The sequence below is a fragment of the Pseudopodoces humilis genome, chromosome 1 (assembly GCF_049639895.1).
Source record: "Pseudopodoces humilis isolate 2021_Gansu_Grassland_sample_001 chromosome 1, ASM4963989v1, whole genome shotgun sequence".
NCBI classification, from domain to species: Eukaryota; Metazoa; Chordata; class Aves; order Passeriformes; family Paridae; genus Pseudopodoces; species Pseudopodoces humilis.
In genome coordinates, this window is record NC_142200.1 from 75,164,212 (window position 1) to 75,740,927 (window position 576,716).

The window sequence follows — 576,716 nt, forward strand, 5'->3', positions numbered from 1 at the left end:
AACCACCCTGTGCAAGCAATGCTCTCCCAGGACTTACATAAAGATATTAATAGCAATTCATCAGGCAGAAGCCTGGTGCTAATCTTGAGTCATGGTAGTGGTGAGGTTTGCAGTCTCACCCTACCTCTGTTCTGCATGAATGCACTCTTACTAGGCTTTATTTTCATAGTAAATACAATTCTGGGAAAAGCTTTCCTACGCCCTCTGCTGGTTCTCCGAGGCAGCCATTTTCACCTGACTATTGCAACTCTTCCTGTAAAATACCAGTAGGCTCCCATACCTCACTTCTATTTTCTTCTGACTAAACTGCAGCAAGATGTATAGGACAGAATCACACGTGCAAATTATACTAATTACTTCCTTCTGCTTCCCTGTGACCTGCAAAATGACTACCAATTTTCATGTTTACTTACCAGCATTTTTTCTGAACTGACTGTTCAGGGAATCCAAGCAATCCCCATCTCTTCATAAACAGCAGGCTTCTTTGAGCTAGTTTGCACAAAGAACAGGAGATGCCTTTGGTTCTATTTCATGTTGAGGAGAGTGGCAAACTCCCCCTACCTTCAGCCTGAACCTTATGACCACAAAGTAATTTGTCAGTGGATCAATTATCTCCTTGTACTTCTGCCTTCACTGCCAAGACTCCTTAAACACTTAACCACTAAGATTTTGTACTAGGTTATTCCCAAGATTCTTCCAAAATAATTCTTTAGTCCTTAATGTAAGTTTTGAATATTCCATGAGTGTTTTCCAAAAGCTCAGGACTGCGTACTGCTCTGATTCTCACTGGTGACTTATTCTGGTATTCAAAGCCAGTTCTGCAGGTTTCAATATTCAGGTTAGCAAGTCTTAACCACTCTATTTCTGTATTTTTGTGGCATTTCATTTTGCCCTATGTGTAAAGACAGTCTAACTTACCCATAAATATAAGATGCTTTGATAGTAATTCTCCAAAGAAAACAACCTGAGCAGCTCCCAGTGGCCAGATGGTGGGATTTGACAAATACAAGCAGGGTATTGTATTTGTCATGTATCCTCAATGCTAGAAATCCATACCATAATCACAGGCTGGGCCAGGTCATGACTGTAATAAGGGATATGGCGTCTGAAGATTCACATAGCTTGAGTCACATAGCTGAGACCAGGTCTCTTACTTCTAATACTGAGAATGAATAACCCACATGAACCTCCTACAGTAAATTCAAATGCGCACCAGATCCAGCTAGGGATATACAATGGCAGTAACTCTACCCTGTCAGGGAGAAGGAGGTACTCATTAATCAATCCAACTTTAGTTTAAGGTTTTGGATGTGAACACAGCCTTTCTTGAAAATTCTCTCTGCTTCACTTTTCACTTCACTCAAATCACCTTTTTAAAATCTATGAGCCTGTTTACTTACTAAATGCTCTGCCAAATCTGTAGCCTCCATTACAGCTCAAACTCTGTTCTCAGAAAATGCAGGAACAGCAAAAAAACTTCCAAGGCAGTAGAACTTCCACTAAAGAAACAAAAAAACCACTAATGAGCAAAACAGCACAAATCCACAAAACAAAACCCCTCACATGGTGTGCACTTCCACTATGAAATGATCACTTTCCTAAGAGTCCCATAAATACACTGCTCTCTCAGAAGCACTGACTCAACAGTAGTGCTGCTTCTTCTGAACTTACCTCTTTGGGAGACTGGAGAACAACTTTAAGTCAAAATACAATGTTAACAGACAAAGTCTCTCACTACTATTCTCAGTGATAAAACCTACACACACCACTCAGAATCCAGAGCAATCCTAAATGCAGAAGTGAAACCCGGCTGTAGCAAGCTGCCTTCCCAATGAACTGACAGGCAAGGAAACAGCCATGTTTATGTGGCACATGCTTGGTATCCAGCACACTACAATTCAGGGTGTCAGGAGCCCATGTCTCTGGAGTTGCCTGCCTCCTTACAGAAGGTCAGAACTGCAAAGTCATGGAAATGTTTGACATCTACACCAGCAGGACCAACACAGCGCTGCTGCCACAGCTCTTTAACATGCAGATTTTCTCTGCACCAGCCTGCAACAGTTCACCTGCTTAAGTGGGAGAGCCTGACTGTTCCAGCCAATACATGTCTTGGGTCATGGCATGATAACAACCAAACACCAGTACTGAGTGGGAACAACAAACACTGTGATCCACAGTATCTTCAGAGTTTTAAGCAGGAAAAGCAAAATTTTGATTGGCATTCATCTAAATGGATAATTTTGAGCAGTTTTCAGGAAGTAAAAATTCATTACATTCAATGTAGAACAACTACACTGCAGATTATTAATCCAGCCCTGAGCTGGAGCATTAGGCAGGTACAGTCGGCTTCTGAGGATAGTATTAATCCTGGAGTTATGTTTTCCATCAGTGCATTTCTTCTAACAATTATTACTTTGCCTTCCATGAAACTTTGCTCTCAAATTTTCACCCCAACAGTGCCAGCTAGAACTCCAAAACACCCAGCTAATATGCCTAGCACTACAACAGAAAACATCTAATACACTCCATCTGAAGCATTTAGATCTAGGATCTCCTCTTGGCTTCAACCAGTTAGCAGAATTGGAAACTTAGGATATTCAGACAAATGACAGTGTCAACTGCCCCCCAGAAATGGGCTGCACAAAGACAGGCAGCAAGACTATACATGTACCATCAGTCATGACTACTTTGCCACATGTTCCACTGAAGATATTTTATTTTTAAATTAGACCCACCATTATTTCAGAAGAGGTAAGTGTAGAAGGGATTACAGGTGACCTCACCCCTGGTAAGTAACAGCTGTGTTAATTACCCAATACAGCCTCACCCCTGATGAGTCACAGCTATATCCAATAAAGCTAAAAGGGGTGGGTTGGCTAGTCAGGGGTGGATGGGAAGATGTAGAGGAAGAGGCACAATTCTGAAGGCACAATCCAGGACAGTGCAGAACAGGAGAATCACTGCTGTGAGGTCAGTCTGGGTCTGCAGTTAGAGCCTGTTGTTGGAACCTGCACTCATAATCTAACTAGGTAAAAGCTTTCATTCAGAGTCTGCAAACAAATACGTGCAGTCACAGCCTAGCAGGAAATAACCAGCAGTCAGTCTGAAAGGGAAAGCTACAGTAGGTGCTTGCTGCAGCCAGAGTCAGTGAATGGCTAGACGCAGAATAACAGAATTGTAAAGTGGAATAAACCAGGACCCTTTTCATACTGTGATAAACGACAAAACTGTGTCTTGGCTCATTTCTACCTTCTAAGGAGAGGGCTGCTGCAACAAGTTCCTTGACCTTCTTTTTACAGAGGAAGTCACACCAGCAAACACATCAGCATTTGATAGGTACCAAGTCCATTTTAATAAGAGAATCCGACACCATTAAATTCCCCTTCCCATAACCAATTGTAGGCAGCTCTCTTTGGAACTCAGAATCTGACTTGCATCCGGAAATGCATCTGCTTTGTAGCATTGTTACTCATTCCTGTCTTGAGCATCCACTTTGACTTCATCCTCTGCAGGTACTGCATGTCACGCTGCTGAGTGGAGATGGCCCCTGCAGGGAGAAAGAAGGAAAAGAGATGGATCAATGTCTGTCACCTTACTCAAAATTTGTATGCCAACCAATTGACCTGACCACGTACTTCAGCAGTTGCCTACAGGTGTTTTCCTTCCCATACTAGCACTCTTCTTTCCACTTTTCTCTGGAGAAAGCCCAGTTCCCTCTACAAATACCCATGACTGTGATTAAGGCTAAAGGTTGTTTTGCATTCCAAGTGTGATTCTTATATTTCAAAAGTGGATACAACACTGTTCTCCAACTGGAAAAGCATTCTGTCAAAGCATGACTTAAATACCAAGAGTATTGGCTTAGACAGGGCAGAAACCAAGCAAGTATCACAAACAATGGAATGAAAAAGCTTGCACAGAAGCTGCACTGGATTTTAGAAACAAATTTCCTGTATCTTAATTCTGTCAGGAATTAAAATGAACTGAGTGGAAGAAACTACTGCATAGACCCCATGATGTGTAAAGCAAAGTTGACCTCTGGAATTGGAGAGTGCAGACATCCCAGAGCCTTCTCCTCTGCAAAGCCCTCCCATTGTCACTCACCTGCCTGCCCTGTCCAGCCCAAGGCTCGGTACTGCTGCAGCACCCGGCCCACAGCTTTCTTGTTCTTCGCAACAGCCACAGCTCTTGTCACACCAAAACGCTGCTTGTAGTACCTCATCAAGGAACGGTGACCCACTCTGGCACCTGTTCATAGGAGGGGACATCTTACTATCCATCATGAAACAGCTTCTGAAATGGAGTACTCAAGCACACTGTGAAAACTATGGAAAATCTCTCTGCTGAGAAATGTTTTTAAAGAGTCCAGAACCTTAAAAATTTTAGGATTTTCAAGAGGGCCTTAGCTCAGATAATAAACAGGCAGTTATCAGAAAAGAAAATTTTCATTAGTGGAATGAAAAGACAGTATGTGGAATGTAGAGAGGCAATGTTGTTTCAAGTAAAAACATTAGTGAAGCCACTTGCTGACATTCAGGAAAATTTGTGTAACTGCAGAGTTAGCAGCACTTTTCAGAATGAAAGCCTAAGGTCCCTTCATACCAAACCACCAAACAAAAAAAAAAAGCAAGTGAGCGTGCCAAATGCTAAACTAAATGCTATTTAATAATTTAATTTACTGAACTAGTTTACTGAATTAGATAAGAGCTGTCTTGCTACAAAAAACCCTAACACTAGATAACCTAAATTATAGCCTCTCCAAGTTACACTCAAACAACTATGAGGACTCTTGTTGGAGTATATGAGAGTGACATGATAATGAAGATGTAAAATGGGAAAAGCAACCCACAGCCCCAGTCCACATATCCATCAATGCTGAAGAAGCTGAACTACTTGGCAGTGAAAATAATGGAAGGTGAAGACATAACCCCAAAGACACTTAAATGCACAAGTATCTTCTCCCTTCCCAGAGGAAAGCACAACAGTGGCCTGTGCTGCAAGTACTGGAGGTAGATATGGGAAGTGCAGAGAAAGTAAGCTGTAACAGAAGCCCTGTGCCCACCTGATGGAAGGATAAGTTCCATGGTGTCATCATCATAATCCAACTCTTTCTCTGCCAGGCGCTTTCCAGGACTCTCCACATCTTTCCCATCCTCATGATCAGGGTAACTGCTCCTGTGGAAGAGCAGCAATACATGCTTTAAACATAGTAAGCAACCACAGACCCACTCTACAAAAGATCCACCATGCACAGCTGCAGCAAAGCACAAACACTGTCATGTTCCACCTGCCTTGGTCTGGGAGTTCCTAACAGCAGAACCCTGCCCTGAACAAAGCCTGGAGGAAAGGAATCTCTTTCCTCCATCCTGTTGTGCAACTCGGCACAGATGTGCTTAATAGTGACTTATGGTGAAAAGCCACTAGGGTGCAGGTCACCAGCTCTGCACAGCTAACTGAATGTGTGCTCCCAGGAGCTCCACCTGTCACCATAGTATGAGGTATTTCTGACCAAAATGAACAGAGTTTAGCATAAATTGCAGGAAGTTCAAAAAGAGGCCTCTACATCACAGCAGTTCTGTTCAGCTACACAGCAAAACTTACATAAGAAACCCACGGTAGGTGTTAAGTCTACAATCTGTTTAAAAGGTAATGGGAAAGACAGTTATGACCTTTTATGGCCTTTGCTGGTACACTGAAATCTCAATTCAGTAACAGCACACATACAAAACAGAATTCAAAATGTAGGACTAGTACTAATGGTTACAGAAGAAGACAACCAATCTTGCTGTTACCATTACCCAAAAAAGTAGGGAACCAGCAATGCAAAATAAATACTAGAACCTGAAACACCACTAAATTTAAAGAATGAATAATAGTTTATAATGTGATATTTAACTGTCCTTTTGTCTGTGTCCCACTCAAAGAAAAATGACCTCACCTAAAATCATAGAAATCTGCAAATTCCAGGGCAGCATCTCCATCTGTGAAGAGTTTGCAGTGGCTTTTATCATTCATATGAGCCTGGACTGCTTCCGTAGAGTAGAAGGATTTCCCCTTTTCATTGCACCAGATGCAGATTTTCCCAACGCCAACTTTTTCTCCTGCAGGAAACATTGGCACTTCTATTAGTCTGAACAAAATCTCCCCAGCCAGTAATTAACATTTCTGTGACACAGCCTTCCCAGCTTGCAGGCAGAGAGACTGAAGAGGAGCCTTGAGCCCTTAATTTCCAGGATAGCCCTGCTAATCCTATGCCATGACCCCATCAGGGACAAGTCTGGCCATTAAAAGACTTCTTGTGACAAGGTATGGGTCATTCAGTAGTCTTAATAACAAATTTCTTCCAATATCTTTTTCTATCCAATACTCCAAAATTATTTTATTCTCATCATAATTTTTAAACTTGAAGGATGATACATTTTTTCCTAGCTTTTAGCTCTCTCACAAGCATTGTAAACCAAAGAGACAAATACTTGTGACTCACAGGCAGGACAACAAAGTTCATATGCATGCTTCAGCAACAGAATGTTTCCCCAAATTTCACATTATCTGAACATCAGAAAACTATGTGAGACCTACAGGGTACATGACCATGTTTGCTCATCCAAATGTTCTCACCTTTTCCCTGGAAAGCCTGTAGTCCTGCTCATGATCAAAATACTGACAGCACTCAGGCAGAGAAAAAGCAACACAAACCAAAACATTTGGTGTCATATCCAAATGAAAATAAGCACTACCAGAATATAATTATCCTGACAAAAAATGAGAGAACATTCAGGCATACCAAGATACTTGATTAGTCCTCTGAGATCCACAAGGTACTCTATGTCTGGAATAAAGAAGCTGTGGATTTTTGTCATATGCGCCACATTTTTTGTGAGAGATCTAGAGTGATGGGGACAGAACAAGCAGTCTGTGACTGGTATGGCCCCAACAGCAGGAATGCTTTCAGCCTCTGCCTGTTGCTCGTCTTCCTCTTCTTCCACACTTTCCATCTCTTCATCGGAGCCAATGTCTTCTTCAGAATCCATATCTTCCCAGTCTTTTAAAGGAAGTTTTAAAAAAAGATATTTATTTTATACTTTTCCCAAGCAAAGTAAGTCCCAAATAAGTTAGAAAAAGCCATCTAGAACATACTGCATTTTTGTTCTTACAGCTAAGTGCCACACAGTCACTTCCAGATGCAAGAATTTACCATTGCCACTGAAAGACATTTATTTTTAAGATGTACAGCAAACCACAAGGTTGCTCATAAAAAAATTGGCAGATTACTTTCCCCCCACCATTTTCTCAACTATTAACACTTTACTGCTGTTTCTAGGCCTTAAATTTAATTCACCACAACACAAGAACACAAGTACGGCTCACTGAAAACAACTCTGGTAACATCAGGAAAATACTCGTTTCCAGCAGTGAGGGAAAACACACTCTTGTTCACACACTTAAAAGAACAATTAACATTCAGAGACCTACTGAGTATTTTCGCAATACAATTTATGACTAACACATTAATACTAGACAGGTGAAAGCTGGCTTCTTCTTTAGGTGTTACAATGTGTGTTCAGAGGTAAATGTTTCTTCTCCTGTAGAACAGATTCACTGAACTGCAAATTAAATTTCAAGAGCACAAAACTGCTGTAACAGATACAGTAATGTGACATGGGTTTTAGAAGCTGGAATGAAGTTCCACCTCATTCACACCCGTCCCCTTGCTACAGCTCAATCACCCCACTCAACTGCTCCAATAGATGTGTTTGGAGCTGCACTGTCAAATACAGCACTGAAAGCATCCAGGTTAAAAATAACCCTTTTCTGGAAATTCTGAAGCTCTGATCTTTTCAGTTGTCTGCTTTCCAGGCTGAACTCCAACACAGCTGTATTCACAGCAACAGGCCACTGGGGTAACAACTCTTTAACACATTTTAACACAGACATCAACATGCCAAGGAGTGATGCCACACAGGTTAAAGAGTAAACTTTCTCCTCTGGTCTTGGTGGGCAGAAGGAAACAAAATCAACCACAGTCCCACCTCCCTTCAACAGAACAGAAAATGAGTTGGGACAATAGCAAATGATCACACCTGAATTTTTGTTCATTTATTTTTCAGAAGCAGTTTTAGGGTAACCTGTTACATTAGCCTTCTTTAAATGAAACTTTCTTTGACTTTTTATGTGGGAAAAGAAGCAGTGCTCATACTAGTGACTATATTCAATCTTTACTACATTACTGTCTGTCTGTTAAGTTGAACAGTTGGCAGTTCAGACACTAACAGAGTCCTTGACTGCAAACAGGGACCAACCTTAACTCCTTTGTTAAACTGAAAATCAACAGCAAGACCTTCTGCGATGGAAAATGCTGCACTGCTACAGAAATAAGAGGAAGCTTTTGCTCAAACCATAGCTTATCCCAGGCTGTTCTCTGTCAGTGTGTTTACTGCCTTACCTTCTTCATTACCCTCTTCTTCCCCTGCTTCTTGCTTGGCCAGCTTCCTTGCTTGCTGTTCAAACCACTGCAGCCGTGGAGGTATTTCTGGTCGTTCTCTGCTGTGGGACAAGCTGGTGCTTTCCCTGGAAACTGGAGAGCCACTCACATTACTAGGAGGTAGAGGTGTCTTCTTAGGAGATGAAGATGGCTGGGCTTTGATGGCTTGCTGAATAGCTGTGTTCATTTCATCTTTATTTACACTCTCTGGGGCTAGTCCCTTTTCCAGATTCTTCTCATTTAATATTTTCACCTTCTTGCTGACAGCTTGGACAGCTTTCTTCTCCAGCTCCAGGTGCTTCTTGGACTTCAGGTGATTCTCATAGGCATTGAAGGTGGAGAACCTCTTGCTGCACACTGTGCAGTAAGTGGCAGTGATTTTGTTCTGCTCCTCTGCTACTGCTCTCTGTGCCAGAACTCGCTCTTGGAAATTCTCAGCAGTGACAGGAGGCATGTCAGCAACTTTACGCTTCAGGTTGTACCTGTGCCAGTCAGTTTTGTAATGGGCTCGCTGAATGTCACCGTCCTTGAAAGCCACACGGCAAGTGATGCAAGTGTAGGTGGCCATTACTAGAAAATGGGAAAAAATAAAATCATGCTAAAAAAATTAAGTTACAGACAAAAAAAAGCCCCAACACAACATCCTGACAACCTTCTTTAAAGATCAGACTCACAGTTCTTGCTCAAAATTGAATTTATTAAACACCAGCATCAGCAATGAGTGCAGTATTCATGGGCAGGAGCAAGAGAGAAAACTTAAAAGACTTTGTGTTTACTTGTACCACAGCAACAGCTGAGCATTCCAGCTCTGGAACCTGCTGTGCCTGTTGGGATTGGGATGCAGGAGAGAGCCCCCAGTTACAGCAACAGTATTTCAAAAGCTCTACATTTTTCACTAAAGGTCATTGACTAAAGGTTCTTAACAAGCTCATGTTCTGCCAACTCTAAGACTTTGATGAGACCAGCGACTCCTCAGACATAAGGGTAAAAAAAGGTCTGCTTACAGGCCTATTTTCTATTTTCCACAGCCTTATTAAATGGTAAAAAAAAAAAAAAAAAAAAAAAAAAAAAAATCACTGCATTTAAAAATAAAGCCTTCTTAGCTACTTTGGAGCAGTGCCTATATATACCAGTTGTGCTGACAACACTTTACCCTGCAGTGCTGTTCATCTGGAGATGCAGTCAGTCATGCCTAGATTTAGCACTTGAAGCCACTGCTAACCCTGATCTCCTTCCACTTTTCCACCATCCAGCTGAGCCATGTTAATGGGAATGGGACAGGACAACTGCAGAGCAGTGATGCTGTCCTTTCCAAACCCATATATTTCCTTCCTTCTCACTGTTTAAGAAAACATAGCTTTTTTTTTTTTTTTTATTAAACAAAGTTGATGGAATTTCTTGAATGCTCCAAAAGCAAAGAGCAAAAAAAAATTGTCATTTGGAGGTCACAGAAAGCACCCTCATATTTTAATTGATTTAGAAAAACTGTGGCTTAATCTGGAGAAAAAAAAAAAATAATACATGAGCAGGAGGGGATCTGAAAGCAGGGAAAGGAAGAGCAGCCCCTCCCCAAAGCTACATTATGAAATGCTCATTTCATTCCCCTGGAACCACTGGGCTCCTTACTTATTATTGCTTGTGCTGTCTGCAGTGCTACAGTGACAGGGGGGATGCACAAAATAAAGGCCATGTTATTTTACTTAAAGTACTATAAGCATCTACTCAGTGTAACATGCATTTTGTGTTTCAGAGAAAAGCGTATTCTCCGCCCACTGAGAGATCTCGAGTATTCCCCAAGGCGTTCCCCTGCCCCTCGCCCCGCCCGAGCACCAACCTTTGCCATGAAGCACTGACGCCAAGCCACGCTGGCTGTCAGCGACAGGCCCTTGCAGACCCCTGGGGCAGAACACCCTGTTCCATGACAGACAGACAGCAGCTACACGCTACATTACCACAGGGGCATTTTAAACCTCCAACCTCCTCCCGCTCCGCCCCACCCAAAAGAAAGCAGCTCAGAAGAAGAGGTTTGTAACTAAAAGAAACCAAAGACATAAACCTCCACCTCTGACTACTAGGCGCAGGTGTGCTTACAACTCAAACTGCATAAAACAGAGAAATCCCGTGTAGTTACACGACACCTTCCCATGACCCACCTGCATTTTCCCCTCCCGTTTCAAGCCACGGGACCGAAGCCCCGAGTCCTACCTTGTGTGGGGCTCAGGAAAACGAAACCCCAGGCACTCACAAACCCGCAGCACAGCCAAGCCCTTCCAGACAAATCGCGATCTCCCCTGAGGCTCTTTATTACGGCCGATTTTTAGCTGTTTCCAGTTGGATTGAAACCGAGTCCGAGTCCCTAATCCTGGTGCAAGGCAGATGTTTAATACACGGACAACAAGAATTCGGGCCAAACCTATAGATAAATAAATACAAATAAAATGAAACAAGAGATACGTCGGGGCGCAGGCGGTAGCCGGGAGCCACCAGGCCAGGCGTGGACCAGGCCGGGCTCACCGAGAGCCTGCAGCCCAAAGGAGCGCAGACGGCCCCCCGCTACCCTCGCCGGGCCGAGCCAGGCCAGGCCGAGTCATGCCTTCCCATCCCGTCCCCTCCCGGCCCTCATGCCGGGGACACGCACCTGCGGCCGGCGGAGCTGGCAGAGCTGGCGGAGCCGGGCAAGGGGCAGGGCGGGGCGCGCGGGCAGGAAGCGGCCACGCGGCTTCCGGCGGGAGCGGCCCGCGCGCGCCCCCTGGCGGCCGGAGGGCGCGGGGCAGGGAGCGGCGGGAGCGCCGCCTCAGGGCTGCTGCGGCCTGTCCTCCGTGGGTTGGGCTTTGTTTGTTGTTTTGTCTTTGCTCTGTTTGTTTGATTTTTCACAGAATCAATTAGGTTGGAAGAGATGTCTTAGATCATCAAGCCCAACCTATGGCCGAACACCACCCTGTCAACTAGACCATGGCACTAAGTGCCACATCCAATCTTACCTGGGACGGTAACTCCACCACCTGTCTGGGCAGCCCAATCCAGTATCCAGCCACCTTTTCCGTGAAGGAACTCTTCCTAATGTCCAACCTAAACCTTTCCTGCTGCAGCTTACGAGTGTCTTCTTGTCCTATCACTGGTTACCTGGGGGAAGAGGCCAAACCCACCCGGCTAGAACCTCCTTTCAGGTAATTAGAGAGTGATAAGGTCACCCTGTTTGTTGTTATAGGGTTTGTTTTTTTTTTCATTTCTGGGAGCAAACACACAATGAGTTGATGAAAGATAAAAACTAACACATATTTATTAAAACAATCAATATAATAGTTCCATGTTTACAAAACAGTGATCAGGCAGGTAAAGTGCTGCAGAATACTTAAATACGGACATTTTGTAATTCTCCAGTTTCTGGTTGCTCGGGTGGAGGTTACTCACAGACTGTGACGCCGCTCATGTGCTGAGAACAAACGTGGAGACTACAGGGATTTGTTCAGAAGGCTGGGACAGTCTGGGAAAAGTGCAGAACGAACACAGAACAAGTAGAACGAGTATCTCTTCAGATCCTGTTACTTTGGGTTACAATTGTTTAACCTCCTCTGCATAGTATTTTTCTCCACTAACAAACAGAAGAATGCTCAGTAGGTGTGTGGTATGTACTCATGGAAACTCCACGTGCTTTTGCATTGGATTTGACACACCCAAGGCCACCAATCAGATGATGATCCTGTCACTCACATGGACTGAAACAAGGGGAAATTTTCCGAGTACAAAAGAGTGACCTGGATCCCTGCCCTGACGTATGTCCTTTTCTTCCATCAGGATGCGTGAAGAAGCCACTGCAAGGCACAGGAGGGTGAGCCCTTTGCTGCCAGGTACGAGCACACACACAACACAAGCAGTACTGATCCCAGGGCAGGATCACACACCGTTACCCACGGCATTGGCTCACACTACACCCTCTACGCTGCCCGTGTGCCTTTTGACTGGAAAATCACACACAAGCAGGCTTTCCATGGAAAAACTGCACGTTTCAAAGCTATGTGCTGCCTTATACCCCCTTGCCTGTCTTCCTGCCCATGCACTGTTTGAAGGATGGGAAGGTGATGACGCTGCTCGGTAGGAAAGACACTGTGGACCATTGTGACGGGAATTTTTAAGGAACTGCTATTTCGTGGCTGTGGCTATAATACAGCAAAATTAAGTTTTCTGAAGGGATTTCCAACTGAGGACAGTGTGGAAGGGATCCACAAAGGACAGAGACATTTTCTTTGTGTTTTGCTGGCGAACTGCTGGCAGTGGAATGTATTGTGTCCAAGCAAAGTGTTTCTTACATGTGGTTGTGTGGAAGGGAAGAGCTAATTTCCTGCAGAAAATTAGACATCTTTCACTACCTAAGGAAGAATATTAAATGTTACAGAATTACATCCTTCCCATTACACAGTATTTAGGGCCTTGAGTATAATTGACCACCATGACAGCAGAAAAAAAATTCTAAAGACACTCAGATAAGCAACTATGTCCCTAACTTTAATGATTTACTTGTTCAAGTTTTGGTTCGTTTTTCCTTCTGAAAAAGAAGTTAAAAAAAAAAGGAAAAAAAAAAAGAGACTTGTACTGGAGAAAAATCAATCTATTTACCCATCTTGAAACCAGAAAATGGGTAATTTACAAAAGCCTGAGAAACTCCTCCAACTGCTTTTCTTTCTGATCTCTTATTCTAGAATAGTGCCCCTGTATTATATACTTTTATAGCCACAAGTATTTTTCATAAAACAACAATAAAGTGCACACTGTTACAATGCCACTATTGACAGCCAGCTAGCTAGTCTGTCCTGCCAATCTGCTCCAGAAAAGCCTGTGAAGGACTGCTCCCTCCCTCCCTCCCTCCTGCCTCTCCCTGTCTCACAGCCTGTTTCCCCTTCTGCCACCAGTAATCCTGGAGAAGGAAGCACACAGTTATTTGGACATCCTACAAAGCTTCATCAGCAACTTGGATTTGTATTCTTTTAACTGTACCGATTGTCCTAAACATGTGGCAAGGAAATGAGGCTTTTAAGTCATCTGAGAACTTTTTAAACTCACTGATTTTCCAACAAAAGCTTTTTTAAATTTTGGTTGGGTATCAGATGTTTTTGTTTATTTGTTTTTTTCCAAATGAGAAGAACAGGCTGGTGAAAGCTAAAGAAGAAACTTAGCAACTAATACTGTGGAAGTGATATGGGCCATGTTTTCTAGTGATTTCCAGAAACTCAGGTGTTGAGATATTGTAATTTTGAAAGCTGCATCTTGTGAGATCTATATCCAGCATCCACTTATGTATTGGATAATGAAGGCACAGGCTTACCCTTTTACTGGTAAAGGATAGCAAACACCGTCAATATGCATTACTGACACAAAAAGCACAAGCAACAATAGAGCTAGTGTCAAAAAATCTCAGCATCCTTCCTTTTGCTGTACTCTTTTTGGCCATCTGCCTGTTTTTCCACCTCAAAAGGAAAAAAAAATACAAAATGAAGTTAACTTCAAACACAGGTTTACCTATACATATATGTTAGTGGAAGATTTTTATAATCTGTTGCTGTACTTTTTGAGGGTCTTAGATGACAGTATTTACCTCTTCAAATGCCAGCAAATGGAAATTTACTTGAGTAGTAGTAGCAGCTGACATGGTCCCTCAACTTTGCTAATGGTTTACATCACATTAAAAAAACTAGCTTTATTTCATTCTATTTCTTGGATTACTATTGCTTGGTATTGCAATGCAGTTCTTTCACAGGTGAACAAAAAAGCCCTAGAAAAATAAGTTATCTGCTTGAGATCCCATGCCACTCACTTAGCATGTGTGGACTTAAACTGGCAAATAATTTAAACAAGTTCTTTTTTTGTTTTAAATTACATGCCAAGAAGAAGATTCTGAGTGTCTTCTCTAGCAACTGACCTCACCCAATGCTTCTAAGTATCTTAAAATAATCAGTTGCAACACAACTTTTGTACCAAGTGGAAGTAGCTATCGTGGGAAAAAAAGCCAAACCAAAACCTACAGAATCTCACATTAAGGAAGTGGCACATAAAAAACCTTTATGCTTTTTTTTAATCTCTAATCTCTACTCCAAACAATAATTACCCTCACCTGCTCCCAAAAGGTTGTTCAGTTTACACAATATTAACTTTAAAACATAAAGATTCACTGGCTGACTTCACATTGGCAATACTGCCACGGACCAGACTCCATCAAGGAACACAGCAGGTGGTCAGTCATATAACATGCCACTTTACAACTCTACAAGCCTATAACAGCAAAAAACTTGGAAATGCATCACCATATCCAAAATAATTCAAAGGTTTTAAGTATGAAATCTAGGGGGTTTTATAGTGTTGCACACATATTTAAACTCGAGTTGTGCCAGTTAATGTGTTTCATATATAGCAGACACACTACACATAATGCTAACTGCAGGGACTCAAACTCTTTGGTAGAATTGAAGAAGATGAGATGCAGTTAATCTCACTGCAGTCCTCTGACAGCTTGCTCTCACAATATGAGTCATTAATTGTATTACATGATTGGAAAACTAGAGTAAATAAACTGCCTATATTGAAAATTTGGCTCAGGACCCCAAAATGCATGGTTGGCAAAAAGATTAAAGAAACTTCTCCCCCAACTGTTTAGAACAACTGACTTCCACCACGCATCTGCAACCAAACAGTGGATAGATAATTCATTTCCATGCTATTACATTGAGGTATTACTACCAGAAACATTAAACTATCAGTATTAGCTGATATTTATCCAGTTAATTCACTCTGCATAAGGGAAATTATTACAACACATCTAAAGGGATAGTTAAAGCTTACAGCTCAGAATTTTCTTCTTTTTTTTTCTTTTTTTCTTTTTTTTTTTTTTTTGCATTTGATGGTATTTTTTTGTGTGTTTTTTGTTGAATTTCTTCTGTGTTACCAGCTGCAAATTCCAAGTTAATGACTTCCAAGCAGATTTGAAAGGAAGCCTGAAGACTTTTTCTTTTCCTGGGATTCTGCTTCTTGACTTTGTGAAAGTCCCAATTCTTTCTCAATCTGCTCTAGCTCAGACTGGTCAAGCAGTTCAAAGTCATCAGCTTCCTCTGTGTCTGTCTCCTCGCTCAAACTGGGCACTGCCTGAGAGGGAACTTGCTGTAGGGACTGCAGCTGGTCTTTGATGGCAGCAGACACTGCAGCTGTGATGACATCGCCAGCAATTCCACTCATTAAATTAAAGGTTTGGTCACTGGTCAAAGGCAAGGACAACCCTGCAGTGGATGGTCTCTCTTTACTCTGTCTGTGATCCGCCTTCACATCAGTTTGCTCTTTCCTTCGTTTTTGCTGGGTGGGCAAACCGATGCTTGAGTCATCGTCATCATTTGTGCCGGCACCATTTTCTAAAGAGGGAAACTCTAAAAGATCTCTAGCGAAAGCTTCTTCATGATCACTAGGTCGGTCAAAATCTATTACAGGGTTAACAGAAGAAAACAGTGTTAGCACTCACAAAAGGTTTCCCAAAAAGGCAGCCATATGCAAAAATGCAAGTAGCAAGTGTTCCTCTGAATACTTTACTATTAATTTACTAATTACTAATTTACTATTACAATTTACTAATCCCTACTATAGTAGTTCTCTACTAGAAGGAGCTTTGTGTGACATCTATAACAAAATGGTTTCGAGGTCATAAATCTAGCACTACAAATCAACTGGTATCACCCTAACTATTTCAAGAAAATAACTTTTTAAAGCTAACTTTTAAAGCTAACTTTTTTAGGTATGTAATGAAACAACCCATGCAAATCTTCAGCACGGCTATTTCTAAATATACCAGCCACATGAAGTCCTAAAATTTATTTTTCTTCACAATATATATAAACTACAAATATGTAAACATGTAAGGATGTGTTACAAACTTTTAACATGTATATGGAATAATAAAAATAATGTTTATCTGTTTAAATAAAGATATAAAACTAATATAAAGACTAATTTCCTTTTCCTTTCTTGGCCAATGCTTGTGTTAAAAAGGAAACAGAAAATGGAAACTCTACAGATGATCAGAATTGTTTTCAAGAGGATAAAAAGCAGGATGTAATCAGACATTAAATTTTAATGGCTGCATTAACGAATGACACAGTATTTGTTATTAGAAATGTGTAAAACGTACCGTGGAGTACATGGCCTGTGGGAGAGGCCTAAATAAGCACAAGCAAGTACTTTCATCAAGTATTTGAATGAGAAAGTAAAAAGTAATCAGTTTGAACTTACTTTCTATGAAAACAAGCAATAGGAGCTTGTTATAGAAACATTCATAAAGGGTAAGGAAATAAATCCTAAAAATGACTCATAGGTAATTTTCTCCATTTTCTTTAGGAAAGACAGGCTGGGAAGATGAGGAGGAAGGGTTGTGCTGCATGCAGAATGGTGACTGAAATGCATAGAGCATTGACAGGAGATGAGGCAGTCCTCGGATGCATCCCATTTGGTCTTGCACTGTTGTCTATGTCCCATTTGCTGAAATGCTCCATGGGGAAGATGAGTGAACGGTGTAATTTTTCACTTAGCAAGGCTTTGAATAGAGTTTCCCACATGATCCTTACAGGCAAGCTGATGAACAAACAGGGTACGGGAACTGTAAGGTGGGTGGAAAAGTGGCCAGACTGCAGGGGTCAAAGGCTTCATCAGCGACACAAGGTGCAGCTGGAGGCTGGTTATTGGTGTCTGTCACAGGGACTGAAACCCGTGACAGACACCAGCATTGTTCAAGGTTTTTATTAATGACTTGGATGACAGGCTGCAGTGCACTCTGCAAGTTCATGGGCAGAAAGGAATTGCTGTGGGGCAGGTGAATTTGATATTCTGGAGGTCATGATGCCTTCAGAGGGACTTCAACAGGCTGGAGAAAGGGACAGGCTGAAAAGGAACATCATGGCATTCAATAAAAGCAAATGTGAAGTCTTGCATCTGGGATGGAATAACCTGTGCAGCAGTACAGGCTGGGGGCAACAAGACAGAAAGCAGCTTTCCAGAAAAAGATCTGTGGGCAGCAAGTCAGTGGTATGCCCTTGCAGCAAGGAAGGCCAACCACACACTGAGCTGTAGTAGCCGAATTGAAGGCAGAAAGTCAATGGAAGGAATTTTCCTCCTCTATTCAGCAATTGAGAGTACACATTGAACTATTTTGCCCAGTTTTGACCTCTCCAGTTCTAGACAGACAATGGTATACAGGACTGAATCCCCTGGAGGGTCAGCATGATTATTTAGGGGGTTAGAGAACAGGATGTATGTAGATTCTGAGAGAATGGGCTTCGTTTGGCCCCAAGAGAAGGTGGCAAAGGGGAAATCAGTTTAACTACTGAATAGGAAGGTAGAGAGAAGATGGGCCTGACTCTTCTAGAAAGTGCACAGTGAAAGGATCAGAGTAAACTGACACAAACTGGAACATGGGAAATTTTGACTCACTATAAGAAAAAAACCTTTTCATCATGAAGTTAAGAAAATACTGAGAAAGGCTTTCCAGGGAAGTTGCTGAATCTCTGCCACTAAAGGTGTTCAGAATTCAAGTGGTCACAGCCCTGAGAAACTTCAGAAAGCGTGAATAAAGAGCTTTGAACTTGCTTTGGACAGGAAGATAGGTGAGATGAATGACAATTGCTTTTTACAACTTACAGTTCTGTGATCATGCAATGCTGTCTATTTACAACTTGAAAAATTAGGAAAATAACGGAAATTATTAATTTGGCCTGTAGTATCATCCTGCTTGTCATTTACAAGGAAGTTTTCCTAGGAGACATGCAAGACGAGCAGAGCAACAGATCCACAGGTGAGATTACACCAAACTACTGTTGTCCTTAATCTTTATTTCAGCAAAGTGTTTACTGATAGCTTGGTCTGTAAAAAGTAAGAACTTGTTTCTGGTCAAGATCAAGTCAAGTGCTTAAGAATATTTTCCTAGTCTAAGTCTTCATAGGCTCATTGCTGGCTGTCTTCATTTCTAGTAGTAAAAGCTAATAACACTGCCTTTAATTGGCTATTTAACAAGTCAGTGTATTTACTGTTTCTTCCTCAGTATTTTGCTTAACTTACCCACAAAAGCACTGGTAGTAATTTTAAAAGGTTTACTTGCCTAAAAGGTTTGGTAGAATAGAGTGCTACATCTAGCACTTGTTGAATGTGCTGGTTATACACAGCACTACTTATTTATTTAGACACTTGCTGATGTACTTTAACATTTTTAAGATGAGGACTGTTCTTACACAAGATGTATCCAAAATTATACGAAACACTGAGATTAACCTTAAATTTGTTTAAGAGAGAAAAGTAAGAACCCCGAAACCTGTCCTCAAACTATCTAATCATTTTGAGGTAACTTGCATGTCTGGAATCCACTGATGATATAGATGAAGCTGCTACTTACCATCAGATGTGTCTGTCTGTGGAGAATACCCCTCAGATAAGTTAAAGGTCCCATTATCGGTCCAGGATACTTCTGAGACATCTGTGTCAGACACTGACAGCTCTTTGGCAACAATTGCAGGACTAACCTACACAGAAAACAGTCCCATACATGGAATTCTTACATTAAAAAAAAATCACACTTCAGAAAGACAGTGCTTAGAGACTGAAAAAAAATCCCTCTTGTATGTCATAGCAACATAAATCACCTCCTATTTAAGCCTTAATTGAAGAAATATGAAAATACTATACAATGCTTAGAAGTGAAGCATCCCTCTTTGTAATAACTAAAGGCTGTATTATACTAAAGAAGCACAGAAAATTCCAGTTATTAATTTTGAAAGAAATCCTACTATAATGAAAGCAAAATGAGCCTGCAAATACAAAATATGCATAATGTAACAAAAGGAGTAAACGTGGACCAGAAAAACCAGCCCAATATCTGTAAGATCATCAAAAATTAGCTGAACAAAAAAATATTATCCTTTACCAATTTACTGAACAATATTTAGTTATGTCAGCTACAAATTTTTATCCCATGGGATATATTTTTTTGGTTTTTTTCCCCCCCAGCATAAAACTACCTCCAAAGCAATCACTGTCAAAGTCAGGCTTTATACACTACTGATCAAATATTGCATAATAATTCCTATTAAGATGATCTTTTAAGTATCAAGTGCTATTCTAACAGAAGAACCTTTGCCATACAATCATTTAGAATACTAGGAGAAAAATGAGAAATTTGAGTGTTCTCATACATATCTAGAAAGATTTTATAGATAATATACCTGTTTGCACCATCATTGAAAATTATTAGACAAGTGATTACAAAAATATCCAACAAATTACATAGGTTTTCTATTAATGTTTCCCTTTTGCATTTTAATTTGATAAAAATCAACTGCAATTTCACTGTTGGAAATAAAAGTAACCACCTTTGTTTTTAAATATTAATGTAATCATTCCACAGCCAACACAAAATAAACACATTCTTAGCTAGTAGGCCAATGAAACCATTACCTTGAAGGCCAGAAGTCACAAATGCAGTAGGTTGATTAGTATAAGGCTAAAGATGGAGACTATGAATCACTTCTATAGCATATTGCTTAGTTCAGGAACACAGCCTCCTGGGGAGGTTTAAGTCTTCCACAGAAGACCAGAGACAGCAGTCTAGATAGCCTCCCATTATCTATATAGATATTTTAAAAGCAAGACAGGGCTGACTGAAAAAAGTCACCTTTGGACACAGAGCTGATATGTCTAATTCACTGTCATCTTCTGTGGGTTTTGTTTTTGCTGTTTCTGAAAGAAAAAAGATATATTTTTTATCCTACTCATGACAACAGATTTCCAGGTTCAGCGTGTGTTCTCTGTCACACAACTTGTGTAGCAGAGTAAACTTCCAGCTGCTGACACAGTGCATCATTTATGTGGTATGCTACCAGGGAAACAGGCCTGACTGAGACTGCCTGCTTATCAAAATGCAGTAACCGAAGTGGGAGCAAGAATGTTATTCTGAATACATTCCAGTAGGTCTATTTACCTGCATTGTAATTCCTTCAGGAGTCTCTGTTGCTCATCTGCCCTGGCAATACATATCTCTCTTTTAGACTAAACTGCTGGTAAAATGCACAGGTGTAATGTGTTAGAACAGGCTGTGTTTCTTGATAATTGCATGCAATCTTCATTCTCAAACCCCTTCTTCTACTAACATACAGCTACCCAGCATTCATAGTCACGTGCAAATATGCATACAAAGCATCCTCTGAAGTCTGGTAGAATGTTGCTTTTTACAGATAAGCAGAGATACAAATTTTGCCTTCTCTGTCTGAGAATCTTTTAAACCAATATAAAATGAAAAGCACAGTCATAGTGTTCTTGGTTGCTTCTTCCTGCAACTTTCTCTTTCCTCTCTTGTGCCAACACAAGGTTTACGAGCCCATGTGGGGAACCCAAGAGGCAAAGCGAGGTAGGGAACTTGTCTGGGTTAAATTAAATTGGAGGATGAGATGCAGGAAAGAACGCATCTAACCTCAACCTTTTTCCCGGGGCTGGCTTATGAAGTTTATTAAATTACAGTCTGATCTTTTTCTCTGCCAGTTTCATTTAAAACTGAACGAGCAGAATAATGCATGGAAGAAAATTTCCAATGCTTTATTCCTTATTTCCAATTACTATCACATTATATGTAAGAGAAGGGGGAAAGACACATGGTGGTTCTCCTTGGGTCTAGGAACAGCACATTGTATAATGAATTGTATACAGGTTACAAGAAATGCATGTTTTAAAGCAGATATTAAGTCTACTGATGTAGCACTAATTAAAAAGGGTAGGCTACCTGCAAGAAGTGTGACTACACTGCAAAGATTTAATTACCAAAACTGGAAGAAGCACAAAGAATAAACACTGTTCATATACAGATTTTCCTTGAAATAGCTTTATTGCTTAAAATCTAAAAGTTTCCATTATTAGAAAGATTTTAGGTGAGATAGGTGAGATTTTGTTTTAAATTGATTTCTCCCCTTTCCACGCTGCAACTTGGATTAATTTGCAGCTGCTATCCTGTGGCAATTCTTATATGCTTTTGGAGTATTTGGAGAAGAAAAGAAATTCTTTTTGCTGGAGGAAGTGAAACCAAGGCACATTTAGATATAGGAACAGAGTTTGGTCTCTTACTGAAAATTCTTTTACGTACTTATTTTGAGACTTTTGAGCAGGTCTTTCTGCTGGGCAAGTTTGCCTTATCTAAAGAGAGATAAGCATTGCAAGCTTACATCAGGTAGTTTTTTTCTGAAAACTTATAAGCAGTACATCTAATCACATACAAAGAGTTTGCCTTGTTTCTTTCCATGAAGTAATAATTTCTTTATTATCATACCCAGACATTTGACATACACTGTCACTTCTTATAAAGCTAATAACAGTAGCCAGGTTCAAAGCAAAAAATGCAAAGAAAGCTCCTACAGCTTCTCAGGACAAACCAAACTTTCTGCAAGGTGAAAAAAATGCTCTGCATACAGAAATAAAATAATATATGGGACTGTAATTAACTACTCACCAGATCTCTCTTTTTTCTTCTGGTTGATATATTCCACTATTCCAAAATCTAGTTTCATCAGAACTGCCTTTATTTTGCTGCACAGTTTTTGTCCAAACTCATTGCACTTAAGGAAAGGACATAAAAAGGCACACAATACTGTGATAAAAAATGAAGACAGAGAAAAAATTGTATTGAAATACTGTTGTACAAGAAGTTACTCAATAAAGCTTAAACAATGCCTTTGCATAAGATAACTACTAATTTTATATAATATAGTTAGTTTTACATAAAAATGCGTTGTGAAATGCCCATGTCAGACACTTTTAAGGTAAAATTCAGTTTTCAGGAGCCATTCCTACTCATCACAGAAAATACCATTATATTCATATCGATTGACATATTTTTTACTATCAGTAAGACATGATTTATGGTCATTATAACATTTATCATTACCTTGACTCAGCCTGATTTTGATATCTCAACTTGACAAACATGACTATGCAACATTGTGGCAGAATCAACACACTGAAAAAGCTTGCAAGCTGACTTTCATATGACAAAAAATTGTAAAAAATTTTTTCTTTATATCTAACCTAAATTGACCCTCCTTCAGTTTAAAACCATTACCTCTTGTGATATTTCAACAGGCACTGCTCAAATGTTTGCTCCCAGCTTTCTTATAAGCCCTCTTTAGGAAAGACCTCTCCCCAGTGTTCTCTTCTCCAGGCCGAACATCTCCAACTTATTCAGCCTGTCTTCATAGGAGAGGTTCTAGGGCCCTCTGAAAATCTACATGTCCCTCCTTTGGACTCAACAGGACCATGTCATTCCTGTGCTGGGGACCACCTGGCACTCCAGGTGGGGTCTCACCAGAGCAGAGCAGAGCAGAGCAGAGCAGAGCTGAGCAGAGCAGAGGGGCAGAATCCCCTCCCTCACCGTGCTGCCCACCCTGCTTTGGATGCAGCCCAGAACATGTTTGGTTTCTGGGCTGTGAGTGCACATGGCTGGGTCATGTCCAGCCTCTCATTCCCCAGCACCCCAAGTCCTTCTGGGCAGGGCTGCCCTCTACCTGTTCATCCCCCAGCCTGGGTTGATACCAGGAGCAGCACCTTGCACTTGGTCTAGTTAAACCTCATGAGGTTCTCATGGGCCCACTTCTTGAGCATGTTAAAGTCCTTGTGGATGGCATCCACAACTGCACCACAGAGATTGGCATCTTCTGCAAACTTCCAGGAGTGTATAAATGGGTAAATAAATAAAAACATAAATAGTCCCTACAGAGAGACCAAATAATGAACAGTACACACATACACAAATCATGACTGGGAAAGAGACCATACTTACACAAGACATAGGAGAGGACAACTCCAGGAATGTAACTTCCCAAGACAGTGAAAAATGTACATATGCTGCAGACTAGAAGGCAAAACTGACAAAAACATTAAAATTCACCATTAACACTTTCACTTAAATGATTAGATCATTTTGCAAAAGAAAGATGTTGCATGCTAATGAAATCCAGAATGCAGTGCAAAATTGAAGTTTGTTTTTTAAAACTGGGAAATACTTTTAACACTTTTGGTGTAAATAAGCATCAAACAGTCCATTTTGGATAATTAGGATGCACCCCCTCTTCTACCATACAAACATGCTATTTTTCATTCACTTACTGTAAAGCTTTAATGAGCTCATGTCTATTGCTAAAATTATTAGAAATTATTCCCTCATTGCGTGCAAAAAGACTGGACAGTTTATACGCAGGAAAAAACCCAACTCTCTAATTGCAATATTACAATGCACGCTTGCTGCATGCTTACAAAAGCAAAACATCCTTCCTCCAGCTACAGCTCTCTCCCCTGTTGTGCTACTTTGTGGAACTGTTTTCTCTGATACGCTAGTAAGCAATCTCTTCATGTTTGTTGGCTGCTCTAGCATCCCTGTTAATGACAAGACTGAGCCGAATTTTCAATATAAAATTTGAGATTTCACCTTTGTGGTGACTGAAATATAGCAGTGCACCTTTCACAACTGCACAGTGCTCAACTGATCTGTTGAAAATTTGCAGAAAGGATCTATCTGCTTTTGGACTGAATTGCAATAAAATGGTTAATTCAAAGAAATTCTGCACACAGCATTACTGCCTAATGTGCTTCTAATTATAGCAGTAAAATAATGAAATGGCTTAGAGAATGAGGTCAGGGAAAAGAAGGGAAAACATGCTATCAAAATTTTCTTTTCTAAACTAGTATTAGATATCTCTTAACAAACAGCTACTGTCATGTTACCGCATTACTGATACCACATTTGCTTACTTCACTATAAACTTACTTATTTTATTATAACTTTATTGTCCAAACAGACAACTGTTCTTTATATAATTTATTAATTTTTTCTACATAATTTTAATTCTTCTATAATTTTCATTTTTTCATCCAGTTGCTCACCTGTGTGTTCAGTCTAAACTGATAATATTTGAGTGTGGTACTACATACTTTCTATTTGCTAATTCTGAATGGCCTGTTTTCAGGGAAGACTTTCTGGCAAAATTAAGGGAGATTAAAAGAGGAGAAAAAGCCTTATAGTCTTCTTTTAACTTGCTTTTGGCAATACAAATATAAAAATGTAATATATTATTATCATAATATATGTTTACATTATTTATATTTCTCTTTGGAAAAAAAAAACCTGCTTCACTTTTGACTAGAACTAAATAATTATATTCTTTGAACTCGGAGGAAAAAATGCCTTACTCTTGCTTGCCTCTTCATGAACTGGGTTCTCTAGCTCAGTCTTTCCAGTAGAAAAAGGGAAAATCACCAACTATTAGCATATAGAAGAAAAATTGCTGCAGTAAACTAAGAGGAGTTCTCTTCATGCAGCTATTCCTGAAAACTACAGTTATTTGAGAAAAAACACCACATTTTTGTGTTTAGGAACATGCCCATTTACTTCTTTGCTTTTTCAAGTTTTTATTAAATTGTGGTGTTTTAAATTTCCTTTAAAAAGTCCATGGAATAACTGGTGAAGTTCCAACAGCTGTATGGGGAAGGACTGTATTGCTATAAAAGCTCACTGTGAATAGCACACTGACTACCTACCCATACTCTACAGCAAAAAAAAAAGTTATCAGAAACTCATGACTGAATGTGTCAGAATGTACATTTTCTTTTTCTTTTTTTTTCCACTTGTTCACTTGGTTTTTTTCTAAATCTATCTCACCTTTTTATTAAATCATATAGAATTGATAATCTTACTGGGGAGTGCTTACCTTGCCAGGGTTTTGTTCCTTAAAGTGGGACATTTCTTGAAGAAATACAAATAAATTCATCAGTGTTTCTGAAATGCACTGATTTATTCTGAGTCTGTAGTCTTGACTGGAATCGGTGACTTTCCAGCTGAGTAAAACAAACAAAAATATCTGACTTTGTATACAGCTCATATGGAAGTTGAAACTGGTTGAAAACATCTCGTAAAGTCTTAACCTCTGGCAATCCAATGGCTGCTGCTATGTTAGAGACACCTGTGCTTCTTTCTTCGTATTTTATATTGAGCTAATTTGATTGTTTTAACTAAAAAATAATCTTTTCAGTAGTAGCAGCTTTCAGTACATACAAAAATGACTGCTTATTCGTTCTGGTCATATGAAGACATTGAGTTTAAGGCACAGTTGTCATCTAAATCAAGCAACTGCCCCCAAACTTGTTTATTAATATTATTTTTTTTTAAAAAAAAATACCACAGTACTTTTCACTGCCACAAGATGGCCACACATATTAATGCATTTCATTTTATGCATATAATTCTTGTGCTTTTTTTTTTCTTTTTTATCTTGTTCTGCAAGCTATGATGATGAAATTGCTAGTCAACCTAGAAAAAAAGAAATTGCTCTTGAAGTCTTGCTGTTTACATTAATTTTCCTACTGAATTTTGGTTTTTCTATTATATTGAAAGGACTGTTTCTAAAGCTTATCCTATGACTGTTCAGTACTTTTCATAAACTAACAATCCCCCTAAAAAAACCTGTACCAAAGAATTTTCAAAAAACCATGGGATAGCATATGTGTCTATCACATTTGGGGCTGATAACTTTATCCAATATTGAGCTTAAATGGTCACATTATATACCTTTGTGGAGTAAACAAAGCATCTACAACAAAGCTGTTTTATGAAACAACAAATAATAATAAAGACATAAACAGGCCAGTCAACGTCAAGTCAAACTGGTACAAAGAATGGACGAACCACCATGCAAACACTGAGAATCTGAAGTAAATTCTACACCAGCTTTATTGAGTTATTTTTCGCATAGTGCATTGCTGAGTATGCACAGCTTTGATCAGAGTGAATGCAAGCCAGCCATGAGCAACTCTGAGATACATAACCCATTACATGTGTAATCCATCTCTGCATTAATAGTAAACATTTGGTCACAGGTAGATTGAATTACAAGATAAATAAAAATCTACATTATGAAAAAAATACTGTACATGCATCGGAGCATGTACATGCATAAGGGGACACACAGATGGTCAGATCAAACTCCTAACTCCTATCAGCCACACACGGTCTCTGCAGCCTCGTTTTTGTAAAAAGGCACAATTTCGGTCAAAAATGCTCTGCAGAGACCCTTCCTTGCCTCCCAGCTGTCCTTGTTTGCCACAAGGTGGTGGGGACCAGCCAGGGACGGGAGGGACGCAGGGACACAGCCAGGACACAGCCACACTGCCTGGAGCACTGCGACCTGCATGGAACGGCGGTTCCAGCCACAGGGTAAGGCACATTAAAGCCCAAACCCCAAAACTGGTGCCCTACTCCTGACTGTATTATAGTATATATGGTGTTATTGTATACATGGTGTTGCAGTGGTGTGATTTCCTCCTACGTTAATAAACGTTAATAGTCAGGGTGAGGGTTTTTTCCTCCCCTTTGAGGAAAAAAACCAATGAACTATTTAAAGCAGCGCACCTGAAATGCACAGGATAAGAACCCTGTGTCTTGGACGAGGTGACTTTTGCCAATTCCCAGCTATGCGAGACACTGAATGCAGATATTTGCCCGTGACAGAGGATGCAAATAAAACCGTAACTCATAGAGATCACTGCAGGAACCCAGCTGGAGGGATGAGCAATGTTACACAGAGCCTTCTGTTTGCCTCCCACGCACAGTAGAGATTTCAATTTCCATTATCTCTGATAATACTTTCAGAAAAGTATTGTACAAGGGCTTTGGCCTCCGGGAACTGCAATTTTTATTGATAGGCTACTCCCCCTACAGAGACACTGCTTCCAGCTCCTGTAAACCATTCTTCAGCATTAATAATAAGTCTTTTAAGAGCTGCCCATTTATTCCAGTACTGAAAACTACTATTATGACAGTGCTCTGAATAAAAAAATCCTTTTACAGACTTTTACTCCTACTCTTTATTTAAAATTGTTGACAATCAAAGTAGAACTTTGTGGAAGCACAAAGCAAAAATGAACAGGCCTGATGCCTGCTATCAAAGTAGAGCTTTGAAGTACCTAGGAGAACTGTAGATACTCACTTCAACAATTTTAAGCTAATAGCAAAAACAGAGGGGGGAAAGATGAAAGCATAAAGTACAATATAAATGCAAACTATTTTCAGCTATGTTAACAACTAATATAAAGACAATATAGATTAAAGACAAGAAGCTATAACAAAAGCACAATTTTAACTAGTAAAAATTTTAAAAAATTGCAAATTATGAAGAAAAAGTGCACATTTACACAGAAAATTCCCTGCAGTTGCCTTGCTTGGTCAAAGTGATGCTTTCTTTAGCCAAGTTGTTGAAAGCATGAGCTGCAGTGCAGATAAAATGCATTGCTATATGCTTTGGCCTTGTGGTCTACATGTGGTGCATGGACAAGAAGACAAGCAAAAGGAGTGGATGGTACAGGTGAAATCTGCTTCAAAACTTTGGAAACCCCCTACTGAGCTCCACAAAGGAGTACTTGGCGGTTGCTTCTAGGCCACAAGAAATGGTAAGACACCTTTGACAGTTCTACAGCAGCTACAATTTTCTATTTTACAAGGAACACCAGTCACTATTTTGAAACCTTATTCTGATCCTAGGCAATTAGAGGTGTAAGAAAGTCAGCTTGCTGATCTTCAGTGTGACACCCAGATGCACATGCTGCCTCTTCTTGTTCACACCTCCCAACAACTACCAGCCTTGGTGATGTCTATGTTTTCTGTCTTTTTACCCTGAGCTGACTTAAATCGCAGTGTTACCCACAGTCCAGAGGGTTAGAACAAAGGGGAAGCAACAGATCCCGGTGAAGAGGGAGTGAGAAAGAAAGGAGGTACATCATATGTACCTTTTGTGTATGTACCATATGTACATTTTATGTACAACATAAAATGTAGGTACACAGAGAGGTTATCCTATGGCCCTGTAAAAACAGAAGTAACTATTAAGCCTGCATTAGATCAAAAGGAAACAGGCACACAATGATGCATACTCCAGAGAAATTAGTTTTGCAGTGGCCACATTTAAAGATAAAAAGGGAAAAAGAAGTCACATGAAGTGATGTAGATGATGAATGTGGAGTGCCTGACTATGACATAAGTCAACCAAGAATATAAATCTATTTCAGCATAATATTAGTGAAGTTAATTAAGGTACTCACAGTACCTTAATACGTTACTTAAATGTGAACCCTATCCTTCCTGCCAAAAGAGCTTTGGGGACTGCTCTCTGGGTGCTCCTTTGGGGATAAGCAGCCAACTGAATATTTTTAAAGGCTTTTGTGGATCATTTAGAAAGTATAACATTTTATGCTCCCATCACTTATCCTTAGTTTGATACACAATGGTACACTTCCATTCTAAAACTACCGTAAATAAGGTTAAGATTGTTCAGAAAAAATAAATTACTCACATCCTTCTGCCTGCCTATTGCATCATTTCTGTAACTGAGCAAATATATAAACTGTTGCCTAGTACATGTAAAAAAAACCTACCCAAAACATTCTACCACCCAGACGCTTCCACTGATCACAGTCACAAACCCTAGCCAGAAGAGTCAGTGGCATTACATTTGCTAAAAATGACTGATGGTGTCATGCTCCCATTTCGTAGCTAGACATCTGTTCAAGCAAAGCCCCATCACATTTCTCTCAGAAAGGTCAGCAGATCTCATGTTACTGGTTTAAAGATCTCTTCGTGATGTGCTGGATTTTTTTTAATTATACGTACACAGTTTCCCATGTATCTTCATGCAGATACGGTACTCAGAACTGCAGCAGCGACAAGAGAACATCATGATGTGGTGGATCGGAAGGACTGCACCCACATAAACCTAGAGTTAGTAATTATAGAGCTTCTAAACCCTCTTGATTTCCCAACTGTAACCACACACATTTGAAGCCTGTGCACTATGTAATTTTCAGGGTAACTTAGAACGTAGTAGTTCAAGGTGGAAGAACTGAAAGTTACATTCCCAAAGATATGTAAATCAAAATACAGGTAATATGGCTACTTGGTAGTTTTTAAAAAGGTAATATATAGAACTTACAGAATGGTGCAACTGTAAGGGATCTGGATATCAAAGGACAAACCAGGCAACCAGAAGTTCATCATGAAACTTAATCAAATTAAATCCAGCATGTAAACTATTAGCAAATCCCAATCAAGCAAGTCTACCTTTTCAGAGCTTTCACAGGTTTCTGCTGTAAGAAAGAAGTCATCACAGTGCAGAAGGGATACAGTTTAATATATAATATAATGTATATAACGATACAGTTTTTCTCTGAAGCAAACATTTTATACCTGAAGACCTATACAAAAAAAGTAGGTTTTGAAATTTTTCTTCTAAATTATTAAGGTACAGAGATAAGGGATTTAAAATAGTATTTAGACTAAAAAGGTTTGTGTAATTTATTTTTTTTTTAACATAGAAATTTCAGGAGGACATAGACTGAAAATGAAAATAAACACCCCTTTCTCTTTCCAAAATACAAAATAGTGTTAAAAGGAAATTTTACAGTTAAGTATATTAAAGTACCAGTGGCAAAACCTCTAAAAGCTACTATTGAACTGTGGTGGAACACAATGTGATATTGATTAGCCTTACAGACACACAATGTAACACATTTGTGAATGTTATGTGCACTATGTGGAAAGACAGAATGACCAGCACCACTAAGCTAACAGCACAGCATCCTAATGACCCATGTGGCTAATTTTAAAGGTGACTATGTAGAACTGGGCTCTATCCTGTGCCACTTTTGGATCCTATGCAATTGTTAAGTATACTAAAATAATTGTATTTGTGTCATGTGGCCATGACCAAGTCAACAAGACCTACCATTTAAATGAATCACTGGGATACCATGTGAAATTGTCCTTGCATCAAAGACTTCCACAAAAGAAAAAGCAAAACCAGGAAGCATCTACAAATACACTCCATTCGTAAGACTTCAGGGAGAATTTTCATCTACAACCTTTTTGCTCCAAATTGTACAAAGTTTTTCTAACAGAAATCTCTTCAGCTTGTAGATATCCATATGCACCCTATTTCGCATTGCTAATCCACAGGTGCTGCACAGATTTAGGCTCATTAACATGTGGTATTGTGGCTAACATCCTTTAACTGATCACATTTGACTATCCCTTCAATGTTGAGACTTTGGCACCCTTGGAATCTCTAAGGTACAGAGACAGATCTTGTTTTTAAATTGAAGCTGGAGAATGTAGTTATCAGCCTTAAAGAGTAGCTAACATTTCCCAACCCAAAAATCTCTTTTAATTATCATACATCCAGTAGTTCAAATACACTGTTTATAAGAACTAAATTAATTGTGTTAATACTGTGTAACATTGTTTCTCAAACTCTTACAGTGTTTTCTTCCCAGCCTCTTCTATCTCTGAGATTTCAATTTTGTACTTTTTTTTTATTAACAGTGGATCAGTCCAATTTGCTGTTCCTGTTTTGGATTTTTTTCAAGGGAAGGTGTGGAATAAAAACCTGAAAAATATCTTATTTCACAGCTTTTCCCCTTTTATTTCCTGACCAAGATGATTTTTTAGTAATATTACTGTACAAGAAATATGTTTAAACCATCAACATTTGATGAGGCTGGATGTGCCTTTCTCAATAGACTGCAGACTGGTGGGGCCATGTGAGAAGATAAGCAACCTTTCATCCCTGACTCTATATACTCCTTACACAGAGTGTTAAACTAAAGCCATAATTATATTTTCTTCTCTGCAACTGACATGGGAACATTTTACCACTGGTGTCCTGCTAAACAATATCAATCCAATAAATTAAGGTAGTTGTTTTGCTTATATTACTAGTTGAGAACAAAATTTTCTGAAAATGAAAGCAAGCTTATTCTTATAAAAATACACTGAAGCATTCCACAAAGAGATAGGTGAATTCATCTTGCCCAACAGACTGTTTAAATGAAAAAAAAGACCCTTTACTAACAGGATTTTATTTTGGAGGGTAGGTTTCATCTCTTCTATTCAGGTATAATACATCAGTCATCTTATGAAGCCTGAATAAGGAACTCCATTTTATTTTTTCAGCTGACCAAACATGAACTGGTTAATTCCAGCTTTTTTTGAAGGTGATTCCAGCATACAAGTTCCTCAATACAGCAGACAGTATTAAATGCTGTCACTTTTTGCTGAATGTCCTGCTAAGACAAACAAAATATACTCCAGCTAAATTGGGGCATTTCATTGTTGAGCTCCTCTCGGCAGACTCTAGTGAGCAGATCGGTAGGCCAGCTCTCACAGGAAACCCTTCCTCTGACCTGTCCCACTCCCACTCAGCTCTCCTGAGAAGAACACCAGCTACTAATGCACTTTGAGGTCAAAGCGTGATCTGACAGTCAAGTGCCATTAGTCCAAATTCATGACCTAGTCATTAAGATGTTTTTAAACGTGTCTTTGCATGAAAACGGAGTGTTTCAGTGCCATGTACATACTTTAACTGATTTGCCTTCTGTTTAGCAAAGACTATAATGCTATTTACTGTGTGCTGCTGTCATTTTACCAAGATGATCGAAGGGCTGGCATCTTTCAGATCAGGTTCCCATTTATAACTGTTACAAACACAAAAGAGATATTTTTGTTCAGAAAAGTAAGCAACAAGACCATAAAGTTCCATTTGCAGAACTTTAAACAGATCTGCCCAGCTGTTAGAAGCAATTATTTTGAATTATTTTTCTCTTGCAAAGACAACTCTTTTAGCGATTTTTAACAAAATCAATTTATTTTCTTCCTTCACAGACTCCACATTCTTCAGCTGAGATATCCCTAGCTTAAGGCCTTTCAAAGCCAAACTGCTAGGAAAGATGAGCTCAGTATTCCCTGAAGTGCAGAACAGCTGCACAGAAAAAAACAAAAAAAGAAGGAAAACTGTATTTTCAAGTGCCAAAGATTATTTCTTTTTAAATTACTTTCTGTGTTACCTAACAAGATGACTGTAACTTTTTCTGTGCACAACTTAATTTTGACTCTTTTTCATTGGTTTTAATGTATTTTGTACATGTATGTTATAACTTACTACTCTGATGCATTACTGGAGAGTTCCTTAAGCCATGTGTTTCCACCACTTCAGAGCCGATATTCACAGTGTGTGAGTTCAGTGTCTTTTATACATTTTTGACTATCATTAGATTCCTCACAAATAGTCAGTTTTCAAAAAAAAAAAAAAAATAAAATTATACTGTCTTTCACCAAAACTGTAGTGGACCTGATGATAAAGAACTACTGAGGGAAAATATCTCCTTATGCTAAATTGTTTCCAATTCTCTACCTGTGGCCATGCATTTCCTCATTGTTCTTTGTCTATTACTACCCATGATCATGTGCCAAAACAGAAGATATGAGTGGGTTCCTGCTCTTCACAAGTCTTTGCTTTTTGGCTAGCCTTACTAAGAAGTATTTTTGTATCTGTTCCTTTGCTTATTTTTCATTTTCATTCTCAGTATGACTAATAGAGTATTGACCAATGCCACATATTTAACTATGATGTAACAATGTTCATGAAACACACTTGTGACACAATATTACATATTTTCTGAAGTAGGACATGAACTTGAGAGGAGAGAGGATGTAAAAAGTATTTGTATCCGAGAAGGGCCTACAAGGAGAGCAGTGCACTGAAACCAGTCAGGGATCAAAGCTCATTCTGCACCTTCCAAAAAAATACTACTGCTCTCCTTTTTTTGAATGCATACAAGCTGAAGTTTTGATTCAGTGTGCTCTAAAAATTACACCCTTATCTGTTCATTTACATTACAATTTCTTCCATTGCAATTCTAAGATTAATTGCTCCTGTGCAGGTCCCATAACTCCTCCTATTTCTTCTTGTTTAACTTGGACCAAAATATTCTGACCTCCACCAAACCTCATTAGCACTTCTTTAGCAATGTTCTCCAGTTATAGCCTATTTGTTATGAACAAGACAAAACCGCAAACTAATTTCAGAAAAAAAAAATTGGAACCTTTTGATTAAACTACTTTCTCAAACCTTTTTGCTCAATAGCAAAGACACAAAAGGATGAGGGATGAGCATCAGGGTCAGTTAATTTAATGGTAGCGTCAAAAATGAGAAATGGGCACAGCAGGCTCTGTTATGTTTTTCCAGGTTACTGCTTTAGAAAAGCTCATCTTTTTTCTTCCAAAACTAAAACTCCCAACTTCAACAGAAAAAGAGGTCTTAGAGTCTTAGGCCTTCTGTTCAGTTGTCAAAGCTTGCTGCAAGCCTTTATAGAGAAAGAATTGTGAACAAAATAAATTAGGTACTATTACAAAGCTGAAAACTTTTTTTAAGGGGTCACATATTTCCATTTTTCTTTATTGAAAAATAAACAATTGAACAAAGAGGAGACCTCAGCAAACACTTTTTAAAGAATAGCAATTAACGCTTTGGTGGTTATCAGTAATGAGTCAACATTTCCTTAAGAAAAAATGCTACCTGCAACTACAATTAATTGTAATCTATGTCATATATATATAGGGCACAACCCAGATATCCCTGCAAACGGAAATGTGTAGGTGACCCCACCCCTGCAGAGACCCAATTGCTCCTGGGGATCCATTCACCCACACTCATCCAGTTAGGGGGCTGTGCTTGAATGTGCTGCTCTATAACAGACAACCAGAACTATCTCCTGTATTTCATCTCACAACATGCTGACAAACATCCACATAAATGTTCAGATTTAAATTTAACTAGAATAAATCAAACCCAAAGCCATAATGAAATGCCCAGTTATGATCCCTGTAGTTGCTTAATTTTTTAGACTTGCCTCTGTATTTTGGCATTGTGTTCACTAACTTCTAAAAAAAGCACCTATTTCTATATACATGACAAATACTCTTTTTACAACATCAAATATTTCATTTACACCGTTTTAGAGCCAACATTTTGATTAGCATCAAGACTATGGAAAAACCATGTGGACTTTAAGAAATCTAGATTATAAACTCTGTCATAGCCAAACATCAATAACATCTACTTTTCAAATACCTATTTTAAAAACTATTTGGCTAAATTTAATTAAGGCATTTATTTCAGAGGAATGTGCTGGATCGTATTTGAGAAAACAGTATTTTTAAAATTGTTACCAAGTTTTGTATCCAATTCCTTTTTTTTGTCCTGACTGTTGGTTTTATCAGCTAATTCAAATAAAAGCCAAACTACAGAAAGACAGGTACACCTCAAAGGGACACAGTGCCCATGTCTCAAAGAAATGAGTTAGTGTTCTGTCAGTAGCATGGCTCCAACTAAACTATTTCCATGTATGACATATTGAGGCTTTGAAAGAAAAAGTGACCAGGTAGAAACCACACAGTATTTTCTTTCCTTCAGCTTCAGTTTAAGAAGTACCTCAGAGCCGTTTCATTTACCCTCTATCAGACATTAAGACTCACACTTCCCTCCTGAGAAGGTTAGCATTAGAGGCAGAACCCTCAAGAAGCAGAAGATTGGTTACAATGCAGAGAAAACTGATCTCAGGCTGAGCACTCAGGAGCACACACAGATTAATTCCATGAAGCCTCAGCCATTGCTGCACTGCACGGGAGGGCCAGCACAAGCAAGGTACAGTACCTGTCATCTTGTCCCAGATCCTCACTGTCTGGCATTTCAGATGTAAAAGAGAATTCTCTGTCTCTCTCTACCAATCTAGATAATCCAGGCAATGATCTTCTAGTCTGTTTTATGTTTTAGGAGCCACCAGCCAGGCACCTGTGCTGCTCACTGCCAGGAAGAATGCTCCTTGCTCAGAGAGCAGATGTTTACAAGACATCCTAAGTGCTGCTGGTCTTGAATGAAGTTCAGAGCGGTGGGCTTTGATTGGCCGTGGCTATAAATAAACAAGTCGTGACTCACCTCACACACTATGACAGGGTGTTTAGTAGCAAGCAGAGTCAACAGCCAAAGTTTGTTTTCCTTCTGGTCATGTGAGGCAGAATCACCACCCACTTACTACTTTTATTTTTCTGTTTCTACTGAAAATCTTCTTCAATATCTCCCATTTTTCTCAGGTGTAAGCAGCAACCAAAATGATGTGAAGCTAAATCATTCTAATAAAAGTTAAAGACTTAAAAATATGATAGCAAAGAGATTACTGTTAAAAGTATAAACTATTAACTAGAAAAAAAAATATAAACTACAAACTATTAAAATATCCTTTTTTCCTCCCTGCGAAGCATCAGTCAAAAGCTGACAGAAGAAGCCAAATTATTCTCCAATGTCTAAATTCACAGATTAAAAAAATCAAAAAGAACTTAGTAATTCTTTTAAATAAGAAACAGGAAGACAAGTTTTCCATAATGATTAATTGCATTGCTTTTAAATTCTGATTCCAAGCTCATCTGCCACAACTAATCTTAGATAGGAACACCAGAACACTGTGCTGAAAGAATCCTCAAAAACTAAAGTATGATGGCAGGAGGAGGCTATCTGCCAAAATACTTTGATTGCTTCCATGAAGGCGAATTGAATATGGATTTCCTCTTATGGCTTTTCCTCCTATTGCTGCATGCATGACAAGGATTCTGCCACATCAGCTACACCAGCTATGTGTCTATTAATTTTCAACACCCCCGCAACCTTATCTGTGGAGCTCTGTCACACAGTCCAAGACTCCAAGGATTCCATATGTCTGTCATTCAGCACGTGGCTCAGCACTGCTCCTTCACGCAGCTTCCTTCCTTCATTGAACAGGTTGACCTGTTGTTCTTAATATATTTTCAAATATATATTTTCAAATCCATATTACATTCAGAGATCCTCACATAAGAAATCTCTTTTTCTAGGAAGGAACCCAGCAAGATTTACACCTGCCTGTCCTTCATGAGACGGTAAGAATTGTCCTGCGGCTGTCACATGTTAAAAATAAATGAAAAAAAATATAAGCAAAGCTGGAAAAAAGGTATGCCCTATATCTTTGATTTGCTAAGCTATATATGGTGCATTGTGAGTAATACATAATTTCTGGAAAACTGCTTAACTTTTAGAATTATGAAGAATTCTACCCTTTCTTCTTTTTTCATATAAATTTCTTCAAAAGGACTAGTAAGATCTAAAAAAACAGGAGTAAAGTCCTCTGACAAAACCATGCAATTCAATATATAAATAAGCATTAATAAATATCCTGCTTACAACTGAGACTTTCCATGGCCACTGATATCTGTATATTCCAATGTAATCTTTCCTTTCCTTTCCTTTCCTCTTTTTCTTCTGATAGTAATAGATGAAATAATTATGAGTTGAATTTCTTCAAGCTTACCCTGAAACAACAGAGCTGCTAAATTCAAAAATCTTAACTAATGAAAATGATTCTGTGTAACAGTTTCACCTTCAGATCAAAGTTGTGATGTCTTCTAATTAGGAAATGAAGCAAAAGAAATAACTGAAATCTGCCAACACATAGGAGCATCATTCAGAATTTAAGTGCAGCATCAAAAATGAAACTGAAAAACTGAAACTGAAACAAACAAAACTGAACTCATTATGCAAATTGGGCTGCTTTAGTTTCCATGCACTGCAATATACTCTTACACAACCACATTTCCTATGTCAAATGCTTTTTTACAAAATATTCCATTTTAATGCATTTGATGGTCACACTCAGAAGCTGAAAAGCTTTCAGTATCATGTATATCCCTGTATTTCAGCCTTGGAACTTGATGTACTCCAAACTCTTCAAGTGCAGCTTTGGACTGTTCATTTCTTGGTCACACTCTGTACAGAGCTTATTGCTACAGCAGAAAAACTGTTTACTTTTACAATTCCTTACAACTCTTCCCAGCCCTCACTGAGGCAAGGAGTATAATATCACCTTATTTACTTATTCATAAGGAAGACCTGAAAAGATTAGGTTCAAAACTGTCTGCTAAATGAGTACCTATCTAAAATGTCAAGGACCTGTTAGCTTGGAATTAGAACATTTATAAAACACTTCAATACTCAAAGACTAGTTTTTACTGGTATCACTGCTCATCACTTTTGAAAATCATACTTGAAAACAGCATGAGTGCATAATTAGTGGAACTGCAATCACACTGAAGTATTTTGCTTGGTATCACAAAGAAGACTATCTAGAAAAATCATCTCATTTTTTTAATCTAAATTCTTCTGTACTCAAAGGAATTATAATTTGCATTGGCCCATCTGGAGGTTTCCTGCAGATCACATTCCAGATTACTTCACATGAGATGGAATGACCTCTCCAAGAACACTTTGGTGGAACAGCAGCAGGTAAACAGAAATACTGTACTGAATCAAGCCCAAGGGCTTTGGCATCTTCTGCAGTATCCAAAAAGGAACAGCCAAGGAAAAAAAAACCATTGCTGCCTTCTATAGATAGTCTTCCAGACTCCACCTTGTGGAGATTTAGCCAGTAGCGATGTCTATTTTTTAGCTCTGAGTGGATTTCCATCCTATGATAACATCTATAACATCCTGTGGCAAGGGCATCTGTAGCTTAACTGCATACTGTTTGGGAACAAAAAAACAGCCAAACCCCACCCAATATTCTTTGCTGTAGCCACTTCAAGTGGTTTCCAAGAAGTCTTATACTGGAACAGTCAGATGACAGTTAATTCTCTTTAGCTTTTCACAGTGACTTATTGTTTTTGCAGACCATTATAATTTGGGGTTTTTTTGATAGGACTGCAAAATTGAAAGATGAAGCTGTTTAGAACCATTTCTTATCATTGCTAAAAATCAGTTTAAAACTTTTCCAATATGGAAAACTCAAAGCGACTAAAAATGACAGAATGAAGAAGGAAAGTCTTTTCCTACCCATGTTATTTTTCAAGGAGATTCTTATTGCCTTGCTTAGTTGCAGATAAGCATTGCACTGGACTTGAGTCACTCTTCTCTGTCCTTCTAAGTTCCTTCTTGCCACTTTTGAGGCCTCAACTCACATGAATAATCCGTGCTTCTCCGAGCAACTTCTTTGTCTGAGCTGCTACGTTCCAGTTTCACCATGTCTCTCTCACTTCTTGCAGAATTTTCTGAAATTTTCCCTCCCCTTGACTCTGTCGGTTCTTCAACAGAAAGAACCCCTTCTACCTTAGCGTGAATTCGTCTCCTTGTGCTATTACTTCTAAAAGGAAAATGGAAGCTCTTGGTTCTGTAATCAAGAGGAAGAAGATTCTATCTACAATGTCATCCTCTTGGTCAGCTCATTCAGCTTTAAAAGCCCTATTTTGCTCACCTATTTCATACATGTAAGCTCTTGCATGCCTTCAAACATCCTCACTATTCTTTTGCAAATTCTTCCTGTGTTTACCATAACCAATTTAAGTCAGGAGAGACCAGAAATAAAATTATTTCCAGTGAGAGCATGCAATGATTTATACATTTTGACCTCTTTTCTAAGTTGTTCGTCATGCTGTCATTACCACATTTTTACACAGAGCTTTCCAGAGTACCTGATCTTCTTTATGTTATTTGGATAACTTCAAGAATAAATTATTCTTACTTCTGCTTCTCTCCACTATCCTGTTTTCAACTAAGCTGACCTCTCCCAGACCTTTCTGAAAACCTCCTTGAGAGCTGTTGAGTAACAGCTCTTTACTATCAGGTATGAAGATACCCCAAAAGATGTGCTGGTCTGCACATATTTCAGCAATTTGAAGGCCATGACAAATTTTCCCGTATTTTCAACCAATATTTGCTAAAGGTTCCTGTACCAATTCTTTCTATGTACAGCTGACTTCAAACTGCAAATACTTATTACATCTACTTAACTTCAAGGTCTCTCCATACACTGTTAGACATACAGAGGAGGCTGATTTTAAAAGAGAGCAAACCTTTCATACAAGTGTAAATGAAAAATCCTCAAAGTGGACCTGCTGAACACGCTCAGTTCTTTGCTGGGGTATTATACTAGGCATAACCACAAGCAGTAAGCAGTGTGCTAAAAAAGATGAAGACACTTATTACACACAAAACATAGTCTGGTATTTAGTTGTATGAAGGTTTAGGATTGCAAAAAAAATAAAAATAAAAAAAAAAGTCTTTCAACAGTTGAAGACTAATAAAAGCAAAGGAAAAAAGTGCTCAAGAAAATTTTTCTTTCTTCATAGAATTCTGCATGTTATGCAGGAGTCTTATTTGTACCTGGATGAAATAATTAATTGTTAAACATTTTTAAGATGACAAGCTGCATTTTCAGGAAAAAACACCCCAAACAAACAGCATTCCGTTTTGACAAAAAAAAAAAAAGAGTAGTGCAACATCCAAAAAGCTACACAAGATACCACATGCAAGAAATATTCACTGGGCAGAACAAAGCATATGAATATGTATTTTTAGAGAGTCATAAAAAATTGAGTATGAAAGCAGACTGACTATCAACAGATACCAAAACCTGATTTGTATCAGCAACAATGAATTGTCATTATGAGGTTTTAGTGTTTCTCACAAAGCCCGCATAATAATGTTCCCTGGCGCATGACAGTATTTCCAAGTTTCAAACACAAGCAGAAAGAGGAGTTAAAGGAAATAAGAGACACTTCAACTGCACTTTTAAAAGCCGATTATTACATTTTAGTCGCATGAAGATAGCAAATCTTGTTCTTCACAAATATGACAGATCATGCTGGATTTGTGTGACAAACAGAGAGGAGCTGGAGACAGGAAGGTAGATCTTACCACTAAGGGTGAAAAATCTCAACTGCTCTGTGACTTTCTGGCCATGGAATCTTGTTAAACAGCTATAAAAGAAACAAACCTTTGGAGGCAAAAAAAAAAAAAAAAGACTAAACAAAAAACACAAACCCTCTTAGGAATTATCTCAACCATTTCTAAAGATAACTGAATACATTTTTCAAAATTTTCAAGTAACCTTTTACATATTGTTTCATTAAATGATTTGATTTATTATACCACATTTCTACAAAGATACTAGTTCATCTCATGATCTGTAATTCAGTGAAATCACATGAAAATCATTAAAATGCATTTTTTTTCCTAGGCATACATGCTACTCAAGATTCTGAAACCTGCTCATCTTCCTGTCTCTTGGTTTGTAGCACTCTGAATCTGTTTCTTCTCAGCAGTTGTTTTCCTACTGACAAAAAGATTAACTATGTGAAAAGCAGACCATACAGCAAGATACTCAGCCCACATATTGAGAGCACCTATGTCTAAAAGATGTTGCTGGCCTGCTCACAGTTTGCTTAGATTACTTCACCATTACTTCAGTCCTGCAATCATCCTATGAACATGAGGATAGGAGCCAGTTCATATAAAATGAACTATCTAATCATATCATTTCTTCTGAGGTGCAGCATAAGAAAATCTATCCAGAGAAGGATTACTACAATTGCAATCCAAATTAGATCCAAGTCCAGGTCACTAGTTCTGAATTAAACCTTAGAAGCTTAAGGATGAATAACTGCAGGACTTCAAGTACATTATAATGTAAGCACAGCACACAGTTATATATCATTCATAATTTTCACTGACAACAACCCAATCTTCCAACCCAGCACAAAGAGCTGAAGTTTTGATTAATACTCAGAATTGTTAGACAAATGTTTTCATAGTAAGTATGATTAATTTTGATTCCTTAAGCTCCACAGCCCTTTTCAATGCCTGTATAATGGAAGTGAGACAGATGACTAAATGACTGCAAATTTATCAACTGACTAACATCAACTTATCTATTTCTTTGCTTATTTTGTGACAACAGATGAACTTTCCACTGTTTATGTGTCCAATGGTAAAATTACAAACATATTCTCTCCCTTTAAAAAGAGCTTTTTTTCATTAGAATTGTCTTTCTTCGGTCTTGGTGAGGAAGTTTATAAAACTGTGAAGCTGCAGCAAAACAAAATATTAAATTGTCACTAACATGACTCAATTTCAAGGCCTTATTTTCATATGATGGAGAAACTGGTAATCTGTGCTATATCTGTGTGCTACTTTCCAACTCTAACACTTGTAACAGCAAGTTAGCAATTCTGATATACTGTAAGAAAAACAGTAACATGTACATTTATATAAGCAAAGCTTAAAATATTTAAAAACTAAAGTCAGGGAGAAAATGTCTGAATGCATGCCACTTTAGAAGGCACTTATTTGTGTACACTGATCAATTGTCTGGTTTAAAAAAAATACAGGAACCTGTCACCACAGTTCATATTACGTTTTGACCTCACATGCTAGCCCTACCAGCTCGAGAGAAAGCAGATATAAACTTCTTAAATTCTAACACCAAAACTTAAAGAAAATAGTTCTATATAGTATCACTTGTGACAACATAGAAGGGTAAGATAGATAATAATGAGAAGCAGCAGCTGTAAGAAATGCATTATACAAAGCAACAGTATATTTCACACAATGGCAATTCATACACATACACAATTAGAAGCTGGGTAAAATGGTTAATTCTGAGGGCACTGATTAAAACAGCTAACTTTATCCTGAAGTGACTGGGTAAACCAATTTCTTCAGAGTTCTCTAAAGTGAATACTTCTCAAACCCAACCATTCTGCTCTTCTAATATCCAGCCCTCTGTGAAACATCTGCAAATTTAAAGCAATGGGAGGCCAATGTAACACCACACAGCTCCACGGAAAAGGCAAAGGGACAGCCAAAACTGCAAGAGAGAACTCAGCGCTCTCCTGCAACCACACCTACCCCCAAAAACTACAGTCAAATGGCGCCTGGGCTAGTAGAAGTCAAGAAGGTTCAGACAAGGGATGATGATCAATGAGGACCTGCAGCTTAACCCGTTTGTCAGCAAGGGCACCTGCTGAGTTGTGACTGAGTTGTGAGGAATCCCCCGAGCTGGCCAGGCGAGCGCTGCCAGAGCACTCGGCCAGAAGGGCAGAGCACTCGATAACCTTCACCCTGCCTGGAGAGGATGACAGGATGCATGACAATTCGCTGAGGGGCTGAGGAACTGCTGGGAAGACAAAACTAACTTCACTTAGTTAGGCTTTTGTCCCAAAGACAAAATTGCCATTCCCTACTCCTTTACTATTAATTTTTGTTTAAATTCAGTGCATTTCATAAGATCGTTTAGAACACAGGTATGGACCACTTGTATCGTACAGCATGACAGCCGCTCCTGTCATCACTACAACTTCCTTTTCCCTCATTTTTAAATGGACATCAAAAAATGTATAAAGAATCCTTTTTATTAAGCTGTATGAAATACATTTTTAAAGCACAATTTGCTGCTAGGAGACTGAAAAATTAAGCTTTCAATTTAGAAGTTACTTATACATAAATTCTTATATATTTATATAAATCTGTAAAACACACAATATTTTATTACAGTTTTTTCTGTTTCCTTTAGAATCTTGAATAAAGATCATTGAACCCATATCCCTGGATGTTCCTATAAATGTTCCTATAAAGAAGGGAAGTAGGAGGGTGGGAAAAAATCCTCTCTACTCAGACTTTTACTTTAATTCAGTGAGGTGTTTTCTTCATATTAAAAAAAAAAAACCAACAAACAACAACAACCACCCTCCTAAATCCAAAATAAAATAAACCCACAATAAGAAAAAAAACCCTAACCCCCCAAATAATTTATTTGGGAAACATTCAGAGCATTTTAAATACATAATTTTTCAACTGCTTTTAAAGTAACCTGCAGTGCTTTTCACCTCCTTTCAGTGACTAATAAAGCCCCAAAATACTAATTTCTATCTGCTAAAATTATTCATTACCAAAAAAAAAAAACCTCTTCAGTATGATTGAAGAAATAAGTATTTTCCAAGGTACATCTGCAAGAATTTTGAGCAAAGTATTTGAAACAAAAAAATTCTACCTATGTGTTGTTTTCAGAAACTTCTATTTCTGTGTATCATATTGAGTTTCTAGCTGAATTCCCACACTTTGAGACTTCAATTATAACAAAAAATATCTGATTCAGCTAACCAGTTAGGAAATAAGTTGTCAAAGGTACGCATTCTAAGAAAGTGGTCTGCTCATGGCAAACACAATGGAGACAGCTTGTTCTTGCACAGCTCTGATATGAGAACTTCATATAGTAATTTTTCAGACACATCTCAGTTTGTGTTCCTACGGCAAGCTTCATCTGTTTAAAACAGTATGTTTTTAGAGATCAGACGTGCAAACCTCAGATATTGTTGCTCTGATTAATTATATTACTCTGATCTCATGCCTAAATGCATAAAAGCGTGATGTTAAGGTACACACTGACCTTACAACTCCCTTGGAATGTGGTGGTAGCAACAGACACTCCATCTAAAATTGAGCAACAGTTATCTCACGTGCCCTTCTCAGATTTCTGAGAGTTTAACATTTATATACAATTTACATAAAAATGCAGATATAAATAGCTATATTTATTTCAGTTTCACTTAACTGAATAAAATATCAATGCTTTTATTACCGGGACCAGCTAGATTGAGTCTGCTGAAGGCCCATCTAGCCCTGTGCCCTGTCTTTAACGCTTGCCAAAACCAAATACCTGGGAATACCTTAGCAACAGAATAAAAATATGGCAAAATACATAATGATAGCTCCATAAACTACAACAGAGCTTTCAACAATTGGGGATTTTCAAAGTCAGAGATGGTGATTTTTTGTTTAAAAGCCTCCAATTAAGTTTCTTTAAAAAAACTGTCCTGAAATTTAAAGTCCATCTATACTTCTAATATTCAAAACATTCATGTGTCAAGGATTTCTGATACTTATTACATATTTTTATTTTTTCTCAGCTCTCTGCCTGCTATTTTGATGCCTCCTCATTCCAAAAGTGTGAGAGAGAAGGTATGTCCTGTGTGGTATTTTGAGAGATCTCTACTGTATTTCTCTTTAATTATCCATTTTCTGTTTTCAAAAATCCTACCTCATTTACTTGTTCTTTATAAGGAAATAGTTCTGTGTATTTGGTTTTCCTTGTTGCTGTGCTCTGGATCATTTTTTTTCTCCTCTACCGTTTTCTGGAAGATAGTAGATCAGTCCCACACAGAATATTCAGGATTTGGACATACAATAGATTTACGAGAGTGGCATGTGACTGTAATCACTTTTTCCCTGCATGTCTTTTTTACTGATACCGAACAGTAGATTTAATCTGTTGTTCCATGCTGGTTTTGTGAGACCATATTCATTCTTAGTCATGAGTGGTTACAGTCATCTTCAGACACTATTATTTTATATGTGAATTTAGTACTGGTATTTCTGCATAACTTCACAGTTACCTACACTGAATTTCAGATGCTATTTTACTGAGAAAGAATCCTGTAAGGATTTTCTGAAATTCTTCATAGGTGGTCCTTGTCTGTATTTTCTTGAATAATTTGGTACCTGGCCATCCCACTACTCACTGCCTTTTCAAATCTCTTATGAGTACATTTGCCAGAATTGTTTCAGCACAAATAGCAGATATTTTTTTATTCACTGTGAAATTCTCTTAACCATTACCTCTCACTATGAACTGACCTACAGTAACCTCAATGGCCACAACTACATCAGTGATCTATTAATCATACTACTAATCCAAGCACTTGTTAAAAAAAGGCTGAACTTCTGGAAGAGGAGCTAGGGAAAATCTAAGCTAGGGAAAGGAAATGTGTGTCATACGGTACAGTGGCCATAAAATACAGATTGACTTGGGAGAACATGGTTTTGCACTACAGCAGATATTTATCTCTGAAATTTTTAATTAAACCCGTCACCTTAATATGTCAGATCATCTGTATTCACTGAGTGTGGAAACTTGCAGAACATGCAGAATATGAGCATATGTTACTTTCTGCTTCCCGTAGTGTAAAAATAAAATACTTATAGCTGTCTAGAATTTATCTTCCATGTTATTTAGACTTTAAAACATTTGGAATATTAATTTTAAAAATATTTAAATTATTAAATATATTTTACTAAGTAAACATGCAACATCTCTTCTGTCAATAAGAAATAAGAGAAGAAAAGGAGACTTGGAAGGCATACCATGAAGTTTGTTTCAAAACAGCTGAGCTGTTTTACTCAACTGTGTGCTGAAACACCTAAAAGAATATAATATGTTGTTCTGCTGATAGGCTCACATGCTTCAACAGAACTGTGCCAGGACATTCCTTACTAAATTAGTGACTAATCAGATGCTGGGCTGGGAAGCACACCCTCACATGTTACAACCACCCAGCCGTCTGCAGCATAAAAAAAAAAAATAAAAAAAACCCGACTACAACTATATGTTCTTGTGTCCCCTATAAATAATTTCCATCATGCGTTTTGTAATCTAATGCTTGCATTTGGCAAACCAGATGCAATTAAAGGTCAAAATATGACTACTATAGAAAGAACCTGACCACTCTACTTCTTCTGATCTTTTGACTATCACCTTTCTAAATATTCTAAGCAAGGATGTCCTCTTCCCTCCATGTCAATAACTAGTATATATTTCTAAATAGCTTGTTTCACTGATCACAAATGTTTCTTGCCTCTTTTTTCAAGTTCTCAAATTAATCAAAATTGATTGCTTCTTTTTCTTACTTATTACCCTCATATTTCCATTATCCTTTAAAAATTGTTTAGAATTTGAAAACTTGACAGAAATTAACTCAATAGGCTGTTGGGAGACAGCCAATATATTGAGCCTATTCTTTTGTTGTTTGTGCAAAACAAACCCTACTCTTCCCAAAAAAATAAATAGCAAAAGCAGCATTTCTGCCTACAGGAAACAGTTAATACAGGCCAGTATTAAAAGAGGATAAAAGCTACTTGTATTTGCAGGAGAAAAACATCTTCTTCACATGTTTAGCATAAGCCATTCCATTTGCTTTTCATGCAGTCTTTAGTGATAATATAAAAATACAGAATATGGTTAAGCTTGCTACCCATTTTTATGGAGTTTTTAATCAATCATCATTAAACTTACATTTAAGAAAAGCCATTCCAAAATGAAACAGTCCAATTTTCTTCTTAATCCTAAAAGGAGTATCTCTCTTTAAGGTAACACTGGGGGCTCCCTGAATGCTATAGTTTATAAATACCCTTTAAGATGACAAGTCAAATGACCTCAGGATTGCCAGTTATCTCTCACAGTTGTTCAACTGTTAAAATGGAAAGTGGTAAGAATAGAATAAAAACACAGATGGCAAAAAATATTACATGTGCAATGGAACAAACATGGCACACAGGACACGACCATTATAACATTACCCTTTTTGCTTAAATTTACTGTACCCTTTGAAAAGGTCAGCTTTGTGAACTTCTCTCCTGATGAGCAATTTGAGGTCTGTCATTCCATTCACACTCTTACACTCACCAAAAATGCAGTCATTCTTTACTTATGATGTGTCTGGTACTTGCTGGAACAATATTCTGCTAATTTAGGCACTAATTTGATGTAACCCATCTAATTCTGTAATATGTACATATTAGAATACATAAAAAATGTGGAAAATAGCAATGTTACATTTTCAAGCAAAACAAATCTCTGAGGCAGGCAAACATATCCAGCAGCTCTGTGGCAATTAGACAGGCTGCTTCCACAAGACTAGGCAATAATTACATTTATTTTATGGTGTAAACTACAAATGGTTAGAAAAAGGATTTCAGGTGTATGTCAGACTTCTGGCCTTTTTAGCAAGGCTTGGTACCTTGGTACTCTAAGAAAAGTCCTATTGCCTGTTAACCAATTCAAACTTACAACAATGTGCAGCTAAGGTCTGACTGTCTAGACATCTTACTACATCTGCCTAAGCTCTTTGAAGTGTCTGAACTAGAAGAGATAGCCTTGCTAACTTGGGGAATTGCCCTAGAAAACAGATATCCTTTACAAAGAATTGACTTTTCCCAGTTTATTCTGTCTACAAAGCCTTGGAATACAGTATCTCCACTTGAAAATAAGGAATTCAAGATTGCAGTCCAGTCAGTAGTGCCAGCTCTGCTGTATTGATATGAAGCTACTTCTTGCATAGTCACAACTACAAATTGCAAGACACATGGATTCGAACCAAAAATAAGAAAATCACAGAATACAGAGTACTTGTTAAAAATCTTTTTGGATTAGGGATAAATATTCAGGGTGAGACCTGACAGAAGCAGTGACCAGCTGTTCTGTTCAAAATGATGTGACTGAATCCAAGTCATGTCCTTTCCCTGTTTGAGCCGGCTGGGAAGGCTGTTGCCACCCTTCAAGAGACAGTTCTTGTAACTTGAACCTAGTAAGTTCAACATATGAGTTTTTGGCTGACATTTTGTAAGACTATGTCCAAGCCTCTTGGATCCTTCAAATGGAAGAATCTTTATTTAAGACATGAGGGGTCTTTGTCACTTTCTACCACATACACTCGATTCCAAGTTTCACTTTCTTATTGACAAAGTACTGTCAATCACATCCCTGGACAGGTTTTCCTGTAATGCTGTTTAGGCTGGCAGCCAAATTAAGAGTGTATCCTTCTACACCCTGCTGCTGAAGCATTCTATTTGTAATAACAATTTGTAAATAGAAACAAGTAAAAAAACCCAAACCAAACAAAAACAAAACCCAAAGCAAAGTATTTATAGTGAAAGTGCAGTAATATTCAGAATTGACAACAATATGTAAGTGTGCCTGCCAGTACTGACAATTTCCAAGCAGCTTTGAAAGGAAAATAGCGAAAGAATAACAGATGCTATGGTTAGCATGAAAAAGCTGACCTGCTCAAGAACAGCCAGAAAACAGTTTCATTAGATTCATGTGGTAACCATATATTGCTCCATTAATTAATTTGATACTCTCTGTGGGGATGTTGCACTCCACAACAAGATTAATTGCTTGCTTCACAAGGGGTCTCTGAAAACAGAAAAAGTAATTGGAGATGGATGGTACCAGCACAATTTCTCTGCAGTTTTTCAGATAGATTTTCTCTACAAAGATGTTCACAGGCTTAAGTCAACCCATGAAGACGGGACAGGCAAGTATTTTAAGAGAAGCTGGTAGTTTTCATTGTATGAACAGTGTGGCTCACATCTCAGAAGAGAGTATGGTTTGTTTTCCCTGTAATTAAGATTTTTAAAGCTTTATCTCAGTTGGTAAAAAATACTGGTGTCAATATTGCTGTATAAGTAAGAAATATGGAAGTATTAAAAAGTGAAGGGCACCTCCAAACTCCCTTGCTGAAAGCTGGGAAAACTCGGCAAACAGCAGGGAGCCACACTGTACAAGTCTGCAAATTCAAATGCAGCACCTGCCATCCTGCCATACTTGCTCTTGTCTAAGATGGAAGAGTAGACCTGAGCACTCCTTACTGAGAAAGTGCAAAGTTGAAAAAGGGACAGGTGCCATGGGAGAGGTTCAGAGCAACACTAACTGTTTTACCAATTTTCTCCTTGTGAATCCCTGGTTCATTTCTCCACTCACCTCCCTCTGTACAATTTTCTGTATTTGCTTTATAACTTTCCTTTCAACTCCATCAGCTTTAAGAAGTTAAAGTGCTAGAAAAAAGCTGAACTAAAACAAAAACCCAAATACCTTCAATTCTAAGTATCTTCTACCTAATGTTTGGTTAGTGCTGTGATCAAAATAAACATTCTACCATTACAATAAACACAGTGACAAAAAAAAAAAAGACATGAGAAAGCTGAGATGATGGCAGGCAGCAGTGGAGAGGTTGCAATTTTTCCTCAGTGATGACAATACGGGTGGCACATGACATGCCAGTGAGCATGTCAGAACTGGGTCAGCTCAGAATTAGCAGCTCTTAGGTTGTTCACAATGGGCAAATCCACCTTCCAGTGCTCACAGGCTCACAGACACTTCTAACAGAACTGCATTTCAGACAAAGTAGACCAGAAGCAAAACTCTCACAAATAACTAAACAGTGACTGCAGCTCCATACTTCAAAATATCAAACATGGAATGGAGCTGGCTTTACTAAATTGCTGAAGAAAAAATGCACTATCTTTAAACAAAAAATGACAAAGGCTGTATATCCATCCTCCCATCACCACAGACTATGATTGTATTTTCCAACTCAGTACAGCATTTAATTTTTTACCAATGTGTAACAAAGGAAATTAATTACTGAGCCACTTTGGCACAGGATGCAGCACACCCTGTAGTTTGCACAGACTGCACTTAGGTCATGTATTTATTTCACGTATTTAATCATGGATGCACTGACTTAACTTGAATAAAGTATTAAAAAATTTAAAAAATAAGTATTTCAAACTTAGTTTATTTAAGTATAGTAATTATACACATCTCACAGTGCCCAGATGAACTTTTTTTTCCAGCATGGAGGCAAACTAGTAAAATCACAGAATCATTCAGGTTGGAAAAGGCTTTCAGGATCATCCAGTCCAACCACAATGCTAAGTATAAGGATCTTTTGAAGCGTCCACATGAAATTGGCTTGCACTCTTTCTTGAAATTAATCCTTCTGGCTTAATAAATGAATAATATTGGTTTATCCCTGAGAAGACAAAAAACAGAACACCCCTCCCCAAAAAAGCTTTCAAGCAATATGCTTAGAAATTATAACTGAAATCACTTTTTTGTGAGATTATCAAGACCAAAAAACAACTGTCAAATTAGACTATGTGAGGTGTTCTTTTTAATCTTAAAATGGTAATTAAATATTTGTATAAGAACACTGTTGTTACCAGAACAGAAGAAGAAAATTTCTCAGAAGTACAAACAGCCATCTTCCAAATGATTCCTTAGTATCTCAGTACTGCAAACCCAAAATAAACAATGTGGAATGCTTTCAGAGCTCTCTAAATAGAACTAAAAGTTTAAAATAATTCTGAATACTTTTGATTACAGCTAGCAAGTGGAGTAGAGGAACAGACAGGATTGTGGGACAAATAAGTAGAGGAGTATATTTCTCTAGGAATTACAGTTTATGAAGTAAAGCTAGGAAAAAAAAGGCTATCCAAGCAATTTTAGATCAGCTGCTCTCACTTGGATATTATAAAGATACTGAGCAAGTTAGTAACAAAGCTAAGAAGCTGTTAAAGCAGTTGAGGATTATTTGGTATCCAAAAAAAGTTAAAGTAAGGCACATTTCTTTTTAAAAAGTACACAGCTTGTCGCGAAGAAAAGTTGAAAGCACACATCTCAACTGCTACAATGTTTTTAAAATTCTGCTATATGACACTTAAAAGCAAACTGCAAAAATACAGCATATATACAATCCCCATAACTTCACATTTAATTGAAAAGCTATACGAAAGGCCAAGGGCAGGGTATTAGAAGTGCCTTGTTATAGGAGACTGGTATGTCCTTAACATTTTCATTCAGTATTTGCCTTAATCCATCAGAAGAATGAGTTGCAATACCCCAGGAGGAGTGGCAGACTGCAAAGGCCAGAATCAGGATTCAAAATATATAGGAGCTCAGACTGGGAAATGGCACAAAATCAGCTACCTTAACTCATCAGGAACATGCTATATTTGACAAGCCAAGTGCATAAATGCAAACTAAAAAACAACTTGTTAAACAAGCAGTGCAGTGGAAAAGGAGAATATTTCTACTTGAGTTATTAACAAGTCTTAGGAAAAAAAAATAAATCTATGCCTGAGACGCATTTACAAGACATTTACCATATATAGCACAAAGCATGTCTTTTACATTATACTGCTAAGTGTTTACTGATATTGCTCAGTTTGAGCATCATGCTCAGAGCAATACAGATACTCACACACGAATAATGACAGTTTCTACAAACATAACTGGGTTAGAATATATCCTTGAAAAAACAGTTAAAGCAGCCCCAGTTACATGATACAATACTGCTGGTCTTTTGTTTTCTGCCCTTCTTCAGAAGGTGCTCTTGTAGCCAAGATAATGTTTAACCTTTAATTAATACAGACAGAAGACAAGTAGGGCTTACAGAAAGAGGAATGCAATATTTATTTGGTAATTGTAAAGAAATGGGACGATTCCAACAGTTCCTCCTTATCTCTTCTGTGCACCCTCCATAATGAAAGGTGAGTTGAGCTTCTGGGGACAAGGAAGAGAGGAAAATGCCCTGTGATGGCTAAGACAGAATTGAGCTATAGCCAAATTACTCAAGAACCACAGAGAATAAACTTCAAAAGTTTGCAAACCACTCTATGTGAGAAGAAATTGGTTATATGCACTACATATTATTTCCAGCAAATATAAGAAAAAATAACAAGCCAAACAAGCCAACTGTTTCTACCAGTGAGATACATGACACCTACAAATGCTGTGCAACATACCTCATTTCACCTCCTCTTAAACAAAAAAAAAGAACCAATCAACCAGCAACCTTTTCCTGTAATTGTATAGAAAAAGGTATTAAACAGTTTTCAGACTAAATGTGACACTTTTGACAAAGTTACAGCATTTCTACTGAAGTATTGGGTTTTGCTCCTGTAGTAAAAACTTTACTAGTATGTTGATTTTATCATGTATCAATATAAAACAAACAAATCCAGCAGAATACATTACTTGGAAAGATAGTTAACAATTTGGAAATAGCTAGCCAGAAAGCAGGAATAAGGTCATACAATATTAAAAAAAAATAAAATTGAAGCATCAAGAGGTTTTTGCAATGTAGGCAATTCTTTCCGCAATCTGCAGAAAGTTTGATCATTTATGTGTAAAGTGCCTTTAGAAAAAACCCACCACACATATTGCTGCCTTAGTTGTGGCAACACATTATATAAAACAAAAGACAATTGCAATCTGGTATTTGAATAATACAGTGGCTACTGAAAAAGTACGGGTTTAGGCTGCAAATAAAACTCAATATCCATTTAATTTCCACAAGTATGCATCCACTTCCTGAAGGACTGCAATAGCTTTTATATATTAAGAAACATTTGAGGGAACCATATTTGAAGCAGAATTGTTTGAGGTATGTTATTCAGCCATATACATCTTCCAACACAAACTCATATGAATATATGAGGCAAAATGAACAGAACAGCAACCACTATGAAATACCAAGGATGGAAGTCTGAGCGCTCAAGATGCCTTCAGATGACACTGAAATAACTGAAGAAGCAAATATTTGCTCTCTGGAACCCATTTGTATTTATTTATCTGTTAGACTATATTCTGCCCTCTGCCTTGCTGTGGGTCCACAGGAAGTATTTTCTTCAGTCTGCTACCATATTTCATGCAGTTGTGTTGGGCTGTATGAGGAATGGATATTATCTGGATGACCAAAACAAGACAAAGAGATTGTGCAACAGAAACTGCAACTGATGGTGCTGTGTGTTGGTACTGACTGGCCCACATGACTGCCCTTGGCTTACATTTATTTTGTTCCTATCTATAACATCAAGGAAATGGATTAACAAGTGTAAAACAGAAACACTTCTGCTACAGCCTTGATCTTGTTTGAGTTCCTAATGGAAAAAGACCTCTTATTTCCTAATCCACTCATCTGCAAATAAATCTCTTTGCAATACCCTGAAGGACAGGACTTTTATTTTGAGATACAGTGAAGCAGCATATCCTTGGTGTCTCAAGAGTGATCTGAATACACAATCATATTGTGCCTGAGACTCATTTCAGAGAAACTTTACATACACAAAGTGGTAAATAAATCAAGTCCCTGTGCCCTGCAGTTGTTACTGCTGTGGATTGGTATTCCTGTGTGCTGTGGCAAGAGTCAGCTTCTTATTGTAGCCAGCAGCAGTCAGTGGCATCTCCAAAACAGACAGGCCTTCAGAGCAACAGGGAACAATGACACCAGGGTTGTAAATGCCCTCACTTGGCTCACCACCCTAGGCTTCCTGCACATATTCAAGGGAAACAGGCACCACTAAGACACAATATACCTGAGCAGACTACAGACATTTGTTTGAGAAGAGATAGATCAGGATCTCATGAAGATTTCAAATCTTTTTCCATTGATCATGAAATTAGACTAAGCAGACTACATCAGAAATATTTAGGCACATGACTTGCAGATGGTCTTAAGCAAACCCAGAAGGCAAAACATATGCAAATCAGAGGTATGTAAAGCCCCTGACATAATAAACAAAGCATGGTAATTAGATGAAAGGGGCAACTGTCTCATTTATATTTAGGGACAACATGAAGACTTTTTTTTTATTGCTCTTGGTCACATATTAGGAATAATTTTGCACAAGTGCATTATGGAGCTATGATTAGATTCAAAAGTTTATTTTTTCTTCTTCTTAGAAAAAAGCCCAATAGTCACACATTACGTGAAGTCTGTCAAGCTCTGAATGGTGCTAGCACAGAATATTGTTCTTCTGAACACACTGACCATTGTAATGCATACAAATGTCTATGAGCTGGGCTGATGCAAGTGTGAAATCAGTGTAGCTCAAAAGAGCTTTCTGAAAAGAATTCAGGTCTGGAAAAGCTACGACCTGAATTTGAAGCTGATCTGTCACATCAGTTGCCCCAGTAATGAAGGTTGTTACTTACCAAACAGTAACACTTGCCTAGAAGTGGGCAGCAACTTTGATAGCTCTTGGAGTCCACAAGTATCACTACAGCCAACTCTCATAAAAGGAATCCACAAAGAAGGGACTGGAGGAAACAGGTGGTGAGGAACAGGAACGTCCTGGGCTTAGAAAATAACCAGTGTGTGTCTGTTTGTAACCTTCAATCAGTGAAGGCTATTATTTCAGAAATATCCCAGCTAGCTAACTACCGAGCTTCAAGGGTGCTTAATATTAAGCCATGGTTTTCAACATCAAGTCCTGAAGTGCTTCAGTGAAGACAGCTGCCAGTTAAAAGCTTGGACCAAGAAGTGTCCTTTTTCTATTGTAAATGTTACTGTTTCTTCTTACGGAATTCCAAATCTTCATTGACCTGATCATATAAGCAGCAGAGGACAACACATGCTGTTCATGGGGCTGCACTTGCCTATTTTTCCCTCCTCTTGGGAGCAGAGGATAACAGGTGCTTTGGGAATAAAAAAAACTTTCTTTCAACCTACAAGGCCAGGAGAACTCTTTTAGGATTTATTTTCATAGCCCAAAGAATTACACCCAAAACATTCAATGTATAATAATAGAGTAAGCACTGCACACCTATTGCAGTCTGTGTGGCTGAAGCAGCCATTGGTGCAGTAGGGACCTTAACACCATGACTGGTCAGGCCAGGCTCTTCCCAGAAGTCAGTAGCTTTGATTTGAGAAAATGATAAAACATAAGAGAGGACTGAAAACAAGATATGCAGGCAGAGCTGCTGGTCTTCAGAGCACTAACTCTTTTCTTTCTGGATTATTCTGTCCAGTCACTCTCTGATGGCCATTTAAAAGGACTGTTGTTTAGTCCGTTCTCAGGCTGAAACTAGGGGTTTTTTTAGGCTTGCTATAAAAGAATAATTTTGCGTTAATATTAATTTGACCTTTTTAAGTTTGATCACTCAAGAAATGAAGGTGTGCTACAATTCCTGTGGATATTCTAATACATCTACTGACTAGAGAAGCACCAGATTTCAAAGAAATCTCACTAGGATAGGAAGAAATAAAACAGCTTTATAATGAGGAAGAGTAATTTAACAAGTGACCTTTTCCAGTGCTCCTTTAACAGCTGTCACCCATTTTTAAAAATGGCAAGATACCAGTAGAGCAGTTCCTCAGAAACAGAACCAGATTTAGGGAAAAAAAAGGGGCTACAGTGCTACCTTCCCTAAGGAAGGTTCAGCTTATCTTTAGTTTGAAATTTTAAACTTAAAATAGTACCAAATGACTCCATTAGAAATACAATCATAGGTCTTCTTACATGGACACATTTTACAGGTGAAACAACAAGCATTCTGCATTTAATGAAATGGGAAATGATGCAATGAAAAAAGTATGCTTGCTTTGACTAATCAGCAGTGCTCAACAAAGATGAAGGAAGACCAAAAGTAAGTGCCACAAATTAACAGCATTTTCACTAAAGTACTTCAGTCTTTGATACTTGGAATGTACATGCAGCAGACAAAATACACAACGCACATGAACGATGAAAAAATGCAAGTTTCAGAACAGTCCCAGTCAGTAATTCACCCTCCAACTAGCAAAAGTTTACCATTTCACTACAAAACTCATCAGAAATTGGTACCACCATTTATGAAACATTCTACTGTGACAGTGACTGACTGATACTAATTTTCAAAACCAGAATCACATAACAAAAATGTAGGGCAGGAAATGAGTCTGTTCAGAAAATTCTACATCTGTTTTGATAAAACAAACTGTGACAATTCTGTCAGGCACTAGAATTGGTCAGTTCTGCAGTTAAACCATTAAAATAGCTCCTGGCACATTTTTGGCAGATGCCAACTAGCACTTGCCAAAACAATCCAAAGCAGTTTCCAAGTTGGCATAGACCAGAAATCCTTTCCTGCCTGCACACAGCCATTCTGCATGGACCTTAAGGCAGTTACAAACTATGGCTGCAGGGTTGTAGGGCATGGTGCCAAAGAAAAATCATGCACACATTTAATTTATTAGAATAGACATTTATTAGAATAGGTGTTGTCTCTCACTGAAAGTATCACAGACCTACCACATTTTTTCTCTGTAAGTTACTTAAGAGCAGGTGATTCTCTGCTGGATAGGGGGATACACTTGGCAAGTCTTGCTTATATATGATAACATGAAAACAGTTTTTCATACCCAATTTTGAGTAAAATGAAAAGGAACCATGCACCCAGCCTCAACATCTTACAGCAGTTCTTTCAATTTCAACACAGTCAAAATTTATAGTAGCATTCAGAAAAACTCACCCACTGTGCAAACAAATGCAGTCTTTATGTGAACTTATAAAAGCTACAGGCTGGTGTGTAAAGGCTACAGCCTTTAGAAAGGCTGGGTGCAACAGCTGAAATTTCATTTGTGTTAAACAGTGTCTCTTAAAGCTGCCTTAAGGCAGAGGACTGTGAAGTGTCTAAGGCAATATCTATTTTTAGGGAAGGTACACAAGAGCCAGAGAACTGCAAACTACTAAACACTCATCTCTGCTCTGTGCAAACTGTCAGGAAAACTAAGAAAGGACATGCATGCCTGTCCTAATGTAAGCTGTAAAGGACATCATATCACAAACCTTCAGTTCTTTCAAAAAGTGAACCTGCTTCTAGATGAGCACTGATGTCTATAAAAATTCACCTGGATTTCTGAGGAGGCTTTCAACAAGGTCTCTCACCAAATGCTTTTATGGAGCCTGAGAAGCCATGAGAAATTAGAGGAATTATTCTGGTAAAGACAGAGACCAGTCTCAAGCAACAGCAGAATTTAATTAAGTATCACATGATTTCTTGAAAAAAGGCAGATGAAATGTGAAGAAATTCAAAGAGAAAAAAAAACAAAACAAAAACTCTTAAAGTCAGATAGGCTTTTAGCTGATCTTTACTGCTCAGGACATTAACTTGAAGAGATTATATATCCATGAAAATATCATCTCTGAGCTCAGTAGAGGTTAAAAAAAAATAAATCAGTGTTGGGATTTATTATTAAAAGAAGAGTGGGACAATGTATAGTCCAAGGATCTCTCTGAATGCTATTTGTAATTTTGTTCCTTCAACAAAAAGGAGCACAGAAATGGAAGCAAAATGCAGAAAAGCACAATAAAGACATCAAAATTCAGAGAACCTCTATTTTAGGAACAATTAAGCAGTCATGAACTGAAGAGAACAGGACAGGACAGAAGCTTATAAAATCACAGCTTGCAGGAAACACTAATAGGGAGTAATTCTCAGTATTTCTTCCAACAAGAAAAAAGTAAAGGAAGAGCTTACAAACTATTATAGAGTAGTAAACAAGCAGAAGACTGTTTGCAAAAGCACATGGTTCAGCTGTAGATCTCTGTGCTACAGGATGTTGCCAACAGCCGAAGTTTGTAAGGTCAAAAGCAATGAGACAAATTGATGGAAGGTACACCTAGAACAGCTTGGGATGGGGGTGGGGGTAAGGAAGCTGTAGGGAAAGTACACCAGGAGAACCCTGCAAGCTTGTCCTGCTTTAATACAGGACATTACCCAAGGTCATGCTTCTCCTGGCTGGACCCCTTCAGAGAGCAGATGCTGGGCTAGATGGACACATACAATGCTTGTATTATATTACTTAAGGGCACGAGTTATGGTGAGCTCATCAAATTCTCTTTTTCACTCTCTGCATTGTCTCCCCACAGAACAGCAAATCAAGTCCAGGATTCTGAACAACTGAAAATGTGAATCCAAGATATTTAAAGTACTATTTATATTATTTTCATTAAAATAAACTATGCTCGTTTGGGGACCGGACGAACTGGGGAATAAGAAAAAAAAATGTATCAGACTGCAGAATTCTTTTCCATGGAAACAAAAGGCAGTCAAAAATCTATGTTTCCTTTCACTTCACAAAAAATTTTACTTTCTTCGCTTTCCTCTTCTCAAATGTAAACAGACAGGTAAGTCAGATTCAAAACCCCAAAAGACATTTTACTAATTTTATGTAAATTTCTCTCACAAAGAACAGGTGGAAGAAATGAAACATAAATCACACTAATCTACTGTGCCACAGCAATAGCTTCTCAATTAAAATTTTTGAAGCACTGCCATGCTACACAGATACATGAAGTAGCACCAGCCATGGTAAAAGAAGCATTTTACTCTGCTCAGTTCATGATCTAAGCTGTCATCAATTTCATATTGCTCCATTTCATGCTTATAGGAAAGTCTGAAGAGATTTCATACTTGTGGAAGTTTAGAGGTATGAAACTGAACAGGAGATGCACATCTGAACTGCTTCCTGTAATTGCTATGATACTGGTATCTGTCTCTAGAAAGAGAACAAAACCTGGCATCTTCCCTTTTTCAACTCTGCATTGCTGTTTGTTCAGTGTCAGGCTATAAGACAATAGTGTACCAGCAGATATGCTTTCAAATTATGTCAGATATATAATAAATTCTGGTGGTCTGTTTAGAAGAATAATGCCGTAAATATGCAATCTTTTGTTCTGAAAATGGATTGTCTGCAAATCATTCAGATACTGATTATACTGCTGCTGTGGATGAGGAATGATGTTCCCCAGTTCAGTGTTCCCACTGAAACACTCCAAACCATACCCTGCTCGCTCACTGTCCCATCACCCCTTCCCCTGTGGAGGGCTGGACAGGAGAAATGGAGACATAAAAGGTAAAGATCACAGATTGAAATAAGAACAATTTATAGGAAACAGCAATGAAAAAGAATAACAAACAGCAACAGCAACAATATCAGAGTGTACATGGCAGGTGAATGATTCACATGCCATGTGTAAACCCCAACCAAACCTGACCCTGCTGCTATACTACTCGACCTAGGAGGGACTCCTTACCACATCCCTGGAAAATGAAGAGAAGTGGTAGGGAACAACCTCTGGGTCTTGGCCACACCCCTTCTGGCTACTGCAAAAATTAACATTGTCCTGGCTGGAACCAACACAACTGCCAACAAATTAAATAAATTATATACTTTACACTAATATGACATAAACATTTGCCTAAGACAGGTCAATGACATGTCAATAGGCTTCAGAATTATAAATTTCTATTCATAGGGTTATCAACTAATATTTATTGGCAATTATAGTGATCAATTACATGTGTTGATTTAAAGAGAAACCCCAGCAAGCTTACCTACTTCCTGTCATTAGCACTGGTATAATGAAGTTCTAAAAGTTACCTCCTTGACCAACACAGTATTATTCTGCGTTTCAAAGAAAGCACTAATTCCCAGAAAACACAAATCATGATAATCCTAGTGTAAGAAAAAGCATTTATAGAAATATTCTGTTACTCTATAGTTTAATATAACTTAAATCAGAGGAAGCTATTTATTAAAAATTATGAACAAGCAGTAATAAACTTAGAAAATATTTTAAGATCAAAATAATTCAGCAATTTATTACAGGAAAACAGACTTTAAAAAAAAATCCAGGCCAGCTATAAAAAATAAAGTAATAAATAACCATGCATTAAAAATAAAATACCTACTTGCCAGTGATGGTCCTCCAAAGCTGTGCACCTGCAATTGTAGGAATGTAAGATGAAACACAATGCACTAAATCAGAATTTTTATTTTTTTATGCATAGAACATGCTCAGAATTGGGACAAAATGACCAAGGAATTATCTGTATTGGTCAAACAGGAAACCTATATTATCTTACAGCAACTGTTCTTGAATTGCTTTCTGTAAAGTTAACATACAGTTAAAATCATAAACAGAAAAAGTCAGGATCTTCTATGGCTACATTTCCACATGGAAGGATGTCATGAAGATGACAATGAACATAACTTTTACATCAACATACCCTTTATACACTGACAACCACCCTACATTCCTCATTAATCTGTAGGAGTCTTGCCATCTAGTGGCTGGCTGGAAACATGAAGCAGCTACACAGATGTGTTATACTGGGAAGAACTTTTTCTGCTCTTTGGAGTGAGTGGCACTTCATTGATTTCTATTCATTACTACAAGACTCCTACACTATTACTTTGAGAGCCTGATTTTTCTTCAACTCTGTCTACAATGGCATCAAAGGCAATAGTAAAATAAATGAGTTTACTACTGTAAATAATTATTCTATAAGCTAGGGAACAGAGATCTTCCTATCCTCATCTCTAAAATGAATGGTTAAATAATCACACAAACATGAGAATGGTACATCCTGGATTTGGTCACTACAAAAATATTATTTACAGGTACAAGTGAATTTACCTAAATCATTGTCTTCCAGCCAGCAAGGTGTTCAATGCTTGTGGTGATTTATACAGCACAGAGCTTAAAAAATCAAATTCTGTTTAGATTTGTAAGTTGGCCTCTGGGCTTTTAATACTCAAGCAGGAAACAGAATAGTATCCAAGACTCCCAGAAAAGGGAATGACAGTAAATCATACTTCAGAAAAGGTAGCAAATACCTGCTGTAACATAGCAGGGAACAACGGGCTTTGGCAGTCAGAAATGATGTGTTAGTACATCACAGAGGAATACCATGCTTCTCTGACACCTATTTCCTACTTTTGAACTATGTTCAGATGGTTTTTCAAACACTTTGCATGGGATTTAACAACAAATAAAAGGCAAAATAAGAATCTTGAAAAAATAAAACAACTTCAAGGCAATGAAAATTAAAACTTAGGCTCAACATTTTGTCAAAGAATTTTCAAGATGCTAATGAAGTACAGGACAGAATTAAAAAAAAAACCAAGCCAACCCAAAACACCAGACCAGCCAACAAACCCAAAATCCCTTTCAAAATTGGTTGTATTCACATAAGACTTTATACACACTGGATGCTACACACAGTAAAAAGAAAATACTGCTTGCTTCTTATTTCAACTGTGCTAAGATAGGTAATTTCTCTATCTATTTACAGATTTCACTTTTTTACATTTAATGTCCCAAAATTTCCAATAATTACATGATTAATGTTAGAAGAAGTATTAATGTTTAGGAAAACCTTGTATTTAGCAAAGAATGCATTTTCAGACCTAGCAGTTAAGAAACAAGAATGACTGTCCACTCATAACAATTACACTCATCTAAATGCTAAAATAAATCTCCTAACTCCCTTCCTATAAAATACAGAACTTCATTGGAAATGGCAATAGACCATCACAGATCTACTATCACTCTCTAAAATTAGCTGATACTTTTACAATAATAATAATATTGACATGGCTTTATGAATGAACTAGCATGCTCCAAATTGCAGGTTTTTAAGCATGGAACTCTATCAGTACACTTACCCTTTATCTTTGAGAATACCAAATCCTTCATTATCTGAAGAATTAACACTCCAAGTATTATGAGAGAAGTCAGATGATACACTCTCCAAGGGGTCAATGCAACAAACCTAGAATGTCAAGAAGAAATAAATGTTGAATACTTTAAAACTCTTTAGAAGCATACAAAAACTTATAGGCGCTACTAAATACTGAAAAGAAATAGGAAGAAATAGACTCAGATTGTAATAACTGAATTCAGTTTCTCCCCACAACCTTTCCATGAGAAGCAAATATTGAGAGCTCCTAGCATGGTATTTAAAGATAGAAAGATTAAACACTGAGTTTGTAGTAGATTTTTGTCCATTCTTTTATTTATGCACAGAGAAAATAAAGAAAACAAAATATTTTAATTATTGCATGGAAACATACTACTTTTAAATTAACTGAGCTTTCATTAAAATTAATTGAATTGGCACAATACACAAGAAAAAAAAAGGTTAAAATTTTAGTTTCCCACAGAACCCATGTGGGATTTTTAGCAAGACTTAGCAAGATTTTATATAAATCATTCTTTCAGACTCAAAGATGAGGTAAATCTATATCATAGCATAACAGTAACTTGTCTTCATAACCGAAATTTTTTTTTAATTACATAATTTTTTAGAACATGTCTAGTCAAGTCAAACAGACCCTAGACTCAGAAAGTATGAATTATAATCTCATGTTCTACTGACTTTGCTATCCAGGTGTGTCTGGAGATTAGCTCTTCTATCTGTTTAACTGGCAAATATCCCAATTCACAAAAAAAAGGGTGTGAAGTAAAAAGAATTAAAATTCAACTAACTAACTAAAAAATGCTAAAGTATTTTCATAGCTGTTTTTGAGCACTATAAATCAGAGATCTGAACAGAAATAGTGGACAAGTTAATTTTTCAAAGTAAAAGCAATTAACTTAAAAAAGTTAAGGTCAGCCAAAACCAGTAAAAAGCCACTGTCCAAGGGACTGGTTCCAATGAGAATACCAACTGAAAAAAAATCATACAATGCTGGGATGTTTTCAAGATACCTCTCAGATTTGAAAACAGGGCAGCTGGCTACCCTGTTTCTGCTGCAGAGCTTTTCTGCAAGAAAGAGGGGGAAGGGCAGTGAAAATAGTAGCAAACATGGCCACTGCGGGAAGCATAGAGGCACCCTTTGAGCACATTTGGATTTTTTTGAAAGAAAATTGACTTCACAATATTTCTAACAAGCTCAGGACACACTGCTGTAGTAGCAAACTGCTCCAGTATTCCTTGAAAACCTCAAAAAGACTGCATTAAAGAAAATACCCACGCCACTAATTTTCACATTTAGCACAATCTCAGCATACCAATCATCCTGAGCAGACCAGTATATGAATTCCAATACAAACATATAAGCTAATTCTGAAGGTTTTATCCAAATATAAAGGGTTTTTATATCTGTAGAGAATTTGAGTTATAAGACTATTCTATAAAATAAATGTTTAAAATCAGCACCTTTGTGTAATTCAGCCAGCTCAAGAAAAACAAGTGTAGAGAAAAATGATTACAAGGCAACCTCTATCAGAACTGCCCAATCATAGCTCAATAAATCAAAACTCGCAACAGCTTTGCATCATGTTGTCATACTATTTTTCTTGTCAGCATTAGAAAACTTTGATTGTGTTTAAGTTCTACTGCATGGAAGACTTCGTTTAGCCTACTTAATTTATTGACAATGGGCTGGGGAGAGAGATGTGATGCTGTATAGAAAAATCAAGTGAAGAATTTTTCATCCAACTTCTAGGCAGAGAAGTTTATAACAAATGCAGACCTTCAATTTGTTTGGGCTTAATACCATGTCTGTTCTATAGGGTCTTCATGGTGCTTGTGCATGAATGTTTATACAGTCACACAGAATGCCCTGACTTAGCAATTACCATTGGTAATTGTTTTGATGGCCTCAAACACATACATCAATACCAAAATTTATCACAAGTGTCTGCATGTGTGTATGTACACACACATCTTACTAGCTTTTCAAGGTAAGATCAGATGCTTACTAAGAAGGCTTAGTGTATCTTTCAAAAAATGCACAGAACATGTTTGACCTACTTTATGCTCCCAGCTAAAGCATACTGTTAGTTTCATTGCAATCACAGCTGTCACCTGCTGTTAAAAACAATTGCACTAATGCGGACTAGGATTAGCAAACAAGGATTAACAAGGTAGCATCCTCTCTGAAAGATGCTTCCAAGTCATGTCATTCCACCTTCTCAGTACTGCAGTCTCTCTGCTCCAATGTTCGAAGAAAAAGCTGTAATCTAGTTGAAGTAATGTAGTTACCAAACAAGGACTTTTCACTTATTTGGAGAGCTTTGAATTGTTCTGATTGAATTTCCCATGCCTTAACACTATTACCTCTTTATCTAGATTGTGATGCTTGCATGAAAGACAATTCCTTGTAAATTTACTCAACAGCCAGCTTGTGTCAGCCCTCAGGTGCCAGAGCAACCAAATTAGAAAACTGTGATCCATATGCCAGAGATTGGTGTCCTTGAAGCCCTTCCTGGTGAAAAGCTGGTAAGGTCCCCTCATACTTTTTTGGCATGTATCTATCATAAGCTTATCAAAATGTTAGTTCAACACGCTGAGATCTGAAAACCACTTATTTTGCTACCAGTGTCAGGATTCAAAATTCTTCTAGGAATTATCAATATGATACATTGCGGTCAGACTAACAGTTGATGTGGTTAGGGCATTTTTCCCTCTCCTTGTTTTGAAGAACCATAACAGACTTTACTCTTAAGCATTTCTAACACACATATCTGACAAGAATTAAAAGCTCCAGAATGACATCTTCATATACTACACACCTGTTTTGTAGAAGAATACTACGTAAGAGAAGCTTACTGAACATGCTCTCTTTTTTAAGCAATAAACTAAACAGACTGAAGTTCAAATTGTTTTATTTCTTCTACAAGTGGTATGGAAGTAAAAACCATTACTAGAGACATAACCAAGGCTTGCTCCCCCCGGAATTCTGCCATATTCTTATTCTGTGAATGGTTGAGTTTTTTTGGGGTTTTTTGTTTTGTTGTTTTTTTGGTTTTTGTTGTTGTTTTGGTTTTGTTTTGGGGTTTTTTTGAAAGGGGGGGGTGGTGCTGGGAGGGTGTGAAGAAAGCAAAGGTTAAAACAATGTATAGAATTATGCACTCCAGATAACTACTTCAGTTAACAGGACAGCTTGCGCAAGAAGGGGACAAGAAATTCTGCTGTAGGCAGTGCAGGACTGTAAAAAGCCCAGTCATGAGGTGCCCAGGACTCAGTCCCTGTCACTGTCTGAAACAGGACTCCCTGAATAGGAAAGGCCCTCAGACACAGCCCCAAGGGGTGGGAGGATACAGCCACCTGGCTTTGGAGCTGCACAAGATGCCTGCCCCCTGTACTGATGGCAACAGTGGCCTCACTGTGAAGGATGTCTTCTGGCCCAGAGCATTCAAGTGCAAGAGCTACTGGAGGTGCTAAGCAGGTGGCAGTCCACTATGAAGCAGGACTTCCAAAAGCTTAATTGTGTAAGAACCTGAGCAACGTGTTCCAACTGGAGCACATTTGAGCCAGACTAGCTGACCTCCGGCTGCCTTTCCAACCTACATTCTTCTTCGTAGGAAGAACGTAAGTGTGATGGAACCAAGCCTGCCACTCAACTCCACTGTGGAAGACTGAGAAACCATTTTTGTGAAATGAAATAGGAGTGGTATTGATGGATAATTAAGCACTGGTTGTCCACAATGGTTGTGGAATTTCCAGCCTTGATGGCTGTGAAGACAAAACCCTGAGCAATCTGATCTGAATTAAGTACTGACCTTATTTTGAGCTGCAAGTCATACTAGAGACCTCAGGAAGTCCCTACCAACCTGAATGGTATTTTCATTCTGTGACTATTTTAGCCTATAAGAAGTGGTTGGCAAATATTTTTTCGGAAAGATGCTGACCATAGAACTTAAAGGCACAACAGTTTCTGTTTCTGGGCCTGGCTATACTGCCATGGTGTACTGAAATGATTCTAAACTGCACAAGTAAGAATCAAAACTTGACAACTTCCCCAATTAAAAGTAGAAATTCTTCAACTTCATGATGGTGAACCTAAAGATAGAAAAGTAGCCTGAAGTACCTTCTCCTTTACGTCTTTTCTCCAGTTCCTTATGGTATGGGTCATATGTCAATACTGTCAATTTGTTTAATCAAAAGGCAGCTATCTCAGTGCAGAGAACCTGGGACAATTAACTGCACAAATCAGATTGTACAAAACTATTCAAGTGGCATGATCCAGCTAAGAAATTTCGAAGGTTAACAATATCATAGAATACTGCAGTCAGTAAACATAATGAAAAACTTATAGGGCATGACAAAAATTGTTTTTACTTGTATCATGAGATACAGGGAAGGCACAGACCTACCAAATTGTTTTAAATGTTAAGTAAATCAATTTGATTACTTAATTTAAGCTGTTAAGGTTTTAAGTTTTTTACAACATATTCTAGAACTATGAATGAGTTGCACTTCATAAACACAAAACATAAGAAAACATTTAATCAAAAATTAAAGTATTTAGACTATCAGCAGCCAGTGCTAGTTATTTCTAGAAAGCCTTAGCAGGTACATTTATAACAACCATCTATCTTTAGATGAATTCCAGAGATAATCACATAAATAAATGAGAGCTGTCAATAAAACAGATGTGAGCATGGAGCTTTGCTTCACCATCAGCTTTAATGGCACATTTATTAGCTGCATGAGTGATTTTTGTACTTCAGTTCTGTGTTCCACAAACTCATATTTGCATCTTAAAACCAGAAGCCAAACTCTTCAGAGTAATTCTGTGGAGCTCTAAAGAGTGCAGAATGGTATAAAACTGTTTCCTCATAAAATGTTTAGGTGAAAATCTACTGACACCTTTCAGCCTGAGTTTTCCATAGAACCAGTCTTCTTCCAATCAGACACTGGTAAGCAAGCACAGCCTATGACACAAACCACACAGAGAATGGCCGTCACCTGTGGAGAGGAGATATTTCTAGTGCATTTTGAGAATACTGAATTGCTAATTTCAAAGCTATGTGTACTTTGCTCTTACAGGGAGCCCCCTAACACTGTTTCAGACAAACATCTACAGTGAAGGCATCTGGGTGAGGAAAAGATGTGGCAATGACTGTTTCCTGGTGGTAACTGTCTTCTGTTGGAACTGAATGTAGACCATTCTTCCACGCTTACTGCTGGAGCGAGCTACACCTGTCTGGTTGCAATAAATTCTGATGACTGTTTCAAGCAAGAGTTCTGGGGAAGGGGAAGAGGGCTTGTTTTCTTCTAATTACAGCATGAAGCACATTGTCTGAACAACATTTCGAAATACATGGTAAAGGTAGTATCAGAAAGCTCATGCCCTTACTGATCACAATCATTTTGTTTGCCCTGCTTTGAATCAATAAGGAAAAATATATTTTCAGCTCTATTTTATTTACAGGTAATTTAATGCTTAAATTCTCTTAATTAAAAAAACATCCCAAAGCAAGTTTGGGAATCCTGCTTTTTATGTCTATTAAATTTAAAACTTTTATGTGAATTGCTCTTCTATATAAATGATTCTATATTAAGCCTCTGTAAATATCGAAATGCTATATCTACAAATATTGAAATCCAAGCCTCAAGTATTCAAAACATTTGAAGTCAGAACTCAATAATCCAGTATTTTTCCTGTTTTTATTTTAGTACATCTTGGTGTTGTGGTATAACACTGTTTAAGGCAATTAAGGTTGCTTACTTTTCTCCTACCCTGGTGAGATGGGAAGAAGAATGGAAAGTAGTAAAAGCCAGGCCTTAAGAACACTTTAATTATTAAAATAAAGTTAAAAGGAGTAACAATAATAATAAATGAAATGTGATACAACAAAAAGAGAGAGGAATAAAATTCAAGAAAGACCAGTGAGGCACATTACCACCTGCTGACCAGTGCTCAGCCCAACCTGATCAGCGATGGGCAGCTCCTGGCCAGCTCCTCCCAGGTTCTGTACTGGGCATGACACACTGTGGTTTGGAAAATCCCTTTGGCCAGTTCAGGTCAGCTGTCCTGGCTGTGCTCCTTCCTGGCTTCTTGTGCACCTGCTAGCTGGCAGAGCATGGAAAACTGATGAGTCCTTGAATTAGGGTGAGCTCAGCAAACACCGATGCATGTTATCAACTTTGTTCTCATGCTGAATCCAAAATACAGCACCTGCAACACTGTACCAGGAAGAAAAATAATTCCATCCCATATGAAACCAAGACACCTGGTCTGAGCCAAAGTATTTAGATAACTGTTCAAGAATTAAAGTGCAAAAAGCCTTTCCCAATTCCTACACAAAAAGTGTACATCTTCACTTAAGGCAGAGTAAGTTATGGACATATTTTTTGGTAGAATCTCTTTATAGAAGATAATTTGATACAATATTATTGCATGATATTTAGCTGTTGACCTGCATGTCTGAAAAATACACAAAAATTGGTACAGCAGATTCTGTGTTGAAGAGAGGGAATTACATGTAAAAAACCACATCTGTATATGTGCTGTCAAAAATTTTAAAGGGAACAAAGACCTAAATTCAGTCTAAAAAACCTCCCCACCCTTCTAAAAAGCATAATTTGTTGAATAAAATAATCTCAAAAGCATTTGCTCCACATCTTATTTTAATTAAAATTTAAAGTATGCACATCAGCACTCTGGGTGCCTAGCATCTTAGAAAGCTGTATATTTGTTTAGCTGAAAACCTGTGGAATGTAATAGAAAGCTTCTTAGAAACATGTACAATAAAAATCTTTTAGATCAGGTCTAATTTAGTGGAGAAAAACCTTCCACAAAAAAATAAATTAGAAAGCTTCCATAAAGATATAAATTAGAAAGAAACACAATTTTTTCACTTCACTTTTTTTTCTAAATCAGAGTTCCACCCAAAAACTTAGGTATCTGAAATATTTCAAACAGAGTAAAATGAAGTACTGAAAAGCAATAGATTTAAAACCACGACAGTAACCTATGTTCCAGCTAGCAAAGAGTGCTCCATTGGATAGCACCCAGAAATCTGAAAATTCTATCACTAGGTACATAAACAAATAATTGAAAAAAAAAAAACAAAAAAAACCAAACAAAAAAACCTCAAGCAGAAAAGGCATGCTTATTATTCTAAAACTTGCTTTTTTTTTTTTTTTAAAATTCTTTCTTTGTTAAGACAAAGAAAACTCAGCCATCAACCTTTTATTCAAAGAGCTTATTTGTCAGGTTTCATTGAAAAGATTAGGATCTTATTTATTCAGCCAGAAAGCACAGACCAAATCAGTTTTTCTTTAGAAAACCTTCTAGAACATATTAGGGGAAAAAAAAAATTGAGTAATAAATAAACCTGTTGTCCTAAGAAACAGACTCACAGAAATTTAAATTACTGTTACTTTGACAGCCATCTGGAGAAGGGACAGTTCTCCAGAAGGTCTGTGCACAAGTTTCAGGGAGAAAGCAAAGACGGCTGGACAATGCTAACTTGAGTTAACACATAGGATAGAAATTCAAATTGTGTATTTTCTCTCCCCAACTCAAGAAACCAGCTCTTAAAAATAAGTCTAAATAAAACCAAAAATACTATAAGTCTCTAAGAAAAAACACTAGACCAATGCTTTGCATTTAATCACCAAAGACAAATGGGCTTATAAACTGGTATATTTGGAAGTATATTGGTGGTCTGTGAAATAGGATTAAGTTAATAATTTCACATTGCAAAATTATCTCACACTGTTTGCAAGGAAACTTTTTGAGGAATGCAGCTGTTAGAATCATGTTTCAATATTTGTGCTTTTGGATTACTGCACAGGATTTTTTGATTTACTGCAACCTGTTGCATTCAGACGGGCACATAAAAAATAATTGAGAAGGATAAATTTTAAATGACCTAAACTACATACCTTCTGAGTCTACCATGACATCGAATTCTACTGTTACATTAGTGAAAACAGGGTATGATATTTCCATGGAAGTAAAAATTATTTTCATTTAAACAAATAACATCAAATAACCTAGCTTCCTTTGTTTTTGCAGACAAATGCCCAATGACCTTAATTAACCTGTGCTCTGGCAAAGTACAGAAGAAATCTTAATCCCATTTTCTCATACTGTAGCAGCAGTTTGAGCAGTAGCACCTCTACCGTGCTGCCCTAAATCTCCTTTTCTGTAATGCTCTCATTAGTCCTGTAACATCTACCATGGAGCATAGCATATCCCCCTAAAACGTCCATTGTTCTCAAAATTCTACTTACTATTTGAAAGGTCTCATTATTCTGAAGCAATACACAAAGAAATTATAATTTTTCTCTTGAAACAACTGCTTTAGTCACAGCATATGTACGGTTCAGCAAGACAGAATAAATGCAAGCCATGCTGCAATGCATTTTTATTCTCCTTTATTCTGAATTTCCATCTACCATAAAGTTCTCATCCTAGATTTGATCCTAAATTGTTCAGTAATGCCTGCTTTTCCTCAATTACCCCACTTGATTTCTTTTCTGACTGATCCTGAGTTCATTTTATTGGTTGAAAAATGCTGTCAACTGTCCAGGTTTTTATGTAACACCTGGCTCTTAAACAATGTCAATTTTCATTCCTAAATGAAAATCTCTAAAACTAATCTCTCAGCCAAAAGTATGCAAACTGTCACTAAAAAGATGTTAATGGCTTTTAATTATTTTTGCTAACTAAATCAAATGAATTTAACTTTCTGCTCCACTTTTCTTCCTCCAAGCCTTCAAAAGTTTTGACTATTTGTATCGGAAAATTGGGGGAAAAAAAAGCAAAAAAGAAAAAAAAGAAAAAAAAAAGGGAAGCCTAAAACTGCCTGGGTAAAAACAAGTAGATCCTAAAATTACATCACAACTTGTGCTGAGGTTGGAATTTTAGCTCTACTTGAGGAACAGTATTTTGGAATACCACCTTCTAGGAAGCAAAAAATAACAAACTAAAAATATTTTTTTTAAGCTTGAAGAAACATCAGGAATTTGCTGTACTAGGGGTAATAAAATAAATCTCAATACCAATATGTTACAAAGACTTAGCAAAAGGCAGCAAATTAAATAAGTCAGGACTATTAGACTAGAAGAAACAAACTAGAAACCATATGAGAAATCCATTCACGTGAATGCACAGTGAATTTCAAAACTGTCTATACCAGAATTTTTTTTTCTTCTGATAATGAATGTAGTATCATTACAAAAGAATAATGTCAATATTTACCCTACTCTACTATTCATACTTGGGTGATCAGAGACATAAACTCTTATTAGAATTTAAGGCAGGAGTATTCACTTGTGTACTATCCTGTTACTTTGGATTTCAGGAAAGTAATCCCAAAACAACTATGAATGTAGCTTTAAGATTTCCTGTAACAAAGACAGCCGAAGACCAAAATTTCCCACATTCAAGACGGTATTTAGCATCTGGGTGCTAAAATTCTGTGTGTTCTTGGATGATATTACAAATTTAATTAAGTGACCTGAAGACCAGCATACTACAAACTGGCCTCAGAATACCAATACCCTGCCTTACTCCAACTCATTTAATTTTCATGTATTTTTCTTTATGTTTTGACTTCAAAGATTTCTTTTATTCCAATTCTCACTTCATCTGACATTTTGCCACCAAGAATGTCCTGAGTAGTTTTCCTAGACTACATTTCCAGTAGACTACATAGCTACAATCAGAAATGACAGTGAACAAAAATGTTCACAAATATAGAAAACAGGGCTGCTGCATGACTTGAAGGTCAGTTTCCTTCTTGTAACAAAGAATAAAAATGCAAGCATACATTGTGCATGGACATGGCTCTCTAAATGGGTAGAAATCTTGCTTTACAGGCAAGCTGCCCATCGAGGTATAGTAGTGGTTGCATTTACATGTGTGCAAATACATGAAAGAAATACTTAGCTTGGTACTGCTTTCTTACATTGGAAGAATAAATTAATGAATTAAAAGTACTTTGAGATCCCTTCATGGTATACTTTATCATTGCCAAGCAGAGATTTCAAGAAACATTTTAAAAACAAATCTTAACGTAAACTGGATACTTTAAAACAAAACAAACACTTCAATAACAACTCCTAAAACAAACTGGATACTTAAAAACAAAACACACCAAACCTCTAAACTTTGAATGTGTGTTTTGTTACTAGTATTTAAAGAGCAGTTAGATTTTCTGTCTGGAAAATACACAATCTTTACCTGATGCAATGCACACAGACAATTCAGATATAAGCAATATTGCTTTCTCTCTTGATTGTTTCTCTCAGACAATGGAAATATTCACTAGGTCTGAGACCAAACAAACAAACAAAAAATGTGAGTATGGATGGTGACAAAGGACTATTTTTAATGTCAAATTAGGCCTGCACATCTGTCTAAATCAAGGATTGATACTTGCATTTTACACAGTTGGTCTGTTACTTTGTTGAACCAGTATCATAACATCATGTAACATTGTTAAAAACAGACCTGCAGTAAGGTGCAAATATACCTTCTCAGGTCAGAAGTTAAATTTGAATCTTTAAAGAAAAATTTGGATTTGGGCAGGTGAAGAGAACAGAAAATGGGCAATGCAATAAAATTGTTCCACAAGGAGACGGGAAAAGAGGAAAGATCTATTACATCTTTGTCCTTCTGCAGTCTCCCTTCACAAAATATCCTAGGGAAATGAGGAAATTGGGCAATTGGTGAACAGATGCAACTGGTGTATATAGGGATGACCTTGCAGACATGAATGTACCTAGGTTTGAAACATTTATCTCCTGAAAGAAAACACGTATTTGAAATAGATATCTACAAACTACCAAAACACATGGAACAGTACAGAATTACTAAAAATAAACTTGTCCCTCTGACCTTGAGGAAATTTAAAATTACAGATTGGGAGAACAAAAAGCTGCCATTATCCCCTCTATTCCATACACACAGAGAATAATCATTAGGACAGAATGCTAGCTTAAAAATCTAGGACTGAATGTTAATATTTAGCTAAGATTAAACCCAAGACTGAAATGTATCAGTAAACAGCCTAACACTTAGAACACCTGGAGTGAACTTCTGGTACCAGCACAGAGTTTCTCTGTTCTTGGGCCAAACACTTTTTCAGTACAATGGGTGTAAAACGTAAAAATGTAAAAAAATGTAAAAGTGTAGAAACAAAACCGACCTTGTTTTCCTGTGTTATTTTGACTTCAGTCTGCAAACTATATATAGCACAAAAATCTAAATCATATTTCAGATGGTTAGGTGCAAAATAATACATATATTTAACCCTTGTTAATTTTAAAGATTTTCAGTCATGTTCATTGGGGCAAGAGGCTTAAAGCTGTTCATGGTGAAAAAATAATGGAGGTGGCGACTGAAAAATGTTTTTTCAGTGGCCAGATTTGTGTCTACTTTTGTTACTCTGTCATTAAAGAGTCTACAACAATTTCTCAGGAATATTTAAAAATCAAGTAAATCAGAATGAAATTAAGTTAGTAAATTTCTTGTACTAACAAGAACAATATTTTAGTAGTAACCACCAAAAATGCATTTATATACAGTATATTGGCTAAGATATTTTTAACACAAAAGAGGCAACAATGGAATATATTAAAAAAATAAATCCTGTGACATCAGAGAAACAGTTCAATCTCAGTAGCTCCTATCACAACAGTTTACACACAAAGTATTTTGATGGGTGTACATACAAGAGCTAAACTAACTATGAGGAAAACAGTCCCATCAAAATTACATGGATGGGAGAAAGGACCTGGTGTTGCTTTTCCAAAATTTAGAAAACTGTAAAATTAAACCTCATCTCCCCTTTCTCCCTCTTCCACCACGGCTGTTGCTGCTATAATGGAAGAAGTCTCCCACCCAGCAATACAGAGTTCTCAACTCCGAGATGTCCTGATTAGAGGCCACATGCACTGGGGGTCCCCCTATGGGGCAGGAATATTTGCAGGCACACGACAAAGAAAGAAGAGGTACATGAAACAGCAACTAGGAAACGTTCTACCTATAGGCTCCAGCCAGCACAAAGCCCTGTCAGAAGAGACTTCACAGGCAGAAGGGGTGGACACTTGTTCCCAGTCCTGAAGCAGTAGTGACTGTCTGAGTCATTGCAAACCAGGCTGACCAACTGGATCTCAAACAAGAAAAGGAGAAGCAGCAAACACGCTGTGCTGCAAACACTCTCCCAACACCAAAGCAGGGAAATGTGACCTTAGATTTAAATTACTGTTTAATTTTCAAAGTGTCAGATTTCATGGGTTTGCTAACTAGATCTTTCCTGATGTTCTCAAACCACAGAAGTTTAGTGGCCATCATTCCTGCTTCAACACATTTCTTAGTTTGTTCACACCTCTCAAAACTCCCTGACATTAGGATAGTGAGCTTCCTTCTGAGGTACCATACCCCCAAATCAAAATGAGCAATCTGTGCACTGACTTTTGCATTTCCAACTCATCTTGAAACTCACAAAGTAGAGTGAGCTATGAATTTTGAGAAAATAACTTCAAATACTGGTCACATAACAAGTTACCAGTAAGACTACCAAAGGAGATTTCTTATAGGCATTGAATAATGAAAGCATTTTATACCTTGCTTTTGATCAAATATGGCAAAATAAAAGCCAATGGGTTGCCTAGCAGCTCCTATTCCTTGAGACATGGAAATGTACTTGGCTAGATGTTGTCCCTGAAAATTTTATCAGAGCCACCTTGAAAAGAAACATAAAGCATTATGACTCCTCCAAATGGCTGAAGGAACAGGTGACCTCTGAAGTATGCAGAAAATGAGAGCAAAACCCTGTAACTTTCTCAATGAAAGGATTTACCATGGATACCTAAGACCAAGGTAGATAATAAAAGTCAACCTAAATTAGATGTCATACACATTCTGCTCCTGGGATCAAAGAGGATAAAATTATTTTGAAAATTTTTGCAGAGATTTTCTTGTGCAGCAGAAGGATCCAGAAGGTTTTCTTTCTATGACTTGGATCTCATGTTTAAACATCACACTGTTAGGGTTATAGAGAACCCTATCTGCTATTAATCCACTGCACTGCTTGTTTACCTCTAATTCACTTTAGAGAAAAGGAGGTAGTTTCCACTATTCAGGTCCTAAGAGCCTCTGCAGTATTATTAGACAGTATATATAATTTATAAATCGCTCTACTTTATTAAGAAGGCATACGACCACATTTTATATCAGAAAACAAAAATCATAGGCATTGGCAAAACCTAAGATCATGGGAAAACCCTGAAGAAGTTTCACATAGGAAGACAAGTTTTTTTCCTACTGAAATGAACAGAAGAGACATGACAAACAAAATGAACACATCCCTATGTTAATCTCCGGGGTTTACTCAACTAAACTGTCTCCAACTACAAAAAGCTTAGTCCAAAAAGAGAACTGGTGCACTGCAGTAACATTCCGGCTGTGCCCACTTCACTAAGACTCCACTAAGTAGGCCACCAATTTGGAAAAGCACAAATACCCAAAGTGAACTCTAAAGTACTGGACCAGGGCACCAGCACAGCACTAGCGATGGGCCCGGGACCTGATTTCAGCAGGTTTCAAAACTCTGCACAGAAATGCGGGCCCGCGGCTCATCTCCCCTGTGACAAATGCGAGTTCTCGGCCGGGTGTCCTGCAGCCGCCCTGCTCAGCTTCCATCTGAGACTCCTCCTCCTCCTCCTCATCATCATCACGCATCATGCTGTGGGATATGGGGGCAGAACGTGCGTGTGTGCGAGGCTGGGGCAGAAACCTACGCTGAAAGAACCCGTCCAAGCAGATGCACTCAGTGCGAGGCCATGGCCAGACCCGGAGCGGCGCCTGAGGGCAGGGGACGCCGCGGCGCAGGTGAAGCGAAAACCAGCATCTTCCTTCGCTGTGGGGGCGCGGGCCAGCTTCCCGCGAAGATCGCTCGGGAGAGGAGGGCAGGGGGGCAAACGCTCCTCCCGGGCCCGAGGGAACCGCGGGGCGGGGGTAGGAGACGCCCGCTTCGGGAGGGGCGGCACGGGCCGGGCGGGGGCTTTCCCATCCCGGGGGGCGGCCCCGGCCCCGGTGCCCACCCCGGCCCGGCTGGCTCACCAGAAGAGCAGGTTGGCGCAGCCGAAGCCGCCCAGGCTGCGGAGGGGCCGCTCCCAGCTCAGCGCCGCCGCGATGCAGCAGCCCACGGCCAGCCCCGTCTCTCCCAGCACCGCCGCCGCCCCGGCCCTGCCCGACACCTCCGTCGGCTCCGTCTCCCCGGGCGCGGCCCCGCTTCGCTCCTGCGCGGCCTCCGGCTCCTGGGGCTGCGCGGGCACCGCCGCGCTCGCCATGGCTCGGTGCGGCCGGAGGGCTGCGGCTCGGCCGGGCGGAGCTGGGGCTGGGGCTGGGGCTGGGGCCGGGCCGGGCCGGGCCGGGGCGGGGGGGGCGGGCCGGGGGCGGAGCCGGCGCTGCCCCCGCGTTACCCCGCACCCGCCTCCGCGCAGGTGCCGCCGGGGCGGGGAGCGGGCGGGGGGAGGCGCCGGGAGCGGGCCCGAGGCTGCTGCCCCTGGCGGGAGTGTGCCCCGGCTGCAGGAGAGACCGGCCTGAGCATTCCGGTTCCTTGCTGCGGGAAAGCTGGGCAACACAGCTTTTTTCTAGATTTGGGAAGGTGAAGCCCACCGGGAGGTGTTACCAGTGAGACTTGTCCGTCGTCTCCTCCTCCTGTATATGTGCCACAGCCAGGCACAGCTGGAGCACCTCCAGAGGAGAGCACCAAGTCCATAAGAGCACTGGAACACCCTCTCTACGAAGTCAGGCTGAGGAAGTCGGGGCTGTTCAGCTTGGATAAGAGGAGACTGTGTGCAGACCTCATAGCAACCTTCCAGTATGTGAAGGGAGCTTACAGGGAAGCTGGAAAGGGACTCTTTGTCAGGAACTACAGTGATAGGCCAAGGGGTAGTGGGTTCAAATTGAAAGAAGGGAAATTTAGGTTAGACATTAAGAAAAAATTCTTTACTGTGAGAGTGGTTGGACACTGGAAGAGGTTTCCCAGGGACATTGTGGATGTCCCATCATTGGCAGCATTCAAAGCCAGGCTGGATAATGCCTTGAGCAGCTTGGTCTAGTGGGAGGTATCCCTGCCCAAGTCAGAGAAGGTGAGACTAGATAATCTTTAAGGTCTGTTCCAACTATTTGACACTCTATGATTCAATGATCCTATGATAACAGTCCCCAAAACCCTAAAAAATTGAAGTTGCTATTGTCATAATGCTGGGAGCTTGTAAGACCACAGAGAACCCTATGGGGGTTTGACGGCTTACTTCAAGAAACATCCTTAAAATCTATACTGTGCTGTCCACTCATCTGCACTACTACCTGTCTGGCCAGCCCCAGGCTCCAGATGGAAGCATGGCACTATGTTCAAGCTGGTAATGTACATAATAGCTGATGTGACTGGTGGGAATTTGAATTCTGGGGAGTATGCCTGGTAAGAATTGTCACTTAAGCATCTGTTGCTGAATAATCTGTATTTCACAGGATAAAGTGTGTAAAATAAAATAATTTTTACTGCAAGAGCAAGAATAATAATTTTGGACTGTGAATTGACATCTGCTTCAAGCTTGAGTTACCCCATTAGAATGTTTCTTTTAATGGGAAAAGGAGTCACACTTACTTGAAGGTCAATGTGTCTTTTTTTTTCTCTGAGGTAAAAGACAAAATTACGGCATTGAGTTTTAACACTGTGGATTGCAAGTCTACTGTGTGTTTGCACCAAATAGCCTTGGAAAGGAGTTATTCTATTTTTCTTACTCTTCGTGCTCTCTCTAGCACCTGAGAGGAAACATACAGAATGTTATTCTACATAGGCAATTAACATTTTGCTTAAGGACATAATAGTTTAATGCTAATTAGTTATACTTCTATGCTCTTTTGTCTAAGAGGCCAGGCAGACCTGAATAATAAGCCCAGCTAAAATGTGATTAAGTGTTGTCTCTGAAAGTGTGAGAGCAAAAGGTAAGAGACAGGCTCCACTAGTAACCTGAAACACACATGGAAAAGAAAGGGAAGTAGCTGCAGCAAGGCTGGAGAAATACTTTGTTCTTTTGCTTCAGTTTTGTGCTGATGAATAAAAATTTGTCCTAAAAAAGCTTGGTCAAAACAGAGTGTTCTCTGTGTGCTGGAAAGCAGGCAGCTGTCTCCTATGTTTGCAAGCAGCTGCTCATAGTTACTGAGCACTCCTCCTGCTCTCACTTGGGCATCTCATGCTTTCCTAGGCTGAGTAGTAGTTATTTGCTTCCTTGGTTTTGAGAGAGGGAACAGAGGGAATCTTAACAGCCCACAGGAGTAAAACCTGTAAAACTTTTTGCAAGGAAAAGGAGGTAGAGAGATAGGCACAGATGAGAGATTTTCTCCTATACTCACCCTTTTTGCAGGATGCCAAGCTGCTGCTCTAGTGAACACTGCCCATAACTTGCAAAAACCATCCCCAGCTTAGCCAGTGGCACTTTGCTTTCCCTTGCTAGCATTCAGTTATTTCAGTAATGTGGGCGGTCCTATCCAGCATCCAAATCTAGCTAACTCCAAACAGTTAATAGGTAAGCCTGGGAAGGAGTCAGATGTTCCTCATGCATTTTTAAAGTGACCATGAGATAATTAGACTCCGGAAGTACACTGGGGTAAAAATGTTAAAATTTGGGTTTAACCAACTGTAGGATAATAGCAATATAATCCTACTGCCCTAAGGATTATAAGCATGGCAGGTTTGAAGCAATCCTCCCTTACCAATATTCCACTTCTTTTTTAAACATTTGACCCAAAATTTAACTCTCTGTGACACTCCCTTCAGTCACTGGTGTTCAAAAATTCCCCTCTCTCCTCAGAAAAGGGGGGGATGGAATCTGGTGGGGAAGGATGAGGTGAGGTTTCAGTGGAAACGGTAGACTACAAATAAGGGAACTCTTTTGGATTTTGATTAAACTTGCATCCATTCTAGATTACTGGTCTCTGCTTTCCTGACATATACCATGAAGGATATGAACAGAAATTAGTGAAAAGCTCTTCCAGAATAGGTTTTGTAATTTAGCTAATAGAAAAAAAGAATGCTTGTTGGATGCCAGTTCTTCTGTTACTGTTGATTTTTCTTGGGCTTGGTTTATATGAATGATTTTACTGAAAGCACTCTGGTTTAAACATTAGTGTGAGAGAAGAAATGGATGCTTCATTCCCAGCCACTGAAAGTTTAGATGTCTTTTTCAGAAAAAAAAGTAATAAATAGGTTGTCTAGTTTTGATCTTCCTGTACTTTGATGTTTTGCCTGCCAAGGTTTAAAAGGTTTGTGTGCAGTTTCAGTTTGGGATGGGAAAAACTAGGAGTAGCAACCAGTGCGCAGTTGCATGTATGAGCTGTAATGCACAGAATTAGGTTAGGGACTGTGAGTCTGGTGCTAGGGACTACAGTGTAAATGATGGATGAAAACCAAGGAGAAAGCTTTTTAAGTGGTTGTTTCAAAGGAGTTTGCAAATATAAAAGCATTCTAATGCTTCAGAAATATGTTTGAAAATGCTGATGTCATCATAGAGTAAGCATTGAGTTCAGTTGAGGATTCTAACTCTAAATGTAATGAATTTCCTTCTTTTTTGTTTAAGCTTGTTTTCTATTCATTTCAGCACAGGATCACAGACTAGGTTAGTTTGGATGGAATGCCTGTAAGACATTTGGTCTGACCTTTCACCCCACATACACACTCAGCACCCCCGTTACTTGGCTGTGAGATGTTGCTCTGTGTCATGCCCAGATTAGCTCTGATCATCTCTGAAGGCTAGAGATTCTGCAGTGCACTCTGGGAAACCTGTTTGAACATTTGGCCACATTCATTGTGAAGAATATTTTCTTATCATCTATTCAAAATTTCTTATTTCACCCATTTCCTCTAATTCTGCACCTCATAGGGAAGGGATCTGTCCCCATCCATTCTATAATCACACACAGGTATTCTGTAAGTAGATCCCTGTTAACCTCCGTCCTCCAGAGTGAGTGAACCTGATTCTCCCAGCCTTTCCTTCTATGCCATCAGCTGTGTACTGCTGACCTTCCAGTGGCCCTCTGGACTCCTTCCAGTATGTCAGAGTTTGCCTTACCCTGGGTTTTCCCAAACTGGACAAAATATTCCATATGTGGTCTCACAAATGAAAGAAGCAGGGGAAGAATTGCTTCCCTTGTCCTACAAGTCCTATAATTACTGCAGTATTATTGACTCTTTGCCCAGTCATACCCATAGCACTTTCTTACTTGTCTCTGCTTTGAGGCTGAGGAATTGTGTCTTAGTCACTCTTAATAATGTATGACTTTGAACATTCATCTTCCCTTTTCCTGAATTTTTTTCAGTTCTATAACTGAAATAAGATTTCTCAACAGGAAATAACTTTCTCATGTGGTTCTAGTCACATCATCTCTGCATTTTTGTTTGAAGTGGGAACAGATCTTAGATTTGAATTGTTTCAAAACACTGCATTGTGGTTTACTTTTGTAATAATTTCTAAGGACTACTTTCCTTTTTTTTTCTGTAACTCATGAAACATCTCCATTTTGTCCCTAAGTGACAATGTTCACTTCAGAGCCTGCCATACAGCTCATTCTGATATTTGGCTTCCCTCCTCACCTCACCTGCCTCACTTTATCTACTTGGAATTTATTTACCATTTTATTGGACAACTACGCTGTTTTGTAAAGTCATGCAGGTTTTTTAGTCTGCCCTTATCCCGACTTTCCTGAATAACTTCATGTCATCACTGACCTCTAAGCTTGTTCTTCATGATTTTCCAGTTTATTGTTCAATAGGTTGAAGATCTTAGAGCCTCTTCTGAACCTCAGGAATGATCTCCTTCCTTTGTTTGCTCTTCCTGTCTGTTCCCTATCTTCTAACCAATTATTTATCCAGATCAGGACTTCTTATGTGGATACATAGCTTCCTTTAAGTCTTAGACGATGAATTCTGCCAAAACCCTTTTTGAAATCCAGGTAAACCAGACTGCCTTCATTCTGAGATTTGTCAGAGAACTTCAGCAAACTTCTGGGGTAGAGCTTTATTAATCAGAAACTATGCTGTCTCTTCTCAGTAGATCATATTTCTTCAGGTGTCCACTCGTTATATGTTTAATTATAATATTGAGTAGTTAACATTAAAAGTTTAGAATTTCTCCTGCATCTTTTCACTAAACTCTGGTATCTTTCCTAGTTACCATTGAATTGTAAAATAACTTTCCAATTAATAATTGGCTAACAGTTTTCTCTTTTGATGCACACCCTCTTAGCCTTTGCAGCGTCCCTAATGTCTCTCTTGAGGAATATGTTTGAAACTACATTCCAAGCTCTTAGTTCTTTTATTTAACTGTAGTATAATATTTAACTATGGAACAGGAGTGCATTAAGTGTTGTCCCGTGATATGCAAAATACAGTTAGGACTGTGACATGTCTTTAAAATATTTTGGGTACAAGTTTCAAAATGCATTTCAAAATAGTCTTGTGTTCCACTGAAATATTTGTCTGTTGGGCAGATAAATATTTGGACCTGACTGACCTTGTAAACTAAAACTGTGTGGTAGCTTGACTGTGGCTTTCTGCCAGATGCCCACACAGCCACCCCATAATTCCCCTCCTCAACTGGGCAGGGAGAGAAAGTAAAATGAAAGGCTCAGCAGTCAAGACAAGGATAGGGAGAGATCACTCACCAGTTACTGTCATAGGCAAAACAGACTCAGCACTGGGAAATTAGTTTAGTTACCAATCAAATAATGAGAAATAAAAACAGATCTTAAAACCACCTTCCAAACACCTTCCCCCTCCATGCCTCTCTTCTTCCCAGGCTTAACTTTACTGCTGATTTCTCATCCTTCTCCTCAACACAGTGGTGCAGGGGAACAGGGAATGGGAGGCTGCAGTGCATTCATCACACGTTGTCTCTGCTTCTCCTTCCTCCTCACATTCTTTCCCTGCTCCAGCACAGGGTCCAGCCTGTGGTGCAGCTCTTCAGGAACAGGCTGCCCCAGTGAGGGTCCCCTGTGGGGTCACAAGTCCTGCCACTAAAGTTAGTCCAGTGTGGGTTTCCCACAAGGCCACAGCCTCATTTGGGCATCCACCTGCTCCAGTGTGGGGTCCTCAATTGGCTGCAGGTGGATCTCTGCTCCTCCATGGACCTTCATGGTCTGCAGAGGGACAGCTACCCCACCACAGACTGCACCACAGGCTGCAGGGGAATCTCTGCTGCAGTGACTGGAGCATCTCCTCCCTTCCTTCTTCAGTGACCTTGGTGTCAGCAGTGTTGTCCCTCCCACACGTTCTCATTCCCGTCTCCCACTGGATGTTGCACAGCAGTTTTTTCCCCTTCTTACATATATTATCCCTGAGGTGCTATCACCATCATTGATGTACTCGGCCCTGACCAACAGCAGGTCTGTGTTGGAGCTGGCAGGAATTGTCTCTGCAGACAAAGGGAAAGCTTCTGGCTGGTTTTCATAGATGTAACCCCTGTAGCTCCTCTCCTTCTTCCCCATGCTGCTACCAGAACCTTGCCATGCCAGGTGCATCATACTAAGTGGCATAAGATGAAAAATTTAACATAAGTGACAAAAATATATGAGTGTTGATGCTGCTTCTCATTAAAAAATGCTAGTGTTTGGAATTTTTTTCCCTCACTGCTAGAGGTTATGCTCCTTAATGCCTGTAAACTCTAAGAGCAGAACTCAACAATGAATTAATGTATGGAAGAATAATGCTTCAGTTTTATATTTTCTGTAATCGAAATCATGATCAGGAAGCACTAATATCTCCCACATCAGATATTCCTTTTTGTTTGGTAAAAGTGTGTGAGGACAGTAGTAAATATTCCATGCTCAAATGCAGTGTTTTTCTTTTCTGAATCCAGGTTTTATAGAATCGAGTTAATGTAGCAATTACATACACTTATTTTAGTATAAAACATTATTATAAACATTTATATGTCTTGAATTGTTAGAAAGAATAGTATTTCTGATGTAACTGCTTAGGACTTGGGACAAGGGAATTTACAGAAGAGAATGTATGGCTCAACACCTATGGTCAAAGCCAGTTAAGCGACTTAAAACAAATGTTTTTAGCCCAGAAATAGTACTGTACAGCAATCTCATAAAATGTTTGTGCAACAATTCAGAGATGTTTAATACCAAACTGCTGATCTTCTTGTCTGTGTAATCATGCCATGTAGAAGATCAGTAAGAATAATTGATTTTCATGGATCTAATTTTGGAGCTAATTACTGTAATCTCTTAGATGGCATTACCTGTTTGATTATATGTGGTGGAGAATCGATAATGACTTTATAGGTTTAGCTCCACTCTTCGATCAGCTTTGTGTGAGAGCAGGCCAAGCAGGCTGTCAACCTTTTTTTGAGTCTAGGATTTGTTTAGAGTTTATGAAACAGGCAAGCTCATACGGGAGTTGTCATTGTCTAAAAAGTATCAAAAATTCTGTGAATCAGCAAGTTTGAACATTTTGACTGTATTTGTAAAAAGAGTGATGATCTAAGTAAAAACATTAGGTAGGTGCAATGTTAGGTTTAGTAAATTGAGAAGTTCCAAGTGAGAGAAATTCCTAGGTAGAGAAAAATGGATTCTGGCACTTACCTGGATGCCTGAATGGGGTAAGCATGGATGGGGAAATACTCTCTCAGAAGGCAGGGTGTAAGATAAAAGGGAAATATCTTTCAGAGTGCAGAATAGAGAGTCTCCTTTATATGGAATTGTGCAGAGTGCATCCAAGAGCCTTCCTTATGATTGATAAAACAGGACTAGAAGATGGAATTTCATCGGAACCTACTGTTTTTTAATTCTAATGTGTTCAAATGAGAGCATGTTTCACAGAGTCACAGAATGGGTCAGGTTGGAAGGGACCACAGTGGGTCATCTGGTCCAACCTCCCTGCTCAGGCAGGGTCATCCCTGTTCCCTAGAGCACATGGCACAGGATTGTGTCCAGAGAATTCTTGAATACCTGCAGTAAGAGAGACTCCACAACCTCTCTGGGAAGTCTGCCCCAGTTCTCAGGCACCTGCACAGTAGAGAAGTCCTACCTTATGTTCAGGTGGAACTCTCTGTGCATCAGTTTCTGCCTCTTGTCCTACTCCTTGGCACTTACGAGAGCCTGACTCCATCCTCTTGACACTCTCCCTTCAGATGCTTATCAACTTTGATAAGACTCCACCTCAGTTCTCTTCTCAGGGCTCAACAGACCCAGTAGCCTCAGCCTTTCCTCATAATGGAGATGCTCCGGTCCTGTAATCATCTTTTTCACCCTCTGCTGGACCTGCTCCAGGAACTCCATGTCTCATGCTGGGGAGCCCAGAACAGGGCACAGCACTCCAGATGAGGCCTCACCAGGGCTGAGCAGAGGGGCAGGATCACCTCCCTCAACCTGCTGGCAAAGCTATTCCTTATGCACCCCAGGATCCCATTGGCCTTCCTGGCCATAAAGACACACTGCTGGCTCATGGACAGTTTCTTGTCCATCAGGACTCTCAGGTCCTTTTCCACAGAGCTGCTTTCCAGAAATGTCACAATGCATAAGGTAATTCTTTTCCAGGGACAGGACCCTGCATTTGGCCTTGTTAAATTTCAGACAGTTCTTTGTCAATCTCTGCAGCCTGTCAAGGTCCTTCTGAAGGGCTGCACAGTTCTGGGGTGTTGGCTTCTCCCAGTTTTGTTTTGTTTTGTCACTTCAGAACTAGGCACATCATCCCCTTTCTATGGATTGAAGTGAGGCTGACTGGCTGGTAATTCCCTGAGTTCTTCTTCTTTCCCTTTTTAAGACTGGGGTGACATTTGCTTTCTTTCAGCCCTCATACACCTCTCCTGATCTCCATGACTTTTCAAAAGTGATCGTTAACAACCTTGATGACGTCCACCTGCTCTCTCAGGATTCATGGATGTATCTCATCAGGGCCTATGGACTTAGGAATGTCAAGTTCGCCTAGGTGTTCTCTGACCAAATCCTCCTGGACTAAGGAGAGGTCTTCCTCCTGATGTTCATTTGCCCTTGTCTCCAGGGTCAGAGATCCCTGAAGGCTGGTCTTGTCAGTGAAGACCAATGCAAAGAAGGCAAGAGACCCCCTCACCCCTGCTCCATTTAGTAACACTCCCACATTATCCTTTGGTTTCCTTTTGTTATTGATGTATTTGAAAAAGCCCTTCTTTTCCTTGACACCCTTGGCCAGATTTCATTCCAGATGGGCCTTGACTTTACTTGCCTCATTTCTGCTTACTCTGACAACCTCTCTATATTCAGCGTTGTCTGGCCCTACTTCTATCTCATGTATATTTCCCATGTATTCATAAGTAATGACAGCAGTCCTTTTTTCATCCAACAGGTGTGTTGTTCCCTTTGCCTGATTACTTGCTTATCAGGATGCATTGTTCTTGAGCTGGAGGAAGTGATCCTTGAATATTGACCAGCTCTCTTGAACCCCCTCTTCCCTGCAAAGCCTGTTTCTATGGGATTTTTCCAAGAAGATCCCTGAAGAGGCTAAAGTTAGCTCTTCTGAAGCCCATGGTTGTATTCTTACTTGCTGCCTCACTTCCTCCTCACCTGTTACTGAACCCCACAATCTCATGGCCAGTACAGCCAAGGCTGCACCCAACCTTCACATTGCCAGCAAGGCTTTCCCTGTTTGCTTATGAATCGAGTAGCACACCATTCCTTGTCGGATCCTCCACTATCTGTGGCAGGAAGTTGTCATCAGTGCTTTCCAGGACCCCCCTGGCTTGTTCATGCCTTGCTGTGTAGCTTTCCAGCAGGTGTCAGGGTGGTTGAAGTCCCCCACATGAACATGCCTGTGACTTTGAGACTGCTCTAATTGCCTGTGGAAGACCTAACCCACTACATCCTCCTGGTCAGGCACCTTGGAGCAAACACCCACACAGCCTTACTTGTCTGCCCTTTTATCCTGACCCACAGGCTGCTGACTTGCTCATAATCCACCCCGAGACAGAGCTCCAAGCGTTGCCTCACAGAGAGAGCAACTCCACCACCATGCCTTCCTGGTCTGTCTCTCCTAAACAGTTGTATAGCCCTTCATGGCAACATTCTGCTGTGGGAACTCTCCCACCACATCTCTGTAATTGCAGTGAGGTTGGTTGTGGAGTGCTTGTGGTTTTGTCAGTTTATGCTTAATTCAGGTGTCCCCTCTTAAGCCTCCTTTTGCTACTAGATTGGTTACTATAGTTCTCATCTTTCCTAAACCTCTGGCAAGTCTTGGTCTGTCCCTGTTCTTGTCACATTTATTGTTGGTCAGCTGGTAATTATCAGGAGTGTGATTCCTGTCTGCCCAGGGAGATATGTGTGGGTGTTAGGGAGCAAAGGAAAAATGAATTTTTATGCAAGAAAAAGGAAATAACACCTGGGCTAATCTCTTCTTGAACTCATCAGAAACACTGTTCCCATGAACTTGGGCTGTCTGATGGGCTCTTGCTTTTTAACAAACACCCTTAGAAAATTTTTTTTCTTGCCTGAATAACAACCCAAGTGGAACAATGTTTTTGTTAAGAAACCTTCAAAGAAATTACTGACCTGAATTGCTGCCAGGATGGAAAATTACTATGACTTGAGCCAGCTCTCTTGCAACCCTATAAACATCAGTCCTAAGTGAGACCCTGTGAACTCTCCAGGACCAGAGTGGGCTACAATCATCAGCCTCCTTCTGAGGAGGAGGAGTAGGGAGGAGGAGACCCCTTCTGAGTGAGGCCTCTCAGGGCCAGTGGACTCTCAGATTTGCAATACTTGGAGCCACTGACAGACCTTGGGTGATACCCCCACTGGTTGAGGTTCAACCCTTCTCCCCTTGAAAAGATACAAAAGCATCCAACGTGAGCTGAACTCAAGGGGAATTTTTCACAGGTACATACTCCTTTAGGTCTGTGTGGGTGCAAGTGTGAACATACCATAGAAAATTTACTATGAATATTGGTCCCTTAGATTCTTAAATATGTTAGATTAATAAGTTAATTAATAAGGCCTATGAGTTACTGTCATGCTTGTAGTAAATTCTGTAGACTCTTTTGTTAAAGAACTAGGCTATCAATTAAGTGCTATTAAGTTTAAGTGTGGTTTAAACCTTTAGGCTAAACCATTGGTCATTTCTGGGACTAAGTTTGGCAAAAGGGTCCACTCTGAACCTTGTGACTCAATAGGTGGGTCTCCCTCATTCCTTTTTATTCTTACCCTTTCCCATTCTTCCCCTTTTTCTATCCCCAGCCTCCATGTAAGTTACTTTTGGTAGATTTTAGATTTAGATTGATTGATTTCATATTTTAGTCCAATTTTTCTGTGTGCTTTAACCCGCTAGTAAACAGTAGGGCAAACCTTTGAACAAATTTTGTCACGCTTTCACTTTAGTATCAAACCTGCTTTTGCTGGTTTTTAGCTGGTGATTCTTTGAGCGACCTGAGACAGTTGTTTGTGACAGGTGGAGAACAAAATAATGAGAAGATTCCCTCCCTGTTCCCTCTCCTACCCCAACTTCTTGATAGAGACCAGGTAAATTCATACTACAGGTGGAACCACTCGGTATATAGTTCACTTCCTTGGATCGCTGCTGCCCTCTTCTGCTGTCTTCCCATGGCTGTCGTGGCATGAGCAGTTTTTGTATTGCACCAAAGGCCTTGTGTCTGTTGTGATGTAGTGAGAGGCTGTGGAGTGAAATGCAGTGACTTTCTAGGGCTGAGCTGCACAAAGAATAAGTTTTATTCAGGACAGTGCTGTCATATGTGGTTGGTACGCTTTTGTACTAACTTCACACAGTCGTAAATGATGTCGAGCGCATGTGTTGTGAGAAAGCATCTGTCAGCATTGAAAAAGCAGACACTGTTCTGGCCATGTTTCTGTAAAATGGTCTTGGGCCAACATGACTGGCAGCACTGTAGTGTGCCTGTGTTGGGCATTTGAGCTGGTACAGACCTGTGAGTACATGTTATGCCTCAGAAATGTGGGGCTTGAAACCTCGCTTTCTGATGCAACACTTCTGGGGTGAAGCAATTTCCTCTGCATAGCTTCTGTAATTAAGTTTATTAAGAATTCTGGCACCCTGACAAATGGTCGTATTGTATTTTGAGGCACAGGGCAAGCGCTAGACAGAAGCCTGAAGATGTAGGAGGAATTGAGGCATGGCCAGCTAAGCCCAGGGGAGAGGCACAAAGATGATTAAAGGGATGGAGCACCTCTTTTATGAAGACAGGCTGTGAGATTTGGGGTTGTTCTACCTGGTAAAGGTCCCAGGGAGGCTTTAGAGCAGCCTTCCAGTACCTAAAGGGGACTACAAGAGAGCTGGAGCAGGAGTTTTTATAAAGGCATGTAGAGCAATGGGGAATTTCTTCAAACTGAGAGAGGGTAGGTTTACATTAGATATTAGAAATTCTGGTGTGGGTGGTAAGGCTCTGGCACAGGCTGCCCAGAGAACTGGTGCATGCCCCATATCTGGAAGTGGCCAAGGCCAGACTGGATGGAGTCCTGAGCAACCTGGGCTAGTGGAAGGTGTCCCTGTCCACAGCAAAGGAATTGGAATTAAATGATCTTAAGGTCCCTCCCAACACAAACCATTCTGCAATTTTGTGATTTAAGGGCATACTAAGGTGAAGCTATACAATTTTATTTCCATTGCAGCTGACACTATTCCCAGGCCTGACTGCATGGTTTCTGCCCAGCCTTGTGCTCTTGCAGGGTGCCTGGCTGGTAGGTTCCTGGGCTCTCCTCCATGTGGCTGTATTCCACCAGGTGCAGTCCAAGGCTGTGGGAACCCAATGTGTGCTCCCAGAGGGTTTGTGACAGTGTTGGTGTAACCACCTGGGGTAACGACCATCTTACAGAGGGGAGTAAGTGGCAGTTCCACAACTGGGGTCAATTCCAAGTGCATGGACCGTCATTCCACTTCCAGACTCAGGTGTGTCTATTATACTGTATTTATTTTGAAAATATGTGCATTTGTTGAGTATTGACAATTATGAATCTTTTCTCTTTGCCTCAGTAACAGTTATTGGACTAAGATTTGCATGGCAGGTTGATCAACTTAGCATGAATGACGAGAAACTCTTAATTACAGTGATGTAGTGACAGAACTTCTGTGTACTGACTAAGAGCAAACATCCCACCCAATGGCTGAGAGCATCCAGAAGTCAGTCAGGAGGCAAATGAATCAGGTAGTGGTGTCTGCTTCTCAAGACTGTGATGCTGTACAAGAGTGTCATCTTGTGTATTCCTGGGTTGTTAACCAATTACTGGTTATGATGATGTACAGGGACTTCTCTGAGCATGTTTACACACAGGCAAAATTGAACTTTTTTTGCTGTGCTGGCTGAAATGTATAAATGATGCCATTCCAAGGATGCCTTTCTAGGAGCAGGTAAATTCTTTCTAAATAACTTGCATATGGGAAAAATTAAAAAAAAATAAAAAAATAAAGTCAGTCTCAGATACTCTGTGTGTGTATACTGAAGTTATAGTTACTTTCATTCTTCTTGTCTTCCTTAAATTAAGTTCACCTTTTCTGGGAGGGTGAGGATATGAAATTAGTAGTGTGATTTAGCAAACGTTTAGGGACTGAGGGGTGGTGTCACAGATGGAGTGACTAGAAGTATCTGGCAGTGGGAGAAGGGTGGAGGATTTCTCAGATCAAGCCTTGTAGTCTACAAAGGCTGTGTACAGTTTGAGGGCAGTGCATGCTGCACTGCCATGATGTGGCTGGCTAATAAAAACAAGCCATCTTTCATCAGGGCTACATAAACAGCAAAAGCTCCACTTGCACGTTCCCTGTGGCATGGAATTGCTCAGCAGTCCTTCCCTCTATGTTGTGTAAAGACACTTGGTGTGGGCAAGGGTACCTGTCCAGGAACAACACACAGCACAGGCACCTTTCCAAGCAAAAGCACACACAGACATATATGTAGCTTGTGCTGTAGGCTTGTCTCCTGAGAAGACAGGAAATTAGGGTTTTGTTGCAAGTCTGACTCACTAGGAAATAGAAACAGAGCACATTAGACATATTTTCTTTATTGCTGGACTTTTTTTTCCCAGTAAGTAGGCATGATTCCTTAAAGGCTGAGGTTTTTAAAAACAGTAAGGTTTTTCAGGTTTTTTTCTTTTTTCTTTTTTTTTTTTTTTTTTTGCTGCAGACAAAAAGATACCTTTGAACAAAGTTTTGCCTTATATTACAGTATTTCTGTACAAAAATAAAAGCCAAAATCAAATTATTATTAGCTGATATTCCCCAATTTATTTACAGGGTACTGTCAAGAACCTTCATCAGGCAACGAGGTAAAATAAAGGACTCTGTATTAAAGCAGTTGCATTGTATAACGTTGCCTTCTCTAGTCAACCCTGAAGGGCTCTGGCCTTTGGCAGTTGGTCTGGGTTGAAGAGTCCAGCCAGAAGTATAAAACAGTGATATCTTTCAAAGAAAAAATTAATATTAAAAACTTCAGCTGACATTATGGAGAATTGAACTGATAACTGTATTTCCATATTAAGGTAATCTATAAATATTCTCAACTACATCTCTCTTTATCATACAGCAGATACAGAATTCAGACTTCTGCTACTTATATGGTAATACATATTTGCAAAAGTAAAATCAATGTATGAAAATTTTGGAATTTACTTGTTAATAAAACTGCTTATAAAGTAACCATACAATTGTAGCAACTATAACTCTGAACTATTAAAATGTACAGAAAGACTGTTTACACCATTGCACATACTTATTCCCTTTGCTTCAAAAGACTTGTGAAATACAGAATAAAATTTGTCAAATTTTACTGACAGCTCAAATATGCATGCACAATGTGCACATCCACGGAAGCAAGAGGAAACAAAGTGTTGGCATCCATCCAGGAAAGCTGCCAGCAGCGCTCCAAAAAAATATACCTTGCTCTTCTTCCCTCCCCCTTCCCACCTGTCTACAGGCCAGTAGATTAGTGCAGAATGGATGAATATAACTTTGTTTTCAGTGTTCTGAAAGGACAAAGGAAATCTTCTTGACTTTTATCAGCAATTTTAGGTCAATACAAGTTAGGCTTAATATTGTAAGGCACTTATTACTGCTTGTATTGCAGTGGATCGAGTCTTAAGGCATTTGTTACATCAACTGAAGGTAATAATGCTTTCAAAAGTTTTGAATGAGCCAGCAGTTCTAGTATGTGACTATTTCTGCTGATCTTCCCCTGCCTCCCTGCGGTCTTTCTAAAACATTGTTTGAAGATATTTTCCGTTGAAACTCTGGTTCTTGGTTAGCTTGTCAACAAAGGTGATCAATGTCCCCAGGTTGTTCTGAGGCCAAGGAGTGATATATTCTATTTAGGGCACAGTAGAAGTGGTTTTGTTTTCACCTGGAGCTGCCCTGACTTCCATGACTACTCACGGATCGAGAGGTGCTGTAGCGTTTTTTCACGATCATGCTGATGTACGCTTTCATCAGCTTTGCAATGTCGACCACCTGGCAAGAGTATGAACAGCACAGTTCTTAGTAAGGTAACAGTATTGAATGAATTTCTTTGGACACAAAAAATAGAAAACTGTCAAGCTTTCAACAAAACCCTTTTGCAGCTAAACAAATAAAATTACTCAGCACTCCTATCCATGTCATTCTGTCTTTCCTTTAGCTTTACAGGGATCTTGAACAAATCTCTAACATTTGCAGCCATTACTTGAATTGCTACGTGGCCTGGCTATCAGAACAGGAAGACCACAATAACAAAATTACCTTGCACTTACCTCGCTAGTTTCAAAAAGCAGTTCTCTTTCATCCACCACGATCTTGTAGGTGTTGGCAAGCGGAGCACCAAATGACAAGATATGTTCATACTGGAACACCTCCAGAGGCCTGCCTTCCCCACGCTTGTAGACAGAAACTGCGTCAGCACTGACTCCGAGCCACAACTCCTGTGGGAATCCCCCTTCTTTACACTAGAGAAAAAAATGTAAATTAACAGCAAGGGGAACAGTGGGAGCCACACAACTTACTGTTGATGTTTTTGTCTGTAACCATTTGTTAAAAAGTGCATATTGCTTGTCCCTCTTTAAATGTAGTTTTTTATACTTCTTATACTTGTTTGTAACCTGTCAGAATAGCATTCTGTCCCTCTACAGTTAACTGGTGGATTTAAATAGCCACAGTGCTTGCCAGTGGGAGCAGGCTTTTAATAGCTCAAAGTTTATTACATCAGCTTTCTGAGCACTGTGATACTGTATTTATGGTTTCACTGCTCTGGAAGGAAATCATCACCTATACAGTGTAAGCTGTAGTTTGAATGTTCATATGGTCTTACCTCAACATCAAAGAGTGTTGAACCATAGCCAGGCCATTCCTTAATCAAAGCCATGTACTTTGCCATGGCCTGCTCCTGATTCATCCTCTGAAGTTTTTTCCATTTGTCAATAATACTAGTCCTGGAAGCTGAGATTTCCTCTTTGACCCACATGTCTAACATCTGATCCTCCTCAACCTTCTGTTTGCTGACAGAGCCACTGCGGAAACTCCTCCGCAGTGTTCCTTCAAGAAAGCTGGCTCGTTTCTTCTCAGCCTTCTCTGATGCAGTAAATGTTTTGGTCGACTGTGTAATCCTAGACTTCAGCTTTTGCAAAGGATAGACTTCCTCCAGTTCTGGTATGGTAGTGTGCACAGTGTAATCTCCCTGAAGGTACTGAAGACGCAAAGCTGCAAGGACCTGGAGGGTTTCCTCAGGAGCAGGATAATGTCCTTTAATCACTGCTTCATGAGCCTATCAAGGGGAAAAAAGGTACTATTTATAAAGCAGCATTTGAAAGAAGTATGAGAAACAAGGGGAGTAGATTTACTCCCAGGCAAACTTAAGTGGGATAAGACTCAGTTTACCAGAAGAACGGCAAGGCAATGGAGGAACCTGCTAAATGGGAATTACTTTTACTAGGACAGCTTTTAGTGAACTCCCATATCTAAGAGTAACTGAACTATGAAAAAAGAAAATAAGATTTAAAGGGAAAAAAAAACAGGATTTGAACATCTGATTGAGGAGAAGCCATCTATGTTCAAGGGCATTAGGAAGAAACAGGTCTCCAGTTTTGTTTACTGCTATCAATAATCTGGCTGTGAAAACTGATGTTTCCAGCTAAGCAAGCCAAGCTCTACAACAGCTTTGTAATTTTGCTAAGGGGAAACAGTACATCCTCACTGGGTCCCAAATCAAGTTAGTACATCTACATATTACAGTGCTCTGTAGCATCAGCTGATTCTGAACCAGCATTCTGACCCAAGAAGACTCTTCAAAATACCAGCTCTACACACTCATTCAAACCTGTGGAAATGTGCAGCAGCTAGGTTTTTTCATATGACACTAGTAGAGGAAACAAACATGCACTGAGTCTGGAGATCCAGGAATTGCAAGTTTAGTAAACACACAGAGATAATTCACAGCTCAGCAACAACTAGTTAGTTTAAGTGTACAAAATGTGCCTTTAAACATGGAAATGTTTTACCTGAGATTGTACACATGCAGAAGAAAGAGCTGTCTTTTAGAAATGGAAGGACAGTATTTTAATGAGGAAGAACTTAAATATTTTCTTCAGCACCTTATGATTATAAAAGGATTCAGACTTTAAAATAATGGAGACTGCAAAGTTAAAACTGATGACAGAAGGGAATTTTCATAATTGTCTGAAAAAAGTTGATGACTGACATCAAAAGCTGATAGTTAGAGAAAAGAACAGAACTGATGTTACATTACATTAGAATGTCATGTTACCTCTCAAGCTACTGCTGTAATATTGCTGGTAGGGATTGAATGTCATCCTTCATAACAAATAGTAATGGTTTTGGAAAGACAAAGTATTTGGCTAAACACTAGTCAGCACAGAATGCTACACAAAAAAAAAATCTCCCTCAGCAAATGCGCTTGTTTTAGCTGTTCATACAGAAAACCGCCTGAATCTGCCTCTTAAACCAATAATGTAATGTAGCAGATTGGATGCAGAGTTCTCATAGATTTTCTTCTTGATGTCTGAACTTCATCCCAAACAGAAGCACTGGGTGACTCTTCTAGAAGTAACAACAGACAGACAGAATGGCCGAGTTTCTAAGCCCAACCAAGGCAACCTATTGCCCAGAGCCTTCAGCCAACAATACACAGTTCTGGACTGAACTACAGTAGTAGACTCTTGAAGGAGACTTCTGGTAGACTTGTGATGTAATATGGTCCCTTAAAACATAAACTGAACAAGGAAGAAATATTCTGTTACAGGGAAGATGTAGATGGGGAAAACCCTTTATATGTATGAAAATTGCGGTACATCAGTTCTTGATCACATCATCGTGCTCACCAACAGAATGTCAGTGTCTTGGTGTTGCAAAGAGAAATCTTAACCCTACACAGAGATCTTTATCTGTGTCTAGTGCTCACTGAAAGAAGCTGACTACTGGAAGAATTTTTAATCATTTGCAATATAGTAGAAGTATAATCAACAGTAATAAATGCCATCTGTGAGTTTCTGAGTAACTACAGGGACTGATATAACAGAAATCCAGCTGCTGATGCATTTAATTTTCATTAGAAATCAATTTAACTTATTTTATGTTTTGCAGTGTAGCCTCATTCTGAGGTCAGCAAGTTCACTAAGTTCATCATAGCTGTCTTACTGTTACTGCTGAGACTGGACTATTAGACTACGGTACCTATGAAACAATCAGTTTTTTAAAAGATAAAAGGCTATTGCTCAATTATTTCTGTACAGCTGCCAGCAGGAGTCTCTTATTAATTAATTTGTTGCCAGTTACACTTTTTTTCACTTTATTTCTTATAATTTCTTCAGAAAATGATTTAAAAAGAGGAAAATTAAAAGCAAGTATTACTCTTCTTATGCAGATTAGATCCAGTTATCCATTTTTCTACCATTATACAGAAAGCAACTGACAAGTAATGCAGAAGAAACATAACACTAGAGAAATCATATGTGCTTCACTTATGTCAGGTTAGGCCTATTTTGACCAACGAAACACTTCCTTTGCTTTTGATGTTTGAGTAGTAGTGCATTTAGTTGAACAGAAGCAAAATCAAAACTCTCTCTGTGCTGCCTAGATCTCTTGCTTTTTTTTCCTCCTCTTAAAAGTGCCTCAAAACAGAAACTTTGTTCTTTACCTGCTCAAACATAAAGGCAAATTCCACGCTGTCTTTTGGGACGTTTTCGGTGTCCAGGAAGCAGTAGAGCTTGAAGTAGAACTTCCAGTGCATCTCCCCAGCTTCAGCAGTGGCAGCAAGCCTGCATCATTGTGTTAAGAGGGAGAGATATCAGATCTGTGAAATGAAACTCTTTTCTAAATTGCCACCTGTGGAATCTAAGCAAGGCATCAGCTGAACTTTGCTTTATGTGTGTCCGTTGTTAGAGCCTGCAACAAAATCAAGGAGAAATGTTGACTCTGTTCTCAAGTCAACAGTTTCTCACCCATATTCTCTTAATAAATGTTGATTTTTAGGTAAGTCTAAAGGTGTTAATAAAAGCAACATTATTAAGTCCTGTTATAGAACTGCACAACACTTAAAACATTAATTTTTTCTCTGTTTTTATGTGAATAAAGGGGGCTGATTGCTATGCATTAAAAGTAAGGATGACAAATTTATTTAGGCTTGTATTATGTTTTCTTACTACAGTGCTATGGGTGGTTTCAATTTAATGCTAATAGAAATGTTGTGAGCTATACTGTGGTGACTTCCATGTGAAGTTAGATAACAGTCAGAATGGCAGTGACTGCCTTGAGGTCAGTTGTCACAGCCACATTGACAGTAATGGTGGAAAAAATTGTAGTAGTGGAAAAGAAAATGTGGAAATAGTGATGAGAAATATTACTTAACTGGTGTCAGGACAAAGGAAAACCAACACAAGTGGATAGGTGGTTGTTAAGTCTTTTAAGAAAACTAGAAAAGAAATCCTTTTGTTCTAGAAATGGCCCATGTGTAATTCAGCTGCATCATTACAAACAAGCAAGTCAAAGAGAAAATTCAGCATTACTGACATTGGAAATTTATTTAATTGCTATTTATTATAGTGAAGAGAGAAGGAGAGGTACACTCACTTTTCAAACTTTGCCAAGACATCAGCTACAATGGTTCTGCTTTCAATTGCTTTATCAGTAATTCCGTTGTACTCAAACAAAGCAAACATATTTCTGCTATCCTCCATGGCCAAGCCACGAATTAACTTTTCAACCACCTAATGAAAAACATCACATGAAAAAAACACAGCATGGAAAAACAGTACCACAGAGTAAGACACTTAGAAAAAAAAATAGAGCTAGGTTTTACATTAGGCTAAAAATGTTATTAACTTATCCTCCTCAGCATTATTAATTATCAGCATTATTAATTTTTACTCTTTCAGAATAGATACGTGCTATCTCTTGGCCAGATATAGCCCCCTGTATTTCACCAACTCAGCAAGAGTCTTCCAGTTTTGTGAAGAAGCTTGGTTTTCATACACACCAATGTCTACTAAAGTTTCTCCAGTAATACTCTCTGCCTAATTGCTTAGTCTTCCTGTAAGAAGGAACTACAGTTGGGTAATCCTCTGCAGCACGAAGTCAGTTTTTATGGCAGGGATTTCTCCAGAACATACTGTGGGGACGGACAGCACTGTAAGCCTTTCCTTCCTGGAGAGACTGGCAGAGACCCCAGTGCTTCCAAAGTGTAACACTGCCTGGGACTGGCATGTAAAGGGACACACTGATTTTGTTCCAAAGACATTCTGTCACCACTTCTCACCTCTCCAGCTGTAGTGTGTGAGTTGATTGTAATCTTACAGGAGCCCCCACCATGGCAATAAACTGTGGATGTCATCTCCTGCCTGCCAATCAATGCTTCGATTTCATCTCGTGATGGCACAAACTCTCTGCATTTGGTTTTCCTCAGAGATTCGTAAGTAAAAAGTGCGTATTTCTCCATTTCAGTTCCTGGAAACTGGTCACGAACCCTGTGAGACAAAGCTTATTACTTTAAGCTGCCAGGCTGTGAAGTTTGCTTATTTGAGAATTTTTTCCCACTGAGAGTATTTCTGTATCCAGAAATCCACTATTTAATTCACATGCTCCAAGTACAGACAAAGCTTTTAAATGACTGAGTTTGTTAGTGGACTAACTTTCCTAATAACACACTCTGCATTCCTTCATTGCATCACAACAAAAGGAACTCCACATTCTGGTTAATGTGGAACTGTCAACAACGATTTATTATTATTTAATGTTCACTAATACTTTAAAATCAGATTTGCAATCATAGGTTTGTACCACAAATACATCTTTAATTATGACACTGTTCTTTTACGTGCATGATGCATATCTCATGAAATAAGGTAAACAGATGAAGAATTTTTAACAGGTTGGTTTGGACAGTTGAGAATGGCACATGGGGATATGGGCTGAAAGTCATTTAAGTTTATACAGTTACCAGAAGTGCCCCTTTTGCCAACATTACCAAACTGTGGATTCAACTCTGTGGCATTTTGCTTGATTCTTCAAGAGTGTGTAATTCCATCCAGACCAACTCACACACACTTTTCCTACAACATTTTCTTTTTAGATTCACTGTTTGGCATGTCGCATTGGCTAAGTGAATACATCTTTAAGTCTCACTTCTAGATATCTAAACACTATTACAAGTTGTGGTGCTTTAGTAGATCAAAGGTTCTCACCTTTTGAGATGAAACTTGAGATATTTGAGGATGCTGCGACTGGGCAGAAATGTGCAACTCATGCAGGTAAGTATTTGCCAACTATAGAGGTTCCCCACGCTCCCAGGGTTAGGCACTTTATTGGTTTGCTTGATGAGCTGACAGTAGAGCTCATCTCGGAGAGGTCGTAAATCATGTCCTGTTTGGAGGATACCTTGGATTATAGGGATGGGATCAGACATAGACTCCAGCTGCTGTAAAGAATTAAATATCTTGATGGCTTCATCCTGAAGAGTTGTGTAGCCTTTGTCTTTCAGCACTATGAAAGAAATATTAGGAGAAACGCGCATAGACTGAGATATGAAAGAAACAGCATTTAATGTGGAAATTGCTCAATGCTACTCTGTGACCCTTGTTATGCAGGATACTAGAATCTATATTTTCCATTTCAAATGTATGATTCAAACTCATTTTATGAGCTAATTTTCTATTGAGATTTGTTCCAAATTTAATAACTGAAAAGGTGTATTTTGACTGATTGTTTTTTGTGATGGAGAGTTTTTCTCTCAGAGCAAGTCACACTGCTGAAGTGCCATATCACACTCTACAGTAACCTCCTACCCTCCTCCAAAGGATGAACCTTGTGTAATATCTTGTTTAATATGCAGTTTAATATGCAGTTGCAAACTAAGATAACCAAATCCTTTTTAAGGACACCAAGTTCACAATCATCAATAGCTCTGAACCATTCATTCAAAAGAGACTTCTAAATTAGTGTTTGAATCAAGAAGATTAAAAGAGATGATTACACTAATTTCAGGACTAAACAAAGCATTACTTTTTAAAACCATGTACAATCATAAATGTTATTTCCCATAAATAAGGCTTCCTATCCCATCTGATAAAACATACACCTGTCAATTGGAAGCTGTGGCTGTTGCACCTTCCCACATGGGGTAGGAAGCAACAATAATATGAGGAGGAGAATATGATTCAAGGAGACTGAGTGAATCAGGTTAAGTTGCTTACTTCAGTGCAAGACTTTCCAAACTCAGTCTTCTTAGCTGTATTGCTGACAGCAATAGCAACCTTCCCTTCTGTAACACTCTTATAGGAACACCGCAAGCACATGGCTCTATGCAAGGCAAACTGCTATTCTCAAAACAGAACAGAGAAACTTGTCTATTTGTACTAACAACATGTATTTTGCCACCATTACTTCATTTTAGACTTAAAAATTCTATCCTCTGGTTTAGTCTTTCATAGGGAAAAGTGGCTCTATTATTGGAAAACTTACAGTTTAGATTGATGTCCCCATATGGCAGTGGTAGTAAAGGTGAGTGCAATGGATGATGAGTGTAACGGAGAATAGGATTCCTCTTATAAATCTGTTCAACGACATCAGCGTTTAGGCAGTTTTCCTATTGGGATAAGAAAAAAACAGGATTTGGGGTCCAGCTTTAAGAATAATGCAAGGCTTTGTGCCCTTAAGTTGGTTATAAAAACTGAGCAATCAGTGTTACCAACAGTATTTGGTGTGAAATCCAGTTGTGAATGCTGTGGCTGCCATGGCATGCTGTGGGCTATGAATGCTCAGTACCTGCTAACCTCAGGCCTTGGATAGGCTCACTTTATCTGTGCAGTAAGAAAACCAAACTACAGCAGAGCTGCAGGACACCAAAATGAAGTACCATAACAATTTTTGAAGTGTGTTTTCGTTTTATATTAATTTTACTCCAATAATTCATAATGGGAAATATGACATCTGTATTCAAGTTTAATTTAAAAGTATTTCTCCAGCATAACTAATTGGCCTTTCAGTTAAAAACTGCACCAGCTACCAAACAAAATAGTCCAAAGTGCTGCTGTAAACCTGGTGCACCCACTCTGACATCCAAATACTGCTCTTACTGTTCTTCTTAGGCCAAGATTGACAGATACACGTCTGACTACTGTCTTCTATCAGTCCTGAATTCCATATATTTCTCCTGCTCTGAAGAATAGCATTCATAATCTTGGAACCGAGAACGTAATACCTCTTTTCCATGAGGGAAGAGGTGTTTTCTCTAAGGGAAAATATCAGCAGCAGTTCTCCCCTCTTGCCTATTTCTTTGGTCTCTTGTGAGAATCATACTCCTCTCTCATAAATGCACATCAGCAAAAATCAGAAGGACATTCTCTGGCTGTGCATGCACTGTCTCCAATGAGATCATAAAACAGTAAGCAAAAATTGAACGTTCTTCTCATCACACAGAGATATGAGATGCTTAGCCCATGCTACCATAAAAAAAGAAAAGGACCATAATGACAAAAAAAAAAGAGTCAGAAGAACTGTTTAGTCCAAATCCTGGTGTGTTGCTCACTGTGGGCTGACCCAAACATGTCAGGTAACTCATAAACCTGCACAATGTGCTCTATTGCCAGGTGTAGCCACGTCTGTCAAGTAACACAAACCAGTAAAACTTGTTACTGTTTTAATGGAAAAAAGTTATCCCTCTTGCCCTCCAAGCTGCACTTCAAAGTTTGCTCTTCTGCTGTTTAGACAGAAATTCCTTTATCAGGTCAGAGAATACATTCAGGTTTCAGAATTTTAGTCCATGTCACTGTATAATTAAAACATAATTTTCTGCTTTATTACCCAATATAGCAAAGCCAAAATAAAGATTTAAGGAACCATTCTTACTCATCCCATGCCATCCTACTTGTGCCTACCTTAATATCCTGAATAAGCTGCTGAGTTGGAGTATCAATGGGTGCCTTTGTGTCAATCACATTCTGGATGGCACTTGACCAGCGGGTTGCCTCATTAAGCAATTTCGTATAGAGACGGTAACAATGCTTGCGTCCATACACGGTCACATTCCAGTAACCTGGCACAAGAGCAAAACTGGTCATCAGATAAGCAGACACCCACTGCTGCGTCCCAGACCATGCTGGCAGTCTTTCAGGAGCTAAAGTTGTGCAAGTTACTAAATATCATAATAAAGATACTGTGGTATTAAAGGGGATTTTCTCCTGTAAAGAAACCTAGGAGTACCCTCAGACTACAACTATGCATCATACAGCCCCCTGCTTTACCCAGTAATCTTAGTAAAAATCACTGTAAGACAACACTGTTAAATACTGTGGAATACTCTTAGGTCCTTGTAGCTTGTGGGCCCTACTTCTCCAGTCCTGTCTGTAACAGGAAAATCTGAGACAGATTTGCTTTCTACACAAGAGCCTTTCATAGTCCGTGGTACATGCACAAACAGACATAAAGCACAAACTACCTCCTCTGTCTTTAATTTTCCACCAGTGAAGCGGAAACTATGAAAGGAAGAGCATTTCAGTTCAAATTCTCTCTCTGCATCATTGTATAGGCTTTTTCTGAAACACATTCAGTAAAAGGAAATGTGTTTCATCTTTCTCTAGTGAAAGCCTCTTTGAAGTGTCAGTGACCCTAATGAGATGACAGGACTGTCAACAGTTGCTTCTCATTTGCAAACAGACGCTTCTGAGTTGAAAACCAGTTCTGAAAGTGCACAGTGGAGCTGACTCGGGTGTAGTATTTGTAGTTTACCACAAACTGGACTCCTGCTCTGCATCTCCCTATACCTGCTCCAATACTGGCCCTCATAGCTCCTCAGCACATAAAATAATGTATGAGGAGAGTGCTACCCATGTCTTTCCCCAGGTCTTTGACGTGTAAGCACAAGCGTTCACGCTAACTTGGCAGCAGTGTCAGTCTGTGAAAATTTGAATGCTGGTGAGAACAAATTTTACTCCTCTATATATTACCTTTGTTTTTCATCCAGTAATTCCCTGTAGAACACTTCAGTGACATGGGAACTGATTTGTTCATGGAACTGCACCCATAATAATCCATTTAAAATATTCTTATGCATTGTTTTAAGTATAATAGTATGTCATTACTAGCTAGAAAGACAGAAGGCATACTTGAACAAGAGCAAACAATTACCTGTCTCTTTGAAGATTTTTTCATCAGGTGGGACCACTGAGCAGAGGCTGTTCAGGACCAGTGTACCCAATTTCAAAGCATTTTTCTCTGAACTCTTGTAGTAGTCCAAAGAATTGTGCGTCAAAACAAACCAACGCTTCTTTAGTTTTAATGAGGACATCTTTGGGTTGTTCTTTACTTCCTTGTGTAGCCACCCTGTTAAGGACACAATTTGAATCACACTTCTTTTTCTTGAGCACAGTTAGACAAAAGTAGGTTGCTAAAAGTTAGTTGTATATTTTCAACAACAATAAAAACATTGTGTGAATTGATAAGTTCACGTATGAAACAACATCGAGTAAAATTCTCAAACAATGAAATTATAAAGATAATATGAATACCTTTCAATTTTGATGTTTCACTAGAAGAATTAACTCGTCAACTTACGAAAACACTTTTGTCATCATTACAATGTTTTCTTACATAGCACAGCAAGAATATAATTTCAGAATATAATTAATTTTAATGTATTAATTTGTGAGTAAAGTCCACCACACAAAGATGAGGCTGCAACACTAATCATGTTGGCATATTATCCACATTGTACTGTGGGAACAATCTCTTCAAAGCATAACAGATGTTATTTACTTTTTACTGCCCCACTCAGTTCTTACCCCTCACAATGAATTCTTGTCCCTCCACTCTAGTGTCCCCCTTTGACCTCTGGAGCAGGGTTATCCAGTGATGCATCTCTTCAGGAGTGTCAGCATTACAGTGAAGAACACGATTAGCAGTGATGATCACAAATGAATTTGGTCTATGAAAATAAACAACAATTGAAACAGCCTTTATAACCAGCATACATACTGTTTACCTCACCCCTCCCATAACCATAAAAATTGTTGATTGTTTACATTTTCTATCCAGACAAATACCGTCCACCTTTAATGCATTATTAGTTATCACCTAAAGAAAAACATACTAAGCATTTGAAAAGGCTCAGTTATGTGACATTCACACCAAAATGCAAGGGGGATGGTGTGGAAGTTTACATTAAAGTGCCATATAAATCTGTGGTGAGAAAAACTTCCAAACTTTAATCAGCTTTGCATGTGAATCAGAACTGTTTCAGAGTCAGATCTATTTAGAGTGTCTGCTTCAGTTGGTAGCTACATTAGCTAAAACAAGAAACAGTATACAAAGGTCTATAGCAGAGCAGCGTGTGAACACGGATTCTTTTATTTTTAATGCAGTGCAACCCAATTCACAGAGAATACAATCTATTCTTAATGAGAGCCTGGCTTTTACCCAATCCTACACCAGGATTCACTGAAGCATGAAGAACAAGCCAAGAGAAGTGTGCTGATGCTCTCTGGATCAGACAGGCAGGTTCCTCAGCCTACAACACTTGCTTTAACCCTTTACCTTTCCTTTTTTCATCTGGAGAAAACTCCCAAAACATAACATAAATTTCCCCAAAAAGGCAAAAAAATCTATGTGAAAAATGGTTACAAGAAAAATGCTTAAATTATTGCATTAATTTAATGCAGGAGAAACAATAATTTAAAACTGTGAAACCTCTGGACATTTGTGTTGTATTGTTTAGGAAGCCTGGGCTTGTAAACTCACTGTTACTTCTGGTATCAGTGTTTTGGCAGGCCAAGGACAAAGCACTAATTTAGCACCAGTTGTTTTACACATGTACACAAAGAGGAGAAACTGGAGTGAGCCCCTACAGTTCAAATAACACCTCACATCCAGTAACTTTATAAACCAGTCATAGTCTGAATCCAGATTACTTTTTATTTCCCTAAACACCATTAGTTCTTCAAGAACTAAGAATAACCTATCATTTTTGTTGTTTTTATGCTGTGCTGTATTCTTTGTTAGAAGACATTTTTATTCTGGGGAAATAATTTTCATTCCTGAAGAATACAGCATTCATGAAGGAGAATCTGAACAGAAAAACAAATTAAATTTTCTGCCTAATACATTACTAAGGAGCTGAAAAATAAGCTGTTTGTTGTTTTTTTTTTTTTTTTTTCAGGAGCATTAGTTGTATAAATGAAAGAAAAGTCTAATCTTCCAGTTTTGGATCACTTTAGGAGCTGAAGAGTTCAGGCATGAAGCAGTGTCATGAAAATTATTGAAGCCCCCTCAAAATACACCATCATTCCTATTCCATGTTTTAACATGTGGTGTTTAGTGCTATGAAAAGAGAGGCAATAATGAAATCATTTTAATACATGGTTGGCCAGTAGAATATAGAGACTAAAGCATAAAGTGTCTGATTTTGGCTAGAGATGGGAGAAAAAGAAAGTCACCAGGCATGGTTCTGACTTACCTGTCTGGATTGTCAGCAGCACAGACAGAATCAATTAGTCCTACATCGAGTGTTCCCTATAAACAAATAGCCAACCAGAAAATGAGGAAGACATTCACTATTACATTACTCACAGTACTCTTCTGAGCAGCAGGAGAAAGAAGCAGCAGCTTTGATCAAACGAAATGAACTGCAGGTTTGGGCATCAGTTTTTCTTAACCATTAAAACTGCTCAGGGGAAAACCAAGAGACTTGGATGAATAGATCCAGTAAAAAATTATTTGTAGTTTAAGGATGGAGGGAGCTCAAAAACTACTCTTTTCTATGCTTCCAAACATGCTTGAGTTTTTCACTGAAAACTTGACATCCCAATACAAAGGCATCCTCTCAAAACAAACTTCTAAAGCCATTAAGCAGAAGTTTTTGTTTTCCTTTGCTTGATACTAGGTTCCAAATGTATTCTACTAATTACCAGTGGATGTTGTACAGAATGGTAAATGCAGGATCAGAGAAATCACAAATTTTTAAATTTTGGGTTTTTAATTTACTCATTAACAGTATCTTTGCAAAATTTCAAAATCAAGCATACACTGTGATGTGACAGGGAAGTGGATCAGAAAAAAACACCCCCAAAACCAACAGTCATTTTTCATCAAGGTGAATGATGGGAGAGGAATCACAAGTTACACTCCTTGTACAGCTACAGGACCAAGGACATGGAAGCTCTAGCCAGTGTCACAGCTACCACCAGAGTAGGTTGTGACTCTCAGAAGTTGTGGCCACCACAATGCCCCTGTTTCTAAAAAAATTTGGTTTGAAAAGTTCTTGAGATTTACTTACCACAGCATTCTGTGGATTTGCCTGCTCGTCATGCATCTCCCGGATCTCCTGCTCTGTGGATGCATGGACTTGACTCAGTACACTGAACCACTGGCTGGGGAGAGAAAGGCAGCAGTGTAAGTAAAATTTTGGTTCTGCACAAGCCTTTTGTCACCTTTGTTCTGCAGAGATCTAGCAGGTTCTGCAGGTTTCTGAAGTTGCTTAAGATTCCCTTTGTCAACAGGCATAAAAGCAGCAAGGCTTTATGTCAGTTCAAGTAACACGGGGTGCAAGCAAGCCCCTCCAGATCTCCCATCCAACCTTGTGTCATACCCTTCCTCATGAAAAAAAGTACCTTGTACACTAAGTGGCATCTCTGCCTTAAGCCCACTGAGACATCTGAGTGCTTGGAGAGTCTTTGTAACAGATTCCACATGCTTCATCTGGAATAAAATACATTGCCAGCTACACACAAAGCCTTTAATGGGAACCCCAAACTTCAGATTATAAATTGTGCTGCGCTGATAGCGTGACTGGTAGTAATTTCTTACAGTGATACTTCTGCAGAGACCACCCAAGTCCATTGAGTCCTCTGTAGAAGCACAACTGTGTAGAAGCACAAAAACCCCCAAGAAAATACCTCTACAATTTTTGTTCCCTATGGAGCACTGAAAAATCCAGCTGCTGGAAGTATGAGCAAATTTGTGCCACTCCACTGGCACTGTATAGATCCACAACAGGAAAAGTGGCAGGGAGGTTTCCAGTGGTTCAGCCCCTAGTTCTGAGCAGCAATTGCAGATGGATTTTATTCCAACCACACCTTCTGCTTCTGGGAAACCTCTATCCTTCTGGCACTTGTATATGATAAAGCTCAACTGCTCTAAGGAATCCCACTGAAATCTAAGGGCAGAGCTTGGCCTGTTCAACAGGTTCCTGAATGCCATTCTTTGAGATATGAATTTGCCATTCTAATGAAAACCACCTGGGGCCAAGTTTTCAAAGGGCTAAAAAGTCCAGCCTTTAAAACAGACTCCTCACTTTCCTGCAGAGACTCCCCTGCCACCATGGGGTTGAGGAAACACTCAACCTACTGCAAAACTATTGGACTTAAATATGAAGTTATCTTTTCTGTAATCACTTTTAATCACAGAATTTTTGCCCAGGACACTGAAGAGCTGCCTCCTTAACTCCAGCATTCAGAAGCCAACTGTTCCCTCAAAATGTATAATTCTGGAAACTGAACTGCTAAAATAGCTTGAGAAAAGCTGTGTAGGCTGTCAAACAGTACCATCACTGCCATATCCTAAAGTCTTTTTATTGGCTCATGCTTTTATTAGAAACAGTGCAAGCAATGAAGAAAAACAAAGATTGAGAGTGCCAGACCATAAAGCAGATGAGAACATATTTAGTTCTGATTTGTTTTTTAAGACTCAGAGACACCCACAGAGAAGTTCTATTTAACACTTTGCTGGATGTAAGGCAATGCCACAAAAAACAGCAGAGAAGCTGTCATCTAGAGAGGAGGAACCACCAGCAGAAGAAAAGCTGAAACTGAAGTAAAGAAACTGAAGAAAACTAAGCCTCACCTACCAAAATATTCCTACAAATTAAATTCAGCTTCCCTTTCTGGGCTCAGGAATTGCAAATGTATTTAAAGTGAAACTTCTATTTCAATACAAAAGACTTCATAGCACTGTATACACATCTAGTGATAATTTATGGGTGGATTTTAAAGAACAATTCAGAGTTTTCCTGATTTCATTTAATCTTTGTGTAAACACTGAAAATGAAATGAATCATGGCACTTTGCAAAAGACAAAGGCAGACTTTATTTTTGCTTTCTTCCCTCTCAGGACCTCCTTTGTTTTTCAGCTAAGTCCCAGAGCACAGAAATGGGGAAAAAGGTTAGGGATTTGAAAGGAACAAGCCCTCAGCAGTGGCTGCCCATTGAAGCATTACTTCTTCAATAATAGTAACTCCTCTTCTGGAGACTTGTGACATGTTTTTCTTAGTTTTGTACTTAATTTGAACAAAGAGCAACCTCAGATCCTGATCTAGTCCAGGTACAAAATATTTTTTCAATAGCAGATGTGGACCAAACACAGCCCAATATTCACTTTTCACAGTGTTTCGTTAACAAAGCTTTGACTTTTGCCCATCTGCAAATCCTTACACATCTTCCTCATTTAGTCTTCTGGGATGAGTGAGAAAAAAGAACCAGGAAATACACTGATAAAAGGTAATTCAATCTGGATGGTTGTTGTTCCTATTGTACACAGCAAGAGTGTATAGTGTCTCCTCCATCTTTAAGAACAAAATTAAGGAGATGCATGGCAACAGACAAGTCTGTGTGCTGGTAATTGCTTATTGGTCCCTAGGGCACACACACAAGTCAGGTAGAAGAGACTTTAGCTAAGCCTTCATTTTAAAATATGCTTACATCCCAAAATAATCTTAACAGTAACTGCTAGAAAGCTCCTAAATTATTTCAAGAATAATTTCAAGGATACCTAAAAAAATGAGGATGGATTTTGCATTGGTACATCTACATCTGTACTCAGGGTCCTGTGATATAGGAAGGCATTCTACCTTTGCAAAGAACAGAATATGGAAGAACTTTTGAGGCTTCTGCACAAAGTAGCTCAAGTGATGTTGACAAAGGCACGCTGTATTCTGGCCTTGGGGCAGCAAGGCAATGGGTAATAAGCTCTGATTACTAAGTTAACTTTATTTAAATGCTTGATTTTTATAGGCAAGCATATTATTATCTTGCATGAACTGTAGCATGTTGGTTTTTTTTAAAAAAAAAAAAGCTCTACAACTGATCTGACAAGTCAGACTTGCTTCTCACCCACCTGCCTCCCCCATGGTTAGATATGGATCCTTTAGCAACAAAAGACCCTTTTTAAATATGCAGAAAGGGAAGCACTCTCTTACACACTCCTCTTACATGAATACAGTTTTGCTCTAAAATACAATGCACTGTAACTTCTATCTGAAAAAAATTTAGGTTCTGCTTAAACAAACAGATCCCACCCCTAAGAACAAAGTGCTTCATTTCAGGCAGACAGACTACAGGGTCTCAAATAGTGATTTGATCAATGCATCTAAACACAGCAGGCTAATTCACAAGCCAGCATCAGTGGCTAATGACTGCTTGTCTACAGACAAATTGTATTTCGGAAAGTTCCTAGTAACACAAGGGTAGCAGCCAAATTCCAGGCAAATTTTTATTTGCTATCTGACTCTTCCCAGTAATTGTCTGCCACAAAGTTTTCTCCTTAGCAAGCCCTTCAAAAAGTGTGTTAAATGCAACGTGTTTAACAGAGCCTGATTACTTCGTGACACTGGTCAAACAAATTAGTGACAAGCCAAAGTCAGAATGGCATAGAAGTTAAAAAGGAAATGAAAAAGGAAAGAAGATAGGCCTGATGATTTTCATACCTTGCATCCTCAGGAGATTCAGCAATTAAGTGGTAGGTTCTATCACTCATTATTAGATCAATACCATTTTCTTTGCCTGTATTATCAACAATCTCTCTGAAAAAAAGGGAAACACCAAGATTGAGCATTACAGATTAACACCATTTTGAAAATTCTGTTCTGCTGAGAAGCTCACAAACTACTGATACTTAAAACAAGAGCAGTCAGTCTTCATTAGGTTAATTTGTAAAACTCACAACATGATTTATCAGATCCAGTATTTGTTTGCCAAACGACAGCTGTGTTTTCTGCCTATATAGTACAAATATTCAAACTACTATGAATGTCACTATACCAAAGTGACCATTCTGTTGCCATTTTATCAAGAACTAAAGAAAAAGCAAAGCATTATCAAACTCCAAGAGAGGCAAAGATAACTGAATTAAGAAATGGATGTATTTCTGAACTAACTGCATAACCAAGTGATGTTTGGAATCCTAAAAAGAAAGCTGTTGAAGATTGAAAACTGAAAACAAACAAAACCTGGATTAGTGATTCTGTGTGGTTGTGAGTCAGCATAAAGACAATTCCAAACATGACTTCTGGAAAAAGCTGAGCACTCATCTGCTGAAAAATTACATATTTTTAATTTTTAGTTTGGACATCTAAGTACTGATAAAAAAACAACTGTGAAGATTTTAGCAATAATTAAAGTATGACATTAGATTTCACTGTAGCTTAAGAAATGAACTTATTTTCCTTTTTGCTGTTTTGCTGTACTTGTCTGAAGCTTACTATTTCCTTAAGTGGCTATATTTCCTTATCAGCTATACTATTCTTATAAATCTCAGTCCTATAAATAATATATACAAGCTCTGCATATCTGACTCATGAGGATGATCTATCTTCCATCAATACAAAAAGCTGTAATTTTGTACTGTTTGATTCCTTCGCTCTCTGTAACAGTGTCCAATAGAATACCTCCCTGTTCTGTATTTTAAGTGAATCAACCTGAGATTTTTTCTATTGAACAGGTTCCCTAACAGAGAGTGGTGAAATATGTGACTTGCACTATAGATTAGGAATGCACTTGGTAAATATTAACATTATCTAGAAAAGCTATTGTTTATTTCTTATGAAACACAGGTCTTTAAATGCATGTACCCTTTCTTTTAGCTAATTTATACACAAAGTCATTGATTGAACCCACAGTGCAATCTAGGTTCAGTAACCTTTGACAATTTTAATGGTACGTGCTGCAAAGAACGTCTATAGGGCACAAACAATGAAACACTGAGGTAACAACAACAAAAAAGAATGATTGATGGAATATATTAGAAAATTATGCTAAATAAATGCTCTGGTACATGAGACAGAGTCAAATTTAGTTTTAACAAAAAAATATGGTAGGTTCTTCAGCTTCTATTCAGAGATTTACTTGACTGCCAACAGCCCATTTGTTTTTTAGGAGCAAGTCAGGATTCTCACTGAAACTCTTTTCTGTCCTACTTGAAATCAGGCTTAAGCCAGGACTGCCAAAGAAAAGATTAATCATAGATTTCAATTTAGTTTAAGGTCTCTGTTAAAGTAACAAACAAATTGGATAGCTGCAGATTACAAGACACAGAGTGGAACTGAGTGTTGCTAACCATTTCTGGTTCTCTCTACTTTGGATGAAAGCTTAGGTATACTTTATAGAGAAAAGAGACAACTAATGTTAGCACACTAATTTTTAAATTAGGTAGATAATCCTAAGTTGTTTAGAAGGAAAAATACCATCCAGTAGAAAATTTCTTTTCTGCATGCTTTAGGAAGTGTAAAATTCTTAGGCTTAAGGAACTTCAGTTAACAAGGCATAAATTATTAGGTTTAGTAATCTTGGGGTTTTTTTAAATGAATATATGCATTTTAAAGACTTTTCTACACTACCCCAATTATTTAAAGCATGAAAAAGAAAATCTAAATACATACAGAAGATTTAACTTTGACCCATGCGAACTTCAATATACTCGGGGACTATTAATTCCACCCTCTTCATTCTGGGTTTGCCTGCAGCTACAGACTTGGCAACACGCCCCAAATTGCCTTGGAAATCATTACAGACAAAGTAGGGGCTCTAGTCTGGGAGAAAGCATAGATGGGTTCATTACAGCAGCATTTTTCTGAAGTATTTGGCACTGGCTTAGCTCTGGAGCACTCTCTAGACTTAAGAGAGAGCCAACTAAGGACAACACTTGCTTTCACTAACTTCACCACACACACCCTCCTGCTTGCATTCACACAGTTTGTAGGCAGGGCACTCTGTTTTCCCAGACTGAGCTCCAAATACTACTTAGAAGGAACCATGGCTAACATAAAACCATGTAAACCTACTTGGCAGTTCGGACATCCATGGCACCCTTCAGCTTTTCTTCACTGTCATTTTCAAAGTACATCAACCTGGACTGTCTGAGAACAAACCATCTTTTCTTCCAGTTCCTTCTGGAAAGTGTAGATGATCCACCCCCCTTTTTGTGAAGCCAACCCTGCTTAAGTGCTTCCTGTTTAGAACGAAACCACAGGAAGGTCTCATCTTTCAGGACACACCAGCGTCGCTTCCACGTGTTGATTAAGCCACCTGGCAAGAGAGACAAATGTGGGTTTATATGCAGTTAAAACAAACAACTATATCATAAAAGAGATGCTGTGAACAGTACCAAAATTGGAAGGTGCTGACGAACAACAATGCAGTTAAACTGAGTCTCTGCTGTAAGCTGCAAAGGCCACCAATATTATTGTCAATCTAAATTATAAATTATCAATTATAAATTGTAGTAAGTCTCTGTATTACAAAAATATAAGTAATGTACATATAATTTCATGTACATATACACAACATACCTATAATTATAAATTACTGAAAAGTCTTGCTGCACATGAGAATCTGATCTTTAAGACAGCTTTCAATGTATTTCAATGATAATCTAAAAAAAATAGTGTTAAGCTCTTTCCTCTCTCCAGGTTATTAGGTAACATTGTTTAATACAAAACCACAAAACCCGACTGTGTTTAGAGTAGGAAATAAACCGGTGTGAGCTCAGTCACACCAAAGTGTGGCCACAGAGCAGGCAATGCACCCTGCACTGGTTACATCACAGTCATAAAAACCTTAACCAAACCAACATGCTCTTGTCATCCCACAAAAACTGACTGCTAGCTCTGTCAAAAAGTAAAAGCCATGCTACTGTCAACTGCATTATTTTCCACACAAACATTGTGGTGTGTACACTCATCACTGCTCCTATACCTAAATAAGGTATACTACAGTCATGAAATCATACAAGGATTCAGCTAGATTACAATTTGCTAAGAAGATAAACCCAAGAATTTTAAGCAGAGAACTCCTGTGTATATTCTTTCAGAGTCCCTCACATCCCTTTGCTACATGTAACCTTCTTCATGTCTTCCAGATCCAAGGTGAAATTTGACTAAGGTCAGTAATATTGGTCTGCAGTGTAGAATGTTGTCTATGTTACAAGGTTTTGAGAGCAGGAATCAGCTTTACTCAAAATTTGGTATAATTTACTTGGTGAGTTATTTTATTGTACACTGAATATTTCATTGTTTGCGAGCCAACAAAAATGTAAGATGAAACAGAGGCAACCCAAAATATTGATCTTTTTCTGCAGAGGGAAACACGTTGCTAGATGTAAGCCACTGCACGTAACTTAACTTGAGAACAGCTCAAATTAAATAAAATCACCCTTTGTAAAGTAAGAAAATAGCTTAACTCTACAGGAATTGGAGTGTAATAAACAATAAATATTTCTGGTTATTTTATGTGTTTAGAAAATTGATTCATCCAGTACCTTTCATGTACAGAAAACTGTGAAAGTAGGGCAGGCTGACACAGCTATAGACTGAATCCCTCCGGTAGGAAAGTTCATCATCTGTATCAAACCTGGAATCAAAATCTTCTTCACTGTCTTCAAACTACACAAGAAAGGAAAGAAAGGTCATAATATCTCAGGAAAGAGTTTAGATCAAGTCATTTTAGAAGACTCTAGCTAAAGCATTTTGTCATGTATTGGAAGGACATGATTCCTCATTGGTTTTCATCCAGCTAACAAAGGAAGGAGTACATCTTAGTAAGTTGCAGCTTAAACTGTTTGATTACACAACAAATCTGTGTAGAAGCTTTGTAGATGCTCAGGAAGAGCAAGCTCTCTTTGCAAGAGTATGGTCAGGGTAATTACCTTGTTCTACTTGCCCCTGTCACTGAAGTGCTGTGGGGAAGAGTTTAAAAAAGTATTGAGAAAGAAACATTGCACAAGGTGTTGCACTAGCTGTCCCTCACCCTAGAAAGTCAGAATTTCTGTTCTGTGTCTGACACACATCCAGAGTCATGCACCAGGAAGGCATCCTCAACAGAGGCACTGAAAGTGTTTTTTTCTCAGGCAAGAACTGTCAACTTATTCCAACAACCACAACAGCTCTTGGACTGCTTATCACTGCCTCAAATGTAGATATTATATCATTAAAGTTTTCATTCTAAACAAGTGAGTGTTCCTGAAATACCTTTTGACTTTCCCAATGAGACAGTCTCACAGAAACACTGGGTGCTAGAAGAAATTATGTTCTTTCAAAAGTATTTGTAGAAGGATATCCCACAGTATACTCAGTAAACAGCACTGAAAATTTTCTCTGCAGAATGTGTGTCTGCCTCAATAATTTAAACATTTTCCATTGCGTGAACTTTACTCTTCAAATAACCTCAGATTATACCTGGCATGTCAGGGACTTCTGCAAGCATTTATTCTTCAATACTCTTGCAACTCTTGCACACATAACTAAATTTGGCTTTCCTGAAATCAATTCCCCAACATGCTACCTGGTACCCCAATTCCAAACACATGCACAGAGAACTTCACTGTGCACTGAGCTCCTCACCGAGTAACACACAGTGCTGCATTAAAGCACTTAAAACCATATCTGTGCAGATAGCAAACAGCATCTGAGCTGCCTCTGACTCTAATGCACTCAACTCAGTGACATCTAGATGGCAACAGACCACTATTTCCATAGGTGCCCTGAGCAAATCAAGCTACACAATGTTTTCTAAAAACAGCTACAGTGAGTCTACAGCTGCACAGCAGGGAAAAAAAAACAATCAGAAAGCATCTATCACTTATTAGATAATAAAAACATTTCTACTTACAGAAGACTGAGCTCCCTCAGAGCTGAACCGGTATGCTCCAGAGCTATTGTATGTCCCCACTGAACATCGGTAGTCTGGCGACCACTGGCTACTGTGTGAGTTAGAGAAGGTCACACTGCTGCCAGAAGTGATAGCACCATCTTCATAATCATCCTGGTCGTAATCATAGTCTCCGTCGGGAGAAATGACTTCCCCAGATTCTGGGGGTCTGCAGGATACATTTTCTGGCATGCAGTACGTGGATTCGCCGCTTGAAGAGTTGTGGAGACTCACTGTGTCATGGCCAGGAGGTAAGACCATGGTGTCGCTGGTAGCAGGAATTGTTGGCACCACGGTATCATTCATATAAGGATCTTCTTCTGAGGAATCATCGCTTGTTCTGATGCCACTGGTCCTTTGATCAGAATGGCCATGCTCACTTGGGTTGGGTGAATCTTTAAATGCATCATCATCGGCTTCAAAGCCCTCATCTACCTCCTCCTCAGGATATGGCTGGCTGAAGTTAAAATTGGGCTTTTCACTGCAGGCATTTCCAGTCTGTTCAGCCAGCTCAGCAGGATACCCACTGCCCACAGAGAGAGATCTCTCAATGTTTCGGACACATTCGTCAATCTCATCGAAGTTCAGAGATTCCAGGAACTCCTGAGCTGCTCGACAGGCTTCATCCTCAAGCCGCCGGAGCTCCTCATCTCGACGCTGCTGCAGCCTCTGTAATGAAGCCTCTGTCAAGGACAGCTCCTGCTGCTTCTTCACGCGCTGCAGGTCTTCGATTTCTTTTTCCAGACGCAGGATTTCTTCCACCTGCCTGCTTTCTTTCTGCTTCTCCACCTCCTGCTTCAGCTCTGCCTCCTTCTGAGCTTTCTGAATGGCAGCCAGTTCCTGCTTCTTTCTCTCTTCTTCAGCCTGTATAAAAGTAAAATGAAACAAAATAAAATCAAGTTAGGCCCCTAAATGCAAACTTCTTTTTTAAAATTTATTTCTAAAGCTCTATACTCCACCATGCTTATTCATTTAAAAAGAGCCCTATCTTCATATCAGCAAGAAATGAAAAGGAAAGAAAAAAAAAAAAATTAAAGCATTATTACATTTGCTCAGTGATAGCTGAGCAGAAAGTCCAAGTGTGTGCAGAAAATTCAGTCTCTGCCGGAAATTAAATGAAGCATCAGGTGAAAGAAATTTCCATGCAAACTATATTGAGTTTCCTTTGGCTTTATCTGCCAGCTCCTGTAATTAGTTTAGTTTTAATGCTACAGGTACCTTTTATTTTTTTAATTGCTGGGTTGAGATACTCAAATAAACAAGTGTCTGAAAGCGTTAAGAATATAATTTACCTGCTGGGCAAGACGCTCTGCTTCTTGCCTTTGTCTTTCCCTAAAAGTGAGTGAAGAAAAAAAGTCAGTCAATCAAGCTCCACATAAGCTCATCGCATTCCTTTGCTATGGCAAATAGCTCAGCTTACAGAGATCATCTGCCACCTGGAAAAGACAGCCAAAAATAAGATCACAACGAATATGTTTGTGAATATGAAACTACCATGATAGCTGTACGAGTCTTTTAGCAAAAGCAGCAAAGGTTTCCAAAGTCAATTGCTCAAGAATAGCCTGAAATAAAGGTTTTCAGACCAACACCTAATATGGCACAGGCAGGAGAGTGATGTAAGCCAAAGACTGCACCTTTCTTCCTCCTCTTTTCTTCTTTCCTCCTCTTGTCTTCGCTTCTCCTCCAGTCGTTCCCTGTAAAGACGCCGAGCAAGCTGGCCTCGCCGCTGCTTCTGAAGGACTGTGGCTGCTTTCTTCAGGCACAGGAACTTCTTCCTACCGCTGAACGCTCTGTAGTTCTTCTGTATCACAACCACATAGTAGAGAACCTTCCTATACCGCTTTCTGGGGAGAGAAAAAAAAGAAGCAAATTTGTAATGAAACAGTTGTGAGGGATCTTGCCATGGTGACCTGCAATAGTGAGCTCATGATAGTTCTAGCTCTGTGATAGCTCCCCCACTGTTTGCATTCTTCTCCCTTTGAGAAGCAAGATTCTCTCATTTCTTGACAGCACTGCGTGTGTCTTCATTAAGGAAATGCACATGTTCTTACATGTTCTTATGTCCCTGCCAAGGAGATGCTTAAAAAGACAGTTCTGTGTGTGTGCTCACATGAAGAGAAAGAATATATACAGTCATCCCACAGCTCTGAAAAGAAAGACCATGCATAGCAGGATAGCTGGCATTAAAAAGGGGATATTGTTTTTAAGTAACACACTGGTCAGAATATAAGAACAGGACTAATAAGCACATGAAAAGAAATTGCCTCATTATGCAAACAAGCTTCCTTAAACTGTCCTCAACTGACTTGTAGAAAAAGCAGAGAAATAAATAGATGGCATGAACAACTCCACCTAACACATAATGCATGAAGCCAGGTAAACAAGTCAAACATTAATCAGTAACATAATGTCTTGGTTCTCCAAGAACCAAGTGGATTAGTTTTACTTTCCTTCTGTTTTCTTACCATGAAGAAGCAAAGATAAAACAGGATCTCAGCTGGGAGATTGGGGCAGCCCCACTAGTTGCTACTAGTTGCCACTCAACTAGAGTTCCTACCATGGCTCCAATGCCATGATACAATCAGATGGATACTGGCTGACCTTCGAATTTCTGTATTGTCCTATTCATTATATTAAAACAATTCAAACTTGGGTATTTTCAGCTGCTATTTTCAAAAGCCACTTACAGGATTTGAATGCCTGGCCCCTAGGGAAAGTTGAGAATTGTGCCAGAAGGATTTAACTTGAAAACTCATCCATTTATTTCAAATCCTTACTGCTAATGTTCTCATGTAGTCACTTACCGGGCTGCATAACCTAAGATGTGCGCTCGGATGATCATTGCTGCCTTGGTGACTTCCACTTCTCGCTGTTTCTCCAACTTGTGCTCTAAGGACTCCCGGAGAAACACCTACATAAGAAAACTTCTGGCTTAAGAAATTTTGGTGAACATATTTAAGGGAGAGCCAGACCAGCCCAAGCAGCAAGCCTCAGCTTTGAATTCAGAGAAGAGTACTATTTCTTCAGCAGAAAAGAGAAAAACAAAATGTAGCCCCCTTAAAAGAAAACACCTGCAGAACATCCTCTAACTTTGGATTTCAGTGGGAAGGGTCAGATTACTCTATTGTATCTTTTAATTAGGAGCAGGTTTTTTTTCCAAATGTAATGTAATTACTGGATTCATCCTACAGGCCAAAGAAGCTGCAGGACTTCGCATGAACTTTCTAATCAGAGGGGCAGAAATACCACCCCCATAATTTACTTTTTTCACAGGCACATCAGGCTCCACAACCCCTTACAAGGCTTGCTGCTTCCAAAGACATTGCTGCAGGACAGCAGAAGTAGGCACAAAATGAGAGGGCCTTCATGTTCACATCGACTCAACTGTTTTCCTGCTATTACATGGAGAGAGTCACCGGGGCCAGACAGCCCACCACAGCCAGCCACCCTCCCACACACAGAATGCTTCCCAGGCTCTCTTCCAAGCACTAACCTGGATCATTCACCTGCATGCCTAGTGTCTCAGAGGCAGCTGACACATGGCTTTGACATAAACTGAGCTAACAGACTATTTTGCCTTAAATAAATAAAACTGCTTCTCCAGTCAAGCAGGGGCATGGGGGAGGCAGCTTCCCTCTTCCACCTGCCTTGACATCTGCTCTTTACCACACACTCACATAGTGGTGAGCTATCCGCTGTCAGCGCTTTTTCCAGCTCTTCTCAACTTTTCTTTTTTAAAGGCCAAGTATCCTGGTGTCAGCTATAGGTGACAACAGCCTGGCATGCTGCTGCCTAACACATGGGCAGCTGGAAATAGCAAGTTCAGTGACACTTTGATTATGTGGGATGAGAGCCAGGATGCACACCGCAACGTGGGGATGAGGAAAGCTCCTGGACAGGGTGGGCTCTTCTAAAGGAGGATGGCTGCAAAAACATCTAAAAGCAGGAATGCATTTTTGAAGTGCTGGGTGTTTTCTCTTGATGTGAAAAAAAAAACAAAAACCCAACCCAAAAATCCCTCACTCCCTCCCCCCAGAAAATCAAAACCCAAAACCCAATGGACTTTTGGGGGTGTTCACATGCAAAAGAAGCTGTTTTTATCTCTGCAGTTTTGTGAAAAAAGTCATCATCAAAGCCAAAGCAGGACTCTTAAGGAGAGGCACAGTTCTGAGTTTTGAACAAAGCTATAAAGGGACTTTCTAGCACAAATTACCCAAGAAACAGGAATGCAAAGTCCCACAGAAAGTCTCAAAGTCCCAGCGTCAGAGCTGCACTGGACAGCTCTTTCTATATGAAGTTTTCCCTCACAGAAAAAGCCTTTTCTTTCACTCAGTGGGCAATCTTTCTTTGCTCTACACACAGCCTTTCAAAAACGCAACAAAATTCTTCAGAAAAGCATTCAGCTACTTCTGGAATAAAAATGGATGATAAGCAGATGTTAAGCTCAGGCTAATGCCTTTTCCTGACCAGGTGCATTGCAGCTTGAGATGTAAATGACAAGGAAAAAAAAAATCACACTGAAGCCAAATCATCACAATGTCATTATTATCCCTTTAAATTAATATAGGGGCAGGATAGTGCCTCATGCCACGTTCAGTCTGAAAGCAGTGTCCTCTTGTGCTCTGCTCCTGTTTATGCAGTCTCACAAATGCACAGGCAGCTCCTGGGGGAGGATGAGCCCTGGCCACAGAAAGGGAACCTACAACAGAGCTCTGGCTCCTGCCGAGGTCCTGATGAGCAGCTGATGAAAACAATTTCTGATAAACATGTGTCCCTAAGATGCCAAAGCACTCTCCAGGGTCCATGCATAAATACTGTTAATGTCTGAAATAGGATGGGATGCACAGCCCAGGTCTGCAGCCGAATGCTACCACTGTGCTATTTGTAAGCCATTGGCTACAAAAATAGGATGGAAGATGACATCAAGGGCCACCAGAGTATTTCAGATCATTTCTTCTTTCTTACAGTAACTGTAAGATGATTAAAACAACTCTCAGAATGCAAATCTAGGAGTCCTTAAGCATACAGAGGAAGAGAAGAAACCCTTCCAAACCATTCTAAACCAGTTGTGGGGAGAAGAGGGGGAAGGAAAGAGAATTTCCTACAGAGATCAATCAGATTTTACAAAATATATTTGCTACATTATGGCACTAAAAAGGATTTTTAAAAAGTTTTTAATATTTAGGAGATCTCAAATCCTGAAATGGGGAATCTTCTCTTGAGTCTGCAATGCTTTCACATCATGTGCTGAAATCCAAGAGCACAAATCACAAGCTGTTGTCTACAATCAAATTTGCAAAATGAGCACATACAAACACCTGGATTGTTACATTTCTCAAATTAAAATTGATTCATTAATTTATTCTAAAATAATTTGACATTTTTTCTTTAAAGAAACAGAATGTGGGCAAAGTTCAGGTTGTCTGGTAGAACACATATCAAAGGTCTAATGTACTGCTAGAAAAGACGCAGACTAGGATGGCAAACACACTTGGAGCTCAATTCTGCCACGTGAACACTGGCTAAAATTCTTCTCCCGATTTCTGCCACTGAAGAGGTATTGGTTAGGTTGGTTTACTAGTATTAGTGGGGCTCCCTGCAGAACAAAAGTGTTACCACACATGTTCCATACTTCTAAAAATTAAAAAATCTCAATTTTAAGTTCTGACTCTCACCAGTGCTACCACTTGTGAGAAGTGACAGAGAATTCAGGTGAACTCTTTCTCTGTGACTGAAATCACAGAGTTAAAAACACAGTTCCTAAGTGTCTTAGCAAATTCCTCAGCACAACCATTAATTGTTGGTTTAAGAGTTCCAAGAGCACCAACGGGCATGTGCAGCTTCTTTAAAGGCCAGAAGTAATTACCATTAGAACTACACCTCTGCAACTGTGCAGTCTAAATCCTGTCCCCTCAGTTTTGTACATGGACCAGCACCACAATATGCACAGTCAGCTTATTTTACCTTATTTTTTCCAAGCTGCCATTCAGTACTTGTGTTGTCATACAGACGAAGTAAGACGGCACATTTCTCATTTAAATCTTCAGGGAGAGTTAAGTTTCTCATGAGGACTTTATACCTGGCAACCAAAAAGTATTTATTGCTTCATTTAAGAGATAAAGTTCTATTTTGGCCACATGATTATTTTTACTTTTGTTCCTCAACATGGTACCCGTGACTTACACTTGAAGGGCACCAGTCAGTGTGTTTACCTTTTATAAAAGTCTTGAAAGGGCCTCCGGACGGGGAAACCAGCCCTCCGAATCCTGACCGTCTCCAACATCCCAGAATAGCGCAGCTGGTTAAGCACCACTGTCTGATCAAACTGGTCTGGCATCTGAAATGAGCAGGTTCAAAACAAAAATTTTAATAGCAATGGTTAGAGATGTGGGGGAAATAAAGAAGGGCAAATTGTATGAATCTGAAATGCACAAAGCCTAATAACTGGCTATACAATGTCTTAAAGGATATTAGCAGTCCTGAGCATATAAAAATATCTACAGAATGGAAATCACAGGGTAATTACAGAATATCATTTCCATAGACAGAGCATTTACAGCCATTTGATCTAATCAACTGTTCTTTCCATTTCATGTGTATTTGTAGGCTACTGCTGCGTAGGCAGAAACAAAAGAAAGAAGCACAGGCAGGTAATAGGTTAACAGCTATAAGCTTGACTATTTTGCTTCTTCAGCAATTGAATTTAAAGTCCCTGTAGAGGATCCCAAATGTTGAAGACATACAAATACAAGCCATATGGATTTAATAAAAAACAAAACCAGAAGGATGGAGAATATTCAATTTTTAGTGTATTGACAATTATCTGCTATGGACAGGAAGAAAAGTTTCCCAGTGGTCCCTCATGTCTTAAATAAGATGTATGTGAAAGAGTTTCTATTTATTGCTATTCTGAACAGTAGAAATGTTCTCTTATGTAAACAGACTACCCCCCACCCCTGCTTATCTGAAGTAAGCTTCCCTTGGTTTGCCTGCAGTTCTTTCAGAATTGTTTTCCTGTCAGAAAACAGATAACCCCACAGCCACTCAGTTATGAAAACCTGTGAATACTAATCAGTATGGTTCTGCCACTGGGAGCCTCAGGAATGTTCTCATCCCATCTGAGAACCCCCCAAGTCACCTGTGTTTTCACCATGGTTTGAGGTAACCCAGACAGAGCCATGCAAAGCTGCTCAAGACAGCACTAATTGCTGCCTTGCAAAACACGGCCAACCCCCATAAGGAAATGCCACCACATGTAAACACATCATTTAATTCATCAGCATGAATTATCACCATCCACTTTAATCTATCAGCTGACCCTCCTCCACAGCCACTTGCAGAGCTGGAGCACTGTGTTCAGTATTTTGCAAGTTCAGGAGGTGGGATCTCACAGATAGTCAATGGTTCACATAAAGATCTGAAGTTCTTCAGCTGACAGAAATGATAGCAAGATCAAGCCCTGGGAAACAGTCAATCAGAGAACTGTCTTGTTACTTATTAACTGGCTTTAATCATGTCTTTTGTTCAACCCAACAAACAAATCACTCCCACAGATTTTAACTTGACAAATAAATTAAAATTAACAAATAAATTACACCCCCAAACTTTAGCTTTTTATAAAAAGTACCTTCAGGAAAGCACAGGCTCAAAAGTTCATTTTAACTATCTAGTACAACCTTTTCCATCAGTGCCTTTATTCATGAACAAAATTCTGTGTGCTAGTGGGAGCACCAGAGGGAGAAAACTTCTCTGTGAAAGATGAGAACAAACTCATCTTCCTCAACAGTATATTTCATTTGGATTTTGCCACCGCGAGTAAAATCTCTGTATTTCAGTGAACACGCAGCATGAATGCTTTCAGTGAGGGTATTGATACTGTTGTGGCTGGTATTGCCAGCAGGGCTTCCTGTATGTGCCCACTGTATGGCATCCAAGTGTCAGGGAACCAGCCTGGCAAAGCTGCCCTCTGCATGTCCACGGCTGCCTCTTTCTGTGCAGGTGGCTGATGATGCCCGATGGGAAAGGCAGGGAATGGACACAGATGTACACACAGAAATCGTAAGGAAAACCTTTCACTTTTCACCCTGTGTAACTCAAGGCTGATGCTTGACACAAACAGACACAGCTTTCTTTTTTTCTTTAATGCTAGAACCACTTTTAGTCCTTTTACACTACCCAAACTTGGTGGCTCAAAAGGTGACATTTTTCTCAAGACTTGCAAACACAACAGTATTTTCTGTGTGCTGAAGTGGGCAGGAAGATGCATGGATGGCAGTAGGGATACACCACAGCAAGGCAAAACGCTGATGACATGACAGATGTCTCTATCCCCGGGCAGCCTCTTCCTCTGCAAGGGAGCAGCTCCTGCTTTGAGAGACAGATGGCTGCTGTACAACCTAACCCTTTTGTTGCCAGCTCCAGGCACTTAGCAAGCCAAAAGTCAGCACCACACCTGGCTTGAAAGCTCATGTTACTGTTTAAAAAAAACAACTTGTGTCACAAAGGAAGAAGAAACATTTTGGCAACATTTTCCCTACAACTGCAGAAGTTTGAAACAGCTCTGCTCTGTCACCAGAAGGTGGAAATGTCACATAGATACCTAACTTCAAAGGCCTGCATTCCTTAAAAAAAGCATTAAACATTGCAAGAGATGTTAGCATGCTATCAACACAGGACAACATGGAGACCATTGCAACTTTCATCAACCACTTTAAACGCCTACTCCGTCACTTTACATTACTCGCTATTTTTAATTACTCACAGACACATGAGACATTAAATTTAAGGGTCAAATTCTCCTGGCATATCATTGGAATTGCATCTGCAGCAAGCTGCTTTGAGTAAACTGAGGGTTGGTGATAAGAGATACGTGTGACTTATCTCTCATGCTTTTCAATATGAAATACTAAAAGATTACCACTGTGCCCCCTCCCTCCCCCCCTCCCACTGCAGGGATAACCCTAAGCATAACTTCCAGCAGGACTCCTCACAATTAGAGAAATAAATTGTGTGTGCCTTTATTGAACCAGAGTGCAAGGACTGCACATATCCCACTACTGAACTGCAGACACTTCCCAGACAGAGTGACAGCCATCTCCACTTGAACACGGCTTGGTGCACCAATGAGTTAAACTTGCAATATCAAATCTCCATGCAAAGGGTTACCTGTGCAGCTGATGATCAGCTTTCCCTCTTTACTGCTGCTCCTTCAGACTTCCTGTTGTAGGTAAGCAAGCTAACTTTCCAATTGATACCAAAGTAATACAGGACAGGACTCAGCTCTGGGGTCTGCTGAATTATTGCTGTTAAAAGCTTGACTCACAAATGAAAACTTTGAAAGCAATTGTATTCTCTAGGAAAACTTCATAGAGACAACAGAGCCATGACTGACTTTAAAATAGTACATCTTCCACAGTAAAAATTTGAGGTCTTTCCTAAAACTCAGACTCCAGCAAAGTAAGATAAAATTTACAAAAAAAAAGGCAACAGAAAAGGAAGTCAACAGATAGATTCCAAAATTGTCTCTGAGATGCAATCAACCAAATTTTCAATAGATATTTCACTTTTATCATGGAATGGCAGTGCTGAACCACTCCAGCACACAAAATCATCGGACAATAGCTAGAATCACATCAGTCAAGTCATGTTAAGGCACTGAGCAATATCAATGTGAAATTAATAACTACAAGCCAAGTCTGTTCCACATGATTAGGGTGCTTTTATTTTGTGGGGCAGACACAACTTGTAATTCACGATTTCTTGGATCCAAAAGTCTCCACTAAATTTGCACCAGACAGCACCAAAGCCAAGACTTGAATATGACCTGGAGTCTCAACTGGCGAGACTTTGGTTCCTTAAGCTGCTAAATGCTTGCTCTGATCTGTAGTGAGTCTCCCAAAGGGCAAAGCTTCTGCCTGAAATCACAATTAGAAGCAGCCATTAGGACAGACATCTAACACCTCCGCAGAATTTTAATTATAATTTTTTTCAGATTACAGCCTGACTGAGCTTTAAGAAAAAACACCAACCCCTTCCTTTGGACAGTACTCTTAGTGAAGACCCCAAGGTCTGAATAACAGAGAGAACACAACACTTTTGTTCTTTCTATGCATCATTTGCACACAAATCAATCATCTGCTGAAACACAGAGCATACCTGACTTCACCCTGTGGAAATCCTTCTTCCTCCCTGAACTCCTGGCTGCCTCACCAGAGCACAGACACAATAATGGCAAACGACAGCAGCATCATGGACTTTAGGTAGGCAGGAGGGAGTTCATGGAGAGACTGGCAAGAGGGATAGGGGTGAGAGGAGAGAGGGAAAAGATCCCACTCCCTTGGTTCTAGATTTCTCTGTAAGAACTCGAGCAGAATTATGTCAGCTTTGCCACTGTGTCTTAAAATTGTTGATTTTCCTGGTTTAAGGAAGTCTTTTGTGGAAGATACAGGCAGAGAAAGAAAAGATAAAACAGATAAGATGTAAAAAAGTAATTTTAAAAATTTAAACACCAGTAACTTTTTTCAATATCTTAGTTTCTTTAAATCTGCTCTTTTACTCCTAAAATGAAATCCTGACAGTTTTACTCTAGAGAAAACCATCAGAAATTTAAAAGAGGTCACTCTTTCTCTGCTTTATAGGGGTTTTGGAACTAGTTTTCACATACAAATGTGTATATTTTGTCAGAACTAGCAAGACTTACTGAGGTAGATGTTTCTGAAATGGTCCCCATCATCTTCTGATTTCATTTAACAGCTCCATGAGTCAAAACAAACACCAGGCTTTCCTCACAAACAAGTTTGAAAAATATGACTGACTTAATTTCTAATATTTATAATCTAGCTGAACTGATATGAAGAATCCTGCATGTCCATTGCTTGCCTTTTTTAAACCAAATGATGCTCAGTGATTCTCATCCAAATGTACTGCTTGGCAGCCTTTATTGGTGTCAAGGATTAAAGCAAATAACCTGAAAGAAGTAAAATGGAAATGCCTTCCCCTGCAATAGGAAAATGCTCTGTGATGCCTGGACAGGCAGGGATAAAGCCTGTCAAACCTGGAGATTGCAGCTGCACTGCTGTGTGTGTCATCCTCCAACAAATCATTTCACCCCCTGCTCTTCTAGCCATCATTTCTTCAGTCATTTGCACCACTAGCTTTGTTGACAACAGTTTATTCAACAGATTTTCAACCTCAGAATTTATGTGTTTCCAGCACAAGGAGCAGTAAAACCTGTGCATGTCCTGCCCAAGGACCTGGAGTATCAGGCCCCCTCACCTAAAAGCCTATTCCAAAGGAAGAAACCCTCCACGTTTTTGTCTAGCATGCTATCAGCTCTAGCTGGAACAGATTTGGGTTGAAACACAGAACAGTCTGATGTCTGCTTTGTTTTGGAAGGCATTATCTTACTGTCCCAGAGTACTTGTGTCCAGAAAAACACAATAAAAATATAGGACAATAGAAACAAAGAACATGCCACAGCTATTATTTATTTAGGATTTCTACTGTACGGCACTGGCAAGTCAAGGAATATTTGAATAAACCTGACATAACAGTAAGTGTTTTACATGTCCAAAGTTGTTCTGATCTTTTTCCACTCACCCACTCCAAAAATCCATAAAAAGCCTTTTAAAATTACTAACACTGGTTAGTGTTAGTGCTCGTGGTAACTTGCTAGAAAAAGAACATGAGTATATTGCAACAATCCCTGTGCCTCATAAAAGTTCCGCTGCGAACTCCATGCCAGATTTCACTGTAAGCTCAGTAATGACATGCTGGCTCTTTTTACATTCTCTACAGGTCTGAACGTGAAAGCACTGCATTTACCAGCAGCAATCATTTACACCATTAGCTGATCACTTCAACTTCTACTACTGCATCTGACCTGCATCACTCATCTTCCAGCCCTAAGTATTTCAGATAAGAGACAGACTGCAAAATTAGCCACTCTCATGCCACAGGTTAGAGTTTCCTGTGCTAAAAATAGTACTGCATAGAAGGAACACTGTAATTCTAGAGGTCTTCTACTCTACCAAAACAGTCAAAGCAGGAGACTCAATAAATGAATGTGAAAATGCCTTTGTATTTATATTCAGCCTGTCACCCAGCTTACTTTACAAGCAAGGGCATCCCAAGGACATTTTTAAGACTGCAGCCCATTTAAGAGCTATGAGGCTCTTAAATGCTACATTTGCTACATTGCTACACTGACTATTTGCACTGGTGTTTAAAGATTTAAGCTAGGTCAAGACACTATTGAATTAGATCCATCCACAAAGATGCTGTGGTCATTTTTCAGGTCCTTCCTGACTATATTCAGCAAAGAGAAGAGCTGGAAGTAGCTGCTTTGTTGGGGAAAAGATGCTTAAGTGATTCTGACTGGCTTGCTGAGATTTCAATGCTTTCATCAACAACAATAAAATCATAATTGCAGGGCTATTTAATATACTTTTTATTAGTAATTGTCCCTGTACTCTTGCATTTCAATCTTTCTGTTTGGTTTGTATGGACTAAAAGCTACCCTTCAGTACAACAGCCTCTTTGTGAACCTTCCTTTTTAAAGGTATCCATAATTTCTTGAAAGGAAGCCAGGATTTTCTACCTTTCTCATATAGGCCCAGAGGAATGCTAGCTGCTCAGAATGACTTATTTCTTACACACCAGTTACAATTTCATGGAATAGTAATGGATTGTTAAAGGCACAGGCTTAAACAATAGAGATACCAAGGTTTTCTAAAGGCATATTTAGAGCTCTGTAAGTGATTGCCTAAACTTTCAGCTGAAGGGAGCCCTTGTTGTTTGAATACATTATTCAGGGCCTCCATTGAAATGCACGGCATGTCCCATGCGCTGTTTGTCCCAGAACTGCAGGACCATCCATGTGAGACAGGCAATTAAAAGCATTTGGGAAACAGGGATTTAAGGTTTGAAGACTTGCTGGCAGGGTCTCAGCACACTGACAGAAGGTGTGACTCGAAGCACAGACCCCAGCTGGAACTTTTCATGGACCCTCCTTTCCACCTGTGTGCAATCCATTGCCATTTCATCTGAGGTCATCCTTGCTAAAGCCTCCAAGTCCCTACAGACTAAACACCAATCTGGCCTCATTCTCCCCACATTGTGAGTAGTCAGCAGGCTGCCTTAGCCACAGACCAACCATGGGGAAACATGCTGTGAGGTACTAATTGCAGGGACAGCTATCCTTCCTTACCAACCCCATGTCAAGACAACCAGCACCAACATCTCCACTGTTCATTACAGGTTAAGAACTCTTGCACACATCCACATCTGCTGAGGCTGCATACAGACCAGCTGCAGGGAGAAACCTCGACCTTCCATATCATCAAATAACTTCTACAGACTGAGACCTCACCCTTTTTCTTCTGGGTGGATTTGTTTTGGGTTTTGTTTATTTGTGTTTATTTGTTTTTGTTTTAATTTTTTTCCACTGTACTGTCACTCCTCCATGACAGACTTTTTATCAATACAAGGTTTTTTTTGTTATTTGACAATTTACTGGCATGTTGGGATCTAAATACATTACTAAATGCTTAAAAGCAGTAAAACACGTTTTACCATGGTCCCTTTAACATTATTTCTTCAGATAATGGTACTTGGTATCAAGCTTTTATTCCCAAAAGATACAAAGTTTCATAGCGGAATATAGAACACTAGGATGAAAATGCTTGAGAGAACATGCTCAAGATGAATTTCCTCTTGCACAGCCAAAGCCTGACATGGCTGTAAAATCTTGTAGCAATCTGTGTAAGAAACTAATCCAATGTGTTTCTAGTACCTGGCATACTGGTTACAACAAGTCATCTTGAAACCCTCCAACAAGCCAGTTCTCACTGATATGCTAACACAAGATCACTTCAGCACTACATCCTCAAAAGGTATTGCAGATGACTTTGATCCACATTATCACAACTTTCTTTGCTCTCCCTAGTGACACAAAACTGAACAACCTCTTTGCAGACTACAGCTGCATGCAGGGGAAGAGAGGACAAAACATTATCACCTCCTTTACTGCAGGTTAAGTGAAAAGGAGGAGGTGGAAGAACCTTACTTCCACCTTCCAGTTGGAGGTGGAGGGCACTAACAATTCCATTCCACAGAGGGACATAACTCACATAGAGCACAAGAAGAGTAGAAGAGGATTCTGAATCCAAATCTGACTTTATTCCCAGCTTCAGTCCTGGGCACCCACCTTCTGCTTCTCTAGATCTCATCACACACTATTTTCTTTAGGATCCCATGCCCAAATGCCATTTACATCTTGATAGTCTTCTATTTTGAGGCATTGCTTTAAAGAGAATACTTAAAAATTGCTGCTATTTCAATTCAGTGATTTATGAGCAAACCTGTGCTGCTCGGCTGTGTGACACAATCATGAATCGCACCTCTGTAAACGACAAGATTTAGAATAATAGAAGTGTTGGTTGGTTTTAGTTGATTTAAATGTGGAGTGTTCCTGCCTGTTGTAAGGCCCCAAGGACCTTACAACTTCATTGCTAAAAAAATTAAAATCAAATTCAAGAAACGTTAATCAGCACTTGATCACGTCTCTTTTCAATACTGAGGGCACCATCAGTTTCTCCAATGCATTTATCCCCTGTACACACTTCACTCTCTCCATGTAAGATGCCTACAAAGCACAAGGCTGACGTAATGCTCAGACTTGCTGCTCCGTGCTTTCTCAAGCAAGGAAGCGTTTCAGAGCCATTCCTCTGCTGAAAAAAAAAAAAAGTATGTAATTTTATAAAATTTTCTCTTAAGTAGCCCTTTCTCTTCCCCTTCCTATACCGAGCCTGTTGTTCGAAAGCCTTAATGGGAAATCAGCCAGGCAAATGAGGAGTGCCACGAAATATTCAGCCAAGCAGCTTTGTGTTGCTAGGACACCGGAGGTCGGGCAGCACTGAAAGGGCAGATTATTCCCACCCCAGCACAGGGCTCCATTCACAGTGGCCTCTGGACTCTGCTGCCCAGCCCTCCCGGAGCATCCCTGCCTCCCAGCTCCCTGCCCTGGCCCTCGCACACAAGTCCCTCTGCACCGAAAATGCCCCAGCGGGCTGCACATGGCTCTGGCTGATTTGGATCATTTCCAAAGTCTCGTTTCAACCTGAAGGAGCCCAGAGTACTGGGGCAGCTGCACCAGAGCTGGGCTCCAGCAGACTTGCAGTGTAAACTACACTCCAGTGGTCTGGAGCTCTCCTTTAAGTATCAGGAGCCCTGTAACACTGCATTTAAGATCACTTTTAAGTCTACAGAGGGGAAATTCAAGTTTACAGAGGAGATGGAGATCCCTGTAATCAGCACAGATGCCTACCTAGCTGACAGGAAGTACTTTGTGATGGCCCACATGAATGGCCCAGCTCAATCCCATGTAACTGGTGTGTTAATTACTACTACATCTTATATCTCAGCACATCTCAGAAAGTGTCAGTCTAATTTTGGCATTTTCCTTATAATTTGGTCCTCTGAGCTGCTGTACTCATATTCCTATACATTTTTACATTATACACTCAGGACTTGCTTTGCAGATCTGCAACTGATTAGACAAGAGACAAGATTAGTGAAATGCTTGTGTGTGTGTGTGTGTGTGTATGCATTTGCAGGGCAGGGGCAGAAAAAGAAGGCAGTTGTTCGTTCTTGTGTACATTAATTTCACAGAAAAAGGCAATAAATATGTTCTCCTTGGAAAGCTTTGTTAAAACACAACAGTCCTATCCCATGCCTCCCACTGAGAGCTGGAGAGTCTCCTCCTTCAGTTGTTTGATGTTTCTGGGAACTAAATCAAAATCAAATTCAGTATTTCTGGTAATTCTGAAATTTCCAGTGAAAGTCAAACAAAAAGCCCCTTTACTGATTTCTTCGTATTTTATATAAACATGAAATGGAGGAGCTGTGTGGATCACAGCTCTCTGTGCTCCCCAGAGGCCACACACAGGTGTCAATACCACCTTGGGCCAGAACAGCAAGAAGGTTCTCTGTCTTCTGCATTGACAGTAATTGCATTCAGTAGAGGAAAAAAAACCCACCACTGTCACCTCATTGCAACAGGTTATGCATTGACAAGCATTAATATGACTTTTTTGTTCCAATTCTTGTACAACTGTGAAGTAAGAGTTAACTATAGAGTAACTCTAAGCTTTGCTTTATTAGCACGGTGCAGGATTTTCCAAAATGAATGGTAATAAACCTCCTTAACATCAATATGGTTATCAAAGTAACTATTAACTGATTTATCTACACATACATATCTAAAGAGTGAAAGAATGAATTATAATAAATGGTAACAGTACATCAAGATCTAACTAATTTAACATTTAACTGCCTTCTGAGTGACTTAATTGTGATGCCACTGCTTATCTCCTCCAAGCCTGCAAAATTCACAGCCATAGATGCTGGTCAACAGCCCTTTGTTTCAGCAAGGTTTAGTTCCATCTTTATTTAGTTACAGGAACCACACATTTGGTTGACTCTATCCATTTTTAAGATGATTATGTGGAGAAAACTGCTGCCCTTACTTATGGCCTTACAGTCTGCTGTGTCATGTTCAATATGCCTCTTCTTATCCTAGAAGTGGACTTTTTTCTATCCCTCTTCCGTATTTTCTTATGGTGAAAACAGACTGTTGAGACCCCATGACTGGTTAAGTGCATTTTCACTGCTGCCTTACCAGAACTCTTTCTCCAGAAACTGGCCAGCTGCATGGAACACACATGACTGGAAGCAAGGGATGTAACAAGTCTTGTCTTCTCTGTGCAGGTGATTTGTGACTTTAGGCTGGGCACGCATGTAAGGGAGCTGCACAAAAGTCTCTCCCCTTCACAGCTGTGTGACAAGAGGCATTATGGCTCCAGGTGCTCTGTTACATGCTGGCCAAAGCAGCATCAAACCAGTAATAACTTAAGCAAAGCATTTACATGTGTGCTTAGAGCTCATTGAGGCCAATGAGATGTACATGTCCTGTAAGAACCAGGCTGATTTGAGATGTGCTATGTTGTGCATGCCAGGAGTCACAGGGAAATGCAATTTTAGATGGCTGAACAGCCATTTCTTCCCTGAGAAATTCCTAGGCTGGCTTAAGTATACAACCCAACATAACCCTTAATGTTTGACTCAGAAGGGGACACTTAAGATAAAATCAGCTTTCCTAAAAACAATTTTGCTTGACATGTGAATAGTTTGCCTACATAAAAAACTTCCTTGAAGCTAACTTAAGTGCTACACCCCTTCTAATAAAAATCCTCATTTCTCCCTTTGAAATACTAATTTTAATTGATGAGGCTGGTCACTATTTCTTTTTGGCTAAATATGAAGTATGCACAAATGGTGTGTTTGGCAAGCTGCAGATGGACATACTCATCTTCATCATGCTGAATCTGGGACAGCCCTTCATTCGAGAAAGCCAGTATCACAGATGATTTGGCATTTATCTCTCTTTCTAAAAGTGGATGTCTATCCTCAACCCATCTACATTATCTCTGCTTCACTAATAAATGTTTGGAAACCCCTCCAAAGCACCTATTTGCCACACACTTAGGAGATTTCTAGACCTACAGAGAGTGAGTTTCAAAAATGCCACAATTGATTACATCACGTAAACAATGGAAATAGAACATAGCACTTTGAGTTTGGTGACAAACTTGCCTTCTCTACACTAGATATTGTATAATGCTCACGGGTGTGTGCCACAATCCAAGGTGGCTGCCAAAGCAAAAAACCTGCCAGTGTCCCAAACAATTTACATGGTGCAATGGGCTTCCTGCCAACCAGCAACTTCTCAGACCTGAACTGTGCGTGCTCACCTGGTGCTTGGGACCAAGCAACAAAACAAACACAGCCCACAAAGCCTGAGGAATCATGCTGCTATCAGCTCCCCAGCAAAGCTCCTGTAAGCAGAACCAGCTGCCCAGCTCTGTGTTGCCTGAATAGAGAATACACATCAGGAATGTGGAGAGGAGACAAACCAATGAGAGCAACCTCAAACCTCATCATGCGTCAATCAAAAACTTCCTGTAGGTTAGACTGACCACCCTTGCAGCTCTGATGATGTCCTGAAACACAGACTTTACAGCTACTACATTCCACTTCATACAACTGAAACCACAACCTGACTTCTAACAACTGTTATGAATGGACCTGCCTTGCTACTGAGGTTTATAAGCTGCCTAAACCCACCAGAAATGGTAAATTCTGAGTGTAAGACAACAAAGATAAAATGCTTTGATGTGCTTTCAGTAAACATTTTATGTTTAATGTTTCATCTGATGAGGTGGCACCAGATGTTCTGAAGTGTACTTAGTCCTTACAAATGCATCATAGTGAGCTTTCCCCCCAAAGTCTTTGCTGCATCCTGTGACTAAATTAAGAAAACTCACATATATGTATGTACATAAACAGACAGATACAGTCAAAGAGAAAAAGTTTTAGTAACTGATCCAAGTTCTACTCTTAAACAACATTAACTTCTGCTCTTCACACAGAATTTGTGTTCTGAGGGTAGCTTTGACAAAGATCCGTGAATAGCTGGAACAGCACTATAACTTTCAGTAATCTGCTTGTTGTGTTATAACTACTGTTGTTAAGCTTCCATTTATGTCACAGGTTGTAAATATATATTTTTTAATATATATTTGCCAACAAATGAGAAACAAAATAAATCTTATCTTTTTTGAAACTAAGATTTAGCAAAAGAAATACTAAATACATATTATCAATGTGTATACAACAAAACCAGATACATTTTGATCTACCACCACTGCTACCACTTGTGGTTTAAAAGGACATATTTTAACGTCAGTGAGAGAAGAACAACTACAAGTTATGGCAACACTGTTTCCTGGTCCCATAGGCACTTTATCAGATCATATACCCTCCATCTAGATTTGCAAGGCAAATCTAGGGCTGCACTTCTTGAGACCAGAGTAAAACTCCCATAGACTTCAATGATGCAGGATCAAACCCATTCCCTTCATAACAGGTTCTCTCAAGCAATTTTATCCTAATTTTCTACCCTGTGGCTGAATTCTAATGTATGCAGAGACAAGCACTTTAAATGGGAAAGAAAGGCACAAAGTGCAGATCCCAGAAGCAAAGGCAAGCAGTGGGGAACTATTTTACCTGCTGTGTTAGAGGGTTATTTCATTGGGGGTAGAAGGAAGAGCTGACACAGCAAAGAAGGTCAAAATATACCAACTTCTGTGCTGTCTTTTCCATTATGGCAGCAATTTTTTTTTTTTCCAGGTATATTCCCTTTCCTGCACTTCTATGGCAAAAAATTACTGTTTCAAGTGTGCCCCATCAAAGTTTCTCCAGTAAAACTACAAAATTAAATTAGACTTCTGGGTTCTCAAGATACCTTGCTTGACTCCCCCCACCCCAAACACACTAGTTCCCAGTATTGCTTTCTTATCATGCAGTCAATGCAAAAATACATGCCTTATGCCTTAATATATGGCAAGAATACCATGATCCTTAACTTACAAAGCTGTTTTTCCTGAATCTACACTTATAGACTGATCAACAGAAAAGATTTTTCTCCAGAAAGTAGCCCATCACAACACAGGTCTTCCCCGCTCTGCACACACAGCTCTACTTCTGTCGACTTTTTCCCAGCTCTGCAAACAATCACCCCTTTAACTTGCAAACAAAGTGTGATTTATTAAAGCAGACTGCTTGGCAGCAAAGCTCTCCTGGTGTTTGAAAATATGATTAGACCAGTAAATTTAGTTCTTTTTTCATAAACTTGATTCTGCATGCATTTACCCTCTTTAAAAGAAAATACAAGCACATAAACATTTCCAGTACAGCTTGCTCAGGCAAACTCCAGGCACTTTCTATTCTTTTTCTACAAGTTCACTGCAGCATCAAGTAGGCAAGATTAAAATAATTTCAAAACCTGCATGAATTAAACCCCTTACCTTTTAAGATGTTTTCCCCCTTCAGCGTTCATCCATTGTGAAAAACTGAACCTTTAGCATTTGCAGCTATGCACACACACAGAACAGAGCTTTCTTCAGCTCACTGGTATTTCAAGTCTTTCATGTGATATCTTTGGCTGTACTTGCTTAATTCATTCCTGCTGCTACTCAAAGGAAGTCAAGCCTAGCGAGGGCTGGCTCTACAGCAATCACTGAAGATATTCCTGACTAACAGGACACGAGAGCTAATCTCACCTTATAGGCAGCAAGAATGTAAATATGTTTCACAGCCAACAAATTCCTAAACCTTAAGAGATAAAATGCACAATATGCCGTAAGACACAGCTTAGAAATGAAGAGACTTGTGAACTTTAAATTTTTTGCCTAAGAACAATGCTCTGTACCCCAGCGATGCTTTTGGAACTCTAGGGATGTCTATTTATCATGGACTGTGCATGCTCCCCTTGGAGTAGTTACCATGAGAACATAGCAAACAGGATTTGAATGTAAATTGCCATTTAGAGATGGTGGGGACTTTTTTTTTTTGTGGTAGTTAAAGAAGAAAACTTCCAGAGCCTGATGAAGTACACAGTTTTTCAATGCATACATTTGCATGACAATGTTTGCAATTCAAATGCTTGGGAGAGCGCACAAGAAGGAAGAAAAGCCAAGTTCTTTGCTGGTATTTATAAAAAGCGAACACTTCAGGTTTGGGATCAGTAGCTGCAGTTCCACTATTGCCTATTTATGCCACATACAAAGGAATTCATACTCCACAAAAAAAGCCATCAGGTGGCACAACATGTAAGAATTATTGTAGTGCCTGAAGTAGGCAGTAAGATCCTATGCTGCTGGCAGATCAATTGCTGAAGCAGTCAAAATCTTTCTCACTTCCAGGTATTGCACTGAACTACACAGCAAGCATTGAACATTAAAAATACCCCATCCCTGGGCATTTGATTTTTCCACAGAACTGTTCTGGTACTTTGCCATCTGGGCCACCCCCACCCAAGTCCCTCCGGAAGTAGCAATTGCTCCCCACGTGTCCCTCCATCCTGCTCACATACTGCCACGGTTTCTATCCAAGATCCAGAAACTGCTTGTGGACAGAGTCCTACCAAATGGTACGTGCTGCAAAACATGCAAAACTCTTGTTTGCCTGCTCTGCCTGGAGTTGTGTGCAACCTTTACAGCAGTGTCTGCTCCCTTGCCTGCAGCAGCCCATCTCAGCTCTCTGTCCCTAGCCTTAAACAGTTCAGTTTCAAACACCTTAACCACAGTCACTGAAAGACAAACCCTAATAGACTTAGAAAAGGAATACCTCATCAGTCCTGCTTAGCAAACAACAAACCTTGATGAAGAAGAAGAACATGCCTTGTCTGGGTGGCTGCCTGGAGAGTGGAATGACCTACTTCAGCCAAGCAAGCCGGGACACTCTGAGATGGGGACAAAGGAACAACTCAGTGGCTCGCAGGCAGCATAACCAGGAGGCTGCACCACAGCAGTGATGGGAGTGATCTTTCAGAGAGGACACTGAAGAGAGGAAAGCCTTACATGTAGCATGAAACACCTTCTTCTTTCAGACAGGGTTTCAGCTTCACATGTAACATTATTGCCAGCACTCTTAGAGCAGGAGTGAGTGCTTTCCTCACACCCACTCTCCTTATCGCTTTTACCTAAGGAATGAGTCTTCTAGCGCCTGACCTAATTACTCAAATGATGTGTCAGAAAATGATGCAGCTTGGACACACTCCACAAGTCTTGATTTGAAGCTATTTAATTCTGCAAATCCCAAGGCAACAAGATCCAGGTAGCTGAATTAGGTTGGCCAGGCATGACACCACATCTTCCGACTGCGCCTTCCTGGTTATGAATAATAAAGCCTTATGAACTAGTTGAATGGTAAGGAGGATAAACAGTTTGCAATCAGCCCCATGCTCTTGTTGACCTGTGAGATCAGGCCAACATGCTGCATTTTTGGGAAACGGTTGCTCCCCTCCCAAATGATGACCCTGAGCAGCAGCTCCCCAAGTCTGACCCAAGCTGCCTGAGAAGAGCAGTATGTGCTCAGAGCCGGTGGCTCTGCTGCCTCCAGAAGCAATGAGAGCAGTAATTGGCAGCCAGAAAGCCTTCTTAAACCAGGTATTTATTGAGAACAACTGAGATTAAAGAGAGATTTTAAAAAAAGTCAGTAAGGATCTCTAATACATGAGGTGCTTATACAACTCTAACATATGAGCCATAAATTAATACCTTAACTTTCTGCAGATAGCCCCATACACATCCAGCAGCTCCACCTGGGCTATATTATCTACTTCCTCTACTTTCAAAGTATGACAGAGTAGCTATTAATGTGATCAGGCTATCTATTACCTTTTTCTTATGGACAGCAAGTCAAATTTACCCTGTAATCTGCTAAGCTCTCAGTACCAGACACCACTGCAGCTTTGCTGCAGAAGAGCTACCCCAGGGCTTGGCAACTGTCTAAACCATACAGACACTTCCATTTAGGGCCTAATACTTTTTAGCTTTTAACTGTTGGGCTCAGCATCTTTAAAAACCCACAAAGGCATCTGCTCCACTGCAAGGAGACCCAGAGTCTGCTGAATGTTACTGTATAAAGCAAATGCTTGGTACACAACTCCAGTAGGATGGACATAGAAGTTTGGAACTAAACCACCTTATTAAGGATAATTCTTTAAAATAAAGACTTCTGAAATTAAAGTTATCCAGATGCTTAGAAATCCTGTGCTTCAGGTACAGTAGAATACCCTTGAAGCTCAGAGTTTCTCTCCCTGAATCTTTCAAGGTTATGTGTTTGTGCTCTTCCCAATGCAGTACCATTAGACTTGCACTCCTGTTATGCTTATTTCTAAAAAAAAACCCCAAAAAACTCCCTAGAAGGCAAACTGAGTAATTCATACAGTCATGTCTCAATATGACAATACTGCAATTCCTGCTTGACAACCAGCTCACCTACTGCATTCCCTGCACTTGTATCCGCTCCACACCCTGCACATAATCACCCTTACAGATGGGGTCAAGCTCTGCTATCACTGTTCCTTTCCACTGCATTCCTGAGCTGTACTTCTACCTGGTGTTTAGGCTGGTATCATGCTATACTTATTTTTGTAATGATTCAGGGCTATTTTAAGAACACAACTTTCATTCAGGCGCCAAGCAAAATAGGTTTGTATCTTATTTCATATTAGAGGACAAACTGCTTGCTATTCCAGGGTGTCTCATGGCCATTAATGACCTATGCCTCAAAGTACACTGCAGGTGCCAACAGCCATGCCTTGATCCCTTAAAATGGCTCTGTCCCAGAAGGAATGTTAACAAACTTATTGCCTTGATACTAATTTTCCCAGAATGTATATGGAGCACGATAGGAATCTAACCAGCAGTAGATCTCACAGAATTTATTACAGACTTTTTTCTACCAGTCTTCCTTTGAACTGCTAAGGTATTACCAGTCTAATTTTTCCTGATGCTCCCTGTAACCCCTACCCCCCAGTAGGTTTACAATACAGGTTTAATTTTGTCTCACTTATTTACCTGACCTAATTAAATTTTAAGATTAAAAGAAAGTTAATGTAGAAACCTGAAGAGGAACAGAATTGTCCCTTTAGAGACGACAAGGTCTGACAAAAGACTGCTTTTATCTTGATAGTGACAAGACCATCACTGCAACAGAGGAATGAGACAGACAATAAATGAGCAGACAAGGGCATGAGTAGAGACCCTGCAATCCTGTTGCCTTGTGGCACACACCAACACAAATTTCCTGTAAAAACAATTTAAAAAGTGAATTTTTTGTGTACACCAAATACTTCATGTGAACTATAATTAAGCAAGGATTTTGTCTATCAGGACCAAACTGGCCTTAGATCTGTAACAAAAGAGAAGTACATGCAACTATCTATGTGCAAGAGAGAACGTCTGAACCTGATGAAGTCTCAAGAACAGGGGATAATAAAAACAAGGTGTAATAACTGAAGTTTTGAGAGACCAGCACAGCTGAGACAGACAGCACATCTGCTCCTGCAGATGCTGGAGGTGGGGCTGCTCACTATGCACTACCAGCATAGTGCCGCTGGAGATTATGCCAATATATTTTCAAGAAATAGCCTAAATGGAAAAGGGAACCTGAGAAAGCACTTGAGCCAAGCTGCCCAAGGCTGGCTGCTTCTGGGCAACAGGAAAACTTCTGCCTCTGAAACAGCTTGAATAGGAAGTTTAGATCTTAAATTTACTCTGATCTGTCTCCTGAATAGCACCAAGGCTTAGCAACTTTATTAATAGCAGCAAGCTGGAAGAAACATTCAGCTGATGATTGTAGCAATGGCTGCAGCTTCTTCTAAAAAGACAGTCCTTTTTTTGTTGTTGGTTTGGTTCTGTTGTTGGGGTTTTTTTGTGGTGATGTTTGTTTTTTAATTTGAGGTACACGAAGAAAAGGAGACAGAGATCAGAAAAGGCAAGGTTACAGGGAGAAATCATTATCAAATAGAACAGGAGACAGAAAAAGAAACATGAAACCAAGAAACAGAAAGATGTGCTAAAGTTCAAAGGGATGAAATGATACATAGTTCTGCCAGCTGCAGTGAAGATAAGGGGAACTGAGGAGAAAGACACTTCATTAGCAGAAAACACTCATTAAACATACCAAGTGGAAAAGTTTCCATGTTATGGATAGTTCAGAACAGATTGGAAATTGTGAAAACAGACACCCTGATTGTTCTGGGGTCTCCCAAAGATTAATGGGTCCTCTGTCCTTCTGTCTGAGGCCTGCCTGCCGAAATGTCTTGTGACAAAAGGTCATACTACATGCGCTCCCTTTAGGAAATTGCACTAATGAGTGTAGAACCTGCTTTCATATGTAAATGTTCAGTGGTTTACTGCTTATGCTGGATTGTTTTTGCTTGCCACTGCAATATATTTAAAAATGGAACTTTTGAAAAATTAAAACAATGAAATAATGACTGTAAATTATCACATCTGCTACCAACATGAATATGCTTCAATATCTAGAACAGCAGAGAAAGTAGTTTGCTATACATTCTGCTTTCCAAAGGCTTGAATTTGACTTGTATTTGCTTAACTTCATTCACCTACAGAATTCAAACACACTTCTTGAGTTCCCCCAGCTCCGCCCCTCCAGTTACAAAGGATGTTCATCAATAGGTGTGCCCCCTATTTGTACCCAGTCCAGAGAGGAGCAAGTAGATGGAGAGGCTTTGCTCCCAATAACACAATTTCAGCTCTCCTTGACGAATCTCTCTGGTTCAGCTCCCCTTTAATGCTGTGTATTTCAAAAAAGCAGTAAAACACCCCTTTCTTCCACATAGGTATTTGGCAAGCACTGTTTAAGTACCTTCTGAGTGACATTATTCCATATCGCTGTGACTGCAGATGAAAAACACAGAGGAAAATGATCAGTCAAGACCTTTACTTTCTTTTGATCCAAGTTTACTCCACTTCAGTAGCTCATCTGAATCTTTCAAGCAATTTTTTTCTAACCAGCCCTGCACTGTGATCACTGTGGTGATCCCTGGAAGTCCAAGCACAGCTCCTGTGTCTCTGAGCCATGCTGGTTCACAGCTGTGCAAACTGAGTCACCTTATTTTCCTTTGTCTAACTGAAAAGAAGCAACATGTTGTATGAGAGGATAAACTACAAACCACTCAATGGGATGTGCACCTACAGAACCCAGCAAAGGTACACAGCAGGCAAACGCTGTTTTTGTCCCTGCTCCAGTACCTGCATTGATGCAGAAGGAGAGATGCCAACAATGTCACAAGGTCAGCACTAAAAATCACTGTGTTTGTTCAACATGGAGTGGAGGACAGAGAGCAGAGTACAGCAGACAAAACTTCCAGCAGTGAATCCCAAAGTTGCATTTTGGTAACACTTGCCTGAATGAAGAATGCCATTGACAAACATTATATATGGCTTTCCTTCTCATTTTCATTCTTCTACTGAGTCAGCTGCAATAGTGAAACTCTGTGGTATCTGACTCTCGTTCTTCAAACAGTGTTTCTTATTTAGTAAAGCCATTGATTCAAGCTAAACTTACAATCAAAAAAAGGCAAGTGGAAAACAAGTACAACCATTTTTGCATAAGATTTCAGTAAGATTTTACATGTACATTGAAATGGATTGTCTATAAAAATTTCCCAATCTGTTCCTGCATGCAATCCTGTAGTTAGAGGTGGTCCCCAGAGACTGTCTCAAGCTTCTTCTCCTTGCACAGCTGCTAATTCTGTGAGAACTGTGTTTTAGTTGTAGTAAAATATATGCACAGTAAAATATATAATGCACACCAAACTTGTCAGGGATGAAGCTTTTTAGTGTGAAAAGACTGGGAGAACAAGGAACATAGGAGTGGGAACTCAGTGTTTTCCTTGCTATGGAAATGCAACAAGTGCCTGGTTCTTGCATTAATCACAGCAAATCCTTGTAACTTTGCTGCTGTGGGGATGAGTCTTATTAGTCAGGTATGGAAGGACAGATAAGAAAAACCTGTGAGTTTGCTTCCAAAATCCTTCTATATAAGGGTCATGGGACTTCTAGACAGAAACAGGATCAGGGAAACAGACATGCTTTTCAAAACTTCCTTCCTTCTGTGATCAGAGATTTGGCTAAACCCACAAGCTCAGAAATCCCAGCTACTCTCCAGGGCTCTGTCATCCACATGGGCTCAGCTGCCTGGTGGCTTCACACCTCAGAGCACCAAACACCTCAGGACACAAAAAGTTATTCTTATTTGCTTCCAGGCTGCTCCCTCTTGCTAAGGTGCCCAAAATCTGCATGTCATTTGGCACATCACAAATCGCAGCACAAAAGCAGAGCTAACAGTCAGCAGCTGAAAACATGTAAAGTCAAGGATATACTGTCCAGATAGCACTAAAACCTACAATGAAATCCACACATTTGTTTTGTTAGTATCCTGATTAACTAGACAGTCCAGAAAGCTGGAGCATGTAAATAAGGATTTATAGTAAAGTCACCAATCTCTGAGTTGCCATGTGAAAACCATAAATCAGATTCACTAGCACCTCTGCCTGTTGTATTTTTGACAAAAACAGACCATGCCTGAATAACAGTCTATCACGCCCAAAACAGAACCAGGCTAACAATATTAATTTCAATGACTGCTGTACCATTACCACTTCATTTCTAGAGAGCCCTCCAACTTATTTAGGAAAATTTTGACACTGCCTTTCATTATCCATAACTCAAAAGACAAATTAATATAATAAGTCTTAGTCTCCAAACTTGTTTTAAGGACAAAACTCTGAAACAAAACAAAACATGCAGCACGTACAGTTTTAGGTATTTTCATAAATTAAAAGACTAAGCGTCTGCTAAGAGTCTGACAACAGTCATTCACACAAGTTTTTCTATACACATTTGAATCACTGCCTCTAGTGACTTAAAACAAACTTTGTGATTTTGATATTTTCTCCCTAAAAAGGCTCTCTCAGAGTTGCAACCAAGTGTTGCAACACACAAGAAGTGCAACCTTCTACCTTCTGTTTATAACCTTCCTTAGAGCCAGTCAGAGCTGTGAGCAATGACTATTAAATAGGTGCATAGGCCATGTGCAAAAAAAAAATAAAAAAAATCAAAAGCCCTTCCCAGTGCCTTCCCCTTGCAGAGCCTTCTACAAAATCAGTGAAGAATTCCACCCTCTGCTTCACACAGTGGTAAATAACCAGTCAGGAAGCAAAAAGATTAGGCCTGAGATGTACAGAAAAGATGGATACCGTTTAAAATCTTACCTTCTGCACGTTGGGTTTGATGCACCGAACAAAGAAAGGGTTTGAAGAACTCAGTGTTGCCATTAAAGAATGAAGGGATTCCTGGAACACAGGCAGAGAGAAGACAGTACTTCACAAGTTGGATTTTTGTACAAGCAACATAACCCCGGACAAGAGTCCTGCGGCTCAGCACTGCAGACAGCATCTAACTGCAACACCTAGTGGTGCACATCAGAAGTTACTGCACCGTGGAAGCTCTTGCTTCCAAACAGACAGGGACAATATGTGTGTGTGCATTTCTTCCACTGGCTCTTCTAATCACTGGCATCACCATTTTACAATGAACAAGATTCACAGATTGATATGAAGAAAACTGTTCATAAGGAAACACCAAATTGTTGTTTCAGGGATCTTTCAAATGACTGCCTAAGACTTAGGATCCACATTCCCAAACAGATAAACTTGAGCAAGTTAAAAGGAAGGATAAAGGGTCTTTGGCAAAATCCACCAACTCAGATTTCCTCTTTTTATTTCAACCACCCCAAACCCACTCATTTTCCATCTTCCCTGAAGAAAACAGGTTTTTTACTAGCTTTGGAACTCTGAATGATCCAGTGCACATTAGATTATCAGTTGTCTGAACCTCAGCCTGGAGATAAAAATCACAAAATCCCTCAGTCCTTTTATGATTATTACTTTAATTACACATCCGCCCCTTTCCTGCCTGAGCCATCATTCCATATCTTATTCCAACTTGCCTCATTCTGTATCATTAAGTATGATGAACCTTTTTAAACTGAAGTCTTGCATTTACTTTGCAGAGCTACAAAGGATTGTACAGGAGAGGTGCTCAGGCTCTGAAGAGCCCACAAAGTTAGCAATGGTAAAGTTACACCCCTCAAAGGTGGCACTTTGTGCCAGGCAGCAGAGAGAATATAGAGCAGGCTGCCAAGGAGGCAGAAAGTGCACATTTTAAAGGAGCAACACTGTGTGTCATGCCATATGTCTTGGAGCAAAACTGTCAGTGTCAGTCTGTTAAAACAAATTCTTGCTTTAATCTGCAGACCAAGCACTTGGTGACTGAACATGCAGTGATAAAGGCAGCAGGCAGAGTTACGGCTGTGCACTGGAGCTGGTCTAAGGCAAAGTGAGCAAACAGCAAAATAACTGGGAACATAAATGGTAGTTCTTGGTTTGCTTGCCTTTGCCAGCCTATGGACCAGGGAGTTGGGCAGCAAATATTAAACAGAACATACAAAGATGAAAATCTTTATGTAAAGACCAATATTTACAGCTTTGAAAAGTAAAGGCCTCACTCATATTAAACCCGTGTGAACATTCCATCTGTGGACAATTCTCTCATCCTGGACTCCCACTTAGAGATTGGAAAAGATGGTCAGTCTAAACAAAAATTATTTAAACTGTTCTCACTTTCACCTGTGGTTCAGCACAGTGCTGCAAGCCTCTAAGTTGCTGTCAGGTGATGAGCTAATCTAGAGCTTGCCCTGCTGTAGTCAAAGTCAACAGGCTGAAACAGATGGTATCTAAACTCTGCTATTCTGCATGCACCCCCAGGCCTGCATTAGGCAGGTCATCAAATGAAAAGAAGAGTCAACCAATTTATCATGATAATAAAACTGTGAAGGTAAAGTTCTTATCTTCAGCTGAAATAAGATGGAGTAATCCCTGTAAGGCTTTAAAACATGTGAAAACCACCTAATTCTAACCAACCTAATTCTATTCCAACCTAATTCTCTGGGGAAGGCATGGTGTGAAGGTCAACCTCTTTTAAAGTAGCCCAGCTGGTTAATGGTCAGTTACTGCAGAATCAGATAAGAGGCAATAATGTTTTGATTTCATGTTTTATCACCCTTATGTTTTCCAGGGCCCCTGACAAAGAACAGAAGGAATACTACACATTGTTCTACCTTGTCAAAGGGGTGAAAAAAATATGGTCTGCTTTTGTAAGGTTAACATCTTAAAGGTCTACTTTGCACACACACAAATGACCAAGTGGAAACAGTACCTTCTGCTACCCCACAGAACCAGCAAGTAACACCATCTCGTAACAAAAAATGGATACTTCTGCGATGAGTTATGGTAGCACAAAGCAAGCTGTCCCAAAAATACAACATCAGCTGTATTCAGTGTTTTTTAATAAAAGACACTGTGTGTGCCCCAGCATACACTCCTTGCTGTTCTGTCCAACACTTAGCAAAAGTTTATTAGGATAAAATCTGCCCTTAAGGCATTTGAGTCTGCTCTTTTTAAAAAAAAAAGTGAATGAACTCTGTAAATGTATATTAATTCAAATAAAATGAAAGGCAACTAATCCAGACTTGTACTCATACAATTTAGGAGATGTTTCATGCCAATCTTTCCCTTTTAAATAATTTGCAGATAGACTTTATGCTAGATTTCAATTTGGTGCCATTTTTGATGAGAGGCTATAAAGCCTCATAAAAAGGTGTTTAACAAAAATGCATTCCAAACTTTAGGTTAAAGCAAGGCAACACCTTAATAAGGTATTTATTCAGCACTTATTTTTCTAAGCATATAGGCACTGCTGTAAGGCTTTGTGGAATTTTGTGGCTGGATTTAGATTATAAAGACAAACCAGGACAAGAGAGGCCAACTTCACAGATAAGCTTTAAAATAAGAACGAGCAAGTGGAGAATGCAACAGGAGTTTTGTGGGGATGGTGTGATGAGAAGGTCAGTGTCTACTTGAAGCTAGCCAGGACAGTCAATCGCTTAACTAGCAAGGGCAGTGTCATAGAAGAGGCAGCAATGTTTTCATCCTCAGGTTTTGCCTTTTTAGATCTGCACCTGTTCTTTATGTACCAGGGTTTGTCTATCACTGATTAGCTACAGAGCAGAGATGACACATTAACTAACCTTGAACTGGAGACTGACAGTGGGTTTTCTGTGCTTGCTTCCACATTTCAGAGTGTCCTGATTGTTGCGACTCGAAACATGTTCAAATAGGTCATAGATGAAATCAAGACTGAAATGGAAAAGGAAAATAGTATTTCTATAGTGTATCTTAACAGACTGTGAGGTTCACCACTGTAGAATGCAAAGAAAGCACTCTGTCTTAGCAAGAAGCTCCTCCATCAAAAACATACTTATTGATTTTCTCCACAATCTGTAACAAACAATAGATTTTGCCTTTGCAGAATTTATCCAGGGGAGTAAAAAGCAAAACAAAAAAACAAAACAAGGAAGTTCTTTCTTCTCCATTCCAAAGACATCATTATGGAAATGAAGTGTGAAGTCCTAGAGGCTTTACTGCATTTTACTCCGCTCACTCAACCAAAACTCCAGCTGACTGCAACTGGAATTGTACCTAACAAAGACTAAAAAACAAGACTTCCAGCTTGGTTAGGGATGTAATACAAAACAGCCATTCATGCATGCCTCACTTTCAGACAACAACTGTGCATGCTATTTTCTACCCTACTGGTTGGGTACTCTCCCTTTAGCATTTCTACAGAAACACAGACATTTTAATTCAAGCTCCACACAAATGATGGTGCAAAACCAAAACCAGGCCCAGACAAGTTTAACTCATTTATTCTTTTCACCTAGATACTTTAACTGACAGATGTCATATCAGAAATGTCATTAAATCCAGAACAAATAACACAGAGAGGGAATTGCTTAATAACAGTTTCCCCAGCACAGAAGGGCTTATGGGATTCACGAACAAGCAACTTGCACAGCAAAGCAGGATGACTGGATGGGATAGGGGAGGGCAGCAGATGAGACAGCAATACCCAGGCTCAGCTCCCTCCTCTTCTGCTATTCCTCTGTGTGTCCTGGAGTCTCAACCAAACACTTAGGAAGAGGGATGTGGTACCACCACAGCTCACAGGGTACCACTATAAGGACCCTAAGACCTTACACAGCAGAATGACATGAGACATGCAGGTACCAGAGGCATCCAAGCTCAGACTTTCATTCAGATCAATCTTAACAGAATTTCTCCCTTTGAAGCAATTACTATACAGTAATTGCTTCAAAGGGAGAACCTCCATTAGATTTGCACTGTGGTAGTCTCCGACAGCAAGTGTCCAACCAATTAGGGAATGCCAGAGATACAAACATGAAGTAAAAAAACACATGCGTGCTGCCTATAAAGCACTCTGAAACAGTCAAAAACTATGACCACCTTCTAGCATCCTTACTCATTACAGAGCAGCAGGTTAGTTCTCTAGGAACCCCCTGGACTGAACAGCAACAATAGTATAATGTAGGTAAAGCCAACTTTGTCAGAAGCGATTACAGGCAACTTACAGTCAGACCTGCTTACAGGCAACTCTGATATGCTCATTTCTGTGATACGATATGCTCATCTCTGTTTCATTCTATACTCATTTCAGGTCTGCTGCTATGCAACATCTAAATGTACTCAAACCCCAGCAGGATTAGGTGTTCGATCCTGGCAGAATTAGTTTATACTAATTAGTTTATATTTTTTTTGTCCTTTACAAAAAATTGCAGAAACTTACCTGCTTTCACGCAGCAAGTTCAGGAGATCATCTCTAAAAGTATCTCTGTTCTTCTCCAAGATCCCCCTGACATCATACTGGACCTAGAAGAAAACAGAGCTGGTTCAAACAACAATCCAAACAGGCACCTCTCACAAGAGCGGCGCTGTAAAAAGTGCTGAGGGAACAGAGCGCTTTAGTTAATTTTGAGCAGCCTTGGGGGAAAATTAAGCTAATGAAAGTTCTGCTTGGAATAATTTCAGCAAATAAAGAAATTACCTCCCCAGCGTAGTGCTTCACTCCAAAGTTGTGAACAGCAACCCTTGGTTTTACATAAAAAGGATTGTTCTAATTGAATGGGGAAAAAAAAGAGAAAAATATTTGGAGGGGGTTGTCACATTATCCTCTCAACCCATACCTAAACAGACCATTGTCTTCCAGTAAACTCCCTGAAAGATTAGTGCTCCAAAAGCAAACAAGCAACTCATGGCAATAGGATTTGTTAGTCTGGGCTGCTTCAAATGCAGTAATAACAGATTTATAGCACATAAAAAGGCATTATACTAAACCTGAACCCCATCTGGCAGAATCATCTACAAAAGGTACTTTGAAAGAGAAGGCTCTGTCTCAAACTGGCAGTTATGAAGATTGGTGGATATGCTTGCATCCCAGAAATTGTGTAAAATAATTCCAGTATCACAAATAAAGGTATCACTAATTTGGACAGAGGAAACAGCAAACTTTCAGTAAATGACATGAAGGTGAATGCTTTATTACATCAAGGGAAATGGAAGATCAGAATAATCTGAGCTACTGCAGGTTGATAGAGCTCTCATTAAGAGTAGAATTTGACTTATTCACCACAACAGAAACCTTTAAGTCAACAGCAACAAGGATATGTTCTTCCAGTAACCAACTCAGCCTTGACAGCAAAGTATACAGATTGCCATGGAAGTAGGATCACATCCAAAAAAAAAGCCTCTAGAACTATGCACCCATATGTTTGAACCATGAATTTCTACCAAAGCAAAGAGATTCTACATAATTTGCACAGCAAATATCAGCAAAACATCACATACAGCATGCTGGGCATTCAACTTCTCCAGTAAGGTGGAGTCAGTAGCTTGTGGAAAATGGCTCTCCTCATTGATGAGTGCCAATAGTCCCAGTTTCTAGAACAGCAAGAGGCAGAAGATGAGTCAGTGCATGGATAGACACAGCTGTTGTCCCCAGTTTGGAAAAATCACAGTCATTTAAAATTTGCTCTGTGCAGAGAAGCACAAAACCACTCATATACTACTAAAACCCCACTCTTGAAGGTGACTGTAATCCTGTTTTTCTGACAGGACTTCTTTTGAAATATAGAGCATACACTATCCGTGTGCAAAATAAAGAAAAACAACCTACTGGAAGAATCAGTTCTTCTGATGTGGGCAGTTTTTAGATACATACAGTGACATTGCCCCAGAATACAACCCCAGCCTCCAAGATGTCAAACGATCAGGAGTCCAAGGAGTTTGTGTAAAACAGCCTTACAAAAAAGTTTCTTCCATATAATTATCCACCCCAGCTGTTGAATCAATGCAAACTTTCAGCACCCACAGTGCCCAGGGGCAGAGCAAAAGATACAGTTTAACTTCACCCTGCATGAAGCACAACCTCCCTTTCCTTTACATATGCCTCTGTGTAATTTCCTTTGATGTTTCCTACTTCTCATGCTAGAAGAGGTGGTAAACAAAGCAAGCTACCCCTCAGCTAATTAACGTGTCCAGCAAGCTCCAAGTTGATACAGCCTCTCAGAAAAAATGGTTCTCCAGGTGCATATCTTAATAAGCCACTTTCCAAGGTCTCAGAGCAGCTCCTGAAAAGCCACAGTGCCCTGACTGCAGTCACGTCCTGCCAGCTGGATCCCCTGCCTGCTGCCACTCGCTTCTGTGCTCGTCTGAACTCTTGCAGGCACACACCCTCCTGCCCTGGAGATAAGCTCACACAGCCTGCCTGTCCTGATGGCAAGAGTGAGCAAGGATCAAATGATTCTTTTTAATCATCTCCAAATATTGCTTTTGTGTATAATCACACAAGGAGAAAACTTGCTGCAAGGAAAAGAGCTAATAGTATAATCCTTAACATAGCCATACATAAAAATAATCTGATTCAAAGTTTTCTATTTAGACATGCAAGATCCACCATGCTGTTCACCTGTTTTTTTTGTTGACAAATCTTTTAAAGACATATTACCTCAGAATAAAAAACTAAAAATAGGTAACAGTATCAAATTCTTTCTTACCTTTTCAATAAGATCCAAGCACTCTCCATTGTCTGTCCAGTCAATATCCTCCCAAATTAGTCCTTCCCTAAGGAAAATAAAGCAGGCCTTTTTACTGAAATTATTTTAGTTCTAGAAATAGGAGAAGCTGCTGTATTTATCTTGAAAATTACAGCAAAATCAGCTTGCTTTTATAAAATACACAGCTCCAGATAGAGACTTTCAAAGGAAAGTAAGTTAGCTGTGAACTGACTTCAAGTGAATACGATATTGTAAAATTATTTCAAATTTCTCCTCTCTCTCCTACCTGCTGTATTCCAATTGCTCCAAGGAAAAGATGTGCTTGTTGAAATACTCCTGAAGCTTTTCATTTGCATAGTTAATATTAAACTGCTCAAAACGGTTTACCTAAAGAGACAAGACATTTTCAAAATGCAGACACTTGAAATATTTTACTTTGCAAACAAGGGAATGGGTTAGGTAACAACATGTTTAAAAATCGAGTTCCAGAGAAGATGACAAAAACATGTAAAAGCAATAAAGCATAAATATAAGACAATCCATTGAATAAGCCTTTGAAACCTACCTCAAAATTTTCAAATCCAAATATGTCCAAAATTCCAATAGTCTTGAAGTCTTCCTTGCTCCTGATTCTGCTATTGATTTTCTTAATGACCCATGCAAAACACTGAGAATAAAGTGCCATTGCCATAGAATCTCTGCTGTCTATTGCCTGTGTTAAAGAGGGAATACACAAGACATCAACCACCCCGTGACAGAACTGACCAAACACTTCAGATCAGTGTCCTTAGCACAGCACAAAACAATGTATAATGCAAGGAGCTTCATTCCTATGTAGCTTGGCAGCAATTGTATTAACATTTACAAGGCATCATGATTCAAGCTTTAACAGTTTAACTTAAAACAGCTATACACCTATATGGCTTTAAAATTACATTTCAGGGCTAAAGCATTCAAAAAACTAGGAAATTATAAACTTCAGGTGTGGAGGAAGGAAAGAGAAGTGTAGGAAACAATACCTTAATTCCCCCTTTTCCAGAGGGAAACATAATGTTATGCATACCTATTTCTAATTCTCTTCTTGCAAATTATAAATATATTTCTCCTGAAAATTTTGAAAAAACACCCCCCTGACACAAGTGTCCATAGTGAAAAAAATATCAGCCTATATGTTTAGAATTTGAAAAAAATGGGAAGTAATCAGGCTTCATAAGAATAACAAGAGACAAGCTATAAGCCATGGCCAGAATAATAGAATGAGATCTAAAGAAATTATACTCTTCCCAAAAAAACTAGGTAGTACTTTTGATTACAAAATTCTGATGCATGAGCTAAGCTTCTGCTCTTGAGTGATCAGTGATTTCTCTGGACTTGAAGACTAAGACTAAGACCCTAAAAATATGTCAAAATTGAGGCACCTTTACCTGTTGTATACTAAGAGGTGTTAGGATTTCTTCTCCCCTGAGTATCATCGACCTCTGAGTCAATGCTTCTGTTAGCTGTGTGGAGTCCAAGCCCAGTAACTCAGCAGATCTACCAAGGGCTGGCAAAAGAGAAAGACAAATACAAATATGTCCTTAAATATATGAAACCAGGAGACCAATTCAGTTTTCTACCATTATTATTTCTACTACTACTACCACCACAATTTAAGATGCTCCTAAAATGACAGGGATTAGAGATGAAAACACAACTAGAAATTCAAAGATACTGTTTTGCTGCTCATTAAATGGCATAATTATTACAACTGAAGGAAACTAGCAGTAGAAATACATCACAAGTAAGTCACAAATATTTATTTTCCTCTTAATATTCACATGTCAAGAATTCAATCTACTGCTTGCCCTAACACATTTTTCCAGATACATTTTTCAACAGTAATTGACTCTTTTTGTCCACATGAATGTAGACGTAAATGTTTCTGCTTTGCTTGGGATGATGAGGATAAACCAGTGAAATTTTTCTTCCATGCATACTTTAATTTTCAGTTTTTCTATAATGTGGTATATAAAGCAGTACATAATGCTACTCTCTAATGCCACATTTAAACAAACATTTAAAATGCCCATCAGCTCAATCTTTAGATACACCAACACATTCTTTCAGATACCTAGTTGAAACATTGAAAGCTCTAAAAAAAGATACTTTCAGTGGAGTTCTTGGTTAGGGAATGTATTTGAGCACTTATGTTTTATCAACTTGAGAATTCTTTGAAGAAGGAACTGGATTCAAATAAATTTCACTACTGTTAATGGAACAAATATGTGCCTAAGATCTTCCCATATTAAGACCTAGCATCCAGCAGCAGACTACTTTGCTTTATCTGTCAAACCCCATCCTCCCAAAGTAACATTTTAATAAATATTTACAGATGTTAAAAAGCAGTAAAACCCTTTCATTGCTTGTCCTTGCTATGTTGAGATATACTAACAATGAATAAGGCTTTCAGAACCCCAAGAAACATTCAGACTCGGATGCAAAGCCTTCTCACCTGTTTTAAAGGACACCTGTGCCCCACCAGCAGTGATGAACTCAACGTTTCCCAGATGCAAGATGCCAGCCAAAAGTCTCAGAACTTCTCGTACTTCCTCCCTGCTGAACTCCATCACTTCCATTGCAGTCTGGAATGACATGTGAGCTTCTTCCGTAACGTGCACACAGACTCAAAACTGGGAGGCCTTAGTAAAGCAACTCAGGACTAAAAGACTCGAGTCCATTCCTTTGGGTTTCATCCCAAACTGAATACACTCTAAGGCATCACTGGGACATCTTGGAACATGTAGCATCACTCTGCCCTTAAGAAATTTCATTTTGATGCTGTAATGATGCCGTAATTTGCTTTCAAATTCATCATTAAAATTGTATAAATATTGGAACGACCCACTGAGTTGTGCACCAGATACAAGTATTCTAATTTGAATTACTAATTACCTCCTGCATGTTTTTACCAAAATTTTCCTATTGGCCTTGTAGGTAACAAGGCATGGGGGAGGAAACACAGCAGCATCTAAGATTTGATCATTTTTGTGCCCAAACATGCACCTTACCAGTGTGGTCTGACAACTTCCAGTAAAACTGAGTAAGAAACGTATCTATATAAAAAGTGCTGAATTTATGAATAAACAATATGGCAACAATCAAGGCTCAACTACATAAACAAGGAGAAGACCAAATAGCAAATATTAAAAGAAACACTAAAACAAGAGGCACACATGCTTCCCTTCAACACAGAAGGGGTAATTGTATGCCTCTTGAAATGATAGAACTTCCTAAATTCTGTTGTAATATGAGCCTGTATGATCTGAACCAGATCACAGTTTTGTATCCTTACAGTCAGACTCATCATGTTATAGTCACTGCAGGTGTTCGACAGATGGCACATTTTATCTTTCATAAGTCATCCCTTACAAATGGGAAAGCCTCAGACTCATCCCCCAATTCAAAGCAGGGTGGAAATAATAGTTGAAGGTTTAATTTGTAAAGAACTTTCACAGCAAAAGGGCAGCAGCACTACAAGTTCATCTCCATGCTCAATGTGCTGCCCCTCCCTGTCTCCTACAAAAAAAGCTCTCCTTAAGTAACATTTCCAAGACTTACACTGCAGTAAAAGCAGGCAAAGGACATGACTGTAACAGGAAAAGACAGGTGAAGATGAGCTGAGGGGGTTTCTGCTCACTTCCTGCTCTGGGAATGCAGTCTGGCAGCCCCTTCTCCTAGCCTACCCATGCTGCAGGCAGCAGGCAAACATCCCCTGCCCAGCTGATTTCATGGTCTGCCTATCCTGAGACAACTAGCATAAATTAAATGTCATGCTAATCAGCTTCAGCATGCAGCTATAATATAGGTAAATTACCAACGTTTCCAACACTTCTTTCTGCCATGCAAGATGAGGGATTTTTACACAGCAAAAAATCTGCAGAATCCACTACACATTAGTTCATCAATTTGGAAAAAGATTAAGATAGCTACGCAAGAACAGTTTGGTGAAGGGCATAAAGCCAAATGTTTTATCTGATTTTTAAAATCTAACACACATCACCTCAGTGCTACAATACTCAATTAGCGTGGTCAGTAACTGCTGTGGATGTAAGATATAAAGCCATTAAGAGAGATTCCGTCTGGACCCATTTTTTTAATCTGTGCTTATGTTTTCATAACTCTTTTGTGTAAGTTACTCCACACAACAAGTGGATTTCCCAGCTGCAACTTAAAGAGTCACAGGTGCTCTGCTCCCTGTGTGCCGCACTGCAGACTCCACCCAGAAGATGCCACAAGATTTCGGCAAAGCTTTCAGACTGAAAAACAGTGATATATATATATATATATATGTAATATAAAACAATGCAGGGAAAGGCAAAGGCATGTAAAAATCTTACTGACTTCCCAACAGGTATTCTTTTCATTTCAAAATGTTAAGCATTTTGCTAAATTACAGAACACTTTGAAATGAAAGAGTAAAAATTAAATACTGGGAGAAAGACAAAGGCATGCTCAAAATGACAGTGAAGCATTTTGAGAAAATTTAAGTCCCTGTAAGATTAATGCCAAAATGAGAGAGCTGCACATGGAGGAAAGCACAGGAAGGCTTTGTACCCTGCTCTGTCAGGTGGCCCCCACACACCTGAACTTCCAGCAATTTTTAAGGCAAAAGAACAAGGGAAGCAACTCACAATGACTTCCTTGAAAGAATCTTTGTCACTGATTGTCTTATCCACTATACATCCAGACTGGTTCAGGTAGTGGTAGTTCTCAGGTACAGATAAGTAAAAAGCATCTAATGAGAGAAAAGAGGGTAAGTGAAAAGAAATACCTGAACAAAAGTACTCCACAAGTTACTATGTTAAAGTTAACTGTTCGCAATTAATTTGCTCAGAAATTATGACAATGCACAAGACAAGGTTTTATATTAAAATCAGACTGGGGGTTATTTTGCTGGCTTTTGTTTTATTTAGCTGCATAATAGAGTTAACTTTACTTTTTACCATGCAAAGACAGCAGGCCCACAGGTAGATGCTGAGGCAATTTTAGGCAATTTTGCACATATACAATTGTCATCTCTTTTGTTCAGTGGATTTATTCTTTATGGGAAAGGATTAGAACAACCAGAATTATTTATCTTTGTTGCTGTGGAGTTCTTTAGTACCAGAAAAAATATTCAGTTTGAACACAATGAGGCATGTTTGTCCCCAAGTAATTTTCCCATGGCCACAGCAGAAGCAGGGAGGAACACTACCGTCAGCTCAGTGACATACTTCAGCTAAGTGTGTTCCTTTATCAAGCTGAGCTCAAATTCACACTCCCTGAATCACTGAATGAATAACCTATTTCTCAGCTTGGGTTAGTGGGTTTCTGCAGTTAAATTCTCCACTGCTGTCACCACTGCTGACACTAGCAGAAAACCACTACAGTTGTGTTACTTGTTCTTTGCCACTTACCTTTCTCTCTCTCTTCTATCCCTGCCAGCAGAGCATAGAATATATGATAATTTCTTTCCCCAGGGTTTTGTCTTACTACACGATTCTGTCAAAGTAAAAAATAGTGATCATTTTTAAAGACGATTTTTTTATCCACAGTTTCAGACAAAAGCTAAATCAAACACAATTAACTGAGCAAAAGCAAATATCAGCTTACTTTTTCCAATAAATCTGGAGCCAGCAAGAAAAGCTTCAGTCAAGGAATAAAGTAAAAATCAATTAATGAATCAGCTTTTGATAATCTTTCTTTTGTTTGAGGCAATAGGAAGACGATCATGATCTTTTCTTATAAGCTAAGCCCGTTTCATACAATACACCTACAATAACATAAACAAAGTAGCAATAATGATAATATTGTAGCAGTTCTAATATCATTGTATCAACACCTCTTCCATCCCATTAAAACTGGACTTGGCAGATTCTGCATATTAAATGATGTTTGTTTTCCTTTGCCTTTTTCCCCCCTAAAGCTTGGAAACAAGCTCAAGAATTATTTTTTTTTTCCCCACTGAAAAAGCAGTTTATGTTTAAAACAGCAGGTAGGATCCCCTTGGAATATACCTCATCCCCACACCTCTGGTGGAGCTGGATTATAGCCTAATTTTGTCAAATGCAGGATAAATCTGAGGATTTAACCCACCAAGACTCACACTACAGAAATTGAGTACCTCTGCTCTTTCAAGTACTATTCCAGAGAAGTAAGCAGCTTATCTTTGGATACAGTAATAGAGGAAATGGCTGACAACTCAAGATGTTCCCGAGGACTCCCGAGGCTGTTTCAGCTCATTACATTGGAAATGCACACAAGCCATGTCACGCTAGTGGAAGCAATACAAAGTGCTGCTCCTCCAAGAGTACATACACCCCACACTGCCACAAATGCATGTGTGCATGGATTTGGTGTTGCTGCTTCCCCTTCCCACCTGCATCAGCTCAGTTTAACTGCATAAATGTCAGGAAGGGGTGAAAGGACAAAGGCAAGCCAGTTCTCCCTCAGTCCTCCATCAAGAAGGTACATGGGTGCATCCCACAAACAGGGGTCAAATCACCAAACGAGGATACAATCCATAATTCTTCCTCCCTGAATGTTTCCTTTCTGACAGATGTTCAGCTGAATAAACTTCCCAAAGCGACTTGAGTTGTTGTTGTAAACAGTCTTTGCATTGCCAAAAGCTTCCATAATTGGACTGTGAAGACAGAGAACGACAGGAGTGTTAACATGTGACCAGCATGCCAACAGCTTCACATGAGGCTGGTGAAAGGAACAGCACTCTGACAAGCTCCCCTCTGACACTCCCCTCAGCAGCAGCCTACATCCCAGCATTACCCTCCATTTAGAAATGGGCATCTTGGTTGCCTAGCAGAAGATGCAAGTATTCATGCAACAGGAAGATAAATTATACTGAACTGCTCTGCATCTGCAGAATAGTAGCTGCTACTTGCTACTTCTTTTGTAATCACTCAAAAGATGCACACAATTCTCATGGCAGTACTCAAATGATAGAAATAAGAAATCTCAGCACATGCAAATTTCTAGACAGATGTAAAGAGTCCTTGTCCTACGGCAATTAAAAAAAAACAAACTACATCAAGATACAGCACATACAGCAGAGATGAAGTTAGATAAACTACAGTAACAGCATCTCAAATTGCCTTTGTTTTTAAATAGTTTAGAACTGTGTCATTTCATGTGAACACCAAGATTTATTTTTCGCTTGCGTAGATTGTGTCCAATTTATCTGATGCATTCACTCATCTGTCTTATCAGTTCTCCTTATCCTCCCTTCCCTCAGCATGCTTTTACCACTTGAGTGCTTTATCCTCACCATGCTGTATCTTGTTCTACTGTATCCTCAGGCTACACAAACTGAACCAAAGGTTTCTCCCTCCAATCACCCATTTCCCTTACTCTGATTATCTGAATTCAGCTGCAAACAAAAATGAAAGCTACCATCAAAGCTTCATCCATTTCAAACCTCTGCATATTTTTGCTTCACTAAGAGATACCACTGTGCTCACAACTCTCTAGAGCAGCAGGTAATTTTATTTAATGGAGTATTTCCCTTTGTACAGGATACATTTTACTGTTCAGTAAACATACACACATTTGATTACATTGCAGGCTCTTATTTCAATGTCAAGGCTTATGTCTTCTGAAAAAATTACCCATATATTGAAAGATCCAATACCTGCTCTCAAGAATAGCTTGCTCCACACAGGAGCTCTTCTCTCTGGAGGACATCTCCAGTGAATGTTGGCTCATTGCAGACAAGAACTTGAGAATCAGCTTAGTGCTCTCCGTCTTACCAGCACCACTTTCACCACTGAAAGAAGAGGAGGAAATGGTTTGCACAGTCCCAGTGGCCAGTGAAGAAGCCCTCTGGCTGGCCACCCACCCAAACTCTACATTCCTGGAGGTCAGGAGGACTGGGGTGATTAGAAGTGATGGTCAAATGGAGACAGAACACCCCATTAAACTTCCTGAATATGACATCCAGGGAAAAACACAAGCTGTTCTTAAGCTTCATACCACTGCTCAGATAGCATTTCAAGGCACTGACTGCATATGTACATAGACCTAGGAGGCAATGAAGAGCTCTCTGAAGGCAAACAATTATCCAACACTTCCCACCATCATGTTAAAAAAAAGTCACAACAAAGGCATGGCAATGGACAAGCATAAAGACCAAACTAAGAATTAAGATGGGAAAGTTTGGGATACATTGCAGCAATCTGTTTAATGAAGGAGCCCTGCTGTGAGGAGGAGGAAGTTATAGACACCAGTGCACATTCTAACACATAAAGGCTGCTCGTACAATTAATGCTGAAATTCTTAGCAAGCTACATACTCTTTAAACAGACTTTTTATATACCTATTGAAACAAACCAGAAGCATGTGAGTTCAAAATATACAATTTCCACCTCTCATTACCATTGGAGGTATAAAACCTCTCATCACCACCCACAGGAGAACAAAGCTATTTGATAATGCTAAATTGATATTTTAAAAACAAACTGGTAATAAGCAGCCCTGCTGATACAAACAGAAGGCAATATACTCAGTTTCTCTTCAAAACTAACACTCTAAAAATGGGAAAGTTTAGCTTTGGCTCATTTCCCCAGTACCTTTTCCCTTCAATTATATAGTCTAAATACACACTGTGAGCCATTTAAAAATATAACTTGTGGGTAAAGTTTGTCTAGTTTGCTCACTCTTCATCTACAGTCATAGATTGTATCCTAAGCTGTGGCCTAGCTCCTCATTAAACTGTACCTCATTCCAGTTTACTCCCAAAGAAAGAGGGTACATTTTGGTCTTACTTCACCTTTTCCATTCTAGCAAGCAGGAATTCTGTCACTGACTTTGATGGAGCACAACTGTGGAGCAAGCTTAGATAATTTGACAGTCTTTTGTTGTGCCATTGCAGAGTAACGACCCCACTGACTTTAGCTTACAACATAGTATAATGATGCTTTCTAGTAAAAAACAAAGAAGAAAGGTACCACCCAAAAAAACAGCATGACATTTTCCTGCAAATGAATATCAACAATAAAATTAGGGAAGAGACATTCAGAAAACATAATGAGACATCTTCATACCACCAATATGTTCCAGTAAGTGTGATTCATCCATTATATTTATACCACATCAAAGAAATTCTGTAGTGTTTTTAATGTAATTTTACCCTTGATGTCTGGCCTTTTCAGATTTTGTCCTGGGGTGACTTTATGATGTTTGTGCCCCAAACTGTCTGCTCTGTTTATGCTGAATATTGAGTTCTGCACCCTTAAGACTGGCTCTGAGAGCAAGGGGAGGAAAGAAGAAGCACACAGTTTGTGTTCAGAAAGAGCCCTCACTGCCCCACATCCCGCTCCTGGACTGTGTTGTCTGCAGCACGGACAGACAGCGGGACAGAGCTCTCCTTTGCTGTTAATCAGTTTTTAGCTAGCTGAGGCAGAGAAGTTCCCTGGACTGTTTTTTTCCTTTTTTCTTGGAACTGGTCAGCCCTGCTTTGGACTGAACACCCAACCAAACCCCGGGAGCTCACACCTGTGGCCCATCGGAGCCTGGGCCTTGGCACTTTCCAGCGCTGGAGGGACTGATAAGAACCTGAGTGAGCCGAGTTATATCACATGAAAAGGACTTTCTGGATTTGCCATCTCTTCAGAACAGCAAGAAGTTTTATTTTTTAATATTATTAATTTTTATGCTTGTAAATACTTTGCTTGTTAGATGAACAGTTTCTTTACCATTTTTCTCCAAGGAAATCTTTTACCAAACCAGTTGGGGGAATGGCCACTTGAATCTCCTTTCTAGAGGGACCCCTTTGGAAGTTTCCTCCCAAATTTGCCCTAAACCAGGACAGTCCTCCTTCCCTTTCTCTTTGCAGGCCCTCACTCACTCATGTCTTCTGCCCAAGAAGCAAATACTTGGTATTCCTGCATTCAATACTCACCATGAAAAAAACATTTCTACTGGTAGTTTTGGGAGCTTCACAAACCCCTGCATTATTCTTGTCTAGTGCAATAAATCATCATGTGATACACACCTTTTCCTGCCTAATTCTCTCCCTCTGAGCCATGCATATAGCTCAACAGCAGGCACAGGGTGACATTGAGGACATCACCTCTTTCACTGATACCATCCTACCTCTGCCCCCACCCACTGTCCCTTGATCTGGAGAATCTGTAGTTCTATAGAAGCTGAAAGTTACCCCAGTGTAACTGAGAGCCATTCTACAAGTGAGATATTCAAAGCCGATGGAAAAATATCTCCTGCATCTCTCTCTGGTATAGCTGGTGTTATGCACAATTACATGCTCTTGTTTTTTTCTTACAACAGGAGAGACTCAGAATTGGTTTGGTTCTGAACCTGCCCAGTGTCCTATTCTGATAGTTGCCAGTTAGAGACGCCTGTGGAAGATATACAATTATATCCCTTCTGTGTTCTTCCAGCTTCCAGTCATTTGCTGTTCAGAGGCTTCCTGATCTAAACCTGGCTTTTATGTCTTGTAACCCTCAGTATACTTATCTTCTTTGTGTTTCTAGCCATACTCCCTTAAAAAGCAAATGGTCTTGTTTTTTTCAGATTGACTTCTTAATAACTTCATTTGATACCTCTCAGGTCTCATGGGGGAAGGAGAAACCAACAATTCATCCTGTTACTCTTTCTGCTGTGCATGACTTGATGATTAGTGCCCCAAATTCAAGGTGCCTGTCTCCATTAGCTATTTCCCATGTTATACTTTTTTATTACTTTTTAAAATTTTCCTCTTGGAAACACCTTCAGCTCCACAAAATCTAAAGGATGCATTTACACAATGTTCTCTATGCATTTAGTAGTAACCAATCCATTCTATTCACTTTTACCATCACATGAGATCAGTCTTTCAGAGTCCTTAGAAAGTTTGCACCTACAAGGTCAATAAAGGGTGAATTATTTAGAGCAACCTTCCAGAAACCTTTCCAGCCCATGTGTTTAAGTGCCCAGCTTGTTCCACATCACTACATCCAGGACTGTGAACATATTAAGTCTGACAGCAGGCCAGAAGGCCTCCACTCAGAAGATCTTTAGACTTTCTCCATGTCTCTCACTTGTTCTATGCAGGGCTGAGGGCACAGCAGCCTGGACTCGTGACCGCCACAGTGTAAAAAGGGGTCACTGAGTGTGACTCCTCATTCTGAAGGACATAACACTAAATCATTTCCCTGTTCTGTCTGGGTAAGAGACAGAACAGTCTGTAGTGGCTGCTAATTGCCGGCACACCAAGGCACTGCTCCATGAGCACCTCTGGAACCCCTAACCCAGCTCCCGAGGGCCAAATGACCAGAAGCCCCACATGGGGAAAGAGTCCAGGAAGGTCAAAGGGTGAGACATGAACTGAGACATGTAGCCAGCACATGTCTTGACCCTACCTCCTCTTGGAATTTCTATCAGCTGAACACTGCTGGAACCAGGAGTGGTAGCTACACTTGGCCTTTTCTGTGTCTTTTCTGCCTTCTTATCTTTCTCTTTCTTCCTCTAATTCCCTCTTCTCAGAGCTTTGAGTAACTTAAAACTGGATGAGCTTAGAGTTTTCAAAGTTTAAGGGCGAGGTTAATGCTTTGAAAAGTGTTTTATGTTGATGGAATGCTGCTCTAAACCTTTGCAAAAGTTCTCTGATTTTCTAAAGTTGCCAGTTTTTTGTTGTTTTGACCCCTTGAGAATATCTCGTCAGTATTTCTCCCACGTGTCTGAGTATGTGAACAACCATAAATCCTTTTGAGAGTCTCGTCAAGTGAGGTTTTTGGGGCCCTACAGTATGCTGCCTTGCCTTTATAACCCCAAGACAGACAAGACACAGACAAAAAAGGCCCCTTCAGCAAGTATACTTCATCAAATGAACATCTGAACTTTGGTGTGTCAGTCTCACAAGGACATCACACCCATCACAGGTCTGGGTCTCATATAAAGGGTTTGGTTTGTATTTATTTTCAAGCTGAAAAACAACAACAAGAAGTTTCAGGCCATCAGATAATAACAGAGAGAACAAATTAATATCAAACAGTGATTTCCCACTCACAGCACTGACTTGAATGTCATACAGAGCAATGGTTTGGGAGTGCTCTGATCAATTGCAATTTTCTTTGAGAAAAGAGCATGTGTTTGCTTCTGCACAGACTAGATCACCTTACACAGAGCAGCAAAAAAACCCCAAACCAAACTAAACCTAAAGATATTTTCCTATTCTTGTAAAAAAGGCATGGAGGTTTGAACTTAGTCTCAGCTTGTGAACTTCTTTTAATCATGAGGGAGCTCAGCCCCTTTCCTACACCAGAACAAGCTGTTGGGCTATTGCTCAAATTAGATGGACTTCCTTCACGTTCCTGAGGCACCCAGCTGAAAAATCAGAAGATAGAAGACATTTTTAACAAAGTGGACTTTTTTCCGTCCTGTTTTAAATGAAACTGGGCCCTGCAGTAATGGTTCAGACCAACAACAAACTGAGAATTCATTGATGCAGATGTTTTTGTCTACAGAAAAACTCTAGCTTTTTAGCCTGGGAGAGTTAAAACACCATTTCACAACTACGTAAACACACCAGTCATGTACAGCTTCTTCAGTGTGCCGTTCTGTTGACATTTTAGGCTGCAAAGTCCTTTTTATGCAGCATTATCGTGAATTAATGACTGTTACACACACCAGTATATAAGCATTTTGGGTGATTCGATTTATCATCTCTTCTGTATTTCCTTCCTGTTCACCTCTGACCTGGATGGTCATACTGGAAAAAATGGTCTCACATTTAAATTATATTCTGATTTTTTCTAATTTGTGTTCTGCAATTCACCCTCTCACCCTACCCCAGCAAGAAAAACATCCCAATATTAATATTTCAAACCACTATAAACTTTTTCACAGGTTTTTGAACCCAAAGCATGAAGAAAGCAGCTCCAAACCAAAGCTGAGCTAATTCTGGGGGCCAGCAGAGGGCACTTCAAGTCCAGAGGATCATCAGCATTCCCAGTGCGTTCCTTTGTGGGGCTGTTACAATTTGCTGCTGAGGCCAGGAGCAGCTCAAACTGCCTGTCAGAAATGTGAGACCTACCCGAATAATTCCCTCATTTTAACTACTGTGTTTTCAAGATACAACAGAATTTTCCTCTATCTCTCTATTCTAAAGAATTTTCCTTCATCATCTCTCACATTAAATGCAAGACCAGAATATTTGTCTGAATTCAAACACTAAAGAGCCTCACTTGGCTACTTTCTTTTTCAAATGCTAGTAGTAACCAAGAAAATTACAGTGACAGTACAGTGACTTATTGTAACATCTAATTCTAAGCCAGTAAAAGATGCAGGAATGACCAGGATGCTGAATTTTCCAAGCACACTCTTCTACCTCCACTTCCTATGCGCTAAACTAGCGACAACAGGGACTTTCCTAAACTGTAGGAAGGCCATGGGAACCTTCAGTAATTTTAAAAAATCCTATTCAGAGTCCTTCACAGATAAAGCAGATAATGCTCTTTTAGGAAAGCAGATTTGGTAATTTTTTTTTAATCTAAATTGCACATTTCCTCAATTTCTGCAGTAACAAGATACTCTTATACTATCTGAAACACAGAACTTACACAAATCACTATTTCAATCCATGACCACAGTAAACAATTTTAAAAGGGATTCCTAATACAAAACTTCTCCATATTATGGCTTATCTGTACCAAAGCACATGGTTTACAGAGCAGAGTGCTGAAGACTCCCCTGGAACATCACAGACTTCTGCTTATGTCCATTTTAGGACATAACCTCCCTTCCTCTTGGCAGCTTGTGAGGAACTGGAATGAAAGGTAATATATTGAGGCTACAAAATGGCAAAAATACCAATGGCCACCAGAAATTGTTTTGGTCCCTAAATTTGTGTAAACAGGCTGTTCACAAGTAACTGCCTGGCAATAAAAAACAAACTCATGACTTGAGGCTAGCTATTGTCACATGACAAAGAGCTCTGTAAATTTAATTTTTGCTTGGACTCTGAACTCATCTTTATATGTACAGAAGTAGGTATTAAGCAATAAGAAGGAGAAATACAGTTAAAGAAAGCTACATTTCAGCTTTGTGTCATTGCAAAGCAGAACCTGCCCAGAGGCAAAGGCAGGTAGGCACTGTGACCTGAGAGCCTGCAGAAAGCTGCAAGCAGGCCTGGCTATGATGCAACTAATCCACATTTCTAACAACAGCTTGGGTGCTGAACTACATACACCAAATCCCCTTCTTATCCATGAAGCCTTGCAACCTGGGTCATAATCTGAAATGTCAGTAGAAACTGCCTATTGCAAAAGGTGCTGCTCTCACGCTGTCCCACCATCTCCCCCATGCTCTAGTCAGTTCCAGCACCACAAGGGCTCCTTGGGAGGTCAGGAGACAGCCAAAATCATGTCAGCTTCTGCCTGAAGAGCTCTACACGTGTAACCTCATGGTGCAGGAAGGTGACAGCAAGTAGGCCTAATCACACAAATGTTGTGAAGGCAAGGGAGGAGAGGGAGGGGAAACACAAGGTCTCTTACCCCCCTGAGCATCACCCCCTGCCCGGAGCCCTGTAGCTGGTACGATGCTGCAGTGACCTGCTCCTCCCTATCTGGTGGGCCAGACTTTGGTCTCCCTGCCTGTGTGTGAGCCAACACAGCTGAGCTGGCAGGCTGGGGAATGGGAAAAGAGCTGGCTGCATTTTCAGCTCTTCTGGAGCCAGAAGGAAGGAGGAGCTGAAAGCAGTGAAAAGCTATTGAAATGCCAACTGCTCCCTAACGCACACTCGGCCAGAGCCAGATCCTGAATACCAGTGTCAGAGTGGTTCAAACGGGAAGCTATTAAATCACCATTAAATTAAAGCACAACAAGATTAAGCAAGGAAGATTAATCAGGCAGAAATAAGTGGCTGAAATGTGGAGGGGTTTCTCTTTTGCTATTCTTATTTACTGCATATCTCAAGAACTGGTAGGTTAACTTTTTCTTTTTCTCTCCATACCGAATCAGGGTCTAGTAGTGACAAACTACTGCACAGAGATGTTTAAACTGGTGGAAAAACACTTAGGGTAACATTTGATGTGTGAAGACCAAAAAACGCACAAAAAATACAGTATATTCTTTTTACCAAATATAATTGTAAGATGCAGAAAAAAAATTGATGTTTTGTTAGAGGTGCACAGAATGACACAAAACAATTTCAGAACTCTCTTGAAACTGCGCTGTTTTACAAGCCTGCTTTCTTTTGGAGTTCTCCTCACATGGCCAGCAGCCATGCTGCCACATCCCCTTGAAAGGCTCCCCATCAGGGGTACCCAAAGCAGCAGCAGCAGCAGCAGCAGCCAGCACTCACCTGATGAGGATACACTGGTTGTCGTGGCGCTTCCAGAGGCAGCGGTAGCACTCGTTGGCCACGGCGAAGATGTGGGGCGCGATCTCTCCCATGTGGTGCTTGCTGTATCGCTCCATGGCGGCGCAGTCGTACAGTCCCGGGATGCTCTTGTAGGGGTTCACGGAGGCAACTATCGAACCAATGTAGGTCTGCAAGCACACAGCACCCCCCAGAGCTGTTACCACGTGTGGGGTGGAACAGATTAACGCTCTTCTCAAATGACAGACAAAAGACACACGTTTGCAAAACTGTAACAATCCTTTGGATAAAAGTGGCCAGTAATTTTCCCTGATTTCTTCCTTTCAAGAAAAGCAACAAAAGGGTGAAAGTCCTTCCCACCTCTGTCATGTTCTCAGGCTTACCCCACCTATAACACTGAGCTTATTGACTGTACAAATCCCTGCCTTAATGCTGCTTACAGCTGCATGGTAATGCCTATCAGCACTGGCCTACAGCTGCTTCTCATGTGTCCTTAGGGACTCGCTGAAACCCAAGTAACTGAGTCCAAAGTAACGGTGGAAAAGTCTGTATTTCCATGTAGAGAATCCAAGTCCTTCTCTGCCACTCACTTTTAAAACAGAAGTATCAGGCATTATGGTAGACACTAGAACCATTATATTTAGAATAGCAGGCTCTAAGAAAAATGTGTGAAGCAGCAGATGCTCCAAAAACACTGACTTTCTGCCATATTTTTAATATTAGTTGGATGCAGAACAGCAGCTGGCAAGTCATTAATTTCTATCCCACTGCAATTAGAGAGCACATCAGTTAAAACCACCCAGGTAGGAGCTTATGCCCATTCCCATTGCCTTAACTCATTAGGCTGTGGTAACCTGATCATCTGCAACAGTCTGTTCACAATGCTGTTCTATTTCTCTCTCACCCTCTATCCACTTCAATATATTTTCCTAATAAAATCACATTAAATGAGGTAGGAGATAACATTAAGCATGCTATCTCCAGAGTTTCTGGGGCATGCGAAATTAATTAATATACTGTATGGCATGTGCAGTGTTACTGCTGCAATACCAATTTCATTTTGTTAAACACGCTTCCTGCGGTTACAGGCAGGAAGCTGACACCTGGCTTCAACAGCCCAGCTCTGGACTGGTGAAGAGCCAGCCTGGGCAGCCTCCAGCCCTGTAACACAGCCCCATGTACAGATGCCTCACCAGCAGTCAACCCTCTCATCGCCGACAGGAACCAGCTGTGGAGCTTACAGCAGGACTGGGGCTCTCTTCATCTCCACAGCACCCTAACCAGAGGCGGATGGATAAGGGGAGCAGCATCTTGCAAACCACCGAAAGGCAGCCCCATGTGCTCCTCCTGCAGCCTCATTCTCTAAGACAGGGCATTCACTAAGACAAAGGGACCATCAGTTTCCCCATACTTTCCTTTCCCCTCTGTCTCTTTTGCAGCGTTTGCAGCCCGCAGCATCTACCTGCCTCCCTCTTTTTCTCCTTAATTAACATGCAATTAAAGCTGTGTATCAGCTCTCCTTTCTCACTGTTACCCTGCTGTTACAGTCCCCATCATCCACCTGTTCACCTGCCTTCAGGCCCGGCACAAATTGCAGCTTTGAGCACTTGCTAAGGGAACTGCAGTGGTGTCCTTGAAATCATGACAATTGTATCAGGAGTAAGGGGAATATCCCTCCTCACTGTATCTCTAGTACCTTTTACAGAGTGGTGAATTTTCACTGTGTTTTATAACACCACCCCCCCACCCCCACCCTGTGCTGTGCAAGAGCACAGAAGATTTCATCTAGAAGAGAGATACCATTTCAACATGAGATCGTATCACAGGGCAATTACAGCATAGAGACAACAGCTTAATTTCCTAGGATCATCTCCTCTTGGATTCTTAAATAAGTAATAAGTAACAAGGAAGGCTCTGAAAACAAACTTCCTCTGTTTGATACATATTTTAGCACAAATTGCACATGGAAAAGATTTAAGAGACTTCTTTTTTTAATTACATGACTGCAGTACAAGTATGACCAATAAAAGAGGCTGCTACAGATCTTCCTCTTTCCCTTATTAAAGTCTGGCTGAAGTCTTTGGAAAAGAGTAACTTGAGGCATGCCATCACAACAGATGCCATGGCAAAGATGAAAATATAAAAATACCCATGAAACATGATACCATCTAACTTCATAAATAAATAATCACTCTATAGCTTCTGCAAGATTCACTACCTGACAGAACAATATCCCCACAATAAAGCACTGGCAAAACTGCATCACCACAATCTACACATTGTGACTTTTCTTGCTTCGGTGCTAAACAGTAAATATCAGAAGAAGTGACAGCAGTCTACTTCTGCATACACTCATTTAAAATGGGGCAGTCTTCCACATGATTAAGCACAGTTTTTTTTTAAAGTGACAGAAAGACTTCCAGAATATTAGTCATAACTGTGAATTTTAAAAGTTTATTAAATAAAGTGAGCTGGATTCATTGCCTTGTAATTCAATAAGCTATAATAGAAAAATGGGTGGTGTATTATAGCAATAAAAGAAACTCAGTGGACTGCAGAAACGATACTGATGAAAACAATTTCTAAATCACCTCATGGAGTAATGCTTAGGACATGTCACTGTTTAAAAAAATTCCTTCTCTCTTTTTCTTTCATCAAAAACGTGAAGAACCACAACCTCTACTGAAAAAGGTGCAGCTTTGTGGTTCCAGTCTTCTAGTGCTGTAAGTATGTACTACCTGCAAAGTCAGGACAAGTTAAAAGCATGCACAAACTGTCACCAATGGCACGTGACAGAACAAACTCAGGACTTCAAAATACAATTTCCTCATCCCAAGGCACAATCATGAAGAACGTATATTCTTCACAGACACAGTGTATCACATTTATCACCTACCAGATGTTACAGTCCAACGCAGGGGTAGCCACAACCAGTTTAGTCTGCACAGACTAAGGTGTTAGCTGGCACAAGCAAAACTTCTGTCTTTACCCAAGGTAGTTCAGCAAACTATCAATGGGCTGAAGCAGCACTGTTATTAAAAACTATTTGATTATTTTAAAAGTTCACATTAAAAGACAAATCTTCCAGAAGGCTTTGTAAATTGCCTCTGGGATACACAACTGCAGCAAGATCTGCTGCTGCAAGCATCATTTCCTACATCACTTTCAGGCTTATTACTTATCTCATCCAGTACCTATCACAAGGTCTTACTAGTAGCAGTATTTTATAAGCAGTAGATTCTAGACTCTACCCTGGCAGCTCTAAGAGCCACAAACTTAGGGATTTGGGGGAGGGGGATACATGTACTCCCATGAAGAATGCTCCCAATTTCACAGAATCACAGAATGGCATGGGTTGGAAGGAGAGCAAAGATCATGCAGTTCCAACACCTCTGTCATGGGCAGGGACACCTTCCACTAGAACAGATTTCTCAATGCCCCATCCAATGTGGCCTTTAACACTTCCAGAGATGGGGCATCCACAGCTTCTCCAGGCAGACACTTCTAGTGTCCCCACCCTCATAACAACAACAAATTTCTTCCTAATATCTAACATAAACATACCCTCCTTCAGTGTGAAGCCATTCCCCCTTGTCCTGTCAGTACGTGCCCCTGTAAAAAGTCCCTTTCAATCTTTCTTGTAGGCTCCTCCACTTGCCCTTCCTTGGGGATGCTGAGCAACCACACAACATAACCCCTTTCCTGCAGGGCAGACCTTCTGGTTTGGAAATTGCAAGCATCTTTGCAGCAGGTTAAACCAGTGCAAAAGTACACAAAAAATGCAGGACTGCTCAGTGGATGTGTGTTTTCTCCTGAACACAACTTCTTCACCAGCCGTCATCATATGGCAAATTAAATGGGTTAGCAATCAAAAGCAGGATCTCTAAATACTATATTATGCCAACATCACAAAGCAGGTGAAATTTCAGAAAAGGTATTTTCACACAAGAATTACACTTCCACTTTTCTCGTAAGACAGTTACCTAAATTTTTGTTTTGTTCTTTGTAGTTTCTAATCTTATTCTGGAAGTCAATAATTACTTATTTTAATGAAAGCATTCCAAAGAAATTATGAATAGGATAAATACTGCCAGAGCACTACCAAGCAGACAGGAGAGTTCTGAACATTTCCAGTTGAAATAGTTTGAGAGTTTTTTCAGAGATATACCCTGAGAACTTGCATTAGAAGTGACTCCTTAAATCCATGGCAATGAACAGGGCAGTTTACCATTCCCTGTTATATGACTGACTCAACGCTCCAGACAGAACCACACACAAACTCCTGAACTACTTTGGTACAGACTAATCCAGCAACAACTTGTTATCAGATCACTGCTGATGTCTTTATTTAAACCAAAGAATAAATGAAGGTTGGGTTACTCAGCCTGAATCCCAGTGCAGCACTTTGATTACTGTATTAGAAGTCGGGTTCCTTTTGCACTTTCAAACTTTTACTGGAATTTTACATTGTTAATTCACCTCCTAAAACAATTTCACTCACAAGCCACAGACACTCCTGCTCGCCCTTTCAGCAAAAAAAAAAACAAGATTGTTTGCTGATCCTCTACAAGGACTTTAAAAATTAGAAGTTCCAATCCTATCTTCTCAGCTAGACGTTGAGTAAGGCTAGACAAAATGAAAGATGTACAGCTCACAAAGACTGCTGATACCCACAGAAATACTCTAGCAAAACTATATTTAGTCAGAGTAGTCCTGTCCATCATGAGACCGTTTGATTTTTTTTAATAAAGACACAATCAATTTATTATAGTTTGATGCCAAAAAAATCTAAATGACATACAAGATTTTATTGATCCAAATACACTTTAGTGTATTTTACACTTAGAATTACAAGGAAAAAGTTTGCAGCGTATGAACAAAATACAGTTTGAAATGTCTTACTTTCCCATGTAGAAAAGGCTTTCAGACTAAAAGAAAAAAAAGTGGAGTAAGGAATTTCCCCCTCAATTATTTTTTCAGATTCTCTATGATGAAAAAGCAATGAAAAAGAAAACTGTCCTAACAGAAGACCATTATAAAACATGGGCTATACAACAAACATACTGAATACACCAGAGCCACCCTGCTTTTCATCTTTTGCCCTTCACAGATGCTTTTTAGAATTTTGGGGTATATCTTTTCAGGTTTGTTCCATATCCAGCAACCATGCACCTTCTGCTTCTTCCCTTTTATGTCAAAACTGCTCCAGAATAACTTTTCTGTTTCTGAGGATCCTTGATGATATCTGTGTTCTACCCAAGTTTGTTTTTCCCATGTAAGGTCATTAAATTTATTCTGCACTGTTTCTCTCATGACCTTTCACCCTCTACACCAAGATGTCCCTCTGTACTTCACATCTGACACATCCCACATCTGTACTTCTAGCATCTGAGACATCCCAGTCTTCCTGCTTTCATAAATAAATAAATAAAAAGGAAGCAGGGAAGGACACACACTTCTTTTAGGCTTTCCATATCTCATGCTGCAGGGAAAGTGTGAAAGAGAAGGCAAAAGCAGACTGGAGGGGTCTGCTGAAGCACATTATGCACTACTCTGGAACTAAATCTTTGATCAGCAATCTCAACAGAAACCAAAACTGCTTGCGCTATAAAAACAGGCATGAGAAGACTGCATTACTCTATCTCTTTCTATCATTGTGTTTCTTTACTACCACCAAAAATCAAAATATTCTTCACAGTTTGGAACTAGAGATGCTGGAATAGATCAAATACAGATGTTAAGATGTTTTGTTACAGATATGTACATTGAGAAAAAGGACTTTGTCCAACTCTCTTAAGAGCACTTTCAAGACTCTGTTTTAGAACATGAAAAATCTATGATATTACAGAAAGAACAGCACGTTTACTGATGCCTCAAAAAATATGTTTCTGAATAATTTTTGAACAACTCCTGACTTTCCTGGAGTCTCTTAAGGAACTGATTCTGTGTCTGAAAAGTAAATTTATTTTTTTTTTTTTAAATGGGATATTGGTATCAACCTGCCAATTTTTTCCACAAGTATTACTTTTTGGGCTTACCCTTAATATACAGGAAACTTCAAATTAAACTGCAGTACAACTGGCTCACCACAAAGCTACTTCTATGTTACTTTTATAAAAGGCATGGGAAAAGATTTTTATCACCATACAACCTCTGCATCTCACCTTTAAATCATCACAGCTACAAGAATATTACCAAATAACAAACCCAGTGCTTTCACAGAACATGCAGTGGCAGGCAACTTTTAAAAGACCACAAAATAGCCATCAAACTTCATTATGTTTTCAACACCAGATTTTAAGGTGTCAGGATGAAAAATCTGGGAACAGAAGAGTTTGCTTCATACTGCAGATATGGCCCTTGTGGTTCAGAGCTCTCTCAGGTGAAAGGATTGATGGTAATCAGGGCTGAGTTTATTCTGTGGCAAAGACACCCAAACATCTACCACATACACATCAGCAGAAAAAAGAGAAAGATGGCTGGGACACATTTTGGTGTGCTTTTTAGGGGAGGCAGAAGAAGGGGTGAAGGTATGCCATAAAGAAGATGTAATTAACGCCCTCATTCATGGCAGGACCTCGATTTATCCTCACTGTGGTAAGTATACCCTGTTTTTAGCTAGTCCCATGCTAATTTCAGTGGGACAGAATCCAGTTGTCTCATATCTGAAGCAAAGCTTCTTTCTTAAAAACCATAATTAAAGTGAAGTATTAAACTACAATTTTAATTTTTTTTAAAACTACATGGTTTAGATGTTCTTAACCAATCAAACCATTTCTAAGATGGAAATGCCATACTCTATAATCATCTTTATATGCTCGGGCTCCTGCAGTCCCCACCACAGTGACTCATGGTGAACTTCGAATTCACATCAGCTTTGCTTTTCTCTGTATCTGTGTTCCTAGTCAATGAACTCAACATTATGACCCCTAAAATGTCCTCTTCTCTTCTTAAGGTCAGTTGTAGGACTGATTGCAAAATGAGCTGTTTATAAATACACAGGCCACACTACAAATAAAAAGAGTTAGCACCCATAGGAGAGGACCTTTAGAAGGGAACCAGAACATGACATGGAATGTCACTAGAAAGATCAGCTACCTATAGCCAAGATGCACCTTCTACATGTTCTCCTTGTCGCTGTTTTTGGAAAGTGTCTTCTCACATGGCTCAACAGCACTCTCCAACCATGTCCTTCAGTCCATGATGGAAACTGCAGCAGCCTCTCCTACCAACCACTTCTCTGATGGCCTTTTCTCCTTCTGTGCTGAGCACAGATTGGATCCAAGGCATAACAGACCAAGGCCTTTTCAAAGCCAGGCTTTATGCTTGATTCCACCAGAACAGTTCCCATGAAGATTTTGGAATAGTTTTGGATTATTATAAAATGCAATTTCAGATGATCACAGGCAACCGTTGGGCAACAGGACACCCTCTTAGAAGATTGGATTGACCCTTCAATCCAGCTAATGTGACTTAAGCTTCCCTTGGTGCAACAGTATTAAGCAACGTCCTGTTCCCAAGCCCCTCCAAGGGCAAAGGCTGTGCTCTCTCCACCTAAAAAGTTGCACTTTGTAACCCAGCTACCTTAACTTCTACACTGAAAAATCTTTCCGCTCCCTACACCTTCAATCTCGCACATTCATTGTGCCTCTGTCCTAGGACAGTTAAATTTAACTGTCTAGGTCTGTTTCTTAAGGGTTAAAAACTGGGTTTTGGTTACCTTAGTTGCCAATGTAAACATCCAAAACTGCCTGGAGGCAGACACCTGTCTGCTTCTCTGAAGGCTCAGAGATGGTGAAGACCTCTTCACCTGGTTAAAAGATATACTCAATGCTTAATCTCATCTTCTTTTTCTCTTAATTTTCTCCTACTGGACAGATTATTCCATTACTCAAGGAAACACTACAAGTATTATCCTCAATCCACACAAAACCCAATCCAGTTAGGAAGTATGAAACCAATATAAAGGAAGGTTGATAAAAGAACACTGTTACAGCCAAAGGTAAAAACCCCAACAGCAGATAATAACACAGATATCAGATAGATATTTTTCCTTCTTTAAGATATTCACAGGTTTCTGGCAGGTTTTCTCCTATATAAAAAGCACCGACTCTCCCTGTTTTTACTGTTCTTTTTTGCTGACTAATACAATGCAATCTCTGCCATGCAGCAGTCCTATCTACTGGGTCAGAATAATGGTCTTTTGTACAGTTTTCATATAAACAATTACTGAAGAATTTCTCTTTTCACCATTGCCAAGCAGATAGAGACAGTGACCTCCTGAACACAAACACGATTGATCAGAACAAGACATTGATTTTTGTTATTTTCATGGGCTGCAATACATGTGAAGTTAAGTTTGCACACGAGACTGTAGCAATCTGTGTGCACAATTTTAACCAGGCGAGCTCCAGTTCAAATCAAAAAAGGCCCCACAAAAAGCAGAGAACCCATGGCTTATCACTCCATTTCAAATGGCCTGTGGCCACACACTAGTTCTTCCTCCTGCTTTGTTATTGCACAATGCTCAAATGAGTCTTTCAAAACTGTCTGAAGGTCTAATTTACCCTCCAGCAAGGAAAAGAAAAAAATGGTCTTCTTCCTCCCTATACATTCATATTGGAGAGATAAAGGGGCTTTTCAGAGAAAATAGAGACAAAGAAAACCAAAATGCTGGTAAAATGATGAACCAAAGAGCAATGTCTCTAGAACATTGGTGAAATATTTTTATATAAAGCTTTGTAGATCTGTTTAATTCTGCCTGTAAGAATATCCAGATTCCCATAATTTCTGTAGCTCTTTAGTATTTGAAGGTATCTTCTATAGAAAGAGCTTTTTTAGAAGGAAAGCAGGAAGAGCAGGAATTACTCTTTAACAGAGGAAGAAAAGAGAAAGCATAGCTGAAATCTAACTCTATGCCAGATAGTTAGCTGGATGGCACCGAACTGCTGCCAAATAGCCGTCAGTCGAGAAATCAGGGCTGAGATGGCAAATGGAATTAACTGTCAAAAATCTGCTAAATGGAACTTTTGGATTCCATCTGCTTTTAAAAGGAGACACTGACAAACACCAAAGGGAAAAAAACTGAAACTGCTTGTGAGAAAGGGACCACTTCTCTTCAAATAAAAATAACAGCCTGGCTATGAATCAATAATCCATTTACACAGATAAACAATAGCTATAAAAGTAAGTTAATTCACTCCCAACTTAAATGGGTTGTTTGCAGCCTTTCTAGTATCAAACTGCTGGAATATGTGTATAAGAGAGTTGGACAGTGCAGCACAAACAGTAATTTCTGTGCAGCTCACTTTACAGTAAAAGCCTAACTCATGTAAAGAAAACATGCTGTGACAGGTAAGCACCCTAAGTTGTGGAACCCAAATTCCTGTCTTCCTTTCATTGACTTTGCTGGACTGGGAACAACAGACCTTACAGAAAGGAGCCAAAGCTTACCTCCAAGAGAGGCAACAGCATGTGCAGAAGCATTCACCAAAATTTTGCAAAAGTTCTGACTAAACAGCAGTAAGCTGCTGTTGGCATTTGTGCAAATGGCAGATAATTTTTTCTTTTGATTCTGCATGTTGGTCTGCTTTCTGTTCTTGGCTCATAGAGTTAGCAGTGACATGCAATAAAGGTATGGAGAAAACAACATGAATATTAGCCTTCAAATCTGGGAAGACATTAGCAACATATACCATCACCAATGACAAAATCTGCATCTCATGACAGATTTCTACTTTGCAGTTTCCTATATGAAATTGCCAAATATATCAAATTATAGCGCAGAAGTTTAGAAGTTATCAAATATAGCTTAGAGCTTTTGTATTACAAATAGAAAACTCATGTAAGTCAACAGACAGAAATTGACCTCGTTGCCAGTCCATCTATTATTTATTCCCCAATCAACCAACTAACCATCTGAGAAAAAAAATACTGCTACAGAGCAGAATAGAAAGAGCAAGCTTTCATGTTTTAATGAACCATTGACCTCTTCACCCTCTGCATCTCACTAAAGCAGCCCACTGATGCTAGCAGGTAAGCTCCTTCTCACTGCAGTGTTTACACCCAGCAGGTTACCAGCAACACCTAATGTGCTGCAAACCATAATATAAATTTATGTGTTGGCATAGACACTGTGCACATGTAGCCACTGCACACACCACAAAGTGTTTGTGTAGCTGTGGCATACATGGCAGTGTACTCAGCGACACACACTTTTCATTTCTTTTAATGGTATCACATTGATCACACCACCTCAGGCTGAAACACTTCCTGAGATCTGAAAATGTGCACCTTTAAAATCCCCAGTATTTTCAGTTGAGCACTTTGGAGGACAAAGTTTAGACAAGTACTCTTTATTGTTGTTGTTATTATAACTACTAGCTGTTCCACAAGTCATGCAGAATGGAGAAAGTCAAAAGCAAGGTCGGTTAACCAACTGATGGCATTTGTTTACTTCTCATATCATTACAGATATGTTTCTCCATTAACACATACCAAAAAAAAACTCCAACAAATAAAAAATAATGATAATTTGCCTGTGGTAGACAATTGTTGATCTATATAACTGACCAGCCTCTAGAAATAACAATTGCCAGTAATAAATTTCACTAGATTTCCAATTAAAAGCCTGCTGTGTTTTTATAGATCTTTGTCTGCTGCTCTCTAGTAACAGATGTGAAGTGGAAGCTGTAATTAATGCTTGGAGACAGGAACTCACTTTGAACCGCATTTTGAAAACATTATCTGATGTGTGCAAGCATAACATTCTAATTATGGAGGTAAGCAGCTATGTATAGACATTTGTCATGCATTCTTATGGAAAGAGCTGGTGGCAAGAATTTTCCCCATCTTCTCAGTAGCACAGGAAGGCATGAAAAACACTGTGATTCATCAGCACACTTCTAAGATTTCTTTACTGTAAAAGCAGAGCAACTAAATAAACAGCAGGTTCCTCAGTGACCACAGAGCAGATCCTGCAAATTGGTTACCTGGGACTGCTCTACAGCACTGGATGCCTCCGGAGAGGAACTGTGCAACCACAGCTGGATTGCAGACGACACCAGGATAAATGTAGTTCTAGGGGCTAGTGATACTGTTCTAGGGACATGTACTATATTTATATATACATTTTATGGTACTAATTAATGACACAGTTTCTGTGTACCATTGTCTGGGTTTTTTTAAGTCTGTGGCCCACATTTATAACAAGGCACACAACAGGCCAATGACCAAGGCTGTTGAGCTGTCCAGGATGTTGCAGGGGTCCATGATAAACATTCTTTTTAGGTTCATTTTCTCCATGGAGTATGTCCAACTTTTTCCATTTAAGAAACCAGTCATGAGGCTTTGTCTTTATTAGTAAACACTTTAAGACTATGGTTTAGTGGTATTTATGATGGTATTCAAAGGCTGGCCTTGAAGACATTGGAGGTCCCTTCTAACCTCAGTGATTCTATGATTCTATTAGCTTCTACTGATCTTCCTTTGTTCTTTTGCCTTCACCTACAACTTGTGTCTGTGTTAGAGGACATCTGAGCAGGAGTGCTATCAAAGTGCATGAATTATGTCTGTCTTTATTATGACTTTAGTATGCCCTACTATTTTCTCACTGTTGCATGCAGCAATATCCATTTCCTGCTGACCATCATAAAACAGTACAGAGCAACTGCACTGATCCAAAAGGAGTTTTACTGTACTTGGAAAAAAACACAAATATGCAAAAATCCCGAAAAACAAGTCACAGAGAGCAACTGACCTAGATACTAAAGTGTCTGTGTCTGCAAACCAAATTTGAAAAAAGCCCTGTGGTGATTATTGATTAATACTGCACAAACATCAACTAGTTGCCTCTGGGAGCCCTGATGACTTCGAGGGAGATAAATTATCTAATTACTGCAAGCTTAACAAACCACAAGTGAACATGCTGCTTAAGTAAATAAACACTAATAGATATAAAAATCAATGCATAAATAACTGAAAATACCTTTTAAGAATGGACAGAACTGAGCACTCTGTACAATGAAGTGGATAGGAGCTCTGCAACAACCTTGTCAATGAAGACACAACTTTTCTAAAAAAAAAAAAATTTCTATTTTTTTAGTTTTCTTCTTTTTTAATTTTCTAAACTAAAAAAGTTTAACACCTTTTTAAAAAATCAGATAAATGTTGCTTTTTCATCCAAGTTATTCTATGTTTGTTGCTTCAGCTGAAGAGAGAAGGAAAGCTAGCCATGAAAACTGAGCTCCTAATTACCATCATCCTCCCTCTGATGTGGATGTGGCTGGTACAGCACTACATGTCGACGTGGCTGGTACAGAACTTTTCATACATATGCACACAAACATAACAGATGGTTATAATTATATGGCGGGCGAGCTGCAGTCCTAATTTGAGAGTGAGTAAAAATAGGTTGTGTTGTCCCTCACCCTTCCTGGCCACCACACCCAACTGTTGGACAGCCTGGAGGTCACTCTCCCCACCACTGGGGGAGGGTGACCGAGGGACCGCCACACTGCAGCCCAAGCAGAATGCTGCTCAGGGCATGGTGCACATCCTTCACCTGAACAAGACAGGCACACGCCAAATCATCACCACTTCAAAAAGGAATGTGCCAACCCAGCATTTCTTAATTTAATTCAAAAGGAAAAAGCTAATCAAAAGTGTTTTGAAACTTGCTTATTTCTCGGACTCATGCAAATGAGGGTGGATATGACACTGAAAGCCTCTGCACTGACCTGCAAAATATATACTGCAGTTATTTCAAACCTGCCTCTCACCTCAGGAAAAGCTGTTCTCTCATCCTCTGCTCTACTCTTCCAAAATTTGCTCACCTGCATCAATAACCAACCACTGGCAGAGATAAGACAACTGCAACTCATCCCAGAGCCAGCCCAAACACCATAATTTGTGCAACTCGTAGCATAATCCATGCCATGGAGTTTATGGCATTCTCTCCAAGGCTGAGCCAGTCTGCCCCGTAGCGTGTACTTAACTGAAAGTAAACCAGAATCAGTAGCTTGGGAACAACTTGCCTTTGAATGTCCACAAGAGTGGCTACCATGGCACTTTTGGCCTCTCCACTCCATATGCCCTGTGACGGCCTCGCTTCAGAGGTGACCAAATCCCTCAAGTGCCTTCATAAAAGGCTCTGTTTTCAAACGTGGGTACCTTCCATTTTTAGTACTAGTGTTTATTTTTTCATATTTTGCCACATACCAGTCTAGGATGCAAGCTAATCTAAGTATTCACAGATGAGCATTAAACCTTGTATGCTGATGTCCACAACTGGATCACCTATTGTTGTTCCCACTAGGAATAAAATGGGATATGAAGTAGCAATGAAAACCCATGCACTATATGATCACTGCCATGCTAAATTTTGTTCTTTCCTGGACAACAAACGTGGTGATAATACAGAACCAAACTTTCAGATAAATGCAGTATTAATAACAAAGCCTGAAAAAAACTACCAGACAGTACCAGCATGCCTGGAAGAATCAAGAAAGGACTTGTATATTCTATGTTTCTCACAGGCCAAAAAGGGAAAGCACACACTCTTTTATGGAAATTCACATGAAACGTATCACAAGATATTAACAGACTTGACGCTGATACAGAAAGATGGTTGCACATAGACAAGAACATTTTGTCATTCAGCTTCTCGCAAACAGCACAGATTCAGCTGAGAGCCTCAACTCATTATGATCAGAGACAGGCATCATTCACACTGTGAACATGATCTGTAATCTAAGTCAATATTCTTCCCTCCCCAGGAGATAGCAGGAAGTATAGAAAATTCTCTGCTGACCCTTTATAGCTGCAGTTGTTGGCAGCAGCAAATAAAGTCACTGACATGTTTGACAAAACTTGGCATCCATAGCAAATAACTTTGTAGTATGAATTAGGAAGCAGTGAAAAGTTAAGGAACATGGGTATGAGTATGTAAGACAAAAATGTTAAGAAGTAACGGAAGATTAAACTGAGCTCAAATACCTGAAGATATTTAAATGCCCATTGATGGAGAAACAGCTCTTCAAATACAGAAAAACACAGAAGTTAACAATGGAAGATCTGCATAAATGTCTTTCTGAGAAAGAAACTGTTTCATTTTCCCTTTAATTGTTTCTTCTGTACTTTAGAAATTATATATACTTTACACTACAATTAAGTATATTGCACTTGATATATTTTTTATGAGTGTGTGAACAAGCAAGCCCCAAAACTTTAATCCAAACTAAGTGTATTCTTTGTTAAGGTAAAAAGGTGCTTCCTGGTCTCAATGCCATTGAGAAAACTAACAAAAAAGCTGGCATACTCAAGAACCACACTAATATATTTCTAATACTACAAGCATAGAACTCTAAGTATGACAGCATACACCTTTGCATATCTCTTCCCCCTACTCAGGACGTGGACAAAGAGGTGCATGGAACTGAGGCAAAAAGGGATCTGTATGCTAAAAACCAGAACCCAGCAACAATATGGTGGTTTGTATTCAGGGATGGCAGGAAATCTTTCCATTGCATGTTCAGCCCCTAAAAGCTCCCAGTCGAGAATGGTACATGCCTTCTCAGTTTATCCCTAATCCACCTGGGGCAGATACAGCCAAGGTGATGAGGCAGACACAAGAGACAATGGGTGAACTACAATGATGAAGCAGTTCCTGGTCAAGAAAGAAAGCAAATGTATAATCTGGAAAGTTTTGATTGCTCCTGGCATAAACTCTACTGTCCTGTACTAGAACTAATTTGGTCCCAGAGCAGAATGATTGAGCAAGTCTGAATGAGCAGCTGCAAAGTAACCTTCAACAAAGATGAGCTCAATGCATCTTCAGGTTTTTTGTTTGTTTATTTGTTTTAACATTAAATATTAAAATATCATTGAATTGCTCAATACAGTGAAGAAATTTTGCCTTAAAATGACAGACCACCTTTTGCAATGACAACACCCCCTTCCAAAATACATGCTCCTGTGTTTATGAACTTTCATGAAAATATTCAAGATATTCGATCAGCTTTTTATTTTTGTTCCTGAAGCCCTTTCCTGCTAAAACACTACTACTGCTGCAGTGGGAGTGGGGTACCAATGAGGTCGGAGAAAAGAAGATGCCTCTATAGTCAGGGCCTGGTTACACATACACAGAGAGGCTTTCATATGCATTTCAAAACACTAGTTTTTTTTTCCAACCACCTTTTCAATCATTTCTCAGATGGATTCAAAAGAGTAAGCAGTTAAATTAGCAAAACTGAAGGAACAATGCACAGTCAGTAGCAACTGCAGATCTGTCATCATTAACAGCACACAAACCTGTTTGTCTGGAAACGTACACTGCACTAAGCACTAAGGATCAGAACACACTAAACTTGCCTTGACAAGCTAAGAAAGAAGCTAGGACATGTCTCTTCAGAACAAGGCTGTTCTATGTCACATCCAAAGAATCATACTCATACCCTCATGGTTTTCTAAAAGGGGGCATATTCTCTGTGTGAGTGCACATCATGAAACAGTTTTTTTAAAATTTTTACTCAAGCTGAGCATCATATGCTAACCTAACAACACTGAAGGAAAACTAAACTTTTGTCAAGTACATGTTTTTTCCTCGCAGATGAAGGACTGTTCATTTATGCTACTGAGGTTTTTTTGCTGATTTTTCTGAAAGGTAAAACAGTACATTTGAAAAAAAATATACATAAAGACTTATGTACAGAGAACTGTCTCAGTATTGAGGATTCCCCATGCTAGCCACTTTTAAGGTAATTTGTAAAGGAATATTATTTTATTGTGCCCTTTTTTGCTTTTTATCATATCTTAAATGCAGGGAAACTTTATTTTTTTCACTTAGATATGTTAATATTTAAAAATAAAAACCCAAACTCAGTAGATGAAGTTTGAAATAAAGCATATATATGGTCAAATCAAGAGCCCAGACACGTGATGAAACAAAAATTGTGTTGTGCAATTATTAGTAAAAAAACCCAAACCAAAATGGCCAGCCACTGAAAAACCAAAAAGTGCAGTTTTGCAACCTGTAGCAGCTTCTAATATTCCTTTTTATTTGCTAATATTTGCTAATATGCTAATATTCCTTTTCCTTTGTATCTTTTTCATGATTAGTGCAGTTCCAGACTCAGGAAAGATTTGTACCTAGCTAGTTCAAGAGTAATGAAAATATTGAAGGAGCAGGTAAATCTAATCATAAAAATCTTCATTACGCAGTTAAGAAAAGGAATTCTGTGCGGACTAATTCCTAGTTTGAGAAACTGATAAACAGCTGTCTGTTCTCATCTGTTCCCCAAACTCCAACTATCTTTATTTAACAGCTTGACAATAATGTGCTCCTTTCATAATAACCTTTCTACTACAATACAAGAGGGGAAGCTGATCAGAATTGGATCTTGGCCTAACAGGATCTCAATTGACAGTGACAGACTAAGTTCCACCACATCCTCTCTGGTGTTACATACACAGCATGTGTTGCTGGGGCAGAGAGTCTAAAGGAGAAGAGGAAAATGAGAGTCCTTTACACAACCCTGTCACTGAAAGTGGCATGTGAAGTGAAGATGTGGCATCCTGATTTTCCAGATTTCCAAGGGATTGTGTGTCCAGCCTGAGCTACCTTCTCCTTCCATCATCGCGGGTGAGAAGTCACTGTATGAGGCATGCTTCAGCTCTATGTCGATACACAAGGAACTGGAAAGCATTCGGAGAGGAGATAGCACAGAACAGCAAAACACACACAGAACTTAAACATTCAAAAACATTCCCTCTGGATATTTTTCTTAATTTTAGAAAAAACTCACATAGATTTTATCTTGCTGATATCGCTGGAATAAGTTGTGCATAATGGAGCCTTCATGGAGATCTACAAGTGCTGCCATGTCTTCCACGCTCTCTGTACTTGTATGATGCATAGGCGTTACTTTTTGGTGTGTGATCGTGCTTTGTTTATAAGTGAATACCTGAAAGAGGGGAAACAAAAACAATATTAATCAGAGCACGCATTCAGAAACTCTTGTCTGAGAATGGAGCTTTCATACCCATTCACATCCACTATCCAGGTTATCAGTGTGCAGACTTGCAAAATACAATAGCCTGGCAGGGATACCTTCCTCTAAAGCTTCTCTGACACTGACTGAAGCCCCAAGTACCTACATGGGTCATTAGAAACTAGAACATACTGACAGTGCACCGAGGGCTGTAAGGGCTTTTCCTGTTTAAGGGCAAATGTAATATTTTTTCACACTGGATTACTGCTAGACTTTATCAAGTGAAAAATAAACCAAGCAATAACCATTCTCAATAGTACAAAACCAACCGAACAATAAACCACCTCTTACAGTAAACCCCATTTACACTCAAATTGCTCTGGGAGGAAACATTTGACTGTGCAAAACAGAAAATTAAAATTAATGCTCTAATAGGCTTCAAGTGTTCATATGTTTGATCTGAAATCCACTTAAATGTTTCCATTCAACTCTCCAGTCAGGAAACAGTCATTACTCCTAATGTGAGTAGCATTCTAAGTTCTGTGTGCAGCAGATATTTAGAAATGAATAAGCCAACAGATTTCTTAATAGACTATTGGGACTAGTTTCTGAAGCCAGTTCTTAACAAACGGTAAAAGCTCTAAAAAGAATTTAAATACTCGGTTGGAAAACACCTCTATATATCTTCTGTAAAGCTATCACAAACATGCAAGAAGATGTACACATCCTCAATATAGTTAAACTTTTATGAATGCATCAATAAAGACTACAAAACAATTGATTTTGAAATCAGCATCCCATTTCCTGAAAATTTAAATCTTGGTACTACATCATTAGAGACATATACCCACATTCACATAGCCAACGCTTCTCAGGCAATACTTGTCCCTGCTATTGGTGCCATTTCAGTGTTAAAAAGTCAAAGCATGGACAAATTCAAATACTTTGTGGAAATACTAATGTGGAACATTAGTAAAAACCCAAACCCTTCCAAAATCCTTTAAAATAATATTTATGATGCCAACAGAAGCAGAGCCCTAACTGTCAGCCAAGCACCAGCGAGCACTGCAGGAATGCTGCTGCAGGCTGGGGGTCATGCTGTGCCTGAGGGGCCACCTCTGTGCAGGAGGAGGAAACCCCTCAGAGGGTTTTCACCATAAAACCTTGTGTATGTTCCTGGCAACGAAAGACTGAACAAGTGACATTGTAGGAGGCCATCCAGACAAACAGTGATGTCGTCTGTCCTGCTGAGACAAGTGAGAAAGAGAGGCTGAAGAAGCAAAAGGCTGAAGGAAGATCTAACACCAAAGCTCTGTACTTGGATATCCTAGCAGCTGACAGGGGAGTACAGCCTGAAGACATTTCTTCATTAAAGTTGTATCCTAAACACAACAAATGATGGTACAGGCCATCACACCATTACAGATGTCACTCACATCAGCACAAAGTATACTGAGGGAAGGCTGGGGAAGAAAGGAGATCCCAGAAAAAAATTTCTGTCAGGAGCTGGGAGGCATCACAGACATCAACAGGGTATGTGAGCAAACCTGTAAGCAAAATGTGAAAGTCCCAATAGGTTCAGAGCATCCTAGGTATAATCCCTGGCTGAGAGAAAAAGACAGACATGGAGATATCAGAGCCTTATTTTGCAGTAAAGAACCATAAAGATGACAGGACAAGGATTTGTACCTGGCAGAGGGACCCTGCGAAGATGGAGAAAGCAGCCACTTGTAGGTGCATGTGGTCCAGACAGAACATCTAACACACAGAATGAATGTGAAGAGCATCAACTGATAGCAAAACTTTTGGGGCTGAAAACTATGTTAGCAGTCCAAGACTAAACACACAAACTGTAAGTGGAATTAGAGGTAATTACATCTCAAGAGTTATAAACTGCAGTTCCTAGTCAGAAGAACCATAAAGGAAAACTAAAAGGTCATAGTGTAGAACAAAAATACCACAAGCTGAAGGATTTGGGAGTAAACTGGATCCAAGGAGAGAAAATCCTAGAAAAGCAAGCAACTTAACAGAGGCTATGTATCATCCCGGATACAGAAAAACAGATTCAGTGAGAGAATTAGGAAACCAAAAGGGGATGACACATATCCTGTGAGTGGATCTCATGTGAACATGAAAAGGAAGCAAAGTATCACTTCTAGGAAGATAACCTCCATATTTGTGTTGTCTATGCTTTGATGAGTGATGCACAGGTTAGTAGGGTAGGCAGAGCAACCTGTACATCACTCAGCAGGTTAATTAATATGAAGAATTCACAGACAAACACCAAGAAAAACAACAAGACAAATCAGTTGCACATGACAGCACCACAGAAGATGGTCTCTGCAGATTCATCCTTCCCACTCAAACTCACTGTTTTCTCTTCTTCAGTCTAGTTGTTCTAATACTTCTATCTCTGCCACACACTGCCTTCTTGTTTGGGTGAGGAAATTGTTCTGTGAGCTGATTCAGAAATAGGACTGTGCACCACTCAGCTAGAAAACACACCAACTTCTAATAACAGCTGCCACCCAAATAAGAAAGGAGGATGAAGAGCTTTTCTTGAAAACTGGGTAGCTACTTTTCCTTTACTTTTAATTTTTTTCCGGAGCCATGCATCCCTCAGATTTCGGAAACCCACTGTAACACTTGATCAAAATCATCTAAACAAGACCAAAGTCATGAGATAGAGCTGTAGGATCACATGTGTAGACCTCATCTCCTTAAAACGGGCTTTTTGCAGCCCTGCTGCTCAAGCTCTGAAAGGTCTGCTTTGTTTTATTTCATCTTGAATCATGCCTTTATTAGGATAAGGACGTGGAAAACCTGCCTTGAACTTTATCATTACTAACTAGAAGACCATGTTATGAAACATCACAGCACTTGAAATCCTCAGGAAATAGGAACCCAGAGCCACTCTGCAGGGTCAGCAGAAAGAACAGGAAGATGACCAAGTTGGCTCCTGAACTTCCAGAGGACCCTGTTGGCAGCACGCAGGAACATCCATCCTCTAAGACCCTCCCAGTCTGGGAGGTCAAGTGAAATATGCAGGAAACTAGAATGAGATTTAAGACAAGCCTAAATGAGAATTCAGCAAAAACTTCTTTCCTTTCTAGATATAAATGGTTCAAGATAACAAACACGCTGAATACATAGAAAACCTTAAATTAAACCTTAAAGGGACAGCATGCAAAATAAGAACTCTCAATGTTATTCTGGAAATGAAAATTAGGGCTTGAGGTAGGATGGACCAATGCAAAGAACAACAACAAAAAGAACAAGCTTAAGAAATATAAAGCAAAACAGCAAACTCAACCTAACAACAATCAAGTGCATTTCACTGAGAAAGGAGAACCCTTCAAAACTGCCCTGCTGTCCCTAATACAGTTTACTAGTGCTGTGATGAACATGCCAAAAAGGGACTCAAATGAAGAAGTGGTCTAAAAAGCCAGAGGACCAATGCTATCCTGCACAATTAATCTGGCATGTGGGGAAAAGAAAAAGGTGTCTCTCAAGCCTTCCATTTAAGAGAAATAACACAAAACAGTGCAAAAATAATTTTCTGCATTGAAAAAATACCCCTAAGCTCAAGATCTGATGGAAATTATGTTTTAACAAAAGACGTAATTTGTAATACAATTTATAATATTATTATTATTATTTATTAAGTATGAGCAAAGTATGTCAAAGTAGGCTTTCAACAACAGGAGTACACATGCTTTCTCTCTTGTGGTACCATTTTGTGACACAATGCCAAATTTAAAAAAATCCCTGCTTGAATCAGATCATTAAATGGCATTGAGAGATTTCACAACAGCTGAGTCAAGTGAGTTTAAGAGAATGCTGAATTAAGCGCTTATGTGCATCAAAAAACCCCCACAACCTCCACTTCTTGCAAAAGCTGCAAGTCACAGTCGGGATTTCCAGCCCGCATGGAGCCCATACACAACTGAATCTCCCACGGCATTTTTCACAAGGAGGAGAGGTTTCAGTCTGGTGCTGATGACCCATATTGGATGGGAGGAAGGCACAAGGTACTCCAAAAGTTTTCTGATCAACAAGTCAGTATTTGAATTACAACCCTCATTGTTTTAGTGAGATTTCTGTGAGATTTTTCTTTAAAAGCAGAAGTGGGCTCATATGCACTTTGGAAGCCCTGCCATGAGCTAGATCATTACTGAAACTGCTCTCTGAAAATGTGCAAGGTCACCTACTGAAGAGTTCCCATATTGCAAGCATTTTAACACAAGCCCTTCCACACAGTGACCCATTACCCACCACATGGGCAGCAACTGTGCCAGCTGGTCACCTGCCATAGCCTTGCCATTGACAACACATGCTGAACGTGGTACTGCCTGACTGATGCCAAGTACTGCCTGCTTGGGCATGGTCATGCAGCTTAACATGTCCCTGTTGTCAGTCTTGTTCCAATAAATCGAAAGGGATATGCACATGGAGCAACCAACCCTCTCTCAGTTGCTCTTTCCTGAACAAGAATCTTTTTTATCAACCTTAGGTGTCCTCTATAAACTACAGGGCCTTACAGAAGATAATCCTGATAGCCAAACACATAAAACAGAAATATTAAAGTTTTGTCAAACACTCAATTTAAATTAAGTTTCTCAAATCCATATAACCAGAAGGATAATGTAAAATAGGGTAAACACAAAATTCAGTAGGACAGGAAAAGTGAAAACAAAGAGCTATTGTACAGAAATAATCTGAGAGACAGGTTTACAAAATAAAAATATACAAGCAAACAACCACAATTTTTTCAGTAATTCCTGTGATACTAGAAAACCAGCTGCTATAGCATCTGGGCAATCCACAAACACCAGAAAGCAAAACTAATTGACTCAAAAAGTAAAGCCCACAGCCTTCCTGCTGCTGTCCTGTGGATGGCCCTATGTGAACCCTTCACAGTGTTAATCCCAATGGCTACTGTGATGTCCATGAAAATCCATGACTCAAGAGCAGCTCCAGAGGACTTGGCTCATATGTTCATGGCATCAGTGCCCTCTGTTTTCCGAGGCATCTTTTTGCCTATTGTCACTGACCCCACAGCAGAGATGAACATAGCCCAGCAAAACACACAGGACAGTACAGAGAAACATCCATTTAAAAATATGAATTCTTTTTTCATTCTCTACTGTTGGTCTGAACCGAGGATCATCATTTGTGTTTCCCCCGTGTTTAGAAGTTAAAAGAATGCAATAAATCTTACAAAATGTCTTTATAGTTGAGTCCAAGCAGAAAAAGGAGGCCATTACAAGCTGTGGAATGCAGCGTTCCAGGGAGAAAAATAAATCATGACAAGGCCAAGGACCCAGAGATTAAAAACAAAAATAAAAACACAGTATTTTATCCTTTTTTCCTGGAGAGATCTCCTGTCTAATTAGATACTTAAAATACAGGATAAGGATGCTCTCTTATAAATCTAAAGTAACCAAATCAAATCAAATGTAAGAACTATTGACAAAGTAAATTTCTACAGTTAAGCATTACAAGACTGCAATCCAAGTGTCTAGATCCAAATGTTTTTGTCTAGTAATTTACTATTTTTCTGTAACAGTTGATCTTAGACACCCACTGTGCTGTTCCAAAAAAATCTTTCAGACAACAAGATGTACCAGGGCCCAAGGTTTGCTTTGATATAATGTAATTTAATCTCTATCAAAGTAACTAAAAAACTCCACAACAAAGTTTCTTACCTATGAAACTATGGAGGAAAATGAAATAATTTGATGTAAACATTGGTTGATGTCAGGAAAAAATTATTACCAGTCTGCTATGTGTGATTTCTGGCCTTTTCTTCAAGCAACTATCCCATAGACACATCAACTGAGAATCAGCCTGTTTCCCACCTGTTTTGTAAAATTCTTTCTCTTTTGTGCTGTGAAGCATTGTATTCCCCGGCCTGCCTTACCTGTTGGATATCAAACTTTATCTCTAATGGAAAATGTCTAAATGACCACTTTGCACATCACTGTACCTACCCAATCAGTTGAGTAACACACAGCCTGTAAATTGTGGTAATCCTACATATTATCCTTACCCTCTGCTCACTTTGGTTCCTGCCATTTTCAGTCTCTGTTCTTTGTCCTATCAATCAACCCCCTTCCAAACCCTTCCTCTCATTTCATATGACTTCTCAGACTCCTTGGGGCCTGGGACAACTGTGTCAGTAGCTGCTCCCAGGCTGAAGTGCTGGGAGCCTGCCCTGAAGCCTTCCTCACCCTCTCCCCAGCCTCCAGCAGTGACTGCACCAGCGATGACTGGCAGCACCTCCCCGAATGGCTTTCCTACTACAACTTTCGGGTGCTCACACCCACACAGAATATCCCTTCCTGCTCCCAAGCTCCACAGTGAGGGAAGCACACTGCCAGGATGACAGCCCTGGTCCGTTCCATGGCAGAGCTCAGCAACCCACTAAATTGTGCCTCTTTGTTGTTCCTCTATGTGCTGACCACTGTCAACAATCTTGTCTGATCAACACTTCTCACGTAATGCCTACTCCACAAGAGGTATTTCATGTTTACTTCACTCTCTGAACCATTTCCATTCATAGACAAGCTCTGCCATCAAGCTGGAACAAGCTTCTGATTACAGGTTCAGCACTTATGACCCTTCAATTGTGCTTCCCTACACATACAATTAAGAAATTTAATTTGAACTAAACACATCCATGCTACCTAGATTACACTATTGTAAGCTAAGCCTTTAGGCAGTCCATATAATTCTTATAAGGAAAAAACAAAAAGGTGCATCTTTAACTTTCTTTCCAAGCGATCTTGCATAATTTACAGCACCTGCAGACACCACAAAGCTCAAAGTTTAAGAAGCCCACCAATAAATGCTGCAACTGCAGTACTACAGAAAACGTGCAACATCCCTCACATGTCACCAGCACCTTCTTCACCATGCAGAAGTGCTCCTTCCTGTTTGTGAACAAAGAAGTGAGAGAATTGCAGCTGCCCAAGCATTCCCACAATGCTGGACCAAGTGAAGCAGTCCAAGGGCAGGACACAGGAGATGTATCCCAGCACGTGTCTCCAGCTCCCTGACAGGCAGCCAGTCAGCAGCAAGGTCTGACCAGCTCTGGCCACACAGAAACCCAGGGAGGAGGCTCTGACCCATACATCACTGCAAGAGAAGGCAGAGAGCAGACCCTGTCTTGTAGTAGAGAAACAGAAGGGCTGGGCCCATGTTCCCCATGGGTTCAATCTCCATCTGTCTTGGGACACCCCACCAAAGGCACTCTCAAATCAGTGTTACTGGAAGGAGCAACCAGTAAACACATGTAATGACAATCATTCCTTTTGCTTTCGGTGCACATCACCTCAGCTAGCTCAGAGGACAAGGGGGTGAAAACTGATGGCCTCCACAGGAGAAAGACCAGAACACTAAAAACTCTCACCCTTTATCCATAATTTTCCACACAGTGGAAAAGCAATTCTATGGACAATGCCAGGCACTGAAAGCATTAGCTTTCCTCTCAACATTACTTACTATTTAAGTGAAACTTTCAGTTTCAAATTTGTATTTATTCTGTGATTCATAGGAATAAACAATTACTATTTGCAATTGAATGAACAAAGCCGAATTTGAATAATATGCCCCACTATCAAGAAGTGGAACAACTATGGTCAATAAGCAGCCTACAAATTATACCAGCTTTTTTGAGACACAAAGCAATTAATCTCAATAGGTCTTTTTTCTAAGAACAAAATAAAAAAGGAAAAAGCCCTGCAGATAGCTGACTGGACTGTCTCCAAGACTAAAACAGGAGCAGCCTGTGTGCACTCCACAGCAGTGAAATCAGAGGCACTACAGGAGCTGGAGCTCTAAAGGAACATTCCTGCAGAGCAAGCCTTGTCCCAAATGAAGGCTCACCAGAGTAAGGTGATACTCCAGTCATGCTCTCTGGGATTCCAAACAAAACCCAGGCAATGCCATTGTGATCCTTTTGGCCTCATCCCTCTACATTCTTCTCAACCCAACACTTGAAATGAACTGACCCTGCCTGGGCTGCCAGTGTAGCCCCCATGGCCTCTGGATGCCATTGGTGCCCAAACCCTGTAGGAACTGTCCCACCTGCATGAAGTCATGCACAGGGGGACCAAGAGATACTTGGGGAGCTGCTGCCAGGCACAGCTGCCTGGTAGAATTTCCCATCAGGAAAGTTTCTGGCACTTATCACCACTGTATTATTGCCAAAATCAAGGCGGCTCTGCCACAACACCAGCTGAAATGGATGAAAGGTCCTTGCATCAACCCTGTGCAAGCTGGTCCCCCCACACAGGGGGACCACAGCCACTGGGCTGGGGTGCTCCTCCCCCTGCAAGGCTGCTGCTGCAGTGGGCTGGGAGGGAATAAAAAGAAAACAGACCCACAAGAAAGGTTTTTGCATGGAAATGAATGGTGTTCATGGCAAATTTCCATATGCTCAGACAATTTAGGGCTTAGGTCTCCTTCATCCCTCCAACCAGGCAGCAACCAGCCACTCAGCTCTGGTCAGATGCAGCCAGACACCCAAGGTTCTGCTCCAGCTCATGGCTTGCTCACCTGGTGCTGGCTGGGTGCCAGGAGCTGGCAGACCTGCAGGAGCACCCCAGCAGGCTCCAGCGCCAGGGCCACCCTCATGCCAGCCACGAGACAACCAACATGGCCAGGAGCCAGGCTGGATAAGAGCCAGCACAGACAGCACTTGGCTGCTGGCAGCATGATCCAGTGTACTCCCACAGCAGTGCACCAGTTAGGGAGGACTGCAAGGTCTTACAACCCTCAACTACCTCCATCCTGAAAGACACCACCCACAGAGGCTCGAGAAGTAACCTTCCAGACCAAATGCACTCACACCTTCTTCTCCTGCAGGTCTTACACCACTGGCAACAGAGCAAAGTATGCTTCTCCTCCAGGGCTTTCCAGCACAAACTCCACCTCTGTGTTCCTCTTGCAAAACTTCCCCTATTTCCAGTCATTTCTACCCCTCTCCACCACACCTCTGCCTCTTGCCATTATGGTACCTTCTCCTGCCCATCACCACCCCAATGGGAGATATGTCCCTTTAGAACCACCCTGCCCCACCTGTCAAGGCAAGAACTTGCTTTCCAACCCACAAATGCATTTCATTTTGAATTGAAAGTGTCCCAGTCCCCTGAAACACTGGCAGAGGTGCACCTCAGTCCAGCTGTCAGTCAACTGGTTCCCTGTCTGTTCTGCCCACTCCCAAGGGAGGACCCAAATGTCATGGGAAACACAAAAGGGCTGTCAGACAACAAATTAACGCTCTACTTGAAACCTGATTTACTTGAGGATGTAAATGTTATGTGAGACGCCCTAAATACATTGGGGCAATAAAATAATACAGAGCAAGAATAGGATACTGGCAGGCATTAGTCATGAATCTAATGCTGAGGGCAAAAAAACTCCCTGCACTGACTATTTTTAAAACTGTTAGTGAATTAAAGACACGACAACTTGCATATGCATAGAAAAAGTCCATAAATATGCAATCTCAGTCTTCAGATGTCCTGACAACTTTTAACTATAAAACTCTCCATTTATGTTTTCCTCATTAATTTTTTTTTTAATTTCTCCAAATCTTGGCTTGATTTTTGATAGTGTAAGTACTGCATGCCTTATAGCAAAAATATTTGATTGCACTCAGCTTTTTAATCAAACAAGCATTTGTTCACAATAGTAATGTGCCTGCTCCTATAGGACCTTCATGCCTTAATTTAAAGAAACACCTTTTAGATCTTTATGTATTGACATGTTTCCAGAGAAGCAGAATAGACAAGAGACAGTGACATGAGAGTGAACTGGTGGAGCATGAAATTATCTTTGAGGGATTAATTTTCAAGTTCTTTTGAACACACTCCAGTGAAATTTAGATAAGAGTCTACTCTCATATTTGCTTGCTAAAGAAAAACAAAACAAAACATAATTTTAGGGTTATTTTTGCTTTTATGTTACAAGAATAAAAAATCTAAATGAGAGATGATACAAAGCTTTGCATGAATTTGCAGAGATCATAGATCATAGACTATCTCAAGTTGAGAGGGACCCTTAAACATCATGGAGTCCAGCCCCTGCTCCTTGCAGAACTACCTAAAACGAAACCATGTGACTAACAGCATTGCCCAAGATGCTCCTTGAACTCTGTCAGGCTTGCTGCCATGACCCTGAGAAGCCTGTTCAAGTGCCCAACCTTCTGGGTGAAGATTCTACCCCTAATATCTAGCCTAACACCTCACACACACACACTTCATGTAATTTCTGCTTGTCAAAGCCTAAGTCCAAATCGAAGCATAAATTATTTGTTTTAGAAGACAGAAAAACCCTTTTATATTTATTTTTAAAGTTAACTTTTAATACTTTTTTTTCTACAATATTACAAAATGGCATTTCTGCAGTATCCCTAATTGCCTTGTAAAGACAAAACAACCTCTCCCCCTTACTGGCACACCACACTCCTGTCCACACCCCGGCACTACCTACTGCTGCTCAAGCCCAGAAAATAGGAACTGGGTACAACCAGGGCATGAACATCAGCCCCTCACTCACTCTTTTCTCATATTTAAAGGATCAGAGGGACTTTTCATTAAGCCAGCATTTACTACCTGCTGTTCTTTCAGGTTGCCTGCGGTGAGAGGTTTTGACATAGCTGTAGTGCTAGGAAGACAGCCAAAGGCATATTTTATCTACAGCTCAAAGCAGTCCTTTAAACGAGGTAAGCATCTACTCAACTTCCCTTCCCCCAAAACTTGCAGGTGTACAATGGTAACTTACACTGTGGGGAGGAGAGAGAGAGGGCAAGAGGTGGAAAAGGGAAGCCCTGAATATAGTAAGCTCCTAAGAACGTCTATCCATGAAAACAAACATGAAGCGATGAGCCTAACACACAACGGAGAATGCTCAAAGCAGAATTATGGGCAGGTGACCATGAAACATCGTGCGTTTTCCCCAAAACTAAGCACACAGTACAGTTTCTGTAGCAGCCTAGTCAACAAAGTTGACTTTTCAAAGCCGCTTCAAACCTTTACCATCCATGCTGATCTGAAAACAATTCATCAGGCTTTCAGGAAAATGCTGTCTAAGGAGAAAAAAACAAGGCCACTCCCTCTGTCACTACAGACATTAATTCAGCTGAACAGCAACTGGGAATTTTTCCAGTTCTGACCTAAGATAATGGAAGGTGCCCTTAAACAACTGCAGGAGGAAGTGACCTCTTCTTACTTATGTGCCTGGTTCTGACATGCAGAGGTAATTGTAATTATACTGTAAGCTGTGACAGACCAGTTCTCAGCAGGTGTCCAAAGCTGCCTTTTAACCTACCCAAGTTAGCGCTGGGTCCCACAACAGCATAGTTTCCCCTACATGAGAAGGGACCCTAAATATCAACAAATTATTTTTTGCTAGCATGGAAGCACTGTCAAATAAAAAAAAAAAAAAAGTGGAGGTGGTTTATCCACACCCAGAATTGGCCAGTGCCATTCATACCATTCATAACCATTCCTGGGGCAGCGCTGTCTTGGGACAGAAGAGGCTTTAGCCTTGTTTCACAGTCTAGGCTGGAACTGAATCTCAGCTGGCTTCACACAGCACAAGTACAGCTTCCTCCTACCCCTGTGTGTTAACCAGCACGTGTGGTCCAGAGGCACACGACAGTCCCTGTATCGAACCAGCCTGCGTCTAGGAAGGGATTGATCATTCACTCAGCTTTCCTGCTGATCTTCCTGGGCCCCGCGGTGAAGCTCCCCACAACCCTTGGCAGTGCCAAAAGGGCTAAGGGGCCATGGCAGAAAGCTTCATGCAGCAGGCACAAATTTACTGGCTTTGCCAGAGATAAAGAGAAGATCAGCTTTAGCTCTGCACCCCAGTGAACCCTTCTTCTCAGGTTCTCAGACACTGAACCTCAACAGCCTGGTCAACAGCACTGTTTCTGTGGCTAGCAACCTGCCAGTGTCTGATTACTGCAGGGATGGCTGCCCAAGTCTGCAACAATATGCAATAATCCCCCCCGAGAGGCAATGCTCTCACATGCCCTGCTAGCAGGACCGTGACAAAAGACTTTGTCTGCAGAGGGAAGGAGCAAGGGACCTTGCCTCCCTACCAGCAGATAACCACGGGTCACTGCAGAGGGCAGGGGGTCCCTCTGCTCCTACCGCTGCTCAGGCGACTTGGCAAAAATAGGAACTGACAGGTGAAAGGTGGGAGAAAGGAGGAGGAAGCTGGAATAATTCTGAATTTCTGTACAGTAAGCAACAACTTAGGCTCTCCTTAATAGTATATTCTGATGGGCTAACTAATCAAGGAGATGTCAGCATCAAAAATTATCATAAACATTATTTTCAAAAAAGCACAAAGTTTATTTTACAGTTCTATGGAGCATATTCTGCCCTTGGAGTCTTACTTTTCCCCAGGACCAGCATGCTTAGACAACAGCAGCAGTCTCCAGCAGATGACCACTGACAGCCCCTGGAGAAGCACTGTGGGTCAATGAGCATTGCTACTGGTCAGCCAGCATGTTGCAGTAGGGTTTTGTTTCGCCCTCTTCAACCAGGAATTCCTCCTAAGAAGTTACCTTTGCTAGCTGTGCCACACAGCAAAGCTAAAGCTTCAAGGCTCTCAGGGCTCTCATGTTTGCATGTTATCCTCACAAGGTGCCCACAACATGTTAGGCTGGCCTGCCCTAGAGAGCCTCAACAGTGTTCAGCAAGGAAATCTGAAACTTCCCAAAGCCGCGTCATGGGGACCCACTCTCCATCCCCCCCGCCCTTCCCAGCACTGTTAGAGCTGCAGCAAGAGGAGAGTCTGCTGCCAGGAAGAACAAAACAGGTTTGGACAAGCATGAAACCAAGCTGCACGTATCTTAAGACAGCAGCCAAGGCGCTTAAGCCTTTTTCATTACAAATGTGAAACCCAGATCCACACCCCAAGAGCCCAACTGGCCCCTGTCATCCCGAGATCCCTCAGACCCACATGCAGCTGGAGTTGAAGGCTTCCTGCAGGCACATGCCAGCCTTTGCTGAGTCAGAGGGGTCAGAATGCCCCTGACATGTCATTTATGATATTTTCATCTACATTTAGGGGGGAACACCACCTGACCAAAGTTGCCCAGGCCTCCCCTGCATAACAAGTGCCTTGATTTAAGATCAACAAAACCAGCTGAATATTGCACAATGGTTCAATCATGAAACCACAGTGAAGAGAGATGAAAGCAGTAGAGTAAAAAAAAATTTAAAAAAGGCAACACATTCATTAAAAAAATATATAAACCCTACTGTATCTTGATTTGAAAAGGCGCAGAAATAAGGGAAAGGGCATAAATACATATTTATCCTCTAGTTCAAAATCTTTAAAAGAAGATGTAAAGAAGAGAAATTGCTTATTTATAAGCAGCACAGTCTCCTTCTAACTTGTACTGAAGTTGCACAGCGCACTTCTGGGCTGCTCCAGGAGCATTACTCAGACAGATTATACAGTCAGGTACCAATTACTTAGGCCCTCTCAAATGCATACTAGTAAATTTGATTATTACTCAAACAAAGCATATATTGTTAGGAATGCCAGCCAGAGTGGGCTCTTTCTTTGACTGAAACATTTTTAGGAAAAGATCCTACCTCTTTGCTATAAAGTTTTACAGTGTCTAGTACAAAGACTTGAGATTTTTTTTAAGTACAAAAATGAAAACACTTCTAAATTTTAATATGTCTAGTTTGGGGATAAACAACATTACATTATTTTGCTTAGTAATATTACAAGGAGCATGAACAAATATACCAGGCCCAGGAGCCCAAGAATTCACAGAACTGCTTAAAAGACCTTTTCTTCTTTCTGTCTTAAGAGTCTCTACAAGTTTCTCTTTCTTATATCCTTAGATGTAAGGATGTATTAGAGATAATATTGCATATAATACTGTTCATTTTCTGTTATTGTCCAGGTGAGAATCTCCTTTCACTGCACTTGGGAAAAGCTTGTGGATGTCAAATACAAAATCTTATTTTTTTTTAAAAAAAGGAACGATAGAAAGTTTGAATATAGGTTGTCTTGGTCACAGTCCTGTGTCAGGCTTCCTTGAAGAAAAGGACAAGTGGCACTGCTAGAACATGGTGAGGAGACAGGAGTGCCAACTGTTCATTGCAGGGCACGAATCCACAGATACAGGCAGATGGAGTGGTTGAGAGATGCAATACTTTGCAAAACCATGTCATAAGTCTTATTGCATGGCACAGATATTGCTTTATGTCTGAGAACGTGCACTATATACAGATAAGGGAAAGAAGTTGCTCTTGGCTGTAAAAATTTGAGAGATTGTTCTATATGTTACTCCCATAAAATCTGCATATAAACTGGCTGGTTTGTGTTTGAACTATAAAACTCCTGCCCTGCAAGAAGCAAAAGGGCAATCCGAACACACATGAAGGTGGCTCTCCTTATTAAAAGGTGTGTACGATTTTATTTTCCATTTTATTTGCCTGTGCTTACATTTGAAAACCACAGTTGAAACAGGTACCAGATAGCATGTATGTGTATGCTGGAGAAGCCAAATTGCAACTGGTTCCCAGGATACCACCAAAGAGCAATTCACACCACTGTTTTTTCCACCCCAAATAAGGACAGTACTACTTCAGTAGTTGTGTCAGAATTATGGAGACAGACAACAAAGATGCCTTATATTCAGAGAATTACTTGGTAGCTTTACACATAACCGTAATGTTTATAGCCCTGGAAAGAAAAACCCAAACTGTTGCTGCAAAGAAAAATAAACCAGTACTTTTCTGTCTTTGTAAGGATACTGCTCTTTGTTTTTGAATTTATTTTTACAAACCTCAAGCACATGAAGCTGTAAAAACTGTAGTTTATATTCTTTAAAATTAGGGTTAGCCAGCAGTCCAACATGAAATACTGTGAGATTACCTTAATATATTACTAAAAACTAATTAGAACAGACAGATTAAAATTGGACCACCTTTCCTGATTGCTTGCATTGGTTGTGAGAGAGATACATGGATATGGCAATCTCATACACTAGTGAATAGTGTTGCCCCCAACTTACCTTCCCAGGCTACTCTCAGTACCCAAAAATGTTTATTTTACTGTGTTTTCTGATAAATACACATCTTAGAATTCAGCTTTAGAGATCCCTACTAGAGACAAAAGGCTGCCTTTTCAATGTTCTCTTCCCCTAAAGCTGTGACTCCTCTCAGCTCCCAAGACAGGTTCAGCTCATAGATACACCATTTCCCGGTAAGGACACAAAGCAGTTGTTTGTTTTGTAACAGACACTTTCAGTGCATAGGCCTGAATGTGAAACAGGCTTGGAGAACAGGGAATGAAGCTGCATGTCCAGCCAGGACAGAGCTAACCTGATGGCAGAGAAGCTCAGGCAGGTATGAGTCCTAATGCCCTACACTGACAGACACTGGGGATTGTATGGGTTGTCTGGCTTTTTACATCACAGTCCCTATCCCTCTAAATGCTACTTATTCACCACAAACTTCCAATAGTCTGCAAAGTTCCTTATGTTGTTCATTATGATTTTTGGTGGCATGCAAGATGAGCAATTACTTTAACTTTTCTCATTTTCTCAATTTTTTTCTCCTTCTCATTAGAACAATGGCAAGTTCTGCTGCAAAGGGATATAGAAGAAAAAAAGGCAGAGTTGGTCTAAGTGTTTTTTTCCATGTAACTTACAGGCTGATGGGTATACTTGCCTGAACCTACATAAACTTGTATGCTGTACATATACTTGTACAGCATTCAAGTTTAACACTGAAAAATCCTCCTACAGAACAAACAGCACCAGATTAGAAGACAAAGGATGCATTAAAGAACCATTTAATTTAGCTACCTGGAGCCTGAGCTAATGCCACTTCTCCCAGAGAGTACTGACCAAACATGATTCAAGCAATGGCAGTGCTGGGTTAACAGTTGCATCCAATGATCTTTGTGGTCTTTTCTAACCAAAATGATTCTATTATTTTATTATTTTTCTTGCCTATTCCATCTTACCTGTGTATGTTTCAGAACTGAGTCCTAGGCTTATGCTTTCTGGTTAAATCCAGTGACTTAGTTCCACATATAAGCTCTCTCCTGTTTTGACAATGCCATGATTTTTTGCAAATAGCTTCATCCTGGCAGAGTAAATCAGAAGTTTCTAGAAACAAGAGCATGTTTCAATCCTGCAGCCAAAGATTATGAAGCTAAAGAGACCATTATGATCTTTTGATGTGAGCAGCTGTGTAACACAGAAAAACCTAGACATATCTAAATTTAGTTTCTATTTAGTAAAGTCCGAGCCCTGAAATACTGCAAATCTCTTTCCTTCCCCCAAAAGTATCTTGCATTCACTACCATCCATTTGGATATTGATTTTTGCTATCCACGATACTAACTTAAACTAGCAGAGGAAACTCCTCTACAGGCATTTCTTGTGCAAGATTAATGGCTCCCAACTCTTGCCTATCTGATTTTTAAAGCCTGAATTTAGCGTTGTTCTGTGTGATATCCAATTTAAATTGTCCACATCCAAGCGCCATGAAGCCCATGGCTCCAATCATGTGCCATCACATTTTACATCATGAAGGGAAATCCACTCTCAGTGGTGTGGAAAGTAAAGACCACAGGACAGACACATCTGGGCAGCTCCACAAAGGTGGGACAGAGGTACTACCTGACACCCAAGTTCAAGTGTGGTTGTAGTTCTGCTTAATATAAAGGCAATCATGGAAACACAGCCTCAGCAAGAAAGAAAGATATTTCATGAAGCAACAAATGAGCCAAGTGCATCTGTGGACACAGCAGGGCTAGACTGGTTTCCACTGCACCACCATATACAGCACAGCTGGACTCTAGAAAAGATACTATGTCTTGTCAAAAGCCAAGTGCTCTGGACTGAAGGCCAGACTAGGGCCTTTGAGTAACTGTTTATGCTTGCCACACTTAGAACACAGAGGTGAGGAAGGGGGGAAAAAGTGCATTCCATTAGTACGACTTCAAGTAGAAATCTTTACACCAGAATCTACACACACTTTTTTGTTAGCATACACTCTGACAAACAAGACACAGCTAACAAGGCAAAGCCCACAGAGACCTCCAACAATAAGTTACATCCACAGAGGCACCAGTGAGGAGTCACCCAACACTTCATTTAGTTCAAGAGAGGTAGGTAAAATAATTTACTTTTTTTCCCCTAGCATGGTTTAAAAATTAAACTTAAATTAAAATTTAAAACTTAAGTCATTCTTACGAGATCCCTGTATTGTAAAGAATATAAAATTACTGCTATATTGGAAGTTCTCAATTCTGGGCTTCACTCATCTGAAAAAGTTAAGTCAAACCAACAAACTTGCTGATACTACCCTTACAAGGCCTTGGAAGCTTTGCAGATTCAACAGAAAATATACAATCTTGTGCTTCTCTGCAAAAGTACTGCTATGCTGTGGGAAGAAAAAACAACCCACAGGAGCGTACCTAGAGGACGACCATTTGCAAAAACTGCATAGGCATATATGCGAATTTCCAAAGCACCAAATTAAGTTTCTTTGTGCCTGAAATTTTCAAGGAAGGAAATGGCTTGAAAAGGCTCCAACTCAGGTGCTGGAAGTTGAGCACAAAATCTTAGTATCAAATACTCAACAGCTGCTGGGAAGAAATTTAGCATCCCTAAAACCAAGCTATACAGGTTCCTACCACTATCTAAATTAGAGCACCTGATTTCAATTATCATTTCTTATAGGGTCTGATTTAACTGATCTGGCCAAGACCAAAATAGGTCCCCTTATCAGATGTTGCACAAAAAGACAGAACCTCCACCCTACCACGAGACTGTCCATAACTGCTTCACATTCCCAGGCAGGGAAGCAGTACTTGCAGCCCAGGGACTGGCAGAGGAAGACTGTTGGTGATGGGAAGGTTTAACCTGCACTATCAGGATGCACTTCTGGAGGGGACAAGCCAAAGACAGCACATGCCAGGCACACAACTCATCAGAGGGATTAAGTCAATAATAAAGTGTTGAAGCAGCACTCATTTTGATCCCCTCCATCTGCTCCTGCAAGGTAACTCAAGCATCCAGATATGCAGGGCTGCCAACAGAGAGCAAGAAACCACTGGTCTCCACAGTCATTCACTTCTCGTCACCAGAGGCTCCTTCCGTTAAGACAGGTCTACACCAGATCCTGCTGATGCATCCCATGAGTCACAGATATGAGGTTTTCCCAGCAGAGGCCCTTGACCTCACCATGATTACACTGGTGGGACTTTTTCAGTGAATTTTCTTTTGCTCATGGGGCTACTGGGGTTACTTGTTCCAGGGTTAGCAGGCAGTCCACACAGTCGGGGAAGTGCTAGCACGTCTGCCAAAATGTTTTTCCAGGCCCCTTGGGGCACAGTTCAATCCAATTAAAACATGCACAGAAGCAATAAAACTCAAAAATTATTCCCTTGGTGCTGTGGGTTCCAGCAGTCCAAAGGTCTTTCCCTCTACTATAGTGCCAGCAACTTGGAGTCAAACCCCTTCCAACAGAGCTGCATCAGCTATTTCTGAAATCACTTGACCCTTTTCCATGTGCTTCTGAGACACAAACCATGTTGACTGGCCTGGGGTCCTTGGACATTAAGGAAATTTTTCTTCCCAGTTGCGAAGAAACTGAGAACAGCTTTGCCCCCAGAAAATCAGCACTTCATTGCAAGCATGTCTTTCCTCTCATACAACTGCACCACTACAGTGGAAGCACTCTGCTACATCAGCTGAAATTACAGTGGTGGCAGTGCCCAAACAGAGGTTTTTATTTTAACTTTGCACAACCCACTTCTTAGAAAGAAAAAGTGCTGGGAAGAAAAGGAGAGGTGAAAGATAATCTCGTTTCTAAACAGTGGTGCGAAATGTGAGTTGGCATGCAAGCCTTGTCAAGTCAGTTATCTCGGAAAGGTGCTTTGAACCAGTGGAGAGACATCCCCTTGGAGCACAGCGCTACAGGCAGATGCTTTGAATGGGATACTGACCACAGTAGACACAGATTCCATAATTCAAGTTATCGAGCTTGACAAAATATGCCATGTAGGAAGGGCACAGGACATGCTCCCAAAACACAAAGGAGTTTTATATGCTAGTAAGACACTACCATCTTGTCTAAAGATCTCAGAAGATGACACTGCTGAGACAAGTTCAGACAAGCACTCCTGCTAGATCGCTGGGCAAAGAAGTGCATTCAGATCAGCAACCAGTAAATGTTTACTTCCAGTGGGAAGAGGCTGCCAGGAGTGAAGATTCTGGTTACTCCATCGACCACACACTGTGCTCATATCAGATAGAGAGCTTTCACCCTGCTGGATGCTCACCTCGCCAACCTCAGGCTACACCCACCCTGCAGGGATGGCAATAGGATGTATGGCTAAACCCAATGCACACATGTGAAAATCAGTGCAGGTATTGCCCAGAAAACTGCTGCACATATGGCTGCTAAACTTACAGGGAGCTGAAAAGTGTAATGGGTAGTATTAGTATTTTCTACTACGAAAAATGCTTATGTTTCCATGGTTACAGACCTGCTTCAGACTACAACAGAAAAGTTGGAATTCTTCTCAAATGAAATAGAAAAACAAAGAGCACTGTTTGAGGGTGGTTTGGGCTTGCTTTTCTTTTTGACCCACAGACCTATGTTCAAACACAAACCACAAAGTGAATAACAGGCCTTTTAATACTAAATTTATATGCCCAGAAACTAAGTTTTCCATGAGCTCAGAGACCAAAACTCAGACACTTACCATTACCATGTACCTCAATACACTTGTAACAGATGCAAGATCCTTTAAAAGAAAGTTCAAACTCCATTTGTATTCCAACAGCAAGAGCTGGCTTTTCTTCCAAGCCTCTTCACAAACCTCTTGTTCAATAATGAGCTTTCAAAACTATAGTAAAATTCATTGCTCCCTTTATACTCATCTCATTATCCTGGCCTCTTGCTGTGCTTGTTCCTTTTAACGGATGGAGCAAGTATTAGCTTGATTTCCTACCACACATCAAGTTTTCAGCTGAGGTTAGTAATATACATTTCTAACAAATGATAAGATCTCTATTAATTTACTATTAAATGCATAAAGCTGGAGATCTTTTTTTTTGCCTTGCATCTAACAGATAGTGAGAGCACATCTTACTTTCCTGACATGCTCTAACTTTTGCATGCAGACACAAGTGATAAGTGGAATTCAAATCAAGGCCAAAGCTCAGTTATCATAAAAGAACTGAATTGAATATATCCATTTGCATCCATATGTAGAAGACAAAATATAAAAGCACAAAGAAGTGCCCCAGGAATACTGCAGTCAGTATACAACAAAAGAAAGTTTTAAGACCTGGAGCTGGCCACAGCACATTTTGAAGAGAAAATTAAATAAAACCACATACCTGTTCAAAATACAGCTTACTGAGAAAGTAAAGAAAATAATCTAAATCAAAACAGTTTAAAAAATAATTGCACTGCTACATTTTCCAGATTTTATTCATGAGGCCTTGCACATTCAGAAACAGATAGCCAAGAGTAAATTCAGATGAAGTGGCATAAAGGAAGGAAGTTGGAATTAATGCTGACAAATCATTGAAGTGCCACCATTCTGGGTGACTCCAAACTCGGCAGACATGTCAGGACACTGCAGCAAGATGCTCTACTGCTGAAAAACCTGTGCTGACACAGACACAAATTGTTTTTTCAGTGGTAGGCTCATAATTGTTTTTTGTCTAACAGAAATGCAAATCAGTTCTTAAGTTTCATAACTGGAAATTAGCAAATAGCATTCACAAACTCAACTCAGTCACCAAACATCCTGTGATGCCCTTGGCTAAAGGCAACAGCCGGAATCTGCCACCTATATAAATGCTGGAAAAAGTTAAAATCACAAGTACAAAAAGCCTGGAGAGAGCTCTAAACCTAAGGAACCTCTGTCTTGCAAGTCCAGGACAGCAAGAGCCAGTCCCTCTGATAACATGAGTGGCCATGCTCCTGTAAAGGAAAATGCCAGGGAGGCACTTGCTCCTTACAAGCACAGCTGCTGCAGGGGCTGGCTGCAGGAGCCCCAGCCATCCTCACTGCTGCAGTTCACCCTACCTGACTGCAACACATGCCAACCTAAACCTTCCATGAGTTTTCCAATGGCTTTGGCACAAGTTTGTCACTTTTGCTGTTATGGCCTACTTGGTACAGTGGTGTAACAAATGGATGACGATCTTCACATGTTACTGCTCTGCAACAAAGACAAAACAGCAGTAGCTGATGCACACATCTACTTGTATTAAATTTGTGGGTTTAAGCACTCAAACCTTTTCAAAGACTGAAAAAGAATCACCACAATAATTTCCAGAATTCCCCGCTACTGCAAGGGCAAGTCTGAGCCTATCAGCACCGATCAAGTTCATTTTAAATAAGCATAATAGCCCCCACAAAATTTGTTTATTGAAATTTACTGAGGGGCTAAGTTTGGTTTATTTTCTGCATTAATTTGCAAAGCCAGAGCTGTGTGCTGGAACTTTTAAATTAAGTGCTGGAGTCAGCAGGACCCGAGGTTCTACCCAACCACTGATTCATTGTCTGACCTTGAAGAAGTCCCTCACCTCATCATAAATCTGCCAGCCCAGCTGTGAAACTGGATGAAAGAAGGACTACCCCACAAAATGCATGCTGCAACTCGTTTGGCCTTCTGTTAAATAAACATAACGCCCCCTCAAAACAAACCCAACCAACTAAACAATGTGTTTTTTTCTGTATACAAAGCACTTTGTACTGTACAAAAATGGAGTGCTTTACCAAGTGGGAGGGAAATGGATGTAAATATTTACACATGTACTGCAAAGAGCTGTTACTCACTCTAGGGATGTGCATGCTGGTAGCTGTATAATTCAAGAGCTACATCAGAATAGTGGGGGTGCCTTCACTTGACAGAAATAACATGCTGGTCTCCGGAAAGCATGCACTATGCCAAGGAGGGTAAGGAAAAAACTGACATTAAGGGGACAGTTCCTGCCAGATTGGAAACCAAATTAGCTTCAAATAAAACAGATTAATCAAAGCGACAAGTGCTCAGAGCTTAATTACAGGAGTAGATGAAGTAGCATTCAGATTTTGTTCCACTTTTCCATCATCTCACAAACTCTTCCAAAAGGCAAGAGTATTTTGGGCCAGTAAGTAAGTCTGGAAATACAGAGGCTATTTCTCCTTATGCAATTTGTGCTCAATTGCCCCTTATGCCTGCCAAGAAGAAAAGTTAATGGTAAGATTGTGAGGAGAAGGGTCACCTCAGCCAGCAACTCACCTGCTTCCATTGTGTCCTGCTGCAAATGCAGGACCTGCTACTTAACATCCCTCCATACTTGAGCTACTATGGAGGTGACAGGACACTGTCTTCAGAGTAACACTTCTATTAGTGTATTTAGGTCACTGACACATAATCCCAAATGCAAATCAAAAACAGAGGTAAAACCTGTGCTGTGTAAGGGGAAGAGACTGACTGGATTCCCTTTCACACGGCAAAGTCTGGTGCCATTAATTCATGGGTCCTAACAGCTCAAGATTGCACTTGCTAGTGTTGAAAATACCTGGAACCAGGTTCCAACAGCTTCCTTATATGTTAATTTCATCTTCCACTATAAAAATTAGTCTGTCTCTAGAAATTTCTCAGCAAAAGAAAATTGCCTACTGTTTCCCATTGCTATCACTTCAAAGGTGAGTTTGCTTTACAAGCATCAGTGTGGTAATGCTTTTCCCTATTTTGCTATTCAATTGCACACTTCTAATAAGACATTTCTTTCCAATTTCATACATAATAGAGGAAGCACTGCTTGTAACTGCAGCCTTGAACCACATGTGATAGGGTGCTTAGTATTTACATACCATCCACACTAAAACAGATAAGTGCATCACGTTGTACACAAGTTAGAAGTTATGCAAAAAATGCAAGACTCGAGAGCAGCTTCTGAATCTCTGTGGTGTCTGAATCTTTGTCAACTTCAAGCTGCCTAATCTGCTCTAAGGACATAATGTACAGTACACTGTTTGTTCAGCTTGTGGAGAGCCAGATTTAAGGATTTCATATTCAAACAGCACTGACTCAAGTAGCAATGTTCAAGGACTTTTCAAAGTGCATCTGTGGAGCTTATCAATATCACAAGTTGAATACTGCTCTACCTGACTTTGTTTTCTTTAGCCAAGGCCTCAGGTTTTGCTTTAATCTAGCATCAGCGTGACGCTATAACTGAAAAATCAAGCCTTCACTTAGAAAACTTTTGTAGGCTACTGTTGTCCACTATTTTTCCTAGATATGGACCTGCATGTGATGCAGAGTAGACACATTCTAAGTCCATTGCTTTTAGGAAACAGCACATGTATGTATGTATGTATGTATATATATATATCTATATATATATATATATCTATATATCTATATCTGTGCGAGCACCTACACATGTTTCCTCATTTATCACCTATACAAAATATGTACACATAACAATACTTTCCAGAAGAGCTGTATCAGCCTGTTAGGGGCATTAAGACACTGCACTGCACTGCACTAGCTCTGCTCATTTCTGAAATGTTAACAAATGTGTTTGATACGTACACTGTCAGCATGCTTGGGATTAACCGAGATCAGCAACCAATTTGGAGTAATTGAATATTCACAGCAGCGTCTGGTCTGATCTGGACTGTTAACACAGTCACACACAGGGAATGTAGGGCAAGCATTTTTAAAAATGCCCAGAAAAGCAACCCAGAAGAAAATCAAGGTTACTGCTTAAGAAAAAATGGATCCCCCAGCAGCCTTATGCTTCTTAGCCTCCTGTTCACCTTCTGCACAGTCTTTGGTGGCTGCAGCCCGTACCCACATCAAGGGTTTTGCTCATGCACAAACTCAGTGCAGTGATCACATTCTTCCTAGAAAAACATGCTCGTGTGCTGGACTTAGTAAGCCTTTGTCACGCTCCCTTTGCTTTCCTGATCACGCAGTAACACCGCCCTCTCTTACCCCCGCACTGAGGACATGTGAAAAACATTAACATATCTCAAATGCCTAGCAGACCTTGAAGTATCCTTGTCAGAACTTTACATTTCCTGATAGAAGCTCTCTGTAATTGCATTTAAGCCAGTAATGATGCACCGATAACACCAATGAAGTTTGACCATCGGATTTCAATGTACATTAAATGCCTGCCTGAAAGCTGCATTAATAATGGAACGGATTTATTATTTACTTCTAATTAGAACTCCTTGCTGATGCTAGTAAAAAAACACACTTTCAAGAGGGAAATAATCAGCAGTAAAATACATGCAATTATTTTCATTATAGGCTTGTGTCACTTCTTACTAAGACTGCTCCCTTCCCAAATCTGTTTCCCAATTCTGCCACAAGTGGAAAGCTTTGGACAAAGTATTCAGCGGCAGGTACACATCTTACTAGGAATGCATGCTTTTTCCAAGTAGCTGATTTTATCGTCATAGGCAAAAGAGTACTTTTGTGTCATTCAGGCCTACATAAACTCCTGTGATTTGATACACGAACATTCCACCAGGCAGTTCTTTGGAGAGGCAATGGAACAATTGTTTCCAAGAGGCAAGATTTTATCTTTCCTGTAAAAGTCATCAGCGCTACAACGTTACAAACCACTGGAGAAAAATCACGGAGCAAGCCTTCAGTAGAGCCTCAGACATTTAGCAGCCAAACGCCTTGGGAAAGGCCTCCTGCTCTTGGCATGCTCCAGGTGCTGCTGAGCGAGACCTCCCGGAGCTTCCCTCGGTGGCTCCGACACGCTGCTGCTACTCGTGCTGTCCCTGAGCCAAGCCTGAGGACGGAGTCATCCGATCCTCCTGCTCCTCGAGAGCCTAAGGAGGCTACGGGAGGCTTCGCGCTTGGCTGAGGTTTGCTGGGTTTACGGTGAGGTCCCCGTGCTGCTGGCCATCCCCCAGCCGGACAGCCCCCGGGAGCTGACAGCCCGCCCTGTGCCCTGTTCCTGTGCCCCGCTCCTGTGCCCCGCTCCTGTGCCCCGCTCCTGTGCCCTGTGCCCCGCTCCTGTGCCTTGGCCCTGCTCCTGTGCCCCGCTCCTGTGCCCTGCTCCTGTGCCCTGTGCCCTGCTCCTGTGCCCCGCTCCTGTGCTGTGGGACCCACAGGCCGGGCAGAAAAACCGGGAACAAGGCTGCAGGCATCAATGGGCAGGATGAATGATGAATGGGAACTGAATCTGAAGCAGAATCTTGGAGAGACCAAACGAGTAAAAGCACAGGAGCCCACGCACGGAAGACAGAACAAAGGGCAGGTAGGAGGTACGAAAAAATCCCCTCAAACAAATGGAAAAAAATGAACAAAGAAGACTACTGGCGCACTTTGAGGAAGAACCCTTTACTTCTACCCTCATATATACTCATCCTTGTAACTCCAGAACATCCAGAAGCTGCTTAGAGATGACCGATATTGCTCCCCCTGGTACAGGTCGCACTCCTTTTCTGTGTGCCACAACCACCTAACTGCAAAGGGCCAGCACACTGCTTTTTCTATAGTGCAAAAAGAGCATTTCTGAACTCTCCAGGGTATGCAGGGGTTTTCTCTATGTACATTTTGTGACTGTCCTTGATTAAGTCAGCTTGGGTAGATAAATCTCCTTAAATCGTCTCTCAGCCTCACCATGTGTATGCTAAACAGGACCTGGCTTGTTTTACAAAATAAAGAGTGCTGGATGAGGAGGAGGCACATGACCTACACTAACATTTTCTTCCCCTGGTTTAGCATAAATAAAAGCACCACTATGAAAGAGCGCTTAAAGTTCCTTTTGCAGCTAACATTGAAAGAGTTTATTATCACGCTGCAGAAATGCTTTAGGGGAAATCTTGCTCCGACAGTGTTCTCATGAGAACACTTGACGTTTTCAAACAAGTCACTTTGAAATGTTCAAGAATACAAATGTCACGAGGCTCCCCAAGGTGCAATGACACATCTTATCACAAAGGGAAGCTCCCGTGCTGCCTGCTAAAAGAACCTGAAGCTCTGCAAGAAGTACTTCATCTTTCAAACAGTATTTCAAACATCAAGCTTTGAAAGTGATCTGGCATTGAAACACCAGTCTGGCTGCTCAAATTTAGTTTGTTTAAAGTTAGCTTGTATAGTGAAGGGTATCCAGAGCTGCAGAAGATTCCCCTTTGTTTCTGCATATCTCTGGTACACAGAGGTAACATAGATTTCAGGAACTACTTGAGTGACCACAGGACAGGGCAAAGATCAAATGAGCTTTCCATCTACAAAACCAGCACTATGCAGCCAGAGGCACTGCAGCCTTCCCCAGAGGAGCTGCCAGTGGATAAAGTCTCCTTTCCTACCAGATGCACCACGCCACCTCACCACCCCTGCTGTCCAGCCCATGGGCTGGGATCACCAGCACACCTAATGCAGTACCCCACACACCTGCCCAATGGCTACACTTTTTTATATTTTTTATGACTTGAAACAGCAATGAGAAAAGAGATTTTTCACAGCTCACACCCTTAAGTGCAGTTGTTAGTCCCTGATGGAGAAGTGAGGCAGGGATGGGACATGGCTCTGCCAAACAATGGCTCCCAGCAGGCTGATTGTAAAGAAGAGAGAGATGGTGGCCTCTGCTCACCACTATCAACTTTTTTAAATGGTGCTTGCACATGAACTAGCATTTTCTCAGCAGCCATCATTGTGTAAAATCCTGTCCAGAATTATCCAGTCATTTGACTTTTAATTTAAAAAAATATAAAATAATATGAAAATAATGAAAAGTCTATATAATAAAAAATAGGGCACTCTAGGCCACTTGTGTTTTGCTCAAATCACCCTCTCCAAGTGAAAATGTCAGCATCCACCCACCATTTATCTGCAGTGTAAAGTACAAAGCCTCACCAGAGCAAAACTGAGCAATGCCCTGTTGCAAAGTATCCCTGCACGTAATTGTGCTTAACCTAAACCATATGTTCCTAAAAACATCAACAATGCTGAACAATGAGACCAGCCTCACATCCAAGGGAATTTAGGAACAGGGGAACAACCGAAGTGACAAGCTTGTTCATCACAGAGCTACAGATTTGTTGTTGTCGTTGTTTTTTGGCACGATGGTGCCTGAATTCCTTCCCATGTTTTGTGAACAGCTGAACTGTGTTCCCTTACAAAAGAAATTAATATGGTAGCCTGTGTACATCTGCTTTAATCTTAAAACAAAGCAGTTTTGCTATCTTTAGTACAAGCATAATAAAGGCACCAAAAAAAGACAGATGGTTTGGATTTTCTGTGCAGAAAGCAGGACGGAAGACTGACATCTCAACTATTTACGTAGCCACAACCCATTACGTGGCCACAGCAAACCAGGGGGGATGCAGAAAGTACCTCTTTGTCAGTGTCTCAGATGCCAACTGCTTTCAGTCAGGTCCTATAAAAACCATAAAACAACTCTGCTCTCAGATAAATGCTGTCGTTCATACAGATTTAATTTATATTGTTAGGAAAACACTTAACAACAGCCACACTAATGCCAAACAAATTAATTTCAGTGAAGCTAGAGCAAACAGTACTGTCATGTTTAGGCAGCACAGAACAAAACCCTTGAAAATCCAACATTAAAGGAGTTATTTATGGTCATTGCTCAGCCCTCCTGCCCCCATCATTTGTGCATTAGAAGTCTCCTGACTGCTCACTTGCAAACTCCCTGACTTCTGACCAAAACTGGCCACGCACTGATAGACCAAAAGTTCAATTTGCAGGGATAACACAATCTCCCTGGTCTGGCAGTTGGGATGGGTTTGGGGTATAGTTTTTAGGTTTCTGTTTTGTTTTGCTTTGGTGTTTTCTTTACAATTCAGCCTTTCTTCTAAAATATCTCACTTCAGGATTAAAACTTTTCCCTTCCTGAAATCAATCAAATTGATAGTGGTTTTGGCAGAAAGGCAAGTAACAGGAAAAAAGTAAGAACAGAACATGTGCAACATATCCAAGAAGTAATTCATAACTTGCTCTGTTTTATGTAATAGATACATAGTTCAGGGGAAAGTACACAAAAAAGAGGCTTTTCCTTAATACCCTTTAACAAATATTCAGAGAATGGCAGTCATGTAAAAATATCACCCTTGATATAAAGGGATAAAAAGACAAGCTGAATTAGCTCCTGAATTAGGGGCAGAAAAATGTTCTCTGATACAGATATTGTGTAATTAAATGCCTTTTTAATATTTCCATGTTAGAGAATTTAAGAGACCCAAATTAAAGATTTTTCCAATTAGCAAGTACTTTAAAAGAAGATGGTACACTTTGGGAAAAAGCCCAAAACACTTGTTCAATTTCTGAGTGCTTCCACTTGAACCAGTGCTCAAACACCGTACTGAAAAGTAATGCTTGGGGTTTAGAAGTAGCATTTCCATTAAGAAAAATGTTTGCTGCAGTTGCATTAAGTCCTTACCAGGCACGGGGAGGCTTTTGTGCATTGCAGTTACACTCCATTAAATGCTTCAGAGGGGAGCTGGGGTGGCACGGCTCAGTGGGCCTGTGGGACACGTGGGCTTGCAGGGCACGTACAGCCGCGGCTCTGCTTCACTGGCCCCTTTCTGCAAAGAGCACGGGCGAGCGGGGCACAGCCAGCCCTCCTTGCAGCTCCTTCTAGGAGATGCCCCACGGGCTGGGGTACCCCTGGGACAGCCAAGTGCACTCATGCAAGGCAAGGAGGCCAGACTCCCCGGGGATGCTCCCGGAGGAAGCTGCCGGCTCACATCTGTCACAAACTCTGTTTGCAGGCGTGCCAACAGATGCTTGCAGAGAGAGTCGCTGAACTTTGACATCCAACATAAAGATGTAAACACTTCTCCACAGAAGATAAATCCTGAGTACTAAAAGGCGCTCTGGCTGACTTCTGGCCCTTCCCAACCCCACACCATCCGCCAAACCCAAAACTCCCACACGTATCCCTTAAAAACAACAATAAAAAAGACCCCCCCCAAAAAAAGATGCAACAAAAAAACCCTCAAGAAATTAAAATACTAATAGTCACAGCACCAAGATTTTTTAAGTATGCTAATCAGTAAAATTATTACAAGTAAGCCAAATATAACTAACTGGAGAATAAAATGAACTTTACAGTGTTTAGACAGATGGAATCTGATTTCCTGCTGTAAAGCCGCTGAATTTGGCATTGACCTTGAGCCCCAAAGGCAGGGGATCTGCTGCCCAAAACACACATGAGCTACCCAATGTCCAGAGTCAGTAGTTACTACCCTTCATATGCACCATTAAATTAAATAGCATGGAAGTCTTCATAAAAAAGGTTTGCAAAAAGAGATGGATTCATTTAACACTAAAAGCAGCCAAGACCAAAGTCCACTGCATATATTTGTGTATTTTCTTAAGAGGCTGTATATACAAGGGAGCTCACAAAGGACTGCTTTAAAATGCTCCCCTGTAAACGTGCACTTGAAGGGTAAAAGATATTGAATTCAGAGAAATGTCCAGAAAAACACTGTTTGGAAATATTTTTGTGCCTTCATGCAGAAGAGCTAGAAGCAAGCATGACACTTTTCAATGCTAGCTAAAAAAATCCCTGTCCAGAAGGATTTACTTCTCTGATGCCTGATCCTATGAACTATGGATGCAGCCAAACACAGCATTTACTGATAAACAGTCCTACTGACTTCAGTAACTTAAGCCAAGTAACTTCAGTGGTGTTATTCATGCCCTGTGAATATGAACGGAAGACTCTTGTTTAAAAGGGCTCCTCACAACAGCAAAGGCTAGCACAAGAGAGTCCCAAGTAAGGGTGAGAAAGGACACAAGGCGAAGAAAAGAGTCCTTATGAGAAATGCTTAGCCATTACCTGCAGGTTTGGGGCTTTCTTCTTAATTTTAAACCAAAAGTGAGGAAAACATGAGCTCTCCTGGTATAACCACACAGTAACTTCAACGTAATCCTACTGCTAACTCAAAAGTCAAACAAAAGGATCCCCTTTGCCCCCCACCCCCACCAAACTAACCAAAACAGAAAGAACAAACCCCAAACCTCAGACAAAGCCCAGGTCTACAACTTCTGAATGAGGTCACGATAAGAAACTCTCCCAGCCTTCAACCCAGAAAGAAAAAAAAGAAAAAGTGAAAACCTCCATGGAAAACATACTTGAGCTGTGTTTAACAAGGAACATCTGTAGCCTTCCAATTCCTGAGATGCAGAAATGCCGCAGAAGAGTTGAACACACAGGAAAAAATACTTTTGTTGCTGCCCAAACCATTTACAGGTGCCTCTGATTTGAAACTAAGGATACCAAGCTCTACTCTGTTTGCTGACATAACACCATGCTGTGAAGGACTTCTTTGTGAAGAAAATTCACTGAAAGCTGGTTTAACTGAAAAAGTCTTTACTGGTGAAATATGACATCTGTTTTTAAAGAGCCTACATATTTTGGATATTATCACTCAGCTGCTTCTATTTATAACATTTGATGTAAAAGTTTCTCTCAGTCAGCTAAGTGAGTAGGCAATTAAGTATCCTGAAATTTTAGTGTCACATGGAGGACAGTTTGCATCAATTGATACAACTTTTACTTCTCCCTCTATGAGTTTGTTCAGATAAGATTTCCCCTACACACACACACACATTAGTTATATCGTACATATACATTTCTTCCCTTGCAAGGGAATGGATGTTATCAAAAATGTGCGTTCTTAGGTGGTATTCTGGAAGTCCTCAATTCTCAAAGGCTTCAACATAGTGCTACTTGCACCAACAGCCATGAATGCATTAAAAGATAAAAGAAAGAAAAAGTCCTTTGATACTGACTACATATATACTGACTATTTGCATTACTTTTATATATATTTCGATGTACAAATAGAAGAAAAAATAGAGAGTCTTATTTAGGAGACTAGGAAAATGTTCTTGAAATCAATGCCATGCAACACAACACGGCTCTTCTGAAAGATTTCACTCCCCCCCAGCTTTTTTTATTTGCTATCTGTGCTTTCACTGCACACAGTTTCACGTGTGTCTGTACAAGTCAGGAGCACAACACAGTCCTCTTTTATCTGAAATAAAGTTCACAGTATTCAGAAAAAAGAAAGAAAAAAGAGAAAAACTGGAAAGAGGTTTTTCCCCAATGGAACCACTGATTACTTAACATACACAAGAAAGTAATTTCAAACAAAACATAGAATGACAGCAGGACTTCTAGGATTTTATTTAAACATTCACTTGAGTACTTTGTAAGCTCACACAACTTCATTAAAAATACAATAAGACAATGAGGAAATGTCTGCTTTACTGTAAATAAAACCTTTAAGGAAGAAATAATTTACACCCTAAAAACAGATGAAGTGAAAATATTCTCAAACATGAAAAAAAAAAAGCAGTAACTGTAATGTGATCTTATATATGAATATGTATACAAACACACAAAGAAAGATTAGGATGTACTTTTTTTAATTCTAATTGTTCATAGACTTCACTGACATACTTAATATATTCATACTAAGTATGAATATACTGTATCAATACAGTATAGTCATAGACATGGTGTTTCCAAAACATCCAGGACAGAGCCCTTCACCAGCTCTCTGCACACTAGTGGAACAAAATACCAAACAACACAACCAACCCACCCACCAGCTAGCAAAACAGCATCTTCTCTTCTGGAAAGCACAAGGTTTGTGCTTATGAAGGGAAATATATTTACAATATGAATTGTCTGCACATCGTAGCTTTTCCAGTCCCTGCAGACTCTCTGTTTTGAAGGCCAGCCTGCAGAAACCTTTGGAGAGCTACTCCAGAGCCACCTGCAGCCCAGCATCATAAGCACGTGCTAAGAGGGAGTTCACACCTTTCATCTCCCACTCCTTTATCTTGTCCCAGGGTGCTGAAATACAGGCCTGAGGTACTCTTCCCCTCCTTGTATTTAATGAGGCTTTCATCTAGCCCCATACAATGCCACACAATGTCACATTTTTCTTCTTCTCCTAAAGAATTTTTCATAGCTATTTGCCCAGGGAAATCCAAGCTTACAATGTGATATTCTCCATTTTAGTACACCATATCACATGTATCAGCTATTCCTCACAGACCATCAAATCAGCTAGTTTTACAACCATCTCACACAGAGGATGACAGTATCACAGTTGTCTTAAACGATAATTAGCAAACAAACTATTTAACTGTAACAGGTAATAAATACAAGAAAACTCGAGGAGGAATTATAGCACCATGTGATAAACAAGAAATTGCTATGCAGCTTGTTAAAGTATCAATATAAAATGCTGCCTTCACACTGAGTAGGACTCCCTACAACCACTCCTTCAGCACACAACTCTATGCTGCTACAGGTTTTTGTGGCAAATTAATTTCCACCACTCACAAAAGAACAGAAAGAAGAAACTGAGAAGTAATGTACTGTGCTACAAAATTTTAATAATTCTTCAAACTGACATTGGCAAAGACTTGAAGTCCAGACTTAAAAAAAAGTAAAATCCAAAACCAACTCCAGCAACACACCTCCCCAGTACCACTGCCCTGCTGCTGTCATCAGAAGACATGCAAAATGCTCAGTGGAAAGGTGAGAAGTGCAAAGTCTAGTAGAAGCTACTGAATCGAGAAGATGAATAACAATGCTGTGCTTTGATAAGGTTCCAATGCTTTCATCAGTTTGTCATTAGACTTGAACATGAGCTCCAGCTGTCAAAATGATGTGGGAATCAATACACCAACTATACTTCAAAAAGCATCATCACCCCATATTTCTGCAACCTCACCCCTTGCTTCCCCTCTCTGGTTCTTCAAGGTGATATCAAGCATTACAGGAATTGCCAAAAAGTCAGAGGTAATAGTCAAGCATTATCTTGGTTTTGTTTCACCTGCTTGTAACCTTCTGTAGCCCATAGGTAATCAAACAGCAAGGGCAGGATGGTCTAAAAGCACATCAGGAAAAGCAATGGAAGAAAAGAAATTAATTGACCAATGTCAGCTGGCACAGTTCTTTTACACATGAAGTCCACTCCTGAAACCACAAGCCCTGGAAATCATTAAGGTTATCAAATGCAGTGAATTTCCACTATGCCTTTGGCTGTGCAGCTGCCAGCTCAGACCCACTGAGGAGGTAGAATGCCACATGACAGGTCTGAAGGCAGACCCCTAGGTCTTTCCATTTTGCAACACCTGGTTTTAACACATGTACACCCAAAAAAAAGGAGGCTATTTTTTGCCCAGTCATGTTTATAAGACCAGGGTTTTCTAAGCAAATTTAATCAATTGGATGAGATCACAGTAAAGACTTGAGACTTTTTCCATATTATTTGAAATTTCAACTTGCATTATGGACACCATGGAAGGGCAGCAACATCACACACAATATGTACACAGAACACCATTAACAAGCAACTTATCTGCTGGTGGATGTCAGCACTAGTTCTGCCATTCTTTTCTAAGGCACCGAAGCAAGCTGTCCCTTTCACAGGGGCATCTGCGGTTCCCTTAAGTATCCTTAGATTTTGCAGCTCAAAACACTTCTAAAAGTCAGGCTCTTTATGGTTACACATCCAATTACAAAATCCTGTGAAAACTACAGGTAATCTCCCATGAAAGCACGTGGGTCACTGGAAAGAGCTGGTGTTTAAGATGAAAGATATGTTTAAGATAACATTTCCTGCAGGATGTGAGCATAACACACACAACAGCCTTTCTACACTGCAGTTCAAATGTAATGGTGATGCTTTAACGTGATGGAGTCTTCTTATTTTAGCTTGAAAAAGCCAACAGAGAAGACAGTTTCAGCCTTTCCACTTAACTGGAATTCAAATTTCAGTAAGAAAAGTCAAAATATGCAACATCCCAAATCTGAGAACTTTAAAGGTTTTACATGCAACCCACAATGAACAGCACATAGCACAATGAACACCACCAGCACATAGGTGGCTTTCTTGTTTCTCTGAGAGGAGGCCTTCTATCCAGTGGTAGTTGTTCTTCTCAGTCTAATTTTGTGGATGTCCTTCCCTACACCATGTGTGTCTGGGTCACCAATAACTTGGTGCAAGAGAAAAGGATGATGTAATTACAGAACGCCTTGGATTGGAGAGACCTGCAAAGGTCATCTAGTCCAACCCCCCTGCCGCAAGGGGGAATACCTTCCGATACACCAAGTTGCTCAAAACCCCATTTAACCTGACCTTGATGAATTTCAGGTATACACAGCTTCTCTGGGCAATATGTTCCAGTGTCTCACAACCCTCAAAATAAATAATTTATTCCTTAATCTCATCTAAATCTACCCTTTTAGTTTAAAACAACTACCCCTTGTCCTACTGCAACAGGGGTCCTACTAAAAGGCTTGTCCCCAGCTTTCTTGTAGGCCTCCTTTTGTTACTGGAAGGTGCTATAAGACCCCCCTGGGGCCTTCTCCATGCCTCAAGTTTCTCAACCTGACCTGATAAGAGAGGCATTTCATCCCTTGATCATTTCCATGGCCTTCCTTCATGGTTCCAACAGGTTAATGACATTTCTGTGCTGGGGGTCTCAAAGCTGGATACAGCACTCCGGGTGAGGTCTCACAAGAGTGGAGGAGAGGGGCAGAATTCCCTCCCTTGACCTACTGGCAATGCTGCTTTCGATACAACCCAAGATACAGCTGGTTTCCTAGGCTGTCCACACACTGCCAGCTCATGTTCAGCTTCTCATCCACCAGCACCCTGAAATCCCTCTTGGCAGGGCTGTTCTCAATCAGTCTGTATGGATACCAGAGGATGCCCCAACCCAAGTGCATGAAACTTGTACTTGACCTCATAGAACTTCATGAAGTATATACATGTGCCCACTTCTCAAGCTTATCCAGGTCCCTCTGGATGGCATTCCATCCTTCAGGCTTGTCAGCTGCAGCACTCAGCTTCATGTCATCTGCAAACATGCTGGGGCTGTGCTCTATCCCACTGCCAGTGCCACTGATGAAGGCATTAAACAGTTCTGGTCCCAGAACCCCAAGGGACATCCTTGTCACCAATTCAGTTCTCGATCACCACTGTCTGGATGCAGCCATCCAAACAATGAGTTTGAACTCATCCACCAAAGAGTTCATCCATCCAATTCATATCTCTCCAATTTAGGGGGAAGGATGTTGTGGAGTTCTGTGTCAAAGGCTTTAGAGAACTCCAGACAGATGACATGCACAGCTCTTCCCTTCCTCACTGATGTAGTCGCTCCATCATTTTCATCCCACAGTGCCAGCACAGCAGCAATTTAATCACGAGTACATTACATCTTGCCCATCAAAAGACACTCTGCAATTCTGTCTGATTCCTTTCCTGCCTGGAGAAAAGCATGTAAAGAAAGCAAGGGTTCCCTGCCTCTGAAAGACATGCTTTTATTTTTTTGGCCATGTGCCAACCCCAACTTTCTGTTACTGTAAGGGAAGGTTGGACCAGATGACCACTGTGGGCTCTTCCAACCTGACCCATTCTGTGATTCTGTGAAAGCTTATTTTCTGCTGAGTTGTGAAAAAGACAAAACATAGAGGAACAATGCCCATACCTGACCATAATCTGTCCTGAATACGACAACTCCTTCTGCACAGGAATGAACAGTGCTGGGATAATGCTGATTATTTTCTCGCAGCCAGACCCGAGACCCCTGCAATAAAAAAAAAAAAACAGAGTTATGGTTGGCATAACAGAAAAACTGAAAAAAGAATTCTACTCACTATTTTTCTCTGGAAATACTTATCAAGGAATAGGAGAGAAAGAGAAAGAAAAACCCAAATAAGCAAGCAAAAGAAAATAAAATAATTTTTTAGCAAGTATTTATTGGTATCTGCTCAATCAGTAAACACAAGAGAAATACACTAAAGTGCCTTATTTTTTTATTTTTTTTTTAAAGTTCCTAAATGCTGGCAATAGCAGCTGGAGCCAATCCTCTAAGTCATGTGCCTCATGCTAGCACACTTAAAATTACAGAACAGTGTTTGAATTTACACACAGTTTAAAAGATCTGCCCCAAAGCCAGCTGGCTCCCTACCTGTTTATTTTCAACCTCAGTCAGACACTCCCAGCACTTCTATCTTTCACCTTTTTTTCTAAACTACTTCCCTTTATATGGTTCTCCTCTCTTGGCTGCACAACAATGCAGAGGATTAAAAGAAAAAAAAAAGACCAACTAGTAGCAAGTAAGGTTACAAAGAACTGATATTTGCTATGGAGGCATAGGAGACACCTAAGTCAGTCTAGTAGAGCAGGTAGTACCTGGCCAGTAGATGCAGCATTAAGGAAACAGAAATATCTAGCACTCAGAACAAGGGAGAAGGACCACAAGCCATCCCATAAGTGATAGCCACTTGAGTTGCTCCAGCACAGGAGCAGACTTTTGTATGAAAACACTGAGCACCAGCGACCCACGGCCTGACTTCCAACCCAAACTATACTCCCATTCTCTTCAAACATCTGGCTCCATATCAGGGCAACAGTATTTTAGTGGCTTTCAGAGAACAGAGATTTTTTTTCACCAGAACAATCAAATACCCTCCTAAAGAAAAAATAAAGGAGTGGTAGAAAAGTGCTGGAATATACCCTAACTATCATAAGGTCTGGGTGTACATTAACAGAGAAAAACCAATTAAAATAATTTTGCATGCTAGCATCCAAAGGCTGTCCTTGCCTGAATTTTGACACAGAGAAACCAGACATAGAGTCTTTCTAAGGTTGAGGGGGTGGAGTCCTGATTAATAATCAAGACAAATACAGATTTTTATTCTGTTGCCTATTTAAGGTGAGTAGCCCATGAGCTTACCATGGACTTTGGCCACATTACAAGTTACATATGCTTTTAGATAATGTTGAATAAACATTATTCTTCTTTCTATGATGCGACAATATCAGCATTGAGACAAAATAGTACTCATGGAGAATTAAAAAACTCTTGCTGTTTGGTTTCTGTAAATGGTAAGAGGTCACCTGGACGCTGAGGACAAGGTAAGAGAATCCCCCTTTTTATTTTGCCACTGCATCTTTTCACAACCTGCTTTCCATTTTCAATGCCACAAATGCCTGTGGAGCATTTGCCCTTTTACTTCCAAAACCTGGAGACAGATAGTTTCTAGGTATACAGCAATTCTCAAGCAGTTCAAATGCAAGGTTTATCAACTCAAAAGTGCAGGGTTAGGGCAGACGAAGCAGAAAGGAGAGCGCCAGTACCTGAAGTGGGCAGCAGGCAGCAGGGGACTGGGAAACAATGGGGAGATGGCTCCCCAGAAGTGGTGAAAGCAATAGATCAGACTTGAACATGAAATTCAAAATCCAGTAACAGCAGCTGGAACACTTCCATCCACTCTCCTGGGTCTACATCAGACTCTGCTCATCAGAAAACCCAGGGCACTGCTCTGTTTTTATTCACTTGAACACCACAAATATCCCCATGCTGACTGTTCCAAGGGTAGGTACCTCCCACCCTGCACTTCCCAGAGGAGGGCAGGCTGATGTGAGGACATTGCTCTTGGGCTTCCTCTACTACCTCCACACCAGAGCCAGCAAACAGAAATATCCTGTGTCCCTCAGGTACAGACACAGGAGTGATGACAACGTTGAAAGCTACATATTTCGTACAAAGGAATATCTACCATCCCACTCAATCAGACGACCACTGTTCCACATTTGAGTATTTTGCTGTTTTTAATGGGATTATTATGGCATTAAATGAAAGGACTATAAGGTTGTCCAGGTCCCAGAAATCTTTATTTCACTGGTCTTTTCTGCCTTGACCTAGTAACCCCACAGGAGCAAAGCACAACAAAGTTTCCTGTCACAATCAGGCTCTGGAGACCTGATGGCTTGAGGGGCAGATGTATATACTACTGTCAACACAAGCAGCAAAGAGAATTTGGTTCCAGCCTACCTCCACCCCCCAGGAAATACTTTTGCCTGCCTGCTGCCAGGCACTAAAGGTCTGTCCTGGTCAGGCTCCACCATCTCCTTCTACGTGAGCTCAATCCACTTAAATGCACACATAAAGAGCAAAAAAAAACCTATCTGCCAAAATGCAGTCAAGTTCTTCAAGTGTTTCAGGACAACCAAACCCCTGTTATTCCACTGGCTTATTATTTGCCATCATCTCAAAAGCTCAAGTAACATGAAGTTTATGCTTCTAAGAGCAATAAGTAGCTTGTAAACATAAACTGCAACAAAATTTGCCAAAACCTCAGCATTCAAAATTGCCTCTCAGAAGGAGGAGAATGTTTTCCATCTTGAAATTAAATAATTAATGCTGCAAAGTTTTTTTTCTGGCTATGAAGGGGAAAAAAAGGGGCCTGCACAGAAGCCTTCACTTGGTTGGGCTGGTGCTATAATAAGCCTTTTAAAGCAGGGAAAGGGGTTGATTTAAACAAATGTACATTGTTAGGGGTCAATAGCTGCTATTCAATGGAGGCTGGAACAATGCAGCTCACAAAGCCAAAGGCATCTGGAATGCAAACACAACACGCTCCCTGGCAAGGTAGCTCTACAATGAAGTGTCTGTCCATGGGCCTTCCCCCCTGGGTGGAGGAAAACCAATAAGGTCTTGGAAAGAGATACCTTGTAAACTAAGCAAGCTACAGACATTGATGCAGCTGGCATCCCTCTGCAGTGCATTAGCTATGCACTGGTGACAAAATCTTCACCAGTGCTTAATTTATGGACAAGACTTGGCATAGAGGACCCACCTGACGAAGGATTGCACAATCCTCTCGATGCACATCATGGCTACAGTGGCACCAACCTCTTTCACAGGGAGAAGCCTGGTGTCTTGGGTTACTCCAGAGCTCCCTGACAAGTCAGCCTTCTGTGGTAAGAGGGCAAAGAAAGACATGGAGCACTAACTACAGACCAGTGCTTTTTATTTCCATGAAGTAAGGTTGTAAAAATACTTGGAATAGCGTTTGTAGAAGAACAGCCGTATGCCATCATTTCTGTAGCAAACAAATTTCTCTGGACTGAAAAACTGAAAGGAAATAGCTTTGCAAATCTCACAGCTGCACGACCACCTGGAGAAGTCCTGAGTCCTTCCACCTCAAAGATTTTGGTGCTGAAAATACAAAAACTACTTCTTGTCTTCCTCGGTATTCTGTTCTTGGAGATGACAAAAACCCATTTTTTTTTTTTACATTCCATTGGATACATATGCTGAAAATCACAAAATTAATGAAGCACTTTATCTTAATTAAGTAAAATGGTGGAGCACTCATTGCAAAACTCTAATTACAAGTTAGATTTTATATGCATCAATGCTGTATGATGAATCAAATAACTGCACATTAATTACATTTTATATATATATCATATATATGTCTATATATAGAAAAGCAGATAATGTATAACAACTGTGTTCTCATCTCAGTCAAAATGCTACTCTGTCACACCTTATAATGTGAAATCCAGCCAACGTATCAATGCAGTTGATTCAAAACAGTTAAAACTGTTTTAAATTAAGAGCTATGACTGTAGGTTATGCTGCATCTGCATTCAAAAAACACGTCACTATTGAGGCTTGGCAAAGTGAAAGGAACAATAGTCAATATGCATTTAGAGAACCTTTTCTTTATGTACATCAGTAGCTTGGCTCCACATACAAAGACTGAGAGACAGGAAGAGATGTTATTAACTAGGTCAAGCAGGACCTAGCTTTTTAATGCAAAAGATAACCAAAACCATATTTATCTTCATTCTTTCTCTTTCCTAAGTCACAAACTGATGACAGTTAAGGGGGAGCGATAAAAACAGAGAAGTCATTAAGAAAATGACCACAACTTTGCTAATTTCATATTAATAGTCAGTTCTTGTTCTGAAAACTCACCCTTCCCTATTGGCTTTGGCTACTGAAAACAGTTAAATAAAGGTACCCAAAAGCATATTAAGTGCCTGGCCAGATTACTCAGTGGAAAGTTCACTGGAAGCTGAATATCCCTCACTGACTTCAATTCACATATGAACCATTCAGCCTCTTGAACAGAAAACCAGACCTGTTCTTCCATATTTAACTCCAGGGAAACAATCAGTAATGACCATTTGTCTGATGTATTGCTCTTTAATTCAGAATGTTGGTCTCCTTTCCACCGCCTGGCTTTCCTAGTGCTGCTTTCCATCAACAAAAGGTTTCCAGAAGAGCTGGTCATCACTAGTGGCTGAATGTGGGAACCACTGTAAACGTCTGTGCTTACTACTTTCACATGATGTACAAAAGAGAAATAAATGAACGCTCCAGAAACTGCTCCAAGACAGTGCCACCAATAGGCTCCATTTCTTGACAGACAGGCTTCCCCTCTCTGCCAACAGTCAGGAATCAGCAGTGTTTATTCTGGGATGATAGGGTGGAAAGGGATGGGCAGAGTTACAGAGAAGGACTAGTTGAACCCTGTACATAGTGAGAGAAAGCACAACTTTGTAAGTTTATTTGAAAATGCAAACTCAACTTCATGAATTGATTATCTATGTAAATCAATTCATGAATTTAATCCAGCTTAATGGGTAAAATTACTTTTCAAACCCTTACAGTAGTACTCACAGTTTCCTCAGAAAACACTTGGGTAAGATACTAACACCTTCCTCTCAACAAATTTAGTTCTGTCTCTTAAACAATACCATTTTCTTTCCTGTGTTAAAGGAGAACAAAGCCATGAAGAAGTTTCCATGGGATATAAGACCAGTTCAGGGGGAGTTAGTTTCCTGCAGAGCAAAATGTCCTTGAAAATAAGATGTTTCTGTCGTCTGTCAATCCCCCACATCAGATCAAAGCACCAGCTCTCCTGCTCCTGAGGTCTGCGCAACAGCTGCTGATTAACCTTGAACAGGCTCCATCTCCTGTTTCAGTAACTGGAGATAGCACAGAGGTAGTGATGGTATACTCCTTTAAAAACATGAAACTGGATTAAAACATATATTATTACTGACTTGAAAGGGAACCAGAATAAATTTGTACCTTCCTCAGCCCTTTGAAGGCACCAGCACTTCTTATAAGACCACTGCTTCATATAAGATAGTATGTTCCACATAAACTTAAAAAAAACCCAACAAGTAACAGCACAAGAATTTTTATCTTCCAATTTTGCCCAACACAAACAGCACACAGACAATACTGCCAATATATGCAGGCGGGACAAGCATGTTCCTCCTCATCTTCTGCTGTTGAGAGTGAAGACACTCATCACTACTAGACCTCATTCAAAAGCCAAAAGGCAATTCCATCAAAAAGCAATTGCACTTCTCTGCTAGAGCTTCTGAAGATGTGGTTGTCAGCTCTTGAGGACAACAGATATCCGCATGACTAGGAAGCAGCAACTTTATCACACACTCAAAAGCAAACCCAGCAAGAAGACACCATCAAGTCTTTTTGGAAGAGTTACTGGTATTGGTACAGTCTGAGTTATGACTTTCATGAGAGATTTCAGCAAACCTGTTTTGACAAGTTTTGCAAAATACCTTTTTTTCCTTTCAGGACTGCCTAACCCATACCTCAGCATCATGGCTGCGAAAACATGACAGTGCAGGAGCCATTACCGATTGTGGTCAAGTTAGGCAGACAACAGCTTGTGCTCATGCCTCCAAATGTAAGGTAAAGAAATAACAGTTTCTGTGTAGTCGAGACAATGGCACTTCTAATTAATTCTGAAATTAAAAATCATTGCTCCAAGTACTACTTGGCAACTGACCACAAACAAAACTGGAAAAATGAAGAAGGGAAACATACAGCAACTTTTATCTATCTACTGGATCTACAGTTTCAAGTCCCACTTTACATCATCAAGTATCACAGACTTGCCTGACTTATTGCACTGCCTCCACCACTCTCACCTTAGTTTGGAAGGAGGAGGCAGGATTTTAATCTGTTGAAACTCAGTAAGGAAGATAAGTAATTCAAAAAGAAAACACGTGGTTGAGGAGAAGGAAGAGGAGATAGCTACTGATGACAACAGTAAGATGTAGGGAGCACATGGGCAAAAGAGCTTGGGGCCACTGTACATCTTTCCTGCAGGGTCTACATCGGGGCAGGGGGTAGCAATGGCCAGGCAAATGACAGACATTCTGGTGTATTCACGGTCATCTTAAAATAGCACGTAATTCTCTCCCCTTATTTGAGTTCTTGAAGAGGAATATACAATATACTCAAATCCTCCCTTAAAATTTATCCTGAGAATCAAACAAGCCCTAACTCTGCATCCACATAATTCAACAGGAGTTGCAGTTCTGTCTTTGATGACAGCACAGTTTTGTCAAGCACTCATATTTTTACAGAAACTCAATTTTTTAATTAATTGCAGTCATGACCAAAAATGCGAAAACACATGAACAAAACAACAGCAGTAAGAAAACCCTAACAACAAAGCCAAACACAAAAACTCCAACAGGTGTTTTAAGGAACACAGAACCAAGGAAGGCCAGTGCGCAGGAAAGCACCAGGGGAAGAGAGACCCCACTAAGAATCGCTCACCAAAGCCTACAGCAATGCAGCCAGCAGGAGTTGTCCCAGCATGACTGCCCAAACAAGACAATTTCAACCACCACTAGCTTTTCTTACATACTTTTTGCCACATCATCTAAGTCAGGTCTTACACTGCTGTGCAGCTCTACCAGTAACTCAGGGAAAAGGAGAACAGCCTGCCAAAATGCCTGGGCTCAGTCCTCAGTCCAAAAGCTGCCAGCTTGGCAATGTTTTCCTGATGCCACGTGACATATAAACACACATCAAGTGGGGAGAGGGATTTTTAAACCCACATGTGTGAGAAGTCATACTAGCACTCTCTTGTCATTGCCTGCTTAAGCTGCCCTCATGGGACTGGGGTTTCAAAGACCAATGAGGAAAAGCAATGGTAGAAATTTCTTCACTACCCTCTTTGTTGGAGCTCAGCCTCACTGCTTTGCTCTTCTTCAGAAACTTTGCCCTTAAAAACTTAAAAGTCATCTGCCACAGGTGGTTAATGGTCTCAAAACCACTTTTCACAAGTTTTGCAAAACACCCAAGCAATTTTTTCACCTTTCTCTTGCCCCTCCTGTCTGGACACAAAGCAAAGACCAGGCAAGACAACTCACGAGCAGCCATAGGGCATGGGAGAGACCAACCATTCCGAATCAAGGTTTACTTTGAGACTGAACTTGAGAGATGTTTCTCATTGACTGCCTGTAATGCCCAAGGAGAGTCATGTTCCCAAAATGTGAACTTCTGCTTGCAAATGTACACATTCAGTCTCATTTCAAAGCATTTTGTTGAGGAGGAACATCTTAACTGAGTACTTCAAAGCTGATTAAGTGGAAAAAGACATTAATTTTGGCACATTTGGTCTGGAGAGAAGCATTTACCATTTTCTTTCATGAGACATTAGACTTTTCATTAGGTTCATTAGTCAAGCACTGTTCATTTCTTAAGGTTGTTCTCTATGTACCTGGATATGGAAATTTTTGAAGACAATTCAGTATGAAACAACTATATAGTAGTACTAGTTTTCTGCAGAAGCTAGTTGTGCGACACAAGCATGGATATGCCTTGTCTAGAGGGGCATTATAATGATTCAGCCTGATTTGAATTTGCAAAGCAGATGAAATTTCTGATCAATATACATCTTCTACCTTTGAATAGTCTTTGTTAGCTATCTGATTTTATTCTGGTAATATTAGTCAAAGCCTTCTTGAATCAAGAAGCATCACTGATACAATGCCAGTGTTGCACCTAAAAGCAAACAGGAGGAATTGCATTTAGCAAGGCAGGGACTATTCCTGCCTTCTAGGAAGCTCAGCATTGCCTTTTTCCATTTTTTCCCTGCCAAAGAAGCAGGCAATTCCAGGAAAGCATAACTTCACTCAAGTGGGATTCTGGTGTGAGAAAACTAATCCATATTAAGCACTAGACTGTGCAAGGTAACAAGCATATTTAAAAATTATTCCCAAGAATAATACTACAGCTTTCACTTTCCAATTTACTGGCACTGAAATACAAAAGGTTCCACTTTAGTTTTATATTCCATATTGTCAGTTTTCATGACCCTTTTACAGGTCTGAAAACATTAGAGTTATTTTTTGTATTTTGTTTATGTCTCCCTAAGTCAAAATTATCAGTTTACACATGAACAATTTTTGTGCGTTGAAGTAGGGATGGGCAAGTAAGCACAGTATTTCCAGACTTAATTGTTACAAAAAACAGCTATAAGATCAGAGACATAAGACAAAAACAAACTGACCCACCCAGCTCACATTCTTTGTAATTAGTTTGGGGTATTTTTCCCCCTCTGTTCTTCCAAGCTCCATATTTGCTTGAAATGAAAACTCAGGATTTTGTAGAGGCACAGGTCACACTTTGGTGCCATAAGAATTAGCAAGACTTTATTCCAAGACTAAGAAAGTAAGTGTGAAAAGGAGTGAGAAAATAGAACAATGCACTACAGTTCTATCATTGTTTTACAAATCAAAATGCTGATTATTGAAAATAGAAGAATTTTAGATGTCAGGTCATAAGTTCTTTTGCTAAGTTGTATTGATCCCCTCACATTGAAATTACAAATGATGATTCAGTATGCTTCATTTCACTTGACAGCTTTGTTTTAACAATATGATTGCTACGTATCTCTCCTGCCACAGGGACACAAATACTAGATGTATTTTACACTGAATTATTTCTTTACTTGGCTAGTTCATGCTTCAGTTTGGGTGTGGTTTTTTGTGTTTTTTTTTTTCTGGTGGGGTTTTTTTGTGTGTATTTTTGTTTGGTTTGGTTTGTTTTTTTGTGGTTTTTTTTTGGGGGGGTGGTTTTTTTCTTTGATTTCTTTTTCCTTAAATCAATTTTGGCAAGCTGTATGGGGTTTGCCCTACAAACACCAGAAATCTTTGCTAACTTTGCCTACCTATGATGTCCTTTAGATATCCATAGGACCCTGCATATTGGTAAACTTCTATAGAATAAGGATACAGATGAAAAACAGTTGGTAAATTAGGATGTGCTGTTGCACCTGTGCAGTAGTCTTTTCAACTAGCATTTCAGCCTTGCCTTTCTGAAGCCCATCTGACCAGTCTGACCCCTTGCTGAGGAACAAATTCCAGCTACCCTTTGACCACAAGCAGTTGAAAGGTTTGGGCTGCTGAGACCTTATCATTTGGAGCTCAGGTCCTCCATTCCCATGAGCCACAGTGACTCACTGAACAGCTTCTACCAGCAGCCCCTGCTCCTTCCTGTTTATATGCTCTGCTAAAACTCAGGGGCAATATCCTGGATTTGGGACAAGCACCTCTTCACAACACCAGAAGGGGACACTTGGGCAGCCCAGCAGCCTACCCCACACACTGGTCCCTCGGGGTGGGCACAAGGCAGTGTACCATAGCTCAAAGGCAGGAATGGGAGCCCAGGGAATCCTGCTGTGGATTAAACACATCATGTCTACACCGAGTCAGAAAAACTTGGATTTCTGGCCTGCAGCAAGTGGGTAACAGTAGCACCGAGGAGCATTTGGGAAGTTTGGGCAGACATTATCAAGCCTTGGGCAGATGTTATCAGGCTTGCAGGATCATACAGAACGGGTCCAACATAGATTATGAAACCACTTGAGACGGTGGGGAACCACTAATACATTTCTACAACCTAATCATCCTTAAAAATTAAATAAATAAAAATACTAAAAATCCAGGCAGTAAGGAGGGTAATCATACTCTATGTCTGAAGCCCACCTGTGCTGCCTGGCTTCTAGAAGCAGGTTTGGAAAACAGGATCACACCTCTTACAGAGCATAGATGGCCCAGCAAATGGCAGGCAACCCAGTGTCCTTCCATGATCTCCCTGCTTCCCTTTTGCAATTCAGATGAATGCTGAATGAGCCGACACTGCCACTAAAGTCCTAAGTTGGAAGGCTAATGTTAGCAACTTCCCACACTAATTTGTACACTGCAAACCACAATAATCACTGAGCAACTCCAAATTGCCTGTCTGGAGATCACCTGATGAAAACACAACCAATTAAGCAAAACGTAATGGCACACTTTATCATTAGAGGGCAGAGCACTGGCTTACTCCCATGCTCCCGAGGCAGAAAGGCTGGCAAACACAACGGATGCTTACGGGGAGAATCGGGGATGCAGAGGTACATTGCTGTGCTTGCTGAGCACTGCCTGAGCTCAGCCTGGCTCCTCATACAGAACATGCCTGACCAGCCTCACTGTGGGAAAGGTTCTGTAACTCAGAAGGACATGTGCACTTTTTATGGTGCTTAATATCTGATGCCTTTTGCCCTCTGATTTTCTGAAGCTCACTGCCTCCCATGCAGCAACGAAATGCACATCTTAAAAAACAAAAGCAAGCAGGCAACAGTACCTTAATTAAATCCCAGCAGTGTATGAAAGCATTCATAGCACACTAACTAATGGGTACTGCACTTCTACACAGAAAAGATTCTTTGCTGGAGAGTTATAGGAGCTTCAGTCAACAGAACAGAACTAACTACCTAAGTAAAAGAGTAATCTGGTCTGTTTTTATAAGAGAGGGAGTGGTGGGAAAAGAGTTGAAGGGCGATCATCAGTTGTACTCCCCAGCACACCTGTGAAGAGACAGAGGGGAAAAAAAAAAAAATTCCACTTTCCATTTATTCTAGAATTAATTCACATTTCCAGGTTCTGAAATAAAGGATAGTAAGAGGAATGTCTGAAATTATTGCACCTGTATACAGTCCTGAGGAGTGTCTTTTCTTCCATTTGCCTATATCATCTTTTTTATTTTTTTTTTTTTTTGTCCTACAGACCCTGATAAATATTTTGGGATGCCTGGGAGGAAACACTCCCTGAGATTTGGTGGACACTTCTCTTGGGCCTGAGCAGACAGGAGAATTGCTAGCTCTTCCCATTCCCTCCTCTCCAATGATTGCCTTCTTCTCCTTCTTTTCAGGTCAGGAACTCAGAAATGATCCCAAATAAATTTTAGAAATCAGCCACAAACAAAGATGTAAAACACATATGATTTGATCACTGTTGTCATTCAATATTTTTCAATTTTCTCTTGAAATATGAAGAACATGTGTCAAACTGCAAAGGATAGAAGCCTATAATCTAACTCATCATTCAATTCAAAATTCATTGTTCATATATAATTTATAAACAGGATCTAACCTACCAACCATAAAACAAACACAAAGGTGTCAGTAAACATGAAACAGCTTATTATGAGTTACTTCTCAAACCTGTGATCATATGTTTCTAAAGAAAACTAAATTGCAACAGGCAGTTTGAAAACACCTAATTCACTTTGCCAACACCACCTAGGACAAGGAAAATTAGGTGGCAGTAGAGGAAGAGAAATTTAATCCCAGCCTGGTCTCCTTTTCAGCTGTTGCACAGTATGAGCAGAAGACTGTCAATCAGGGCTAACTAACCTCTGCTTTCCCAGAGGCAATGTGACACCAAAGCAGCTACACAGGTGGCATTTCACACCACTGTAATACAGGCAGAAGGCACAGTTTAGTATAGAAGAGAGTTTGGGATCAATATTGAAGGAAGATATAGCAGTAAAGTTTATATAGTGGGTAAAGTTAGAAATCCATTAAGTTCAGCTTACTGCATGCACTTTGAACACTTCTGCATTTTATCAACTTTAAACTTCTCTCAGAAATAAGGTGATGCTTTGCAATGGTCCCCACTGCAAAGCCTGGTCACTGCTGATGAATACCAATGGTATGCAGCACTTGCAAGGTAAAAAGGCAGCCTGAAACACTGCATTCATTATATTCAGCCGCCCAAGGTCACAACCCTCTGAAAAGCAATCTCCTGCTTTTTGCTTATTCCACTTCTCCCTGATCAGATATGTTTCCTCGCGTAATGCTACCCTTTTTAGGGTATCTGTTTAGATTCTTTTGCACTTGTACAACTATAAAATGAAACATCTACAGGGCAAGTCAGCGGAGTCATTATGGCAAGTCATTATTCTTTTTACTGGCATTTTTCCTACATATTACATTAAAAAAAATTACTCCTTTGAAGTTCATTCACTACTGAACTGTCAGAAGGGAACACCTTTAGTAGGAAACACAGAAACAGAGTATGTGTCTTATATGAGCAAACCTTCTCTCCTTCTGTCACAGAAACTTGTACATCATAAGCTGGACAGAACCCTGTAATTGCATATTGTTCCATCCCAGATCTCTAGACAAACCCCCAAGGCAGTCAGACAAAGCAGCTCACAGGTTCCTTGGATGTGCAGTGACACACCTTTCCTCATGGCTTACAGCACCTTTCCAAAGAAGCTTAAAATCTGCACTCCACCTTTCAACAGAAAGGTGTGTCACGTTTCCTCATTTGCAGGCACACCTAGAGACTTGACGCATTCCCATTCTGCATCCTTCTTTCCATGACAAGGACAGACATCTACTGTATGACTCTGGTATTTGATTTATTTTTTTTTTCTTTCTTCAATGTATGTTTACATGAGCTGGTAATTGTCAAAAGGAAAAATGACTACCTCAACCTAGTACTTAAGCAGGACCAGGAAAAGCAAAAACACAGAGAAGTTGCCTCTGTAATTATTTTTGCACACATGCATGTTTTACTGTACAGCAGGTTGTTGAAGATTTAATCCAAAACTAAACTACAAAGCAATTAGAAGAGCTTAACCAACAGAAGCGATTTAAAGCTTTTACCCCCTGACAAAATAGGCATTTAACTCAGAGATAACCAGGAGTAAGGAAATACATCTGGGTTCAGACTCTCTTCTAGTTTACTACGTCCAGTGTGCAAGAGCATTATTAAACCAGGGCTGAAGAGCTACATGCATGTCAGCAGGCAAAGGACCTCCTCAGCCAAATGATTTTGACCATACACTGTACATACATACATACACACTTGCATACATACTGTAATCTTCCAGAGATGCACCATTCATATATCAAGGTGGGAACCCCTTGCACCGCTTCCCATTAGCCAAGGGGTTTAGCTCAAGCAAGCAGTGAAGCATTGCTGCATCAGAGAGGCAGAACTTTTTCCCCCCATTTCTCCAGGATCAGGTCTGAAATAAGATCATACTCTTTACTAAATGATGTGACTTACTTGGGTCGAGATCCCAAACTCAGCCAGGGAGGAGATCCCGTTTCCTTCACACAAACACCTGCCAGCTGTGACTGACAGTCACGTTTTCCCCAGCCTGGAAGAGTCTGCAAGTGCCAGCTGTGGAGAGCTGTGCTTCCCCATACTAGAAAAACTGATGTGAGACCAGAGGAAGGACTGGCAAGAACACAGCTGCTTTGAGACAGAGAGATATGGGACAAAGGAAGGCCACGAAGATGACTGGAGGTATGGAGCAACTGTCCTACGAAGACAGAGACTTGGAGTTGTTTAGGCTAGAGAAGAGAAGGCTCCAGGAAGACCTTTTTATGGTCTTCCAGTACCTCAAGTGGGCCTACAAGAAAGCTGGAGAAAGACTTTTTGAAAGAGCATGTAGTGTAAGCACAAGGAGGAATGGCTTTAAACTGAGAGAGGGCATGTTTACATTAAATATAAGGAAAAAATTCTTTACTGTGAGGTTGCCCAGAGAACCTGGAAGTGTTCAAAGTACAGCTTGGATGGGACTTCAAGCAACCTGGTCTAGTGGAAGGTGTCCCTGCTCAGGGAAAGGGAGGACACATACGGAGGAGGGTTGGAACTAAATGTTTCTTAAGGTCCATTCCAACCTAGACAATTCTATGACACTATGATATTCAAAACTGAAAATCAGCAGACTTTTAGGCTGGTGAAAGTAATGAAAGGACAGAAGAGATGTAGGGAGTGTGACACATTATTCGCATATGAAGCAGAAGTATCTTTGTGATGAGATCAGCATGTACCAACAGGCAGGGGGATCAAGCAAGAGCTAGCAAGACCATAGCCAAGAGCAAGCTCCTCTTTCCATTCTACACATCTTGTCTTCAAGAAGTAGTCACATTTCAGTACACATCATCCAATACCTCACACTACCCACAGACTAACATAAAATCACCGAATCATTTAGGTTGGGAAAGATATCTAAGATCGTTGATCAATCAAACACATCTCATATGTGTCATGTCTATGCATATTTTAAGTACCTCCAGGTATGGTGATTCCATCACTTCCCTTGGCATCCTGATCCAAAGCTTGACAACACTCTTGGCAAAAAAAATTTTTGCTCATATGCAATCTAGACAGTCCCTGGTGCAACAATTCTTGTCTCGCCATTTGTTACTTGTGCGGAGAGACAACCCCACCCAGCTACCACCTCCTTACAGGTATTTGTAGAGAGACACTGCTGTTAACAGATAGACAACACACACAGATCATAGAGCAACTTTAAGTGTGACAAAAGCATAGTTTTCTCCTACAAGGTAGCTGTTCCAGTAGATTTACACATCCCTGCTCTGCATCTCCCAGCTTCCTCCCTCACCCTGCCACCCAAAAGCTATGCTGGAAGCTATGAGTCAACACACTGGACAGCAGGTTCTCACAAGCAACCCTCATTGACCCTAAAACCCAGGGAACCATGACTTTTCCCTTCAGTTACCTCTGAAAGTGTCTACTCAGAGCATGAATGCTTACATGGAAATTCATTTTACTCTGCAATGAATTACATCAACCAACTCCTCTGTAAATGTCTGCCCAGACAATTCCATAAACATCTACTCCCCACAGAGTGGTGCAGTTCCCCAGTCTGTCAGATCTGGGAGGGCTTTGCAAGGCTTCCATCACAAGGATGATGCTTTAAATTGTCTATAAAGAAGATGACTGCACAATAACTTCAAGTCAAACCATCAGTATGCCTACATTAAAAAGCAAATGCAGCACTCAAAATGCAGCACTACTGATTCTTCCCTTCCCAGAGAGGTGCTTATTCTTAAATAAAAAACAAAAATTAAAAAACAAAACAAAAGAGAAAACCCCACAAACAAACAAACCCAAAGCCCTAAAAGCAGAAGTAAACAAGAAACAAAGCAAATGGGCTTCATAGCAGGCCTGCAGAAGCTCAAACTAGGAATTTTCCATGGCTGCTTCACACAGTGCTATAAAAACACATTTAATTGTACGTGCTTATAATCAGATTTTTATGGTACAAAAGAATGCAAGTATAAACAAATATAAATGCCTTCCTCTGCCTATACCCAGCCAGTATCTTTTACTACTTTTCATGCTAATAATAAAGTCACTCCTTATATCACTGTGCTGTCAATAAAAAAATAAAAAATAAAAACCCCAATCACAAAACCAAAAAAAAACCCCAAAAAAAACCCAAAAAACCAACAGCTATTAGTTCTGTTCCGGTGGTAGTTTTTGTCTTGTTTTGTTGGGATTTTTTAAGAACACTTAGGTAAAATAAAATGACCTAAAGACAAACTTTCCCACAAATGCTGAAGCGTGGAATTGTGCAAAGAGAAGCATTTTTGGCTAATTAGTGTAGAACAGAAGAGGATTCAGGAAAACCTCCTTAGTCAGAAAGAGCACGTGCTTGATTTCAGCTGATATGAATGTGACACAAACCGAAGAATGAATGATTGCTTCTTCAGCCCAGACCTCCTCTGGGAAAAATGCTCCAACTTGATCACCCAGAGGGGTACTCATCCCCACTGAATTACTTTCAGAAATGTAATTTCAAGAAAAAGTGAATGTTTTCAAGCATGTTACTAATTATTCATACTGCTTTAGCCAAAATTGTCTTTTTACTCTTCAAAAAACAAATACAGCAGTCTGCTGTCACTAATCTCAGTGGCAAAACAACTGAGAAGCATCTTGCTCGTGATTACCAAAACACCCAGCCTCACAAGACTGTTTTGCTCAAGCTGGTCGCTCTTCAGCACTCCTGAGCTCTAGGAAGAAGGAAACACGAAAAGCTGCTTAGGCTTTACTCCAAATAGATGTTGCAGTAGCAATGAGTTCTTACACTGCCACCTCTGTATTAGCTTCCTGCAAGCTTTTACTTGGCTGGTCAAAAAGACTTGGCTTTAAAAATAACCAATTTTCTTTTCAAAGAAGTCATAAATCATCATCTCAAAGTGGAGCAATAACTTTCTGCTTACCGCACATTCTACCTCTAATCCACCATGCAGCATATGAAATACTTCATTCTGCAGGCAGGAACAGAGATTTCCTCACCTCTAAGGAAATTAATTCTGAGTCTTCAGAGCTCCATACCATTTTCATGTGTGTAGTGGAAAATATTGCAAGCCGCAGGGACTATGTGCTTGCTGCTCCTCCTCCAAGCAAGTTACCCAGAACTTGGCCCCATGCTTAGCACAGGCAGCAGATCTGGTTTTATTTGCATGGGTGCAAACTCCCAGGGAGGGCAAGAGCCTTATTTATACACTACACCTCACCACCCAGGGAAAGGGAAAAACATATTAGAAAGGGAAAATGCTGTGGCAACTGGACAACCATGACAAAAGCAGAGCGAAGCTTTTGTTGAGGGCTGCAGCACTTTGGCACGTGCAGCAACGCAGTTTAAATCATTCAAATCCCATGACAGTCACTTCCCCCCATTGCCCGTGAGCCACTCTTCCTGCAATTTCACTGTTGTTCCAAGTACCAACTTGTCTTTATTTCGAAGAAATTACTATAATTTCATCATAATTCTAGCTGCTTACTCGTAAGATGAGCATAGCTCAATTCTGGCATTGTGTTTATCACTGAACACAGATCTTTTGAAGAGAGCACTGACAAGACATTGTTTTGGTCATGTTTTCAGCTCCGTTTCATCTTCAGAGAGAAACAAGAGTATTTTTTTATACACAAATGTGACCTTCAGAACTTCTGTGTATATTTTCAGATACACACATGGTTTCATGATGTTATAGAGGTTAAATCCACACTTCATGTTCACATAAGGAAGATCCCATTTGTACAGGAGAACTACAGAATGAATCTACGCCCATAGCTACTATGAACAGACACTTGCTCCATTTTTATTCCTCCAGATGACATTAAGACCCACCTCAAACATATCCAACTTCCAAAGATAATACACAGTTTCAGTCACCTTGCAAGAAGCTTGTTTGGGGTTTTTTAGGCTAGTATGCTGTATAAGTCTTTCCCTCAGATAAAACTGTATCCATTTATTTTATGTTGAAAAATTATTTATGGACACGTTTACAGAAATAAATGGTGTGAATCATGCCGTGGTTCTTCTCTTGCAAAATAAAAAGCTTCCAGCAGAAATTTTCCCCAGCAAGTTGATTCTTGAATACTCAAGACTGAGCATGGGCTGGTGATGGATCACCCCGAGTGCACACACACACACCCACACCCGCTGTTCCTGAGGCAGCTGCATGAGTAACACGGGCCGTGATGTGCCACAGGTGTGGAGCACTGCTTGCCCTGTAAAATGCAGTTACTGCTTTGCACAGTGATGTATACTGTCACATGCAACTTCTTCCTGCTCGTTTGGAGGAAAGAGCAATGTGCAATTCTTCTTTAAGTCTGTTTCCTACACCACCAGCTTGGGACTTTTTGCTCCTAACAGCAGTTCTCATGATACCATCTGGTGCCTGAAAGACAAAGGCTAATGTGTAATTACCCCTATCCAGCCCTGAGGCAATTCTGTTGCGTTGGCAGAGGTAGGAAGAACATGGCACCTGCTCCTTTGCTCTCAACTTCATACACTGCTCTCCTTCCCTTCCGATAATTTAAAGGAACCATCACTGATCTTTGCCTACTGTGTGCCAATATAGCAGCAGTCTTTCAAATACAGTAGTCTGTTAAGGACAGTTTCCTAAAAACCAAAACAAATCTCCTGTGGATCTTGTGGGTCAGTTTTGAACATCTTCCCTACAAAAGGCACCAATACATGCCATGCCCTGTATAGGTAAGGAGACAGCTTGGTGGCTTCATTAAAATAAATTAAGTAGAAATAAAAAATGGATTTCTGTCTTTCCAAGGACATGTCTGCAATAAAAGCAGCTCTATAGTCAATGTACAAATCAATGTAACAATGATTCTGAGATGGGTTAAAAAGCAGTGGTAAGTTAGAGAAGTAATCTGCTAACAAAGCCACATCTGTGTGAAGAGCACAGAGACATGATTGTGGCAGAGGCTTCCCTGCCCTTGTCCCTGACAGGATGGACACGGCTGCAGAGCCCACGCCAGGCTGTGCCTCCCGCTGCTGCCCACCTGGGAGCTACGGCAGCAATGCAGAGGGGGCCTGCAGTGTGCACTGCAGTGACAGCAGATTTGTAGAAGCTATGCTCGCACCATGGTCACTGCTACTTCAGTATAACTTGTACCAAGATCAGCAGTAGTTACCTCCTGGATTTTAATAATTTTTTCCTGGTTACTGTTAAGTGGATTTTTGGGAATTTCCTGAGTCCCAATAGATGCAGTGTTCACAGTCACAGACTGGTTTATGCTGGAAGGGACCTTTAAAGATCATCTAGTTCAACCTTCCCTGTCACACTTAGGGACATGTTTCCCCACAGCAGGCTTGGATGGTGACATGTAAGAAGCCAAGCTGACTTGCACTCCGCTAGAAATGAAAAATAGGAGGTATTTCAGAAAATGCTTAATTTTAAACATATTATAACTCTGATGTTACTCAGGTGGAACTGTGTCCAATATTCATCCTGGGATTACCAGGATGTATTTATTTATTTTAAGTAGAGAAACATCAGGAGCTAAATTTCCATGGAAAAAGTTACACGATGTGGTACAACGCAGGTCAAGGCGCCAAATTTTAGAAACCCAAGCCTCAACACTAACTCCCACTGCTTGTTTTGGGTTTATTCTATAGACATGATCACATAGCTTAGCTATAGATCACCAAAACCCTAAAACTCTTCTGTGCCTTTAAACCTACCAACCAACAAGCTTTTACTTATCCAGCACTTTCCTGCTCCTGCCCAGTCAGAAGCCACTATTGCAGCCACTTGTTTGGGAACTGCCAACATCTGCTGATAAGAGAAGCAAAACTCACTGACTGGGAACAGTTTGCTCACCTGCATCCCCCCGTGGCTCAGGAGAGACCTTTATAACAGCCCCATCAGCCTTGCAAGAGCTGCTGGGCAAAATGCACACAGGGAGCTGGGAGTCACAACAATTAGGACACTCACTGCTGAGCTATGGACTCAGGATAAGCCCAAGAGCACTGCATCTTTATTATTACTTTCCAAAGAAGCCCAACAAATGTAACATGTCCACAAACACACTTGGCATTAAAGGGGAAAGAGAACATGACGTGTTCACTGCTCAGTCAGCAAGGCAGAAGAAATCTAGCTCTGAAGATGAACGTTCTAGTTCTGCACCACCAAGTCAAAGAGAGGTTAATTATTACTCAGCTATTCAGGCAAACCCCAGAACCCGTCACTTAATTGGGCGAAAACACAGCTAAGCATAGAAGGGACTTGCTTCTTAAACAAAGACTTTTAAACTGAAAGTGTAATTTGTGGTTTCAGCACTGTACACAGAAAGACCCAGACTGCACTTGGTGCCCTTCTAAATAAGGTTAATCCCCACACCTGGAGCCTAGGAAAACCAGCCATCTGTCTGAAGTGGTTCCCAAACCCAGCAGGGAGCCCCTGGAGTCTTCAAGACAATGCCAGGGTCCCCAGGGCAGTCTCAGTGCATTGCTACTTCAGGCTGATTTCTTGCATCCTCCTCACTTGCTGGTGTCTCCAAGAAAATCAGTCTGCTCCTTCATGAGGTTGCAAACCATGTTTTATTTTTCAAGAGACAAGGCCAATTTACCCATGGCTACACATTAGCTACTCCCTACATCATTTCCATATTGCTCACACGATCACAGAGACGGGTTAAAAACAGAATTCAGAGTTTTATCAGAACTGTAAATGTACCGACTAAACAGACACTGCCCTGCAGGGAACAAAACTTATTAGAAGTGAAATGATTCATAAATACATGTATTTATTTCATACTGTGGCCAAACAGCTTTCGTCACTTATCCAAGTACACTTGAAAAGCTCCCTTTGAGCAGAAAACAGCCCAGGTGGAGCTATTTTTAAAGCCATCTAAAAGACGGCAGGGCATGACATACCTTACTTTTTACCACACAGTAAAGATGAAAAACTGGAACAATTTCTCTCTTTTATCTGTCTGAGGGCCTAAATGAGTAACTTTATTTATAGCCACTAATGGCTACTATTTCAGACCTTATTTTTTCTCCTCAACAAACCATCTTTCCATCAGGGAATTCAAGCTTTCAGCAATTCAGACATTTATGTTATTCTTGCTCAGTATGGCTTTTGAGCTGTGAACAAGCTTCCCAGGTCACTGTGAAAAAAAAACAAACAAACACCATTTTTTTTTACTGCTTCAGTTAATTCCAACTACAAAGGTCAGAAAGAGGGAAAAGATACACAAACTAATCAAATTTTTTTGCTTCTAAATAACCTTGAAGCAATTCTTTGCCATACATTTCCTCCTGTGCAGTCACAGCAGCTGTGCAAATAATTTACTTAAATTTAAGAAATGGAAAAAAATACATGCAATATACAATAATCATAGGTAACATCAGCATTACCAAGAAACAACAGGTTAACAGAAGGCACAAATATCCTGTTTAGATTCTCTTCCCCCACGCCTTTCCTCTTAATTAGTACACAGGGAAAGGAAGGAACAGCACAGCATCGTGGCTGGAGTACAATAAAATATCAGCAAGTTAAATAAATATACACACCCACAAAGGAACCAGCACCTCATACCTTTGAGCTTACTTGACACAACCTTTTCTTTTTCAAAGCACACACAAGGAGTATCCTTACTTGCCAGTGGTCTCAGACTCTTCCACAAGTGAAGATGTAAAGAGCAAACATCCCAATGGTCTCAGGTACAGACTATCTCCAGCAGCCTCAGCAGCAAAGCACTTGCCAAGTGATAGAGAACTCTTGAAATTTTTCCCTTTTCTAACATTTACAAAGATCTGAAAAAAATCCAGCTCTTTCCTGAAAAACAAGTGGTAATACCACAACGGGACTTCTGGAGAGAAAGAGACACTTGCTGACTATTAGTTCCACTGGCAGTGTGTCTGGAACAAAATGAGTGGAAAAGATGATCACACAGAAACAAAAAGTAGGAACTTCAGCATCAATAAAACTGCAAAGAGAAGATTTTATTACAATAATTTTTGCCACCCATGAAGTACTACTAACAAATGCCAAAGTACTGTTTTTTGCAACATATGTTACAGCAGCTTTCTTTAGGAAAAAAACACAGATTTCTCCAATATGCCTATACCAAACTATCTAGAAGCACATCATTCATTCCCCAATATAACTAAAAAAAAAGATATTAAAAAAGACTACTATAAAATGCAAGGCTTTCCAAAAGTTTGGCATTATCATGGAAGGAGCTGTTGACTCCCTCACAGGAAGAGAGGCCCTGCAGAGAGACCTAGACAAATCAGAGGGCCGGGCTGGGCAATCACCAACAATATGAAGTTCAGCAAGGGATAGCGGTGGGTTCTGCACCTGGGATGGGGCAGCCCTGAATGTATGTGCAGACTGGGGAATGAGATGCTGCAGAGCAGCACTGTGGCAAGAGACCTGGGGGCCTTGGTTGATGGAAAGCTGGATATGAGTCTGCAGTGCCCTGGCAGCCAGGAGGGACAACCCTGTCCTGGGGGGCATCAGGCACAGCACGGCCAGCCAGGCAAGGGAGGGGATTGTCCTGCTCTGCTCTGAGCTGGGGCAGCCTGAATCTTGAGTCCTGTGTGCAGTTTGGAGTGCCATGATATAAGAAAGGTACAAAGCCATCATGAAGCATCCAAAGGAGGGCCACAAAGATGGTGAAGAATCTGGAGGGGAAGCCATACGAGGGAAGCTGTACCAGGAGCAGCTGAGGTAACTTGGTCTGTTCAGCCTGGAGAAGAGGAGAGTAAAGGGAGACCTCATCACTGTCTACAACTTCCTTCTGAGGGAAAGCAGAGGAGCAGACTCTTCTCTCTGGTGCCCAGTGACAGGATCCGAGGGAATGACATGGAACTGTGTCAGGGGAAGTCTAGGTTGGATATCAGGATGAAGTTCTTCACCCAGAGGGTTACTGGGCACTAGAACAAGTTCCCCAGGGAAATGTTCACAGCACCAAGCTTGACACAGATCAAGAAGCATTTGGACAATGCTTTCAGGCACATGGTGTGATTCTTGGGATGTCTTGTGCAGGGCCAGGAGCTGGACTTCAATGATTCTTGCAGGTCTCTTCCAGCTTAAGACATTCAATGATTCTATAATGCCGAAGACCCAACCAGCAAACACACACACAAAACCTACAGCTAGGAAAACTCCTGGTTAAGAGGACAGTAACAGAAGATTATTCTACAAATTTGAAAGGAACTACAAAGCAAAAAAAAAAAAAAAAAAAAAAAAAAAGCTTAATTCATGCATTTTAAAGTGGTAGCTATCAGATACTGTATCCAACAAGAAGCCCCCTTTGAGGAGCCATCCTACTAAAGCATTTGCTCCTGCTCAGAGCCTTATGCTAGCTCCTCTCCTTCAACCCCCAGGAGTCCCTGGGGCCATCCCAGCAGCAGTGTGACCCATGATCTGTTGCTGAAGCTGTCTGGGCCTCTGCTGCCTTTCTTGTCCCTTCAACTTAGCCACTGATTTATGTGCAGCCACTCTTCTTGCCTAATGTCTACCTGCAGTGTGGGAGGAACATCCCTGTGCTCTTGGACAGTCACAGCTCATATTGCTTACCAAAACTGCTGATGCCGCCTTCCAGCAGGAAAAGAAAAAAATCCCAGGAAAACAGAAAAGCTTTTGTGGCCCCTCTGACTGCATAAAGCAACTGTGCACTTTTCAAATCAAATATTTCCAAACAATATAAAGAAATGTTTTTGTAAGTGGCACACAAGTTCAAGAAATCAAAATTCAGAATTACAACCTATATTTGCTTGAGTCCAGAAGCACCTGGAACACAGTAACTGCTGAATCCCTGTCCGGAGGAAAAGGATTCTAAGACTCAGTATTTCCCTTTTTCACTCAGTAAGGACAGCTGAGAACAAGCCACCAGCAAAGGACCACTGGATGCTCATAAGAAAATGCACAGATTTCCATACCACTTTCTGTCCTCCACCAAGTACAAGTGAGGTGGCATCTCCACCTTAACTGCATAGCACAAAGGTACCCTACTGACAAAGGTGTAACTACACAGTAAAAGTTTAATACAAATATTTCATCACATTGCAATTAAGTTTATTCATGGGCTTCTGTACAAAAGAAATCTGGGATACTAACAACTGCACCAGAGCTCTAGAAATTTAAGGTATTGGATCACCAAGGCAAAATGATGGCAGAAATGGTGTGATAGGAACAGAAATTGGGAGTAGAGACTCTTAAAACTAACACAAAACAGAGAATCCGCCTTTTGCCTTAAGTGCTGTGAAAATGCCAAAATCCCATCTACCACCTGTTAAAACTTCTCAAATTTGATGTGCAAATTCTTAGAAATGTTATCGCAAAGAGGAAAAAAAGGGGCTGCTGCACAAATTACATTTTCTAGCATAGATTTGCTGTGTATATTTATACCTTGAAATAGCTTATCAAGTACCACATGGCAGGATCCGACTGGAGTTTCAAGAACAAAGGGTGCACTTCATGGGACACTCCTCCTGGTACACGGTCTGAAAGGCAGCAGGAAATGCCACCCTTCAAAGCCCTGCTGTAAATGCTGCTCTTATTTTCTTCTGGGGACTATACTAATTGATTGGACACACCAAACAAACCTATTCATTGTACCCATCACCAGAAAGCTGTAATGAGGGGATAAACCCTAATCACAAACCCAGTCTATATTTAATAAGGGGAAGAGATCCAAGAAGATGACCAGCAAAGCAAGAAGTCTGACCTACAGAATGAGCATGTACTCCTCGTCCTGATGTGAACTCCAGGAGAACTCCAGTGTGACTCCTGACATGATTCATGTCCCGCCAGCTTGGCTCCTTTCTGAAGCAAATAAAAATATAACCTAACCAAGACACAAAGCTGGGTTTGATCCACTAAAATGGTCAAATAGAAATGATGTCCACTCACTCTGTAATCAGATGTGTATATTAAACAAAAGGATTTGACTTCTCCTCAAGATAAACAACTTCATAAGAAAAACATTCTCATTCTCTTAACAAATATGTTTAACTTAATCTGAGAAAACATTTTAATGTCACTCTAAACAACAGCAACTAAAATAAGAACAAATAATCCATTTCTGATTATGCTATAAACATCAATTTTTTTTATAAAACAAGGAATAAACTTCTTTTATCTCCCATCCCCAAACTCAGGGCCAGTTTGGCTGAATCCAAAAGAGAAGGCATGAGAACCTTTCAGAGAAATCCTGCACTCCTCTCAGCAAGATCAACAGGCACATGCAGCACATAACACCAAAACCACACAAGGCTTTGCCAGTAGCACCACTTTCACAGTTCACAATCATTTCAAGAACTACAGAAATGTTTTCTCCAGATGCTGGAAAGTTAATCAAAAGTAGTTTTCTAAAGCCTTCTGGAAGTCTATAAGAGAAAGAGTGCCAAGGGATTTGGGTTGTTAACTCTGATGACAACTTTCAGTAGTACTCTGCTTTGTAATTCCAGCTGACAGCTGGTATTCAGCAACCCTTGAGCCTCAGGTCTCTACCTGAGGTTGTGCTCCAGGCACCACAATCAATCCTGACTTTGAACCCATGATGGCAGACTTAGGCAGCAAGGTGCCACTCTGCCAGCATTTACTATGCCAAGAAGTTAAGAACAGAGAACACAACCCAGAAGACCCTCAATACTTTTAATGACAACCCCAGTATAAAGCCAGATGTGCCATGAAAAAATGCCCTCAGGTAAGCCTGCTCAGAATGTGAATATAGTTTTTGTCCCCCAGGGGAAACAGCAACAACCAAACACTTTCCTCTGCTAAGGTGTACTTACAGCAACCCCCTTAAGGGCATTCTCCAAAACAAAAAACACTTGTATTAACACACTCTTGTATCACTGACCTATAATAAAGGATTATGAATAGTTTCCCAAGAATATATAGGAAAAGGCAATACTAATACATGAAAGGGCAGTTAATACTTTATTTCCTGAGTCCTCCAACACAGCCCTTTACCCTGTGCATGCCACAGCCAGGATTCCATGTGAAGGCACAGCTTGGTCCCTGAAATCTGCTGCTGAGCTACCCTCTCCTTCTTCCTCCTTCCCTAATTTGGAACAAATCGGAACCAAACTCACCAAAAATATCACAGAAACATTTAATCTATCTAAGAGATGGATTAAAAAGAACATTGATTTCTTGAACATTCATCTTAGCTTAATATTAAGTCAAAAACCTAGTGAGGCTTGCTGCAAGATGAAGACAACATACTCTCAAAGAAAAGGAAGTCTGATACCATAAATCCGGTCTGTAATGAGAAAGTGTCCATCCAGTCACAATGTCCATGGAACAAGACATTGCATAATATTTGCCAGACATCCCTACATTGGCTGACCTGGCTGAGGATATCAGGACTAAGCATAAATGATATTTGAACCTGCCTTAGATGACAGTATTTATCACTGGTTTTGCAGAAATGTGTCTAGAAGTGGACAGTATATTCTCTCCCACCATTGTTCTTCTTCTTGCAGGAAGATTTAGAAATACAAGCAATTTTTACTCATTCCTTCTCTCTTAATGAATATTTCCCAGCATATTTTCCCAACATAATGTTCATATTTTCCACATAGCAAAGCTGTAGTTTATTCTTCAGCATGGATATAGTTTACTTCACAAGACAGATCTGGAGCATAGTCAATATCAGTTCCCATTCTGAACCAAACTTTGAAAAGTTCTGCTTTTATAAGAATAGAGTGTTTGAGCTACTTAACAGACTTCTTAAGAAAAGGATAATCCACTTAGCCTTTCTTAATCAGGGGCTGTCCAGAACAAAGTTGCATTACAGTAAATACGGCCAATGGGTAATGCTCACATTTCAAATATGGGACATCTTGGAAAATCCTAAATAATTAGAGAAAAGAAAAAGGCACCATATAAAATTTGAACCAATAATACCTAAACCCAGTAATTTACCATTAGGTATGGTCCCAACACCAAATCATAGTCATTTATGTCTCACTAATGGTTTAAAATGTCACATAATGATAAATATCAGGAAAAACCAAGAGAAACAAGAACGCCTATGCCATGACCCTCTGATACAAGCCTGAAGTCATAATCAATCTAGGAAGTTTTGAGGTCACATCCCAAAATTTGTAAAGTTGTCACAATTAGTGACTTAAGGCTGATAACTCTTTTTTCCCCCCTCAGCAAAAGTCTTAATACAGAGTGATTTTTACCTCCTGCCCTTCTACCCCTACTCCACCCAAAACTATGTTCCTGGCTCTCACCACATGTGAAGATTGTGATTCACTAAGGAAAAATACTGACCCTGCAGCCAAAAAGGTTGGTGAGATCAAACTACCCAGAGGACACACTTCCCTTCAGAACTGCCACTGCACCACAGTCAACTACCCTCTGGATGCTCTAGGGGTGGAGCTGCTGCTACTGCTCCTGGCTGAAGGCTGCTGCACCTTCCATTGGGTCTGCACCCATCCAAGAGACACAAAAAGAAGTTTTGGGTTGGTTTTTTTTTTTTGCTAGAAGTTTTTTTTAAAAGTATCACAAATATTAACAATCCATATTGAAAGAAAAAAAGGAGACACATTATTCACTTGCTAGTGGCTGGTTAGCACAGTGTATATAGATATTCACACATATGCTCCAGCACACAGAGCCAGGGACCTATCAGCTTTTCTTCAGCTATTTTCTACTATTTTCTAAAGTCAAGAAACAGATTCATGACACTATATTGGTCTTACTATGCTGAAGACAAAGATTCAGCTGAAATCACCAGAGTGGGAGCCTACCATGGTGCAACCATGCATAATATTGATAAGGGCCCCAAACTTTTCCTTCTATCTTTTGAGGCACACTGGGGCAACAAGAGCACTGAAAGGTTGCAAGGTTTCTCAGATTACTCATGGGACCAGTGCACTAAACTCCCCACAAGTCACTGAAAGCTCAAGCTACCCTTCCTTTTTACTTCCCTCTCTCCCCCAAAGTTGTTCTCTCCTGCCATCACAGAATCATGGAAAAAAAAAAAAGTGGAATATTTCTGATAAAAGCCCATGCCACCTGGCCTCAAAAATAAGTTGAGACTAGCCATGCTTTCAAACACTATTCCCTTTTACCAGCCAGCAGGCTGTGTGACAGCTCTGAAACAAAACAAAACAAAACAAACAAAACTAAAGAGGTTCACAACCATCAATATCACCCATACACAGTACTCACCAAATGAAAACATGTATAAAGAAGAATATCTTGTTAGAGCAAAATAGCTTACACACAAAGTGCTAACACAAACCTACAATTAGGGAAAAGACAAAAAAAAAGTTAACATTTCAGTGAGGTATCACCATTATGTAAAAAACCCCCAGACTCAGAAGCAGCCAAGTCTTCTGTAATAGTGGGTTTCACAGCTTTTCTTTGGTTGGAGACTGACTGAACATACCAAAAAACCCACAGGCAGACCCCGCAGAATGTAGAGCCTCTATTGCCAACTTCAAAACCTATGTATTTTGCAGCTTTAAGAGAATTCTTGTGTGATTTTACAATGTGTTCAGTGCCAGGAGGGTTTCTAGGTTTCAGCCTAGTGATGACAATGTTTCAGTTGTACAAATTTGTCTTATGAAAGGCACATGTGAAGTATCTGTGGTGGGCAGTATCCATTACATGATACTGATGAGCTGAATGTGATTCCCAGCTTGGAGAAAAAAAAACTGAAAAAAAACTTTATCTTTCTGACTTGATCAGGTAGTGCTAAGCCCCCTTTCAATCTTCTATTCAAAACACAGTGCTCTCTAATTAACCTAAAAATAACTGTAGATAAAACAACCATCAGCTTCCAAAAAAACCTAAATATGAGAAGTCACAGTTCAGAAACTTCAGAGAACACAGCCAATGTCAACAGCCAAAAGAGCCACTATTTCTGCTTGGCATGGCATTGGTGCTCAGAAGGTCTCCAGAAACACCTTTATGCCATCACTCATGGGATGATGGTTTTGCCCCACCAGTTTAAAGGATGACTTTGCTGGTGTAGGCTACACAGCTTATACCAATACCAAAAGCCGGAACACCAGATCCATGCATGTGTTATCGTCAAAACACTTGATAAAAACAAAATGAAAACTGGGGAGACTTTAAAGGTCATCCCGAATGCATACACTGTGCTGCACAGCACAGCCAGAATCCATGTATATAGATCCAAGTATTTATTTGCATCACCAGGTTTTCTCTTCAGGTGAATAACCCTGGTGGTGCCAAAGCCACCTGTCTGCAGGAGGTGATGAACCCTCAAAGGACTCAGTGCTGTGAGGCTGCAATCTGCCAAATGTTGTAACAAGGGAGCATCGAAGAAAAACTTGCTGCAGGCTGCATAACTGAATTAAGAGCTTCCACATTCAAACAGATACCTCCACTGACATCTTCCTGAAGCTAAATTTTTGTCCCCTATCCTTCCCACACAGGGCGGTTCAACACTTGCTCCCTCAGAATACAAGCTGGGAGCCTTCTCCTTAAAACCAGGTACACAGGCAAGTATGTGCAATTGTGGAGGGCAGAAATGAAGGAAACCATTCTGAACTTGAGGCACCAGTGGTAGTGCTACAAATAAAAGCATGGTAGACACAGAGTATCTGCTGTGCCTCAAAGGACACAGGTAGGGTACCCCACAGTTCCAAATGAACTCCTGCACCGTGTTGGAGAAACATCAGCAGGACCTCTATGATAGTGATGCTTTTATAGTGATCTCCCTCAATATCATCTACCCAGACATGCTACACAGAAGGCAGGAGACACAGTTGTGGCCTGTCTCCCTTCTCCTCAATTTCCACAGTTGCAAGGGTGGGGGGAATCCTTTAAGGTTTGCAACAGCTAAATCCAAACAATCCCTGAAGCCACCCCTATGCACACCATGCTGCAAGTTAGCTCCCCAGGAGCTGAGCACCAGCTTGGAGGGCAGGTTTGGACAAGATGACCTACAGAAGTTTCTCCTAACCTCTGACTTTTCTGACCAGGCAATGTGACACACAAATACCACACTTCTTCTGCGACAAGGACATCAACCACTGTTCAGTGCAACATCCTCTATGTATTGGTCAAAGCAACTACCACGTAAGGGGAAGAAGATAAACCTGACTTCTGCATCCTCTTCCCTTGCTGCTCTGATAAGCCCTGCTTGGGAACTTTAGACGCTGAAGGGGCAGTTTGATCTCCCCTCTCCTTGTCTTCTGCCTCATTTGGAAATTACTTTCTTCCTTCCCTCATGGCATACATCCCCTTTTAGCAGGAATGCATTCTCTCTGGAAAAAAGTCTGACCTCAGCTACCACAGGAGCCTGTTCCCTTGAGAGTACTTTGGTTGTTGGTAAAACATATGGGAACAATTTTTTCAGGCTGTTTTAAGCAATGCAGCCAAATGGCTCTATTGCATATACCCATACAGGATTTCTATAGGTTTTAATAATTTAGATAAGCAAATATGACTCCAAAAACCAACCAACCAACCAAACAAACAAAAAATTCTATCCCCAACTTTCCTTCAAAGACCGTAAGGCAGCACAGACCAATCAACAGCCTTTAAAACAGCCTCAGAAAACACTTCATCTCTGTATTTAGAATGCAACTTTGTTATTACGTTAATATCTTTCAGCAATCAAAGCATGTTGGGGAGTAAGTTACAGGACAAACTTTTCTAGCCTAATTCTTTACTTAGAGCCACGTGTTTTTTTTTTTTAAATTGGTTGAGCTAGAAAATTGGGACAGGGATGGAAATCAAGGCTTCCCAGGAGACAAGTACAACCACTTGTTGTCCTTTAACAGTAAGAGCTAAGAATACTAAGAAAGAGTAAAGGAAACTGGGCAGAAAGATGGAGAAGTCAAAGAACTGCTAAGTCACAAATGATGGCAGCATCAGATGATTGGCAGGATCCAGGCATTATCCCACACCTCACTTAAGGCAGCAAGTCCCAACAGGAGTACCTCCCATGCGATGTACCTCCTGCTCTCTGGACGCGTCTCACTCAGTTGCCTCCTTCGGTTCCAGTAAGCATCACCCTACTTTGAGGCATGTTATATTTAGCATCTAACTACGGAAAAATATGGGAGAAATAATAATGCAGGGTTTTGGCTTTTTCCTATTAACACCTTTAAGCTGTACAATATTTTCTGCAACAGCCAGACTGAAGAAACTTCTGCCTCCAGTGTGGTGAATAGGAGCTTCTTGGTAATGCTGAGAAACTCCCCTGAAGTACCAGTATTTACCCTTTCCCCTATCAGCTTTTCTCCCAAAATATAGTCATATCAGCAGGCTTACATGGCTGACAAGGGAGAGCACAGCACATTGGGCTTTTCACCTGTGCCTTTCATCCAGCTTCCTCCTTCTTCCTCACACTATAACTTATTTTAACGAGAACAGTAATTCCCTTAGATAAGTCAGCAAATATTTTTGTAGAGAGCAGCTGCAGGATGTCTGCCTCGCGCAAATTAAATTACCTAGTGGCTCAATCCAGTGCCTTCAACAGACATTCTTCTGTGGTAGTTGGGTCAGAGTCAGTGCATTTCTGCTATTGTGCCTCATGCTCCCTTATTTTCCATTTACATATGCTCTGCTCCAGAGTGAGGGAAGGAAAATGTTTATACTTGTGGGTGGGACTTTGGATGCAGATTAAAGTCAAGGTGCTATATTTACTGATCTTTTAAAGTAATATCAACATGTTGAAAGGGAGTCAAAGTTCTTAAGAAAGATCAAAGTCCACATGAAGCAACCACAGATTAACATAAATATATGCTGAAATACTAACATAGACTGGCAAAATTTACTTGTATTTTCCCTGGAGCAAATAATTTTGCCTAATAGGGGAGCCAAAACCATGAAAACTCTTCTTCACCTTTATGTAGGGCACACTGCAGTACTTTGTGTTGGGGTGAATGACTCTTCAGACTAATTTTGCAAGGCTAGGTTAATACTACCATATTGCTCATGGCTTACAAGGTTTTGAAAGGTGAGGGCTACATCCTCTAAAGGAAAAAAAAAAAAAAAAAGTGCAGTATTACTACTTAACTCAGACTTCATCAAAGCTAATCCTGCATTTCTTCCTTCTTATTGCACTTGACAGAACTTTTGTTGTCTGACAAATGAAAAGCCAACAAGCAATAAAGTGTATGACCTTCTTTTATTTGACTAATTACTATTTCGGTAAACAGATCACCTATTTTTCTTGTGGAAGCATCAACAGCAGCACCGAGAACACGCGGGACGTTGTTTCATGAGGGCAAAGGACAGTTTTGCAGATTAATCACAGCCCTGTAAAACAGATGCCTGGCCTGTATTCACAACCCTGACAGTGCAACTGCTTCGGCTAGAGGTGCAATTAAAGCAAGTGTGCAGGCAGTCACCACAAGCCAGAACCCAGTCACGGGCTTTGCCAGCAAACTACAGGCATAACACACCCAGAGAAGACACTGATCCTGCACACTCTATGTTCATAAGGCTGTGTCGACACCAGGCGGGATAAACTGATCCACTAAAATATCGTTGTACAAAAATCAGCTAGCTTGGACCAGAAGAGGACCCAGGTTCTGAGTTTCATCAAATATCGTGAGTCAGTAGCAAAGCACCTTTGATTTGGTTTCCTCACCCGACATACTGAAGTTGTCAAGTTCCACAAAACCACGGTAAAGCTCAAACGACTTTCAGGACTTTGCATTTCGTATAAAATATTTCGTCTGTACTTAACAACATACACTCAACAAACAAACCTTTAAAAAAGGGAGCCCAACGGCAGCCCTGCCTCTGAAACCTCCATCGTTTGAAGCCTCTCGTGCCGCCCGCGCAGGGCGGACAAAGCGCGCTCCCCGGCTTTCACACAGGGAGCCCCCCAAGGAGGGACTCCCCCTTCCCTCCCACCCCGGCACGGTTTCGGAGGCAGCGGAAAGCGGGGCAAGGTCTGCCGGTGGGCGCGGGGCTGGGGGCAGAGCCGGGCACCGCAGCCTCCATCCCCCGCTGCTCTAATGAGCCCCGGTTAGCGCCGAGCGCCCGCCCGGCTGCGGACAGCCCGCCGCAGCACCGCTCCAGCCCGGCGGCTCCGAGTTCCGCCCCGACCACAGCCACAGAGGCCGGGAACTTGGGGGGCGCAGCTCCCTCACTTCCTCCCTCCCTCTCCGCCTGCCTCCCGCTCCCCGGGCGCTGCTCCCGTGAACACCCTGCAAACCGAACTACTCGAGGGATCGAACACTTTCCGTGACCCTGCCGCCGCTTTCCTGCCGGTATCCTGCCCCACAAAAGCGACTCCACGTTGGAGAAGGAGGAGGATCCCACCGGCCCGCGCTCACCTCCGCCAAGAAGTTGTCCATGGTGGCCCCTCGGCCCGCCCGCGGGTGCGCAGCGCCGGGCACCAGCCGCGCACCATGTGCCGCTCTCGTCCGGCCCGGCACGGCCCGGCACGGCTCGCCCCACCGAGCCGCCTCAGCCGCCGCGCCGCTCCATCGCGCCCCAGCGCCGGCACCAGCCCGCAGCCTTTGTCCGCCCGCCCCCTCAGCGCCGCTCGGCCGGGCGGTCCCGGCAGCGCATAGCCGCCGCGGGGACCCGCAGCGGGGCTGACGCGCAGGAGGAGGAGGAGGAGGAGGACAAGGAAAGCTCCCGCCGCCGCACACTCCTGCCCGGGGCCGCCCCGTCCCGTCCAGGAGGGGCAGGAGCAGAGGCGGAGCCGGGGCCGCGCCGCTCCCTGCGCCGAGCTCAGCCGCGCCCCCGCCCCGCCCCGCCCCGGCCCGAGTGCGGGCAGCGCCCCCCGGCTCCCCGCTCGTCCCGTGCCGCCCCGTGCTGCTGCTGCCCGCGGTTCGCCGTCCCCGGGGTCCTGGGGACGCGCCTACGGCTGCTCGGGGCGCGGAAAGCCGCGCTGGAATGCGAAGTGAAAGGAGCGTGGGCGCTGCTGGAAGGGGAGCGGAGGCTCGACCCGGTTTGAGGGCAGCTCCGCTCCTTTGCTCGACAGTACAGAGCCGTGCAAAGCTCCGCCGTCCGGCCAGAGGTGCTGCCCGAGGTGGTTAAAGAATACCTACCTGCAGGGTTCTGCTGAGAACGGGCAGCCCGTAGGTAAATGTGTAGCATACTTATGTACGAGCTCTCCTCAGGTTCGTGCTCCTTTGCTGAACACATCTTGCAGCAGCCACTCGCTGAGACCGCTGCAAATGAAAATAGCCCTCCTTTATATAGTTTTCCAGTCCTTTACGTTTCTGCAAAGCAGATTTATAATGTTCAGGGTTTGGAGACATACCTTGTTCATAATTTTGCGCTGATCCTGTAGCAACTAACAGCCCAAGAAACACAGCAAAGGGGAATCAAATCTTGCAGATACTGGCCTATTTCTTTCACACTGCAGGAAGAAATGTTCTAAAAAATAAATCACAGCCACAAAGAAAGAAAATACAGTATTCTGCTTTTCTGTCACAGGCAGAACCCTAGTATTGGCTTGGGAGCTTGAGCATGTGAGCAGAGTTATGGGAGACCTGAAAACCAGCCTTTGATAGTAGAAATAATCATGAGTCTGCAACTCTCATTTTTCAACTTGTCATGGACAACATATAGAGCATAAGTGCCACTAAAAAAGGTGAGTTTAAGAATACATACATTACACAAGGAAAAACTTTCTAGTTTCACCTTTGTGTCCAAAAAAAAAAAAAAATCTGAAAAAGGAGGAGAGCAGGTAAAAGATGTTTGGCTTTGAGATAGGTCACGTCCAAAATAGTGTTGTGGTGTTGTGTTGGTCTTGGAGATTCACACAGTGACATCCATGAAAACTCATGTGCCATCAAGGTTAGCACCGGGAGAAACCAACACCAGAGGGACTTCCTGCCAAACAAGTACCTCTTAGAGCCTACATGGGGGCTTGTGGCTACCTGTCCCATCACACAAAAACAAGTTGGGGGGAAGTTTTCAGGCAGAGAGCAACTGCTTTGGACATAGCCAGCTCCTAGAGACCTGCAGCTCTCTCCAGCTCACCTTCCCATGGCCAGTGACAGTGGCTTCTGGCAGAAAAAGCAGAAATGTTTCCCAGCTTGCTGGTAGCACAGCACAAAATCCCTTGGGCAGCATCCCTGTTGCAGCCTGCCAAGGCCAGCTGGGAGACATCCTGCTGGACACCCTGCAGAATCCTGGGAGCTGCTGTGGAATCACTTTTCTTGTCATCCCCCTAATATCTACTCCTGGGTAAACAGGCTGTACCTTCCTACAGTTGCTTTGAAACTCAAGATTTGCAAAGGATTTCATCTGAATTCACCTGTATACATAGTATCAGCTCACACAGAAGTTAGACTAAATCATTATTTTGCTGTAGATTCTAAGGTATAAATTCCAGTGTGGGAGCTCTGTAACTCTATTCCAAACTACTGCACTTCCAAAGTTACTCCGGGGAAACAGTTTTTTTTTCCACAATCACTATGCCAGAAAGCTTCCCGTCTCATACAAGCCTTAGTTTGGCGAGGGCTGAGTCAGATTGAAGGTATTTGTTAAATTATTTTGACTTCTGATTGAATACTTTGTTTGACACCATATTACTGGAATGTAGCACGCATGTCTGACTACTGCATGTACTCAGGTCTGTGAAACACAACTGGCGTAGGAATTCATGAAGACTTTGAACCAGTTATCCAATAAAAGAAGCCTGTGTTTTTTTAAATGAGAATTCAGTAAATTACAAGAACACGTTACCAATAGAACAGGACCAGTTTTATGCAGCCTAAAAATACATTGCAGAAAGAATGAGTATTCTCTTGTGGTGGGGAAGCATTACAAAAGAGTTGTTAAGCTCCTAAGACTTTGTTAAGATTTAGAACAGCTGTAAAGTTGCATAAAGGATCTAGGAAAAGAGGTTTGGGGAGCAGAGGGGAACAGTCACTCCAACAAGCTTCTTCCTTTTCTCCTTCTATGCCTTTTTGTGTCTGTTCTGCTCACAGTTTGTAAGCACTAGCATCTGTGTTTCATAGGAAAGGGGGTTTGAAACATGGCGTTTCCTTTTCCCGCTCTGAAAATGACCCCAAACTAGTCTCTAACTCATTTTATGCAATTGTTTTGGAATTTGGAAAACCCCACAGACACAGTGTACAAAGCTCCATGAACATCTGGAGACTTGGCCAGTTCTGCACAGCTCCGATTTTCTTTTAATCGAGAAATTCCTTCACTGATTGTGTGCCTAAGGTAAATTACTTCCTTTTGAAGCTGCTCCCATGCATGCTGGCTCAGCTTTCAGCTCAAGTGAGGACCAGGAATGGACCAAAAGCTCAGTTCCACCTCCCTGATGACACATCTCACAGGCTGTGAAGATTTTACCCCCTCATGTGGGTGGTTGGTGGTGAGGTATCTGGTCCTTGGGTCCCTTTTCTGGCTTCAGCCTCTCTCTTACTCCATGCAGCACAGCTTTGGCATTTGCTAGGATGCTCTCGGATGGTCTGTTAGGCCATATTAGTATCCCTCAGTTAAATTTGCTGCATCACATGGGCCAGGACTCATCTTCACCCAGTCTTTCTGACCTTTTTTCCCTTTTTTCCCAGTAGCTAAAGTCCATACTTGACCAAAGTGTCTGACAAAATCAGACATCTCTTCCTTCCTTAGATCCCAGAGTATTCTTAGCAGCTGAAGCTTTTGTGAAACCCTGGGCTTTTAAAACAGATTTAAATTACTCCTGTCTCTATCACCAGCTCTATCCCATTGCAGATTTCCATTTCTGCTCCAGAGGCAAAACCAACTTAGTGACTAAAGCCCAGTTATCTCAAAATCATTTGTTTTACCTGAGCTGTATTTCTTCACAGGGAATTTCCACACACCAGATCTGTGGGGCCTTTTTTAAAGATTTATTGCATATATTATAAAATTTGTAGACACGATTGCATCCCAAGAAACTGTTAACTCATTCAGTACTTTGAGCACACTTGGTCAAATTCTATATGCCCCTTTTTAAAAATGATTTTCTCCCAGTTTTTGTCTATGACAGCCATCAGGGCCACATGAGGTTTGGTGGGTCCAGGGCTGGGAGAGTTGGGGGCACACTGGGTGGGTGATGGCAGAGCCATCAGGGCCCATCCCACCACCCCAGCCAAGGGCACTGGGCCATGGGGAGGTAGGGGGAGCCCTTGGGAGTGGGCAAGGATGATCAGGACTGGCGGTGCCCTCAGGGTTGTAAAAGTAAATGTATTTGAAACCAAACAGATTGGGCTGTAGCAAGTCCTTGTCTTCACTCCATCTGATTGTCCATGGTGCTGGTTTCTATGCAATTCACAAATCCTGCTTTCTTTTCAATAAGCAAAGACTTGTTCTGTTGCCCCAAACTTAACACAAGATCTGTGGGGGGCATCTTTATGATGCTAAAAGCTTTATATTCAATGATTTTTTTGGAAAGGCTGCTGAATTTTCATTGCATGCATATGATGCTTTTCTCTTTCTTACCTTATCTTATTTTTAGTTGCCTTTTTCCACAAAAAAAGATCGTTGGTATTGTTGAACTGAGTGATTTTACCTTTTTCATGCCTGACAGGTATATTGCACAAAAGCTTTTTTCACCCTCTGGAGGAGTTTTCTTTACCTTACTGACAGTGCTGAAGTAGGTTATCTGCCTTACCCAAAGCACTACTGTCCCTTCTGTAAGGCATGTGGATTGATTTCAGTCAAATAATTAAATGATATATTCAGTTAATTCAATCTTATTGATTAAAAGGAGCCTAAATTAACATTCTCTACTCACCAAAATGAGGCAATGTGTTTCTTTGTTCACGGCTCAAGGCCTCATTTCAACCAGTGTTATCTGTAAAATCTGCTCTCAGATTGTTCTCCCTGGTGTCATTGTCCTCAGCACACATCATTTTTGAGTGGGCTTGCTTATGGTCTGTATTTCTGATGACAATTTCTGTTTCATTAAACTTACTCCGAAAGAGGGGTTTTATCCTAGCCCTGGGGCTGCTATTGCTCTTTTCAGCTCCTGTCAGGTTTTAGCTAACCAACTTTTTGTAGACAAGATGTTGGGCATTGACAAATGTTTCTGTAATGAGTGACAGTGTACAGGGAGGCTGTTGGCACAGACCACAATTTTCTACCACTCTAGTTTTGAGGAATGCCCATTTCTTATTTGGGATGTACAGATCCAAAACTTTTACCATGGAGCTGGATCGTCATATGACAGCACATTTAGGACTACCAGCTTAGGGTCAGGTGAAGGCCACTAAGTATGTGTGGTTATACTCAGTTTCTGAGCAGAACCTCCACCTGGGAGATTCTAAGTTTTAATTTCCACATAAGAAAATGTTCTCTATTACAAGACTTCAATATATGATTTCACAGACTCCAGAGTTTTTTCCCAATGTCACAGAGCCCCCTCCTCATTCAACATCAGTCAGTACACATATGAACAGAGAGCTGTCTAACTCTTCATGTTCTTACCCATTTCCTGAATTCTACTCATCCCCTTTGCAGAGCCTTTCTCTTCAGCGCTTATAACCCTTTGTCTTCCCCTTCCTTCCATCCTTCATATCATGAAGTGACCTGCTTCCTTCTGGGCCTCTCAGGCAGCACCACTTCTCGTGGTGGCAACCTATTCCCCGTGTGCAGCTCAGTCCTAGTGTTCTGGGCTTCACTAACTCTTCATCTCATTTAAGATTGCTGCTGCACTTAGTTATCACCAGCAACTTTTAATCCAGTTGGTCTCCTCTTACAATCTTACTTGCAACCTATTCATTTAAATTCTGTTTGTCAGCTTGGAATATAGTTTCTGCAGAAGATACCAACAGAGAGAGCTGTGTTGCACAAGAGCATTGGTTTATCATATAAAGATAACCACTGGAAGAAAACCAGTGGAGTGAAAGACAGAAAAAACTATCCAAAAAGCTTAGAATCAGTTAAGAGATAAAGGTAGAAGTAAAACATAAGAAAAAACCAAAAATAAATGAAAGCTTTTCTCATCTCCTGCATTAGATTGTGAACACACTTTCCTTGCTTTCACCCAGGAAGCCTGTATGGAGATGAGTGTGTGAAGGCAACTTGTAGTTGCAAACCCTGAAGTCACAGTTTATGACACGTTCATTTATCAGGTGGTCAGACCTGCGCAAAACATCTCAGCACCTCTCTGAAGGTCACTGCCCACAGAGCAGGGCCCAGAAGGGAGCCCACGAGGGCACCTTTTGCTGTCTCAGTGCCATGTAAGCCAGATTAGTTCAAAACACTTCCCCTAGCAGTTTAAACTAGGTCATCCTTGTTCTGCTGAGCCAAACAAGCAACACCCACTTTCCTTGCCACTGGCAGTACTATGGAAGGAAAAACCTCCAGTAAAAGGGCATCAAAGCCCAGTAAGCGCCAGTCATACCTTGAGCAATTGGCATTGTTCAACCAGCAAATATAAGTCAAAGGCTGCCTTCTCACTTGTGGTGTTGGGCCAGTTTAAACCATGCCCATGCTCTCTCCCCACCATTTATTACTTCCCCAGCTGTGACGTGAAGGGTAAGCCTGCCTGAGTACTGTGGCTTGGCACCTTATGAATTATTTTACAGGTATCTCCCATTTCTCATGCTTGGATTCCTGTTGGGGAGCAGTTCCAGAGTGTGACCTCTGTGGAAAATTAAGCTAAAAGATGTGCTCTATAAACAGTCTTGGTAAATAAGAATCAGGATATAAAACCAGATTAGTGCTTATCTGAAATGCAGCCCCTGAAGTGCACCTAGGATGGGCAATGGGCCCCCAGTGTGATATTTCACTCTACAGATGTGCTCTTATTTTCCTGCACCCCTTACTTGTGTTGCGTAACTGTTTTATCTCTGTGGATTGATTCAGCAAATGGGGACTGGAAAACTGAACCAAACTTTTCTTTTGGTTTGGGTTCTCTTCTTGTGTTGGTTTTCTTAAAACAAAAACTTGTCAAAGTTTTGATTCTAATTAATTACCTGAGAAGGTTCCGATAAATACCTTGCAAACAAATATTGTTGCAACATGGAGAAGTACAGGAACAAGGGTGTTCTGCATTGCTGCTAGCATTTGTTCCTTGGACCAGGTCACAGCTTCAAAGAGGCAGGAGGAACAACCTTCACAGTCTCTTGTGCTTCAGAGAAAGTTTATCCGTTTTGCATATTTAAGGCTTTATCAGCCTGAGGTACAATTGATATTTTCCACCAGTGCTGTTCTGTTCTAAGTTTCTTCCTATGTGTCTGCTATGGTAAGAAATATTCTTCCCCTTTGCCCCTAGATTCCTTCCTGTGTTAGAAATCAAGAAAGCCCATCATAGCACAGGAGAGCTAAATATTAATTTCAAAGTGGACAGAGTTTCCCACAAAGTCTGTGAGGGCCTAAATGACACCACACAGTCTTTGTGAGACACTCAGAATACTGAGAACCTATACATTATAAAGGAGAATATTCTTTAGAAATTTGTTAAAAACAGTATTTAGTAATACAAAAATGAAATATGATGATTGTATCTTTTCATAATTACATTTACAACTTAACAAATCTTGTCTGAAATTATCTCAAAACCTTCTCTGGTATTGCACTGATGTGATAGGTTCAATTTTGGTAGTTAAATTTTTGCCCAAATACATTGTTTTGCTTTAATATATTATTGTGCATAATTTTAGGATGTGTTTAGGTCTCAATCAAACTACAACTATATAGGTTTACCTATTTACTGAATGCATTCAAGTGAATAAACATGCCATTTCTTTGTTATAATCAAAAGCAAAGTTCCTGGCTTACATCAGTCTGTTGTCCCAGAATAGAATCAAAGGCTTCTGAGGTAGCTTAGGTCCCTATTTAGAAATAGGAAAACCTTTGTTTTGTGTACACAGACACTGAGCATCCCAGTGTGAGATGTTAGAGGAAGCTGGGGGTTAGAAAGCCCAGCTACATTCTTGGCATGCAGTCTGCCTGTAGCAGTATTTGGTGCTTCTGTTTACTTGCCACATATGAGAATTAGTAGACTGGAAAGACATGGTAGGCATGTTTAGTACCAGGCTGGTTAAAGGATATATGAGACTTCATCTTCTGTTTCCCTTGATTCTTATCCCAGCTGTTTTACCATTTACCAGTCCCCTAACACCCATAAAGCTGTAGCAAAACAATTCTTTTCTTAGTCAATGAATTACAGGATTTGCACAGGATGCAGCAGCAAGCTGTAAACAAAAAATGAAGTAGAAAACAATTCCATAAATACAGTTGTTAACAATTGAATAACAAACACAGTAGCAAACATGGTATTTTTCAACAACCTGACAGTATCAAGCCTTCTAATTCCAATGGGCATTCAGCTAGAAACTGGGAAATAACTTACATTTGGATCTTTGCAAATTCTTTCTTACAACAGCAAACACCTGTGTGTATTTACTACCAGAACTTTGCTCCTTTTTGTCTTTTCCTCCCAGCTGCTGCAAATAGGATACGGTAGAATATATTGACCAGTGAACCCTTTTCCCCTGCTTCACTCCCACAACCGGTTCAGAATTCCACAACTGGGAAGATTTCTTGTCTTTGTGGGCAGAAGTTTGAGTACAACAGTGTGGTGTATGTGGGATCTGCCCTTCATTTTTATTGGTAAATTTTTCCATTGGAAAACTACTGAATCTTTGATAGAGGTTTGGGGTTTTTTTTGCTAAAAATCATTCTAAGCCCTTTTAGAAGCTCTGCAACACAGCTTGCCCCTTCTGCATCTAGCACAAATTCTCCTTCAAGTTTAAAGACATCAAAAGTAAGCGATAATCTCTTCAGAGAGGAAAACTAAACCAATGTATTTGTGGGACAATCCCAGCAGAATCAAATCAGATGGAGGGTGAGCAGAGTAGTTCCATTCCTCCCAGTCATTAAAAACTGCAGAAGATCAAGCCCTTGCTCTGTGCCCAGGTAAAACTCTGCAGACAATGCTCATCTACTGAAGACTAATCTGGCAGGACTCTGCCTAGGCTGAAGGGAGAATCTTTAAATTCCAATCTAGACTAAATTTCTCGGTGGCAACAAAACTGAAGGGTATTTTGTCCTGACTGAAAATAAAAATGCCTGGCTAAATTCAGGGCGCCTTTGCTACTGACTGATTTGAATAAGCTTTGCTAGTTGAAAGAGACAAATGGATCAACTTCGTAGGTACATTTAGTGAATCAACTTTTCCCTAGAAGCATTGGGAGAAGGTTTCCTCTTATCTTCAGAAAAATAGGTGAATCTCTACTCAGGGAAGAAGTCAACATTAGAAAATAAACATTAGAAGATAGAGCTAAGTTTTGTTAAGAACCAAATGTGTGCTAAATTAGGGTTGTATGTTTTGCCTTTTATTAATGGCATCCTCAAATGATACTGACTCACTGGATGACTGAAGTGTTTGTGGCTTGGGACCCATCCTGAGCCACTCATCCTAGAGCTAGGGAAGCTCTTCCCTTCTCTTAATGTAAGGAAGCTTCCAGATTCAATAGTCATGTGCTTCAATACCAAGAAATAGGGGCAGAAAAGAACTCAAGTAAGGCTCTCTAAAATGAAACAATTTACCATCTTGTGAGGTGATCCAGCTACTGGTGAGATCTTCTAACAGGGAACAATCAGGATTTCATCAGCCTTTGAGTACTGTTCTTTTACCACTCAGTCAGAGCAGTGATTGGTTTTGCAAGTCACCCATTCACCCTGTCCCAGCAAGGAGGGCTTTGCCAGCTATGGACATAGACAGACCACAACTGTGGTCTGAGGAAAAGAATTAAAGGAAGCAGCCAGGTTGATTTGTTCTCATCCATTTTGGCTGCCTTCAGAACATCTCTGTGATGAAAATTCCTGTGTCTTCTCTTTGCACAACTCTACACACTTTCAGTGGTTTTTCTGTTGTTCCTGGAAAGTGATAGGTGAGAGGGCTGCACATGTCTGAATCAGCACTGGTTTTATTCTTAGGTGTTTTAGCCTGATTAGAAATTCCTCTCTTCCTGTTACTCAGGTGTCAGGACTACTGCTGTAGAAAATATCTGCTTTTAGGGAAAAGAAATAAATAATTCAAATATAATACTGGAAGTGACCCTGTTCTACCACCATAATGATGTTTTCCAGGGCCTTCTAGCAGTCATAATCATTGTGACGTCTCTACTCTGTGATGCTGGCACTGTTGAAGGGAGTAGCAATTGTAAGGCTTGTTTTACCTTCATGCTGCACTAAACACATGGCATGTAAGAAAAGGACCTTCCCAGTGGTAAGATGATAAAGGATTATCATTGTCAGTATATTTTAGTCTGAATAGCAGAATTGTCATTGTGTATTTTCCTAACACTTGGCCTGACTGCAGAAAGGTAGCAATCCATAACTATTCCTACAGAAAAAGTATATATATTTAATTTTACAGTTAATTATTTTTAGTAGTCTATGTGTTTTATAGAAGCACCCAAGCTGAGGAAGTTTTAAAACCAACGAAGTTTCCATACTTAATTGTAAAGTGCTAATGTAGTTTGAAAAGTCTGGGCAGAGTTCTATCGAGCAAGTTAGTTATGCATGCAGTGAAAAGATGCCTTCAAGGTGCTCACAAAGCTAGGAACCTGCTGAAGCATTCCTAGGGTTTTCTCATTCCTCTTTTATTCACCTCTGCCTGTTTCTGTTGCTACCAGGTACCTTTTGTTTCCAAATCATTGCCATGCGAGTGGACTTTTGGAATGCCGGCAGCTCTGGCTAAGGCACAGAGTCCCGTGCATGAGTGGCAGCAGTCACATGTCAGGGTTGCCATGATGTCTCAGCTGTCTGAAGATGAGCTTGTGCTTCAGCTGTCACTGAACTGTACCAAGGGACAGCACTCTTCATAAAGTGGTCTTTAAAACACACAGCTCCTGTTCAGCCATAAAACCCGGGAACATGAAGTGATGTGTGAGCTATTTTAAATGTTAATTTTCAAATCCTTCCTGTTTTAAACATTGAAAGTTGATAACAATGCTGATGAAATACGCCCAATGTTATTTTTATCTAATTGCAAGTTACTCCCATGGTCTATTGGAAATGTGCTGGGATTTACAGACAACATTCAAGTAGTTGGACTGTGCTCTGAACAGTGATGCAGTGAGAAAGCAGCTCCAGATTCAGTGGAGTAAAAGCTGCTCAGGCCTCAATCTGCAGCTGCCCATTACTGCAGGCTGCTGCATGGACAGGGCAAATCTGTAAATCTGCCACCTGTGGCTAAGCCATGCCAGAACTCTGTGCTGCAAACTGTGACCCCTGAAGAGGAAAGATTTGTGCTACACCCTGGGGTCTTGTGGGTATTCTGGTGTTCTTCTGCACTTGTCTGAGCTCTGAGAGCTGCACCTCACCTACGCAATTTGGCAATGTGGTGCTACTACAAAGCATGATGCAGTGTTGGCACAGCAAGAGATTGGATCAGTCTGTAAGAACAGAAATTTGATGTGAGACTTCCCAGTTCATACACATCAAGATTTCTAATTAAGATGTCTCTACTGCTTTAAAGCTTTAAAACTGTCACTCAAAATGGGTTTCTTTTTGGCTTTGGGGGAGTGGGAGATTTTTTTTCTGAGTGACCTTAACTTACCCAGGCTACACAATGGATGGCATGATCAGGACAGTCACAGTGACCACTTCTTGCTCTGTAGTCCTCCCCCAATGTCTTTTGTCCAAAATACATCGGATCCATTCATGAGGTTTTCTTCTTCCAGTCTTACACTATTCCTAAAAAATTCACAAAGGCAGAATTGAAATTCCAAAAAATAATGCCAGCAGGAAACAGAATGGAGACTGAAGTGTTCCCATCTAGAGAAAGAGCCAACAAAGAGAATATTGTTTTCATTTTGTAGAAGTTTATTGTCAAATTACTTTGACCTCAGCTTTAGACTTATCTATATGTTTCTCGGTAGTAAAATTTGAAATGCTGACTGAATGGCATCAGTGCTCCTGGTACAGTAATCTCATGACATCTTTTGCGGTCAGTCTTTATGCTCACCATGATAAAACAGCAGCCAAAATGGGCACATTATGTCTAATTGCCCTCACTCAAACTTGGATGCTATGTAATGGACAAATAAAAATCAGCAAACGTTTTCTTGACTCAGCTGCTGGCAGTTTCCAGCTTTTGAAATATTTCAAAATAAAAGTATTTATGAAGCTTTTTCAGTTAACCAGATGCAATCCAGCTTCTAAATATAATCCTGTTTTTGTCTGGAAGCCTGCCACGAAGGGTCAGCACCAGTACTGAATCTTCCTGATAGCAGCACATAAGCACAGAGGTAGCTTGTGAAACAGCTGGTGTCTCTTCAGCTGTGCTAAAGCTGTGCTTGTCTGGGAACATCACAGTCTACAAGGATGGCAATGAGAGTGAGGTCTGCAGGCATGAATAGGTCATTTATATGTCAATTAGTGACAGTTGAATAACATCAGATATTTAAAGTCTGCAAGTGAAGACTTCATATAAAACCAGCAAACAATTTCTGTTTCTGCAGAAGTAGTGTGTAATGAAGAAAACACTGCCAATATGGGAATTCTGAAACAGCCCTTAAACATTCACATCTCAAAACTGGTACCACCATACTCTTACCTAGTGGTTTGGAATCCAAATAATTCTGAAGGTAAACTATGTTTTGAAAGATCTTCAAAAATCACTAGTTTTAGGAAGTTTAGTTATACAGTGATGGAAAATCTGCACTTCAGAGCTGGTTCCTGGGCTGCAAGTTATGCAATGAGAATGGGGGGTTAGTCTCTGAATACATATAATCATCTAATTTTATTGAAACAGAATGGTGATGAGGTACATTATGGGCCTAGTTTTCTTTCATTTCTCTCCTTTTCCCTGATGAAAAATCCATTCAGTTAAAAAAGTTAAAGAAGTCATAAGAATAAAAGACAGAAAGAAACAGGATTCAATTTATTGAAAATAAAACTGAGATTGGGAGAATTACCCCTGTATAGAGAACTTGCAAGATGAGCCTCTTATAAAATTCTGTGGGAGTTCATAGTCATGTGGCATATCTAATGGGACTTTCCTGAGGGATGGGGCAGAATGGACATAGCTCTTTGTATAGGACAGCTTGACAGATAAGCTATCAGATTTTCATTACAGAGAAGAGGTTTATTTTTCATGTCTTCTGGATGTATTATAGTAGTTATTAGGGTCAATAAAGTACACCATCGAGTTCAGGGAAGATGACAAGAGATACAGCAAACAAGCTATTATTGATCTGTCTCAAGGACAATGAAATACCCACTGACCCATTCCCAGATCAGATATTTACTGCTTTCCTTATTGCTAGATGACAGCTAGCTTTATGTTTGTTGTATATGAATATTCTAGTTTGCTGGAATACATATGCTGTGGCTCAGAATCTTATGGTGCACAGATGAAGTGCAACAATATGATCCCAATGTGGGATCCCAGCAATGGGATGAACAGAGAGAGATCTGAAAAAAAATTGAAGATTGTAATTTCTAACACAAATGGTATTTGTAAAAGATACTCGCCATCAAAGGAATACACTGGGCATGGATGTTTACATGTGCATCTAACATCTAAATACAAGTTTTCATCTTCCTCATATATTATTGAAATTAATGGATGCCACTGCCTTGTCCAATTATAAGCAATACCTTGTCCAATTATAAACAATGTAAAGATTTTTACTTTAAATTTTTAATTTATGTTATCATTGTTTACGGTATCATTGAAAGCCTTTGACAGATTTATATAACGCATGAATTACAACCAGTTGTGAATTACCAGACTGCGGTTCTATCAAAAGCTTCAAGTAATGTCATAAACCACAGGAGAGAAGCCTGGTTCACTAAAATCCCAGTGGAGATACAGATCTGTAACTTCATCTTATTTACAATTTTACATACAAACTCTACATGAGGAAATACTCATGCGTATACACCTCCTTGCCTAGATACGCTTCTCTCATCTCCTCCTGCTTCATCATTCCCTTGTTTCTGTGACTCCTCACATCCAAGGGCATGTTGCTTTGTGTGGCACCTACAGTCACTGTCTCAGCTGCAATTTTAAGGCTCATGGGTCCTAATCTCTGTCTATTCTACTTTGCATTAACACTGGACTTTCCTCTGCAGACAAGTCAGCAAAAGCAAATATGGGACAATTCATATTGCACACAAGTCTACAGCCAGTGAATGGGCTTAATCCATCAGTGAAAGTGTCTGTGCTAACCTCATGGTGGAAAAATGGTGTATCTGGAGTGTGGTATAATCCCCATCCTGATGCAAATTCTTGGGATGCACCATGAGTCTGTGCCACCTTGGTCATCACAACCCAGGAAGAAAGGATTTTCACCTTCTTTAAAGGAGTAGGCAAACAAGGTGTTCATAATTGTAGCTCTTTTGCTGATCTACTGTCCGTTTTCCTGCCCAGTTTGTACTGCATGGCACGGCACAGAAGGGAATTTTACCTCTCTGTGAGGATATATCAGTCTGGCAGGTCACCTGCATTATGGCTGTGACCTTCACATCCAGTCTGTCCACAGTTCTATTGCTTGTGTTTGGCAAGTGCAGACATGTGGTTCATTCCAGCTCTAAGACTGAATAAAAAGATATTTAATAGTAAAGTCAGGGGACCTGGAAACCAGAGGAAGAACCTCTTCCATGCACTGGTAGGTGCAGCCAAGTGCCAGTGAGTCACCAGGGCTCCAGGACGCACACTGCCAGCCACTCAAATGGTTTCAGAGCACAATGCACCAAACCCTTGTCACTGGGACTCAGTCATGTCACTTAATGCCTGCCCACACTTTATTGAAATGTTATCAAATAAAAATATATGGTTTACATAATTTACACCTGGATGAACTACACCTCACCTTATCTTTCCCAGTGCTCACATTTCAAAGTATTGTAGCTTTCTGAAAACATTGCAGATCAGGTAATACTGAAAAAGTTAAATAAATCTAATAGGTAGCAAGGGTTAAATAAACCTAATAGCTAGCAAATAAAACCCAGAATTCAGAGCTGCAAAAAGCCAGGACTTGCAGAATTTGGCACTAGAAAGCAAATTGTACAGGTGCAGAAATATGACAGCTGTGTGTGATCATAGCCAAGGATCAAATTAAAATTGTTCTTGAAATTCCCTTGTAATTAGTGCAGGGACACAGCACATCATCAAAGTCTGTGCTTGTGAGTCCAGGATTTCACAGTGAAATAATGCTCATGACACTGGCTAAGTGTGGTATCATTAGCAGTAATCAGGCAGTGGGGAAAGTCCCTGCAGACCAGAAGGACCCCATTTGGAGGTTTGATGTGGAAAAGTATTTTAAAAAAACCTGCAGACTTCCATTTTAAAGTGGAAGCTACATCTACTTGGTTTTCACCTTCCATAGTAAGCACTTATGGAGACTGTAAACATTCATAAAACAAATGGCTTGTTGGATGTATCACCTTAGTCAAAGTGGATTAACCAGGCTTAGATAATTTCCTCATACTGATAGTGCACCACCTTCACCACCAGCTTCTCTGCAGATGATTTTCTAGAAGAAAGAACATAAACTGGCGGGAGGGTACAACCTAATGTCAGTCTATTAGTTCCTTTGAAGTGTAATTGGTCAGGAGAAAACAAATCAGTACAAAAAGCTGTATTCATTTTTAATCTGATTTTTTCAGAGTAAACATAGATTCGGTGTTGAACACATGAACAATCCCATTTATGTAAATAGAAAATTTTAAAATTAATCATGGTCAAATTTTTGTTGAACATTTGCAACAATGAAAACATTTTTATTTTTTAAGATTCAGGGGTTTTGAAGATTTAAATTTTTTGAAAGGATATTGTTGATGTCTGATATACAAAACCAAGATTTCTTATTAAAATAACCACCTAAATTCAAATCAGAAAATGCAAAAAAAAACCTCCTACCAAAATGGCTGTTACAGGGACTTTATTTTTTCTTTAATACAATGCTAATCCTATTAATTCAAGAGAAAAATATTGGGAAAAAATGTGGAAACTGCATCTGCCAAGAAGGATCATGCACTGACATAGACAAGGCAAACTCCCTTGAGAGTGGCCAGTGTGCCAGGACACTGTGCTAAATGCAAATTTTGGTAACATTTGAAAATGTGCATGTTGGGAAAATAATCTGTAAGCTTTCCTCTAATTTACTGACTTCAAGAACTGCAAAGTTGTCTGAAATATACACGAATGGCAAAAATGATCTTCAGGTCATCATAAAAATTTGTGTTGAAAGTGATTTAAAATGCTCATTGTGTACAGCTGTAATCTTCAATTTGCTATGACACTGAAGGGATTTATGCCCATGTTGAATGTCACATGTTGTTCTAATATAATTTACAACATGCCTAATTGAGTATAATGCAGGCATTTTTATCAAGATCAGAGACCTACTATGCTTTTTGAACTGCCTAACAGTGTATCCACACCACTTAAACGAAACACGCCTGTGTGACATGGGATACATACACCTGAATTCTCAATGCAAGTTTGTCAGTGATTTTCCTCTTGACCTTGGGCAACTCACTAAAACGTCTACTGGCTCCCTGCCAGGCACACTTGACTCCTTAGTAAACTTGTGAAAGGATTAGGCCTTCAATGCTGTGTCACTGCATTCATTTACATATTTGGATCCTCAAAGGAAAGATTACCTTGTATGCAAAGGTGTCTCTGACCAACCTGTAAGACCTAAAAATTTAGCAGATACTCTTTTCCTTCAACTCATCCTAAGCACCAAAAGACGGAGAAAAACAACTTCCTTCACTGACAGGCCCTAATTCCTTATTGAATCATCTTGACAGACCAAGTTTCCCCAGGCAGCTGTTTTCTGCGGCACCAGCCCCTCATCCGTGCTGAGAACAGCTGTGGAACTGTTGCATGGAAAGAGAGCAGAATTATCTTTGGGACCTTTCACTTTAGGACATAGTTCTGTTTGCAATTTTGAAGTCCTGGAGCTTACGTACATACAGATGCCATATCAAAACGAACAAACAACCATTCTGCAGGGCAAAGCACTGAGCAGACAGGAAATGCCTTGAGGTAACCTCGGCAACCTCAATTTTCTCCATTTGTGCAGGCTTTAATTTTGTCATCACACGGTAACGATTCTCCTTCGGCAGACTTCTCTGCCACATGTTTAGAGCAGCACTAGCAACCACCAAATTTAGGGTATTTAGGTGGCCTCTGCTGTAAAAATAACAAAAAGCAATGGTAAAAGCTACATGGAAATTTTCTAATCTTTCAGCTTGAACCCTGAAGTTCCTACGTGTTCAGTTTTCTTTTGTACAAAAAGTGGGGAAAACTGAGGGAAAGGAAGTACAAAAAACTGCATGTAAAGTCTATCTTACATAGAAATGATACTTCTCAGATGCTGATGAGAGTTTATCCAATTCTTCAGTACATGTAAAACCAGATATGTTGCTAGAAGTTCAATTCAGATCACTACCAAGCTCGGTTTCTCAAGGTTTCCTAGCCATCAAATTTATTTCTCAAACTTTTTTTTTACATAAATGGGAAAAAAATCATTATATTAAAATTTTATTTTCAGTACACCATAAAATATTTTTCAATACAAAAAATTTTCAAAGATCAAATTTCTTATAAAGTCCCTTTTAGGAGAAGCTTTCCCTGGAACTCTCACAAATGTGAAGACAAAAGAGTAACAGTACCTGTTACACTGCTTAGATAGTGGCTGTTTATAGCAAAGACAGTGGCTGATTTTGTAATTTTATAGAGAGACCCCAGTTGGAAGTACAGCAAGATTGTTATCCCCACCCCCACTGGATTAGTTATGCTAGGATTTTGTGCTGAGCAGACTGGCAAATGTGTTTTTCCCCTGTACTAAAACCATAAAAAATATTCCTCTCCTCTCTAGCAAGTGGAGCTAGTAATCAGACTAAAAAGAGCTTCTAGGACAATTGAGGAGAATCTGCATTAACATTTATGAAATATTAGGTAGGAAAGGTCAAATTAACTATCAATTTACCCACTATAAATATTTCCACATGAAATTACAGCAGTGAAGACGGTACAGAGTTAAAAAACAGATTACCCATACTGCTTTAATTGCAGCATTTACTGCGTGCTGACTAAGTAATCAAACACCCTATTATTTATTCGTGAACACATGTGTCATATTCACTACTTTTCAGTTTTAGGTGGACCAAAGTTCTAAAGCAGAAATCAGTGTTTATCTCAAAAGACGGGTGGAGACTGTGATCTGTTACTGTTGAAGAGAGTGAAAGGATTGCATTTGAAAAATGTGTCTACGGTTTCCTCTGTAGAAAGTAAGTATAAAAGTACACAAGTAACAGTAATAAGCAAAAATGAAAAGATGAAGTAATAATAAATCAGCATGAAACCAATTTAATAACCTTGCAAGCTGATGTGCAGCTACTGCAACATCTGGAAATTCCTCTGAAAAACGAGGCAAGCAGATCATGGGCACCCATTAACAATCTCTCATATTTCTTCTGGTGTCACTTGTCTCTTACAACTGCCAATACTTCTGGTACTTCTTGCTAAGAGGAAAGAGGATGCTAGAGGATTGGCGTTAAACAGCCATCAGATTGTACCCAAAGTCACCTGAGAGCTCAGCTACCCTACTTCTGAGGTCTGCTCAGGAAGATGTAGAGTGTTGGATCCAGTTGAGTCAATCCATGTCCAGGAACAGGATGAGGTTGGGGGAAGTTGAGCATCTTCTGCTCCCCCCTCCACCCCAGCTCTTCTCCCAGGCACTGGTGAGCAGCAGAGGTCCTCCTTTGGCAATGTGAAAAACAATGCACATCTGGGACAAAGGCACAACCAAGCCACGGTGTAACCAAAAGGTTTAAAATAGAGATTCACTTCAATCATTCTGTTCAGCAGATTAGAAACTTACGAGAAGTTTTAAAATTTTTATTTGGTCAAATTGTTTTTTCTAAAATATTCACTAAGAAAAAAAAAATGTAAGGTATTTAATTTTATTTTCAGTACAGAATAAAGTATTGTTGGAAATGAGGAAGGCATGCCAGAAGAACGAAGAGTTTGGTGGTTAAGGCAACTCATCTGCTGTGTGGGATAATAAAGTTCAGATCCCACTTGAAATTAGGGAATGTGATTTTCTTGCTATTAATTTAATTGTTTTCTTATTCATGCCAGGAGCAAATTTAAATTCAATCTTGGGAGGTCAAAATTCACTTCATGTTCTTGCAAATTCTCTGAATTATTTATAGTGCATAATTTTAGTAAAAAATACTAGGAAAAAAAGCTGGTTTGGGGGGGTGGGGATAATCTACATTTATATTAGCTAACCAACTCTGGACTTGACCTGCTTGGAAATAGATAAATTCAAAATCATGAGAGATTATTTCCTAACAATTAAAAATTCTGCCTACATTTTTCTAGGGCTATAAGGGCTTGAATAATATTCACCAGATACCAAATGACAAAGAAGAACATGGGAAAGTGAGTTACACTCACCATCAAATTTACATCCATATGCATAACCAGCCATTTGAGTTTCTGCATTCTTCTCATTTCCCCATGAGAATGCAGTAATCCTACTATTCCCATTCAGGTAAACACATTTTTTTCTTTCTTTATTGTGAAAATAGCAACAGGATTTGGCTCATGGGGAAATATAACTGCAGCAATAAAACTAAAACAATGATATTTTATGCATGATATCATTAATGTTTTAATATTTTGATAAATGGTTTTGACGGAGCTTCCATCTCCCCTGCTCTTTCAGCTTCTTGATCTGAGCTTGTTCTCTAGGTCACTAGTTGAAGACATCAACATTTTGCAGTCTCCATTATCCTTGGTGTTACAGTTGCTTGTTGCTGGTGTCATACCCCTTGCATTTCCTAAATCCTTGTCCAAATTTAAATTAAAGCTTAATGGTAATATAAGGCACATTTATTGGTTTACAACTAACATACTGGAGCACTGCTTGTAAAAATAAGGTGATTTTCAGTGGTATGATATACGTATCTCATCATTTTTCAGAGTAGCTTTGCTACAAATCCTCCCTAAAATCAGCTAGGATTTTAAATTAAGTGTAACACAATGGCTTGCAGGCAGGAATTGAAAGAGCCAGCACTCATCCCCATTTCCACAAGCCCCGCTGGCAACACCAGGAATTAAATGCCAGTGGTGACCCATCGAGCTCATCGCTGTGAGCAGCTCACTAAATACCTGCCTGTGCACACTGCAGGAATGCACTCTGAACTGTGGGAAACTGTGAGAGCTCATCCCTGGGGCTCTTTGTCTGGGATAATTTACATGGACTTCCCTGGTGCCTAGCACCAGTTCACTTATCTCAACATCTCTTGCCATATATCCGGAAAAAAAATCCCTTTTATTCAAAATAATTTTAATTCAAAACCCTTTTAATCCAAAACCAAGTTTGGCATAAGCTTGGCTTGTGAGAGCCGATGCATTCAAAGAGATTTAGAATTTTTATTTTCAGTTTGTAGAACATACTGAAACCCATTCATATGCACAGTTAACTGGAACTTTATAGCAATTTTGGAAATAAAGTCCTCCTGGATAAGAACCTACAGAGTCCAATGTTTATAATTTTCCATGGTATCTTTTATGCAAGGATTTCAAGGCCCTTTCTAATACTAAATGTACTTTAACACTCCACATGTTATTTCCTTTTTAAGGAAAAAGTGACACACAAAGAGGTTTAGTAGTTTGGCAAAAAGGGACATGTAACCCAGGCATCCTGGACTCATGCCTTAGTCAGAGAACAATTCTATTTGGATTAGGTATTCAGCCTGCCCTGTTAAAATTATCTAATTAATGGGATTATAAAATTAGAGACTTAATATTCCAGCAAGACCTGTAAAATGGGTTAAAATGGGTATAGTTTCTAATACTTGGAAAAGTGTCTGGATTGTGATACCATATGAAAGAGAGTACGTTCATCACCCACCAATACTTTACCATTCATTAAAAAAATTGGTTTTTTGTAAATAGTGAACAGATGAATAATAACTAAAAAGAAAAAGCACAAATGTTAGTCAACAGGGAACCAAAAGAGTTCAGTGAATCCATCTCCCAAAATTAGAGCTGTCATAACGTATTTTTTAAAAAGATAAGTTGAATTTTCAAATATGCACATGCCAGATAAATATTAATACAAATTTGAGATTTATAATAATAGAGATTTACAGCAATGATGCACATGTAAGTTCAGTGATTGAGTGAACAGAAAGTTCATTCAAAAATTAGAATATTATTTAAAAAAACAAATAGCAAATCCATTCTATAAAATAGGAAAGGTTTTCTTATGTAAATTCAGAGTCTAATTTTCAAATAAGATTTGAAGGCAGCAGCAAGTCAAAATATAGCTTAGCAATGTCTAGGAAGGTATCTCTTCTTTTACTGGTTTATTAATCATGTAAAACTATCCTGAGCTACACAAAATATTATTATTCTGATAAGGTAAATAAACATCACTGATAATACTGATTATTCTGTCTTGCATAAAGTAATTTATTAATAGATTAACAACTGAACTAGCTCTGACTTCTCCCTCTGGAAAACCTTTCTATTTCTTAGTTTTCTTTGGCAGTGACTTTCTAGACATTTTATTATCTTTTGTCATAAGTGAAATTATTCTGAACACAGCCTTCCTACAATTAGTTTTCACATATAACAAGTCGTTATCATATTGTTTTCTGATCTCCATACCATCATATCCTTCTCTTAAGGTTATACTGTGCTATTTCCTATATTTCCTTGTGCTGGGTACACCTTACAGGAAAGTGATACAGTAAAAGATGGAAAGCTACCGGTGTGATCCTCTGATGGTTCTCCATGTCAGCAGGTCTAGGACTAGCACATCTCTTCCTCTTAAGATCTTCCTATTCTCAGCTGGTCCTGTGAGTCTGGCTATTTTCACACCACACCATTGTTGACAATATAGATGATGGGGACTTCTCCAACCAAACTGACAGAAGACACCAATGATTAAGAAAAGGTTGTGGGAATATGTTAATATCGATGGAAATTTAATTTGGAGAGACTTCTGATCCAAATTATATACATTAAAATAGCTGATAAGGCAGGCTGAGGTTTAAATTACTCCTTGGTCTGATTCATCTCCCACAACACAGCCACCAGACTACAGGTGAACGCTGAGCAGATTTCCCAGTCTCTGCCATTGGAATGGTCCACTACTCATGGTTTTCATCATGCTCTGTGGAGCAAGGACCTGAACCTTAGTTTCCACTGCCCCAAGTTACAGACCTCATGGCTGGGCTTTCCAAAATATTTAATGATTAACACAGAAAAGATTTAAAGGGAGAAATAGAAATATCCTACTCAATCCACCCTTTCCAAGAACAGTCACCCTGCGGGGTAACATATTCTGGCATAAATGAGGATACCGGAACAAGGAATTACCCTAAGTGGCCTAGAGGATCACCCAGTCACATTAGGGATTCTGAGACAACTTCCTTCATCATCTTGGTGGATTTCAAACAGTTTTTAACACACAAATTAGTGTGGTATAGGTAAAACATTCCCACCCAGTTCTAGCCCTGTGGCTATATGGAGTCACACCAAAAGCTCATCTGGCTCCCAGGCCTCTGAACCTGGGCAAACATAAAGTTAGCTTAAAATCTTTTCCTGCACTGAGACAACTATGAATTGGTTCTGAACCTTTATAGGTTCTCTTCTGCATCTATAGAAGAAACTGTTCAGGTAATATTTAAACTATATGTTTAACTTGATGCTGGTTTTTTTTGCCCACCTCTGCATTTGTGTAGGAATAATTCCCAGGAGTTCTAATGTCAGATACAATCCTGCTGTCCTAGACAATGATGCCATGAAAAGATGGTCCCAGCCTGAAGAACTTCCTCCCTCACATACATCTTCTGATACTTAGGACATCATTTAAGTTCTGGAGTTTGGTTTTGGCTTGTTTTTTTTGGGATTTTTTTAACTGGATAAGCTGTGAGACAGTGGAAAATCAGATACCGGCCAAAACCACACCCTTTCTGCAGATTTGGAAGACTTTTGTGTGGAAGTCTGGGCAGGAAGTAACTTATTTAGGAACAGTAATAGCTCTGCAGGTTTCCTATTCAGCTGTTGCACAGGTGGACCTTGAAGGAATTTCCTTTTAGAAATTAAATAAAACCATATGGTAGTATCTACATGCACTAAAGAACTTGAATATAAACACAGTATCCTGACTTACTTTTTATTTAGAACAGATGGTCTTTATAAAGGGAACACAAAGGAAGCACTTAAGATGGGAGATATGCAGTACAAAACAGGTGAGTCAGAAGAAGTTTCAGACCAGTCTTGTTTTGCAAATTAAATCTCTTACTGGATAAAAAGGCTACTCTCATTCTCAACAGAACAGTATTAAAAATAATATTAGGGGACTTGTTTCCAGCCCTATGTACACGTGTCAAACAATGACTGTTTTTATTCAGGAAACATGAAAGACAGGACTTGCAATGAGGATGCAAATCATAATTGAAGTGCACTTGGCAAAGAGCTGCAGAGGTTGAAGGAAATATGCATCATGTCCATTGAGGCTGGATCTGCTCCATACTGTTAGTCACACAACACTGCATGAACTGCTGCTGTAAATCATCAAAGGATAGGGGATGTTAACCTCCTCCAACAGTAGCTGAGGATGGGAGGATGGTTAAGTCTACATCATTAACCAACACATTACAAATTCATTGCTTAACAGAGCTGTGGCAATAAATCAGTGATATTTTTTTTTTTAGATCATCATCTTTTCTAACATTAGCATTCTAAATGTCAAAGCACTCTCCTTTTTTTGGTTTCTTTTTAAGCAACCCAGAAGGGATTACTGTATATCTGGTGCAGAACAACAGGTCCAGTGGTCTATCTTCTACTTTGTGTAATACTGTTGAATTAATGTCTGACCTTGCCTTGGGACACAGTGCCATGAAACAGTTATTTTGTATTTAAAAGGAACTAAATCTTCCATGCATCTCACAGTAATTGTCAGTTCTACCTCATTATGAGGAAAAAAGTTATACTTTTTTGTTGCAGTACATGCAGATATTTTATACTTCATTATGTTGAAGTCAAAACCATAAACACATGTTGCCCAGTGCTAAAAGGGAATCAGAAAACCTTTCAACAGAACAGTTTTTAATGGTGCCTTAGCAAAGATACTTTTACTTTGTAATTTTCCTTCTGCAGCAGATGTTGCAACAACTAATGAAAGCTTGTTCATTGATATAATCCAGCTTTGTATCAGGCAAATCAAACTATTAATCAAAAATATTAATTTGATCCTCAAAATCCAGGTGATGAGCTTATCTTTCAAGAACTGAATAATAATTCAGACTCTTCTTTTAGCCTCCTACTCGTCACACTTTTTTTTTTAAGTTTTCCAGGTATTTTTTCTGCAGCACAAAGACATGCAATACTTAATTTTAAAATATATTATATTCTTTCATTTCTAGTGTTGTCTTTAAAAAACACCTATCACTTTGCCTATCCTTGATATTAAAACAGGATTAACCAAATATTAGTACTATAAGCTGTGTGACCCTAAGAATTTAAGTTTCAGTCAGGAAAGAGTCATGTGCTAAAAACTCGTGTGCCATATGCCAGCAAGTGAACATATAGTTATCCAGTCCTAAAGGACTTCTTCATCTGTGTATATTATTGAGATTTAAAGGGTTAAGATTTGCTTTTATAATTCAGAATATAGAAGCAATTTGTTAATTTTCTATCTTTGTGGCCATGAAATCAAGAACCCTGTTTAGCAGTGAGCCCACATCTCGTTCGGCCTTTTTTTCCTCATGTGGAGGCTAAAGCTCTTTGTCAGGCCTTTGATGGTCTTACCAGTTCCAGCTGAGCTTTGGCTTTCTTAACCCCATCTCTGCATGCCTGGGCAATATTTCTAAAGCCCTGTTTTGTAGCTTGGCCCCATTTCTGATTCCCGTATGTGGCCATTTTGCAGTAGGGCTGTGTCATGAATCATAGGATCATTTTGTTTGGAAAAGACCTTTAAGATCAGCCAGTGCAGCTGTTAGTTAACCCAGCACTGCCAAGCCCACCACTAAACCATGTTCCCAAGTGCAACACCTACATCTTTTAAATTCCTTCACATATGGTGACTCCAAAATTTCCCTAGGCACTCTGCTCCAGCACTTGGTATCACTGTGTATGTAAGCAGAGAGGAGAAAACAAGGAAAGGATAGCAGCGTTTTTCAAGTAAGGTGAATGTCATGAAAAGAGATGTGAGAAAATTTGGGTCGGCATCAGTAAGTGAAAGGACAACAATCTGAGAAGTGAATTTTAGTACTGACTAGTAGCAAAGCTTACACTATTCATATCTGCCTCATGGTTCTGCAAGGGCGAGATACACAAGAATAATCATTCCAGCACGCCATAGGACATACTTTGCTTTCTTATGCTACCACAGCTCCACTTCCTCCAGAAACCACCTCCTGAGCTAGTTTTGGAAAACAAGAGCTTTCTCCCTCTAATGTTCAAGCTGAAACCCAGCTATCTCTGTCCTACAAGGCAGGAGTCTGCCCTAGTCCCTATCCTATGCAGCTTCCACAGCCAGACTCCTGCCTACAGCTTTGTAAATCATGGCAGGAAGGGCAGCTGGCTGCCACTTGTGCTTCAAGGACACCGTGGTGACAGTCTCTGATGACAGACTAGTGGTGCAAAGCTATTGGCAGAGTAGTCAGATGGGCAAGGGACAGGTCAAATAGAGCCAGAGAGACACAACTCTCTTTAAACTTGGCGGGGGGAGGGGTGGGGGTGCAACCTCACCTGGTTATCCTCTCTCAAAAAGAGCATTACACAACTGGAAGGCTTAAAAATATTTCAAGGAGTGAATGTTAAGACTATTTAAGACTATTAGGGCAACATGACCAAAAAGTATTTATAATGAAGTTTTGCAGAAGGTAGATAAAAGTTTCATATTTTATCTGATTTCCTTTAATATGGGAAATGAGAAATGTCTGACACAATGTTCTTCTATTATACTTGACCAGGATCTGCAGGAAATTCATATTTGTGATTTTTATGCCTTTAGGCTAATGCAAGACATGGACTGAGGAAACTGGAATTTTGTACAAAAGTTCTCCTAGGGCATGGAAGTGCATGATGGAGTTTGGCATGCATATCCTAGAAGCAGTCTCCAGAAAAGGAAGCAGTGCTTATGGGTCAGAGCATTTCTGTGCTTGAGGTCCAAGAAGCTTCATGTTCAAGAGATTGGCTTGCTTTGCTTCCTGTCAGTGCCACTCCAGAGGAGTTGCATTGCTCCCACAGCTGCTTCATGGCATTGTGTGGATACATCCATCTGCTCAAGCTTTTTTATGGCTCTTTACACCATACCTCAGTACCTGGTGATGGTATTGACCCTGTGTTCAGTATCAGTAGACTTGACACACACCAGTTTTACACTTGGAATTGCTCAACTCAAAAATCAAAGAGGATATCTTCACTGGGAATACTGCTACAGCCTTCTGTGATAGCCTGGGTAAGAGGAGCTACGAGGTGTGACCTGTGTTGAAACACGCACTTGAACAGCCATCCAAGTAATGGAACAGCTGATGCGCTCTCTGCCTGGTGCGGTCCTACACTGCTGTGCTGCTCACGCCACACCAACCAGCTTATAGTAGTTCAGTCAGATCTACTTTATACTGCCTTCACAGAAGCGGCTTCAACAGAGACAGCCTGTCACAAAGGAGCCCTGAGAATGCATAAATGATTTGTGCTTTTCCTTCTATCATTCAAGTTTTGAATAAGAACTTTACATGAGCAGGGCTGATGGAACAAAATACTTTTTTTTGTAAAATAAACTTTTACAGGCCGAGAGGCACACGCTCAGCATCTGGAGTTAGTGGCTTATGGTCTTCCAGATAATTGTCTGGTATAAATGACATTTGAGTAAACTTTCCTATCAAAAAGGCAACTCACTGACTTACCAGCTCAACAGCTGGCAAATGATTTATAGGATCTGTATCCGGTAACTAGGGGATAAAAAATGCTGGAGTATATTCTGCTGTTAATAGTGTCAAAAGTAATACAATATCTAAAATACCTGTCAGTTTTAGTAAAACAAATGCTCTAGTGAGTAATTTTAACCTTAACTTCCTAATGCAAGCACAAATTACAGTTTATAGGAGCTTCACAAAATGTTACTGTTTTACAAAATACATGGCTAAGAACACACTTCCCTTACCCTCAGGTGATGATGTACTTTGGCTTCTAAAAGGCTTCACTAGAAAAACTAAAAAAATTTGCCACCATTAGTTCCAACATGAAACTTGACTAAATGTGATTTATCAGTGTTGGAAAGGCCCAAGTCATACAGAGACATAACTATAGGGAAGCACTGGTTCTTCTTTTACTTCCTGGTTATTTTGTAAACAAATGTCTTGCTTGACCTCACTTTCTTCAGGTTTGGAGGTAAAGTTCATATACATATTTAATTTAGCATTATGAAAGTCCTTAGAAAAGACCTGTACTTCAGAACTAAAAATCATATAAGACTACTGCTAAAAAAAAAGCCTAAACTGTTGTGGAAAATTTGTAAAAACCACTCAGAATATTTATTTAAGCTAATAACAAAACACTGGTATTAGAATTATTGTTGGGCTATGCAACAGCATTTATTCTAATAGTGAAAATTTGACTTTAGAGAGCAGTGTTAATATATGACAACAGTTAAAAAAAGTTCCTGGTTGGAATTTATGAACTAAATTAAGACTGATGACACAAAAATCATAAGCACTGGAAGAAGCTGCTAAGGGTGAAAAAAAAGGGGTCAAACAAACAAGTAGAGGACAGAGTGATAAAAAATATGAGCTCTGTGTTTGCTTATTTGCAGCAAGGTTCAGAGCCACAAATGCTGTGATGAAGATTTGATAGAGAGCTCACAAAAGAAAAGACTTCCAAGATGCAGTGGCCAGAGATGAAGTTCTCAGAGGTGAAGTTCACACCACAGATTAAGTACAAGCTTGAAAGTAAGTTTGGCTCTTTATACTGTTTACACAGATAAATTGTTTTCCTTTCAAAATGTAATGTTTTATGTTACAGTTTACATAAATTACCATGGTGGATGGAAATTGCTTGGTGATAAAGTTGTGTGGCCTCTGCTGAACAGATAATACAGAAAACAATAAATCCTGACTAGGTAAAGTCCAGTCTTGCTTACCAGGTTTAATCCATACAGGCCTGCTTGAGTCTCTTCCCATTCTTTACATCCACCTCTTTAAAACTACACATGGCAAAGGAGAAATTTTCAGATACCAATTCAAGAGGCTACACAGACTGTTTGGGGGAGAGACAATTTCTGTCATTTCATTTTGCACCTATCAGATGGGCAGCAGCTCTATTCAAAATGTCTGGTACACTGGCACCCCCACTGTGAACTATGTAAATAGAAACATTCCTACGATGCAGAGTTTATTCCTTTATCATAAGAAAATGAAAATATTTAATTTCTTCTAGAATTATATAGGTAATAAGTCCCAAGACTTATTCACTCTCACATGGCAAAAGAGAACCAAAATGAATTTTTTTTAGCAAGCAATATTACTTTTATGTATGTGAGTTTTAGGAGGGAAAACTTACCACTTTTAAAAAATAAAGTTTTAAAATAGTATATGTGGACAGACTTCTATTAATGTTTTCCTTCCTCAAGCTTTGCAACTGATAGAAAATGGGGTCCCCAAGGAGAGAAGCTGAGGCTGACCCTCCTGCCAGCTGGATAGCTGCAAGCAGGTGAGGAGGCTCATAGCTCCAGGCTGCCTGGTGCACTGTAGGGATCTCTGGCCAGAAAACCAGGATACGTTATCCGTGAGATGTAGGGAACACGGGACTCCTTTAGAAATGACTGCTCTTTATGGAAAACCTTTCTTAGACAGGTCAGTGAAACACAACTTGCCTCAGGTATGTTTTGCTCATCAACAGGCACATTCCACTACTTAACAAACGAGTTCAACACAAGAACCTCCTGTTGTAGGTCAAAGCATGGTGGGCAGCCCTGAGGGAGTGCTACTGAACCCAAACTGGGAGTCTGGGGCAGTGTTGCTTGGGGAATGGAAAGCATGAGGACAAGGACAAGGAACCAGAGATACTTTTCAAAGCAAGACACCAAGTATAGTAACATACAGGAAAATGGAGCAACAAGTGAAAAGAATGAGGGTGAAGAAACAGATGAGACTTAGACTATCCAGGCTGGATGGGGCTTTGAGCAATTTGGTATAGCAAAAGATGTGCTAGTCCATGGCAGTGGGGTTGTCACTAAATGATCTTTAGGGTCCTGATCAACACAAAACATTGCGTTTTCATTTAAAACAAAATTTTATCATTTTATCATTTATCACTACCATGTATAACTTCTTTATAAAGTGAGCCATTCATCCAATGTGATACCAAAAAAAAATTGGCAGAAGCAGAAGACAAATAGAAATTCCAGTTCCCCCATTGATTGTGAAAACTATACTTTCTTTAGTTTTCCTTTTTGATATCAAGCCTATAATTTATTTTTTTTTTTTAACAGGGACTACATTTCTCTTCCATGGATTGACTAAAGAAGCCAGTCTTTACTATGCTTGCTATCAGAATTTCTGCACAAATCGTATTTAATTTATTTTAAAAATCTTATTTAATCTTACTTAATTGCTCATGACACAACAGTTAAACAGTTACCTTTAATGAAAATCTTCTGTTTTACAGTTTCACAGTGCCTGTATCTCAGGATTTAAGGCCAGGTGGAAAGTACAGAGAAGAAAAGTTCTATAGCCCTGGAAAAAAAAGAGGTTAAAGAGTGTGACGATTTAATGAATCATCTAAATTAATTTTTGCCTATGCTCTTTGCAGTTATTTATGACAAGTTCCAAAAGTTCAACACAAGAAGAATGAAAAAAGCAGATGGCATTGTGTTTTACCTCTGGCCAGAATTAAACTGGGCTTTTAACTGTGGTAACCTGATCTTTTATTTCTTATACATCATCACATCAGGTCTGAGGATGCAGTTTCACAAGTGAAATTTCTCTTCGATTACTTGCAAGTGATACCTTTGCAGTGCAGAACCACCAAAATGGGACTGCTACCCCCTGGTAATTACTATTCTCTAAATAGTATTCTCTATTCTCTTAATATTATATGTTTCTTACAGAAAACAAGTAGCAAAATGGAAAATATGTCAAGGCTAATGAAGTTCTTCAGCTTTTACAGGTGAAAAAGTACAGTATTTTCCCCTCATTTATACACAAATTTGGAAAAATACTTTGTCAGAAGAATGAATTTAGTAGACTTAGTGTTGTTATCTATCCACAAAATAAGAAATTATCTCCTGCTGACTTCAAATTAATGGCAGAAGGAAGAAAAGTACCAAAGTAAGAACACTTCGCAATCATGCAGTGTAAGTCGAGTACGTTGAGAAAAGAAGGCATATATATATATACAGACAGAGAGAGAACTTACAGAATGTCAGCTGCTGTGGGTGCCCCCTTTATCTCCAGCCACATGTTCCCAGTCCCAGTCCCCTTCCTTGGTTTGTCAGTAAGAAAGTCTGCTGTAAAAAGAGAATAAATTTTTACCAGGTTGGTATTTGAAAGGCTTCACACCCTAGACCCCTTTTTACCAAGAATTCACCTAATCAATATTGTCAGTGGGTGGGATTGTAGGGGACTGTAGGTAATTTCAATAAATTGGGGCTGCCTTGGGGCTGTGGCTAATATGCCAACCATATAGGACAGTATTTCAACTGTATACTGTTCTCCACTTGATTCTGTGTTGGGTTTTGCTTTGCACCAGCATTTATTTTCCTCTGATGGTGTCAAATGCCATTTATCATAAAAGTTTATGGAGGAGAGTAATAAACATGTTAAATAATGTTTTCTTCTCACAGCTCACTACAATGGCATGTTATCATGCAGCAAGAAACACAGTATCGAGCAGCACCCAGTTCATTTTGATTGTATTGTGATCCTGAGGCAGTTTAGCCAACAATGCTGTTATAAAATGTATTTAACTTTTGTAGAAAAAGCCTCAGGCTTTCATTGAAGCTTTTCCTTCCTTAATACAGCAGTCACAATCCTAATAACTCTAAGTAACATAGCCCTTGAGTTCCCACAAAGGAAGTATTTCAGAGCATTTGCTGATCTGCTGTAGAAAAGCATAGCATGAAACCAATGATAAATGGAATTGTTTTACATTACATGTGTGCTTATTGTTTCATAGCATAATGTCCGGAGAGGAAATAACTCTGGCAGAATCCACTGTGAGATATTTTTCATTGCAGGTCCCTGTGAAGGGACACACAAAGGATAAGAAAATTGCATTATAAGGCAATTTGTTGAGGACAATGAAGAGAAATGTCTAGCTGAAAGATGTTATGAGGTTTACTAAGTCATAAAATAGCAGATGAAATTCAGATAAATTTAGAGTAATCCTAAGTTTATACACCCATTACTATAGGATCTGAAATCAATGTTTCCATGCAGTAACAAGATCTAGGAGTTATACTTCTCCAAAAAATTTTGACTCAGTGTTCAATAGCAAACACAAAACCAACCACATTTTAGGAAATTCTAAGTAAGGAATGGAGAACAAGGCAGAAAATATCATGCCACTATATAAAATCCTATGTTGAAATACTCCTGCTAAATGTACCCCAACATGTAAAATACTTCATACAGATCAATTATCATTCGAAACGTTGGCAGGAGAACTGGAAGAGATGTAGAGAAAGGAAAACACATGGAGAAGTTTCCATATAAGAAATTGCCTAAGGGCAGATCTAGATACCTAAGGAAGGTATCCCTTATGCCTTATTATCTTCTTTCTTTGTTGGCTTCTGTCATAGGCAAGATATTAGATGGACTTCTATGTCTAGTATGAAGCAGTGTTGTTTCTCCTTATGTTCTTAATCAAATCCTGAATCAAATAAAGCTGTCTGTCACCATGCTGCTGATCCAATTTCACCTGTGATTGGAGAATGATGGTGATTTTGGCAACAATAAGCATTGTGCAAGGGTTAAATAATGGGTACCATTTCTATTTTGGACTACTAAGCACATTTAACTCTTTCAAACCCTAAGCAGCCTTGACCACAATAAATCATATTGCCTGAATGATTCTCTAGCTTTAAGACTATCCTTCATAAAACACAGATTACATTTGTTTTAGGGCAGACCATTCATTCAAGTCTCCCAACAGGTGAGGTTTATCACAACGATATATTTTATCCTTCTAGAGTAATCCCAGTGGAAAGCCTGCATGCTCATTGAGAATCTAATACAGACCAATTTCCTTTCTCATAACCTCTCTTCAAAAATGGCAATAAACAGATGCCAATGAAGAGTAAGTAAAGGGCACGAGACTTATCTCAAATACTCTCCTAACCACCACATAGTTTTAGATTGACACAGTCTAGGTCTAACTTGATTTCTCAGCTTAAAAACCTAAACAGATCTTTTTTTTTTTTTAAGTTGTTCTTTTCATCGCACACAAAATTTAAGTATCCACAACATTCTTTGGAAAGGAGTTCTTCAAGTCTGCCACCAACTGTGCCAAAACCTGCCTTCTTCCATTTGCTTTGGATTCAACTCCTGCTAGAAGCCCGCCATACACTGCAAAATACAGCAAGCTCACAATCTTTACCATTATGTCTATACAATGCATGATTCTGAAGACATCTATCACATCACCTTATAAACTCTTTATTTTTCAAATTGGGAAACTCTACACTGGCTATAGTTCTGGCATATACTCAATCCTCCTTGCTTATCTTCTTTGAAAAGATTTTCCAGTTTTAGTTAATTAATTAATTTATTTATTTATTTTTGCAGCCTACCTTGAATACAATATAAAGTTTCAAGCACCACAACATAAAAAAGACATTCACTTCTTAAGAGAATGTCTAAAGGAGGGCAATGAAGGTAGTGAAGGGCAAGCCATATGAGGAATGGTTGAGGTCACTTGGTCTGTTCAACCTGGAGGAGACTGAGGGAACATCTCATTGCTGCCTGCAACTTCCTAATGAGGGGAAGAGAAGGGGCAGGCACCAATTTCTTCACACGCATAACCAGTGACAGACAGGAAGAAAAAACATGAAGCTGAGTCAAGGGAGGAATTAGGTTGGATACTAGGAAGAGATTTTTCACCCAGAGGGTGGTTGGGCACTGGAACAGGCTCCCCAGGGAAGTGTTCACAGCACCAGCCTGACAGAGCTCAAGAAATGTTTGGACAACAATTTCAGACCCATGGTATGACTCTTGGAGTGTCCTCAGAGCCAGGACTTAAGACTTAATCATCCTGATGAGTCCCTTGCAACTCAGTATATTCTGTAATTTTATGTGTTTTTTTGGCTTTTTTTTGTTTTGTGGGGTTTTTCTGTTTGTTTTTTTTTTTTTTTTTAATTTTTATCTTTTGGTTTTTTTGGGTTTTTTTATGATAAGGGAGGCAAAACTGCATTCAGTATTAATGCTGAGAGTGAACAATGCATTTATGCAAGCAAAATAATGCAATTGATTTTCCCTTCATTCCTTTCTAAATAATTTTTTGAACTCTATTGAATAGACATTGAATTGTATATTTTCCATTTAATTGCTATTCCTAATCCAAAGGCTTCACTCCTGAATGTCACTGGTCAGTGCAGAAGCCATTGTACAAGAAGGAACTCTTCCACCTTACCTTTACCTGCATCGAGTTTCATCTAACATTCTATTGTCCAGTCACTAGTTTCAGAAAGTTCTGCTCTTCTTCATTGTTGTCTTCATCCTTGTTATCAGAAAGAACACAAATCCTCTGTAAATCCTTTCACTTCCTACTCAATGTCTTCCTTGTCTTCTCCTTCCCCTGTCATTTATTTAGCACAGATTTGAGCATGGACACCCACAGACTTTGGTGAAGGCTGTAATTAACATTTTCCTTCATCCCTTGCATCCCGTCTCATAGCTGATCCATGTCTTACCCCATGGTTCTTTAGATTCCCAAGAGCTTTTGAAGGAAAATGACTTGACTAACTATGAATCAGCCATCTTCCCCACACAAATCAGATATATTCACATGTCCATCAATTAAATTATTTCTCAGAGTTTTACTACTTTGTTTGGTTTAAATCTTGTACTACAGATGTATGGTTTCCTTCCTTCTCCCTGGAACCTGTTTTAAAGACTGATATAATATCTGCCATCATTCCAGTCATCATGTACCAAAATAGTTTTAAATGAAGTGGCTACACATTACCACTGTCAATTCAACAATTTCATCCCTGACTTCTCTTAAAGCCCAGGCATAAACACTGTCCATCATTAGCTAGTATTTCATCATCAATGTGTCCTTGACCTCTCCAGCCACCTAAATGAGACATACTCTCTGAGGAACACCTTCTCTCTCCAAAGGGATCTAACAGGGATCTCCAATTTAGTTCACAATGAAAGCTTATGTAAGGAATGTATTTGGCTTCTCATCAGTGTTCTTGCCCTCTCAGTGCTTCAATGCCATGAGCACTCTTTGGCTCTGCAGCCTCTCTAGTATGCTTCCTGCTCCTCATATGTCTGCAAGAAAATTTAATATTCATTTGATCCTTTTAGCTCATTGTTCCTTGAGCTGTGTTCTGACATGCACTATTGCATTTATACAATTAATCTGCCAGAGTTTGAAATCCTTTGTCTTTTCCTCGTTTGGATACAATTCCATCTTTTTGAAAGATGCCTTCTTATTCTAATAATCTACTTATTGTTTTGATTAGACATGCTTGCTTCCTTTTCACCCTTATTTAAGCCTTCTTAACAGGTGGTGCACTGCTGGGTTTCCAGTGTGCAGTTCTACACTAACGTAATTTTCCCGCAAAGATACTTTAGGTTAAATTTAGCAAATTCCTAATTTTCACATATTTACCCTTTTGGAAGTTGTGTACCTCTGGGGTAGTGATGGTGGGGATTGAATCCATTCTCTGTAGGGATGCTGAATTTTAATTTAGAACTTACATGCACACCCATTAAACATTACACACTGGTTGTGTCTAAGGAGGCATAGGTTAAGAATGACAGGTCAGGACTTACTGGGTTTAAAAGGAGTAATTTCTCTTGGTGTCTCAAAGCTGCTTAAGAATTGGTAAAGTGATTAAGAACCACTCAAGGATTTTGTACTAATGAAAGTCAGAGGTACCAAAAACTTTGTAGCAGGCATTCAACGATGGGTAATATTAGCAATATTAGCAGGCTTCAAGAATAATTTAAATAGCTAAGAGTAGTGTCCTTTTGTCATTTTTAAACTATTAATCAGCAATTTCCCATTTATTAACTTTAATATGTTCCACATTTTATTTGGTGTATGTCAACCATACACAGCTTTAATACATTGTTTTAATTAGTTAAAAGAAAGGGAACCACTAAAAATACATAATAATCAGTGAGAAAGCTGAGGCATTAAGCATTCCTTAGTTCATTTTTAAGCTGGTACTTTACTAAATCCCTACAAGCTCTTTAGATCTTTTGATATGCCTGCAGAACATAGTAGTTTGAAAATATCAAATTAACTTTTGAAAGAGACATTTAATGAGATGAATTTACTTTTTTTATGAATGACTTTCCTTTTTTAAAGCTGAATCCTCTCAGGAAAACACAGCACTTCCAGTTTATTTCAAGCAGATAATGTCTTCTTGTGGTTCAATTCAAGATATTATTCAGTAAAGAAATTTGGCTCAGATTTGTGTTACAGAGTAGGAAGTCAGTAGTCCTCTAAAAATACTTGCAGTGCCTCCAAAATGTATTATTAATATTTCTCAATATATTGAACAAACCCCTGAGAGTCATGGAAGGTGATATAATGTAAGCCAAAACCATGAAGACAGTGTGGGGGGAAAGAAAGTCATACTATGCTCTATTTAGATAGTCTGATAATGCAAATTACGTACAGTCAACTTAAACAGTTCAGATAACTATTTCTGGCATGGTTGACGAGAGTTTGATTTTAAATTCTTAGTATTTTCACAGGCAGAATTTTTCAAGCCCTTTTCCAGATATTATAAAAGACAATTGTATCAATGCCTATCAACAGAGCTGGATTTTTAATATCATGGCACAGACCTCTATCACTTGAGGCAATCATAGTAATAATTGCAGTAATCACAGTAGACTGCTCCTCTTAGGCAGATAACTGGAGGAGACACATGTGACTTTTGCTGAGCACTTTCAGATAGTTGAGTCCAATCCCTTCTAGTTCCTCACGTCCCTATTGCCTACTTTCTTTTATCCTACTTCTCCAGACCTTTTCTGTTGCTGTCTGTCCACATCCTCACCATTCCTTGTCCTTTACTATCCTCTCTGATCCCTGTTGATACCCCATATTATCTTCTTTACTCTTCTCCCCTTAATCTTCTCCAATTTACTGAATTTCTATCAACAAAACGATGTCTTTTTCTGTAGTATTGGCCATAGAAACAACTTCAATTCTAAGTTGATGCTCAAAACCCACTTCTCCTTAGGCAAATATCCCAAGGAAGTTCAAACTCAATTGCATTTGACAAATAGAAGCATTTGGCAAACAGGAGCTTACATAAAACCCTGGCTACCAAGCTGTCTGCAGCAGTTAACTGATTCTTTGATGGAGTCAGAAGAGCCTGTAATAAACAACATGCTCTAAATTTAGCTTGGGATCCAATCATTAAAAATGAAATCTAGGGGTTAACCCTCCCCTTCATTTCCATATCTGCAGCCTGGCTCTGCCTTCATCCAGTGATGTCTGTGCAATGCATCAGCTCCTGTGGAAAAAGTGGTAATTTCATACTTTTTTCTTAAAATCTCAAAAGGCAAGGACAAACTGGGGCACCCTGCAGGCACACATCCACTTGTATGTGCTTCTATTTTCATACAAACCCCTTCCCAAACCCAAAGCTGATGAATGGTAATTGGACACATGGATAAGAAACCCCATAATTCCTGATTATTTCTTAGTCTGAATTGAGCGCTGCATGATATTGAACATTGGGCAGTCAAAACCATCATGGGCACCCTCTACTCTGTGCAGCATGAATGACCCAGGCTAGTGCTTTCTTGGGAAAAAATAGTTTGAGAACAAACATGTGACCAATCACATTATCATCCCTTGTTAATTTCTTTCACAACCTCTGGCAACCTGAACATTGTAAATTATTTTCTAGTGACATCTGTATTCATGCATATAACTCAGATTAAAACCCACAGCAACAACACTACCCCTGTGTAGGGAAGCATCACTGTCAGCCTGTTCCTGTACTCGCCAAAACCCACTGCCCTTTGCAGTCCCGCTATCAGCTCTTTCCTATTGATCCAATTTGCATGACCAGTTAACAAAGGATATCCCACAGCCACCTGTAAACCCTGCAGCTTCTAGTTTCCAGCTGAAAACAGTCCTGCTCACTCATTATTTCTCTGCTCTTTCCATACAAACTCCTAATGCCTGTCAAACATCCCTTTTCTGTCATTTGAGAGTTGGCTTAAAGCTGCAGGACAAAAAAACCCCACAAACAAATGGGAGAGGTTTCCTTGGAGTTATGCGTACTCTGCCTAGGCTGAACAGCACAGCCAGCTTAAAGCATCTTACATAACATGGAGAGGAAAATTAACATATAACACTGACCAACATGCTTAATTTAGAAGTTTTAATTGGGTCAGGATTTTAAACTGTCAGCTGTTTTTTAGTTGAAGCATATTTTTCAGACTCACTCTAATTAATATTTAAGTGAAGTGTTTTCTTCAGCACTTGCCATGAATATCAGCTGTAAACTAAGACAACTTATTTGGAACAAAAATGCAGACTGTGCAAATCCACAAATTTCACCAATATTTGCAAGATCAAAATAACTATGCTGAAGACCACAGGAACTGTTCAAATCAAAAGGGGGTATTTATACTGGTTTAAATTCACACTTAACTTCAGATGTTGAACTTCTCTGGGTAGCCTTTACATTTTGAAAGTACTGCAGATAAGAACATCAAAGCTAACAAACCTGAATGGGAAAAGACGTTTCATAGACTGGTCTGAGGTACTTGTCAGCAAACTTAATTTAGCATAATATTCAACTGTGCCCCAGATAGAAGCACTTGAAGTATGTTACAGCTCCATTCCACAACTCTTGCAGACATGCCTACATGCCTACTTCATCAGTCATACACCAGAAACTATAGCTCTTTTGTCTTCTATGGGCCACTTCTCTGAAGCTGACGGAGGTCATAAAAGTAAAAATGATAGGCAAACAAAGGGAAAAGATGTTTTTCCTTTAGGGAAAGGCAGATTCAGGGCTTTAGTTCTGAGCTGGGAGTTTGTTGGGAAAAGGGAAAAGAAATGTGGGAACAACACATTACAATACAGTCAGTTTGACTAAGCAGATTTAGTGACATTCCCTATTCTCCATAAAGGCATGGACATATGCAACCCTAAGAAAATATTCCAAATTTTAAGTGCTACGAATTATGGCTTTTTGTTATGAGTTCAAAGTTCTCCATGACAGATCTACACCTGACTCCCTATATTTGGAATAATGATTATCCTGTATAACACTCAACAGCTTTCCTCTTGGGGTACAATGGAAGACTTTCTCCAGTGATTTACTACCACACTTATCACTTAATGATTTACAAAACTGGTTAATGGGACTTTTTGAAAGTACCCAAATTCTTATCTATGCCTGAAATAAAAGTTTCTTTAAATATAGATGTGGGGATGCTCTTTAAACACTTAAATACCTCACTCAAATAAATACTTAAATTTAGCAATTTTTCCACTGCTCTGTTCAAGGAAAGGAGAGTATTCAAGCAACTGGCCAAACCAGACACTGAAAACATAGAGGGCATTCTGCCTCAGCAGCTGACTACCTTTTGCTGCTATTTCTGACCCCAGTTCCTGTCTGTCTTCCTTTGCTCCTTTCATAAAGCCCATTTCCATATGGGTTCATAATTCTTCAGTCCTAGTCACCATTATTCCATTATGTTTCACTGTCTTTGGGCTATGTTAGCATTGGAAGGGCCAGAGGGTCTTTCACAGTAATGAGGTACAGATGTGCCTCTGCTTTTCAGGCTGTCCTGTGTTCCTTCTCTGTCCTGAGGTAGTAAGACAGAAATTTATGCTCTTTACTTGACACGGTGTGAAATATACTTTAGGACAACAGTCCTAATTCCCGTTCAGATCTGGAATTGGAAAACCTTTCTACTGCTGGGAAGATTTGAAAAATACAATCATCTCCCAGCAAACTTTAGATACTTTTTTTCCTATAAAGATGGTTATGTGTCACTTTTTGGATGTCGATTCCTTGCATAATTCCTTGCATAAATGTCATCATCTAAACAAGATAAACTATCTGGAGAAGCAGAACACACACTGCTTATCTCAGTGAAACAGGGGCAGCTTTGTATTCATGAAAGTGACCATCAGAAAGGGTGCTTTTCCCTTATTATTTAGTCTAACAACTGAAGGAAGCAAATGACCAGGCTATTTTAATTTTTATTTTTAAAGTACCTCTTACACAGATTGTGACGGGAGCATTTTGTGAAAGACACTCTCACATCTTTGTTGAAATCAGGTCTAGTCAGGGAAGGAAGCTTTTGCTTCCTTTTGCTGCTGATTAAGAGTCTAGGGCTTAAAGGGCAATTCCAGACAAGGAAGGAGATCTTTATCACTGCCCTTGGAACAGTTCCCCTTGTTGTGCTCATTTTCTCCCACTTTTAACCACAATTTACAGCTGTAAAACATATCTCATAGAATGGTACCAGTGTATCAGCTGTTCCATGAAGATGCTAGATCATTCAGCATTGTTATGTTTTCAATACTTATAAATGTTTCTAATAATATTACTTGGTTTCAATTAGTAAACAGTTCTTAAGAACTACCACAGCTGTTTTCTGAGCAGCTAAAGTAGATCAGCTTGTAAGAAAGCAGCACAGGGCAGTACTCTAAAAAATACCATGTGGGCAGAAGCCATCTGGTGACTATTACATGTCACCTTCTTCCCTTAGATTATTCACCTAGGGTCCGGTCGATTCAGGATAGATCTTTTACATTGCAAACCAGGAGAAGAGCTTAGGATCAACTGTAAGCATTCAGATATAACATCTCTTTGAACAATCAGTAAAGCTGATGCCAGACTGACACGTACCAACCATGTGCTCCCATCATGATCAAAGCAGACCACTGAGGGCTACCTTAGGGAAACACGTCAGATCAAGGGAGGTTATTCTGTGCTTAATCTGTTGCTGGAGGAGCAGGGCATAGTTGGTCTACTGTGTACACTTTTGGGAACCCACATACACTTCAAGAGAGATGTTGAAATTTTGAGAGGGTCTATGAAGTGTCTATCAAAGATGGCCAGGGACATAAGTCACATGAGCTTCAAGGATAACCTGAGGGAGATGTGCTTTATTGTCTGGCAAAGGGGAATTGAGTAGCAGACTATAACTACAAAAAGAGATCAACCACAGAATTACAGAATCGATTAGGTTGGAAAAGACCTTTGAGATCATTGAATCCAACCTGTGACCTAACACCACCATGTTAACTAGACCATGGCTTTAAGTGCCCTATTCAGTCTTTCCTTAAACACCTCCAGGGACTCCACCACCTCTCTGCGAAGCCCATTCCAATATCTAATCACACTTTCTGTGAAGAATTGCTTCCTGATGTCCAACCTAAACCTCCCCTGGTGCAGCTTAAGACTGTGTCCTGTCAGTTGTTGTCTAAGAGAAGATGCCAACCCTCACCTTGCTAGAGCCTCCTTTCAGGGAGTTGTAGAGAGTTATAAGGTCTCCCCTGAGCCTCTTATTTGCTAGGCTAAACAAACCCTGCTCCTCACTGGACATGTGCTCCAGACTCTTCACCAGCTCTGTTGCCCTTCTCTGCTCTAGCACTTCAATGTCCTTCCAAATTGAGGGGCCCAGACTGGACACAGAACTCAAGGTGTGACCTCACCAGTGCCAAGTACAGGGGGACAGTCACTGCCCTGCTCCTGCTGGCCACACCATTGCTGATACAGTCCAGGATGCCCTTGGCCGTCTTGGCCAAATAGGCATAACTGGACCATGTTCAGCTGCTGTCAACCAGTACACCCAGGTCCTTTACAACTGGGAAGCTTTCCAGCCATCCTGTCCCCAGCCTGTATCATTGCATGGCGTTGTTGTGGCCAAAACATAGGACTTGGCACTTTGCCTTGTTAGACAGTTCCAAGTCTTCCATAGCTTCGAAGTTTCCCCACAGTATAGTAGTGTAGTATAAATGCTAGCTGATACATCTTAAATTGTCTGCACTATACTTTAAAGCTTTGAAGAAAAGATTCCTTCCAGCTACTTTTTTTTTGACTTGTACAGTTGGAGAGTGATTGCCATGATTGTCATGCCAGAACATAGGCATTTGAGATTCTTATTGAAGCAATGTGTTTGGCAGAGCTCCAATATTTAAATTTGTTTGTCCTACAGAGACTGACAGGCTGCAGTATGACGCTTGGTGTCTCACCAATTTGCCACAAATACTACTGAGGGACTTGTAGCAGTGCCAATGATTCTGGCCATAAATATTTTTGTTGGTGTGTGATACAAAAGAACTTAATTTAGACCAAAAAACATTGGACAGGGCTTGTTCTTCTTTGAAAAGTTTTCTAAGTCATAGAAGCACATGAACAAAACATTCCTGGGAGGATGAGTGTATCTCAGTGTAAAAGGAAGAAACAACTCAGGAAAAACCACGGCCCATGTTCAGTCTGCTGCCTGTACTAATGAGGTCAAGAATTATAACTTTTACTTTTGGGCTACTATGTGAAATTATCAAAGCCAGTACATATGTAATTACCAAAGCTGAAAACTTCATAACCCTTAAATTTTTTATAATGCATCTTATTCTAGCCTACATGGATGCATTTACAGTTTGCCAACTGTTCACAATATTGCCTAAGTTCACCTGCCACATCAAAACAGAAGAGCCCTCTGCATTGTGGTTTGGAAGCATGAAACCAGACATAGAGAATTAAGACCTTGCCACATCTCATTGTTGACCATTTTCCCAGAAACACACAAAAAATGCAGATGTTACAAAACCAAATTCATATAGACGCTGACACTCTGAGACTGGCTTCTAGTCCACAATATTGAATTTATTTGAACTCCCTAGAGTGCAGCATGCTTGACTTCCTGGTGCAAGTAAATGTTCATCCAAGGTTAAAATATAGCCATCTTTAACAAAAATGTCCTGAATATACTAGAGCACCAGTGAAAATGAAGCCTGCCTCATCTTGTGAAACTTAGTAACTTGTAGTTACTTTCCTTTATTTTCCAAAGTTCCTGACAAGTCGCTCTTTCAAATGTAGGATTGGAACCTGTGTTAATATAAGGTTCTTGTTAGTTCAAGTGTTTGGAGGACAGTGCTTGTCTCTGCTGGCCATCAGCTAAAACTGTGATCATCAGGTTTGCACAACTGCCAGTTCTAGGGTAGTCAAAAAAACTCAGATATCCCCAGAACCAGACACCAACATATTGATGTTTGTTCTTCCACCAACCCCTAGTGCATATCAGAGAAAAAAAGCTCTTTGTATTACAGAAGGGCTAGGAACAACTGACAGCTGGGAATATGACAACTGAAAACACCAATGCCTGTTCTTAATATTTCAGCAGGTGAAACATTGGTTGTTAAATTGAGGACAGGTGACAGACTCTAGAATTTAAACATACCTTACAGCAACATGACAGCAAGTGTAATGGAGCTGAGTAGCAGCTATCTGTCTCAGCCACTACTCCAACTGGTGTTCGGGAGGAGATTTATTTCCCCAGTATAACTCCACATTGACTGAGTTTTCTAAATCCTTTTTGTTCTCCCTCCCAGCACTAACACCAAATTTGGTATGAAATATTTTGCTAATAAGCTATCAGCATTTCTTAACACAGCACCCAAGAGAAGGTATGTATTAAAAGCTCATCCTCTTCTTCCAGGTTACAACTAATTTCCAGATTTGACATCACCGTTTTTACCTCTGATGTCTTCTAGCTGGTTTTGTGTTAAAACATAATTTGCTTCCAAGGAAATTTGCTTCAACATCTTTGTCCAAATCCTCTAATGTAATTATATAAAATAATAGTATTTAGCATTCACTTTTTAGGCATGAACAGTTGGGGCATTTTTTCTCTTCAGCATAAGATAAGAAATGAATGAGTGTGTTATGGTTCTTTTTCTCAATGGCATAAATTCAGCACTTCATTTTATTATGTGCTAATTTTATATCTTTCTAAAGACTTTAAAAAAAAAAAAGCTAAATTACAGACAACTTAAATCACAACTTCCAGCTTGCCTTTTATGAAAGAGAAAGGCAATTGATTAGTTCATGACTGTAAAAGTTAATTTGGTTTAAGAGCTATGAAACTTACTTACTTCAGATTCTCTTACCAATATTTATTTCCCTTTTATCAACTGCCATTAGGGCTACAACACTGCAAAAAGCATAATGAGAAAGATGGAAAAAAAGAAAACATCACTATTTACAAGGTAACATAGACAAAGCTTATACAAAGCACACTAATAATCCATGAGCTTGGTGCCTAGCCAATTTTAACTTTATTCCATAAAACTGGATTATTGTCTAAGATTTTGGTTTCATTCAAAACCAAAACTTAGGTATAAATTCCAACTCAGTTCAAGAATTCTTGGATCTATGCTTAGCCTGGGACTATAATATCAGTGAAAGGTATGTTAATTTAGGAGACCTAAAAGGAAAAGAAAAATCTAGGATACCCTAGGTAAAAATTGCATGGCACTGGAAGAAAGGAAGGGAGTGAAAAGCATGCTTAAGTAATGCTTAGACCACTAATTTCATTTTGCAATAGGACTAATATAGCTTGCAGTGATGAAGGTACAATTGCAAAATTCAAGCAAGTAAGTGATAGATTCATAGGTTCTCTTTATCCCTACTGCAGGCAAACAGTTATCCAAAGAGGATATCAAGTGGCTGCTGGAAGCCTGGAAGGTGTTTTCTAGGGCTGTTTATATTGGACTGCGCAGTGATGAAAACTATTTCTGTGTTAGTATTGTAGGGGAAGCTATCCTGCTAAAGCCAAAATTAGAGATCTTGCATACTTTGAAAAAAAAAAAAAAAAAAAGATAAAGATAAAGGTTAAGGCAGAGTCCTCTGCCCTGACAATCCTGCTGCTGTGTGAATTAACACATCAAGTAACCTCTTACAAAATTAATGAAAATAGTTTTGGTGAGAGGAAAAATATTTTACAGCCTTGAGGAGTGTACAATTCACCTCTTTGCTCACATTATTTTGTGGTAAATTTCTGAAAATACAAACCTTTTTACCCATTATGTATAGATTTAAGAGGGTACAGGATGATGACTGTAGTTCTCCTGGACAGGACAAGAAACTCCCCTTATCTGTATTGCTTGCTCCTTGCTAGCTCTGATCTTACTCTAGAAGTGAAGGGGTATTGCCCCCTGGCTTCATTGCTTGTTTCTTTGTTTTCTTGTCTTATGAGAGTAATGAGATATTAGGACCCAGAAAAGGAAGAGGACACCTACTGCTAGCTGTTGCAGAGGGCCTTAGGGATCAGTGGGGCTGTGAGCACTAATGGAGTCTGATTGCCTACAGGTGAGCTCCAAGTCCTGTCAGCTCTGAGAATTTCTTCTGGGTGAGATTCCCGATATCTAGTAAGGAAACAACAACAACAAAAAAAAATTGTAGTAGTTATCCGAATACAAACTTTTGAGACACACTTTTTAATGAAGCTTACAATAATTATTGTAGATGTTTTCATCTGTGGTAAATTTGATTGGAATATTTCAAAGACTTGGATGGTGAATAGGGCCACAATAGACTGAAGACAGTGTAATCAACTGTGGTTTAGTCTCTCAGGGAATTAAACAGGACACACTTTCAGGAGGTGAGGAAATAAATTATCACTGTTGAGTTGGACAGTCTTGGTAGGCTTGAGTTGACAGAATGACAAAAAGCACAGGGTGATAGTTTGTGACTTGTCATGTTGGCAATCTTTTGGTTTCATCTACCTACCTTTATCTGACTTCCAGAAGTTCAGAAAGACTCCTGAAAATGAGACAAACAAAAAAAGAGCCCTCCCTTCCAGAAGAACTTTGAAACATAAAATATTTTCATAAAATAAGCCAAAAACCTATCTGGTTTTGCCAAAGTTATCTGGTTATCTGGTAAAATTATCTGGTGTCAGTCGATAACAGAAGGAGTTGAAAACTATTTGGCCTTGTAAAAGCATACATACCATCTGCCCAGTGCTTTAAATGACTGACCACGGCTGATATTCTGTAATACTGTCCTAAACCAGATTTTTTCCCCCCACTGATTCAGTTTTGATGTAATTGATATTTTATATTTTTTTTCCTATATTGAATAGGTTGGATGGAAATATATCTCATCTTGCTGTTAGAAGTACTGTCTTTTCCTTAGTAGATAAGTATATCCAGAGGAGCAGAGCTTGGTGTGTGTATGTATATAATCTAAGAGAAGCAAATTATGCTCCTTAGTTCAACACCATAGTTCAAAATAAAGCTAATTGATACAGATTATAATTAAAATATTTTCAGGCTAGATATTTTTTCCAAGAAAATTTCGAACTACTCTAAATTCCAGTTGTCCTCATTTAGCCAAAATAATAAATAACACTTTACACAGATTTTCATGCCTATATTTATGACAGCGACAAAAGGGGTTTGTCTGAAAATAACTTTGTTTTCAAGATAATTTTCAACCTGTTTCTGAAGTTCTATGGCTTTGCATTCTCAGATCTCTCAGCCAAATGGACTCCTAGATAAATGACTGAACTTCCATGTACCATTATTTCTGTTGACCTAGTTTAGTCACTTCATACTGTTGATCAGCAGTAAGCTCTGGGAAGCAATATTTTATTTTGCCCATCACATACTATATCAAGCAGCAGACTTCTAATATGCAAGAATAATAGCATGAAAGGTATAAAAGACCATCTGAGGTCTTGTTAGAAGCTCAGGGAAATTTCACTATGATATGCCACAACACATCCCCATCCTACAAAGAATTATGGGTTCCCTGCAAAAACCGTCATTATAAACTAAGATGGAGGTCCATGATATTTTCTGTCAGAATGGTGCAGCTAAGCCCAAAGAAAGCCTGGTGATAGCTTTAAGGATATGGCTGTGCTCATGAGTAAGTGATCAGATGATCAAGAAAGCCCTACAGAAAGTAAGCATGAGGAGGAAATGAAGATGTAAATGTGTTATGGAAGAAAAGCAGGGGCTGAATATATTTTTCCTCTACATTTTCACTGGAAGTATAATAAACAACTGTACTGGAACTAAGCTAATGCTAAAGATACAATTCAAAGCACAACAAAGACAACAGGGACCTTGCCATCACCTTAAGAGGAAAGGAAACCTACTTAAGTAATACACAAACCAGTTTGAATTTTCCCTGATGCTTACATTTCATCACTATTTTTCTGCCTAAAATGTTTGAAGTTTTAAAACTTTTCCAATTCCCTCTTGGCAAACACTTTGTCATGTTCTGTGTGGTTGGCTCCAACCAAAGTTTACAACTTTAATGTCCATGAAAAGACGGCTCTCATGGTATTTTCTCCCAAGCCAAAAATCACATATTACTGAAAATCTTGCAAGAAACCCAAATCTTTCAAGATTCCTAACCTAATTAGACTTGGATAAAGTCAACAGACCAACTTCTAATGGTCTTCACTCCCACAGTTTGTCAGCATCCTACAGCTACCCCAACCCAACAGCTGGGATTTATTTTCTTCACTGTTTTTGCTAAGCAGAGAATTTATTGAGTTTTTTTAATATCCATCTGCAACCATGGCTGCAGACATTTTTGTGCTCTCTGCCACGTCATTATCCCAAGTTTATGGCTATGAGCTGAGATTATGTGCTTAGAGGCATGGGCTATCATGGTTAGGCCACATTAATGATTTTTTTTATCCTTAGATAAACTAGCAGCAAGTTAGTGCTATGTAGAAAATGCTCCAGATTGCAAGAAACAATTCAATTTTTATTTTTAAAACTAATCTTCTGTGTCTCCACAGAAGAATCAGTTTTTAGCTAGTTGTCTGTCTTTTAGGTGGATGCTAGAGGTAAGTAAATTTGTAGGACACAAACCAGTAGACCAAACCATGGTTCTCTACACTTGCATCCTACTAGAAAAGCCCAACCACATCTCCTTAGGGCTACTCTGAAAATGTATTATAATATTTATTCTTGTAGCAGAAGTCCTTGGAAAACATTGCTAAAGGTCAGCCTGAGGCTGCTCTTCTCCCTGAGCTGTTTCACAGTTTGGTGAAAAAGTTCCCTTGGCCGCATGATTAGTAGATACAGCTGAAATAATCATCTGCAGGAGAACCGTTCAAGTCGACACAAACTTTCTAAACATGCATTGACTGTCAGATTTTTATTGCTCACTTGATGTAAAGTGCAGTCATAGCACCCAAATATGAAATCTTTCATTGTAAAACATGCCTTTGACCTTTTGGAAAATATCAGACAACACACCTGGCTTTTGAAACTCTGAAAGCAGCAGAAAATTTTTAATTATTAATGTCTCTTATCCTTGCCTAAAAAACTCAATAGGAACAATTTATTCTGTTAAGAAGCCACACCTGAAAATTTTAATGCTGAGTTTCAAGAGACAGGAAAAATGGGACAATGCATATGCACACACCAACACCTGAGCTATTTGCTTGGCCCAGTGACAGTAGGAAATTTCAAGTATGGGTTGAACAGAGACAGCTTAATCAGGCATGATTTTGTTGTGCCAGGATGTCATATACAATCTTTGGACATTATTGTTGCATGTGCATAAATTTACTGGGAAAATCCCATAGGATAAATAGGATAAATAACTAAAAATGAAAGACTTATGAAAAAATCTTCAGATGAGGAGTTTTTTATGAAAGAATACAATACAGTGCTTTTAAAAAGTAGGTAGTTTTCTGATTAGCAAAAAGGTCTTAGTGCTGTGAGGCTCACTTTTACATTTTACTGCTATTTTACATAGCTGAGGGGCTGTTCTATAGAAACCCAGAGATGTTTAATCTCAAAACATGATCCAAGAACGCCAGGCAGCAAAGAAAGTGGGGCTGCTCCACAAGAGAGGAGAAGCTGGGGTTCTGCTTGGTGCCTTTCTCACAGAGTCTGAACACATCAGGCTGAAGCAAAGCGACTGATGAGCCAACTCAGGGTCCATCCGGGAGGGGCATTCTGGAGCAAAAAGGGACAGAGTCAGGGGTGGACATGAGGCTGCAGCATAGGTCATCCATCCATGAAGCAGGGCTGGAGACTCCTCTGGCATAGCTCAATCAAGGTCTGCGTGCCTCAGGAAGGGTTAAGATGAGGTCCTGAGCAATGGGTAGTGTAGCTGTAACCACACAAGAGGCTGGGCAGGGACGTTCAGGACTTGTAGTGCCTTTCAGGCCAAAGCACTGGCCTGATTCTGCCTAAGGACACCTTTTACAAGTCTGCGGGTTTGAGACCTAGTGACCAAAGGGTAAAACATTTTCACCCCTTTCATTAAAGACTTTGGAACCTGTTTTTATACATTAATCTAGATGAATGAATATATACTAGAAGGCTGGCTTTCCTGATGTAACCTTAAAGCTGTTCAGTTTTGGGCTGTATGTATCCAAACACTTCCCAACATTTCCCACTGCAAATTTCAGGTTAACAATCAGTTCAGGGTCATTGGCTATTCCTTGACCAGCCCAATTACCCAAAGGAACTGGTGGACAAACACTAGGATTTATTCAGCACAAAATGCTACTGAAAAATAGGTTACTTTCTTCCCCTTGCCCAGAGCTACAGTAGGTACTCAAAACATTCAATTTGTGACCTGCTTGAACTCTCCATTTTCCACATACTGGAATGAGGTCGAATTCTGTCTCAAACATGATTTACTGCTATGATAACAAGAGCTTGTCTACATTTCTCCTATGACTTTCTTCTCACACGAGCATGACTAAGCAATAGTCCTTGGCTCGTTTAGCTCTGTTCATACCTGTTAAACTTGTATTATTCTCTTGGAGGAATGGTATGGCTGGAGCACACATTCCCAACATGTTAGTAAAGGTATCAGACATTGTGGTATGACCTCACTTCCACCCAGATCAGCAGATGAAAATCAGATGTCTCCCATTCCACTGAAGAAAACCAGGTAACAAAGCAAATACAATGTGGAAATGTCCAGTGAAACTCACTCTTTTTACTCTTCTTTCTAACCATTAAGTGTGGTCTGGAAAACAGAGTTCTTATGCAACTCCCTGATCTTTAAGTCCAACACCTGAACCACCCTGAACGTGAGGGCCAACACAATATTTTACTACTTTTTTTTTTTTTTTTAATTTGAGTTTGATTTCAACATCACCTTTGCACTCCATGTAAATAGGTCCATCAGCCTTTAGCTGTGTGCAGGTGCTGCATGCAGCACTCCAGTGTGTAACATCTCATCTCCCAGGGATATACAAAGGGAGGCAGCCCTGCCTCCCCTGAGGCTCAGTAAGGAGCCATCCTGTTAAGCAGAAGTTACTCTACTTTTGAACTTCAGTTGTTTGGCAACTTTTTCCTGACAGTTGCATCCTCAGAGACCTTGGAAGTCTCCAGATCGCACATTTTCAGACTAAACAGTTTATCCATTCTTTAATCTCCTTTATTGCATTTATGGTTAGTAACTATTTTCACAGTCTGTATTAAGATAAATCCTACCTACTCTGATGTCATAGAATCACAGAATATTTTGAGTTGGAAGGGACCCGTAAGCATCAAGTCCAACCCTCAAGTGAATAGAGATTGAACCCAGAGCCTTTGCATTATTAGCTCAATCCTCTAAAGAGCTGAGCTTACCTGAGGGTCTTTTGTAAAGCCTGCTCACCTGCCTTATTGACAGTCTTGTTTGTCAAGAAAAATATGATACATTCCTTGTGCTGTTGGGTGACAGATAAATGGTAGAAATAAACTAAAATTGCTGTGTTTGGTGAGGTAAGGATTGCTTGAAGAACTTGTGCCATAGGAACTGTTGTTGCCTTCTACTCTCCTGTACCCTCTCATTCTCTGCAGCACCACAGGAGAAAGACAGGCTACAGGACAGCACTGCAGGCTTCCCTGCAGCAGCTAAACTAGCAGAAAAAGGATGAGACATCTCTCCTGACCTGGAAGCAGCAAGCCAGATAGGGAACTTGTTCACAAAACGAGAAGAAATCCATTACTCAGTCTCACTTTTCTCATTTTGGTGCACCCAAAATCAGTTGTCTTTCTACAATATCATGCAGAGTCTTTACACCTGGAACACCAGGATCATCTGTGTATGCGGCAAGTGACGCTGTGCTCCTGGGATTTTCTCTGCTTTATTACTTTATTTCATTCTCTAGGAAAATATTCATCTCCTCTCTGTGTGGATGAGCAGTGATGAAAATGGGTGTTAGCTTCCATTACAGTGGCTAGGAACTCATTTCATGTGCTTGCTGGTGCAGTCAGACCAAAATATAAGTACATAGAAGCAAAGTAAGAAAATGAAAACCAGAGCCATCTATAGCTATTTTAGCATCTGTTCTGCTTTGCATGCAAGTATCCTGTCAAATTCAAAGTCAGTTTAATCACTTCCCCCATTATTTCAGAGGAATTCCTAATTTGTGATATTAATACTTCCTGGGGTAGAAGAGAGACAAGACACTTCAGTTTATCATCACAGTGGTTCAGTGCATCTACCTAGTCTTGCTCTGAGCAGTGGATTTTTATTGTGGTGCTCGGGGACAACAATTTTGATAAATCTGGATGTTGCAAGAATTCCTCCAAAAGAGAGATTTTAGATTGAAGAAAACATTTTGTTCAACTTGAAAAGGGAATGTTTTAATTTTAAGAATTCCCACATCATTTATGTTAGATATTTACATCTCTTGGAGCTCTTTTCCCTCAATTATCTCTGTGCTATAGCTTTAGGAATGTGGATTACTGATGACTAAGAGTACAGAAGCCACCGTAGGGAGAAAATTTCCTTCTACAACAGGATAACCCACCTAGCTGATCAAGGGAAACCACTAGATGCAATCTTTTGGATCTCAGCAAACCTTTTGATAACACCTCTCTCAGTATTCTTCTGGACCAAATACCCAGCACCCAGCTCGATAAGCACCACATCATGCGATGGGTGAGCAAGAGGCTCACGGGCCAGGTACAAAGGGTTCTAGTGAATGGGGTGACATCAGCTGTCATCCTGTCTCACAGGGGATGTGATGGAAAGTGGGGCTTCATGGGGCTCCATTCTTGGCTCAGTTCTCTTCAACATTTTCAACAACTCAGAAACAGGACTTGAAGGAACACTAAGTTTGCCAATGACACTAAATTGGGAGGAGCTATCAACTACCTCAGGGGCAGAGAGGCCCTGCAGAGAGACCTTGACAAATCAGAGGGCTAGCAACCACCAACAATATGAAATTAAAGAGGGAAAAATGATGGATTCTGCAACCAGGATGTGGCAAGCCTTGTTGTGTGTACAGACTGGGGGATGAGATGCTGGACAGCAGCACTTTGGAAAGGGTTCTGGGAGTCTGGTCAGTGGCAAGTTGAATCTGAGTCAGCAGTGCCCTGGCAGCCAGGAGGGCCAACCCTGTCCTGGGGGGCATCAGGCACAGCATGGCCAGCCAGGCAAGGGAGGGGATTGTCCTGCTCTGCTCTGAGTTGGGGTAACCTCACCTCCAGGGCTGGGGGCAGTTTTGGGTGCCACAATATAAAAAAAACCACATTAAGCTATTAGACAGCATCCAAAGGAGGACAACGAGGATGGTGAAGGGAATTGAGGGGAAGCCATGTGAGGAGTGACTGAGGTCACTCGGTCTGTTCAGCACAGGGAAGAGGAGACTGAGGGGAGGAGAGCTCATTTCAGTCTGCAACTTCCTCATGAGGGGAAGCAGAGGGGCAGGAACTGATCTCTGTGATGACCAATGACAGGACTCATTGGAAAACATGACGCTGAGTCAGGGGAGGTTTAGGTTGGATATCAGGAAAAAACTTTTAACCCAGAGGGTATTTGGCACTGGAACAGGCTCGCTGGGGAAGTGTTCACAGCATCAAGCCTGTCTGAGTCCAGGATATGTTTGGCAGATGCTGTGATTCTTGGTTTGACAACTTTTGACCCTTGCATGAGGTCAAGAGTTGGACTCAGTGATCCTGAGGGTCCCTTCCAACTCAGCATATTCTGCAATTCTGTGATTCTATGCACTATAAACTAAAAAACAATCAAACAGAATTAGATGTTCTTTCCTTGCACCCCAGAGGAAAAAGGGACATTCCTTGTTCTGCACAGGAGTAAGAGAAACCAGACTTAATTTCCAGAGGTTTCTGCTGAGCACTCAGTTGCCAGCTCACAGTCAGCTGGCCCTTTGGGAAGGTATGTCAAACCTGGACATGAACACAGCCTTACTGAGCAAAGAGCCACAGTGAAAACCAGAAATATCCAAATACACATTCAAAAAAACTGCTGCCTCTGGGCACCCTAGTAACTCTTCTTTTGAGTTTTTGTGACTAACCCTCTTGCTAAGCTGTATATTATATGCTGCTCTTCAACCATGCTCAGTAGTAATTCTCCAACAATTCTCGTCCTGCAGGAGGAGTTTCTTGGCACTGCTTCTCCTGACCTCTGGGATTTAAGAGTGGAAGAGGAAAATCCTCTGCAAAGGTGCCATACGAGCTGTGACAGAGCTGTTAGTGCTCAGCTGTGCCAAGTAGTGGAGGGGAGGGGGAATTACAACTTTGACTCTTCTGTACTTCTATAAACTGATCTAGATTCACTCAATCTGTAAATTTTAACCCTACAGGGAAAAGTAATTCATTCCCTGTTTCAAACATGAATAGCAGAGGGCCGAATTTTAAGGCTTTTCAGTTGTAGCACAAACATTTCTGCAAACTAGGTCTGGCTGACCAAGCCAAACCCAAATGTCTACACCAGCAGGGACTTGTGCCTATCCCAAATGCTTCTTTAGTCACTGCTTGTCCTGAGAGTATCCACTGAGCTTTCAGCCCCAGGCATGACAGTAAACTCTTACTTCTTTAAATACACAGTGAATACAGTTACAGTAGACAATTTGATGTAATTTTAATTAGTTTCTTGTAATTCTCACACACTGACTATCATGGACTTCCAGCTTTAAAAAATGACAAGTTGAATATTAATTATTACATCCTCAGTAAGAAGGCATTATAAAATAGGTAGATGCTACAATATACTGGAGTAGAATTAAATAAAAAAAATTCTACATTTTGATCTTTATATAATTAATAATTGATTTTGGCCTTAATTTTTGGGGAATATAATTACAGTCCTACTGGGAATACTTGCTAAGAAATGGTTCCCTATACATATATTATAAGAAAATATTATATAATGTGTCTTTTCTTTTTCACATATGTGAAAATACAAAGTTTGGAGGAAGTAGGGATCTATCAGTGCTGCAGTACAGGAACATTTGTGATGGCACCTCCAGGAGCCAGGAACAGAATGTGCACCATGCTGGAAAGAGCACACCAGTGTCATCAGTGTTAATGTCCATTTTTTGCAATTCATAAAACAGGCATGGTACATAGCTAGTTTAGACAAAAAGGTAGAGACTTCCAAATCATATTTTTGTAACTTCACACATAATGTGATGTTAAGTCCACTGGCTATGCCAAGTGTAAAAGTTAAAAAGCCATCATATGTTATATTTATTATTAAAGAAAGGCAATTAGGAGCTGGTTGCAGCAGTATACTGAGAGGTAGCAATCTGGCTGCTTCAGAAAATAAAGGAAGTTGCCTTCAGGGAAGGTAATGTTGCAGTATCCTGTTGTCTCTAAACTAATTCACAAAGAAATACAGATTCTAATCAAAAAGGAAAGGATGGGGAACCTGGAGCCACTATAAACCTTCTGGACAAAGGTTTGCCTTATTGTTAAAACTATATAATTTATAAATATACCAGAAGTGTGTGAAGAAAAAGACATGTTATAAGAGGCAAAGAAAGACCTCCTGTAAACCAAGTTTGTTTTCACTTCAAAGTATCATCAGTTAATATTCCCAACTAGGAATAATTTTAGAAAGAAAAAAAATATAATGCAAACACTAATGCCTCTTACATCATTAAAGTTCAGTTACTTGTTAAAGCTTTCATCAAAGGGAAAGAGTTTGTCATTTTTTCAGCGCCTTTTTGTTCTCAAAACTTTCTATCATCTATCCTTCTCTGTTCACTCAGTTTTAATAACTCCCAAGGAGAACTGAAATACCTCTCTGTAATCCACAGTATAAAGACATTTGCTAAAAAGGAATTAAACATGTATAAAAGATTCTCTAATTCTTCTTAAGGCTTATAAACTTAGAATTTACTTGATTAAGATAGTCCATGCAAACTCTGTGCAACAGAAGTTTTCTATAAATTTCTCATTTAAAGACAAGTTCTAGGTACTTCTTCTCAGAGGATCCAACTCTGGGTGGAATCATCATGCAGCCATGCAGTGGAAGTCAGTGGTGAAATGCAACTGCACTTGGAACTGAAAAACAGGAAAAATGAACCAGGGGTTTGGTTTAGGATATCCAAGCTGCTCTCAAACAAATGTGTACCCTGACTTTAATTTCTGTAGTGAAAAATGACTGACAGTGTTGCCATCTTTAGAAAGTCAGCCTCCAAAGCCTCTGTCAAAGGGCTTTTTTTTTGTTATAAAAAATCTCATTAGCCTAAAATCTCCCAAGTTTCTGCCTTAAAATGACTTCAGACTGTACAGTCTTGTCCTACCTACATGTGGCAGCCCATATCAAATATTTTGCAAGGCTTTTGCACTTAGGGATGATTGGTAACAGTCCCTACTTCCAGCTAGGATCATGTACTTTGGTAATATATTTTCTTTTAACAGAAGCTGCTACTTGCTAACACACAAGTGCATCCTTGGGAAGAGAAGCACTCCCTGCTCTTTGGCATGGGACATCTCCTCACCATTCAACACATACAGTTGGCAATGCTTGCTCCTGTCAGCACAGGCAGCTCTTGCCATCCAGTGTGGAAACTCTTCATGGCCTGAGAATGATCAATTTTTTTTTTTTTTTCCCCACTAAGTTTTAGTGCAAAGTGCAAACTTTACAGTTTGCTATAACCCTTGGAAAAGCAGACTGAACTGTTTACAAAATCAATTAAGCGCTGTGTTTGCACAGAGAAAAGAAGGAGCAGTGTTTGAAAAGGGCTTCTCTCTCTTGGCAACAGCAGCACGTGTCAGACACTGGCCAGAAAGGGAGATTTTAATTCTCTGTCCTAGCAAAGAGAAATGGAGGTGAGCCTAGGCTACAAAAGATAGATGTGAAGGCAGAGCAATGTGGCTGGCAGAGAAAAGCAGCAGGATGGCAGAGTCTGGAGGAGGAAGGCTGTCTGTGGATGTTGGGCTCTTTTCCAGTTGGTTTTTGGGTTTTTTCCTACCGATTAGGTCCCTACAGAGCAGACAGGTACATTTGGGCTCCATTCCATGGTCTTCTGCTTTGAAAGAAAATTCTCACTAGTCTTCCTGGTCTGCAGCAGTGGGTGGTTGTGTGATGCAAACCAGGGCGCAGGCTGTTTGGAGCCACACAGCTTATTTGGCACTGGCTTCTCCTCCTGCCAAGTTTCTGCAGTCCCACTATACCATGGGAACTGCCTGCATGTAATCTTTGATTCTGCAGTAGAAACAAAGCACTCTTTATTCACGTGGAGAAGGAAAGTGAGCTCATATGAGCCACTAGCTGGGAATGATCATATGGTCTAATGCCTGTACAGCTCCCATCTCACACATCTGCTCCTCTCCACCCTGGGTATAGGGAACACAGGGGCCAGGCTTCCAAGTGAGAAACACACCACAGCTGTGTTAACATGTATACCAGGATTCACATTTGAAGGCAGAGGGAATGGGCACTAAGTCTTGGTTTGGCCAAAGGAGAAATATGAGAGTTGATCTGTAGATGGATGTGGTTCTCCAGTGGATTTATCCTAACTCATACATTCAAGGTCAGAGGTAACAGATGATGCTGAATTTGGATTCTGAGCTCCCAACACCTGCAATTTTTGTACCTACTCAGTTTTAATTTTAATTCCTCTCCATTTTATGTCATTTCCTGAAAATCACACCTTTGGTAATGCTGGAGAGGCAATATTATTTTAGCTGTTCTTTTCAGCCTATCAAAAAAGTTACTTTAAATTTAAATGTAGTGGCCTAAATTAAGGCTGAGCTTCAGCCACCAACCAACTGAAAGCTTTTCTCACTGATATACTAAAGAAGTAGTTAATTCTACCATGTGCATCCAAGGGCACAGCTAAAATGTCATCCATATATGGCAGCGTTCCCAAGATGCAACTTTTTATTGTTTTTTATAGTGTTGCCATGTAAATGCAGACACATCCTTACCAAAACGGGAAGAATTGTGGAGACAGTGTTGTCAGAACAAAGGAGACTAAGCAGACAAAACTTAAACAAATGCAGTCTTATTTCTAAAAATAATTTCTAAAGTGTGGTAGTATTGCCACTTTCAAATAAGAAAGAGAAAGCTCTATAGTGCAGTAAAAAGTATTTAGATCTTGTGGTATTATAGTCACATTCAATAGCAATAGAATAGTACCTACCATTTCAATTTTTTGGTCCAGATATCCAGATGTGCTCTAAAAATAGTAATTAAACAACAGCCACCACTCCTGAGAGACACATGGAACACAGACCATTACAGGAAGAATTTAAATTTAAATAATTTCATCTGGGTGACCAGCCACAGAGACTCTCAGTTAGCTTCACACCTGGCACAAATATCTCAAATACCACATCTTACACACCAGTTATATACCCTCTGCATTTCTTAATGTGCTGTAACTAAGCTTTCAGAACAGCTTCCTTCTCTTTTCTGTGCCTGAAAACCCCACTATATCGTAGAGAACATAACATTTTTTCAAGGTTATAACCCTGGATTTGTGATTTGGGGTTAGAATATGACTTCAGTTTGATGTTTTCCTACGGATCAGAGGAGTTGAAAACTCAGCTGTAGAGTGATTGGCATGGCTGTGCTTCCAATTAATGGGAAAGAGAAGTATACTGAATGTATATAATGCCCCAGACTGTAGCCTTTCCTCTGAATCTAAACCCTGTTGCCGAGGTTCTGTCTGCAATTGCCCACTTAATTTTTCTACCTGACATCCTTATCCATGTTCTCCTTGTCCAAACTGAACTGACCACCCACTGCAGTCATAAAAAGCAGCATGACAAGGGGACACGTCAGCAACATTAGATCCTGTTTCTGTTCTCTTTTTCTGTTGTGTCTCTGAGTACCCTGGCAGAATCCACTGCTTTTTCATACATTTTGTGGATCATTGGGCATTGTTGGAGGTCCCAGCTAAGCATCTCCTCTGGCTACTTTGCATTTTTGATTCTTTAATCCTTCACCCCATTCTTTTAAGACTTATCTTCTGTAGGTTCACTTGGGTTTTTCTTCAGCTTGCTGCCTCAACCTCTCCCTTTCAGTGTTTCTCTACACTCCCTTGTATTTGGGGGACACTTTTTACAGTGATTATGGGAAAAGCAATAACCCACAGAAGATGTAGGAGAAATACAAGAGAGGGGCCATTATGAAATAACACATCTTCTAAATTCTCTCCCAGACACTACCATTTTGTGGCTGACTCACAGAGAAGGAAGACATGTCTTTTTACTTAATAGAATTTGATGGATTTTTTTTTCATTCACTTTTTTAAAGAGATGCCTTATCAGAATTAGTCAAACTGTGGCCAAACACAAAGAGAAGTTTTTGAATACATGTAGTGTAAACCCTGTGTATATATCATCCAGTTCTCTTTGGCAGTAACTCCATAGATGCTTTCAGATTTTTCAGGAGGATTTTAAACCTGTTTTAGAAAATCACTGCTATTAAAGAATTATTTTTCTTCTTGTTTCTGACATTTTCACTGAAATTTGCAAGATGAATATGCACAGCTTTGTTTCAGCCAGGAACTTAAGAAGCCAGTGGGTAACAATGAGGTGATACATTTAGATTGCCTGGAATTTTTTTTAACATTTGGCAGTTTGTCTCTAACCTTATTAATTCCCAGAACAACCATGACAGATATTCATTGTTCCAGCATTCCAGAGGAGCACAGTAAAGACCTTACCAATATTAAAGCTTCCACTGCCCACTGTAATCCCTACTGAAAGGTGAAAGTTAGTTATGCATTAGCTACACACCACAGTTTATGTAGTTATGCCCCATTGATCAACTGCCCCTGCAGCACTGAAGTCACCTGAAATTAATTTCTTGCAGCAATATCCTGATTAATGCAAATTTCAAAATTGATGGCTCTCTTTTCAGATTGTAATCACGCTTACAGGTTTGCAGTGAGTCTGAGATAACACGAAGTGTCATTTTATGTTGTATTATTTCCAGTTGTCAGTGACAACAATTAATGCTTTAATTGAAATATTTAAGTAATAAGGAGAATTTCCAAATCACTGTGCTAATGGAAAGTGTAGACACACAATAATTCTGTTTTCAAAAGCAGGTGCCCAGGAAAGACCTTATAGTCTTTGGTCAGCATTTTTGCTAATGTTCACAAAGCCCAGTTCACAGGGTACTGAAGCATCTGAAATACCATCGGATCAGAAGTGGTAGGGCCTTGTGACCTCTGAAAATACATCCTCAATACTTTGTTTTCTAATATTAAACTTGTAATATGAGATAAAACATATCTGCTTTATCACTCAGTTACTAGTTTCTGGTGTCTTTCATCCCCTCTTGGGGCATCACAGGATACCCATGTGGCTCAAGCATAAATGATTTTTTTTTTCTCACAGTGAAAAAGTGAGATAAAATAGGAGTTATCATCTCCAGCTGAAGAAAATACTGATCTGGAGGAATATACATATCTACATTACATATGTGTCTGTAATCATTGCTTTAGACAAAGACAGGCTCCCTTGAACCTGAGCTTGGGCTCCGAGGGTCTTTTAGTCCCTTTCTATCAGCTTTTTCTTAATTCTTCCTTTCTGCTTAACTACTGCTCTGAATTAATGCAGCACAATGCAGAAGACTTTCCATGCTACATCCTGATACAATCTGTAGAGTATTTCAACAAGAAACCTATAAATATCTTCATGTTTGGGCTAGCATGCAGATTCTTCCTAAAAGGTTAAAATTATCTGGATAAACTTCCTTGATGCTTTCACAAAAATAAATTCCAGGGGAGGTTCAGGAAACTTGATCAGTGAGTTGGCTGTTGCTGCAGAGCTACTTTATATAACCAACATGTGGATAAATTACACACTTCAGAGGATCAATGCTTTTGTAAAGGAAGTCACGTCTCAGAAATCTCTTGTAACTTTTGAAGGTGCAGTCTGATGTAGTCTTCCTGGATTTCCAGAAAGCTCTTAAGGAAAGGAGGCGGCCTTTGCATACTAGGGAAGAGAACCCCATAGATAACTAAATAGTTAATATACAAGGATAGGAGAAAAAGGTTGGTTTTAGTTATGGAGAGCTACATGAGTAGAATATTATGGTGAAATGTGTGGTAAGGCTGATGTGATGAGATGGGCTGTTCAGCACAGTCATAAAGAAATTGGAAGGGCACAAACACCAAGGTGAGAAAATCCCCCAATTATATCAGTTTCTAGAAGATAGGAAGAATGAATTGCATGTAGCAATTGGATTGAGTGACCAAAATTTCAAAAGAAGGTTGAAATTCAATTTTAGCTCAGTATTAGGTGTTGTTCTTCAAAATACACACTCTCAATTTAAATATTAGCTGATGGATTCTGAACAAACTACTATAACTCACAAGTAAGAATTTACTCATTAATGTGTGGATACATCAGTAGCTTTCAGAAAGCAAGGATAGTGTTGAAAGTTAAAAGCAAAGATGCAGAAGACATTACATCAGTGTGTCCCTGAATACTTCCATGGCACACCCCCACTATGGATGTGGTGTGCAGCTCTGCATCTTCAACTCAATAAGGATGAAACAAAATTAGAAGAGGTCTGGTGAAAGCTATCAAGGTGTGGAAGATCTTCCCCACTAAGACTCTTCGGTTTGGGAAAGGGATAACTGGAGAGAGACTGAGTCCTGAAAATCCAACACCCTGGAGATGGTGATGTTGTATTGGTTTGACTGTCTTCCCAAGAGAAGAATTGGTCAGCATGCCAGATTAGAAAGTAGGGAGGCTTCAAATAAAAGGAAAAGGAAGTGTCTTCTCATCCAATGTAAAGCTATATGGCTGCAAGAAGTCACTTGCCAAGGAGAGGTGTGGTCACTGCAGGTGTACACACATTCAAAAAGCATCCAAGCATTCCTGGAAGAGTATCCATCGAAGGTCATCGCTTACAAAGCCTGCAACATCTGCCTCTGGAAGCTGATAAACTGCAAATTGTTAAAGGATGGAAAAGTATTCTGGAAATGTATCACAACACGAGTACACTGCTGCACTCTCTCCCAGATATTAGCTGTTAGTCTTGCCGTACCACTGGTATAACCATGCAGAACTGTTACAGAAGCCAGGCCCCTTACAAGTGTTTGTCTAAGGATATCACAGAAGTTTATCCCTCTGATTCCTTTGTTTCAGTTTTGTATCACAATGTAAAGCAGTACAAAAATCAAAAAAAAGGCTATTGCTTTATGCTTTTAGCATAAAATAAATAATCTGAAAGTCGTTAACCTTCACTTTCCTCAGTATATATGAAATACCAAAATCTTTGTTGCTTTGCAGCTGCAGTCACTCATTAGCCACAGGTTGACTTTCTCCAGCATGCAATTCAGCACTGTTTGTGTGTGCAGCACACAAACTATGCACAGCAGGTCATGTTCGGCTCTTTCCTAATATGTTTGGATGAGATGCTTCTAATTAGTTATCCTTGCAAACAGAGTAAGAAAATGTGGTAAATATGGTCATGTGGGCTGACTGCCTCACAGCCCAATTAAGTCATTGTTCTGTGGGGTCTGGCTGGAAGTTGCTGCCCTGTATGAAATAGAAATAGTTTATACTTTTTTAAGGGCAGTCCATCGTGGCTTTTGCAAAGAAATGTAATGATAGATAGATACTTGTGCAGACTGCTGTGCTGTGTATTCTGTGTATACAGTTAACCTTTAATGACTGCATAAAATATTTGGTACCACTAATTAATGTCAGAGCTGCAGCTGGGCGTATTTAAGAGTGCTCTATAGATCATAATAAGAGCTGAAGGTCTGAGATTTTGAGTATCAACAACCTCACCTAAAGGGTTCAGCCAATAATCTATCAATCTGAAACATCAACAATGGGCTTATTTAAATAAGATGTCAGCCCATTTGAAGCTTTTCAGTCCATAATTTAGACAAATGCAGGTGAACAGAGAACAAATGCCTGAACTTCATCTAATGCAAGCCTCCATGTCACATGTCAGGTGCCTGTGATCTGCTCTAGTGCTAGTCCTGCAGAGGCTGAGCTGTAGCTCTAGTTGAACTTGCACCTGCTTGGAACTGTGCTAAGCTCTGCTGGTGTCACAGAGAGACACCCTTTGGAACCTTGGGAGATTGTGCTGGGGCACTTGTGCCAGATGGTGGCTATGTATAGCATGGAGAAAGTTGACATGGAATCTGTCTTGAGCTACTAAAACCCTAAATATGCCTCACTTTAAAATAAATATCTGATATGAATAACATCTAAATTGAGGGTCTTATCCAAACACAGTATCAAATGATGGTCTAATCCTATGGCTATTCTCAATTACTGAAAAGTCAGGATACATCCTTTTCTGGGGTGCTATATCGGAAAGTCTAGGATTCCTTTTGTAACCCTTGAGACTAGATAGCTCCAGGCAAAGGAGCTTTAAAATAGCAACTCCAAAATTGAAAAAAGCATAGCTAGCTAGCTTTACTTGACTCTATATAAGCAGTGATGACCTAGCTTGTGGCTTGGCATAATTTTAGAGAACATGGCAGACAATAGAGGAAACTCTGCCAACACTAATATCATATTTCTAAGAACTGTCTAAGCATTATTAGTTCAAATTAATTGTACGGGGTAAATGAAATTTTACCTAATAAGTACCATTTCTGCAAAAGAAGCAGTGAATTAAAAATGGTAGAAGACATGTGGAATTTTAAAAAGTTCTTGCTGCTAAATTTTCCCCCTCCCTTCAGCTGGACTTGATAGAATCTCCCCAGAGTAAAACAAAATAGATGTGACTTGGTGGCAAAGGTACGACTCTCATTCATGTTTGCAGAAATTTCACTTCAGACTAAATGGGTGCAGGAGTTTCTAAGTCCTTCAGTCAAGGTATATTAGATGCCACTCAAAATGCCTGTGTGAATAAATATCTTTGTTAACCAAGACCTGCTGTTGGGTCACTTGTACATGTCTCTCCTTAACTGGATTCACTTGGGCTGCACTGCATTTTGAAAGGCTTAGCTTGATTTCCCTTTGAATTCTAAGCCCTTTGTGGAAAAGTATCTTGGTGTGGCATGTTTGACTTCAGAGGCTTAGTCACACTCTGTGATGCAGTGGCTAAAGGTTTTAAGATTGTATCTTAACAATCAGACAAAATTGAAGCCTTTATCCTCATGAACCTGAAGAAAAATTTTGTGCTACTAACTGGGAGAATGACAAGATTAACAGAATTGAAGGAAAAAAACAAACCAAAATGAAAACATAGTGCAAATGCCATTTGAAAGTAGGGATTTAAGTGCATGCTTGTTCTCAAAAGTGTGAAACCAGACAGTTCATGCAGTGTGAGCTCTGTTCCTCTAGTTTATGAATTCTCTTGCACAAGCAGCTATTTAAAATACACAAGGCAGAGGAATACTCAGATGAAAATTTGAAACTCTGAGGAACTTAACTGATCTTTGAATATTCTTCCTTTGTGGAGATTTAGTGTAATGCATGGACTTTTTATTATAAATCTGAGAAGACAAATTTTGCTTCCTTGTCTGTAGCTAATGGCTTCCTGCCAGCACTCATGGTATTTCTGACATATTTAAAATACCAATTATTTGAAGTAATGGTGACCCTCTGCCCTTCTAAAACTTTTAGCTTAGCACATAGGGAGTGGAGTTGAAAAGCAGATGGTGAAACTAGGAAACTGAATGCTGCTACTTGCCTGAGTATATTGTCCTCTAACTCTAGAATTATGAATTTTGTGTGGGTAATTTATTTTGTGCTTCTCTTTTTTTTTTTTTTTTTCTTTTCCTTCTATGGAATTCATCTGCAGTCTGTGTTTTTTGCTTAAAGGAGAAACCTAGAGAGCTGTAAATCAACATAGCCTTGTTTTCTTAAAACATAAACAATATACAGCATGCTCCAGTTCCTGCTAGAAGACTCTTAAACTAACAAGACATTTGAGTCAATCATTGTAATAGCTTAAGGGAAGTAAATGGCCTGCACAGTCCTTCCGCTTTCCTGCAGAGTCATTTGTCTTTTAAAAATGAGATTTTGGCACCCACAACACTTCTAGACAAGTAAACTTATTTTCTAAGAAAACACTTATTCAGTATAAATTATCCTTTAATTTGATGGCCTTCAAAATTATATACCCACTTGCAGTAAAGTTTACATTATTTTTTTCTTTACTGAAAGAAACTGCTCATGTAAATCAACATGTGAATAAGGACGTAGATAAGTATTCCTTCACACCTGAAACGGCTTTAGCCTTTAGACCACTCCACATTTACCTGGCTGAGCACCCTTGTGCTTCTATCTCTGCATCTGGAAACAAATTGGTGTAAGAGAATGTGAGGAGAACAGGAATAGGATGAGCTTAATCCCACCAACTCTGATCATGCACTTAGTTCACTGTGGTTCTCACTGGCAGATCACTTAACAGAAGAACCTGTGGGCAACTGAAAGCTGAAATTCTGATCTGAAACCACTTTCTGCACAGACTGTACTGTAGGCCACCTATCCCAGTCAGAACTGTGAGCTACTTTTCCTTCCTGGTGAACAAGGCAGTTCAGACTTCTGTATTAGGGGCAAAACCAACTTCACCATGTAGAAAAAAGCAGGGAGAACAAAGGTATATAAGCAATTTAAAGAGGAGTATTTCAGCTTTTGGGGGATGCTGCATCCATCCAGATGACATGAACTGTCATCCTGCCTCTTACAGTATTTGTACAAGGAATTCTGTTCATCAGCCATACCTTTTTATTATGCACTGGGTCTATGAATACCTACTCTATTAACCTTAACATAAACTGGATAGAGTGTCATGCCTTCCAGTAATGTCCACAAAGTCAGTCCTTCCTTCCTTCCTTCCTTCCTTCCTTCCTTCCTTCCTTCCTTCCTTCCTTCCTTCCTTCCTTCCTTCCTTCCTTCCTTCCTTCCTTCCTTCCTTCCTTCCTTCCTTCCTTCCTTCCTTCCTTCCTTCCTTCCTGCCTTCCTTCCTGCCTTCCTTCCTGCCTTCCTTCCTGCCTTTCTGCCTTCCTTCCTGCCTTCCTTCCTGCCTTCCTTCCGCCACTTCCTTCCGCCACTTCCTTCCGCCACTTCCTTCCTTCCTTCCGCCACTTCCTTCCTTCCTTCCGCCACTTCCTTCCTTCCGCCACTTCCTTCCTTCCGCCACTTCCTTCCTTCCTTCCTTCCTTCCTTCCTTCCTTCCTTCCTTCCTTCCTTCCTTCCTTCCTTCCTTCCTTCCTTCCTTCCTTCCTTCCTTCCTTCCTTCCTTCCTTCCTTCCTTCCTTCCTTCCTTCCTTCCTTCCTTCCTTCCTTCCTTCCTGCCTGCCTTCCTGCCTGCCTTCCTGCCTGCCTTCCTGCCTTCCTGCCTGCCTTCCTGCCTGCCTGCCTATTTTCCTTTAAAAAATCTAAGCTTAGCTCTAGCTTTCTTGCCGGTAAGATGCCTTAAGGCTTTATGCCCAGGAGGAAACATTTTTCTTTTAATATCCATTTACATGAGTGATAAGTAAATTCTTTAAATTAAGCTAAGCAATAAAGACAGAAGCTCTGCAGTATTCATTCCCTTCTTGTTCCCTCTTGGGGTACCTTAAACCATATATATTGACAAGTAGAGTGACTGGTTTTGATTATTTCAGGTGAAACTGATTTTCTGTTGAGCTGTTCCTAGCTCAGCCTCATTCCAGTGCTATAAAACTGAAGAAAACATAACAAAACCAGGGTCAGGAGCAAGATCAGAAAATGATCAGTATGTATTCTGACACTAAGCAAAATATATCCAATTACTCTTGCAACTTTGTTTGTAAGTCCTGTTACACTGGAGTTCATTTATATTTCACAGGACAGTGATTAAGTTCTGTAGCCTTAAATTCACTGAATAGACTGACTCTACTCTTCTCATTCCTAGCCATGGTTTTCAGACTTCAAATCATGCATGTAGGTGACACTTTCCAAGTCAAAATTCCTTTTAAAGAAGTATTTAAACAGGTCTGGCAAGAACTCCAAAGCAATAGAAAAACTTGTTAGGGTTTTGTTCTAACAGCTGAATTATTTTGTAGTATCTTTGTGTTCACTGTTAATACACCATGGCTTTACTGATAATGAGGAGAACCTATAGGACAAAGGAAGTTTATTTAAGGGTAAGCCTCTTTTAATAGACAGACGCAAATATAAATAATATTTTCACTTGCTGGTGCATTCAGAGAATTTGTTTTTTTTCACTTTTCTTGTTTTTTTTTAAAAAAAGTTTTATGATTAAATACAGGATAACTCAAAAAGAACTAAGAGAAAATAAATTGCTATCACAGCTACAGAGATTTTTTTCACCCTATTAATTGTCCTGTTATGTGCTTGGGTTATGGAAAAGTAGGTAAGATTAATACCACTTAATCATTAGATCACATACCGCTACTATGAGTCAATAATGTTTTGGACTTTATGAAACTGGTAAAACTTACTGCATGCTGTATATGGCTTTCTGCTAAGTGTGTTTTGTTACTTCTAATGCAAATATACCTCTTGCTGAAATAATCTTTTGCAGACCTCATTTTGAAGAGTAGATCATTGATCCAACACTATTCTTAAATTCTTACGTGCTTAGTCTTCCTGGTAAGCCACCTAAAATTTTACTTAGTCTCCAGTTTGGGACTCTAGTTTTTGGAAAAGATTTTGTCCTGCTACCTTTTGATCATAGCTTTTCCTTACATTGTTGTTTCCAGATATTCATCCACATTGAGTTCCAGCTACCTTTGATATGACACCCACTCATTCATCCAGCAACTTTGGTTTCCTTTTACTCTCTCACAACCCTTTATTATTACAGTCTTTCATTATCCATTTCCACTTTACATGCCTTGGAATTAACTTTCTTTACAACCCTGTCCACTGTTTCTCTAACACAAGCTGATCTATTGTCATGACTGAAATATGACTCATACCTGCCAACCTTACTTCCACTACTACACATTAAGTCTGATTCAGTGCCAGCTGGCAGTGGATGGGAAAACCCAATTACTTAACTCAGCTTCTGAATTAGTCTGGAAAATGATAATTTGTTCACATATAAATTTTTTTTCTATTCAAATAAGAATAATGGTGGCCCTCATGTTTTATGATAGTTAGTGTTTCATATCCTAGAAGTCCCATTTTGATTCTTAGACTAAAATGGTTATCTGCTGAATTTAGGGAAAAAAGAGAGAGCTGTATCACTGAATTTGACTGAAACTGCTTTAGGCCTTCTTATCTTGAGGGAGAGATGATTTAGAAATAATAATAGACTGGCTTAAATTATTATTCTTGAAAAAATATCAATATGTATACCCTAAGTTCCAAGTAGCTGGACCTTACTCTTACACATGGAATTAGCAGGGCTTGTTAGCAGATTACAAAATAATTTTCTGTAATGATTTTCAGACATAAAATGGAAAAATGCTCCAAATCCTGCATGTAGGACTGTAGGAAGGACTAAAGGAAAAGGCAGGTGCTGCGCACACACCACTCTGCAGACAATGTGTTCTTGGGGTTTCTTTCTCTGCCTCCTGACACAATATTGGCCACAGTATTGGTACTCTCAGGCTGCAGAACAGATTTGTATCATCAGACTTAGGAGAACAGATTACATTTACTCTTTAATACAACACAGGATCATAGGATAATTCAGGCTGGGAGGATCTCAGGAGATCTCTATTTCCATCTTCCGTTACAAGCAGGGTCATCTGTGAGATCAAACCAAATTTTATAAGGCTTTATTCAGTGTGGTCCTGAAATTCTCCAAGGATGGAGAGAGACACTATATCTTCCCTGAGCAATCTGTTTCAGTGCTTACCTGTCTTTAGAGTTATAAAAAAAAAATATTTTGGTCATTTTTCCAGTCTTTTTTTCCACTTTCCATCCTGAACATCTCTTGTTTCACATTATGCTCATTGCACATGTCATTTCACACTCTACTTTGAAGAGACTGGATCCATTTGCTTGATTCCCTCCATGCAGGTACAGGCAGACTACTGTTAGATCCCCTCAAAGCCATCTCTTCTCCAGGCTGAACAACCCCTGGACCCTCAGTTTCCCCCACAACACAAGGCCCTGGGCAGCTTGGTGTTCTCCACTGAACTTGCTCCAGTTTATTAATGTTGCTCTTGTACTGGGAAGCCAAAAGTGGGTGCAGTATTTGAGATGTGCTTTAAGACATGCTGAGAAGAGAAAGATAAACCCTCCTCTTGGTGTCCTGACACAGCTGAGGGTGCAGCTGGCTATCCACCCAGCTTGTGCCAGCCAAAGCTCCAGGTCCCTTCTTGCAGAGCTGCTCCCAGTCAGGCAGGCATTATCACCCTGTGTTCTTTCACCAGGTTGTCTTTCCAGTCTAGGGGCAGTACTTGGTATTAATCCTTGATGAATTCAGCTGGTTCCTCCTGTCCCATTCCTCCAATCTGTCTAAATTCCCATGAACTACACCCCTAAGTTATTACACCCTGAATATATCAAAAATTGCCCCCAAATTCGGTGTTATTTCCCAGACGGATGAAAGTGCAGTCAGGCCATTGATAAAGCTGTGAAGCAGAACAGGTTGCAGGAAAAGATCTGGAGTACTCCATCTGTACTTCCAGATACAGATAAAATATGACCCACTAACCCTTACCCTTGTGAGCCTCGTGAATAAGTTTGTAGATGGATAGTTGCCCATTCATCCAAACCATAACATTCTAACCTGGATACAAAGATGTTATGCAAGACTGTGCTGAAAGCCTTGGTGAAGTCACAATAAATGACATGCAGTGTTCTGCCTTTGTCCAGAAATAGAGATCCTGATCAGAGCAGGCAATCAGGTGGGTTATGCCTAATTCACACTTTGAAAATCCATGCTTAATTACTGCCCAGAAACCAGCAAAGTGGGACAGATTAGTCTGTAGTTCTCTGTGCTGACCTTTTGGCATTTCTTGTTTTTAAGATACATATGGGTTGAACTGCTTTAGCCATCAAGCCATCTCCTCTTGATCTCCAGGGGTACAGCTCCAGATAGTCCTTGAGAGGGAGGCTTTGCCAGGTAGTATCCCTGTCTTCCCTTCAGACACTTTGTTTGAATGAACAAAGTTCAGTTGGAACAGAAAGTAGTTTGTTGCTTTGGGTTTCCCTTTTTAGCACAATGGTAAACTTCCATCAAGCAGAGAGGAAACCTAAATTATGTTGCTGTCAGCACAGACAGCACAGATGAAATGAAGCCCTTTACTTGTGTGTCCATATGCACTTATGGGTAAAATGTCAGTGCGTAGTAGGAGATATGAGGCTGGGTTAGGAAGATGCTGTTGTACACAAGGTGATAAAATTTCCCATTCTAAACTTCCCCTTCTGAAAAGACTTGAGAAACCTTCTTTAGTGACCTCTAGAAATTATTTTAAAAAATAAAAATGCTCTAAATTTTCCCTCTATTTATATATGGTCAGACCATTTTGCAGAGGTTTTTCACACTTGAATCATTCAAAAATGGCTCAACAGATTTTGCTCAGATGTCCAATGTAAACACTTTTGGGCTGAGTTGAGTGTGGAAAATAGAAGCCAAAAGGAATTTGAATTATGAGCAATGGGAAAAGGGTTATGGAATCAGGAAAGCAGCTGGATTTCTAACTACATCACAAAGAGCCTCACAGTTAAAACTGCTTTCCTATTCTAATTCCACATGAATGGACCACATATTTGTATGTACAAGAAGGAATTTCAAAGTTGCAAGTGAAAGTGGTCTGCAAACATCAAAACATCAGGCAATGTTTGCTTGTGTGTAACCAATCACTTAGGAGTAAAGAAGGAGAAAAAGAAACGTGGTTTTGGTGTGGTTGACTTAACAAGTGGATGCAGAAAGTTTATTCATGAGCTGGAGCAAGTGGCATCCTCTAGATAACTGTATTTACCAAGGTTGGCTGAGAAAGCGGGTATGAGGATGTGGCACAGCATGGGTTAGCTCAGTGACTATGCATGGAGTAGTGACATAGATGATGTCATACTGAAGTGAAAATTTACCCTACAAAATGCCAGATTGATTTTTGAGAAGGAATAACTGAGTGGGAGGGAAAGCTGAGCTGTCTCTGAGTATGTCAGGGTAGGCTGAAGCATGCCACTTCAAAATATTCTGGATTCCCCGTGTGAAGAAAGATGGCATGAACTCGGGTAACCGTGCCCAGTGACAGCAAAGCAAGCACTAATGTCTCTGTAAAAGTCACTGCTCCTTGTTCCTGTGGTGGTTTGTCTCTGCCCCTAGCAGGGAAAACATGGTCACATTCAAATGATCTCTGATGACTAAAACCAGCTGCCTTCACCTTCTGTCTCAGCAAATCTCAGACTTGCCATTGCTTTAAAAAGCTCCTTGTCAGCTGTTTGGATGAATTTGAAGGACAGCTTGGAAAGCTGAATTTGAGCATTTCCTGGAACAGCTGTGACAGGAAGCCTCAGACAGCACCTTAGCTAAGTGTGATATGCTCAGTTTAGTGTTTGGGTCCCAGAGACGGGCCAGACTTGATTTTCCCATTTAGCAAACTGGGAGTCTTACCAGTTCCACAGGAGCCTTTGGGAAGTTCATCTTTTCCACTAATACAGACAAAGACCCTCAACACTTTTTATGTAGTGACACAAATGTGAATGATATTATAAATAAAAGCAGAAGAACCTACTGACTTAATCCAGTGAGAGCACTGTAAGAAGATGCCACATGCTAGCATCCAGCTCAACCCAGAGGGCTCCTTTTAGCAATGGGAAGGCAGGAACTTCAGCTTACCCAAGTAGTGACTCTGAGGAAAACAGTGAAAGCAGCACAAAAGCCCAGGTCGGGAAAAAAGGCATGTAGTAAAAGCTGATATTTCTGTCCAAGCTCAGTGGGTGTCAAGCTAGTGCAATGGTTCAGTCTTGAAGTGTGCTCATTCAAAAATATAAACGACTAACTTAAAATGTGATCCAGGTGAAATTCAAGCTTCCTGTAGACTAGAAATTTAAATAAATTTCTAAAACAATGCAGTGAAATTTAATTAGTGACATTTTATACAAGCTTTTCTATATAAATGCACAATAATTAAATGCACATGCAGATAAACACAACAAAATTCAAAGAACATTCTCTCTTCTAATAAAATTCAAGCTTTCAAACTCAAACAAAACTGTAACATCTATTTCTGTTTTGAAAAGAATATTTTCTATTAAAAAAAAAAAAGAAAAAAAAAGCAACAGAGAAGAAGAAAATCAAACTACTATTCAACTTTTTCCAGAGAATATATATTTTCAAATGTGAAAACAGGAATCAGTGTTTTTGAATGCCACAACTTGTTTCTACTTTTGTGCACTTTGGGTATTATTAAGAAAACAACATGCTATGTATAGAGAAAAAAAAAAAAAGTATAATTTTTCATGTTGAAACCAAGGTATTCCAGAAAATTTTTTTATTCCCTTCTCACAGTATCATTTCCAAAATGAGTTACTCCTGAATCTTCTGAGGCTGCATTACTGATAAAGAAATCAGAGAAAATGGTTGGACCTCTTGGATCCGTTCTGGTCCAAGCCAGCTGAATACTCAAGTCCGTGTCAATTTGGAATAACCATGGCTCAGAAGCAGTTTGAATGCAACATGCTCAGAACAGCTGTGTGGTCCTCTGTTCCCTCATTACATAAGACTTGAGAAAATCCTCATTTTATTAATGATAGCATTAGTGAAAACAATTAATGCTGCATTATGTACATATTTTTTATTGTCTAGACTGTCAGATCCCATTGTCAGATTACCAAACTTTAGCAGAACATTAATTTTTATTTCTCTTATATGTTGAAAAGTACTGAAGAGCAATTTGAGTGAAGGCCTACTATGTTTTCTGTCATTGGGCTTGTGAAAGGTTTGAAGTTATTATGTCAGTCTCCCTGCAATGAGCATGGCTTATTACCTTTTGGATTAAGATTTCATGAATGCCAAGCTCCTTACAGAATATTTTTTCCATTGGAAGGAATTCAGGGCTCTAAAATGTCACCACCCATCTACAAATAGTTCATGCAGGACCTGCATTAACTTGTTGCATTTCATCTTTATTTCACAATTTCATATGAAGTTATAGTGTCTAAAGTTAAATTTATCACTGCTATCAACGGCAGTCCTGGAACATGTTTTATGTATAAAACCCACCACTTTTCCAAGAGAAAATATTTCCAAAGAAACATAGAATATCCAGAGTTAAGAGTGACTCACAAGGTCTGAAGCTTTGACTGATGTAAATAAGCAGAGGAGTAATAACTGAGGTTATGTCACCTACATCAGCTGAAGATGTCTTACCACACAGCCCTGAGAAATTTGCTGAACATGCACACATTTTAAGACCTCTCTAATGGATCGTGCAGTCTACTACTGATGTGCTTTTTTTATTCTTTCTTTTTTGGGTTTACTTGAAAGCTTTAGTGTATCTGGCCCACAAAAAAAACCCCAAACAAACAACCACCAAAAAAAAAAACCCCAAAAGACTGAAGCAGTTATCTGTTAGCTGCATTTAAATGATCATAAACCAGACCAGAACACTTTTCAAGAAAACTGCTTTAAAATCATGAGGTTTTCCAAAGCGAAAACAATGGCATGTTCTGGAATAAGACTCTTTCCAGAAACTAAACAGTAAGTTACAAAATAGGCTGGCTCTCAAACTTTTTGGAATGACAACAGTTCAAGATTTTTGTGGTGAAAACATAACCTTTGAAACTGTTATTTCACAAACAAATGGCAAGCTCTGTCCTTCTTCACACAAACACAAGATTTGATTGCCTCTGTAAAAACTGTCCCCAAAGCATTTCCTTTGGCTGGTGTGGAATGCTGACTATTCATTAAATCAGGGACAGTAAGAAATTTTTTTGGCCCTTATGAACTTTTGAAGCTTTGGGGACTAGCAGCTGCTTATCTTGTGAACAGAATTTCCTGTTAGTATCCTTCTAGCCTATTTGCTCACTAGAAGCCCAACAAATGTCAACAAAAATAACACCCTATGTTCCAATTTTTAAATACAATTGAGAAACCTCAGATATTTTACACTTCTCAAATAGACCCATGTACTATTAATGAAACTACTATTATGACCTTGCTCAGATCTTGTTTAGTTCTGGTGGTTGTTAGCTGGGTTGAAATTATAAAGATGTTTAGGAGCTGACTATAAACACCATGTTCCTGTAGCATAAAATGCATATCCAATAGCAATGCCAGCAATCATTTTAGGAAAGACTAAATAATTTTAATTGTTAAAAAATAGCCCTTTTCATGCTCTGAGAGTCTGATTCTTATTAAATCTGCCATTTCTGTAGAACTGAAGGATAAATTGAACATTCTACTCCTTCAAAAGTTCATTCAAATTGTAAATAGTTGAACGAGTCTTTCCCTTCTGAACAAAACCATCCCTAAGGGGATCCTGCTTGATTTTTGGATTGGTAAATGTGCAGTAACATGAAGCTTTCTAATAATGTCATTTCTAGCAATAGAAATGTTGCATGGAATGGATCTACTGTCTCCAAGGGTATTTGTCACCAGCATTAAATCAACTGGGTAGCTCCCCAATTTCTAAAGGAGCAGGACCCACTAGTGCAGCAAACAGTGCTGCTCGGCTTATTCCCAGGGAGGCACTCTGAAAGCTATGCCTGATTTTTCAAAGCAGGGACCAGACACATGACAAATCATTTGTTTTACTTAAGACACTACTGGAGAGGATTTGCACACTGCAGAAAGCCAAGAGTCTAGGAAGACCACCCACCATCCTGTACTCAAAAAACTACATTGCCTTGAACTCCTTTGACAGCAGTGGGTGATATTTGTAGTGCACAAGTTTGTAGTGCTCTGTGATCTCTTCTAAAAGGCAGGATCCAATTGGGAAACTATGGGAATTATGCACTCCAGAGCTTCACAGAGTTCGAAGGAAGTGATCCTCCTACTGGCCTTGCTAGATTTAAAGTATCAAAAACATCTTTACGCAAGGAAACAAGGAACTCTGAGCAATTGAAGTTGCTGTAACAAGTGGAAGTTTGTTTTCCAGATCCCTGTGGCTGATGTCCAGTGTCTACCACATACACACACATGTTGTATGCTGCATGTGCACACAGCAACTGCAAAGCACGTGTGCAGTAAAACCAGGCCATCCAACATCTGCACAGCACATCTGGTCTCGTTTATGTGACATGCTGACTTGCTATGTACACGTGCCTTAAGAGAAACGTTTTTAATGTGCCTTTAATAACTTTTTGCCTCCTGACTCAATTGTCTGTCTAAAGATGTGCCCAAACATTATCCTAAACCCAAGGCATTCAGGATGCTCATATCAATACTTTCTGATGTTCTTCAGGTGCAAGTTGACAATAAAACCTTTCCTTAAAGTGGAGCAAAACTGAAGTCCCTTCAGAAATGAACACATGCTAGCTTTTCATGAAAGATTTCTGTTGTCACTGTTGGATAAAACTGCTCGATAGGTTCAAAGCTGTGAAGAGAATGGTGGAAAGTTTAGATTTTGCATTTCTGTTTACAAGCATTTTATTTTCCATATCTTCCTTCACATAGAACATCAACAGTGGCACTGTCAACACTGTCCTGTAACCTGGAATCCAGAAAGCTCTTTGTCTTATCAGCAAATAGCAAATGCAGAAAACATTAATTCTCCACAACTGGTATTCGCCCTAAGATGCAGACAACAAATCCAAAGTAATCTAAAGTGCTTTTCCATTGACATTAGTGAGTCTTAATATTTCAGGGGGTATCTGCTTATTCACACATATATTTTTACCTTTTACATTAGGATTCTGCATTCCTGATAAGTACATTGGAAAGGAAATTTGTTTGGCATCAGAAATTCAACAGGCATACACAAGCCATGTACCGTCTTACTTATAGCTTATTGCATGGACTGTAAGTATAATTTTCCTGATTTGTAGCTGAAACACATTTTAAAATAGCTGCATTATAAATAATCAGGCATATAATGAAATCCATGTGAGTACTTGAAGGTGGGTCTGGATTCTCACTCAGAAGTTCTGCAGACCAAACCTGTAGTGTTTCCCATGTGAAGCGGGACAGACAGCCTTTCCTAAAGATGCTTTCCTTTTATTGAGTGCATGGCAGTGGTTTGGGTTATGAAGAATTGCTTCATTGTGTTCATTAGCATTTCAAAAGCATTTAGCTTGGCTGGAGCTCCATGAAAGATTGTTGTGAACTGTATCGCTGTATGTATATAGGCACTATTGAACACAATAGGAAATAGGATATATTTACATTTTTATGAGAGTTTCCTGAGTTAAATGAATGTGCTGACTACTTTGAAGTTGAGAGCAAGCTCTCTTCCTCAATCTGAATGTCCTTATGTGCAGCATAACTGTGGTATCACAGTGTAGGCAAAGCCATTGTTATTCTAGCCATTCTTGCATTTTCAAGGCTGCAAATGCAGGTGTGGGTGAAAAACTGAATCAGAATGCTGGGGCTTGTCTAGTGACTAATTTCACACCTTGTCTGTGCTTGTGAGACATGTCACAGGGAAGAACTGTGTTGTTCCCTTTCAGCTAACAGCTACATCTACCCCTGAGTGCAGAAGGGTAAGAGGGACAGGTCCTAGAATTCTAGTCACTGCAAAATACGAAGCATTTAACAGAGCAGGTTTTGCATAACTTGGGAAAGTGAACAGGTAGCTAGCTAGAAGCAGGTTTCAATGTTGGACAACTTGAATGCAGATAGTGTATGTGTACTCCCCTTTGTAAAGCATGAATCTCTGCTTAACAGTAACTAAAAGGCCATGATCAGAGAGGAGTAAAGGTATGCCTTATAGGAAGGATGAGCAGGGGAAAAGAGGGTACAAGCAAGGAAGAAGAGAAGGGAGGTTTATTGAGAGTCAGACTGTCCAGTGTTTCTGCATAAAGATGGAGGACATGCTCACTGAGCATGTCCCTATGTCAAGAGACCAGGAGGAGGGTACACTGAGTCTGTAAGAACTACCTGACCAAGAAGACATAAAAGATGAGGCTTTCTAAAATGATTAGCAAATGTTTCTTGGTTGTATGCTCTCATTCTTGTGCTTTTCAACCCTCTAGACGTCAACAATGTGGCAACAGTCCAGGAAACCACTAAATTTGGGCATAATTTCATGATACAAATATTAGAGGCTCAACCACAGGTTGAGCTCAACCAGACCTGTTGCTCACGAACTGTGAAGAGCTAGTGGAAAATGCAGTCATGGTTGGCAGCTTGGGCTGCAGTAGCCACAGGATGATTAAGCTCAGGATCTGAAGGAGGGCTGGGAAGGAAAGCAGCAGGGTTGGGATTTTGTATTTCAGGAGAGCAGACTTTGGCTTATTTTTAGGGAATTGCTAGGCAGAGTGCCCTGGGAAGCAGCCATGAAGGGGAAAAATGCCTAGGAAAGCTGGCTAATTTTTAAAGAAAACTTCTTGAGACCTCAGGAAGAAACCAACCTGTTGAACAGGAAGACTGGGAATTCTGGCAGAAGGCCTGTTTGGCTAAGTCAGGAATTTCTCAATGAACTAAAACACGCAAAAAAACTAGTGCAAAAGAAGGTGGAACAAAGACAAGGAAATAAGTGTGTAACAATATTGCTGAGCAATGCATTAGGACAAATGTTATAGAGACAAAATCAGGGTGGTCAAAACAGATGGTGGGTCTGGAGCTAAAACTGGCCACAGTCAGAAAGGGCAATATGAGATGTTGCAGGAACATTATCTGGAAAAGGAAGCTCAGAGAAAAGGTGGGTCAGTAGATGAATGAGGAGAGGGTCTTGTAGTAAACATGGAAATGACTGAAGTACTGAAGTAATAAATCCTTTTTACTTCACAGACAAAACCTCTCCCCAGAGCCCTGTGTGTGCTAGCATATATTTGGAAAGAGGTGGTGAGTAGGGGGGCATAACACATTAGAGGAAATATTCAGTTTGTGGGAAGAGGTGGATGCTGACAGAGATGGCTGATGTGATTGTGGTGCCTCTAGCCATAGAAAATAATAACAATCAGGAGAGGTAGCCAAAGACTGTGTCTTCTGGACATTTTCAAAGCCAAGGACAAGAAGGCAATGAGGGCTAGTCAACAGTTCCAAAGGGTTAATCCTCCTTTGCTAGCCAATTACCTTCTCTGACAAAATGACTGACTGAGGGCAAGGGGAGACTGATGAGTATAATGTATCTGAATTTAGTAAAGAATTTGACATCACCTCCTACTAACCCAAACCTAACCTAGCAGCTCAGGAAGTTTGGACTTGAATAGAGTAGAAATTTGGGCTCAAAGGATAGAATTCAATGGCTTGAGGTCTGAATGCTAACTAGTGCAGCTCTTCAGAGGGTAGAACTACAATCCGTATTATCCAGTGTTTCATCCACAGTCTTAATGATGCACACACCCTCCACAAATTTGTAGAGGCAGCTACTGACACCTCAAATGGCAGAACTTCACAGTTCTTCACAGGTTCATGGTGGCCTGAGAAAATGTGACTCAGTAAGGACAAGTACACCTGGGGCAGAATAACCCAATGTATCAGTACTAGCTGGGAACTGCCTGGAAGAACAGCAGCCTCACTGATAAAGGGCTGGGATTACAGGCGTTATTTGGTGTGACTGTGGACGCCAGGCTGAACATGTGACAACTGTGCTGCTCCCATGATGAATAAAGCAAATGGTTAAGGGGTGCATGACCAGAAGATCAAGGCAGGTTACTCCTTGCTTTAATCTGCTGGAGATTACTTTAATGTGCTGGAGACCACAGCTGGACTAACATGTCTGGCTCTGGGACACACTTCACGAGGGAGATGGTCTTGTAGAAAGGTTACCAAGGTGGCAAGGGACACAGAACACATAAACTGTGAAGTAAAATTTAGGGAGCTGGGCTTGTTTAGATTTGTAAGGAGCCTATAACATAAAGCAAAGTTATAAAGATGACACAGATTTCTTCTTCCAGTAGCAAGCACAAAGCAGACAAGAGAAAGGGACACATTTTGTGACTTAGGAGGTTCAAATAAGACATCAGGAAAACATTCACCAAGATGGTAATGCAGAACCGGAAGAAGCAATGAAAGATTTTGTAGAGTCTTGAAATTTAGAGATCTTCAGGACTTCTGCAGATGAAGCCATGGTAGGCCTAATATAGCATTAATGATTGCCCTGATTTAAGCAGAAAATGGGACTATGTAACTCCTCAAAACAGGTCTTGTAATATGCTGTCATGTGTCTCTAGTCTTGAAATCTGGCATTTCAAGGAGTTAATTTTGCTACTGGACTGAGTATCAGGGAAAGATATACAATTCAGATTGTCAGGGAAATCTTCTTGGTAAGGAAGTAATTTCAATTTATGGCCTTTTTCCCCCCTTTTGTCTCAAAGTAGATTTTTTAGAGGTGTTTGGAGAGAGAAGAGGAAATATTATATTCAAACACTTTATTTTGAAAGGTCTCAGTAATCAATAAAATTGGATTGCACATAAATCCAGAAACTGGTAATTAAGCAATCAAATGGAAATCAACCTGTAGTCAAACTGCTGACATGTCATTTTTGTTTACAATATCAACTTTAGTATACTGTGGTAAAAACAGTCTGGTTCAGCCTTTGTACCATAACAGTGCAGGAGCTTGCAGTATATTCTTCCTATGATTCCTTACAGGCCAATGACCTTGTAGTGAACTCAACATTCCTGCTATTTACTGAGGTAAATCTTGTTCTATCCTCAGCAGAAGGCTGGAAGGGGAGGCAAATCTTCAGCATCTGTCATTCATTGCATTGTATTGGGAATGAGCTGTACCAGCTTCAAGTACCTTTGCATTTTGTGCTGAAAGCAGATTTAAAAATGTCAGTGGTTACAGGGAACAGGTGGAGAAGCCAGCCTTCCTTCAAGCTTCCCATTTCTTTGTCTGATTGGGGCATCTTGTGGCTTTTGTGACTAAACTGGTTTATGACTGTTAAAAATTTCTGGCTACAGGCTTTTTCCTCCATGAGAAATGCCAACTCTGTAACTGGTAATTTTTGCAAATAACTTAAAAATTTCCAAAGTTCTATGGAAATGGCTAGCAAGTATTTGCTTCTACAGATAGAAGAAAGCAGTTGCGAAAGCAACATGGGAAAGCTTATATTTTGTCCTCTACTATTGAATTTCATCTTTGCTCAGAGGCCTAATTAGTTAGGCCAGGATATATTTTTCTTAAAAACAGGCTTTTAAAAAACAATATGCAAAGAAAGAAGGTAAGAGGATTTGCTTTGTTACATGACCAACTTCAGCACACAAAACAATCATACACTGAGTAGAAGTGGCAGAACAAGAAAACCAGATGTAGATTGTAGACTGAACAAGATTGGAGCTTCAGAACATGCACATGCCTATGCATTCATTGCACATCACTGCAAATTCACCATGAAATCCTCAAAAGTATGTCTATTGCATCTGTTCTGGAAAACCAATGTTCTCTCAGAATATGACTAGCCCAAAATACCGTGGTCAGCTTTTTCTTCTATGTGCAACAGTAAGGATTTCTAGTATTGGCAGCTTCCATGCCAAAAATCGTGTGTAGGTTAGCTTCTTCCTGAGCTGATATGATAACCCCTCCAATACCCTTCTTCTCTTCTGCAAAGAGGAAATCATCTGCTCTAGATGCAGTTCTGGCAGTGTATTTCCTCTCTGGTGCATAATTTTGGTCATTTGGCTACTTTGGGACAAGCAGCAGGAGGTGACTGAGCCAAGATCACAGCCATTAGCTACCAATGCAACAGAGGGATACAGCCCCCACTAAATCTGGCCTTGTTGCTTCTTAGGCTCTGTTATTCCCACTGCAGGGGTATCACCCGTTCTTATGCTGTTTATGATCCTCACATTGTAGAGCAGCCTAGCCAGCACCACAGCCTTACTGCTCTGCTTGCCTTGGATAGGACCTACAGCACACGGGTGTGTATGACTGGGAAAAGTGGCCCCACACTGCAACAGGACAGACTGTGCAGATGGAAGACTGAAAAGCAAGATGACTGTGACTTGATTTTCAGTGAATTTTGACTCAGTTTTACTCACATTATGAATTCCTGCAGATCACTTACATTCCCTTTGCATTGGTGAAAGATGGTATAAACCCCTACCTCTGCCAAGGAGCCAAAGTACTGATTTGTAAGGGTAGGAAGGGGAGAGAGTGGAGAGGGAGAGTAAAAAGAGGAGCTAAAACATCTCGTAAACTCTAATATTGTTCACTGGTCACTGTTTTGTGCTCTCATTTCCCAGTTCACTTTCCCAGTTCAAATGAATATCTGCCTGAAAGCCCTCCTGCTAATGCAGTGGCAACCATACTTGCAGCAAAAAGCCTTTAATTATTTGAGTAGTAACCAAAAGAGATTTTGTTTGTTAACAGCTCAGTCTCAAGATTATGGAGCTCATGGAACCCAAGACACATTTACTGAACTGGCACTTACCTCCAGGTGTGGTATTAGCCTTGTTATCCTGACTGATGAATTAAAGCACACAAGTTTGCTTAAGACCAAAGAGCAGATGGGGTCATACAAGCTGGAATCTGTGAACTTGACTGACCAGAAGTAAAACCATATTCCTTTTCACAAAAATCCCATGTTGAGGAAGTCTAGACTGTAAGGTTACGCCATGAACTGCTGGTCACAGCTTTTCTGGAAGGTGCTCGGGACGTTCACCATCTTGGAAATGATGGTGTTCCAGAAAGAACACTTGGAAGATATTTGCAGAAAGTTAAAACTTTCCATTCCAACAGGTGGCTTGTCCTCTGAGTTTTGTGTCAGACCTACCAGCAGTGAGGCCTCTTTTAGTGATTTTGATGAGAAAAGATAATACTCTCCTTGTCTCATTGGAAAGTTATCAGCTTTTTAACTCACTGAATAGAAGGCTGGAGGTGCTGTTTGCATGGTCTGAGTGGCTGTTACCAAAATTATCTGATCTTCAGTGTAGGACAGATTGGCAGTGTGGTGGCAACAGCAGCCGTGCCTGTCACCAAGGCTGCTACCACTCCCTAAACAAATAGGAGCTGCTGGGCAAGCAAAAGCTGCATCTGCTTCTACTACCTGAAGTTGTCCAGTTACACTGGTCAATGAACTGTGGCTGATAAAGCAGGCAATGTCTGATACTTCTGTGCTCTGTCAGTTATCAGCTTCTGCATCTCCACAGATCCCACTGGCCTTCATATTTTTCCCTCAGAAGTTTTTCAGTAAAGCTTGAACTATTTTGTGTGTTTTAGTGTTAGATTTATGTACTGTGACAACCTTGATCCTACCATATGTCAGGAATCCCCATATGTTCGTTCATTTGTAGCATCCACTAGATTCACCCAATAAAGGCAAAGGTATAGCCTGGCTACAGGCCCTCTGTCATTCAGCTACAAACAGCTGGTGGTGCACATTATGAGGCTTATTTAAAGCTCAAGTACTTTCACCCATCCTCTCTTATAACTAAACTTGGCACGTAAAAATGTGAAAATAAAAATATCAGTGTAGTGTAACATTTCAAAGAAGCATTCAGGAAGCAGACAGCCTGTCTTGCTCCAACATGGAGAATCCTGTGGCTGAATGTATGGCCCATGCTCTGAGAATGTACCCATCTCTGGTGTGAAAAGACAGGTCCTCTAGGTGTGAGGTGCATAACTTACAACGTAGCTGCTCACACTTGCTTTTGGTAGTCTGAAGCACTGGATCCTTTTTGTGACCATCTACTACTAACATTTTGATTTCAGAGAAATCTCCACAACTGGCTCTTGACTGGAAGCAGAGGAGTGTTTTTGCACACAGGACTGTCCTCATCAACTCTATGGACATGTTGTTAGTCGAGGAATAATGGTTAGAGGCATAAGTACAATCTGACCCTTTTTCTGGGGGAGCCACTTCAATCCCAGTATTTACAAATATTATTAGCTTTAGCTTCCTCAGCTGTAGTTGTTTGACTCTCCACAAGCCATTTGCAGCTTGCTGTTGGCACAAATAGCACAATAAAGAAACAGCTTTAAATCTAGTGCCTCCAAGTTGGGAGAGGCACTAGAATAAAAGGGATTGAGAAAGGTGTCTGTATAGGTATAGGACTAGAGCTGCTGTCATTTATGAAGGTTTAAACTCTTTTCCATGCCCACTTCAGTCACCATAGATCCCCAGAACACCTCATTTCAGTCAGTTCTTGATCTAGAGATACCCTTCATTGTGAGAGGGTGGAAAAGGACAAGTAAGGAATGCAAAATAAGTTTATAAGCAGTAGGAAAACAATAGAAAGAAGACCAAAGGATCCTATAAATTTATCTCCTACAATGAGCCCCCAGGGTTTCCCACAGTCAGCTTCCAGCATGGGAGTGATGTCAACAGATGTCAACAGTGGCAACAACAGCTGGCTCTCAGGAATATTTGCCCCTGTCAGAAAAATTTGTCCATCTTTTCATTTCTCTGCTTTGACTCAAGGGTAATACTGGCACTGTTAGGAGTTTTACTTATAAGACTGTGTTTGCTAAAGTACAGACGTAGGTGATGCTCAAGTGGCCCCATGTGACCCAGCTTGAATCCAAAAGCTGAGCTGTGGTACCAATGTCACAAGTACCTTCACCAAGGAGCAGTATGTCAGGTAAACTAAATGGCTTAAGCTGGAGTTACCTCAAGAAAACTGCATGTTGTTCTGCCTTTACAAAGTTAATTGAGGTGCCAACAGGCCCTTGTGACAAGTGAGATATTGCAGAGTGTAGTAGTTTAGATTCACCAAAATTCCACACCGAGCAACAAGCACAGGGCTAATCCACAAGGGAGGAGGAGCCAGGAGCTGAGAGAGGGGGAAGACAAGGACATAAACCAGACCCAGGGTCCATCCAGAAGTTTCAGTCAAAAGAAGATTAGGTCAGAGACAGGGATGAGATCAAGGACAAGAGTGGTGTAGCTGGGACAGGAACTGATGGCTTGGGCTGAGCTGGAATGGGGTACTGGGTCATGGGCAGACGTGGCCAAAGTCCCAGGGGAGGCTTGGCAGGGACTGTCAGTGCTAACAGTGTCTTTGGAACCATGGTGCTGGGGTTCACAACTGGGAGTTCTCTCAAGGTAGGAATCAAAAAACTTGTGTTTCAAACAGAATAATGTTTTAGTTCAGTAAGTGTGTAAGCATCCTTCATTGCAGAAATCAGACCACCAAGTACTGGAGCAAAGAATTATGCTTTTCTTCTCTGAGGGTATTTAATACTCTTTTCTGTGCACTCAGTTCTCTTGCCTTTTAGCAGGTACATTGTAGGTAGCTGCCATGTCAGTTAGATCATCCAGTCAGGTGTGCATTTGCTCCTGCATTACTGACATTCTTGTAGCTGAATGAGAACACAGAATAAAACAGGAGAAGCCAATTCTGATAGCTATCAAGACATTGATATGATTGCTCCAGCTGTTAACTGAAAAACATTTTTGTGGCCATAGAAGCCAAACAGTGAATACCTTATTCAGCCATTTCTTCGGTACCAGTGCAAATGGAACGAATAGTCCGAGATTGAACCTATAGGCAGTAGTGGAGAAGCCTGGCATGAATGAATCGTAAGGGAAGATTATGATAGCTGAACACATTTGCTTCTTTTGCACAAAAGTAACTCTGGGGTAAGAGACAGAAATAACCCAGATAATTGTACTGTCAGAACAGCAAATATATCCATCTTTGGAAAACCTTGCATGCAGACTTCAGTGGAGCAGAGAAGCCTTTCAAAATCGACGGCTAGTGCAGGACCTCCTGGGAGGCACATATGGTTTGTGTTATAAATTGAGCTGAAGCCAGAAATGTTGGGGTAAAGGAGGGTTCACAACCCACATATCCCTACCTGGCTGTAGGCATGAAGCACCACTTCTTATGGTATAAACAGAACCAGTCTAGTAAAACCAGACTCAGATATGCCAACTACCATAGGACTTTAGGTTGTTCAGATTAAAATTGTTATCAGGGGCTTGCATCTGTCTTTACGTCAGGATTTAAATTTGGATTGAGGTGTTCCAGTAGTGACTTATCAAAGTTGTTATTTTGGGATTTGATCAAAGCTCTTCATCTTATGTGCTTTGCCTGCAAATTTATGAAGTAATACCTTGTGTCTGCCTATGCCATTGCAGTCAATTTTTGAAATTTATGTAGCTAGTAATTATATAGGAGAGGAGAATAATATCCACTGAAAATAGAAAATTTTAGATATGTCTTACATTAGCTTCTTGCACTTGCCCCAGAAAAAAATGACTATATAACCAAGAGAATCAACAGGGAATTAAACTGTAATTAGAGTTTAGACATTCATTATAAAATTTACTTTACATGAATAATAATCTTAAGAAATACCTAAAATTTGCATAGCATGGTGAAACCCCATCATTACGAACATGCTTATGGGGTAAACGGGCTTGGGAAAAATCGCTACATACGGGAATCTGCGGTTGTTCTCTTCGCCGGGATACCGGGAAAACCAGGTTCTGCCAGTAAACTGAACAAAGTGCTCCCTCTTGCGGTGTAAAGCCGGGAATAGGAGAGCACAGGGCAGCAGCTGGAGGCCGGGGCGCGGAGTGGAGGCGGCTTTTCCTGCAGCCGGAGCTGGAAGGTTTGAAAAGCCCTCTGAGCTGCGAGAAGCCTGGATTTGCTTCTGTTTTGTTGTGATTGTAAGTGCGAGGAAGTTTCATTTGCAAGGCTGAAAGAGGGGCACAGGTGAGGTTTTTAACCTGATGGTTTTTTTTTTTTTGGTTTTTTTTTTGCTGGTCATCTCTTTCTTTCTATGGAGTAAAATGGAAAGCTCCCCCGTGACCCCAGCACAGATACTCCTTACTGATCCTAGCTTCTTCTGAGGAAAAAAGTCCAAAGAGTGATCAGACAAAAAAATGGAATTGTGGGTGGCAGGGATGGAGGCAGAGGGGTGGAAGGAGATGGAGGTGGGCTTGTGGACTTGTGTTGTGGAAATGCTGGACTAAGAGATTTGTGGCTTGTGGTTCTTGTCAGATCTAATATAATTACAGAACAAATACTTGATTATTAATCAGAAGAACAAACAATGAAAATTAGAGATGAAAGAGTATTTACGATTGGATTTGTTTCATTCTGGAAAAGATGGAAATATGACAGCAGGTGACACTTGTAAGAGACACAGGGCTGAACAAGGCTGGGCTTGAAATGTTGAAGCTGGAGGGAAGAACACTGAGATACAGTAAGTGACAAGAGGTGACAGGAAGAGCTGGCTAAGAAGATGAAGGTAGCTTGGGTGTTTGTCAAAGCAGAGTAACAGTGTGGATTTCAGGAAAGTGGCTGTTAATTACACAAAAGGGCCAAGACTTGCCTGTTTCCACAACAGACCTGGTTATTCATCTTTTTGCAGGTGTCTCTGTTTGGCACTTTTTCTTCTTCCAGATACCTTTTTTTTTCATTTCAGAAGAAAAAGAATACCTTACACACCCTTAGTTAAGACAAAGATATTCAAAGGCTGTTTAGAATACCCATTTGCCTAAAAGTATCACTTTTATTAAACAAGACATTCAGATACATATCTTACGTTGATGCAGCTGAGTAACTGAAATGAGCATTTAACGAAATTTGAATTTAGCTGTTATAAAATACATAATTTAGCATGTAGGTGTGTATTTAAAAGAATACTAGCTGGTAAACTATGGTTACCATCTCAGCCTTCTAGCTGCTGAAAACAGTAAAAGGATCAAAACCCCTCACAAACTGATACTAGCAATGACTATTTCTGTGCCATTTTTAGCTTTACCAAGCTTTACCAAGGCTTTTCCAAGCAAATGACTCAGATGACACTTTTATTTCTGAGATATATTGTGAACTCTGTGTAACTTGTAATGCAGTTACAAAGTCTGATGGTGCTCGATTTCATGCAGGTGAGCATTCATTGCCTAAGCCCACATTTAAACACAAGCTTAAATAACAGCCTCTTTCTTTCCCTCTGATATTGCTTCACACTAATTGTGTGGTGGTTGGGCAATTTCACAAGACAGTCTGAATGTCATGGCCTCATGGGCGCTATTAGTCTTGATCGTCCCAGCCCAGCCTAACCTGGGGCTCCCTCTGAGCCCTACCCATGGTCCAGGACTGATTTCAGCCCAGCTCAGGCTCTCAGCCCCTCACTGAGCCATTCTGTGGACATGTTGCTGTGTTCTGCCCGCCTTTGCTTTACTCCATAGCTAAATTTTGGACCCATCTCGCTTCTCACTTCTCACCAGCCCTGCCTCCAAATACTCCTGGCTCAGAAATAAAACTGAGGAGAGGGATTTTCTCCCTTGACCTTGCAGCACGCCACCGCCGGGCAGGCGCCGGCGTTACTGGTGCTTCTGCAGGGATGCTCCGGGAACAGCGGGCGGGCGGACCCCTGCTCCCCCGGGCTACGCGGAGGCAGAGCGGGGTCGGGACGCGCCTCGCCTCCGTGGGGAGCAGCTACCTCCTTCTCCGACGGCCGAGGACGTGCCAGGGCGTCTCCCCCTCCCTTTCTTCTCTTTCCTAGATTACACAATTTAACGCTGACTGCTGCATGCCTCACCCATGTGGTGCAGCCGCCCCCCCCCCGCCCCGAGCGTGTATCGTGAGCGCAGAGATATCGCGGCCGGGGTTGCGGAGGGAAGAAGTCCCGCCTGCCCTCCCCCAGCTGCGGCAGGGCGCTGCCAGCCCGCACCGCGCCGCGGGAGGGTGGGATGCTGCATCGGCCAGGTGTGGCATGGAGAGCTCTGCGCCTCGGCGGCTGCAGAGCGAGGGTTAAACCACCAGGAAAACCCGGAGATACGAAGGAGGGCTAGGGAAATAAAACCCCATAAAATAAAACTATGAGGAAAAGACTGGCTTGCGAACGCTCTCACGAAAATACAAGGAATTGTCCCTGCCCGGTGAACTCGCCGTGTCCGTGCTCCTCCTTCCCTCCCTTCCTCCCTTCAAGCCCGGGGCTTTTGTGTGACCGCGGGCGGACAACGGCGGCTCCCGCCGCTCTGCCAGGTCGTCCCTGAGCCTCTCCTCTGGCGTTTCGGACTGGCCTCCCGCCCCGGCAGCGGCTGGGTGGATGCTCGGCACAGCTACAGGTTGCAGGGTGCGGCGTGTGAAACACAAACTCAAACGCATTTTATTGCCCGGTAGTTCCCCTTCATGGGAATGTCCGAGGAGCTTGACTCCTCTCACCGCACATCGCACCGCACAACACGGCCCTCAGAAGAACGCCCTGGCGGCCGCGCCTTCCCTCTCCACACGCCCTGCTCCCCTTTCGCTCCATACCCATCGAAAACGCAAACCGGACTTGACCTTATCACGAGCCTACTACGCGTGTCTCACTCGATCCTTGTCCCCAGATAAATGGGGAATAGCTTCCATTGTTCTTGCTGAAAGATGGTGCTGCTGGCTTTGAAGCCCCGGCGCAGCCGGATCGCTCCCCTTGAGCCAGAGGTTTCCCCAAGACGTGCCGTCACCACGGTCCGCTCCACCGTCCTTCCCGGGCTGCGGGTCCCGGGGCGGGTCACCCGGCGGAGCCACCGCCCGGTCCGGCCACCGCTCGGGGAGCAGAGGGCGCCCCAGCCCCGTGCATCACCCGCCGCCGCCGGACTCCCGCAGCCTGGAGCGGGCGCGGAGCAACGAGCAGGGAGCACCCGGCCCCCGCCACAGCCAGGCTGGAAAAAGAGGGAGGTGGGAAAGTGCGGGCAGCACCCTCGGTTGTGCTGTGGCGGCTTCAGGGATGCTTTGAAACAGGGGGAGAGCTGGAGCGATACCAGTCCTGAAGCCCCAGCGACGTTCAGGCCAGCTCTTCAACTGCAGGAGCGCCCGGGAGAGATCCATTCTCCTGAGAAATCTGTTGCTCTCCTCTGTTTTGCTGCCTTTTGTGTTTAACCGGCAGACCTTCTCCTTAAGCGTGCCAAGTACATCCAGGCAATTTTTAGTCTCTTGCCGCCCCTCTCCGCCGTGCAAGCGGCTTTCCCGCTCCCCGAGAGGGCTGCAGGTGTAGGCAGGCGGCCTGGCTTGCCCGCTCCGTCCGCCGCGCAGCATCCCAGCTCTGCCGGGGAAGGACCCTCCGCCCCATGGGGCACAGTCGCCCTCTCCGCGCTTCTAGTGCGGAGGGTCGCGGAGCGCCCGCACCTCGGCGTGCGGCCCCGCGCCGCGCCCGCTCTCCTCGGGACAGGGAGGTTGGCCGCTTCCTTCCCTTTTTTTGAGGGGTGTGTGGGGGGGTAATGCAGCAAGGTGCGTTCGCGGACCCGCGATCCAGCCCCCCCCGCCGCATCCTGCCCGGCTGATATTTAAACCTGGGGTCCGTGCGCCCCCTAAGCGCGAGCACCGCGCAGCGCATCCCCCGCCCGCCAGCCCGGAAAATAAATAAATAAAGCGTGTGGCTTTTGAACTGCCCACAGACTGTCACAGGGAAGGGGGGAGGGAGGGAAAGAGGGAGGGGGAGAGAGTGAGAAATGCAGAGGCAGCAGCCGCGGTAGCGGCGGCAGTGCTCCAGCAGGCACTAGGCACTCCAGTCCCGGCGAGCGAGCGGGCGAGAGCCACAGCGCTCCGAGCGAGGCGAGGGGGCTCTGGGCTACCTGGGACTCTCTTTGTGACACCCCAGCTCACAAACACACCCACAGGGACAGAGGAAAAACACATAAAGGTAAGATGCCGTGTGTCTCACTTACGCCATGTACACAGCAGCCCGCGAGAGCTTTGCCATTTTTACCATTTTCCCCCCTTCCGTTGTGTCTCGATTGTGGGGAGAGGAGATGTGCGTGTGAATCGGTAAGAGCAGAGAAAGCGGAGCAGCCCGGGAGGCGCCTGGCCGGGCACATTTTAGGAATATCGCTGCGAGGAGCTCGATTCCTCGAGAGGGGACCACCTGGGAGCGGGATAGAGGCACACAACGGACCGAAGGCGATTCCGTGAGATTAAAATGCCCGGGAAGGCTCTCTTGGGGAAGGGTGGGGGTAGCGGTGGGTGTGGTGGGAATAATAGTGGTTTATGCCCAAATTCTTTTCGGTGCTTTTAGCCTGTTTCCAAAGGGAGTCTGCTTAGTTAATAATAATAATTTAAGGGGGAAAAAAAGAGGAAAAAAAAAAAAAGAAAAAATAAAGAAAGGAAGATGCCCCAAGCTCCCCATGAAAGGAAGCGCTGGGAGAAGAGCACGCACGGCGCCAGGAAGATGGCAGGGCGGCTGGGCGGGGGACAGCGGTGCTGCAGGGGAATCACGGGGGGCCGGGCGGCTGGTGGGGGGCTCCGCGGGGTGCGGGGGCCGTCGGGGCGTCCGAGGAGCGGGGAAGCGGCGCTTGCCCATTGTGGCCGGCGACAACGCGATTGTCCCCGGCGAGGCGGCGAGGAAGCGGTGCTGCCTCCGCGGTCACGCGTGCGCGTGGACGCGCCGGCGGGTTTGAAGCGCTGCTCCCGGCGGGGCAGCACACGCCGGGGCTCGGGGGCTCGGCTGCCCGAGCAGGGGCCACGGACCCGCCGTCAGACACGACAGGGACCGCCGCTGCCGCCCGCCGCGCTACGCCCCGATGCGCCTATTCTATGAATATTCACCGACTGCCGCCCCCCGCTTCCCACAGGTCCCCATCTGGCTTTCCGTTTTCCCCCCACCAAAAAAAGTTACAACTCCCCTCGACCTTTTTTTTTCTTTCCCCTCCCGGCCCGCCGTGTCGCCTCTCCCCCACGCACACGCGTGTCTTTCAAACGCGGCTCCCGCAGGGCGCTTTCCCCGCGCCTCAGCTGGGCGTGGCGGCTCACGCCGGGGAAAGGAAGGCGGACACACGCACACCCCCGGGACACCCCACCCTCCTGCCACGCCGGGTGGGCGCCGCGCGGGGGATGCGGGGCGGAGGGGGATGCGGAGCGACGGGGGGGATGCGGAGCGGAGGGGGATGCGGAGCGGAGGGGGATGCGGACGGAGGGGGATGAGGGCGGAGGGGGATGCGGACGGAGGGGGATGCGGGAAGCCCCCGCCGCCCTGCCCGCGCCTTTGTCTGTGGCCGACGCATGCGCGGAGGCGGCGGCGCGGATGGGCCGGCGGGGGGACAAAGGCTCCGCTGCGCCGCGACCCCCGGGCGCCTCCCCTCACCCGCCCTCCGCCAGACCCAGCCTGGTTCATCGGGGTGACCCAGCGGCACCCCGGCACCCTTCCTACCCCGCGCTGCGCCTGGCTTAGCTTTGGCGTCTGGTACTGTGAGCGATGACGGAGCGGAGCCGTGCCCCCACGCCCGTGTCCTCCCCTCACCTCACCGACACAAAATTTGGCATTTAGGAAGGGGAAAAGGCCGGCCGTGCTGCCCGCCCCCTCCCCGCCCGCAGCGGGTTTCGGTCGGTGGCCGGCGAGCGCCCGGGGGTGCCCCCAGAGCTCCAACACCCGGCCCCGCTCCTCAGCGGCCTTGGGGGGCAGGGGACGGGGGGCAGGGGGTCCCTCTGCGGCAGCGCGGGGTCGTTCGTGGGTCCCTTTGAGCAAAGAGGGCGAAGCGGGTGGCGGGACGTGCCGCAGTAGGAAGCCCTGCGGAGCGGGCACGCCGCAGGGACGTGCTCCCTGCCGGGCTCTGTCTGGGAGACACGCGTGCTCTGCGTGCCCGGGCTCCTGAAGCATCTCCCTCTGCCGAGGGGAAGCAATCTATCAAGAGGAAGATTGTGTGCGTGCGTGTTAGTGCGACATCTTGAGATCTCTTTTGTTCGAATTGTTGCGTCTCGATGCTGGCATTGGTGCCTGTTTCTTCTTCACCACTCTTCTTTCCCAACTCGTCAAAAATTCGGATATGTATCTCTCTTTAGAGCATGCTTAAGCCTGTTTGAAATGGATCATTTTGTAAGCTAATGACAGTTTCTGAACAGAAGGCTACTGGTGTGTTAGTCAGGCTGGAGTTGAAGCTGACAAAAGAATATTGCCAGTGGGCTGCTAAACAGGCGATGGTAGTGGATTTTATTGCTTCCCCTCGAGGGTGATGAACATTCACTAGAAAACATACATCCCAAGGCCCCTTGCATAGCAATTACTTGATATTTCCATTGTTTCCAATTAAGATCTCTTATGAAGAAGCCATCAGAGCCATAAAATATGTCTAAATGTCCCCTCTCTGCTTGCCAGATGCTTGCCAGGCACCTCCTAAACTGGTGGCCAGGCTGCAAACACGGAGGGTTTTTTCCCCCTGTGTAGATGTTCCCCATTAAGCAGGGAGAGTCTGGAGTGGGAGTGCCGTACTGAAGGAAGATACAGCATCTGCTGCTACTGCTCTCTCCAGGGGAGATACCTTGTCCCACAGAATCCTTTTGTATTCTGGATGTTTCTGAGAATTCTGGGCAATCTTTAGGAGTGAGGGAAGAAAAAGAAGAAGCAAGGACGTGGCCAAAGGTTTTTGTACTCGCTGTCTACTCACTGTCTTCATGTTGGGGAGAAGCTTTGCTTTGTGATCTCCCTTCCTAGTGAGTTGTATGCAGTGGGTATTTTCTTTTTGTCTGGTTGTTTCAGTTTAGCCAGGGAGCACCAACTGATCTGTGGACAGAATAAACACAAAACGTTGGGAAATTCATGGTGGCTCTGTCTATTCTTGTATGCTTCATGTATGAAATAGCTGATTGTGTAATACAGGGAAATTGTATGTAGCTGCCAGAATGCAATCATGCATGGCTTTTTTCTGTTGATTCGAACCTTTGAGTATATCATATCCAGTTAAAATCAACATTTAAAAGGTAAAAACAGTAAAATCACTGTTCAAGTTATTGCCTGAAGAAATGATCAGATGAAATTTTTTTCTCTCCCCCCCACCCTCTTCCATACATCTTTGCATTTGAAATGCAACACCCTCTGAAGCAACATGGTGATACAAGGTTGATTTATTTCAGACAGTGGAATACCTTTGGCGCATACCCTTACCCTAAGACTACAGAGTATGCAACCTTCATAATTTCTGGAACCATGTCTAGAGCTGTCTCCAGTCCTTAAGTATTTGTGTTTTGATCTTTCAAAATCAAGTCTGTGGAATAAATTGTATTTTCCAAGTGAAGCTTCTTCTGTTTGTGCTGTGTTCCACTGGTAGCTTTGCCCCATGCAGTGAACTATGAAGTCCTTCAGCAGAACCTCCTGCGTACATGATGGCTTCCATCTGAACAATGGTAAATCCTTCCCTTGTGCCAGCACCCACCCATGGCCTAGTGGCACACACTGAGCATGGTAGGGAAAAAAAACAGCTTGTTGCAGGGTAGAAACAGGCCTTCCCATGAAATCTTGGGAGAGTTCTGTGTGGTTCCATTGTCAGACACTCAGCTACCATTGAGCTAATAATTATTTGGAAATCTGCTATCGAAAGCTGATCATCTTGCACTAATTTTGAAAACAAAAATTTTAGAGGTTTTTTTCCTATTTTTATTTATTTATTTATTTATTTATTTATTTATTTTATTTTTTTTTGTCCCATCTGTATGAAGAGTATTCTGCATTTTTTTTTATACACATTTGTTCACAAATCCCAGGTCTTGATTTAGGTGTGCAGGTGTAAGTGTAGTGTCCATGGGTGCAAAAGTGTAGTGTCCATGGGTACAATGTAAATTAAATGGGTAAAATCTAGTTCTTCAAGTAAGAAAACTAGATAATCTTCAAATATATAGTGAAGAGTATAATAATCAACCAATATTCAAGGCCTTACCTTCTTTCATACAAGGGTAGTAAAGGCAGGCCATTTTGAGGTGTGCTACAGAAGTATGGAGATTGATTTATAATGAAAGAAAGATACTTAGGAATAATTTGAGTTGCTGCTTCTGTGTCAATCAGGAATGAAAAGAATGAGGTAACAACCAGAGAAATCAAAGAAATTCCTGAAAGCATTATAGACTTGATAATAGAAACCATATGCAGCATAATGGCGGTTTCATGCATTAGTAGGAAATGCTTTCAAGATTAAAAAAATATGCAGGGGGAAGAAGGGGGGAAACCTTGTGCCGAATGGAAAGGATTTTAAACTCTTCCTTACAATATCTTGTATGTCACAGTTCTCTTCCCTAAAAATGATACCACATAAGCTTCTTACTTCAAGATGGAGAAATGAGATTAATATAAAAATGTATCTCTTGGTTATTCAGTATGAAAATTCATAAGTTTAAAATAGAAATGGATTGATAGCAATGTGATTCCTCAAACATGAAAATTCCTGACTTGCCAGAATCTGAAAATAAATCCGTTGACTTTCTTATGCACACCAATAAATGTAAAGAGATACTGATTTGTAACACGTGTGGAATGGTCAGGTTTTGCCTGGAAGCAAGATGTGTAGTAATTCCATCTTAAGTACGGTTAATGGAATTTAACTCTCAGGAAACAGTTTTATTAATAAAAACCTTCTGTCTTAGGATATAAGTCAAAGACTGATCTCTTTTGATGTATTTGGTATGGTCTTCTGCGGAGTAGGTATGAAGTAGTCTGTATAGTTGCCTGACTTGTTTCTTATATACTGCCAAGTACCCCACCAGTGCGATAGCATTGGGAAAGCCACATGCTTTTTAGTCACATGTTGCATAGTTTAGATTCTAGCCCGGTAAGTGGTGCCACATATGATTATGATCTGCTGATCCAGGGATTTGTTTTTAACCTTTAGGAATCTGAACATCTTTTAAAAAAAATGTATTTTGTGTACACTGCCTTAGCAGTTGTTCAGAGCAGCATGAGCTGGTACTTCATGTAAACCATGGGACTGATGGCAGGATCTTCCTTTTGATTAGAGACTTACTGTCCTTACAAAGGACACAACACTGAATGTATAATAAGGCTGAGCCTTAGCTACCAATCTTGATGGATGATGTCATGATGGTGATTGTAATACTATTGGTGCCTTGGCATGAAGAGGATATGAATGCACTGTTGAAGGGTAACCTTTTCCTTCGGGCAAAAGCCTAGCAGCTATTATGACAAAGTTTCCCAAGGATTAATTTTAATGACAGAAATCTATGCCATCATGACTTTGTTTGACAAATAGAAACTAGTTCTGTATGAGTAGTGAAGTCAGGGGGCTGCTGGCTATCTCCTGTTTTAATAGTTTTTAAATACTCAATGGGATGCAGAACATAACCCCTGCAGAAGGAGGAGAGAGAGCCTGGTTATAGTTTTTGAACTTATTTTCTAATATTACTGTTTTTCTTGTGTGGTTGGTTGGTGATGGAGGGGCTCATATTCAAAATTACCTCTTGATGTGATTAACTATTTTAGGATGACATAGAGGGTCACATAGCAGGATCCTGTAGATGTGCATCTGCTAGACAAATTTAAGATGATTGCTGAACTATGGAGAAGAAATAAAGCAAAGTTAGACAAAACAAAGAATGGATCAACAATGATAGAACTGATGCAAGTTTCTTTCATCTTACTATCTTAGAAAAACACATGCCAAACATGCACAAATCAGGATGTAGAAAACAGTGAAAACCCAATAACAAACGTAGTCAACATGGAAGAGTAACACCATGAGAAATGCTTTGGTATGTGCTTGTCTGAGATAGACAGGAGCCAGAGAATTGCTACATCAGCTTCCTGTAATCATCCTTCCTCAAGGCAGTGAAGCGTGTCGTTAACGGAGAACGAAAACAAAAACAAAAACAAAAACAAAAACAGGATAGAGGACGTATAAAATTAAGAGCCTAAAAAGGACAGGGTGAAACTTGTCACCACTGGATGAGGTGTTCAGATTTTTTCTGCGTTTCCCTTCAGCACACAGTTTCCAGTAACACAAAGTTGCTGTATTTTGGCCAGTGCTGGTAAGTGCATCATTGACTTTTGCTGCTAATTGTGCATATCTGGTGGGAGGAGGCAAATTCAGCGAGATCTGAGGTGGTGTAAACAGTTCTTATGGGTTTCTTGCTGTCATCAGAAAAACTGAAGCAAATGGGGAAGATGTGCTAGCTGCTCTAACCAACGTTTCCTAACTAGATGTTCTGAGAGAGTGGGGATCATTTTCCTCCAGCAGTATCACTCAGCCCTGCATGTAAATCCTGCACCAGTGAATGTATAGTCCACACTGGGAATAGCTGGTGTCACTGAAGAGAGGGTGAAAGGTGTGTTTTGCCTGTTGCTTTTCTTTTCAGATCTACAGGCCTTACAAAGCAAGAGAGACCAAAGTTATCCAGAGGGAAAAATTAAAAATCAGGCCTGATTTTCCAACTCTTCCATTCCACACTTTGCTTTAGATGTAGGAGAGCACTGTTGGTTTGTAACTTTTTTCACTCAGAGCTTTCACTAGGAGCATGTGAGGCTTCTGTAGGGTACCTGAGTGCTCAGAATAGCCCCTGAGTCTGTAATTCAAATGCTTAAATTAGCAGAATGAAGCAAATGTGGAAACGTGGAAACCCTTTCCTTGTTTGCAGTCCACACATGCTCTATATAAGTCCAGCAATCATAGCTAAGAGCTTTCTGATAGCTCTAGAATGCTGCATGTAGGATGCGAGAGTTCAAGGAGAGTGACAAGTTGTCCTTGAAGATATCTCTTTCTCTGAAGGATCTGGTATTACTCACAGGATAGAATTTTAGTAAGAGGAATTTATCTATTATCTCTGCTTCTGTATGCTGTTCACTTTTCTCATTTCCTACCCTTGGAGATCTTCATCTGGAAAAAAAAAAACCATCCTTCAGTGAAGAGGTACCAGCAGAAACTTTTAAGCTGCTTGTAGCCGTCTGATGTTCCACCTGTATTGCGCATTTTAATGATTTATTCAGTTCTAGTTTCCCTAGTGATATCTAGAGGAACATTCAGATTTCTGCATAGGGTCCCATCCTTTCCATTCAGTTGCCTTGAACGGATTCATTACCTTAATGAATAATACTTTTAGAGCCAAGCTAAGTAAGAGCTGCCATGCCATGTGCACTGAAATATGATGGTTCACCGGAGTGCACTCTTTTCCTGTTCTTGTAATAGTGAGTAGAGGCCTCAACAGAGCTGAAGAAAACTAATATTACATTATTTTTTTAATAAGCACTAGAATGATTATTAGGTCACTGAAAGTTCAGCTGTCATCCTCTTCTGTGGATGAGTCAGTGACTGACAGATTCATGAAGAAATTATTGGTGCTACTAGCAATAGGAATGTGGCACTCCTTCTGGTGTCTCATTTCCCGACTGAACAGCACACTGTACTGACAATCCCCTAGGCCACAATGTATTGGAAGTGGCCTTCAGTGCTGAGGTACCTTCTGTTGCTAAGGGTTCAAACTGGACTGCAAATCACCTACAGGTGTTTTTGCAAACATCTCGTGGAACGTCACTGTTACCAGGACATTATGGAAAAGAGCAAACATATCAGTTAACGGATGACAAATGCTTGAAGCAGGATAAATATTGTATCTTTAAATACTTGCCATGTGTGTTCTGAGTTGGAGTTGAATTGTGGGGTATGGTGTTGAGGGAAATGAGCTGGTGTTGCATGCTCTCCCACAGCCATTGACCCTGTGAGAAACATCTGAGCGCCTCACCATCTGAAACACAGGGATGATAGAGAAATTCTGCACTGACAGATTTGTGGTTCAGGAAAAAAATTCTGTCCAGGAGTTTTCTGTGGAACAATGACAGTAAATTTACAGGCTGAGAATAGAAATATTTATCTCATAAGCTTTTATTTACTTTCTACTTAAAATATAAGTTAATTTCTCCTGACTGAAGAAGCTATTTTAAATGCTTCTTGATAGAAACTTTACTCTAACCTGTTGGGATATACCATATTTTTTCTGCCCATATTTGTAAATGTATTCCATTAAAAAAAAATTTGTTGTCTTCACTAATTTTTCATCTAGCTTTGGCTCTGTGCCCTTCCTTGTAATGTTACTGTAGATCACTTATCTGCATTTAAATTAAATTACTATGGTGGGTATGTAGCCATTTGCCTTGCTTATCCTTTCTAGAAGTCCATATTTTCAGCCATGAACTAACTCAGCCTATTTCAGGGAACACTTTGATAATCACACAGTAATATGCTGTGTGTGCATTAGGAGCCATGCAGAACATAGGAAGACCCATGTCATCAGCTTAATTGTGTGCTGTCATTCATATGCAATGAGTGGAGGTATGATTCCAGAACCACATCTTGTAAACCTTTAATTTTAAATTCTGTAACTCATACTACTAGGCCCCAATGGTTTGCATGCATATGGCTCCCAAATCTAGATGTTCATGAAAGTGAGATCATATCAACATGAGAACTTGGTCTCAAACAAAGTTTCATGCAAATCCTGTAACAATATGGAAAACTTGGAGCTCTGCCAGCTGAAAGCATTCAACAGTTTTAAACTTCTTACCAGTTGAAGAAATATTAATGTGATTTCCTTTGCTGGCTGAAAGGGGAGCAAATTTTTCCTTTTTACACATAGTTTTAGTTTTAAACAAAAGTGGCTCTTGACTAAATGAAAAAAAAAAAAAATCCACCAACAAGCCCAACCCTTCTGTGGTAGCTTGAATTGTCAGTCTTATTTTCAAAAAGAACTAGATTTGTTTGATTCCTGTAGAAAATTAAATTGCTGCAAGCTCATAATTAGACTGCATTAGTGAGTTGAAAAACCTTTCAGAACACAGTTTTGGGGGAAACATTTGCTATTACAAAAGACAAAGCTTGTCTGTCAAGCTGTGGCTGTGCTGGGTTGCATGTTGCATAAACGCTGATAGCTGCCACAGTCATACTGTCCTGGGCTTCTTTTATGGAGAACCATTCTTTGGATCCACTTCTAATTGCTCTAGATTTTAATTGTGTCTAAATAAAGCATGGCATCTATAAAATGATGGAGATGACAACGTGATTGCTGTGGACATTGCATATGATGCCACCAAGGTGAGGACAGTTTTCAGGCCGAGTGAGGTCATGATGACAGATGTAGGTGTCTTTTATTATGAAGGACAAGTTTGTAGCAACAGGGTGAAGACACAAAATAGCCTTTGGTCTCTGTGGAGGGTCCCCAAGTAGGGGGCCGGGGAATTGAAGCGTATTGATTTAGATCATCTGCTGTACATTGTGCTTCCAAAAACCCCTTCAAAGGACATTGTTTTCATTAGAACTACAGCTAGTCATCTCAGTTAATTGACTCCACACACAGAGAAAATTTAGTGTTGATAGAGCCAAAATAATAGATAAGTTTTATTCACAGCCTGATGTCTGCCCACAAGCCCATTTGATACTAACGCTTGTTGCAAGTATGCAGAAGTTTTGTGCATTGGAATGAAAAACCAGAGCCTTCCCTAGTCCTGAACTTCCTTTTCAAAACCCTTGGAATCTGACTGTGGTTCTGCTACCTGGTCCTCAGCATTTTAACTTTTTTTTTCTAAGTTTCTAGTTCCTGGCTTGAATCTCTGGCCTGTCTCACCCTGCTGTCTTTAGAAACTTCATCTCTGAGCAGCCTTAGGGATTCCACCTGGGAAGGAGCTCCTCTGGTCTTCTTAAAGCAAAGAAATAAAATCAGACTGTCCAAGGGAGCCTTCTGGGCTATTCTGCAAAAACAGCAGCTTTGGTGAGACTGCATCTGTGGTAGGAAGTGCCAGTCATTGGCTTCTGCACTAGCGATGTTCATTGACTCCCGGCTCTGGAAAGAAGACCAAAGGGGTGACTTAATTATTACAAATGCCCTGTTTTATCTTAATTAATCTAGCCATATGATCCTGGTCCCCTGAACTAATTAGCTGGGGAGACAGTTAAATATAACTTCATGTATCTAGGTGCATTTAGCTATTTGTGGTTAAATCTGCTCATGGTTCCTAAGAGACTGTATTTCAAAGCTACAGTCACAGCCAGGAATACCTTCATATAAAATAAAAAATACAGAGAGTTCATCTTAACTAACAAGGTGGAATATTTTTTAATCTTAGCAATACTCACAGCTTACAATCACATTAAAGTCTTTCATGGAAACAAGGAGTCGTCTTTCTGTGTTCTGTCACTAAGGACTAGCAAGTAACTGAGATGTACACAAGAAATGGAATTTCCACTGTTCATGTAGGTAACTTTGGACTGCATGAGGAAAATAGTTTCTCTTTGCTCTGTAACAGATGACAGATGACCAGTAAGCTGAGTTAAAATTATTTAAATAATTTTTAATTAATAAATCATAGTAAAAATTCCTTGTCTGTGGAATTATTTCTAAAAAAGACAGTATGTGGTAGTTGTTGGGAATATGTGGTCAAAATTACCATAAAAAAGATTTTGTTGGTGAGAAGGGAAAACAAGGATAATAGAGGTCCATTCTTTAGTTGTGTTAAATGTTTAGAACCAGAATAGAATAAATTGCCTTTTAACTATACTAAAATGGACATTGAACAATTTCCTTTTTTATATTGTGCTTTGAACATTTAAAGATTAAATGCATGGGTGCATGGGTCATATGCCATGTAAAAGAGAGCTACTGTTCAGGTGGATGCGCATATGAACGGTAAGAGTTATCAAACAGGACCTATGAAAGGGAGAAATGAACACATTGTTTTTGTGCAGTGTAAAGAAGAGAATGATTGCTTTTAGACTAGGTAAGAAATAACCATTGAGAGATTATTTAAATATGACTCATTCTGCCTTGGGGCAAGGAGAGGAAATATCTTGACTTCTCTTGAGGTATCTTTCAGTCTTGTGGTTTGTGTGATCACAGACATGGGGAACCTTTGGAGTGAGCTAGTTCTGGAGTGCAGAGAAATTAGTTCAGTTGAAACAAAACCCTTCCCAAGTGTACTGATTTATGGTCAGTGTGCCTGAGCTCTGTTAATATTGAGATCCAAAGATGAACACTCTACTAAGATGCTTTATGTGCATAGTATATATTAGAAATAAATACACAAATAAGGCTTTTCTAGAGCTGGCAAAAGGCTATTTAGTTTATTGATGCTGAACAGCATAGATTGTTAAATGGAGATTTCTCATAGCACTTTTACAGAATTCTTTAAATGGGCTGTAAGTTTGAGGCTATTCTTCACATGGGGGCTGATGTGCAAGAAGGGGAGTAAAGCTTACAGAAATGATTGATGCTTTTTGGTTCCTAAGTTTTATTTCAAGACAGTGATAAGTAATCATGTGTGAATATTTGAAAATTTTACTCTTCAAGCCCAGTATGAAATTTTGTGACTACAATCTGAGGACAGTTGCATACTTCTGATTGATATGACACTAGGATGTCTTTTGTTACTTAATCTATAGGCTGCAGAAATGTTTTCTGGGTTGTTCCGCAGATGAGTGGAGATGGCTATTCACATGTTTTCAACACGTGATGACTGAAATTTAATGGTGTAATAAAAATAGCTTGGAAAGTGATAAAATTTCTAAATAAATTCTTGGTATATTCATAAATACTTTTGAATAAATATAATATTTAGCTCAACAAATATCTTTGTGCAATTTATCTTTTGCGTGCACGTGGGCAGCTGCCATTGAAGTTTCTGGTTCAATACCAGGAACTATCTATGCTACTTTGTACTGTGTGTATGCAATCAATCAATCAATCAATCAATCATTTTCCTACCTGAGGGCAACCTAAGAGGTATTTAGTTTCCATATGTGCTTACTGGAAATAGTGTGCTCTCAAGAAGCACTTGCAGATTTTGCCTGTGTTTTTCTGTTTAATGTACCAGATCCTTGGCTAGTTGCCATGTCTTGGTATTATTAGAGATAGGGGAATGCTCACCTTCGTTTAGCTGCTAATTGTTAGATTATTTATTTAATGTATGGATGTCAAGTCATGCACAGCAGTGTGTTGTCATTTTTGAAGTTCCAAGATGGAGGCATGTTTAGGAGCGGATCTAGAGTGGTGGGCTTGATTCTGGCTTTATTCATGTTGATCAGTGAGTATCTGATTTGAAAGTAATTGAGTTGCACTAATAAAGTCAGAGCTGTGAGCCACTAGAATTTCACTGTAATTTGGATGGCTGAGTGGGCAGCACTGATTGGGATTGATGTTCATATATATATGTATAAAACACTTGCTTTTATTTGCAATTATAATACAAAAGAATTTACCAGAACATTAAATCCCAGTGTTCTGTCATCTGTCTGCCTTTCTGCCTGTCTTTCTCCTTGCTTTCTTTGAGAAACCAGTGTTAATTTGAATAGTATCAATGTTGAAGGCAAGTTTTCTACTGCCTGAAGAGGAAGAAGCATTATCTTTTTCATCTATGAAAGGTAAGTGTGTGCAGCAGTACAGTTTTCATATTGAGAAGATAGGTCAGAAAACAATATGCCTTAGATTAGAATTATTTTGGTTGGAAACAAAATCCCTGGCACTAGGTTTTATTAATAAGCTCATATAAACTGACACAAAGTACTGCAAAATGGAATGGGTTTTTTTCCAGCTCATGGGCCTGTGCATGAGAAAGAGCACATCTAATAATTATGGCAGTGAGGAAAAGGAATGTGCCCTAGACAAACTGGGTTCCACAAGTGTGTACTACTATGCAGTAGCATGTGCTGTGGTAGGTAGGGAGGGTGTAGTAGTCTATACACAGGCAGTGCCCTCTTCTCTGCAGGACATCTCTGTGTGGGAGCTACTGAATGAGGGCTGTGGGTTAGAGTGATTGGATTTCACTGCTTGTCCTGGGTTTGAGTCAGCATCCTGCATCAGAGCTGCTCTCAGCTGTGTTTTGGTGGTGAATCTGGTTTTGTTAAAACTGTTCACAAGTAATCCAACCAAGCCTATTTCATCAGCTGCCTTATGGAGCTCTGCAGGGCAGGCAACAGGTAAGCAAGGTGAAGGACTGAAAATGACGTATTGGAACTTCATTTACACGTTGATAAATCCTAGAAAACAGTTTTTGTCTTCAGATATTATGTGCATGCTGATGCTTAAACTCAGAGCTGGTCTGATTTGTCATAGAGACACAGGTATCAGTCAGATATGGTTGACACAATTAGTCACTTTTACAGAAATCTTTTCCACTAAACAGACAGGCCAAGAAAAATAAACATGAATTTTAAAATCAATACTCAAGTTTGTATTTCAGAACTAGAGGATGTTTTTGAGACTATTATCTGCAACATCCTCTGCTATGAGGACAAGCTGAGAAAATTGGGGTTGTTCAGGCTGGAGAAGAGAAGGCTACAGGGAGACCTTCGAGCAGCCTTTCTGTACCTGAAGTGGCCTATAAGAATGCAGGAGAGGGGCTTTTACAAGGACATGTAGGGATAAGACAAGGGGGAATGGCTTTAAAAGGGTAGATTTAGATTAGATATTAGGAAGAAATTCTTTGCTGTGAGGGAGGTGAGATGCTGGAACAGGTTGCCCAGAGAAGCTGTGGATGCCCCAGCCCTTGGTCTAGTTGAAGGTGTCCTTGCCCACGGCAGGGGCTTTGGAACTAGATCATCTTTAAGGTCTCTTCTGACTCAAACCATTCCATGATAGTAAAAACATTTCCATTTTCTACTGTAAGGTAATTAGCCATTTAATAAAGAGTACAATTAAGAGTTTCTAGGTTTAAGACCTAAACCATGCAATATGACACAAAGCCTATGGACTAATTAGTGTTAATTAAAGAAAGACATCTATAACATGGACAGTCAGGATGAAAACCCTTGCTCTTGCTGACTTCAGCTGGATATTAGTCTTGTCTCCTGTGAAACACATTCAGCAGACTATTATCTTGTTTTGGTTGGGTCAGGCTCAACCTCTACTGATAGAGCTGTCTACTCTGTGCTATTCAAAGTACCAACTAGCAAGAGAATGTCTCTGGTCTGAGCCCTCACTGAGGTGTTGAAGGCTCAGGTTCAAGTCTAAAATCATCAGGGGAGAATTGAAACATGCTGTTTCACAGAAAAAGTGACCCTCTTTAAGGAAAGGGCAGCTAAATTTTCACCTGTTCAGCTGTGAAAGCCTATATAAAAATGCCATGAATACCAACCTTTTGGGGGACTGTAACAGGTTTTTACCATGTAGTTCTAGTATAAAGAAAATGTCTTTGTTTGAATTCATAATTAAATATGTACTCCTTATGCTGCTTCACAGTGTTTTATTTGTAGGAGTTACTGGGAAGATGTTCAAGTCCCCAGCTGCCAATTAAATGCCTGGAATGAATCTTACCCACAGGGCTGGTCCCATTACTTTACATTAAAGACAAAATCATAGGGTGAAAATTTAAAATTTACATTACAATTACATTACAGTGTCTGAGAACAAATCCCATCTATGGTGCTAGATACTTCCACCCCGAGGGTGCAAGTATGACAGCTGACCTGAACCAGCAGCTCCATGGGGTGGGCTGGCTTCATGCTCTCCCCTGTTTGTTCTGTTTTTCTTCTGGCTGGGCTCCTTTCCTCACAGCTTGGTGAACTGAATCACCTCACACAAAGCTCAGCTAAGAGCCAGACCAGCTGCAAGGGAAGAGAAGCTGGCAGTGGCTGTCCCACTTGACAGCAAACTATTTCATTTGGCTTAGCTGTATCACCTAAATACACCTTCATTCCAAGATTGTAAGGATTTTAATGTTATTCAGCTAAGCATGCTTTTCATTTAAACCCACATTTGTAAGATGATTCATCTTATGACTAGAACACGGAAACATCAAATTATGAAATTTAAAAAATAATTGTACTTTAAACCCAATTGTGAAGTCTTCCAATAAAAAAAATTTGTTTTAAAATTTAGTAAGGGAATTACTTCAGTCATGAAGGGCTAAATATGGCCAAAGACCACGGTATGTCTTGCAAGGGAGTTCCAGTGTAGGAAATCAGAACTGACTTAGACTGTGACTTTTAATGACTTTCTGAGTCTCTTACATCCATTATTTTGTGTAAATGAAGACTGACTCAAATCTTGAGTCTTTTGGTCTTTTAAAGTAGTTTCCTGGTAAAGCAAGCAATAACCCTTATGTTTGATCATGCACTCCTTTTATTTACATCTGAGTGAAGTTTGGTGTATAAAACTGGTATGGTGAATAAATGGATGCCTCTGACACTTTGGTGTCTTGGCCAGGAGGCAGACCGTTCAAGGAATATTGTGATCCTGGCATTGCAATAGAAGCAATAATTTAGTGAGCAGAAGGCTCATTAAATTATTATTTTATGTTGCCTTTAGATTTGAATGATTAAAATAGTGAGTAGGTTGTTATTATAAAACTGTTATGTTGAACTGGAAACTTGGGCTCATACTTTCAAGTTTCTTAGTGTTTGCTTAAAGCTGGTTGGAGGGAGTTTGGGGGGATTTCCATCAGTTTTAATCAAGGGGCCTATACTTTAATTACTAATACATATTTATGATCTCTTCAAAGGACTTGTGGGTTTTTTGTTTCGGTTGTTTAGAGTCACATAGAGTTTGCTTCAAAAGTTAAAGGGTATTTTAGCTTGATGTTTCATCTGTAATTCTTGATTCCCACTACAAAACAGGTTGTTCAGACTGCAGGCTGTACTACTTGACAGAGTTAGTTCAGCAAAGCAGCAATCAAAACATGTTGCACATAACAAATTGCTACACCAGTGCTGGTTTAAGAAATCCTTTTTATTGTAAACAGGAACTTAGTATATTCTCTGAAATGTCTTATCCTGTGGAAAGCTGTTCAGCATAATTTATGATTTCTCACTTAGTGTATTTATGTAAATGCAGCTGTAAATCTGCACTTCGTTTTGTACAGGGGTTTTGTTTTTTTGTCTACTGTGTCAGCCATTTGGCTGCAGGAATACAGTACCACTTGCTCAGGGGAGGGAAAGTTAGCACTGTTAGCCAAAAATGAGACAGTTTGTCAGGACGGTAAGGTAAGTGTGCTATTCTTGTGTAAAGCTGTGTTTTATGAGGTGAGCCCAGCAATCATATTGTCTTTTCATGCAGTAACTCATTGGACACTTCCTGCCTACTGAAACTCCTGGAGAAGTCTTTTCTACCATGTCCCGAGGCAATGCAGTAAAAAGAAAGGACTATTGATGGGATTTTTGAGAAACCAACTGCAAATAAATGCATTTTCTGATTTTATCTGGAAGTGGAGAATAGTTGGACAAGCCTCATCCATTAGATCTACAGCTTTCTGCTTGTTTATATTGCAGGCATAAAAATGGGAGCCAGTCCATCATGCATTTGGTTGCTTTAGAAGTGCAGGAGTTGGGTGTGTTCACAGCAGTACCATAGCCACATTCATGAGGAAGCTCCATGGGTGCTAATTTTAACCTTCTGAGAATTTTGACCACCTCCTGTAGAATTTCGCATGGATTTTGCCCGACTGCTTCCATGAACAGTATGTTATTCTTCTCTGTGCCCTGTAGTTCTGCCTTCCAACTACATGTTTCAGTACCAGTTTCAGTACTGCTTTGCCTGGAGAAAGTGTCCTTGTTCCATTCTTTTCAGTTGAATTAAATTGAATAAAAGTAACATATAAAAAATTGGCAGTAAGCATATCAGTTTTATCTTTCATTGTAAAACTTGCACACGCAGCTTTTCAGAAATGCTTGTAAAGTCTAATGGACCCTCTTCAGTCTTAAAAAGCTGAGTAATTACCAATTGGCAACATGAGAGGTGACAGTAATGATGGAGATTCTGCTGCCTTACATTTGCACATTTGTACATATGAATGGCACTACAGAGACTGTATCCTACAAGTGTTAATGGGTCCAGTATCTTTCTTTCAGCACAGATAGTCAGCATGAGTGCAGGTTAAAGCACACCAGTGTTCCCTCTGTTAAAGGGAGTAGGACACTAACACTGTTTTCTAGAGGTTTTGCTTCTGTAAAGCAAGATCATATTGAGTAAAAGAATGAAGCTTCTATAAACTGTGATGCAACTTAAACCACAAGTGTATGGCTAGCATATCATCCCTGATGTAAATACTAAAAGCAGTCAAGGAGAACAGACTGAAGAAAAAAAGCAGTTTCTGATTTGAAGTTGTGTTCTCACAAAGCTTTCTGACCTGACCACCCCTGAGCGATGCCACGTGGCTTCCTGGTGGGGAAGCTTCCCAGCATGGGGGGTGTGAGGAGCGGTGCCTGAGAGCTTACCCAATGGTCCTCCTGGGCAAGCTGCATAACTGTGCTGCTGCATCAAAACCTGCTTCCTTCTCCTTCTGCTCGTGCATTTTTTTGCACATCTACACTGTTGGTGCTGCTGGGATGACTGTGATGCACCAGTGGTTTTGAGTCCACTCAAAGTACATGCTAGAGCTGAATGGCGGCACAGGGCTCAGCAATCTGCAGGAACCATGCAAGCAGCACCACAAAAACACAAAAAGCTAGCCCATGCTGTGCTTTGGGTAGCCACATGACCACCACCACCTGGTGTAGCTGGTGTTAAAGGCAGACAGTGCGCCTTGGCGCTGCAGGTGGTCTTGTGCGAGCCTGTGCCTGATGAGGCTTTGGAGCACTCCAGCTCCTTACCTGCATTAGCATGTCTAATTGAAATGCTGTCTGTTAAAAAGACTCCAGCAGGTATAAAAGCTGTTGCCTCTGAGAGGAAGAAAGGTGACTTTTTGAGAAGAACTTCTTGAGACAAGGAAGAAGCTATACGAATTTTGATCTGAGACTCAAGTGCTAATAATACTTAATCACTGCAAAAATCCAATCTGAATATTAACAGCTCCCTCTGCTCTTTTGCGAGGACAAACATTTCTTTCTAAATCTCAACAAAGCAAGCTTTTAATGTGGGTCAAATGGAAATCCTGTTTATTAAAAATCTGCTAAAGACAACTAGATTTTTAATTTCAATGGAAGAGTCTTCTCTGTGACCCTTAAAGGCATGCCAGTGGACTCTTCCAGCACATGCCTCAGTAAACAACAAATGAATCACTGAGGTGCTCTAACAAGGATTGATGTGTCCACCCAATTAGAGGGATATAAAGAGCTCTCCCTTGAAATTCTGGGTTCATTTGGGTTGCTCTGCTATTTCCGCAGTCTAGCACTGAAGCATTGCTTCAGGGGTATTGTTGGCCTCAACAACTTGCTTGTGTGTGTTGTCCTAGCTAACAAGTACAATTTTTGTACAGATATTTCTCCTATGAAGTACTCCAACAGAGAAATAAAAAAATTATGCTGAATGTCAAAGACAAATCCCTCACTAATATCTGTTTAAGCTAAGAGTAAGATCTTCTCCAAATTTAGCACTGCTATGAGTGTGATTGATGAGGCTTGTTAATCACCTGTTTTCAGGGACTTGCAATTTCTTAACTTGACATGGGTGATCTTCTTTTTTGCCTAAAATATGTGCAGTTTTTGGAGGTGAGAAGGTGCAGTGCATGTTGTATGTGTCAGTAATGCAACTGGTCAGATGAAGCAATGGATGGAAAATTCATTAAGTATTCTGAGGCCGTTTCCTCTTTCTCTTGGAACAATGTTTCTATTTTCCATTTCAACCGTACATGTAACTTGTACTGCTTCAGTGATAATTTCCTCACATCATCTTAAAAGAAAAATAAAAATGAAAACATCTTTTCACTCTACAGAGAATTTCTATTTCAGACAAATAGCCCAATTTTTTGCATAACAACACATAAAGGAACCTAAAGAAGGATATCATGCGCATCAAGAATAAAGCAAAGATGAGAGTATGTTTTGTTTTTCAACTGGATGCTATCTCAAGGTTTGTGGAGCACTTCAAGACTGCACAGGGTATCTTGCAGGTGCTATTTAAGGATTCCTTCTGACAAACTGTGGTGGCAATTTACAGTTCCCTTACCATACTTCTAGGGAAAGTGTGTCATATTATTACATCTGCAGACAGCTACATATTGACACCTGAAATTTCATTTCCTAGACCGCAAATGAAACCATGACACTTTTGTTGACTTGCCTAGGCCAAGCAATAAATCATTACAAACCATCTGGTTAAGATATTCAACTAAATATTATAGAAGATGCTTTAACTCCTATCTTTTTGTTGCTTCTTTTTATCCCTTCAGTGTGACCTGGCTCTCAGTAGGGGATTGTAACTTAGCTGTGGCTGCATTTGAATTCATATTTGAATTCAGTTACAGTGACATGCCCGGTTAGATGGTATTTTGAAGCCTTGATTCATCATCAGTTAAGGCCCTTGCAGCAAAGTCCTAGTGCTCTGAAACAGATCATTGTTACGAAAAAGATTTTCCTCTGTTCTGTAGGTTTTACAAAAATTCAAAATGTAGTGTTTCAGTTTTTGCCAAGTATCCTAAGAAGCAAACTTATATGCCTAAATGAGAAGCCTTGACATCTCCCATTGGTGGAGAAAGTCACGTTCGTCGGTACTCCTAATTACCCACTGAAGATAATTAGCTGACCATTTTTGGACATGTTTATCATAACACAGATATGACAGCAATGAAAATGATCTGAGTATCTCTTTGGAGCAAAGTAAAGAGGAGAAGTGTGAGTTAGAAGCAAGTGCTCTAAGTTACTGCCTTTCCTTTTTGTTTAGCCAGAATCCTAAGTACCAGGTGTTCAGTGAAGCTGAGCTTATTTCAAAAAGTTGTAGATAATGAAAATTGATTTGAGCCAACTTTACTGGAGCCAGTAACTTTAAATTTGGATTTGTGCTGTCCTTTATGCCCAGAACCTTCCTAGATTATCTTTTCCCAGTTCCTGATTTTTCATACACAACAAGATTTCATTTTATTAATAGATTGGCTGTGTTGGGAACTGTTTGATCTCTTATTTCCACTATTTATATAACCAAGTCACTGACCCACTGTGAAAATTCAGTAGCAGGCAGTTGTGATACAGAGTGTATGTGCCTTATGTCACTGGCCTTTGTGTCCATAAACCTAAAAGCTGCTGCCTGGCCATTCCTCTGCTTGAAAAATCTTCCTGTTTGCCAAGTCCTTGAGGACATAAAAGAATTTTCATGTTTTCTTAAAACTGAGGCATGTGTGTGCGTGCGTGTTTGTGTGTGTGTGTGTGAATTTCCCACTAGAGGGGAAAAAGAAGAAAAAAAACAGCATAGTGAAAATATCCTGGAATTACTTCAAAAAATATCTCCCTACAGTAGTAAGTGAGAGGTCTTTATTTAAAATAACCTTAATAGAATTAAATACTACAGTGAATGGAAAAACAGATGAACCCTGTGCTTATATTTAATCCATTGCTGTCTGCCAATATGTGTGGCTTTTTGCAGTACTGGAGATTGTTTCATCTCTGCTCCTCTTGGGCAGCTGCTTTGTGACTGGACCAGCATAATGGACAATAATTCTTCATTAGCTCAGACAATGGGAAAGAAAAAAACACAGATGAGAAAGGCTTGGTAGAGAGAACTTTGGTTGTACAAAACTCCGTGGTTTTAACTCCTGTTCAGTACCAGACCCAATCTAGCTGTTTCCAGGACCTCGTGAATCTTTGCAAGGCAGCAAGCAGGCACAAGCACATATTCTTATTCTCTGTGGAGTTTGGAACACAGACCAAAATTTGTTTGTATTAATCAAGGATTGCCTTTCTACCTTGAACAGTTTGCTTCCTCTTTTATCTTCTTTCCCCTTGAGGCCCTCCACCTCCCAGTTTTCAAACCAAAAGAAGATAGGTAAGATTGTACTCACCCTAGCTCTCAGGCTAGAACTTCATCTTTTCTTGTCCCTTAAAAGTGTGATTTTCCCCTGTCTGGAGCTTCTGTGTTCCTGCTCTGTGGACATTGCCCTTACAATTTGTTACAATTGTCCTGTTCCTTATCACAGCAACTGCTTCTTTCAAATACATTGCTTTATTGTGCTGAACCCTCCCTAGTGTGCTATTGGCACAGGCATCTCTGCCATTAAGTACCCCTCTTGTGCCTTTTCCTCAGCCTTCTCCCAAATCCTGCATGTCTTTGGATCTTAGGGCTTTTCTTCTTTCAGTCAGTTCCCATCTAAGTTCTACTTCCTTTCCTCCCACACGATGCAAGGTAGTCCCAGACCCCTGATTGACCATGGGTTTCCCTTTGTGCTCATCTGTTCTTCTTCATCCCCTCTCCCTGTGTTCACTCCTGCCTGGATGCAGATTAGGTGAGAGACTGACTGGTGCTGCCAAGGCTCACGGGAAATATACTTCCAGTAGACATCGCAAGGCTTGCCAAAATCTTGCGCCAGGGCACAGGATAGTTTACTCTGGCAGTCTGTATGGTCACCAGCTTGCCAGCTGGCAGTGATTCTTTTGTGTATTTGCAGCATCTCAAAAAAATACTGGTCCTTCCTTACTTTAGGTTTATTTTAAATCCTCTCTTACATGTCTTAAATTTTATGGGATGAGCCTTTCCACTGTGGGCTATAGGAGTGGGTGGAGCCCAGGAGGCACACGCTGAGCGCACAAGTGCAGCATATTCTTCAGCAAGGAGCTCCTTTTGTTCCTTGACCATCAGCCACATCTTCAGCTGCACTGAGTTGAAATCCTCTCATGGGTTAAGAAAATCTCTGTGAAAGTTTACACCCCCACAACCTCCCCCGACGAGTGGGAAGTGCAAATGAGTACCTCAAAGCAGAAGTCTCTATCTCTGGATTACTTCCTTTGCTGGAGAAAATAATTACTTTTAGCTGGCAACTACATTCATTTGGATACAGAGAAAAATTCCTGTGTGCTTGGTATGTTGGAAGTAATGAGTAATTGAGGTATGTAGAATGGAAAGAACTTACATAACACAGTTTCACAGACCTGTGGGGAGACCTGAATTTGCTCAGCCCTGTTCTGCTGCATAAAGCTCTCTAGTTTTTACCTTGCAAATACTGAGTAAGCATAGAAAGTGTATCAGACCAGTCACCTCTTGATAGCTTCTAGATCTGTTATGATCTTTTCCCATGTAATTTCTTAGGATGTTTTTCACTCTCTAATGAACAATTTCAGCTATTATTTTTGCATCTTGCCTTTTGGAATATGTTCTTACACATGAATGACTTCACCCATATCAGGAGCTCTTAATTCTTTTCCTTTCCATTCCTGGAACACCTCATGGCTACCAGTGTCAACACTGAGTAATGATGAGTTTTCCTGCAGTCACTTCAAACTGCTCACTGTAAACAGCTTCTATTTGCATCCATTTGAAACTTAAATACTCTCTATTCTAATCTGTTGGTGCACACATATATAAAATGGAGATGTCTGAATGAAGTTGTTTTTTTTTCCATGACAACATGGCTGATTCTTTTAAAATAATACTGATTAAATATTGTCCACATCACTGTTTTACCTTAAAAAATTTACTTTTCTTTATTGAAGACACAAGAAGGCTGAATCACTAAAAATGGCAAACTTTTTTAGAACTATGTCACGACTACTAGAATGGCCTCTGGAATGGTCTCCATACTACCTCTCTCACTTGCAGATTCCTTACCAGAATACTGATTAATTCTCTTGCTAGTTTTGCTGGATGGGTGCAGATCACCTGCTGTTTATACTTGAATTTTCATTTCCATCTATGTAAGCTTTATTTTTGACACACTGATCAGAGGATGATATTTGCTTGCTTGAGAAGCTGTGACAGTATTTATCAAATAATGCCATGGCTCTGGTGCTCTTGTGTGAAAAACACCTTTTTCCTACCACAGGTGGACTAGAGTAAGTTATTGCATTTCTTAAAATAAATGCAGGATTGAAGTCATAGGATTGACTGTGTCTGTGAATGTTACTTTCTTTTTCATTCAGATCATTGTGCTGTCTCTGTTGCTGCAATAAAAGCCCACTGCAGTCCTGTGAGAAAGCCCTGCTTAATGCTGAACACACCAGAATGTGTAATTCAGATAGACGGGGACACCTTTAAACCATGCCAGGAATCAGTGTGTAAAATTTAAGGAATAAACTGAATGAAGAGCAAAAGAAATGTTATCCTGGGTCTGGCATTTTTATTGTGTACAGTGGAATAAGTACCACAACTGCTTTTAATAATAAGACTGGTGCCTCTATGAGAGTGCCACTTTAAGTTCTCTTGAATTTGGAGGTTTTCTTTTTCTAGATTTATTTTATATTGCACAAAACTAATTATCTTGGTAGTGTTGAGTTTTGAGGATACTGACAGTTTACAATTTATTCTTTATTGTTAATCGCTATACTGATATTCTGGCATTAAAATCCAATTTTATTGCTGTTATTTCCATCTCTCCTTCAGAAAGAAGTGATACTCCTTTCTTTTAGCATGTCCAGGGCAATCCCACAGTAAATTATTTTGCAGTTTTGCACTTTACTTTTTCAGGGTTTGTCACTATATTGAAAAGGTTATAATCATTTGGGGTTCCTGTCTATCCCCTTGCAGTGGCCAGTGTGCAGGTCAAACCTTAGCATTTTCTGCAACTGTGGCTTGCCTTCTGTCCTATGGAGATTCTTTTTGTCAAATTATTTTTAAGTCAATAAAGCAAGCCAAATCCAGATGAGGACCAGTTCCTTATAATGTGTAGTTGTTGGTTTCATAGAATAGACACAATTTGAAGACATCCTGGTCATCCAGATCATTGATTCTTAGAGAATCTTATGTTAAAATTGAGGTGAAAACCTGTTTGTGTTTACGTCTGGAAGCAGCAGAATACCCTCTGAATCCTCTTTTCTCCTTGCTTAGGCTTGTACCAGACAGGTTTTGCATTACCATAGTATGCAGGTAGAATCTCACATATTGAAAAAAAATGTTGATGATCTCCTTCTCTTTCCTTTTGGCCTCAGAACTATTACTTTCAGGGTGGTGGCAAAGACTTCTGTGCCTTAGGAAGCCTTCCCTGGTTCTGATTGAAATTCCAATCATGCCTGAATGCCTGTCTGTATGCAGATTTTGTATGGAGCAGCCTATCTTCAGTTCCGCTGTTAATTAGTTCAGAGCCTACAATCATCCTAAATTTGTAGATATTGAGAACTCTGCCCATGCAACCTGATAGCTGGCCTTAGATGCTTAAATGAGTTTTGCTGCAGTACTTCAAAGGTATTACGACACCAAGGTTAGTGATGACCTGGTGACCTACAAGGTTCTCATTTTGTTAGATTGCCCAAAGCTCATACAGTTTGTCAAGAAAACAAAAATAAGAGAGATATGACTTGTAAATTCTCTTTACAAAACATAATACATGCTGAATATCAACCAGTTTGGCCTGTGAAGTGATTTAAAACCCCATTAAATTCTTTGCTCTGAGCATGGCATGAACCCAATCAACTCTAGTTTTTTTTCTTTCCTTCCAGCTAGATGGTGTCTATATTCAGCTGTATATTAGAAAACTTGTGAACTTACGGTAGTTTCACTTCCTGCACCACTTCTGCTGTCCCAGGCCGGTGTGTGGTATGCTGGCGCCTGTTGTGAAACTTTCCTCTTTCAGAAGCTGTGCCCCGGGGTGTGGGAAAGTTATGTTGTAATGCTGGGGACCAGGGAAGAGGCACACTAACCTCATCTACAAAATGGTAATTTCTCAGAACCTGCATGGTCATCTTCTCCCCTGAAAATGCTGAAATTGGGCTGTGTTTGTATTTTTTTTCACTTTTTTTTTTTTTATGGAAATCTGTTGAATAACACTTTGCTTACATGCCATTGTGCTGTACCTTTTCAGACAGAAAAAAAAAATATTCTGGCATTAACTGAATGTCTCTGAAAGGCTTTAGCAATTCTGACCTGACAGAAAGACAAGGTATGGAAAAAAATGCTCTGCAGTATTTACTTGAGCCTTTCTTCTGTCCACACAAACCAAAATTAGCAACGTCAGTGTAGATGTTGGGTAGTTATGCCACACATGGATTTATGAGCTTGCCTAAACATCTTGTTATTAAAAGTTTAAATATTTACACTGAGAATCTGCTGCCTTATGGACTTTTGTGAGTTTATTTCTAAACAGTGAGGATATTTTTTTTTTCCAATTGAGAATATTCTAAGGTTGACTTTAACATAAAACTGCTTTAGTGCTCTTCTAATCAACAGTTACAGATTAATTTATGCTAAATCAGGGCTTAAGCGTTGCTTAATCCTTTTAGAGTTCTAGCAAAGACTGACCACTTGACTAAGATTATGTAGCTTAGTAAAAACCCTGGTTTTAAATAGGACATTGAAACAAAATTAGGTAGAGCTCAGGGTGCTGGCTTTTGCTGGTATATTCACATTGGCATTTTGCAATGGTAGGGCATATATTTGTACGGGATCCTTAGGAAATCAAGGCTTGTGCTGTCTATTCCTCTTAAGGACCCAATATAAATCCTGCTAGATGAGGCTCCTTTTTTTTGGTGGGGCTTGAATTGAAGCAATAAAGCAGAAATCATACTGGGTTAAACTTAAAACTATTTTCTTTTTAGTTGTACGTACATATAAAAAAATATGCCCTTGGCTCGCCAAATGTTATCCAGTTGGCAATCACACGGCAAATAACATGCTGAAGATTAAAAGGCTATGCTTTAAACAACACTTTCTGTGCTTGATGAAATATTTCCCATTTTTTATGTTGGGAACTAGCACTGTTAAGTAGAAGCAAATAATTGCTATGAAAAAGTGCATGATTTTTGAGTAGAATTTTATCTTCAAAATTGTTGTGGTTGGTGGGGGATAAGAAACAACCAAATATACCAAATGGAAGAATTGGCTCATAAGTGGTTGTGTGCTGCACTTGAATATGATGGGACCTGGAGGACCTGCAGACTGCCAAACATCATCGATTGAGATGGGCAGAGACAGCTTTCTTTTAGCAAAAAAAGCAATGGTTTTCAGTCAGTGTGGAGAGGGGAATCATTGGATGAGGCAACTTGTGTCAGGGAGGCATGTTCTAGCACCAGTTGTCTGCAGTAGATCTTTTAATTCTAGTATTTTTAGCAAAATTTTAAGTCATTCAAAGAACAAGATAATCCTATTTTTTTCCTCTTTTAGAAGTTTTCAGGGAGGTAAAAGAAGGATTAAGTAATAACTTAGGAATTTACACTGAACATGGATGTTGGCTCTGTTGCTGTAGCTACATCATCCATCTCAACATACAGTAGCTATGGGAACAGAGCTATTGGACCTTGCAAAAGGAATGCAAACATTTCACTGCTGGTTTGCCATTTGTCAGAGTCCTTTTCTCAGAAGTCTTAACATAATTTCTATTCCAGTCTTAGCTCAGTCAAGCCTAAAATTCTAACCATGATATCTCCCTCCTACAGAGTCAGTCTCAATGCAAACAGGTCTCTTTTCTCTATATTCTTACAAGTCTTTCTATCAAATTCTACTTTTCTGACTGAGCAAGGACACTGAGTAAAATATAGCTGTAGGCCATGGGGGAAACCAAATAGACATAGAATAGCGTCACAAATAGCTTCACTGCTCAGGACACACCTGCAGTTGGACAGTTCAGTCACAGAATCCCATGGGTATTGCAAGTCCAAATGTTCTGGTACTGCTGGATCTTGGGGAATTTGGTGGTAGCGAGCATTTTAAAAATGCTTGATAGACAAGCTTGTCAAAATAAACAGTAACAATGAACTTTTTCAGAAAATGTTGCAATCAGCTGCAAGTAGTTATAATACTGCAATTTAAATATAAATACAAATGAAAGTTGTAACTGTTTAGTGCTTTTTTCCCCCTACAAAGCATCCTGATGTATCCAGGACTCCTGCTCTTTCCTGGCTGAAAAATTAACAAAATTAGGTATATCTATATTAGGCTACTTTACCTGAGCGCTCTTAAATGTTGGTGGCCTTGGGAAGGAACAGAAGTACCATGAATACTGCTCTGTCAGAAAGCTACAGGAAAAGAAACAGGGCAGTCAAAGCAAGATACTTATGTTGATGAAATTAATGTTCACAGCATGACTCTGTCAAAACTTGGCTTAGTACATTATAAGCAATTTACCAAAGAGAACTGGTATGTTCAAGATAAAGACAGCCACAGTATCCTGGTTTTTGAGAGTGGAATATAGTTGATTTTGAACTTCAGGAACTTGATCCAGGCTTACAATTTTTGGCTTCAAATCAGACCAGTAACATTCTACTTCCTAGGAGGCGAGCTAAAATAAATCATATGTGAAGCCTGATTCTGTTTCTTGCTTCTATCTATTCTACTGCAAGTAAGATTTCTTATTAAAATCACCATGGATACATGATCCTTATAATCCTGTGAGTCTTTTTCTGATAGTCTGCTTAGCTGCAGAAAGTTAACTAACTCTGTGCCTAAAAGAAATGAGCTGCTGCCCCTCTCCCAAAGTCGCAAATCCAAGCAGCTCATTTTTAAATTAGCCATGAACATATTGACCTGGTTTCACCATGGCAGATGCATTTGACAATGCTTCACATCCATCCAAGTGGGATCTGGGCTATGTGCCCTGTGCTGCATGGCCTTTTGCAATAAGAGAGAAATAAAATGTGTGGGAAGTTGCTTGGGAATCTTTGGGAAGAGTAGCAGTTCAGAAGCAATTGCCCCGACACAGAACTCTTTCACAGAGGTATGTGCACACTGCAACAGCAAACTGCCTTTATTCAACAACCAGTATGAATGGTATTGACCAGCTGATAAATGGTAAATCAGTATTCTGATTTGAATGTCCCTACTGTGAAGATATGATTGTGCAATCTCTGCTCTTCCATCCTACTGCATATATGCATGAATTTGAGTCCTTTAAATTTGGTGACATACCATTGCTCAGGATGTTAATCAACTTGGTGGTCATTGAGAGCATCTCCTGGCTGCTGGACAGGCAGTGGTCAGAAAGGGAAGGGTAAGGATTAAAAGTCCTGATTTTAGTAACTGCAGCAATATTTTTTACATAACCATTCTGCCATCATCACCTTCTACTGCTATGGGCTTTAAGTAAAATGTAGCACAAATGACTTACACTGTACATGTTGTTTCTGGGATCGTCCTTGGCTGCAGTGATTTGGTGTCATTATGTGCTTCTCAGAGAAAGAGCCTGAATTAAAAACAACTTCTGTTGCTGTTTAATGTACTGTAGCAAATGCTCTGTAGATCTGTAAATCAAGACATTTGTTCTTCATTTTTAGCAATGCCCTTTCCCTGAACTCATTTAATGAGACAGTTGTAAGATGTTTGTATGTTCTCCAGCTGGACTGGGTGCACAATTCTTGAACTCTGTCTCTTACTACATTCTCATTTTAAAGTCTCCTGTGTCAATAGATAGTGGCAGCTATATTCTTAAAGCAGCCTTGTTCCACAGACTACCACTCTGACGTTGTAAGCAGTGTAATAGACAGTAAGATCCTTGAGGGTGAAAGAATTTGGGAATTTCTTTGATACTGAAGATCTTGACAGCTGTGTTTTATAAAAGTGAAGGGGAGTAAAAGCGGAGGGTAAATTACGAAAGGTACTGTACAGACCAAAATGTGACATACAGCATAATAGACAGAGAAGAACGGAAGACTGTTATTATTCCTGCTTGTCACAGAAAACATGCACAGAAATCACTTCCAACATATAAATGAAGTTTATGCAACTATAGCAATATGAACAATTATAAAAGTAGTTTTAGAGATTTAGATTATTGTCTCTAATTTCATCTATCTCTTAAAATAAAAGCAGAAAAAAATTACATTGTTAAGTGACTCTACTATTTTCTATCTGCTCTAGATTAAACTGGAAGTGCAGATTTTGTCAAACTACTTAACAATTTCATGCCCCTCTTCTGATGAATGTAGGTTGCTCAGGTTCCTGGGTCAGTCCTACATCTTAACCCAAGTGAACTGAGCAGCCATTTACCAAGAATGGGTTACACAGAGCACCTTTCTCTGTGCACTTTTCTTAGATTTCATTTGATGTCTGCTCGGCTTAGCTTGGCTTCGCTTGTGCATTCAAACTGTGCCACTTCCCTGATGACACCAGGCACTTGGGCAAGCCTTGTGCCCAAAGAGATGCTGAGCTCCATTGCCAGAATTGCTACTACTGGTCTGAGAGAGCTTTTGTTCTTTGCTGGTTTGCTGTTTTGTTTTGGTGTTTTGCTAATTCTGTACCTTTCTTATCTAGTCCAGGGCATCATCTTACACCTGTGTACAACAGCTAGTGTATGCAACTTCCACTTTTGTGTGGGGAGAATTTTTTGTTTGCAAAGATCCCATGCAAAAACAGGTGAAGGCTCTTCTTGTGTTAACATTTTCTTGTTTTTTTTGAACATGTGAAGGATAGATTTCTTATATATCCTTTTGCCCAGCTTTTTGTTCTCTCTTTTGTCCCTCTCCTCCCCTCCATCCTGGAGTAAAAGTGTGCATTTACTTCTTGCAATTCCAGCTTTTCATAGGATTTTTTGCTACATGCCAATGTAGAGGAAGCAGGAAGATGATGTTACATGGCATCAGGAAAAAGAAAATGAGACACATCCTGTGCTGAACATGCATAGGACAGCTTGAAGCTTGATGTGCTCTGTCATGGTAATAGAGAATGATATGAACCATACTGACCCTGTACACAAGCTGATTTGTGTTTTTGCTTAGAAAAGAAGACATCTCGCCTTCTCTGTGTCACAGTCCACACTACCTTGCATGCTAGAATAATTTGCTGGATATTTCTGCAGTGAGGAGCACGGTAAAAACCAGAGGAAAGACAGTGAGAGGGAGGTAACCTGCCATTTTCCAATATCTACTTAAAAGCAGATAAAAGACATCCTTTCTTCAGAAGTGTTCTGAGGGGAAAGGATCACCCTTTTGTTCTTTCTCCTTTTGCAAAGTCTGTTGGATTTAAAAGCAGTTTCACTCTTTAACATTTATACAGATTGACCTTAAAAATAATCAGTGCCATCCTAAAATGACTGTTAATCCTGGGGGCTGCAGAGATGGCTGCCATTTGTCAAATACTTACACAATATTTGAATTATCAGAAAAGCACCAGGACCAGTTTAGTAACCTTTTCCTGGCATTGTTTGCTAAACATTTCCTATTAGACTATGCTCACTATGAACAATATCATAGAGTAACTTAGTTTTCTGAATTACAATCATAACTTATGCTTCAGTACCTTATGTTCCGACTAGTATTATGGTTTAACTTTCCTCTGTACCTTTAACTTGAAGATTCTACATAAGAGCTTTCCTTTTAATGTCCAGATTAGTGCCCTTATGCCTTAATAATTTTGAGATCTAAAACACTGCTGTAGAAAAGAGTTAAAACCTAGCCTGGAATGTAAGAACTATTTAACAAATGTTATAACCCATTTCCATGTAATGCATTAACCAAGTACAGGTTGTTCAGGCTTCCAGGTCTCCCGTGCAGAGTGACCTCATGATACCAAATCCAGATGAGATGCAAAGTCCTGTGTCTTCTCAGGGAGAAATAATATGGTAGGATAGTGTGTATTTTATTTTCTTTTAACATTTAAAATAGAGTTGAAAATTTAGGAGGATTTAGGTGAACAGGAATATTAACCTCCGTGAACATATACTACCAAATTTATGCTAATATCTGAAAGAAATGTTTCTCCTTAGTGCTACAGAAACCTCCCAGCAATATCATGCTCCAAGAACAAAAGTACGGCTTGGAGGTGTTCATACAATAATTCTATGGAAGTGTCTTCATGTAGACATCATGTTTCAGGCCATGAATGTTTATTCATCCTATAGTGCTTATAAATATGCAGAGTCTTAGAGTGCTGGTGGTCTCTCAAACCTTAGCAAGATCAGCAATGGAGCATGGTTCCTTTCAGAGCTGCAAGAGTTCCATACGAGGTGTTAAAGGGAAAATAAACATTTCAGAGATGCATTCCTGTTTTTTGTGGGTAACCATTGATTCAAAATAAGTGCAGGCTGACAAGCTCAATGGAATCCCCACATCTGAATGGGAATGAAGAGTAGTAACGTTTACTCCCTTTTCTTTTTTTCCTCTACCTTTCCAGCACCAAGGGAAGGGGGAAAACCACTCTTTTCTTGGGTCTTATTGTCTTTCTACAAGCTCTAGACTTTGTTTCTTGGCAAACTTAATTTCAATCTAATGTCTCTCATTTTAATACAAAAAATGGGTACGTGCACAAAGTTGTTCTCTTGTTGCTCTCTTTTCCTGTCTACTTATTAACAGAGCTGTAAAGGTTGATCATGTCACATGAGCAACGACAGGCCTTTATATTTTCTTAGACATAAGTCCAAGGTAGAGTTACAGACGGCTAATGGAAACTCAGGCTTTTAATTTCATCCTTCTGTAGTAAATATTTAATTAATTGTTGAATGTTTTTGCAGCTGAGCATTGAGTCTTTTGTTCCACGTGCCTAATTCCATGTGCTGAGCTTTCTTAGGCTCTGTGGTGCATTCTTCTACTCAGCATCGTGCTGAGGTGCTAGTCAAGGGGAGGCTGAAAATCTCAGCAATTTACAGTGGAGAAATGGTGGTTTATCTTGCAAATGTAAAAAATTTGCTTCCACTAACTTTCTAATTACTGTTTGAAAGCCATCAAAGTATTCTGAGAAGAGTGACGCTCAGTTGAGAAGAGACTTAATTGCTTTCAATCTGTATAGGCAGGTGGTCATATATAGCTGCAATATTTCTTTTCTCTGGCTATCAGCTTACAGATACTGATATTCACCCTGGTTTACCACTGAAACTAATGTTTTCCAGCTGCTGCTTGCTAGTATGAGCATATTTCTGGCAACTGAGTGCTGCATTTGAATTACTGTAGAGGTCATACAGTTGGGGCTGCATATGAAACACTTGATTTTTGAAAAAAGATTGTTTAAGTTCAACAAAGCCAACTGGCTTCAGAGCCTCTGGTTCAGAGCCTCTTTGCTCCAGCTTCTAACTTCATTCATAGGGCAAGCAGAGTGCTGGAATCTTTCTGTCTCTTATTGTTTCTTTACTGAAAGAGAATTGTGCTAGTAAAAAAAAAATGCTGGAGATGTGATGAAAGTTAAATTCCACCTTCCTAAATATAAAACCTAGTTTTTAAATACTTGTTTGAGTACTGAATTACAGACATTCATTGCAAATTATTTTTGTTTAGCATTTCTAAGCATCATTTTGTAGTTGACTCTAACTGTAAAATTATTATTAATGATGATGGCATTTGAGTTCCTGCTTTTGCACTGTTAACTATATATCTTTGAGGAAAAGATCATAAGGAAAAACTCTCAAGACCACTCAACTGAATTTCGAAAATGTAACTCATGCAAATAAAATCTGGAACCTAAAAAGATGTGAGGAAGCCCCCATTTCTTCAGCAATACTGAAATTGCATGCTGATTTATATCTGAATTACCACATTCCTCCAAACAAGTTTTAGAACTGCTCTTTTAATCTTGTCTGATAGCAAATAGTTATTTGCCAGTTACTAAAAATAAGGAGATACAAAAAAGATGTTAAAAAATATCCAGGAAAAACAGTTGAAATGGCATAATAGGCAGCCAGATAAAATTCCCATGTTTTCATTATGGATTAATGGAGTTCTATAAATAAAATAAATAAAATCCAATGATTGTTGTAGTGTTCAAGCTGGAAAACCACTCAAGTGCTCCAAAGATAAAAATACCAGTTATGTGCAGATGAACACGGGAATTTATGTCAGAATTCTCAGTAACTGGGGATTTACTGGCATAGATTTTCTTACAGTGATTCACTATATCTACCTTGTAGATGACAAAATTGTTGTCAACTTTATAAAGTTAATTTAATATTTTTTAGGGCAATTTTGGATTTTATGTTTGAAATGGAAAAATGCTGGAGATGTCTTCTTTCTCTGCCTGTGCTGACTTTGACAGATTCCTATCTCCATACTCCTGGCATACTAGTCACCAGAGACTCAGTTCTCTACTACTACATTTACATTACATCTCCAATTCTTCTGTCTTCTCTATGGCCTTGTTATGCAGTCTGTTATTAGGTTTGTTTCAAGTGGTGATGTATATCTTGGCTTCTGAGTACATATGGTTGACTTGCCAGAACAAAGCATGCTAAGAACGTTCACACAATTGAAAGATAAATTTAAAGTACTCTTGTGTTTCTTTAACTTATCTGAATACCAGCTTAACAGGTAAGATTAAAATAAATTGACATCCATTTTTAAAATTAATATTTCACATACCTTCCTTGCAAGCATGCAGTATTCCCAGGCATAAACATTTAAAATGAATGATGTAAGAAATCATGAGACAAAAATTGTGTTACGGTTTAGGACTCTTCAAGACTTTTTTTACTTAATCAAATATTAGAAATTAAATATAGATTATTTTTGTAATGAGTACTAGAGCTTATGCTTTAAAAAAATCCGAATTCTTTTAGTGTATGATAAAATTATGAGCTGGCAACTTACAAACACAAGAGTTCATAGAAACTGAGAAAATTTGAAGCAGAGTGTCATTTGGTTATGATCCCATATTATGTATTTACTTTAAGATCTCTTCTTTCTCAGGCTAGAATATCTAATGTTTTTTGGCACATATGAGTATTTTCCTGACTGGTCTCTGAAAAATATAATGAAAGTAGTTTTCTTTTCATTTTAAAGGATTAAAAAGCCTCTTATTTTTTTCTTTCTTCCTTTGTAACTTTTGAACTTTTTACATGGAAAGTATGTTTTCAAAAGACTTATGTTTACATAATGTAAATGTTCTGACATAACCTGTAGAAACATAGTCTCATAGAAACACTTAGGCTGGAAAAGACCTCTGAGATCATTGAGTCCAACCCTTAACCCAGCCCTGCAAAGTTCAGCACTAAACCATGTCCCTCAATGCCACCATAATCTACCCATAATGAGAAAAAAGTTAGTGGTTCACAAATTCAGTCTGTGGCTCTGAGCCTGGCCTGCAGTCCTTTGTAGCTGTCTATCCCTTGGTGCAGGTACTAAGAACTGAGAGCTGTGGGGCTGTTCTGCATTCCCTTGATACTGACCTGGTCAAATTCGTACTGCTGATCTTGATTTACTTACCAAGACTTCTGAAATTCCAGAATAGGAACTAGTTTGAGTGCCATGATAGAGGGGAATGTACCTAAATTTGTTACTCTTCAAATCCCTAAATTCTGCCATTTCTTTCAGATGATCCTTTCATGTCCTGCTCTGTTGAATATCATTTCCAGCAGTGTCGTGTTGCTGTGTCTCTTTGGTGCTTAATCACACTTCCGATTTTCATTACTTTCTATGACTGTAATAATGTAATCTCTACGGCTCAGATCTGTGGGTAGGAAAGGAAGCTTCTGCAGAATGTGACAATTATAACTCAGAATTTTCTAACTTGTGTAATCTTTAAAATTATCTTGGAAAGTTAGTGAACCAATTTAGAACTTCCTCTTGTATCTGTTCAAATTTGAATAATCACTCATAAAAGAGATGTCATTTTAACAGAAACATGCATCTAATTGATAAATATAAAATAAATATAGCAGTGACCAGGATGTGTCCAATGCCCAGAAGCCTAATGAAAGCAGATTAAAAAGAGCTTATGGTTGATTTTCAAGCATTCAAAATTTTCTGTTTAAGAAAAATAGACTTTGCTTTCTTAAATCTGTCTTCAATAAAGCACTAAGATGTCTGCCAAGCAGTAGCTTCATCTTCAACCAGCTGGATACACCTGAGCTTTCTTAGCTTGAGAAAAAATCCTTCTCAGTATGTCAACCGAAACAGTGAGATGTGCTTATTTGGAACTATAAATCAAAATGCCCATGTACAGATGTTCTCAGCCTACAGGCATAAATATGAAGGAGCTTGGTTCCAGAAGGATTTTTCAGCAATACCTAAAATTGGTCAGAGATGCTGTACAACTGCCTATTGCAGAATTGACATAGCTACTGTAAAATGACCATGAGTGACTTGTTTATTATGCTGTTCTCATATGTGGTGTACAGTGGGAAGCTTCAGAGAGAGCAATTCAGTACTGTGCCAATATGCAAAAAAACCAGCCTTCTGTAACAGAAAATTGTGGTGAAAGAGAGATATGGGATGGGCTTGCTTTTTAAAACAGGAAGAATATCTCCAAGACCTTACAGCATCTGTTGGCATCAAGCAGAGCTTTTCTGAGGATGAAAAGGGATATTATCCCATTTTCCAAATGGGAAAGTTGGGCTGTAAATTAGATGGCCTTTGATGCAAGAGGAACTGGGAAAGATTGAGTAGGTTTTGGGTTCTTGTTCTCCTCTGACCCCAAGCTGATGTGGAACCCTGAAAAGAGGGAGGGAGGTAGTCTTATGACTTTGTGCTGTGTTACAGTTTTAGTGCAGTGGTATGTGTCTGCTTTGAAGAGGAAGATCTCATCTGTCATTTTTACATGGTACACTTTTGTACTATGACAGGTCCCAGAGGCTTAAACCAAACAATATTGTCCCACTGCTCTACGATGGCTATTTCACCTCGAGAATCAGATGCCTCCTACTGTAAACGAGCATGTTGTGATTTTATGGAAAATGTGATGGGGTGGTGGTCATTTTGCATTATTTATCGATGTTGTCCTGAGTAAGGAGAGTAATTCCTTCTGTATCTGATTTCTGTTTTGGAATGAAGTGGTTCATGTCAGAATCTGTGATAAGTTTGTGACATGAGCAAAGTTTGCGGTCATTGGCAAACAACATAAAAGAATATAAACTTTTTAGACTCATATTTAGACACGGGAGAATTTGAAAAGAAAGCATTTTTTTTAATCACCACATTGCAAAAGCTAATAAATACTTGAATAGAAGATTTTTCCACTTAAAGTGAAGAATTGCTAAGCTGAAAGTGGACAGAGAATTTGGCTATTACTGGAAAAAAGGGATTTTATTTTGGTTTATATGTAAATCATAGCATAACCTTATGTGTGGTATTGCTTACCAGTTACCTGTGATTAAAAATTAAAGAAATACAGAAAGAGATTGTGGTTGGTAAGAGATTTAAATTAATATATTTGGGGTTGTACATATTCTTAAAATAGTTAGGTGTTTCTTGTGATGTATTTCTTGAAACTGGCTCATTTAGCATTTTTTGAGATAGCATGAGACCTTTGAAAGTAATATTTCCAAATATGGATAAGAGACTTTTATGCACTTGAATCATATTTCAACCCAGCCCCCTTGTTTGGGATGTGTGAATTTAGTGTTCAGCTTGTGCATATGGGGGGAATTACCCAGACAACTGCAGTGAGCAGAACTGTGAACATGATTTCTGCAGAGCTAAATGCTTCTTGGCTCCTGACAGCCAACATCTTTAAGTTTATGAAGTGCAGCTCCCTCTCCCCAATGCCCAAGCAAATGAATTGCCAAACTCTGGGTGCCAGAGCTGAGGCAGCAGGGCAGAGGCACTAACTCAGCTCCCATTTCTTGATGAGATCTCACAGGGGAATGCAGGAGCCCTGTCCCACAGCTGACCTGCTAGAGCAGAAAGGGAAAAATCCCCAAGTTGAAGTGTTGGCCAGTCTGACCACTGCTACCTCACCAGCCGGGAGAATTGATTATAAAAAGCCTCTGGAAAAGCCCATTATTGTAGAGAGTTGTAGCAGCTGTGTTCTGTCAATGGAATTAAAATGAATTTATATCCTCTTACTCCTACAACAAGGGCTTCCTGGGGCACAGATGGGTTCCATGTATCTGCTGGTATGGGGGACAGAGAAATGGAGCTGCAGTGCTGGTTTGAAACATGGGCTACTACTAAAACATATTAGCGTTGAAACAGCTAGCAGAACCTTTCTAGTGGTACTTTTCTTTTTATTTATGGCTCTGTCTTGAAAAATGAAAACCGATTTTCCATATTTCTGAAGTCTCCATTGTTTTAATAGACTTCTCTGATTTAAATCCTGAAATAGCTCAGTTATAGTTTATATTGATGAATGCTTACCTTCTTTGGTTAGGGTAAATAGTTTTTCACATAGCCATAGGCTGAAATCTTCTTAAACTGAAGGAATGACTGTAAGAATTCTCTATAAGTAGCATGTGGGCGTTGGAAAGTAAACTTTTTTCTGTTGTATGGTATGAGGTAACCAAAACTGCAAACTGGCCTACAGACAGCCTTTATCTAGGTCTGTCTAACAGCTATATCACCAAAGACAATTGGTATGGATTCTGAACTGCTAAAATTGAATTGTGGCCATAGTAGGTATTAACTAAATTCATTGACATAAAATGCAAGTTAGTGCTCAGGTGAGGGGGTAGAAAAGGGTCTGTATCCAACACCACAGCCAGCCCTGCAAAGTTATTTTTGATTTCATTTAATGAGTTTAAATTTGATAGCCAATATGGACGAATTTCATACTGATACTTAAATGGAAATGTAAACCAAGCTATTTTATTGAGAGGAGATATGCATCTGATCATCTTTTCTGATTTCTAGTTTTCATTGCTGCTGAAAAGTTTGCTCTTCTTTTTGGGTAATTGCTAGCTTGGAGTGGTTCTGGCTGAGTAATTATAAAATTGGATTTCTGCCTTTCCTGGTTTGGACATAAATCTCTTAGTGCAATTCATGGATTGCACTAGCTGCTCACTTCATATCTTGCCAAATGGACTTGTTAGCCTCCAGACTTACGTAACCTTCCCTCTAGCAGAGCTGTTCAGACATCTCAATATAACAAGCAAACAGAAAAGAGAAAGTGCAGTCAGTGAAGATTTCAGAAAGAAATTTAGGCAATCAGTCTAGGCCTGGGAGTCTTGAATCCAAGCTGACGTCTAATGGCTTAAAAATGTGACATGGTACAGCTTACTGCCTGCCACGACTCTTACTTTGGGATAATTAGAAACATTTTATGTTTTTAAAGTGAATTTTTTAAGGCTGACCATTATCCTGTTGGATCAGGAGATTAAATTCTCTAACAGATGTTGATCTTATTCTGCAGTTCTCACTGTCATCTTGCGCCACTGAAATCAAAAAGCGAACCGTGGTTCTTTCCTCTCAACCCTCTGGCACACACAGAATACACTTTACCTTATTACCATCGTGTGCTAATTGAAGGAGCGTGACAGGCTCCACTGACAGCACTCATTGACGCACACCTAAGGTTCTCCATCTGCTTCAGGAAATACAGCTCTCATTTCTCAAGTTTTGGAGACTATTGCAAGTCTTAATTAAAGATTGCCTAAGATGTCCTGGTGTTTTAAACAGCCATTAGAGAGTGCAAAGGGGTGGTGGTGAGATAGGACACAAAAATTAGCTGCTTAATGCTCTTTTCTTTCAATGATTTTTGAGTACCCATTCCATGCTATTTTGATAAACTTCCCTCAGTGACTAAAGTGAAACTGGTAAGCCAGCTTTAAAGTAATGTTTTGTTTTAAAAAGGAGCAGGGGAAAGAAAAAAGTCAAAAATGCAGTATTAAACATGCATTCTAAGAAAGATCAAAAAAAGTCTGGAATATGAGATTTCCTTTTGTCTTAATGTATTCTGGCTTTAAAAAGCCCCACATATTGTGCTAGTGTGAGAACCAGGAAGTGAGAGAGACCAAAGTGAACAACTTAATATAATAGACCAAGCTGCAGTCTGGTAGAAAATGTATATGGCACAAATGACTGCTTAGGAGCACAAATATAGGAAGTTTTCCAACGTGTTGAGAATTCAATCTTCCATGTTCCTGATTTCTTTAGAGTACGTTCTTTACTAGAAGACGTTATTACAACACAGCTGTGAGAAGCTGAGAGCTGATAAGCTGCTGACACTGATACTGTGATCACAAGGAAGAATTTTCCTTAGCAACATGAGAAATACTTGCAATTCAGCCCAAAGTCTCACAGGTTTAATTATAGGTAGTTTTGATGTTACGCAAGGCATGACTTGACTCGAATATGTTGACTTCAGTACAACATACTTTGTTTAAAATGAAACTTTATACACAGGACTAAAAGTCAGAAGTTTTTATTCCAAGGAGAAATTCAGCAGCTCTTCAGAGAGTTGGTGTAAAATACCTTGTAAATACTGCTGAGGTGGTGAATAGGCTTCGCTTGCAGGTTGCTTGCAGGAGGTTAAATTCCATCAGAGGCATGATGTGTAACACTATCCTAAAGACGTAAGCATGCTCAGCTTTCTAATGCCATGTTAGACGTACAGGTATTTTTGGAATTATGTTTCAATTACTAATTTAACTGTCATTAGCAATTGTGTATTAACTGGAGGATAAAATTTGCTTTATCCTGTGATTCTTGCATAGGCCTTAATTTGTGAGGAATGGTGTTGCTGTGTTCAGGGCTGAGGTTATTGAGAGGGTGGGCACATCATCAGTGACTTTTTTCTTTGGGAGAAAAGAGCTGTCAGTGTTCTTTTAAAATCAGCCAACCTCTTCTAATGTCTAAACCTAAAAATGTAGTACATCCAGGAGCATCAAGTGGATGTGCAATCATTTCCTTTTGAGGAAAAAGAAAGAAAAGCTATTTCTGCAGCTTAGTACAGAGCTAAGACAGATAAAAGCAGACAGACTATGTTAGCTAGATACTAAATCTTAAAATACCTAAATAGTTATGTCATGGAATAAAGGAGTCAATACTTTATTTAAATTGCTATTTTTTTGTTTTGCTGGGTAAACTAAGTACTGTGCATTTTGGAAGGAAGAGTTTGCAGTGCTCTCATGAACACCACGATATGCACAGCAGCAGCAGGTGCTGCGTTAATTCAGTGGCAGCTGGTCTTGGTTCCTTGTTCTCCTCCTTTTAGTGGTGCAATTGTGGAGTCATGTGCTGCAGTCAGAAATGGTGTGTAGCAGTCCCTGTGCCTCATATTTAAAAATGAAAAACAAAACTGAGAGCTGGATTTGGTTTATAATTGTAAATGGGGTTTCATTCCTTGTGGTGAGGGTGTCATGCAAACAGAAGAAGGAAATTACATAGGCTAAGGATTGCCATGACTTATCATAGGTCTGAGCTGTCTGTTGAAAGTTTTGTTCCTAGGTGTAGGATGCTTTCTTACAGCAAGGGTTTAGGAATGGTTTTTTACAGAAAGATGAATTTACGTGAAGAACACAAATGTGGAAGAATTTAGCAATGACATGGAGAATCCATTTTCAGAGCATAACTAATCTAGGTAATTCCTAGATTTCAAAGCTAATGCATGTTATCAATGCATGTAATTTATATTCTAAGGACTCTTTCAAGTCTGATCAAAACTAGTTTGATCATTTAAATGGGCATTAAAGTAATAGAGGTGTTTTTGAGTGTGGAATGTTAGACAAATAAAATGTAAATATAGATCCCCATAATTAACTTTCTCCAGTGAGAGCTTCCCTAGTTAAATACCCAAATGCCTTATTCAGAATGTGAATGTAGCTCTCCATGACTATTTTAAGAAATAACAGGTAAGTTTACTATTTATACAAACAGCAACCAAGAACTTTTGCTACTGAAGAAAACATGTAAATTAGGATCATATGATAGTTTCTTTTTTTAGTGTAGAAAACATGAGTTTCAACTCTCTTCGTGTTTCCTGAACTGTTTGTTCTTTGTTCAGGAAGACGCTACAAAAATATAAGCTATAGGTGTTAAGCTGCTCGTTTCACTTTTCCAGTGTGAAGTCCCTCCAGGAATGAGGTCTTCCCACCACTGCTATTCAGTAGGACTGTAGTGTGGAGGAAGATAATGTTTTCATTGCTTGAGCATTTGACTGTTACATTTTTAATGTAGTTTTTGGAGGCACCCAAAGGAGGAACTGTTCCTGGGTCTGCAAGCCAAGCATATTTGTGGTGTTGAGATCCATGGTAGGGATTGCACTGGAGGGACAGAATGCAAGCAAAATATGATTTAAAAGGAAACCATCCCATTATCTAAGTTTTTAGCACCTTGTGTGTTTTTGTAATTATACATGGTGGTGGTGTCTTAGGTATTTGAGGGAGGCAAAGAGTGGCTGGCCGTAATTGGAATAGTATGTGTGGAATCTCACCTCTCCCTCAGTGTTGCATGTCCTGGGACCTAAACAGCTTCAAAGATGTGGGTAATAACCACCTCTGAAGTTTGCATCATTTCCCACTTAGGAACTTGATTCTAGGATACAGGTTAGAAAACTGGCTAGTACAAAATATTTCTTTCACTGGCTGTTGAGGAAACATGCACAAATCCCAAAATGATGTGGCAATTTAGAAAGAAGCAGGAGATAGATGGCATATGCTTATATGTCTTGGCTTACTCTTTCAGTTTATTTGAATCCTGCAAGCTGTTTCTACAAGAGGTGTTCTTTTAAGGTTAATTTCAGTCTCTGCAAAGCAGGTGTTTACAGCAGAGTTTCTTCTTTCAACCATGTGCCTAACAATAGTGTGATTAAATTCTCACTCTGGGGCAGCCTGACTTTTGGCTGCATGTGTGTGCCTGCATGAGCATGTCTGCAAGCCGCTTGTATTATTCAGCAAAAAGAACATATGCAGTTAATCTGAATACAGGAGAAATGCTTTGAATGGGTTCTTGAATCTGTAAGACTGGTAGACAGAATGGAGCAGATGAGGCAAATAAATAGAAATTGATGGCAGCATTTTTAATTTAAGCAATCAGAGCATCAGATGAACTGAGTGCAAAGCTGAGAAATACATCCACTGCACTGTAAAAATAATATATTTTATGCTGCTTGTGTTTTGCTCAGTTTTTAATATGACTTGTTTTTGTTATACACAATGCAAAATAGCCTCGGATTTGCTGCCAGGGATGAAACTGAACGTGCTGGAAGTTGTATCTGCACTGCTGGGCAAAGTAGTGTTGTGTTGGATCAGTGAAAAAAGCCCACACGTGGCAAAACACTGCAATTCTGCTTTGAAACCAGCAATAGGAAAGCAACGAAGAAAACACAAAAATGTGTCAGTTGTAGACAATTGTCTAAGGAGAATAGGGATGCTGTTATCTCTATCCCTATTAGGTGGTCTAATAAAAGACATTATCTCTGCCTACAAAGCACAGCCTTCCCTGGGAGGAGAAGGGAATTTGCACACAGCGCAGCATTACTTCCATGTTGCTCATTGACTCAGGAAGGCAAGAATGGCCTAAGTTTTCGGCTTCTGTTTTCTGCAAGATGGCTCTGTATCTGGAGAGGCTACTTGTGCATTGTGGAAATGAGGTGTATTGTGTTTGGGAACCTGCTCCTACAGAGTGGCTGCAGCACACAGGTCAGTACTTCACTCAAGTGGCTCTCCCATGGAGTGGCAGCACACAGACTGCATTAGGCTGTGCTGTCGTGTGCTTGCTCCCTACAGCAAAGGGAGTGCTGGGGTCTGACCACAGTCAGGCTGAGCTCCAGTCACTGTTGTGCATCCAGGTTCTTCATCTGTAGGGCTCTCCAAGTCAGGAGCATGCAAATCCGGAGTGTCCAACAGTGGCTTTCAAAGTATCCCTTAAAATCTTCATCACTCTTTGATCAAATAATGGACAAATTTTACTTTTATTCAGGAATTCTGCCTTTTTTACACACAGGGTACAATGGTGGATTACATGTGTGAAGTACTTGTGATTTCAGGAGGATGCTCTATGAGTTGAAAGTAGTGGCAAAACCTTTACCCGTTATGAAACTACTGCTATCACCCTTCATTTGTTCTTTGAAAATTTAGTTCCTAATGGATTAATTAATACACACCTCACATCACAACAATCACATAAATCTCAGCAAGATCTCAGGTAAATTTTTTTATTTTGCTCCCAAAAAAATTGTCATACAATTGTTAACTGTTTTGATAAATTAGTGTATTAGTAGCAGTTATGCTTCTCAAATGAAACAGTTTTTCATGTGTGAGTTTAATAAATAGAGATAATTTTATGTCAGCCTTCAGTGTGCTTAAATTATTATAACTCTCATAACTGAAGTCTAAAATCAACAATAATAGTTTAGATATATTAATAACAAATGGCTCATCTTAAAAATGATGCGTTGCTTTTTCGTGTGGTGTACATGTACCTGAGAAATTTAAAGTAATATAAAAACTGAAGGGCTTTTTGGTTGTTTTTTAAAGAAACTTACATTAAATGTAATCCAGTGCTCACTAGAGAAAATTAGAACTGAAATCTGTCTGACAAAGCCACTTAAACTTGGTAGTATTACTTCTTAGAATTCCTTTTTTGTCTGTGTTTTAAAAGGAAACAGGTAGGTCCCAAAATTGGAATTGGCTTCCTTTAAGATTAAGGTTAGGAAATCAAGTGAGCATAATTTCTATGTTTTAAGCACTTGTTTTCTTTTACTTTATACCCTTTTCTAAATTTTGAGATTCACAAGTCTTTGGAAGAAGGAAAGGAGATGCAGTAGTTTCAATACTATCCACGTGTTGAGGGAAGGATTAAAAATTATCTGTGGTCTGTGAAGAAAGCAGTACAAGTGCTAAGCTGAGATGTTCCTGGTTTGTTATTGTGTCTCACAGCATGAAACACAAAAAATTGTATGGTGCTAAGGAACAACCAGGTCATATTTTTTGTGTGCACTTCGTGTCCGAGCACCTTGCTGCTCCGGGGTCCATGCAGGCATGCAGGTGACGCTCACAGCCCTACAGGTACAGATTTCCACAATGTGCTCAGTCTCCCCTGGCACAGCTTTGTGCCAGCCCAGCATCTCCTCAGAAGGGAGAAGTGGTCAAGGGTTTGTTTCCTTTTGCCTCCCTCACAGCAGCCTGCCAGACTGTAGAAGAGCTGGTTCCCATCACTGCTCTGAAGCATAAGTAATATAGAACAAGAGGATAGGGTGGGGATGGGAACTGCTAAGGGGAAAGAAGGGATTAAGGGGAAAAGAAAAGAAAAGAAAAGAAAAGAAAAGAAAAGAAAAGAAAAGAAAAGAAAAGAAAAGAAAAGAAAAGAAAAGAAAAGAAAAGAAAAGAAAAGCAAAGAAAAGAAAAGAAAAGAAAAGAAAAGAAAAGAAAAGAAAAGAAAAGAAAAGAAAAGAAAAGAAAAGAAGTCACTGATTCTGAGTTTTGAAAAGGCTTGAACCTGAATGAGACCTAGCATTTCTGTTCCATTAATTCCAAGTAAAATCAGATGAAAAGGAAGATGAGTGAAGATAATGGAGAAAGAACAGAAAAACATTGCTTTGTTGCTAAAAGGCAAGGGTAGCAAGTCTAATTCTAAGTGTATGCTAACAGACATTTTGTAACATTAACCTGAAAAGTTTATTGACCTGGCAAGGATAGGAATGTCTCAGTGTGTGTGTGTGTACGTGTAATGGGGAGCATGAAATTCTATTGCGTATTTTGAGAAATAGGAAGTTTTGGGTGTTTTTCTTTCATAAAAATTTCAGAAAATCTTTCAAAAGCAATATTTGCATACCCCTTGTTTCCTTCAGTTCCCATATGTGTCCCTTAATTAAAACTTTTTGCCTTTTTTTTTTTTTTTTAACAAAGGTGCAGGGTGAATCAGTGAGGTACAGAGATGTAATAGATTCTTCAAGATCTTTCTATTTCTTTTCAGCACCTGGGGCGTGGGGGAGTTTCTGGGATCAGTATTTAATTTGATTTGGAGTGTTGAAACTCTGCCTTGCGAAGGGTGTGCATTTTACAGCACTTGTCTGCAGGCAGTGTGAGATAACTCATGCCTGGGAACAGGCTTGTGCAAAGGAACAGGGCTACTTTGGCCTGACCCACCGCACGTGCCTGCCCTGCGCCGGAGGCAGTGGAATGTCAGGAGGTACCTATTGTCTTCCTGAACTGGTTTTTCTGGGGATGGACTGAACTCCCCACGCTTTGCATGCAGTCGAACAGGAGCTTTGGAAGTGTTGCTTTGGCAATCAGACTGAGGTAACATCAGGTGCAATCTGTGTGTTTGTCCCTTCCTGCTGCAGTACTGTGAGGGAAGGTGATAGCAAGCCCGTTCTTGTAGTTGTCAGACTCTTCAGTGGTGTGTGAATGCCTATGCCAAAAGAAATGTTTAGAAGTTTATAAACACATAAAACTAATTGGGCAGAAAAACCTTTATTGACAAAAGAGATAGTAAGAGTTTAATTCTAGGGACCTTTTCAATATAGAAGTACAATCTGAAGTATAAAATTTCCAAATAATAATTCTTTTTACAAACTGTACAAATGTGTGCTGCCCGTGTTCCAGGGATTCATGCCAATGGTTCTTCAGATGGAAAATTTGAAATGTTCCATGAGTTCGTCTTCCTCTTGCATTATGGTCCCACGGACATTGACTCTTTGAGTCCTGATTATCACAAATATGCAAGTTTCAAAGTGCTTAACATTCTCCAAGTAACCTGTACACTTGATATTTTTAAATCTAAATATTCCACTCCAGATATTATTTCTACTATACAATAAGAAAGATAACTATGCAGGCTTTCTGGTTCTGTTCCTTCTCCCTGCAGGAGAAGAGAAACTCCAGGATGTGCAAAATCTATAACAGCTTCTAGAAACTGAAGAAATCCTTGCTCCTGTTGCAAGGAGTAGCTCTTTTACAGTCAAAGAGAGTGATCTCTGGATCGGTTTCTTTTTCCATAAGAAGAGCAGTACAAAGAATACTGAGCAGCCTGGGAAGCAGACAAAGTCTATTGCAGCTTCCAAGTGTTATATTTTACCTCACTCTTCTGAAGTACTGCTCTGCAGAGTTGTTCAACAATGTTCCCTGAAAATTACTGATATATTGCAACTTTTAATATAAAATCGGCTTCTGGACTCTCTCTAGATGCTTTTCTTTCCAGCAGTAAGAAGGCACAGCCATCAAATGCTGTGCCATGTTATAGGAATGGTGCTCAGCACCAAAATTTTCAAGGATCTTCATTTGGGATGTGTTTCGTGCTTGCTAAAAAGAGCATTATGTTCAGCTGGCAGCTGCTCAAGCTAGCTCAAAGCCTGTACCTGTTAGTGGGAATGCAAATAACTGAAGACATGCTGGGGTTCAGCTTGTAAATAGTGGTCAATAGTTGTAAGCAAACTTTAGTCCTGGGTCCGTCATTCAGAAGGTGAATGCAATGATTATGGGGTTAGGGAGAGGCAGGGGGAGTGGAAGAGGCTGAGCAGTGAAGCCAGGACCCCAGACTCTCTGGGACAGAGGGTGCATCCCCTTTATTTTTTTTTTTTCATAATTTAGTCCTTTGGTGAGGAGTGGGAAAGATGTCTGTGCTCTTTCAAGTGTTAACATGTAGCTAGTAACACAGAGTAGATTTAACACTGTATGAATTTGTATCTCAATGACTTTTTGCATTTTGCTTCACTTGGGAGACATTTCACTGTCATTCACTTTCATTTAGCACCAGGCAGGATTATCCCTGCAACAGTATCCAATACAATCACAGAGATGCTTAGGTGTAGTGGTCCACATGCTGGTCTTCTTGCAGGTATAGCTGGTTGTAATTTTAAAACACTTTTTAACACCTGCTTTGTGTCTGTCACACCTTTGGACTCTGCACTGTATGGTTCAGAGATGTGCTTCAGGCTGGGACAGGGATGAGACCAGCATCTATTTGAAGAAGTGGAGCATGTGGGGCTGCTTCTGAAAAAGGTTACAGGGAAGCCCAGATGTGTTATCAGAAGTCTGGGGACAGGAGGAATCTTTGTAAATCAGATCTAGGGAAAAAGGGACATTGCAGCATTGCTACCTGGGTGATGACCCCAATGATTGCTCTGCTTTTGCATCATAGCCTGGCATAGCTGTAATCACGATGATCTAGGCAGCTTTTTAACAGGGCAATATGATTCAGTGTCCCAAAGAGTGAACTTATTCTGTTCTAAAGTAGTTGAAACTATGCTGGAAGATGGCAGTCCATTTCTAAGCATAAATATTTGCTAATAGATCTTAATGGTAGTCTCTGAACCTCTTCCCTTTCTTCTGCTCCAGGATCTTGAGCCAGCTGGCCGTGATACCAGTTGAGACACAGAGATTTCACAGTGTACCTCGAAGCAAAGACAGTGCATGTTTCTTTTCTTAGTTTGGGAGCGCAATTCTTGTATGCATGCTTCTCTTCTTTTTAAAGGTCCTTTAATAATTAATTTAATAATTAATTTAATGGCATAGACATTCCGTATCCAACTGTATCTGAGGTCAAAAGATTATTGAGGAAGGAAATATAAATTGTGGTATGTTACTACTGTCCATGAAATAGCAAAATCTTGAAAAATACAGAAGACACAACAAATGAAATTAGGCTCACTCTACATGGGCTTTACTGGAAAACAAATAAAGGCTTAATTAGGGATTACAAACTGGGATATATTTATTTAATTATAATTATAATTATATATACTTTTATTTATTCATTATTTTTATTATTATATAGTATATATATTATATACATTAAATTATACATTATAAATAAATAAATGGGTGTCTGAAAGCATTTGAAGCATGGCTTCAAATCTCCAGTCTGACTGACTTCCAGAAACCCTTTTGAAGTATTTGGTTGTAACTGCACATAAACAATAATCAGGGCAATATTTATGGAGTAATCAAGGAGGCTATACATTTGTCAGATAACAAACTAATGTCCACAGCCTGCCCTAAATACCTAAAAACCTGATAACTCTGTCATGAAGGCAGAGATTAGATTGCTCAGTTGTGACTCTGTAGAAGTTAATCCTTTTATTGCTGTTCCCATAAAATTTCAGACAACAAAGCAGTGTTTCAGTAACATCACATTACCATTTTGCAGGGCTGTGTGATAACGTTTCAACAGTATTTGCAAATTCTTACTCTTTGAAAGCTGAAGTCAGAAAGATCTCTGCTGACCATAATATCTCAATTTTGCCCTTGATGTGTGGATATTTGGCTGTTGGGCTCTGCCTGGGGCTTGTATCTGTGGTAGCATCTACTGAGAGGCAGCTAGTTCTTAGTTGTATGTAATATTACTTTATATTCAGCCTGCTATGAGCAATCCTATGAATTTTTACTGATTTGTATTCATAGTTTTAGCAAGTGTGTGAAAAATATACAGCCTATAATTATATCTACCTGTGCAAAACAGAAAATTAGAATGATTCATTTCCCTTGGAGAAGTTCTTATATTAAACGTTTGTTTGACAGTTCTTTGAAAAGAGTCACTTTTCTTATTTTCAAAGAGTAGGAAATACAGAAATATTTTTCTTAACCTTTCATTAATCATGAATTATTTCCTTTAATACTAGAAATGTCATTTTTTCTCCATTCATAGAGGTTTTAGTTTTCATTAATGTCCCAGTATATCTGTGTCTCCTTCTGTTTTTGTAGACAAAGTTTGCTTTGAAATACAGTGAAAGATTTTGTATAATCTTAGTTAAGACTCCCACATACAGGCTATATAAATACTGATATGGTTACACACGTGGTCAACTTCTTTTAAATAACTGAGCAGTGTACCTGATTACTTGTCATGCTTGAAAACTGTAAGCAGAGGCTACAAATATCCCCCTCTTCCATTTTTTATTGCATCATGACACGTGCCACATCTAAGCTTGTGGTCAGAAGTACTTGTATTTGTTTCTTTTGTCCTATGCAGTGGTCACAGTCTTGCTGTGCTTCAGGCTCCGTGTCTCCCATCCTGCTGAGTGTGGGAATGCAAGACTTTGGGTGGGCGATCCCTCTGGAAGCTGCAAGGCTGGGTGGGACTCTGTGTGTGGGAACTGCTCCTGCTCCTGGGGCAGCAGGATGTGGGTGCCCACATCCCTCTGGGTGAGGGAAGCACATGCTCCTGGCCCCTGGTACCATCAGCCCTCTATAAAGGCAGTATATCCAAGGGAAACAGTCCCTGAGGGTAACAGGCTGGGAAGTGTAGGGAGTCAATGCAGTCTTCTGCATTAGACTTCTCACTGACTCTAGGCTTCCTTTGATTTCTCCAAACCTTAATGAAAAGCTGGTTCAGAGCCTCTGCTAAAATGATGGTGGACTTTGTGTTAGCCAGGGGTGGATGCCATGATGGACAGTCAAATCCAGTTCATTCCCAGCCTGAACACAAATGTGTCTTTTTTCTACTTCCACTCTTCTCAGGCTACAAAAGATTGTGGTTGTATGTTAGTCCTCCATGATCTTGCTGCTTCTTGCTACTCCATTCCCTTCCTCCCCACTGAGCTGTAAGCAGGGTTAGAGGTGTTTGGAGGACTGTTTGTAAGGGAATGTGGCAGAAGGGTGTTTTCTGACTGAAATTCTGCAGGGCTGAGCAGAACGTAAGCTCAGCGGCAGTGACGCTCTGCAGCATCGGTACATTCAGCTGACAACACCTTACCAAATCTCATGTGATTTTCCAGAATCAATTTTCCCTTTGTACTCTGTTGATTCTCTCATGGGCTTTGGGTAATCAACCCTTTCTTTTTTCTGTTGCAGAGCTCCAACATGGGAGGCAAACTGAGCAAGAAGAAGAAGGGATACAGTGTCAATGATGAAAAAGCTAAAGACAAAGACAAGAAGGCTGAAGGAGCAGCAACTGAGGAAGAGGAGACTCCAAAGGAGGCTGAGGATGCCCAGAAAACCACAGAGACCACAGAAGTGAAGGAGAACAATAAGGAGGAGAAGGGAGAAAAGGATACTCAGGTCACTGCCAATAAGACAGAAGAAAAAGAAGGGGAGAAGGAGAAAACAGTGACCCAGGAAGAAACCCAGAAAACAGAACCTGAGAAGTCAGAGGCTGTTGTTGATGCAAAAGTAGAGCCACAGAAGAATACCGAACAGGCACCTAAGCAAGAGGAGCCGACTGCTGCCTCTGCTCCTGCTGCCAGTAGCGAAGCACCCAAACCCTCTGAGCCTAGCACCGATGCAAAAGCTTCCCAGCCTTCAGAAGCCACAGCTCCCAGTAAAGCAGATGACAAGAGCAAAGAGGAAGGGGAAGCCAAAAAGACTGAGGCTCCCGCGACGCCTGCAGCCCAAGAAACTAAAAGTGAAGTGGCCCCAGCTTCAGACTCAAAACCTAGCAGCAACGAGGCTGCACCTTCTTCCAAGGAGCCCGCGGCAACAGCAGCGCCTAGTTCGACTGCTAAGGCCTCGGACCCTGCAGCCCCTCCAGAGGAAGCGAAACCTTCTGAAGTTCCAGCGACTAATTCGGATCAAACCATAGCAGTGCAAGATTAAATTGGACAGCCTGTTGAAACAACCACTTAAAACAACCTGTGTCTTTTTTTTATTTTTTCAGCTATACTAACTCGTTTCAGATCTGAAATAACAAATATGTATTGCCCAGAAAAGGAGAAAACAAAAAAAAGAGAAAAAATGAAAAGGATGTCCCATCAAGTTGGGAGGGAGGGAGGGGGGAGAATCCAAATAGTATTTTTGTGGGGAAATATCTAATATACTTTCTGCCAACTTGACACAAGTCCTGGATTAAAATAAATAAATAAATGGATGTCTGAAAGTACAGCACATCTTTTGTATCTGAACTGCTGTAAATGTACTCCACCAGTGTATTAAAATCTTCTTTTTGTTCTGTAATGGGGTTTGGGAGTGATGCGTTTGATTCTGCCCACTAGGTTTGTGCCAAGGCAATCAGATCTTTATGAAAGCAGTATTTTCTGTGGTTTTTTTTTATTTACAGCCTTTCTTATTTTGATATTTTTTTTATGCAGTGGATGAATGCCAACTTTCAGACAAAACCCACTTAGCTGTCCACATATTTCTCAATGCCAATCCTCCAATTCTTCCTCTCCAAATATTTTTTGGGAGTAAAAAGCATTCTCATCCTACTTAGCCTACCTAGATTTCTCATGACGAGTTAATGCATGTCCGTGGTTGGGTGCACCTGTAGTTCTGTTTATTGGTCAGTGGAAATGAAAAAGTCTGCGTTCATTGCAGTTCCAGTTTCTCTTCCATTCTGTGTCACAGACACCAACACACACTCATTGGAAAACAAATGAAAAAACAAAATGTACAATGGATGCATTGAAATTATATGTAATTGTATAAATGGTGCAACAGTAATAAAAGTTAAATAATTTAAAAAATATATAAGTGTAAAGACTGATTAAATCTTCACTTTCACCCCTTGAGAACTAGGCAAAGGAGGTTTTGACACTTAAGAAGTATTACATGTGGGGCTGTTTACTTTCCTATAAATAGTCACTCTCCAACAGCCATAACTGTTCTTAGGTGAGGTTGGATAAAGTGGCCAATGAACAGCACGTCTCATATATGTTTTATCCCAATCAAAGTAGAAGTGGCTTTTGCCTGCCTTAACATGTGAAATAAAAATGCTCTCTTGCTATTTTGAAGAGCCACAGGCATGCTGACTGAGTTTTAATTGGGACAAGGACAGTGGATTTGATAAACTGATCTTTTAAAATGAGGCAATTAAATTTAATCCTAGTCCTATTAAAGTATTTCTAGTGCTGATACACGTTGTTCTTTTCCCCATTATTATTGGGTAGGAGATAAACCACCCTTGGCACAAAAGGCCAGACCTGTGTATTTCAAATATGGATAATATGTAGCTGAGTGGAGTTTAGCCCAGCATAAATATTTTTCACTACTTTTGCCTATTTGCTTCATTTTTATTCAACAGAACAGCTGAGTAATTGCACTTTTTTGCTGAGTGGTGTCATTGGTGGATATGGACAATGATTTCAGTGTAGAGCCCAGGATTCACAAAACCAGTTAAAGAAGCATATTTGGCCTGCCTATTAGTAAACTTCTGGGCAGAGCAGAAGTTCTGAAAGAAGTGGGCAGCGGTAAATAGAAACACAGCTGGTATACATACCAGAGGGATGAGCAGGCTTGTATTTAGTAAATAAGGAAAATTATGTTTTAAAATGGTATAAATTATTTCAAATACTTTCGCTCCATGCAGTGAGGATGATTCACTCTACAGACTTGCATAATACTAATCCTAATTTTTTTTCAGAAATACAAACAAACTTCCTATACCATACTCTTATGCAGCTGTGCACCTGGGAGAAGCTTACTGCAACAGGCAGGAATAGTTCAGTTGGGTTTAGATCAGGTGATTCACCTCCATGAATCATGCACCACCATGAAAGTTTTGCATCCTTAATGTGGTGCTGAATGCAATCTTTAATTCTTTGAGATAATTAAAAATACCCCTGTGCTCTCACAGCTGTATCCAAACCTAGCAGCCTCTGCAGCTGTGGATAGCAAAGTCTTAACACACGTGCTGAGGTTCTCACAATCTGCTTGCTGATGGCAGTTTCATCCCAACAGTGTCATCACTGCAAAGAAATGTTGTGCCCCACATGTGTGGGAATCAATAGCATATGATCAAAGAAATATGCACTTGTGTTTGGGAAATGGAGAGTCAGCAAAGCCAAAGATCAGTGCACTCAAAAGTCTCCAGTAGTTTCAAAATATAAAAAAGGAAAGTTGCCATATAATGTTTTAAATATTTTTAAATTTTTTTTTTAAATATAATGTTTAAAACATTAATTAAAACATTCTATTAATAGAGAGGTCTGCAAAATTGTTTTTTTCATAGTTGTTAAATTTCTTAGTGTATAACTGATGGTTAAAGGCATTCTGGCCAAGGCCACTGCTCCAAAATGCTGCTATTCTATACCTACATACAGAAGGAAAGAAATAATCTCTGTTCAAGTAGCTTATGAACTAAACATGTTGTTAAACATGTATGTTTAATGGAAATGTGATGCATGCTGTTTGCTTGAAGAGCCATGAGAATAGGTGAGAGCCTAGAGGCTTGCTTTTCTTCAGTCCAGTCTCCCATCTCCAAGATACTCTTTTTTTCTGCATTATAATCATTCTTTAATGACAGCAAAAGTATGCTGAGGGTACAGAGCTAACAGGCATGTTAATACTCTGAGCATAAGCACATTGCAGATAACCTCAAAGGACCCAACCCTTTTGTGAAAATGTGCCAAAGGAATAGAGAAATTCAATCCTGGGAAAGAACCTTTGCTATTGTTTAGAGCCCCCACAGAGACATGTTTGCACGGGCTTCCTTGTTTTCCCCTGGAAACTGTCAAGAATCTGTTGCTTTCCCTTCAGCAATAGGAAGGTCAGTGCCATTGACTTTGCTCATACTTTGCTTGCACTTGCACAGCAAAGAGAAGCTGAGATGCCTTTAAATGTACAGCAGCTTTACTTTTTTATCTCTTCTCTTCTCTTCTCTTCTCTTCTCTTCTCTTCTCTTCTCTTCTCTTCTCTTCTCTTCTCTTCTCTTCTCTTCTCTTCTCTTCTCTTCTCTTCTCTTCTCTTCTCTTCTCTTCTCTTCTCTTCTCTTCTCTTCTCTTCTCTTTTCTCTTCTCTTCTCTTCTCTCCCCTTCTCTTTTCTCTTCTCTTCTCTTCTCTTCTCTTCTCTTCTCTTCTCTTCTCTTCTCTTCTCTTCTCTCCTCTCCTCTCCCCTCCCCTCCCCTCCCCTCCCCTCCCCTCCCCTCCCCTCCCCTCCCCTCCCCTCCCCTCCCCTCCCCTCCCCTCCCCTCCCCTCCCCTCCCCTCCCTTCCCTTCCCCTGCTGCAAGAAACCACTTTCTTACAACACATTTTTTTTAGTACATCTTCTGCTATGCTTTCATTGTTGCCTCATTGCACGTAATTCATAATATTTAAGGTTCTTTTTCAAGATTTTTGAGATGCTAATCATGTGGTTTGCTGTTTTATTCAGCAATACATATTTTTTTTTCTGCATTAAATTCTTGACTTTTATCTAGACTGAGATTTGGTTGACTTTCTGCTTTTCATTTCATTATTTATAGATATAAAATTTTTACATATTGTTTTATATTTAACCTGACAATCATATTTCATGCAACATAAATGTATATCAGTTGTTAAGTGGTCAGACTTAGAAACCATGGCACTTCAGACATGGGAAAAACACAGCCAGCAAAAGTAACAGGAGTGTACCTGTGGTTTCCATCACTGCTATGAAAATGTCTCTCCAGGACTGGCAGAGCTTTGCTTGCTGCATTTATCATGGTGGGGTCAAGATCTGGCTATAGATTTAGGTAAGCAGAAGGGTTTTTTTTCTTTTTTGTTGTTGTTGTTGTTGTTTGTTGGGGAAGAAAGGAAAGGAGTGGATGTTTTGAAACATGGCCACAGGTGTTGGGACACAGAACACATGACACAATCCTTTTGTTTCCTGGAGACAATTTTATTGTATGTTAGCTGGCCACTGCAGGGTTACCAAGTCTTTTCAACTTGTCAGGATTCTTGTCTCTCTTTTAGAATATTTGCTGGTTTAGGCAATAAATATTAATTCTAGCTTTTACTCTCATGGCTGTTTAAATGTATTGTCTCTACCTTTAGCTTGTCTTCCTTCCACAATTTAGGTCTGACATCCCTTTGAGACTTCTGTTGCATCAGGAGGGTAACTGAATTTCTTGACATCTTGGCTTGATCAAGATGTTTTTTTGAGACTCAAGTCAAGTGAGATGCAGATTTGATGGAGTTACAAGTTTGTTTCACTTACTAAGCAAAAATTCAAAGGCTTTACAGGATATTCCTGCTGAGGTTAGAGTGAAATCTTCCTACAAGTCCTATCAGTCTGTTTTTTGTAATGTCATCAGGTTGCTGCAAAATGCTTGCTAAACATCACTGCTGGTTCAGCTGGCCAGTAATTTTAGATTAACACTTGGTAAAGTTTGACATTCAGTCTCTCTTGAGAATCAAAGAAATTGTATTGGGCTCAATTCAAAGGCAGAAACAGAGCTGTTCGCATTAGGAGATAGAAGAGTAATAGAATCCATTTTTTTAACTTTATTCAGTTCCATTCTGTTCAGAAGCAAGGTCTGCCCTTAAAGCTGGTATTTTGCTTTGGGAATGGAGCAAATCTCATAGAAGCAAGACTGCAAATTTTCTAGCCACAAAATGGTCTTTAAAATTTACACTTAGAACTTTAAGCCTGAACCTTGACTAGCAGTTGTTTTAATTACAGGGTACACACACCCTTGAGAAGCAGGGCTACTAGAGGTGCACAGTGTGGCAGGACAGCTGCTGGTCTTTTGTTCTATCTAATCCAGTGGCTCTTATTTAGCACCCATTTCCCCATGCTTGCTTTATTGGCTTTCTACCAGTGATAGGTTTATTATGTCTTAATGAGAATAGTGTGCAGTAATGACAGACCCTACTGATGCTCCACAAATCACATTTTTCTGGGTTGAATTTTTTTATAGAGTTCTGGCATTACTTGCATGATTCCATACTGAGGTGGCAAAAACTTCTATGTTTACCAAGTAGAATATTAATTGATCTGATGGAAAGGAGAAGCTGAAAAAATAATTATGTTATTTGAAATTGGCGCATGCCTGAAAGACCAAAGCCTTTATTCTGCAACAGTCCAGGATTCTGCAATGGCTCACTGCAAGCTAAAACACCCTATGGAGATTTCAAAAGATATCACACGTCAGTATGCTGAATACATTGTTGGTTTAAGCTCTGTTGCTCTGTCCAATCATCTGAACTTTGTCAGCTGCACTTCATTTTTTTATTTTTATATAAAAGACAGCATTCCTAAGCTAGCATTTTTTTTCAAAAGGTGAACAACAGTATCTCATTATGACTACATTGCAAAAGAAAATTTCAATTTCATTAAAACTTGATAAACATTTCCCAGTAAAAGAAGCTCTGAAACTACCTAGAAATATTTTCCACCATTTTATATAGAATAAATTTTGGATTCTTTTCTGGTAGCAAATTTTTCAAGGACATATTCATAAAATCATACTTTTGTAATATAACTGTTGATGGATGGTAAATGGGCAATCTAATGGTGTCTGGCCACATATTGCAGGCTAAGTAAAGAAAACCTGGAACATGGGAGGGAAGATCATCAGCTGACAAAATTATTGACTTAGGTCCACTGAACTGTATGAAAGTCATTCTATTTCAGTTATGCCATACAGACTGAAAAAAAAGCATTCGCAATAGAATGTCACATTATATTATGTAGTGCTGAATGGTCAAATATGAGTGAATTAAACTGTTAACCTTAGTGATAAGCTAATAACAGACAGGTTTGGATTTGAATTGAAGGAGTGTATGAATGCTAATTAGGAAAGTAATGCAAGTTCTGAAATGTCACATTTAAAGGATTTATTTAAGACTTTAGGTAGTCAGTTTTTATGAATGATCCAGGATGTTTCTGGTAGTCATAGGGGACAACTTAAGGATTAGCATATTTCTACATATGCACGTGAAAATTACATGAAGATAAAAATTGATGCTAGTGGGGAGAAGTGGCTTATACTTCCTGGTAAGTGTTAAATTTAAACTAGTGTGTCATGTTGCACTTATTTTGAGCCTGAATTTTGCCTTTCACTGTATCTTGGTGTTCTAGCTTAGCTGTATCACACACACGTTGGATCAGACTTTTTCCTGCATTGCCACTTTTTCTAGCTATACCTGACCCAATTTTATATCAATTTTTATTGTTTAATCTGCCAGGACCAAGATGCCTACATTAACGGAGATCTAAGCAGGTGATATCCCAAATTATCAGATGAACCTTTAACATTCAGACTAGCTCTGTGGTACTGGGTTCCATCTGTGCTCATTACCTCTGGCTTTGATATGTCCATACCAAAAATAAGATTTCAAAGGGTTTTAGTGTGTGTTGTTTCCCTCTCTTCCAAGTGCCGCAAAAGTAAAGGTGGCTGATATTCTAGCATGCTGAGCTAGAGGGAGTTTCTCTCAGCTGAAAGTTTGAAAACTTGGAAAAAAAGCTATTCAGTCCCTTGATCAAGATGAGCAGAGAATGGAAGAGTTTGAAAGCCTGAGAGCTGGTATAAACTGGTAATGACTGGAGTAGCATCTAGTTTGGCAGAAAGGCATTTCCTCTGTTGCAATTATATTTAGAGCTCATACTTGAAATGTATTTAAAGAGATCTTTTGTATGATATTTATATTCCTGAGACTGATTTTAGATGACAAATGCAATAAGAGATGTTTTGGTGTACTCCATAAAATTTCTCAGCATCATAAGAAAAACCTTTCTACAGCAGGATATAGGAGTGTAAAAAGAAATGGATTGTGATGTCAGAGAAGTTCAGGTTCCTCTCTAGCACCCTAAATACATGCAGTGCTTCCAATAAAGATGAGAGGATGGGATGGAATCTGTGGCAATAATTCTACACTGGGCTAATATTCAGTCAATTTCCTGTTTTAGCGATGGTGTTATGAGATAGTCAGACCCAGTGGTACTATTAATCAGATCCAGCTGCAGAGAATTCTAGTCATAATGTTTCACCATAGATATCAATTTTTAAAGGGAGCAACCTATGTGAATGGCTGTTCCCATTGATTTTATACCTTGCTGTCCAGTTTTAAAATCCCAGAATTAGTTTGATAACATTGAAAGCAAGAATCAATCTATCTGTGGCGAGTCAGTGACAGGGTATGTGTAGATAGAGAAGCTGATTGGAAAGACATTACAAGGTCAGACAATCATTTGGGAAGGACTCAGTCAACAGGGGATGTCAGGAGAAGTTTGCAATCAGTGTGAAAGGCAAGGATAATGATTTTCAGATCAGCTCTTTAAATTAATGTGGAGGCAATACACAAGCTGGCAATCTGGTCCAGATAGCATGGGTTGCAGGTTAGCCACACTATGCAAAAAGAAAGCAGAGGTGTTTTCCTGCATGAGAAGGCACAGAGAAAGTCACACTCCTCTTAATTTTCCTTTCAGTTCAGCTCTCCCACATTGATATTTTCTTCCTCTTTCAGGCTAAACCTTTCATCAAGGATCTCTCTTTTCCCCAGTACATGCTTTAGTTAATAGGCCAGATTTTCCTAAAGTGGCCAAAGCATCCATTTAAAAGGAACATGATACATACCACATGCCTTCCAGAGAGCTCCTGTGCTTCTGAAAAGGCTTCATGTACAACCTTGCCCTTTGAACCATGTACAAACCAGAAATGCACCAGCTCACCTGGTACCTGAAACCATCACACGCTTTACCCTGCCACCATGTAGATTTTCTCCCCTGTTTTATCACTATGAAGATACAGGTAGATGTGTAGTGTTTTAGTATTTTTCTTAAAAAACAATGGTGTTATTAACCCAGTGAGGCCATTTTATGAACAGCTTCTCTGGCAGTCTTGTGTGCTGTCAGGCCTGGACTGACCATGAGGGTAAGAAGAGCTGCCCACCTTTAGCTCACCAGGGCTCTCTGACTCTGTCTGCCCTCCAGCTGCTCGTCTTTCCTCCTGGGGTGTAGCTGCACCAGTCTCCTGCTGAAGAGACTTGGCTTGGAGGACAGTAAATTATCTGGGGAGGTCATGGAATCACCTTGAGAGAGCTTAAGGATGGCAAGAAGAACTCTTTGACAGGATTTACATGGATATGGTTGCTTCTCCCTTAGGGCAGGGGAATGGAAAGCCCTAAAAACTTTGAAAGACAAAGTCTTTCAAGTTTTCTATGGTTCTGTGATTACCAAAGGTTGTTGAAGTAAGTACTGTTTTACTTCATCTGAATAAGAGTTAGACTGTATATACTTTCATGGAATAATAATTCATTCTACATCGCATTCAGCAGGTCTAAGGGCAGTACAAGGTACTCTTACATGGATTTTTTAAGTGTTGAGTGCCCGCAATGAAATATTTCTCAGTTTTACTTCACTTTGCCCCCCTCCTCTTACAGGGTTTCATTCCAGCCATTCTTTTCTCCACCAGGCCATCAATAGGCAAAACTGTTTGCTTTTTTTTTTCTGTGTACATCAATCACTCTTCAAATGAGGAACAACAGCATGTGTTTTGGTTACAAGTCTCCTTGCACATTCTTCACTTCATGTCTCAGCCTGCTATAGCCAAGGACAATGTTGCTATTTCAACTGGGCAAAATCATCAGTCTTTATAAATCCCCTTGGGGATATGAATATGTCCAGCAATAGTGAAAATTTTCTAATCTTTGTGTGCTTTATTTAAAAGTTCAATTCACAATGGATCTCTGATGAAAAGTGCCAGTAACCCTGCAAACTCTTAGACTGCTGCCTGTGCAGAACTGGGTGAGGCTTTCTTTTAAGAAGTACTTCTGCTGATTTGGCAGAATTGGACCAGCAAATTGTAGTGATGAACTGGATAAAAATGACCTGGAAAATCCCTGCCTCACATACAGTGCTGACTGCTGAGCAATCACTGCTGTTCTGTGCTTTTTCCTTTGTGCTGGCTTGTGCATAGATATTCTTGCACTGAGTTAATTCAGAGCTGGGATAGGCACAGGGGAAACCACAAAATTTTAAATTCCCTCTTTTTATCCTGAAGAGAAAATTATTTTCTAAGCCTTTCATTTTTGTTGTGGGGAGAGAGCAGCAAGATTAGAAACTGAAGCTAGGTCAGACTCTCTTGAGTCCTCGTGCATCCCCACACAGCCACATCTGGGCACAAGAAGCTGCTCATAAGTGACTCAGCCGTATGTGTCAGAGTAATTTAGGCCCATTTAAACCCAGGAACTAACAATTTTGAGGATTCTTTCAAACTCTTTCCAGTTGAAAACTCCATGGGTTCTTCTCCCTCTGAAATTTGTCTTGACTTCTAGCATCTATCAACAGCAAAGCTTCAGAGCAAGATATCTGCAGAAACTTCTGGATTTTATATCAAGATTTTTGGAAACCACCATGGATTTCATGTGTCCCCCATGCTTCCTGTCTAGTTTGTCAAAATTATTCCAAATTTCAGCGAACTTATAGACCAGGCTACATATTCAACTTTCCATTATTTCACTCAGAAAAATTATCCTGTCAGGAAAATTATGCTGTTAAAATAATCATTAAAGCTAATAAAATGAAATAAAGAAAAAAAGGGAAAGATTTGTTCAACAGGTGCACCTGCATGTAGGCAAGATGAATCTTTTCCATAAGAAAAACTGGAATTGCTGAACAATCAGCCATGCCCTTCCACAAGGTCTGGGCTATTTATTTATGGGTGGTTCCCAAAGATTCCTCTCACCTGGTATCTGAAACAGTGGACGGCTTACGCTGTTACCGTGTGGGTTTTCTCTACTGTTTTATCACTTTGCAGATACAGGCGGGCGTGAAGTGCTTTCATACTGGCCTGTCCCTATTTATAATACTCCCACGAAGTCCCTAATCTTTATTTAATGGCTTTATCTTTTACAAATAAGAAACATGAGTTTCTTACAGAGTGTACAATTGGAATCATTGTGAGAAGTTACTGAATAACTAAGAGGAGAACCACGTTCCTTGAGCCATTGTATCAAAGCTAAACATGGTTAATGAAGAGAAGACAGCTCCTTTTTCTCTTCCTGATGTGGTTAACAAAGATCTAAAAGAGATGAAATAACACAGTGGTTTAATTATTTTTTCCCCCTCTGGAAAATTTAAATATTTCTAGTTCTCATGATTTTCTTTTAGGGAAGTATTCCAAACTTCTCTTATGTGTAAAGCATTTGGTATCACAATGATTGCAGTGGCTCATAATTCTCATTATCTGCACTAACTGTTCAAAAGCAATGCAATTTCTATTCATTAAATGAATGGAATTATAGAACATGTACTTTGGCCACTTCCACTCGTGGATTACAAGGTATGTTTTATATGTTGTTTTTCCTATGGAAGAAAAACAGCAGTGTGTGTATACCCATTAAATACAGCTATTGCAGTGGGCCCAGTCATTTTGTACAGTGAGGTATAGCTACATGCTATGGCTGGCGACCCAGATAATCACAGATATCCCCACTCTATCATGATTTTATGTTTAATGAGGTATTTTTCTACCCTGGGACAAAGACAAAACAATTTTTCAAAACTTTCTCCCCTTGCTTTGTTTTAAAGCAGCTGCCTAAAAATATAATCAGAACAGCTCCCAAGAGGTGCTGGAGGCTTGAAGCAGGCCAGTTAGGGAGAGGAAATATTTTTATTATTATTGATTTCTTATTGTTCAACACTTAGCAGCTGCTTTACTAATACATATTATTTTTAGGAGATAAGCTCTACTTTTAAGATTTTATAGCCTGAAGCATTCTGTAGATGTTCTCAAATGTATTGTCTGCTTCTAATGAAGGGAAAAATAATGCAGAAGGTTAAAAAATGGTCTCACTAAAACAAAGCTTGAAATCAGTCTAAAGCAAGCACACCTAATTTGGGCTTCAGCTGCCTAGCTGTAATACAGCAGGTAAAGAAGTAGTGTGTATTACAGAATGACAGCCTATTTCACTTTGATTTTGGAAAATCAAACTGAAAAGAACACAGCCTTTTCCTGGAGAAGCTACCTATGCTTTTCATTATTAACTGCAGTTCTGGAGTCAGGCATGTTCTCGTTACTCATGTAGCCCACTTTTCCTCTCACCTCCCTTGCCTCTCAGAGTCCAGGGGACTTGCAGCCAAATATTCTGCTCTCACTAGGCACTGTCATCTGAGGGGAAAAAAGGTGATGTGGCTGCTCTGCTGTACTGTTGGTATAGCTGCTGTTAAAATAGGGGGAGCAATAATGCTAGTGAGATGCAAAGCTTAAGGGCTTATGTTTTCATGTATTTGTAAGAATACCAACTCTATTAAATTATCCAAAAGTATAGAGATTTATTAAACCTCTGTGTATAATGCTGTTCCAAATGGGTGTTTTGGTAAGCTGCCTTTATGTAGATATCTGCACAACATAAGCTAATGCTCCACTAAGAAAGAAAATGTTTTGGATTATCCTGGGACAATGAAGATTCATTATGTGAATTACAGAAGCATAAATGACTGTCTGTTAATTTAACTAGTCTGTGAGAGGGATAAGTTGCCAGAGAAACACCAGGGAAACAGTCAGTGAGGGAATTTAAAAGCACTACCTAAACTTAAAAGGTCAGGAAAGCATGAAGGGTGGAGGCTTCCTCCACTTTCTCCTATTCATTTTCTCTCTTTACTTACAGACTCGGCAGTTTTTGGCACTTCTCCCTTTGCAATAGTTCTATGATCTTCTGCAGGTGGACACTACTGACATATTTTAAGTATAGAGTCTCTGTTGTGGACTTTTGCTTTACTCTGTAGCTCTCCTGACCATTGTTTCTTTCAAATAATCCACTAAGTATGACCTAAAAAAACTTACCTACACTTTTCCTCTTACATACCGGCATCCAAATTTCCCTGTGCTGCAGGGTCTACAGTGGTGATCTGATATATTTGCTCTAAAGGCTTTCTTATTTTACTTTGGTTTTTGTTTTGGTTTTTTGTTTGTTTATTTGGTTTTTAACTACTTGGAAAACTTGACATAAATAATATAACCTCCTTGTCTTTGAGGAACAAAGTTCCAAATTAATCTGTTATTTTGTTATTGAGCAAAAGTAGTCACTGCACATGTTTGTTTTTATCTGTGTTTATCCTACCAAGCACTGCTTCACATGTTAAAAGCAAAGAAAGAAAAGAGAATATATTTCCTAATCTTGTTGAGAATGAAAGTGAAGGAATCTTTGCTTTGACTAGTAACAAGTGAAGAACAAGGTCCTTGCAGAACAAGGCACTGGCTTGTGCAAAACACTGCAAGAATTAATTACACCATCTCTGATTTTAGTGTGGGAGAGGACAAGTTCAAAGTTCTATCACCAGCTGATTTTTAAAATTACCATTTTCTCTGATTTTCTCTTCAGCTTGGAAGAGTCACTGCTATAAATAACAGGCAGGCAGAGAAGGTGGAGGAGGAAAATTTTTAAGGAGATGACTGACAATGATTTAAATTTTTTTCTTTACAGGACAAATATATTTTGAATCCTTGCTATGGTGAAAGGCCAATCCAAAGCCAGTACAGTGACTACTCAGGCACAGAAAGAGAGACTTAAATTCACTTGGAGAAAGTTCAGTCCTTTAAACTTTCACCTGCAGATCACTGTGTAAAAACAGACTTCCTTCCTTCCTTCCGCCACTTCCTGCCTGCCTTCCTTCCTTCCTTCCTTCCTTCCTTCCTTCCTTCCTTCCTTCCTTCCTTCCTTCCTTCCTTCCTTCCTTCCTTCCTTCCTTCCTTCCTTCCTTCCTTCCTTCCTGCCTTCCTGCCTTCCTGCCTTCCTGCCTTCCTGCCTTCCTGCCTGCCTTCCTGCCTGCCTTCCTGCCTTCCTGCCTGCCTGCCTGCCTTCCTGCCTTCCTTCCTGCCTTCCTTCCTGCCTTCCTGCCTTCCCTCCCTTTCTCTCTCTTTGATTCTTGTTTTTCAATTTCAATTTTTATATTTAATAAAGCTTCTTCAAAATTAACACAGTTCCCACAAACTAGAGCTCTCCTCTGCTGAATTTAGCTTAGCTTGTCACATTGTACACAGACTAAATTTATTTAACTGCAAGGCTATTTTAGAAGAAATTTATTAGTGTTTCTAAGTTGCTTCAAATAGCCAAGCCAAGAAAAGGTGTCATGTGTACTCATTAACAGAATAGTCACAGTACAGATCTCCAAGTCTGAGTTGCACTATGATTAATGGTGAGCCCCCATTTAAGATTAATGTCTGATGCACTGTACACTTGGGAGGTTCATTTGTGCAAGTTGAGTTTTGTATTCTGGTACTGGTTGTATACTTTATGAAGAAGTAGTTTTAATAAAGGTGGATGTTCAACCTTGGATTTCCATGTTTACTAGTAAAAGGCTGTGGGGAGAAGTAAGTATAGAAGGCTATATCATCTGAAATACTCCAGAAGGTGTCAACAGAAAAAAACAAATTTTTCTCCGTGGAAAATAGAACAGTTAGAAATTTGGTTTTAATCTGAACTGAAAATGTTTCTATTTTAAAATTTCCAACAGAATATAAACTTATGAAACTTGTAATTCTGAAAAAGAAAAATATTTTTGTTAACTATTAAAACCATTAGAAGATTGTGATTCTGTACAGTAATGTGAGTTTGAATTCTATGTTTATATATGTATATGGTATTTGTAATGAATATCCTGGATATTTGTATAAAAATACTAATGTAACCTCAAAATTATAAAGCTCCAATGACATTTATCAGACCTAAAATGACATATTAGACCTGAAATAATTTGCTTTTATTTTTCCCATAGGATGAAAGGAATGTTTTTTAAATGCCTCAGTTTTGACCAGAGTACATTTAAAATGGTGGTGAAATATCTCCTCTGACCTTTCAAGGAGGCCTTAACATTTTTACATATTTCTGCTGAGAGGAGACAGTGTAAAAAAAGCTAAAGAGAACATGTCAGAGCAAGAACTGAAGTCTGGCAGAAGTGCTGAACTTCACACACACAATACCTCCCAGGAATCGGCTGGGAGCCCACTGAAGTCAATGGGAATTTTTGACTGGCTGCAATGTGTGTTGGATCTGATCCAAAAGGGCTCTGTTCAGCAAAATACTTAGGTGGATTTTACTTCAGGCATGAGCTTAATAAGACTTTATCAGGTACTTAAAAGTCATGCACACTTGCAATTTTTTTGAATGCATGCTCATTTTTTTTGAATTTATTAACATCTCTACCATGTGATTTGGTGTGACGTAATAATAAGAGAAACCTTGAAGCAGTGGTCTTTAGTTGTCTAAATATGAAGAGAAAACAAAGTTCAAGGGAGATTCTGGGCTACACTTCTCAAAGGAACCACAAAAAAGTCAACTATTTCAGAATGGGAAGTGAGAAAAAGCAGACGTTATAACCATGGGATTTTCCAAGTTTTAAATATGAGGCCAAATTTGCTCTGTGGTAGGACTGAAAGATCAAAGCAAAGAAGGTATAAATTGGAGTATCTATCACTCAGATTAAAGATTTGATTCATAGTGTATCTCTTCCAGAAGTGGGAAAAAAATGCAAAGCAGCATTTAATAAATATTTTGGACTCTGGATTGTAGTCACTCCATGCCAAAGCTTCACTTACACTTCCACTTACAGTAAATCTATTTGCAAGTGAAAAAATCGATTATAGTTTTTATTTTAAAAATAGGAGTAGGAGAACTGCTTAAATACCTATTGAAAATAAAATGAAGCTTAAAATGCAGTCTTGTGGATTTCAGCAGCTAGAAGATATTGAAATAAGATTGAAATTTTCAAAGAGAACATTTATTTTCTGGCAATAAAGAAAATATAGTCTTGGGCTCTGTGGGGAGAAAAGTAGGTATGAAGTTGGTAATAAGTCGAGATGAATTAGAATTGAATTCCCAGATCTGGATCTAGGCAGGCTTCAGAATTCAAACCTCATGGTATACTCTGGAATCTGAAGTTTGATGACACAGTACTTGGGTAAGTTAGGATTTGAATTCAGTGGTAGAGCTGATATTCCAAAGGGATAATTTTTGTTAGTTATTAGCAAGTGTGATCTTTTCATTTCCCTCAATAAACTGTGACTCTTGAGTTAGTATATTGCTTTTCTGGTTTTAGTTTAGCCATTTTGCAGTGATTTCATTCTGTTTTACTGTTTTGATGCATACATGTGTAATATGTAGTGAAAACATGATCACAAATATATAATAGGTTTTCATGATACCACATTAGAAGGCTCTGTAAGTGTAGTCACCACATTAGCATCCTGCTCTTCTAGTAACCAAAATATTTATGCAATTTTATCACAACACTCAAAAGGAATCACTAGCCACCCTCGGGGGATGCTTCCATCAGATCCACTGTTATTTTCTGGAATGACAGTCCTGCAGTGTGAAACCTGAGAAACAGCAAACCCCTAATAAGGGAAATCAGAAAGCTCAGCCCTTGCAGGACCACATTCTGAGGTTGGGTGACTCACGTAAAAGCAATCCAGGCAGTCATGAGACAAAGTTTTTGTAGCCACATCAGCTTTCCAGCATTTGCTGCAGTTCCCAAGTCTGACTTACGCTCTTTGTGTTCTTTGTCAGATTTATTAATGCATTGTTCTGGGTTTTAAATTACAGCCCTTAGCAATCATGTTCATACAGATCTCCTGTGGCGGGCAGCAGAGAAGTCTAAGAAGCAGAAATAAGCACACACACAGTCTCTGCTCTCTGCAGGATACTGCTTGCCTAAAACAACTCTATTTTAAGATTGAGACTTTCTATGAAGATATCTAGTTACTCCTTTCCATTTTCCATTTCACAAGCCTGTATTGCAGTTCTGGCTTATGTCTTCTATCTCCAGGAAGCAACCTGCCAGACCACTCTGAGGATGAGACTTTCCTTCAGGCTGGGTTTACTGCCTTGCTTTTTTTTTAACTCAAACCATTTCCAAATCAGGAATTTTAATCAAGTTGATTAAATCAGACTTCATTTAGGAAGAACACTGGATCTTAGTTCATACTTGCGAATTTAACGATGGCAGCTTAAGACATGACTGGCTTCATGCATCCATACTTTCTCTCTGCTCTGTCCTTTGTCCTTTTCTCGTGCTTCTGGTAGCAAGGGAAGCATGACTGTGTTACTCTAAATCAAAGTCCTGTGCTTTTAAATTGTTTAGGAATTTTTGTGTACAGTATGAGACTGGGAAATCCTAGGAGTGCATGCATAACTCCTCTGCTGTTCTCTTTCTGGGGAACCCCAGTGACTTACACTGCTGCAGATGAATCACCACTGCTTGATGCTCAGAAACATTTGAATTCTATTTATTTAAAGAGGCTGAATAAAACTAAATATATCAATAGTTCCCCCAAGAACAAAATATTTGTAATAATAAATAACTGGTACAATAAATAATAAATATATAATGAATATCATTTGGTCACACACATAAAGCCATGCACAGTGGAAGTTCTGTACCAGATCAAGGGTAAGTGACATGGATATTTTCACAGAAAACAAAATAATTTGCATATGTCTGTGGGTGATATATGATGGTTTGGACATAAGCAGGGCAGCTGCTTCTATGTCCTTCATGTACAAGAGAGTATGGCAACTACCATCTCAATGTGCAGTGACTGAAGCCACTGAACTTCTCAGATGTATCTGGGCTTTACAGAAAAACCTCAAATCACCATTTGGAGATGGACACCAGAAGGTTTCGTACCCAGTGTGAATGGAGAAAGGGGATTTTCATCTCTGGAACCATGAAGTGGCAAATTCTAAAAACACAGAAGTTGCTAATACTAGTTACTAGTGCTTCATTTACTGAGTAAATGAATAGTGGTCAAAGAAAAGCAGGAGAGGAAGCAACATTCATAGCTCAATGGATGTGCTGTGTCTGCTCCAGAGAGTCATTATGCTGGACTTCCTCATCCCACAGAAATGTGACTTGGAAACTTTACCAGACCTCCTAATTGGAACACTTTTTGGAAATGATGCTTCAACTGGGCACAGTGTATAAAGAAGGAATGAGGAAGCTCTCAATGGCAGCTTTTTAGCTGAGAGAGATTTTACTGGGTTTCACCAGTTTCACTGGCTCAGAAACATCTAGAAGCAGACTTTTTGTGATCAAGTAATTTTCATTTCACATGCTAAGTTTAAGGTGCAAGAGATGCCACTGTTACAGGTTGTTGTAACAGTGTATACTGTAAAAAAAGAAAGGCCTATACTTTTGAAGTGTTTTTAGTTTACAGACTAAACTGCATCTGTTCTTACTTAATCCATCTGTATATCAAACACTTCTCTCAAATATCTGTAAATGGTAGCTTTTAGGACTTAGGATTTGTGCACAAAAAAAATATTTGGACCCAAAATGGAAGACTAAAATCTAGCTTAAGTAACACTTAACCAAACACAAAAATCATAGCATAAGCATAATGCCCAAGACATTTTGGCTTCTGTATGACATCTGAGGGCACTGTTAGTCCTAACTGTCCCTGCTTAGCCTGTCTTGGGGTTTTCCCGTGATTCTAATAATCCAGGACCTCATTTGAGCTCTTTCCTGAGCTATTTCACAGGTGGTTATTTTGAATTGTTTTCATGGGATGATCCCTTACTTGTCTCAAGTCACCCACCTGCATTTATTAGGTGATCACTAGGCCATCAATGGGACCTCTCTGTCCTAGCCCAGTCCTTCTGAGGTGCCACAGGCTGGTTCACCCTCATCAAGGCCATGGCCAGTAATGGGATCACCTTGGGTTTTGGCTTATGCCCCATTCTCTGCTCCCAGAAGGTCTTCCTTTTTACTGACCCAAAGCCAGATGGCTTCACAGAGTGCTCTGTGCTCACTGATACTCTCCATCACTGTATTGGATTTGCATGGCCAGGTTTTGGCAGCAGGGGCTACAGGGGTAGTTTCAGTGAGAAGCTGCCAAAAAGTTCCTCCATGTCTGACAGTCAGCGCCAGCTGGCTCCAGGACAGACCTGCCCCTGGCCAGGGCTGTCAATCAGCAACAGCAATAGCACCTTGGTGATAGCATATTTAAGAATGAAAAAACAGGTTGTTTGAAGCAGAAATTGTAGCCAGAGAGGAGTGAGAATATGTAGAGGGACAACTCTGCAGGCACAAAGGTCAGTGCAGGAGGAGGGGAGGAGGTGTTCCAGGCACTCGAGCTGAGATTCCCCTGCAGCTGTGGTTCAGCCTGTGGTGAGGCAGCTGCACCCCTGCGGCCCTTAGAGGTCAACAGAGGCAGAGAAATCCACACACAGCCCATGGAGGGCACTCATGCTCGAGCGGGTGGATGCCTGAGAGGAGGCTGTGACCCTCTGGGAATCCCGTGCTGGAGCAGGGTCCTGGCAGGGACCTGCAGAGCCATGGAGAGGGACCCATGCTGAACCAGTTCATGAAGAATTGTCTCCCATGGAAGGGAGCCCACATTGCAATGGAGGAAGGACTTCCCTCCCAGACCAGCAGCAGAAGCAACCTATGATGAACTGACCCTCACTCCCATTCTCTGTCTCTCTTGTGCTGCTGGGGTGGAGGTGGCAGAGCCTGGAAAGAAGGGAGGGGTTTGGGCTAAGGTGTTTTCCAGATTTATTATACTTCTTGTTATCCTGCCCTGATTTTGATTTGAAATAAATTCTATTAATTTCCCCAAGTGAAGTCTGGTTCATCTGTGACAGTAATTGGTGAGTGATCTCTCCTTCCTCTTATCCCGGCTCTTGAGCCTTTTGCTATATTTACTCTCCCCTGTTAAGCTGTAGAGGCAGGTGATGGAGTGGCTTTGGTGGGTACCTGGAATCCAGCCAAAGTCAAACAATTATAATCAGTCTCCAGTAAACTGAGTGGGCATCGTGTTGAGATTTTGGTAAGATTATTGTTATAATTATGAATGGAAAGGCATAGATTTTGATTCTACATGGCTCATTGATACTTCTATCTTTTTAATTCAAGAAGAAAACAGAAATTAATGCAGAGTGGGATCCCAAAATATGATTGTGAATTTAAAACATGTCATTTCATATTAAACATGGGTCTATATCTATAAAACTATATTTGAGCACGTTTTTCAAGCACGGGATTATCTTCCCTTGTTTTGACCATACTGCAGTACCCTTTAAAATCTGAAACCAGCTTCAAAGTATCTCAGTCTTAGAAATTCTGCACACACTTGGTGGGCAGCTTTGGAAGGCCCTTCCCTGCTCTCAGCTGAGGTTAAAATGCAATAAAGCTCTTGTGTAAGAAAAGAGACCAAATAACAAGTGTACTTCAAAGGAAAATAGAAAAATAATCATTCTGTAATCTCTCTAGCAACATTCACATGAAAACTGAGAAAAACCCTTTAAGATTTTTCTTTCAGCACACTCAACGGTATGGTTAAATACAGGATTGCCAAAGCTTAATGAAGGAATCTTGATGGCACTTATCTCACAAGGAACAGCTTGAAATTCACAGCACCTGGAGGCTGTTGTTTTCATGCTGTTTTGTAAATGACACCATGGGAAAGTGGTAAGCTCTCTTTTAGAAATGGAACTGTGGCAGCAAACTGTTTGGAGTTAATTTGAAAAAATGTTATCAGCAGTAGGTGACTGGTCTATCAATGGGGGTTTTTTCATAATCTTATAACCTGGGATATACCTGTGCTGCAGGTACAGCACAAAACGCTCTCCAACAGCTTAATACACTAGGTAGTGCTAGAAACTTAGAGCTGGGGTCACCCTGCTAGTAACCCAACTATAGGGTAACTGTGGTTGCTTTTTTGACAGGTCAGTTACCCAACCTGGTAACTTGTTCTGCTTATTACTTGCCCCTAAACTGCTGAATTTAAAGTCTACTTCTCTGTCACAATCATTTTGTGGCTGCAGTCCTTACTGTCCTTGGCCTAAATTTGGCCCCCAAATGTACAAGTGCAACTCTACAATACATTAGCAGAAATCAATTAAGTCTCTCTCAATTTACGGCAACTGAAAGCTGAATTTGACCAATAAACTCTACTGACCCTCTAAATGCCTGTATCAAATGCAGTGCTGCTGTTCTAGTTTAAGCCAGAAGAGAATTTAGCTATGTATCAGAAAATCAATTAAGTGAAGCCTTCAAATAATCAGAGCTAACCTCTTATCTTGACAAGCATATGGAAACATGTATCAACACTATTATAATAATAAGGAAAAAGTATAGAAGTGGGTACAAAGCTACATTAGTTTTACATGTACACTATTACTTTGTAAATAGAGAGGAATATCCCCACAATCTCACATTCTTCTAAACAGATCATTTTATCTCCAGGAACTATCATATGAAAAAGTTCTACATTATGATGTGTCTCTCTTAAGTGATAGCTTTGATATTCTGGATTAATTAGACCATTTCTGCTGGATGATTAATATACAAGAGAGGAATATTTAGATATCTGAAATTATACATATAACAATAGGAATATGTAGGGCTGAGAAGTAGGGATTTGGATGGTGCCAAACACCTTGTCAGAGGCAAATGGCTCAGGATAAGGGGAAAGTTAGGGAGCATACAAGTCTGCTCAGATTTAAATTAGGACTATCTGTAGGGAAGTGTATAGTCATTAAATGCAATATCAGCATCAGAACCTCCAAATATCTCACACCATCACTCAAAAGCTGTTACTTTATTCAGTAAAGCCTACTGCAACCCTTGTACATTTTTTCAGCTAGGAGCTTCCATCTTTAACTCAATTGCTAATTGTTTCATAATGAAACACATATTTTCTCACTGGGAGTAAAAGAGGAAGTGTCTTTACTTTGAAGGGTAAGTCACAATAACGCTTTAGTTGATTGAATAGTGTTTCAGGAAGGGGTTGAGAAAGCTTTGAGAGGCTTTTGCTATAGTGCTTCCTGATATTAGATTTATTGTGTTCTTCTGACTGCAGTGATATAATTAGATAAGTCTTTATTGTAGTTAGATAGGTCTCTATTACAGAGATAAAAGCAAACCACAAAATCAATTAAATGAAGTTTTTTTTGCATTAGCTGAAGCATTTTGCTAAAGTCAGTGTTCTTTTTATAGACTACCTGCCTGGAGTTCTGCTTCTCCAAACAGCTGTTTACCACAAAACAACTGACTCTGGGGGCCCAGAGAATGAGGATGGTGTAGGACAAAGACATTCATTTGTATGGCTTAGGTTCTGGGAAAAGGTCCTGTGGTGGAAGCTAGAGTGTCATTTCTGTAGGGAAAGGCTGCCATCTGAAACAATGATATCCAGTGATTTATTCTTTTCCTCTTCCCTCCTGTGAGGATTACAAAATCAGCCGATGAAGTGATAATTATATACATAATTAATTCTTTCATATTGTTCTTCTATGGACTTTTTATATATATGATGAAGTCACAGAGAAAGTTTCCACTTTGGGTCGGTTTTTTGGGGTTTTTTTTGTGGTTGTTTTTAAAAATTATATATAGCATGAAGGTCAACAGTTGTGTGCTAAGTCAGAGCAAGGTTCCCCTCTTTTTTTTTTTTTCTTTTTTTTTTTTAACTGAAGTGATACAACAAAGCTGACACGTAGAGGAGGAATATTTTCTTCTAGCATATCTGGTCACGTCAGATTTAAGGCATGTGAAATAGAAAATTGTTATAAAAATGAGTAAACTGATACTGTGATTATAGCATACATTTCTTATATTTAAGCAGCTGGTGAATTTCATACAATGTGCCTTCCATACTGTGAAATAGCAAAACAACACATTCCAACAGTAAGGACTTTCAGGGTAGCCTGTATAATGTATTCAAAGGATCTCACTGCTGATTCAGAAAACCTTGTGTGATCAAGATCTTCATCTCTCCCTTCTGGTTGTATTTTAGCACTCTCTAAGAACAAAATACTTACTAACAAGAGTTGTGAAAAAGATTGAGAAAAAGATACGGCACACCTGGAGACCAGTCCTAGATATAAAGTCTGGGCCATTTGACAGATGGAACTGGGGAGGGATATCTTATTTTTTTGAAACAACAGCAACAAAACAAATAAAACCCAACCAACCAACCCGTCAAAAAAAGGATATTTAGATTCTCATTTCCCAAACAAAGTTGTGGAAGTTAGGCACCTGCTTCCCTGAAAACAGCTCCTCTGCTCAGAACAGAGCTCTCATGGCCCCCAGTAGTAATAAAATACTTTGCACTTCTTCAGACCAGAGCCTGGGAGTGGAGAAAATCAGCTTGCAAATAGACATTTAAAAAACTCTGTGCATTGATCATCTGTAGTGGGAATGATGTTTGGCTCAGTGGTATATTGAGTGTCACAGAAAATATTCAGTGCCCAGGGATAATCTTGCTTTTATCTCTCAGCTCTGCAACTCCTTGCTGCTCGTTAACTTTCTTATCACATTTTCTCACACACCTCCATCATCTGTTCTGGTTTTGCATCTCAGTTTCTGCTTTTCTTATTTGCTCTAAAATAGTCTGCTTCTTTTTCCATTGCTCTGTTTCCTGGGTCTTTTTAGAGCAGCCACTGAGTTGCTCTGCCACTGAAGCAGGTACTAAGCCACAGCAGATGTAATTCCAGGGAAAGTCCTGTTTATCCCTCAGGCTTTGTAGACATCTGAGCAGAGAGGGTAGAATTTTATAGGTTTTGCTATCAAACCACTGAGCAGATACAAATGGAAACGTTCAGGGACTATCAACTAGTTTGAGTGGACATTCAGAAGAGAAAAAAAAATTAATGGAGGCTATTCATGTGAAGCTCCTGCTCAAAAGAACAGAGGAGCCCTAAAAATATCCTTAAAAAGCTCTACCATGGTGGTTCCACCATATTGTTTAATTTCTGAGGGAATCACTTATCTACTTCTGAAAAACAAGCATGAGAAATGCTTCAATATAAGTAGGTAAAAGTTGGAAGACATGTAAGTAATTGTTATAAAACCTTATTGTAGAAAGGATGGAAAAAATACTTCAGTCCTGGCTTTGCAGAGAGGAAAATCTCCAGACTACTACATATTTATATTTTCAGACTTCCGTGTTTTTTTTTTTAAAATATTTGTTATGTTATGTTATGTTATGTTTTGTTATGTTATGTTATGTTATTTTTTTATTCTTTTTTCCCTCCTCTGTATTATTTTCGTGTTTGCTGCATGTTAAGAAAACAGAATGGGAGGAATTTCTGCCACCCAGTTTAAGTGTAAACAGATACATTTCATATAAATGTAAATAGATCTGTACCGAGGTACATATATGCACATATCCATAAATTCAATGCACGCAAGGTATAACTGGGATAGGGTTCTGCATTCAACAGCCTTGTGTAAGCCAGGTGTAAGCTCATTTTTATCAGCCATGTCTATAGGCAGCAGTCTTTTTAATGAAGTTAGCGTATCTCTTGCAACTGATTAAAGTCAAATATGGTACTCAAGAGGCTCCTTCTCTGCGAACAGTCAAGCATTCCAATATGAAGCAGCTTCCAAATCACCATCATATGCAGTAGTCTCTTTCTTTGAAGTTAGCTTAGATGTTTACTCCTAAATGGACATTAGAACATGAAGAATATTTTGTGTTTTAAATATTCTCATCAATTTTCATTCATTCTCTGATATATTCATTCTCTGATAGGAAAATAATGCTGGTAAAATTAGAATACTGTATCAGCCTGAAAAGTGCTTAAGTACTTGCTTTTGACGATGAGAAGAGAAACACCCAAAATGTCCAAATAATCATCTTGGGGTTTTTTTTTCCATCTCTCTGCAACAGTTCCAAAAAATTTCCAAAGATTTTTTGCATCTCTCTGCAGCAGTTCTGTTGTTGCTGTTATTTCCTTAGAGGACATTGATAAACAGAACAAGAAATTGAATTGTGTTTGTGGTATTTGGTGCAGTTCTACATAGTCGTATTTTCTAGTTTTTCTGTGATGAAGTGTTTGCCCATGAATTCAAAGTAGGCCTCAATTTCATGGTTGTCTGTTATTTGCAAGAACTCTCTTTGAATTTATTGTCAGTTTAAAAGCTTATGTCATCTTATCTCCTACTCAGCCTGAGCTAGAAAATTTCACCTGGTGCAAAGTACTATGTTCCAAGATGAAAACTACAATCTTCTGTCGTCCTGAGAATCAAGCTTTTGATATTCTTTTTACAATTTCTAGCCACTTTCCCAGGAAAGTGACTATAAACATAGGTGTTTATACATTCCATTAAAGATATGCCTTTTGATGGACATCTCTCACAGCCAGTGCAGTTGCAAAGATGTTATCCTGACTGTCCAATGCCTGGTCATGGTCAAAAACCTATAAATACTGAAAGGACGGAATAAACATTCTTCTTTCATCACACTTCGAGCTGTGTCTGTGTGAATCATTTCATGTCCGACAGTGACAATCTTCTCTGTCAAATTTGATTTAAATTACGTAAAAACCGCTTTTGTATTAGTGCTGACCAGTCGTGGTTGTTTCAAGTGTGTTTATGGGTCAACAGCTTTTCACTTCTGCCAGATTCCCATTAGAACTTCTGGAAGGTATTTCTGTCTTTTCTGATGAGCCCTCAGAAACACTGATTGATAGAAATACAGATGTCTTGAAACTAATGGGTGAAGTAAAACCACTATTTCAGTCCAAAATTTATTGGAGAATTTGTTTTGTTTTCCAACATTCTTTGTTGTATGTTGTATATTGTATGTTGTATGTTTGTCCTTGTTGTAAAATTACATCAGTTGGGTTACACTTCCTACGTTAAGTTTTAATAAGTTAAGTGAAACTGCAGCGCAAATTTTGTTTTCCAAATATCTTGGAGGTAATTAGCTGTTATTATCTTTCCCAGTGGAAAATATTTTTTTTAAAAAGCAATAAAAGTATTTCTAGTGGTCTTCTGTTGCTCAAGTAGACTGACAAATTTTTCTGTGCTCTGTTAGCAGAGATTTTTTTTTTTTGTCCTTCTGTAAGTCAGTATTTCTTTGATTTCTAAATGAATAAGTAACAAGGTGGATTGCACTTTATTGGTTTATTCTCTCCCCCCAATACCTTTGCAGATGTACCATGTGAGCCAGCTGGAACAGAACCTCACTTCTTATTGAAAATGAATGACATTTTCAAATTCTTTCTTTGTTCTGAAGTAATACTCAGACAATGATCCTAGGAAAATGTTTTGTCTTGATTTTTTACTACATAATGGAAATATTTGGGTGGAAAAAGTACTTCTTACACTTTCTGTCTCTTTGTAATCTCAAACATTATAAGACTGTTTTGGTCCACCAGGTCCTTTCAAAACACAAATTTTGGTTACTAATATTCTGTATTTAATCACTGGCTTTGATTCCAGATGACATAAGTGGTCTGAAAAGATGGAAGTAATTTCTCTGAGCAGAAGAAACATTACTGTACTGGTCTAAGCCACACACTTTTGCCACAGGACACAAAGAGGAGTTGGAAAAAAAACTCTTTAACCTACTCAAGGTAGGTTATCATGAGAATATAGAAAATAGTTTGAATTTCATATTTTGAGAGCATGAGCTTGCACAATCAAAACACCAAGGGCAGCTGGTTGTTGATAGGCTGGTAATCAACCATATTTTCCAAACCTCATGTTCTGGTTTCTATCATGTCCCCGCTTGGAAGAAACAGGAAAAATTTAAGAGTTTGTGGTGGTACCTTGGGAAGAGTGAGAGAAAAAGAAGAGAGACCAGTTCTGTAAAAAATTAAAGTCTCATTCACCATTAACAGTTCTTCAAGCAGCTGGAATCTCAGGTGAAATGTTGCCTCTCTGCTACTGCTTCCTCCTTCTAAGTAAGAAAGGTTTTGTACATTGTTACTGTACTTCATATTAAAATGTGTGGTTTTGTTGGATTATTTTCTGCAGGAACTTCTCTCAAAAGGCCACCAGGCCATCAAAAAGGTAAAAAAAAGCTAAGGTAAAATAATTTAATATGGGAGGAAGCAATAAATGTTAGGAACTGTGGATTACATTTGGGCATATGTTATGAGAATTCTGCAAATACTAGGATATCATAAGGATCCCAGCCCACAGGATTATAAAAGCTGGATCAAGACAAATCCTGCACAATACACAATATACCTACAATACCTTAGAAATGCAACTTTATAACATGAAATCTCTTGATTTTAACATTAGTAATTTTTGTTTGTTTTGTAAATGGCTGTTACTGTTCCTTGTAAATATTATCTTCATTTCTTTTAGCTTTTAAGAACTCGCTCAAAAAAAAGGGAAAACATGCAATAGGTGATATTTCTTTGGGACTGCCTGAACAAAATATTGTATTCCTGGATGTTATCATGCTGCTGTCTTAGATTTTATCCTTCTACTGGAACTGGAAATGTGTATGTTTAACATAGTGTAGCAGTTATAGGATCAATTAAATTTTGAAAGTGAAAAAAATCTCTACATTAGAGATATTCTAATATTCATTAAAACATTAGACTGTTTTTTAGAGGGGGGACTCTAATAACTGCTGGCTAAGTCTTCAAATAGCATCTGCATTTGTATTAGTTACTTGATAGATTTTGGTAGGCTTTTTGATATTCCTATATCAGTTTTACAAATACTAAGAAAATAAAATAAAACTGAAATGCCAAGCTTCAAATCCATGTATATTCAATTTCTAAGAATAAAATGGGTTTAATATGTGTAATATTTGGGCTTTTATCAAAACACCTATCTTTTTAGTTCTTGACTTGCTCATAAGTTAAAATATTTATTGGTGAAATAATATTTCTTAGTAGCAGCCATGGCTATGAAGTAAATGCAGACAAAATTATACAAAAGGAGGAGTAATCCTAGGACTCTTCTTCTAAGAGTACTTCTAAACTCCTGTAGTCTTGACAAGAAATAAAATCAGTGTCATTTAATTTAGAGAACACTTGCATCCCTTATCAAGTGTCTGAATTCTCTTAGTAAGACTTTTTTCGACCTATTGAGTAGGAAGAATCATTAATTTGAATGGATTTGAATGAAAGACACCTGTTTTAGAAGTCAAAGATTTTAACATTGTAGTTATGTCACTGTAGTTTGTCACTGTAAACATGAGGCTTTGATTTGCAATGCAGAGACAATAATCACACTCTTTATAGTGCTATTAATAAAGAAATAACTATATAGAATAGGGAGACCCATTTCAAGCCAAGAAATTTATGCCCCATGATGTGGGCACATAAAATCAGACTAAGTCTGTTTCAAAATGAAGTGGTTATGCTGAACGAGCAAAAGGCTTTCTTACCAGGCTGGATGCACATCTCAAGACTTCTGCTTTTTGGCATGAAACACAACTTTTAGCTGATCTCAGGATTTGCTTTCTTTGCTCATTGATCTTGCCTTCTGTTGACTTTGGTATGTGAAGCACCCAATCAATCATAAGCATCTGTTCAGCTGAGTCATCTGCTCTGAGTTGGCACTTTGGCTACATGTGTCAGCCCTGGTCAGCTCTTTTACTTGGCAGACTCTTCAGTTAAGCAGGAGTGAGCTACCTCATCTTATCATGGCTCCTACAGGAGGAAAGGGAAGGTGCTGTGATCACGGAGGCATGCAGGTGAAAGGCAAATTCCATAAATGACAAAGTTGGCTGTAGTCTACTTGTGTTTAAATGTGACTGTCTGATATTTGCTCTTTGCTGACCCCTGCAGATTGCCTCCAGTTCTGAACCCCTGGATTTCTGATGTTGCACACCTCCTCGCCAGCATATATGAGCTCATTTAATCTTCAGAGAAAACACTTCTGCTTTTGCCAGAAACAATAACCCTTAACCTTGGCATTTTCCTTTTTACCCTTCACGTTGAATAGTGACGTTGATTGGTGTTGCAAAAGTATATTACATTGTTATGAACTTAAACCAGAATTGCACCAGGCTGTAACTGATAAAAATTCAGGGCTGAAGCAGGTATGTGTCAATTACTGGGAATTCTGGCATGAAGGGAAAGTGCAGTGTAGAAAGGTGGGGAAACCCATTTGTCCCATCTCTAATTAGATAATGACAACAGGAAAAAAAAAAATGGAGTAATGCATTAAACCCAGTTCTGCCAGTTTTAGGATTTCTGTGTCAATACCTTGAGTGTTCATGTAGTGTTTCAGGGGTATCCAATTTTCTTTAACTGAGGTGATCATAGGGTTGTTTCTATGGTATTATTTGAATTTGCTCACTTGTGCTTCTTTGAAGCTGTGGAATTGGCTTATCCCTGCTATTTGAAAAAATATTGGATTGTCATGCAGCAATGAAAAGCAAAATGTTATGACTGTAAACATTTTAATTGACATTTTTGTCTCTATTAAAAGCTGCTTTCTTGTTAAACTAGTCTAAATCTTCAGCATCTCCATGCTTTGCTTCCCCTTTTATCATTGAACTAAGAATGAGATTTTCAGATATCTTCTATTCTACTACATGCATAATTTATTTTATTTTGGTTTTGGTTCAGCATTTGGGAAAATTTCAGGAAGTGTTGTGCTGAAAGGTGCAGATTTTTTGTATTAAAATTCTATTACAAAACTGTCATGTCCAACTAGATTAAGATTTAAGATCAAACTTGTGCCACTCCACAGAATACATAGTGGAGCATTCTTCTTGACCTTGGGACCAATTAACCCAGGTCACAAGGGTGATTGGTCAGGGTAGTGCCAGATTCTGCATGTTGAGCTCTTGTGTATGAATTGTTCACCTCTCTTGTACACTCTGTTATTAATATTGCTGTTGTTACTCTTCATTTCTTATCTCATTGCTTCTAGTAAATTTTTTCTATCTCCACAAGTGATATTTAATTTTTGCACCTCCAATTCTCCCTTCCAGCCTTTTGCAGAGGGAGAGGGGAGGGGGAAGTTAATGAGCAGCACATGGCTTGGAATGTTTTCAGGGGAACACTAAATTGGGGGAGAACACTAGATTGGGGAATACCATTCCTAAACCATGACAGTTTAACAGGATTTTTTTTTGTGGGAGTTAATATTTTTTGTGTCTTGGTATTTCAACAGAATTTCAACAGGAACAAAGCCTTTGTTTATTTAGCAAGATGCTGCAAAAAATATCAAGTCTTTCTTTTGAGAACTGGCTACTGTTTTGTACTTGCTTCATCTTGTGCTGGGGCATGTTAAATTTATTTTGTCATCTATTGCTTTTTGCCTCATGTTCTATTCACATTAGGCTGGTGTATTGTCTGAAGACTTTTTTTTTAGAAGAGAAGAGAAGAGAAGAGAAGAGAAGAGAAGAGAAGAGAAGAGAAGAGAAGAGAAGAGAAGAGAAGAGAAGAGAAGAGAAGAGAAGAGAAGAGAAGAGAAGAGAAGAGAAGAGAAGAGAAGAGAAGAGAAGAGAAGAGAAGAGAAGAGAAGAAAATGTTTTAAGTTGTGAGTAATCTATAATGTCTGACTGCTTGACCACTTCAGGGCTGATCAACAGTTAAAGCATATTATTAAGGGCATTGCCCAAAAGCCTCTTCAACACTGCTTGGAGCATCAACCACCTCTCTGGGAAGTCTGCTCCTGTGGCTGACTTCCCTCTCTGTAGAAAATAAAGGCTTCCTTATGTCCAGTTTAATATGCTATATATATATGTTTCCTCTGGCACAGCTTTGAACTTTTCCCATATGTCCTATCACTGGACACCAGGGAGAAGAGCTCAGCATTTTCCCCTTCACTTCCCTTCTTCAGGAAGCTGTAGAGAGCAATGAGTTCACCACTCAGCCTCCTTCTACTCAAACTACTTAAACTGAAAGTCCTTGACTTCTCCTCAGGAGACATTCCTTCCATCCCTTTCATCAGATTTGCTGTCCTCCTTAAATTGTGGGGCCCATTTTCTGTTGTTGGAGTTCTTTGGTATCCAGTTTTTGTGCTTAGATGTTTGTTTTTTTAAAAAAAGTTTTAAGCTAACCACTGTCAGCTGCTTTTTGACAAAGGACTTCATAAACAGCAAAAGAAGAGCAGTCCCGGTACTGATGAGATCTCTACCTGAGTATCACTCAAGCTGACCATTACAACCACATGCTAAGCCATGTGCCCCTGCTTTACAGGTTTTCAAGATGAACCTGTAAGGCAGAAGTGTTTCAGGACTGTATCTGTGCATTCCTCAAAGCAAAGTTGTTTGCTAATGGGAAAAAATTAATATCTGGAATTTGCGAGCCTATTTTAAGAAATATGTCATTTCTATACAAGATTAAGAGAAGGTATTCCATCAAGCCTTTGAAACTTGGTGACTTGTTTGGAAATATATTTTCTGAGAAGTTTTTTGCCAGCAGTCCTACTGAGATGACAGCTTCAAAGGTATTGTGGGTTTTTTCATTAGTTCACAGACCTGGATCCCTTTCTTAATCTTGAGTTTCTGAAGACATTCTTTGTAATTGCTAAGACTAAATGAAGGTGAATTTCAGAAAAACACCTTAAATGCAACTATTCTCTTTTCCTACTATTCTTCTCAGTCATGTTGCAGTCTTATTTGCCAGTGAAAATACTAATTTAATGCAAATACTGGATTACCTCATATAGGGGATTTTGTGAATATAAATGTACTGCTTTTCCTTTTAAAGTGATCTACCTTCACTTGCCATCAAATCTGTTCTCTTACAGAGCATGTACAGTAAATGTGGTCTCTTTCTTTTCCCTGGGATTTTGCTCTGGTTTTATTTGATGTTTTTAATCAGGCCATTTGTCCTGTTTTACTCAACCTCTTTTTGCTCAGTGCAAAATTTCTTTCATAATCAGTCGTATAAATTACTATGGCATGAACTCCCCATGAGCCCCACAAAGTTGCCTCAAGCATTTCAAGCAATCAGCTGTGATACATTGGTGCAGTAGGCAGTGAAGAAAAAAAAAGAGGCTTGATCAAATACTACCCTGTTTCATCAAGGCCATTATTTGTTACAGGGAGTTTGTCACAAAGGGGTTGGCCCATGTTTTTTATGATTATCTCCTGGGATACAAGAGAGATGACATATGTTTTCACCTGAAAGTCAGGAAACACCTCTTTACCATGAAGGTGACTAAGCAGTGGCACTGGTTTCCCAGGGAGGAGGTAGAGTCTCCATTCTTGGAGATATTACAAAGCCACATGATCAGGTCCACAATCCTGGGCAACCTGCTTGAGCAAGGGGCTGGATGAGACCACCTCTGGAGGTTCCTTTCAACCTTGGCCATTCTTTGATCTTGTAAAATTTTTGCTTTTCCACCTTTCATTTGGAAGAAGATAATACATTTTAATTGGCTTGTTCTTCTGACTGGCATTGGGAAAATCAGATTTTGCTGATTCTTTATTTTGAAAAAGGCTAGTCTGTATTCTAAACTAGCTACAAGGTTCCCCCTGAAATCACTTGGAAGAAATAAGGGCTTCCAGGACAGTTACCTCATCCAGACTCTAAGACTAGAGTAAGCAAGTAGTTTAGAGGACATGTGTAACTTCTGTATGGCTAAAATTAGGGAAGATGAATTCTACTGTTGGATTCTATACGGTCCTTCTCTCTTGCCTGTTTTCAGAGAGGCTCTGAACTCTAAGAAGATTTTCTGTTTTCATTAGTGTGGATATTATGATATGAGAATATAGGAGAAAAATACTACACGTTTGGCTTGTGTGAAGGACTGCTGTTTGGAGAGACAGGTGAGGTTGCCCTGCAAGTGTCCAACACAACAAATCTGAATGTGTTTGCTCTGGAGGATTTGTTACTAGACTCTTTCTATCCCCTTGCCCTGGCAGCGTGGTAGAACAATCCCTTAGCCTTACATTTTATTTTTCTGTGTTATAGAAGGACAGAAAGAGTACTAGTTGGCAGAAGATCTCATGCTCTGACTAAGTTGCTATTTATTTTGTGGTGTAGGGCTGCTTTGCATACCTTGGAAAGCACATACCTGTGTTGTGTACCATGCATCAAATGCCTAACATTGCAGATTGAGTAACAGGCACCAGTCCTTAAAATTGATCGGTAGTCACGGGTATTTAAACTTTGCCTGAATAGTTCCCTCTCCTTGAATGCACAGCTTGAACTTTTCCCACCTGAGTAGCACATAATGTGCTTTCAGTGGTAGTGGTAAATAAAACAGGCCTAACAGTGCACCTCCATACAGTTAAAACTGTCCTTCTGCTCCATTGCCACCCCTCATAAATGGGCCTGTCGAGGATGGCAGCTCAAAAGTTGTGCTAATGTGTGCGAGGTCTCCAGGCTGTGTCCTCACTCTCCTTATCTTGCCAGTATGGAAAGCCTGGTGGGTTCCTGGATGCAGGACTTGTAAGATTTTCTTTTGCCTGACTGCTGGCCCAAGCACATCACCAGTGGTGTCCCTGGGAATGAGTGGGAATGACACTTGGGAGTGCCAGCAGCTCCACTGGTTGGTGACACCAGAGAAGCAGACAGGGCCTGTCCCACCTCTCCAGACAGGAATTGGGCATCTGAGGGCACTGGGGCAGCCTGAGTGCACTGGAGACCTCCCTGAAGATTGGGATGAACCCAAGGGTGGTCTGGCTCATCAGGGTCATGGATCATAGGTTGGCAAAGTAAACCCTGTATATGCATATATATATATTTATCTATAAACACCAATGATTCAGCGTCATTTTACTCTAGTCTTCCCCCAGGGATCTATTAACAAGAACCTGGGTTACCCTGGCCTTCAGGGACAGGTCATAACAGGAACCATGCCCCTTCTCAGTTCCCACTGCTGGTGGGGTTGCCACAGCACCCCTCACAGGGATGCCAGCTCTCAAGCTGGCTGCTGCTGTTCCCTGGGCCATGCCTTTTCCTTTTCCCTCCACTGCAAATGTGGATCCAAAGACTTCTGTCTGGGTGTGTAATCACAGATAACTGTCATGTAGGAGAAAATGATAAAAGGCATAATTTCCTGTTTCATGTTATAAGTAAAAATTAATTATTTTGATCTCTCTGCCTATTTTCAGCACTCTTTTTCCCTCCAAGTATCCCTACTACCAGGTTTGGAGGTTGTGTGCTCCCCACACTCTCCTCACATTGGCTCCATTCCTTTGCTCTCAGATACTGGGATGCTCAGAGACAGACTACTCTGCTCTAGCATGATCTTTTTGCCCTGTGGTACATCACTGACTCCTGCTCATTCCTGCCTGGTTCCTGAGCTTCCAAGTGAAAGAACAGAATTTATACACTGTACAATGTGCACTTTGCACAAAATAGTAATTTTCTTTGATGGCAATTGCAAAATAGATGCTTGTTCTCACTTGGTAACCTGTACTGATTTTATTATGAAGAGTTTTGCTTTACTATATCATAAATTCTTTAATTGTGAACAAGTACTTTTTTAGTTATTTTCTTTCTTTTAATTTTTAATATATGTGTTTGGCTTTCTGATATCTATCATACGCTGCTTTCCGAAATTTTGCTCTTTAATGTGTGATAATAAAACAAATATAAAGAGACATTAACTTTTTTTATTGACTTAAAAGTGGATACTTGATAATTTATTGTCTCAAAGCATCTCAGTTCATGTCTTGCCTCAAAAGTCCACTCCTTCATTGTATGGATGCAGTAAGGTGTTGGCCACTTGGAATGTGGTGTTTATTGGTGTGTGTCTCACAGGAATCATCTGTAATATGGGTATAATGTGCAGGGTTAATAACTCTCTTATTTTTGCTAAATGTCTTTTTAACATCTGTACTGCATCAGCTTTCACTTTATCTGCTTCTAACTTGATATTCTACCTTAATTTACTTGGCCTTATGGTATTGTGATTGTTATCAGAGAGTCAAAAATTTGGTTCTGCTATTTTTCTGTCTCTTTATGTAAATTTCTGAAGAGGTCTTTGTGCCTTTCACACACATTGATGCTCAATGTTCATTCACATTCTCTTTCTTACTCTGTTCTGGTGCCCTGTCTTGCATCTGGTGTTAGTCTGAACTTCACAGTCCATTTATTTTTTTCCTCTTTCGCATTTCACTGGTGTCACATACATGCAAAGATCTCTGAGTCACTGATTTTTTTCTCATTATGGGAGCATTTTTTTGTCTGCCATCCTTTGCATAATGACTCCTCAGAATTTTTGAATGTGGTCCTACGTAAAGAGAATTTCATGATTATTTTTCCCCCCTCAATAACCATAGGTCTTCGGATTTTCTTAATCTCTTCCGCTTTGTATTTGTATGTTTTTCTTTGCTGATTTTTCAGTAAGTTTTTATACTTTCCTTTCTCTGCCTTCTTAAATACCTTTGTGACTGCTTTGTTTGTATTCTCTTTTTGGATGTGAGTTTATTCACTAGTTGTGCATGTCTCTGGTTCTCTCTAGAGTTAATGGGATCTCTAAGCATTCATATTGGAGTGCCTGGATTTTTGTCCTGTCATTATTCTATCACCAATTAGTTCAGCCTGTACAGTTTGGCAATTGCATGAATCAGTCATCTTTGTGTAGTTTGCCAAATCTCTGACCCACTGTTCTGCACTGATGTTTCTTGATTTATGCAAAAAGGGGTCTTTCATGTAACAGGAATTTTTAATGAATTAAAATGCTCAGGAGCATAAAGATTTATCCCTGCCTGCTGCTGACATAGTGGGATGTCACCAAAGTGTAAGACATCCTTCACCCATAACAACTGTACCAGTCTGCTCTTCTTGTGTTTTTTTTTCCTTTCCCTATTTTCTAGTGTCATGACAAAGTCTGTTGTTCTCCTTCTTTGTGTGAGTAGTTCTGTGTACTCTCTCTTAAAATTTCTATGTGCATGAGGGACTATATCAGCTTATTATTATTATTATTTCTGTTGTCTATAAGATGACTTTGAATTTCCTGTAATTGTCCATAAGCACAAGCAAAGATAGTCAAAACAGGTCCACATTCACGTTTTGTTTTTCCTTCCTTCACGTGTAAGGTCTTCAACATTCTCACTAAGTTCAGCATTTTATCCAGAAGATGAACTCTACATTGTTCTCACAACATTACTCTCACCTTTCTGTCTTCTCTGTCTCTTCACTCTGTGTCTGGCCTCTAGTAACTTGCTCCTTGTCCCCCAACTCTGATCTGTTCTGAATTTCTCACTGTTTTGTATTGTGATATCTTTGCTCCACCATCTCCATGCCCCACACTTATCAAATCTGTATCACCTGTCCCTTAGGACATCTTTCTGCTTGTTTCCAGGTTTGCTGCTTTTAGCCACCTTTTTGCTTATCTTCCTGGCACCTCTTTTTGTCATATCTACTTATGTTCTGTTCTTTAGTGTAGGACTCAGGTAGATTCCTGTTCCTTCCTTGGGATCTGGCACCTATGATGTAGTTGGTGTGGCAAAGAAGGTATTGTTTTATCCCTGGAAAAAGTGAAACAATAGTTTTACCTGTTGAACCCTAGGTAACCTCTACCATACATATAGAAAATAGGATAGCTCTCCTAGCACCAGAAGGCTTGTAGCACAATTTTAAATGCAAATTTGCAGAGCACATTTTCCTGATACAAAGGCCATTACTTTGTCCTTTCATACTTTCTGCTCCTAAATGGAACTTTTAAAGAAAAGATCACTGTTTTGTTTAGTAACGCTACTGCCTAAACCTACCAGAAAGTACAAATTTAAGCTAGGTTCACTGTGTTTGAAATGGAGTGAGAACATGAGAGCATTTTGATGAACATGAGAACATGAGCATTGACTCTGACTGAGAAGTTGCAGATAAAAAGGTGCTGCCTAAACCAGGAAGAATCTTGAAACTTTGTCCCCTACACCACTCCCTCTGTTCTGTTGCCCTTGAAATCTTCAGCTGCTTAAAGCAGTTTATCTCTTAGATAACATCATTATATAGATTACCTAGATTTTACACTAGTGTGCAGGCTTTACAAGTTCATTCCACACTTACCCCAGAGTGGTTTGCTTTCCTTGATGTAGGGCCCTTTTGGTACAGTCAAAGAATAGAATTGAAGAATGGTTTGGATTGGAATTTAAGATTGTGTAGTTTCCACTTCCTTGCCATGGACAGGAATGCCTTCCTCTAGACCAGGTTGCTCAGAGCCCCTTTCAATGTGGTCTTGAATATTTCCAGAGATGGGACATCCACAACTTCAAACTCCTTTTCGTCAGATGAAATGAATGGGGAAAGTTTTGGGAATTGTTTCTTTCAACATTTAAGAGCCCCATGCTATGTGAAATTAAGTGGCCTACTGCATGCAGATATTCAATGATAAATAAAAAATTTATTTTGCACTTTGTAGAAGTCTGAAGGATAAATGACCAGAACAGGTTTTTTATTATTTTTTTGTTTGCTTGTTTCTTCCCTTTGGCTCCATTTTACTTTCATTGAATGTATTTGACGGGGGAAAGGCAACAGAAGCACTTTGAGGAAAGAAGTTTGTTGCATTGGGAAAAATACTTTTTATAGAAAAAATGCACTCACTGCATTTTTGCATCATTGTATGTGACACTTTTTTGCATTTATGACCGGTTTGGTTTTTTTTTTTCTATTTTGGAAACTTGGTACATGTGGTAGGATGATGAAAGCAGCCTGTCACAGAAAGAAATAATGGAAATAACATCCCTGGTCTCACAGATTTTTATTTTTTTTTTAAATTTGAGCCAAATAAGTTTCTACTAATTCTTGTATTGCCTCCCTTGTATCACATTTCAGCTGGGCTCCTGCTGCTCTTCTGTAAAAGGAGTACCAGTTCCCCAAACAGCGCTGAGGCCAGGCACTGGCCTGTGGTAATGCATAACTGCATCCATGTCCGTGTTTGACCCATGGCATGGTTTGGGGAGGACAATATGCTGAGATCTTTTCCTGAAAAGTAGTATGGATGAGGGTATTCAGCTGTGTGTTGGGATGGGAAAGACTAGCCACTTGAAGGTGAGTCACATTGTGCCACTTGCCATCTCAGTGCCAGAGACTAAGCTCTGGTCTGAGTTACTTATACAGGAGAAGTCTAAATGGATCAGCTAACTGACCTGGGCAAGGGTTTGTTCCTCTTGTCAGTCTGTTGCCTTCTGTGGAGAAATGGAGTTGGCTTCAACAGACTTGAAGCTGGACCATTATTTTCTTTAAGCCATGACATGGATGTAGATGTTCTACTTTTATGTTAGTAAACCACATGCAGTTTGGTGGACATTCAGAAACCTTCAGAATTTATATTTAAACAGTTCTTACTGTTGTTACCTTCTTACATATCTCTTCGTGTTCCATTTCTTTTCCCCACGCAACCCTCTAGTTTTAACTTGTGTGCTCTGGGCTTGCATGTGTTTGCTCTGTTCTGCAAAATTCTAATTCTTCTAATGCTGCAAAAGCTTTTAGACTCCATGCCACAGTGTGTGATAACTTGTACCAGGGAAGTTGCACTTAAGAACAAAACTGGAAAGCTGATGAATGTATTTAAAGACAACAAAAATAAAATAAAATTTTCAAATGTATCGGGTTTTTTGCAGCTCTCCTCTCCCTTTTCCCACCTAACTAAAGTTTGAAAGAGGTTCTTGATAAAATACCAGTGCTGACTGACTATTGTTTTTCTGCTGGTATGTTTTCACAGAGTATGTTGTGACAAGCCGTGACAGATATATTAAGCTGGATTTTTGTGCTGAAAAGTTACAGATAGTTATAAAACAGAAAGTTTGAATTCCTGATATGTTGCCAGGACTCAACCCCTGTTCAGGCTGGCTGGCATGAGAAGGCATGGTTCTTTCATAAGCTACTTTCCAGTAGTCAGCAAAAACCCACTGTGATTTTGTTAGCAGCACTAGAAGGTCAGGTTTCCACAGCCAGTATCTGTGTTGTCACTTCTGGTCTGTATCTGTGCTGACAACCCCTGAGCACAAGCTGTGGAATTCACAAGAGAGCATCTTGTCTTCTCATCCAGGCTCACTGCCTGATTTCTCTGTTCCCAGTCCTGCATGTTCTGTTTGCTCTAAGTTCTTCACAATGTAATTCTGATAATTGCTTCTGTAGATCAACAACCTGCTTGGCTCTCTGAGCCTGTCTTTTCCTTGTCTCTGCTCACAGGCTGTCTCTCTATCAGGCTTTTCTAATTCAGAACAAAACTGATCTCCAGTGGTCACATAACCCTCTGTCTCTCTTCTAAGCACAGGGCTGCCTTCATGTCTCTTCCTGCACAGAAAACCTGCAGGTATTCAAACTGGAAAAACTGGGACAGCATTTGTAACAAGCACAAAGCATGGATCAGAGATGTCTATCCACTTCCACATGGGCAGAAAGGAGAATGGAAGATGAAGAGCAAATCGTTCTTTCTCACCTTCTTCAACCAGGCAGAATTGTCCCTTTCTTGCCTGATAGATGGAAATTAAACACTGTAATGACAGCTGTTAAAATCTGAGAGAATACATGAGTACAGGGTTTATACTTACTGAAATGTGGGCTGAAAATGAGAGGGATCAGTATGTAGTTTAGATGAGAAAGGATGCAAGTAGAAGAATAGAAGGATGAAACTGGGTGGGTGGTGGTGGGCATGCAGGACAGACAAATACTCTAAAGAGCAATAATTCATTAACAGCTTTTTGGTTAAAAATGTAGCTGAATCTATTTGATTTTCTCCAACTATTATAAGGATTCCATATAGTTAGACTTGTGCAGAAACATTTTCCTTGCAAGATTTTGCAAGTGATTTTGAAAACTTCCAAAACAGAGATAGCATAGAATATTAGTTCTAGGTACTAGATACAGACAGAATTTTCAGGTTTCTGATGTTTTGTTTTTTAAGCTTCCAAGATTTTTATAGGTTTTGGGTCAGGTCTCCAAGATGGTCTAATACCATGTTTGAGGTCTTTTGAAAATCTGTCCATAAACCAATGTGGAAGAAGAGACTGGGAAGTGGGGAAGGCCCAGATTTACATACAACATCAGATGCATGTTGTAATTCTCTTCTACAATATGGCACTTGAGAAGTTTCTGACTTTTCAATCACTCAATCTCAATGGCTTGTGGCTCAGAACAGTAAAATGGTTGAGAAGTTCCTATGTAGGAACTCATGAACTTTTCTGTAATATATTGTACACAGATGTATCTCCCACTCAACATCCTCTTTAATTTACTGGCTGCTATGTAGGACAAATGTTTCTTGTGCAAAAGATAATTTTAAAACCAAAAGGAGAATGGATTACTTACAATGGTTTGCAAAAGCACAGGAAGGGCTTATTGTTTTTAGGAAGAGGCAGCAGCAAACAAAGATGTCACAGATATAAAAATAAACCTATGCAAGACTGCATACAAAGTAAACAGCCAGAAGAAATTATTTTTTGGGCATTCATAGTCAAATTATGTCATGCATATTAGTCCCCTTTTCCTCACTTGGAATCAAAGCAGAAATTCAAGATGTCAGAGTAGAATTACTTTTTAAGGGCCTAATTCAAGGCTACCCTATGACAATGGATCTGTTTTTGTGCTTTTAGTGCACATGCTTATGCCATCTTATTTCTACAACCCAATACAGCTTTCTTCCTTGACACCTAATACAAAGCAAAGAGAGTTGAGTAACTTCTGTAACACCACCAAAATCCCCAAATGTGTGATTGGTCAGAGGAGTGTAAATACAACCAGCTGTGCACATCACATACATTTTCTGTTCCTGATTCAGGGTGGGAAATCCCAGCAAACTTTCTGGAGTTCTGTGTGGGTGGGTTCTGCACACTCTCATTGGGCCCTATCTGAAGCCAGGATTTGCTAGTGGTAAAATTAAGTAAGAATAGTGACACATAGATATAGGGCAGTACAGAGAAACAAGCTGTTCAGATGTAATTAATTCCTCTTATGTAGCTGTTCTGGCAGAATCAACCATGCAGACAAAACCTGCTTTTTGATTCAGGATCCAGAGCAACAATCTTCAACCTTCTTTGGTGAGCAGTAAAAATCCTGGTATGGGTAGATCCCCATATCATAAGCTGATTAACTTTTCTTAATAATATTTGGGCCCCTGCAGACCAGGGATAATGCTTCAGATCACAGAGGGAAGAAATTTCCTAAGCAGAGACATTTCTTTTCTGTATTTTTGCAACCTGTTCCTCAGAGCATCAATCCACTGGCTCTACTCATATGATCACTCACAAGATAAAAACAAGCCTTCCTGAAATAAAGCAGGGGCAATTTGCATAACAGAAATTCCTTCAAAATTTTAATTTTCCTCACAGAATTGACGTATCTTTGCTAGAGAATGACAGAGAGATGTGTAAGTCAAGTAGATCTCATACATCTTCATGAAATTCTCTTCTGCCACATTACCTTATGGACAAAATTGCCCATTGGCTTCACAGTGGGTTTGTATCATGCCATTTCTTTAGGAACATTACGAATGTGGATGAAACAGGAAAGAAGCTGAAGCAGGTCCTGAAAAATGTATTTCTCTGTGGATTGCTGCAGTTGGATGAAAGTATACAGGATGCAAGAACCACAGCATTGTAGTTGTCAGCTCAGTTTTCCCTGTGGTTAAAAGCTCTGTCTTGTAGTATGGCAGGATAAACCCTCAGTAACCTGGGCAGTCTTCTAAGGTAACCCCTTGTAAGAGTAGTTGACGTTTCAATGTAAAACAGTCCTTGTAGTACATCTGGACATGCTCTGGAACCTCAGCATTCATGATATTCCCTGCTGGATCATCTAAAATGCCTAGGCATTTTCTGCTTGCCTTTTAATGGATTTCATATAGGAAGGACAATGTGGAGGTATTTATTTTTATGAAGCAGCCAAGTTCCATTATTTTTTTGTGTGTGGCAGACTGTTCTCAGATTTAAAAAACTGAAAATATTTTAAGATAATTGGTAATTTCCCATGTTCCTCAAATAGCCTAGCCAGAAATTCACCAGAATTTTCTGCAAAATTTCTGGAGCTGGGAGAATACCCAAATATTTCTTTCATTTTTGAATGAAATAACTGAAATATAAAAAAAAACCATCTCATTTAAATGACTCATCTTTTATCTATACCACTGTTTTCAATGTTATATGTATGCTTGGTGAGAGATGAAACTGTAGTGTACTGTCTCAAAAGGCTTATAGACTACCACATTCTTGCTTTATTTGTACAGATTTGTATTTGCACATATTTGTCATAAAGTCATGAAGTCAGCAGGTTCAGGAAGCTTTGGGCCCTGGCACAGCTGCTGATGGGGACAGGCAAGGCAGAGCTTGTGGTGGTTGAAGATGGGGAAGGAAGAAGGATTGTGACAGTCTGGAAAGGCAAGGGCAAGTAAGAAGGCAGTGACAGAGGCTGTAATGGGAGAAGGAAGGAGATGGAGGAGGACTGAGAAAGGAGTGTAATAATTTGTGAGGGGTGTCAGGAAATGAAGCAAGAACAGATGGGAGAATGCAAATGAGAGAGAGAAGACAGCAGCACCTCTCGGGCTCAGCTGCAAAGAGGTTGAAACTGACACCTATGTTTAATATAATCCTCTATTTGGCTTTGAGAACAGGAGTATCTGGAATGTGGGTTATGGAATAGAGTGTGTCTTTCCATGTGGCAGTTGCCATCTCTTGTGTAGCAGCTGGTTTGAGCCCTGCAGCCCAGACAGAATGAGCTATGCAAATAGATGAGGAATGAAGGAACTACTCCTCCTCTCTATCTGTCTCACACCCTCTCTGGATCATCTAGCCAAAGTACTGACATCCTGTTGGGGGCTTCAGCATCTTGCCAAGAATACCTAGGAAGCAGAAGGGCACTGGAAACATAAATGTAAAAGTCTTGCAAAGCAAATCCTGTGGTGATATACGGAAAATTTATATTCCGCAGAGAGCTCTATAAACTGAAATCCACCATTTTGTTTCCTGCTAGAGAAAGTACATATGGCTTAAAAAATTCTGGAGAAAGGATGTCACTCTTTATTAAATTCTGTGAGATTAAGGCCTATTGAACCCTATTGACTTAATCACCATCTCTTTACACTGTATTTTTTTCATAGGTAGTTTAGATTGGAGCCACAGTAAAGTATGTACATGATTACCATTTTCAGAATGTTGTTATAGTTTGATTCTTTTCAGGGAAAACTTACATATCACTGAAGCTGATTTCAGTAGTCAAAACTGGCTTACTGTGCAAAGAACTGAGCACACTGTTATCTTTCACTAAAAGGTTATAGTTCTCTGGCACCAGTGCCAAAATTTGCATGAGGTATAGTGTCTTAAAATACACAACTTGCCTGTGCCTCAAATTGTTGTAAAATAAATACTGTGCTTTCTCAAAGTGATTATGCAAAGTGAATCTTGCCCTGTTTTGAACTTTGAGTCAAAGGACACAAATATTTTGAAAGGAGCTATTGGCTTACAAATGTGACTCCAGCTGAGACTTTAAACATCAAAGAGATGTGTTGATGGAGATCAGTAAGAATTTATAAAGCCATATGACTTGGAACATACCGGCCAGAGATGAAAAAGAAACTGAAGTCCTGTGATCCTTACTTTCCCATAGTAGGTTGCATTTTCTTGGGGATGCTCAGTTGTTATTAATGCCAAAGCTGAACCATAAATGTTCATCTTCCTATCTGTATAATATCAAATTATGCTCAGACATATATGACTCATTGATAATTTCTTTCCTTATTATATAAGGTTCAGAAATGATAAATGATCCCATTTCAGCCATCACCAGAATTTCCAAGGTGCTACAGTTTTAGGCATTGGAATAACACTTATGGGGACAGCAAGGTCAGGTAAAATAGATCAGGATGGGACACCTGCATGTAAATGAGCATACCTCATCAGAGGCGTTTGAGAAAGTGTAATACATTCTTTCTCTTGCTAAGGAGAAGCAAAGGAAGAGATGCAGTGTGCAAGGAGCAGTTTCACATGGAGACACAATTCAGCCTTTCACTGGATGGTAGCAGCAGTAACCACTGTGTGCCCTTCCTGGGAAAAGAACCCCTCAGAGTGTCTTTATTTTAAATTTTGTACATGCTTACAAAATATTTAAGTTTTGGGGTTTTTTTTTGTTTAGAGTGGAAAATCTCTACCCTATGTTTGTCCTACATGATGTATGAATATCTTACCTTTTACTGACAAAAAAGCAAATGTAAAAAAACTGTGCATCGTATTCTGATTTCGTTTATTGGTGCATGTATGAAAGGAGAGGCAACAGAAAAGGAAACTCCTCTTTCCCACCATATCATGTTTGTTCCACCTGTAACTAAATTTGGCAGTCAGTGGCTCTATAACTCATATTTAGGCTTTTAAAGTCAATTGTTCCTTGCATTAATTGACAAAAGAGCTTGTACTCCTTTTTTTCCAGGAAAGGATTGCATCCTTTTATCTTTTGCCTTAAAAATTGCCAGGCCTGGACCTTTAATTGGGCATGGCTTATTTCTGCAATGCAGCCATTCCAGTGGTGTCAGGGTCAGCCTTCTCAAATCACAGAAATGCATCATGTTAGGAAACCTATGGTGGGCCTCAATCTGGTTTCTTCACCGAGGAAATCTGTAAGTAACCAAGCTTGTGAATGTGCCCGTGTGCCATCTGAACTTCACAGCAGGATTTTCTGTGAAATTTCTTGTAAACCTTGTCTTTTCTTTCAGAAGTAACCATCTATACAGTCTTCATTGGTCTTCACCTGAATTTTCAAAAAAGGGCAAGCAAGCAGAATGTTTTTCAAAAACTAAAGGATTTGTTAGGTTAAAAAGCCCCCAAAATCTACCTACAGTAATTGCAGGGAGAAAATTAAATAATAATAGCAATAACAATAATAATAGCAGTAATAATAATAATAAAAGCTAGCCTTCCAGATTATTCTTGTAATTATTTGTTTCTTGGAAGCCTCAAGTCCTAATTTAAATATCTCCTGTGTTTCTAGTTCTTGGGCAATTTCTACGTCTATATTTGTAAAGAAAAGAATACATATGTAAATTTCTATTCAAGAAAACATAGGTTTTTTTCCCACTTATATTTCAAATGTTTTGAAATTAAAAGGTTTCAGCTTCTTGACAGACTTTCTTCCAGCTGTCAGAAAGAGCTCCTAATTTAGGTCAAATGTGTAGATTGCCCAAATGTTCAAGTTGTCAACCTCTTTCCTCAGTTCTGAAGGAGTGTGAAAACTCACTCTCATTTTCTAAATCTTTCTGTATCATTTGGAAACCTAGTGGATCACCCAGTGGATCACTGCAAGGAAACCATTTGGATCACATAGTGAAATGACAATTAAGGGATAAAAAGGCTATATTCTACATACTCCTATGTAAGAATGACAAAACCTTAGGCATACTGAGTGAATGCCTTAACATTCACTGTTAATCCAATGAGCTCATTGTCAAAAATCTATTCCTCAAATTTGACTTCAAAACAATTTATGTAGTCTGGCTCTGATATCAGCCATGGTTGCTGATAAGCAACATAAATTGGCATCATATTCTTCATGATTATATTTGTTGATTATGGTTTGAGTTAACCTGAGAAGGATTTTCCAGTGTGCTTCAGCTTCTGAGCTGTGCTGAAAGCTAAACCCTGAAAGTCTAAAAGGCAGATCTAGTACAAGAGGTCTTTTGCCTCCATTTCACATCTTATTTCCAGTACTTCCTCTTTAACTCTTTTCCATATTTAGATTTTTCCTCAGCATGCCAGGAGCTATATATTGGACAAGGATACACAATCAGAAAGATACATTGAGCACAGCACTCCCATGCCAGCACTCTGCAAGAATTTCCCTGGATGATGTTTCTGTGCAACATACGTAGGCTGATCTTTTAGAAACAGCTGTTTCCATGTGTCTTGTTTTTTACTGAAGGTAGCACCAGAGCCACCACAGTCATGTGATACATATTCACTTTATAATTTCTAATTTCTCTTTCTCTCACCTTGCAGTAAGGCCTCATTTTTCTGGTTGTGGGAAAACAAAAGTTTCTTATGGTGCTACGATTTTTAAGGCTAGTTTTTTCCTGGCATCTGACAAATTCTATATGAAAAAGAGTTCAGAACTGGAAAAGTTAGCCAGTGAAGTTTTAAAATAGAGTTTTATAAGCATAGATAAAAGGAACAGAGGAAATTAATGATTCTACTGCACTCCCTGTCTCTGACACCTGAGAGGCTTCACACTGTGTGCTTCTTTGTAATACTATTTATGTTCCTTTAAAAATAATTCTCCTATTTGCATTAATTCCTGACTTTGGCAGACATTTAATTTTTTTTAGTCTTCATTACTTTCAGTGAAAATGGAAGGAAGAACAGTGTTTCTTCCTCTTTCTTTGTTCTAATGTTTTGGTCAACCTTTTTCATCTGGGAACTGAAAGATAAAAAGATTACAAAATTTTAATCTGGAAGTTTTCTCTGTCTGATGGCTTTTTACTCTGAGTATTCTTCTTCCTGTTCCTTGTGTTTTAGTGATCATATTACACTTTTGCTCTTTTAGCTAATGTTTTCATATCTACTGGCACTGCTAGGATTCTGGGTTTTATTTTTACAGGTGGTAAGAAAAATTTTTGGGAGAAAAACTCTTATTCAAAGTGCTTGTTCTTTTCTCTCTCTTCTCCCCTCTTTCTCATATAATTTTTTTGATTGGAGAATTTATTTTTTAGCCCTCCTTTTGAGATCTCCCTGCTTTCTTTCGTCTGCCTTGACATTTATACAGATCTGAAAATGAATTTTGGCTATTACTCAAGCTATTCCTTGTGATTTCCTTCCTGTCTCTGTTTCTTGCTTTTGTTTTGTAAAAGGAAACCTTAGTTGGTGTGTGCACAAACACCTCTCTTTCTGTAGATTTGGAAATGCCCATTCCCATTTCTTCAGCCAAGATCTCCTGTAGTACGTGCCTACTGGAGAGTTCCACCTCATTTTCATCCAACACCTTTATAATTTTCTTTTATTGCTGTAAGCTTGGGTTTAGAGGTTTTACAATAAAATCCCAATGCACTATTTCTTAAGCTGTATTGTGCTCAGTTTTTATCTGGTTCCCTCTGTGTCACAGGCCAAGAGAAGCCATCCACTAAAGAAAATAGCTGCTGAGTGTAGTTAAAATGCTAGATTATGTTTCCTAGTTACAGCTTCAAAACTGGGATCCTGCAGAGTTCCAAATCCTGTTGTTTAAGGAAACTATTCTACCTTACCTGTTCTTTGCTATATATGCTGAACCACCTAAACTTGGTAATTTGGAATCCCCCTGAAGAATATACTAGGTGGTTCCCTTATACTTCATTGGGGTTTTCTCTATTTACATACAAGGACAATGCAAACATCCAGTGTTTGTTTTATGCTGGGTTGAAAAAAAAGGAAGAAGATAACATAATCATGTTTCTCTTAATTAGAATAATATCCTCCCCAGCTATTGCCAGTAGGAAATACTTTTGTAGTTCCCTATTTCAAATCTTTTGTTAACTCTTTCATTTGACTGTGAATTTTTTCATCTGCACAGTATGTTTTCCTTCCATTCACCAGTTCTTAACAAATGGATTTATTTTATCCTACCATATTTTTCTGCTTTCACCTCTGTGACCTGTATCAACTCTGGTTCTCTCAATTTTACACTTCCTTTATACAAAATTAATGTATTTCAAGTTAAGTTACTTCATCTTCTAGTCTGGCTCTATCCTCATGATGATAGCACCTGTTTAAAGTCTGTTTTATGAGAGGGCACCTGGTGGCCTCAAACCAAGCCAAGGAAACTGTGTGATGAGGGTCTGTGGGGAGAAGCTCCTACTCTTTCTTGCCTCATTAGCACAGCACAGTGAAGAAAGGTCATGCCATGTACTGGTTGAATTTTAATGCTGTTGAAAAATTAAACTTAGGATGTGCCTGAGAATCCAGCTAGCTAGCAGTTACTGATGAAATCATGATTTTCCATCCAATTTGAGTCAGCTCTTCTGCTCAGGTCTTCATGCTGAAGGCAGTTTAGCTTCACAAAGAAACTGAAACTTAATCTTTGTTTCCCATCAACATGGAACGAGTTCTGGTGCAAGGTAAGATCTAGCTAAAATAATTTCCTTTAGTATCTAATTTAGTTCCTGAGAGGACCTGCCTCTGCAGAATAGTTCTCTGCTGCTTGCTGTTTTCTAAATATGGTACTCTTATGCAACATTAAGTAAGGCTGTCAATGAGGTATTTTTGTGTGGGGAAGTACATACTGAAGCTGTTTATTTTTGTTTCAATTAATAGTACAGCACTGCCCTTGCAGTGCATATACATTCCTGAATACCAGTTTATAAATTGTGTTGAAGTGTTATCATTGTCACTTAATATTTCACTGCTCATTAAATCTGAAACATGCTTACACATGCGTAAGCGTGTTTCCAGTGCCTCCAAATAGATTCATGGGTGTATTTGTGTACTGAGGGCAAGACACAGTGTCATAGGCTGAAACTGTAGGTCTTTGGAAGTACAGCAATGATTTATGAGTTCTCATGCATGGGAATGTAGGAAGTGCAAAGAATTTGAGTTTTACTCTTGCAACAAATAATTGTAATAATTAATCCTTGTGATAATCCCACAGTAGGTATGTCCAGCATCTTGTAAAAATGCCCCAAAATACAGACATGGTTTGGTTTCTCTCTTGTGTCTGCATGCTTCATTGATTCTTCAGAGTGGAAAGTGCTGGTTTAATTATGGTTTGGTTCAAGTCACAAGTGCCATTGAGAGACATCCATTTAGATCTCTTGTCCTTGGTAATGGAAATGTCACTATAGACATTAGCAAAGGGTAAAACCTTAAAACCTCCTGCATTTAAGCAACAAAAATTTTTGCAAAAATTATTCCTAGTATTTTCAGTAACTCACTGGTAATAATGTGATAGCTGGCAATTTATTAACCAGACAGAGCGTGTTAACAAGCATCTAAGATAAACACATCCAACCCCAACCTTTCTATGATTCCCGAGTGTCATTGCCACTTGTTGAAGTTTCAAACACCGGTAGACCACGAATGTAATTACTGGTGGTGTGTGGACCACGGCTTTAGTAAGAATGGAAGGATGAATGGAGAAGGGATCAGGAAATCAGTCTTGGATTTTCGCAGTTTTTTACAGTTTAGTTGTTTAGTTTATCTAAATCTGTTTAGTTGTGATCTTCCTCTGCTCAGCATATTTTACTTAAGTACAAGAAAAAGAATAAAGAGGACTGCTTTATAATGATATTGGAAAGAGTGAAGAGAAATGTAAGTGTTTTCTGGTAAAGAGAATATTTTAGTAATCTTACTTTTTAATTTTAAGAAACTTGAAGTGTTTCATTACAAAGTGTTTTTAATAGCAATAAAAGGGAAATGGCTCTACTCAGAGTATTCTGTTATGAATGTAAAGACAAAATATTTTCAAGAACTTTCATTCCAACCACAAACTCTTGTTCACTCTTTTTCTTGGATCTCTGCAAATGAAGCATGTGACCTTTGTAGCTGAGCATGAATGTGCAGCTACATTGTCTTTGAACAATTTATTTGACTTCAGGCTACAGAACTCATAAGCCAAGAGCTGCCAGCTCTGTGTAGCTGGGAACTCTGATTTCAAATTCAAAGGTCCTGTGTACACACAAACATCCCCCAGCTTGGAAAACACATTCACTGGTATAGCTGACTTGGTTCAAATTTGCTCAATGGCCTTTGCTATGTGCAATTGAACCTCAACAGTGGTCTTGAATGTTGGGTTAGTGTTGAACATATTTGTACCACAGTAACTTGTCTGAAGACTTGGTGGAAAAAAAATCAGTGCCCAGTTGCTTTACTGAGAATAAATCTGTATGTTCTTTTGCATTGCAGTATAATTTGTTTGGATTTAAATAGCAATATTGTTTTCTGGATGTTAAGATAAATGATGTGCTCTTTGATAAAACAGTTGCACTGGAGATACGTCTTCTTTTCTCATACCAAGAATTTTCATGTGAATTTGTTTATGTTTAGTATTACGTTGTATTGACATAAATATAGTGTTCCAATTTAGTCTAAACAATTGGGGCCTTCATTTATGAAGAACTGTGAGAAAGTCTGACAAGAGAGGTTCAAGGGAAAGTGCATAAAATCAGCCCTGGAATCTCCTAGCATATCTAAACTTGTCAGTAATTAAATTCAGAAACTGCTGGAATCCTTTAGAAGTTGAGTAGCTGGGGGAATATTTAATTTTTCTCCCTTAGTGGATTGATTACTATGGTATTTCTGTTACATGTGAAGAAATCAGCCCCTATGTGAGCCAGCCAAAATGCTCCAAGGCTTTTTGGAAATAAACTTTTAGTCTTGTTAATACATGGTTTAAAAGATAGTGATTGAGAGAGACTATATGAGGGCATAATGTTTAGGTTTTGGCATTGTAAATGGAAAATCAGGAACCTGAATTTCTCCTTGCAGGGCAATGACAAGGAAACCTTAGTTGCTAAACACTTTTCACAGCTATGCTCATGAGAGGCTGAGCATTTCTCATTTGAACTCAAGAGGCAGGATGAAGGAAAGAGCCAAATACCACTTAGCAACAGAAGACAAAAGGCAAAACCAGAAAGCTGCTACTACAGGTGAACTCTCATCTAAATGTAACTGGAAAAGAACCTGTGTTCCTTAGCAGCAGCAGCTTTTCCTGAGCCCAGACATGTTTTACTTCTGATCTTCAGAAATGCCTGAAGGAGAGCAAGTTTTACTCATATAAGCCTTTGTTTTTCCTTTTGTGTAATTTATCATAATTACATACATAACTTTATTTCAGAAAGCTTTACCTGAAATCTCATTCTGGTTTTGATAGGATTCAGGTGGAATTAATTCTAGTGATTCCAGGTATTAAATTGAAGCCTCTTCTGAACTTTGTCTTTTTCTCTAATTCTCTTCCTAATAATCACTTTTTTTTTTCCTTGAACACAAAAAAAAAAAAAAAAATTGAGGAAGTGGAAACTGTTCATGTGTATTTTTAGCTTCTAATCTTTATAATATATGCAGACCCAACTTCACAGAATTAATATTTTAAATTTTCTGCAAAGAAAAATTCTTCTTGAACAGCATTCACTGGCTGAATGCTAGCAACATGTTTTACCAAGGCATGAAAAAACCTGGTGGTAACAGACAATTAAACAAATGAGCAAAAGGGGTGGGGAAAGCAAGGAATGTGAAATGTTTGATCAGGATTAAAGCAGATGTGCACGTAACAGGTATTTTGCATAAAAGTCCTTTTTTTTTATTTTTTGGCGCCATTTTATAGAAATCTTAGTTTGAAAATGAGAGGTTTTGGGAGACAATATCAAAAGTCTTCTACTGTTTCCATTATATTATGGATGGTAGAACTATACTGATTCCAAACTGTAGAACTTTAAGAGCTAAAACCAAAAGTCCTTGCTATTTTAATTATTGCCAACTTTTAGAGCTTTCTTGCTAATTGGTCAATGTTTAATGTTCTACTTTTAAAACATCAGTTCCTGGAATCAGCTGACTAAACGAGTTAAGATTCCCACGATAAAACTAAAAAGGAAAATTCAAATTTTCCTAAGTAAGGAAAAAATCAAATAAATGAACTCCACTGGTATGCAAACCAGACGGAAGGATCCAACATTTTGAAAATTCTAGTATTTTAAAATGTAATGCATTATATTAGTTAGTGGAATATGTACTGCCATGAACCAAGCAAAAAAGAAAATGTCAGTTGAGGGTTTTTTCCCCTTTCCCTCTTTTTTCCTTGGCTTTCAATGTACTTTTACACTTGTGTTCAGAGCCAGAGCTTTGTAATTTTGCTATCCTACTAGAGCAAGCAGTTCCAATTATTTCTTGCAGTGCTTCTGGAGGAAGAAGTGCACAGGAATGAGGAACATTATTCTAAAAGCACTGCAAAGAAAAAGAGAACAGCCTGTAATTAGTCTTCTTTCCACTTTTCCTCTATACTAACTTTGGACACAAGTCTCCTACAATAAAGGACTTTATATATTTTAGCTGCCAGTTCCAAAAAGAGATGTTGTATTATGCAATCAATGGAATTTCACAGTAGATATCTTTACATAAATGAAGCTCATCTGAACTGTGACAGTGTGCAAGGAGATACTTCTTTTAAGGATGAAAGATGCTGTAGCAGGTTTCCTGCTGTTCAGATTTTTCGTATTTTATTGATGTGTTCTTCTGATCCAGGGTAGATATTAAAAGATATTGATACTGATCAAACTGCTACTCTGTGTTGGGGCACAGCAGAGGCCATGGGCTCTGGACAGGGCATGGTAGGTGTCCCCAGGCTGCAGAGGCTGTGCCATGCCTGGCTAGGTGCAGATCCACCATGCCCAGCAAGCCAAGCAGAGAAGGGCTGGGAGAGCTGGGGAACACTGGTCACCAGGTGAAGCCACGGTGATGAGGCAGGTCCTGGGATGCAGTGGGCAGTCAGCCTGTGGGCCAGGAGCAGGAACTCTGATCAGTGGGGTACAAGGCCATGATGTGGCCATGATGCAGCTGCAACGTAGCTCAGGCAGAGGCGAAGGGCAACAAAGCTAAAAGAAGTTCCCAAGGGAAGGAGAGGCAGAGTCTGCTGGAGCTTCTTCTAGTTTTCTTCACAGCAGCTTTCCAAGTCAGCAGCTGTGCTCTCTCTAAGCTGGCCCTGAGCCCAGCAGTCAAAGCCTCAGGAGTAGGGGGTTGTGCTTTAAGCCACGTCACTGCCTGCTTGCATGATGCCATAGAGTCCAGATCAAACAAAACACCTTTAGCAGGTCACACCAAAGTTGTGTCTAGCTCCGTTTGTTATATCCACTGATAGATACCTACTGCTACGAATATAAGGACAGGACAAGCATGTAGTGATGTTTCTTCAGGGACTTGTCTGATTTTCCCTTGACTTCATAGAAAATTCTAGTATTGCCAGAGTTCATTAATTTTTTCATCTTAGTCTGTCATAAACCCAGATTTCTAATATCCTTGCCTCAGTCATAGAGTATTATATATCTCAAAATCCTTCTATTCTTCTGCTGTTCTCCAAAGACTTTTTTTTTTTTTGGCTGGTGCTGGTCTCTGGAGAGACTTCTCAGACAAATCTGTTTATTATAAACTTCCAGGCTATCTGACCAGGTGGCAGAGGAAAGGGACTTTTCCCCTTGAATATCCTGAAAAAGACATGAGCTAGATGTGGTTTCTGGACAGATGGTAATTCTTGAGGGATTTCCCTCGTATGAGCTTGACTAATATTTTCTTCAAGATAGGTGAACTCTAGGTCCACAAATTGTTCTGTCAAGGAATTCCAATAGTTAACAACGCCTAAGTGAAACACTACCTGTTTTGAAGTGTGCTCCTTCAATGTTTTCAATGACATTTATGACTTAACTTAAAAAAAAATATGAATGGTTGATCCTTAAGTTTCTTCTTCCTGCTGCCTACGGTTTTAGAGACCCTTAATTCCCCGGATTCCCTCTGAGCCAGATGAGAGTCTTACTCTACTTAGTCATCACCTCTACTGAAGCCCTTTCACCTTCCTAATTATCTTTTTCATGCTTTTTCATCATTTATTCTGGTTCTGCTCTGTCCTTTTTAAAATGCAGAGACAGAATTACAGAGCTTAATATGTAGAGAACATTGATTCTTACAGTGGAATGTTTTGTTCTCAGTTTTGTTCTTAATAATCAGCTCAGAGCCCATGATTTTGTCTACAAGTTTGTATACACTTCTTTACACTCCTTTACATTTATCTCTACTGAATTAAAACTGTATTTTTATTATGCAATGTGCTTTGTACATTTGTACAGAATCAGTCCATATCACCAGCAGATGTTTTCAACTTGTTGCTCACATCCTTTCTGGTCAATCGTCACTGTATGGAGCAGCATCAACATAGGATTTTTCTCAGTCTTAATGATCTTCTTCTGTTCTGTTTTTATTCTGTTTTATGTTTCCTGACTTTTAATGAGGTATTCACCATGCAATGCCCCAACTAACTAGTTTTCTGAAAATGGGCTGGAGGGACACTGTTAAAAAGCTTTCCTTTAGAAAGCCAGGTAGGCTGAATGTACTTGTTGGCCATGTGAAGAACTCCCATAAATTTGCTAGGCATAACCATGTGAAAGCCCCTGCTATTTCCCCCCCAAATATATAATCTTTATCCACTAATTCTGTTACCTACTTTAATTTCGACTAATTTTCCCACCATAGTTATGGCCAGAGTTAGAAGTCTGCAGCTCCTCTGTGAAAATTTTTAAAAAATTGACATCCTGTTTTCTACCTCTCACTCCTGCAATTAAAGGACTAATAGAAGAAAGATTACAAACTGTTATTTTGTTTTCCAGCAGTTTGCTCAAGCTCCTTATAATTTTGGGGTTAATATCATCTTAATCCTAGTCATTTATAACTGTTTATTTTTTGGTTTGCTCTGTTTAAGCTTCTCCTGTTGTCCCTTACTTAAGAAACGCCCTCTAACTTGCTTAAAAAAGGTGACAATGTCTCAATTCGTTCCTACAGCCAGCCATTCTGTATGTACTGGAAGAACTGTATTGGAAGGCAATAAATTTTCATTAATACTCTTATCATGCTTAATGCCTAATTACATCGTAAGAGACTGTGATATTTTGCAGTTATGTCAATAACAGTTGTTCACACAAATGTACAGATTAGGAAGCTGTAGAATTTCTGACCAGAAAGGCAGCATTCTGCCTCTAAAAAGCCCTGGGTAAAACATGAACTGGTGAGGAAGAGAGCATTGTAAAAATGGTAATTTGCCTTTGTTTTTTGCACTAAATCAGGGAGTGGCATTCAGTCCTTTTCTGTCTGGAACTTCAAAAAATTATTGTTACTATTTTCACCTTGGCTATCTTAGATCCTCTGTTCTTGCAAAAAGATCTTTCAACGGGATCCACATCAGAATGGAAATGAAACTACCTTGTGCCTTAGTGTACTGTCTAAATCATGAAAATTGCTGCTCATTCTCTGTTGTCTAGAGATACCCAAACATACCCAGCTTGTGAAGCATCACACAGAGGCTGCGTGTGTACTGTGTATAATGTACTTGTATGTTTTCTGTACAGGCAGCAGGGACAGTCATTTCTGGCTTCATTTGTGCACAGCAGGAGGAATTTCCAGTTTGCTGATTTTTTTGTTATGGCATAATGTACTACTAGTGATAGGCATACTGAGCTGGGGAAACCCAGTTGCAGCCATTCATTTCCCACTTTTTGTCTTCATCCTTTTTACTTTTTGATATTTTTTAAGGAGGCCAAATTTTAAAAATTTTTTAACAGTTTTGGAGGCCATGCTCACAGTTGTTTTCTACCCTTTTTAATGATCTGGACTTAAATTTTTTTAAAAACAAACAAAGAGGTATGGACAGCAAAATCTTAAAGGGTAAAACAGCAACAATCCAGCTGTGAGACTGGATGGATTTGGGTCTGCTTCTTCCTGCACCTTGAGTTCAATAACACCAAGTGTGTTCTATTAATAGCTGCAAAAATTGCTGGGTTAGTTAGCTTTGAAGGGAGGCTGATGTCAGATTTTAAAACAGATGTAACAGCAGCAGCAGTGCTTCATTCCTCACATTCCTTGTCATCATAGCCGTCTCCAACCTGGAGCGCTGGCAGGACTACTCAGTTGCTGCTCTCATTAGAGCTGGCATGCAGCTGGCAAAAGAAGAGAAAAAAACTGACTTTCTGGTTTGCTTGCTTGCTTTGTATCCCCCATCCTACTGCAGTGTTCTCCCCTAATCTCTCTGTCAGAAACTTGGCATTTTCTTGCTGTTTCTCTTCTTCATTGAGCGCTTCTATATTTACTGAGATTATTGAATGGTTGTTCAGCCTTAACTGTGCAAATGTAGGAAATGGAATATGACTATCTGGCACTTTCAAGACTTTCCTACAAAAGGGTGTCTGCAAGTTTTGGACTACTGGTTGACAGTCAGGGTGGTGAAATGCATCATACGCCATTAGTAAGTAATTGAATTTGCAAAATATATTTTGCAACTATTATTTGCATTGTGTTTGAAGCAATATTTGCAAAATATATATACTGTGGAAGTAAGATAATTTAAGAAAAAAAACCCAGAAAATAAATTTAAGAACATAGTCTATATTCAGTGCAGAATTTACCCATGCACATATATGATGTAGCAGATCTTTCAATTATTAATCACTTGGTATTCTGCTCCTTGTGCCTCAATGTATGAGAGGGGAGGAAGTGGCCATATTTTTTTTTTTTTCCTTTATCACTAGCCTTCAGTGTTCAATGCCCTTTATCTGCTGTACATTCAGAGCTAAGCCTGTTCTGAGTAAACAAATATTAATTTCTGTGTGGGCTCTGCTGCTGATAATAACATTTATGTGTACTTCACAAATATTAAGTTACTGTCCCACAACCTTTGGAAGGTTGAGGTGTACGACTGATGCTTTACAGGTAGAGTGTTAAGCCACAGAATGCTAAAGCTCATATGTGTGCCATTTGTGACTGCTCTGAATGCAGTCAGAGCTAGTCAGGGAGCTTCGCGTTGGTTGCAGAGGCAGCTCACAGGGGTCTGAGGGAGCTGCTGTGCTTGATCAGTACCCTGCAGTCCAGGAGGCGCCTCTGCAAGTACTGCTAGAGGCACAGTACAGCCCCACCCCAGCAGCATCAAGGCTTAAGCAGACAGAAGTAGGTAAGTATAAATACCACACTGAGTGCAAAACTCAAGTTGCTTTATGGCATGGAACTGATCTCCAAACTAAAGATATGCCCAGCACCTTTCAGGACTATGTCCAGGGTAGACTGGCAAAGGGGTGTTTGAGTGGTGGAATATGGAGTCAGAGAGAGAAAACAACAACAACAACAACAAATCCCCCAAGGGAAAACATAAAGAAAAAAAAAAGCAGATGCACAGATGGCCAAGCACAGCCTCGGAGCAGTCCCGTGAGAGAGGTCACCTCTGTAGGGAACTTTTTGGCTGGAAGGATTTCAGCGGTGAGCAGGGAGATGATCTCTAGCTCTTTGATTTTTCTGGTGTCAAAGGGAGCAGGATATTGCACATTCCTGTGCTGTATCTGGCCTGCATCAAAGACACCTGACCCCCACTGACACGTCTTCCTATTGAAGGGGCAGTTTTCAGGCTCTTGATATTGTTTTTTCTGGTTTGACTGAGATGCTTAGGCTTGAAAAACTAACACGTTTAGTCATGCTTGCACCAAACTCAGTTATACACATGGAATACCCAACACTCCTTCAAACTGGATTTTCATAGACTAACCAATATTCAAAATAGGTTTTGGATGCAGGTGCACTGATGCTACTTTCTAGATTTCTTTTTTTTGTTTTTTCCCCCAAAATTCACTCATAGAGAAATATGCTTGCCTGGCAAGGCTAGATCCTCTAGAGATCTCTCACGGATCTTATCCCACTCACAGTAATGGAAAAAGACTGCTTTTTCCAAAAGTCACCAGAGGTGGGAAATCTTCAGAGTTTGCACTTGCTGGATTACTACGCAGGTCACTCATGGCTCTGACTTTCCTCTTTTTTCAAAACTGTGAAGAAAGCCTTTAGAAGAACAGCTGATTGGTCCTTATGGATCTAGAGGTGCATTAAATTTTTGTCTATGAAATTAATTAAAAACTCATCCCACATTTTTTACTTTCTTGAAATACACTGGGATACCTCAATTTTCACTTCCTTTATGAGTTTGCATCCTTTTGTCCATGAGGATTGACTATATTGCTTCCCATTCCTTTCTTCCTTTCTGTCCCTGAAAAGTAGCCTTTGTTGTGCTGTCCTTGGATACCTCCTATGTGCATATGAGGTTTGTTTGATTATGGTATTCTTTTGTAGTTTGACTTGGAACCTAGCATGCACATCGTCCTTGAAACTGTGTCAAGCAGGTAATCTGGTTTCTCATTGCCTGATGGTTAGGCAGTTTTACCTTTCAAAACCACACCAGTTATGGCAGTCTTAGGAATCCCTTGTGTACCAGGAAAATACAAATTCTAAAAGACATGCCCAGGCACATTTGCTCAAATTTGTGCTGTATATAAGGTATGTGTACCCTATATATCATAGCTTTTAGTGTAAGTTATTACCAAACAACAGAAAGCACCTTCAGTTTATTTACTAGTAGAGTTTGAAATTATGTTGTTTCACTGCAGAAAATACCTGTGTAGTTGCATCTGATTGAGAAATAGAACCTCTTTCTCTGAAAAACTATTTCCCTGTGTTTATTTCTAGAGATGAACTACTGGTTTAAGAGGAAAAATACCACTTTCAAGCTTTAAAAGGTCAAAAAGAGAAACTGAGATTCATATGAACATATCTTTGGCTTTTGGATTATTTGGGCTTTTAGGGTTTGATCCATCTGCAAATTAAGTCTGAATGTTTTTTATAGTCTCAGGTTGAAGCTTACATCTGTGTTGTTAAGGGGTCAAATTTCTTATTCTGGTTTACAGTATCAATGAAAATTAAAAAGATGTAGAGATGTTAATTTTAAAATGTGACCCATTAGAAAAGACCAGATGTCCATTTGATTGAATGTTGTATTTAGTGCTAACAAAAATTTCAGAAATATCTATATGCTAAACCAGACTTCTTGAATCCAGTCAAATGAAAACTAAGGGTTCTTTATAAAAAAACCTCACTTTTTTTCAGTGAGGCATACCATTACAATGCCTTTTTTAATGAGAGTGAAAATTCAACCTGAGAGACTTCAAAACAGATTCTTAAGACTAGAATTTATAAATATAATCTAAGACACTACATTACAAGGATTCTGTTCCACTCCATAATGTAATGTACCCTCACACAATGTAGATAGTCCCAAGAAAATCAGTAACACTACCTGACATCATTATTTCTTTCCTACATTCCATTCCCTATGTTTACGTGCATCTCAGCTATATTTGATGAATTTTTTAGCACCAAAGAAGAGGAACTTTCTTATGCTTAAATTAGGAAGGTGAAAAAGGAAATTTCTATCAGATTTTAAAAGACATCTATTTTCCATCCGTAGCTATAGTTCTTTAGTGATTTGAAATTTGTTTAACTTTTTGGTGAAACAGAGAATGCAAGTAGAAAGATTAATCTTAATATTAATCTGATCCCAATTCAAGAAGTTTATATATTTATATAATAATGATATATTTATAGTACCTTTGTCTATGAATGGCAATAACATGAATGACAATAACTCATATTTTCTCATTTAATTTGCACAATCATTTCCATTCTCAGACTGCAATTTTTTTCAACTACTACTACTCACTCTTGTGTAAAGAGGTGTTAAATTTGTTTAATAAATAAATCTATGTCATAAGCAATATAAAAAGGTAATATTTTACAGTGTGCTTTTTTCTTGTTTTCCTCAGTCTTGAGACTCTGGTTATATGATTTCTTCCTGCACTACAGCAGCGCCTTCCTCGTTCATTAAAATTTGAAGCTAAAGCTGTGCAAAATATTGATTTTTTTTTTTCTTTTCTTGTGAGTAGGATTCTTCATTTCAATGCAGCTTTAGGGAATTAAATATGGATTTGAAAGAGATGTCCAGCTGCTCATACCATTTGGCAGAAGCGATGCGAACTGTGAAAGTGGGGGAGAAATGCAGTCATCTCGAGCTGTTCCAGCCTCTTCTTGACTAGACAACTCCATCCATTATGAATCCCCTGGGCCAGATCCTCACTGAGGTAAATTGGCAAGTTTCCTTAGGCTCATTGCTTCTGTGCTGACTTACACCAGCTGGGCCCTAGATTATATTCTCATTAAGTGGACACAAGTAGGCAAAGCATGTCTGTAGGACTCAGGATTGAAATACATTTCTGTAAGTACTGTCTTGCTTTATTATCAGCACTAATGTAATGGAGGCCAATAGTCTCTGTAGACACCCTCTCAGGGGAAAAGCAAAGGAGGGTAATATATCCACAGCTGTGAACTGTTGTCCATTTGAACAAGAGGGAAGTAGTTGTACCAAATGAAGCAGAGGAGCTCTGAGCCGTGCCGGCGCATCCTGGACCTGCTGCATAGCAGCCCCAATGCCCATACTGTTGTGCTACACACTCTTTCCTGGTAATACCCTGCCTCCCTTACCACAGGATCCAGATCTCACACAGAAAAAAAATTCCTCTTTTCCCACATGTCCGCTGAAGAAATGGTAGAAAGGGGATAGTACTTTCCAAGGTGTTACACTGCAGGTTTTGATGTGCCTCTCTCATGTCTCCTCAAAACCAGAAAAAACTAAAAGCACTGAACAGAAGTTGTACTACTCAGAAGTGGTCTGAGGAGTTCAGCATTGTGACTTGTATAACATTTCCTCTGGAAGGGAGAAGGGGACATTTTTCATACCTGTGACAAACAAAACACAGCGCTTTGTCATAAAAGATCTCAGATTTACTGATCTTTAAATGAAGAGTGAAATAAACAGGTTGGCACCTAATCCATATTAAATACTAATAAATTCCTAGACAAAGTTCTAATACCACCAAGGCAGGCTGTCAACTGGATGCAATCTATCTGGAAGAGTTAGTTAGAAAGGTGTCTGCTTTTGCAAAATTTAAAAGAAATTCATTATCTTCACAAGCCTTGCTCCTTCTGTGTCCTGTACACAATCCATGTAGAGAGTGTCTAGTCAAGAGTATTTTAGTGCCTTGACACCCCCTTCAACTAGAAAATTGTAATGTTTCTGAACCTAAAAATCTGTAAAAAGAGTGGAATCAAATGGTATGATGCTGCTAATACATGTTGCATTTAGCTTGGGTAATGACAGTGTACTTGATGCACATAAATGCAGGATTCTATTTATTAGTAACCTAAAATGAATGAATGCTCCCCTAAGAAAATGAAAATAAATGTTTCACAAGTGGCACAAAAGCCTATTAACTGGGATTTTAAAAGATTTTCATTGATTTTCATTTCAGGTGAAAAAGAATTCCACAGTATTTATAAATGCTGCCTGATTTTATTGGCCAATTGCTCAAAACATTACCAGCATGTTATGCTGAGTGGCCATTTTGAGCTTGTCTCTGCTGACTGTATTGGGCTTGCTTTCAAATCTCTCCTAATCCTGCAATGAACCTATAATAAAGCTGGATTGACTTTAAACTGTTACTTTGAAACATTAATTAAAAAAACAGGAGGAACCAAAAGATCAAATGATCCATTGTGGTGGTGGTGGTGGTGGTGGTTTTTAAATCAAAGCTCTCTTCTCCACCCCTCTCCAGAAAAAAGCCTTTGAAGGCTGCAGTTGTATGACTTCCAACATGGTTTTCAAGCTGCACTTAGGTTTTAATTACTTTTGCTGTTTTGGGTTGACATTTTCTATATTTTTGAAGTGTTTAGGACACTTCTTCTTACCCTTTCTTTCAGAAAAGTAAAGAATAAAACAGGCTAAATTGCTGTGAATAGTGTGATGGGGCATTGCAAGCCCTCTTAGACTGCTCTGTTCAGTGTTCCAGAGAGCACAGTCTCTTGTAAAGGCTGGAAATGGCCCTGGAAAATTCTCCATTTTCTGAGCCAAATCATTATGGCAAGCATATCCAGTGTTTCAGCTCTGGGTTATTTTATTTATTTTATTTTATTTTATTTTATTTTATTTTATTTTATTTCATTTCATTTCATTTCATTTATTTTATTTTATTTTTCTCTAAGTGACCCTCCAGCAGTCTCTTTGTTGCCTTTCCTATGACTAGGTAGCAGCGTGTTCTGCAGACAATGAAGCCTGTGTAGTAACTGCACTCCCTGTTCTGCTCCACTGTGCCTTGAGCCTGCAGAAAAAGCTCATAGATAGAAGAAAGAAACGTGATTTGAACAGAAATGTTAGCCTCTCTCAGGGATGATATTAATTACCTGGTATGGTTACACTTCAGGAACTAGCTCAGGGACACCTGATCCTTGTTGTCAAGGCTGCTATTTCACAAGTAAATGATCTCATCAGTTGTTCTCAAAGCAATTGATCTTTAGTCTTTGTATTGTTTATCAATTCCTGCACTCCCTTAATATGTGTCAGGTTACACCAGGAGTTTTCCTGTAGTACTTAAAAAAAAAAAGAAATACAATTAAGTTTGTGAGAAACCTATCAGCTGTGTTACAGGGAAACCTAATAATCAGTAGCTTAGGCCTTGCCTCAAGTGTTTTTCTCTTGCTTGAACTGAAGACTTAAAAATATTTGATAGGATTACTGAAAGGGATGCTGAAGAAGAGTTGTGTAATTTTCTCCAGGCTCAGTTAGGTAAAGTCATGGATCTGTGTTCTAAGGCTGTCTCCAGGAAGGTAATGTAAAACTGATACAAAATGTGTGACTTCAGACACAGGTAAGGTGTGTCCTTTGAGGAGGAGGGTAAAGATGTTTAACTTGGCAGCTGTGTCTGGTTGGATTGCTGCTGAGCTGTGCAACCTGAAGCCGTGCAGGATTTCACTCATCCTCCATCTCCCTCCTCCCAAGGACCAGAGGCCAGGAAACCTACAAGGACAAACTGTCAAGGCCTTTAGTGATTTCTCAGTGTTACCACAATATCAAATACCACTGAATCAAGAAGCAATCACATCAGAGCAAGCTCCATTGTAAAGTAAGATTAGATGTGGCCTAGTTTGGACCACTTGTAAAATAATTCTGCTTTTAGCCAATCTTATGGTCCAAAGAAATGGCTAAGGAGGAACTGTCAAATGCATCCATCTGGGATGGTCACTTTACACCAGGGAGAATCTGGGGGTGGGTAGGAGGTGAGAAAAGCTTTAACATAAAGACAGATGTTGCTGTGACTGGAATGAATAGAGTTTTATTGTTTTTTTTCTAGGAGAGTGAATCTTCTGGTTTTGCCCTTTATGATGTCTTTGATCTGGGGCTTCCTGGGAGAGGAGGAAGAGGAGAAGGGTTAGACAGACAAGAAAGTACACAACTACTCATTTATTTGGTGGAAGTATAATGCTTTTTCCACTGCATTGCTTTGCACTGGGCTGAGTAGCAGGGATGGAGTTGTCAAAAATAATTGTGGAAAAAAGGAAGCAGAAAACTGAAAACATATTCCTAAATGTTGAGCGCAGCTGCAAGCTTAAAAATGTGAATTCAAAGTGAATTGCTTCTTATATGGCAACATGTTAGCTTCTCTGGTGGGCAAACTGCTCTTCTTGACACAGTCACACAGAATTAGTCATATACTCTTGCTAGGCACCAATCTGTTAGATCTCCTGTTACAGGAGCTAATTGCTTTTTAAGCTAATGCATACACATATAGTTACTTAGTTAATCTCTCTCTCTCGGCTCCCTCTAGCATGTTTGAAGTGTCACCAGCATTATGAAAACTTCCTGAAAATATTTCTGACTTTAAGTCCTAGCAGTCAAAAAGGGATGATAAGAGGATAGGAGTGTAGTGGGAGAGGGGAAGAATGATATGAAAGGGGATTAAACAGATCAGTATAAAACAACTAACCCAAAAGAAATTTTGCAGATTTATAACCATGGGAGATGTGATTCACTGCTTCATTTCAGTTTGCTGTATGGCATGATTTTAACTTATTTAGAAGATGCTTTTTTAGAATGCTACCACAGTCCCAAAGTCTGTGGCAATGAAAGTTGTGAAATTTTAAAAAACCCCCAAACAAAACCCACATTCTTTCAATAACAATAAAAAAAACCAAAACAAAGTAAAAATCACCTTTCATTTTATTTTTATTTTTCTTTATTCTTCATTGGCAAAAATACAGTGATTTCAGCAAATTAGACATAAATCTTCTCTTAGTTATTATCTTAGGAAAGTAGGTGCCAAATGATAGGCAGAGAGTGTCTAAGTATGAAAAGTTACTTCAAGAACAAAAGTGTGAAAGAAGCAATAAGAATAAATAAGAATTAAAGAAGCAATAAGAATAAAAATGTCAGAGTAAGTACAGTATGTAGAGAAATTTCTATGAAACCTTGTAGTGTTAGTTTGGGAGGGGTTTGTTTTAAATGTATACTTTTACATCTCTTGAGAATTTCCTGCTTTAATGGTGACATGAGCAAAAGTTACACTTGGTCAAAACCAAGCAACTGTTTTTCAGTTGGGCCTACTCAAAAATCATCCCTTTGACAGTATTTGACATTCTATTTTTATCAGCACTTACTTCCAACTTTGTATTTGTGGGTAAAATCCCAGCTGGACATTGGAGTGCTATTGTTCTTGCTAGCTCAGATACTGTGAGTTAGTCTATTGCCAAATGGGTATTTTCTTTCTTGAAAAATCTTGCCTAGGGATGTTCCAATATTGTAGTCATTGTGCTTAACAAAGACTTTTCCAAAGTAACTTAAAAGTTAACTAACCCAAGTACTGCTTTCAATGTCTTCATAATGCTCAAAACAGTTTATGACTTCCACCTGAGAATCTTAATAAATATTTAAGCTACTTAGTGCCATTTGAGATTTAGGGTGTGGCTATTTAATTTCTTGCAGCCTCTGATCGAAGTACCTTAAAATTGTCTCTGAAATGTTTTTCTGGACAGCAGGGAGTGGGGTGTAAACATTTTCTGAATGAGAGCTCATAGGCTCAATTGCTCAAGGTTGCCTCTAGGCCCAACAGCAGTTGGTTCAGCCACCCATTCTGGTTTATTCCCAGGTTTGATTAAAACAGACTCAATGAAATGACTGAATCTGGAGGAGTAACTTACTCTTTGTGACTTTGCCTGTTCCCAGCAGATCCCTTCCTTAGAACAAAATACAGTATTGAAATGCCTTTGGCTGGTCCTTAGCACATGGGGCACCAATGGAGGTCATGGTGAAGATAGACTAGATATAAGGAAAGTTTTTTTACAAGGCGGGGGTTAAACACTAGAACAAGGTTTTCCAGAGAGGTGGTAGATGCTGCAGCACTGGAAACATTCATGGTCAGGTTGGACAGGGCTCTGAGAAACCTGATCTAGTGGAAGGTGTCCCTGCTCATTGCAGAGGGCATTGGACTAGGTGATCTCTTTAGATCCCTTCTAATCCAAATTATTCTATGATTCTATGGGTGGACAGATTCTGTAGGACCACTTGATAATGAATTATAATTTCACCAGTCATGATAAAGTCTGCTGCTTCTGAATGCTGAAGACAGGTTTTGTTAACCAGACCAAGTGACTGTTGGAAACTCACAGTGATAGCCCCCCCTTTCTAAGAACTCTTATCACTGAAAACACAGCCAGACAAGCAGAAAAGGTGATTCAGTCTGATCTAAACCTCAGCAGGTGGAAGGCTGAAGCTTTGGACCTACAATGCTAGCCTTTCTGTTCACTTCCTCTTTATACATGAACAAGGAACAAGTTATTCTCTTTGAAGTCTGTAAGTCTTCAGTGGCTTCCTAAATGGAATAATTTGAAAAAAGAAATGGAGAACCATAGAGTGCTTTAGGAGATGAATTCTAACATTTATGAAGTATTTCAAAGAACAAAATGCACCATACAATTACTGCCCAAAACATTTTGTTCTAGGCTTAAATACTGCCTATGTAAGTAAACAGAGCTTTTTATATCCACTCACAATTGTTTTCAGCATCATCTTTACGTTAATCTGGTCTCTTATTTCCAATAGGAACTGAAATGATCTATTTCTTATTTATTTTGATTGTTACTAGTGTAATTATTTGCCATGAAAAGACATTCAATTAAATTGATAAAAGACTTTGCTCTTTGATAAGAAAAAATATATTAATGAATGTTCAACTCCTAGCTTTCCACAAACCTATAAAAAGAAAGTAGGCAAGACCAAAATGTGATTTATGTCCTCAGTGTTGCTTAATAAACTATTTGTTTCACTGGCTTGGTAGAAAGTGAAAGAACAGTTTTTCTTCTGTTCTCTTTTCTTACAAGTACTACATGAAAAAATAATATAATTTTAGAAACTGGTTAGCTTAATGTATTCCAGGAAGCTTAGATGGAAACAATGAAACATAAGCCAGTTACTGCTATCATGATTTTCAGAATCTGCCAAAATCTGTCATTATGTTGAGCAGTTCAAGTCACTAGCAAGCTGAGCTAGCACTTTTTCCACCACCCTCTCGCTCACTTAGTTAGTGTCTCTGTTTAGTGAGAGTGAAGTGTAGCAGAAGAAAGAAGACAAGGAGATTAAAACTGGCCTGATTATCAGTTACCTGACCGGATGTATCTCTTGGATGAGTCCCGTGGTGCAAACAGCCAAATTAATCACACTGTTTTTCCTCCCATGTGTTTGAAAACCTCTGTGACAGAAACACTTATTGCTGATCAACCCTGTAAGAGCCAGACATGCTGTATGGAGAGCTCTGAAAGCAGAGTCACTGGAGTGAAACAGGCAGGAGGGAGTTCAGAACTGTGCCCAGAGAGATAAACACAAATATCTTGGTTTTACGTCCAGAACCGTCTCTGTGAAATTCTTAAGTCAGTCTGATCTGTGTATCATACAGAACCAGTATAGTAGGTTTGAAAGAAGAAAAAAGAAAGAGGAAGAGGAAAAAAACCTGCAAAAGAGTTTTTATTTTCTTTGATTTGGTGTCTGTGAGCTTGCACTGTTTGACCCCAATTCTTCACCCTCTGAGCCGGGCCTGAGCATCAAGGTCTTGAATCTGATACGAGAATGTCACTGTATTTGGCTCTAAATTTGACTACAAGCCATCTTAAAGTGAAACTGCCAAATGTTGTCTGGCCACCTGGGGGTGAAACCCAGCAAACACCTAATCTGTGGCAGCTACATGAACCAGAAGGGTAAAGCTTAATAGTGTTCCTCATTTTCCCTTGAGACCCTATAGCAAGCCTGACCTGTTTTCTGCCTTACTCTGCTTTATGCCTGGCCTTGTGGGTGTTTTTACAGTCTGCAGCTCTCATAACTCTGAAAAATTAGAATTAAATCTATGTTTATCTCCCTCATAAAATTCTCCTGCCACCTTTTTCTCTATCCTTCAAGAATCCTTACAATGTCCTGTAAAAAAAAAAAGCAGCAAATGAAAATAGTGTTTTTTGGTTTTATTTATTTGTTCAATTTTCAAATACATGGCACCAAGTTAGCATAGTAGCTTTCAAACTGTAAAAATGCAGCTTCAGAAACACTTGATTGCAAAGAAAACCAGCTGTCTTAAATAATACAGATTTTTGTACATCTTGAAGCATTTAGTTCAGGTGAAAGAACTGTCAGAAATATGCATCAGAAGACCTAGTTTTAATTAAAATCCTTGCCCTCTAATTCTGGCTCTATTGATTTAACAAGAATCTCTTTCTTCCCAGCTGTTACTTACCAAGCCATGATGCTCCAGAGTGTGAATACCTGTCAATTACACAGCATTAGTCAGCCCCTGAGTGAGCGCACTGCAGATGATGAAAGCAAACAGGGAAGAATGTGGGACAGGGTTGCCTCCATTCATAGACATTACTCTTTGAAGCATGAAGCAGGTAAGATGGGACTATAATTCTGGGCTGTGGTGGTGTCCGTGGAAGAGGAACGTCAAGCCTTCTCCTGTTTCTTTTTTCTCCTTTCATGTCCAAAATCAAGAGCACTCTTCTGCTGCCTACATTTATTTAGTAACCACTGATTTTTCAAGATCTTTTCAGAATGTGGAATTGTCTTTATACTGTAATCCACAGTCTATTGAATTAACAAGTCTGAAGAGACCAGGATATTGATTGCCCATGAAGTCTGTGTGTTTTACCTTCCCTCCCATCAAATCTTTAAACTTGTAGTTTTTACTCTCTATAACAGTTTTTTGCTTTTTTTTCCGTGCAAAGTCGACATCCTAATGAACAGCTACATGAAATAACTCATGGGCAAGGGACATGTGAAGCAGTTAACCCAAGGCAAATAGAGTTGTTGTGATTTCTGTCAAGCAGCAAAGCCATCATGTGACATGAATACAGCTTGGGGCTGTCCCAAGCACCCTTGAATGAGTCAGGGCCATGTTTCTTGGATAATCAAACATCTTTCTTTCAGTATGCAGCTTGCTTCTTTCACTGGCCTTCAAATGTATAGTTTGCTACTTTCTCAGGAGCAAACTGGTACATTTTTTCTGATCCATGTCAATACCTGCAGCATTGCCTCTTCCATTATGTAGCCAAAATCTCAGCTAAGAGATGTCTGTCACAACAGGACTTCTGCAGCTTTCAGCCAAAAAGATTTAAATCAGTAGAGTGCAACTGATATATTTACAGGTTTGTTTTTGGTAGCAGTCTCTTGGCCAAAAGTACATTGTTATATTTTGTTTTCTTAAAGCATTTGAAAGAGCGGTGCTGCTGTCCCTACTCGTGCAGTGACTTACAAGGTCCATCACAGCATGATGGTAAGAGGAAGAGCGCTAGACCTTTTCACCAGAGAGGAAAACAGCAGCAAGGAAAATAAAAATATTTGCCCAAAGTCACATAGGAGAGAACCTGAGCATTAACAACGAGATTGTTCTTAGTGCATTTTCCTGGGCAAAGCAGGAGTTTAGGAGCTTTCCAGGTAACTTACAGCTTTTTCCCCTGCTGTAGGTAAGTGCTTAGACAAGGTCTGAAAATGATAGCAGATCATGTCAGGCACCATTTTGTTTGATACTCTGGTTTTTGAAAAATAATGATGTTTTTATGAATTCTGCCTTAAAAAAACAAGAAAAAAATTAAAAAATCAGGAACTTGAATCACAGGGGAGAGAGAAAAGAGCTTGCAACAGTACTTCTGAGAGGTCCAAATGGCCCATTCATTTCAGCAAGATAGCTCAGCTAGCCAGCTAGCTGAGAGTAATAGTAATTTAAATATCAAACTTGTTAGCAGTTTCATTCCTAATGAAAGACCAGGCTTTACAGATAGCTTTATTGTATAGCTTTCCAATAAAACCCTACTCATGGAATCAGAGTTATACTAGCAAAAAAGTGCTAGGGCTAGCATAGTTTACAGTGGTTCAATGTGTGAAATGAGCTATACTGACAAAAGCACTTTTGGACAATATAACTGCTTCTATGGTATCCAGCAGATTTGTGGCAATGGATTAAAACTAGACAGTTGAAGGGGTTATAGCCCACAACTTTGATTTTGGTCCACTTCACTGCCCTAGCAGCATCTGTCAGGAAGGTGCAGGACACCTGGGTCATCTAGTTTTAATCTGTTGTCACAGATGTGTCAGAACACAAACCCAGGACTTTAGGCAATGTCACAAGGATTTTTACAAATCATATGCACACCAGTGTAACTGATGCAGCTAAAGTTTCTTACGTAGTTTTATGTATGCAGGCATCCATAGGTTTTATTAAACACGTGCGTGGGCACATAAGTGGCGTGTTTGCCTGATGTCAGAAGTGATACTACTTTTTCCTGATACAGAAACAGCTAAATCAAGAAATCCAGCAGAGCTTCTAAGTACATTTTAGCTACACTCAGGGGCTCTACCAACACAGCTGTGATCTGAACATTTTTGTAGTACACTGCATGTGGGATGTCAAGAAGGCAAATAACACAGCCCCTGCCTGTACTGGAGGGACTTGCACCCACATTGTCCCACTCAGGTATTCTGATGATTTACCTAACATTGAATAGGTACACCTGAAACTCTGAGTTGAAATGCAGATGGAAAACTTAAGAGCAAAGCTGTCTGTTAAGGCTGGTTGCTTTTTTTCTGGTTTGGTGAACGCAGCTTGAAATACAGCATTTCTGAATTTGACTTTTCAGTGTGAATGTCTGGATTTGCTCATTCAAAGAGCTGAAAGAAATCTACCCTGTCCTACTCTGTACTGAGTTTGGCCTCCAAGCTGCTTTCTAAGAAAAGGAAACTTTCTGTCTTCTGTTAGAAAAAGGCATTTGGTAGGTGCCTATATTTATGGCCACAGTTGGAAGATTTTAGCCTTGTTCCCAGTGTGTTCCATGTGCCCATTTGCCTGTATGTAATATACCAACCTGAGTCTCTTTTCCTTCTCTGTATTACAACACTGATTGAATCTAAATAACCTATCATTGCACCCTACTAATTGTTCCACTAACTGTGCGGGTTCAGAGGTAATGCACAAATGCATTAGCCTTGGGCCAAAACTGAAGGACCTCAGTAAACCTCTGCCTCTTTCCAAGCTTCTGCCAGTGTGGCTCCAGGGAGACCATTTAGAAATAAGGGACAACATGCTCCAATAATGAAGAGTTGTGTCACTGAGTAAATGTCCAAGGCTGTATCACCAGGATGTCATCTTGTTTCTCCATGGAAGTGAAAACTGCAGTCCTGGACACACAAGTCATCTCATACAGAGCTTCCACTGTCATAAGAGGCTCTCATATATTACTCTTTCTTGTTCACCTTCGGGGAAGCACCTGTAATATTCTTTCATTTATGGTGAAATAATAGTTTCTGTAAGATGGTTTCAGTCTTACCTTCCATCAGAGCAGCATGTGCACAAAAAGAATCAGTGTGCTTTATCTGCTAATGCAGGGCTGGGATTTGAGAGCCATAGATTCCCAAACTGCTTTTGTCACAGGCTTGATAGGTGACCAACAGTGTAACAGTAAATTGAACTCTTGTGCTGAGGAAGGGAAAATACAAGTGTCTTTATGTTTTCTGAAGTGTGCCTTTGGACATTGATTATATGTGTTGCAGTGTTAAGCTGTTAGCTTTTATCAAAAAAATAATAGAAAATGAATTGCTCTAGCAGCCACTGAATTTAAAAATAGGGTTTCTTTAAAAAATAGCATGATCTTAAGGCCAACCACCATGTTTTGAACAGGTTCCACAGAACACTGGCATTTTATTTAATGACTTTTTTTTTTTTTTTTTTGCTAAAGCATCAGTCATGCATGAATTACAAAATACCTTTCTGAAACTGAATATATATGGCTTTACTGTGCAAATGTTTGAAGTGCATGCCTTCCATTAGGAAATTTGTTTAGTGGAGTGAAATCCTAACTGTGTTAAAATCAGCAGGGCTTTTGCTATTTGTTCCAGCAGGCTATTAAATTTTCAACTGAGAATAGTTTACCAGACAGGGTGCAACATTCTCAGCTTTTTTGTGGTTTTAGAATTATGTCCAGGCAGAGTAGATGGAGTATAGCTTTTAACTATGAGTTTGAAAATGCTTTGCTAATTCCCCTAGCAATTGCTGTGCATGAATTAGTGTTTATTTCCTTTTTAGGGATAAGAAAATTGAATGAAAACCTCCAGCTGTCTACGATTGCACAGAAGGAGTCACAAAACTGAAGGACAAAACTCTGACTAATTGAAAATTCCGGCTAATCACAGTTTTTCTTGACTCAAGAACTGAAAAAAGGATTCATGCCTTTTAGTGTCAAAAAGGTTGGAATCTGCCTGTAGCCCTCAGAAGATATGAATAGCACACTGAAGCATGGTACACATTTCTCTCTAGAGCTGATTTTCTTGTTTGCATCTCTCCTTTTCATTCTATCTTGACCCTTTATGTTGTTTCTCTGATGTCCATGACACTGTTCTTAGAGCTCTTTTATGGATTTAGAGAGAATGGAAAAGCCTGAAGCAACTTGTTGGCAGTAGGCATAAGTGATGGATTTGAAAAGCAGAAAGGTTAGAAAATTAAATGGTATATATAACTAAAACTTAGGAGCAGTAGAGGGTTGCTTGCCCTCTGCCCTTGCAAGTGGGATGGAGGTGACTGTAAAAGCAAAACAATACAAATTAAAGGTTAAATTGTACTGAAAAAAACATTGTTTCAAATCTACTTTTTGCAAACAGACCAAAAAGCTTTTTTCATCATAAATTAGACTTTTTTTTTTTCTTTAAGAGTCTCTGAAGTATCTATTTACACTCCAACCTTCTAATGCATAATGCACAAGTCTCAGAAGGTCACAGCTGGATGGGGAGACTGTTTTCATTTGTTACTTTAAGAGAGTTCGTAGCTCCTGCTATACCTGACTCTTGTAGGAAGAGTAAGTATTTAGGAAGCCTCCAGAGCCAAGGCTTTGAAGCTCAAAGCAACTGCTGAGGTCTCCCAGTTTTCAGAATAAAATGATGCCTCGACTGCCATCTCTGGATTTTTTGTTGGAATGTTATATGAGTCTTGATGAAGCAGCTTTGTGAAAAGCAGAATCTTAAATAAAGCTTCTTCAGTTAGGATCTATTGTCTGCAAGGCTCATCACTATTGAAACACATTTTGTTCATTGGTCTGCAACAAAATCTCCTGCTCATGGTACTGACTGTGGCTTTAGGAAGTGGTGTTGGAACTTGCAGTTCTTGTAGAGAAAGGTAGCTCAGCCCCTGAGAGTGGCATGAGGAGGCTTATGATGGAAATGTGCTCCTTACAGTGTTTACATTTTTTTTCCCACTTAGCAAATTGTAGGTTTCTGAGCCAAAAAGTGAGAAGAGAGAATTGCAAACCTATAACGGGGTAAATTAAAGCAGATTCATATGGTTCATCTCTCAGCTATTGCTTTGCCTTCCCATCTGGTAATGATCAATAGAAGGCATAACATAAATAAGCCACAGTGTATTTTGTGTGCGCATGCGTGTGCTTTGGACTTCCGTTCCATTTTGAAATCACATCTGCACTTTATGAGGAAGATACTTGGACGAGATTGTTACCAGCACTCCACGTTTGCAGCATCCGTCTGCTCCAATGTGATAAATATTTAATGTGCTTGGCTCTGTGCATGCAGAATAACAGGCTCTGCCAGAACTGCAGTCCAATCACTCAAGCCTACAGGAGCCACCACATGCAGGGGAACACGCGGTGTGCGCACACACACACACACACACACACACACACACAGGATCACCCTCTGTCTGTCATTCAGTCAATGGATTTAATGTTTATTATCATGGGGAACGCTCTTATCCTATTTAATCCTGTTTAGATGGCTCTAGAATTTCACACACACACACCCAACTGAGAAAATGTAATCCAATAGCACTTTGTTTTGGGGAGCTGTTGAATGCAGATGTAGTAGACCAGTTCTGCTTTTGCTATTAACTTTTCCCTGTGCATCATGCTGATTGCCTTTTCCTTCTGCAGTAGCTATCCTTGTTCCCTTATATGCTCTGGCTGCATCGACAGAGCTCTCTGGCAATTAAGTAAAATAATATCTTCTGAACATAGATGTGCAGAAACAGGGATCATGGTGCATTTAACTTTAATCACTTCATCACCTTAAGAAAAGACTACTACAAATTGTAGAGAAGGTGTAATATTCCTTTTAAATCTCTGTAGTGGAATTGTTCTAGACATTTGTGTTAATACATGACTGCATCCATAAATAATACATTTTTGAAGGCAGTGTATTAGGAATAGCTGAGCTGTGTAGTGATGAATTTGTGGTGAGCTAAGCAAGTTGTCCAAGGGAGAACTAAATTAAAATAACCTTTACTTCTCTCCTCTCCCACCTACATGCCATACTCCATGGAAATAATCATTATTTTGTTTGATGGTAGAGCACACATTATGTCAGGTATTTGCTCGACAGAGAATAAAGAAAAGTGTTGCTGCAAGGCAATTGAATATACATTGCAAAACATGATAAATTTCAAGGTCAATGGATCCAGCACTCAATCTACCAAACAATCTACCCAACTTGATTTATCTATCAATATTTAGAGCTAGTCAATATTTTCTTTTATGAAAGAACATTGGTCCTTAAAAATGCTTAACTAAATTAGTTTCACTTGCAGAAAAAAAATATTTGGCAAAAAGTCATATATTCTGATTCTGTGCTGAAATGTGCTGAAATGTTAATTCACTTCATATCCTGGTATGAATGCTTTGCTATGGACTGAGATGCCTCCAACTTTATACTATTTTAATACAAAAATCAGAAAAAAAAGTAACTTATTTTTCCTAATCAAACTCTTTGCTCTACTGTATAATGGAGCAAAAAAAAAAATACAAGAAATATAAAAATACCAAAACTTTAGGACCTAAACTTTCTGCTTAAAGAAAATTATTTTGGCATCCACAGCACAAAAATCCATGACCAATTATCTATTATTAATAATGTTTTAAATGATTATGTACTGTCCAAGTAATATCCATTGCATCCTATGGTTTAGTTAACAGGCAAACCTTGGCTACTCTCATCTTTCTAATCCAGATGCGAAAAAGCCTGCTTGTGGGGATTACATTATCAAGCAACCAGAAGGCTAAGCTTATTTTCCCCATTTTTTTTTTTTTAAAAAAAAAAGGAAGAGCAGAACATATTTTGAGTTGGCACACACCCCCTCCTGCCCCCCTGCATCCCCAAACCATACACTGTCCTATTTAGCTCTTTTCAGGCACTGGCTGTGCACAAAGGAAAAATAAACACGGGGAAGGCAATGAGCAAAAAGACAAATTATGTTGTTGGACACTAAAAGTGATTTTCAGGAATAGCTGCCCTGAGTTTATGGTGAGCACTGTGAGTTGACTGAGCACAGTGAGGCCTGAGGTGTGCCCAGTGGAGCACTCCGGTTGTCACTGTTTTCTTCAGTGCAAAGAGGAGGGCTAAGACACAATAAAGCTGAAACAGGAGATGCACTCAATGGATACAGAAGGAAAACAGGCGCTGTTGCCTGTAAGTTAGTGTACACAGATTAAATGCAGTATAGGAATTATTGATTTGTAACTTGAAATAGAAAAGAACTGCATTTCCTAACTGCTCTTGCTTTGGCATGGCCAGTCATCTGGGTAATAATGGACCTCCATATTTATATAAAAGTCTCTTTTCTTAAAATAAACAATAAACTGGCGCCCTTCTTCCACTCCCTCTAGCACACATAGAGAAAATAAAGCTTAAAACTTCCTGTGTTCCTGTTCCTAATTCTTTTCTGAGAGCATTTATCCTATTACTGGAAAAAAATCTCGGTCAATAATTCATGGAAAACACACCCGTAGTTCACATTCTGACCTTCCATTTTGGTAACAGATCTCTCTCCAACTCTCTCAGGGCCAGAATGAAGTGTTTTATCTGGTGCACAGGATGGAAGCCTTCTGCCACTGGAAAAAAAGACCTTTAGTATGTGGTTTGGTCTGTTAATTAAGATGGAAATCAGAATTGCATATAAAGCTTTATAATAATCAGTTAGTGTTTTCTGTTCTTCAGGACATTTTTTTGAATGTAAAATTTAAAACATGTTCAGGTAGTACCTTTGTGCAATTTTTTGTTAATTAAAACATGCTTAATGTCCTGCTACTTTGAACTTGATACAAAGAATTCTATTAGCCTTCAGTACATGCTAATGCAGAGAGAGCCAGCAAGAGTTAATTCATATTTAGATGCCTTATTGATCTGGCATAATTTGAGAAAGGAAACACAGTTAACTACAGCTTAACACAGTCATATCTATTCATCCCAGAACGTGGCACATAGTGGAATTTTATTTTTACTTATGAGCTTTATTTTACTTTATATTTTTTTATCATATATTATCATATATTTATCATATATATGTTATCATATATATGTTATCATATATCATAACATCATATATTTATTTTTACTTTATCATTCACTTATGAGCTGCAAAAAAATACAAATTTTTTGTTTTGTTTTGCTTATTTGTTTGTTTGGTTGCCTGGTTTGTTTTTTTTATTATTATTATTATATTGTAATTTTAAGGGCTGCAAACATTAAATTTGTACTCCCTTGAACATCAACTACATCAAACCCTGAGATGCATGTGATGGCAGCTCAGGTCAAGTATATTTCAAACATAAAAATTTTCTAAATGTTGTCTGCTCAACAAGATATGCCTTAACAAGTTTTTTTCCTTTCTCTTACAAGTTTTCTTGCAAACTTTGGATGCATAAAAGACACTGAAAACGCCAACCAACTTAATCTGCCAGCTAAGTATGTTCCAGAAAGTTTTGAAAGTCCAATAACTATTTGTTACTAAGTATGTAAAATACCTACAAAGTATCCAGTCACACCCTAAACCCACTAGCTCTGAGTGTGTTACTTCCTTTCTGATTTTAACTGGTACTCCTCCACTAAGGTAGAGGATTCAGCAATTTCTCTTAGCACTACAGTTATAAAATATTGACTTTGATGACTTAACCAGATGAAGAGATGTTAGAAGTTTATGTCTATGGTACAATAATTTTAAAAGACCAGAGGAACATTCTGCGATATGCAAATATTGGTGTTATTCAGCAGCATGTGCCTTTATCAAGATAACCATTACAGTCGATTTTCCTCCTCCTACAGTAATATATGTGGTTACTTTAAATAGATGTTAGGTTAAAAATTTATATTAATTAAACAATAATTAAAATTTATATTAATTAATAGATGTAGGTTAAAAATTGCTCTGTTATATGATTAAAAATCATGTGTATATATATATACAATAGTATACATATCCCAGCCTTTAAAAAAAAGCCATAGATAATGAACAAATCAAAGGTCATCACAGTTTTGAGATTCTCATGCTACCTGCAAATTCTATAGCAAATTGAATATTTACTATATTTACTATACTGAATATGAAAGCTAATCAATAAAAAGATGTATTATTTTCATTGTCCTGGGTTAGTGTAACACAAGGCATGGCATACAAGGAAGTTCCACCTGAACACAAGGAAGAACTTTACTGTGTGGGTGACTGAGCACTGGAGCAGATTGTCTAGAGAGATTGTGGAGTCTCCCTGACTGGAGATATTCAAGAACTGTCTGGAGGCAATTCTGTCCAATGTGCTTTTGGATGACCCTGCTTGAGCAGGGATGTTGGACCAGATGACCCAGTCTGCTCCAGCCTGGTCCATTCTGAGATTCTGGATGGCTCCATTCTCTATTCAGCAGGGCAGGTGTCAGCACACAGAGCTCCTGCAGCAGGAATGGGTCTTTGGGACACTTCACCTCAGCTATGTGTATGTGTACTTGTGGCAAAATAGCCCCACTACCAAATGAATCCATTCATCTTTCTTGGATAATTCTGAACTCTCTTTTCAGTGAAAAAAAAACCCCAGAGTTCCATGAAGATTTAATTCCCTTGTAAATTCTTGAACTGCACTGCAGTGCCATCCTGGAAAAACTTCTGTACTATGGGGCTAAAATTATGGAATTGTAATAAGACTGGTGATATTATTCATATATTTGGTGTTAAGAACTCTACCATTGTCCATACCAGTCATATGATGGTGCAGAACAGAAAATGGATTCCCTGAGAACACCTTGCTTTGTCATGACAGAGACACAGACTTTTTGAATGGTATTAAAATATTATTTTCTGAAGTGGAGATCTTCGCTGTGACTAGACATCACACTTTATGCAGCATCCTACCTCCATGTTTTTCTCTCTTTGACACCTAAGAATGTTTAAGAATATGTTATTTTTTTTTTTTCTGAAATTAAGTGGCAGAATAATAACTAGGAGATCTCTTAGGGCATGCAGCATTCTGGGAAGTACATGCATTTAGAGAATATTAATTCTGCCCCTAAGGCAAAGGGGTCTCCATCTGCTCAAATCTTTCATTGCTTAGCCTGTGAAAGGCTCTACATTAATTTTCAGTGAATTCTTAATCTCCATAGGAATGGTTACTATGCTGACATTGCAAGCTAGTGTCACCATTTGAAATTCCAATTATCACTGACTTCTTTATGAATCTGTTTGCTTATGCTTACTTTCTGACATATCCTTACTAATTTTGTATCTTGAGATATGCTTTAATTAGGTCCAGTCAGCTTGGAAATGAACCGTGAGCTTACTGGAGCTTTGCCAACATGCAGTATGATTTTATGCTGTTTGATCCATTTGGATGTCTTATGTATATTGGTTCATAAAGGCTGGGTGATCTAGCTGTACTAGAGTCAACACGTTTTGTATGTCACAGCCTCTGTGCTGGTTTTGGCTGGGGCAGAGTTAATTGTCTTTACAGTAGCTGGTATGGGGTCATGCTTTGGTATTGTGCTGGAAACAGCATTAGTGGCACAAGGATGTTTTTATTATTGCTGAGAAGTGTTTACACAGAGCCAAGGCCTTTTCTGCTCCTCACCCTGAGGAGCCTGGGGACGCACAAGAAATTGGAAGGGAGGACAATATGACCCAAGGGATATTCCATACTGCATGGTGTCATGCTCAGTGCATAGGTCTGGTGGAAGAAGCGAAGGGAGGACATTCAGACCAAAGGTGTTTGTATTCACAAGCCACCTTCATGTGTGATAAAGACCTGCTTTCCTGGGAAAGGCTGAATACTTGATTGTCCATGGGAAGTAGTGAATGAATCCCCAAAATTTTGCTTTGCTTCAGTGCATGCTTCTGCTTTCCCTATTAAACTTTCTGTATCTCAACCCATCAAGTTTTTTTTTAATTTTTACTTTTCCTATTCTCTCCCCATCCCACCTAGAATGGGGATCATCCTAGGGGGATTGAGTGGCTATGTGGAGCTTAATTGCCAGGTACAGTTAAATCACGACAACTTCAAATGAAGGAATCCAGGCAAATATAAACTCTCTCGTTTGGTAAACATAAGAAATAGAGCATTCTAAGGTTGTTCAGTGTCTCCTACATGTCCAAATGGAAACAGTTTCCTCAGGCTTCCTAGAGACTTGAGTCAGTTATTTAGCATTAGTTTGAACTGACAACTGTAATTTCTAGGAACTCTAAAGCAAGTCTTTTCTATCCTAAGGCATGATTTTTGAAACAAAAAGGTATGTTTTGTTACTTCAGGTTACCTCACACCCATCTACTAGTTTAGGAATTGGCCTCTCCAAAACATTCATGATGGTTTATAACACTCTCATCTGAATAAGGCATTTTTTACTTTTCTTTAATTGGAGAGGTCTATTTATGTCCACTAAATCCAAAGAAATTCTCTCTGTTGTAAGCTGGAAAGCTATAGAAATGTTTGAAAAATTCCCATCAGACAAAGGTCTGATGATCACATGTAAATCGTTTGACACTTGCTAATCGTCTCTGAGTACCCGAGAACAGTTTCATGTACAACAGTAGGAATGTGATCTCTTATAACAGCATTTCAAATAAAGTGGTTGGATGCTGTCTGTGAGAAGCTTGCAGATCTCATGCTTTATCTCAGTTAGGTACCACAGCCTTCTGAGGGCAAACTGCAAGTGTGGTGCTTCATTGGGAACTTCAGTTTCTGTTGGGAAGGTCTGATTTAGCACCACACTGCATCTGAAATGATCGCCTGCAATCATCGGATCTGTTAAACAGGACTTGACAGATTGACAGATAAATGGTTCTAAAAAACGTTGATGCTATTTTTTTATGTGCTGTAAAGAGAGAAACATTGAAGAATAAGGGAAAAAATCAGTCAGCAAAATTGTAAGTGAGAGAGAATTCTGGCAAAGGGTATATCATGTTATTAAGGAGAGGAATAAGATGAGAGGATATGGTCTGTTCTGCAGGAAAGCGAAAATAGCCTTCCCATCCAGCAATTTTGTCTACTGCTGGCTCTCTGCAGGTGAGCAGCTTCTCTATTTAAGTGGGCTACTGCAAGCAGTTTTTTCATTCTTACCTCTTTAATGCATGCAATGCCCCACCCTTTGTCTTCATTGCATTATGCTGGCCCCTCTGCTGCAGGATGAACCCCTCCCTAAGCTGGGGTCATTGCTTATTAAGAGCAGCTCTCATGCAAGAGCAGGGAACTGAGTGAATAGCAACCAAAGGGTACAGAGCAGCAGTGACCCAGACACCACTCACCATTCCTCTCTTGGATTCTGTTGGTAAGAGGAAAGCAACCACTCTGTTTTGTCATATTAAGTTCTTTAGTCACTAAATTCTGGGGTTTATGGATCCATATCTATCTCACTAACCTCTAACAACATCCTATTGACACTGGCTTGTGATGATGTCCTCCCACCTACTGCCCAAGAAAGAGAAAAGGGAAGGCAGATAAAATTAAAGTGTGCAGAACAAGGCAGACTAAATTGTCTGTCTTCTGTTATAGGCATAAACTCTGGAAAACTGTGAGCTTTTCAAAGAGAATATCCAAAACTGATTCAATGCATTCCAGAGCTCTGCTTTCAGTTACTACAGCTAATCTAGGAGCTGCAGGCCACTCCATTAGGACTACATTACCAGTGCAGATGCCATGGCAGTAAAGTGTAAGAGTACCCCAGCCAGCTTCAGCGTGGATGTGTCAAGAACCAGTTATCTGATTATACCAGATAACCCAGAGTAGAGGGTAAACACACAAATCTATTTGCTTCCTTTTCCAGTACACAAACAGAGTGGCATTAGATTCAGCTATCAGATGGCAAGATTAAAAAAAAAAAAAAGGAAAAAAAAAGACAATTCATTAGAAAACATACAATAAAACTGTAATCTGTGCTGTGGGATTATGTGCATGATAAACCTGCATGCAGGATTAAAATTTGGAAACCTGTATTTTGTGGTAGAAAAGCACAGTGTGGCCTTTTGCATACCAATAACTGCTTTGGCTCAGAAAGTCTCTAGTCTGCAAATTAATAGTAACCTGGTAAATATTTAAGGCATTGCTACATGCCTGCCCTGTTTCCTCACTCTTTTTCAGACATTCATATTTGACTGCTCTTGGAATAAGTGGAATAAAGTAATGTGCTGGATGGCATTTTGTATATAAAGGATGAGCACAAGATGGAAAAATCTGTCCTTTATGGGAACTGTGGGAAAGGAAGCAGACATCAGAGGTACTTAAGCTGCACTGGGGCAGCAGCTAGAGTTTGTAGCAATATTCTGGTCAGTAGAAGATTTCTAGAGATAACAGTGTGGGATAAAAAGAGAACTAGGGGCCTTAGATTATAGCCATAGACTGTTAGTCTGGGGAAAAAAAAAGAAAAAGAAGCCCTGAAGCTCCAAGTCTCCAGACAGATGGAAAAACGAGGCCTGAAGGCTATTGCAGTGATGTAGGAAATATCATTAAATGAAATGGCTGCCTGGAATTATACTAGCATTTTATATGACACTTACACTAAATTGCTCAGTTGGGACCTGAAAGCTGTCACCTGACTGGTGGGACTTTAACTAGTGAAATTGCAGAGGAGGACTGAGAATGATTTTTTGAAAAATACTTTATTTTTAGAAATCCCTGCAACTGAAATTTCATGACTATTATATGCAGCATTACTCTCAAGAAAAGGCAGCAAGTGAAATGACCAATGGTTTACATGAGTCATGCTTCACTAATGTACCCTGTTCCTGATGAGGTTAGTTCTTGCTACTAAGATGGTCATTTTTAAGGTCAGGCTGCTCTGGGGGAGAGGCAGTGTGCAGACAGCATGCATGCTGTACTAGAAAGAGGGGTGGGATGTTTGCCCCAAACAGCCCAAAACAAGAACGCTCCTTGTGTGACAAGAACAGGTCACTGTTTGTCCTGCCTATCCCTGTCTAGCTCTGCCTGGCTCTTTCTCTGCGCACACCCCATGTGCAGGACTGTATTTCAGAGCCCTGGGGCCAGTATCTCCTGCCCCAGTGACCCCACAGCAGGGACAGTCTCCAGCTCCTCAGAGCCCTGCTCTGCCTGGCCATGGGCTCCATCAAGATGGGCCAAGCAATGGGCCTATAGGCCAGCCTGGCCACAGCATATCCCAATCCCCATGGAGGTTCCTGGGGCTGGGGCTGCCTTGGAGGCCCCTGGTGCCAGCAGGTCAAGGGAAGTGATCCTGCCCCCCATCTCAGCTCTGCTGAGGCTGAATTTGAAGTGCTGTGTCCAGTTCTGGGTTCTTCAATACAAGAGAGACATGGAGCTCCTGGAGCAGGTCCAATGGAGAGCTGCTGGACTGGTCAAGGGTCTGGAGAATCTCTCTAATGAGGAAAGGCTGAGGAAACTGGGCCTGTTCAGCCTCTAGAAGAGGCCACTGAGAGATGACTTTACTAATGAGTATAAATATCTAAATATAATGAGTATAAATATCTAAATGAACACTGTCAAGGGATGGAGCTAGGCTCCTCTGGGTGATGGCAAGCAATAGGACAGGAGGCAATACACAGGAAGTTCCACCTGAACATGAGGATGAACTTCTTTACTGGGAGGGTGACTGACCACTGAAACAGATTACTCATAGAAGTTGTGGAGTGTCCCTCAAAGGAGATATTACAGAACTATCTGGATGCAATTCCATGTAATGTGTTCTAGGATGACCCTGCTTTATCAGGGAAGTTGAGTCAGAAGGTTCACTGTGGTTGGTTCTAGCCTGAACCATCCTGTTATTCCTTGATTCTATGATTCTATGAATGCAGACTTCATAAAGAATAAACCTCTGTAATTGTGGTCACACCCCTTAGCGTTTCTGTCTTTTTTCTAAAACAAATAAACAGCTATTCAAACATCCTGGAGGAAGGACTTGAGAAGAAAACATATTCAAAGGGTTTTGGAGTCCTCAAAACCAAATGCCTCAAAACCAAAACCATTGAGATCATTTTTATTAGTAGAGCACAAGCCTAATTGGAACATTTCATTTTGCTCTGGGCAGTAAATTCACTATTGCTACAAAATGATTAACAGTCTCACCATCTGTTCCAGGTGTAATGATAATTGACAGGTTTACTCATATCTAACATTGACATGATCTGTCTCTCCATTCTCATCTTTGCCATTTAATTAGGTGTTTTTTCTGAGCAATAACAATGTATTAAATTATAAATAATACCTATTTACCAATTTAACCTACCTCTTGTTTTTATCCTTAGTTATTACCCTCAACCATGACCTAAAGAGTTAAAAAATCTCAAAAATATGACAACAGAAGAAAAAATACTGAACTAATTTTTAAAGATTTGCTGTTCCAAAGCCATGTCATATAGACTGAGACCAAAGGTCTGTTTAGCTTGCTGTTTCCTATTCTGATGATAGGTGCTTAGAGGGAGATTGAGAATCAGGGCAGACACAGAACAATGCTCCTTTGAAACCTCCCAGTTTAAGGCATTTAACAGGGCAGACTTTTTGAGCCAGGGGCTGCTATTTGTCCACTGTATTTAAAACCCTCTAGTGGAACTGTCTTCTGTGATTTTTGTCTAGTTCTTTTTTTGAGCATGTTCAGTCTTTTGGCCTCAACAGCTTGCTGTGTCAATGAGTTGGACAGTTTATTATGTAATGTGGTTTTAAATTTGAGACCTGGAAATTTCACTGGATGCCCTCCAGTTCCTGAATTGTGATGAAACACTGAATCCTGTTGTCCTCATTTGCTATGACTGCCATCAAAACCACTGTCAAGTGAGGATTCTTCTGGGGTTTGAATGAGAACTACAATGTAACTAAATAAGAAAAGTATTCATTTTTATTTGTTAAAACATTTGCAAAAATCACTGATGCCAAGAATCATGGTGAAACTATTTTCTGTCCTGTGATATAATTCTATAGTCAGAATGAGGTAAGAACCCTAATGCTTCAAACACTGCTGGGAAAAGAATAGTGATGATTGCTTTAATTTATTTACTAACAAATATGTATCTCTAACATGAGTCCTGTGCAGATAACCCACTTTAAATGCACATAAAGATGAAAATTAAGGAATGTATCAGTAGACATTGAAAGAAATGTGTGAGAAATGAGCTTAAACTAAAAATGGGTTGAGTCCAATAGTGACAGAAAATTTTAAAATGTAGAAAGAAAGAGAGAAAGAGAGAAATAAAAAAAGGGAAGGCAGGCAGGCAGGAAGGCAGGCAGGAAGGAAGGCAGGAAGGAAGGAAGGCAGGAAGGAAGTGGCGGAAGGAAGGAAGTGGCGGAAGGAAGGAAGGAAGTGGCAGAAGGAAGGAAGGAAGGGAAAAAGATGACTTGCTGTCATGCTGTTTCTTATCTGTAATAGTTTGGATGAGTACCTGTTATTTATAAAATGTGGTCTCTAACTCCATTGTAGAGATGGGAGCAGAGACAAGGAGTTCCCAGAGCAGGGCCAACAGATGGGTAATAAAAATTATTAAGGTACTGGAGCATCTCTTGTCAGAGGAAAGGCTGAGAGAGCTGCACCTGTTCACTCTGGAGAAGAAGAGATCCCAAGAGGGATCTCATCAATGTCTGTAAGTATCTGAAGGGAGGGTGGTGAGGGGCTGCAGCCAGGCTCTTCTCAGCAGTGTCAAGCAGCAGGACAAGAGACAACAGGACAAGAGAAACTGATTCACAGAAAGTTTCACCTGAACATGAAGAAGAGCTTCCTTACTGTGTGCCTGTGCAGTGGGGCAGATTGCCCAGAGAGGTTGTGGAGTCTCCTTCACTGGAGACGTTTAGGAACTATATGGACACAATCCTGTGCCAGGTGCTCTAGGATGACCCTGCTCAAACAGGGAGGCTGGAGCAGATGACCAACTGTGATCCCTTCCAGCGTGACCCATTCTGCAACTCTGTGATATCATCTATCATTTAATCATGTGATTACACTTGATTTTGTGTTAGACTCTACCTCTTTCATACTGCTATATGGATGGCTCTATGGAAGGATAGTTGCTGCAGAATTAATATACTTTAATTTCTTAAATTAGAAAGCACATAATTGTATAATATTTTAATTGGTATTTATAATTTATCATTTATCATCTGTGTATGGACTAGGCTTCATTTATTGCTGCAGAAATGAAAGTGTTGCTTACATCAAACATGGAGAGAAGGGCTTGCATCCAGTGAGGGAAGGGATCACAGGAATAATAAAGTTACTGCTAGACTAAAACAGTTGGGTGCTGTTTAAGAGTTTGCTCTGTCAAGTTAAACTTATTCTTGTTAACTATAAGCCAGAGTATAAAAGAAAGTACTAAACATACACAGCTGGTACTGGATCAATTGGAAACTGAAACTCGGGCACCAAAATAGCTGTAAGAATAATAAGGGTTCTGAAGAAACAGATACTGCTCATCTCAAGGTAGTGTTCCTGTAAATGTTTTCTTGCCAACCTCTAAACTGGATTAAGTCTTGCTGTCTTTAAAATTTTATCATTTTTCCTGGCAGTAGAAATGTGAAGGTAAATGCTACTCTTCTGAAGCACTCAGGTATTGTAATGAGCAACACCATAATAAAGTAAAAAATTAACATGAAGTTAGTAGTTTTTTATTTAGAACATGAACATCTATTTCCCGCACTTATTAAAACATACAGATTTTATTTTATTTTGCAGCCCTTTGTATAGCCTGATAGCTTGTTGCTATCTTCTGCTCCTATCTTCTGACAAAAGCCACTGGTTACATATTTTTTTGTCTTTAGTGGACATAGCAGTGTTAGTCTTCTGCCACTCTCCTCACCTGATCTTTCATACAATATATTTGACATCCAGAACATGCTTCCCCTACCCCCAACTGGTGAGTAAAAGCAGAGCACCAACTGGACGCTTCACAAGAAGGCTTCTGAGGAGGTGCACAGCCATCACTGCCTGAATTCACACAGACAGCTTATATATGTCTTACACTTCTAGGATCAATACACTTTGAATTCCAGCTTTGACAACACAAGTTTGGATTGACTTACTCTGACCTTGTCTGTATAAGAGTGAAGTGTCCCTGAGAATTAAGTGTTATCAAACCTGTTCAAGATCTGTCTTAATTTTCAGATGTCATAATGACAACCAATCCTGGGAAGAAAGCAGGTCTATGTTGAGCATGTGGAATTTAATAGTGTCTTTATCTTCTTTTTTGCCTCTAGAATGGAAGCAGAAATTTTCTTGTCTGTTTGACCTTCTGCACTGCTTTAAATTAGATCTAACATAACCTTCTATGTTTTTCTTGAACTTGTACAGCTGTATCTGCACACATATGATGTTCATATGAGGTTCTGTTACTATACATGATGAATTCTTTTAGGATGATTTTGGCCTCTTAAAGGTTTATGAAAATAATTTATTTTCCTTAATGTTATTTTTCATTAATAATTCTCTCTCATTGAGATACTATATTGGAAAAATTCAGTTTCTGAGGAACACAGGTATTTTTCTGCTTGGGGCTTTTTCAAAAGCAGGCTTTGGAAGTGAAGTTCAAATTAAACCATCAAAGGTGGACTGACTAAATCACATTATCTTGCTTGTCTTTAATAGATGAGATTGCAGGTGTGGTAACTTAAGGGTCGAGATTTAAAACTCAGTTGTTATACAAAAATCTTGATCAAAATAGTTTTAATTTACTACAGAAGTTAGGAAACCTATACAAAATAATTTTAATGAAATAACAAGAGAAGAGACAGGAGAGGCTTGCCCACTTATCTAATAGTCATTCATCATTGTTAATGAGATATCAAAAGAGCATAATCAAATATTTAAATGCCTCTGAAGTACTATATTTGCCTATACCTGCAGAATTTCTCTCTGTGGCCTCTGAAAGTAAGCTTACTAATTTTGAGCAACCTGGCCTGATTAACATCTATTAATTGATAGGTCACTCTTCTATCAGGTTAGAAAACCATTCCTTTAATTTCCTTCCTTTCTGGATGTAACAGTCTGTGGTCTTTTATCAACATTACTGAGGGCTGACTTGTGCTTCAATGTTAATAATTTCAAACTTCAGCTTCTGCTTTTTTTTTGTTTCTTCTGCTGTGTCTTGTCCCAGGTGGTCTAATTCCTTCATACATGATGTTGAGAAACTAATACTTTTAAGATTACTGTCAAACACAATGAGAAAAAGAAGTTGATAAACCAAAATATGAATGTGGGTGGAAAAGAAATTACAATCTTACACACAGGTTAAGTAGGCACTGTAGGCCATGTTTGGGCAACATTCTAATTTATTGACATCAGTGTTTCATTTTTGACAGAGATGTTTTGTTAACAACTTTTCAGCCTATGCTTTATGAGGGAAAACAATTGCTGTTAAATAATGTCACTATGACTTGGGTTCAAATCATGACTTCCCATTCTGATTCCCAGGTAATGTCTTCTCATTTTGTATGACTTTAAGGACTGATTCATCCTGTTGCCTCATGGCAGGGGACTAAAACCAGGTCTTGCTGGACTTCTATGCAATACAGACCTTAACTTCTGCTCAAACTTTGGCATATTGATTTGCCCATTTTGTCCTCAACTAATGATTTTTTTGAGCCTTGAATTCCTGAAAAATGTATTTTTAAAATGTTTTAAAATGTTTTCACATTTAGTATTATTGATTCTGATTTAAAAGATGATTTCTTTTTTTCCTGGGTTTACAAATTAGTCATGACCCAGTAACAGAATTGTGCCTGTTAGGGATATTAGTGACATGAACAGTTTGACAATAAAACTGAATTAAAAGAACATAAAAATAAAAGTGAATAACCACTACCTGCATATATAATTTAGCAAAACCAGGTTAGTTAACTTACTTGCTCATAATTTCCCTTCTGTGCTAAAGAGGTGACACAAGCTGTCACAATGCAATAATTTCTAACAAGAATTAGTATACTTCAGGACAATGTCTTACTACACAGATAAAAGTAATATAATTTAGTTATTTAAACATGAATTAAGTCTGTTTTGAATTCTTCAAATGCATTTTTCAAAGCTGAGGCCTTTGCTTTTGTAAGGCAAAATGGGTCCATTTTCCCTGAATATTCAAATATTTGTAACTCAGTTTTGGTGTCAGCTCTATCTGTGTACTTTGGCATTTCTAGTTCTTAAAATTGACTAAAATACATAAAATAGTTACATATTTCTTCATCTTTCTGTTTTTTTAAGACATTATGTAGGTGTCCATCAAATGGATGATGAAGATGAGAGTGGGATTTCAGTACCTGTTAATGAATCTTGAACTATTGATGAAGGTCACTGGGTTAAATTTGTTTATTTTCTACTCTGGAGTAATCCACCATGTGGAAAAATACTCTGAACTTCTACATGAGAAGGAATCATGATCATATATAATTGTTGTTTGTTTTTATATTTTTATTTTTTTTTTTATTTTTTTTTTACGATTTTATTCATTCTGTGCTTGTTTAGCTAACTACTGTTTCTTCTCTTTATGACTCCTACATGCTGTGTTTCATAGGCTGGGAATCATGAAAATCTCAGTCTTGTTATTACTAAGAGTAGAAGAGATAGGAACCTTACAGGAATGCAAAACTAACAGAGCAGAGCAACAAGGCTAATAGGGAAAAGCAGCAGGGAGAAAAGAGAGAAAGAAAATGCCCACTGGTGTAATGCAATAATATGTGCTTGTCTGTACTGATCTTGTGCCCTTGGAACTGGGCATTGTGAGGTGTTAAAAAGGAACAGTGTTGCTGCATGTGATGGTGGAAGTCACAGTAAGATCAAAGGCATCTACATCCTTTTGTACAATGGCTATGGAATATTTTGCATCCTTTATCCTTTTCATAGAACTCTTTCTATTCATGTTATAAAATGTCCACTGTTTTGCATGTGTTTTCCTCTTGTGTCCACAAAAATCCCAGCCATGAATTATGTGAGGACTGATGTTCTACTAATGTCTGAGTCTGCACCATATAACTGAAATAATGACTAAGAAATGTCTTTAGTGGTCAGTGCCCATTCGGAGATTGGATAGTTTGAAAATTTTTGAGAGTCGATATTAGAGGCCATTTAATGCCTTTGGATCCCATAACTCTAACGTGCCCTGTTAACTTCCACAATGACTTAAATGTCTCCCTGCCATCTTCAGTTTCTCCTGACCTTGTTAAAGTATTTATTCTTTTGCACCATAGAGAATCTCCTACTGTCAAACTAGAGAGAGAGGGTAAAATAAGTTTCAAAGAAGATTTGCTGTTTTATAGAGATGTGATTCTACTTCTGTGTAACTGTATCAATATACACCAGTAGAGATGTGTTGTTTGTCATCAGTGTCAGAAATCATAAGGAACACTCACTAAATTGTTTTTCTGGAGAGTAATTCACTGAAATAGATGTTAGGTGAGAGGCCTGGGGCCCTGCTGGAGAACTTAGATTTTATTCAAAGCTAAAGATCAGATCCTTGCCTGAGGGCTTCTTTGTATTGATGAATCTGTTCATGATAGCAAACATGAGGAGAAGCTTGTAGGTGGGAGGAACATCTCTGTAGGATACCATCTCTGACCCAAAGAATTTCTTTGGATAGGCAGTTTTATGGACTGAATTTTAAAAACATGGGTTTATGAGTCTGAAACTGGTCCAGCCTATACCAAAGTCTTAGTTTAATGAAATATATACATTAACTTAATCAAAATTCTGAGTAACCTTACAAGTAAGTAAATGTTTCTGATGGTTTTGTTGTAACACAGACCTTTTAACATAATTTCATTCAAACAAGTGGAGGAAAAGGTGAGAATACTATGTAAAGCAAAATAACTTCAGTAATAGACCAAGAAAAGCCTAATTTTCAAGATAGCTTTAAAAGCTGTCTGCAATTATTAGTTTGGTTTAAAGTATTTTTACTTATAGGAAGATACAAAAAGGAAAAGGGTGTGTGGCGATCCCATGATCCCATGAAGTGTCACAAGGGAAGTACAAAGAGGGACTTCCTTCAACCACTGCAGGGTGTAACCAGACTTATTTTCCAGTAGGCAGGAACAATCCAATGTCTAACAATCAGAAATAGCTAAATGCATCTTCTGAGCTAGGCTGAATTTTCACCCTATGCCAGAAATAAAATCCTGAAGTTCATTCTTGCTCTTCTGACTATGTTGTATTGAATACTTCTTCACTATTCAGATGACTAAATGGATGTCATAAACAAAACATATTTACACATACGAAAAATCAAATGGTTGGTCTCTATTTTTTTTTTCAATTAATCACCTCACTGTCTTGCAGAGTACCCCCTGAGTAACTCATAAGATTAGAAAGAATAATGTGTTTTTTGTAACTACATAAATAAAAATTTGAGGTGGGGGATTGAGGTGTGTTCTCAACTTCATTTTTGTAGAGTTTTATTTATCTCTCATAAATAAAGGTAAGACCTATCTGTTTTTATTCATACTCTTTTTCAAGATAAAGGACAGAAAAATTCTTCCAATTATATCAGTAGGAAGTTATTGCAAGCAAGAGTTGAGGTACAGCACTGACAACATCATATTCCTTTAAGTAAGCTGATGTTTTCATAAAATTATGTTCTATATGTCATTATTTGGTAAAAAACTCATGGGAGCAGTGATCAACCAGTCCAAGGCTTAGTGAGGAATTATGGCTCTGGGACAAAAATATTCAGGATTTTAGGCTGCATGGCTTAGTGGCCAGATTTAAAAAATACTTAGAGGCAGAAAGATGCAAGTAGCCTCTTTAATCCCTAATTGAAATAAACGGAAATAGACTCCCAGGAATATTTGAAAACTCCCAGAGGTGTCATTGCCTTGACTGGAATGACCTAAATGGTAGAGTTCTTTTTAGGAGTTACCCAGGCAGTTCACAGTCCTCCTACCACTTGGCCTACTTTTTCCTGGATATGTAGCAAAATAGCTTGAGGTATAGTTGAGCCTCTTTGAAGAGTAACGTGCTTTTATGTAAAACTCATGGTCTGTGTTCAGTAGAGCCTGTGTTCAGAGAGGCTGGATTATCTTCAGATTATCTTCAGAAGGGTAGGACTTAGTACAAGAGCAGAACATGTTTATGGAGTTTCTCACCACGATAGGCTTTAATAAGTTGTTTCCCATGCAAAGAAAAGAGGCCTGGAAAACAGGGAATACTATTTTATCAGCTTTAAATGCTCATGTATGCCATTCTCATAGGCCTAATGAGTTTTTAGGTAGAAACTTCAAGAAGCAAAGATAATAAAAGCCTGTGTAGCATGTACACTAATGAAACTGCCCGACTGCAAGCTGATAATACTCTCCATGGTACCTTAAAAATTATTTGTCCTAAGGCATTATTTCACTTTATAAAACTGGTTTGTGCATGGTCACTGTAAGCTGTGTGAGGAAAACTGAATTAATAATGGGATTACTATAAACTGGATCAAATCTGAGACAGCTGGAACTGGTTAATTTAGTCAAATAATTAAAAGCAAAGTGCTGTTGCTGCCTCAGTTCCTTTGGGGAATTCTATTTCTATTTACAGAGTAAATAGTCTGCTACAATAGGTATTGTCTCCAAGCAGAAACCAGACTATACTGTGCAAACAGTGAGCTGCCAAATAGTTGATATCAGAGAACCAACTGCACCAGGCATGCAGGGCATATATGTTAGAATGTACCTTTGGACTGGGATTGTTGATGGAGCACTTTGCACGTGGCTTGTTTAGAGTGAAAGTGTGATTGCATAGCTTCACAATGACTTGGCTGGTCATTTTAAGGACAGATGAGACTTTTCCATCCAAAATAGTTACATTAGAGAAACATCAAAAACCTTTCACTTGGAAATGCTATGACAGTCTTGCCTCTTCTGCTCTTCTGAAATCTTTTCCATGTAAGAGATGTGCATTGGTAGTTCAAAATACAGGTATTTGGTGCTGGTACAGGGGGGAACACAGCCCTCTAGTCTATGGAAAGGAAAGAAATGGCTAAGAAATTCACATATCTTCCCTGTCTTTTTTTTTTTTTTTTCCCTTCTTATAATACATTGAATTAGCCTAGCTCCTTTATTCATGTGAGAAGGAAAAACAGAATTTGCTAAAGCTGTTGATTTTCAGCATAGTGGAGGCCAGTAGAGCACAACCCACACAAGGTTCAATCATTGTGTCCCTTCAAATACCCTAGGGCAGTCAAAATTCAAAAGGTTATACAGATATCCATGAAGGGATCCTGTTAGAAGAAAGGTGACAGAGAGAGTAATAAAGGATCATTCCTCAACAGTGACTGGAAGAGTTCTCAATATTTTATTTATTTTTCTTTGAAATTTTTCAGAATACTGAAAAGCAAATAGAAATCCTTTTGTTAAGGTCAGGTTTTAGGTAAATGTTTAAACAGTGAGTTTTACTTTCTTCACAGCAGGTCACCAATTCATCCTTTAAAGTGCACAATAACTAAATATTCGGCACAGAAGACAGTAAATGGGGAGAAGACAGGCATATATACAATAAAGGCCTATGAGAAGCAGAGATGAAATTTCAAAATGCTCTAAATCATCCCTTTGCAACACATGTACAGGCAAATGATCAGATTTTAGGCTGCATACAATTTTCAGAAATTCAATAAAACTATGAAGGTAGGAAACAGGTGTATCATAAATAAACAGTCTGGAAGCAGACCTGAGCCTTAAATATAGAATTAATTAAAGGCACGGGAATTTCCTTTGCTATGGCACCATTTCAGATTCAGTATTTTTCCTGTTTCAAAGGCATGGTTCATTTTATAGCTGTTTCTGACAGCAGTGCATCAACAGAGAAGGTGTTCAAGCAGAGAATTTGGAACATAAAGTAACCTGATAAAGCAAATTATTAGCACAAGACACTTTGCAATCTGAATATGAAATAATTTTAATCTTGATTTCTAGTCTTTAAACACAAGAACTTTTCTTGAATAATGTGTGTGGCAAAAATATGCTTCCTGCAACAGTAATTTCCATTAATTTTCTTCACACACTGATTTAACCATTATGTAAAGAATAAGGACTGTAACTTAAAAGTTGAAATAAACATTTATAGAACTTTGCATTAAGGTTTTAAAAATTATGTGCAACATGTCATTAATAGACCCAGCAGAATTTTAATCAAATGGATTTAATCAGTCCTAGAAATCCATGAATAATTTATAATAATGCATTGCTTATAACCAGCTATAGTTCATATTATCAATGATTTTGACATACTCAGGAGTATTATTAAAATTTTCTCAGTTATTCATAAGCTATTTGCAAATGGGATAATAAGTGATATATGCCTAAAACTCTCTTTATTCCCAATGACATAATCTACTTCATGATTAGCCAATTACTGACTATTGTTAGTGTTCCTTTTGTGTAAGGAATTTTAGATCCTTCCAGTTCTGTGTAATTTGGTTTTAGCTGGCAGGTTGGTTACAAGTACATTGTGCATTTTAAGCTATAATCAGATGTTTCTAGTCTTCAGATGAAATGTTTCTGTAAAATCAGTAGTTTATATCATCTCTTCTGTGTTGTGGGGGTGCTATGCAACAACAGTTACTGTTATAATTGCTGCAAAGTGTCTGGCACAATTATGCCTAACACTGATACAGTTTTTGTGCACCTCTGCAACAAGATATTACAAGCATTCTCTGAAAATGATGACATATCTTCAACCTAGAGCATTCAGATCATTCAGAGTGGACAATTCATGTAGTTTTTCTTCTTTTGGCTTACTTCTCACAGTCTTTGTACAGTAGGAATTGCTAACCGTGCCTTTCCTCTGCTGTTCTTGATATGACCACTGCCACTTCTCCCAAGCTTCTCTATCTCTTTAAAAAAACCAAACCAAAATGCCAAAACCCAGAAGGCCCTGATGTGAATCAGTTGCAATGGTGGTATTTCAATGGGAACAAGAGTGTTAGGACTAAGTTCATACTGAAGACCCTGCTGGGCAGGAGAAATGGCATTTAATTGAAATGGACTCTTCCGTCTGCTGGTATACCAGTAAAGGAGTCAACAGACCAATAGGAACATCCTGAGGAAGGTAATTACTCCAGGGACCAAAGTTAAATCCTTGTCCCTGAGTGGGGCTTCTTGGTTTAGTCAGAGGAAAAAATTATGGTGAAATTATTATGTTAATAGTAGATAATCCAGTCATACTTGTCTAACTTTAGATTTTACCAGAGTCTAATTTAAATAAATTTTCTTCTTAAGTTAATTGCAAAAAAATGAGCCAATCCCCAGTCTTTTAAAAAAACGCAGGGTTCTGCTGTACACACACCACTGGCAACCCTTTCAGACATTACTGCTTGGAACTGACCCTCTGTGATGATGATTACTGTTATGAGAACACGCTCAGCATAAAGCAATCTGTATTTACACTTCCCGTGCTCCAATTTCTAGTTGTTGTTTTAGGGCTACTCACCTTCACAGGTGGAGAGAAGAAGCATAGACACAATCACTTTCTGATGTTGTTTTAGCCTTGGGCAATGTCATAGACAGCTGTGAATGGCAGTGCTAAAGTGCCACCACTGATGCATGCCCTGTTCTTGATGCAGTGTATGGCATAGCCGCACTGATCCAGTAATGCTTTAGAAGCTCCTCTTTGCTCAGATAAATCAGAGTCCATGCACAACTGGTTTTAATTCTGACACCTGACCTTCAAAATGAGGGCTGTGCATCCTGTTTTGAAGAATGATAGAAATACAGAGTTTGGTGAGAATTTTTATCTACTTTAGTTTCCTGTGGGGAATGACTCTCAGATTTCAGCATTTGAGAGTGTGAATATTTGTTATTTCAACTGAAGGCCTAGATCTCTTCAAAAGGACGTAGTATCCAGCATATGAGCTCTGTGAATTCAAAGTGACAGGAAGCCAAAGCTTCTTGGGGGCTACATATTTACTGCATTTATATTTTTGTTTTTCCCCACCTGAAAGGCAACAAGACAAGCTTGTGTTAAATTGAAGAGCAAACAACTTATATTTCCAGACCTGCTTTAAAATAGCATGTGTTCTAATCTTAGTTAATTTTCTTCAGAAAATAAGCAAATTAATGTGACAAGGGCTTGCAGTGAAGGCTCTGGAGCCCAGAAATGTTAGTAGCAACAAGAAGTGATGTTACCATGACTTGCAATTTCTAGGCTTGGCTTTGGGAGTCTTCCTGTGAGTGCCCTCTCTGCATACACCAGCAGGGAACTGTGTATCTGTCTTACTTCCTGTAGTATACTTTCTGGTATAGCACACTTTCCTCAAAAGTCTTTCAAAGTATTTTCTGACTCCTTGTCTTCTTTCCTACTTTCCTTCTCTCTGTCTTCTTCTCCTTTTGCTTTTAAGAATGATGTAAAAATTGTCAGAGTAGCAACTAAAAGAGCATTTTTTGTCAAATTTGTAAGAGTTAGCTAAGGTGACAGATCCAGTATTCCTGATTTAGGCATCATTTGAAGTTTGTTTACTACACACCTTGGCTAAATGTGTACCAAGAAATCAGTAGGAAATGTGTTAATATGAAAATGTAGCTTTGAGTCACTAAAAAAAAAGGCTTTGCTTATTGTTTTACCTGTCCATTTAAAATTCTACTTTCATGTGAATTATCAACTTGATGCCAGTCATGGGAGTATAAAAAGATCATTTTTAAGAAAAAAACCCACTTTTTAATCATATTTTATTTACAAAAACTTGTATTTTTTAAACTAAATTTATTGCTCTTTCCATATGTTTTAAAAGTAGTGTGCTGCTTAGACTGCAGGATTTCTGCTGAATTCAATGTGATTTTTGCAACTGATGCAATGAAGAAGTCTTTCTATCTATATTGTATGAGCAAATCTTTATTAAAAAGGTGAATATTTTCTTTTAATGAAAAAAAAACTCTTCTTAAAAGAGTTTTGAAGTATAAAATCGACCAAGATTGGACTTTTGACATTCACTGATTATAAAAATGTGTGGATTTTTTTCCAATCTTTATAAGTATTCTTAAGTTTACATCTTTGTACTTTATATGGGTATGTAAAGATATATCAATGTGGAAATATTTGTGAAAAAATATTTGGAAAAACATAAAGATTCATTTGTATGGCAATACACTGAATGGTAACATTAGAAGACTTACTAGTAGTAGTACCTCCAAAGATCCTTAGGATACAAAGGCCTTAGGAAGTGGCCTTAACTGATGTGTTTTACTTAACCTGTTTTACTTCTTATGGTAAATAAGGCAAACTTACAGCAGTTTAAATTCCACTTATCTCTTATTTCTTGACACATTCCTTTATACACATGATGAGCTGCAGAGAGGGTTTTCTTCAATTTAGGGCTCCTGCTAAAATCAAGGTGATGCTCACTTCCCCTCTCCCTCCAACTGGAAGGACAAAAGACTAACATCATGGTTTGAGATAAGAACAATTTACTGGAAATAGCAATGAGATTAAAATGGGAGAGTAACAGCACCAATAGTAACAATGAAAGTATACAAATAAAAAGAATGATACACATGCAAAAATGCTCACCCTGGACCCCACAACAATAAAAAAATACCAGACATCTCTCCACACCACATTTTCTCAAGTGTAAGGAAAGCCCTTCTCCTTGAAAGTAGGAGATAGAGTCCCTTGGTATCAAATACCATTAGGGTCCTGGTCACACCACCTCCTGAATATTGCAAAAAAATTAGCCCTGTCCTGGCCAAAACCAGGGCAACCCCAAAGTTCAAACAGTGTGTCATAGTTAGATATTCATTATTAAGAGTATTCTCTTGGTTTTAGGAAAATGGCCAAAAAGTAGTAACAGTAGGTATGAATTTTCCTTGAACACTGCATGACAATTATATTGCAGCAGATTTAGAATAAGATCGTTCACAAATTCAAATATAATAGCTGTTAGCATAAAATCAGGGACAGGAAAAAAATGTCTGCTATTCCCAACAGTTTCTAGTTTTATTAGAGAATCAATGTGAAATATTTCTCCCCTGGTTTCCTGTTACAGGCAGGCAGTACTGTTCACAAGTCACAAAATACCTTGAAGTTTCTGACATGTGGCTGGGTGACTACTGTGATTCCTTTCATGCAGTTAGTTGGCAACCAAAATTAGCCATGAATGACAAATAAAGCTCATTATTTTATTGAGATGGGGACACACTATACACTACTTAGTTCAAGATGACACAGAGGAGAGCGAAAGCAGATAGACTGTGCCTTGTTCTGAGACACAGGTGGCCTGAACTAGAGTGCTGCTCAGGTTCTCAGGAGTTTAGCTACCTCCATTAGCTATAAGACTTGCTGAAAGACCTATTAAACCGTTTTGATTTCAGGATTAGTATCTAAAGTGACATTTCTTTGGTCTTAAGTCAGATTGTCCAGAAGGAGTTACATGTTTCAGACTTCTACACCAGGTAAACCTCAAGGCAGTACTGGAGGAAATCCTGAACTCCTTTGCAAATAGGCTTGGAGATAGTTATATTTATTTGGTGCAAAGCTTACGCATTTCTATTTCAGAGAAGTCTGAGTAATGAATTATAAGAACAGATCACAGTTCTATTGTGATCTATAACAGATCACACTGTTATAGACTTTCATGGAGGCAACAAAAATGTAGTGTTTTTCACTCTGAAAGCTGACACAGCGTTACTTTTATTTCTAGGCTTAGCATGAACATAAGCATTTGTGGTTTACTGACATAAAATAGGTCAAGGATTGAAGCATCATTAATTACATGCCTTTTCTATACTGAATCCCCAAACCCTGCTGCTGAATGAATTCCATTAGATAAGATATATACACCTCTTTTTTACAGCTTTACCCTTATTTTTTGTCAACAGACAGTATTCAGAGCTCCTCAGATCTCTGAATCGATTATGCCCATCTACACTGTTTTCAGCGGCAAGACGCTCATCTGTGCTGAACCTGGAGCTGAGGGAGGGCAGTGCTTCCCAAAATGACAAAGCAGGCAGTCGGCTTTCAATTCCTGAAAGAAACACAGCCACCACTGTGATGTGTTGCTTCCACATGGCAGGGAAAAGCAGAGGTCAATTTGTCCCTCTATTTCTCTCTAAATAGCATCCCTTTTCTTCTGCAGTTGCCTCTGCCTCAAGGGCAGGAGTCAGAGAGCTGGTGGAGAGCCTTGTTGTTCAGCCTGGTCCTTATGTAAGGAAGAAACAGTAGGGCACAAAGGCTTCCTATTTCCTCTGCTCCCCACATAAAACTGTGTCTGTACCACACAGAACAAAAGCATCCAGCTGTTTGCAAGCTGCTCTGTGTGTAATGCCAGCATCTCCATGGCTGTGCCTATACGTGATCGTGCTTCGCAGCTCCCCTCTGCTTGGGGCACTTTGCTGTGCACCCAGGAGTGCATTCATACTTGGGTTGCCCATGTCTGGTGCTTAGTGTAGCATGTACAAAAGGCCCATTTCAGTGAATGCCTTCTGGGCCCTGGTGGTTTTTTGCAGAGTTAGATGAGTGTCATGGAATTATCCCCAATGTTCTGCTCCTTCTGCTCATGAGAAATGGTCAAAAAATGTTCACAAAACATAACTTTTTTTTTTTTTTATTAACCGGAGTAATTTTTTGGAATGTTTCAACTGGCTCCACTACTGAGTTCTCATCTGTTGTAATTTCTCCTCCTGGGCAAGAGAAAACCAACGGCCAGCCTTTGGACTAGGAGCCAATGGATTAATTTGTGAGTTTTCCAAGTATTGAGTGTTGCAACACAAAGAGATTTTGTAATAGTGCTGGACATCATATAGGCTTTATGAACAGCCTCACTTGTTAGAATTATTGCTTCCAGAACTCATCTAGAGAATTAAAAGCTTTAGTTTTCTCTGTCTAAACAGAAATCTCACTGCTGGAGAAATCATCTTATGAAACAGCTCCAAACTCTTAGTTACTATTTTTACCACGAAATTTGCCTGCAGCTGCCAGTTTGAATTACTTCCATCTTTTCTCTGCTTAGAACAACCAAGGGAGCAGAGAAAAGAGAAAAAGGGGATCTTTAGAGATTCCGATTCTTTAAGATGCAGTAAGAATTTGTGTACCTGAAAACTCAATAGGCATAGAGCCAGAATAGATAGAACAATTGATCCCAGCATTTCTCTGTGCTGGTTCCTCCCTTTTCCTCATGTAACCAATTGGCTTATTACCATTGCACTATAAATCTGTAGGCAATCTAGGACAAAAATGCAAGTTAGTTTCCTTATGTATCGCTGGTTTTTATAGGGTTGAAAAGTTAACAATTTGGAAAAACTGTCCATGTCCTTATTTAAGAATTCAAACCTAGGCTTGGATTTATAAAATAAATAACTATGCTTTTAATGTTTCAAGTGATAAGGAAAAACTATAGCACAAAATATAGCAATCGCTTGTAGTTTTGATATATGGAGTCTGATATGTGTTGACCTCACTCTGTCTACAAAGCAAAGGAGTGTGGTGTTGTCTCCTCTTATCACTTTTGTTACAATGATCAGTCTACTGTAATTTTTATCTATTTCCTGAGATACTGACAGCCCAGTGTTCCCGGTTTTTACTTTTCTGTGATCTAAAAAAATTGTGTTAAAATAATCGTGGCAATTGAAAATTTGATCATTTTATTTAAAAGTAGGTGTATTTTTTCCCTACAGAATGCTATCATGTTTATGACTGCCATCACTGAAATTAAAAAAAAAAAAAAAGGTGATGAAATTTAAGGATTTTTACAGAAAATCTTTCTCAAGCTTGGTCATGTCATGATTAAATTTGGTTTCTACATTTTCTCAACTGTGTCACAGAAAAAGAACTGTTATATGGTTCTATCCCATGATGCATTCACAGTAGGGATGTTCAATAACTGTGCTATTTCTTTCTCCAAATTCCAGTCATGTGACTGTGCTAAAAATAGCTCTGCCTGTGACTTCTGGCTTTGTAGATTTGCTATATTTGCTGTAAATGGAAGAAGATGAGCGGGGGCTTGGAGTCAAACCCGACTGCTCAGCAGTGGTCTCTTACTGAAGCAGTGAGATGCCATATAAAGAAGCAAATATTAATTGACAGAATTAATTTGAATTAATACTGGTGCTCTTCACATCCTAATATTGTGTTCCATTTATGGACAGATAGGGAAAAGTAGATATCTTCAGAATACTTTTAACTTCACTTCTAATTACTTCTATTTTAAAGATGTAAGTTCAGATGAAAGGTGGAATTAGGAAGCTATTTGCATCATGCATTTGCCTTCTTTCTCCGGAGAACAAAGTAACATTAGTGGCAAAAAACCCAGATTCTCCATCACCAAGGCAACAGATTAACCCATGCCAATAATGCAAACACGATCATGTATAAAGATTAATACTTTGTGGAGTGCATGGTGGAGATTCCAATGGTTTTATTAAATAAGGTCCTAAAGAAAAGAACCTCTTAATTAACCTTTTAAATTTACCAAAGGAGGGCTATGTGGGTGAGTGCCTGGGAACTTTAATGCAAAGGGCAGAAGACACAGCAGGCGATATCCATGATGATAGAACATCACCTGGTGAGAGACAGATTTACAATCCAATACCCTACTGCTTTGAGATAGGGACTATGTTATTTTTACAACTTCCTGCTGAACTGACCATTCACCTGAGGCTTTGCATTTCCTTCCAACTGCATTCTTGCCCCTAATTTAATGAATGCCAAGGCCAGAAGAAGCATGTGTTAGGGTTGATCCAGAAGATAATCTGCTGTACAAGATTATGTTTATGGTCTACTTCAACTGAAGTCAGTGGAAGACTATTGATTTAAGTTGAGCAGAATATTTCTTCTTGAGAGATTTTTTTTTCCTTCTAGCATTTAACTTTTCATGGGATCCTGGCTTCTAATTAATAAACGACAGTGCTCTAATTTCATTTATGCTGCAGTGTAGGAAATTTTCATGCAGTGCTGAGGAATCTTCTGGGTAAAATATGTGTACTAAAGCTCTTACACACAGCCAATGTAAGATAAAGGAGTCTTACTGTGAATTGAAATCATACTTGTGAATATTTACTGTATTTGCAACCTTTGTATTTTCGTAGTGATATCCCTTCCTGGGAGATAACATTAATTTTCAAATGAAAATCCAGTTAGAATTTTCCTAGAAAATACTTTTTAGTGCTGCACAGTGTTTTATACACAATATCAATGAATTTTGAATATTGTGATAACTGAGGAAATGTGTGTATGTAAGTACATAACATGCAACACACTTGATACTGTAATTTCTCTATTTTCAATATATGCAAGAGCTTATCTGTCTTTTCTCTTGCCTTACTTTACACAGAAATTCTCAGAGAAAGTAAGTAACAGAACCCTGGTAGCAAAGTGGCTTTAACTCTTGATGATCATTTATTTGCATGGAAGCTCATCTGAAGGAATCAACTTTTACTTCTACTACAACATTTTTTTCAAGTCTGAGTTCTCCAGAGAGATAACTGAATGACAAAGCAGTACTTTGACTGCAACGAGAGGAAACCTGAGAAAGAAGCCTGAAGTTCCAAGAAATTGTATTAGCAAGACTGAAAATCTGAAGATAGTAGGAAGAGAAGAAAAACTTAAATACTGGCTGTGACATGGGGAAAATGTGTTTGGTTTTTTTTGTTTGTTTTTTTTTTTTTAATATTGGGAAGCAAAAACAGGGGTGAAGAAGGCTTCTGAATGCTGCACAGTACCCTGACCCAGCTGAGACAGTATCTTAGCATGATTAAATGGTATGTGAGAAAGTACTGAGAGGGACTTTTCCTGATGCAAGAAAAACTTCACTTGTCAATTTGATATTCAGTGAAAAAGTGAACCGTAAATCAGGAGTGTGTGTGTTCAACTGGAGGTCTGGGGAAGACAGCTGTGCTTAAAAGACATTGGCGTATCAACAGTGGGTTTAGAGCCTTCCTAGATCTGCGGCATAGGAGGTGCTATTTTCACAAATTAGAAAATGAATGAGAGGTAGTAATAGGGATGCTAATAAAAGAGAGTATTTAAAACCCTCCCAAGAGGAATCTTAATAAATTAATAAAGTTGTATTGCTTTAATAAATTAATCCAAGTTGTATTGCTTTTTTTTGCTGCTCTTACAGGAAATGTCACAAGAATGGATGTCCTCAGTTAAAGCCAAGTAACCAAAAGTCAGTCCTCAATTAAAAAAAAAAAAAAAAAAAATCTTACACTGTCCAGTATGTTGCTTTTACACCATTGAAGAAAGGTAACAAATAGAGGGGAGAGAAGCTAATGCCCACTTTGCTGAAGAACATAGCCTCTGGATACTGCCTTGCCCACAAAGGAATCACAGCTGATTCTGATGGTAATGGTTTGTGAAAAATGTCATTACATTCATGGTGAGCTGTCTGATCCGTAGAAGACAAGATCAGTGTTTAGTTTAATTTAGTTTATAATCTTTTGACAAAATGGGATGTTTAAATTCCCAGTCTAATTTGTGGCAGTGTAAACATTGAGCACCCATGCCCAGGAAATGCCGAGACATATTTGGTAGCTGTGTTTTGACTCTTTCTGCCTGTGTTTTTAGGTTGAAATATGGTTTCTGTGGGCTTTGGTCCAAGTTATCCATTTAAGAACTCCATATGACCTGAAATTTTTGGCTGAACCATACGTACCATGAACTAAAACTTTACATATTCCCAACACTCTGAAGTGGGATAGATCACAGAGTCATGTTCTCTGTATATGTTACAGAGAGCTACTCTGCTCTCTGTAAGAAGAAAAGCACACAAAATATTCATAGTGCCTTGCAGAAGAGGACAGGCATTATGATCTTCAGCCCAATAGACATTTAAATGGACATGGTAGAAGGACACCAAGACTATCAACCACAAAAGCAACCAAAAATTCTGGAGTCCAAAAGTAGTAAAATCTTTTTTTTTATTTCAGTTAGATTGTTACATCTACATACTGTAGATATTGTTTAAATATCTAGAAGGATGTAGGCCTGACTGATCACTGAAAGGGGAATTGAGGCAGATCAGAATTAGAAGGGGTTTTCCCCAACGGATTTGAGTTCCACAAAGATTAATATTATCACAAAGCTAGCCCCAACCCAAGATAGAAATCCCTAAGATTTGAAGAAAATTGGTTGGAGCTGGAGTTACTAAGAAGCAGGACACAAGCATACAGACAAGTGAAATCAAGGGAGATGAAAATACCACAAATTATATTATTTTCTAACCATCCTAGTTTTCTGGTAGCAAATACACAGCCAAAACCTTCCTCTTCTGTGTGCTTTGCACAGTTTCATAATTTTTCCGAATATTCAGATTTTAGCGGTCTTTGCAGCCTCAGCCTCAGGTCACTCACATAACCCAACATTTCCTACCAAAGAAGGAGGTTAAGCCAGAATGATTTACCGTTCTAGAGAAAAAAATTGCATCTTTTTGTGAAAGCTACTGGGAAAAATCTTTTTTTTAAATTTTTGTAATTTCCATCCAGTTTCTTTTCTGTAAGGAATATTTTTTTAAAGATACAGACAAATTCACTATGGTTAACTAAATTGCACATTTTTCAATGAATTTTTTGTCTCTTTGGCAGTTTGGCTATTGAAGTAAAACCATGACTCTTAAAATGCAAAATCAAATAGATTTGAAACCATCATTATTGTTTCTTCAGACGGCTCATTCATTTAATGACTACAATCTACTGTAAATCTGTTTTTGCTCATAAAAATCAAGCCTTCACATTTAAATAATATGGTCATCTTTTTCTCATAGTGCCTATAATGTTATTTACTGTCTGCTGTCTGAACAAACACAACGCTAAGAAGAGTTACAGCAATGTTAGGATAAACAGATATCTGTCAATAAGAGTCAAATTTGGTGGTTCATTTTTTCTTCAGTGCATAGACACCTTTTTTTTAGCAGGAGAAATTTTTCCTCTGGCACTGTTTAAGACTTGTCCATGTGTGTTGTTGGAGATGAGTGGACTGGTGGGTTGCATGCTGTCTCCTTTTTTTTTTTCTTTTCTCCTCCAAGCACTTGAAGACCTCAGAGCAAGATCAGATTTACATTACAGCTACACAGTTCTACTGTATGAGATGTCCTTTTTTTGCCTGTTGGTGTTACAACCAAAAGGGACAATAGACCCTGTAGTTCCAGACAGATAGGCATGAGTATCTAAAGCAGAATATATCTGCTTGTAGCGGAAATATTTTTGTCTTCTGAACATCATCCTAGATGTTCTGTTGCACACAAGTGGGTAAGGGATGAAGTTTGCTACAGGGATTTATCAAGAGCAGATGGGATCTTTGAGTCAGAGAGGTGGGGAAGGTATTATTACATTTCTCTCCCAAGTTTGCCCTAGTAATTTTGCAGTATTTCCTCTTTTTTTATAAGATGTATGAAAATAATGATAATTAAAAAAAATAATTACTTTGTCCCATCTAGGTTTAAGTAAATGGCAGAAACTTTTGGCTACATGGTTGAATATTTTTAGTTTTTAAAAAAATAATTTTTCAAATGTAGTGCATTTGGATTTGTTTTACACAGTTATGTAAGAATAGGGTGGAAAATCCAAGAGTAGAGATGATAAAGGACATCTTCCTTCATTTGCAAGCCTATAGAAGACTTCCTCTTTTTCATTTCATCAATCTAGTGGTGCAGACAGCAATAAGGCTAAAATGAGGTTGGTTCTGAGATAGATTGAATCTGTCAGTGCGCACTGAACTTTGGCAGGATTCCATAACAGCCTGAAAGTTGGTGAACTGAGATGAAGAAGCACTTTCATCGCTATAAACTAGACATGTCAGCATGCTGACGCCTAACACCCAGGAAAAAAAGAAACAAACCCTGAGCTTTCAAGAGATACCACACCTGCTTCTAATAATAAATGACATGTTACTTCCTAGCTGTTCTCTTAAACTGAGTTATGTTTATCTTCTACCTGACTCCATGATAACTTTGAAGTTTGGATTAGAAGTCTTTTCAAAAAGTAATTTCCATTCATGGTCCAGACCTTGGTAGGCAGTAATTACAATGCTGCCAACTAAAGAAACTTGTTCAGGAGATTTCATCACCAATTTGCAATAGTCACAGAACAGTTTTATCCAGCTGTGACTACATCAGTGCTTCTGGTCGACTTTAAGTTCACAAATGTGAAGCAGGATAAAGGCACACAAAGCAACTATACTGGAATGATCTCTGCTGTGAAGTGGGCAGTTTGTTTTGTTAAAAAGAGAATAGAATTGGATTTGGCATTTGATAGTTTAAAACAAAAGCACTGTGTCATGTCACCCTACAGTCCGGCTTTGAATAGCATATCTCAGCAAAATGCAACACTGTTTCTGTTTAGGCATCCAAAGGGAAACTGTTCTCCCAAATGGAATATCCATATTTAATTTAAAGAGGTTTAAACTAATAAGACTTGACTGCAAAGAGTCAGGATCAATAACAAATAAACATGTTTTCTGCTGATCAGCAGGTATTCTAATTCATCAGCACTTTCAATCATTGTATTGAGCTTTGTTCACGTCTGTTTTCACAGGCGCAACATTTTGTAGAGTAAAAAAGCTTGGCAAATATAACCGCAGGAAATTGCTATTAACAGCAGGTATAAAAAGGCTTAATTTGAAAAATTCTTACAACCATAATTAAGTCAGGAAAACAGGAAAACAGACATAGAGAAGATCAGTAAATTATTGAGCTAAGTCACAAAGATTGCTTCTTCTTCCTCTGTTTTATTTTCAAAGAATTTTAGGAGGATTTTATAAGGTTTTCTTAATTGAACTCAGCTCTGGGAGCTGAAACTAGGGTTTTGGAGTTTTTTCCATTTTCATTACTTATTTATTTCTGCTTGTATTGACTCCATCAGAGGTGGTCCAGAACTAGAACTTACATACACCAGAGAAATAAATGATAAAAAATAACATGCATAAATGTTTATTTGAATATTTTATTTATTTTTTTATTTGAATTTTTTCTCTTTTAATTTATAAATTACTGTTAATGACGGCTTGTTCCTCTCATTTTTTTTTGTCATACAATGAATATTACTGTGTTACCTGAGGTCCTGCCTCTGGCTAGCTTTGTAACAATACAAAGTTAAAATAAAGGTAATCCCTCTTGAACAATTTTTTTTTTTTCTGAGTGCTTCACAGTGAAATAGTTTTGGTGATGTATCTGAATTAGTAGAGTGCGACAAAATTCAAACCAGGTGTAGGAGACTGCATCCCCCATTCACATCTTTACTGCTGCTCCTTTCCACATCTGATCATAATTTTGATCCTTTTGGTCTGTGAAACTGTGTAGTAAGTTTCATGAGACTCTCCACTTTGTCTTTTCCTTCCCACAACTACAAACACAGAAAGACAAAAAAGAAGGAAAAAAGTAGGGTCATAACAAAAACTTTATGATCTCCAGCAAAATCTAATTCTACAAACAGGCTATGGACTAGACAAATCTGAGGCTTTTCATATGTTCATAAAAAAAAAGTTCCCCTTTTCCTCATTATCTTTTTCTGTTTTAACATGAAATAGATGTAGAAGGATATAAAGACAATATAAAAGGAAATTTTCACTGAATTTTTCAAAATATTTTCAATCCTCTGTTCTGCAAGGATCAGTGCTATACTCCTCTCTGCTTAGGTCAAAGTTGACATCATGAGAGCTTAGTCAATTCTTCTGTTTCAATTTGTTACTTGCAGATGCTGTTAGGAGAGGGTATTGAAGTGAACACATCTTCCCAGCTGTGCCAATGAAAGAACTGTCCATAACAAAACAGGTATTGAGTCTTCTCATGTTTGATGTCATAATTTCATTTTGCAAGCAATACAAAATAGTTGACGGCTATGTTTTTGGCAAAACAGCTCTATGATACCTCATAGATGGCTACAGATCTGGAAACAATTTTCTGAATAAGCAGCTTGTACTTTTTGTTTTTCCAAGTGATTTGTCAGCAAACCAAAGAAGTTTTCACTTCTCTCTCATCGAGTTTTAATCAAATGATGTAAAGCATCTGTGAATCTGAATTCAGTAATGAAACAATGGTCACACAGGCACCTAATTTCTTTATCTATTGCTCTTAAGAGACCTCTGTGCTTGTCACTGCTTAAAATTACATTTCTCTATGTCATCTGGGAAAAAATAGCTCTCTGAAACCAATTAAAATGCCTCTGAATTTAATTTCCTTCAGATTTTGTTCAAATAAATTTTGGGCACATTACTTTCAAGTAGGTAGATCTCCTGGGATGCATAATTGTTTTGTATAGTTTTTCCTTATTTTTCTTGGTATCTATGTGAATTTTATCTTGGGACTGAATTTCATGGGGGTTCAGAGCAATAGACAGAATCTATGCAGTAAGAAACAGTTCCTGTGACTTTGTGAGAACCTGATGGAATATTCACAGCCCCGCCTTCATTGTAATTGTGTAAGTCTTCTCTGTATTCCAGGTGGGATGTTAAACTTAACGATGCCATTAACAGCACTTCAAACTATGTCTTAAGAGATACCTATATTCCTGAGGCTGTATTTTCACTAAATCAATCATAGGTGACTTACACACAAAGTTCCAATATCAGATAATTCTCTGCAAAGTCTCTCTTTGTGGAACTGCATGGGTGATCCAGCACTTAATTCTTTCAACTGCTTGGGATAAGCCACCAAGCTTTGGCTGAGTTCAGTCTACGGGTGGTATTTCTCACCACACTCATGTACGTGGAGAAAGTTCAAGTTTTCCTTTCAGTTACACTGAAATTGTTTTCACAGTTTCAGTTCTAAAGATTAGCTGTCAGAGGGAAATGAAAGCTTTAAAATAGCTCTGAAACATTGTTTGGAAAAGTTGTTGAAAGAATTCTGTGTCTGCTAGTAATATTTGGGCATTTTTTAACGTTCCCTGGGATCCAATGTAGGTTGGTAATGCTGAGAAAATTCACAAACTCGTCTTTTAGCGCAACTGGCAGGGCTCTACTCCTGCAAGAAATAGAAAAAGCCTGTCTCTTTTCATGTTGTGATGCACACACAAGTACACAGATCCAGAGCTTGATGAGTTCCCATGTCCCATAGTGTACATGCATTTTCCCTGGGTCAGACTTTCCAGATGTTGAACCTGTCTCTCTGTTGTGCTGCATTTTCTGTTGCTGAACCTCATATATCTCAAACCTTTTTGATTCCAAGAAATAACAAAACAGTTTTTCTCTGTGTGGGTTGGGTTTTGGCAGATCCCCTAAATGGAAAACCATTTCCTGACACATTTGTCGCACCAGCAAGAACTTATAATGTCATTATCTAAACTGAAGAACTAATAACCAGTACCACATCCCTCCTGGATCAACTCTTTATCACATTTACTCTCACCTCTCTAGAAAATATTTTGGTTTAGTTTCAGGGTTTATTTTAGCCTAAACCTAAAGCTTTTGGTGACACATTTGTTTTCTGTTACCTGTCTGTGCACCTCTAGATAGGAAGTTCCAAGGTAGGGAAATTCCTTTTTCTTCTTCAGTGTTTTGGCAGTCATTCAAAATTAGTTATTTTTCCACTATGAGAGGTACCACCTCTACTTGGATGAATATGTATTTTAGGCTCTCTTCAGTTGCTCTGCTGGAATTTCCTACAGTGTCAAAGTGTCAAGCTTCAACTTCAAAATGAACTTCCGAAGTAATTCTGATGATTGAAGTAGAAAAATTACATGCCACGCACAAAACAAAGGTGTGGCTCTAAAGCAAAAATTAGAAATGGAAACCTGTTGCTTCAGGTGTTGAAAGATACATTGATGGTAAATTAGAAAGCTGACAGAGAGAATGTCCCACTATTATTTTCCATCTCTTACTAGTAGAAATATACATATGTCCATATATGAGAAAATCCTAACACTATCATCCTGAGTACAAAATTATGAACTGCATAGCAGAGTTGAGATTTTTTTATCTGTTTGGAGAGGGGGTTACCACCACTTTGTGCTTTTAAATCATATTTCACCATAGCACTTGCACACACTTTATTGTTCAAAACTCCTTTCTTAAGAAAGACCAAAACGCCAAAAACCTCTCGGGAGGAGTTGAGCTGTACGCTTAAAAGAATTGGCCATCTCAAGGACGTGTCTAAATCAGAGTAATTCCATGAATTTGTAGCAGCAAAGCATCTGGCACAGTGATTTGGCTAATCTGGGACTCAAGCTTTGATAGATAAGGAATTCTCATCAATGCATTTGAAGCTCAAATTATTTTTTTAATTAGGAGGCATCTGCAAAAATGGGTTGGAGAAAGCTAAATGGTCTTGATCTTTTTACAATAAGATCTCTTTTCCTGTATTGTAGCAACTTTATATGGATCTTCTAGACCTATTTCTTATTTGAGAGCTAGCACCTCCCTCTATTTGCAAAATAAAATAGAGAAGCGTATTTATTCTTCCTCCTCAGGCTCTCAGAAAAAGGCACAGAGATAGCTGTGTTTCAAGGACATTACGTTGCTGTAAATTCAGCTGAATTTGGTTCATGCTCTTCTCATTCTACTAGGCCCCAGTTTCAGAGCCCTATTTAATTATTTACTCAACTCATTTCCTTCTTCCTGTCGTCATGGCCCCTCAGATCCATGGAAAGAGAAGAAAAACTACAGAATCAATTTCTTCTGCATTTTTGAATTATGTGAATAGCTCTGAAATGATGATGTGATTAATCAAGGCACTTAACTGTCAAACATGGATTTATATGACAGTAAAGTGAGAGCTTTTGTACATTACAATTCACAAACACAAAACCAACCAAATTGCTTCATGCGCATTTAAGTCTGTGTGTGTCTTTGTGTGTATGTAGCAAAAACACAGAATCATACATTAAATCAAAAAGCTTAAGACACTGTTCTATTCCACACTTCCCAGATGGACTGAATTCCCATGATGGGAGGAATGTTAAAAATTTTTCAAATTAAAATGACCTAATTGAAAGGAAGCAGCAACCGATCCACAGCAATTTTACACAGCTCTACATGTTGCACAAGAAGACAAGGTTTGCTAGCTTCTGAGAAATATGCAAATGTTTTGTACTTGCTTTCAATCGTTTATTTATGTTGTCTTGCTGCACACAGAAAAGTAACAAAATCTTAATACTGCAATCTGCATATTTATTTTATATGTATGTGTAAATGCTCCAAAACCACGATAAAAATTTCTATTTTTCTGAGCAAAATAACTCCTAAGTCACACATAAATACTGCATTCAATTAAATAGTATAATTCTTGTTTTATGTTTCTTTTGGCATAAGGCTGACAGTTTGAAGAAATGCACATTTTATGACACTGAATCAAGAACTGGGGAGCTGAAGACTGGTCACACATCTGTCCTGACAACCCTATTAAAGCTGGAGGTCATGACATTCTGAACCTGCCTTAAATCAACTATGAAACCCTGATCCTTAAGAGTTTAAACATGGGCTTGATTTGATTCATGGGAGCACTAGGAAGAGCCACTGGGATGGCTTATGATACGTGAAGGTAAATGTGTGTGTAGGTTTCGCTAGAAGTAGGTTCCTTGGAATGAATACCCTTGTCTCACTTCATGGAACAGGTGACAAAATGAAGTCTAGTATGTTACTGTTCCACTCACCGTTATAAACAGAAAGTTGCACAGGAGCAGGATGACCTGGAGTGTGGCTTAGAGCTATTGCTGTATGGCACATTATAGCTGTCAGCGCTGAGTGTGGAGGCAATGACTGAGGAGGAGGCTCTTTGTATGGCTTCCAGGGACAGCTTTATCATCCCAAAGCGTCAAAGAGCAAAAATCAGGTGTGCACGGAATCATCATACATGGGGGCGGTTCAGGGGGAGGATCAGAGTGTGGGATTCACAAAGTTCCAACAAATGGGGAAACACAGGGAGGGGACACCAACTGACAAGCAGATAAACAATCCACTGGGGCATCGTGGTTTAGGGGAATTCCAAAGGGGAGGTCCTAGCTGGAGGTTGGTACAAGGGAGGATTGACAGGGAACTCACTGGAACAGGGGTAGGATCAGAGTGGATTGACACTCAAGGGGGAAGGGACCAAGAACATTCTGGGTGAGGAGGCTGGGCTGTGACAGGAATTGGCAGGAGACTGAGGAGGTTCAACTAGGGGCAAACCAGCTGGGCTGGGGGGTGACAGAGCATACTAACAGAACATAATAGTTACAACACAAAGAACACAGATGCACCTCAACAGTAATGCATCTCTGGCTACTGAGAAATGCTTCGATAATACATCTGGAAGCAGGCCGTGTTGCTTATAGGGGAAGGAAAGAGTGAATAGCCATGGGCAACTGAAGGAATTAGTGCATTTTAAGTGCCCAGAAGTTCTGGGCAGCTGATGTTTTTGTATTTTTTGAGAGATTTGCTACAGAATGTGTCAGTGTCTATGACACGACTTATCTTGGAGCAGTGTCAGAGAAGGATGTCTTGAGAGAAAATTCAACTGCAGTGATTAAACAAATCATTAAGTGAACATACAAGCAGGTACCAAGAGATTTAGAACAGTACTGAAATATACAATGAAAAGGAACTTGTAAGAAGGTGAGGAATTGTAATCTATGAGTAAAAAGACATATGAAAAATGCTGAATTAGACCCTTTCTAACCTACTGAGATGATTAAAGGTGTTAGAAATACAGGGATTGCTACTTTATTCATTAGGAATGTTGGTTGAATAAAGAAGAAAGAGAAGTTCCATTTGTCTGGGTGAAAATCCTCTTTGAGAAAAATTTGGCAAGCTCTAATGTGAAAAGCATTAAAGAATGAAGGCTTTTTTACTTTTTTTTAATGAAGGCACATTTTCTTCAACATCCATGTTGCTGGTGGCACAAAGCTTTTGGTAAGAAAGTTTGGAGTGAAGTATTTGGTTGAAGCTTATCTCTGTCTTCACAGATTTTTCTTCTTTTGTGCTCTATTGCTACAGAAAGCTCTGTAGCAGCTTCTTTTCGATTTGTTGTCTCTGGTGAAATTGCAGGAAGTTGTCTGTCCTCTAACAACCTTCTTTCACTCAGTAGAGTAACCTTCTCATTCCCTTATGTTTCCTTTAGCAGAATAGATAGAAGAATGGGCCTTTTCTTGTGTTCTTTCATCTTTTCCTTTGACTGAATTTCATTAACTCCTACACTGTTAACATTACAGGTTTGTATCTACTTCAGTGTTAAGTCTGTGCAATAAAATATGTCTTTAATTATTGTCTTCTAGTTAGAACTGTTTCCAAATTTAAGGAAATACTAAGTATTGTAATCAGGTCTTTACTAGATCTGAAATCTTGCTGTCAAAAAGAAATTCTCTTAAATATAAAAACTGTTCAGTATCAGTTAATCAGGATTAATGTTATACCAATTGTCATGAATACATCAGTCATTGAATCAGCTTTTATTCATGTATTTTTTTTATGGATAGACTGACTGTGTGCGACCTTGGAAACCTCATTTGCTCTAATAGAGTGATCTCAAACAGGATTTGAGTTTAGGCATGAATGAGAATTTAAACTATGGTGCAGCATTTTGACTTAGTATAGCAAGTATGAGGAGAGAGATGTTTTTACCTACTCAGAAAGAAGCAGAAGCAGCTGTTTACTGAGCAGTTTCCAAGAACTTCCAGGTCAAATCAGACAATTGCCTGATTTCTGCAGGGCTCATCCAGAGCTTTCAGATGGTCTTTTTCTGTCAGTGTCCATTCAGTCTTCTTTTTCCATTACATACCTTGCATGTTCTATGGGCAAATAATATATGCAGTTTTATCCCTGGTGTAGGCTAAACATGATGGATACTATTCACAGGACAGTCTTTGTTTGTTGCCTGGGAAGTTCCATGTGTAAAGCAGAAGACATGATAAAAAAAGGGAAAAGACAAATGAGCAGTCCAAACTGCAGCGCAAATAAAAGCATAATTGACTTTGCCATTTTGTTAGGCGGTTCTGGTTAATTTTAGAATCCATCCTAGTGACAACCAGCAAGAACAGAATTTGGTATGGCAGCCTGTCTAGGCAGATAGCTAAGCCATGCTCACAGGTGAAAATCCTGGTCTCATAGACCTCTTTGTCATTGAGGACTTGACCCACATCAAATTATGTGCATTCTACTTTTCCAGTCTGAATGGGGAGGTCCTGTGTGTTCATGAGAGGCAGAGATTGCCCTGCGAGGAATGTGTTAAGCAGCAAGGAGTCTCAGAGCTTAACCTGGTTAGAGTTTTCATCAATTGCAATGTAGATTTTGGTATAATCCATTTAAAGCTGACTGAGCTTCATAGAATTAATATGTATCTAGTGAGCATGTGATTCTTAAACTTCGATTGTAATAGCCAAAACATGAGGAACTTCTCTGTTAAATGCAAATACCTTGTAAACATGGAAACAATCTTGGTTAGAATCCTGATTCTGATCTAATTCTGTGTGGATTTATCAAGGCTCTTCTGTTGATATTTCTAGGTCTCTAATCAAACTATTCTACTGTCCTGATTTTTTTAGGTATAGAATTTTGGGAGTAGAAGACAGGGTTGATAGTTTTATAGAACAATGTCCATTTGCATCACAAAGTAAAACTTTTTACTTGGAAAAGTTTTCTGAACTTTGATTTATTTCCAGACTCATAATACTGTAAAAAAAAAATATTCTGGATTTTTTCTGAGATATTTCAATAATGTCACTGTTCATTTCTAGACAGGTTTCAAGAGTGTGGGGAAAAAAATAGCAATAAATACTCCCTTTCTCATTTCTCTCCCAGGTGTACCACTTTAATACTTGACTTTTTACAGGGGATAGTCCCAGAACATGAAAAAAAAAAATACAGCCTTCACCTTATTTTATTCAGAACTTCTTCATGGTTCATATACTTTCTGTATTTATGGGGAGGATAAAAAATTGTCAGTAAAAAAAAAACTATATATGTATATATATATATTTATATGTATGTATATACAGTAGTGAAGAGGCTTTAGGTTAAGGATTAAAAGAGCTTTTTTAAAATGTTTTGGATGTTTTTAGGCCATTTTGCATGTGCCAAAATAAGATTTTTTAAAACATCATTTAAAAATAATTTACAGGCTGCAGGATGTGTATTATCACATGATATAAGATATATTGCACAGATTACATCTGTATAATAATCACATGTTATAAGATTTTTACATGTCATTTATCAAAGCATGTGATGGCAATATGTCGTAAGAAATTAAATATATGAACTAGGAATGTTAAGTCAATAGTGAAATTGAAATGATTATAAAAATGTGTTCATGGAAAATGGAAATAAAGATCAAATAAGCTGTTATTTATCATCAAAACCTAAAATACTGGACTTAAGTTTATCTTGTCTAATCTCTTATTTGCAAAATTTAACGCAGACTTTGTGCAGTGATATAAATCTGAATATTTTCTTCAATTTTTACTTTATGTATTTTTTGCTGTTTTGTACTTCTGAGTTTATCAGAGCCCCATAGCTCAGTCACTTTCTCTTCCTTCTTTCCATTCTTTCTTTCTTCAAATGAGTGTTGGCTTGCATAAATCGCTACATTTTCCCCCTCTGGGGCTTATTGAATATTGCCATTGTCCTTTTTGTAGAAAAGTCACAGATAATGCTGTCTTGATAATCGGGCTTCTTGTTAGGGAACTCAGCAATGTTTAGACTCTTAGCATTGCCCCTGGGTGATTTCTTTGCCGCAAAATGTGGAAGATACATCAATTTCCTTAAGAAGAGATGTTTGCAAGGACAGATCTGTCTTTGAAAAACTTGGAGAGGTGCCACTAGAGCAAGGCTTACATGCTGCAGAAAAGAGTCTCATAGCAGGTTTTCTTTTCTCCCCATTAAATATGTCTTAAAACCATTTAATACATTAGATCTCTGCTTTTGCTGAGGATTTCATCCTGAGTTCTTAGACCTGTCAGCAGTGTATGATTTATAACATCAATGCCTGTTGCTGTAACAATACTACCTGCAGTTTCACCAGAGATAATGTTATAGAAGCAACAGGTAACAGAAACACCTTTAATCTCCAATGGAAAGCTATTCTGCCACCAAGTTAAGGACATCAGTGCTGCTCCATTTCAACAGAATTTAGTGTAAGTTTTATTTTAGTGGAATTATTTATATTTTAGACTAGATCTGCCTTAAGATGTACACATAATTAAAATTGCATGATATTTGGCCACAGAAATCTTTCAAGCTCAACCTCTACCATTAGGGAGCTAAATTCTGAGGCTCTTAACTTAGAAAGAAAAAAAAAAAAAAAAAATTCCCTGCATAACTTCACTCCAAAATTTTTCTTCTTTGGATTCATTAGGAATGCCAGTCAGATAATCAGTATAATTTTTTTTTTTTTTTTTTTTTTTGGTAGGAAGCTCAACCCAGAAACGGGCAATAGCCAGATTTTGATGGCAATACTGCCATCCATCTAAGCAGAAGTGGGTGGTGATCCATTATGCAGTAATGAAAAATCTCATTTCCTAGACAGTCAATAGATGTTGGGTCATTTTTTTAATTACTGGTTTTCATTAAAAGAGTTACTGGTTTCATTAAAGAGTTACACAGTTTGCAATATATATCGTAGAACACTGGTGGTCAAATCTTTATTTAATATTTTGGCACAACATCTGTACAAAGGAATGGTAGGTGTAGAGGTCACCTTTTTGTGGTAAAATGGGAGACATTTGAAAACTGAACTACCTTTCAATCATCTTTTACAATATGGAAATGTTAAGAAAACAATGAGAGGTCAGTACAGGCCTGCATTTCTTTCTTGTTGGGAAGTATGTAAAAAAAAATAATTTAATATTACATTAACAGAAATATGTTGGGCAGATTTCAATGTTGAAGTTGGTTGAATTAAAATGACATTTTGGGTTTTGTAAGAATGAGGCATTTACAAATACCAGTTTGCATATGTTAAATCAGTTTGAAGAGCTATAAGAACACTGCTATGATTTTCAACTTCTATGTTGTTTTTTTTCTATTGGATCTCTTGATTGACTTGTATGTATTGAAAAAAATAAAATATTTTTTTTCAATTGTGTTTATTTTAAAACCAAACTACAGTCTTTGTTTTGGAGATTTTGCTTTTTTTTGCTAAGGCGAAGTGGAGCACATAAAACAATTATTTGTGACACATGCCTGTTCAGAGACTTCTCTGAAAGACAGGTTGTTCCATTTAAGAACACTTGCAGAGTTCATTGTTTGTAGTTTTGTGCCCTGAAGACATCCAAGAATGTCTTGGAGAGACCAGCAGCAATATGACTGCAGACTTCATTTGAATAAATAAGTCCTTTTTCACTTCTCTGCAGTGATGCTCTGTGGTAAATTTCAGGTGAGAAGAGGTCCTGCCATTCCCAAGGCAATATAAACACTTAGAAACCCCAAAGAGTGTTGGAAGGTTTGTCTGCATTTCCCTGCCATGTCATTAGTCAAAGTGAGATATTCTTGACCTGCAGAGCGTCCCTCCCTTAGCTCTAGAGAAGGGCCTCTAAGGAACTTGCCCATTACATGACCAGATGAGTCCAATGAGCATTGTCAGAATAGTTTATGTCAGGAGCCCAGTCCCAAGAGGAAGGATAAAAAATTCCTGGGAGAAAGCTGTGGGTGGGTCCATTCAGTGAAGCTGTGGTTCTGCACTGAAAATGTCACAGAGGCACTGGTATGAATGGAAATCTAGTGTGTAACTCTTTTTCTCTTACAATCTGTAAAAAAAATACCTATCCCTAAATATTTTTATTGCTTACACACTCAAGAGCTGGAATGCCAAAACGTGCTATAGGTTGGTGGCCAAAAATGTGTTTTAATCCACTCATAATCTCAAAGCCTCACTGCTAGAAATGAAAGTAACTGTTAATGTAAATTATTATCTTTGTCAAGGATAGGTGCCTTGCAAAACATCTACTTATGTCTATAAGGGTTAAACAATATTGTCTTGATAAAAATCTATGACTAATTTGCTGCTTTAACAGACAGCAAGCTATAGAGTATGAGGAGTAGGAGTACTCAAAAGTAATCAAAATAGCACATTGTGTGTAAACTTTACTGATACAGAGGAAGTATGACAGTGACACTTTCAATGTTTTTGTTAAAATTTCTGGCTCTGTGGGAGATGTCATGTTTTATAAATAATTTATTGTCTGTTATATAAATTATATAATTTATAATTATATAAAGGTGCTATTGCCTTTTATTTTTCTACCACCTCTGTGGGATTGAAACAACAGGTTTGTGTGGGAACACCCAGGTTCTGGCTCTCAATTCACCTTAGTGCCTGTCCTTAGATTTAATCAGCTGCCCTGCCAGTGAGCAAAAAAGCTGGTCATTCATGGCATGTTCAGAACATCTTGAAAGTTTGATCTGCTTGTATTGTCCCTGTAAATATTTTACAAGTTTTCAGTGAGCCTGTTAGGGAAATATAAAAGTGAGATAGGTTCTGTTTTGGACACGGCATCAAAAAAAAGGAGCTCTTAACACAGATGTTAATTTCTTTGTGACATTCTGAAAAAGTTCTTCTGTTCTGGGGCAGAAATAGCTGGTTTAATTGCTGGTTTAAGTTTAATACTGTAAGTCAGTGATTTTTGGGTTTTTTTTGCTTGATCTTTACACAGAAAGAGTCATTAGTGGATCATGGAAGAGGTATCAAGCAGACCACTTGTAAAACAGCAAGCTATGTGCCCAAACTATTTTTCCCTTTACAGGTACTTGGAGTTTTTTCCCTGGTTGAGTGTGTCTTGTGACAGTTTAAAAAAACACCATTGTTGGGAGAAGGGTAACATCAGGGCATTAGCCTATTTTTGGCCTTATTTGCTCTGAAATCTTGATGAATCTACTTTTTTCTCCATTCTGGTCAATATTATTAAATGATAGTTTACAGCTAGTTTATATGAGTAATTTAAATATAATTTATAATTTAGCTGAAGTGATTCTCATTCTTGCCACATCTGCTTTTTAAAACATCTGTTCAATTGCCGATGATTGGCAAAACATAAATGACCAAACCAGGATTTACACTGGCCTGTTTACTAATGCAGTGAGCACCCACTAATTTGGTGCTGGTTTATGCTTGTGGAGGGGGGGATGATTTGCATCTGTGAAGGAATCATAGAATAAAATGCAGTGACAGAACAGGGACCAGAACCATGAGTTTTTGTACCAAATCTAAACTGTCTGCAATAAGATAATTTAATTTAAGGAGGATATGTCATGATGTTGGCAGCATCTGAGAGACACCATTTGTTAGGCTGCTAATGGAAAAAGGAAAAAATGTTCCCTTGTGATAGAGACCATATTCTGTGATTCAGAATTCCATGAGATTCTTGCCATAATCAGAAGTGTAACAGCTCTTTTTTAAAGTATCATTTAATTTAAACTGTGATCACTCAAATATCTCCTCTAAGATATTTTCTCTAAATTTTTAGGCTGAGTCTAAGGATTTCATAATGAATTTCTTTCCTCAGAAATACCTCGCTTTCTAGTGTAACTGTCCTGAAGTCAAGGAAATCATTCCGGCTTTATCCCATCACAGCCAAAATGAGAATACAGCGTATAGTGTTAGGCAGTATTATGGAAGTGTGTGAAAGTTGTTTTTTTCTTCTGAGAGATCCCTTTTTTCTTTCAAAAGCAATGATATTAGTGCGAAAACCCCTTGAGTTTTAAAACGGTAGTTCACTGGACTGTGTCAGCTTCACTGAAATTCATACATGACATGAAACTGTACTCTTTATATAGAGGTTTCCAAAGGCTAGTGTAGCATTTTTTTTTTTAGCAGTGAGTTGTAACATCTGTATTTTGTGAATAAAATAAAATAAAAAAAAAAATTGTTCAAAGCCAAAATTTTCTGTTTCAAAATTTTAAAGTTTTCAATTTCAAATTGTTCTTTATAAATTATACCCAACCTTACACATGTTTATAAATGCTTGTTAAAATCAGAGCAGTTATATGTATAACCTGATTGTACCAAATCATCCCTGCACTCACTCTTCACCAAGTGGATGTTTTTTTCTGTCATGATTAAAAATAAGGCTGCTTTCTTCGTTTGTATTGTTGGTTTAAGAGTTTTGAAAAATTAGCAGTGGCTTCAGCAAGTCAAATCAAAATCATCTTGGATTGAAATATTATCTTCATGTCGTACCAGTTACTTCAGCTTCCAGGCAGCTTGTACTCATTGCACTCAAGAAAAAACAGTAGTCCTTACCTGGATTAATCTAAGATACTCTTGTTTATAATTGTAGACTTCTATCTGAGGTTTCTTGAATTTAGATAAGACTGTATGAAGTATCATAACAAATACCTGAAGAGCTTTAGAAATATTTCAGGAGGTATTTTCTTCAAACGAGTTATTTTTATTTTGAAATAATTTTAAGTAGCTTTAGAGGATTCCTGTGGTCCTTTGTGTTGCACTGCATGGAAAGCTTTTTTCTGCTCATGGTCTCTGTGATTTCATCTGTGAGGAGTTAAATGAGCAAGTGTTTAGATTCGGTTTGAAGCATGCTATTTGCATTTGTTGTGTCCAGGTGGGCACAGCTCTCTCTTCCTGAACTCTTTATCCAGCCATTCACCAAAGTAATTCAGTAAAACTTTAGGCAAATTATATTTACATAGTTTTGTACTAAGTACAAGCAAGAGTGGGTTATTCAGAAGATGACAGGCTGAAAGCTGTGTTTTCAGTAAGAACTACTTGTTACAACCCTTTAAAAATTCCGTAAATTTCAGTCTCAGCTGGTTGACTGTGATCCCTCTGCAGCTGAGATAAGAAAAGGCACTTCTGAAAGAAAACTCAGTATTTTCTTGTGGTGAGAGTTGCCCTCCATGCTCCTGTGATGAGAGACATCTCTGGAGTTTGGGTAGGAGCTTCAATGAGGCCTCTATTATTTAGTCTGTTAACAGTCTATGAAATTAACTCGTCCATTAAACATCTCCATCTAGTATGATGAACTTACTTTTGGTAGGGAATGCTGATCAGCTAGAGACAGGCTGGTGTAAATATTTCCTTTGCATAAGCAGTAAACATAGATGTGAATTGGGAAGAAATCTACGCTACCAGGGCAGAGGTACAGAGGTACTGACAAGAGTGGTGTGCCTGTCTGACATTTGGATGTTTCAGAAACTGACCCATAGAAAAATATAAAATATTTTCAGGTAATTTTTTGTCCCAGTTAACATAAAAAGGAAAAAGAAAATCAAGTCTGGCTTCTATTAAAGTAATGAAGCAAATACAAGACAGCTACAGTATAGAGGGAGAGAAGTTTTACCTGGTAATAGATGAAGTGATAATGGCTTAAAAGAACTAATTTGCAGTGCCCTTCATTTAAAAAAGTGGAAATAAGCATGTGAGCAGAACTGCTTGTGGGATAGATAAGGATCTGCTGATTTTACTTCTTCACCCATGTTACAGTTTTAGGCATTAAACTCCACTGTTTTAAGGAACTTCAAGGCTTTGGGACAGTTCTCCATATAACTGGAAACTTCCACTAAAATGTTAAAGGTTCATTCTATTTCTGCAGCAACAAGAAATAACCCTAATTATTATGAACTTTGAAATCTATTAATTATGAACTTTAGAAATATCTTTCATTTTAGAGGCTACCAACTGAATGGGGATTCCATTTTCCTTTCGTCACAGTCTGTTGCAATGTGAACATTCCCTGAAATATATAAAAACCATATCATAGAACTTATTCTACAAGGAAGTATGAAAGCAGCATGGTGTAACTTCCAGCAAAAATACCTTTTTCTCCCACAAACCTGAAAGAAGATATATACTCTTATAAAAAAACCAAAACCAAACAAATTAACCAACCCCAAAAGCCCAAATGAAAAAGACTTCTATTCTCATCCTCTCCCGCTTATAAATCATGCTTTTAAAAACATCAGTCCAAAAGACCAATCCTATGGGTAGCATTCCAGGGGCTGAGCAGTAGGAATGCATTGACTGGAGGACAGCTATAGGAATATTTGTTGCACACCACTATTTCTAAGCTCTAATTCAAGCTAATTTAGCTCAGGTGCTTCCATCATCTCAGTGTAGGCACCCTTCCAGAGTGCAGTGGGGAGCTTGTACTGAGAAGGTCCTGAGAAGTTCTGCTGAACCAGTGTTGCTTTAGACTTTATAGTTAGCTTGTATTTTGGCCCCATGCAGTAAGGCTTGACCCCAATGTTCTGTCTCTGCCTGCTCAGGAGCACACATGGTCGTTGCCATGATCATATTCTGGTAACTCAACTGGTTTCCACCTCTCGATCAGGACTAGAAGGGGCTCATTCACAGCCTCCTGTCTTACACAGTGCACGTAGCACATGTCACTCCATTCACCCCAAATTCAACAAGGTACCTCAGCTGGCAATAAAATATGAAATAAGCTTTCCTTTTTTTTATTTTGTTTGTCTGTCAGATTTTAGATTTGCCATTTTGCTATCTGAAGTCACAGCATTTTGGACTGTGCTTTTTCCCTGGGCAGTAGTTTTGCTCCTGTACACTTTGTTTCTCTTCTTCTGCTGCTTCCTTCTTGGAGGGACAGAAAGCACTTCTAGTAGTAGCTTATAGTGGTGAATAAATAGAGCAGATGTGAACAATTTTTGAAGATGTTGTACAGTTTTCTGATTTACATTGGAAAAGTTTGTATGGGGAAGATTTTTATGTATGTCTCACAAATCTATCTGTGAGAAAAAAGGACAAATAAAACTCTTTTGGGCTCAGTCTGACCTCAAAAAGTACTGGAGGCTCACAACGTTCCCTTTTCTTTTTTTGGCTTGATATAATTTCCTCTTCTTCCGTCTTTCAGATTCATGTAAACTAAGAAAATATATGTAAAATCCTGGACTTACATATTGTATTTAAAGAAATGCAAATCTAGGTCTTTGCCTAAAAGCTTTTGGCAGGTACATGAGGTTCATGCAAGCTGAAGCTGTCAGTATAAAGCCTTCCTGCCAAGGCTAGAGATTGGCTGCCAAAAACAGTTCAGTGAACAATGCTGCTCTGGATAGAAAGGAAAAACCTCTTAAACACTCGGTTCCTATGACTATTTGTCTGTTTCATGTCTGTAAGTTGCTTTTCAGATACTGAGGCCCCTAACTGGGTGCTGAAATCCCATTGGTACTCAAGGATGCTTTAGTCTTAATGATTTCAAAAGAAGGTGGATAGAAGTGCCTATGAGGAGAGTGCCTATGCTGGCAGGCTCAGATGGAAATGAACGAGCTCTGCATAACCTTCTCTTGCCAAAATCTAGTTCAAAAAGCGTGTTGGGCCTTGCTGAGGGGTACTTTATCACTGCACCAAGAGCTATACAGCTGTGTTAGCTCTCACCCAGGCATCATGCAGCCTGGCAAGCATGCAAGTCTCTGTACCGTCCTGCAGATCTACATTAATATCTAGGCCTTAATATAGGTATAAAGATCCCTTTGTCCCTATTTGCTTTTTCCCTGCATACAATGGTGTTGTAATCCAGTGAAATTCTTGGTTTTGTCTTTCAAACCTCAAGAGGTAAGAGGAACCTTCCATAAGCAAAACCTCTCAGTATCACAGATAGACACAAGGGATTTTAATGATTTATTTTTCCAGCTCCAAAAGTTCAGGATGTTCTTGGCGCTTGGAATTCACGTTCTTCCCAATTACAGGTTTCGTAAAGTTCCAGCTACCTGGCTCCATTAGTTGCTTTATAGAATTAATATTTTGTTGTTACTTCTGTTGCTGCTTTTGTTGTTGCTTCCGCAACAGATACATGCAGCATTTAGTATGTAATTAGAAATAATTTATGGATTTTTACCATTTTTCACTTGTTGATACTTTCAAGTATCTTATCTGCTTCAATTGTTACTGTTATTTTTAACAGTATGTTTTAGCTACGATTTTATATCTATTTCAGTGCTTTCCAGTTTATTAGCAGTCATCTATCATATCTTCTCAAACACAGGATGTGGTTTTTGGCTGCGGCACTAAGAAACTTTCTGCAGCTTTAGAGAAGCTGTTAGATTTAGAGAACAGGAGATATTTTTCTTTAGATAACAAAATAATAAATAGCTAAACAAAATTTGGTATCTTATTAAAATGTGTTTCCCACTATGAAACATTTATAAAAGTTATTATCTGCTGAAGGGTCTTACTCAATTTGCAGTGTCTAAATTCCACCAAAGATCACAAGCTTAATAAGCCTTTTTTCCTGGTAAGCCTTAAGTATCTTCCTGACTGCCTTATTTAAACTCTTTGTAGCACCTTTTTAGGTGTGCCTTTTTCTCTCTGATAGGAAACAGGAGCATGGAGGAAATTCAAGCCAACTGAGTATACTTTCCAAGACAGAAGTATGAATTTAGTCACAGAATTTTAAAAAAAGTAATTTACATGAAATATAGGTGCAACAGATTTCATGAAAGAAATGGTAAACACTGGTTAACCCATCTCATTTGACAAGAAAAGGTAGTGAGCCTGGTCTTTTTCCCTAGATTCATAGTACTGTAGTCTGTTCTTATTTTTTGCACATGAGAATGTAGGCAATACATTTCAGAGAAGAAAATGAAAAATTGCTTTACAAATGGTTGGGATTGTTAAATTCAGATGCAAAGTGAGATCTAAATGTGAGTTATTATCAACACAAGGTAGCAGATCAAATGTTAAGATTCTTGTTTTTCTTTTCTTCTGATTTGTATCTTTTTGATTAAATTCTTGCACTCCTGTTCTCAACATTCCTTCCTACCTTTTTTAAGTTTTAAATTATATATATATTTTCTTGTCTCAGGTAATTATTAGATCACTTGCTGCTTCTTGGATAAAACAAACACTTTTTTTTTTTCTTTTTTTTTCTTTTTTCTTTTTTTAACCTTCTGATTACTCTGGGCTTTCCTGACTGAAAATCCTGCTACCAAAGATTCAGCTGTAGAAAGGGTGAAGGAAGGGAACCGACACCTGTTTTGGTTGCTAGAAAGTAATAAAGGAGCTTTCATCATTTCTAATTTGCATGTATTTGAGTTGTGTGTATTTCTCTAAATGGAAACTTAAGTTCTCTTGTGACTCACCCATCCCCTGCTTTTCAGCTTTTGAGTTCTTAATCTGTCTTGCAAGGATTGATAGTTTACATGCAAAGCCAACTACTTTCATAGGAGAGCACCTGCTACTTCAATGAACTTATTTATTTTCTCCTGTATTCCTCATATCATGCCGACCAATAAAACATAAATGGTAAATGGCCATGATGATGGACATTGGTGGCCCTGTCAAGATCACTGCTGTTGAATTTTCTTTCATCATCACCTCATGTTGTCTAATCATTTTAATTTGATTATTTTAACTATTTTTTACCAACAAATTTACTAAATCAGGCATAAATACCTTTTTCTTTCTTACGGCATTGTCTGATCACACCCACACAAAATGTACTGTTCGAAGGTGGCTTTGTGTTAAGCAGAAAAATCTAAAGCCTGAATTTCAGGGTCATGGCAGTCCTTTAGGAAATATTATCACTACCACCTATATTCACAGAGCTTTTACGGCAAAACCAGAACCTCACATTCAAATTGCTTCAGACCAATTTTTCTGCAAATGGCAGTTCTATCAGCAGAAACAGTCCTACCCTCAAAAGTGGTATGAAAGCATATATTTCCCAAAAAGCTTACTTTTCAGATGTCACTGCTTTAAAAAGTTAAAAGTCTTGCTTTTGGAGCTAACTTGAAATATTAGAAAGAAAGAAAGTTTCCATTCAGTACCCTAATATAAAATCTACCTTTTCTTAGATCATTTTAATGTGGAAAAATAAAAAGGGCTCACATTCACACTACTCTGGTTATTTTTTTATGCTGGGAATAGTCACAGCATATATGCTTTTAACATATATATATGTTAAACGTATATACTTTTAACAATTTTTTTCATCTTCTGTTTTTTTGCATTAATTTCAAGTGCTTAATTTACTTTATCTGTGGAAAACTGCAGTAATCTACTTTTAATTTCTTCTCTGCTTAGAAAATAACCTCTTCTTCCTCTTGAAGTGAAGAAGTTTTTTCCTTGCCTTTAAATTTGAGGTCCTGGTGCTTTTAATCTAATTTATTTCATATATGCAATATGTCTTTCTAGTCAGAGTGAAATGATTATTTTTCATTTCCTAAACTGCTAGACTTCTGGAGTAATTTATCGTCAACTTTGGGAATGGGGAATCCAGTGGGTGAGGAGTTTCAGATTACATGTTCTTGTCTTGTGAAACTTAAGACTGTTTCAAGTTGTGGTGATTCCCCGACCCCTTTTATACATGGCATGCTAAATATTTTTCATTGTGAGAAAAAAGCCACAGAAAATAAAATAATTTTTACCACACACACAGCTACTCATTTCTTCTGAAATAGTTGCAAATACTGTTCATGTTTTAGTAATTTAATGTAACAGGGCTGGAACTTTCAGACTATTATCTTAAAAATTTTCATTTTTACTTTTTTCTCCCATTTCAGTTATCCTCCCATTACAAAATAATTTTTCTTTTAAAATACACTTCTGGTAGCACTGCAGAAAACTCAGTCATCCAAGTCTGGGTTTCTGAGAATACTCAATCACTGGGCAGTGCAGTTTTTTCCATAGTCCATCTGGTGTCCTCTGTCCCTCTGTCAGTGGAGGCTTTAGACTTGTGATGGAGTCCTGCAGAGAAGCAATTGCAAGTCACATAAGCTAGTTATGAAATCCAAGAAAAAGAGCATGTCTGAATCCAGCAGTTCAAAACTACAAAATCAGTTTCAGGTGGAATTGTAGCCATCTGGCTACATCTTTTAAGAAGAGATTTTGAGTGTCAAATCATAACTGGAAGAAGGTTAACAAGAGAAAAGTTCTGTTGTGTGACTAAGTCAGCTCGATTTGCCCATCACGAAGAGTGGAGAGGAACAAGAAGGAAGCTGTCAGTCAGGATTCATGCTTCAATAGACCAGTGCTTACAAAAGGAAGGAGAAAAGACACAGAGATACGCCCTCAGAAAAATGTGATGGTTAGGTAACTCCTAAGTATTCAAGTCTCTGTGCTGCCTGGCTGGAAACTAGAATATAGCAATCTTCATGAATATTTTGGCTCCTTCTTCAGGAGATCTGTACACTTCAGTGACCAGCTGTCATCTGAGCAGCCTAAATCTAAAAAAAGTATTCAGAATATTTTCTGTAATGTGGGTGTCTAGCAAGCAGAGGAAAAAGGGATCTTGAGGGCCCTACTATGACAGCTTCAGAGTTTGCCTTATACTAGGTCTCTGAGTACCCTGTTAGGTATGAAACTCAATCAGTCTAGAGTGTTTTTATACACAGTGTGTGTTTAAGAGAAACAAAGAGTGATAAACACCATTGATGGTGATGATCACCATTGATGCTCAGATTGTGAGGAGGCAGTAATACCTTATGTTAGCATAGTCAGTACTAAGACACACAGAACTACCTGTGTTCCTGCAAAATACAGTGAGAGGAAATAGAAATTGAGTCCCTAGACACAGAATCAAGTTAGAGAGCATCTTGTAATTTCAAAAGATTCCCTAAGAAAGAGAAAACTTGGAGTAATCTTAACTTTTCCAGTTTGTAAGACAATTCCCTTGTCTTCCACTATTTGAAGAAACACTGCATTTTATTCTTGTTGAGACAAATTATCCTGGTGCCTATAGCCCTATGCTTCAGAAGCCCTACAAATTTATTGTGAGAACAGATTCACAAAGTCTCACCATCTGAATGAAAAACTGTGAGCTGAAGTGTATCCAAAACAATAACCAGTGTCTTCAGCTTTCCCCGAGCAGTGCCTTAGATGGGTCTCACATGGATTTAGGGGTCGTGTTTTAAATACAGTTTGAGACATCAGTCATAACACAGACAAACAGTCCGAAGAACACAAAGTTGAATTGCTTGAACATCATCCTGTAAGCCTGTATGACTCACTGTTTATGGAAGCAAATTGCCATGGTTGCTGTCAGCCCCAGAAAGGCCTGTGACTAAAATAGAAGCTTTCATTTACTCTTTTACCTCAGAGACAGGTAAAAAGGTTGAGGCATGTTTTTGAACAATGGAGTCAAGTTTGAATTTCCTCTGACACAGCTGACTCTATGGAGTTATTGATTTGGTTCTGTCGGCTTCATTTCATCAGCAATAAATGAATTTAAAAGAATAAGGTGGAAAAGAAATTGCAATTTTAGTTTGCTTCTTGAATGAATGAACTTCAAAAATATTTTTTATTCCTTTTCACCCTTGAATCTTGCTTGTTGATCCTGTAGGGCAAGAGGCATATTTTCAAAAGAAAGACATCTCTTGCTGTGTTAAAAAAGGGAGCTGCATCCCTATCTATTAATCAAAGAATTTTTTTCATCTGTGTTATCAGACAAAGAGGGACTTTTGATTTTAAACTCTAACCTAGTATAAGGCAGCAATGCATATAGCACTTTGCTTTGGGGCTTTTATCAAACAATACATTTCTTGCATAACAGTTCTCCCTGATATGTAATATTCTTGTGACTGGTCTGTACTTTCACATGACTGTAGTTGTTCATCATTGAACATAGGATCAGATTTTTAACTTGTTTAAAAGATAAAACCATAAGAAGAATAATAGCTAATCAGACTGGATGTTTTTAAGTACAGGACTAATCAGATATATTTTTTTGTGATATGTAAATATTTTGTTTTCCATTTCTCCTTTACAAAATACATAATCAACAAGAGTGATTTCTGTGTCTTCAAAAGACATGTCATTTGAGATTTGAATTCAAATAATATTTGCAGTATGTAGTAGTGTATCCTGAAAGGTCCTTAATAACATTTGCAAGTGCAGAGCAGTTCTTTAAGAATGAGGAATTTAAGAAAGACAAATGAAGTTTATTCTTTTTTCTTCTATCAGCTCAGGTATCTTTCAAATATTGCACAAGTGAAAACATTGTCAAGTGCTTGTCTTGAAAAATCTCCAATGTACTTCTTAAAAGAACCTAAATATGAAACTATTGTCAAAAAATGAAACTACATATAAAATTTCAGCATCTGACTCAAAATACATTCCAGGATGGAAAATATTTCAAATTATGAAAGCTTATCAAAGAAACAAATAGAAAAAAGTAATCTATAAAAATTTATTTAAAATCATCTTATAAAAGCAGTAATAGGCTTTCAAATTTGGGCCATTTGCATGATTTCAGAGTGCTCCCCATGATGTTTCTGCATGTCTCTAAAGGGTGGTATGATAGAGGTTCATGGTGGATTTATGCAGTCGTTGCATCACATGTATCAAGTGATTTTTATGTCAGATGATGTTGCCAAGACACTCTTTCTCAAAAAATACTTTGCAAAATGAGCTAGTAATTGATCACAGTGCATCTCAATACATCTTTATTTGCTGTCTTAAGGAATACTTGTTCTTACAGAACGGATTTCTAGAAGTTACTCATCTTCACTTTTATGCCAGCTTTTCAAGGAGGATTTTTGCAGCTACTGAAGCTCTAAAGTGAGTGATTAGAGCATCTCAGGGGTCCTATGGTACTAGCAAGGTTTTTCATAATCTGTCTCAAAATTTCACAGTGGGAATACTTCAAAATTTTGTCCTTGTTTATTATTTGAGCTATTTTGAAAATCTGGTTCCATTCTTGCATAATTTGATTATTGACATGTAGAGGTTTAATAGCAGCAGAAAAATACTAACACAAGCAAACTTTAATATCTGTGCAACTTGACATGCCTGAAAAATTCCTTTCAATGGATTATATCTATAACATCGAAGTAATTAGTAAATCAGAAAGATTACTCTCAGAGATGAACTATGTAAAAAATTAAATGACCTGCTGCATGGCAAGTGTGCTGGAGGGAGCATGGTGTTCTGACACAAAGCACTCACTATAAGAACACTTACCAGTTCTTGGCCTGACTGATTCTGAGCATTTGCAAAGGATATAAGAAAATAGTTTTTGGAAGTCCATTTTATCTAAAAGCATGGGTCATAAATTGAGCCTATAGTTCTTTACTGAGTTCACTATTTTAGACTGAGTGTTAGTTTTCATCTCCTATATCTATATATATTTCAATATTTTCCTCAATATATGTGTGGTATTCTGTTAAGTAAGGCTCAAGAAACAAAATCTTGCCACAGCAGCTTTATTTGTCTACAGTAGGTTGAAATAGATTCTTTTTTCTTCTGTGACTTAGAGAAGATAGATTTTGATTGTTCTGACAAATTTCTAGCCACAGTTGTGCAAATTCAATGTGTTTAGAACTAGTGAATCATCCCACTGAAAATATGTTTGCCTATGGCAAGATTATATACAGTCTTGTAAGAATATATGACATGACATCAATAAATTTGCTATCAGCTTGATTAGGATTTGCAAACATTGATTGAGAATGAAAGGCTTGCTAAATATAGAGAAGCAAATTCCTTTACCTTATTCATTGGGAGAAATAAATGGAAGCTCGTATTCTTCTCATCATTTTAAAGACATCCACTTGTAATAAAAAACTTAGCAATTACTGGTCAGCATCCCAAAATCTTCAGAACTGCATGGCCTCTTCCAAGGTTGTTTCAAAGCATAGGTGCTGGAGTGCATCTGTTAGTTTAGTCCTGGTGCAGTCTGTTAAGTTTCCCAACATAATAAAGTGGAACATGGCTGTATGTTTAGGACAAGGCTTTCCAAACTTAAAACAACTTAAAAAAAACCCAAAAATCAAAACAGAAATCAAATAAACAAAAAAGTTAAGGTATGTAACAATATGAGTAAGCATTATCTGGATCTTACATGTTAGAAAGTTCAATCTCTATTGCTAATTGATGCATGGTTGATCTAGGTTGCATTACTGAGTTTGACTACACAGTTTGTCATTCTGGTTTTCATGGAAAGTGACCACATCCAGTTTCTTGAAGCCAAATTTCCTGACTTTGATAGATAGATGATGGAAATTGGTTTGAATCTCTTCTTTTTGTTTGGGCAAAAACCCCTCTGAAATTGGTGCGGGACTGCCAGATGTGTGCTCAGTGCCTATCTGAGAGTTGGGTGGCAATTCATGTTTACAGAACCATTGGAAATGAGTAATCAAAGTAATTTAAAGCACTATCATTTGTGCTTGAGGTATGAACATGTTAGCACATCTCTCTAACCTACTCATGGTTATAGTACAGTCATGATGGGCTGCAATTGTAGGCCAAAGGAAACTCCCTTTGGTGGGAAATACAACATACATTTATCTTGCCTTTGCGTTGCACCTTCCATCATGCTTGAACTGTTGTCATCAAAGATAAAAAGGCAATTCCTTGTCTAGTGGGCACAGTTTTACTGAGGTTTATTCCTAATGATAAGGTGAACAGTTTAGAAAAGTGGGAATAAAAATCTTTGCTGTTACCTAGCTACACACTCAAATGGCCGGGGAAAAAACGGAGCAGATACAGAAGTTCCTGCTCTGAGGGGAAGTGCAATTTGCTCCATGGCAGAGGAGAACACAGTAGCAGTAGGCAAGTGGAATACATGAAGACACAAACACCTTACGAACCATGTTTTTAACAGTAGAATTATATTCCACTTGGCTGCATTTCGAGCAAAATAGGTCAGTGTATTCCAAATCAGCCTTATTCTGAATAGACAAATACAGGTAGTGTATTTTCACTTGATGTAGCTACTTGTTGAATTTGGAGATCACTATCTAAATACTAAAAAATCTTGGTAAATCACTTCACAATTTATTTTCAAGAATCTATTATGTTTTTGTTTTGACACTGAAAAAAAAGTAGACTGAATTACAGAGGAAGCTGCATAAAATAATTAGTTTTGACATATCCTTTTCTTTGCTATTTTTTAGGTAAATAGACACTGATAAACCTGATGGACTGAGGTGAATAATTAATGTACATATGCTATAAAATTTCCAAATTATTTTAGTTTGCTTTTGTATAAGATAATTATACATAATGCATAATTATATATATTGCTATTTAGAATCCTAATTAAATAAAAAAAACAAAACAGGCATGATGCATACTACCACAAGTAATAATTATATTAGAATTTCTAATTTATTTCCTTCTGGAGATCTAGAGGTTATGTACATTTTTTAAGGAAACAATTTTAGGTAGGCTTCATCTTCTTGGAGGTCCGTCTTTAAAGGTGAAATGCATTCTTTTTCTGCATAGAAACCCTTTCTTAAATACTTAGCATTCACCATTTTCTTGACTGAAGACATAGAACCCTGTGGAAGTGGCTGTGTTTATTAGTGTAAATGAATCTGAGATCAAGACTGACTTTTCTTGATCTAATTAATGTGTTTTTACATTTCAAAATCACCTTTTAATTTTTTTACAGAATGGCTCCTTCCAAACATAAATATCTTTTTGTATCACCTTGTTGAATACCGTTCTACTTTTCTACTCCCTGAATTTGTAGATGTCCCCGCTGGCTGACTGCGATTGATTCTTATCTAATGGACAACTCATTCCAATTGCTAAACCAGGAAATGAAGGTTGTGATTGTCCCTAGATGGAAAATATGAGAGAAGGGAGCAGAGTGCAACAGTACATCTTCAGTCAACCTTTGTACAGGTCCACTCACAGTCAATATCAATTGAAAGCAATAAAAACATAGGGGACTGTATTAAAGAACTTAAAAATAATCAAGACCTTAAAGAACTTAAAAATAACCAAGATCTCATGCTTCACTTTTATGACTCTGTTTCAGCACCATGAGTTTTGGACTGCATGCCTGTGTGGTGAGGTCAGCTTTTTCAGGCTTAAAACAGTGAGATCATTACTCAAATTACATATCTTTTAATTCTAGGAATCATTCAGTTGGTGTTTTAGTACAGGGAAACAAGGATGCCAGGAGACAATACAATTTGCTCTTCTTTAGTTTTTGCTTATGAAACAGTGATTTTCCATCTTTAGGTTAGGAGAATTTCTTTTGGAGGAAGAGACAGTCAATCTTTAGTTATATCATCAGTATCCATAACCATCACAATAATGCTTTTAAAGCTTGGAGAGCTAGTCTATAACTCAGAAAAGGATAAAATTCAATGTGTTGATGTCTATCCTTTGTTTCAGTCATCATTACTCATTACACATATGGCACAGCCCAACCACCAAAGGCTCTTCAATACCAGTAAAACTAGAGGCCTTCTATAAATATTACACAGAGCTGAATTATATTTGCAGGAAATACCGAGTCCATGTTTTATTTCAATTTATTTTTGTTATGTGAATTTAGTTCAGGAGGAAGATGCCCTATTCACAGCTCTGGAAGTGGGTGTACAGTCTCAGGACCGAGGCTGCAGAGCAAAGTCAGTAATGTTGACTTCCCAGATGCTTTAGTCTTGGTGTAATCACTTGTAAGTGATTGAGAACAAACCCACCAATAATAAAGTTGAGTTAATGCCAATATAGCAGTTTATTGATTAAAAAATAAAGCAAACAGCTCTGCCTGAAAAGATGCTGCATCGTGTAGTTCTCATATGCCACAATAGCATCTTGTGGTAAACTGCACCAGAAATCGACTGTCCTTTCTTCTAGATATCAGTATCAGACTTGGTGACAGGTTGACCTCAAATCCTTTACAAAGGCAACACCTTTTATTACTCATTTTGAATTTTGTTTTCTTCATGGTTACTATGTCTAAAAGATACACCATTTTGTTAAAATGAAAAAAAAAAGGTAATTTGTTATAAGGTGACATTGTAAATAAGTAATTTTTGGGTATGGATGTTTACTGGGTAATAGATATTTTATGAAAGGCAGAAAAGTTGTAGGGTATCCTTGCCCTGGCTGAGAACTAATTATTACTCTTAATAAAATGGGAAACATTATATTGTACATCAATAATTTGTCTTAACAGTCTTATATGTCTGGAAGCTAATACGTCTTTTACTGTGTTCCCTTACACTAAACCACTGAAACAGCGTGTGACCCCTGCCCCTGCCCTGACTGTTCCTGCCTAGCCACTCCTGGGTCTTCCTTCCAGGCTGCTCATTTCAGCCCAGCCTGGGACTGTCAGTACCCGACCCAGGACTGCTTTAGGTGGACCTGGGTCCTGGCCATGGTTGTGGTCCCGGTTCTCTCTCTTGCTATCCTGGCTAATGGACTGGATTTTCTGGATGAACTTAGGAACACCATGAAGGCAGCTCTGTCTCCATCCCTGTTTCCAGTCCTCTTTCTCAGAAGGGCTTTGAACATGTGTTCCAGCCCTGACTCCATCTCTGTTCTCTGAAAATTAGAGGGGGTTGTTGGAAACATCCCTCAGATATTTTTTACCACAGTGGTTCCAGCCTAGCAGATGTGAAAGAATGAAATACAGACAAACTGGGGCTCTTCCTTTCTGTCAGTGCAGCATGTATTCAAATTTGTCTTATCTATGTGAAGGTGCTGTGTCTCCAGCTGAGTCATCGTTAAAATAATTTATATGAACAACACTTCACATTGTTTACCCAAGTTATGTTACTACACTCTAAATAAAGGACATAAATAGAGAAGGAAAAATAAAATTTCTGTGATTCTATTCTTGCTAGGGGATTTGGGAACTGCTATTTATATCAGGAAGGCTAGTGTAAGGTTAAAAAATTAAGTTAGTACACTAAAAGAAGAATTCCTTTCCATGTGCTGCATTGTGTCATAAGAAGCAGTCACTGTTTTTGCTGCTACTGGGGATGTCAGGGGTGCAAAATCAATAATCAAGCTGAACAATAAGAAATAACAAACTGATTTACTTTACATGCCATTATGATGACACAATTATGACATCACCAGGATTTTAATTTGAGATGGTATAAGAAGGGATAAGACCTATATATTTTTACAAAATTTGGATATCACCAGGATGCCCCAAAGCACTATTGAACTATGAATAACAGGACATTTCTTTAACTGAAACATTACTTTATACCAAACACGATAAAAGTGAAGTGTGCACAATATAGGATGAGGTAATCAATTTAAAGTCAAGACCTAGGCTTTTTATTATATCTAATAGTAGACATTTCCTATTTTAGGTTTCTCCTAATGTTAGAAGAGACAAAATAAAATCTCTGTAGAGTAGAAACAATCCACCTCTTGAACATCTGTGAGTCATAAATTCGGAAAGTGCCTTATAAAGGATCTAATTCTTTTAACGTTTGCTGATGTGTATCTTCATAATACTTTACATTTTTAGCTTTTCCTTCAATGGAGCTGCTCGAGGATAAAGTATCAAGAAACTGAGAACTAGAGTAACTTTTTCACCTGCCTATCAGTTTAAGCAGTCTGTGAAGCTTGATTTAAGAGTACATACATTTTGACAAAAAAAAAATACTTTCTTATTCCTTCCCCCCCTCTGGGATTTTACCAATTGAGTTTATCTAAGATTTTGAAATGAGAAGGGGGAAAAAAACCCCAAAAGCTCTCAGCTAGCAGGATGTTGAGCTTTTGAAGTTCTATTTTTATTTTTAATTGAATTTTGATTGATTGATGATTGTGCAATAGAAGTAGAAATCTACCCATTAGAAAAACGACAGGAACACATTAGCAAGGAAAATACGTCAAATTAAGTTTTTTGCCAGTGTGTGTCTATAGTGACCTGTGGTATACTCGACATGCAATTCATTCTCTGGTTTCTTTACCGAAGATGTCAACAATGGGGACAATCAGAACTAATTGTAATGGTAAATTTGTCTGGATAACTGTACATTATATGGGGAGTGATGTGTTCAATGACCTTTGGTTACTAATGACCCAATATATTTTATCCCTCACTGCTCTTATTTTTATCTGCCTATCTTTATTTTGGGTGCCATGAACCCACTGGAGCCATTTTGTCTTTCTCTGACACAATCAATGCCAAAATCTGCAGTGAATAATTTCTCTCTCATGTATAATTTCAGGGTGAGAACACATCATCAGGAAAGATATCCCACTTTTATATTCAAGCAAGAAACAATCCCTTGGGTCTATTAGGAAAGTTTTAATGTGATTTAATAGACACACATTTTAATATACTTTATAGATAATAATTTTTATAGTAATATTATAATAGAAACATATTTTACTGTATTATATGATAGTCTTATAGAAATGATAGTCTAAAGATCTTACTCAAATGCTCTAGCTTCTTTTTTTTTTTAAAATCAAATATTGTGAGATGAAGACAGAGACTCTGGATCAGACTGCAGTTCTAGGATAATGATATCCAACTGCCACACAAATATGAAAAGTCTTAACTGAAGACATTTCAAATCAAAAGATACTGATCCACAGGTGTTTTAGTTTAAGTGTTTTCTTCTCTCCTGTGTGACTTGAAGGTGACTGTGTGATGAAAGCTAGTGCAGAGGAGAGATCAGTGTCTTTATATGCTATTAATGACATGTCTAGAAGTCTCTCGATAATGTCGAGAAGTCTCTCTGGGCAAGAAAAAAATGAATGAGTGTTTTTCCTCCTTCATTTTCACCACACTACTCCATCATTATCATATACAATTGTTGTAACTTCCATTAATAGAAAAGTGAAATCAGAGGTTAGGATGCTCTAAAACAGCTGTAACAAAGACTCTTGTGCATAATAAAGTGGATGATGTGTTTGATTATAGTGGCCAATACTGGCCAAACCAAAGTGATATAACAGAGTCCTTATAAAAGAGGCTAAGTGCAAAACGTGATGACACCTGATTCTTACAAATTCTGTTCTAATCTGTCACTAAGAGATGATATAAAACAAATGAGCAGATGTGGTGGGCAAGGGGTAAGGGAGGAGATAAACAATTTTAATGTAAGCAAAGTCACAGCAATCTAAATCATAGAGTGGCTTGGGTTGGAAGGCACCTTAAAGGTCATCTGAAGATCACGTGCCAGATGCCATGCAATAGATCAGGTCGCTCAGAGACCCATCTGACCTGGCCTTGACCACTCCCAGGGATGGGGCACCGACAGTTTATCTGGGCAGCATGTGCCAGTGCCTCACCATCCTCACAATGAAAAATTTCTTCCTAACATCTAATCAAAATCTCTCTTCTTTTAGTTTAAAATCATTACCCCTTGTCCAGCCACTATCTGGCCATGTAAAAAGTCACTCTTCCTCTTCTTTTATAAGACCGTTTCAAGCACAGAACATCTACAAGAAGGTGTCAGCCAGAGCCTTCTCTTCTCCAGGCTGAACAACCCCCAGGTCTCTCAGCCTGTATTTGGGGTACAGATGCTCCATCCCTCTAGTCATTTCTGTGTATTCTGAGTCTCTTCTGGACTCACTCCAACAGGTCCAACAGGTCCAGGTTCCTTGTGCTGAGGACTGCAGCCATGGATGCAGTACTCCAGATGGGGTCTCAAAAGAGCATTTAACCCAAATGATTTAGAGTGATTTGGATCATAACAGATTAAATACATTTATATGTAGCAAAATTTCCCCTCTTCTGTAAACAGCCTTAGCAGATAAAAAAAGTCTTCAGTTTCATCCAGGTCATAATTGTAACTCTGTATCCATTAGAAATCTTATCTTTATGTTTTGTAGCTGGGACTTGCATTGCTTTTTGCACTTCTCAGAGTGTACTCTGTGACTGAACACATACAAATATTGCTTGCAAAAGACTTACATGTATTTCTTGCTGTGAAGAATTCCAATAGCCCTAATGCCATTCTGTTAACTTTTTCTGAAAATTTCAAAAATATACCTTTCACAGGAAGCAAGCACAAGACCTATACAGCTACAGTTAACAGATACTTAAATATTCATTGCACAGTCTAGCCTGTTGTGAATCAATGATCTTTTGGAACAAGATGAATATGTGTAAATAAAAATGCACTACTGAGGGATATATTCACCTTTTAATAATGGGCAAAATTTTCACGGAGGTGTAGGACTGGGTGTATATCTTCCAGTTTTGCTGTCTTGAGCTACACATAGAGCTGCAGGTAAATACATACCTACAGATTTGTAGTGCTGTGCAGATGCAGGGAGCAGCCAGGACTGTTCCACACAGAGTGACAATGAAAGTGCGAAGGGCAGTGGGAGCTGACCCCAGGGCTGCCTCAACAGGGAGTTCAGCTTCTCTGCTGAGATCTTATTATCTCCATGAGTCTCATTAGCTTAGGAATAACACTGGATAAAAGCCAGTGGAGTCCATTTGGATCTGAGCTAATACCTCTGTGAGTTGAACTGAACTCTGGGAAGTGCAGTGCCTCAGGAAACACCCCTTCAAGAGCCTTTGACTCAAACAAGATGTCTGGGAGAGTGCAGACCTAGAAGACTGCTGGCACCCTGGAAAAAAAATTCTTCTATTGAGTTTGATATCTTGCTTTAGACCTAATAAATCTTCAAGGTCACTGCAGGCATACAAAATTTTTCAAAACTGAGACAGGATTTAGGCTTAAAGTCATAATGATGTGTCAATGTGTTTTTAGTATGTGAAATAAACCCTTTAATTTTTAACTCCATCTAGCTTCTTTTTGGTAAACCTTATCATTTCTTTTACAGGAAAAATTCCCTTTAGTTTGAAAAAGAGAATTTTCTGATAAGAATGTCGTAGGCAGGTCCATTCAACAGGCTGCTGGGTGTGTTTAAATTCTAATCAATATGTATACTGAGATACGTGGTTATTTGCAAGCAAGCCAGCTCTGTATGTCTAGGCTGCTATGAAACCTTACAGAAAATTAAACAGAAACTGGGCTCTGAGCCCAGGAAAACCAAACCACCACTGCCAAAAAACAATATACTGAAACATTATACATCTGACATAATACCAATTAGTCTCATTAGCTTTGTGTTTGCAAAAATCCTTTCTTAGCAGTGTTATTTTTTAAAGCCCCCTCAACCTGATTCTGCTTGTAGTAAGCATGTAATTCCCTACTGTAAGGGAGTCCTGCGCTGTTTCATGGCTCAGACCTGCAAACCCAACACATTATTTTTGATCATGAAATATACCTAAAATCATGTCTTTGTTTTTGAAAAAAAAATGTCCATGATGCAGTCCTTCAGAAAAAAATTAACATATAACTCATCCTCTTTTCCCAAAAGAAGGATCCAAAGTGTGTGCTATCTTTTTGTGAGGTGTAAATTATTTCTTAGTTCAATAGTGGTTAGGGTTAGCTGAAGGTACTGCCGAGGCTGTATAGGAAAGATCATGTTAAGTTTTGTTCAATAATTATGCTCCTTTTGCATGGTTTCTTTGAGACTTTTAATCACAAGAATGAAGCCTGTGGTTCTTTCTATTCATTTGGGTTTTTTTCTCTACTGTTTACAAATGACTGACTCACTACTGCGTGATCCTGAAGGGTGCACAATCCAACAATGGAGTGAATCAGCCAAAATAGTCATGTCCTGCTTTAAATGAGCAGACTCTGCATATTCAGAAACACCTCAGCTTCAAAGAGCAAAATGCTTACATTGTTGATTGTTAGAGCCACAGGGAGAGGAGTTTGCCTTGTGATAGAATCCTAGTGGCATACATTTCAGTAAGGATTTTTATATTTGTATCCTCTGTTGTCTGCATGCTATTGAGAAGCCTTGCAGGAAATAGGTGTTTTCAGGTGCATTTGAATATATGGAAACGTGGCAAAGTCTGTCAGAGCGTGAAATCAGATTAAATGAAAATACTGAGTCATGGTGTGGCAGTGGAGGGTGCTGTGCTCAGAACAGCATTATTTAAACGTTGGTGGTAGAGAGGCTGTCAGGCCACGTAAGACATGGTTTGGTTTCAGAGGGAAAATAAGTAATTTTATTTGTGGCAATGCTGTTCTGTTCTTGTTTCATCTCATCTGTACATCAGATTTTGAAATCTCTGCACAGCCAAAACACAACAGGGAACGTGTAAACCTGAAATGTGTCAGTCTGGTCTCATCAGAACATTTCAATTTTAATTATATATTCTCCTTTCTTTATGTTTGATTGTAACATTTGCAAGAGTTTCATATCGAAGTTACATATTTTTCCAGCGGCATAGAATGGATAGATCAATTATAGATCACTTGAGCACTGATTATGGGCATCTCAAGATAACAGCTAGAACGAGATATGAATAGCAACATTCAAACAGGATATTAAATTTGATTGAATAAAGATACAACACTAAATGAATATAGCACAGCATAGACCTAACTTACCTAGTTTCTGGTACCTTGTTGATTAACAAAACGTTAAGTGAACACAAGCTAATATAAAGCACTGGTTGTCAGAATATGAAAGAAGTTATTGCAGTTTAAAGAACTGCGCAAACAGGCCCAGCTTAAAAATACTGAGTTTGAAATCCTTGCAGTTTCTTGAAATTATATTATTTTTAAGAAAATAACCATGCATTTAATAGAAAATAGACATACATGCTAAAGAAATCAAAATTCCATCTTTTAAAGCAAGAAGAGAAAGCTCTTCTGCTGCTTATACGTTCTATTTCAAAGTCCAGAATCACATTAGTAAATTGGTGCTTTCATATACAAGGTTTTAAGAAAAGAGGGGGAGCTTGACATCTGAAAATTGATTCCTGAACATTTATGATATGAGTCTATAAAATTTAGTAAGCTAGACTAATAACATAATTCTTTAGGAAAAAATCAGCTTAAAAATGTCCACTTGAAGTCTTTGAATGAACAAACTCCAATTAAATCCACTGAGCAATGCAAAAATGATCATTCAGTTTTATATTGTGACATTTCAGACACTTGTTTTGGTTATTTTTTCCTCTGATTTTTCTTTAAAAAGTGAAAGAATGAAGGATAGTTATCCCTTATATAAGGGACACGCTTAGAAGAGTATAAAAATGCAATAAAGTAGTATTTTTTTCAGCCATAAAACCACAGGATACATTTTTAGTCACTCCTAAATTTCTGCCTTAATTGTGCTTACCAACACTTGGAAACTCTCATTCACCTTTGTACATATTTTCTTCATTGAAACCAAGGCAGCTTTCTTTTTAATCTCTATTATTTCTTCCTTTTAAAACCAGTTAATATGAAGAGTAAGTTTACTTTGTATTTTACCACTAAAAATTCAATTCAAGGTTTTGGTAAGGTGTTCCTGCTGTTAATATATTTTTTCGACTTTTCATGAACATGCACGTGCCTCAGTCAATCAGCACATGCACAAACAGACCTAGCCCCTGTTATGAAGAACTTACAGCCACAGCTGACAGCAGGCAGACACTAAAGACTGACAGGGAAAGAATGAGCTTGCGGAAGAAGTTGTGAAATGATCTTTGCTAACAAGCACAGCCCTGATTGTTCCGAAATAGTGAAACAACATCAGCAGTTCTCATTTGCCAGATATTTCTAGAGAAAGTCTTTTCTGGAGCATATCCAGTCTTGTCTGGTTAAGTAGTCTGTAGGAGTCAAGTGCCCTTTCTGACTTGCCCACTGAAAGGCTGTTCCTAGCAGCTGCACTGTGTTGTCCATCTCCCTTGCCAGGGTCCCCTCACCTTTGGACTGAGCTGTAGTCCTCAGCCTCTCCTAGTTCAGGGCTGGATCTGGCAGACTTGCTTTGGCCTTTACTATGTCCACGTGTCCTCCACTGCCTCCTGGGGAACAGGATGAGACTGAAGGGCCATGTTGCCTGCATGTAAGCGCTGCTTTGCAAGTAATTTTCTTCAGCAGAATAATTTTGCATTATCTAATTGCAATCAAGCAACCAGTCAGTAATCGGTGCTTCCAGATCTGTTTTTTATTCTGTCATGCAGAGACAATGCTTTAGGATGAGCTGCAAGGTCTTTTTGTCAAGCCAGTTATCTGAGGACATGGAGCAGACACGTTCATAGTTTTTAACCATCACAGGATTACTTCATGAGGCCCTATTTGCGTATTTGGGTATAACAGCAAGACTTACTTTCAGCACAGTAGCGCAGTACAGATGGATGTATTAAGATTGCAACCACAGCACTCAAACTCTAATGCCTCTAGAATGTTTGCACTCATAACCCTCACAGAAGCTGTGTTTTGATTGAACTTGGTTTTATTATTTGACAACTGCTTCCAAGTATCTCCTATTTATTACTTACTTTTTCTGCTGGTTGCTCAGATACTAGTGTGATGTCTTTCTTTCCTAGTTGCCAGTCACAATTTGTAACTAACCATCTGAGAAGGATTCACTAGCAAATTAGATTAATTATGTAAGATTACATCACAAATCAAGGCATCTTGAAAACCTGAAGAGTTCCTTTTTCTTTTAATGTTACAAGTGGATACTCTGGTGTGTTTCTGTGACACTGCCTTTTGCAGGGATCCTTCAGCTACCTTGAGAAGGTAGAATTCTGTGTTTCTTGTTACTGCATTGAACATCATAGTCTAATAGATCTGAATTCTCAAACCCTTGTAGAATTGCTGAAGTTTTTCTTTCAGACCATGAATCAGAGTATCTCTATGTGTTTAAATTGTCTTCTGTCATTTTTACAGCATTTTCTATGGTGGTGGAAAAGTAAATGTGGATAAGTACAGTGTTGTGGGGTTTCCCTCTCCCCTCCAAAAAGACAGCATTTCTCCTTCTTGTTTTGTCCCAGTGTCAACAAACTCCAATAGGAAAAGTAAACATAAACTGCAGTTAAGTAACCTGGCTCATGCTGTGACCCAGTTTGGTGATCTACCAACACCTCCTGCATCTTCTGCTCTGTACAAACATTTTTTCCTCTAGATAAGTGTGCTCACACTCTGGGGCTTTTGTTTAATCACGTTGCTTTAGTTTTTTAAAACACCTTTTATCCCAGTTCAGCAACACATTCTCTGTGTGAGTTTAGAAGATCCACATTTTCCTGTTTTAGTTTGGGGTCACCTTTCAGCCTAATCCTTCAGGCACTTCTGGCAGCAACATGAGTTGCCTAATCTGGTTTACTCTGGCCAGCGCATTGCATTCAGTTCGGAAATTTCCTCAGCATTCTTGATAGGGCTCTGTCTTTTCAGAGGCATAATTCAGCCACAATTCTGTCACTCTGCTTTGTAAAATTTGCTTAGATTGGATTAGTGTCTCTGCAGGTGGTCTGTCTCCAGCTAGACTGCAGTGACGTGCAAAGGGACTGAAGGCAACTGAGAGCACTAATTATTTTCAGGGGAAACAGCCAGGCCAAAGTACTTTTTCTAACCAAGTAGAACTCACTCAAAAAATTCTAGTCAAAAAAGCATTATTTTTTCTGCATCAAACTCTTTTGCCCTACTGTTAGATAAGCTAGTGATAGCAATCTGTGTGTGTTCAATGTGTGTGTTCAGACTAGTTCTTCCACCCAGTCTCTTCTTGGAGTACATAAGTAATGAATCACTGAATTTTCATCAATATCAGGGGAAAAAACTGGACAAAGTCACTGCTCCGTAGTGTAGGCTTTTTATTTTTTTCATTTAAGCCTGAATGAATCTCATTAATCTACTATACCTCAACTGTTGCAAATACCTGATTTTTCCCCATAGTCTTTCTGTCACTTAGCAAAAGTGAGAAAAAAAAGTTATTTTATAATCCTGTGAAGACATTATTTGAAGCACTTTAAACTCCATAATATTACTTTTTAAGTTAAAAAAATATAGTGGAAAAAAATCCCCTTCTTAAACCAAGTTCTATGAAATATGAAATCTTAATGGGTAAAACTTGACTTAGCATAAAAGTGTTCAAGTCCCAAGAAGGAAAGAGAATATGTCAGTGGCACAATATTACCTATGATCCAAAAGTTGAATGGGTAATTCAATAGTTTATTTTCTCTCTCTGTTTGATCTGTTACTCTGTGTTAAATGCTGAAGAAGAAATTATTAGATTTTTCAAAAGTGTTTGTTATCTTAAACACTGAACTATCTGCAAGCTTCAGAAGTGTGAATTTTTTTAAGAGGTGTCTGCAATAATTTGCTACCTTCATTTTACACATGGCTTCTGAAAGTAGAGAGGATACTAATGACTTGGTTCTGTTTGCTAAACATGGGCATTCAGAGAAATCCAAGGATATCCAAGACATCCACATTATAGTAAAAGAACCAAGATATGCCTGTCTGGACTTGCGACTCTTTCCTTGGGTATTTTAAAGTGCATTAAATATATTTGACCAACAGAAATTCAGTTCCAGAAGTCCTTTTATTTCAGCTGCCAACCTGAAAAATACCTATGACCCCATTTTAATGGAGCAGTTCCAGTCATACTGGCCCCTGATTTGTGCTTGCACCAGTTTCTGTTGGTGCTTTTTGCAGGTGCAGTTACTAAGAGCCATGTCCTCAAGTCTTTCATGTGGGCATCCAGATGTGGCACTCATGGACATGCTGTCCCCTGGGCTAGACCTCAGCCGTCCCTATGACTCCAGCAGACTGAAGGAAGTAGTTCTCAGGACTCTGTTTAAGAGCCACTTGAACCCAGAGGCACCTGAGATCTACAGGCTGGGCTTTGTGCAACTTAGCAAGGGATAGCTTCACTGAGTCTCTGCCTGGCTGAGCCACATCCCTAAGTTCTGTCAGGATGTGAGGAATGCTCTTCCCTGTTTGCAAAAGCACATTTCTTAAGTCTTCTCAGTAATCCTCACAAAAGAATGTTACTGTCATAGCCCTGAGAGCACCACCAACTCTGACCATCCCTGCCCAGCCTCTGGGGCTTGCCACAGCCCAGCCCCCCAGAGCCATCAGCCCCTGCCCCAGTAATGCCCCAGCAGGGCTGGTCTCCATCTCCCCACAGCTCTGGCTGTGGGCTCCACCAAACCAGGCTCCAGTCTTCATGTGCTTTTTGGCTTGCCCTTGGGCCTAGCTCATAGCTGTCGACCTGCCCAGCTCTGTCCACCCCTGGTTACCAGGAATCCCGTCTCTTGCTGTCCCCTGACAGATACACAGTAAACCAGAGCATCTGGCCAGCTCCCCTTTGTGTGATAAGATGGTCAAATACCATTTGTTCTAATGTCAGGATGTTTTTCATTGTTGGTTTCCTGATTTCACCCAATTTGACCATTGTTCAGCTCAAGACAATAATTATCTGTTTTCTTTCCATATAAATGACACCTAGAAAAATAAGACTACTGCTGTGCCCACAATAAGCATGCAGAAAGCTGAAACCTTCCATATATTAAAGTGTTTTCTGAATTGGTTGAGCCCAGTCTCATCAGCTGAAACACCAGCTTTTTCATAACATTGTTTGTTCAGGAGTAAATAAAAAATGGAGGAGTGTGTGTGTACAAAGTGGGATTTAAGCATCAATTTCTAATTCTTTAAGAAGGATGCTTCTTTGAAGCAAAATAGTCTCAGTGCATATTATTCAAGCACCAAGTTTCCCTGTGAGTAGTGTGAGCATGAGAGAAATAGCCTTTTTCATGCATCCAGTGAAAGACTTGATCACTTTTACTTTCTATTTTAAAGGGAATATCTTTGGGCCTAGGCCTGTGAAACCCTGTAGAGACTTCTCTACAGTTCAAAATAATATCTATTTTGTAAAAAGCAGTGGAATGTAAGACATACACATGTCCTTAAAGATTCCTATTGCCTGTCTGCTCAGTGTGCTGTCTTTCTGTGTCTTCCTTTTGGAATTTTAGTTCCCTCTTCATATAGGGAGACTGGGCCCATGGGTATAAGATGCTGTGAAGCCTGTCAGGTTGCCTGTCATGAAATATCACCTGACATCATGATACTGTGATGCTTAAATTCCACCTGTAAATTTAGCAGGCACACGTTGTCCTTTCTGAGACCTAAGCACCTGAGCACCTGAGTGAGCCTCATGTGCTGTAATGCAGTCCAGTCATTAGGTAGCCTACCTGCTCAAGCACCTTCGTTTAGGTTGCCCAAGTTGTTCACTCTCAGACATCTTCATTTCAGCTTGTCTAATTAAAAAAATGAATAATCCTCAAAGGAATAATTCCCTTAACAAAAATTTCCCTTTTATGAAAGTCAAATAATTGGTGGAGGAGTACCAGGCACTAAAAACACCATTTTAGTCAAGAATATGGAGACAGTTACTTCACACACTTTGTACTTGCGTCTGGATATTGACAGGCAAAGCCATGATGCAGTTTGGGACTTTTAGTAAGATACAATTTTGTGCTTTAATTAAAATCTTTACTGGGTAGAGATTTATCCATTGTGTAGCAATGGAGAAAATTTGCACAAATGGCAGTAAAACCTGATGTACTACCCCTATCAGTATGAGCTGTGTGTGAGATGTTCAAGACTCAGGACACACAGGACTCAGAGGCCACTGGAGGGAAAAGGTGCCCTGTGCTGCCCTGCACAGAGCACAGGCTCCTTCAGATGCTGAGAACTAAGGAAGGATGGGGCAGGAAGGATTGCAATGTGTACAGCTTCCACCTCATGTTTTGGTCTATGCTTGATGCTTGTGTAACTCCTTGCAAGATTGTAAATAGTTTTCTGATCTCGTTGCCATTTTTTAGTTTGGTCTGTTGTTCTTTGGGATTTTTTTTTTTTCTTTTTTGATTCAGGATGTAGCCATTCTGCAGAAGGAGATGTCAAAGTTCTCCCAGAGGTTTTTCTCTCAGGATTGCAACCTGTGTTTGATCAGTAATGATTTTGAGTCTGCCTGGATGTCGTTCCTGTCTGTCTATCTTCATTTTTTTGTCTTTTATTTTGTTGGTTTTTTTTTTTTTCTCTGTTGATGTTCCCTATCACATCATCACATCTTTTTTTTTCCCCTTTCTTTTCTTTTTTTTTTTTTTTTTTTTTTTTTGTTGTGGCCCAACACAATGCACACTGAGAGATGACTCTCCCTCTGAGAGATGTGGGCTTCAGAGTTATTTTAATGCTAGCAAATATGCTTGTATAACGAAACCCTAACATTTTCCTTGCAATGTAATAATTTGCTCTAAAATGCAAAACTGCTCTCGAGCATGCCGGTCTTTTTGTGCTGAAGCTCTTAAAGGGCAAACTGCAGCAGCAATTGCTTTCATGTTAATGACTGGTACAAGGAAGGACCTAATTTTGTGATTCATAAATATCATTAAACTCTAATTTATAAACATGATCCTTTCAAGATATAAAGTAGTCAATCAGGCCAAAGCAATTAGATTTTCTACATTTTGTGTTTTTAGTATAAATTCCTTATGTCTGTCTGCACATTCTCAATCCTTAGGGCTGCCATTAGACTGTATTAATGAGAACATGACACTGAGCCAATCTTAGCAACAGCAGCTGTACCAACAAAATGCTCTCCTGAAGAATATTGATTTCCTTTCTTGGATGTACTTAAACAAAGGCTGGTATTGCAGACATCTTAACCGCTGTGTGTGCTTTAGTCTTCTGAACATTACTGCATCATTGCCCTTATTTATGAGAGAGAATTATTCTGCACTTTGACAGAGATGCATAGCTTTAATTGCTTAATTGATAGTCACCACATGCAGACAAGCAGGACTAACCATTTAAAAAAAAAATATATTTTTCTAAACAGACTAGCTTAATTACATTTTTGTCATTAATAAAATATAATATGAAGTAATGGTGGAAAAGAAAGTTGAGCACAGAACACAGAATATTACTGTCCTTTTGGTAGTGAAAATTGGTTTTATTCACATTAAAAGTATGTGTCATTTCAGTAAATGCTTCAGAGAGGAGACCAAAATTGGTGCTTGGGATTCTCAGTGCTTGCTGCAGGAGGAGGCAGTCTGTGAATTGTGCCTATGTTTAAAGATTTCTGGAGAGCTAGGCAAATACAGCAGGACAATAATTCTTAACTCATCTCAAAAATGCCCTCCCTGCATTTGTCTTCCTTGCATTTTTAATACTCCTTCCTCTGCTCACAGTGTTGCATGTACTGTTCTATTTGATAACAATTCCATGAGATTCAAAAGTGCCCTCATAATCAATGTAAATTAAATGTCTGCTCTTCAAAAGCCTGATGTATTTCTGCACAGGTATTGACAAGTAAGATTTGTAAGTCAATTACTCAGTGAATGAAAAGCAGTTCTGGAGATATTCTGAAGGGATATAGCACCATCAGAGTAGGGGCACTTAAGTGTGCACATACATATAGTCTTTTACTAAAACTTGAGAAAAAGTTGATCCTTCTTGCTGAAATGGAAGAGGAACAAAGTACAAACTCAAAATGTAAAGCAAAGATTGAATTAAGAAGTGTCTGCCAAAGCAAACATCTGATAATCTTGGGCTATGTTTCATAATTGTACAGGGGACATTCTTGTTGAATTCCATGTGTCGAGTTGCTGTTGTCCAGAGAGACCCACTTGAGCTCTGTGGCAGCAGTTTAAAGATATGGTCAGCAGGAACACCATTGCTAGAGAGAGGGCATGAAGGAAGCTGTGGTGTTTGCCAGATGCACTGAACGAGATGGATATGGAGAGGACAAACTGCAGAACAAGTTTTTCTGCCACTGGTTAAATGTACATGTTCAGGGCTTCAGCACAGGTAATGCAGATTCAAAGGGGTCACTCAAGTGATGGAAGATAAGGTTCATGATGGATGCTGATAAATTGGTATCTTTGCTTTTTTTTTGTTAAAGAATTCTTGTTTCTTCCTATAAACTATAGTAAATTGCTGGGAAGGAGACTGAGAGTTTTTCCAGTTGGCTTCTTGCTTCTTGCTGGATTGCATGGAGCCTTTTGAGGAAAGGGGCAGCTAACCCTCCAAAGCAAATGTGCATAGCTGAGGGGCACATTTGCTGAGAGTGAAGTAGGGCAGGCAAAGCATGTGAAAGACAACAAAGAACCGGGAGCCTGCAGCAGAGCAGACAGAGGAAGACAGCTGGGAAAAATAGGGAGCAGAAGAAGCCAGGCCCCAGGGGTCATGATATTTTTTTTTTCCCCACAGACCCAAAGGGGGAATGTGCAAACTTCAGCACTGCAAATCTCAGTCTCACCCAAAAAACAACTGAATTATTGGACTAGGATTGGGCCTAGAGCCAAAGGATCTCACTACAAGGACACAGTGGATGGAGGGGAGTTGTTTATAAAACATTTTTATTTATATTCTGCCTCATTCTCAGCTTGCTCTCTTTTAAAAAGTTTATTCTTGTTCATGTTGTGATGCAGTCTGGCTCTAGAACTTGCATAGCACGGTATGGCTCTGGGGGCATTTGCTCTGAGAAATAGGTGCTGACAGACCCACCTCAGGGTACTGGCAAACTTGGGGTCCCTTCACAGCTATGCAATCCTAAGTGACATCCTAACAGGCTGGCTTCTGCTTCAGAAGGATCAGGATATCAGATGAGGAAACAAAACATTAATTTTGTTAAGGTTCTATGTGCATGTTACTGGGCTTGCCAATCGTTACTAATTTGGGCATACAATTACTTAGACCTTATAATGAAACATTATAGCTTTTTCTTATTCTTCTTCATATGTCTCCTCTCAGAGATTCTTCTGCATAACACTCAATCTCCTATCAGTACATTATACATGTATCTATTTAAAATAGAGGTTCAGGATTGAATTTTAAACAGTTGCCTTCTCGGGATTATTCTCTGGGCCCATTTTTATTTTCCTTCAATGTCAGGGCATTTTTTAACACCACCGTGCATTCATTTAGGAAAAGAAGTTTATTATTCTGAAAGTTCAAAATAGGAAGTATATGATCATTTAATGTATTATTTCATTATTGAATAAAATATTGGCTCTGGCATTAGATATTGAATTGTTAAGAATAAGCTTATGTTGAAAGAGTTTTATGAATTTTTTTCCAGAAAAGTACTTAAAATGTTCAACACATTCCATCCTCCTCTTTGTCTTTGGAGTAATCTTCTGTAGAAAGTTGTGGGATGTCTTGTGTTTTCCTACCTGTTTGATGATAGAATAGCTTTTGGAAATTCTTTCTTTACAGTTTTCAATGCATGATTTTCAAGAGTTACCCCAATTTCAGTTTAGTTATTTGCTCTCTGAGCCACACAAGTGACTAAATATAGTGCACACATAATTTTCAGTTTTGAGCATAGCGTAATGAGATAGATCTATTAAGAAGATAAATAAGATGAACATAGGTAGGAGAAAAAATAGCTGGTGGCTCTGTTACAGTTAATCAGTTTGAAATAAAGTCCTATGAATTACAGAGATGAACTCGCACTAATTTCAAAGACATAAAATACGTGCTTACCATTTACCCAGATATCTATGAAATAAACCTCCCAAACTGAACAAAACCTCCAAAAAGAAAAAACCTGTCAAAATCATTTTTCCCCCCAGCAATTAATCAGGTAATAACCTGACCGGTAGATGAGGTTAACATGACATAATGACATGCCCATGGTTATTAAATAAATGTAGCAATTAATGGATGTTGTACTTTCCAATTGAGAATCTCTGGGCCCCATCTCTACTCATGTGGTGAACCCAAAGGTAGACATGATGCAGTGACATCTGAGACACCCTGAGTACATCATTCTGTTAAAACACATATTCCTTGTTGGTGTATCCACATTTATATATTACAAATCAGGCCTAAAGACTAAAAACTCTGCGCCATGCTCTCTGAATTAATATTTCCATAACGTTAAAGATCCTAATATATTTCCAGTGCTAGTTTTCTCTGTGCTACAAACCTTTATTTCTTTTTTTCTCCCTGCTTAAAAGTGAGATGAGTCTATACAAAATCAATCCTCTAAACCCAAGAGGTATACTTGTATATTCTGAAGTAGTTACAACACATTTCCAAGAACATCCCATGTCACAACAGAGTGGGACCATTGCTTGGAATATGTTCCACTTTTTGGTCATGATAAACTTCCTGATCAAACCATTTCTGTACCTGAAATCTGTACTCCTAAAGAAATCAATACTTTTCATTAAAGGAAAATCATTGATTCCTTTTATATAGGGGAATTCTGAAACGTGTTGTAGGGTTTCACCTGATGTAAATGTGTGATTTGCATCCCTTTATGATCTCTGTGAATCCAGCTTTCTAGTCCTGCGAGGGACTTTTTGGGCAACTCTGAGAACTGGCACTGTGTGGTGGGTTTTAGAGCTTTTTCTTTTAAAAAATCACTTCTTAAAAAAAAAACTTCCATGAGTAATTTCTTACTCCTTTCCCAAATGTCAATCAATGTAAAACCACCACCCACTGTTAGCTGTTTCACTGAAATAATTGTATCTGTTACAGCTTTTACCTTCTCCAGCATTTAAAGCATACAGTAAAATATTTAAGAAAATTATACTGAGGAGAGCACAGTGATTTTATTTTCATTAGAGTGCTGTGTGCTCTGAAGTGTATTTTGGATACTTCTACAGATCAAAAGCATGAACTCTGCAGTAACTCTCATTTCACTTTGAAAAATGTGAATTCATCTCATGAAAATATGAAAGGGTTGTCTGTTCTGGAGTCTATGTATATAGATAATCAACTCTCTGTATCTTTCTACAGTCAGTTCATTTTTTCTCTTCTTTCTTTTCCTAATCCTTCTAGTTCTCCATTCAAATATAGCCTATTTGCCTGTGAATAATCTCCTTTCTGTAGGCTGCTAAACTGCTTGCTTCTTCTCCACTTAAAACTGCACAGATCTATAAATATTTTTTTTCTATTTCTGTGCTTCGGAGTTTCCATACTGGACCAGATAAGCGTGAATGGCCCGTTTTAGAAAGCTACCAGCATTAGAGACTTCAGAAGACAGGAATTCCTCAGCACACAGGCAGAATATAGGTCATCTGCTCTTCTTCTCCCAATTAAAACTTTGTAGGCCCTTTTTAGTGGTTAGGAAAGGGTATCAGTTCAGAAGGAAAATCTGAAAACCCTTTCTAACTTTCACATATACCCACTCTAGTAATGTGTGTATATATAATGAGCTTGAGTATGTTACTCCTGTTCCATCTTTTGCAAAAATACATACTATGTTTCTAGTATATAATGTCAAAGCTATAGAGCAGCATGTTGAATAATTATATATTTTTAGAACTGTAATGACAACAGTTATTTCACTTTCCACAGGAAAATGGCATTGATCATCCTTAAATAAAGCTCAAAGCTTCCTTCCCAGGGCTGACAAATCAGTATATTGGGTTGTTCTTACTCTCTCTGTCAAATAGGTTCCTACCTCCAGTCATAGGTCTTCTGTCATAAATGTCATCCCATGGTGAATGAAATTGAAGATGACTATGGGTGCCTCTGCACAAAGACATATTTGTGTCTGGGACGTTGCTGAAACACCAATTCCTACATTATTTATCGATAATCTGGTTTCATATGCTGTTCTTTGCTATTTCTATTTTAATAATATTTCTTTTATAAATATTTGGCTGCAGAGAGGGAAGGAAACCTGTTTAGAAGGAACTGTGATTACTCTGCCTATGGGAGGGACTACTAGTATTTTTGGGAAGACCTTTTCAGATGGCAGGCAAGGTGGGAGGAATAAGAATTGAGCCAGGAAAAAATTATGCAGATACATGGAAAAAAAATTCCAAATCGCAAAAGTACATTCATGTTTCTGATAACAACATTACAAATATCTCTGAGAAGTCAGTCACTTTCCACCTCTATGAGTATGGATATTTTTCAAGTTTGGTAGTCTTTTTGTGTGCTTGTTTATTTGGGATTTTGATGGTAGACTTTTTTCCTTTTTGAAGGGAACCCTTTAAAACACCAGAAACAAATTGCTGTCTATAATCTTCAGCTTCCATGTTCAATGTTTTTTTCCAGTCATCCTTGGACCCCAAGTGCATGGATTGGAAAATATAATAGAAAAAGTGTGCTAGACCTAATTTGAGCCTTTGTTTTATGCAATCATGCTTCCTTATTTGGGGGATTTCTTGTAGAGGGATTTCTTTCTTGGAAGAAATATATATGTGCAAGAGGAGGCTGAAGTTTTGGAGATGAGTGTGTAGCTTCGATGAAATGAACAGGTAGCTACATATCTTGTTATTAAAAATATGAAGAATAGCCTTGCTCAGTTGATAGTTCTAACATTTAACTCACATGAGATTTAAAAAAAAAATCATTACTTTATAATTTAGATTTGCACTTTGAAAACAATGTGACTGAGAATTTCTGAATTGATACAAGTATACTTACAGCATGTATGTATGAATTTACACTTTCCTGTATAGCTTTCAAGGGCAAAGAAACATTTATTCTGAATATTGAACCAATAGATTTTCTTAACACAAGGAGTGAATAAAGGAATTCCTGTACATAATTGCCTACTGTCCTTGTGTATGACCTTAAGGTTTATGTACTTATCCATATAGAGAAAAATATTTAAATATTAATATTTATTTATAAATTACTCGCTGTTGTTCATGACCAAAAAGGACAGGTCTCAGCATATGCACAAGATTTAGTTGTACTGAGTTCCACCAACACTGATCTGCAGCTAAACAAAGGTGATTTTCTCTTAAAAAGACATACATGGTTAAATTGAAGATTTATTTCTCATTCGCCTTTTTTTTTAATAATTAATGACAGAAAAAACATACAAATATATAAAACTAACTTCTGATTTAAATTAGTCTTGCTTTTAATTTTTCAGAATCAGAAGTTTCTTAGGTGCCTATGCTTTCTTTCTAGTAACATATTTATCCACTGTAGTCCACTTGCCTATGAAGGCATTTTTCTTAAAGGCTTAATTTCTAAGGCTATTTTTATATTTGTATTTTATATCTACATTTATATTTTTATATTTCCAATATTTTGTTTAATTCCAAAACAGAAAAGTGATTTACTTTAGTTTCATTTGGTCATACTCAGTGGGGACATATATATTAAAATTTGTGGTCATCACCATAAATGTGGAGCTCTTACTTATTTTTATTTTGTTCTTGTTTCCTCTTCCTTGTCCTTTAGGTTTATTTCGCAAATATTTTTGTCTCTTTCACTGTCCTAAGTTTTTTGTTTGGTTACTTTTCATCCATTTTATTTCATTCCTTGTTTTTATCCATCTTTATGCAATATGTGATGCCCTTCATTATCTTTTGAATGATCTACCTTTTATTTCAGAGAGATTTTGCTTTCCTACCTCTTTTGACTGCTGCTTGACAGAGACTGCCGTGACCACTTAATGCTCCCTTCACCTGGCACTTGACCGCGGCAGCACTGGTGCCAAACCACCATATGTGAGAGAGATTCAAGCTAGGCTAAGATTGTCAGCTGTTATTTTCCTCATCATCCTAACAGCTTTCCAAAATTGCCCTTTCCTCTATCTAGTTCCAAAATTTTTGGGCTAACGTGTTTCCCAGAGCTTTCAGTGCACTGTCTCAAACTAGTACATGGCTTCTCTACTTTTATTTCTTAAAAGGAAAGAAAAGAGGAGCTAAAACAGAAGACTAGCAGACCTAGCCCTTTAATGATTTGTTTGTTTGTTTGTTTGTTTGTTTGTAAGGAGATGGTACTGAGACTTGGCCAAGGGCAGGGCGTCATGTCTCTTGGCTACTATTGCTCATTGGGACTCAACCAAGGAATCTGACACAGCTCTAGTTTTAGCAGGTCTGTTGCTTAGTTTGGAAGAGAGATGGTTCAAATACTCAAAACAATGGTCAGCACTCAGAACTTATACCAAAAGTTGGACAGGACATTTGAGCCACAGTTTTTAATGAAAACTTCATTGTTCATGGCTCAGCTCTACACCATGCTTGACATAATCTTTTTGTTTGCCTCGTAGACGGAAGTATTTTTTTCAGAGAATCTGAATTTAGATTAAAATTTTAGAGGAAACAGCAGCAATCCCAGAACTGAGTTAAATTTCCAAGTTCAGCCAATTAAACAAAAATACTATTGGGCATACTGGCAAATAACTCATCTTGTGTATAACAGGTTCATGGGGAAAATGTGTTTATCTAGTTTAGCATCATTGTTTTTTGATGGATAGAAAGTACAAGAATGAAGACAGCAACTGTCTTCTCTACTTTTCACTGAAGTGGGAGTTGGTTATTGCTGCTTATTTTACCTAGACTAATGTGTTTTTCCTATGGAGTGCTTTTTTTGGAAAATCAAAGTACTAAAATTCCTTTGGTTGAAAGCATTTTATTTCACATAAATTGAAAATTATGAATTTTATTTTGGAGAATACAAAAAATATGTAAAGTCTTTGACAAAATTAAATAAAGCCACTGAAGTACAAAGACAAGACAAAAAAAAAAATTAGTTGCTGAAATTGGTGATTTTGTTGGTTTGTAGCCACAAATTGGCTTGCTTCCAATTTCTATCCTCTTTCCCAGTCCTAAATTGATTTGAACCTTAAAGAAAGAAGGAAGCAAGGAAGAGGCAAGTCAAGGATGACATAAGCAACCATGGCACCGTGCTGATCTTACACTACAGAACTTTCTTGTGAACTTCGAAAAAAACAACCTTTCCTTATATAAAAAGTTTTTTTGTTGGTTTTTTTTTCACCTCACAATGCAGAAATATTAAGAATCTTTAATTTGGGTAATAGTGATAGAGAAAATAACTGAAGTCCAATAATGAGCTCAGTAAAATGGAGGAAAATCATGCTGGATTTTCTCCTAAAACATCACAATGAAGGGCTAGGTATGGAGTGCTTATCAGTATCTCCAAATTTAATTGGAATTTGTATTTATAAATAATCTTCTGAGGAGGGTCATTGAACTAGGCTATTTCAACATATTGAAATATATGGTTACTGGTGGGGTTTCTGTATTCAAAGCAATTTTGGAAGTCGCATTGATATTAAATAAAAGGAAGATAAAATGGCCACAGCCTCCTCACCCAAATGTGTGCTTGTCATTTAACTGCCTGTAGGTGGCCTCTGGTTTACAAAGGATTTGTGACTACTGGTTGCATTCTTAAGAATTCCTGAAGCATCTTTTAAGGCTGCTACATGTTTATTCTGCTTTCAGCTTTTCCTTCTTGAGTGAGTTACAGCGGGTTGTCTACATGTCACTGTGGAATCACCACATAAAGGAGTTCATAAGGGCAATGTATTTAACAGTGTTGGACTCGATCTTTGAATGCCTCTGAATGATAACTTGGAGATAATAAGCAAATGTTTTTAACAGGTGTGCCATTTAAAAGATGTAGCTATCTTTTAACTGGCCACTGTACTATTATTATTTTAAAATATTTACTACCTATCTACACATGCCTGTGCACTTTTACACAGGAGTTGCTGGTGAAATAAAGTTTGGCAAGACAGCTTGAAAACAATCCCTTCGGACTTCAAATTCTATGCCATTTTTCTACTGACCTTCTATTAAGGGTCAGTCAGATTTCTGACATTGACCTCTGTGAAAGAAAGAGATCTGGCCTTTCATAAATCATTCCAGCCTCTGCTGAGATAGTCACATTTGGATTAAAAGGCTACCATATACTTAGGCTCAAAGGACATAAGCTAATTTTGAGCAGACGAATTCAAAAATAGGAATACAGAGATCTTTAGACTGGAAAGGGCAAGCCCAGAGGCAAATGAGAAGGCATGATTGCTAAAATTGTGGTATCAGTTTAACTGAAAGGAATTTCCATTTATATTTATTTGAATGCCTGTGCTGTAATGTCTGGTATTATGAGACGTTTCATAAAAGGCTGCTGCTAAACTAAAAATTCTCTGTTAAAATAACTAGGAAGCAACATTTCTGTGATGAAATACAAGCTAAAAATATTGACAAGGATAAATCCACACCATTTTTTTTTGGAAAGTGACAAGCCTTTATCTTGGAAATTAACATTCACTGAAGAAAAAGAGAGGCAAATGAAACTGTGAAAAATGTTTTCCAAATGTGCACCACTTACACAAAAAATTCCTCTTCTGTTGAAGCAGATCTTGTTTTATCAGCTTTGAAACAATGCTCAGCATATCTGTCAGTAATAAAATAGTAAGTATTTACAATCTCAGCTCTTTAACACTCAACTTTAGTGATAAGCAAATTCCAGAACCTTTAACTACTTTTTAAAGGGTTGCACAACCTGAAAAGTTTGGGTTTTTTTAATGCTCAAATTTTGCAAAAGTGGATCTATTAAGTGAAATAAATAACCATGAATTTCTTAAATTTATAGTAATTTCACTTTTTTCATTAATCAGATTTTAGGCAAACTTTTGGTATTTTTTTTGCTTCTTTTGTAGTCCCAATGACAGAAAATATATAGGTCTACTTCTATAAGGTACACTTTGAAATCCATACCATATGAATACCTTCTTAAATCTACTTATTTTCCTTCCTCCTTCTATTGATTTGTAAGCTGGCAAATATCCTAATATGATAAATGTCCTAATATGATAAATATCCTAAAAACAAAACAAAAAATCCCTATATATTTTAGTAACATTTCTGCCATTGTGCTTCCTTTTGCAATTCTTAGTAGATATTTTTTCACTTCCTGCTCCAAGCCATTGTGGTCTGTTAACATTTGCTATGTTTACTTTGGAGACGACTATAATTCAAGCTAAGAGAAGGTGTTTAATCTCTGTGTTATCAGTAAAAGGTTGTAGAATATTTTTAGGCACACTTTTTTTTGGAAAATATTAGGCAAATATTGTACTAAATATTTAAGTACAGGTATTTTCTAAGTATTTTTAAAGGTGAGCCCACATGAAGAAGAATGTCAGTTATGCCCTTCCAGAAACCAAAACATATTTCTCAAGAACAAAATAAGAACTTCTCTAGCTGAAGTTTAACTTTGTTGTTGCTTCTTAGGTTGAGCTTTTAGGCAATTGAGGGGAAATGGGGAGGGCCTTGCTAAGCTACTTTCTTAGGGGAAGTTGAGAATGGTAGTGAGATATGTCCATTTATTTTCTCTTTTCATAGGGAATGCTCTCAGTTTTAGCTCTCTTGAACAGTTTCCTTGCTAAGAAGTCCAAATTTGTTTTTCAGCCTGTCCAGGATCCCAGGAACTCATACTTTTCCCAGCTGCTGGTAATCCTGTGGTTTTCCATCAGTACTTGTATGAAATAAAATTTACTTAGTTGCAGCTAACCTGAGATAACTAATTACTTCCCTTTGCTTTTCATCAAAGCATTCTCCAGACATTTGATTTGATACCTCCTTAATCCATCACAGTGAAATGAATTTGAGCTAAAGAGAATATTCAGAAAAATATTTATGCAGGAGATTGGAGGGCAATAACCTCCAAGTGCATAGAAATGGCCCAGGGCTGTGAGCAGGAGAGAAAAACACTTAATCCAGATCAGTATATAGCTGAGGAAAACATAAACTTTCTGGTTTTGTCAGGCTCCAAAATTCATCTCAATCAATCTGTGAACAAAGGAAGCATCTATTTTCTCTGGGTTAATTAGCATTTGTTCAGGCCTTCCCATGTGGTCCAATGACTGAACAATGGATTCTTTTGTTCCAGCTCTCCTCTTTACAAAGAAGGTTTAATTACTTCTCACAGTTAGCCAACATGACATTTAGTTTTAGAGAAGTTTCCAATTGCCCACAGATCAAGGATAATCTTGCTGGCAGATACCAAGAACCTTCAGTATAAGAATGCTTGATAGACTGGAATATATTATATCTGAAATTGTGAGAATTGTGAAAATTGGTTATGTGGTATTCAGTCTCCTATGCCTGGCGGAGTGTTTAATAGCTGCAGAGTTAGAAGGGTTAGGTTTATTTTTAACTGTGTGTTAAAATACAGCTTCATGAAAAACTGTGCCAGAACTTCCAGAGTTCTATGTGCAATGAGAATTAAAATGGTTACTGTTGTGCATCATGAGCTAGATTTTAATTTTTATGGTAGTGGAATCATAAGCATTGCATATTAAAGGCTTATTTTTAGTGATGCACTGAAAAAATGCTGTGTCTAGAATGAAGTTTGGGTTTGTTTTTTTTCTTATAAATTAAAAAGAGGCAATAGTCCTAACCTCAAAATACTTGAGCGTGTACTTTGAAAGTGTATGTCATCATTCCTCCTCAAAATGGCTGGAGAAGACTTATGAACATTTTCTGTCCTCTGGTTTCCTAAAATTGCTTTCATAATTTGCCAGCAGTGAAAGAAATGGGTGTGACAAAGTAAGTTCTAAAAGAGCAGTAATACTTTACAGCCTCTTATCCTTGAATAAGGTCTTAATATGACTGAGATAATGAGAACCATTTTGATCTTATTAGTAATCTGAATACAAACAGCATTCAGGGTTTTCACGGATTTTATTAAATTGTTTTGTATCCGCAAGTATCAAAATAAGGACAAGGTAGACGACTGTGTCTTTGAAAGTGATGTCTTTAATAAAAACAGATATTTTCTTTAATAACATTGGTCTTATGCACATTTATTTGTGCTATCTGTAAAGGTGCACATCAGATCTGAAAAGAAAAATAAAATCCTTATTCATAACTGCAATTCTGCTCATTTATCAGCAAAACTGAAAATAAGGAGAAGTCAGGATTTCATGGGACAAAAAACCCCACCTGATATCAGTTGAAAACATTTTGAAATTATCATTATTTTTAAGTGCTTATCTCAAACTCATGTTACAACACTACCAAGAGGAAAGAAGTGTGTGATAGCACTGTTTCTATCGTAAATTAGTATCCAGCCTGCAGCTGTGTAGCTCATTAAAAACTGTGTCATTTAGGGATATTTTGAAAACACAGAGGTCCATTAAAGAGACTGGCAGTGTATGGTTGTCAAACAGACATGCAATTATTGTCAAAATATTGCCATCAATTGGATGGGAGAAATTACATGATGAACTGAGAAGCTGTTTTATATCCTTTTGAGATTTTCCAGCACAATTTTTCCTTTGTTCAGGCCAGCCATCACCCATCTTTGAATATGAGGACTCAGAGTGTTTACTGGGAACCTCTGTGAGTACTAATTGCAACTTCTTCCCTCCAGCTTCCCAGGGCTGCAGTATTTTCCTCCTACTTTCATAGTGCCAATCTATAGCGATTTACGTTGCCCTGTCCCAGTGACAGAGATTAGCTTCTGGTTGTTCATTAGAAATCTGGTAACATCATTTCATGACATTCACATTACTGTCCAGAGGTGTCTTCTTGTCACTCTGGGGTCATTGGGGACTCATATTTTCCCTCCATGGCAGTGACCAAGTACACACAGTGTCTAACTCACACCGCCATACTCTATGGCTGCAGTTCATGTTGTCCGCGTGTTTTAGCTCTGCACTGATGTGATTATTTCCAAGAGTCAGTAAAGTCTAAGATTGAGTAAAGCTTGTTAATTCTGTTCAGGTCTCAACTACATCTGCCTGAGCTGCTGCTACCCACTTGGCATTGTGGCTGCAGTTTGTGTAGGTGGCTTGAAGGCAAGCCCTCTACTGTGGCTTGTCCAGGGTTCCCTTTGCTGGCCAGCTTCTGCCTCTGATCACTGAGGAAGTTGAAATGCACTTTATATACCTTTGCTTCTCTCTTTTCCTTCTCATAATAAACTGTGTCCCACAGTAAGCAAAACCTCAAGTGGTACCCAACCAAATTCTGCTTTGCAAGGTTTAGGGAGCACTTGTATCTAGGGAGGTTGGGGTGGATCAGGGGTAGGGACAAAAGCTGCTGCTCCTCCTAAGACTTGTTTTTTCCTTCACCAGCTTCACTGCCTTTCTTTGGAAGAACTCCAGTTCCCCTTTTTGGAGCAAGGAGCCCAGAACTGAACACAAGATTCAATGTGCAGCCTCACCAATGCCGAGTACAAGGGGATGGTCACTGCCCTGGTCCTGATGGCCACACTATTGCTGATATTCCATTCACCACCACTCTCTTGGCCCAACCATCCAGACAGTTTTTTACCCTGTAGTAGACTCATACAAACCACAGGAAGTCAGTTTTTCCAGGAGAATGCTGTGGAAAACAGTGTCAAAGTCTTTACTGAGGTTGAAATCATAAAATTGATGTTCAATTATGTTTGTAGATGTTTGACAACTTTAATGAGCAGCTATGTGTAGTGATGATGTTGTAGATAAAACATCTAGCCTTGTCTATTTTGGATAAAATATTTTTTCACATCTGTGTATACAAATTGGCTAATGTCTTACTACTGAAATTACTAGCATTCATTTCCTGCCTTCATATTTTTTTGTCGGTTTGTAAGGTGCTTTATGGAACTGGGACATGAGAGAAATACAAATTTCCTATTTTATCAAGTGCTGTGTATTTTACTAACTCACTCCTTCCAATACTGTACTGTGAATATGCTTTTTTTTTTTTAATTACCACGTTTTCCTTTGAAAAAAAAAATCCCAAAAAAACCTAAACCATCTAACTAGGTAGAAGTATATGTAGTGCTTCAGAAGAACTAATTTTCAGCACATGAAGAAATATAAGAAAAAAGGGTTATTACAATCTGGTTTAAACTCAGAAAGGCAAAGAAAACTAAGTCTTTGTCTATAAACTGAAAGGAACTTAGAAGGTTCAAAATATATCCCAAAATGAAATTAAAACCAAATGAGGTTAAATGTTGGTGCCAAAAATGGATGTATTTAATTGTAAAAGAGGCAGAGGGAATGGAAGGAAGTGCAGGAGTGTGGGAGGGTGGGAGGGAGGCAGGAAGGCAGGAAGAAAGGCAGGAAGGCAGGAAAGGAGGGAGGGAGGGAGGGAGGGAGGAAGTGGCGGAAGGAAGTGGCGGAAGGAAGTGGCGGAAGGAAGGAAGGAAGGAAGGAAGTGGCGGAAGGAAGGAAGGAAGGAAGGAAGGAAGTGGCGGAAGGAAGGAAGGAAGGAAGGAAGTGGCGGAAGGAAGGAAGGAAGGAAGTGGCGGAAGGAAGGAAGGAAGGAAGTGGCGGAAGGAAGGAAGTGGCGGAAGGAAGGAAGTGGCGGAAGGAAGGAAGTGGCGGAAGGAAGGAAGGAAGTGGCGGAAGGAAGGAAGGAAGGAAGTGGCGGAAGGAAGGAAGTGGCGGAAGGAAGGAAGGAAGTGGCGGAAGGAAGGAAGTGGCGGAAGGAAGGAAGTGGCGGAAGGAAGTGTCGGAAGGAAGTGTCGGAAGGAAGTGTCGGAAGGAAGTGTCGGAAGGAAGTGGCGGAAGGAAGTGGCGGAAGGAAGGAAGTGGCGGAAGGAAGGAAGGAAGGAAGGAAGGAAGGAAGGAAGGAAGGAAGGAAGGAAGGAAGGAAGGAAGGAAGGAAGGAAGGAAGGAAGGAAGGAAGGAAGGAAGGAAGGAAGGAAGGAAGGAAGGAAGGAAGGAAGGAAGGAAGGAAGGAAGGAAGGAAGGAAGGAAGGAAGGAAGGAAGGAAGGAAGTGGTGGAAGGAAGGAAGTGGCGGAAGGAAGGAAGGAAGGAAGGAAGTGGCGGAAGGAAGTGGCGGAAGGAAGGAAGGCAGTGGCGGAAGGAAGTGGTGGAAGGAAGTGGCGGAAGGAAGGAAGGAAGTGGCGGAAGGAAGTGGCGGAAGGAAGGAAGGAAGGAAGGAAGGAAGGAAGGAAGGAAGGAAGGAAGGAGAACCCTACATCTGGTCTTCGTGCTAGTTAGGGTCCCTGCCATGGCTGTGCCATGCCAAAGAGCATAGAATTCCATGGATTGATATACATTTGGGCCAGGTAGAAATGCCCATGTGTCTCCCTTGCAGGGGGCCAGTTTGACACTGCCCCTGGCAACCTTGAGGGTCTTTGCATCATGCTGCAGTGCTCTGGTGCAGGATCTGGAAACCACTTTGGGGGAGCCTTTGATGGGCCATGACATCCCGTTGTTATAAATGCAATGGCAAAATAGGGTTAATATAAAAAGCGATTTATTATAAAACAATTTCAATCACAAACAACGAGAGAAAAAAACCACAATAAAATAAATCAGCGCAGCGCTGGGTGGACAGGGGTCTATACCCAGAGGTACAGAATTACCCAAATCCACGAAGTAGGCACTGCAGTCCGGGGTTCTTATAGGGGTTTTTGTATCCTGGGGCAAAATCCGGAGTAAGCACCGTCCAATAAAAGAGTTTGAATAGACTTCCCGGATCCGTTGAGCTGAGCCAATGGTCGGTGGAGCAGAGTCCTTTCACATTTGAGAGGCTCTGAGTGTCCTCTGATTGCATTTCCCGGAATGGAGTGGCCAGCTTGGGTGCGGAGGAGATGGATATCTCGACAAGCCACTCTCATTGTCTGGTTTGATTGCTTGTGTCCTGCTTTTTATTTTGTGTTGATAAGCATTGCTGCCGAGTTACTGCCCTTGGGAAGGTATCTCTGGATTATTTTACATTTTGCATCTTTACAAATATTACAAATATAGCATATAATTATTTATTCTCTTTCACAAATTTTTATCCAATGTTATATTTATCACACCCTTTTGCTATGGATAAGCTTTCCCCAAGTGAAGGGTGCCTCAGCTGGGCTCCAATGCTTGGAAGAATGGGTGTTCACTGTGCCTTTTGCCAGAGGCTTTCCAACACACACCCAAAGCCCTTCTCCTCCCACCCTTTTGTGTGAGGTCCTGTTAGAGCCTGGCAGCCCTCCCCGAAGGGATTAGGCTTGTGTTTTGTGAATGTCCCCATACCTGAGTTGTTACTTTATCTTATCTTCATCGGGGAATGGTCCAGGGCCTCCATTAGGAGGCCTATTCAAGGTGTGGTGGTATACTCTGTAGCTTTTGTAATACAGTCCTGCTATAACAGGCAAAAGTCTTTCATGAAAATGTTTAATTCATAAACGATAATATTTCAGTCTCTGACAAGTGGGAGTAACAATAAAAAAGTACGCAGAAAAATACTGGGCCCAATTCAGTATTTTTTTTCCTTTTGAGTCTTCTGAGAAGATCACATAAAAATACCCACATAAAAACCACTAATGTAATAATGGCATATGATCCTTTCTTAATCTAACAGGTCTTATTAAATGTAAAGATGCTCAATGTATTAGACATAATAACAATTTTTTTTGTGTTTTGGAGAATAACCCATTTCTGCTAACATCAGACTTGAAGATACAGTTTCACCTTCTCTGTTTTGATTGTGTGTTTTTCCAGCTCATCTTTTTGGGAAGGATCAACAGCTAAATGACACTATTATATACACTCAAACCCAAGACTGGAAAGGATGAAATTTGAACTCCAGGACTCCCTCCTACTTACACTTTGCTTGCATAAAGTGAGGTGATTTGGGGGCTGTGAAGCCTAGTGATTCTCAGTGTGCCTAAATAAGGGCAGATCTTTCAAATCTGGTTGCCCTCCAAAAATGTAGTAAGACTGAAAAGCACATAAATTTAAGCAGAACGCTGTGGTGTTGAGCTGTGACCATGGTTTGGTTAAGAACATTAAAGATTCAAAAAAATACACCCACCAACTTTCAAAATTATGACTTGTGACACATTTGTCATTTGTCAGGCTCACAGCATCAATCAAATCTTGCAGCCAGTGACTGGAGTAATTATCTCATCCAGTGCTGGGTTTAATTATTTTAAGAGACATTTTTAGGGCACTAAAGATGTAAAATCTTTTAAATCACAATGATTTGGAAACAAAAATATTCACTATTCAATATCCTTAAGATTTTGTGTTTTCTGTTCATAACACATTGACTTACATCACCTGTCATGCTACAGTCACTGATTACTGATGAACACATACTTGACTCCATCATTACCACTTGGGCCAGAAGTCTTTCTCTCTTTCCCTTTAGTTGTTCTTCCTCTTTCTGCCAGCTGTATACATTGTGTGAACACAGATTTTCGGTTCTCAGGAACTTCTGTTTTGTATATTGCCTGCTCCACTGATTTTTCTATCCTTGAGTGGTCTCCATATTCTGATATTTGAGTGTAGTGTTTTGTATTTGAGCAGGATTGCAGTGAGCATTTGATGACAAATAGCATTATAATGTCATCTTGCACAAATGCTTCTAGCACCCTTCAAAAGGCATAAAGTCAATCTGTCCTACACAGCAAGCAAAAATAACAACTGTCTACACTTTGTTTCTATTTAGTAAACATCAGAGTAGAAACTGTGTTTGGCGAAGGTGTATATGAAATAAAACTTTTAAAAAAGGGAATGATATAGTTGCAACACCATGTTATTGGAAATGGTGGAATATTTTACCTTCTTGAAGAGAAACCTTAAGCAGGAAGGAAGCAACAAGCTCCTTTTCTCATTTGCCAGAAAGAAGTGGCAATGTTTTCAGAGTCCAGAAGATTAATTAGGTTTTATTCCCATCTCTTACTATATGAATATGAATTGAAGAGATTAAAAGGGATCTAATTTCAGCTTTTGAGATGGAAAGGGGGAAACACTGATGGATTACACCTCCTGTCCTGTGGATGGCATTTCTCTCCCTATTGGGGTGTGCTCCCACAATAATTATGTGGCTTTTCATTAAGATTACTGGGCTGTCACTGCAGTTAGTATTGACAAGATTGAGTGGGTAGTTTATCTGAATACTCACTACAGCGATGCACTGTGAGGTCTGACATAGCTGAATTTCAGATACCGAGACCAAACTCACAGACCAAACTGGTGGTGACTGACCAGAAAATCACCTCTTGGTGAAAAAAAGGAAATAAAAAGAGGTTAGCTGCAGCAAAATTCTGACTTGACTCAAGAATGGTCTTATTTGAATGTGTCAGGAGTGGCGCTGTAATGTGTGGGATTGGCTTGTCATGGATATCTAAACAGTGACTACTTCTTTAGTTAGGGTGGTTTTTCCCTTGAATAAACTTCAGCATTAATAAAGTGGGATTTAATGAGGCAGTGATAGCTTGTATTTATGATCCTTCCCATTCCTTACTCTTTTGGATTTTGTACCCATTTGTCCATCTCATTTTTCTTCCCACTTACCCCAGTATGGGACAGAATTATTGGGACTTTACTCTTTTTCTGCATCTTTTTCAGATTTTGGCCAGTTTATTTGGATTAAAGAAAATATAGCAGTTTGGGTCTGTTATTGTTTTAAGAGGACAGTTTAATTACCTCTGTCCACTTATGTTTATTTTCCAAGCTTAATAGATCATATAATCTCAGGGAGAGTTATTTACATATCAGCACTAGTACTCTGATATCATACTTGTTTCTATCTACCTTGAAACCAGCAGCAGAGCAAATTTCATTTGATTGTATCACTCTGATTTCTAATGCCATTTGAATGCTTCCCACAGGGACTGATTTCATCAGAGGATTAGGCAAGAACCTGGTTTAAACAACACAGTTCCATTTTGTACTTACCTGCTAACTAATCATATATTCTTAAAGAATCTTTATGCTAGATTTTAAGTACACAGCTTATTTTACGTACCTTGTGTACTAAAATTGCATTTTCTTAATAGTCATGTTCCCATAAATTGGCCATTTGGAAACATGGATGTAACATGGAAAACATTTTGCAACCTTAATACAGTGACTAGTGCCAGCAGGAATGTAATAGACGCAGAGGTTTGGTTCCATTGTCCACCCTTGCTAGCCCAAGACCTCATAAAGCCTCTTCAGAAGATTGGGTGGCTAAAATCTAGCTACTGTCTCACCCTGAATATTATCTGCAAACATATGAACAATCAGGAGACCTTGTCTTTCACTTTTGCAAGGCCAAAGGAACCCAGTCTTTGTGCACCTACCAAGGAAAACACACATAACTGGCAATGATAAGGACAACAGAAAAGAAGCATTAATTACTTTGGGCAGCATTAGAGTAGAGGGCTCCTGCCGTGCTCACCAGTTACTTGTTCTTCACAGCTGCCTTCTCAGCTGGGGGCTCTAAATCAGCGCTGTGAGAAGAGACAGAAATGACCGTAATGTATTTCTTTATGGTGACAATTTTCTTCATAATGGTAGAAAGGTAATTCTCATGTAATACTCCAGACCTGTTTTCCAACTGAGTAGTTCTTATTTTTCGCTATCACTGCATAAATTCAGTCAACTGAGCTTGTCTTGACTCTGTTAGGAGTCTGATCTCTGAGCAGCTTTACAGAAAATGATAAATGCAGAGACACTCATTGCAAAACTGATGTGTTTTGTTTTTACTTGGAAATGTTTTCTATTTCCCTCCCCTCTTGCACAGCATGCATTTAAATTATGCTTGGTCAAATTCTCAGATGCCAGATGTAGGATGGGGAGGGAAGCATCTCTGAAACTTATGTTAATCCAATGCCAGCTAGAAACTGTTTGGTCAGGGTAGATCCTAAGATTCTCTTCCCTGAGAGATCAAACAGAGACATAAGAGATAGAATTTGGTCTCAACAAATATTAAATATTTACAGAATAGCTGTATCTGTCTTAAGAAGTTACCTATATTTTTTTCAGTCAATGCAGAAAAAAGAGTATTTCTAGGATCTATTAATGTTTCATCTGAACTTCAGCAATCTACCTATAATTAAATGAGTTATGCCTAATAAGTTCTTCTATTTTGTCACTAACTACAATAGAAGGAGAGTTATTGGTGAGCTCAAATGTAAAGGTCTAGGTTAGGTGACACAAATCTCTCCCGAGGCTCTATGTACCTGGATGTTCATCCTTGAAAGAGAAATCTGTAATTTAAACAGTGATATTTTTGCTCTTTGTATGAATGTGGTATGATGCACCTTCTTTTGTTAATTGATAGATATTCATCTGGAGATAGAGCAGAACCTCCTCATAATGCCTTTTGTATGTGTTGGTGCTCTAAAAGTTAGTGAGGGATGGGACACTACTAAATAAACCCCAAGACGGTAGTGTAGTCTGATCACATGGAGTTTGGTGCTAAAGGTTGGTAGTGTAGTCACAGGTTTTGAGGACGTCTGGATATGTATATTTGAATTATACATATTTTAAATAATTGATACTGAATTTTTCTTTGTAAATGCATCATTTACAAATAGACCACCATTTTCATTAGCTACCAGATTTTTTTCTTGTCTTTGACTTGAACTGGTTTTTCTTACATGCCTGCTCTTACATTGTGATGTGCACCTGACATTTATTTCAAAAAGATTTCCCCTATGTCTTTGGAAGATACTTTTTGTGTCATCAAGGTCTCAGATTTTGCACAACATTGCTAGAAAAATACTTAACTACCAGGTCTTTTAGACACAATTGAGTACCTCATTAACACCTTTTCCAAAAACTGTAGTGAGGGTAACTCCTAGAATCTGTATTTTGGAAGAACTTCCTATCAACCTATGGTGTTTTAGCAAGTTAACTAATGATCCTTCTAGGAAAGGCCTCCATGGCTCTTTCTTGTTAATAGTGAAAAAGGATGAAAGTGTGTGTATCAGCAACATGTAAGAGGCAGCAACAAGGGCATTAATCTGAGCTTCAGGAGATCCTTGCTCCAGGATGAGTTTTCTATGTTACTGGATGTATCCTTTAGACTTGGATCTATCCAATATCTTTACTTTGGTAGACACTGGAAAATAACAGGCAAAAATTGGTCCTGGTTTCACTTGGGATTTCCATTTCATTGCATGACTGTCACACAGTCTGGTTTCTGATTTCTAGCCAAATCTTATGTAACTCTCCACACCTCACTGAGATAGCTTGTGGAGCTAAGTGCAGCATAAACAGCTATTCTTATAGTTGTTGCAATTCATGGTGGGGAGGGGGGGAAAGTATATAAATCTTGTAAGGGACACTCTCTAGACACCAAACATACTCAGAAAAAGAAAACAAATCCAGTGACACTTTCAAGCCTTTTATAGCTTTATCTATTATGGTTCATATGTCAGTATTTTCACTCTGATGTTTTTTCCCCATGGAGCTTGAACATATCATTTTATCTCACACCTCAGTTTTCCTTATAGGCTGCTTCATTTCTGCATTCAGAGCTCTTCACTTTTAGTATGATTTAAGTGGATGAGAAGTGCCTCGCTGTGTAAAGGAATGACACAGCCTGAGATTAAAATGCTCTGTTACGTGCCAGCAAAAAATTTCATCTGCTCAAGATGAAGGCCAGAAGTAGGAGAAAAGTCCTGACTGAATTGAGCTTACAGTGTCACGTAGGTATATACATGTGCCTGGTGTGAGGGGGCAGTAACCACAGCATTTCTGGCTGAGGCTCTGTAGTAGAGAAACAGTACAATAACTATATCTCTACTAGTAATTTTTTGTCAGATGTCTCATCATTAGGAGTGATCCTTCACTATAATAATACAGTGTTTCTGAAACCCAATCTGCTGCCAGACACTCCTGTGCAAATGCTGCTTTCATGTGTACTGCAGATGTCAAAGAGTGGGCTCAGAATTCCTGGTTTTCTCTGTGCATGGCTAAATTCAATCTGGAGATGCTGCAAAAAGAAATTATTTGAGATTATGTTTGTAAGAGGTAGAAGCTGGCATGTGATGTGCACCCAAACTGATCCAAATTCTTGTGCTGTGGCTGAATCCTCACACAGCAGGGTCTGATGAGAATATGAAACATTTTCAAATCTGTTGTATTTGAAAACTGTGGGGAAAGGGTGGAAGTTCACTTTAAATTAGAGTCGAGGGCATGGAGAGAGAAAGCCTTGTGAAATGCTACAGAAAGTGTCAGGAGTAGAGAGCTCCAGCACCATGTGGAATCAGGAGAGCAACAAAACAGATCACGCTATCACCAAGAGGGAGGTCATAAGCCCCAGTAAAGAGGGGAGGGCACATATTCACATCCCTGTTCCAGCCTGTGCTTGCTGGGAGGAGTCCTTTCCCCCTCCCTGGAGAGGCTGCAGATCAGGCAGGACTGCGAGGAAGGAGCGCTGCTCCCTCCCACCCTACCTCGCCTCCTCCGCTGTTGCTGCATCTCCACTACTTCGGGGGTTTCGCAGGGCTGAGCTACCCAGATGCTGTTTATTTTGCAAAATGTGGAAGATAATTACATTTCCGTATAAGTACACAGAGAGATTTTGTGTATGCATTCGTGTGCGTGTGTGCGTGTGTAATATTTTAAGCTGTCTGGCACATTAATTTAGCCACCTGTCCTAGCCCCTTTCTGCTGCACAAATTAGATTGTCTCAAGGGAGCCTGTGCAGCTGATTGGGTCTGCCTCGTTACTAAGGCAACCCTTCTCCTCTCCGATATATGCTTTATAGCTCAGATTCACCAGGCAAAAAATGGAAGGGAAAAAAATGTGCTTCAGACCCTGGGGATACCAGTACTTAATAGATGCTCTTAGCAGACTTATTTATTCAGACAAGAACACAGTTTCTAAATGTGGGAGAGTGGTGAAGCAAGTAAAGTCAAATATATATGAAGGGGATGATAAGGACCAAATTAAAGGCTTTTACAAATGCTGTATGAATCTTAAATTAGCTCTTCTGTGTGTAGTTGATGCAAAGGTATCATGACTGGATATATCAGCAGCTGTCCCTTTGAAGGTCATCCCTGAATAGAAAGAACAACAGAAATTCTTTATGCCAAAAAACCCACAAATGTAGGGAGGAGTCCTTATGTCAGACTGGCTACAGCCCAAATGATGTTTTATGATCATTTTTCGGAACAAAATTTTTAGTTTGTTCCTGCTTCCTGTTTTTAGATGATCTGTATTGATTGAATTCACCACAGATCTAGTGTGCATTTTATGATGAAACAAGACATGATTTCATCTTTGGAGAAGCGCTTCTTAATCTCATTATTTTTTCAGTGACAAGTACAGGAACATGATAAGCACAATAAACATGATTATACTCAAGGATGGATAAGGGATTGAGGTAATTATATATGCAAATGAGAAGCAGGGATGGATCTTTGAGCTGTAAGTCCTAACAGTTCCTGTGAGGACTTGTGTTTGAAAGTATAAATTTGTTTTTGCATTGGCCCAGGCAATATGCAGTTATAGTCTATGATGTACCTGTTTATGTCTTCATCTTGTGGCCAGTCCATTAATTGTAGATAATTGCCTCTGTATTGTTATGCTGAGGGGATCAAGGGAAATATTGTTTGGACATTCAAAAGTCTATGTGTAGATAGGATTGCAGTGAAGATATTCCAAGGGCATAGATTTGCTTGTATAGATGGATTTAGATGCTTATATCTCAAGTAAAAGCTGATACATATAGCATTTCACAAAAAACAAAAAACAAAAAACAAAAACAAACAAAAAAAACCAAAAAAAAACAAAAAAAAAGAGATTATCAAGGAAATTCAGCAAGTTGGATTTTGGGGCTAAGGGCTTGTATTTTGCATCCTATTAAATAGCAAAAATCATAGAATCATAGAATGGCTTGGAAGAGACCTTAAAGATCACTTTGTTCCAACTCCCCTGTCAGGGGCAGGGACACATTCTGCTAGACCAGGTTGCTCCAACCTGGCCTTGAACAAATACAGGGACTGGACTGGCACAACATCTCTGGACAACCTTGTTCCTGTGCCTCACCACTCTCAAAGTAAAGGATTTCTTCCTAATATCTATTCTAAACCCTCGCTACTTGTCATGTAAGGGCATGATTTGTACATGCCCTTGTAAAAATTTCTTTCCATCTTTCTTGTAGGTTCCCTTCAGGTATTGGAAGACCACATTTAGGTCATTCTGAAGTCTTCTCTTCCAGGCTGAACAATCCCAATTCACTCAGCTTTTCAAGAGAATCCACAGCCTTTGAAATTCCACCCTCTGTTGCCAGATCTTCTAGCATCACAGGCAACATCCAACTCAAAGCAGAAGACCTGACAAACCTCACTGCGTTTGACTTGGTGAGGAGGAATAAAATTTCAGGCATTGATATCCTGTAGGACACAGGATATGTACCTCCTCATGATTCCTTGAGATGCAAGCTAATATTTTTATTTAATTTGCAGTAATACAAGTGGTACTGATCATATGAAACTCAAATCTTGCTAGAAGTTAATTACAGAATTTGATGCCTTTCCATGCTAGGGTGAACAGAGAAAGGTCATTTCACTATTTTGGAAGACCAAATTTCCAATGCAAGTCAAAGTAAATAAAATGTTAGTGGATTCATATTACTCCAATTTTCATGTCTCATTTTTCCACACATAAATTTAACTTCTGCTGCTCACATCTTCTTTAACTTCTTTCAGTTTATGATTTTTTTTTTTAAAGCACTATGAAGAAAATAGTTTTATTGTCACTGATAATCTGCAATCTACATTTCTTTCCCCTGAATTTATGACAGTATAAACTTTTGTGGATTTCTTTATCTTTGGCTCTATCCTTGACAGTTTGAGTGACTCGACCCTTGATCTCAGAAAGTGTACTGTCTTTTGATATTTTTTATCATCTTGAATCACCTTGCCTATTCTCTTTTACAAAGTTCATTTGTATATGGAAGGAGTATCTTCATTCAGGCAGCCAAAAATTGTGTCAAACAGGTGACTGAAAACAAAGCTGAAAATTATTTTTAAAATACCACTGTTCTATGTGAAAGATTTGGATCCTATGCCACTTGATATTCTGCAAGAATAGATTGAAATTTAATTTTTTAATTTTCATTATAAATTACTTACACTTTGTTGATTAAAATTGCATCTCACAGATGGTTCAAACTATTGTTTAACTGGTTGGTTACATCAGAACATAAGAGACTTTCTAACATAACTGTCTTGTGACATAGGTTTCCCTGACACCTGAGAAGTCATTCTAGAAGATCCAATTGTTATTCATTCTAGTTAAAAGTTTAAGGCCACCCTCAAGGGGTTATGACATCTTTCTAAATGTTATTCAGTGTGAATATCATAATGCTGTTGTCCTACATCAATTCATACACACTTTCAAATGTCTGGCAGGACATTACTTTTGATGGCCTTATACTTCACAGTGACTGTTGGCACACATACCTCCAATGTCACATATATGCTATAAAATACAGGATTTTTCTGTATGACAAGAACATGGGTTAGAGATAATTTAGGCAAAATTGACACCCACAATGAGTGCTGGGGGATCTCGTATATATTATTGCTGAGACACTCTCCTTTGAAAGGTCATGGAGAACAGGAGAGTTGCCTGAGGACTGGAGGAAAGCCAGAGTCACTTCAGCCTTCAGAAAGGAGAATAAAGGGGACTCAGGCCAGTTAGCCTCCCCTCAGACCCTGAAAAGGTGATGGCATGATTCATCCTGGATGTTATCTCTAAGCACATGGAGGAAAAGATTACCAGGAGTTTCCAACATCGATTAATCAAGGGAAAATCATGACTGACCAGCCTGATAGCCTTCTGTGATAGAATGGCTGGGTAGATGAAAAGATAGCAGTAGACCTTGAATTCAGCAAGGCTTTTGACACTGTCTTCCACAACATCCTTGTAATTAAGCTCCTGGAGTGGGTGTCAGATAAGTGGACAGTGAGGTGGATTGAGCACTGGCTAAATGGCAGGTCCCAGAGGGTCAGAATCAGCAGCCCAGGGTGTAGCTGGAGGCCTGCAGCTAGTGGTGTTCACTGGAGTTGAAAGCGGGTCCATTCTTCAACCTAATTCATCAGTGACATGGATGAAGGAGCAGAGCTTATGTTTAGTGAACTTACTGATGATTGAAAACTAGGACAAAGTGGTTGATACACCAGAAGGCTGTGCTGCCATTCAGTTAGACCTGGACAGGTGGCAGAATTAGGTGGAGAGGAACATAATGAAGTTCAAGAAAGGCAGGTTCTGCACATGGGGAGGAATAACCCCATGCACCAATGCAGGATGGGGATTGACCTGCCCACATAAGAGAGGACTGAGAGGGGATCTTATCAATGCATACAAATACTTTCAAGGAGGCTGTCAAGAGGGTGGGGTAAAACTATTAGTGGTGCCCAGGGACAGGACAAGGGGTAAGGAACACAAATTGAAATAGAGGAAGTTCCATCTGAATATGAGGAAATACTATTTTGCTGTGAGGGTGACAGAGCATTGGAACAGGCTGTCCAGAGAGGTTGTGGAATCTGTTTGTGGAGACAGTCAAAACCCATCTGGATGTGATCCTGTGAAACTTGCTGTTGGTGAACCTGCTTTAGCAGAAGGGATGGACTAGATTATCTCTGAAGATCCCTTTCAAACCTAAGTATTCTGTGATTCTGTGATATGCATTGGTGAAAATGTAGGTGACCAGAACTGTACTTTTTGCCTAACAGGATAGTTTATGTCAAACCTGTGTTTGCTGAACTTCTAATTAACTGAGTCTCAGGAACTTGCCCTGTCAGATTAAGAAGAATACAGAAATACCCTTATGTTGTGGTTTATCTCCAGCCAGCAACAAAGCCCCATGCAGCAGCTTCATCACTCTCTAACCAGCAGCAGGATCAGGGAGAGAATCAGAAGGGTAAAAGGCAGAAAATCTATGGGTTGAGAAAAAGACAGTTTTAAGAGGGAAAGCGAAAGTGATGCATACAAGCAAAGCAACTCAGGGAATTAATTCACTGCCTTCACATAGGCAAGCAGGTGTTCAGCTATTCTCCAGGGGAGCAGAGTCCCGTCACACATAATGGTTATTTGGGAAGACAAACACCATCACTCCAAATATCCCCCTTCCTCCTTTTTTCCTCCTCATTTTACATACTGAGTATGATGTCATATGGTCTGGAGTATCCCTTTGGTCAATTTAGGTCACCTGTCCTGGATTTGTTTCCTCCCAGCCTCCCAGTCATTCCCAAATTCCTTGCCAGTGTGGATGTACAAGAAGCAGAAAAGGTCTTGGGTCTGTGTCAGCTCAGCAATAACAAAAACATCTCTGTATTACCAACCCTGTGTTGAGTATCCAAATCCAAAACATAGCCTTGTACTAGCCACTGTGAAAAAAATTAACTCTACCCCAACCAAAACCAGCACACCTTAGCAGAGAAATTTTAGTTTAAGGTTCATTTTGAACTCTATTTCTGCTCTGAAAGTAGACCAAAAACAAATGAAAAAAGCTTTAGAAAGTGACTTAAGTTCACTGTGGACTAGTCATAGGGATACATACCACCTATATATAATTTATAGCCTGAAATCTTCATTAGATGAAAAAGCTGACAACTACTTTCAGGAAAGTATTTAAAGCAGACCAGTGCCAGATTACTGGGAGACTAAAGCAGTAAACGATGACTGTTATGCCTTTCCTCTGCATATTCAGTTGGGGGAGAATAATCCACAACATTAATGTTTCTAAAAGGGATATTTGTTACACAGATGTATGTTTTACCCTGCCTTTTAAACTGTAAATGCCAGAAGAGGCTGTAGATCTGATTGCCTTCTTTACCAACTCCATTTAATTCTGGATGAAATATTCCAATTTTTTTTGTTAAGCGCAGATTGACAGTGAAAGTCTGAAGGATAGGTAGAACAGTTGAGTGTGAGGTGTGCAGTGCTCATGGAGGTGCTTCAGCAGAGCACTGTGGAAGACCTTGCAGTGGTATCTGTAGTCCCACGAAGGTGAGAAGAAGTAAGACAAGCATCCTGCATCAATGAAGAAAAGTGTCCCAATGGCTGTGCTCTGAGGATGGTAGCAGGAAGCAGGTCCCACTGTGAAATAGTATGATCATGGGAGGTATATACAGGGAATTAATAGCCAGAAGACTAACTTCTGTAGACAGTGTTGCTCAGAGAGATACCAAACTACAAACTCCAGTTTTAGTGTCCACATTTTACTGATGTCCAGTTGATCTTAGAGAAAACCACAGAAAGAACTTAAATGTTACATATAGTGTCCCAAAGAGCACAATCAGTCACAAGAGGATGTGAAAGTTTAGATTAGGTTAAAAAAGTTGGACTAGGACTAAGCTTGGAAATTCAGCTCTGAAAGCTAGAAAAGAAATATGTATCTGGAAACTGAAAACAAATGTTAAAATCAGCACAACTAAAACATATGTTAAAATGAGCATGATTAATTTCCACTTGGAACAGCTATCTCTTAATTTTATCAAGGAATGTTTTTGAACTTGTGCCTTAGTAATTTATACATTATTTGGCTCAGTGTAGTACAAAGATTATGTGCTGGTCTGCTACGTAGGAAAAAGCAAGTTCAACACATTGTTCCTTGTAGATATTCCACTTAATTAATATAAATTCCCTTCCATTAGGGTAAACTGAAAATCTTCATTTTCTGTGCTTATTAAGATACAAATTATGTATGTTCCATTTCCAGTGATGTTAAATGAAATCCAGTTTATCATCAGGTAGGTCTGTGATTTTTATGAGGGAATTAATGAGTCAGCTTGTAAAAATCACTCTTTTTCAGGGAGTACTTTTATTGGGTTTGTATGGCAGGGTTTTGGTAGTGGTGGAAGGGGGTGCTACACACAAGGGGGTGACTTGTGTGAGAACCTGCTAGAAGCTTTTCCATGTCCAACAGAGCCAATGCCATCTGACTCCAAGACAGACACAGAGCTGGCTGGCCATGGTCAAGCCCATCTGGGATAACATATTTATGAAGGGGGGGAAAAAACTGTGCAACAGCAGCTGCAGCTGGAGAAAGGACTGAGAATATGTGGGGGGAGCAGCCCTGCAGACACCAAGGTCAGTGGAGAAGGAGGGGAGGAGATGCTCCAGTCACTGCAGCAGAGATTCCCCTGCAGCCCGTGGTGCAGACCATGGTGAGGCAGCTGTGCCCTGCAGCACATGGAGGTCCACGGGGGAGCAGAGATCCACCTGCAGCCAGTGGAGGACCCCACACTGGAGCAGGTGGATGTGCTAAAAGGAGGTGTTTGCCCTGTGGGAAGCTAATGTGGGAGAAGGCCCCTGGAAAGACCTGTGTAGAAAGGAGCCCATGCTGGAACAGGTTTGTTGGTAAGACTTGTGATCCCATGGGGGACACACAGTGGAGAGCCTGTTCCTGAAGGACTGCACCCTGTGGAATGGACTCTATGCTGGAACACTTCATGAAGAACTGCAGCCCATGAAAAGACCCTGCTTTGGAGAAGTTAATGGAGAACTGTCTCCTCTAGGAGATGATGCTGAAGCAGGGAAAGTGTGTGAAGAGACCTCCTCTAGAGGAGAAAGGAGCAGCAGAGATAATGTGTGATGAACTCACTTCAACCCCTATTTCCTGTATCCCTGTGTTGCTGTGGGTAAGAGATAAAGAACTCAGGAGTGAAAGTGAGACCAGAAAGGAGGGAGGGGTCAGGGGAAAGTGCTTTTGAGACTTATTTTTCTTTCTCATTATCATACTCTGATTTGTTTGGTAATAAATTAAACTAATTTCTGAGTATTGAGATTGTTTTGTCCCTGATGGCAACTGATGAGTGATCCCTCCATGTCCTTATCTTGACCCAAGACCCGTTTTTTTATCAGTTCTTTCCTCTGCCCAGCTGAACAAGGGTGTGATAGAACAGCTTTGTTGGGTACCTGCTATCCTGTCAGCATGAACTCACCACAGCACTGTGTGCCCCAAGGAAATAAAATATACCTCAAGTATCAGAAGACCTTTTCTTCATGCACCCTCTTTTTATGTAGCTGTTTATTGAAGTTCTGTCTTATATAAAATGTCAAATTTTTATCAGAGGCATTTACTGATTAACAGTACAGAACTGAAAAGAGACAGGGGCAGAGTCCTTAGCTCAGGGTCCTGTCACTTGCTCTGATATTGCTCCCATAATGTGATTAAACATTACTGTAAAAGATATTTATTTTCTTTCTTGCCCTTTCCACGTACTTCAGTCATATGAGGAAACTGTTGTACAGCTTGGTTGCTTTGGTGTCTAGACATATATAATTCCCAGTCAGTTTGCAATCATTTATTTTGTGTCAACATAGTCTTTTAACTTCTGTCTTCCTTCTGTACCTCTTGGTACCTCTATAGAGACCAATCAAACCCCTCTCATCCTTTAGGCCTGGCCTGCAAAATAGCTAATCCGCTCTTGTAAAGATATCCTTTTTCTGAATAACCTAAATATACGTTCAGGTACATAAGCAATCAGAAGCACACAGAACACAGAGGTGCCTTAGTAATGCCTAGTACACTTACATAAATATTTGTTGAAATCTACTGGGAAATACTTTGTCTAAGTTGTCCTAAGGTGCTGAAGTCACATTTTCCTCTCTCTTGTCCATATTACAGCCACCCTTGAATTTATGTTCTTGAAATCTTGTTATCTGCTGACCTCCATCTGACAAATTCCTACAGCCACAGTGTGATGTGGCATTTGGTATAATTAAGTGCATCCTATTTCCTCTGTCACTCTTCCTAAGGTAAATTCTTTTCATTTTGTCATCTACTTATTACAGTAGCAAGTTCTTACTTTAGAATCCAGATGAAGAGTAAAATTGTTGCTGAATTTTGGGTTGTGGCACTGTAAAAACATCTCTTTGAACAGAACTGAACTGTATGCTAAAGCCACTCAGAAAGACATTTTACCACCTTTGCTGCCTACATTGACCTTTAAGTACCTTCGTCCTGCAAAAACTTATTGTGTTTATTGGTAAACTTAGTTCTAATAAGCTTCCTTCAGAAGCAACTGCTGTGGCTTCTCCCTTCACCCGGGTCTCTGTCTACCTTATAAATCTTATTTGTCTCATTATCCAGGGTTACAAGATGGTTCTCTCCCCCTGAAGTGTTAGAAAACTTTATGAAGTTCAAATGAAATACTTTCTTTTATCTAAAGATTTATTAGATTAGCTTGCTTCATCATAAGCCAAAAAATACTAGTTTTCTTCAAAATTTTCTTTAAACCTTACATGCTAGGGAGGCTATTTTAGTTGCCTTGAGGTTGTACATTTATTATATATAATACCTTGAGTGGGTCTTACAAACATATAGGATGCTTATGCTTAACTTGTATCTTATGCTTTCCCTTCCCCATTAAATGGGTCATTAAATGGGTCATTAAAATACTGATTTCCCCAAAATTTCCAGGAATATGCAACTGTTCTTTAAAGAATTTTAGAAATGTTATTTTCATATCCATCTGTCTCAATCTTAGCAGACAGATCTTCTGAGCATTGTTTCAGCATCAGCTCTGATAATTCCCATGATGAGACATACATTCCTACAAACCATTTTATTTGCGCCCCAGGTTCAGAACTGCTCTTGTTTAAAAGCTGAGGTAAAATGTTCATTTACAGTCATTCATATATTATCTTTATGTTCATTGTCACTGCATAATGGCCTGTCTCCGCTTCCACCTCCTTAATTCATGTAAATTATGGACACTTTGTAATTGCTTTTAATATTCTTAGTGTAGTTTAGTTCAGCCTAACTTCTACTGAATCATACTTTTCTCCTTTATTTTTGATCTCTAGAAGAAAATATTATTATTTACGATTTCCCTGTATTTTTGTCTGCTTTTTGCATGGTAGTTATTCATCCTCCTTGAGCAGGTATTCAGCTCCTCCTTGAGCAATTTTCATATTTTTAGGCAGCTTCTAGAAAATTGTTTGTACTTTCTATTTGAAATCTGAAGTTTAAATTCTTGAACTTTTTTCTCCCTAATTTCTCTGTGTTTTTTCCAATAAAGTAAATTCAATTATAGGTAAAATTAATATTTTTCATTATTTATTTAAGGCAGAGAGTTCAGTTCATGATCACTGGATCCATGCCCATTTTTTGATGCCTGATTCTTTTAAATCATACTGCTTAATTAATTTATTTATTAAAATCTTAAAATAACTTAATTGTTTTGGTTTTTTTTTTTGTTACTATTACCACAGTGATACTACTTGACTTCTCTATTTTTGCAGTATCAGTTTCTTAACCTCATGCAGTTTTTGCTACTATTTACATTGTCAGCTCTATCCTTATCTCCATTTGACCACTGATTCTAGACCAAATATAATCTGCTACTCCAGAAGGATGGCCCCATACTGTTACTGTTTATTGCTTTAATATACAAAATCATTATCACAATCTCATTTAATTATCATCACTTTTTATATACCTTTCTTCCATGTAGTATTTTGACAGGTAGACACAGACGACAGAAAAGTTTGAGTCTTATCCCATGTACAGTTCTGACACATCTCTTGCAAGTTGTGCATAATTATGGGCCATGTATGTATTTCTAGTCGTTCACTTTTATGGCTTCCTGCAGTGGTATATCAACAGCATAATTTGGTTTTGCACCATCCAAATTTTTAAGTGGAATAAGCACAGTATTTCATTGCCTATATAAATGACTATAGATACTTTAAAATGCTTTTTAAAGAAACATAGCATTCTGGGAAAGTGGTCTTGCTTTGCCAAAGACAGTACATGGAGTTACATCAAATTCATCTTTTTCATTTGATTATCAAGAAAAGGTGTAAAGATTCTCTGTACTGTATAACATATCTGTACTTTATCTTCCAGAGTACAGTTTGATATCTCAGATATAGTCAGGAATATGGCTTCTAACAAACCAAGAAACACCTCTCTCCTAGTCTTTCAAATTACAGGACCAAAATCTGACAGTGACCTGTTCATCCTGACCGTAAATAGTCCCATTTAAAGTTTGTTCTTCGCTATAAAACTCCTGTCTGTAGAATGTAGGAATGGACTTAGATGTTGGATGAAAAATAAACACAAAGACTGCTTTTGACTCGGCTTCCTCTACTTTTCTGTCTTTTGTGTCTATCTGTCAGATGTATTTAAACATTACTTTGGTGAGGCTTTTTTGAATCAGAGTGGTGTTTGGATGCTATTCAATATAAATAGCAAGAGACAAAACAATGGACACAATGTAATTTAGTATTGATACACTGTAAGAGTTAGGCAGAGTGATTTAATTAAATTCTAGTGGAAAGGTACTTAACCTTTTCTATTAACCAGAAATTTATGCACAAAATGCGAAGACAAAGGCAGTTTGCATTAAACACTAACTTCTTCTAACTAAAGAGCTGTGGAGAGATTGATTGCGTTTGCTTAAGAGGGAGCAGTGCTGCAAATTTCTTAATTCAAGTGGCTTCCATTTAATTGTCAAGTGGCTCCAGAAAATGAACAACTAGCTGAGAATAAATGAGGCACCTTTGTTTCTGCTCCTTCCTAAGGATACGTGTATATAATTGGAACATGCAGAAGATTCATATATTGAAAGGGTCTTGAGCTTATCAGTTTGGTGTCTAGATATCCATACCCAGAGAGAGAGAGAGAGAGAGGGAGAATCAGGGACAGCAAGAGATTTATAGGTGTATCCCTATCCAGTACTCCCTAGACCACAGAGGGAGAATATTTCAGCTGTGGGAGATGGTTGTCTTTCTCTGAAGCCCAGCATATGCTTTCCTGTCAGGCACATTTTCTTTCACTGGTCACAGTTACTAAGGAAACCACCTCTTCTGTGTGAAGGCACTGTAGGTGCCTCTTTTGGGGGCTTGAATCTGGGACTGCAGCCAGCCACAACTTGCAAATTGAAGCCTGTACTTCAGCATACTTACCCTTTGACGTGACTGTATATACATAACGTAATACGGTGAGCTTCTGCACAAGGGAAGTGGCTGAAGGATGAGTTCTTCAGGGAGGGAGGGCCAAGAAAAGCTCCCTCCTTCCTTGTTCTTGAAGAGTGGTCAGCAATGCAAGCCACAGCTTATGGGATGCTGGGAAGAGACTGATTTAAGTCCTCTTGGGAAACCTGATACCAGATCTACAAAGTGGTGCAAAGAACATAAAATATTAATCATAAAAGATATCAGGGTAGTAACTGTAACAAAAATCCTGCAACTCATGAAGTTATATATATGATGAGATGAGCTGACAAGCTCAGGAGTATATGAACTTGAACTGTCTCTGGTTTCATCATTCAAATCATGTTGCTAACCTACAAGCTCCAGTGATTCAAAATGAGGTGACTTAATAGATCACTGTTGCTGCTGTACATGGCTACTGATTTAAAGTCCCTTTGTCCCCACATGAGCTGGAGAGGAGCTCATGATTCCAGTGAAGCGCGTCCTTTAAACAATATGAAGTATGTACTGATACTAGTACACTCTTAATAAAAATATATTTAAAATTAAGTATAAAAAATTTACATCTGTGAATACCTTTAACACTGACACTGCTGTCTAAAAGATTGTGAGATTACAATATTAATTAATTAATTAATTGATGGATAGGTCTGGGCACCATGTAGCAAAACTCAGAGTTTGTGTTCATCCCTCCATGGCAATGAACAGTGCAAGCTGTGGGCTACAAATATTATCAGTACTGATAAAGGAGGAGGTTGGTTTAGAGATAGTGTGTAGCAATTTGAGATCCTTCTCAAGCATGCCATAGTTACTTCCCTTTGCCTTGAGATATGACTTTGGAGACAAAGTCCACAAACATTTTTGGACTCCAACTCCCATTAAGGTATGGAGCTTCTCACGCATTTCAGTGGAAGTTCTAAGTTCCCTTAGTCAACATGAACTTAGACCTCAGCAAGTCAAAGTTAACCCAAAGGTTAGCACATGTGCAGTCTCTTTGAGGAGCCTGCAACATCTGTTTTCATGTAGAGCAAAAATACATATATATGAAATCACTTTCTCCTACCTTCTCTCCAATTAGATGGTGACTCTTGAGTTAACTCTTTTGTGTGCTTATACAGTTATTACCATAATAGGTCATTGTTTTCAGCTGTGACCTCTGCCTTTGCCAAAGTGCAGCAGTAGTCTTCATGAAAATGAGTATTTCAAGCTGTCCTGTCAGCATAAATAGAAATTAATTTTAATGACTGTAAACAGATTATATGTTTACATTTGCCTCCTTTCTGCATTTAAAGTTTTCAGGGTTTAACACATCAGTTACTCTGAGACAAATGATACAGCTTGCATTTAAAAAGAAGCAGACAGAGCACAGTAGTAGGCTGCTAGACTGAAATTCCTCTTTGGATTCTGAATTTTCCTACCACTTTCGAATGTAAAACCCAGTTGTAGAAGCCTCATCAAGAGAGAAGACAGCTGAGTGAGTTGTATAGCCAGATAGTTAAAATTTCTTTAGATCTTCATTCTCCATGGCTAGAGATTTAAAAACATAAATAATCAAATCAATTTAATTTGAATTTTGCTATTCATAGAAATTGCGTCTAGAAGACAGTATATTCCCTTTATAGTAGATAAGAGTGATAATCATTTCTGTTAGCCTTTCCCTTCGAGTTTGCTCTCTTGCTTGTTCTGTGGATATATCCTTCCTGGATCACTTGGAGCTAGATGTGCAAGAGTGCAGTTGCATTTACAGGCACATGATGGAGGAAGGGAAGGGTGGTGCAGTCACAGCAGATCCTCAGCTTTTAGAAACAGATGATTTGCTGCAAATTTTTTGATGACTGCAATATGTGTTCAGTGTAAACAGGGGGTTCTGTGAGCAGCTAATGAACTAATGAAGCCAGATTTCCTACAAATTTCTGTCTCTTGATTGATTTTTTAACTGAGATACCATTTCACATTATATTATGCCTAAAACATTCTAACTGCAGACCATGCCAAAAGAGGCAGTCTTGGTTCTTTACTCACTTTCTACCATGTGTTACCACTGCATCAGATCTAGCAATTATACTGTCTCAAGATGAATTTGAAACCTTCATATATGGGGGGGGGGCGTTATTCCAACTGGATCAATGAGCTGATTATCTCTAAGATCAGAACCTCTCTGCCAAGTCTGAAATTTAGTCACTAAGCTCTGAACATTTTAGACAAGGAAATGAATGTGTCTACAGGCATATGCATAGGTTGGATGTTTAAGAGGAATGACTGTGTGCTGCAGTCTGATTTTAGAGTGGAGTTCAATGAATAGCTAATAAAATAAATGTGCCTTTGAAATGTCTCTGTAGCCTGTGAAAATTCATGCTGGAGAAATACAACACATAAAACTTCGGGGCATTAGAGATACAGTTGACTATGTTACAATTCAGGATACTGATACATCAAACCTTCTGGCTGGATTCCCTATAATTTTCAGGGGTCTAAGTGGTATGTATTCAATTCACTTTGATGAAATGAAAATGTAAATGTCACTAGTGGAATATGTCCAGATGTTTCACTTGATACATGTGTAACAGGTACTGTTTAAAAGAGTTTATATTTATTGTAAAGCCCAGAGTAAAATCAGTATCAGCATCTAGGTAAACTAGTAATATGCAGTCAAACTTACCAAAACACATTCAGGAGAATAATAGCAGAGGAATAATCAGCTACTCTGAGGGTGATAAATGACTTTTAAATCATGTATGGTGGTACCCACTAAGCAGAAAAGCAGACTGGTGCTTAAACTTTGACGGACTTACTTGAATTATCTGTATGTGGATCAACAAACTATCAAAGTGGTTTCAGCAACTGCCCTCAGAATTGTTGCTGTGTGTGTAATACTTGATGTTGACCTAAGGCTATTTGGGAGACATTGCTTTAAGTGCATTTTCTTTGCATTTGTAAACGAAGCAGAAAGTGTGTCTGGACTATATGCAAATGTGCACTCTGATCTGTTGACATCTGACACTTCGTGATAATCATGGTCCTTAGTGCCTGGCCACTTCCTCTGTTCTCACTACATTTCTTCCTCTGTTCTCACTACATTTGTGTCACCCTTATCCCTTGCTCTGATAACCACTAGGCCAGCTCAGTGCTGTGTCCTGGGTAAGTGCTCATCTGGAGGGCTGTTGCCTTGCTGCTCCTTTAGCTCCAGCTGGGGATGTGCTTGGCTTAGCCATTGCACAAACTCTGTGCCTCCCCTCTCCAGTTCCACTCACCCTGGCAGGTGGCCCATCTGTGTGCTGGCATGTGTGTTTCAGTCTGATGCACTGCAGTAGCTTTGGGGACCTGAGTGCAAAGCCATCATTCAGCTCTGGCATTTTCAAGGCCTGACAGAAGGGCTAGTTTCTACCTTGTCGGCCACACTTCAGCTTGAATTCTTGTGACCCCAGGACCTGGACACTGGACTGATGCAGTGAACATTGCTGCCTTGCTGGTGGACTGCTTCACAGTGTGAGGAGAGTCCCATTGCCTCTCAGATGCATCTGCATCTGCAAAATGTATGAAGTCAAACTCAATATTTTTCAAAAGCTTTGATCTGCGCACGATGTGGGTTGTAAAACAGCTGGAAAAAACCCCACCGTGACAATTACACTAGTTCTGATCTACCCTTCAACTTTTCTGGCATAGCTAGAGTAGGAGAGCATGTATGGAAGCTGTCTGGAGTAAAAGCACAAAGACATTTCCCATCTTACTAATATAATTTAAATTTAATTTGGTGAACAGATATAAGCAGTGGCACAAAAATAGTGGTTTTGTTAGCATCAACCATACCTGCACTAAAAGTATTTGGCAGAGTTATGCAAAATAACTCTTTCTATATACAGGCATGGAATATATTTGCTCCTACCTTCCACAGCACCTTTTTTAGAAGAAATCTTTGGTACAAATTACTGACGCAGGTTACTCTTTTAGTACCATATTTGTGGCTGTATTTTGCTCACCTTTTCTTCTTGGTAAGCAGAGCCTTCACCTCTCCCCTCTCCTGCAAAATCAAACAACTTCTAAGCATTGGAATGGATTTCAGAGGGACTGGAGGGTGGGGAGGGGTTGTGCCTGCTGGTGTTACCTACCACCCTCTTACTTTTATATCCTTATAAAGGTATACCATGCAGTAAACATTAAGTAACTTTAATTCTGGACTTCTCACCTTTTGCTACTTGTGGTAATACTATCAAAGAAAGTTCTTTGGTATTTTACAGAGTAAATTTGCTTTACCTTCTTTGTGAGGAATCTGGGGGTGGCTGGTTTGGACTGTTGCTAGCTTGGGAAATAAAAGCACACACGTCTGTGTGAAATGAGAAAAAATGCACTTTAGATCTACCCAGAGGAATATTAAATGATAGCCAGGTTTCCAAACTTTTGGTTACATAAGCAATTACATTTAAAATAAAAATGCTATCTTATTTAGCTAGGTAAAATCTAAATGAAGGACAATAACTTTTCTTGCTTTCCCAGTCAAAAGATTTAGACAATACAATCTGGGGATTTTTTAAAAATTAATATTAATTTTTAATTTTCGTTTAAAATGACATTTTTTGTAAGAGCAATAACTGACACAATAGTGATGCCATAAGGATACTGTTTAAAAGGGAAACTAGAAAACAGGGCATTAATCTACAGCTGACTAATGTTTTTCATGTCTTTTAGTCCACAAAAAATTAAAAATCAAATCTAAATCACCCATTTGTAGAGACTCTTTCAGAAGCTGCCATCATACATTACTGCTTATATACTAGTGCCCAAAGGTGCCAGGGTAGTGCTTCAATCAGAAAGCAACAAAAAAACCCCAAGCATTTGTGCAACCTCACCAAAAGATCACTCAGCCCTCTCACAGTACTTGTAAACCAAATGTCAATTGTAGTGTTAATAAAAATATACTGTGTTATATGTTATGTGTTATGTAAATATAATATGTTAAATTAACATTCTATCCTTCTAAAATACAAATTTCAGACCATCTCTGTTCCAAGTGCATGTTCTAGACTATAGAGAGCTGCAACAAATAAACTTTTACATGTTCATATTGAAAGGCAAGCAGTGAACATTTCTATGCTAGTTGGGTTTTGATGGCAGCATTTCTCTCAGCAGCTATGGAGTTAGATTTCTGCTCTTGTTGGTGGACACTACTCTTGTGATTCTACAAAGATCCTTAAATCCTTATTTTTGTTTTATGTGAAAGATACTAATGTTTAGGTACACCAATATATCTGTTGTGGCTTTACTCCAGGCAGCACTCACTCAATCCCCTCCGGTGGCATGAGGGAGAAAACAAGACATGTAAAAGTCACAACACTCATGGGTTAAGATAAAGATAGTTTAGTGGAACAGAAAAGGGAGGAAAAAAATTGTAATGATAATGATGACAAAAGAATTAGAATATACAAAAGGAGAGATGCATAGTACAAATGCTCACCACTTGCTGACTTACATCCAGCCAGTTCCCAAGCAGCAGCTGCTGGCCATCTTTCTTGCCAGTATACATGCTGAATGTAATCCCATAGAGTAGGGAATATCCCTTTGGTCAGTTGGGGTCAGCTATCCTGGCTGTCACATTGCAACTCCTTGTGCTTCCTTGATGGTGGGGTGGGATGAGAAGCAGAAAATCTTTGGTTCTGTGCAAACACTGCTCATCAATAATGAAAACATCTCTGAGTTATCAACACTTTTTCCAGCACAAATCCAAAACATGGCCCCAAACCAGCTACAAAGAAGGAAGCTAACTATTCAAGCCAAAACCAACACAACATCATTTTACCTGTTATGTTTAGTTCTGACAGAGAGGTACCCTACTTTAGTCTTAGAGGTCCAGATAAGTCGGCTTATTCAGGCTTTGTAAATGCAAAGTCCATATACAAAAGGAAAGTGCCTTGGGGTCATCTTCTGTCAGGTGAAAACCAGCTGTCTGTCATCACACAGCAGCTTGAGACAGGAAGTTGCTGAGCTGGAATTAATGGGGAGGAGACAGATTGATTTTCTGTGTATCAGCAACCCAGAAAGGTAATAATGAGAAAAAAGAGAGAAGTCTAAATGCTGTGCTAGCTGTAACAAATATGGAATTATAAAACTTCAGTTGATGTTGCTCTTAAAAATAAAATTCAGAACTATTTGCTACATGGTGCATAGAAGTGCATTTGCTGTCAGCTCATGTTTTGAATCACCGGATGTGGGATATGAATACTGTGCTATGGAGAATTTAGTCACCAGAAAGATATACTTTGGAAGGTTACAAATACCTAAGGTTAGAATGATGTACCTGTTCACTCTCTCTAGGTAAGTTTGTGGAATGTTTTGAGGAAACCATGTGTCACATTTAGTAGTAATCTTCTTCAGTCCGTGTCAGAGAACTGCCTGGTGAATACAGCAAGTGCATTTATACAGGGAGAATTGTGTTAGCATTTGAAATCTTCTTGTAAGTATTTATCATCAATTTAATTTATTGCTACCATCTTGGAAGCTTACCATCTACAGAAGCCAAACAGTCCAAAATAACTATGCCATGACCTGGAAAGCTAGAGAATTCTTGGGGGTATTATCTTAATTTGGTATTTAAATGAAACATTATGCACATCGTTTGAGGTGTCAAATAAAATACCTAGACACTTAAAAATTGGAATTCTGTCTAGCTGAATCAGCATATATGATCCCTATTTTTTCCTTTCAGAGTTGTAACAACAAAAATACTAGTAAAAAAGAATCCTAGATTTCTCTTACTTCCACTTTCATTGTCTAACCATGTTTGCACAGCACTTAACATTCCTTGTGAATTTTGCTATCAAAGTTTTCAGACTTTTAAGCATTGACAGCAGCACAATAGTGTATGAACCACTTCTGGCAACAGCAAAAAATTCAAGAGCTGACAAAAGATGTCCTTTGCTGAGTCTCAAATGGAAGGGACTAGAGTCTCTGCAGAAAATTAACAGTATGACAAGAAACACTACACAAAATGTCTGTGTCCCTGTGCTGCTTTGGTTTGACTATTTGATTAGCAAACTCCTCAAGCAGAATGGTTTCAGCTGTACTGTAGTTTATAGCTGAGGTGATTATTCAGTTCTCTCTTACAGCCTCCATTACATATGGTTTCCCTAAAGTTTCCTTTAATGTGAAAATTTCTCTAATTGCTTCGTTGTGCCAACAAATAACTTCATTGGAATATCTTGGAAAGATTAAAATAAATGTATTCCACCATTTTGGAGCCAGAGAAATATTTTAAATTAGTATTGTTTAGTATTTGTCATTTTCCAAGTTCCTTCTTTGCTCTTTGTTCTTGGGCAATCAATATGATTTTAATTTAGGCTTCTATCTTAAAGCAAGGCATTGGTGGGGATGAGGAACATCTATTCTGATACACCTGTGTCAATAATTAAATTACATGCATGATCTGCTTGGTGCTGTCTGAAGCAGTGCATGATACATTACCAAGTAGTCTTAGTGTCACATTTCTGTATGTTGTTTTACTTTTAACATGATTTAAAAACTGATTTAAAAGCCCTGCCAGACTTTTAATTGAGTGTTGGCACTTGCACATACAAAATCTAGTGCTTAACAGTTGTATCAGAAGAAGTGCTCAAAGGTAAACTCATGTTAAGCTTAGACAAATAGAAGCAATGATAGTCTGCATGTGCCAATAGTAGGAGAATCAAGATTAATTAATAAATTGCGATTTGTGGCTACATATGTTCTTAGTATTCTAATCTCCAAGTCGGACACTAGAGATTAATTCTATATCTATGACAGGGCTCATCAGTCACTGTTGCTTGAGATTTCTTTTATTTCATAACACTAGAGAGCTAAACCGTTTCAAATCTGATGAGAGGCCAGAGAACAAATGTGCAGCATGGCTGTATTCAGAAGCAAGTGCCTTCAATCATGAGGAATATTACAGTTACAGATTTCAGGAAGGATGATGAAGTACCATCAAAGACCTTTGGATCTGCACTGTCTTTGGCTAAATTCAATCTCATTCAAAACTTATAGGACATTTTAGCAAAAATATCTTCTCAGAATTATCAATATTTTCTTGTTCTTCTGGTTGCTTTAAATTAAGAGAAAAATGTGTTTTTCATATTGGGGTTAACAATTTCTGAAAATCATCCAACAGTTAGGTTCTTTGATAAGCATTAGATTTCACTTCTCTGGTAAAAAACAGAAATAGAAATTTTTACTATTCTTTCACATATGGTATAATGAAATTTGGCTTCAACAAATTTAGGCATATAAATTGAAAGAAAATTAAAGACAAAAATTTTCAGATGCTGAAAACCAGGTGATTGAGCTTCCTTTTTTAAAGCTTAAAAATACTGATGGTGAGGAAAGAAAAGATACATATTTTTTTCCCATTAAAGTATTTGTTTAAGTGGCCTATCTCAACAATAATGTTACAATTCATAAAATCCAATCTGCATATATATTTTGGATATATAATTATAGTTAAAATCTCTTGAATGTAAAATTTACTCCTATTGAGCTTTTGAAAACCATATAAATACACAAACAGTAACTAAACAAATTTTGACAGCACTAGTCATCTATTCTTTCAATTTCCTTCAGCTAACATATGAATTATCAGGCCCTGGACATCAGAATGATATATATAATTAACAGTTGCTTGCTGCTATTTGTCACCTCACCCTTCTCCCACCCAGGGAGCAACACTTTACATCAGTCAATAACTTTGAAGTATATATGTTTTGTGGCAAAAATCTGACTGATTTAGATCCAGTTTTATTTAATGCTTTCAGTCTTGAACACAATCTACACAGAATTTTGGAGTACTGAATTAAGATGAGAGCATTGTCTCCTTTATGCCTGGCTCTCTGAAACAAGAATTAGGAGACTAGACTCCCACATATATCACCAATAAGATGCAAAAACCAATTTTTTTAATGTGAATTTGATAAACCAAATGAAACCCAAAAGAATTAATTCCCAGAAAGGTGCAAGATATTTCAATATATGAAGAATCAGACTTGGAAGAGACCATGTATTTTTAATTCAGTGCACCAATGGGGAAATGATGTACTAAGCAGTCAAAGAAGGTTTAAAAGAACTTACTGGTTTTAATCACACTTAGTCTTTATTTATTTTTATCCTTTTAAGCAGACTCAATATATGTTGCTTTTTGGATTTTTTTTAAGACTGGTGTGAATTTTGTGTTCTTTCATGAAGGCTCTCAAGAGGTGTGATGTATGTGCAGTGCTGTGTACACAGAATGAAATCATGGTGATTTAAGAATCCCAACTATCAGGAGCAGAGCTTCCATGTGACTGACCTTGAAGAAAACATGCTGGTGTGAAAGGGACAGATAAGACAATAAAAAGTGCTAGGAAAAGGGAATCCACACAAGTAATCCATAGGTTTGTGCCAGATGAAGAAGGGGTAAGAATGCCTGCAGGGAAGTTACAGTACTGATCCCAAATGCGTAAATTCAAGAAATTATGACTAGACATCGCAGCTAATAGCTGTGATGTAGGGGTAGCTAAGTAAAATTATACTGGAACAAATCTGCTTTTGCTATTTAACTTGCCTTTTAGGTTATTTCACTTTATCATGTTATGTGTGGTTACAGGAAATTATTATGATGGGAGCATTTGTTGATGCTTATATAGTGATCATTAAGCAAGGATGAAAGAAATGCTTTACAATTAAGGTTCTCAAATGTTAATTTTAGAATTAAAATTTATTTCAGTCTACCATAACACCATATATTGATCAGCACAGTAAGCTATATTGTCTGAAGATTTATTATTCTATACTCAGCTGCAATTATCTCTTTAGGACTAATTCTTGGGACCATGAAAATTTCTTATGTGGCTATAATATAAAGCTAAGGCTTATGGTTACATCAGTGTTCTGGGGTAATCTCTTGCTGAATGTGTGTGAACACTCCAGTCAAACAGTTTATGCTGAAGGAGCAGAAAAGTGCCTCATACCAGTGAATGAAGCAGTGTAGGTGTCAAATATTGAATGTTTCTGGAAAAACTGCCTTGAAGAAGCCATGAACTGGAATTTACATGTGTAAATTGACTGCTGGGTAGCTCAGCCTTTGTAGGTGTGTAGGTACAGAAAATTCCATGTCCAGTCACCCAGACTGAGCTACCTAGGGCCAACTTAAATCTGGAGTTTTCACAATAGTAAAATGGAAAAAGGAGTTTGAACTATAAAGCTTTGTTTGTAACTCTGCATAAATATATTATGAAAAATTGCTAGATTATGTAGACACAGTCTTTTTATGAAATTATTCACTGGTTTCTACATAAATTATAAGCAATACTGACACAGTAATTTAATATTACTTAACATGGAGAATCTTTTTCCTCCTTTAATTATCAGAAGATCTAGAGCCACAATTCGTCTAGCACAGTAAGTTTTCTTAGTTACTGTCAATAAATTGACACCAAAATATCATTTATTGATGTGTCATCTAATGAAATGAGAAAGGGTTCATTGAAATAAATATTGAAATAAAGATTTCTCTGGTTGCTGAAAGAGCAGAAGTCTATAATGAATCAAAATCAGAAGTACCAAATCCCTTAGTTTTAATATAAAATGTGGAAGTTTTTGCCACAGGTGAAGTTAAATTTACTGTTACGGATGTTAGATGAAAAAAAACTAATCTGAATTACAGAGTTTTTTTCCTTCCCATATGAATGAGTAGTAATTATATATTCATATGTTAACATGTGAGATCAAAAAGTTCTAGTAGAATACCAAAGCAATCAAGCTATCTTCTAAGGAATTAAAATAGAATTGATTCCCCTGGTATGTCAGAAAAAATTAGTTCCCCTGTAGTTTCCATCTCCAAGTAAAAGGAGCTGCAGGTGATGGCAAGTGTGAAATGTGAAAGTTGTAACCAAGAACTGGAGCAAAGTCACATGGCTTAGTAAAAATGAAAAATCAAGCTCTCAGTGGTCTATTTGTTAAACAGGGATGGTTTTCAGTGACCTTAAATCCCTGGATGTGATGGTTCTGGTTGTCATATTTGCAACATCTGTTCCATGACTGCATTGGCTGGTGAGCCAGTATGTTCCTGTACAGCCCAGCGATGCCAGGATTCTTCCCCTTCAGCAGAATTTATTTTACTCCATTGAACTTTTTGAACTTTTGCTGAAACTAACTGGAAATGCAGTGGTTCTTATGCTTTCTGAAACTACTGCCCACACTGTAGACAACAGTTCTCCTTCCTCTCCCAGACTCTGATAGAAGATCTTGAATTGCTGGTTTTGGTTTTGTGGTTTTGTTTTGTTTATTTTAGCTTGTTTTTTTATTTTGTGTTTTTGTGTTGTTTTTGTTTTGTTTTGCTTTGTTTTGTTTTGTTAAAGAAAGCATGCAGAAATAACATTTTCTTTTATTTATCCACCAAGTAAAAATGGGAACTGCCCTCTAAATCTTAGGTGTACTGGTAGTTTCATCTGCTGAAGTTTGGCAAGACCCAATGGCAACAGAAACAGCTTTTGCATAAAGGCTAGGAGTATAAGCTGGTAGTATCAACATTCACAGAGCAAAACTTGTAAGACAATCAGAGACTGATATTGTTTATAAAGTAGATATCAACTTGACTTCTGATCTCTTTTTTATTATGAAATTTGATTTTCTTTTTAAGGAATTTCTCTATTTACTGACTTACAATCAGAAAATCAAGATAGGACAGAAAAATGTTGTCAAATCAGTTAAAACATGAATCCTTGAATTCAGATGGACTTTTTAAAATTTATAACAAGACATAGAACCACTGAAATTCTAGGAGCTGGACTGAACAATTCCTCTAAAAACATCTTTTCAGTATCAATTTTGAGACAGGTATGTGCAGTTGATAACCAAAACAAAAAATTCGACCATCCTGGCAAAACATTGAAGGATTTAATTGGAAAAAAAGAGAGGTGTTTGGAGAACAGAGGCCAAAATAATACTTGATACATAAGTAAAACTAAGCAGCAAAATTTCCAGACTGTGGTGACTTCCTTCAGCAAACACTCCTGTATCTCTACAAAATGCTTGTAGAAGCATATAAAGCACAGGACACCAAAAGTCATCACAGATTAGCAAAATTGGTCAGTTTGGAAGAGACCACAGGGAGTGATCTGGTCTAACCTCCCTGCTCAAGCAGGGCCATCACAGAGCACATGGCACAGAATTCCATCCAGACAGTTCTTGAATATCTCTAGTGAGAGAGACTCTACAACTTCTCTGGGCAGTCTGCTCAAGTGCTTTCATAAGATTGAAATGAAAAGAAAGCAAAAACAATAAAAAGGTTTTTTTCTTTTTCAATCCATGCTTATTTTTTTCCGAATATATTCCTCTTTTTGTTACTGGTGCACAGATGTTTTTCAAAACACATCCTGGCCTGTCTTTGTCCTCAGCATCCAAGTTAAATCAGTTTTGTGTCCAAGGTAAGCTTTTTAATCTATTTTAATGTGTTCTGTATCAGGCTACCATCCATTCTGTTAGGCTTTGTCTTTTCTCCCTTTAAAGCTTGTAAACTGCTGTAGATAAAGGACTGTTCTCTCTGTACATCCTGTTGAAATCTGCAGAAATAGCAGTTTTCTTTTACACTTGAAATTCAGCCTGTACTTTAATGTGTATCACACAGCTTTATGAATCCAACTGCAGACAATCATTTTAACAATAAACAGTTTGGCTGTGGAAGTGACTGACTCTATAGCATTTTTCCCTCACCCCCAGACTGGATCATCTGATGTTGAAACAACTACACCAGAAACAGTGATGTCCCTTTCAACATTTCAATTTGATCACATAAATAAGCTCATGGGAAAAACTGGCAGATGATAGGCACAATTGGTCTGTATTAGACAAAGAGACATAAAGAGACATTTAATTATACATAAAATTTTGAAGGAACAATTATTCAATTGATCACAGTTTGTGGATAAGTATTTGAACTTTAACATTTCATGATTATACATTGAATCTAAAATGGATAAAATCTCGCACAAATTGACTTCAGGTCCTCACTGTTGATCACTTTGCTGCATTTTCATGATTACACCATTTGCAATACTTTGGAGAAGACTGTCCAAGACTTTTGTTTCAGCTCCTGCAGTGGTAGCTCAAACTGGGTTTAGTCCTTCACTTGCCTTTGTGTTTCTTTTCTGTCTCAGCCAGAAGATGAATTTAGATTTCTCTTGGGCACTTAAACTTCCAAATCAGAATGTTTCCTGTCACACAAGCATTGCAGAGGAGTGTTGGCTGAGGGATTTACACATACTGTTTTCATTAGCTACATTAGTTTAGTGATATACCTGCCTTGCAGTATCTCCCCCACTCATATAATACTATGCTGAATACACATACATTCAGTATGCCATAATAAACACTATATATTTATATATATTATTATTAATAAATATTTATATATAACTATTATTATTGTCAGAATAAAAAATATATTGGTTATCTCTTTATGAACAGAACAATTTTTAAGCATGTAAGTGTTGAACATAAAGATGTATCTATATCCTTACAACTTTCAACATGTGTAACATGAAACTTTTAATTTATAGAAAATTAAACTGATAAGTATAATTATTATGTTTTGTATCAAATACAAGAGGAACTTGTTCGAATAAAAACATTATTTGGGCAGTTGCATTAACTGAGTGAGGAATCACATACTTGCCTGTTTTTGAAGGATCAAAAAGTGGCATTTAAAATGGTGTATTTTGTTTGTGTGTACACAGCATAAATGAGAGAAATTCCCTAAAAGAATTGATTTTTAAATATATATTTCAAGATATATAATAACTAAGAAACCAAGTTGAAGACCAATCACTTTTTCCTTGTTAAAAACTTTCAAGAGAGCTTGATTTTAAGCACCGAAGTAATAGAATGTATTACTCATCACTTGCAGATCCCTGGAACAACTGACAGTTTATCCAATGTATGATGATCTGCTAAATTACAACTTCTTTGCGCTTTCTTTCACCAGAATGAAACACTGGAAAAATAAAAGTAAATCCCAAAGGACATATTGACAATAGCAAATCCAAAATGAGAAAAGAGATCTACTTTAGATCAGAATTGTAGAGTCTGAAGAACAGCTTTATCAAGACACAAATGTGTCTTGATAAATACTATAATACTATTGCTTTTGACAATAGCAATACTTCATAAGATACAAATATATTTTAGTAATGAATAAAAATACATGACTAGATCTACAAAGCTCTTATGGATTTTTGTTTGTTTTTTTCTAGTTTTGGACAAGTGTTTTTTGGTGTGGTTGCTTTTTTTTTTTTTTGTGCTGATGGTGATGTTTTTTTCTATCT

At 39.3% G+C, this 576,716-nt stretch overlaps 5 protein-coding genes and 1 long non-coding RNA gene across 12 annotated transcripts; 2 read left to right on the forward strand and 4 right to left on the reverse strand.

The window, feature by feature from the left end:
- Positions 1-3,328: 3,328 nt before the first annotated feature.
- Positions 3,329-11,113, reverse strand: ZNF622 (zinc finger protein 622). Its single transcript, XM_088053794.1, has 8 exons — positions 10,997-11,113; positions 10,688-10,895; positions 8,444-9,052; positions 6,785-7,042; positions 5,939-6,101; positions 5,063-5,175; positions 4,105-4,248; positions 3,329-3,547 (listed from the first exon to the last, which is right to left on the reverse strand). Exons 3-8 carry the CDS (start codon positions 9,048-9,050, stop codon positions 3,420-3,422), a joined length of 1,413 nt encoding a protein of 470 aa, XP_087909920.1. The 5' UTR covers positions 9,051-9,052; positions 10,688-10,895; positions 10,997-11,113; the 3' UTR covers positions 3,329-3,419.
- A 620-nt stretch (positions 11,114-11,733) lies between these two features.
- Positions 11,734-75,506, reverse strand: RETREG1 (reticulophagy regulator 1). Of its 2 annotated transcripts, XM_088053779.1 has the most exons (9): positions 75,258-75,506; positions 61,107-61,213; positions 59,348-59,378; positions 25,240-25,366; positions 23,316-23,400; positions 21,990-22,127; positions 20,169-20,233; positions 18,894-19,020; positions 11,734-15,939 (listed from the first exon to the last, which is right to left on the reverse strand). In XM_088053779.1, the coding sequence occupies exons 1-9, from the start codon at positions 75,485-75,487 to the stop codon at positions 15,434-15,436; spliced, it is 1,416 nt and encodes a 471-aa protein (XP_087909905.1). In that variant the 5' UTR covers positions 75,488-75,506; the 3' UTR covers positions 11,734-15,433. The 2 variants fall into 2 exon arrangements, with proteins under 2 accessions (XP_087909905.1, XP_005530940.1); XM_005530883.3 differs by lacking the exons at positions 59,348-59,378; positions 61,107-61,213; positions 75,258-75,506 and adding an exon at positions 35,065-35,248.
- Positions 35,401-66,774, forward strand: LOC106628591 (uncharacterized). Its single transcript, XR_001332011.2, has 7 exons — positions 35,401-36,183; positions 36,276-36,320; positions 40,448-40,497; positions 44,175-44,226; positions 57,523-57,780; positions 63,518-63,667; positions 66,221-66,774. It is a non-coding gene; the product is annotated as an uncharacterized LOC106628591 (long non-coding RNA).
- A 13,679-nt stretch (positions 75,507-89,185) lies between the features above and the next one.
- Positions 89,186-152,736, reverse strand: MYO10 (myosin X). Of its 2 annotated transcripts, XM_014259614.2 has the most exons (35): positions 152,676-152,736; positions 152,480-152,564; positions 151,715-151,818; positions 149,536-149,665; positions 148,469-148,587; positions 147,610-147,756; positions 147,331-147,431; positions 147,045-147,111; positions 145,837-145,929; positions 145,037-145,105; positions 144,779-144,861; positions 143,163-143,271; positions 140,287-140,367; positions 118,790-118,914; positions 118,542-118,656; positions 115,382-115,488; positions 114,212-114,421; positions 113,870-113,909; positions 112,539-113,441; positions 111,190-111,313; positions 109,715-109,958; positions 107,363-107,458; positions 103,940-104,033; positions 103,121-103,176; positions 101,451-101,593; positions 100,798-100,992; positions 99,549-99,706; positions 98,134-98,257; positions 96,858-97,155; positions 95,933-96,140; positions 95,248-95,384; positions 94,316-94,436; positions 91,475-91,927; positions 90,921-91,112; positions 89,186-90,642 (listed from the first exon to the last, which is right to left on the reverse strand). In XM_014259614.2, exons 4-35 carry the CDS (start codon positions 149,657-149,659, stop codon positions 90,532-90,534), a joined length of 5,247 nt encoding a protein of 1,748 aa, XP_014115089.2. In that variant the 5' UTR covers positions 149,660-149,665; positions 151,715-151,818; positions 152,480-152,564; positions 152,676-152,736; the 3' UTR covers positions 89,186-90,531. The 2 variants fall into 2 exon arrangements, with proteins under 2 accessions (XP_014115089.2, XP_087909690.1); XM_088053564.1 differs by lacking the exons at positions 140,287-140,367; positions 143,163-143,271; positions 144,779-144,861; ... (8 more) ...; positions 152,480-152,564; positions 152,676-152,736 and adding an exon at positions 132,503-132,533.
- An 827-nt stretch (positions 152,737-153,563) lies between these two features.
- Positions 153,564-247,845, reverse strand: LOC148185127 (unconventional myosin-X-like). The gene is made up of 6 exons (XM_088052790.1): positions 247,716-247,845; positions 214,917-215,015; positions 179,196-179,354; positions 162,376-162,563; positions 154,708-154,842; positions 153,564-153,705 (listed from the first exon to the last, which is right to left on the reverse strand). Exons 1-6 carry the CDS (start codon positions 247,734-247,736, stop codon positions 153,564-153,566), a joined length of 744 nt encoding a protein of 247 aa, XP_087908916.1. The 5' UTR covers positions 247,737-247,845.
- Positions 247,846-335,009: 87,164 nt separating this feature from the next.
- BASP1 (brain abundant membrane attached signal protein 1) lies at positions 335,010-385,935 on the forward strand. Of its 5 annotated transcripts, none has more exons than XM_005530885.2 (2): positions 335,010-335,193; positions 384,322-385,935. In XM_005530885.2, exon 2 carries the CDS (start codon positions 384,331-384,333, stop codon positions 385,060-385,062), a length of 732 nt encoding a protein of 243 aa, XP_005530942.2. In that variant the 5' UTR covers positions 335,010-335,193; positions 384,322-384,330; the 3' UTR covers positions 385,063-385,935. The 5 variants fall into 5 exon arrangements, with proteins under 5 accessions (XP_005530942.2, XP_087914238.1, XP_087914246.1 ...); XM_088058112.1 differs by lacking the exon at positions 335,010-335,193 and adding an exon at positions 335,299-335,318; XM_088058120.1 differs by lacking the exon at positions 335,010-335,193 and adding an exon at positions 336,343-336,362.
- Positions 385,936-576,716: the final 190,781 nt, after the last annotated feature.

Coding starts and splice junctions, on each gene's coding strand:
- ZNF622 (XM_088053794.1), bottom strand. CDS start 9,050: ATGGCCACCTACACTTGCATCACTTGCCGTGTGGCTTTCAAGGACGGT. Junction 6,102..6,784: donor AGGACTAATCAAGTATCTTG/GTATGCCTGAAT, acceptor TGTTTCCTGCAG/GAGAAAAAGTTGGCGTTGGG. Junction 5,176..5,938: donor GCAGATTTCTATGATTTTAG/GTGAGGTCATTT, acceptor GCTCTTCCACAG/GAGCAGTTACCCTGATCATG.
- RETREG1 (XM_088053779.1), bottom strand. CDS start 75,487: ATGGCGAGCGCGGCGGTGCCCGCGCAGCCCCAGGAGCCGGAGGCCGCG. Junction 23,401..25,239: donor AGGAACAAAACCCTGGCAAG/GTAAGCACTCCC, acceptor TGTTTTTGTCAG/TTTTGCCTTCTAGTCTGCAG. Junction 19,021..20,168: donor TATCAGCTCTGTGTCCAAAG/GTGACTTTTTTC, acceptor TTTTCTGTGTAG/GTTAGTCCTGCAATTGTTGC.
- MYO10 (XM_014259614.2), bottom strand. CDS start 149,659: ATGGAAGTGATGGAGTTCAGCAGGGAGGAAGTACGAGAAGTTCTGAGA. Junction 113,910..114,211: donor AGAAAAGAGGAGGAAGAAAG/GTGCAGTCTTTG, acceptor ACTCACTTTTAG/GGAAAGACAAAGGCAAGAAG. Junction 91,928..94,315: donor TTGCCTTTATGTTTGAGCAG/GTAAAGAACAAA, acceptor TCCCCTTGATAG/GCTCATGAAGCAGTGATTAA.
- LOC148185127 (XM_088052790.1), bottom strand. CDS start 247,736: ATGGACAACTTCTTGGCGGAG. Junction 154,843..162,375: donor AACCAGTGTATCCTCATCAG/GTGAGTGCTGGC, acceptor CTCTTCTTTCAG/TGGTGAAAGTGGTGCTGGTA. Junction 153,706..154,707: donor CAAGCTATTCTTGAGAGCAG/GTATTGGATCTT, acceptor CTGTCTTCACAG/TCCAATTATGGAAGCTTTTG.
- BASP1 (XM_005530885.2), top strand. CDS start 384,331: ATGGGAGGCAAACTGAGCAAGAAGAAGAAGGGATACAGTGTCAATGAT.